Source organism: Cladophialophora immunda (genome assembly GCF_000835495.1).
Source record: "Cladophialophora immunda strain CBS 83496 unplaced genomic scaffold supercont1.1, whole genome shotgun sequence".
Lineage (NCBI taxonomy): Eukaryota > Fungi > Ascomycota > Eurotiomycetes > Chaetothyriales > Herpotrichiellaceae > Cladophialophora > Cladophialophora immunda.
Window position 1 is genome coordinate 176 of NW_015622541.1, and position 456989 is coordinate 457164.

At 50.5% G+C, this 456989-nt stretch overlaps 132 protein-coding genes and 1 non-coding gene across 138 annotated transcripts; 68 read left to right on the forward strand and 65 right to left on the reverse strand.

Annotated features, from left to right (window-relative positions):
- Positions 1–12013: 12013 nt before the first annotated feature.
- On the forward strand, positions 12014–13707 carry PV07_00001 (uncharacterized protein; the record flags this gene model as incomplete). Its single annotated transcript, XM_016386418.1, has 8 exons — positions 12014–12081; positions 12137–12228; positions 12287–12553; positions 12604–12626; positions 12740–13112; positions 13168–13360; positions 13417–13566; positions 13611–13707. 8 exons carry the CDS (start codon positions 12014–12016, stop codon positions 13705–13707), a joined length of 1263 nt encoding a protein of 420 aa, XP_016253346.1.
- Positions 13708–14160: 453 nt separating this feature from the next.
- Positions 14161–14568, forward strand: PV07_00002 (uncharacterized protein; the record flags this gene model as incomplete). Its single annotated transcript, XM_016386419.1, has 1 exon — positions 14161–14568. One exon carries the CDS (start codon positions 14161–14163, stop codon positions 14566–14568), a length of 408 nt encoding a protein of 135 aa, XP_016253347.1.
- A 12734-nt stretch (positions 14569–27302) lies between these two features.
- On the forward strand, positions 27303–28418 carry PV07_00003 (uncharacterized protein; the record flags this gene model as incomplete). The annotated part of the gene is made up of 2 exons (XM_016386420.1): positions 27303–27817; positions 27896–28418. The coding sequence occupies 2 exons, from the start codon at positions 27303–27305 to the stop codon at positions 28416–28418; spliced, it is 1038 nt and encodes a 345-aa protein (XP_016253348.1).
- Positions 28419–29467: 1049 nt separating this feature from the next.
- On the reverse strand, positions 29468–30395 carry PV07_00004 (uncharacterized protein; the record flags this gene model as incomplete). Its single annotated transcript, XM_016386421.1, has 3 exons — positions 30017–30395; positions 29682–29965; positions 29468–29632 (listed from the first exon to the last, which is right to left on the reverse strand). Exons 1-3 carry the CDS (start codon positions 30333–30335, stop codon positions 29468–29470), a joined length of 768 nt encoding a protein of 255 aa, XP_016253349.1. The 5' UTR covers positions 30336–30395.
- Positions 30396–32668: 2273 nt separating this feature from the next.
- PV07_00005 (uncharacterized protein) lies at positions 32669–34195 on the forward strand. The gene is made up of 2 exons (XM_016386422.1): positions 32669–33229; positions 33278–34195. The coding sequence occupies exons 1-2, from the start codon at positions 33058–33060 to the stop codon at positions 34009–34011; spliced, it is 906 nt and encodes a 301-aa protein (XP_016253350.1). The 5' UTR covers positions 32669–33057; the 3' UTR covers positions 34012–34195.
- A 722-nt stretch (positions 34196–34917) lies between these two features.
- On the forward strand, positions 34918–36636 carry PV07_00006 (uncharacterized protein). The gene has a single exon (XM_016386423.1). It carries the CDS (start codon positions 35419–35421, stop codon positions 36529–36531), a length of 1113 nt encoding a protein of 370 aa, XP_016253351.1. The 5' UTR covers positions 34918–35418; the 3' UTR covers positions 36532–36636.
- Positions 36583–38647, reverse strand: PV07_00007 (uncharacterized protein). The gene is made up of 3 exons (XM_016386424.1): positions 38279–38647; positions 38100–38227; positions 36583–38052 (listed from the first exon to the last, which is right to left on the reverse strand). The coding sequence occupies exons 1-3, from the start codon at positions 38476–38478 to the stop codon at positions 36764–36766; spliced, it is 1617 nt and encodes a 538-aa protein (XP_016253352.1). The 5' UTR covers positions 38479–38647; the 3' UTR covers positions 36583–36763.
- Positions 38648–39351: 704 nt separating this feature from the next.
- PV07_00008 (uncharacterized protein) lies at positions 39352–40365 on the forward strand (the record flags this gene model as incomplete). The annotated part of the gene is made up of 2 exons (XM_016386425.1): positions 39352–39772; positions 39828–40365. 2 exons carry the CDS (start codon positions 39352–39354, stop codon positions 40268–40270), a joined length of 864 nt encoding a protein of 287 aa, XP_016253353.1. The 3' UTR covers positions 40271–40365.
- A 190-nt stretch (positions 40366–40555) lies between these two features.
- PV07_00009 (uncharacterized protein) lies at positions 40556–41510 on the forward strand. Its single transcript, XM_016386426.1, has one exon. The coding sequence runs from the start codon at positions 40697–40699 to the stop codon at positions 41441–41443; it is 747 nt and encodes a 248-aa protein (XP_016253354.1). The 5' UTR covers positions 40556–40696; the 3' UTR covers positions 41444–41510.
- Positions 41511–41522: 12 nt separating this feature from the next.
- PV07_00010 (uncharacterized protein) lies at positions 41523–43935 on the reverse strand. Its single transcript, XM_016386427.1, has 4 exons — positions 43205–43935; positions 42031–43149; positions 41922–41978; positions 41523–41866 (listed from the first exon to the last, which is right to left on the reverse strand). Exons 1-4 carry the CDS (start codon positions 43558–43560, stop codon positions 41638–41640), a joined length of 1761 nt encoding a protein of 586 aa, XP_016253355.1. The 5' UTR covers positions 43561–43935; the 3' UTR covers positions 41523–41637.
- Positions 43936–44556: 621 nt separating this feature from the next.
- Positions 44557–46651, forward strand: PV07_00011 (uncharacterized protein). The gene is made up of 3 exons (XM_016386428.1): positions 44557–45312; positions 45364–46158; positions 46217–46651. Exons 1-3 carry the CDS (start codon positions 44620–44622, stop codon positions 46319–46321), a joined length of 1593 nt encoding a protein of 530 aa, XP_016253356.1. The 5' UTR covers positions 44557–44619; the 3' UTR covers positions 46322–46651.
- A 14-nt stretch (positions 46652–46665) lies between these two features.
- Positions 46666–47945, forward strand: PV07_00012 (uncharacterized protein). The gene is made up of 2 exons (XM_016386429.1): positions 46666–47477; positions 47540–47945. The coding sequence occupies exons 1-2, from the start codon at positions 46941–46943 to the stop codon at positions 47846–47848; spliced, it is 846 nt and encodes a 281-aa protein (XP_016253357.1). The 5' UTR covers positions 46666–46940; the 3' UTR covers positions 47849–47945.
- Positions 47946–48633: 688 nt separating this feature from the next.
- Positions 48634–49479, reverse strand: PV07_00013 (uncharacterized protein; the record flags this gene model as incomplete). The annotated part of the gene is made up of 1 exon (XM_016386430.1): positions 48634–49479. One exon carries the CDS (start codon positions 49477–49479, stop codon positions 48634–48636), a length of 846 nt encoding a protein of 281 aa, XP_016253358.1.
- A 379-nt stretch (positions 49480–49858) lies between these two features.
- On the forward strand, positions 49859–51689 carry PV07_00014 (uncharacterized protein). The gene is made up of 3 exons (XM_016386431.1): positions 49859–50302; positions 50357–50696; positions 50749–51689. Exons 1-3 carry the CDS (start codon positions 49979–49981, stop codon positions 51411–51413), a joined length of 1329 nt encoding a protein of 442 aa, XP_016253359.1. The 5' UTR covers positions 49859–49978; the 3' UTR covers positions 51414–51689.
- A 573-nt stretch (positions 51690–52262) lies between these two features.
- On the reverse strand, positions 52263–54769 carry PV07_00015 (uncharacterized protein; the record flags this gene model as incomplete). The annotated part of the gene is made up of 3 exons (XM_016386432.1): positions 52263–52480; positions 52527–53665; positions 53718–54769. The coding sequence occupies 3 exons, from the start codon at positions 54767–54769 to the stop codon at positions 52263–52265; spliced, it is 2409 nt and encodes an 802-aa protein (XP_016253360.1).
- A 958-nt stretch (positions 54770–55727) lies between these two features.
- PV07_00016 (uncharacterized protein) lies at positions 55728–58443 on the forward strand. Its single transcript, XM_016386433.1, has one exon. It carries the CDS (start codon positions 55897–55899, stop codon positions 58126–58128), a length of 2232 nt encoding a protein of 743 aa, XP_016253361.1. The 5' UTR covers positions 55728–55896; the 3' UTR covers positions 58129–58443.
- A 124-nt stretch (positions 58444–58567) lies between these two features.
- PV07_00017 (uncharacterized protein) lies at positions 58568–60827 on the forward strand. The gene is made up of 7 exons (XM_016386434.1): positions 58568–58758; positions 58813–58893; positions 58958–59092; positions 59149–59308; positions 59369–59424; positions 59484–59939; positions 60032–60827. The coding sequence occupies exons 1-7, from the start codon at positions 58623–58625 to the stop codon at positions 60715–60717; spliced, it is 1710 nt and encodes a 569-aa protein (XP_016253362.1). The 5' UTR covers positions 58568–58622; the 3' UTR covers positions 60718–60827.
- Positions 60828–63318: 2491 nt separating this feature from the next.
- Positions 63319–64272, forward strand: PV07_00018 (uncharacterized protein). Its single transcript, XM_016386435.1, has one exon. It carries the CDS (start codon positions 63540–63542, stop codon positions 64188–64190), a length of 651 nt encoding a protein of 216 aa, XP_016253363.1. The 5' UTR covers positions 63319–63539; the 3' UTR covers positions 64191–64272.
- On the reverse strand, positions 63737–65033 carry PV07_00019 (glycine cleavage system H protein). Its single transcript, XM_016386436.1, has 3 exons — positions 64795–65033; positions 64679–64741; positions 63737–64611 (listed from the first exon to the last, which is right to left on the reverse strand). Exons 1-3 carry the CDS (start codon positions 64940–64942, stop codon positions 64298–64300), a joined length of 525 nt encoding a protein of 174 aa, XP_016253364.1. The 5' UTR covers positions 64943–65033; the 3' UTR covers positions 63737–64297.
- A 92-nt stretch (positions 65034–65125) lies between these two features.
- On the forward strand, positions 65126–66403 carry PV07_00020 (ribosomal protein S6). The gene is made up of 3 exons (XM_016386437.1): positions 65126–65198; positions 65256–65287; positions 65357–66403. The coding sequence occupies exons 1-3, from the start codon at positions 65175–65177 to the stop codon at positions 65712–65714; spliced, it is 414 nt and encodes a 137-aa protein (XP_016253365.1). The 5' UTR covers positions 65126–65174; the 3' UTR covers positions 65715–66403.
- Positions 65780–68810, reverse strand: PV07_00021 (uncharacterized protein). The gene is made up of 2 exons (XM_016386438.1): positions 66357–68810; positions 65780–66302 (listed from the first exon to the last, which is right to left on the reverse strand). The coding sequence occupies exons 1-2, from the start codon at positions 68662–68664 to the stop codon at positions 65872–65874; spliced, it is 2739 nt and encodes a 912-aa protein (XP_016253366.1). The 5' UTR covers positions 68665–68810; the 3' UTR covers positions 65780–65871.
- Positions 68811–68873: 63 nt separating this feature from the next.
- PV07_00022 (uncharacterized protein) lies at positions 68874–70661 on the forward strand. The gene is made up of 2 exons (XM_016386439.1): positions 68874–69187; positions 69244–70661. The coding sequence occupies exons 1-2, from the start codon at positions 69173–69175 to the stop codon at positions 70414–70416; spliced, it is 1188 nt and encodes a 395-aa protein (XP_016253367.1). The 5' UTR covers positions 68874–69172; the 3' UTR covers positions 70417–70661.
- PV07_00023 (uncharacterized protein) lies at positions 70439–72155 on the reverse strand. Its single transcript, XM_016386440.1, has one exon. The coding sequence runs from the start codon at positions 71779–71781 to the stop codon at positions 70672–70674; it is 1110 nt and encodes a 369-aa protein (XP_016253368.1). The 5' UTR covers positions 71782–72155; the 3' UTR covers positions 70439–70671.
- A 303-nt stretch (positions 72156–72458) lies between these two features.
- PV07_00024 (uncharacterized protein) lies at positions 72459–73642 on the forward strand. Its single transcript, XM_016386441.1, has one exon. It carries the CDS (start codon positions 72532–72534, stop codon positions 73528–73530), a length of 999 nt encoding a protein of 332 aa, XP_016253369.1. The 5' UTR covers positions 72459–72531; the 3' UTR covers positions 73531–73642.
- On the reverse strand, positions 73621–75375 carry PV07_00025 (uncharacterized protein; the record flags this gene model as incomplete). The annotated part of the gene is made up of 1 exon (XM_016386442.1): positions 73621–75375. The coding sequence occupies one exon, from the start codon at positions 75373–75375 to the stop codon at positions 73702–73704; it is 1674 nt and encodes a 557-aa protein (XP_016253370.1). The 3' UTR covers positions 73621–73701.
- Positions 75376–75974: 599 nt separating this feature from the next.
- Positions 75975–78978, forward strand: PV07_00026 (uncharacterized protein). The gene is made up of 3 exons (XM_016386443.1): positions 75975–77240; positions 77297–77716; positions 77772–78978. The coding sequence occupies exons 1-3, from the start codon at positions 76250–76252 to the stop codon at positions 78830–78832; spliced, it is 2472 nt and encodes an 823-aa protein (XP_016253371.1). The 5' UTR covers positions 75975–76249; the 3' UTR covers positions 78833–78978.
- On the reverse strand, positions 78661–81366 carry PV07_00027 (uncharacterized protein). The gene has a single exon (XM_016386444.1). It carries the CDS (start codon positions 81294–81296, stop codon positions 79038–79040), a length of 2259 nt encoding a protein of 752 aa, XP_016253372.1. The 5' UTR covers positions 81297–81366; the 3' UTR covers positions 78661–79037.
- Positions 81367–81500: 134 nt separating this feature from the next.
- On the forward strand, positions 81501–83274 carry PV07_00028 (uncharacterized protein). The gene is made up of 2 exons (XM_016386445.1): positions 81501–81934; positions 82010–83274. Exons 1-2 carry the CDS (start codon positions 81659–81661, stop codon positions 83156–83158), a joined length of 1425 nt encoding a protein of 474 aa, XP_016253373.1. The 5' UTR covers positions 81501–81658; the 3' UTR covers positions 83159–83274.
- Positions 82732–84390, reverse strand: PV07_00029 (uncharacterized protein). The gene has a single exon (XM_016386446.1). It carries the CDS (start codon positions 84305–84307, stop codon positions 83612–83614), a length of 696 nt encoding a protein of 231 aa, XP_016253374.1. The 5' UTR covers positions 84308–84390; the 3' UTR covers positions 82732–83611.
- Positions 84391–84419: 29 nt separating this feature from the next.
- On the forward strand, positions 84420–86543 carry PV07_00030 (uncharacterized protein). Its single transcript, XM_016386447.1, has one exon. The coding sequence runs from the start codon at positions 84537–84539 to the stop codon at positions 86253–86255; it is 1719 nt and encodes a 572-aa protein (XP_016253375.1). The 5' UTR covers positions 84420–84536; the 3' UTR covers positions 86256–86543.
- On the reverse strand, positions 86482–88810 carry PV07_00031 (uncharacterized protein). Its single transcript, XM_016386448.1, has 2 exons — positions 88687–88810; positions 86482–88634 (listed from the first exon to the last, which is right to left on the reverse strand). The coding sequence occupies exons 1-2, from the start codon at positions 88720–88722 to the stop codon at positions 86703–86705; spliced, it is 1968 nt and encodes a 655-aa protein (XP_016253376.1). The 5' UTR covers positions 88723–88810; the 3' UTR covers positions 86482–86702.
- A 102-nt stretch (positions 88811–88912) lies between these two features.
- PV07_00032 (uncharacterized protein) lies at positions 88913–90023 on the forward strand. Its single transcript, XM_016386449.1, has 2 exons — positions 88913–89287; positions 89374–90023. Exons 1-2 carry the CDS (start codon positions 89049–89051, stop codon positions 89753–89755), a joined length of 621 nt encoding a protein of 206 aa, XP_016253377.1. The 5' UTR covers positions 88913–89048; the 3' UTR covers positions 89756–90023.
- A 325-nt stretch (positions 90024–90348) lies between these two features.
- PV07_00033 (uncharacterized protein) lies at positions 90349–92144 on the forward strand. Its single transcript, XM_016386450.1, has 2 exons — positions 90349–90957; positions 91033–92144. The coding sequence occupies exons 1-2, from the start codon at positions 90721–90723 to the stop codon at positions 91807–91809; spliced, it is 1014 nt and encodes a 337-aa protein (XP_016253378.1). The 5' UTR covers positions 90349–90720; the 3' UTR covers positions 91810–92144.
- PV07_00034 (uncharacterized protein) lies at positions 92112–94703 on the reverse strand. The gene has a single exon (XM_016386451.1). It carries the CDS (start codon positions 94586–94588, stop codon positions 92669–92671), a length of 1920 nt encoding a protein of 639 aa, XP_016253379.1. The 5' UTR covers positions 94589–94703; the 3' UTR covers positions 92112–92668.
- Positions 94704–94878: 175 nt separating this feature from the next.
- Positions 94879–97940, reverse strand: PV07_00035 (uncharacterized protein). Its single transcript, XM_016386452.1, has 2 exons — positions 97530–97940; positions 94879–97469 (listed from the first exon to the last, which is right to left on the reverse strand). Exons 1-2 carry the CDS (start codon positions 97642–97644, stop codon positions 95008–95010), a joined length of 2577 nt encoding a protein of 858 aa, XP_016253380.1. The 5' UTR covers positions 97645–97940; the 3' UTR covers positions 94879–95007.
- A 339-nt stretch (positions 97941–98279) lies between these two features.
- Positions 98280–101921, reverse strand: PV07_00036 (uncharacterized protein; the record flags this gene model as incomplete). Its single annotated transcript, XM_016386453.1, has 3 exons — positions 98280–99263; positions 99323–101292; positions 101348–101921. The coding sequence occupies 3 exons, from the start codon at positions 101919–101921 to the stop codon at positions 98568–98570; spliced, it is 3240 nt and encodes a 1079-aa protein (XP_016253381.1). The 3' UTR covers positions 98280–98567.
- A 96-nt stretch (positions 101922–102017) lies between these two features.
- On the reverse strand, positions 102018–104341 carry PV07_00037 (uncharacterized protein). Its single transcript, XM_016386454.1, has 2 exons — positions 104111–104341; positions 102018–104062 (listed from the first exon to the last, which is right to left on the reverse strand). Exons 1-2 carry the CDS (start codon positions 104177–104179, stop codon positions 102224–102226), a joined length of 1908 nt encoding a protein of 635 aa, XP_016253382.1. The 5' UTR covers positions 104180–104341; the 3' UTR covers positions 102018–102223.
- Positions 104342–105585: 1244 nt separating this feature from the next.
- PV07_00038 (uncharacterized protein) lies at positions 105586–107521 on the forward strand (the record flags this gene model as incomplete). The annotated part of the gene is made up of 3 exons (XM_016386455.1): positions 105586–107003; positions 107079–107365; positions 107448–107521. The coding sequence occupies 3 exons, from the start codon at positions 105586–105588 to the stop codon at positions 107519–107521; spliced, it is 1779 nt and encodes a 592-aa protein (XP_016253383.1).
- Positions 107522–107719: 198 nt separating this feature from the next.
- PV07_00039 (uncharacterized protein) lies at positions 107720–109033 on the reverse strand. The gene is made up of 4 exons (XM_016386456.1): positions 108905–109033; positions 108568–108843; positions 108245–108502; positions 107720–108194 (listed from the first exon to the last, which is right to left on the reverse strand). The coding sequence occupies exons 1-4, from the start codon at positions 108908–108910 to the stop codon at positions 108072–108074; spliced, it is 663 nt and encodes a 220-aa protein (XP_016253384.1). The 5' UTR covers positions 108911–109033; the 3' UTR covers positions 107720–108071.
- A 121-nt stretch (positions 109034–109154) lies between these two features.
- PV07_00040 (uncharacterized protein) lies at positions 109155–112390 on the forward strand. Its single transcript, XM_016386457.1, has 2 exons — positions 109155–111729; positions 111783–112390. Exons 1-2 carry the CDS (start codon positions 109275–109277, stop codon positions 112142–112144), a joined length of 2817 nt encoding a protein of 938 aa, XP_016253385.1. The 5' UTR covers positions 109155–109274; the 3' UTR covers positions 112145–112390.
- A 301-nt stretch (positions 112391–112691) lies between these two features.
- Positions 112692–114757, forward strand: PV07_00041 (uncharacterized protein). Its single transcript, XM_016386458.1, has 2 exons — positions 112692–114184; positions 114231–114757. Exons 1-2 carry the CDS (start codon positions 112761–112763, stop codon positions 114253–114255), a joined length of 1449 nt encoding a protein of 482 aa, XP_016253386.1. The 5' UTR covers positions 112692–112760; the 3' UTR covers positions 114256–114757.
- Positions 114758–115959: 1202 nt separating this feature from the next.
- PV07_00042 (uncharacterized protein) lies at positions 115960–119244 on the forward strand. The gene is made up of 2 exons (XM_016386459.1): positions 115960–118037; positions 118094–119244. Exons 1-2 carry the CDS (start codon positions 117030–117032, stop codon positions 118535–118537), a joined length of 1452 nt encoding a protein of 483 aa, XP_016253387.1. The 5' UTR covers positions 115960–117029; the 3' UTR covers positions 118538–119244.
- Positions 119245–119862: 618 nt separating this feature from the next.
- On the forward strand, positions 119863–122552 carry PV07_00043 (uncharacterized protein). The gene is made up of 3 exons (XM_016386460.1): positions 119863–120579; positions 120631–121938; positions 122011–122552. The coding sequence occupies exons 1-3, from the start codon at positions 120207–120209 to the stop codon at positions 122082–122084; spliced, it is 1755 nt and encodes a 584-aa protein (XP_016253388.1). The 5' UTR covers positions 119863–120206; the 3' UTR covers positions 122085–122552.
- PV07_00044 (ribosomal protein L15) lies at positions 122279–123853 on the reverse strand. Its single transcript, XM_016386461.1, has 2 exons — positions 123325–123853; positions 122279–123268 (listed from the first exon to the last, which is right to left on the reverse strand). The coding sequence occupies exons 1-2, from the start codon at positions 123678–123680 to the stop codon at positions 122647–122649; spliced, it is 978 nt and encodes a 325-aa protein (XP_016253389.1). The 5' UTR covers positions 123681–123853; the 3' UTR covers positions 122279–122646.
- A 1175-nt stretch (positions 123854–125028) lies between these two features.
- PV07_00045 (uncharacterized protein) lies at positions 125029–127015 on the forward strand. Its single transcript, XM_016386462.1, has one exon. The coding sequence runs from the start codon at positions 125255–125257 to the stop codon at positions 126785–126787; it is 1533 nt and encodes a 510-aa protein (XP_016253390.1). The 5' UTR covers positions 125029–125254; the 3' UTR covers positions 126788–127015.
- Positions 127016–127261: 246 nt separating this feature from the next.
- PV07_00046 (tannase) lies at positions 127262–129701 on the forward strand. The gene has a single exon (XM_016386463.1). The coding sequence runs from the start codon at positions 127637–127639 to the stop codon at positions 129419–129421; it is 1785 nt and encodes a 594-aa protein (XP_016253391.1). The 5' UTR covers positions 127262–127636; the 3' UTR covers positions 129422–129701.
- PV07_00047 (uncharacterized protein) lies at positions 129589–131082 on the reverse strand (the record flags this gene model as incomplete). Its single annotated transcript, XM_016386464.1, has 1 exon — positions 129589–131082. The coding sequence occupies one exon, from the start codon at positions 131080–131082 to the stop codon at positions 129589–129591; it is 1494 nt and encodes a 497-aa protein (XP_016253392.1).
- Positions 131083–131739: 657 nt separating this feature from the next.
- PV07_00048 (uncharacterized protein) lies at positions 131740–134448 on the forward strand. The gene is made up of 9 exons (XM_016386465.1): positions 131740–131818; positions 131889–132011; positions 132069–132196; positions 132244–132387; positions 132443–132984; positions 133039–133312; positions 133363–133535; positions 133594–133804; positions 133833–134448. The coding sequence occupies exons 1-9, from the start codon at positions 131769–131771 to the stop codon at positions 134309–134311; spliced, it is 2124 nt and encodes a 707-aa protein (XP_016253393.1). The 5' UTR covers positions 131740–131768; the 3' UTR covers positions 134312–134448.
- Positions 134449–144576: 10128 nt separating this feature from the next.
- PV07_00049 (uncharacterized protein) lies at positions 144577–145452 on the reverse strand (the record flags this gene model as incomplete). The annotated part of the gene is made up of 1 exon (XM_016386466.1): positions 144577–145452. One exon carries the CDS (start codon positions 145450–145452, stop codon positions 144577–144579), a length of 876 nt encoding a protein of 291 aa, XP_016253394.1.
- A 506-nt stretch (positions 145453–145958) lies between these two features.
- On the reverse strand, positions 145959–147983 carry PV07_00050 (uncharacterized protein; the record flags this gene model as incomplete). The annotated part of the gene is made up of 1 exon (XM_016386467.1): positions 145959–147983. One exon carries the CDS (start codon positions 147981–147983, stop codon positions 145959–145961), a length of 2025 nt encoding a protein of 674 aa, XP_016253395.1.
- A 1354-nt stretch (positions 147984–149337) lies between these two features.
- PV07_00051 (uncharacterized protein) lies at positions 149338–151257 on the reverse strand. Its single transcript, XM_016386468.1, has 2 exons — positions 149938–151257; positions 149338–149796 (listed from the first exon to the last, which is right to left on the reverse strand). Exons 1-2 carry the CDS (start codon positions 150853–150855, stop codon positions 149617–149619), a joined length of 1098 nt encoding a protein of 365 aa, XP_016253396.1. The 5' UTR covers positions 150856–151257; the 3' UTR covers positions 149338–149616.
- A 759-nt stretch (positions 151258–152016) lies between these two features.
- On the forward strand, positions 152017–154862 carry PV07_00052 (uncharacterized protein). Its single transcript, XM_016386469.1, has one exon. It carries the CDS (start codon positions 152229–152231, stop codon positions 154341–154343), a length of 2115 nt encoding a protein of 704 aa, XP_016253397.1. The 5' UTR covers positions 152017–152228; the 3' UTR covers positions 154344–154862.
- PV07_00053 (ribosomal RNA large subunit methyltransferase J) lies at positions 154707–157693 on the reverse strand. Its single transcript, XM_016386470.1, has 2 exons — positions 157549–157693; positions 154707–157486 (listed from the first exon to the last, which is right to left on the reverse strand). The coding sequence occupies exons 1-2, from the start codon at positions 157583–157585 to the stop codon at positions 155019–155021; spliced, it is 2505 nt and encodes an 834-aa protein (XP_016253398.1). The 5' UTR covers positions 157586–157693; the 3' UTR covers positions 154707–155018.
- Positions 157694–157897: 204 nt separating this feature from the next.
- Positions 157898–159393, reverse strand: PV07_00054 (50S ribosomal protein L4). Its single transcript, XM_016386471.1, has 2 exons — positions 159214–159393; positions 157898–159163 (listed from the first exon to the last, which is right to left on the reverse strand). The coding sequence occupies exons 1-2, from the start codon at positions 159292–159294 to the stop codon at positions 158237–158239; spliced, it is 1008 nt and encodes a 335-aa protein (XP_016253399.1). The 5' UTR covers positions 159295–159393; the 3' UTR covers positions 157898–158236.
- A 495-nt stretch (positions 159394–159888) lies between these two features.
- On the reverse strand, positions 159889–160800 carry PV07_00055 (uncharacterized protein; the record flags this gene model as incomplete). The annotated part of the gene is made up of 1 exon (XM_016386472.1): positions 159889–160800. One exon carries the CDS (start codon positions 160798–160800, stop codon positions 159889–159891), a length of 912 nt encoding a protein of 303 aa, XP_016253400.1.
- Positions 160801–161005: 205 nt separating this feature from the next.
- On the reverse strand, positions 161006–161593 carry PV07_00056 (uncharacterized protein; the record flags this gene model as incomplete). The annotated part of the gene is made up of 2 exons (XM_016386473.1): positions 161006–161372; positions 161466–161593. 2 exons carry the CDS (start codon positions 161591–161593, stop codon positions 161006–161008), a joined length of 495 nt encoding a protein of 164 aa, XP_016253401.1.
- A 19796-nt stretch (positions 161594–181389) lies between these two features.
- On the reverse strand, positions 181390–182505 carry PV07_00057 (uncharacterized protein; the record flags this gene model as incomplete). Its single annotated transcript, XM_016386474.1, has 2 exons — positions 181747–182505; positions 181390–181679 (listed from the first exon to the last, which is right to left on the reverse strand). Exons 1-2 carry the CDS (start codon positions 182405–182407, stop codon positions 181390–181392), a joined length of 951 nt encoding a protein of 316 aa, XP_016253402.1. The 5' UTR covers positions 182408–182505.
- A 913-nt stretch (positions 182506–183418) lies between these two features.
- PV07_00058 (uncharacterized protein) lies at positions 183419–187135 on the forward strand. The gene is made up of 3 exons (XM_016386475.1): positions 183419–185082; positions 185130–185498; positions 185549–187135. Exons 1-3 carry the CDS (start codon positions 183875–183877, stop codon positions 186882–186884), a joined length of 2913 nt encoding a protein of 970 aa, XP_016253403.1. The 5' UTR covers positions 183419–183874; the 3' UTR covers positions 186885–187135.
- Positions 187136–187234: 99 nt separating this feature from the next.
- On the forward strand, positions 187235–189273 carry PV07_00059 (uncharacterized protein). The gene is made up of 2 exons (XM_016386476.1): positions 187235–187423; positions 187520–189273. The coding sequence occupies exons 1-2, from the start codon at positions 187374–187376 to the stop codon at positions 188988–188990; spliced, it is 1521 nt and encodes a 506-aa protein (XP_016253404.1). The 5' UTR covers positions 187235–187373; the 3' UTR covers positions 188991–189273.
- Positions 189000–190802, reverse strand: PV07_00060 (DNA repair protein rad18). The gene has a single exon (XM_016386477.1). It carries the CDS (start codon positions 190717–190719, stop codon positions 189256–189258), a length of 1464 nt encoding a protein of 487 aa, XP_016253405.1. The 5' UTR covers positions 190720–190802; the 3' UTR covers positions 189000–189255.
- Positions 190803–190946: 144 nt separating this feature from the next.
- Positions 190947–194462, reverse strand: PV07_00061 (uncharacterized protein). The gene has a single exon (XM_016386478.1). The coding sequence runs from the start codon at positions 194270–194272 to the stop codon at positions 191987–191989; it is 2286 nt and encodes a 761-aa protein (XP_016253406.1). The 5' UTR covers positions 194273–194462; the 3' UTR covers positions 190947–191986.
- A 191-nt stretch (positions 194463–194653) lies between these two features.
- On the reverse strand, positions 194654–196919 carry PV07_00062. 2 transcript variants are annotated; one of them, XM_016386480.1, is made up of 4 exons: positions 196167–196919; positions 195987–196111; positions 195348–195768; positions 194654–195286 (listed from the first exon to the last, which is right to left on the reverse strand). In XM_016386480.1, the coding sequence occupies exons 1-4, from the start codon at positions 196580–196582 to the stop codon at positions 194767–194769; spliced, it is 1482 nt and encodes a 493-aa protein (XP_016253408.1). In that variant the 5' UTR covers positions 196583–196919; the 3' UTR covers positions 194654–194766. The 2 variants fall into 2 exon arrangements, with proteins under 2 accessions (XP_016253408.1, XP_016253407.1); XM_016386479.1 differs by having other exon boundaries at positions 195348–195786.
- Positions 196920–197145: 226 nt separating this feature from the next.
- PV07_00063 (uncharacterized protein) lies at positions 197146–199516 on the forward strand. The gene has a single exon (XM_016386481.1). It carries the CDS (start codon positions 197267–197269, stop codon positions 198338–198340), a length of 1074 nt encoding a protein of 357 aa, XP_016253409.1. The 5' UTR covers positions 197146–197266; the 3' UTR covers positions 198341–199516.
- PV07_00064 (uncharacterized protein) lies at positions 198222–202130 on the reverse strand. The gene is made up of 3 exons (XM_016386482.1): positions 201914–202130; positions 198594–201860; positions 198222–198541 (listed from the first exon to the last, which is right to left on the reverse strand). The coding sequence occupies exons 1-3, from the start codon at positions 202079–202081 to the stop codon at positions 198380–198382; spliced, it is 3597 nt and encodes a 1198-aa protein (XP_016253410.1). The 5' UTR covers positions 202082–202130; the 3' UTR covers positions 198222–198379.
- Positions 202131–202354: 224 nt separating this feature from the next.
- Positions 202355–204348, forward strand: PV07_00065 (uncharacterized protein). Its single transcript, XM_016386483.1, has one exon. It carries the CDS (start codon positions 202648–202650, stop codon positions 204169–204171), a length of 1524 nt encoding a protein of 507 aa, XP_016253411.1. The 5' UTR covers positions 202355–202647; the 3' UTR covers positions 204172–204348.
- Positions 204349–204622: 274 nt separating this feature from the next.
- On the reverse strand, positions 204623–208356 carry PV07_00066 (uncharacterized protein). The gene is made up of 2 exons (XM_016386484.1): positions 207891–208356; positions 204623–207843 (listed from the first exon to the last, which is right to left on the reverse strand). The coding sequence occupies exons 1-2, from the start codon at positions 208290–208292 to the stop codon at positions 204922–204924; spliced, it is 3324 nt and encodes a 1107-aa protein (XP_016253412.1). The 5' UTR covers positions 208293–208356; the 3' UTR covers positions 204623–204921.
- Positions 208357–208378: 22 nt separating this feature from the next.
- PV07_00067 (uncharacterized protein) lies at positions 208379–211053 on the reverse strand. The gene is made up of 3 exons (XM_016386485.1): positions 210786–211053; positions 210497–210730; positions 208379–210447 (listed from the first exon to the last, which is right to left on the reverse strand). Exons 1-3 carry the CDS (start codon positions 210799–210801, stop codon positions 209723–209725), a joined length of 975 nt encoding a protein of 324 aa, XP_016253413.1. The 5' UTR covers positions 210802–211053; the 3' UTR covers positions 208379–209722.
- Positions 208531–209758, forward strand: PV07_00068 (uncharacterized protein). The gene is made up of 3 exons (XM_016386486.1): positions 208531–208746; positions 208953–209065; positions 209118–209758. Exons 1-3 carry the CDS (start codon positions 208665–208667, stop codon positions 209508–209510), a joined length of 588 nt encoding a protein of 195 aa, XP_016253414.1. The 5' UTR covers positions 208531–208664; the 3' UTR covers positions 209511–209758.
- Positions 211054–211835: 782 nt separating the features above from the next.
- Positions 211836–213288, forward strand: PV07_00069 (uncharacterized protein; the record flags this gene model as incomplete). The annotated part of the gene is made up of 2 exons (XM_016386487.1): positions 211836–212029; positions 212088–213288. The coding sequence occupies 2 exons, from the start codon at positions 211836–211838 to the stop codon at positions 213286–213288; spliced, it is 1395 nt and encodes a 464-aa protein (XP_016253415.1).
- A 389-nt stretch (positions 213289–213677) lies between these two features.
- On the reverse strand, positions 213678–215447 carry PV07_00070 (uncharacterized protein). The gene is made up of 3 exons (XM_016386488.1): positions 214523–215447; positions 214256–214420; positions 213678–214125 (listed from the first exon to the last, which is right to left on the reverse strand). Exons 1-3 carry the CDS (start codon positions 215315–215317, stop codon positions 214090–214092), a joined length of 996 nt encoding a protein of 331 aa, XP_016253416.1. The 5' UTR covers positions 215318–215447; the 3' UTR covers positions 213678–214089.
- Positions 215448–215551: 104 nt separating this feature from the next.
- Positions 215552–220665, reverse strand: PV07_00071 (uncharacterized protein). The gene is made up of 2 exons (XM_016386489.1): positions 216786–220665; positions 215552–216731 (listed from the first exon to the last, which is right to left on the reverse strand). The coding sequence occupies exons 1-2, from the start codon at positions 219972–219974 to the stop codon at positions 216213–216215; spliced, it is 3708 nt and encodes a 1235-aa protein (XP_016253417.1). The 5' UTR covers positions 219975–220665; the 3' UTR covers positions 215552–216212.
- Positions 220666–221820: 1155 nt separating this feature from the next.
- On the forward strand, positions 221821–224568 carry PV07_00072 (uncharacterized protein). Its single transcript, XM_016386490.1, has one exon. It carries the CDS (start codon positions 222405–222407, stop codon positions 223815–223817), a length of 1413 nt encoding a protein of 470 aa, XP_016253418.1. The 5' UTR covers positions 221821–222404; the 3' UTR covers positions 223818–224568.
- Positions 224569–224776: 208 nt separating this feature from the next.
- On the reverse strand, positions 224777–228668 carry PV07_00073. 2 transcript variants are annotated; one of them, XM_016386492.1, is made up of 5 exons: positions 228030–228668; positions 227640–227912; positions 226708–227576; positions 225660–226657; positions 224777–225606 (listed from the first exon to the last, which is right to left on the reverse strand). In XM_016386492.1, exons 1-5 carry the CDS (start codon positions 228202–228204, stop codon positions 225465–225467), a joined length of 2457 nt encoding a protein of 818 aa, XP_016253420.1. In that variant the 5' UTR covers positions 228205–228668; the 3' UTR covers positions 224777–225464. The 2 variants fall into 2 exon arrangements, with proteins under 2 accessions (XP_016253420.1, XP_016253419.1); XM_016386491.1 differs by having other exon boundaries at positions 226708–227912.
- A 1429-nt stretch (positions 228669–230097) lies between these two features.
- Positions 230098–233192, forward strand: PV07_00074 (uncharacterized protein). The gene has a single exon (XM_016386493.1). The coding sequence runs from the start codon at positions 231385–231387 to the stop codon at positions 231817–231819; it is 435 nt and encodes a 144-aa protein (XP_016253421.1). The 5' UTR covers positions 230098–231384; the 3' UTR covers positions 231820–233192.
- On the reverse strand, positions 231839–233238 carry PV07_00075 (uncharacterized protein; the record flags this gene model as incomplete). Its single annotated transcript, XM_016386494.1, has 1 exon — positions 231839–233238. The coding sequence occupies exon 1, from the start codon at positions 233114–233116 to the stop codon at positions 231839–231841; it is 1278 nt and encodes a 425-aa protein (XP_016253422.1). The 5' UTR covers positions 233117–233238.
- A 1659-nt stretch (positions 233239–234897) lies between these two features.
- On the forward strand, positions 234898–236895 carry PV07_00076 (uncharacterized protein). The gene has a single exon (XM_016386495.1). The coding sequence runs from the start codon at positions 235113–235115 to the stop codon at positions 236358–236360; it is 1248 nt and encodes a 415-aa protein (XP_016253423.1). The 5' UTR covers positions 234898–235112; the 3' UTR covers positions 236361–236895.
- On the reverse strand, positions 236845–239218 carry PV07_00077 (uncharacterized protein). Its single transcript, XM_016386496.1, has one exon. It carries the CDS (start codon positions 238917–238919, stop codon positions 237159–237161), a length of 1761 nt encoding a protein of 586 aa, XP_016253424.1. The 5' UTR covers positions 238920–239218; the 3' UTR covers positions 236845–237158.
- Positions 239219–239413: 195 nt separating this feature from the next.
- Positions 239414–240920, reverse strand: PV07_00078. 2 transcript variants are annotated; one of them, XM_016386498.1, is made up of 3 exons: positions 240528–240920; positions 239839–240480; positions 239414–239787 (listed from the first exon to the last, which is right to left on the reverse strand). In XM_016386498.1, exons 2-3 carry the CDS (start codon positions 240415–240417, stop codon positions 239578–239580), a joined length of 789 nt encoding a protein of 262 aa, XP_016253426.1. In that variant the 5' UTR covers positions 240418–240480; positions 240528–240920; the 3' UTR covers positions 239414–239577. The 2 variants fall into 2 exon arrangements, with proteins under 2 accessions (XP_016253426.1, XP_016253425.1); XM_016386497.1 differs by having other exon boundaries at positions 239839–240920.
- A 1001-nt stretch (positions 240921–241921) lies between these two features.
- Positions 241922–244614, reverse strand: PV07_00079 (uncharacterized protein). The gene is made up of 7 exons (XM_016386499.1): positions 244035–244614; positions 243906–243982; positions 243624–243848; positions 243047–243569; positions 242676–242994; positions 242409–242626; positions 241922–242349 (listed from the first exon to the last, which is right to left on the reverse strand). The coding sequence occupies exons 1-7, from the start codon at positions 244125–244127 to the stop codon at positions 242233–242235; spliced, it is 1572 nt and encodes a 523-aa protein (XP_016253427.1). The 5' UTR covers positions 244128–244614; the 3' UTR covers positions 241922–242232.
- PV07_00080 (uncharacterized protein) lies at positions 244598–247282 on the reverse strand. The gene is made up of 2 exons (XM_016386500.1): positions 246421–247282; positions 244598–246366 (listed from the first exon to the last, which is right to left on the reverse strand). Exons 1-2 carry the CDS (start codon positions 247190–247192, stop codon positions 245213–245215), a joined length of 1926 nt encoding a protein of 641 aa, XP_016253428.1. The 5' UTR covers positions 247193–247282; the 3' UTR covers positions 244598–245212.
- PV07_00081 (uncharacterized protein) lies at positions 247277–248854 on the reverse strand. Its single transcript, XM_016386501.1, has 4 exons — positions 248800–248854; positions 248644–248750; positions 248479–248586; positions 247277–248423 (listed from the first exon to the last, which is right to left on the reverse strand). The coding sequence occupies exons 1-4, from the start codon at positions 248801–248803 to the stop codon at positions 247803–247805; spliced, it is 840 nt and encodes a 279-aa protein (XP_016253429.1). The 5' UTR covers positions 248804–248854; the 3' UTR covers positions 247277–247802.
- A 189-nt stretch (positions 248855–249043) lies between these two features.
- On the forward strand, positions 249044–252170 carry PV07_00082 (uncharacterized protein). Its single transcript, XM_016386502.1, has one exon. The coding sequence runs from the start codon at positions 249049–249051 to the stop codon at positions 251932–251934; it is 2886 nt and encodes a 961-aa protein (XP_016253430.1). The 5' UTR covers positions 249044–249048; the 3' UTR covers positions 251935–252170.
- A 25-nt stretch (positions 252171–252195) lies between these two features.
- PV07_00083 (uncharacterized protein) lies at positions 252196–253846 on the forward strand. Its single transcript, XM_016386503.1, has one exon. It carries the CDS (start codon positions 252444–252446, stop codon positions 253221–253223), a length of 780 nt encoding a protein of 259 aa, XP_016253431.1. The 5' UTR covers positions 252196–252443; the 3' UTR covers positions 253224–253846.
- Positions 253730–254705, reverse strand: PV07_00084 (uncharacterized protein). Its single transcript, XM_016386504.1, has one exon. It carries the CDS (start codon positions 254344–254346, stop codon positions 253972–253974), a length of 375 nt encoding a protein of 124 aa, XP_016253432.1. The 5' UTR covers positions 254347–254705; the 3' UTR covers positions 253730–253971.
- Positions 254706–254760: 55 nt separating this feature from the next.
- On the forward strand, positions 254761–257782 carry PV07_00085 (uncharacterized protein). Its single transcript, XM_016386505.1, has one exon. The coding sequence runs from the start codon at positions 255236–255238 to the stop codon at positions 256985–256987; it is 1752 nt and encodes a 583-aa protein (XP_016253433.1). The 5' UTR covers positions 254761–255235; the 3' UTR covers positions 256988–257782.
- A 347-nt stretch (positions 257783–258129) lies between these two features.
- On the reverse strand, positions 258130–261004 carry PV07_00086. Of its 2 annotated transcripts, XM_016386506.1 has the most exons (3): positions 260237–261004; positions 259967–260172; positions 258130–259909 (listed from the first exon to the last, which is right to left on the reverse strand). In XM_016386506.1, exons 1-3 carry the CDS (start codon positions 260279–260281, stop codon positions 258433–258435), a joined length of 1728 nt encoding a protein of 575 aa, XP_016253434.1. In that variant the 5' UTR covers positions 260282–261004; the 3' UTR covers positions 258130–258432. The 2 variants fall into 2 exon arrangements, with proteins under 2 accessions (XP_016253434.1, XP_016253435.1); XM_016386507.1 differs by having other exon boundaries at positions 259967–261004.
- An 827-nt stretch (positions 261005–261831) lies between these two features.
- On the reverse strand, positions 261832–262872 carry PV07_00087 (uncharacterized protein; the record flags this gene model as incomplete). The annotated part of the gene is made up of 1 exon (XM_016386508.1): positions 261832–262872. The coding sequence occupies one exon, from the start codon at positions 262870–262872 to the stop codon at positions 261832–261834; it is 1041 nt and encodes a 346-aa protein (XP_016253436.1).
- A 942-nt stretch (positions 262873–263814) lies between these two features.
- PV07_00088 (uncharacterized protein) lies at positions 263815–267300 on the reverse strand (the record flags this gene model as incomplete). The annotated part of the gene is made up of 1 exon (XM_016386509.1): positions 263815–267300. One exon carries the CDS (start codon positions 267298–267300, stop codon positions 263815–263817), a length of 3486 nt encoding a protein of 1161 aa, XP_016253437.1.
- A 170-nt stretch (positions 267301–267470) lies between these two features.
- Positions 267471–269599, forward strand: PV07_00089 (uncharacterized protein). The gene is made up of 2 exons (XM_016386510.1): positions 267471–267811; positions 267868–269599. The coding sequence occupies exons 1-2, from the start codon at positions 267639–267641 to the stop codon at positions 268856–268858; spliced, it is 1164 nt and encodes a 387-aa protein (XP_016253438.1). The 5' UTR covers positions 267471–267638; the 3' UTR covers positions 268859–269599.
- PV07_00090 (uncharacterized protein) lies at positions 267797–270588 on the reverse strand. The gene is made up of 2 exons (XM_016386511.1): positions 268292–270588; positions 267797–268234 (listed from the first exon to the last, which is right to left on the reverse strand). Exon 1 carries the CDS (start codon positions 270467–270469, stop codon positions 268880–268882), a length of 1590 nt encoding a protein of 529 aa, XP_016253439.1. The 5' UTR covers positions 270470–270588; the 3' UTR covers positions 267797–268234; positions 268292–268879.
- A 6606-nt stretch (positions 270589–277194) lies between these two features.
- PV07_00091 (uncharacterized protein) lies at positions 277195–277491 on the reverse strand (the record flags this gene model as incomplete). Its single annotated transcript, XM_016386512.1, has 1 exon — positions 277195–277491. The coding sequence occupies one exon, from the start codon at positions 277489–277491 to the stop codon at positions 277195–277197; it is 297 nt and encodes a 98-aa protein (XP_016253440.1).
- A 116-nt stretch (positions 277492–277607) lies between these two features.
- PV07_00092 (uncharacterized protein) lies at positions 277608–278183 on the reverse strand (the record flags this gene model as incomplete). The annotated part of the gene is made up of 1 exon (XM_016386513.1): positions 277608–278183. The coding sequence occupies one exon, from the start codon at positions 278181–278183 to the stop codon at positions 277608–277610; it is 576 nt and encodes a 191-aa protein (XP_016253441.1).
- Positions 278184–281365: 3182 nt separating this feature from the next.
- On the forward strand, positions 281366–284031 carry PV07_00093 (uncharacterized protein). The gene has a single exon (XM_016386514.1). It carries the CDS (start codon positions 281562–281564, stop codon positions 283626–283628), a length of 2067 nt encoding a protein of 688 aa, XP_016253442.1. The 5' UTR covers positions 281366–281561; the 3' UTR covers positions 283629–284031.
- PV07_00094 (uncharacterized protein) lies at positions 283748–286026 on the reverse strand. Its single transcript, XM_016386515.1, has one exon. The coding sequence runs from the start codon at positions 285901–285903 to the stop codon at positions 284407–284409; it is 1497 nt and encodes a 498-aa protein (XP_016253443.1). The 5' UTR covers positions 285904–286026; the 3' UTR covers positions 283748–284406.
- Positions 286027–289175: 3149 nt separating this feature from the next.
- Positions 289176–295382, forward strand: PV07_00095 (the record flags this gene model as incomplete). Of its 2 annotated transcripts, none has more annotated exons than XM_016386516.1 (12): positions 289176–289729; positions 289787–290134; positions 290252–291020; positions 291074–292456; positions 292557–292744; positions 292859–293237; positions 293290–293416; positions 293471–293947; positions 294003–294323; positions 294409–294519; positions 294673–294698; positions 294755–295382. In XM_016386516.1, exons 1-12 carry the CDS (start codon positions 289438–289440, stop codon positions 295380–295382), a joined length of 5049 nt encoding a protein of 1682 aa, XP_016253444.1. In that variant the 5' UTR covers positions 289176–289437. The 2 variants fall into 2 exon arrangements, with proteins under 2 accessions (XP_016253444.1, XP_016253445.1); XM_016386517.1 differs by having other exon boundaries at positions 289176–289460.
- A 681-nt stretch (positions 295383–296063) lies between these two features.
- PV07_00096 (uncharacterized protein) lies at positions 296064–298055 on the forward strand (the record flags this gene model as incomplete). Its single annotated transcript, XM_016386518.1, has 6 exons — positions 296064–296175; positions 296234–296323; positions 296379–297096; positions 297155–297482; positions 297539–297557; positions 297670–298055. The coding sequence occupies 6 exons, from the start codon at positions 296064–296066 to the stop codon at positions 298053–298055; spliced, it is 1653 nt and encodes a 550-aa protein (XP_016253446.1).
- A 510-nt stretch (positions 298056–298565) lies between these two features.
- PV07_00097 (acetoacetate-CoA ligase) lies at positions 298566–301444 on the reverse strand. Its single transcript, XM_016386519.1, has 3 exons — positions 300803–301444; positions 299972–300747; positions 298566–299863 (listed from the first exon to the last, which is right to left on the reverse strand). Exons 1-3 carry the CDS (start codon positions 301031–301033, stop codon positions 298789–298791), a joined length of 2082 nt encoding a protein of 693 aa, XP_016253447.1. The 5' UTR covers positions 301034–301444; the 3' UTR covers positions 298566–298788.
- A 496-nt stretch (positions 301445–301940) lies between these two features.
- On the forward strand, positions 301941–305518 carry PV07_00098 (uncharacterized protein). Its single transcript, XM_016386520.1, has one exon. The coding sequence runs from the start codon at positions 302608–302610 to the stop codon at positions 304663–304665; it is 2058 nt and encodes a 685-aa protein (XP_016253448.1). The 5' UTR covers positions 301941–302607; the 3' UTR covers positions 304666–305518.
- An 866-nt stretch (positions 305519–306384) lies between these two features.
- On the forward strand, positions 306385–309552 carry PV07_00099 (uncharacterized protein). The gene is made up of 2 exons (XM_016386521.1): positions 306385–306605; positions 306730–309552. The coding sequence occupies exon 2, from the start codon at positions 306776–306778 to the stop codon at positions 308687–308689; it is 1914 nt and encodes a 637-aa protein (XP_016253449.1). The 5' UTR covers positions 306385–306605; positions 306730–306775; the 3' UTR covers positions 308690–309552.
- On the reverse strand, positions 309501–313732 carry PV07_00100 (uncharacterized protein). Its single transcript, XM_016386522.1, has 14 exons — positions 313561–313732; positions 313465–313507; positions 313364–313413; positions 313080–313314; positions 312870–313027; positions 312738–312820; positions 312625–312680; positions 312468–312568; positions 312190–312406; positions 311490–312130; positions 311240–311431; positions 311086–311162; positions 310773–311010; positions 309501–310695 (listed from the first exon to the last, which is right to left on the reverse strand). The coding sequence occupies exons 1-14, from the start codon at positions 313691–313693 to the stop codon at positions 309770–309772; spliced, it is 3150 nt and encodes a 1049-aa protein (XP_016253450.1). The 5' UTR covers positions 313694–313732; the 3' UTR covers positions 309501–309769.
- A 7870-nt stretch (positions 313733–321602) lies between these two features.
- PV07_00101 (uncharacterized protein) lies at positions 321603–323483 on the reverse strand (the record flags this gene model as incomplete). Its single annotated transcript, XM_016386523.1, has 3 exons — positions 321603–322508; positions 322554–323077; positions 323135–323483. The coding sequence occupies 3 exons, from the start codon at positions 323481–323483 to the stop codon at positions 321603–321605; spliced, it is 1779 nt and encodes a 592-aa protein (XP_016253451.1).
- Positions 323484–326720: 3237 nt separating this feature from the next.
- On the reverse strand, positions 326721–329080 carry PV07_00102 (uncharacterized protein). The gene is made up of 3 exons (XM_016386524.1): positions 328689–329080; positions 328255–328607; positions 326721–328163 (listed from the first exon to the last, which is right to left on the reverse strand). The coding sequence occupies exons 1-3, from the start codon at positions 328881–328883 to the stop codon at positions 326864–326866; spliced, it is 1848 nt and encodes a 615-aa protein (XP_016253452.1). The 5' UTR covers positions 328884–329080; the 3' UTR covers positions 326721–326863.
- A 2336-nt stretch (positions 329081–331416) lies between these two features.
- Positions 331417–332423, forward strand: PV07_00103 (uncharacterized protein; the record flags this gene model as incomplete). The annotated part of the gene is made up of 3 exons (XM_016386525.1): positions 331417–332102; positions 332168–332363; positions 332415–332423. 3 exons carry the CDS (start codon positions 331417–331419, stop codon positions 332421–332423), a joined length of 891 nt encoding a protein of 296 aa, XP_016253453.1.
- Positions 332424–332811: 388 nt separating this feature from the next.
- On the forward strand, positions 332812–333830 carry PV07_00104 (uncharacterized protein). Its single transcript, XM_016386526.1, has 3 exons — positions 332812–332901; positions 333175–333333; positions 333395–333830. Exons 2-3 carry the CDS (start codon positions 333248–333250, stop codon positions 333528–333530), a joined length of 222 nt encoding a protein of 73 aa, XP_016253454.1. The 5' UTR covers positions 332812–332901; positions 333175–333247; the 3' UTR covers positions 333531–333830.
- Positions 333831–333949: 119 nt separating this feature from the next.
- PV07_00105 (uncharacterized protein) lies at positions 333950–334996 on the reverse strand. Its single transcript, XM_016386527.1, has 2 exons — positions 334587–334996; positions 333950–334521 (listed from the first exon to the last, which is right to left on the reverse strand). Exons 1-2 carry the CDS (start codon positions 334958–334960, stop codon positions 334209–334211), a joined length of 687 nt encoding a protein of 228 aa, XP_016253455.1. The 5' UTR covers positions 334961–334996; the 3' UTR covers positions 333950–334208.
- Positions 334997–335964: 968 nt separating this feature from the next.
- On the reverse strand, positions 335965–338888 carry PV07_00106 (uncharacterized protein; the record flags this gene model as incomplete). Its single annotated transcript, XM_016386528.1, has 2 exons — positions 335965–337373; positions 337514–338888. The coding sequence occupies 2 exons, from the start codon at positions 338886–338888 to the stop codon at positions 335965–335967; spliced, it is 2784 nt and encodes a 927-aa protein (XP_016253456.1).
- A 362-nt stretch (positions 338889–339250) lies between these two features.
- PV07_00107 (uncharacterized protein) lies at positions 339251–341341 on the forward strand. Its single transcript, XM_016386529.1, has 2 exons — positions 339251–339683; positions 339791–341341. The coding sequence occupies exons 1-2, from the start codon at positions 339279–339281 to the stop codon at positions 341147–341149; spliced, it is 1764 nt and encodes a 587-aa protein (XP_016253457.1). The 5' UTR covers positions 339251–339278; the 3' UTR covers positions 341150–341341.
- Positions 341342–342360: 1019 nt separating this feature from the next.
- Positions 342361–344438, reverse strand: PV07_00108 (gamma-glutamyltransferase; the record flags this gene model as incomplete). The annotated part of the gene is made up of 4 exons (XM_016386530.1): positions 342361–343662; positions 343726–344075; positions 344134–344152; positions 344274–344438. The coding sequence occupies 4 exons, from the start codon at positions 344436–344438 to the stop codon at positions 342361–342363; spliced, it is 1836 nt and encodes a 611-aa protein (XP_016253458.1).
- A 2530-nt stretch (positions 344439–346968) lies between these two features.
- PV07_00109 (uncharacterized protein) lies at positions 346969–349011 on the reverse strand (the record flags this gene model as incomplete). Its single annotated transcript, XM_016386531.1, has 1 exon — positions 346969–349011. One exon carries the CDS (start codon positions 349009–349011, stop codon positions 346969–346971), a length of 2043 nt encoding a protein of 680 aa, XP_016253459.1.
- Positions 349012–351735: 2724 nt separating this feature from the next.
- On the forward strand, positions 351736–353258 carry PV07_00110 (uncharacterized protein; the record flags this gene model as incomplete). Its single annotated transcript, XM_016386532.1, has 4 exons — positions 351736–351858; positions 351931–352592; positions 352647–352754; positions 352816–353258. 4 exons carry the CDS (start codon positions 351736–351738, stop codon positions 353192–353194), a joined length of 1272 nt encoding a protein of 423 aa, XP_016253460.1. The 3' UTR covers positions 353195–353258.
- A 691-nt stretch (positions 353259–353949) lies between these two features.
- PV07_00111 (uncharacterized protein) lies at positions 353950–356102 on the forward strand (the record flags this gene model as incomplete). The annotated part of the gene is made up of 7 exons (XM_016386533.1): positions 353950–354050; positions 354111–354244; positions 354334–354692; positions 354796–354958; positions 355021–355139; positions 355199–355331; positions 355405–356102. 7 exons carry the CDS (start codon positions 353950–353952, stop codon positions 355845–355847), a joined length of 1452 nt encoding a protein of 483 aa, XP_016253461.1. The 3' UTR covers positions 355848–356102.
- A 2998-nt stretch (positions 356103–359100) lies between these two features.
- PV07_00112 (uncharacterized protein) lies at positions 359101–365189 on the forward strand (the record flags this gene model as incomplete). The annotated part of the gene is made up of 6 exons (XM_016386534.1): positions 359101–359191; positions 359255–359399; positions 359448–359669; positions 359719–360314; positions 360450–360611; positions 360661–365189. The coding sequence occupies 6 exons, from the start codon at positions 359101–359103 to the stop codon at positions 365187–365189; spliced, it is 5745 nt and encodes a 1914-aa protein (XP_016253462.1).
- Positions 365190–365804: 615 nt separating this feature from the next.
- On the forward strand, positions 365805–367152 carry PV07_00113 (uncharacterized protein). Its single transcript, XM_016386535.1, has one exon. The coding sequence runs from the start codon at positions 365841–365843 to the stop codon at positions 366834–366836; it is 996 nt and encodes a 331-aa protein (XP_016253463.1). The 5' UTR covers positions 365805–365840; the 3' UTR covers positions 366837–367152.
- Positions 367153–367160: 8 nt separating this feature from the next.
- Positions 367161–369627, reverse strand: PV07_00114 (uncharacterized protein; the record flags this gene model as incomplete). Its single annotated transcript, XM_016386536.1, has 4 exons — positions 367161–368922; positions 368976–369008; positions 369060–369326; positions 369376–369627. 4 exons carry the CDS (start codon positions 369625–369627, stop codon positions 367225–367227), a joined length of 2250 nt encoding a protein of 749 aa, XP_016253464.1. The 3' UTR covers positions 367161–367224.
- Positions 369628–371612: 1985 nt separating this feature from the next.
- On the forward strand, positions 371613–373737 carry PV07_00115 (uncharacterized protein). Its single transcript, XM_016386537.1, has 2 exons — positions 371613–373143; positions 373239–373737. The coding sequence occupies exons 1-2, from the start codon at positions 372208–372210 to the stop codon at positions 373641–373643; spliced, it is 1341 nt and encodes a 446-aa protein (XP_016253465.1). The 5' UTR covers positions 371613–372207; the 3' UTR covers positions 373644–373737.
- A 110-nt stretch (positions 373738–373847) lies between these two features.
- PV07_00116 (hydroxyacylglutathione hydrolase) lies at positions 373848–375286 on the forward strand. Its single transcript, XM_016386538.1, has 3 exons — positions 373848–374101; positions 374260–374347; positions 374420–375286. The coding sequence occupies exons 1-3, from the start codon at positions 373942–373944 to the stop codon at positions 375078–375080; spliced, it is 909 nt and encodes a 302-aa protein (XP_016253466.1). The 5' UTR covers positions 373848–373941; the 3' UTR covers positions 375081–375286.
- A 103-nt stretch (positions 375287–375389) lies between these two features.
- On the forward strand, positions 375390–375506 carry PV07_00117. The gene has a single exon (XR_001622136.1). It is a non-coding gene; the product is annotated as a 5S ribosomal RNA (ribosomal RNA).
- A 313-nt stretch (positions 375507–375819) lies between these two features.
- On the forward strand, positions 375820–379261 carry PV07_00118 (uncharacterized protein). The gene is made up of 3 exons (XM_016386539.1): positions 375820–376364; positions 376426–376547; positions 376599–379261. Exons 1-3 carry the CDS (start codon positions 376267–376269, stop codon positions 378641–378643), a joined length of 2265 nt encoding a protein of 754 aa, XP_016253467.1. The 5' UTR covers positions 375820–376266; the 3' UTR covers positions 378644–379261.
- PV07_00119 (uncharacterized protein) lies at positions 379107–381663 on the reverse strand. The gene has a single exon (XM_016386540.1). The coding sequence runs from the start codon at positions 381572–381574 to the stop codon at positions 379298–379300; it is 2277 nt and encodes a 758-aa protein (XP_016253468.1). The 5' UTR covers positions 381575–381663; the 3' UTR covers positions 379107–379297.
- Positions 381664–381971: 308 nt separating this feature from the next.
- PV07_00120 (UDP-glucose 4-epimerase GalE) lies at positions 381972–383164 on the forward strand (the record flags this gene model as incomplete). The annotated part of the gene is made up of 2 exons (XM_016386541.1): positions 381972–382000; positions 382072–383164. The coding sequence occupies 2 exons, from the start codon at positions 381972–381974 to the stop codon at positions 383162–383164; spliced, it is 1122 nt and encodes a 373-aa protein (XP_016253469.1).
- A 739-nt stretch (positions 383165–383903) lies between these two features.
- On the forward strand, positions 383904–385076 carry PV07_00121 (uncharacterized protein; the record flags this gene model as incomplete). Its single annotated transcript, XM_016386542.1, has 1 exon — positions 383904–385076. One exon carries the CDS (start codon positions 383904–383906, stop codon positions 385074–385076), a length of 1173 nt encoding a protein of 390 aa, XP_016253470.1.
- Positions 385077–385369: 293 nt separating this feature from the next.
- Positions 385370–387581, reverse strand: PV07_00122 (uncharacterized protein). The gene has a single exon (XM_016386543.1). It carries the CDS (start codon positions 387226–387228, stop codon positions 385594–385596), a length of 1635 nt encoding a protein of 544 aa, XP_016253471.1. The 5' UTR covers positions 387229–387581; the 3' UTR covers positions 385370–385593.
- An 87-nt stretch (positions 387582–387668) lies between these two features.
- Positions 387669–390510, forward strand: PV07_00123 (uncharacterized protein). The gene is made up of 7 exons (XM_016386544.1): positions 387669–388590; positions 388649–388757; positions 388814–388929; positions 389007–389187; positions 389272–389333; positions 389390–389537; positions 389618–390510. The coding sequence occupies exons 1-7, from the start codon at positions 388476–388478 to the stop codon at positions 390306–390308; spliced, it is 1422 nt and encodes a 473-aa protein (XP_016253472.1). The 5' UTR covers positions 387669–388475; the 3' UTR covers positions 390309–390510.
- A 13563-nt stretch (positions 390511–404073) lies between these two features.
- On the reverse strand, positions 404074–405333 carry PV07_00124 (uncharacterized protein; the record flags this gene model as incomplete). Its single annotated transcript, XM_016386545.1, has 3 exons — positions 404074–404773; positions 404832–405080; positions 405194–405333. 3 exons carry the CDS (start codon positions 405331–405333, stop codon positions 404074–404076), a joined length of 1089 nt encoding a protein of 362 aa, XP_016253473.1.
- A 2008-nt stretch (positions 405334–407341) lies between these two features.
- PV07_00125 (uncharacterized protein) lies at positions 407342–408511 on the forward strand (the record flags this gene model as incomplete). The annotated part of the gene is made up of 1 exon (XM_016386546.1): positions 407342–408511. One exon carries the CDS (start codon positions 407342–407344, stop codon positions 408509–408511), a length of 1170 nt encoding a protein of 389 aa, XP_016253474.1.
- A 21-nt stretch (positions 408512–408532) lies between these two features.
- Positions 408533–408916, forward strand: PV07_00126 (uncharacterized protein; the record flags this gene model as incomplete). Its single annotated transcript, XM_016386547.1, has 1 exon — positions 408533–408916. One exon carries the CDS (start codon positions 408533–408535, stop codon positions 408914–408916), a length of 384 nt encoding a protein of 127 aa, XP_016253475.1.
- A 523-nt stretch (positions 408917–409439) lies between these two features.
- PV07_00127 (uncharacterized protein) lies at positions 409440–411069 on the forward strand (the record flags this gene model as incomplete). The annotated part of the gene is made up of 4 exons (XM_016386548.1): positions 409440–409716; positions 409765–410051; positions 410130–410251; positions 410333–411069. 4 exons carry the CDS (start codon positions 409440–409442, stop codon positions 410967–410969), a joined length of 1323 nt encoding a protein of 440 aa, XP_016253476.1. The 3' UTR covers positions 410970–411069.
- Positions 411070–411290: 221 nt separating this feature from the next.
- PV07_00128 (uncharacterized protein) lies at positions 411291–412187 on the reverse strand. The gene has a single exon (XM_016386549.1). The coding sequence runs from the start codon at positions 411987–411989 to the stop codon at positions 411363–411365; it is 627 nt and encodes a 208-aa protein (XP_016253477.1). The 5' UTR covers positions 411990–412187; the 3' UTR covers positions 411291–411362.
- A 350-nt stretch (positions 412188–412537) lies between these two features.
- PV07_00129 (uncharacterized protein) lies at positions 412538–414265 on the forward strand. The gene is made up of 4 exons (XM_016386550.1): positions 412538–412846; positions 412914–413322; positions 413376–413773; positions 413839–414265. The coding sequence occupies exons 1-4, from the start codon at positions 412695–412697 to the stop codon at positions 414149–414151; spliced, it is 1272 nt and encodes a 423-aa protein (XP_016253478.1). The 5' UTR covers positions 412538–412694; the 3' UTR covers positions 414152–414265.
- An 18908-nt stretch (positions 414266–433173) lies between these two features.
- On the reverse strand, positions 433174–435526 carry PV07_00130 (uncharacterized protein). The gene is made up of 6 exons (XM_016386551.1): positions 435002–435526; positions 434608–434928; positions 434191–434512; positions 433986–434096; positions 433559–433796; positions 433174–433493 (listed from the first exon to the last, which is right to left on the reverse strand). The coding sequence occupies exons 1-6, from the start codon at positions 435470–435472 to the stop codon at positions 433379–433381; spliced, it is 1578 nt and encodes a 525-aa protein (XP_016253479.1). The 5' UTR covers positions 435473–435526; the 3' UTR covers positions 433174–433378.
- Positions 435527–436157: 631 nt separating this feature from the next.
- Positions 436158–437731, forward strand: PV07_00131 (uncharacterized protein). The gene is made up of 5 exons (XM_016386552.1): positions 436158–436403; positions 436460–436564; positions 436618–436845; positions 436916–437058; positions 437131–437731. The coding sequence occupies exons 1-5, from the start codon at positions 436194–436196 to the stop codon at positions 437579–437581; spliced, it is 1137 nt and encodes a 378-aa protein (XP_016253480.1). The 5' UTR covers positions 436158–436193; the 3' UTR covers positions 437582–437731.
- A 151-nt stretch (positions 437732–437882) lies between these two features.
- On the forward strand, positions 437883–438901 carry PV07_00132 (uncharacterized protein). Its single transcript, XM_016386553.1, has one exon. The coding sequence runs from the start codon at positions 438061–438063 to the stop codon at positions 438763–438765; it is 705 nt and encodes a 234-aa protein (XP_016253481.1). The 5' UTR covers positions 437883–438060; the 3' UTR covers positions 438766–438901.
- Positions 438701–439714, reverse strand: PV07_00133 (uncharacterized protein). The gene is made up of 2 exons (XM_016386554.1): positions 438998–439714; positions 438701–438920 (listed from the first exon to the last, which is right to left on the reverse strand). The coding sequence occupies exon 1, from the start codon at positions 439396–439398 to the stop codon at positions 439090–439092; it is 309 nt and encodes a 102-aa protein (XP_016253482.1). The 5' UTR covers positions 439399–439714; the 3' UTR covers positions 438701–438920; positions 438998–439089.
- Between the last annotated feature and the right edge of the window lie 17275 nt (positions 439715–456989).

Below are 456989 nucleotides of genomic sequence, written 5' to 3' on the forward strand. Positions count from 1 at the left end.
TAGCACTAATGACCCAGATATCCTAGACTAACCTAGTAAGAATATATAAAAAATTCACCGCCTCCTTCAGCCGCCAGTTCTCCTTATCGATACCTAAGATAGCGGTAAAGTGAATTAATGCGCTTTGGAACTTATCGTCACTAACCTTATGAAAAATAAACTAAGTAAAAAACTTCCTTATAGCCTCTACTTTAACCGCCTCGGATAAATCCTAATCGTATATTTTATAGTATAAATTAGTAGTACACTACTTCTAGACCTCTATCTATAGGAATAGCTCCTAGGCATCTTTAGTCTTATTAACTTCCTAATACGGCTCTAACTTAATAGGTGACGTCACCTCGCTATAGGTAGTACCCTTAGAAGTAGTGGAAAGAGATTCATCATCACTATTATTGTCTATATAATAAGTAGGGGTATTATTAAAATTGAGCCCGGGAACATTATGGTCGTTAGAAGTAGCGTTATTATGCCGGGATTATAGTATAGATACATCAGTTACTATTAGGGCTATAGTGCCCGAAATACGATTAGGTATACTATAGGAAATAGAACTAGAAGACGGATCGATAGAAACACGATAGGCGGGGTCCGGCGTTCTAGCGCCGATACTACTATAGAACTAGACCCGTATAGTATAATAGAGAAATCAGTATAGATACCTAAGATACCGATCCTCGCTTTCAATATTCTAAAGCCTCCCAAATGGTCATAGAGAGACCTCGTATTACTTTTCGCTCCTAAGCTAGCATTGAGTCTCTTAGTCTAGTATACGGACTCCCTTAACGGTCTAGTAGGTAAAGATATCGAAGATCTCTACTATCTCAGCTAAGAGTAGTTCGTCCAAGTCAGGTAATTAACTCGTATATACTAGCTACTTAAGATTACGGCCTTAGAAGTGCTATTACCATAACGTTTGACTCCACTAGCCGGTATAGTCCTACTTTAGTATCTCGGCCTTAAGTTTCTCCATATTGAGCTCGTACTTAGTATCTATAGTAGTAGTATTAGCGAGTAGCTTCTCTATCTCCGCTTAAGCTTACTAGGTTAGGAGTGGGACGGTAACCGGTATATTCAGAGTAGATAGTATTCCATAGAGACGCGGGTAAGCTGACCAAGCACTAGATAGCCCTAAAGAGCTAGTGAGTATAGGCGTATTAGCGGGCATACGAACTAGGAAGTACTTAACCTTACTAGCCACGGTAAACTACGTTTAAGCCCATACCCAACTCTAAAGTTCGGGCGTTTACTTAGTCTTCCTCTAACTATACTCCTTTCGAGCGTAGATCTTAATCCCCTTAGGATGAGAACTCACCTAACTACATCGCTTAGCGCTATAGAGATATGCTAGAACGGGCGCCTTAAGCCCATTAATTAGTGCTGAATAGGGCGGCGGAGTCCGTACCGCGATTAGTAGTACTACTTCCTAATGTCTATACTAATTAGCGAGGTGTTTCCGTTATTCTTTAGACAGCTCTTTATACTCTTCGTATAGATAGATGGCGGGCTTTATTACGGTATATCCATACCGTAAGTAAATGAAGACCTTATAGTCTTCATTATAGATAATAAAATCTTCTATTTCTATTAACCCTACGGCACTATAAATAGTGAGCGATTAAAGGTCTATAAAGCGAAATACGGTGTGAGCGATTCCTCTAACTGAGCTATGGCAATACTAACTCATTTTGGGGACGTACACTCTAGCGTACACTATGTGATAGTGTCATAATAATAACGGATAACTATAACTTAATAGATCTAATTTAGCTGAATAAATAAATACCTTCTATACTTAGCTTATTATAGTCGCCGTATTAATAGGAAAATGCATAAAGTTAAAGATGGAAGTTGTGGTTTGGGAATTCATAAATACTATAGGACCTGAAATCATCTCGCGGTAGTACGCTGTACACCCCTAACGATGCCCTAACCCTATCAAAACTATACCTAAGTAACTACACCTCGTCTAATAGTGAATGATACTGGAATCGATAGAGCTCATCGAGTAGAGTCGAGCTATCTACTTTTCGAATGTATTAGCGTTAGTGTACGGAGCTAAGCAGAAAGTAATCCTACCGAATAATCCTACCTGAAAACCTTAAACGCAGCTCTCCCATTGGCCACTCCACGAGTAATCCTACAGGATTCTAGGGTCCTCTTAGATAGGGGGCACACTTCGGATAAGTTACTTTATGGAGTGTTGTTGAATAAGCGAGCCAATTAAGGAATTGTCACGCTATAAGCGAGCCAATAAAAAGATTGTCACACAGTAGGCGAACCAATTAGTGAATTGTCACGGTAAGGGACTAGATTATTTTAAACGTTAGCGTCGCCACACCTTAATAATTCTTGGCATAAATCCACGAAATTCTCGCTTAACACCTAGTTTTCAAACCGTAATATCTTAATAACGAGACTAGCTATTAATATAAGGAGATAAGGGATCGATTAAGAATTAGTAGATTAATATATTTATTAAATAAAAATTAGGAAATTCTTAGGGATAGGCCTAACCTTAAGCGTGTTAAGATGTATGGAATAGTTCTCCTTATAGTTAATAATAGTTATATAGAATCGAGTTCCTCACGATCATCTACTATACGTATAGGTCTGCATACTATACACTTAGTTTCCAGTCTTAGCTATAGCGTCCCTCCCTACTATATCACTAAGTAAACCACCGCGGGTTTGCCTGTGGACACCTCACGTGTTATATAGTAGCTCGTAACACTAATCTTATAGGACTTAGGTCACTAAATAGTTAGATATCGTCCCTCTTAATTAGGTAGGCTAGGATTAGGAACGACCCCCTCTAGCTAACTGATAGAAAGAAGAACGTGAACTTTTTTCCTCGGTATAGCGGTTATACTCTTCTTCTCTTAGTATAGTCTTTACTTAATGACTAATAGACCGATTACGAGGTCCGATCTATAATATTATTAAACTACGCTGAGGGAAACTAGTCTTATTTAGATAATAGAAGTAGTATTATATAAAGATAGAGATTTAGGAGTAGTTTAGTAAAGACCCCTATATTATAGATTACTATCTAGTCCGGATTACTATAAAACCGACCGTAGAAGAGGCTACTTTAGCCGCTTAAAAGGCTCTATAGAATAAATTAGGGAGGAGGCGAGACGCGTAACTATAGAACGAGGTATATAAAGATAACGGAAGGGTAAGGATTTAAGTAGTCTATAAAGATTTCACTAACGATACTAAGGCGATTATATAGGTAGAGGAAGAAATAGTTAACGAACCTATTAGCGATAAAGGTAATATAATAAGTGAGGACGAGAGAATAGATAATAATGACGAAGGAGAGGAAGAGGACGAGGATAAGGAAGATAGTGATTACATAGATAATAGTATATTATAGTTATATAACGGATTACCGGAGTGCATTTATTGATGTTAATATCCTAATTCGTCGAGAATTATGACGCTCTTAGTAGACTAGTCTTATTACGGACGAAAGCTGTGACACTCTTAGTATGCCTTATTAAACACCCTTCGAGGCCCTATTTTTAATATAACACTAAGAAAGTAATGTAATAGATATAGAAATAGGATTCGCAGTATTCGTCTCGCCTTCGGAAGCTCTATCGATTACACTACATTTTTGAAAACCTTTCTTAAGATTAGGTCTAACCCTAAGGGGGGAAACCGGGTATGGATACGCTAATACTCCCTACTCCTAATAATATATCCTTAAGTAGGATATATAGTAACTATAGCTATAACTATAGAAGAAGAGAGTAAAGAGAATCTAAAAAACGAGTAGCTCCTGATAAAAGTCGCCATTAGGAGCGTACGAAGAGTTAGGAAGCCTAATAAAGATTTCGAGACTCGATAGATAAGTTACCTTTCTTAGTACCTTTAATAGTAAATAAAGAGTATTCTATATCTATACTTATAGATTCTAAGTATTTATTATATAACCTTATTAACGCTTATTTTACTTCTTAATAAAATCTTTAGTATATATAGATTCTCTCTTAACCTATTATAGGATTTAACGAATTAACGAACTTATTGATCTTAGAAGTAACTAAATTAGAGATTAATATTAACGGACATAAGGAAACTACCTTCCTATATATTATTCTAAGCTTAGTCTCGTACGATATTATATTAGGACTTCCTTAGATAAAACGGAATAATATATAGCTTTACCTAAAGGAGTTCTATCTATATCTAGGACTATAGAGAATACGCATATAAAACGAATTAAAGGCGACCCCCCTAAAGGTTAACTATAGCCTTATAAGCGTAGTAGCTTTCTCTCTACTTATATAATAACGATATAAGTAGAAGAGTATATAAGTGTTCGCTATTAGTCTAGCTAATATCGATAAAGCCCTAGTGGTTAAAAAGATAATAGACCCCTATATAAAGCTATTAGAATACCTATACCCCTTCCTTAATATATTTAATAGAATAATAGTGAATAAACTACTACTACTCTAAAGGAAGAGGATAGACTATATAATAGATCTTATATAGGACGATAGGAGAACCCCTAAGGTACCTTAGGGCCTATTATATAGTATATTAAGAGAAGAACTACTTATTCTACGAAAGATACTTATAGAGCTACTTAATAAGGGGTTTATCTAGGTAAGTAACTCACTAGCGGTAGTACTAATCCTCTTTATATAGAAGTTAGAGGGAGAACTATAATTCTATATAGACTATCGTAGATTAAATAAGATTATAAGGAAGGATTAGTACTCTCTACTATTAATCTATAAAATACTACGGAATATTAGATAAGTTAAATAGTATATAAAGCTTAATATTATTACGGTATTTTACTAGATTTATATTATAGAAGGAGACGAATAAAAGATAGCATTCTATATAAAATATAGACTATATAAATAGCTTATTACCCCTTTTAGATTAGTAAACGCGCCTAATACATTCTAGAAATACATTAATTAGACCTTACGTGACTATCTTAACGTCTTCTACTCGGCCTATATTAATAATATCCTAATCTATTTATATAGGTTATTAGAAGAGTATCGGAGTTATATCCGGAAGGTCCTTAAACGCCTACGTAAGGTAGAACTATAGATCGATATTAATAAGTATAAATTTAAGGTTAAGTTAATGAAATACCTAGAGTTTATTATTAAAGTAGAGAAAGGCGTACGAATAGATCCGGAGAAGATAAAGGCGATCCTTAACTAGAAAGTCTCTAAATTAGTAAAGGGAGTATAAAGCTTTATTAGATTTACGAACTTCTATAGGAAGTTTATATAAGACTTCTCTAAGATTATACTTCCTATTATAACTCTTATACGAAAGGATATAATGTTTTAATAGATAATAGAGGTAGACTAAGTCTTTATACGACTAAAAAGGATATTTATAACGGCCCTAATATTAATCCTATTTAACTATAAGAGAGAGACTATTATAGAAGTTAACGCATTAAAATAGTATATTAAAGAAACGCTCTTCTAAGTTAATAATAAGAGAGTTATACGCCTCTATATCTTCTTCTTAAAGAAGAATTACTCGGCCGAATATAACTACGAGATCTATAATAAGGAAATACTCACTATTATATAATATCTAGAGGAATAAGATACCGAACTATAAAGTATTAAGAAATTCGAGATTCAGTCCGACTATAAGAACCTCGAATACTTTATGTCCGTACGAAAACTCACTAAGAGATAAATATGTTAGTCCCTTATCCTATTAAGGTATAACTTTACGATCTCGTACATTTCCGGAAAGTAAAATATTTAAGCGGACGCCCTCTCCTAGAGGGAGTAGGATATACTTTAGGATTAAGAGGATAAAAGACTTTAGTATCGTATAGCGCGCCTTATTAAGCTGGAGATACTAGATAGAATGGGATCTAAGGTACTATAAGTAAATATAATATTAATAGAAGGATCGTTAATTAAAGAATAATAGAGATCGACTTAATAGAATAACTAGATATATTAGAAAGCTATTAAGTCTATATAAAGAGGGGCCCGTACGTTCCCCTCTAGCCTAGGTCTAAAAGTATTAATTATAGAATATATCCTTAATAAGGAAGAGTAACTACTATTTTAGGGACGACGTTAGGTACCGGAATTAGAGGCTCTCTATATAGTAATTATTTAATAGGTATATAACTCGAAGGTTACTAGTTACTTAGGTTAAGAAGGGATAGTAGCCTTAATAGTAAGGTAGTTCTTCTAGCTAAATATACTATAAGATATTTAAAGATTTATACGGAACTACGATATCTATAAACGGATAAAGACCTAGAAGGAACGGAAATAGAGGTTCCTAAAGCCTCTCCTAATCCCTAATCGACTATAGAAGGAAGTATTAGTTAATTTCATTATAGAACTCTTAGAAAGTTAGGGCTATATAAACCTAATAATTATTATAGATTAATTAGGGAAAGGAGTCTTACTTAAACTATTACGTACGATTAAGTTAAAAGATATAGTAAGAGTCTTCCTACGGATATTCTATTAGTAATATAAACTATTATTAGTAATTATATTAGATTACGGCCCCTAATTTATAAGTATATTATAGAAAAGGATCTATTAACTCTTAGGTATTATATAGTGACTATCTATAGCTTACTACCTAGAGATAGATAGATCTACTAAGTGAATAAACTAAATAGTTAAAACGTATCTTCGTACGTTTATAAATAGAAAATAGGATAACTAGGTAGAACTCCTACCTATAGCGGAACTAGTAATTAATAATCGTAATGTATACTCTATAGGAGTAAGCCCGTTCTTCCTACTATATAAGTATTACGTTAAGCTACTTTAGATATAAGAACCTCCCTATACAGTAGAGACTCCTTAAGAACTTATATAATAAGTAGACTTTATTATATAGTGACTCTAAGAGGCGAGAGAATAGGCGTAGTCTTTAATAACTATTACGTAGTAGGAGTAGGAGGAGAGAACGAATCGAACGCGATAATAGATACCGTAATTCTAAGTTAGCGATAAGGTATAGCTTAACTTAAGAAACGTATAAATAACGCGTACTAGTAAGAAACTAGACTAGAAGAATGCGAAGTATACTATTACGGAGGTAGTGAGATCTTATAGCTACTATCTAAATACCCCACTAGATATTTATAATATCTTCTACTTAGACCTCCTTTATATAGCCTTAATAGACTCTCTTAACTTATAGAGAATAGATAATAACTAGCCTACGCTAGTGATAGTTAGAGACGATGAAGAATACGAGGTAGAGGCGATCCTAGAAGATAGGGTTGTATGAAGAGGAAGAGGATCCTAGAAGTAATACCTAGTGAAATAGACTATATACGCTAAACTAACGTAGGAACTAGCCGACGCGCTATAAGACTCCGCTACGCTAGATATATACGAGGCTTCCTAGGTAAGTATAGAAGGAGGGGGGGGTGATATAATAGGTTAAACCTAGGAGAAGGCTTAGTTCTAGCGAACTAGCGCTAAGACTAACGCTAGGAAATACTACCTCCTAATTAGTTAAGATTTACCTATATAATATATAGGCGAAATACTATCTCCTAATTAGTTAAGACGTATACGGTATAAGAGATATAAAGTCCTAATAGCTAAGATACTATACGTAAGGGAAGGTAAGGAGTTAGAATAAGTACGTAAGGGAAGGTAAGGAGCTAGAATAAGTACGTAAGGAAAGGAGTAAGGAGGTGAGGATAATAGTTACCTCCTTACGGCGCGTTAGAGGATATAAGGAGAAAGGAAGGATAGCCATTCCTTCCTTCTCTCTCCTTAGATTTATCCTCCTTATTACTAGGTTAGCTAGCTAGTTATAGAACTCTTTCCAAACCCTCACAGTTATCTATCTACTATCTTTAAAGGATATAGAAGTCTTTTCTTTACTTTATATTCATATAGTTTTCTAACTATAGTTATACTTATATAGCTTTAGTTAGCTCCTAAGTTAATTATAATAGTAATCTAAATATTAACTAGCTTTATTATAAGAGCTACGTAATAATTATCTAATATAGTTATCTCTCTTAACTCCTAAGGCTTTCTAACCCTTAGTTTATTATTATAACTTCTCTACCTTATTAAGTCGTTACTTATAAGTTTTTTAGTTAGTATATATATTACTCTCCGTCCTATTAGTACTTAGTATTAAAACACTCTTCTAATATCTTAAATATCTTAGGGTATACTAGGACGTTCTTAATATCTAGATTAATATTATAGATATATTAATACTTTATCTTTATATCGTATTTTTCTTCACTTAAGTAGTAGAAATTATCTACTATAAAATCTCTATCTACTCTATTATTAACTATCTCTTTAATAATAAATAGTCTATATAGATCTTCTCTACCGTTATTACTATTAGTAAATATTATATTTAGTATACCTTCTTAGTAATATAGATATAATTCTCTTCTTTATTAATATTCTTATTTATCGTATATTTAGTCTATCTCTATAAGTATCAAGGATGCCTTATTAGAGATAGGCAGTACTCAGCGATAGATATATTCCGTGGTAATAAGTATCCTTTTATATCCAGTAGTGACAAAGACTCATAGTATGAGGAGAGGATGCTTCTCGGATGCGAGAAGCATGCTTTTCTCATGCGGACTGTATGCGGCCTAAAGTGGCTTAGCGCGGTCCGGCTTGGCGCGATCTTGATTGTGCCCGGCTTCCAGGTCCCGTTTATGATAATAAGGTTAACGTAGACTCCTCTAGATATTAGTATATAGAGTCGTTATAGATTAACGTTCTAGTAATATAAATAATCTCTATATTACTATTAGTAGTCTTTATCTTTATATAAGAGTCTTTTATAATAGTAGTCTAGATCTTTACGTTTATCGATTACTTTTTAATTTCTTAGAGGTCCTAATATCGATAGAATTAGTTTAAGAATAACTTCTTTCTCTCGCTATACTTCTTTAAGTTTATTTCTTTTTATAATAATCCTTTTTATAGTCTCTTCCGGAAGTCTTATCTTAACTATTACGGACTCTATTAGTTAATAGATATATATATCCTCTTAGTATTCGCACTCTTAGTTCTAATACTACTTTATATTAATTTTCTTAAGTAGTAACTATAGTAACCTAAAAGAGTTATAAACTATATATTAATACGATATATTAAGGTAATACTTAGTCTTATAGTCGTCTACCTTTTAGAAATTAGTAGCGATTTTAATATTATACTTATCACTTTCTAGTACTATATACTATTAATATATAGTATCTTCCCCTAATATAAGGTTCTCGTCCGGTTCTTAAATAATAAGATTATCGTTTATATAGCTATTATAAAGTGTATATATTAGTTAATAACCTATAAGCGAATTAATATCGTCGTATAATTCTCCGATATTAGTCTATGTCTCTCTAATATATATAACTATCTAATAGTCCTAGTATCTTTTATAGACGTAGACTAACTATACTATTCTAGTATCTTCTAGTACTATTATTATATTAAGACTTTATTTCTATAACGATATAATTAGTATCGTAAACGCTTTATTACCTTTTCCTATATATAAATATATCCCTAGAACAATATATCCCGTTTCTATAGTCTAGTAGATCTCTATTATAACTAAAATTAATTTATTAGCTAGTTATCCTAAGTTAAATATAGAGTAGAGATACTCTACTTCTAGTCTATAATTATTTTTATACTAATATTTTAGTAATCTTTAGTAAGGTATAATTATTATTATTTCCTTATTATTATATTTAATTATAATAAATATAGTAGATTCTTCTAGTTCTAGTATATATATTATCTAGAATCCTTACTTATTATTAGTATCTTTATTATTAACCTTAAATACTTCCTAGCGCTTTAACTTATTAGCTTATCTTACTACTCTTCTTTATCGTTTTAGAAACTATCTACTCCCTATCTTTTCTAAGTAGTAGATTATATATCTATTATTATAGTACGCCGTCTATAATAAGAGCTAATACTATAATTCTTTTTATTATTCCCGTTCTTCTAAGGTAGCTTCTTCCTTAGGTTTTATATCTTATTTAGATCTACCTATCCTCTTATGAGATTCCGTACTTAGGTAGTCCTTCTATACTAAATTACTCTAGCTATTAACTACTATCTAAGCTCCTTATAAAGTATTAGCCTTTATTTCTTTATAACTAGCTATATTATCGTTCATTATATATAGCGTTAGACCGTTCTTATAATCTTTTATATAGTATCTAGATTTTCTATATCTATAGTATAGATTATTCTTCTTACGTTTCTCTCGCTCCAACTATAATAATCTATAAGACCTATCACTTTTAACCTTAGATTATTCTCCTCGCGCTTTCTAGTAAGTAGAACTACTACGTTAGATTATATCTAAGTCTATTAGTTCTCTATAGTATTATTTATTCTTATAAGTTATACTCCTTATAAAAGTCCCTTTTCTTTCTATCTAGCGTTCGTATAGTTAGTTATCGGTCTCGATAGAGAGTTTAATAAGCGATTTATACTCGTTAAGATAATCTATCCCTATTCTATCTTTAACTAAATCCTTTAGCCCCTAATAGTAGGCTAAGGTAAAAGCTTTATCTTCCTAATCTAATTTCGAAGTATAGCGTTAGAATATAGCGTAATATCGCGTAGCGGATCCCGTTTATTTAAGTTAGTAGATTCTCTAGGCCGCCGACTATTCCTCTCCTAGTATCCTAAAGATCTACTTAATTCTTTCCTTAAAAATTAGGAAGTTCCTAAAGATCTCGTTTATCTCTAGGCTTCGCTACGCTAGTATAGACCTAAGGTAATCCCCTATAATAAGTTTAAACTATTTAAATACTAACCCGCGAAGCTAAAGTCCTACGAATAAAACCTTCTCTATATAGATAGAGTATTTAGTATATTATAGAGTAAACATCGCTTTTAACTATATAAGATATATACTAAGTTTACTTCTATCCCTATAGTACTATTTAACCTTAAGGTTATCTTTTATCTTTCCGGTCTCCATATTATTAATAGTTAAAGTAGTAACGCTTATAGTTAAGGTATTAGGTTATTAGGTAAGTCTTAGCTTAGGTGACTTAGGGTTAGAGCTACTAGACATTATCGTTAAGTCTACTACTATCTAAGGGGATAGTTAATGTATTACGAGCTACTATCTAATACATAAGGTATCTATAGGTAAACCTAAGGTAGTTTACTTAGTAATATAGTAGAGAGGGGCGATGTAACTAAGATAGGAAACTAAGCGTATAGTATATAGACCTATACGTATAGTAGTTAATTGTGAGGAACTCGATTCTATGTAACTATTATTAACTACGAGGAGAACTATATAACCTTATGTGGCTATATACTATTTAAGAAATATGTCTATTATGTTACTCTATTAAATATGTTAAGTATGTCAACATGTTCATGAGCCTATTTAGGCATGTTACCCTGTTGCCCCGCCTGGTCATGCTAACCCGTTGCCAAGACGTCGGCGTCCGACATGTTCTCCTCGGTTAACCTTCCTTCCTGTCTTCCTCCTTGGCCTCCCATATGGTCGGTTCGTAACACAAGGATTGTTGAGAAACACTCCCCAGAGTCCATTGAGGCGCCGGACCCGATCTTGCCACAGGCGGAATGATCCGTAACACAGCCTGGTCCATTCGCTGCCGTGCCAATGTGCCGTCGGACTCCAATACTGTGGCTTTCCGCTGCAATCCCACACTTCAACACCCACAAAGCGGGGTCGTAGCTCGTTTGATTCACCGATTGTTCTAATTGTTACCCGTGAGTCTAGGCTTCGGGAGAGTTTTTCTAGCCTTTCTTCTCTTCAACTTTTTCCAACCTCGCTCTTTCTCACCTATAACCAGCCGGTCCTGAAGCAGGCCGCCCCGTAATTCGTCGCCATTATTGACCAGCGCCGCCTTCATTCTCATTCTCTTTCACGTTCCACTTGTGGCAAGAACTAGCTCGGTATCGACCTAGGTGTAGCAATTCAGGCCAATTTAGAACCCACTGCGTTAGACGACCAATGGAAGAGGATGGTCCTCGGAAGAAACGGGTACGCGTATCCATCGCTTGCCAGGAATGTCGAAATCGGAAGATTCGAGTACGTCCGACACCTTGTGCCTGAAGATTTTGTTGCTTGTGTACTCATCTTGTAGTGTGATGAACAGCACCCCAGCTGCAGGCGATGTGAGGAAGCAGGTGCAAGTTCTAAATATGACCAACCTCTCATCGATGGAGCGGCGTAAAGGTGAGCATTTTAAAGAACACCGTTCGCTATGTCCGAATGGTGCTCACAATAACATCAGGTCGACTAGCTTCCACTTGTTGGCAAGATTGGAAGCTCTGGAAAAAAAGAGTACAGTCCGCGCCACAGGCCGTCTACGTAGGCAGCCAGGCCTCCGCAGAGGACGCAATAAGCGAGAGTGGTGTCAATCTAGAAGACTATGCTCATCGCAACTCGATTACACCGCATTCGACCGGTATACCGGAAGAACCGACGATCGAGCCAGACAGTGTTGACGGGATGGGAGCCATTGCTCTGTCCGATAGTGGAGAATACTACACACATTTCGGTCTGTCTATTCCCGGAGCGTTTCGTAAGAGGCCGGCTGACATTGAAAAGGTCCTTCCTCCAATCTCGCCTTGGTTCGTGAGCTCTCTCTAGCACTTGTTAGCTCCAGCAATAATTGGCGCCCTAGACGACCCCCCGTTCCGCATGACTTATCAAAATCTAAGCCCCCGGACGTTGAAGTGCGAAGGCGTCCCATCTTTATGGATATTCAAGCTTTCACGATGAGTCGCGCTCAAGACTCGCATCAAGGGTCCAGTATCTGCCCCCCGAACCAGAGGCAACCGCTCTGCTTCAACAGTATTTCGGGACCGTGGGGCTGTTCTCTCCTTGCATTCAAGAGGACACAATTTTGGCGACATACAAAGAATTGAGAAGGAATGATCCCCAGTATGTTCGCCGATCATGGCTCGCTTTGCTGTACATGATATTCGCCGATACTCATGGGCTGAGAAGTTATGCATCACCTCCAGACGCAGCGATGGAAGTGTCGCAAAAATGCTTTCAGAAGGCTTTGAAGTTGGCAATCCCTGAAACAATCACTTATTCGGACCTAGAAACTGGTAAGGTTCAGTATTGAAACCCTATGCTGCACAGTCTAACAATCTTTACCATAAGTCCAATTGCTTTGTCTTACAACCTGTCACCTACAAGGCTCAACGAGCTCGGCCCAGGCATGGACCTTCCACGTACTTGCAGTCAAAGCAGCTATGCAAATCGGCCTCCATCACACTGATTCATACAGCAATCTGTCGCTCCTTCAGCGTGAAACACGCAAGAGGACATGGTTTTGGTGTGTTGTGAATGATTGGTAAGTAGATCTCAGCCTTGGCACTCTGGTCCTGGCTTGTTCTAACCAGTCGATAGCTTACTCAGCGTCCACTTTGGTCGGCCCTCGATCATACAAAGTGCTCTCACCAAAATGGATCTTCCTGTAGATATCAGCAGCGTCTTTCCTGCAGGTGGCCAGAGCCCATCGGTACTGAAGTCAAGCCTAATATACTACAACTCAATTATGTGGGTGCATCCATAACGAGTAGAGACGCAACTGACAGTATTAGTCGGCTATCTGTGCTCATCTCTCCCATACTGGCTCAAATTTACGACGACAACGTGGGCTCGCACAAGAATCGGACTGTCTTTGAGACGTACATCTAGCCTTCGACTTCTCCTGGCAGCTATCCGAATGGCATCGTTCGATCCCCGTCGAGATGCGGCCTCTTGATGGCGGTGCAGACCAACGAACGAGCCCACGATCTATTCAGGTGCAGCGCTTCCAAGCAAGCCTGAGTATGCGATACTACGGAGCACAGTCCCTCCTATATCGATCAGTGCTGCTCAAGTAACTCGATCATGATCCAGCGAGCGTCGATGCTGCTGTAGATTTGGAACTGTTGAGGGACTCGTGATTCTCTCTAATGAGGAAATGTATGGACATGTGCGGTAGAAGCATCGGTCTGGCCAAGACTGTTGTGAGTGACGGTTACAGTGAAAGACTACTTTGGGGTGCTTGGTGGATGACAAACTTCCTCAGTTCGTAACCTCTCCGTCTTATTCATGAGTTTGCTTGAACATGTCTGACCAATACCTTTAGCATTCAACTCATCTCTGATGCAATTTGGCATCCTGCTTCTATCGACAAAAGCACCTTTTGCAGGCTTACTAGCATCAGAAGATATCAGCCGTATCCGTACCGGCCTCAATGATGCCGGCCAGGTGTTTTTGCGGTTGGACAACAACAATCCGATCATTTCACGCTGTCGCGAATGCTTGGAAAGCTTTATCGAGTTGTACGACTCTTTGAGCTCTCCTTCAGCCTCTAGAGGCACTCTGGGCCTGCAAGACTCGAACACCTCCAAACAGGTTTACTTGGAGAGTGGAGGCGGGTCTCAGGTGGAGGCGAGCCTAATGCTCGGTGATCCCGGAGAGGACTTCTCATGGTGTGATATGGATGTTTTTGCTGAGTCGCTGGCAGCAGGCTTCGCCAGCCAAGGTCTGGAATTCTCGAATGGGTTGTGACAGATTGACCTCATATGAGCCATGATTAATTTGAAAGGGACGCCGCGTAGTAGTACCGCTTTCTGTCGTCCCGATAGGCGTCATTTCTGTAGAAAAGACTACATCACTAACATAGGTTGGGTTCTCCAGATATCTTCTAATAGAAGTGTGAGACGAAATGCTCAAGGCAATCTGGCGTTCCGAAATTGCTAGAGTTATGACTAATGTAATGCAGGCGAAGTTAAGTAGAAGGTACAGGGGCTTGGGACTGTGGCTGGGGTTTTGGCTCGGCACTTCGTATATTAAACTCAATAGGATATAGCGCCACGGCTGCCAAGATCTACACAAAGCTGGAATGAAGATCACCCCGTTCGTACCTCCGTCGGAGCCGAACGACAGAATGCTAACGGTGTTGCAGGGCCCGTCGCCCGGCTTTTGGGAAGAACTATATTTCAGCCCCAGGCGTCCGCCAGGGTACAGCTGAGTAGCCCTAGGGACCTGCGATTCGAAGGGAATAAGGAGATTGGCTGTCTCAGCTCCTAATCTTCCGTTCCTCGTTCACTAAACCTTCGTAGTCAGTTCCAACATCGACCTTCTTGTGACGCTCTTCGCCAGATGGTACGATCGAGACAACATCATTTCAAGACTCGCAACACGTGCAGTGCCTGTAAACAGAGACGTGTCAGGGTAACCCGCGAACCTGTCCTCGACAAACAAGTATATGCTACGACCGATCGGGACCCCAAACCGCTCATTCTTGTATTTCGTTTTCGTTGAGCTATGCCAAGACGGTACGGACTGATTCGCGTCCTGGCAGCAGCACAATCTACAGGCGCCACGATACAAGCATTGCGAGAGGCGCGGCGAGCAAGGAATGTCACTTTCAGTATTTGGACAGCCCGCCATCCGCCCCCGGTACTTTGGGCCCTACCCAAAGTAAGTCATATGATGTGACACACTAGACAAATCTATCTCGACCCTTAAGTCAACATGCGGAACCTATGCAATTGTTGCTCTTCCCTTCCGGAAGGATATGTCCCGCTTCTAAAACAGAATGACGTATCTCCTTAGCGATCTTCTGTTCCTAGTCCGCGAGTTTCGGTCGCAGATCCAAAAACTGGCTCCTTCCTAGGTGGGCACAGCAGACTCTCAATTTCGAAGTGAGATTGCTAGGATCAGAGTGGCAGTCCGAGCTCGAATGGCTAACAACGACAATAACGAATCGGACGGTTGGAGTGCTAGCTGTTTGTGAGGCCATCAAATAGACACAAACGGGGATCTGCATATGAGAGCTTTTAGCTGCTATCGTCTGATCGCAGATTCAGGTTTCAAAAGTATTATGTCGTGCGCTTTTGAGTTTAGTCTACGAAGGCGAGGAGGTGGCCTTGAATCAATGTCGTGACGCAACGGTCGATCCTTTCGAACTGCACACTGAGACAGACCATGGCGTTAGGATACGTGAGGGCCAAAACGGGAGCATGGCCACCCTTGCTTTCTTGATACATATGTATATATATGCAGGTACGTAAATTATCCAACTCAGAGTATGTGGTGAGAACCGGAAAGAATCTTTCAATTCACTTCGCCTTTCAATTCTATTCTATAGACACAGCCTCATACAAAGTTATTGTATCTGACCTTCCTTCAAGCCGATTTCTCAAAGACCATGAAGTTACAACTCTTTTGTGCGCTTTTCTGCGCCACCGTTGATTCAGTCCGGGCTTGTTTCTCGGCTGTCCACCCAGCCGGAAATGAAGATATCGATGCTCTCCAATATCACGCTATGGTCCGCAGGCAAAGTGTGAGTCCACCTCGTAAGAAGATAGCAATTCTCAATGTACGCGTCTTCGACGGTCACAAGCTTCTCGATCCGCGAACCGTTATTATCAACGGAGACAAAATCGGCGACCCTGCTGACCACACCAACACCGATTCCGTCGTCGATGGCCAGGGTCGAGTCCTGATACCTGGTCTAATCGATAGCCATCTTCATATCTCCAACCTCACGTCGCTTGAGGCGCTGAGTAGCTACGGTATTACCACTGCTTTCAACATGGCCTGCTTCTCTTACCCGCAGTGCAACGCCGTCCGCAACCAGACAGGGTTGACTTCAATCTTCACCGCCGGCCTGCCCGCCATTGGTCCAGGAAGTGACCACGCCAGACAGCACAATCTCACCTCATCCCAAACAATCCACAATGCCTCGCAAGCGCAGGAATGGATGTCATGGGCCTTCAACAACGGCTCCGATTATATGAAGATCACCGCAGAAGGGAATGGGCCGGACCAGCAGACGCAAGATGCGATTGTCCAGGACGTCCATCGACTGGGCAAGAAGTCTATGACCCATGCGTCACTACTTCAATACTACCAACAAGCTATCGAGTCTAAGACCAACGGTATTCAGCACACAGTTTCGGATGCACACATGACAGACAAGATGATCTCCCAAATACTAGCCAACAACCAATACATCACTCCGACGATGATCGTCTTCAACCGGACGCTCAACAGCACGGCAGCGCTGACAGCTCTGCAAGGATATGCCAACACAAACCAATCCTTTGCCCTAGTCCAAGCAAACGTCCGCGCGATGCATGAGGCTGGCGTACCGCTAATCGCCGGTACAGACTCTATCGGCGTCAATCCTCCTTTCAACCTGCCGTTTGGCTACACGCTGCATCAAGAACTTGAAAAATTCGTCGAAGTAGGCTTTACGCCTGCGGAGGCGTTGCGGTCGGCCACATCGCTTCCTGCGATGCTCCACAACGTCACTGATCGCGGCGTCATCGCACTAGGGAAGCGAGCGGATTTGATCTTGTTGAATAGCAACCCCCTTGAGCAGATCACGAACACGAGAGATATAGCAAAGATATGGATCGGGGGGATCGAGTACACGGATGTCGCCAAAGGATGAATGAAGGATTTTGGGGAGATGGGACTACATTTATGGGGGTGGACTTATTCGGGTTAGTATGCAGACCCATCGCTGGACGTTTATCGGACTCCATGTACCGACCGCAAGAAAAAGTTGCGAGTCAGAGGAAGAGACGGATGGACGACTCGTCCCGATGTCGGGACATTCTTAAATTTCTACTCCTCTTTTTCTGACTACCTCGAATCTACCTTCGTGGTTGCTAAATTCAGAATATCTCTTATCTCGCCGTGAGTGTCAGAACAGTACTTCTCCAAAACTGATAAGGCCTCGGTGGATAGTTTATATTGGCAGTCGTCGACTCCTTTGATTTCTCAATTCTTTCAACTCTCCGAAGCATATCTGCCAGGAAAATTGACGGTATTACCAAAGCCGCGGCTGCACGCCTTTCAGAACACGTTGTCCTAACAAAATCTAATGTATTGATAGCCCTTGTGATCATATCTTGTCTGGTGAACTTTATGATGGCCAACTCGTTAGTATTCGGGTTGAGGACATTACTGGCTGAGTTTACACTTGGACCATAGGATCTAATGGCAACATAGTGGGAGACTCCACTATGATTTAGCTGCCTCTATGAAATACCGTCGCCTATAGTCAGGGATCGCCTTAATATACTACCGCCTTTCTACCACGTCTTCAGCCTTATAACGGCTGGTCAATAAGCCAAAACCGGTATCATTGTAAGTCCCACATACTGTCACCGCTTACTATAGTTGTCTACAATCGCGCTAACTTCTGATCTTTGCAGGCTGGCGGGTGCATTGCTGTCCTCTTCTCAAGCACCGTCATTCACCGATAGGGGTGTAAAGCTAGAGTAGCCGTAGCCGTAGCCATAGCCTATGTTGGCATTCCTCTCCAAGTGGTACGCCAGAATCGTACCATACTTTATGTGTCAAAACTCGAAGTTGCTCCGCTAAAATAGTGCGCATCTTATCTCGGAATGTACTACACATTCTGGTACGGTGGAAGGCTACTGGTATCAGGAGTTGAATACGGTATAGCGAAGATCGGCAGCTCCAGGACATGACAGCTGCTACTGTGAATTCAGCTTGTGCCAGCTTTGCTCTACCCTAAGACTCCACCTTTCGTACCCAAATCTACTCGCAGGCTTATGTCCAGGGACGTGAAGCAGAAGCGCCAGAAGTCTTGTCTCTAGTGTCAGCCAATCGCGATATGAACCACCTTATCATGGTGACCCAATACAGTCAGGTTTATGATACCACTACTTTCGACGAAGCTAATAAAGTAAACCAGAGCTGGGTGGATGCTTTCGGACTCGTGATAGCAGAAAAAGGATATTCCTGGTGTGCTCCTGCGCAATGAATGCCATCATCGCATGAGTGAATTGACTGAGGCACTATTGGAAGAAGAGAGGAAGGCTGACATCGTTAGGTACTGCTTGTACGCAACGTTCACTCAAGCGCGGCATCTCTGGCACAGACACGCAACTGCGGATTAACTTTTACTTGTCTATATGGTGTCTCTGCTTAGCTACACTGGCAACCTCCCTAGGAGACAGAATTGGCTGAAAGAAACTGGGTGCACGGTCTATGGCCGCTTCCTCGGTAAACCTCTATCTCGTTACCCTCTTTACCATGTGTATAGATTGAATTCATTCTTGGTTGCCATATAGAGATCACTGGCAAAGAACAATAGTGTACATCATGGGCCAGAACTATTCAGGTCTTATTGCGGCTGTGGCTTGGTTCTTTCTTTACCAAGGTCTGGAGTCCTCATGAGCCATTTACAGTGACAGTATTTGCTGATGGCTCTGCAGGCATATACTCTTGCGGTTGGACTACGCTTCTGTGTATGTATCCGCCAGAAGTGCTCAACTTTAGTCCAAGAGCAAGTAGAGTTAGCATTCATCCTTCTTTCTTCAACGGAGCTGCATAGGTTGGCAGTCTTTCATGGAATCCCACAAGCCAAAAAGGCAAAGGCATCTTCACGTTCGTATTTTAACTCGCCTTGGTTAATATTGGGTGGAAGAAATATATGATCGATGACCAATGCCACCAGGGACGGCCTGGAGGTTATTTTCATCGTCCTCGCTTGGGTCGAAACAAGCAATAAGACTCCCGAAGAGATTGACGAGCTCGTCGATGGTGGAATACACTCGGATACTCCTATTGTTGTGGCCGTAGTGCATAGAGATATAGAGGTGAAGCCTGACTTTGTATCCAAGGGTGGTATTGGTGGGAGAAAGGCCATGAGCGAGAAACAGCTGGGACGAAGGCTTGAGTCAGACACTCAGATTAGCACACAGATAGATTTCCGTACGCGAACATCTCACATCAATTTTTGGCCTCTAGTATGAGCTTACCTTCATGAAAAGCAGAAGACCGGGGAGCTAGGGTACTATACCGAGAAAGATCTGATACTCTGTACTCGGAGCATGGAAAAAAATATTATGTCATTAAGCGATTATTTCAATCATTCCCGGCTTGGCAGGTCGCTTTGCTCTACCAACTCCGCCAAGGCTCTAATGTGGTTGGTCGCAATTTGCGGAGCCGCAATTTGATTCGTGTATTTCAACATCTCCAAAGGCTCTTCCGCTGCATCACATCGGCAGAGGGTAGGTGTATGCGGTTCCGCCCCTGAAGGTATTGGTGGATATAATATATTATTGCCCACAATCGCAGCGCTCCCTCAAAACAATATCATAAGTTCAAGTTAGTCCGCCCTAGGCCTACAGACAGAACTGGAGCGGAAGCGAGAGGAGGCGTTCCCGCAGCCCAACAGATCAAGCTTCGCGATAGTACTGGCTTCAGCTAATGCCTTCTACTTGGGTGTAGTAGAGGCACATCCACGGTGCTGCGAATATGAAAGGTATACGATGCTCTGCATCAATGGATACGCTTCCAACGAATTGAAAAGCTTCAGTGGCAAGCCCGGAAAACACAGGGCGAGTGACCACACTACATTCTCGGCGAAACGCTTTCGCCGGGGTGGCCCGCGACGGCAGTAACCCCAACACAGGTTACAAAAGGCAAGGGGGATGTGTGGCTTGTCTGTTCGCTTGCAATTTGACTGTCATTGGAGAATAGTTCACTCCAGACACGGATGAACCTGAACACCGTGACTACCTGCATTCATTTCGAAGCGGAGCCAATAAAGCAAGGCAGAGGATCAACTTGGAAAGGCATCTTCGATCATTCGAAATTTTGGTAACAGGAAATTATGCATACCAGGCGGTCTGACATGACCCAGAGCGTTAATCGACTTTCATGCTTTATTCATGTGGTCATTCATGCCAGAACCTGACCTCTGGCCACCCCTGGTTGCATGTTGGATCCACTAAGGCCACGGGGTGCCTGCTGAAAACCTTTCATCAACCAATACAGCTGGGATTCACTCTTCCTGCATCGGTACTCGTGCACTCCCGCATGAGCTTCTGCTGGAATTCTGTCCGCAACGTCAGCTTGTCCTGACTAATGTTATCCATCTGTGAAAACCGCAACAGGTTCCTGTCCAATACTAGGTACTACACGCTCGAAGCGTTACCTCTACGCTCTAGATCCAGCAGCTCCCCCCTCCGACGATCTCAGTCAGCAGAACTTACCAATGCTGCCAGTTGTGGCATTCTACTCGGATAATCCTCATACGCGAACAGGTTGCCTCGAAATGGAAGCACGATTGACAGTGGTGTGAAGAGGAGGTGCCTGCAGGACACCTGCAGTGACTCGGGACCGCTTCGATCGGCGGCATGCTACGACCTCAGGTCGCAGCTCCCGCGGGCTTCTTAAAATTCGATGGACAAAACCGTCAATCTCCGACTTCAGCGGTACCCTTCTGTCATGGCTTCATCTGTCAAGCACTTGAGCCGAGAAGCCCGGGAGTGACGCATCCTCCAACGCATACGATTCCGAGACCTTCTCCTTGAAGAGCCGTATGCAGTGTTCAGACAGCTCTAGTCTCAGCAAAAAGACCGACCGTACAGAAGAGTGCATGACCATTCGAAAGTTACCTCACATCAACTCGCCACTTCCAGTACCGAAGATGAGCTCTGGGAGCTATTTCTTACGAGAGTTGAGTACTCCTATCCGATGGACTTCATTCTGAGACCAAATTGAGTAGTTTCTCTTCATCTATTATCCTGAACATATGTTCATTGGAGGCTTGCTAACGCTATCAGACAGTCCAATTTTCCCACCTGCACGGTCGAAAGTTCCTCCATCTAGCCTCAGAACGTTTACTACACGTCCACTTTTGCAGACAACTGTCCTACCGAGTACTTGGGTCTTCATACTTCGAGGCATTTGATGAGATTGGGCGGGCTGTTGTTTCATACAGGGTATTGAGGAGTCGGAAGACGTGTCACTTCACATACGCATTCCTGCGCCCAACCTTTTTTTTTTCAGCGGCACATTACATTCTCTATATGGATGAGGAAGAGTTGGATTTACGGAGTCCAGATTGATGATGACAATATTATGGTCAGTTGGACATGCAACAATACTCGGAAGTCTGGGAGAGGACTTGATCATCCCGAAAGTATGGGCATAAGATTGCCCAAGGTGTATTGTGTATGGCGCGGCAGTTCATGCTCCTCCGTCAGAATCTCGGTGACAGTATGTGGGCGAATTGGGAATGAACTTCCTCTTGATTCTGTACAGCCGATGCTCATCCTCCAGTCCTTTATGTGAATTCTAACTCCTATAGGAGCTTACCCATTAGACATGTCTGACGCCATCACCATAGACGACTCCCAACTCGCCACTAGGAAAGACAGAAGCCGGGTACCTGGGTTCAAAAGCCATAATCATAGGTCTGAAACCTATCATTCTGGCACTCTCTCTTGCTATGCAGACCTGACCTACAGTATCTGTTCTATGAAGACCTCTAGCAATTAAAGTCTACAACGCAGCGTCCTGCCACCTTCCCATTTCTCAGCTTCTCTACCGCCTCGGGCAGCCTGTCAATGGAGAATTTTTCGTAGATTGGTTTGAGGAGTCCCTGGAAAACGGTGTCAGTAGATTCACACATAGACAAGTCTACTGTCGTTGCAGTCTGAGGGTTTGATCACTTACCCGTCTCGCAAAGTCCAAGGCCCTATTTGTATCATTCATTGATCCCACCATTGTCCCTTTGATCTCGAAGTTCCTAGCAGCGAAGAAGAAAGGGTCTGCCCCCAGTGTGACCGTATTCGCTGCTGGAAGCCCGATGCACATGACTTTGGCGCCAACACGTGTGCCAACCAGGCTGATCGAAGTTGGGTATGCTTGCGGAGCAGTGACAAATACCGCATGAGGTCCGATATCGTCAGCAATGCGGATAACCTCTGCAACAACATCTGATGACGTTCGGAAGTCAACAAATGCTTCAGCGCCCATTTCCAAGCTTAAATCTCGTTTCTCAGTTCCTGAATCAATCACTATCGGTCGAAGCCCCATCGCTTTGGCCAACTGAACTCCTGGCCCTGATGTCAGCGGCAAGTCTGGGGGTTTGTCATATAAATCACCTTGTATGCCGACTCCTCCGCCACCTCCGGGAAAGCAGGCCCAATCTCCTGCCTTCAGCTCTGCCTCTACCAGAGAGCGATAGACAGTGGACGCTGAGCACATGACGGGCCCTGCGATGTAGTCATCTACACCGTCGGGAATACGGGTTGTATATTTGGCTGGGGAGACAATATATTGTTGGTAGGTACCAGTCTGCGTCTGTTAACCTGCGCGTTCTTTCCTTCTGTATGCAGCTCCTTACCTTGGCAAGACCAGTATAGATTGCTTCGGTGCAATAGTTTTCTTTCCCAGAGTAACAAAGATCACAGTTGCCACAGACATCCCAGAGTGGCTTCACGCCACCACGATCCCCAACCTTCCAACCTTTGGCATTTTCTCCAACTTTGACAACAACTCCTGCACCCTCATGTCCTGGAGAGCGTACCCCAAAGTCAGACATCTTGGGCATGGACCAATCGTGCATAGCATAGTGTAGATCAGTGAAACATAGTCCAGTGACATTTAGTCTAAGTAGGAGCTCGTCGGGACCTACACAGCGTTATATTCCACCTAATGTATGCCGTAGACTTTATTCTCACCTGGTTCGGGGACAGGCACTAGTTCCACCTTGATCTGGAAGTCTGGGCCTTCATTTTTGACAACACCAGCCTTGCAAAACCTGGGAATATCAAACTCAGGACCCATTCTGAAGACCAGGGGGAGACTTCGAAGGGTGAAAAGAGTGAAAAGAGTGAAAAGAGTGAAAATTGTGTGGAAAAGACCTCTGCTCCAGTTGCCCTGTTGGCTATATATGGAGAAGTCTTCACGAAGTGCTGATTTGAGTATAAATAGTTTCTAGACATGTCTAATACAGGGTACGTAGGCTTGTGGTGGACCGCCCAAAGGGTTCAAGTGTTCCACTATCCATCGCAGTTCTTCCGGTGTACTGCGAGTTAACCATGTCAACGATTTGTCCCATGATTTGGGACTTCATACCCAATTCAAGCTAACATACATACCTTGAATTCTCCCTTCTACTGTCAATTTCATGAGCTGAGTTGATGTGGAGTCACTGTTGAGTGTCGTATGAAAATGAATGGAAGGTGGCATCCGCCGACTACCTGGTGTACAACTTTGGCTGTGGATAGGCTGGTGAAACGAATTGGAGGGTCGCTCAAACGTTCTGGCGTTTTAGGGAAATGCTACACCCAATAGTGAATGCTGTCGTCTTTCAGGTTACTGTAAATTCGTCATGACTAAGAAATCATAGTAAAGAGGCCAAAACACTGTACTTCTGTGGAGAACGATCACTCAGCCGTTGTGGAGACTTGGGCGGCCCACCCCAAACTACTGTTTTCTCTTCCGAATCTGGCAATTTGTCAATCTTAACCGATTGGTGGAGGAGCTGGCCCAAGACCCGCCACTTTAACGTTTACTCAAATGCAAGTAGGTAACATATTCTGATTTTTACTGTAACGAAAAGCCGAGAGAGAGAAATGTGTATTTATATTCATAATATATCCTACGGGCAGGCATTGACTGCAGATACCAGCAGCTACCTTTGACAGTAGACACTTCCTAAAGAAGCCCTATCTCCAACTCCCAATATATGATTGTGCCTTGGGTACGAGGTATAAAGTTGCCGGCTCCATACATTCCCTCAAAACATCCTCCACCATTCGATACAAACTAGATTCCAACATGACCGACCGTGCTCTTCCGCTTCCTCCAACCCAACTTTCGGGCGAACAAGAGGCACTCTACAAGGACATCAGATCTGTGATTTCGTCCCATCTTCCCGGCTTTCAGACGGAGACAGAGCACCAGGCATTGATTGGTCCTTGGAGTGTATGGCTTCAGGAGCCCATGCTTGGAGCAGCGATTTGGAATTTGACCAAATTCATCACTATCAACGCAAAGTTGCCTGAGAACGTACGCCAGGTCGCGATCCTGAAAGTTGGGTCCCACTTCAAAGCGGCATACGAGTTGTATGCCCATTCAGGTGTCTCGAACAGTCTTGGAGTCGATAAGAATCAAGTTGAGGCACTTGCTTCAGGCAATCGACCCGCGAATCTCAAAGCCCCTGAAGTGGTCGCATATGATGTTGCTGCTGCCCTTTTAGGTGGTGGTGTCCTTCCGAAGAATATCTACTCTACGGCAGTCAATGTACTTGGTGAGCAAGGAACTTTCGAGCTCATTCATCTTATTGGAGTCTATTGCCTTGTCTCTATGACACTCAATGGGTACGACATCAAGGCCCCGGTACCGGCTACATTGCAAGCAAATGCGAAACCAGCTTCTGAAAGCGAATACAAATCTGTCAATGCGGTTACGGGAGAAGTGGAGAAGGTCTTTCCAGAGACCACAGATGAGGAGGTGCAAGCAGCATTAGACAAGGCGCACCATGTCTACGAAACAGACTGGCGCTTACGTCCTACGGTGGAAAGAGCTCAGATTATCGGCAAAGCATCAGAAATTCTTCGTCAAAATGCCGAGGAGTATTCCCAACTGATCACGTATGAGATGGGCAAGCTCATTGACCAATCACGATACGAAGTGAATCTCACAATCGACATCCTCGAGTATTATGCAACCCACGGGGAAAAGTTCCTCGAACCAAAGCCAGTTGCCGAAGCTCCAGGGTCAGTTGTATTTACTGAGCCAGTTGGAGTTCTCTTAGCGGTTGAACCGTGGAACTTCCCTTACTATCAATTGGTTCGCGTCGTCGCACCGCAGCTCGTGGCAGGAAACGTGATCATTGTCAAACACGCCCCCAGTGTGCCCCAGTGTGCACTAGCATTCGCAAAACTTTTTGCGGAAGCAGGGGCGCCAGAGGGTGTTTATGTCAACTTATTCTGCACCATTCCTCAGATAAATTCTCTCATTGATGATTTTCGCATCCGTGGGGTAACATTGACCGGAAGTGAAAGAGCGGGTGCCTCGGTTGCTGAACGAGCAGGTCGCAATTTGAAGAAAGTTGTCCTGGAGCTTGGGGGCAGTGATCCCTTGATCGTGCTTCCAGATGCCGACCTCGAAACCACGATCAACCAAGGCGTGGCCGGCAGGATGATCTGTATGGGACAGGCATGTGTTTCCTCCAAGCGATTCATCGTTGTCGGAAAAGAACGTGGGAAATCATTCCTCGAAGGCATGGTCAAACGTTTTAAAAGCCTTGAGGCTGGTGATCCAGCGGATAGTCATACTACGCTGGGCCCCCTGTTCGCAGAACGAGCTCTACACGGACTTTTGGATCAGATCCACAATGCTAAATCCCATGGCGCCCGAATTGTGGTGGGCGGCAATCGGATTGATCGACCTGGGTATTACCTGGAGCCAACAATCATCACTGACATCAGCCCGGAGAATCCGTTGTTTCGGGAAGAGACATTTGGTCCTGTTGCGTCATTCTATGTGACCGAAACGGAAGAAGAGGCAATTAAACTCGCGAATTCGACAAAATTCGGGCTTGGGGCTAGCGTTTTTGGTGAGGTCAAACATGCTCAGGAAGTCGCTTCCAAGATCGAATCCGGCATGGTCTTTGTCAATTCCTGTGCATTTACAGGTCCTGAAGTACCCTTTGGGGGCATCAAAAACTCGGGCTTTGGCCGCGAGCTTTCAGAACTGGGAATTGGTGAGTTTGTGAATCGCAAACTCATTCGGACTGCCCTGTGAGTGTTCTACGCTGAAAAACAATGGGAAAACGGGATCATATATCCCATTCTCAGCGACATTCAGGAGCAACTGCAAGTTAGTGGCTAAACGCCTGTCGGGCCTCATACAGAAGGACCTCATGTTAAGTAGATATTGTAATCTTTTGGTGTTCAAAATCGAGGAGATTCAGAACCGTTATGCTTGGGAGTAGGCTTTGGATAGTCTGCCTTTCTTGGTGTTGGACCCGTGTGAAGTTGTTGTCATGCATTATCTGACCTGAATCAGGTCATCTGGTGATGACACGGTCTTTAGAATCATTCATTTGTCTGCGCAGTAGGCCTAGTCACCGGAGACTGCCGCAATAATGGCTTTCAGCTTCCCACTAGCGAGCCAGCAGACGATTTTAACAAGAGAGAGGGTTGGAGGAGAAAGACCCACAGCCTTGGGTTACCATATCTGGTGGTTCTACTCTGCAATTTTATTTGTCTATTACTCACATGCCCCGGAGATCTACGGCTTGAGAGTTTGCCTGACGAGGATTCATTCGAAGATAAGGATCGTCCTGGTGGGAGGTTCCCTGAACAGTCTGCACAAAGTTTATTAATTGAAGCACATTCCGGATCTTGGAAATACGTGAGATCTCTTCTACGATTCACTTCTTCAATTTCTATACATCTCTATTGATTTTATTTTGGTTCTCAGCCACTCAGCGAAGATTCCACACAATGAGAGCGATCATATGTGCAGGCCCTGGAGAGGCAAAACTTGTTTCAGATAGGCCGATTCCGACACTGAGGGATGACTATGTTCTTGTTAAGACTCACTCAGTCGCCATCAATCCTACCGATTGGAAGCATGTTGACTTCATATCTACAACGGGTGCTCTCGTTGGCTGCGACTATGCAGGATTTGTTGAAGAAGAAGGCAAAGCTGTTACCAAGGATTTCAAAAAGGGAGACCGAATTGCTGGCTTCGTCCATGGAATGAACGCCGTTCAAATCGAGGATGGTGCTTTCGCAGAGTTCATAGTGGCGAAGGGAGATCTACAATTTCAGATCCCGAACAGCATGAGTTTCGACGAAGCAGCCACTCTACCGCTCGGTGTCATAACTGTGGGCCAGAATATGTATCAGGCTATGGGGCTCCCGTGGCCAAACAATCCATCATCGTCTGGCGAGAAAGTCCTGATCTATGGAGCAAGCTCAGCAACAGGAACTTTGGCAGTCCAATTTGCAAAGCTGTATGTACACGGACCTTTTTCTATGCTTTCTTCACCGCCAGTGTATTTTCGAATGCTATTAACTTGATCATGTAACAGATCTGGGCTATCACCCATTGCTGTCTGCTCGAGCAAGCATTTTGATCTTGTCAAATCGCTGGGAGCCACTGCTGTTTATGACTACAAGACGGACTTGCCCTCGAAGATTCGTGTTGAAACGAATAACTCCTTGAAATATGCCTTTGATTGTATCTCTTCTCAAAGCACGGCGGAGTATTGTGCCGCTGCTCTCACATCAGGATCCGACGCCAAATTTTCGAATCTACTAGGGGAAGTTTCGCCACGGAAGGATGTGGCATCGTCTTCTGGTATTGCCTATACAGCCATGGGAGAAGACATTGTGTACATTGGGACTCCGATTGCTGCGTCTGCAGAAGACTTTGAGTTTGCCAGACGCTGGTTTGAGATGACAGAGTCTTTTTTGGCTGAGGGAAAGTTGAAGACGCACCCTCTGAAAATCGGCCCAAATGGTCTGGCTGGAGTGCTCGAGGGTATGGATCTTTCGAGAAAAGGCTTGGTGTCTGGACAGAAGTTGGTCTACCATGTATCAGAAACCCCATAGACTAGCAGATATCTCTGCGGTCCCAGATGAGGAATCTCCAAAATTTTGATATTGATACTAGCTGATAACAAAGTTCAACAGTGTCCAGGCTCTAGAGTGAAAAGCCTGGTTACTTCCATATTCCACCGTGAAGCGGGAAAATCCCACCCACGCAGCATCGGAAGGCCAGCATTAGGAGTTGAGCGTAGAATTAGCTGCAGACGGTGGCGAGTAGACAGAACCAGTTTTTTATGGACAGCGGCGTCTAGGAGGATAGTCCAAGATTACACCCATAAACTTTAAAGGAATGATTTACAGCTGGCTTTTCTCTGCAAGCTCTCTAACAACTACGAAACAAATTCTGTTGAAAGATTACATTGATTGGTCTAGCCGAAGATCTCTCTCCCACTCTGTTAGCGCATGGTTCGTTGCTATGAATCTCTTCAAAATCGATCTCAATAGGCCCCACCGACGCAATTCCGGGTATCTAAGCTTCATTCTTCCGACGAGATCGACCCCCCTAGGCCCCAAGGCCGCACCTATCTTCCACGCTTCCATCACGAGCATTGTTGTGAAGAGTAGAAGCTCTCGTTCGGGAACTGTGTCAGGGATATACGACAGCAATAGATTTGTGGCTTCTTCTCGACAACTCTGGAAGAACGGCGAATTCTGGCATAACGGCTTGTAGTACATACATGCCATCGACATATAGTATGCTAAGCAAAAGCATCGCTCGAGGGGTGCAACTGAGGGATCTAGATGCTGTAAAGTCCGTCTAATCTGGCTGATTTCCACATCCAGACTTCGCCGTGATGATCGGAGTGACTGGTTTTTCATTAGACTGGTCATCCAGGATGCGGTCCATAATATTGATTTTGCAAGCTCCATAGAAAGGCCTTGCTCCTGTAAAGCAATGGCCCGAAATCCCTCCGGAAGTTTGGTGAGCACTTCAGATATTTCTGGCGGACTCCCGGTTGTAAGATAGTGAAGTCCAATGGGTTCGGTGGTTCTCGTTGCCCACTGGTCGAGGGTGACTGGTTCTCCCATTAGGTCAAGTAGGAGATCGTGCCTTAACAGGTCAAAAGACGTTCTTTGAGAATGGCTCGAAGTCGGACATACTTCTCTTTGATAGCCTTCAGGTATTTATCCGACTGGTTTTGGCTACCATTGCCTTGTAGGACTGCCTCAAGACCCTTTCGATGGATCATAAGAGCTTTCGTATCACCCATCAACGCCTAGTACGAAATTAGAAAGTTGTTAGGGACAATGCATTGCTCGTCTCACATCAGTTTGCAGGAGACAAATCACCGTGAGCACAACATCTTCCCGCACGTTATCCTGAGTCATTCTTTGTCTGAGTGTCGAAATCGCTTGTGAGCGGTAGTAACGAGCGCTGTTTAGTAGATACTGGGTGGGAAACTGGGTCCAGAACCACGTGAGACTCATAGATATAATAGCTGGATACACGTCCTTGACATCAACATTGGCTAAGAACCTTGCTGCGTATGGTGTGGCGCCGTCCAGCATTACTTCCACTGGACAAGTAAACAGCGGGTATACTTGGAGAACTAGTAGTTCTTCGTTAGTCAACAATTTCTCATAGGAATTGTCGAACTGACACTGCAACAGAGGGAGGCTATTTGAGACCTGATCCGGGATTTTTTCGGGGATCCTGAATCCGAAATCATTCGCCGCCTCGTCTGAATGGCCGACTCGTGGGCTTCCTGACCGAATCTTCTGCATTTGTTGTGATGTATTGGTCCAAGAAGTAGGGGTGCGGAGGGGAGTCCTCGGCTGGATCGTTAACGGCTGTGTTTTCCTTCGCCACAATCGTGACACATGCGAAGACACCAAGTGGCGAGCTCTGGTGCTTTTCATCTCATCGGGGGTAGCAAATGTGACGAAGTTATACTCCTTCGCTCCCGCTCTTTGACTCATATTGTCGCGATTTGTGAGAATGCTGGTCGTTGAGATGGCCAAGGAAAAGTCACTCCGGTATCTCAACCAGGTCGGATCCTGGCTGGGGTTTCTTAGCTTTGGATGGCACAACTGCGAACTGCTTATCCATCAACCGCTTATGCGTGAGAATACCCAGATGTCAGGCACGTGAGGGCAACCACGTAGTATATAGCTCAATAAAGAAAATAGGCAAGGTTTCAAATGGATCTCGGAAGGAAGCGCCTGTGTGGCTAATTACGAAGGACGCTACAGTATTACAAGCGTGGTACTAGCTTGAGCGAGTCATTACAACACATCAGCTACCAGCCCGCGAGGCAGCCAAAACAGCAGCGGGTCGAAAGTTTATTCCTAGTCTTTATCTTCCCCGTCCGCAAAGTCTCCTGCCGACAGCGAAACTATGCATCTCGTATCCGGTTTTGGCGGAGTTCTTGTTGTGCAAACTCAGCTTCGACGTAGCATCCAAATACATGAATCCACTGTAGAGGTCAACAGATGGCTGACCCCGAATGGGAAGCGGGAGTTTTAGAAGCAGAGCATATTTCAGAAGGACTTGCCGAGTGGGGAGGCCGGGTCTGTAGCCCAGATGGTAAACGAATACTTGCAACTTACAAGTGGGTCCAGGGTCTCGACTGTGATATTTACGAGAGTTAGACGTCAACTCATTGGTTTGAAGGACAGAAGCGTCCTGAACTATCTAGAGCCTCCATCGACTAGGCACCATTGAACCCAAGCAGAGGTCAGAAAGCCAGGATAGGTGATACATCGAGTTAGACCGTCGAATGAGTTTGCATCGGAAATCTGTCACAAAGACTTGTAGCAGCCGGCGGGCTCAGTGGCGTTAGCAAACTGGAGCCCAATGTCAGCTCCTTGAGATTCGTCTAGCAAGTGCGTACCACTGTAGGACGTTTTGTTCTCGAATTCAGTTCCGTGGCAAGAAACCATGTTGGGTTCCAAGTGGACTAGTAGATGTCAGTGACATTCACCTCTTCTACAACCGGCCCAAACGGCGTGACCCAGGATGTAGGAGAACGCATTCCAAAGACGTCAAATGTGAACGTCTTGAACGTCTAGTAGTTAGCAGGAGTAGAGCAAACGTATTCAAATGAATGGCCTGAGGTTTACCCAGGCACTGGTATAGAGCAAAGAGTATTTTGTCAGAACAGCAATGACTTGTGCTCAGAACAGAGGCGGCCGGGTAGATCTTTCCGCCGATAGTGTATACGATTCTCTGGTCCACAAGCGAACAGTTGATACAGTATCGCATCTGCAGGATTGTTTGAGGGCCTCAATGAGTCTCGATCAAGCGATTTGTTCCATTGTATCTCTCACGGAAAGGGCTCCGGGCGGGATTTTACGGTATAAAAACCCGTGCAACCTGTGACTGAGAGACATGATTAGCAAACCGTTCGGGCTCAAGAGACATGTCACGCCGAGTCTTGGACCGGGAACTTCAAATTACGCACAATTGGCCTTCAGTTCTGCTGGCCGCATCTGATCACCGCCTATCGAGCGCCTGCTACAGTTGGACCTCAATCCTCGTTGGCGTCGCCGTGGGAGATCCATGTAGTATCGGGGGACAGTACGACGTGTTGGTTCCAGCTGCCTCAAATTCTTTGGTCATACTGAGTGCTGTTATGACCATCTTCGCGAGTGCCTACCTAACCATACTTGGAGGAACATACATTCGCCTACTGCAATTTGGCTGCGCGCTAGCAGTCCCATTCGAGGTAATGAAAGACTCCTCCATGATGGATCCAATCGCTTTGTCTCTTTGCCGTTGACAGGCTTCTGCATGGAACGTGATTATCAAAACTTGCACTAGGACAGGAGGTTGGACACAATTGTTCGCGTATAAAATCACTAATTTGCACCTAATCGCGATCCTTTTCGTCCCCAATGGCTCTCCCAAAGGTCTCTTTGAAGCCGTGGGGGTAGCCAAGCCATCCGCTGGATGAGACCAAGCATTTCGATTTCCCGTGGCAATCACAATCATTGGTCGGTTTTCATCGGGTTGCGTGCGAGTTTCGTGAGCTTGGGCTCCAAGCCCTATGTGAAAATTGTGCGCGCCGGACTGCGGCCTTGCGAGGTACCCTGCCACCTTTTGCGGGGTGATTCTTTGGCTAGACCACCAACCTCGAGGAGTGGCATTGGAGTTCGGAACAAGTCAAGAAAGACATATATTTGTTCAGCGGAGGTTTGGCACATCGAAGAGTGAAGTTAATCGGTCATTGCCTCCAACATGGATGCGATCAGGCCTTTGGTGGGCTCAGCGTCGTTGGGAGTTTCGTTGTGGACTGCGGAGAAAAGTTTGGGCGGCGGATATTCTTCGGCTTCTTTAGGCCATTTAGCCAACGGTGCGACACGAAGATGTAGCACGGCAACATTTACCGTTTCACCTGCACAGCATGCGGCGAGAGTTTCCAAATATACAGCACATTGTCAAATACGGACTTCCATGGGCTCCGGGCCAAGAAGGATCTGTGTCCATGTCCGTCACAAGAATTGTGATTCGAACCTACGCACGGGCATTGACCGCATTGGCGATGGCGTCCTCCATCTCACACATTGAAGCAACTGGGAAGGTGAGTGTCGCAGTGACAACTGCACTCTCTCGAAATCGTCTTGTAGGAACTCGGAAACCCGGACTTCACCTGTATAGACTCGAATCTACTGATAATCGGCGCTCCCAACCTCGTTCAAGATGCGCTTCCATGCAGCGTTGCCCGTGCTACTCGCCATCTCACCCTCTCTAGCCATCCCTCCACCGGACTTTGGCTTCCCTGAAGCACCAAACGACACGGCCCTCTCGATCACCTACCAGAACCATGGCGATCCCATCCTTGTCACAGAAGCGGAACTATTTGGGGTTGGGAGTAAAGATTTGCTTGTCGACTTGATTCCATGATGCTGATCAGACGCAGTTACTTCCGAACAGCCTACGGTTGCTGTCGAGACCTCCAGGTTTCAATCGATTTCCAGCTACAATGGATCATACGTCCTGCTCATGGTTGATCCCGACGCAAGATATCCTCAAGATCCCACTTCTCGATTCATTCTACACTGGCTGCAAACCGATATGACACCGGATGCGCAGGCTCCGGATGGAACCAGCCAACTCATTAATTCCACCCAACCACGAGCACCCTACCGAAATCCTTCTCCTCCAACAAACTCCTCTGCCCACCGATACATTCTCTATGCTTTCTTTCAGCATGAAAACTTCACGTTCCCCCCTGCTTTCGAGGGTTACAATGCTACAAATAGGACCAATTTCAATTTAACATTGTTTCTGGATGAGTCAAAGTTGGGTCGAACACCAGCCGCTGCCATGTATTTCTTCGTTAGCAATGAGACTCAGGTTCCTCAAGACTTTACTGCAGCGGCAGGTGGCACGTATCCAGGCGGAAACGGAGACATGATAACAGCGGGTCCGGGTCCCAGCATCACACCTACCACGACACCTGCCAGTGCCGGACCCTCCACCATTGCAACAGGCTCCGGCAGCTCTGAATCAAGTAGCGCTTCTGGGACTGCTACCTCTACCGCCACGGGATCTGCTTCCTCAGCCTCTGCCACGGGCAGTGCTTCTCACAAGATAGTTGGTCTGGGCGTGCTCTTGGTGGCATGCTCCATGGCTCTGTTGAACGGGGTGTGAAAGAAACAAGCCGAGATAGGGGTTCTTCAAAAAGGGTCATGCATACAGTTGAAGTTCTGGATGCAGTCGTAGCACGGTCCCCTTTGAGGTCCATGGCGATTGACAATTCACATTCTTCCTGTGTCCGGCTCTCGAATACTATATAAAATGCTCCTGGAATCTTCAAAACCATTTCTTTACCGAATCTATTCACTGCTCTTTGAACACTGGATGAAGGCTTTCGGCCTTCTGCTTCTTGGTGACTTGGTGCTGGTGGGGGTCGAATAGCGCCTGTTCTGCTGTCCCCTGTTTGATTGTGTCTAAATCATTCGGATGCCCCCGATCGAAGCCTGTGAGCAGTCATTTCAGTGACATTCCAAAGTCGACGTCACGACATCTCCCTTGCCGGTAGAAGGAGCGGGAGGACGATGTGTGGCCTCGTATCAGAGTTGTAAGGGTACCAGCTAGAGCTTCTGTGTTGGAAAAGAGCGTCTTGAGCTCCAAGAACCTACCCCGGTCTGGAAACTAACACGCTTCCAATGTTCTCCGCCTTCTCACTTCAGGATGAAAGATTCAGAGCGACTCTCTGGCGAAAGTGGCCTATCATGTTGCGCTTTCCGCACCAGGCGGGAACCGTTTACAGTGTGAACCTAACAGAGCGAGTCTGTGTCTCTAATTGAATGCAGCTTCCCTTCTTTGGCAGATGGGCAGATATGGCAGCTCTCAGGAGTCAGGAAGCGATGAGTTGCTTCTGCTTAAAAGCTTCAGGGATCGTGTTGCTACCATGTGGACTTGCTTCTAGTGAGCAGGCGTGGCTCGGCGCCCAGATAATTGCTGCAAACAATTGGCGCCCAGGAGCTCTCGAAGTTGAGTGATCAAATGACCTTGGAGGGGACAAGATGCCTCGTGATCATCCGCACTTGGTCTCTTAAGTGTCTCGATGAGCTGAGCAATACGAGCATGCCGAGCTCCCAGCCAGCCTCATCGTCTGCCAGCAGTCGTTTCAGCCGCGGAGCACGTTTGAAGTCAACCCTTCCTAGCTGTCACCCATCTGATGACCACACATATTGGATGACTGGAGGCAAATCTCCCATCGGTAAGGGACTCCACTGACGAAGTCTGAAATGCTCCGTCAAAGCTCAAGCAAACCGGTCTGCCAGTGTGTGGTATCAACTTCGCCAGAAGCATCGCTCGGCCAATCCCTTCCCGACAGGTTTCAAACGCGACTGTTACACGGTGACTGGGCTGCCTGTTCAGCTGAGGATTACTCTCAGGCACCGTCAGCAAAGAGAGAGATGTGGCTTGTGAATACGAGCAAGTCTTCAGCTCACCAGACACTAGAGTTTCGCGATCACATATATGAAGCCTTATCCTTCCCAGCGCCACAACCTCCGGCCATGAGTGTCACTGGGCAGTTTCGCGTCGATCATGACTTCCGCTATTGAGGAAAACCATATCTTCACCGATGCCGTCGCATTTCAACCTCAGGTTGTCCAATCAAGCGTCCGCGGCTTGGTGACGCCGACGGCCATCACTACGACAGCCAAACCACTGACACTCGATCAAGTGCACAAAGTTATTGGGTTGTATGGCCCGATCCTCAACCTCCATCCAAAAGAAACATACTTCAATACGTCCATCGAAGATTTTTTGAGTCATTGCACGCTCGTCGACAAGAAGACGAAATCACGGGTGCAAGCACCCAAAGCTGACCACCTACCGCAAAAGGGTGACGATGGCCAATTCTATCTGGAGGTGACAACAGACGGCAAGAAAGGTGACTTCTCGACCGCCAAAGCGTACATACGCGCCTTCTGGCAATCCGGCATGCCCTACACAGATCTGCAGTTCTGGTTCTTCAACGCCTATAATGGACCGGGAACCCTTCACATTGACGGACTCATGATGGACAGCATCACAAGTTCGGGCGACATCAATGTGGCACCCCTTGGTGAACATGTGGGAGACTGGGAAATGTGCATGGTCCGTGTCGATAACTCGACGTTGAAGATCATCAGTATCTGGCTTTCCCAACATGCCAAGGGTCAATTCTTCACTGGCGACCAGATCGACCGGGCTTTCAAATTCCAGGGAACTCAACCGATTATCTTCTCATCCCGCAATGGCCATGCAAACTTCTCTCATGCGGGGTCCAACCCGACTGAATCCAAGAAGATTGGGGGCATACCAGCCGGATTTGACTTTTTCGTTCGCAATGACACCGCCACCAGTGACTTCAAGCTGGATTGCTCCAAGAGATACGAACTCATTTCAGCCGACTGGATCGGGTTAAAATCTCCCGCCTGGGTAACATACCCATTTCGCTGGGGCCCAGAAGGAACTTCTACCCACCTCAGTGCTGGTGCAGTGGCTGATATTGTCAGAGCTGCCGCTGGAGATGAGCTGTCGAAATTTCTTCCCGTAGCTGCTGGCACGGTTTTGGCCGGAGAGATTCTCCCACATTTTGTGAAAAGCGACATCAATGGTCCTACTTCGCCAAGTCGCCACGGAAGTTGGATGGGCATCTATCCTGTTTACTAGGTCTGGAATGGGGGTTTGTGCTACTGCACAATGATACAAGGATCATAATGACCTGTTTTACTTCTGGGAGCGCCCCGTAGAATGACATTGAATGGCTGAATTTACTCTTGCCTTGGGGAAACCTCTGTACCTTTCGTGAATACCCTTATCGACGTCGCCTGATTCATGTTTAGGGGATCAGACTCGTGATTGCTAGAACAATTCCAACCGGTTTCTGAGCGGCCTCAAATTCTCATGGCTTCCAGCGGAATGCTGGTTGCTGCCAATCTAGATCCTGCAGTTCCTTGATCGACAGCTCACTGGCATCCGAAATTTCCGTAGTGGTGCGTTTCATATTGTCGTATTGCATCCATATTAGGAGCATGATGGAGAGCACCAAACAGCTCGAGATAGCGGCGAGGTTCAACCCATTTCCGATAGTGTAGTTCGGGCCATCGAAAGGAAGGTAGGACCATGTCGAGATCAATCCTCCAATATTCCCAAACAAAACATTGGTGCCTATTGCGGCAGACCTCGAAGTGTCCGAGATGACGTTCGCCGAGATCAAAGCGTTGCTCAAAGCCCCAAACAGAAATGCAGAGCTCGCCACCAGGAAGGTTGCAGCGTAGCGAGCATTTGCATTCCATGTCCCAAGGAATATTGCAAATCCGCATATGGTGATCGGAAGAGCAACAATATAGTAAATAAGGTAGCGGCCAGTCTTCCAGCTCATATACGGTAGGATGAGGACGAAGCCTGCGCCAACAATGTATGGTGGCACGGTGTGCAGCTGTTGTGAAACCACGCTGTGCTGAGGATAAATGCTTTTGACAATTGTCGGCGCAAAGAAGGCGAGACCCTGTGCTGTGATGTTCCCAAGGCCGAAGATGACGGCAGTCGTCAACGTCACAGGGTTGAAGATGCCTTTAAGCAGTTTGTTCTTGTTGAATCCGTCAAGTACTTCAGTACTTGCTGTTCTCTCGGACTTCACTCGCGCTATGGCGAGGTCTCTCTCTTCCGGTGTAAGCCATCTAGCCGTCTCGGGTCGATCAGTCAACGTGAAGAAGGATGCTAGTCCTAGGCCGCAAGTGATCGTTCCCTCAATGACAAAGATCATCCTCCAGGTTCGCAAGGAGCCCAAATGATCAAGCGTCAAGATAGCTGACGCGAGTAAACCTCCGAAGGCGCCAGCAAGCGGGGTCATGACGATATACAGCGATAGTCGAAAGACGAGCTCGCTCCGTCGATACCACCTGGATAGATAATACGCGATTCCAGGAAGCATTCCGGCTTCACAGACTCCAAGGAGGAACCGGACAGCGGAGACGTTCCCGATATTAGTGCAGAGCCCCGTCAGGAGCGAGAAGACACCAAATCCAACAGTCGTTGCGGGGATGAACCACCCAGGCCCGAAAAACTTGCATGCGAAGCTTGCGGGCATTTCGAACACGACGTAACCAACGTAGAATACTGTCAGCACCTTGTTGTAATCGTAGCCGCGCAGGCCAAGGTCTTTCTCAAACCCGGCGAGCCTCGCATTGCCTTAGCGGCGTCAGTGTCAGCAGTGGAAAGGGTACTGCGGCACTCACCAATGTTGGCTCGGTCAATGAAACAGAAAAGGTACAGGGTTGCTACGGTAGGCACCACATAAAGATCGACTTTGTTCCTGAGCCTGGCTTCAGCACTTGCATCCAAGGCAACCAACGGGTTACCATGTCTTGATTGGCCAGTTAGTGAAAGTTTGGTCGCCTGTCGACGGAAAACTTGCCTGTCGGTCGCTGCATGCCCCTTTTCAGCAATCTCGTGCACAGTTCCGCGTCTTAGGTCTCTGTCACCACTTGACTGATGTCCTCGGATGGGAATGTAGATATCGATATCAGATGTAACTTGGATGTCTGGTGACTTTTCCACATCGAATGATGCCATGTTGAATGCAAGATCGGAAGCTGCGTATGAGATGATGGTCATGTTGAGGGATTCATTGTTGGCGAGGAAATTGCCATCAATTTATGAGATTTTCTCCCACTTGAAGTTGGTAGATCGGTCCCACGTGCATTCCAGCATCGACTAATTCGTGTCACAGGTCAAAGCAATGTCTGTTGATAGCGCGGAGGTTTGACGGTATCTGCCACAAAAGGACGTTGAGGGGACGAAGTTGAGCGGTCAAGCTGCATCGGGATCAGCGAGCTGAGCTGCAGACTTCGCCCATTCATGAAGCCCCTCGTGGTCTCCGGAGTCCCCGCATTCTACTGAGCGTCGACGCCAGGTGGCTAGTTGTTGGATAGCGGGATGGGCTTAACCACGCGAGGGAAGGCTGAATGGGCCTAGCGGTCCTTTTATGTCAACGCCTATCTCACCGCGTACTGTCGATTAGCGACACGGCTCGCTTCACTTCTGAAAACAGATACCCGGCATGGCCTTCCTGGGAATAGCGAGCGTTAGCTACATCACAAGTGCCTTGTTTTCTTTGGAAACCAAATATACGGCTCAATGAGGCAAAGATATTCCTCAGTTTACGTGAAGGGAAAGGCAGCTCCGATAGAAGCAGTTCAGCCGTGCCTCCAGGCTAACGAATATGCGTGCAATCATAGTATAACACGATGCAAAAGGGAACAACAAGCTCTGAAATGGCTACCTGGACGTTGAGTCAAAGACAGCTGAACGCGGTACTTGACACTTGATCTTCATCAATGATGGAGTGACGCGTTTAGTAACCGACATCTCACCTCGTGGGACTCACTCGACTATATATTTCTAAACCCCCCGAGGCCAGCCTACCACCCATCTCCATTCTTCATCTAATATCTTTTGTCTCAAGTTCCAACACTGCTTGTTCCAAAAATGGTTGTCGGCAACGATGAGTACTCCATCTGGCGAACGGCACCCGATGCCAGCCGACTATGCTATCAGCACTTCCTGTGGCGGGAGGTTTACAAGAGCAACATACACCCCTCCATCGATCTGAGTGACAGGTCGGATCTACGTATAGCCGAGCTTGCCGCCGGCCATTGTCTTTGGGCCATGCAGGTTGCCGAAGAATATCCTCATGCTCAAGTCGAGGCATCAGACATCAGCTTGGGCTTAGCCCCTCCAAAGCCGGATCTTCCTCCGAACCTATCTGTGAGCAAGTTCAGCTTCTTCGACGCGGTGCCTGAGAAATGGAAAGGAGCATTTGATCTCGTCCATGTCAGACTTGTTATTCAGCCATTTGGAGGATATCAGGATCCGAGAGCCGTCCTGCAGAAATTTGTGTCGATGCTGAGTATGGCCTCCATGTCACCCATGGAATGCGAAAAGCGCTGACCAGACAACGTTAGAACCAGGAGGCTATCTCCAATGGGACGAGTATGATTACTTCGACGCAGACAAGAACAATGTCTACTCCGCCAACGATCCCATTCGCATCCCTAACCCGGAGGTTACGCACAACTCCTCGACCAAAATCTGGAAAATCATGATGGATACTTTCCAATGGCCGACGGAGCACTTTGATCGCTTATCAGAATACTACGCCGAAGCAGGTTTGGAGAATGTAGTGGCTCACAGGAAGCGACCACCCCCTTCTATTTTCCGGGGATTCTTCGAACATTGGTATGCGTTGGTTGCGCAGTTGCTTCCTGTGCTGGAAGCAAGGGATATGGAAGCAGGACAGGAGGCACGACAGCTATTGACGCAGATGAAGAAAGACGCGATGATCGATGGCGTGTACAGCGCACATATCACCAAGTTCGTGGTCGGGAGGAAGCCTGTAACCAGTTGAGGAGACAATGAAAGGATGCTGGAGGTTTTCCGGTTTCAATCAATGCGAATGATCAAAGCCAGCGACTTCACGCGATTGCACTCTACATACTCGATATTCGATAGTTCTTTGTTGGTCAATTCATGTTCCGAGGCTCGCTTGCTTGCTTGGCGAAGTTCATGGTTGTTAAAGGTCAGGATTATTGGACTCTTGACGCCTAAGACACCGTTTGTGGAGACGGGTGAGCTTTAGACGACTCGTAGTGTCCGGAGCACACAATACTTGGCTTTGTTTTCTATCGTAGGGCTACCAACTCCTTCTTCAGTTGCTCGAAGCTGGTCGCCTGAACCATGATCCTTTTGCGTTAAAAGCAAGTCCAATGTCATAAGACAGCGTTTTTCTCTTCTTTTGGACCATGTTCTTTATTAGCACACAGAAATCGCCAGAATGTCGACACAAGACTCGGTCGGTATTCAACGAGGCCATTATGGCAGGAATATTTCTGCAAATCTGCTTTTCACTATCGGCAGGGCTATCACTGGACCTGCCCAGTTTCTTCTGATCACTTCCCATCCGCTGTCTCGCCTGGATGTGCCTCCTCCGCCCACTGGGGCCACCGCAATTACATTGTTCGGACGGACATTCGCACGTCTACCGTTTCTGGTGGCATTCATGCCCACAACCCTTTCAATCAAACACATACTATGGGCCAACTTCATGGCGCGCGAGCGAATGACCCTGAAGTTCGCCACGTTTGCCGTCCTCTCAGACTTCATGTACGAAACCCTCAGTACGCTGGTTTTCACCGCCGCATCGATCAACCCCATGTTTTCGGAGCGCTTCTTTTACGCCGGCTTCAGTATCTTCATGGCCAGCGCCACTTTGGAATTGTTCGCGGAGCTTCAACGGATGGCTTTCAAGGCGAAGAAAGGCAATGGCTCCAAAGTATGCAAGACTGGCTTCTGGGCAATTACTCGACATATCAACTATACCGCCAACCTGTTGTTTGGATTTGGATATGGCCTTGCTACTGGAGGTCCGCTGTACTCGGTGGCAACTGCGGGTATGTATTTGTCGAACTTCGTGTTCAATGCAATGCCGGCGCTCGAAAAATATTGTCGGCAGAAATACGGAGACCAATGGACACAATATGAGCGCGAGGTGCCCTGGCAGCTGCTTCCAGGAATTTACTGAGGCTTGGCACTCAGTCCAAGAAGTAGAGACCAGGCATCCACTGGAATGGGCTGTCCACGAAAGTAATATCATGTCATTAGTGCTAGCCAGTTTATTTCCTAGGCAGTGCTCCAGTCAAAGATCTCAAAGATATGCTGGGTATATCCACAAATTGTGCTAACGCCACATCAACGCCTTTTGCTTTCTTGCTCTTCCTACGCTGCATCTTCTAGGCTTTTCTGACCAAGGCCCGTCTCCTCCTGCTCGTTATTCCGTTGGGGCGGAGAAGAGAACGTTGGAGCCCATTTACTCTTCTGTCGGATTCTTGGGCCATATAAGTGCAAAAATATAGGCACGGGTACAAGGACTGCAGCAATAACGCCCAACAGTGTAAACGCCCACTGGATCTTCATATTTTCAAACATTTGCCGGTCGAACAAAGGACTGAAAAAGGAAGGTCAGTGATATCTATCCAGCAGGTCTTGAGTTCTTTACATACCAGGCAGCTGCGAAAAGAGACCGTATGATGGTGTTTCCCGCAAGGGCGGAAGCAGCGCTGTAAAGAGGAGTTAGCAGAAGGTCATGCTATGGCGATGGAATTGACTCACAACATAAGATAAGCATCGATAAGGTACATGACGAGTTGCATGAATATCGACAAGAGGCCGAACCCAACAAGGACGCCGGCGATTGTCGGCGTAATCCAGTGAATGGTACGATATGCTCCGGTCCATCCAAGCCAGAATAGGCCAATCGTGAAGACAACGCCGCCAATCATGGCCAGAGGCAGTCTCCATTCGGGTAAGGCTCTGCTGTTGTTGCTTCGATACTTCCGGACCCAGCGGCTGTTCATGGAGATTGATGCAATGCCTGCCATGACCATACCTAAAGCAATTCCTAGGAATGGAAGGCTTCCAACTCCTGGCGTCATACCATGGACTTCCCGGAAGACCAAGGGATATGCTGATAAGGTAACATACATCAAGCCGTAGACGAAAGAGAGATAGAAGCCGATCAGGAGGAGGATAGGCTCCGTGACGAGCATACGGAGGGGTCTGGTCAGGTTTTTCTCGATCATCTCCTGGATATCAATCTCGATCTCTTCCTGCTTAGCGTGGATCGCCCAATTCTTCGTTCGCCGGCGCAGAAGCTCTGCTTTCGACACAAGCACCGCCGGCGGGTATGTTTCTTCGACGACCAAGACGATTAGGAGGAATGTTGCAAATCCCATAATCATGGACCAGTAGCCATCCCATCGCCAGCCTAGGTAGCTTGTGACAGTGAACGCCCCAACGATTGGAGCTACCATTGGTCCAAGGAAGACTGCCACCGCGAATACCGTTAGAGCTATGCCCCGTTGCTCCGCTCGGTACATGTCAGAGTAGACAGCGGCGACAATGACGATTGGGCTGCTTCCAAACACACCCATGAAGAAGCGGCATATCATTAGAGTCTGAACGTCCTTTGAGACTGCAGTAGCGGTGGCAAAGATTGAGAACCCAAAGTTACCAAGAAGGAGGGGCAATTTGCGACCCCGAAGCTCTGAAAGAGGCGCCCAGAGAGTTGGTCCCACTCCATAACCAGCGAGATAGAGGGCACTTGATAGTGAGCTGACTTCAACAGATACGGAAAAGTATTCCGCGATTCGTCCTGTGGCGGGCGAAAGAACAGCGGACCCGAATGTCGAGCATAGGCAGGCAAGGGCTCCTACTGCTGCGATAGCCAGCCTTTTGGAGAAAATAATATTCAGCTAGAGCTTCCAACACGGATAGATCAACTCACTTCTTGCGCCAATACCAGTTCATAGGATGTGACGGGTCGTCAATACCGTCAAAATCAACCACATAAGCCTCTCGTTCTGCAGGAATGGCAGGAGGGTATGGCTTGCCACCCCCGAATGACGGAAGGGGCGCGGACTCGGCTTTGCTCTCGGTGCGGGAGCCAGGAATGGATCCCACGGTATGGACATGCTGCAAGCGCTGAGACTGCAGCCTTTCCGTCTGCGTCAGATGTCTTATGATGCCCTCGTTGGTAGAACCCGTCCGCGAAGTGCTGGCAGAACTTGACGTGGCGTGTCGTGATAGGCATTGTGAAGCAGCTGTTTCAGCCGACTCTAGGTCGATATCCAGGTTGTCCATGTCTTGAAGAATGATTCTCGCGAAGTTCGACCGAAGATTGAATAACTAAGCTGTACGATGGTGGAAGCAAGCCGTGATGAATCGAGAACAGCCGCATATCAAGCCTCAGGCTGTCTGACCCAGACACTTATATTCATGTGTTCAAGCCCATAAAGTTCCCAGCTGGAGACCACTCAACCTTCGAAGCTAGGAATCGGAGCTGCGGCCGTAAAGAAACTGCCTACGATGCCAGCGCTAAAAGCCAAGGACGAATGTACCTGGCCCACGGGCGTATGAAACGCGTTCCGGCCACATGGAGTAGCTGCTGCGGCTTTCGACAATCCTTCTACATCCGACATATTTTGGTAATCAAGATTTCGACGAGTATCGAAGACGAGAAATGGTTGGTAAGTTGAACTGTCAGGAGATGCGATTGGATTAGATTGGATCTCAAGATAAAATGACTCAGCGAACCCAGGGGCAGCAACCTACCAACAAGACCTTGACAGGGCTTTGTCATTGTTCGGCCGGAGAGAATTGAGTTGGCGACTGCTGCCTCATATGGCGAGTCACGTCATAGGCACGAGGCTCCCGTGGCTAACAAAGGCGAAACAACCAGCTGGTGTTTACTATTTCAACTCGGTCGACTGCCGAGGCTCACTGCCCGTACGTAGTCAATCCATGATACGTCGCCAAGCAGCCTGTTAGAAACGCATGATGGCATCCAGTGGGCCTTCTCCCCCGGTGCACACCTCAGATACAAAACGACACAAAAAGGGGGACGAGGCTTACCTGCCGATTCACCCCTGATGACAAGCTCTCTTCATGCTGAAGGACGTCTCGGACCGAATTCCGTCTGGCTGACGGGGCGATTCCGATGTGGAGGCTTTCCCCGTATCCCCCGCTTTCACCATGAATGGAATCGACCCCAGTTTGACCTAGAAGTTGGTAGGGTTCTTCGAAAGTGTGATAATTAATTGCACCTTCATTGCCTTCATCATCCGCAGAGAGGAAATGCGAGAGTTCGGTTTGGCCTTTTGTTCTTTCTTCGCTTCCTCGGAGTGAACGGTTGGGTGCACGATGTTTCTGGACCAGGTTGCCGAACGGCTGTCGCAACAACTGTTATGGTACTACCTAGCTGGCATTATCGCAAGCCTATGTGTCGTCCGTCTTGCACTCAATCGATATGGCACAGGTATCAATCACATCCCAGGCCCGGCGCTTGCTTCATTCACAGATCTGTGGAGGTTCTTCGTTGTCTGGGGCCGTCGACCAGAGCTTAAGCACATCCAACTGCACGAGAAATATGGTCCCTTAGTTCGACTAGGCCCTCGAGTGGTCTCGATATCCGACCCTGCTGCCATTCCCATCATATATGCTCTGAATTCTGGCTTTGTCAAATCTGGCTTCTATCCGGTCCAGCAGACGATATCAAAAGGTCGCAGGCTGTACACCATGTTCAGCACGACGGATGAGAAGTTCCATGCTAAACTCAGAAGAGCCGTGTCGAATGCGTACGCGATGAGTACCCTGGTTCAATTTGAGCCCTTGGTTGATTCTACCACACTAGCGTTCCTAGATCAGCTTGAGAAGAGGTTTGCAGGCAAAATAGGCCGAGATGGCATATGTGACTTCTCGACATGGCTCCAGTTTTACGCATTCGATGTCATCGGCGAGCTCACCTATTCCAAGCGCCTAGGTTTCGTGGATCGAGGTGTTGACATCGATGGCATCATTGGAAACCTGGAGTGGCTCCTCAACTATGCCGCCATAGTAAGTCAGTGTCCAAATCAGGACGCGGAGATATTAATCGTGCAACGACAGGTCGGACAGGTCCCAATCTTGGATCGCGTCTTTCTGAAGAACCCATTGAGACTGTTTGCGAGCCAAATCGGACTCATAAGTTCGAACACGCCCGTGGCAACCTTCGCCAGACACCGAATCGCCAGTCGACAAGACGCGGAGCAGGGTCAAGAAAAGAGCACAGCCACATTTGAAGGGAAGCGAGCAAGAAGAGACTTCTTGTCAAGGTTCACCGAAGCCCATCACAAGGACCCCGAGTTCATCACCCGGGAGCGAGTTTTAGCGCTGACGGTTGCCAACATGTTTGCTGGCAGCGACACGACCGCCATTAGCTTGCGGGCAATCTTCTACTACCTGTTGAAGAGCCCAGAGGATATGGAGAGCTTGATGAAGGCGCTCTGGGCGCAACGGGGGAATGGAACATTCTCCAACCCAAATGGTCTTGTCAACTGGAACGATGTAAGGGAATTGCCATACCTGAGTGCTGTGATCAAAGAAGCTCTTCGGTGTCATCCTGCTGCCGGACTTACTCTTGAACGGATCGTGCCTCATCAAGGTGTCAACGTTTGTGGAAAATTCATTCCTGGTGGGACAATAGTGGGATGCAGTGCCTGGACTGTACACAGAGACAGTCTGTTCGGGCCGAACACAGAGAGCTTTCGCCCAAGGAGGTGGCTCGAGGCATCGCCAGAACAAAAGCGACAAATGGACAATTCTCTCTTCACTTTCGGGGCAGGCTCCCATACGTGTATCGGCAAGAACATCAGTTTGCTCGAAATGTACAAGCTTGTTCCAGCACTGCTGATGAGATTTGAGGTATGGAGCCGGGTCCTCCCTCTTCCTGACGACTTCAAAGTTAACAGCCGCTTTGTAGATCGAGTTCGCGGATCCGACGAAACCATGGAAACTGCACAACGCATGGTTTGTCAAACAGTCCGAATTCAAGGTGCGCCTCCGACAGAGAAAGCAACCTGAGTAGCGTCGACGTGCACCGGGTCATCAGCTGAGGATCAGGGTATTGGAAGAGCTTCTGGATATTTTGGAATAAAGCAGTTGTCATGTTGACGGGGTGAGGACATATCGCACGGGGTTGTTCCTATTCCAATCCAGCAAGCAAGCTCAGGAGCTTGTGGCTGGGGATGAGGAATGAGAGATCGTCATGGGCGGCCGTACTTGGGCTCTCGTTTCGTGAGTTTCGATTTCATTGGGCCGTCGGCATGGACACGCTCTGACGGTGAGCCGAGGATATTGTGCGGCGGTAGGAGTTTCGACCAAGCCCTGAGGCCATAATTGCAGTTGAGAAGCTGCGGAGATACAGAAGTGCTGCTATTCTCGGCGTTTTTGGATAGGTTCCGATACATTTTCAAAATAAGAGCTGCGACGACTGCGTTGTTGTGAACAATTCATACAGTGTACCTAGTAGTCTCAGTGCAGCGCAAGTACCGAGTGAGCGAGCTCCTTCTGACGTACACCCTGTCACCCCCTCGTTTCTCCAAATCCATCATCCGTCTTTCAACTGAAGTCATTGACTGATCCCCCAAGACAAACACGCCACCAACGCATCCACCTCAATCCCTTCTCTGCAACGGCCCGGATCAATGACAGGTCGACTCAGACTCGCTGCTCTCACAAAACAGCTTTCATCCGCCTCCCAATACCTCTTCGGTACCTCCAAAAGAACTCTTGCCAGCATGTCACAAACACCATCCGCCGCCTGCTGCAACACCCCGGCTGTTGTGAGCAAAGGCTATAAAGAGAAGGGGAACTGGATCACCGTCGACGGGATGAAGACATACATGACAGGGCCTTCCTCTGCAAGCCAAGGCATTCTGGTCGTCTACGATATTTTTGGGTTCTTCCCTCAGACGCTGCAAGGCGCCGACATCCTTGCACACGCCGATAAGGATCACCAGTATCAGGTCTATATGCCGGACTTCTTCGAGGGCAGCCCGGCCGACATTTCCTGGTACCCGCCAGACACAGAAGAGAAAGGGAAGAAATTGGGCGAGTTTTTCCAGACCTCTGCTGCCCCTCCAAAGACAGTCGAGCGGGTCAAGAGGGTGATGGAAGAGTTGAAGTCAAAGCATCCCGATATCAAAAGTTGGGGAGTTGTTGGGTACTGCTGGGGTGGCAAGGTGAGTAGTACCATTTCAAGTTCTGTTGGCTTTCCATTGCATACGTACTGACGATCCTTCAGATTGTAAACCTTGTATCCGGACCCAACACAGTCTTTAAAGCAGCTGCAACCTGCCATCCCGCCATGGTCGACCCGAACGACGCACCCAACGTCACCATCCCCATGCTTATGATTCCTTCCAAGGACGAAGATCAGGCCGCTGTCGACAAATACGAGGCGAATCTCAAGGTACCCCACCATGTAGAATGGTTCAAGGACCAAATCCACGGGTTTATGGCCGCGAGAGGTGACCTCGAGAAGGACGATGTCAAGGCGGCCTACGAGAAGGCTTATCAGCTTCTGTTGGATTTCTTCCACAAGCAGCTCTGAGGTGTGGAATCATTAAGAGGCTCTGTCCGCAGATTGATCACGAAATACATAGCTGCAGATTTAATAGCAAACCCGGTATGAAAAGATTTATCAGATATTGATGGAAATTCTCAGTCATTGTGTCTGCCACCTGTAGGGATGAAGCTCCATTTTTGTCCGAAAAACATTGAGCTCGAATATCCCATGGAAGACAGGTATCACAGCACATTCTGAATGAGTGTGAAAGCATCAAAGAAAACGATGATCGTAGCAGGTACATGACGCTTCACGATATATTCCGGGCTTGCATACACAGAGCCGGCGGCTTTTCGAGGCACACTATTCGATAACGTGACAGCCTATCCTACTCGTAGCTCACCTAGAATATCAGCGAAGCCGTTTATGCCTGAATACGGTCGCGTCTGACAACTCGGACAAGCCAGCCTCATTTGATCACAATCCATCCAAATAGGCGAGTTTCACGCAGCACAGCCTCTTTCAACTTTAGAGAATCGGTTCCGATACACAGGAGCTGTTCAAGTACCAACTGGAGATTCAACTCGCGCTGTAGATTGTCAACCTGGTTTCAGAGTGCATCTGGGTCGCGCGGTACATCTACACCTCTGAACGTTGGCATGGTTACTACTTTGAAAAGCTATAAAAACATGCCAAGACACTGCTGCAAGCGTCGATGAGAATCTCCAAGCTTCATACACGTTGGTAGCCACGAAGTGCCCCTCTTCAACGGTTCAGCCCTGAGCTGTCCTTCATACGGATTGTAGCGTCTCACATCCATCTGTTTGCACTCAGCGGCCGCGGGTTTGTGGCTGAGCCTTCCACAAAAAGAATGCAAGAATGATGGTGATTTTCAATGCTGCAGCCGTCCACAGCGCACCGGCAAGTCCAACAGGACTATGTGCCCATATCCCCCCAAAGATTGCTCCTAGCAGGAGCAACAAGGGAGCCGCGGCCCTGCGGTTCCTCTCAGCATTCTGAGAAAGCCCCGCCATGATCAGGGGATCCGAGAACAGGTCGCAGTAGATGCTCGTCAAAACCACACTGGTGAGGCTGTTGTATTGCAGGGCCCGGCTGGTCACAGCTTGTCCACTGCTCTGGAACGCAACCAACGAGAGGGGGACGATGACTTCCCACCGAAGGTCACTTCCTTGTTTGCTGTCAACCATAACAACGACAGCAGCCACTATGACCAAGAGCAACTGGGTTGCGAACGAGGCAAGTAGGACCCAACGTCGTTTTGGCGAGAAGCGGCGGTGGAAGCGACTGAAGCAGAAAGAGCCAAAACAAAAGCAAGCGATCGAGGTGAGAGACCTGATCCATCGAGTTTGTTTGGTCGGTTCCACCAGGCCCAGTCCAAGATAGACAGTGTTGCCAGTCTGCATGCTCACGAACGAGCCCCAAATGAACACCGCCGAGCTGTCCAGTAGCCCCGTGATAACATACGACAGCAGCAGTAGCAGATCAGCCCATCGCCTGTCAATGTCCTCTTTCAAATAGTCCCGAAAGCGAGCCAGAGACCGAGGGGAGTCCCTCTTCCCCAGAAGAGGACCATTCTCGTCTTCAGCGTCTGGGTTTGGCCGAATTTCAGGAGTTGGGTCTCCGTTTATAGCCCCGTAGCCGTTCGCCGTGGTCATGTTTGCGGGTGAGCACTAACTGCTGATTGCTATGGTCTGGTCTGGCTGTATGGGGAGCATACGGAGGAGTCAAAAAGGTCAGGGGAATTGAGGGCAGAGCGACTTGCTGCTGAGGAAGAGGACGACGAAACGATCTGCCGGGCAACGGGGGAGACTGTCGAGGTCTTTTGCGGAGTTCTGAACCGCGTCATAGGGGGTGGTTGATCGATATGGATGAAAGTGGTGAAAGTGGGCGAAGAGGTCGTTTGGTGGCTGGAATCCCCCTCCCCGTCCCCCATGATTTGGCCTGCGGTGGGCCGGATGAACGTTCTGCCGCCGTCATGACGTTCTCCCCATTCGCGCCGCGGCGGAGCTTCCTTCCCCCTGGACCCTTGGGCAAAATGTACGGACTGACCGGCCGGAGCTCAGGTTACGGAGTGCATATATATATTGCACAGCTCCATTCCCTCCCGAGCTTTCTCAGAAGATCTTGTTTGTACCTCCCTCGACTCGCCTCATCATGCATCTTTCTCTGTGGTCCCTGTTCGTGAGCTCTTGCTTGGCAGTCCCGGTCATTGACCGGCAACAACAAGCCTTGCGACCTCTCGACAGGAAGGGCCCCTACACGCCAGACAACCGGGATCCCTACGACCGCAAAGTTGACTCATATGGCAATGACTGGCAGCCTCTGCCTTGGCGTAACGGTGATGGTGCCACGATGATGGGGCCTCGGAACAAGGACCGTGAGAGGCAGAACCCTGACATGCTTCGGCCCCCCAGCACCGACCATGGAAGCATGTCCAACTACCGTTGGAGTTTTGCCGACTCTCATATCAGAATCGAGGTAAGCTCGCAAAGAACTCCATTGCCTGGTCACTATGTCACTGACACCACGCAGGAAGGAGGGTGGACACGGCAGACCACCATCAGAGAACTTGGATCGAGCAAGGAGATTGCCGGTGTCAACATGAGACTCGATTACGGTGTGATTCGAGAACTCCACTGGCACAAGGAGGCTGAGTGGGCATACGTCCTAGAAGGTAGCGTGCGCGTCACTGCTCTGGACACCGAGGGCGGCAATTTCATCGATGACCTTCAGAAGGGAGACTTGTGGTACTTCCCATCAGGCCATCCCCATTCTCTGCAAGGGTTAAGCCCCAACGGCACCGAGTTCTTGATTGTCTTCGACGACGGCAACTTCAACGAAGAATCGACCTTCTTGCTGACTGACTGGCTGGGTGAGTCCTTTTGGTCCGTTGTGGGAAATCAGGCATCACTAATGCAAGGCAGCGCATACTCCCAAGTCTGTCCTCGGGGAGAATTTCCGTCTCTCGCCCGAAGTATTCAAGACCATCCCTAAGTCCGACAAATACATTTTCCAGGGTAGTCTGCCCGGCTCCATTGACGAGGAGAAGCCACATGGCACACACGTCAAGAAGTCAAAATACCAGTTCACCCACAAGATGCTGGACCAGGAGCCCCTCAACACCACTGGAGGACTGGTTCGCATCACCGACTCGACCAACTTCCCCATCTCCAAGACCATTGCAGCGGCCCATCTCGACATTGCACCTGGCGCCATGCGTGAGATGCATTGGCATCCAAATGCCGACGAGTGGTCGTATTTCATCAAGGGTCGCGCCCGTGTCACCATCTTTGGGGCCGAAGGGAATGCCAGGACCTTCGACTACATGGCCGGAGATGTCGGGGTGGTCCCCCGGAACATGGGCCATTTTATCGAAAATTTGAGCGAGGATGAACCCGTTGAGGTGTTGGAAATCTTCCGCGCCGAGAAATTCCAGGACTTCTCTCTGTTCCAATGGCTGGGTGAGACGCCGAAGAAGATGGTTGCGGATCATATCTTCGCCGAGGACAAAGACGGAGCAGACAAATTCTTGCAAGAGATTCACAATGCAGAGTATGATCCGATCCGGGGAAAGGCCGAGGATTCCTAACCGAGATTGTCGCTCAGTATTCGGCGTTTTGCAAAATGTGGATGGAAGACTATGTTCCAAAATGTATCTGTAAAGACCAAATCCTTAGCACCGGGGGAACATTACAGTGGAATGATCAACAGCTTGCTGGAGTGGACTTAATACCTGGATAGCGTCGCCTACTCCCCGAGTGCCACCAAATTACTTCGTGGTAGAACAATTTGCCGGACGCATATGATCCCTTTTCGAATGGGACATGGCACGCAGACCACCTGCGCCGACTGAAATCTAGAAGCAATGGATTGTCTTCCAACAAACCCCATACACCCATGGGTATTCGATGTCGCGCTTAATTGGCAGATCTGACAGTGACCATTGTGCTTGTAAGTCGACGGCGGAGACATCGCGCGCGCTTGGCAGCTGCGTACAGAGCGAGATAGCGAGCAAGAAAACTCGGCGCCCCTTCACACTGTCCCAAACCAGTGTCAGTACATAGCATCTTTTTATGGAGAATGCGAGCATGGCCTGGTAACACGAGCACCACGGACTAGGGGTTTCTGGTCACCAGGTTGCAGCAGTCTCGACTCGTTCTAGGCTCCTTCTAACACCATGAGCGATGCCATGAGTTCTGATCGAGGAGCGGCAATTAGTCATGTTGGGTTGGAAGTGTACAGTCCAGTGTTGATGCTGGATGCCTTGAAGTATTGGTTCTGAACGCCCTGCTCCAGCCGGGCTGAAATTTGCTCGTGGGGATTGACGGACGTTGTGTACCTCGCATTAGCAAGAAGTGCACGAGTATCCTCACAAATTCACTTGCACGCGGCCAATCACGAACGCACATAGTGCCGAGCAGTTCGTACATAGAGTATCTCAAGTAACGTCCGGGAGCCAGAGTAGATCATCCCAGATCCAGGCCTGAGAAGTGCCATCAAAAGTATTGGGCACCCTGCTGTTTGACATTGCAGGAGGACCCGAGAGAGGTTGCAGGTATGGGTATGTCCCACTTATTGACGACAGACCGGCTTGTTCTTGATGTCGACTGCCATTTCCGAGGCGGGTGTTGAGCCCGCTACGACCATCACGAAACACTGCAACTCGTTAGAAAGAGGAAGAAGACAACCCTGGGCATCAAACCATCTTGTAGAGAAACAAGAGCGTCACTGAAGTTGCCAGAAGCGATATCTCGGGGCAGCTCGACGTTGTTATGAGAAAATAGCTCGAATATGTCGGTGACACTCCCGTCAGAAAGCTTTGCGTCCTGTGCCGGCACATTGTTTTCATCGACCGTAGATTGCTTGCCACAAGACTCCGTAGCAGGAGAGAGTTGATCAACGGGAGGCCGTTCATCTGTGAACCTGTCTTGTACACAATCTTGACCAGACGACTCTGCCTCCGTCAATAAAGCTTTCATCTCCTCCGCGAGGACCAACCGAACAAGCTCTTCAAGAATCGCACCGCACTGGTCAGACACCGTCGTGCGGAATCGGTGAAGTCGAGGCAGCTTGATAATTCTGCTGACACCACGTTTCGCTTGGTGAGCCTGATCCGAGAGAGGATCTGATAACGCGAAGATGCCCAGGACAACACCAGCGGTGAACGACTGTATCCCAGCGTAAGCTGCTCCATGGGTATTCTGGGAAGCAGCGAGGATCTCAGCGTGTTCGCCAATCTTGGACGTTCTCATGGAAGAAACCCAGCATTGGTACTTGCTTGTCTTGATCATCGTCGTGTCAACTGTATCGTCGCCAGCGTGAACCATCATTTGGTCTGGGATGTTTCCTCCTTGTGGTCCTGCATGAGGCCATCGAGGCACGCGGTTTATTGTCAACAGAGGCCTATGGAGCACCAACTGAATATTGTCATAAGAGAGTTGGAGGGCGAGGGCTTGGAGCTGGAAGGTTCTGACGATCCTGGTACTCGTCTTGTCTGCGCTGTTGTGCTTCAAATACTTCAGTCGCAACTCCTGCGGTATACATTTCTCCCACTGGAGCAGGCGATGATTGATTGCTTTGATTTCCCTGACAACTTCAGCAAGTGTTGCGCCACTCCGCAGGTAGATGTTTCGAGTGATTGTCGAAGCAATTCGATAAAGTCGAAACTTGTATCTCTGGTAGGATGCAACGGTGACTGGTCCGAATGTCTCGTCCTCATAGCTTTCCACTGATTCGAATCCCGGGCAAGTCGTTGAGGTGTCATCGATGTTTCCCGGGAAAGAGACGTCCCAGTCGCTGTCATGGACGTTGCAGGGAGTCCCAAAAGAGATAGCACTAAACCTATACCACGAAAAATGAGTGACAAGCTGCTCGAAGGCATTGGTTGACTCACACTTCCGCTGTATAGAGTGCCCAACACAACCGTCGCCACACCTCTCGTAGAATAGGATCATCCATTTTCCAGTGTGATTCCTGCTGCAGTCCCAAGGCTTGAGCGACTTTGAGAGCACTCCCCATCAAAGCAAAGCTGCGATTCGGTCTGCTATGGTAGGCATAGTATGAAGAAAGGAGGAGGGAGATTTGAACGGCCTCAATGTTAGCTTGATCGAAGACATCAAGCAGTCGCTCTTCGACTTTGTGGATGAGCCCGTTTCCGAGGCCATCCATGTCAAACCCTGGGCATATTTCTTCAGCTTCGGACTTAGTGGAGTACTTTGCCCCGATGCCAATGACCAACACGACGAGGATCAAAAAGGAGATTCGATCCGCGCGAACAAAGCCCGTTGTGGTGAGCCCCTGTAGCTCAGCTCTCAAAGACGGTTCGTGGAACAATAACATAAACCAATGCACAGAATCTGAATAGCTTTCCAAGGCGTAGTCAATTACATGGGAGGGGGGCAGTTCCATCTCAAGCAGATCACATATGGGAAGATAGTGCCCACTGGCTTCAGAAGACCTTGCATCGGGGCTGCTACCAGGAATCGCATCAGTCGAATGGAATAGCCTCGCTGCTGAATTGTGTTCTCTAAAGAGCTGATCCACGACTTCGTAGGTGGAGGTTCTTTCTTGATACACCTCGGAGGATCGCCTCCTAGAATCTGGCGGGCTCCGTGTGGATGATGGAGGGGGGTTTCTGTGCGAGAATGTAGACGCAGGACTCGGTCGACGGCCAAGAGAGAGCGTGGTTCGTGGAGAGAGAGCACGTTGCTGGCCTGCATCAGACGGGCCAACGTTGGATGTGTCATTGTTCCCAGGAAATTCTGCGGTGGGCTTCACCAGTCCCTTGTTTTCAGGACGCTCTCTGCATTCGACCCCAACACGCAGGCATAAGGCACACGGCCTGGTGTCGTCACATCGCAACTTCTGCTTCCGGCATCTGAGGCATGCGTGTCGGGCTCGCGGTAGGGGACGTTTCTTCGACAAGGACACCGACGCAGGAGTCATCGGGGAGGCCGCACACTAACTGGGGTTTCGGAGAGGGAGGGTTGGTTCATAACCACTATGGTACTCCAAGCGTGCTTGACAGAAAGGATAATACATCGTGGCATGTGTCTGGGGCAGTTTTGCAGCCTGCAGATCCTGGGCAGCATGTAAAGGTGGGCTGAGGTCCCTCGACGCGTTAGTGACGGAACCTCGGTCTGTACGGAGCAGTTGGCCTATCCCAGCAAACAGTAATACCCACCGATAAAATCATTACAACTGGGTATGCATGGCCCCCTCAACGAAAGCCCCATTACTTCATATCTGCTGGACACGCAGGCATGTTAAGCTCATCCAGATAGGGAGCATTGTTCGGTCTTCTCTGTCTTTCCTGACTGACTGAATTCCCTTCGCGTTCAGGTATTCCCCAAGGATACGCTGTTTCCCCGGAAGTTAGCGTGAAGACGTACAGCCTCTGGGGCCCCAGGGGGCAGGGATATTCTCAGCAAGACTTGGAGAGACAGGCATACCAATGGCAATGCTGGAAGCGAACATATCCCTCGATGACTGGCTTTCCTTCCCTGCCTCGGAAATACCATTTGGAGTGCTGCGAATGTACTCGGATGCAAGAACGGATCGGCAATCAATGAGCTGGGATGAGCTACAAGTTGAGAGGCAGATCAAGTCCTGAGGAAACCCTCTAGTACCGAATCCACCGAACTATTGGAATCTTGGGAAAGTCTCTACGAAATGCTTGCACTCCGCTGGTTGGCGCCAACATTGCAACTTGAAATGCCACAGGCACATTACCGTCTATGTGCTCGAGGAGCCAATGGGATTTTGGGCAGACAGGCGTCTTTGTCAAAGTCGGAACCTTCCCCCGTGACCGGAACCTCTTCCACCGGATCCTGCTGGCATACACTTTGTTTGCGAATACGTAGGCTGACTCGCACGATGGATAATCTCCCATAAATGAGCAGGACGGAAGCTCCGTAAGTATTCCCAGCAGGTGAGCCATGTTCCCTTTCCACCTAGAACTCTGATCTTTGCTTTCTATCCGGGGCTCGAGTTCGCGGTGCCGCCTAGAGCTCTCCTTGAGGATTCCCGGTGGTTGAACTTGCACTAACCTCTGCCACCGGCGGTCTTCCGGTATGGCACTCCACGACTCCGAACGTGTCGTGAGAGTAGGGGGTCTCAGTAAGAGAGCTCCCCGGGCCTGTGAATCATGCCGCTCAAGGAAGGTCCGGTGTGATGTTACAAGGACTAAAATTCCATGTACAAACTGCAGGCTTGACAGCAAGGATTGTTCAGTACCCGCAAGCAAGAGACGACACGTTGGAGATCGTATAATAGGCCCATCCTTCTTCGAAGGCAAGCAACACGGTCCTCGAAGCCCAATATGTGACGCAATCATTGATTTTGGAGATGTAAACGGCGCATCCGCCGAGGGGATCGACGTTGCTGTTGCCAACAACATTGCTGGAGATGGCTCATTCGATATCTTCGGCCTCTCGGCGCAAGCTGTCTTCAGTGTACCTGCGGCTACTGACATTCCCAATTCTCTCGACAAAGCTGTTATGATAGATGACGAGCCAGAATTCCAGGCAGATTTTCTGGCGCCTTATCCATCACCGACGCATACCATTCTGGCAGACCACTACCATCCATCATCACTGCCCAAGTATATCACGCCTTTGAAGAAGACCCTGTCGACCGAGGATCTCCACCACCTCCAAATAAAGGGTGCTTTCGACATTCCAGACTTAGCCACGCGTGATCTGCTTCTGACAAATTATGCAAAATGGATACACCCTTTCGCACCAATGCTAGACCTCGAGGAGATCCTCTCGGCAGTGTCCAGCAGCGGCAACACCGGCACAACAAGCCTTCTTCTTTTCCAGGCAGTCATGTTTGCTGCAACAGCATACGTGAATATCGACGGCCACGATGGAAGACACAAGAAGACCAGAGGCATGTTCTACGAGCGTGCACGACTGCTCCACGATTTTGACGTCGAAGCGGATAGACTGATAATTTGCCAGGCGGCTATCCTACTAAGCTTCTGGGACGGGGATAGCGAAGGCGTTCGGGACAGCTATTACTGGGTCGGAATCGCGACACTGCACGCAACCACTATTGGGCTCAACTTTGATCCCGCCAGCAGCAGCCTCTCAGATCAGAAACATCGGCGTTCATTCAAGATGACATGGTGGACCCTTGTCATGAGAGACAGGTTGCTTGCTGTTGCCTTGCGGAGGCCGGTGCAAAACAAGGCCTTTCGATTTGATGTCCCCATGCTACATCTTGACGACTTCAGATTGGAGTCTCTCTTGGAGGCCTTGCAGAACAGCTTAGAGATACACGACGTAGGGTTGGCCGAGCTTGAAACACTCGCCAGTTCCTGCATGGCTCTGGCTCAGCTTTCCGAATACATCGACAAGGTCTTGACCGTGCAATATACTGTCCAAAGAACTCCCTCCGCTGCAGGACAGAGCGCCATCACTGTATCTCTGGTTCCAAGGATCAATGCTTCAAGGTGTCTCGACATCATGATGTGCGGACAAGAGCTGCAAAACTGGTATGGGTACTTACCCACCGAAGTGCAGCAACTTGAGCTTGAAAGTCATGACATCGAACGTCGAAATGAGAACCCGATCGTGAGGGTACACAAGGCTCTCTTGGCGGGCTATTATTCGATGACCTTGATGACTTTATACCGGCCTCTACTCAATCTGTCATCTTCTAATGCGAAAGAGACTAAGCTGCGAATCTTATCGATGAAGATGGTTTCGCAGGCAGCAAAAAGCATTACCAGCATATTCACCAACCTGTATGCCGACCACCTGATCTCGTGGTTGCCTGATACTGCCATCGCAGTCTTGGAGCCGGCGGTGGCCACACACCTGCTCTACAGCATGTCTGAGCTTGATGTGGTGCGACAGACTAGCTTTCAGAAGTTTTACCTCTGTTGGCGGATTTTGCAGCAGTTGGGAGAGGTTTACTATCTAGCAGAAACAACCATGTCCATGCTGAACGCCGCCGCGCAGAGGTTGAAGTCACTCCCAGACCTGAAGGTGGTCAAATCCGCCGCTTGTTCACAGCTGATTGATGCAATCTGTCCGCCTAGCGACGACAATGCCACAAGCCATGTCGCCGTCCCGTTTGTCGGAGTGGTTGGAGAACAGAAAAGGGATCGGTCAGATGTGGCTATGGGCTGGGACGAGCCAGAGAAGATCAGGGAGGAACCCAGACAACAAACCCAGGTGTTGGACACCTATGACCATAACTTTGACCTGGAAGCGAACTGTGCCTTGGACCCGAATGCCTTCGATCAACTCGTTTGTTGGGACGTTGTTGAAGAGGAGCTTCGGGCTAATGATTGAGTACGAATACAGTGGCATTGGCTGGAGTCAATCTTGCGTCCAATATCCGATCAGCTTGTTGAGTGTGCATCTAAGATTCGGTTAGTCGAAAGACTTCATATAAAGGGACCTGGCTCGGTAGTGTATGAATAGATGTATTGTGCAAGGAAATATTTGGGACGTATTATTTTGCACTATCTGCTTTGTCGAGGTACCTCGAGCGATCACGCATCTATTCAGGAGCCATATCAAACGTATTTTGCTCTCTGGTGGACACAGCCTGAGAAGATCAACCGATGATCACGACGTCATGTGGGGGAAGCACTGTAACGTCGGATCTTCCAGGGCCACGAGGACAACAATGATCGACAGCAATCTCAAATTATGGGGACAGCTTGCTCGTTGCTCCTCAGAATCCCAATATTCGCTTTACTTTCTGGTAGAGCTGTGTGACCGCCATCACAATTCGGCCCAAATATATATCCTGCTCAGACGACAAAATTTCCAGTCTATACATGGCCACACACAACAACCCGTCTTCGCATGGCCACAACATTCAAGGTCGCAACAAGCAACCAGCAACCATGGACGACCATGGGATGCCGACAGATGAGTCCATGGTAGAACTACGAGACAATTATGTCAAGCCTGGTTTGTGCGACGACCCCTAAGAGATGCAATGCTGCTTACAACACTCACTTTTAGGTCTCCGGGGCACTTTCCAGTCAAAGTATGTCGTCCTTTGTGCCTTCGTCGTCAGGTTAGGAGGATTTTTGTTCGGCTATGGTACGTCACACAAACGAATTACACGCTCGCGCAAAGGGTCCCAAGGCTGACTTGAAACCTGTAGATCAAGGAGTCGTTTCTGTCATCCTTGTCATGGATCAGTTCCTCGACCAGTTCCCTCGGGTGTCCGAGACAGCCAGTGGAGCTGGCTTTTGGAAAGGATTCATGACGGCCATGATTGAACTTGGGGCACTCATTGGTGGACACTTCCCCAAAGTTGTCAAGACCATCTCAGACCTAACCATCTCCTCATAGGGGCATTCAACCAAGGCTGGGTGGCCGAGAAAATATCCCGAAAGTACTCGATATGTGTGGCTGTTTGCATTTTTGTGCTCGGTTCAATCCTGCAGACAGCCGCACAAGACTATGCAATGTTGATTGTTGGCCGGCTCATTGGCGGTATTGGTGTTGGAATGTAAGCATGATGCCTTTCTCGCCTTTTCTGGTCTCTTGAGCTGAGTTGTGCTGTTGCTAGGCTGAGTATGGTCGTCCCTATGTATATCGCTGAAGTGTCGCCACCAGAGATCAGAGGTAGGCTGCTCCGGAGTCTGCTGACAGCAATTTTATGCGGATGGCTGATCGTATGAAAGGCACTTTGCTTGTCCTCGAAGAATTCTCCATTGTTTTTGGTATAATCTGTGCCTACTGGCTGACGTTTGGCACGCGATACATTGGCGGTGAATGGTCATTCCGACTTCCTTTCCTTCTGCAAATCATACCTGCTATACTTCTCGGCATCGCTGTCCTCTTCATTCCCTTTTCACCCAGATGGCTTGTGTCAAAGGGACATGACCAAGAAGCATTGGCCGCTCTGGTCAAACTCCGCCGGGTTCCAGCCGATGATCCGCGAATTCAAGCCGAATGGTTCGATATTCGAGCTGAAGTTGCATTTCACAAGGAGGTCGCCAAAGAGAAACACCCAGACCTCGGCATCAATGGTCGACGGTCTCGTTGGGCTGCTATCAAACTGGAGATTGCAGCCTATGCTGATTGCTTCAAACAAGGCTACTGGCGACGCACTATGGTTGGCATTGGCCTGATGTTCTGTGAGTTCCCCCCCCACACTCGGTTGGACTTTTATCTGTTTATAGGTAGTCCTGCATTCTTTCGTCACCGTCGTGGCTAAAGGATCTTGCAGTCCAGCAGTTTGTCGGGATCAATGCTCTGATCTATTACTCACCCAGCTTGTTCGAGAGCATGAATGTCAATTACAACATGCGACTAGTCCTCTCGGGTATCCTGAATGTCACCCAGCTTGTTGGAGTGTCGACCTCTCTTTATACCATGGATCGATTCGGTCGACGGCCGCTTTTGTTGTTGGGCAGTGTGATCATGACCATTTCCCACGTCATCATTGCAGTCCTGGTCGGTCTATACTTTGACAGCTGGAATGATCATAAAGACAAGGGTTGGGTGGCGGTTGCGTTCCTCTTCCTATATATGCTGGCCTTTGGCATGACGTGGGGACCTGTCCCATGGGCCATGCCCTCCGAAATCTTTCCCAGCTTTCTGCGAGCGAAAGGCGTGGCGTGGAGTACCTGCAGCAACTGGCTTAACAACTTCATCATCGGTCTGATAACCCCACCTCTTATCCAGAATACTCGAGGATTCGGGGCGTATACATTCTTTGCAGTCTTCTGCGCTTTGAGCGGGATATGGACTTGGTTCTGCGTGCCAGAAACCAAAGGGCGGAGCCTCGAGGACATGGACCGGGTTTTCGGGGATCGCGCTGCAGCAGCAGACAAAGTTCGGAGGAAGACAATCCTCAAAGAGCTCAAGCGAAGTGATGATCAGATCAAGCAAGAGGAAGCAAAGACGGCGTGATTGCAATCCAGGCGGATCGACTTGCCCCGACCCATTATCGATTGAAAAGCCTGCCGCTGAACTGGAAGAGTGGCTTTTCATCGAGAGAGTCTACTTTCCGTGCTCCTCACAATTGCCGGTATCGATCGCGGCAAGTCAAGTAGCTTTTCTTTACTGGGTAATCGCCAAACAAAATAGCCGTCATGGTAGTGTCACCATTCTAACCAATTATGTATACAAGGGCAGAATCCAGATACTCGAATGGCAAATTCTATGGGGATCTATGATCGACAAGTCATCCAGACTGCTTAGATTCATATCATGAAAGAAATTTCCAACCTGTCCCGCATCCTTTCGTCAGTAACTCCGACATGGACTCGCTCACGGACTTTGCGCGGTCTCAGGAAGGAATCGATGGATTTCTGGGGCTGACACTCACCATTATTGCTGATAAACATTTTTGACAGCGATTCGGAACGGTCGATATGACGACTTAGGCGAATTCCTTTGCCGAGATAACAATTTAGGCTCACCTTGACGCTGTCCTGGGAAACCCTGCATTCATGCTGGAGAACGATGAGAGAGGGCGTACTTGCTACATTCTTGTTACCACTATTTGCCGGATGCTGCTTGACCCAATGCTCACGCGTCGGGCCCACACTGAGCAAATGTACTTGCGTTGCTGACAGCAGAGCCAGAACTCTTCGGGATTTTTGCAGGAATTAGCACGCTGCAATAGGACATCACAATAAGACAATTCCTCCTTCGGATCGGGGGAGAGAAAGAACAGCCAAGATCCGAGGGAAGCTGCTCGCCTGCCAAAGCCTTACCAGCCCCACGGAGCCCCCAAATAAACCCCACAGAGTCAGCCTCACTAGCCTTGGGCTAGACGGGGTGACATCGGATCGAGGGTCGAGGCTGCATTCAACTGCCGGGCAGAAGAGGCGTGTACTCCGTATAATATATGAAGTGCCGAGTACATGCCAACAGATAAGTAAAGTTGGCTGGCGTTTGGGGTCTCAGGACAGTTCTGCTTCAGGTACCTCTATTTCTGTCTCTGCAAGTTGAACAAGTCACGGCACGCTCAGGGAAGAGAAGGACATTACCAAAACAGGCGCAAGGCGACAGAAACGGAAAATGACCATCCCATCAACTCATAAGGTCGCTATTTTGGTGGTAAGGACACTCAACAACCGCGTTCTGTTCAGAAGCACTCGCTCACGGGGGCCTAGAGGCACGATGGGACATACCACTTTGAGACTAAGACTGTGGCGGTTCCCGACATCAGTCCTACCGATTTGCTAGTCCGCTTATCAGTGTCAGGAGTGTGTGGGTCGGACTTTCATCTGGCAGCAGGCCATTTGGGTCCGACTTGCGACATTCTAGGACACGAAGGCGTCGGACGCGTCGTGAAACTTGGGTCTGCAGTGGATCCTTCCTTCATCAACGTCGGAGCGCGAGTTGGTCTTGGCTGGGTACGTGATGTGTGCGAAGTATGTTTCTGCTGTCAATCCCCAGGCGGCGAGGCACGCTGTCTGGCAAAACTGTGCTCTGGCTTAAGAAAAGACGGCACTTTTGCAGAGTATGCTGTTGTTCCATCGCGGTACGTTATCCGGATTCCCGAGGACGTGCCTGATGATCTTGTCGCACCAATTCTGTGTGGTGGAGTGACGGCGTACAAAGCCATCAAGGTCAGCGAGGCAGTCCCAGGTCGATGGATGGTCATCTCTGGCGCTGGAGGTGGCGTGGGGGCTTTGGGGGTCCAGTTTGCAAAGGCCATGGGATACCGGGTTATCGCCATCGACGTCGGGGACGCGAAAAAGGAGTACTGTCTGAAATTGGGCGCTGAAGTGTACTATGATGCCAAAGAACTCGACACGGCAACGGTCATGGCGCTCACCGGAGATGGCGCTGCCGCAGTGTTGGTCATGGCCAACTCGGACAAAGCTTACCAGGCAGCACTGGATCTGGTGGCTCCATACGGGACGTTTGTCTGTGTGGGTATACCGCCAGGAGATCAACTGGTAAGCTTTCACCCTACACTGGGTATTTCGAAAGGCGTGCGGATCATCGGCTCTGCGGTGGGAACCAGGAAGGACATCTGGGAGGCGATTGAATTCGTGCAGCGTGGCGCAGTGAAGCCGGCAGTGGAAATGGCGACTCTGGACGATCTGTCTGATATTGCAAAGAAATTTGGAAAGGTGAGCAGCATCCCTCCTCCTCTTGTCCCTGTGTCAGTTTGGCGAGAATATCTCTGATCGATGGAAACAGGCCTCGGGCAAATATGTCATCCGGCTGAGCGACGAAGCCAGTGGCTCAGTGGATGCTGGTGCCTTGAAAAACCGTCACTAAGTAAACGGTCAGAAGTAAGGGCACGTACCTTTTCCGCCCGCAGAGAACAAAGCAATAGATATAGATCGCATTCTGTCTGGATCATGGCGGCCTTCCAAGCTCGGACATTGCGGAGTGTCGACTGATTGGCCTTCGCTTGGCGAGCACTATCCCTCGAGCAGCCCTCCTGGGGAGCTTCCCCGCAAATCATGCTCCGTGCTCATGCATGATTTGGCCTGTGAACCCGCGTCGTGTTGCGTCAACCACTCATCCAACTCACCTCAGCATACAGTTTGCGAAGTGATAGCCAGGGCATGCAGCTCTGAAATGCCCTGCTTTTGGCATCAGGTGATGGGAGACCCCCAGCCGCACCTGGTGGCACCTCAACCCCTCTTTCGTCAACGTTGCTAGGGTCTTTGTGAAAGCTGACCTTGTTCCCTTCATTCTTGCATTTATTCGAGCTTCTGGACACCAGTTTCCTGTTCAACTGACCACCCTAGCCTTTGCTTGAAATGATGGCAGCACGACCTCTACTGCTTGGCCTAGCTTCAGCAGCCCGGTCCGGGGCTCTGGGTCTCCCCTTTCGGGCCGCAGCTGCACCCCAACGGGCCTTTCAACAATCTACAGCAAACCTCAGACCCACGGCGGCGACTTCGAGCCCTTCAGGAGCGACCCCTCTGAATAGCCAGACGCCACCTCCGGGCACTGTGCCCCCTCAAGCCGAAGTGTTTGCAGACAACAAGCACGCTGCATTCCTGGGTGAAGCTGATAGCAATGAAGGGCACGATGCCGTTCGAGAGGCTCATGGGGCACCTCAACCTGCCCTCGAAGCGGAAAATTCGGCATTCTTGGGTGAGGCGGACTCGGATGATCACTTCGAGGTGCGCAAGACTATAGAAGGAGACAGCGTTCCCCCTTTGGATGCAAACAACGCAGCCTTCCTGGGCGAGGCCGACAGTGACGACGGGTTTGAGGCACGAAGAGCCGCCGAGGGGGACAAGCAAGAAAGCCTGGACGCCAGGAACGCTGCATTTCTTGGTGAAGCTGATAGCGATGATGCACACGAGGCTGATTTTGATATCCATCCTGAGAGACATCGTCACAACATCGAAGATACCAGTGTTAGTGGTTTGCATGGGCAACAGGGAGAACAAGATCAGTGAGCAAGTAGCTGGAAGGGCCACCGCTAGTGGATGTTCCCCTTATGTACTTGGCGAGCGGCCCAATTTCAAGGAAGCAATTGTGTTTGTTCTTGTACCACCGACACCACTCATTCTTTCTCAAAGTTATCATAGTCCTCTTTGCTCATGAGACTGTCGAGCTCGTTCAAATTAGTGACTTCGATCTTCGCTAGCCAACCCTCAGACTCGGGGCTCTTGTTGATTGTTCCTGGCTTCTCTTCCAACAACTTGTTATGGTCTGAGATCTTGCCTGACACGGGTGTCATGATGTCGGAGGCGGACTTGACGGACTCGACTGCGCCGATTGTATCGCCCTTGGTCACTTCCATGCCTAGTTCGGGAAGTTCGACGTAGACCACATCTCCCAGCGCCTTAGCCGCGTACTCGGTAATGCCTATGGTTCCTGCGCAAGAGCGTAAGTATAGGGTAGAGACGAAAATCGGTAGAATTGAGCTGGAAGATATCCTTACCTGTCTTGCCGTCGCTGTCGAGCTCTATCCACTCATGATCCTCTGTGTATTTCTTTACGAATACTGTGAAGAAGGTAGCGTTAGTGTAGTTCGACACCCAGACAGTGGTGACGCACAAGCAGGTCTCGCAGAAAATGACCTTGCAGTAGGGTTGGTGGTCCATTGAGCCAGCTGGGGCTTGACTGATGACCGCGGTACAACGATTCCTTTTGTGGCCAATCTTGAGATTGCCGGCACAAGCCGACCTAATGCAGGAGAAGCCATGGACTGCTCTGACTTGACGCGGGATATGGAATGGAAAGACACGAGTATTTAAAGGGCGCTCATGCGAGCTCCGCAGAGCAATCGATGAAGGTCTCGCCGCGACGGAGACAAACCCGCAGTCGAACTGCGCCGGTCAAAGTGGAGACCAACCCCAGGGAATTTCTCAGTTCCAAACCAACTGCGCAAACCACCCTCCAATACTTTTGACCATGATATCACAACCTCATTAAAAATGCTGTACGAGCTGATAGCTGTTGTAAGTACCCTGGCTCTTGTGTTCTCGAATAGAAGTCAAGCAACTGACGTTAAACAGGTCCGGCCGGGCAACCTCAATCATGTCAAAGAGTATCTCGCCCTCCCCAGCTCCTTGCTCTGTATGGCCGAACTGACTGACACACCTTGCTCCGTGTGCAGGATCGCCCGCGTCGCCGGCCAACAAATTCTGGCATCTAACGGTGTGATACGCGGCATGAAGAACTGGGGGCAGTTCGACCTCCCCCGACCAACCACGAAACATCAAACTCAACACCATCAGGGCCACTACTTCGTGATGCAGTTCGATGCATCAGTCAAGGCGCAGCAGGACGTGCGACGGTTTTTGAGTCTCGATCCACGTATGCTCAGATTCAGCGTCATCAAGATTGGCGATAAATTGGGCGGCATCAACGGAGCCGTTGAAGAGGTGGATGGAGAAATACCTTGGAACTCCGGCACGCAAGTAAGGAACCCTTTTGCGGACCCTAGGACAACGAGGACCGGGCCTTTGAGATAGCCAGAAAAAGCGAAAGCCTCGCCACGAAGAGGCAAGGTGAAGTGCAGGGACAAACGAACCACGGCGAGAGAGGCATGTCCACATATCATTTCTATCAACACCCAACACCGGAGTAATAGACGCTACAAAATGGTGGTATCATCAATATGTTTGTTCATCAAAAAAGGCTCCACCGCCCTCTCTCCTTGGCCTGGGACGCTTTCACCTGCTGCGTCTTCGTCCGACCCTCCAACTGCCTCAGACTCTCGATCTTCTCCAACACCAACTCTAGCATCTCCTTCCGCTTGATGACGTCGAGATGCCTTCTGATCTTAGGGTCTTCTCTTGCAAATTGCTCGATTTCATTCGGCTCCAGATGTCGGCCAAGCCTCAGGTCCAACTCGCGAGGGAAATTGTAGTAGAATTCGGAGAGGAGTTCGACGTTGAGGAAGAGCACCGCCGTCGAGGTCAGTTTGTCGGCGACGACGTCTAGGAACACCTCGGGGCAGTTGTATTTATTCTTGAGGTTGGCGCATTGCTTGGATTTGACCGCCATCAGACGCATCTTGAGGATATCGGCACGGTCGCGAAGGAAAACGGCTTCCCGACCTTTGTATCATAGTTAGCTTGACATGCCCACGCTTGGTGGAAAAATAGACATACCTTTTTGCAGCAGAGCTGCAGAAAAGCCACCAGCTCCGCCGGTCCCATCTCCTTCTAGGACAACTTCTCCTTTCCTTACTCGGTCGATGAATCCCATTACATCTTTGAGTTTTCTTTTGCCGATACCGTCTTCCAGTTGTCGTTGCGCAGCTTCGCAAGCTTTCAGTTCATTCTTCAACACATGTCCAACGTTTTCGCGTCCCTTGTTCCATTCATTCGGCTCGACTTCAATCTCAAATTTGAATGGCTTGATACAGTTTTCGACTTGATCGCTTGTGCTGTAAAATCGATCATTCAATATGCTCGATGACGCGTCGACAATTGAACGTTGCGCGTATGGATGCGAAGCAAACGTTGATGCTGCAATCAACTTGTCGACATGGCTTTGCAGTTCCGCTGCAACCACCGTAGTTGCCAGTCTCCCAACGCCGAGTTTGGTGAGCTCCGATGTCGAAGCGTCCAGTTTGCGCTGCCAATACAACGAACCCGGATCAGCTTTGGGCAATTCTGATAACGGATCTGCTTCAGGCTGCACGGAGGCTAGATCCTCTACTGGTTTGTTCCAGTATCTTTTGGCCAAGACGTCCATCACTCTCTGATCAAGGACATCTTTCAACAAGGCTCTAACTTGAGGCCTGCCGAAGTGCTCGCTGAACTCCTTGAAGGAATGTTTGAAACTGTCCAGGCTTTCAGCCAGGTATGACTCAGCGCTGAGCGGCCTGTCGTTGTATTGTACTTTGAACTCATATGTTGCTTCTTCCAGCTCTTGTACGATAGCGTCTCTCGTGCCAGCCAGGCTCGCCGCCATTGTTTGTTCAAGAACATGCATGAGCTTGTGTCGTAAAGTGGTTGTACCCACGGCCAGTTCTGATTGCGGGCCAAACTGTAACGGATGTGATGAGAAGTACGCATTCTCGTTCTTAATGATGGCACTTGTCACATTGGCGCCAGACCTGGAGAAAAGGCCAGCTGACTGTGGTATCTTACATACCACGCCAACGTAACCTAACCGGAGAGGATATTTTCGGTCTGACAAAATTTCAACGCCCCGGCGGGGGTCGACCAGGTCCATCTTGGTGATGACGCCGATTGTTCTCTCGCCTCGTGGATCGACTCTTCGACTTGCCCTTAGGGCAGTTGAATTTGCCAAGTCCACATCCGCAGCGGAAATGGCTAGGATGACATTGGGCGGCTGGATGTATTTGTCGCACAGGTCGGAGATCTTCTGCTTGAGCTCAGAAGGTTGGTCCTTACCCGATACCTGGATATAGCCCGGCAGATCAATTAGGGATAAGTCCGGAACGTTGGGAGAGTAGATGGACAACTGGATAGGGTCGTCGGTTACGCATTGCTCTGCGGGGACTGCAAGGTTGAGGTCGGTTAGAATCTTTTGGATTTGTGTAAAGTCCGTGATCTTGCCCATCCCGAGGGCAGGGAACTCGCCGTACTCTGCTTTGGCATCCGGTGTGTTGACCAGTGTGAGTTCGATCGGGCGCCTGGTGACCATATTAGAGCCTTTTGGTAAGAATTCGTGTCCGACGATAGCCTCGAGAACTGAGCTTTTCCCAGAAGATTGAGATCCAATGACCACGATTGACGGTAGCGTCAAAGCCCCCCCTTGACCGATTGTATTGAGAATGCTTCGAATCTCAATCATCTTTCTTGTTAGGACCATCATTTGATCATCCCGTGCCATCTCTGCACCCGACCGCTCATCGTCTTCACTCGATTGTTCCACTCCTATTGCGGCGCCCGAGGCAGCAGCAGCTCCCGCAGCAGATTTGTTCGGTTTAGGCGATTGTGGTCCAGACCCTCCGTCGCCAGACTCCTCTCCCTTGTCAAAAAACTGCTGGAGCCATTCCGGGAGATGCGCCTCTTCTTTTGTGCGCTCCCAACCGACTCCTATTTGATTGACGATCCCCTTCGCGCCCTCGAACATATTTGAAGAAGTCTCTGTAACAGCTTCTCCGGCCTTCTTCAGGACGTTGAGGGTATAGGTTCCGGCCTGGGCGGCTTGGTATTGGATGTAGGCTAGGGCGGCAAGGATACTCGCTCCAAACATTGCAGGTATGCGAGCCATTTTCAGAGCGAGCTTTGGGAGAATCCTGGCGAAGGAGATGGACCGGACGGCGGGAACATTGTGTATAGAGCTGGACCCGATCGGCCATGCTCGCAGAGGAAGACGTGCATTTGGCCTCAACAGGCCTCCGGCTCTTGTTCCAGCATAGTTGTGGTGAAGGAGACGTGCTGAGACGCCTCGCTGGCGCAGTAAAGGCGCGACCCTCGCAGAGAGGAGTCTACCGCTCATCCCAGGGCAGGTCGAACATGAAGGTTGATGGGAGACAGGTCAAGGAAAAGGTTGTGGAAATGGTGTCGACTGATACATGGTGCTAAACACGAGAATGCCGAATGACGTTGGGGAAGATGCGCGTTGTGTGGCTCGCTCGCCTCATATTATCGCAGCCACATATTGCGGCGCCACATGTACAGCCACAATTTCGTGATCTCGCCCCTGCTTGCAGGATGGCGGTGAAGTTTTGGTGTCAACCAGCAATCGACTTGCGTGTGTCACCATGTCCTCTTGAGAGAAACCCAACATCTGTGCTTCTGCCTTTCTGTCTCCTTTCCGTATACACCGGGGTCCTGGCGTTGTCGGGTTGGGGTCATTTGATGCTTGGGACTTGGACACTGCTGATACCATTTGCCTCCAGGCTATTCCCCAGCCAGAGAAATATAATGCTCCTGGTGGGATATATGACTCAACCACCAACATCACTTCAAAACAGGGCTGATCTTCGATTTTTGCGTGTTTGAAGATGTGCAGGTTTCTTGTACGCATCACCCTTGCCTATATCCTCCACGCTACTATCCTACTCACAGGTTCCAGGTGTACAAGGGCTCTGAGCCGATCATTCTTTCCAAGTTGATCACCGAACCGTCACACAGCATTCTCACACAATCTTATGACAGCCGCCTTCGCCTGGATAGCCGCCGCCCCGTCAACGGGGATGGTTTCGGAGTTGGCTGGTACACAGAGCCAGAACTAGGACCAGACCCATGTATCTTTACATCAACTCTGCCGGCCTGGAACTGCGTTAACCTCGAACGTCTCGCACCCAAGACGGCCTCGAGGCTCATCTTTGCTCATGTCAGGGCCACTACCGAAGGGTCGTTGGCCGAGAACAATTGCCACCCTTTCCAGCACAACACGTTGATGTGGATGCATAACGGCAACATTGGGGCATGGAAGTATGTGAAACGCCCACTCGCCGACAGTCTCTCGGACAAATGGTTCCTCGGTGTGAAAGGCGGCACCGATTCCGAATGGGCGTTTGCATTATTTCTTGATACATTGGAGCATGAAGGGGTGGATCCCAGCTCCGAGCCCGACGGTGGTTTCGATACCAAGACTCTGCGGCGGGCCATGAAGAAGACCATTGCCCAAATCAATGCCTTTGTAAAGGCCGTTCCTCCCGAATACAAGGTCCCGGATGTGGAGACCAGAAGCCTGCTCAATTTTGCCGTGACAGACGGCCACTCCGTCATCGTCACCCGATATGTCAGCAGCAAAACCGACGCAGCCGCCAGTTTGTACTACTCATCTGGCACAGCGTGGGTCGAAGGAAAGATGAAAGGGCAGTTCAAGATGGAGAGGAGAGACAAAGCCTCCGACGTGGTCCTGGTCGCTAGCGAGCCGCTCACATTCGAGCGGCACAACTGGCTAGCCGTACCAACGAATACAATCGTTACCATCTGTAAGCAGACGGTGTACGTGCGGCCGATCAAGGATGAATATTATGATCCAGATCCCTCGACGGAACGTTCGACAGGCTTTGCCAGGTCCAAAGGGCTAGTATCAAAAGCTCCTGGTGGGGGGACTGCGACACCCACTCCGCTTGCTGGAACGCCAGTCCCACGCGCCGAAGTCGAAAATACGACGGGGGAATACATTGTGAAAGAAGATCTAGATGCATTCCGTGAAAAGATGGCGAAATTGCAGCTTCAGAAATGCCGGGAGACCAACGGGGTAACAGATCAGCTACTGGTTTCAGGAACCTAATCTGCTACCTCGACCTCTTTGACCAGGACGTGTATGATCCGGAGAGAAGTGCCCTTTCCCAGCGCAGGAGTGTATGATTGAGTTGGAAAATTTCGGGAGCTATAGGTCAAAATTGATATGAAGGCGCAGAACGACTAAGGTTGGAAAAGCGGATGAAGCAAGGTGCTCGGGAGTTGATACCATCTCTAAATTGTTCGATCAAGGTGGCTCTGATACTGAATCTCAAATACCCCCATTCGTTCAAAGCTAAGGGCATCATCCGTCATCCCCTCTGAAATCTGCGTGTCTGAAATATTTCATGCCGACCCACGCGACTACCACCCAGACCCAAGCCATAATGCACGTCAAGACCATCAGCGCGGGGTAATACCCAACAATAGGCAGAGTAGGATCATCCTCTAACTCCGGGGGTGCGTATGGTGTTTCTCCCACATCCCAAGCCCACGACCACACCCCAAAGCAGGACCCCACGCCCACAACGAAGACAATCCAAGTCACAAGCAAGATCACATAGCCCCAAAAAGCGGTTTCGGAGTAGTCCCAGACATCTTCGTCGGGCGGCGTGCCGGCGTTAGACTGCGGTTGTGTGGCCAGTGGGGATCGCGTGCGTGAGCCAAACATCCGACGCATAGGATCTTGGATGGGGAAATAAGAGTCGGTCCCAAACGAGGATGTCGACGGGGGTTTGCGCAGAGCTGACATGCCCGGCAAAACGAGGTCCTCGTCATCCGTTGACGCATCAGTAGTAGCCAAGTTGGGGCTGATGATCGAGGCTGCAGACGAGGCTGGGTCGACGGAAGCAATGCTGCTGCGGATCGAGGGTATCGAAACCCGTGATAATGTGCGAAATGGCCAGGATGGGGGAGAGTCCGGCGACACCGGGCTTGATCTCGATAGATCTTGTCTGGCACGGGGGGTTGGCGGTGCTTCTTCCTCTTCATCTGTGGGCTGCACGGATGGCGAGTTGGCACCAGAAAGAGGTGATTTTTTGACATCAGAAGTCTTTCTGTCCCTTCCTTTCCCCAGCACTGTTTTTCTTAGTGAGCCCTTTCTCTTTCTCTTGCTTTGGGTTTGTGCTTCCGCCATAGCACCTCGCCCTCGATGAGGAGAGTCCGGTCCATCTCGATCGCCGGCGTCCGTCTTGTCCTGATCGCTGTTTGTACGAAGGAAGCTCAGACGTGAAAGGAGGTTTCCGGAGACAGATCGCTTGTGACCTGGAGCGCCGTCATTGCGCTTCTTCAACTTGTTGCTCTCCCGAAACTCTCGCTCCTGACCGCTGTAATTGACCTCCTCCTCGATTTTGGGGAATGGGGTAGGTTTGTCCTTATCGGTGGTTTCAGTGCCGCCATTGGCGAATCCGTTCATGGCAGGTCGTCAGGTTTCTCGAAGCACATGTTGCACACCAAGGTGGTGGTTCACCCAATGAACAGGCCAACTTGGGTCTGGCTGCAGTTGGCGCAAGGCTCTCTATCAGTCAGTCCGGTGGGATGACACGTCGAAGGCATTGAACTTGTCTCTGGAGTTGCTGTGGCGCGAGGAGAAGATTGGGTCGAGAAATCCGAAGAGGCGAGGAACGGGCCCTGGTGACAGCGTCGAGCGGGCTGCGGACTTGGCACCTTTGGGAATTTCTGAGGCTCCCAAAAGAAGTAGCTCAGGCAATACGCAATCCAGTGATTGTAACAGCGTATCAAGCTTCAACTTCTCCACTACTTACCTACTGCTACTAGGTCCGGATTATACTCAGTCACAGCCGGTGCTGAGGCAGAATTATCCAAGATGTGCAGAGTCCCTTTGGCGAGAACTGGGAAGCTGAATGAGGCGCGGTCCTCGGCATCGGGCCTGATCACGAATTGTTGACTGCGGGTGCTGATGTACTGGCAGAGTCTTGCCTGAGCTCATCTGGACCATCATTGTACATCTATACGCGATTCAGCTTACTACTTACTTGGCAGCGTTATATCGGCTTACATACGGAAACACGGTGGACAATCAGGTAGGTGGCCTTGTATAAACGAGGTAGATGGTCACCAAGCTATATATCTTCCTTTAACTCTCCCCTGTCAGGCCCATCGATCTTTCATATCTTTGAGTAGGCTCTTTACACGCCCACCAGCGATGGCCACACTCGAGAAAAAGACAATCGAGACCAAGCGCTCACTCACCTACACATACTACGTCTCACCCAAGAGCAAGGCCGATTCCTCCAAACCAGCTTTGTTCTTCATCCATGGCTTCCCCGATAGCGCTCTCATGTGGTCGGAGGTCATTGACCAGCTCTCAGACCTACCATACCAGATAATCGTCCCAGACTGCCTCGGCTATGCGGGTACTTCCAAGCCCAGTGATCTCCCCATGTACAAATGGTCTGGCCAATGCGCTGACCTTGTGGAGATCTTGAAGGTGGAGGACATCAAGAAGGTCATCGTTGTTGGTCACGACTGGGGGGCCATGCTGGCCCAGCGGTTCTACAATCGCCATCCCGACATGGTATCTGGGGTAATCTTGTGTAACATTTCCTACCGACCTCCATCTGCGGACAAATTCGACCTTGATGGGTTCAATGCACTGACCAAGGAGCGCTTTGGATACCCCCTCTATCAGTATTGGTATTTCTTCACTTCCCCAGACGGGTACAAAACCATCAACAGCAACCTCGAAAGATTCTGGGAAGTGTTGCACGGCGCGGATCCTGACTGGATGAAGAAAATGTTCGCCGGCAAGGACGCAATGGCGAATTACATGTCGGGCGGCGAGCGGGTTGCGTTGAAGCCTTATGCAACAGAACCCAAATGGAGGGTTGATTTTATGCAGCGCTTCACCAAGGATGGCTTCGAGGCCCCGACGAATTGGTACAAGGCGCTCGCGACCAATGTGCAATGGGAAGACGACAAGAGTATTCCCAAGGAGAATCATGTTGTCCATGTCCCTTTCTTCTTCGTCGGGTGCACGGGCGACAGCGTGGGTCGGACTGATCTGATTCACATCTCGAGGGAAGCGGGATACTTGCCAGATTTCGAGATGACTGAGATCGAATCTGGTCACTGGTGTGCAATGGAAGCACCTGAGAAGGTGGCCGAGGCCATCAGAGGGTGGGTGACCAAGCGATTCCCGTAGAATGCTTGGAGACTTGTGCACGTCGCCTCTTGAAGCGACCCGTTCGAGTTTCCCATCCTCCTGATGTGCCCTTCCGAACCTAAATATCGAGCCAACTTTCAGCAAATACCACGCTTCATTCAAAATACTCCAACAGAGTTGTGTTCTAAGCCCTTTTCCTCTTTTCTCTCTTTACAGATCTAGCACAATTGTTCCAATGCCTCTAGACACGCAACTCAGCATAGCTGAACACTTTTCAGCTTCCACTAATCCGGTTCCTCGGTGTTTGACGTTGCCACTTCTGACACCAACACGACAAGTACCACAATTGCCAGCCTCACAGGAAGAGGAAATCTCCAGTCCCGCCTCTCGCAGCGCATCGAGCAGAGTTTTCTCTCCCTCCACAGACAGCGTCCTTCCTGAGTCGGCCAATTCGGCCACAAATGGATCACCAGAAGTCGCGACCTCGAAGGTCTCGAAGTGGAGATGACCAGAACAGACACTCATTGAATGAGCCGCCTCCGCAATGGCCCTTCGGAGTCGATCAGAGCCGCAACAATAGATGTGCGTGTTATTCTTCACCTTTCCCATCACCAACGCGGCGTTGAACGCCTTCCCAGCGGACTTATCGTAGATGGTGACATTGGGTCCAAGTGATTTGAGGTATCTCTTCAGAGCAACGTCGTGCGAGCTTCGAACCAGATAGTGTAGGTGGTACGAAAGCCCCTCTTGTTGGCAGCGGGCTGCTGAGGCAATGAATGCTGTCAGGCCAATGCCGCCAGCGATGAAAACATGCTCGTCAGCCTCAGTCGAGAGCGGAAAACTCGGCGTGATCTTTCCAAACAACAACGTATCGCCCAGGTGTAAGTTTCGGTGGATGAAGTGTGATCCTCCACGGCTAGTCTCGCTGAGGGCTATAGCAAGCTCAAATCGATTTGCATCACCTGCTACGACTGAATACGCCCTCACTAGCTTTCGGTCGCCCAGCTTCACTTGCACATGTGACCCTGGATGAACTTCTTCGGGATTTGGTGAGGGTTCAGTTCTCTCGAATGTCAAGGACACAATCCTTGGGGTTTCTTTTTGCTTCTTGACGAGTCTGTAGCTGGACCAAATATTCATTAACATGGCATCTCCGCCCGTGAGCCGCTTCTCTTGGTCCTCGTACTGCTTCTTGAGGCGATTCTCAAAAATAGTACGGGCTTCAAGCCCGAGCTCTTTAATTTGGATCAGTTGTCTCATGGCCATTTCATTCCGCATGTCGTGGTAAAGGTAGTATTGAACTTTGGCTATCGTCCACTCAGGATGTGGTCGTCGGAGAAGAATCATATCGTCTCCAGCCTGCACTTTGCCTTCCTTCAGGATTCGGTACAACCATCCGGTCCGGAAGAGGTCTTGGGAGCGTTTAGACATGTCCTTGATCTGGAATCGGTGGTTCAATTTGAAGCATGGCTGGCGAGGCAGCGACACCTGCGCAACCACCGTTCCAATCTGGATGACATCGCCGATGCAAATGTTCCGTTCGTTGGCGTGCGCTGCCACGAGGTTTTCACCGAATCCGCCTGGGACAAACAAATGGGCGCTGTCAGGCAGCTCTTCCTTCCATCGGCGATAGTGGAGTGTACTGTATTGCAGTAAGGCCATGTCAGGGCCGCCATGGAGCTCGAAGGCGTGCTGGTCGCCTTCACATCCCAACTGATTGACCGCGACGGGACCTCGTCGGACGTTCTTGAAAATGGCAGATTGGACCTGGATGCCGAAAACAGGCCTTACTCTGCCAGTCCTGACTTCAAGCAGCTTCTCGGCTTTCCATGGCTGTTCGAGAAGTTTGACTGCCTCGAGATTGTCATCTTGGAATATCGTCATGTTGGAACAGCCCATGTCGGTTGCCTTCGACGATGCAGCTGCAGAGGCACTGGCATTTTAATGACTAGCCCATCGTCTCCCTGCGGCTCTCGCTCCGGACTTTTGCATTGTTGTCCAGGCTGACTCACCAAGATTCAGGGTTGCATCCTATCTGACGAGATTTCATTGGATCTCTATAGATCCGACGTGGGGAGCGGCCTGCCTTTACGACCGAGATGGTGGCAAGAAGGTGAGATCTGTAGCTCCGAAGCGACCATGGGCTAGTTGAGGCCTAGATCTGGCATCCAATGATAAGAAATTCGTGCCTGGTCACGGCGAGATAGATACGGATTGTGTTTGCTTAAGTCGGTATCTAGTGGTCTAGCCGCTCCCAAGGAACTATATCGCACAGGGCGACGGGGAAATGATTCTATCTCATCAGACCGATTGCATTGGTCATTTCCCGCTCCAGTTCCCGCGTACGACCTTGATATCGGAAAGCGCGCGGTTGCAAGCATTTCAGCGAAGGTGCAAGGTTTATTTGAGGTCAAGTGGCTATCTGGGCCCCTTTTGTAATCAATTCACGATGAGGTTGCTCTCTGAGAATCCTGCCAGCTTCTTCCCTTTTTTTGTATGTTGGAGGACGGAGCATTTCTAACGAGGTTGCACAGCCACATTTTGCAATTGTTTGCTTCATCATGACAGTTGTCGGGCGGTTGATCTCCCGCCCCCAGTCGGCCCAAGTGTAACCGCAAGCTCGACGTATGACCGACTCGATCAAATTCTCCTCCCTTTCTCTTCTTCCCTGTGTCCTTGAAGAGATCCTGTGTGGATTCATACACTACCAGACTGCATGCATGGACTATAGTCGACTCCAGTGCGTTTGGCAGAGGAAATGAAATTTCTCTCAACCTTGTTCGGATATAAAGGTTGGCAGGGCGAACAACACGCCACCATGTCGCTCTCTCGACAAATCTTGTTGACCGCCGGTCGTTCGCCCAAAATGTTACTGGTCACTCTCTGGTCGAGCCTGCTGGCCTTGACAGCTCAAAGTGTTGCGCAAGATTATGGCACCTCGCCCCCAGTCTATCCCAGCCCCCCAGGCACCGGGATTGGCTGGGAAGCAGCCTTCGCTCAAGCCCAGGCATTCGTGTCCAACCTGACACTTGAAGAGAAGACTCAATTGGTGACTGGTATCGAGGGTCCGTGCGTGGGCAATATTGGCGGAATTCCGCGGGTCGGATTTGACGGGCTCTGTCTCCAAGACGGTCCCCTTGCTATCAGACAAGCGACATATGCCTCTGTTTTCCCTGCAGGGCTAACCGCTGCGGCGTCATGGGACAGGTACCTCATATTCTTCCGGGGTCTGTTCCTGGGAGCAGAATTCAAAGACAAGGGAAGTCATGTTGCCCTTGGACCCGTTGTCGGCCCTCTGGGTCGCTCTGCCTATGGTGGACGCGGTTGGGAGGGCTTCTCACCAGACCCGTACTTGACTGGTATTGCAGCCGAGGAGACCATTAGGGGTATGCAGCAGAGCGGCGTCCAGGCCTGTCTCAAGCATTACATTGGCAACGAGCAGGAGACACAACGGAACCCACGGTTGTCTCCGTCCGGCACCACAATAGAAGCTGTCTCTTCCAACATTGACGATCGGACCATGCACGAGTTGTATCTATGGCCATTCGCCAATGGCGTCCGCGCGGGCACGGCCTCCATCATGTGCTCATACAACCGAGTGAATGGCTCCTACGGGTGTCAGAATTCCAAGACGCTGAATGGATTGCTCAAAACAGAGCTGGGGTTTCAAGGCTATGTAATGTCGGACTGGCAAGCAACGCATGCCGGCGTACCTGCGATCAAGGCCGGATTAGACATGGACATGCCTGGTCAGTGCAAAACCCTCCTTCGTGCTCCAGAAAACCTTCTCACAAAAAATCCATAGGGTCTATTGGCAGCTCGCGCGACACCTCATTCTTTGGCGGCAACGTCACTCACGCGGTTCAAAACGGTACGCTCGACCAGGATCGGCTCGACGATATGGTCAAGCGAATCATGACCCCGTACTTCTATCTTCATCAAAACGAATACCCCCCAATCGACGGAACAGAACCAACGCTCAACTCAGACCATCCGCCTTATCAACATCCGTTTACGCTCGGAGCCTCTAACGTGGACGTTCGAAGCGGCCACGGTCAACTCATCCGCGATATTGCTGCTGCGGGTACTGTACTGCTGAAGAACACGAATGATGTCTTGCCCCTCACAACGCCGAAAACACTAGGTGTATTCGGCAATGATGCCGGAGACTTGGTGAATGGACAGTATTTCTTGACGTCTGCCTTCCAGACGCCCTTCGGCTACGGTAAGAAAACCTGACATGCCCTCTTTTCAACATACACTAATGGACGGTATGCTAGAGTATGGAACCCTCCCTGTTGCTGGTGGCAGTGGTGCTGGTCGACTCTCATATCTCGTCTCTCCCCTTGAAGCGCTCAAAGCACGCGCTGCCCTAGATGGCACCCTTGTACAGTACATCCTAAACAACGATCTGGTTACTCAACCCAGTGGCCTCGGTGCGATCATGCCTGTCCCAGAAGTTTGCCTTGTGTTCCTCAAGTCCTGGGCAGCTGAGGGAAGTGACAGGCGCAGTCTTGAAGCAGATTGGGACAGCACAGCCGTCGTCAGCTCTGTTGCTGCATTCTGCAACAACACCGTGGTCATCACGCACTCGGCCGGTCTGAACGTGATGCCCTGGGCGAACAACCCCAACGTTACGGGCATTCTTGCGGCACATCTTCCTGGACAAGAATCTGGCAACTCAATCGTCGACATCCTCTACGGGGCGGTCAATCCGAGTGGCAAATTACCTTATACCATCGCCTTGAATGAGAGTGATTACAGGTTTAGCGATATCACCAATTCCACTAAACTGCTGCGGACCGAGGATCCAAACGCATGGCAATCAAACTTCACCGAGGGTTTGCTGATCGATTACCGGCATTTCGACTATTATAACAAATCAGTCTTATATGAGTTCGGATTCGGCCTGTCCTATACTACTTTCGATGTGTCTGATTTGAGCGTGGACAAGCACAATGCGACAATCAATCCTCTTCCGGAGGATCTCCCTATCGCCCCAGGTGGGAACCCTTCACTGTGGCAGATACTCTGCACGGCGAATTTTACGGTTGCAAACACCGGCAATGTGACAGGTGCAGCGGTGCCGCAGCTTTACCTGTCATTCCCATCAGTTCCCAGCTCCATACCCACCCCACGGAACGTACTCCGTGGCTTCGACAAATTATGGCTCGCACCCGACGAATCGCAGACCGTCAGCTTTTCATTGACAAGGCGAGATTTGAGCTATTGGAACGTCAAGAAGCAGGAGTGGGTGATTCCTGGCGGGACCTTTGTCATGAGCCTTGGATTCAGTTCGAGGGATCTGCGACTGAAGCAGCATTTGGATGTTGTAGGATGAGATTGCATCTGCGTGGAGATTCGACTTGCGATGCATATTGTACGGAGCCAAGGGATAGAAGAGAGGATACGCAACTTCTCGGAAATCAAGTCAGTGGGATAGAAGCCGCGGCTTTTGCCCGTAATTAAGCTATCAGGGACTGTAAGATCCGTTTCCTTCTTTCCACCCAGATGGCCTGCATTTAATGATGCCTCGAGCGTCGTACTTAGAGTGGAGGCAGGCCTTCTCTGCAAACAGGGCAAACGAGTCTGAGATTCATCCAACCCTCGAGACACTCGGCATGAAAAATATGCCTACAAGGCGTCACCATATAATTTCTCTGCTCAAGCCACGCCACCCCGGTACCCCTGGTAAGTGGTCTTCCACTTGTGTTGTCTGCCTTTGACAGAACAGGCACATCGATCTCGTTCATACAAATGGCGCAATCGAACACTTTGCGCGTTCTATCGTCTTTGTCTTTGGCCTCAGAAGCAGAGGCGAGCCGCCCAATGGACATCCCATTTGCTTCGACGTCATCCTCGCGTAGCAGGGGGTGGTAATCGTAAGCCGGTGGGCACCAAGAATCTTGCACGAGTAGACGAGGTCCCAGGAACTGTTGACTCGCAAGAAGCGTGACTTGAAGCCACAACCAGCCAAGCAAGATGACAGCGGCGGTCGGGCTCGTGTCGATGGAAAGGAGGTTGTTGTTTGCGAAATACCAATAGAGGATGGGCACTGCGCGAAGGACACTCGTTCCGACCACATACTCCCAGCTCAAGGCTTTTCGACAGTTGCGCATCGCGTTGCGATAGATCTGTGGCCACCAGTAGGAGAAGTAACAGAATACCAAGAGGTTGACATAAGCCGATCGTAAGGCTCTTGGCCATGTCGTGGCCCAGAGAGAAAAGAACATGAGCATCACGAGCGAGAAGTAAAATCGGCTGTAAATGGCGGCAAATGACGCGCGCGGGCTCGGAATCTCTGCTGGCACGGGGTTGCCCTGATCGGAGGGAATAATTACTGGAGTAGCCCCTTCTGGCCTTGGAGCTGTAGCTGGAAGTGGGAGGCCAACCGTGTCGTCGGCGCTTGTTGCCTGTCCACCTGTAGGTGCAGGAGCCGGAGTAGGGGCGGCTGTAGTATTTGTAGCGGTTCTCTGTTGACGTTCCTGTTCCGCACGTGCAGGGTCGCCGACTTGGACTGTCCATATGTCAAAGACGAACTTGACCTCCAAAAAGGCAACGTGTATGCAGGCTAGATAAGCAGCGGCTGCCACCATTAGAAAGGCCGCATCATCTATCATGAGCAGTGCCATAAGCGCAAACAAAAGCAAGCCATCACCGAGGGCAGCAATGACGATACTCTGATAAGCGATGCGGCTTCGAGTCGAGGGCGTCGAAGCCTTTTCCATTTGCCGTTTGAGGAGAGCGATTTGCATCCCAATGGAGATGACGTACGCAAACAGTAAGCGCTGTGCGAGAGTCCAATATGTCTCGATCTTGGGTCCGAAAATTGTGGGCGACGACAAGATGTAGCCGCAGTCGGGTGAAAAGATGACGGCTGAAAAGCTTAGTGGCGGAGGCTGTCCAACGGGAGCGCCATCTGGCTGAGAAAGTTCCTGTTCGACTCGATGAAGGAAATCACTGGCTCTGGTCGAATCTAGGCTGGGGAACCTATATGGTATCGGCTGCAGCCAGACGATGAGTTCACATTGAGGCGCAAATGCCAGTCCATCGGCTCCGTCATCAAAGACTCTATCCCAAATTTTGTGCATCGTCTCGTTCATCACAGGTACTGATGCGTTGAAAGCGCCGACATCCAGAGCAAAATGTGGAAGCGCAGGTACGGAGTCGAACTTGGAGCTCGCTGTAGACATGATGATCTGGCCCGGAGAAAGATGGACGCCCTGGAGCTTGGCCTGCCAACCATTCCCGGGAGAGGAGTCTGTCCAAATGGAAATGTCGGCTTTGATCGAGGAAGCCTCTTGAACAGGCCTGTCCTGGGAATCATAGATGGATAGACTGAGTTCGCCTTCACGTTCGGTGATATTCCTCTCGAACCTGGCTGTGAGATAGTCCATTTTCGGGTCCAGCGCGGTTAGGTTGATGACCGGGGAGATGCCCGAGATATCATTGTGATAGAACTTGCCACGAATCTCCCCAGTGACCCGTTGGAAGATGGGCAAGTTCTCAGTCACATCGATGCCATCCCAGTTGCTTTGGAACTGACCCAGGCTCAGGTCCTGCGCGGCTGGTAGGGAATCCCATTTGTAGCCATCGACTTCTCGAAAGCCTGTTAGGTTCAACCAGCTGTTTGCTTTTGGGTTGAGTTGACCATAGGATGAATTTGCCAAAACGTCAAGTCCTGCTCGGCGCTCGTCCTCGATGCGATCCGAGTCGATTTGGCGCAAGCGCCGCGCAGGCTGTTCGGGAGTAAGGAAGACGAAAAGGAGTAAGATGATCAACAGTGCGACCCGTGGACTCTCCATCCACCGGGTTGTAACCTTCTGCGACTCATCGCAGGGTTTGGCTATGATAATATTTGAGATTGACTTTAGATGATGAGCTGTCGTGAGACAGTTTAAAAGGCGACACGCACCTGTGGCCGGATAATGAGTTTCTCCGCAAACCGAGGCTCCCCCTTTAAGCCGCAGCGCATCATCCCGCCCTCCTCTTATGGACTTGGGTACCGTTAGGTATCGAGTCAAACAGCTCAAGGACGGATTCTTAGATCATGGGCACCACATAGCATTTACTCTGTACGCAGGAAGCAGGGCACAGACACTGCTGTTGCATTCCACATCAGCCTGGGCACCTGTTCCTCCAGACGGCAACAGCACCCTTGCCCCCCATGGCGAACACAATGCCCATCCCTCTACCTCCTCGAACACCTACACCTCCCCCTGACGAGACATCCTCTCCTCAGAAACCCGCAGCCTGCGATCCAGATCCTCCACATGACCCAACATCACTGTCACCACACCAGTACGACCCCGATTACATGCCCTCATCCGGAGTCGCATACTTCTCTCCCACGACCCCTGAAAAACAAAACGCAGGCGGAAATGGAGCAGGCCCCTTCAACTTCCAGCCATCAACGCTGGCCAAGTCACCAGTGATCAAATCTGTTCGTAATTGTCCCAGACTTGTGCACTTCCCAGGGGATCGAGACGTTACTGACGAACGGACTTCACTCCTATAGAACATCGGCCAGAGACGCGGCCATAAATACAAACACAGCAGTGTTTCACACCAGATCTTCCTCGAACCACCTCCACGGGCGCCTTTAGCACTACCCAATTCACTTCCGATTCCTACATTCGCGGAATGTCGAGCTAGTATGACCAAAGATCAAAAAGTCCGCTTCTACTGGAGTATATGCCACATGGCTATCGCAGGCTACACGGCATGGAACTCACATGGTTCGTCTGCTATGGAAGCCCTATCACATCTGATATTCTACGATTCGTTGGGGGCATTGCTGTGTGTTTTGGTGGAGGTCCTTTCCAATTTTGAAGTCTGGGGACGGTCGAGTGTGCGACATCCATTCGGTCTGCAGCGCATGGAAGTCATTGCTGGATTCGCCCTATCTGTCCTGTTGATTTTCTTTGGCTTTGACCTTATCTCGCATAACGTAAAGCACGCCCTGGAAGGCATTGGGCACGAGCCGCACCATCCCCACACCCACGAACAAGTTACAGCTGGAACAGTCGACGTGACTGCGATTCTGGCTTTAGTCGCGACGTTGATATCCGCAGTTGGCCTGCAGAACCACGCACGAATTGGCAAGGCAATGCGTTTCGCAGCCATGGAGAACTTGCCATCTCTTCTCAGCAACCCCTGTCATTTTCTGACACTCTCCTGTTCGGCAACTGTCCTGCTGCTCCCGCTCCTCGACTTGCATACTTATGAATGGATGGACAAGGCCCTGTCGCTGAGCATCGCATTTTCCATGCTCTTTCTGGGCTTCCACCTTGGTCGCAATGTTGGCTCGATGCTCCTGATGTCTCTTCCTTCCAAATCCGCCTCCGCTCTGTCCGAAGTGGTGGCGACCATTGAAGCGGACCCTTTGGTGCGGGCAGTGGAGCAGGCCAAGTTCTGGCAAGCACATTATGGAACAGGAATGGCGAATCTGCGGCTGAGAGTCGTTGGCAGCGAAGAGAACCTGGTGAAGCTCAGGGAGCGGATCACGAGTATTGTCCGCAACAAGCTGAGCGGCGGGTATGGTTTGGGTAGTAGTGGGCAGAAATGGGAGGTAAGCGTTCAATTCAAGGTCGATGTGGAAACGGCGATGAGTGCGAGTCATAGCCACTTCATGAGTCCCCAATCATGGGTGGGAATGACCACTTGAACCGGAGATAGCTGGTTTTGGTATATGTACAATTATCCCTGATGACTTTACGACTGTGATACGCCGAGGCAAAATAGCCCTCAATGTCGTGGGACAATGTAAATTTACAGATTTGACGTTCATGGTACCCAAATTCTTGAAACCTGGTTCCCGCAGCGCGTCAGTTGAAGACCTTCTCGCTTAGGACTTCTGATCGATCGCCACGCTGGCAAAGGTATATTCTTGCCGCATCAGGTTCTGCGAAAATCGCCCGCCGGGGATGGTTCGAATGACAACAACCGTGCCTCCAGCGATTTGTTCCAATGAGCCCACTCTGCCTTCATGCTGTCGACACAAGACTCCCAGAGGACCATAGCTCGACCCCTGGACTGATACAGCGGATTTCGACGTCTGTAACGGGGCCAGAGGGTCGTTATGTGTGCCACCGCAGGCGGATACTGGTAGACTCCTTGTTCAACTTCCACGCATCTTGACAGTCAAGAGAGCCTGCCTGAGAATCGCACCCTCCATAGGCACGACTTCGGCGGCACCGACTTCCTCGATCTTTTCTCTAACAGCCTTCAGCAACGCCTCTGCTTCCGCCTGCGAGGCTTTCCTCTGATGTCTTTTGTTTGCCAATAGTAGCTCAACCTTCTTTCCTTTCTTTAGAAACTCTTGCATCTGCTTCATCTTGAGCTGGAGGTCGTTGGCGCTGATGGCCCAGTTGAGCTCCAACTGCTTCGGTCTCTTCTCCTTCTCCAGGCGTTTCTGGTTCTTCAACAAGTCTTCTTGGCGATTTATCCTCTGGATTAGCTCTGCACGTGTGACAATCTGCACAATAGCCATCTCGCCTTCTGCGGGCTTGTTCATTTGTAGCACATATTGGGTAGCGCGGTCAATGGAATCGAGCAATTTGGAGAGGGGCTGCGGCTCAGAGAGCTTCCCGTCGGGGCCTTTGAGTTGGACTTTGGAGGAACGGATTTTCTCGTTCAGAGTGAAAGCCGCGATTTTGTCGTCGATGGTTTTGATTTCAATTTTCCCAGCGACGCGTCGTTGATCGATGGTGAGATCGGGCGTGGCCGCAAAGCATCTGTGTGATGCTAGCTGAAAGCGTTGAACAGGTGCGAGAGCCCGCAGCAGCGGCCGAGCGAACAATAGGGACCGCCGCATCCAAGTATCAATCGAGGAATCCTGTTAAGAGAAGGGGATTGCTGCAAAATTCCCAGCTCAATTCTTGTCACTTGCAACCCCAAATCTTCAAAGTAGCGAGAGGCACAGCCTCACAAATTTCTCCGCATTGACGGGTCCCTGTCCATCCGCAGCCTCTACGACTAATTTCAAGAATTCTAGATTGCACGTTCTCCCTTTTCGTTCTATTTCGCTCGCTTTGCCGACTTCCATGTCCTCTTTTGCCAAATCCTCCGACCGATCCGGCATCTGGTCATACGTTCCTTTCAGTGCCTCGCCTCGCCGCCGATCTGTTAGTAGCGGACTTCCTCGCGCCGCAGCCAACAACCACCCCTGGGATCCCTTTGAAAAAACAGATCGACAAACAAGCGGCTCGGGCGCAAGCCGACCATCCATCCTGGAGTCCGCTCAGAAAGCCTGGATGACTCAAAGTCGTCAGGCTCGCTATTTCAAGACAGGAGGGGTCCTTACCCTGATCGTTCTCCTCTACTGGGTCCTCTCGGGAGGAAATGAGAGCACCTATAGCTCTGTCCAGAATGTCTACACTCCAGCCAATTCTCCGACTTCAAGATGCTCGAAACCTTATGACCCTTCGCGGCCCCTTGTGCAGTATGCTATTATGATCGACGCGGGCAGCACAGGAAGCAGAATACATGTGTACAAATTCAACAATTGCGGGCCAACCCCGGAACTGGAGAATGAAGAGTTCAAGATGACTGAGAAGAGGCCAGAGGGCTCCGGGTTGAGTTCATACAAGACAGATGCCGAGGGAGCCGCCAGGAGTCTCGACCCCCTCATGGAAGTGGCAATGGCTTCCGTGCCAAACGAGTACAAGTCATGCACGCCTATCGCCGTCAAGGCGACTGCGGGTCTACGACTCTTGGGGGACGAGATGAGCGCCAAGATCCTTGAAGCCGTTCGAAATAGACTAGAGACTCATTATCCTTTCCCCGTGGTGTCTCGCGAAAAAGGCGGCGTGGAAATTATGAAAGGGGAGGATGAAGGCGTCTTCGCTTGGATCACTACCAACTATCTGTTAGGCAAGATTGGAGGGCCCGATGAAACTCCAACGGCAGCCGTCTTTGACCTCGGTGGCGGTTCAACTCAGATTGTCTTCCAGCCGACTTTTAAGAACAGTCCCCATGGAGGCATGCCACAGAAAATGGAAGAGGGCGACCACAAGTACAACCTGAAGTTCGGAGGGCGAGAATTTGAGCTATATCAGCACTCGCATCTCGGCTACGGACTCATGTCAGCGCGGAAAGCCTTGCACCAGCTGGTCCTCGACCGCATGCACAAGCAGAATCCCGATTCTAAGGCGTGGCTCAGCAATCCCATCCCGAACAGCTGCATCACTCCCGGCATACAGAAAAAAGTCGTCGTTGAGATGCCTGCCGATCACGAATTGTCAGGAGAGCACACAGTGATAATGGAGGGTCCCGTCGACGCCATTCCAGCTCAATGTCGAGCTCTCGCCGAAGCCATCCTTTACAAGGACAAAGAATGCACAATTGCTCCCTGCTCCTTTAATGGTGTGCACCAACCGTCACTCGAAAAGACCTTCGCTAGGGAGGATGTCTACATCTTCTCGTACTTCTATGACCGCACGCACGACTTGGGTATGCCTGAATCATTCACTTTGCGCGAACTCCAAGACCTTACCGCCAGAGTCTGCGGGGGAGAAGGCTCGTGGGATGCGTTTGCCGGGATCGAGGGTGTTCTAGACGATCTCCGAGAGAGGCCCGAGTGGTGTTTGGATTTGAATTTCATGTCGGCGCTCCTGCATACAGGCTATGAGATGCCAATTGACAGAGAGGTCAAGATTGCAAAGAAGATCAAGGGCAACGAATTGGGATGGTGCCTAGGCGCGAGTTTGCCACTGCTCGAGAAGGAGAGTGGCTGGCAGTGTCGCATCAAAGAGGTTTCGTAATAGCGAAGCGGCATGATTCTGGGGCTTTTCTTACGAGCCTCTATTGCTTCATGGTCTTCTGGATGGGTCGATACGGGCCTGGACCGGAATGGGCGCACGGGACATGGTTCACACACGATTATATTGCGTTATGGTCTACATAAGATTTGATGTCACTTCGGTTCGACTAGACACGACAGAGATCGAGGCACCTCGCTCTTAGGGTGTAGAATGATAAACAAAACTTGATTCACGTAACGAGAGTGCAGGGCCATCGCTTCTTGTCGGTGGTGGTGGTGATAGTCCGCGATCCATTTGCCTCTTTCTCTCTGGCTCGTATTCTACTTCGATCTAGAAGTGAATCAATCCAAACGCGCCGCCGCCAATACAACACAAAGAGTCCCCTTCACGTCTTCCTCTTATAGGCGATGTCCAATGTGCATCTTCCGAGGCGTCGTATCTTAGCATTCAAAACCCGCCTTTGCCCAACAATTCCTCCCCAACCTCTTTCAACAGCTTCTCTCCTTTACAGTCAGCCCTCTTCCCCAGCTCCTTCAGTACATCCTTGAGCTCCATTGCCCGACACAGATCCCAAAGCATGTCGCCAGCAGGTGCTGAGTAGAGAAGCACCCCGAGGGTAAGCAGGAGGGCGTGGAGCGTTTCTTTGAGATTACCGCTTCCCGAAGGAGTGGTCGTGGTTGGGGCGGGTGCGAGAGCTGCCAGGGACGAAATGCTCTCGAGCAAAGCGGCGGCAAGGTCGTCGCTCACGGCTCCTCCCTCTTCGGCGGGTGTGTCGGGGGACGTGGTTGGGAAGCTGTGCGCGTAAAACCGCACGTTATGCGTCCAACTTGCAAGGTTGTATACCAAAACTGCAGCCAAAGACCTCGAGTTCAGATGTGGTGATAGCAGGCACTGCGCCGCAAGGTCTTCTAGCCTTTCTTTCAAAACGTTGCTTGTAGAAGGAGAAGGTGACGAGGACGAGTGCGATTTGAAGATCTGCTCCTGGAAGATATTGGAGGAGAACAAGTTGCACCCAAGTTGGAGAGTGACAGATTGAATATTGTATGGTGCCTTCGTGAAATCACCTTGGGAGGTCTGGATTGTACTGAAGAGTGCCAAAAGTGTGCGATGTTCGCGTTCAGTGGTCAGGAAACTCGCGACACGAGGATCGGCCGCCGCAACGCGGACAAGGTCGATGGCTGCAAAAACGCTCTCTTTTGGAAGGCCGGTGAATTTGGAGGCAATGTGCTCACTGAAGGCGTGCAGATCTGGGAGTGCAGCTTCTGTCATGCCCTTGGCGTCGCGCATTTTGATGTAGCTCACGAGGTCCTGTACCGATTTGTCGTCTGAGAAGGTTCTGCCTAACTTCCCGAGCAGCTTCTCCAAAGGTGGCGTCTTCGTGTAGAGAATCGGTGTATCGATAACATGTTGGAACGTTGGCAGTCTCAAGTTTGAATGCTGATGTTGTGGCGGCTTCGCCATCTGCAACAGCAACTGAACATTGCCTCTTAATTGAGCCGGATTCGCACCGGCCCATTCATCCTGCTTCTGGCCCCGAAGGAACGTTATAAATGTCGGTGTCGCGCGGACACTATATCTCTGTGCCACTGCATGAGCGGAAGGGGACGCCGAGATGTCGATCTTGATCAACTTTGCACCTGAACGCGTGCCTGCTTCGGCAGCCAAGTCGTCGTAAGTCGGATAGACGATTTTACAAGGCGGGCATGTCGCTGAGGTGAAGAATATGACGGCAAAAGATTGTGAGGCTGAGGAGAGCAGGGAATCCAATTCAGAGAGAGTGGTGATGTTGTGGACCTTGCCGGGACCGTCTGCGGGTGGTTGAGCATTGATAATGGCGGGAGCGGTGAGTTTGTGAGACGAGCCATTGGATAATGAAGAGGATAAAACTTCCTTGTGATCGGCCTTAGAGGTTTGCTGCGCCGCCAACTGAGTGCGGCCAGTATTCTGACCTGCGACAGCATCGGGTGCCTGGGTCATGGCTCTCATCGACTCGTCAATCTGGCCTCTCAACATCTGTCCGATAGGAGTATTCAAGAATGTCTCCGGCAGGCTTCGAATCTCGTCAGGAATGCTCTTACCGACGAGAAACATGGCGAGATCCTGCGTGAAGTTGTTGCAGTTGTGCAAAAACAAATCATACGATTCGGGCGTGTAGATTGTCTCCAGCGACTCGATGTATTCGTCGACGACATCGAGGGGTAGATGCGTCTGACCCAAACTCATGATCTTCATCGGTCGGCCATGGTGGGTTGAGCCAGGGATTTTCCGGTGAATGCCCTGGCCGAAGAAATACTCGACATTATCGAAGACGATTGCCGTGTGATAAATGGCGTCGATGTGAATGCCTGTCAAGGCTTGAGAGAATTGACGGGCGAGGCCCTAGATGCCATTAGCTTGTTCTGGCGATGTCTCTGTACGGGCGGGATGTTACCTGCGACAGGTCGTAGATGTACAGCTGGACCTCCATGGCCGTTGGAATGTGAGTGTCTGATGGCGCTATCCCATCATGCGGATTGAGGAATCGATATATGTATTTGGAATGTCGAGGGATGTTGTGTGTAGTCTCATCGCAGGCGACAAAAGTACGTAAGCCGCCGCAGCCTCGTGCAGGCTGGAAATGTGTGGCGTCACCGAGTAATCAAGAAATCCCGCCATCACTCCCCACTGTTACAGGATTGCTTCTTCACAAAACCCATCTCGATCTGTTTTGTGCAAGCGAGGAACACGATCATTTAGATTCGGGAGCAAATGGATGGCATCCTAGAACGCCTCGCTCTGCCTTGAGAATTCACCATGGCGCCCCGCAAGACCCCAGCCAAGGGCAAGGCCGTTGTCAGACCTGCCCGAGATACGAATCCATCTGCTACTTCAAAATCACGCCGGTCAAAGCTTGCAAAGGAGAACGATATCACAGCAGAAGAAGAGGCTGGGATTAAAGAAGCATGGAGCCTCTTTTGCTTGGACGAGGTCGAGGAGTACGAAGACGAAAAGGGGGGTGTGATTCGGACGAGCGACGTGCAGAATGCGTTGAAGTAAGTCAGGAACAGGGGAGGACAGCATCCTGGGGTATTCGATGTGACATACTGTGAACTGACAACTTAACTTTCTCCTCTGACAGAGCGCAAGGTCTCGCTCCCAGCAGTCAATCACAGATGCAAGAATTCATCGAAACCCTTGATCCCGAGTCGGAAGGCTACGTGACGTATCCGCACTTTCTTGCCTTGTGCGCTATTCAGCTGAAATCCAAGACCGATGAGACCAAGGCAGAAGAAGTCGAGACTGCCTTTAATCTCTTCCATCCTGGTCAAGGCGCTGGCGGACACGAGCAAGTGATTCGGCTGCAGGACTTACGGGCAGTGGCCAAAACACTGAAGGAGCAGGTCGATGACGATGTATTGAAAGCCATGATATTGGAGGCGAACGGAGGCAAGGGTGTCGGCAGGGGGGTGAACATGGACGAATTCCAAGCAATCATGACCCGGGCTGGTGTATTTCAATAGCTTGTTGCTGGGGCTATGGAGGTTTGATTGATATCAAAATATCAAACTGTACAGCAAGCGACGAGATATCGAGGCACCAATGTCTCCACACAAATCAGACCGCAGCCCATGATACAGCCACGACAGTAGAGATCCGTGGAAGTCTCGCGACCAGATATTGTCTTCTGGGCGTTGAATCGAGACCTGATACTTTTCTAGCTTCCCTGTCCACACTGGCTCGCTTTGGAGCGAAATTAAACGGCCAGCTCTAGCATAGATAGAAGCGAACGAGATCAAGAGGCATCTAAGAAGGCTCAGGACTCGGGGTCGACAGCGGCGAGCTCTGGTCGAGGGTGCGATGCTCGAGCCGATACCGTCTATGAATGCACGAAGCCTTCGACATTAGTACGAGATCGACGGCCATCAACCGATCTTGTTTTGCGTGGACGCTGCTCCAGAGAACTTGATTGCAGCTCGAGAAACAAAGACAGAAAGGTGCAGAAATTGAAGGTGCAAAATATTTCAAAAGTTTGTGTCTGACGCTTTCGGCGCCGAGCTTTTGGGAGGCGAAAAGGCTCTATTGAGGTGCATTCTTCAGACCTCATGGCTCACAACTCTTTGCTTCCGAGGCAAGAGACGTGACGAAACAAGAGACCTCCTGAGCAGACGCACAGCATGCATCATGAACATTGCCCAATCCTCGACCTCTGACCCTCCATCGATCGACAATCGCACTGCAAAGGACACGCATTGATCTGCGCAGACAGCTGATCGGGCGAAAACCGACCTGTCACCAAGTGATGCTCACTTCACTTCACGATATGACCGTAATGGGGGGATTTTCTCCCTTCAAAATAAATGATAAAATGAGACGAGAGACGCAACCGCACCTTTGAAAGCCTGCCAGACTTCGAGCTCGAATCGAGACTCAAGTGCTTCTCCTCTTACCCACCCCTCCACCGGCCTTCTGTGTCTACCTTCGAAACATGCGTTCCCTCTATCGTCTCTATTGCTTGTTGGCACCACTCTCCTTCTTGCTCATTGCTCAGATCGCACTATGTCAGAATTACGGCCCTCGATTTCGCTTTGACAACCAGGACAACGGAAATGGCGAGGACCTGCCCGAAACCCCCCAACAGCGACAGAATGATCTTCATTGGGGTTTTCACGAGGCGCTGATGCTGGCCAGAATGGTGTCGGTAACCTTCAACCCTTGCGAGCCGGTGAGTGAAATATGCCTGATGCCCTTTTGTGCACGACACTCTGGCAATAACGTATGACCCTGACACAGGACACAGGTCTTTCTCCGCTATTTCAAACGAGCCGACGCGGATTTCGTCAGGGACGTCTTCTACACAATTGCCAACATCCCGCTCGGGGGCCTTCCACCGAATCTGCAAGATTTCAACGCATTCAACCAATTCGTCTCCGGCTTCGGACAGAACGCAGTCAATCCCAAATTCGACCAGCTGTCGATATCGATCAATGACAACAGTGCAATTGGTGAATACACCCCATTGTGTGCGACTGTCCCGGGCTTCCAGGCATACTTCGACCAGAAATACGACACACTGGGAGACCTGGGCTTCATATCTGTCTGCGATTACGCCTTCAATTTCCCGTCCCTTGCCGACATCGAGAACCCGCCAAGCTGGGCCAGAGATCCGACGACGGGGGCTCCCGAACCGGGCTTTGGGTGTGACGGTCTGCTTGATCACGACAACGACTACATGCTGAGCCTCAGTGGGATCATGCTGCATGAGATTTTCCATTGGCCCTATCTCCTGCGGGACATTCCGGGCTATGACACCTACATTTCCCTGTACCAAGATGACCAGCTCGCAATTCAGGACTGGGACGGGCCATTCCCAACGGACGGTTATGGCCCCTATCACGCCATGCAAATCAACAACCTCCAACCACAGCAATCATCCTCGGGGTGGCCATCCTTGAATAACGCCGACAGTTATCTCTACTACGCTCTGTCGAAGTGGTGGCAATTTAAGTGCCGACGAACATTTGGTCCTGCAGTCGATGAGGACGATGGTCACCGGCGCGAGTATCCGCGGTATTGATCGGGCTGACCCTACAGTCACGAAAAGCCATCCTTTGTCCACGAAACAGCCAATAACATAGATGAGTGCACTTTCCCTATCGAGTTACACAGGAATCCCGGAACTTGATCCATGTTATGTGGAAGGCCGGTTGAGACTGAATGCTGCTCGTCGCCTCTGGATGCTCAAAAGAGGCCACCATTCTGTTCTCAGACCTGTGGCGGGCTGATTACCAGTTGCGAGTGTGCTTCAGCTAACCACAGTTGATTGTCCCGGTGCGGCCCTCGTCCACATATGGGAGAATGATTCTCAATACCTTGTGACCTACATAGATGGGGTGGATGCAATACACAAGCATGAAGTGTCCTGTCTTAAGAGAATTTCCAACTTTCCGACCACCATTCTGGGAAACAGCCCGTAATTAATGCAGGATACACTCGACCCTTTGCCCCCTAAGATCGCCCCTCGCGCTATAACGGACAAGCTTAATTCTTCGCCTTTCCTTCCTTCTATCGTTACTTCGAGATACAACGCATAAGAGAGCTGCCTCCCTGAATCTGATCCTGCGGCCCCCTTTTTGCACTGATAGCGCATCAAGCCATCACATGCCTTTTGTGCGCTTGATCACTACGGCTCCTATGGGAAAATTGGTCATAAGCGTACAATGTCTAACTATGTCGACTTTTCGCCCGGCTTTTCTGGCTGTGCCAGCCAAAGGTCTAACCCACAGGCACGAGCAAGAGGTGAGAGTCCCAAATCTTCGGTGCGTGGCAACATCGTCCAGATCAGCTGATACAGTCCATCCATGCATCTATTCCCCCAAGAGAAACCGCTTTGGATATTATGGTGCCAGGAGAAACTTTTGCCGGACTCCGTTAGGTCAAACGATATCCAACGTATCCATCTTCCATATCTCAACGTGTTGTACGTCCTTCTCCTCCACTCTCCTCACTCGCCGCCTGTATACGGTTCCCTCCTTCGACTTGTTTCCCTCCCCATGGTGGCCATTACCGTTGATTTCGCGGAGCTCCTCTCCTGAATTGGATTTCTCTCCAACCGCCTCCTCCACAACTCCTCCAATTTCCCAAATCTTATTTCCCAGCCCAATATACTTCAATTTGGGAAAGTCCGGCGGCTCAATTCCTCCTGGGCCAATGTGCTCGGACAGAGCCTCACTTATCTTCTGCTCGTGCATATAATCCGAGAGAGCCACGAAATTGTCGTGCGCTTCTCTGCTTTTCCTTCCATCCTCTCCACCGACAGCGAGATCCGGCGGAAATGAAGGAGCAAGCACGCGGATAGCCCACAGTTCGCTTAGAAACGGCATCAGTAACCTCAACATCTCTGCCTGCGACTCCTCAAGACAATCAATTGCGGCGGCGAGCTGTGTTAGGTTCGGGCACGAGCGGATGAGGCGGGCGGTTATGGAGGTCGGCAGAGGCCAACGAGAAGGCAAAATGAGGTGTTGAAGCGTAGGACCACAGACGGTGCAGATGTTGGTGATGTAGAGGTCCCTCAGGGAGATTGTCGCCGAACAGGAGGTCGAGCTGCTAGGCGTATTCCTGGCAGAGGCGGTTCCGTTACCAATTGATCTGGACCAAGGGGAGTGCTCGGCGGAGGTAGGGGTAGAGTCCGAACTGCCTATGTCATTGCTGCGGTCTTGCCCATTGCAATCTGCCATGGTGCCATTAGACCTGCTTGGTTTATATCTTGCATTGACAAGATACAATCTTTCCAAGCCAACGAACTGAGCCAAATCCATCGCATGTCTTTTATGCAACTGATCTAACCTCAGCGATTTGGGCTTCGGTTGATTTTCTTTGGTGTTCACCATCATATGCCATGTGCGGTCGATAAAATGGGTTGTGCTTTCCCGCCCGGCTACAACGGCGTCCCCATCCAACCCAAACGTATTTAATACCGTCACATCCTTGATAGTGCTGGGATCAAATGCAGCAAGGCACTCTGTTGTGTCGGCATTGGCGAAGAGGTTATACACACCCATTTTGCGCAGACGAAGTTTCCGTTTTGCCGCAGCGTTCTTCCGAAAGAAATGCGTAAGCACAACAGAAGGTTCTCCCTGTTCGCGCATGCGGGGTGAGAAGTGCAAGATAAGGCTCGAGAGGCGTGTCGCGTGGAGGAGCAGGGTGGAGATGTCATCGGGAAAACATAGAGGATCGTAGTGTGTTATTGTCAAGGACTTGAGATTCGGCAAAGGCGGGATGTCGTGTGATGGCTGGGGGGAGCGGTTCGTAGGGAAGCGAAGCCAAAGTTCCTCCAGTCGAGAAAGCTTCGCCAGTCCAGCATACATGTTTGGCTGTAGTCTGACGTCCATATCCCACCGAAATCGCTCGAGATGGGTACATTGGTCAATAGCTGCCCGAAGAGCGATGTTCAGCACCATAATGCTCTCCGAGACGCGACCAGCTCTTGAATATTCATGTAGATCCGAAGCACTGTATTCTCCGTCCAATGTCAGGGAGCGAACCAAACCCGACACATTTCTTGTTACCAAGGCATTGAGACCCATGGAGAAAGGACTCGCACTCCCAAATCCCTCGGGCACCTCGTCCTTGTAGCGAATAGTGCTGTATGATTTCAAGGTGACATTTTTCCACAGATGCGGCAGGGTCATGTACCAAAGGACGCGCGAGGTGCGACAAAGTCGCGCAAGGGACGCGACATCGTCATCCAGGTATGAGATGATGTGGGCAACTGTGGTGAGAGGGAGCGTGTCCACGCCAAACGCGCCTTGTACTTCAGGACCATTACAGTACAGATGGTTGGCGCGCAAAGTCATGCTGGAGCGTCATTGAGGAAAGCAGCGATATCCAGGTACCTAGGTAGTCAGTACATGCCCCTTGTTTGAGGGGCATGCGTACTCTCAATGCATCCACAGATTTGATGGGCCAAAGGATGGCAGTCGAAGAATCACATGGTGGTGCAGGCAGAATAATTCGTCATATCTGCCCTAGTTATCGCTCCTATGGTCCGCAGTAGAGATGTCTAGTCCGGCGTATGGCGGCCAAAGCGCAGTAAACACTCCGATGCTGCGGTCCACAGCCCTGCTTCTGAGTAGCAATGGCGCATTGCAGGAACCATTAATGATGTGCCCATCTTTTAGGCCGAGAATGTGAGTCTGTTTATTTCCCTAACCCCATGAGTGTCGTCTAGACTCAACCATAATGCATAAGATTCATGGGTAGCTACTTTGATAAACTAAATGGATTGTGATGCCGTCCCACCCGTGTCTCTCGCATCACCATCCTGATTTCCCTGGCTTTCTGGAGTATGCTGCTCGTCATGAGGAGCCTGACCAGCCTTGACCATGACAGACGAGGGGTTGCCCACAGTTGCATCACGAGCAGACGATTCCATATCAATATGTCCGGATTCACCTGTATTGTCAGCCATCTGACAGTGTTCTGAAGGCACAGGGGGGCTTTGCTGCTTTTGACTGGGCTGTGAGAGTTCACTAGCCACCTCATTTGTTGCGTCTTCCGCAATTGGAGCGATGGCTGGAGGCCGGGCGTACATTGTGGACCGTGGCAAAGCTGTATTAAATGGGTCCGCCATCCGGCTCGTCCTGCCCTCTGGCTCCGAGATGGAGAGTGAGCCTCGAGGAATGTATGTTTGCGTGGCTCGCTGGAGCTCACTGGCTCTCGCTGAGGGGCTTCGAAACGCCGCGCCGTCGGAGCGCTGAGGACCTGGAGAGAGCTGAGAGTGCGAATGTGCCTCGTCTGGACTCCAAGTTCGACCGTTCATAGGGGGTGGGATGACAACAGCCTGGCTCGAGTCAGGGGCGGTCGACTCCGCCACAGCATTTCCTGGTCTCTGTCTCGAAGCATCTGTTGTTCCCACGCGGATGGAATCGTCGTCTATTGATCGGTCACGAATATCGTCGGGGGACCATGTCCGATCATTACTTTTCGGCGCAGGAATGACCGTGACTGGCAAGGCGGCTGCGGATACATTTCCTCGACTGGTAAGCCGATCTCTTTGGGCAGAAGCAAATGCCCCTAGACGATCTCTTAGATTGAGGGTGCGATCGATTGGTGACCGTCGCACACCATTGGCATTCTGTGCGTCAGCCACTTCTGCTGGGGGTTCAGATCGCCGTCGTTTGAAAGGATTAGGCATTGCCTGCCAAATTGTTCGACCTGGGGGCATTGACTCTGTTGGAAGTACTGTTTCCAGAGCGAGGTCCTTTTCTGCATCAGAGGGAGAAGATCCAGAGTCATCGGACACTTTGGGAACATCGACGGCGGTAGATCCTTCGGGTTGGGATCGCAATTCTGCCTGTGGGTTGGGTGATGGACTCGTCAAGTTGTGATAGCGTACGGCATAAACCGTGCTAGCAGCGCTCCCCGTGTCACTTCTGCTGGGAGGCGTCATGACTGGCTGGGGAATCACATACTGTGAATCTGGTATGGTTTGACCGACTGTATCAGTCGCGTCTGCACCAGTGGCAATGCCGTCCGCGGGAGGCCTCTTACGTCTCTTTCGCAGCGGCAGGCGGACGCGAAGGCGTTGATAGTGGGATGCCATGCCTTCCGATATCCCCTTCCGCCCACCGCCTTCCTGATCAGGCCTCGAATCGTCGCCACGCCAACTTGCGTCCTCCGAGGGTGTCATGTTAAGCATCTCATCGCCGTCGAAGATTTCCCGTCCAAGAATGCCATCCTTCCTTTCATCTCGCTCCAGTGATTCAATCCGCTCCACCCATTCCCAAACCACGACACTTGCAGCCGCAGCGCCGACCCATCGAATATACTCGCCCCATCCTGCCAAATCCGGCTGCGATATATCCAGGATGAAAAAGACCACAGGAATCACAACCGAGACCAGTGACAGGAGCGCCACCAGACAGATATTCTTCATCTTCGGATGCCAAAATGCAAAGCGCCTCTTTGACAGACAATAATACACCACACAAGAAGCGTAGATCAGCGAAATTGCCAGTTCGAACAAATAATTCAGGGCCGGGATCGCGTCCGAAAAGCTCCTCGGCCTGGTCCTTGGGTTGCCGCTAACAAATGAATCCAAAATACTGAAGATCGTGTCGAAGGATACCATGGCAAACCCGAGCCATTTGATGGTGACCTTCTCTTTGTGCCGCGGAAACAGTCGTATCAGCGTTTGAACCTGAGCCAGCCACAAGAACGTGTCAGATATGACTCGGATGATGCGAATTTCCAAACTGTCCACCACATTGTCAACCAACTGGCTTGAGTCAATATATCCCTCGTTGTATTGTTGCTCCGCTACGTGGAAAGTGTCCGCCGTGGCTATCGTCAGAGAGATTGCCACAGTGACAGCAGCAATCTTCTGGAGAAGTGGTCTTCGTCCGACGCCGACAATGGAGGACGATCCATATGATCCTGTTATCATGCCACGACGACCCAAGAAGCGGGCTCCCCCTCCTCCTCCTGGACTTCCAACATAGAACGTTCTTGGAGTAATGAAAATGAGGATGACGAGGATATAGCTGATGACCGTCGCGGTGGCAAGGGCGAAGATCTGAGGTGATATCGAGGCATAAAAGGGGTTGGAGAAGCCTATGACTGACGAATTGCCGGTGGTGTCCGGGCTGATGATCGGCTCGGGGTTTTCGCAAGGGAGTTTGAAGGTGACTTTAGCGGAAAGAGTGGTTGTGGTATCATCATTGAAGATGAAGATTCCTGCCACTTGGGTCAGCGTCTCGTCTCACACATACTCAAGTATTCATAGTCATTGCACACCTCCACTGGGTAGAATTAAAGGCGTACACCAAGCGTCGGACACCGTGTGGCTGGTGTGGGTAGTACTCGACTGGCCCCATAGTTGGCGAGCAGTGATTGAAGCATCAGTGGACATGCCGCGACTACCGTCGTAGTTGTATAGCGCCAGCAAACGACTCCGGTTTCCGCATTGTCAATGCACCGAGACTCGGAGGAGGTTTGCGAGGCTGCGGACGCGCCGCAGGCTGTGGTCATGCGAGCATCAGCGAAGGGACACTGCCGGGCTCAGGTTCGGTTTGAGAGAGGGAAATGACGATGCTCAAATAAAATGAGTGGAAATGGAATCAAGTATGGACATCACTACAGGCGTATCATATGGGATGTGTGAGTGAGAACTGTTACCGGGACAAGAGATGCAGGTGGTGAAGGTTGATGGGAATCATGCGAAGATGGAGGATGGCGCAGCGGCGGGTGGCGGGGCCGTCTTTCCTCTTTTCCTCTTTCCGCTTTCCTTGGTGGTCTGGCCTCGCACTGGCAGGGGGGAGCTACGGGCAAAGTTAGATCAAACCACCCCTCGCCACACCTTCTGTACCCAGCGGGCCTAGCTCTCTACGAGGTAGGTACCCAGGCACGTGCCAGGGAGTGGAATGCACCCACGCCTACGCAGGCACATGCTCCCGCCCCAATAATACTTCCCCTGCTCGCCTGGAACGGGAAATTCGATCGCTGTAAGCTCCAGGTCCTGGGGGAAGCAAGTCCTGACTTTTGACATATTTTCACTGTCACTGCGTTGTGTAGATTGAAGGAAGAACTATGTACGCCAGTGCCGCCAACGCAGGGCTTCAGCTGGCACCTTATGGTTCAAGAAGGTCATCCATACCATTATCGGTGTCCATAAATGTTCGTTCCTCCAGGATTCCCCAAGTCATTGATGCTATGGCGAAAGGAAACTGAGTTGCATGGGATCGTCCACACGGTTTTTCCACCACTGTCTCGCAGAGCTTGGTTGAATGGGCTCTTGCGTGAAAAGGGGAAGAAACCCAACACTCAGCATCCACGTCACAAGTTTCCGTAGCCAAACGTATTGCCACCCCACTGCATCTGGCTGTAGTTTCGGTTGGTGATTGCCTCAAGCAAGTCTCGTCCACCGAGCGTAGGCCCGATGCCACCAAATCCTTGATCCACAGTCGCTTCGTCACCTCCCCATAGGTTGTCAAGGGGCAGTGCAAGCCAATCGCCCGTAATATCAGACATCGCAGAGCCCATGTTAACATCATCGGGTAAGGGAAAGTCAATGTCATGTTCTCCACCGAAATTGGGAGGAGGTACAAATGTCTGGGAGTCCAAGTCTGCCATGGGTCTTGCTTGAATGCCGGCGAGAGGATCATTCATGTAGAACTCGAGCTTGGGTTGGATGGAGCTGCTAGCTTGGGGTAGAGGTTGCTGTTGCTGGTGGTGTTGGTGGTGGTGGTGGTGGGGCTGTTGTTGCTGCTGTTCATTTGCGCCATCATGGCCGTGAGGGTGAGGAGACTGTGGGCGGGACTGTTCACGGCTTGGACCTGCTGATCCGGTACCAGGGTGCTGCACTCGGATCATTGTCTGCTTCACGTTGCGTACGATATTTTGCACGAGTCGAGATGTTGACGAGGCTAGGTGTACGTCGTCAACGACTTCCTTGGATAAAAGCTCCGTAATCTGATCCAGCTGTTGGAGGCATTTTCGCACCAACCCTTCGTGGGTGCCCAAGCTGAAGCGCTGTGTAGTGTGAGGTTAGTTGCTTCTGGCGCTAGGGACAGCGGCGTGGGGCTTCTCACCTTCAGAGTAAACATCATGCCCGATAGGCTTCGAAGGTACGTGCGGACCGGCGCGTTTCTCAAGAAGCCTTTGGCCGCGATGCCGTCAATAACGAGGCTAAGGATATTGAGGGCGGCTTCGGTGACTTCATCGATGTAGGGCTTGTTCTCTTCCGAAATCCTGAGTAGGGTAGCCTTGCGCATGGTTGCCCCGCCCTCTACCCAAGACTCCACAACCTTCTGGAGGCCGAGCGAATTGATATAGAGGCGAGCATATTCGTATTCCATGAGCAAGATGCATTGCATGACTGGGTGGATGTGTGAATTCACTTTCTCAAACTCGGTTTTCCAGTGCTGGAGTAGAGGGGCAATATTAGCAATCGCTTCCTTGTACTTTCCAGTTGTTGTAAGCTCTCTCGTGTATTGGTGCGACGAGAAGATTTGCCGGTTTGCCTGGTTCATGATCTTGGCCACGTGCACCCAACACCCTTGCATAATATCAATCGGATGGTCTTGTTTGGGGCTGATTTTGTCCCAGATCACGTCAGTCTCCCACTCGTCGACACTGAGAGAAGACTGAACGCCCATTCTGCCGCTGGTCTGCGCGACATAGACAAGCACTAGACGTCGGATGCGTCTCTTCCGCGCACAATCGGACTCAGGTCCATGCTGGTGACGGCAGTAGAAGTGGTTCGTGTCGAAGACACCAAGTTCAAACGCAAGACTTTGAGCAAGTCCAAGAAGCATCCACGACATCCTGTCTGACCTCCACGCAGGTTCAAGCCAGCTTGCATAGGGGAGATTGTCATAGTCCCTCGTGTCTCTCCGCTCATCGTTTTGTGCGGCCGCCTGGGTATTCACTTCGCTTGTTACGATGAGGCTGTGATCAAGAAGACCATTTTCTTCGTCTCCAGGTGGGAAGTGCAACGCGCGTGGTTGCCAGTCGGTGAGCAACAGGAGAGCTTCGATGGTGCCCAAGGTGCGAAGGCTGCCCTGCCATGTGATTTGTCCTGTGTTAGACTCATGGATTTTCGCATTATTCCCACCTCCACAGAACCCTCCCCCAAACTGTTCCTGACCCCAAAGAAGCCGCTCCACCTGGCGACGAAGGTGAGTCCAGAGCTTGTCGTGAATCTGATATGATCGAGACATTGCGGCGTGACCAGAGAGACGCATATGGCGCGAAGCAATGGCGAGGATGGCCAGCGCTAAAATGGGCTCATCAGCGAGCAGGACGTGATGCTTTATGGGCGATCTGAAGTCTGGAAACACGACTGGAGTCATGGGAGCCAGCTTGTCGTAGAAATATTCAACATACTGCATAGCTTCCCAAGCGGTGAACCAACCGTTGCGAACGAATCGCATTTGTGACCAGGTCTTCAGACCCGCTTCCTGTTCCGCTTGCTCCGTTGGGGACAGGCCTACACCCGGAGGCTCCTCAGGGCCGCCATGACCAAGACTCGAAATCGTCTTCTTCCGAACGCGATCGGAGACTGGGCTGTCTTTGTCGCCAGGAGCAACATCTTCAAAGACGTTTGCAGCATCAACCAGGAGCATGATACTATCTTGAGTACTTGACACTGGAGCGCCCAAAGTTGCAGCCGCTACCTGACTGTGCAGCTGGACATCAGATGCAGGCTTGTTCCCTGCAGATGCGGGATACATGGAAGGAATCTGAGAGCGACGTGGATCGTTGCGAGGTTGAGAGGTGACTGATGCTCCGACGTTCTGAGACATTTGAGGTGACCAAGAGTGACGGCCAAAGCCGTTGGTTGTTGGCGCGGCAGGAGCTGACTGTCGGGAGCCCGGTGGAAGGCCATAGGAGGACAGTCCATCGTTTATAGTCGGCGCTTCACCATTGTCATATGTTTCGGAAACCTCTCTCGCTGTGCCGTCCGACCTCTTTTGCTTCTTTCTGGTGGGCGCAAATTCACACTGCAGACGCTCGCGGAGGCATCGCTTGCAAGGGGGATCCGTGGGCGCATCAACACCTGGAACATGACATGGTCAGTGGCAATACGAGCAACTCTCGTCTGTGTAACGTACTGCCTAGGTCACACTTGACCTTGCGCTCGCGACATCGCTGGCAGGCTTGATAGCCCCGTCGGTGAGGCTTGCCTTCGCGGGGTTGCGCAGCATGAAGATCCCCAGGTTCTGGAGAAGAGCTGTTCTTGAAGGTGTTTGGATGGATCACGCTGGTCGTGGGCAATTGAGGATGAGCATTGTAGGCCATAGCAGGCAAGGCACTACTATAATGTGGAGCAGCAGGTTGGAATGCTGATAGAGTCGCGACACCGACACCGAGATAGCCGTCCGGAGGAGCGAGGCCAAGCGGAGGTTGAGGCTGCACTTGGGCAGAGCCGAGGCCGTGCCCCACCATGACTGCTGCGCCACCAATCGGGGACGCCACACTGACACCCACTCCGGTCTCGAAACAGGACATGCCCAGCATAGCCGACGGCAAGGCTGCGGGTGGTGTAGAGACATCGTTTGGCATCAGCATGTCCATATCATCAAAAGCGCCAACATCGACACTCTCCATCAACTCGTCATACCAGAATTGTTGAGTGTTTTGGACATCTGGTAATCCGGTCACCCCGGAGTGGAACTGGTAATCCATGACGCCCCTGAGATCGGTTGAGAAAGAATCATGGGTACGGTCAGACAGGTTGTGCCAGTAGAAGCGCGACGTGCCTTTTGTTACCCCGGGATTTGTGTTGAAATTCACTACAGAACACGTACACAAGCTACGCGTGATCGAACCCTTGTCACTTATTCACGTACCATCATGTTCCGCTTTGATCGGTAAAGACGACCACAGAGCATGTGAGAAGCAGATCTCTTGCTAGAGAGATTTAAAGACTGGCCATGACATCAAGCTGCTATGCTGCTATTCATGCCAGAGCATTGGTCTGACTTTTGTCACCTGTTCCTTGTCCCCGGTAAGCCTTGTCGGTACGGCAGACCCACTGCCGGGGATGTTGTTACAAAGGGATCAGTCTCCTTTTCTCTGCTGCCAACAATAGTCTTCTTATCGTCGGGTTCCTGTTTCAGCGGCGTCGGCAGACTCCGGACACTATCTTCGCTCGCTCGTCGTAATATGTCCGGTGTCATGCGGCCTCCCATCAATCCTCTAACACCACCAGCTTTCCGCGAGGGCATCTCACCTGTACCTGCTGTCAAGACATAAAGCAGGTACTTGAGATTTGGAAGCGTGTGCCGAATATCAAGAACCCTCAGACCTTGTCGATTCATTAGAAACTCGATATCCTTATTCAATAAAAAGACCCCGTATTCAAACTTGTAAGGGACGGTTGTTGGATGCAGTGGGTATCTTCGTTGGCCGAGCCCGATAGATATCGGATCGGTGATGTAGGACGCTGACCCATACGGCTCAAGTGGATACGGCAAAGGAACTGACAGGTAGAGCGCCAACTGATGTACCATCTGGGCGGTAAACCCAAGAGCTGCAGCAATCTCGTCTCGGTTTGTGTCGTTGTAGACGGAATTGGGGAGGTGGAGGCCGCGGATTGTGAACTGAAGAGTCCGATTCTTGAGTGGTTCAATTGGGAAGATAGCAAGAAGCGACTCGCATATTCGCCTAACCTGGCCGCTCGACTCTGCTCCAATCTGTTTAAGCTGCGCTTCGAGCTCCCTGGATTCCTTTGCTCTTTCTTGTACCAACCTCCTGAATTCGACTTCGGCTTCGCGCCCCAACGTAAGCGCGTGTCTTTGCTGTGCCAGAGATTCTTGTAACTCTTCCCGCCGTTTCTTCAACTGTCTGAGTTGCTTTTGCTCTGCTGCCAAGGCCGCCTTTACCTGGGGGTTCTCGTCATCAATCTTAGGTTCTGCCTCCTCCTCAAGCGTGAGAACGCGCGCCTTCGCAAGGACATTGTTGATATCCTTCTCAAGTTGTGAGCGCACCTTGATGGCGTCTTGAATACACTCATCCAAGTTCGCAAGCTGCATCAGGGCGTCAAAAGTAGAGCCCGGTTTGCTAGTGCCGGCTCTATGATCAACTGAATGCTCGACAGTAGGATGGGGCTCTGCAGGCAAGTCTGTGAAGCTGGTGTAAATTCCATCAGATAGGTGTAGCAAGATGCAGTTTTGAGGCAAAGGGTGGTGGAAATTCTCCAGGCTCCGTCCAATGAATTGCAATGATCGCAGGTTCAAGTCCAGTTCAACAAGCAGAGAGTAGTCTTGAGTCTTGGAAGGTCGGGCCCAAACTCGAATGGTACATTCATCGGATCTTGATATTCCTGGTCCGCTGTTGTCCAAATCGAAGAATGCAAAACTCGGATTCATGGATTTTTCTATGACCTCGCTGATGTATACAGGTTCGGAAATGCCTGCACAATGCACTGATACCCATGTATCGGCAAGGCGCTTGACGACCATGTCTTCCAGCGTTGACTGACGCACGCGGGGACTGGTCGTAGCCCAATGTAGAGTGCTTCTTCGGCGAAGTCTCGCCCCGCCGGGCCTGGCTTGTCCTTTCTCATTTCTCTCGAAGGAAGTGGCAGCTCTTTGGGGACTACCGAGAATTGCAGCCTCGTCGGCCACAGTAGGGAGGTTTGTGAATGAACGCGAGTGGGTGAGATGCGGCGGATTCGACTCTTCGTGCAACGCGCGCTTGGCTGGGCTAATAAGGTTGTAGGGGGCGTCGTCGTCGGTGGTAGTCTTGCCCTGTCGCTTGGGACTGCTCGAGGTTACGTGAAGATTTCGCAAGGATATTCCATGTAGATGACGCAGGCGGCGATTCTATGCGCAACGTGAGCAGGGTGAAAGAGGCAGGGAAATCCCACTGACCCATGGATACAGGAATGGCCGCCCTTGGACTCTGGAATGGACGCCCGAATCATCTCCACGATCAGCCATTGCTTCCAGTGCTGGCGCGACGCATTGCTGATAAAGCGTTGTAGGAGCTTCGGGTCGTGAAAAGCCGTGCAGGTCTACATTGAGCAGGATTGACCAGGGACGCTACCCGTCTGTGCTGGGGTTTGGATGCACTTATGCATTTCTGTCCGCAGAATTGGGCATCACCTGCATTCTGCGGGTTTGAAGTCAGCCTGCCACCAATGATCGACCCTGATTCGAAGGGCCGGGCGGAGTATCAATCATCCGAAGCATTTCCTTGGCTGACGTCGTGCGAGGCTGGCCCCTGAGTTTGCGATGCGAGTATCAAACGACAACCTCAAACCCGAGCATGAACTGGCTGCAGGCATTCTTACCACATCGACAGAAAAGAGATTTTGACGAGGTAGCTGCTTCCGATACAAACCCCCAGACCTCCCATAGTTGCGAATTCCCAGATGAGACCTGCACATTCCGGTTTCACCTCGTGTCACGGAAAGGCAATGAGCTCCCCTGACGGGCATCGCCATGGACAACTCCTGGTATTCTGGCCTGCAAGCCCATTTGACCGTACAGATGACATTGGAGACAATGTGCTCTCTATACAAATCTGTTACTGAGGCCCTGGGGCCTTCCACACCGTCGCCCACACCACCCAGCATGTTGTTACACACCCCCACCCAACTGTCTATCTACCAGTCCGCAATCTCCTCCCTTGCATATGTGTCACGTCCTCGACTTGTCGTGGCCATTTTGGGAATGGTACGTGAGCTTTAAACCAAGCACTCAAGTAGCACCAGACAGCAAGCCACCGTCCACACCCAAACGGCTGGAATCCTCCCTTTCCCCTTGGTCCGAACCCCCTTTTGTAACTCATCTGTATGAGCACGGTCTGATACCCAATGATAAATACCACGTCTACACCTCTTCGGCACCGTTTCTGTCATCGACGCAGAACCTGTTCTCCTCCAGAGCTGCAGTGTGGTTTCCTGGACGACATGTTCTTCGACTCCGTTCATGTTCTCGGTGCATTCCGTTCTATTCGGGCGGTCCAGACGGACAGGCCCGGGAGCCTTTGCATACGCAACTTCAACAGTTGCTATGACAGCAGTCCATATCAGCTGTCTAATTTCTTTCGGCTCACCCACCGGATGAGGGGCGTCGAATACATTGTCGAACAAGGCCCTGGCATCACAATGCGCCAGGTTTTACTCGTGTTGGAAGAGAAGAGTGAGAACACATAAATCCCTCGGACACCGCAATGATTTCTCGCGGCCCTCCCACAACTCGCTTTTCTTTCCTTTGCGTTCTCTCCCTCTGTCTTCATATTCGCTGCCCTTGCACGGTTGTCAGTATTTGACTTCTTCTTGAGCTTGAACCGGCGAAGAACATCCCTAACAAAGACATATCACAACCCACAGATCCTCAAAATGAAGTTCCCAACAACGATGCTTATTGTGCTGGCTGCCAGCGGCCGGGCCCTAGGCTCCTGGGTGGACTGGCTCAGAGACGTTACTGTGACGGAAACAGCTACAAGGATAGTTCAATCATGCCCTTGCAATGGGGAAGTGAAAGTCACGCCCGTTGTTCGAGGGCAAGAGCTCCAGAACTTCCCAAAGCCAGGGTCACAATTTGGGCCGGTTGGTCCCCATTTCCCTGCTGCAGCTGGAAGGATTGTTACCAAGGCCGGTCCTATAGTAGCAGTCTACAGCACCGCGGGAACAATAACGACCAAGACCGGCATTGTCATTGAATTGGAGCCCAGTCGTGGTGGCCATGGTCCGGGATTGACGACGACGATCTGGACAGGTCCTCAGCCCACTGATGATCTGGCTTGGATAGACTGGAACCCCGGGCGTGGAAATGACGCCGGTACATTGACACGAACTCAAACGAAGTTTACGACCATTTATGGCCCTGCCCCGACAAATGCAGAGCATGAACCATGGGCCGATTGGCTCGAGCCTCCTCACACTAAGGAGTCTTCTACATCTAGCAGGACGTCGACTTCTTCAAAATTATCCAGTTCATCATCCGGCGTTGGTCCTATTGGTAGTTCCACAAGATCGAGTGCAACTACTTATGGCTATCCGACCAATCCTCAATGGTCATCTAGCACTTCTGGCGTCTCAACTTCTTCCTCATCCCGTACCTCCGGCACGTCAACGAGTCCTTCTGGGAGCAGCACCGGATCCTTGACGACATCAAGCTCATCACTCACCTCAGCCTCCTCTAGCACGTCGACCAGCTCAACTGGCGGAGGAAGTAGCAGCTTGACTTCCACCAGCTTCAGTACCACAACAACGTTCAGCTCAAGTAGCAATAGTGGTGGTCCTATTGGGGGAAGCACCACGACCTCTTTAAGTGCTAGCAGTAGCTCTTTCACGTCCACCTCCACACCCAGTGTTTCGACAACTTCCAGTTCGACTCTCGACACGTCGTCATCGGACAGCACTTCTAGCAGTCGCACTGACAGTTCAACCAGCAGCTCAAGTGTGTCCGCCAGCAGCAGTTCCACAAGCAGCTCTTCCTCAGTCACATCAGATACCTCTTCTACCTCTAGCACGACATTTTCGACAACTACCTCGATAGTCTCCTCAGCAACCACATTGTCCCCTTCCAGCACTACTTTGCTGTCCACCTCATCTACATCTACCTCCACGACCACAACTGTTGCACAAGGGGCAGTCGTGACGGATGATGTTCGCTCTTTATCCTATAACGATGCCATACTTCAAGCCCACAACATTCACCGTCGAAATCACTCTGCATCCGATTTGACTTGGTCCGACAACTTGGCGACTATTGCTGCCCAGATTGCCGCCAGCTGCGTATATGGCCACAACACGTAAGTAATTGTATTGCCGTCCTTTTGCATTGCGCCGTTGACTAGCCCTATGCTAAACCATTCTACTCTTTACAGCACAGCTGGTGGCGGCAGCTATGGTCAGAACATCGGAGCCGGATACACACCTGCACAGGTACCGGCCATGATCGGTAATGACATGTACAACAAGGAGATGCCACACTACCCACTCCCTTACGGTGTGGACAATCCGGATACAAGCAACTTCGACTCATGGGGCCACTTCTCGCAGATTGTGTGGAAAGAGACTCAACAAGTAGGCTGCGCGACGCAGTTTTGCCCCAACGGAGTGGTGGGTGCCGAGTTTACACAATATTTCACGGTTTGCAACTATTATCCTCCTGGTACGTGCACCACTACAAGGCCCCCTTTCGTTATCGCTAAGTCGTTCTGTCGAGTTGTACAAGTTGCTGATTAGAGAACTAGGAAATGTCCAGGGAGCTTACAGCAACGTGGGCGCGCCGCTAGGTCAACCTGTCACAGTGGAGCTGACCAATTGAGAGAAGATGCGGGCGTCTGATATACTTCGGCCACTGTAGCTAGACTGTAACAACAGGGGAGTCCTACAAAGACTTATTTGGTTTTCTGTCCAAAGGGTTAGAGCATCGGCGCTGGCAGCCGATGTTGGTTATGGGGCGGTGAATATGAGGGCGTCATGGTGAAAAGGACCCGAAGCTAGACCTCGACATTTTGCTCAAGGCTTGTCTGCGGAGTTACTTGATGAGTCTCACCCGTCTATTGATCATAAGTTACAATTTCTGATGCGAAGGGAACATTGTGTCTTCTCTGTGATAGCAGCGTTAAGTGCTAGTCGCGGCAACTTTCCTAAGTATGTAGCCATTCGCAATGCAACACTTCAGCTCTTGCGATGTCCCAGTCAAGAGGAAAAGAAATAGATTGGCGTAAAGCCTCCCTGGTGGCACTGAGTCGTAACTGTAGACAGTTATTTGCAATAAGGAAATAATAGGCCAAGACATATCCCGTCTACTCTGACGCCTGGCGCCGTGCTCAACATGCAAAGCTTCTTTCCAGAGATTCCTGCTCTCAGTCCTACTTCCGCAGACTATCCAAGCGAGCTTGCAAGTCGTCATCCTCGCCTCCGCCTCCTATTGCCTGAGCAACGCGGCCTTCCGGTACTGCCGCCTTCTGTATCCCAGTTGGCGTTTCACCGAGCTGTAGCATAGCATTAGTCTCCGGTATTCAAAACGTGGAATCGGTCCTACCGCGTTATTCAGATCGACACCGATTTCATCCAGCACCTGATTCACCACTTCTTCCCCTTCCTCTTCATCTTCCAACCCGGTGACATCGTCAATAGCATCGTCCATCATCTCCTGGCGCTGATCCATGATATCGTTCTCGCGTTCAAACTCCATAGCGATTCGCTGTAGAGCAGGCAGGTTCATCTGACGATTCATGCTCCCAAGTAGCATAGTAGCTCCTTTCATGGACTGCATCATTTGTTCATTGCTCCGGACAGTCTTCCGCACGTAACGCCGTTGGTCAGCCGATATTCGCACTGTAAAAAGGATCCAGGGGTGTCTACCTGTATCCTCAAGCTAATTGCCTGCAGTTGCGTCCTCATCTGGTAGAACTTCTGAATATACCTCCTCGTTCTGACCAGGTCCTTTGCCTGGATCTTGCAGGCTCCAATCTGCCCATTCTTTGCACTCTTCTTGATGTCTGCCACAAGCTTTTTCTCTTGATTCTCTAGTTTTACACGCTCACGGTCCAGTTCACGTTGGGTCTTCTCCAGAGCGCGTTGGTGTTTGCGTAGCCTCTCGGCTGGGGTCATGCGTTTGCCAAAGGCCCATTCTATTATCTGATATCGAGAGGTTAGTGGGGTCGAAGCGGTGGTGGGCAGAGAGACGACAGAGACTCACATTCATGGTGAGGTGTTCGAAGAGTGGCCGGAATACAAAGGCAAGATGGCGCAGAGTCTACCAAGTATTAGACTGCAATCAAAGAATCCGTGCAATAGAGTCTGTCACAGAGATCAACTCGAGGCTGCGGTCTTAGAAGCGTGAACTAGAGCGTCGGTGCAGCAGCCACTGACGCTGCCGGAAGAACATCGGCTGTTCCTCCGATCACCCCAGACTGCGACCTCCGTCTTCTTTTTCTCCATCCGCAGACGAAAACATCTACAGATTATTCGCAGGTTCAGCTACAGTCACTATCATGGACCTAGACGAGCCCTTCGATCCGACGAATCTTGCAATGATCAATTAGGGACTACTGAACACCATTTCCAAAATGAGCGACACCAATGAATCTGGCGAAGGATCATCGCGCGCTCCCCTTGATCCTGATTTCGCGCCCTCCATGGACCAGGACGAATTGACATCGCCCAGCCCTATCCACCCACCTATTTACCGGCCCGAGTACATGACCGTAGGAACTGGATCACAGCCATCTCATGCTGCAGCTCTTATGCAACAGCTAGAACAAGATTCTGGCTATGGCAGCATGGCAAGTGACGTGCAACAGTCTGGTGGCGAGATGCGTGCGTGGGAGGATGAACTGCTGAGAGACAGACCGACACCTGCCCATACTCCCCAGATCCATGGACAACCCGCGAAGATGTCGGAAACAGAGAAACGATCGCTCGCCAGCCATGTGCATCAACTCTATTACAATCAAAATCGCGTCGCCCTTGCGAAAGCAATCTCCCAGACCGTCGAACTGCTGAAGCAATTACAAGAGATGAACGCTCAATGGCCTGCGCACTACCCTTCTGTTCAGAAAGATGAGAAAGACAGCCAGTCAGTCAGACCAGTCCTGCGAGAAGTCCAGTCAACAAGGCAAGCGGCGGATCTGTCACGGCAGATGTTTCTCAAAAAGGCAGCACAAGATCGGCCCGGAGCGTTGAGAAGAGCTGGGACTTCAGTGGGAGAAGATGCGACGGGAGAGTCAAGTTCGCAAGTACAACATAGACCGACACCGGAACCACGGCTCATCACACCACAAATCGCGCAAGAGTTTTCCATCCTCAAACTTGACCTCAAAGTCGGCGCGCTATCTCAAACGGAACTTGTTCATTCTCTGGAAAAGAAGTCAATCGCGTCATTACTGGACGGTAAGATAAGTCAGAGCGTTCGGCATTTACTGGCACTCCGGGACCGGATAGAAGATACGTCAAGCAAAGTCTTGGTTACCGGAGATCTAAATGCGGGAAAGTCGACCTTCTGTAACGCCCTCCTGCGCCGCAAGATTCTGCCTGAGGATCAGCAACCATGTACCAGTATCTTCTGTGAAGTGCTGGATGCTAAAGAAAATGGTGGCATCGAAGAGGTCCATGCTGTCCACAAGGACTCCGTCTACGATCGGAATGATGAAAGCACCTATGACTCTTATTCCCTGAAAGACCTGGAGAAGATAGTCATTGACAACGACCGATATATGCAGTGCAAGGTCTACGTCAAAGATATCCGAACGATCGACCAGTCGTTACTGAATAATGGCGTCGTCGACATCGCGCTGATTGATGCTCCCGGTTTGAATTCGGACTCAGTGAAGACCACGGCTGTATTCGCCCGACAAGAAGAGATTGACGTCGTTGTCTTTGTGGTCTCAGCAGCAAATCACTTTACCCTGTCTGCCAAGGAGTTCATTTGGCAAGCCGCTCATGAGAAAGCCTACATCTTCATGGTGGTCAATGGGTTTGACAATATCCGTGATAAAGAACGATGTCAGAAGATGATTCTGGACCAATTGGCCAAATTGAGCCCACAGACCTTCAAGGAAGCCCAGGAACTGGTCCATTTCGTGTCGAGCAATGCTATTCCTATGGTGCCCTCCCTAATCACTAACGGAGTTGGCGGTGGTGGCAGTGGAGGTGGAGGTGGATCGGATCCCCCCGGGGACGACGATGATGGCGGTTCCGACAAAGGCAAGGGGAAAGACAAGGAAAAGATTCGAGATTTTGAAGTTCTTGAGAGTGCGCTCCGACGGTTTGTCTTGGAGAAGAGAGCACGCTCGAAACTTGCGCCCGCGAAGACCTATCTCATGAACTGCTTGGGCGACATGAATGTCCTCGCCACGGTGAACCGCGACGTTGCACAATCGGAGCTTGACCGAGTATCCAAAGAACTTTCGGATCTCGAACCGGAATTCGAAGAGAAGCAGAAACAGCGTGGAGCCGTTTCGGAACAAGTCGAAAAAGGAATTGACTCGACCTCCACTGAGGTGTACAACCACACTCGATCAACTCTATCCAGCACTATTGCAAACGTCGGCAATCAAAACCACGGCATCGAATACCCTGGGGTATTCTCGGCATTCCAATACGCGGAAGACTTGCGCATTGCCATGCTTGATCAAATTTCCGCGGCCGTCGCCAGCTGCGAGAACTACGGCCGAGCGAGGACTGTGCAGGGCGTCAACACGATCAAATCACTTGGCCTATTGCATGTGGGCGATAGCTATGAGAACCTCAACTTCGCTGCAGACAAGATGTTCCAGCGCCGAAAGGATGCGCTGGTGCGATCTGTAGATACAGACGTCGAGATCTGGGATTTCTTCGACGTTGCTGGGTTGTGGGAGCGACAGGAGAAGACCGTTGGCACAGGACTTGCGCTCACTGTTGCTGGGACGTTAGGCACCAGGGCAATTGGCGGTGTCGGTTGGGTTGATGGAGCGTTCGGCGCGGCCAAAATACTAGGGAGCCGGAATCTGAGGAGGTTGATTCTACCAGGCGCTATTGCTGCTGGTGAGTTATGTTGTCTTCATACAAAGCGTCAAACTAACGTGGTGTTCTTGCAGCAATCTTGGCAGTGGCCTACGTTCTGTCTACCATCCCGCAAAGCCTGCCTCCGCGTCTCGCACAAAAACTCTCAGCAACCCTCGCCCAGATGGACTACACGCACAGCAACGCCCACCGAATCGCCTCCGAGGTCCGTCGCGTGCTCCGCTACCCGGCCCAACAATTAACGGCAGACCTCGCCCAGAACGTGGAAGAGCTAAGACAGAGGAAAGAAGAGGTGACGAAAACGAAGAAAGAGAGCGAGGTTGCGCGGAAATACTTTGGAAATCTCGTACGAGAGAGCGAGGAGACGAGGAGGCGAGTGACGGGCATTGATCTCGAAGGAGGTCCCCCTGGTGCTGTGGGTGGTTATGTCCTGTAACCAAGTGTGCTCACTCTGTGCTTGCAGCTCTGAGAGAGAGGTATAGTAAGCAGATGGAGACGCGACGAAGAAGAGAGACGTGCTCCAATACTATGGTGGTGGGCTACGACTGTGACGGGCATGTATATGAGCGACGCTGGACTTTCTCCACTTGGTCTCCCCTTGACTGTTGTCTACTTGTACAAATCCAGCTTCAAACCTTCACGCGGTAGAATTAGCGATAATATGAGGCCTTTCTTCACCCTGTGTTTCGCTGAATTGGGTTTCATGTCCACGAATACTCGGTATATAGCGTGCGACGTCTGTTGTGGCTGATGGAGGCTGATGTGAGGCATGACGGAGCAAGAATCGCGGCTGCCTTGGCTTGCCGCGTCGGAAATAGCGGGATGCGAGAGGCTAGTGAGGCTTAGAGGAGCTTAGTAGAACTTAGTGGCATTTTGAAGTGCTAACGACGCTGGTGGCAGTGTCCTCGACATTGACGTCATCTTTGTATACGTTCACCTGCGATCCTCACCCACCATCATTCGTCTCGCTGATCGGCGGCTCATTCGTACCCAATGTGCTTAGTGGTTACGACGTGCCCATATCATTACAGAGATTTGCCTATATCTAGTTGATGCCCTGTTCTTGTCCTGAATCAGACAAAAATCAGACAACACTCCATCAAGTGTGGCACCAGATTACAATGGCAAACCCGTCGCAGCATCCCAATTACTACTCAGAACAACAGCCCGTGGACATGAATCATCCAGCTTTTGTATACCATCCACAAGAACAACAATCAAACTATCCGCCACCTCCCCCTCAGCCGCCGCGACCGAACGAAACCACAGCACCGGGCTACGATCCTCCGGGTCCTCCACTCCCGCAGAGACCCAATGCCCAGGGAAACTTTGACGTTGAAGCTCAAACTACCGCTTATCCGCAACCTCCCGTCTACAACCCGGCCGCGTACGCTTCTGGCCAACAACACCAGCAGTTCCAACCACCGCCCAAGCGCTACAAACAAACATTTGCCGTTGATGATGACCCGTCCAACCTCGTCCACTATATCCGCGATCCTCACAAATTGATAGGATACTTGGTCCCGTTTCCGCGCCCAGTTCTTCCCAATGTTAATCCAGAAACCATCCCGCCCCGGTTTATGATCTACACCCCGCCGCCACCTCCACTTCAAAAACCAACTGAAGGCGAAAAGGAAGCCAAGCTCCACAAGGTCCAGCGGAAATGGCAAGAAGAGGTCCGCTCTGCAAAGACCAGCACCGCCAAAACCGCCAGCTGGAAGGGTGTCAAGTCTAAAGCGACGCGCGGGATTGATTGGGCCATCCACAAGACCACGTCCTCCAACCTGGACTTTCTCGGCCGTATATCTCCTGGTCCCCAGCAGGCACATTCCGATGACGAGAGAGACCACGAAGGCCCTGAAACGCACAAGACGGTAGCGGTTGAGGAAATGATACTCATTTATCCACCCACCCTCAACCTCACCGACCAACAGATGCGCGAGGAATTCGTCAACACGATGCTGCGTACAAAATCCAAGGCGCAGAGAGACACCATCATCGCGACCGGCCTTATGCCAGTGGCGTACGGCATCGATATCCTAGCTACATTCATCTGGCCGTTTGGCGGGCTGGGCGAGATCGATACGGTCTGGGCATACGCAAGTTTCCGTGGCGCGAAGACCGCAAGATCCGTGACAAAGAGGCTGACCAGCTCCACTCAGTTGTCTCCCAACCATGAAGACGAGTCCAACAAGTTGAAGCTCACATTCACACACTCCCAGCGTCTCGAAATCCTTCGCAGATATCTCGATGCAGAATGCCACAAGGCCGACTCCAAGCTGTTCCCGAACTATGAGCATTCTCCCACGGAAAGCGACGTGCTGGAGGCAATAGGTTGGACTCCCAGTCGTGACACCGAGGAGAAGAATTGGGAGGATGAACACTGGGAAATACAGGAAGTCAAGGAGGATTTAAAGACGGTATTCAAGAAAGCAGCGAGTGAGTGGAGAAAGTGGTGCCGACTGCTGGAGAAGAAGTAAGTTCATCCCAGGTCATGTCACAGAATGCTAACAACAAAACAGTCCAGAGAAAGCCATGAAGAAGTAGGCTTGAGACATAGAAGCTGATGCTTCGAATCATGTCATCATTGATACCCGTATACCTCGCGTCGTTGAAAATCCGAATAACATCCTGGGGAGGAAGTTGCTGAACATTTCTTTTCTTACGACCAGCTCGCGGACTGCGCTGTTTCAGCCCGTGCACATGAAGTCCATACTGTTGTGGTGGCTGTGTTATATCAAGAGGGAGCCCTCATTACTCTTGAACATGAACTTTTGACGCAACATTTCTGTGGTCAGTAAAGTCATCTTGCAAGCCTTGCGTCAATGATAGTCCATGTCAAGAGGCAAACCTAGAGGAGTGGATTTCACAGCCGGATAGTGTCCCCGGAGTCCATAGCACTTGTAATGGTCAATCAGTGCACATGGAGTGGGGGTTTAAGCGGTTGTCCAGAAATATTTCGGCGACATAACATCCATATCCTCCTGTAGGATCAACAGACGTTTCGAGCCGTGAAAACAATCGCGTGGGTGAGTAAAGCCGTGCATGGGAATATCTCTAGGGCCAGGTCCTGTGGCCCACCTTTGTTCATGGCACAGAGTAAAGCCCCTGTCAACAAGAAGAAAATAAATGTCAGAAATAGATCTGCTGATTTCTATGAGCATACCATATGGTGGCGGAGAAAGTCGAGTTGGATGTTTGATCCGGAAAATCTGGGCATGGCGGAGAACGACTCAGCCGACAAAGTTCAGTACGAGCACATTTCCGACTCTCTAAGTTGCCGACTGCAACAAGCAAAAAACTAGCCATCCCATCGCTGGGCCCATCTGCTGTATGGCAAGACCCGTGTAGTCCGATTCGAGTATTGAACAACCAAGGTTAAGGCCCGCATGTTCCAGGATCCATACCCAGGTGTGGGCTCGCTGTTCGGCAACGGAATTAACGCATAATTGAACTGCGTTTGCTGCGCCTTGTTCAGCGTTTGTAAGCCATTGGGACATAGTTGTCGCCGCGTAGAAGCGAGCCATATTGGTTCACGCAGCCCAGGGCGATCAGGGACGTGTTGGACAATGGCGAATATCGATGGCTTGTACTCTGTATCTCTCGGCTGCCCGCCTCCTGATCAATACCATCCACTGCGCCTGTCGGTTGAACAACGGCTGCCGAGCTGCTCGGCCGAATCAGGGTCGCCACTGGGCCATTCGAAAGGGTGCGAGGGACCAGCTGGACAGCTGGACAGGTAGCCAGCGAGCGGGCGCCTAACGAGATTGACTGACTCATCCGCCAATGGTGCCATCTGGTACTAGAAGCAGGCGGGGTCTCGCTCCCACGGTGTCGGTGGTCAAGGGATTCCGGGGGGCGAGGGAGGACGAAATAATGTGGATGGATGGATGGATGGATGGATGGATGGATGGGTGCCTGTGCTGTGCATGCTTCGTCTCCGTTTGTGCGTGCGACCGTGAGTGTGCATTTTATGTGCCCGTGAGTGCGTGGCCAAACACAAATATAGCAGGCGGGCTTTGGCTCTGTACCGAGTCCCCAAGTAATGAAGGCAGAAACCCTGGTAAAGGAATGCCGTCACCACCGTAGACTCCCCGTGGCGAGACGTCTAGGCACCCTCCCTCGCTACCAAACCGTATTGCCTAGGTAATTGGTTAGCTACCTTAGGTACCACCCTAGCACGGGCGTGCAGCTAGGCCCCAGGGGCGAGAAGAAATTATTGACGTCTGATGATGTGGTTCATCCTTTGAGCGGCACCCACAGCCTCTCTGGTTCTCGCCCGCCCTTGGTCTTCCCCTCCCCCACAAACTTCCAGCCCAGCGCAGACAACAAGCGATCCGATTGAGAAGAGCAAAGAAGAGGTGGAAAGAACAAGCAAGCCGAAAGCAGAGGGCAAAGGAACAGCCCGCAAAGCAAGCCACACCCCTCATCCATCTTCACCACACATCACCAGCATCGCAAGCCCAAATTTCATCATTCCCTACCTACGTTATATTCTCCTGCTGAGCTGCGCGCGGCGCACTGCCACCTCCATCTTCTCATCCTCATCATCTGGACCAATAAATTGCTTGTGCCACTCCCTTGCTACCTCGCGCTCTACACCAGTCCCTCAGGCGAGCGCTATCACTACTGACCTCATTTTATCCCGCTCCTCTTGCTGCACCTAGTTCGACCACCTTGCGACGCTCGTGACTAGGCCTTACATTGCCTCGAGTCAACCTCTTCCTCAACAACCTCCGAGACACTAACGTCAAGACCGACATCTGCACTTGTCGGACCGCCACATACCTGCGACTCATCGTCTTACCCTTTATCCTCAAGCTACCTAGTATTCCCAGCCCTTCAAGCAGAGATCAGAACTCGACCTGGAAGTCCTCTCTCCTGTCCTCCTTGAAGTTCCCTACCTTCGTTTCCTCAAGCACGCTCGCTCGAGACACTTCTGGTATCCGGCCCGAGGCTCCTAGCGCATTCCTGTCTCTTTCAAGCTGGCGGGCACAACCGATCGGAGAACCTCCTCGGGAGGCTTTCTCAATCGCGTCTTTGGAGGCAAGAAGGAGAAGGACACAGACTCGGAGAGCACACCCTCTCGAATCAGCACCGACAGCAACCAAAATGGCCCTACTTCTCCAGGTGGCACCATCACAGTCAAGACCAACGACTTGAGCCCCAAATCCGAAACTCGAAAGCCAGCAGAAGAGGCCTCCGCTTCGCCTACAGCCGACCCCAAGAAGCGGAGGAGCAGTAGTGCCAAAGCCAAAGAGATCTTTACTCAGGCCAAAAACTCGTTAATCCACGGCGACAAGGACGGGCCCCAAACACCCATGCAGAGATTGTCCAAGACCGATGCCGCACTGAGCGTGCCACAAGGCTCGCTGAACAACTCGGCCGGCGAGTCGCAACCTACGCCGAACTCATCCTTTTTGGTGGGCGTGACGGAAGACAAGAACAAGAAATGTCGCCGCACCATGGAAGACACTCACTCATATCTCTACAACTTTCTCGGCACGCCTGCGCCCGTACTCTCCTCCGACAGCTCATTATCCAAGAAAAATTCCAGGGAAGATCGGAACAGTCTCAATACCATCCCATCCAATTCTGGCCAACATGTGGTGGAGACCGACAATGGCTACTTTGCTATTTTTGACGGACATGCTGGCACCTTTGCCGCCGAGTGGTGTGGGAAGAAATTACACGTCATCCTGGAAGAACTAATGCGCAAATACCCCAATACGCCCGTACCAGAGTTGCTCGATCAGACATACACCTCGGCCGACAATCAGTTAGAGAGATTGCCACTCAAAAATAGTGGGTGTACAGCGATCACCGCGGTGCTGCGGTGGGAGGACCGCGTGCCCACCAACCATTCCGCTACGGGGTCTCAAGCTATTGCATCGTTGGCCGCAGCAGCAGCTAAAGAGGCGGAAAAGAATGAGAAGAACAACGAGCCACTGAAAGACGGAAAAGACTCCACGCCGAGGTCCAACTCAACGGCTGAGGCGGCGGCAGCAGCGATCCAAGAAGCCAAGCAAAAGGCCACGCGACAGAGAGTGCTTTACACCGCTAATGTTGGTGATGCTCGGATTGTTTTGTGTCGCAACGGGAAGGCGCTTCGTCTGTCGTACGACCACAAGGGAATGGACGAAAACGAGGGACGGAGGATATCGAAAGCCGGAGGATTGATATTGAACAACCGGGTGAACGGGGTGCTAGCGGTGACGCGAGCATTGGGCGACTCGTATCTGAAAGACTTGGTCACCGGACATCCTTATACAACAGAGACTGTGATTCAACCTGACCAAGACGAGTTTTTGATCTTGGCCTGTGATGGAGTGAGTTGATCTTGAGACCAACATTTTGGGGTGCATGTCATGCTAACACGCAACAGTTGTGGGATGTCTGCTCAGACCAGGAAGCGGTGGACTTGGTCCGCAACGTTCACGACCCTCAAGCCGCGTCGAAGATACTAGTAGATCACGCGTTGGCACGTTTCTCGACCGACAATCTGTCCGTCATGGTTGTTCGATTCGATCCGCAGAAACTACAACACAATACCAAGATGGATATTGGAGTGGAGACTGAAACAACCAAGGATAAACTAGCGATCAGCGAGGTGGAGATGCTTGTGGGAGAAGCACGGCGGCATTCCGGACTGGCTCAAGAAGGGCAAATTTCTGATCAGGACTCGGAAGAACTGAGGCAGTCAGTGATCAAGGAACAGGAAGAAGAAGATCAGGAAACGGGGCCAGAGTACACACCGGAGGGCCAGACCGAGGCCGAGAAGATCTTGTCGGAGAAGAAATCGGAGCAGGTGAAGCCTAGTGAAAGTTGAGTTGATGTCTGGTGCTGTCTGGGGTAACGCAATGAGGAGGAATAGATGACTTGCCTGGCACGAGATGGGGCCATCAAACTCCAAACACGCATCGAAAGGCGGTGATGCATCGCCTATTGCCGCCAGAATGGAGAGCCTGCATCAGTTAGGACACGTTGTCGAGACGAGTGTCAGATTGAACCGGTGTGCCCATTTCGAATCTGTGGTCTTGGATAGGCCAGGCCTCGATCGGAAATATGTCGCCATCCGAGACAATCGAAGCATTCTCAGGATGCATTCTATTGTTACTTTGGGGATGGGCTGGCCCAACAGACCAGCAGCCAACAAGCTGAGCGGTGGAGTTCTTGACAGGGGGAGAAGAAGCGCAGCAAGCATATTGAGGTTTTGCCCCAAAGTCTTCTCTCTCAGATCACGGAAGAGCCTGATCGAGTGCTTGACCGGTGTCTGGTGGGTGACTTTGAGGGATTTCGTGATTGAATGATGATTCAATTTGTGCACTCGGGATGCAGGTTTTTAAGCATTCTTTTCCTTCGTAGACACGAGCATGGATCATGGGGGTGATTGCCATTGTGATGGTCCAAGACCGAGACAAGGCTGAAGGGGACAGTCTAAGGGGTTTCGGAGAAAGGGAGGCGGGGAGAAGGCATTGGCCCTTCGGGTACAGTACGATCAGGGAGAGTCTGAAAGGGCCAACTAGGAGTATCCACCTAGGAAGCATGCAGATTTATTTTGATTCCATTCAGCCGAGTGGGCGTAGGGATAGACGGGCAGGTCGAGGACTCCGTATTATGTAAGGCTCTTCCGACCGGTCATGGGCGGTGGTGCCGGGATGGAGACAGCTCCAGGAGGCATAGCGGAGCGGAGCCCGAAGAGGAAGACGAAGCCACTGAATGATCGAAAACGGGAAAACGTGGGGGTTAAAGGACGGGAGCTGAGGTAGGAACAGCAGCATGGGGACCGTTACTCCGTGAAATGCTTTCGATCAAGATACCTTGTCTCCGTGAATGAGGGAGGTGAGAAGACAGAGAGAGCGCACGTTCTTTCCACGGATCGCCGGAACATCATTTTGTACAGTGGCAGGCAGTAACAATACGGAGTGCTTCGTACTGATTACGTCGATACATATGTTAGCAGGTACCTACTTAGGTAGCTAGTACTGTAGCAACCTCGCTGCCCAATGAGTGTTGGTGCTATCTGCCATTCTGCCCTCCTACCATGGCGAACGAGGTACCTGTCCCTGGCCGTCGCTAGAATGATCCGGGCCGCTTATCATCATCATCAGCTTGCCGCCACCACAGCCCATTCCCTCGCAAAAGCAAGAATGCGCCCAGGCCCACTCCAAACCACAATCGCAGCCATGGAGCTCCTTGTAATACCCATACTAGCCAAAAGTATCTAGTATGACCTGCAAGCTGCGAACCTGCGACCCGCGACCCCCAATCATCCCAGACCCTGACGTCCTCTGGGATTTTTTTCTCCAAAATATTAATCTCTGACCTCTCTAATCTACTCCTCTACAACCTTCATTCAACTTCAACCCTCAACGTGACTCAAAAAGCTTCCCTTGGTCCTTTCTTTCTCGTCTCTCCTTGTCGTCGTCTGATCTCCTGATGGGCTTCATGATCCTGCCATAAACCCCCCTCCGCACGTCTCGACCACTGCGACCACCATGGCGAGCAAACTTCCCCTGCGCATGATGCCCGGCTTTCCAATGGCGTCACCCAGGCCTTGGTCCATGCGAGCTTTCTCAACATGTCGCCGCTCAACTCTCCCCCTTCCAATTGCCTCCAGACCGTCCTCCTTGGTGTCCCGGCCACTTATCCAGCGATCCTTCCGTCGCAGCTACGCCGATGCCCCCCAAGCTCAGCTTTCCCCAGAACCCAAACCGAAGAAGCGATTCCGATTCTTCCTCTGGACCTGGCGCTTGACCTATCTCTCCGTCCTAGCAGGCCTGGGATATGTCACCTATCAGATCTATGAAGGTCGCAACCCGAAAGAGCAACTTGAACCTGATCCAAACAAGAAGACGCTCGTCATTCTTGGTGCGCACGCTTCCTCCCGCAGTTACTGATGCTCAATGCTGACATGCCCAGGTACCGGTTGGGGTTCCGTCTCCTTGCTCAAGAACTTGGACACCGAAAACTACAATGTCGTTGTCGTCTCGCCTCGTAACTACTTCCTCTTCACCCCTCTGTTGCCCTCGTGTACTACTGGTACCATCGAGCATCGGTCCATCATGGAACCCATCCGGAACATTCTCCGACACAAGAAGGCAAAGGTCAAGTACTACGAAGCTGAATGCACGAAGATCGACTACCAAAAGAGGATCGTCTATGCTAAGGATGACTCGGAAATCAAGGGTGACACGATGGAGACGGAGATTCCCTTCGACCTGCTTGTCGTGGGCGTTGGAGCAGAAAATGCCACATTTGGAATCCCCGGGGTTCGTGAGCACGCCTGTTTCCTCAAGGAAGTCGGTGACGCTCAAAAGATCCGCAAACAAATCATGGACTGTGTCGAAACTGCAACTTTCAAGGATCAGAGCCCCGAAGAAATCAAGCGTCTTCTCCACATGGTGGTTGTCGGTGGCGGTCCGACTGGTGTCGAATTTGCCGGTGAACTGCAGGATTTCTTCATGGAAGACTTGCAGAAATGGGTCCCTCAGATCAAGGACGATTTCCATGTCACTTTGGTTGAGGCTTTGCCCAACGTGCTCCCTATGTTCAGCAAGCAACTGATTGAATACACCGAGTCATCCTTCAAGGAAGAGCATATCCAGATCCGCACAAAGACCATGGTCAAAAATGTCACCGACAAGTACATTGAAGCCCAGGTGCAGAACCCGGACGGTTCGAAAGTCTTGGAGAAGATTCCCTACGGACTGCTTGTCTGGGCTACCGGTAACGCTCTTCGTCCCGTGGTCAAGGATCTCATGTCCCAAATTCCTGCTCAAGCGAAAGCCCGTCGTGGTCTTGAAGTTAATGAATACCTTGTCGTTAATGGCACCGAAAATATTTGGGCTGTTGGCGATTGCGCCGTGGCGAACTACGCGCCCACCGCTCAAGTCGCTGCTCAGGAAGGAACTTTTCTTGCGCGTTTGTTCAACACCATGGCCAAGACGGACGCCATTGAGGCTGAACTGCGCGACTTGTCCGGCAAGCAGGCGACCGCAAACCCAGACCAACGCAAAGTCATCTTGGAAGAGATCAACGAGCGCCAGCGCCAGCTCCGTCGCATCAAGCAGATTGGCCCGTTCAGCTATTCGCATCAAGGATCGCTTGCGTATATTGGTGCCGAAAAAGCTGTTGCCGACGTGTCTTGGTTCAGCGGAAATATTGCAAGCGGAGGTACCATGACGTATTTGTTCTGGAAGAGCGCCTATTTGAGCATGTGCTTTAGCAGTGAGTATCGCCTGTCATTCCCCGCCATCTTTCCGCTTCAGTGGATTTGCGCTGACATTATTGACTCTTTAGCGCGCAACCGCATCCTCGTCTTCTTTGACTGGGCCAAGGCCAAGTTCTTTGGCCGCGACGTGTCGCGAGAATAAGCAAATTGGGACAAAGGCCGGAAGCCTGAGAGTTATATGCGTTTCCGGGAAGTGACAAGGAATTGTATGCTCTTGCCGCAAGCTTCTTTGCTTCTGGACAATGGGATTCCTGGGCGGTATTAATGCTTCTCCGAAGGCTTTTCGGGCCCGGATCGAGAAAACGACAACTGTTTGACTTATAGACGGCCCCCTCTGGAGGGGCCGAGCACTGTATGGTACCATTATTGTTTATCCTTTATGCTGAAATACCTCATTGTTGCACGCCTGTTGTCGGGCATGGCCGGACCTTGATCTGGGATACCGGGCTCTCCTTGTGAGATTTATCGAGGTACGAAAACGCCCCGTGTCTGTCAAGATCTAGCGGAAATTCGCTTGCCTGCTTTCCCCTCGAATTCTACAAGACGCGTAGAGTCACGGACTCTCCATTTGGAGATTCTGTGCTACCTTTATACAAAAGTCCCATCTTCAGTGCTCTCTGTGCATTTTCTTTCCAGCTCGCGAAGAAAGGCGTCGCCGAAAAGAACATGCCGCTGTATAAATAATACACGTATTCCACCTTTCTTTACCACAACTTGTCTCCTTCCTTCCTTTTCGCGGCCCTGCCGCCCCTGGCACTCTCTCTTTTCAGGGCCTTCAGCTCTTCTTCGCTGATTGGTGGCTTGAAATACAGACTGGCGCTCTCGCCCTCCTTGACCATGTGGCTCAAATAACCGCGATGCTTCGCGTCCCTGTAGTACTCTAGCTCCTTCCGTGAGCTTGGATCCGGTAGTCTATAAGGAAAGCCCATGCCCCTGGCACGGTTCTCGGCCAGCTCGGCCCCTTCCACTGCCAGGTTCGGGTTGTTCAGCGCCAAAGGATCCCAGCGCAGAGAGAGGAAAGGGTGGGTTTGACTGTCTTTTATACGACGGATCGCCTGCGCGGTGTAGAAGCGTGTCGTCACCGTTCCGCCCAGAGCTTCCACTGCCGCAATGGCAGATTGCGACGCCCTCGACACGACGATGTGGATGGGTGTTTTGAGTTCCGAAGCCCCGCTTCCGAGTAGTTTCACGCCGTCTTTGATGCGACCCAGGACGCGCGAAGAGCAGAGTTCCTTCAGAGTAATCGGACGGGAGGGGTCCAGGCGGCCTTGGTCGATCCAGGTTTGTATTTTGTCCAGATTGATGGGGGACATTTCATTGGCAAATCTGCACACCATCTGTCAGTGAGTATTCTCCAGTATCAAAAGCAAGTGTAGACAGACAGATTCTTGAACCCATATTTTCCGTGGACGATGTGTTCGGGTGTCTGACCACCGTTGAACCCTGCGGGCACTTTGCCATGCTGTTTCTGCCCATCAGACCCACGACCGGATTTGCCTCCTTTTCCAGACGCGGGACCACGTCCACGGCGAATTTTCTTGTTATAGGCGCCTGGCCGATCGGATAGGGAGGTGAGGATCGAGGCATGTCGACATTGGGGAAATCTCTGGGCCTGAGGCTGGAGGAAAGGGAGGAGAAACGCAGGAATGGACGAGTTTGTATCTGCGGGACTTATTTTGACGACATCGGAACGCAGCGCCGTTGACGGCGAGAGCCGCAGGTGCAGTCGAGGCGGCATTGTCTGGGAGTTGTGAGTTGGTCTTTCATGAGCTCTTTGGCCGTAGAGTTGATTGAAAGCTTTACGGCGGCGCAGGTACTCGGCATAGTTGCTGATCACGGTTGCCAAGCATCCGACGCCAAGATTCCGCCCCGAGCGCCTCAAATTGTTTCGCGCATCTTGCTCTCGTATTCGAAATCTCCGCCCTATCGTCTTATCCTAACTCACTCGCTGGACGTGACGAGAGATGACAATAGTCAGAGAACGGACAGCGAGGCTAATGATCCGACCAGCTTGATGCTTCCAGTTTCTGCTCCATGCAGCATATAACAGTGGGTGGGGTGAGCGTGTTTTCTCGGTCGCTTCCTGATTATATAGGCTGTATCCAGTCTATCTTCAAATGGATCGCTTGTCGTCCCCACTTGATTGGCTTTCCCTGCTATTTCCCTGCTCTTGCATACGCCATAGACTTCAAGAGACAATACAAACTGGAGTTATATATCATCCACCGCCCAAGGGCGCAGGACGACCACGGTATGCTAAAGTAAAAACATGTTGCCGACTTGCGAGCCATCGTATGGTTGTCCCAGGTTTGGAAGGATCTCCTTAGCGAGTTGCATCAGCATCAATATCAAGGGGCCGACAAGTAATTTACGTGACGACTGTGAGAGAAACCCAAGTTCCGAGGCTTCTCGACGATATCACTATTGTTATAGCCAAAAACTTCGCTGACAAGGACAAAGGAACGACCCTTGTAGCTTGACAAAACACAGTCGGCCGGCATCCAGTCACCCCTGTTGCAGCTGGAAGATGCATTTCGATCTCTTGATGGGTGACTCGAGTGTGGCAAGGTAGAGAGTTTGCCAGACTTGATCAAAATTTTTTTTGGCACCTGATGGGTGGACCTCGACGTTCTCCCCTGATCAAGCACAGCCTTGTTCAGCCTCGCAGGACGTCGGACTTATTGCGGGATCCTCCAGGAAGATGTTAAGCCTCTTGAGCGACAGACGAATCATAACACTTCTAGAATGAACCGGCCTAGATCTTGCACATCAGCTGGTAAGTCAGCTCGTACTTCTACTCCGCAAAGGTGATTGATTCACCCAGTCGTTTAAGTCTTGAAGCTTGATGAGAGCGGACAGGTCACCGTGGCCCCAGCATTTGTGAGGGAAAGCACGCAATCGAGGCTACCTGCGGTCTAATTTGCCCCAGTCAACGGCACACGTTCACACTGTGTTGCAGTGCAGATATTGTTATGCGCATCTTCAGAGTGGGTCACACCACACAGGCAAAGCCATCACGCCAGATCCGCACACTGATAAGTGCAGAGAAATTCTCTGGTCGTTAGTCTATCCAATGGTGCTTTATCTCTCGCTCGACAATGAAGCGATCCCACATTCCACGAGAATGAACCCTGTCAAAGAGCAGACTGGAAAATTGCGTGCTTGTTTGGACTTCGTGCATCATTCAAAAAAAATTGGCTTGGAAGCAGAAGTTTGGTGGTGAGTAAATTTGGCATTATAAGACTTCAAAGGTCTCTGCCGAACGAGTAAATCTTGCCACGCTTGCAAATCACTGATATCGTTGAGAGCAATATGGCAACCAAGGAAAGTGTTTTGTCTGAAGTCAATCCCTCTCCTAACACGACGCACACAGTTACAGCAGGCAGGACGAAGAATGCCGATGCCGCTTTGGAACTCCTTGCCTCCACCGGCGGCCTGGAGCAACCGACAGATCCAGCGCGGAGCCGCCGACTTCTGCGACGTATCGACTACCATATTATGCCGCTAATTTGCACCGTCTACTTTCTTCAATACCTCGACAAAACCTCCATCTCGTATGCAAGTGTCACAGGTCTCAAGGAGTCGGCTCACCTCGTTGGGAACCAGTTTAACTGGGTGGCTTCGATATTCTTTTTCGGCCAGCTGACGTTTGAGTTTCCAACCATCTACGTCTTGCAGTTGTTCCCACTGGCCAAGTATGTTAGTGTCAATGTTGTCATATGGGGCGCAATCCTAGCAGCTCTGGCGGCATGCAAGTCTTTCGCCAGTTTGATGGTCTGCCGTTTCTTCCTTGGGGCGGCAGAGGCGACCATCGTCCCTGCATGGGTTGTGTTCACTAGCCAGTGGTACAGAAAAGAGGAACAGGCTTTCCGCGTGGGCATCTGGTTCTCCATGTGTGGATTCTCTCAGATGTTTGGAGGGTATTTTGCTTATGGTGTCGCCAGACATGTCGGGGGAGATGTCCATGCCGCCTTGAAGGGATGGCAAATCATCTTCTTGTTCCTGGGGCTTTTGACCGTCGTGATCGGTGTGATTTTCTGGTTCATCCTTCCGGATTCACCAGCAGTGGCGGGCTTTCTTTCGCAAGAAGAAAGGGTTCAACATGTGGAACGTATCCGAGGGAATGAACAGGGAATTGGGTCCAAGACGTTCAAGTGGGAGCAATTCTGGGAAGCGCTCGCTGATACCAATACCTGGCTTTATGCATTCTGGGTCTTTGCCGCCAATATTCCCAACTCCATCGCCACTAGCTTCGGTAACATCCTCGTCACTGGCATGGGCTACAGCAAACTCAACTCCCTTTTGCTGGTTACGCCGCTTGGCGCGTACGAAGTTGTCATACTTATTGGGGTGACCTACCTGGCCATGAAGACGGAGCAAAGACTGTGGTGCTGCATCATTACACACATCCCCTCTTTTGTTGGCGCGATCCTCATGGCAACGACCGAGAAGACTCCAGCACTAATCGGCTACTACCTAAGCGGAGGTATTCCCATCGGTTGGACGACCATTCTTGGACTTCAAGCGAGTAACGTCGCAGGATCTACGAAGAAAATCACCGTCACCTGCATCGGCACCATTGCTTATACAGTGGGCAATATCATATCGCCTCAAACCTTCCAGATAAAAGATGCCCCCAGGTACCTCCCAGCCAAAATCTCGATTGTGATTCTCTACTTCTTAATCACAGTCGACTTGTACCTTATTCGGATGGTGTATGTGCGACGCAACAAGAAGCGTGACGAGCAAAAGGCGGCGCTGGGCGAGGCTTATGTGGTGGAAAAGAATCACGAGTTTCAAGACTTGACTGACATTCAAAACCAAGAGTTTCGGTATTCGTTGTGAGAGGAAGGGCTGCTAAGTACCTCTTCATCTAGCTTATTTTTAATAGCACATTTAGATACAACATCCAGCGCAGGCCACGAGAAGGGTTCTATCAGTGGCCATGCTAAACTCGGCGTACAGTATGGGCTGGATAAGCTTATTGCAACAAGTTCCTATGATAGCTGCGCTTGCGCTCGGGTTTCCATTGACCGGGGTCCCATTCTACACCATTCATGGATCAAACACCACTGCTATTATATTCCACAGCGCCTCGAAAGGACCTCTGCAACACCCGAGCATCTTACATACCAGCCGGGCCCTCCTGCTTCCAGATAGGCATGGACAGATTCGAGGTTGCCAAGCCTGACATCGTCTCCACTGATGGCGACAATACCTTTCTCGGCCATCGCTGGACCATCTCCACCAACAAAACACGCGTCAAAATGCAAAATGCAGAAGCAAAAGCACCATCTTACGCAAAACCTTTGCAGCTCCCCACACCCTGCCGCGAGCAAGTCGCATCCTCTTACGCAAGAGACTAGGCATAACCTGGCTAGGAAGTACCTGTGACGGTCTCATCAACTATCGTTAGGCTGTCTTCGAGCCGCCGACTTGGTCCCATATGACAAGCTATTCTCCAAAAGCAAGCACTATGTGGCGGCTCAGCAACGACGACTTTTAGAGTTCCCCAGGTGATCGGTTACACCGGCGTACGCGGCCTCTTGATTGCAGAAGTTCACGGCCTCGCAGTTTTGATCTCCGGTATAAAGACCGTCGTCATGGGCAGGAACCAGAGCCCTGCGGTTCTTACGACCATTCTGACCGTCTCCGACGAGGCTCCATCGACTTTCGCTGCTCTTCTGTCATAGTATGCAGTGCCCTACCTCCATTTCTGCCGTCGTGGCCATCGCCGCCATAGCCAATGCCGTCTCGCTCTCCGACATCTGTACGGTGACAAAGATCCAATCCATATTGCCTTCCAATGGGACCCTCCTCGGGTTCGACTTTATTCCATCGGTCGTGATGGCGAGCCCTATCTACAATGCGACCACGGGCATGGCAGGTGGCATGGAAAGCACTACTACAGCCAATGCCCAAACTTACAGCTACTGTAACATCAGCGTCACCTACACACATCCGGGCAAGGACGACACGGTGACGGTCAAGTACGCGTTCCCCGAACCATCCAAATTCAAAAAGAGATTCTACGTCTCCGGCGGTGGAGGGTATTCTCTTTCAAGCGATGCTTCCGGCGGGCTGCAATATGGCGCTGCTTCGGGCGCAACCAGTGCGGGCTACGACGCCTTCGACTATACCTACATGGACAAAGTCCTGACAGGCAATGGATCGATCAACTGGGATGCCACCTACATGTTCGGCTTTCAGGCGCTGGGTGAGATGACGCTGCTGGGGAAAACCTTGACCCGGAGCTTCTATGGCATGTCCAACACCTCAAAGGTGTACACATATTTCGAGGGCTGTTCCGATGGTGGACGAGAGGGCATGAGCCAGGTCCAGCGGTGGGGTGAAGAATATGATGGGGTCATCGCTGGCGCTCCGGCCTTACGTTTCGCGCAGCAGCAAGTCCTCCACGTCTTTTCCTCGGCCGTCGAGCACCGCCAGGGATACTATCCTCCCCCCTGCGCGTTGAACAAGATTGTCAATGCCACTATCGAGGCGTGCGATCCTCTCGACGGCCGAACCGACGGGGTCGTGTCGCGAACGGATCTTTGCCAGCTCCACTTCAATCTCAGCTCGATCGTGGGTGAGTCGTACTACTGTGCCGACACCTCCAGTACGTCTCTCGGCTTCGGCTACAGCAGTGGCGGAGGGCCTTCTTCCGCAGGCAGTACCACCAGCTATGAACCCGACCAGAACGGCACGGTCACTTCCAAGGACGTGGCCGTGGCTCAGGCAATCTATGACGGTCTTCATGACTCCTCTGGCCAACGGGCGTACCTGTCCTGGCAGATTGCTTCAGAGCTGGGAGATGCAGCGACGGTCTGGAGCAACACCACCAACTCGTGGACTCTCAGTATCCCGTCCACGGGAGGCGAATACGTGACTCGATTTATCCAATTGCTCAACACTACCAACCTCTCCGACCTAGACGGTGTCACCTATGATACGCTGGTCGACTGGATGAACACTGGGATGATCCGATACTTAGACAGCCTCCAAACGACTCTTCCCGACCTGACTACATTCCGGTCCTCGGGCGGCAAGTTGCTCCACTACCATGGCGAGTCGGACCCCAGCATCCCGTCCGCATCGTCCGTTCATTACTGGCAGTCTGTTCGTTCCATCATGTACGGCAATCTGACATCAGATGCGGCTCTCGCAGAATTGGAAAGCTGGTATCAACTCTACCTGATTCCTGGCGCAGCTCATTGTGGCACCAACTCTCTTCAACCAGGACCATATCCAGAGAACAACATGAACACTATGATTGACTGGGTCGAAAATGGCGTCAAACCTACTCGCCTCAACACCACCGTATCGTCGGGCCCCTACGCCAACGAGACCCAGTTGCTTTGCCCGTGGCCCCTGCGTCCCATGTGGACGGATAATGCTACGTTTGACTGTGTCGACGACGAACAGTCGATGGAGAGCTGGACTTACACCTTCCCCGCTTTTAACCTTCCAGTGTACTGAATACAACACAACGAACTGGAAAAGCAGACTGATCGGCAACCTGGCCAGCGATTCCAGAGGCACCCACGTCTTTTCATTGATCTTGTGTACGTTTGAACCATTTAGACAAGGCTTACCCGGAAAGAAAAGCAAAGCAAAATTCCCCCTCGCGTCTTTGTTGCCGGGATCTAGTACGAGTATCTGTGTGCCTTGTTCTGTCCGTCAGTCAGGTCCTCGTCCGTGCTGGGCCTGCTGCCGCCGTCGTCGTCTAAGGCGACACAACCATGACCGGCGCGGTCGCGGGCCCGGTTGGCCAAGATGGCCAAGAGCCAGTAGATGCCGCCGGCAGCGATCATGAGGGCGTAGCATACGATGAGGGCCCAGATGCCCAGCTGGTAGTAGGGGGCCTGGCTCTCGCGGAAGAACTGGGGCCCGAAGATTTCGCTGACAGCCAGGGAGACGCCCATGGAGGCGTTGACGAACGGCCGCTTGGTGCTGCCGCGGGTGTTGGCCGTGGCGATTGCGATGGCCATGACGAAGCCGACGTTGTAGAAGCCCATCAGGTACACGCCTCCTAGGGCGACAGTGCGCTGCGTGTCGACGTCGACCGCGTGGATGATGATGGCCCCGGCCAACGCTGGGAGCGTGCCAACCATCCACCACAGACAGCGCGTGTTGGGGATGTAGTAGGCCAGCACGGAGCACAGGACCTGTCCGACGATGCCCACCGCGGCCTGCGGCGCGGCCAGGAGGTTCGTGCGCTGGACCGAATACCCGAAGCCTTTGATGATCAAGGGGTTGAAGTTGGTGATGCCGGATGCCGTCACGCCTTGGGCCATGACGCCGGCCAGCAGGACCCAGTACTTGGCCGACAGGAGGGCTTCGGCACACTGGCTCAGCTGAAAGTTTGTCCGCCTGTCGTTGTTGTTCTTCTGCTGCGTGTCGGCTAGCCGGGCGATGGCGACCTCCTTTTCACGCGGGCTCAGGAACCATGCTGTGCCTGGTGAGACTGGCAGGAGGAAGAAGGCCAGCAGGCCGACCAGGACGGTGGCGGAACCGTAGATCAGGAAGAGGTATCGCCAGTTCGGCAGGGAGCCGTGGGCATTGTTGATGGCGAAAGCCAGCAGGCCGCCAAAGACGCCGGCGAATGTATTGTACCACAACGCCGTCCGCAGCGGTTGTTCCCGCCTCTTCCACCAGTTCCCGATGAGGATCATGGCCGAGGGGAACGCCGGTGCCTCAAGCAGCCCGAGGAAGAACCGTACCGTTGCAAGCCCGGCAAAGTCGTTGCAGGCCGACATGCACATCATGGTGATGCCCCAGCAAATGGCTGCCGCCCCAATAAGCCGCCCCACGGGGACCTTCGTGATCAGAAAGGCAGAGACGGGCAGGCCCAAGAGGTAGCCAAAGTAGAAGATGCTGCCAAGCCAGCTATACTCCTGGCCCTTCAGGTGCGTATCGACCTTCATGCCCATGATGGCCGCGTATGCGAGACAGTTTTTGTCCAGGAACATGAGGAATGCAAGGAGGACGATGAAGGTGAGAATGACGGCGTCGGTTTTCATGATGATCTTGCGCTCCTCGGTGGGGTCGGCATGGACCAAGGGGTTCTCGTCCACGAGAATCTCCTCTTTTGGCGACATCTTGTCGGCGTGGTCGGTGTTGGGGGGGATGGGGCCCATGCTGCTGGTTGGCCGCTTGTTAGAATGTGTTCTCGTTGTCGAAGACTGATTCCGTCGCCTCAGTTGAACACAGAGCAAGGCAAGACGCAGCATACACCTCTTAAATAGACGGTGAGCTCGCCTGGCGATGGAGAGATAAGGGTCGACGAACCCCGTCTCGATACCCTTGTGACCGTGTGCGACACCCACGTTCTTGTGCCATCGAGCCACGTCTGAGGAGGTATTTCGTGTATCGTCTTGAATGGGGAAGTGATTGTTATCTGCGAAAGCGGCTGCTGGGGCCGCGGGTTGGGAAAGTATCTTCAGGGATTCGTGTTGGAGTGCGCGGGAAGACCATCCGCCAGCTTAAACGTGGTGGAGTTAGCATCGTAGAAGGTCGAAAAGGTTACTTGCCGCTCCGCTGATAAGCGATAAGCCGAAGAAACGATAGCGAGGACTGAGAACCTGTTGCCATGTCGCAGACTGCCTCTGATCCAGCCATCCCAGGAAGCAGATCTTGGACCATCAACTCATTGGGACTCGTCAGGTTACAAAGCAGCCAGATGCGCACTAAGCTCAACTGGGAATCGATCCTGCTTGGCCACAACCTATCGAGTATCGAGCTATCGAAGTCTGGCTTCCGTCCTACAAGCCTCCTTTTGCCTTGGTATAATACAACAGCTATTATGCGGTGGTGCCGTTAAGCGATGGTGACGCCTGTGAACGAACAGCCGTCGCAGAAACGAGTTGCTAACGCGTGAGTGCCCGTGACGGGACCCTAGCATTTTCTCATTCCCCATACTCCCTCATCTAATCGTGTGGAGCAGGTGTCAATACTGCAAGAGACGTAAGATCAAATGCTCTGGCACGGCACCATGTAGCAATTGCACCCGTCGCCAGATCTCATGTGTTTTTGAAGAGGTGGACAAGAAAGTTCTCGTCTCGGAAAGGCGAGTCCTGCTATCTTCTGTTGCCACTGAGGTGTCTGGTGTCTGACGATTCGACAGGTATCTGCTAGAGTTGGAGAGACAACACAATGATAGCCCTGGCCAGGAGGTTTCTGGTGCAGCCAGAACTCCGTCTGTGCCCTCGCTCATCACACCCAATGTCCAGATTAGTATTCCCGGTGACATGAGTACAGTGCCCCAGTTTCTTCGGAAGGACAGCGCTGACCATCTCAAGACAATGAACAGGAGAGGGCTGAAGTCCGGGATCCTGAACTGCAAGGTTCAGATGAGCAGTCCGATTATCTCCCGTCTGACTCAATCACCAATCCTTTGGTGTCTCACACATCTACCCACGTGCGAGATTCTGTCGGAAGATATAGTAGGCTGATTAAAATCTCGACTGGATTCAAGTGACGAGTTAATGAAGTCTGTAGGATTTCTCGGGCCATCTTCGACTTGGACATTTAGCCAGCGGGTATTCAATCTATTGAAAGACGCCTTTCCAGAGGCCCAATCTACTCCGGTTCCGTTGAACCTTGATGGTACTGCGTATCAGCTAGACTGGACCAGTGCAGACCGTAGCAGCCCGGTCGACACCACAGATCTCCCATCAATGGATTACACCCTCTATTTGATGAATGCTGTCAAGTTTCATACGTGCCAAATGTTTCGGCCTTTCGACGAGGAAGACTTCACTCGCAATCTTTACGAGTTCCATGAACGAGGACTAGACAAGGTCCAGTCTTCAAAACTTTGGTTCATCGAGTTCCTCTTGGTTATCGCTCTTGGTAAAGCCGTGGTCATCGTGGTCAAGGACCCGACCACGGCGCCGGGCTCGATATGGTTCCAACGCGCCATGTCCATCATGCCAGACTTCGTGGGTCTTCAGCGTGAACCCAATCTTGCTATTCAGGTACTATGTCTCGTTGCATTGTACTTGATATCTGTGGACTGGAAAGAGGCGGCCTATGGATATGTAAGTCGCATCCAGCGCCTTTCTCTTGATTTCATTAACAACAGCGCATGTCAGATCGGCCAGGCAGTCCGCTTGTGCTTAGTAGAGGGCTTCCACCGTGGAACGCCTCGCCAGATCATGGGTGACAGGGTGGCCAGCCACCATCGAGACATCTGGTGGACTGTCTATATCCTCGATCGGAGATTGTCGTCTATGATCGGCGTCCCGAGCTCAGTTCAAGACGTCGATATTACCTGCCCTCTACCCGGTCTTGATGACCATTCTCAACGCGGAACAGTGCTGAACATTAATGTCAAGATCTCCAGGCTAATGACACAAATTATTAATTGTGAGCTCTGTAACATTTTGTGTTGAAGGTTCTCTACTGACACGTTTCAGCCGTTTATAGTGTCGAGCGGCTTGGTCGGCCATTTGTCAAGACTGTTCAATCTGTTCTCCGTGACATGGCAGCAATCGCTCATGAGATGGATGTTGTGTGCTCTTCGGCGGCTTATGGTAGCATTGGAGCTGTTTCGACCGTTGCAGGCCATATCCAACTGTCCTATCACCAGGTATGTCGTGCATCCAACACACCCACCCCTTAGAATATTGACCTCCTTACCCTTGCAGTGCATTCTCCTCGCCACGCGACCGCTTCTACTTCACCTCATGATCGCTCGTCTCGAGGGCTCTGTAGGCCCAGGAGACCTTGAGAAAACGCTCTTGCCCCAGACTAAAAATCTACTTGACACCTGCCTCCAATCTGCGAGAATCACGCTGAGAATCCTCCTCACTCTGTACGAACACCATTTAATTGGCGAGTCAGAACCGTTTTGCACTCGTGAAGTATTGCACTAATGACATCTTAGACTCGTTCCTGCCTTTCGACCTTGAGAGTGCATTTTCTGCCGCCTTTATTGTGACTATGGCGTCCGCTCTTGTGCCTACAATGATCGTTGATGCAGCTACCTATAGGGCTACTAGCGATCGCATTATAGATTACCTGATCCGCAAGGGCAATGTTCCGGCGCAACTGAGAAAGAAGGAACTGCTGTGTCTTGATCAGATGATCCAGCCCTTACTCGATCACAGAGATCAGCATTTGCCGCCGCCTATCCACGCTTCTCAGCCGCCAGCACACGCTTTCTCTCCAGACTTTGGCACGCTGGGTGGTTGGAGGGCGGGTCCCGGAGAGAGTGGCTTCAGCCCTTCTCAGATGTTGAACATTGCAGATCAACTGGATACGCATACCCAAGGATCAGCGACAATCAACGGAGATTGGACAACAACAAGCCCGTGGGTCTGGTGGACTGAACAACAAAATGACCAGATGAACCAATTTATTTGAGTTGAGCAGAGTCTCCCTTGAAGCTTTGACGACTCTGTGTCGAGGCTTCAACATTGACAACAGGCTAGCTGATTCAGGGCGAATCCACTGTTTGCTAGGCCGTCTGTCTCCTCTACCAAGGCGGTGAATGACCCAGAATAAAATGCCTGCCCCTCGACCCGAACTCTGACTTGAGGCTGATCTCGCTCAGCACCTGAGGAGGGTAAGACTTCAGCAACGGACCCTATAAAGGCACCGGTCCCGGAGTTCGACTTCGAAAGCAGGGATTGATATATCCGCTTCTCACCCACCGCCAACTTTCCGTTCGTGTAAGCAAGCGCAACCCGAGCTGCGACGCAGCCGCCTGTGGGGGATCGATCTATCTGCTGATTGGCAAAGAAGCAGAGGCCAGTTTCTTGTTCGGCATGGCATTTATCGTGGTTGCCGTTCGCGAGCCCGTTCACTTCACGATTGTCGGTTCGTGCATCGACTACCATGACCGAATAGAGAGGTTCCGCTTTACCAGACTCAACATGTGTTGTACACGATGCCAGGCCTGGGTTGGCGTTCACCGCTGCCTTTAGCAACCTGGTGGCTTGACTCATTTGTGCCAAGTCAACTCGAGCCAGACCGTCAACAAAACCCAACTCCTGGGCATCGATCAAGCAGTAAAAGGCGCCACCATAACTGAAGTCAGCCGTGACTGACGTGCGATGACCCAGCTCTGGCCATCGAAACTCTGCTGGGAGCGGTATTTCTATTGATCTTCCCGTCGCGAACGATGGCACTGAGAGGAATGACACGGGGCGGGACGCATCTGAATGTCCATTGTGCAGCACTGGAACGGTGACATTCAGAAGTCCGCTGGGAACATGAAGAGTCAGCTGAACAGTCGAATTCCTTCTATCCACCTCCAGCGCCTTCCTCCGCGGAAAGATTGATTCATTGGCATCGACCAGAAACCGACCGAGAGCGATGGTCGCGTGTCCGCACATCATCGAAAAGCCGTCGTTGTGCATGAAGAGAACGCCTATATCGGCCTCGCCGGCTGTTACAAGCTCGGTCTCACGAATGAGAACAGCGCCGTACATGTCCCAATGGCCACGAGGCTCCAGCATTAACCGCCTGCGGACATGATCATACTGTTTGGATGCCTGGGCACGCTTTTCTAGCAAAGTGCCGGTGAGGGTAGGAAACCCGGAGTAAACGATTCTCGTGGGCTCTCCTGTGGTGTGCATGTCGATGCATTTGATAGGTTCCATAAGGGAGACTCCCCTTAGTATGTCATCGAAGTCGTCCATCTTGGTCTCGTCCGGTCGTTCTCGCTCGAGTCCGGCGATCAAACAAAGCACCAGGTGTCCTTCCCTACCGTGCGGTTTGCCAGTACTTCACGCAAGAGTTTTCACACATATCGGCCTCCTTGAATTCTTAGCACAGTCAAAAAGATGACAGATTTTATTATGCAGATGAGATTTCGCGCCACGGAAATGACCTGGAGCTAACTAGACCTGCGGAACCCGCATCCGCTGTTCTGCGGTGGCAAGACGGGTAAGGTATCTGAGTTGTCACTTGTGCTTATCCGTGCATTAGATAACCAGGGGGGAGTCTGATGTGGATATGATAGAGAGCGGATGAGGCTGCCGCTGGTGGCCCGTTGCCCGCCCCGTCTCCGTTCTATGCTGCTTCAACCCATATGGTTCTTTTCGAATCAAAGGTCAATGAATTGGTCGACCTTACCCCTTGTGGATGATGCCAAAATTTTGAATAAAAGGCCGGCCACTGGCCATACGAGGTTCACAACCGCTATGCCTCGACTCTTGGCTCTCGTTCCACCATGGCAACCCAGAAGCAGAAGCATATTCTCGTATTAGGGTCAGTGCGATGTGCACCACATGCCTGCTTGTATACTAACGCTTGCCTCCGTAGGGCTGGGATTATTGGTCTCCAGACAGCAATTACGCTTCTTCAAGCTGGATACAGCGTGACTGTGTTCGCCAAACACTTACCTGGAGACATCTCTGTCGATTATACCTCACCATGGTAAGTTGGCAACAAGTCAAGAATACGAGTTTTTGGCCCTCGACGGAAGGTCTTCCCAGACTCATAGTAACTTTTGAAAGTTCGTTATCAGAGGTGAGCTAATATGTTACCTAAAGGGCTGCGGCGATGTGGAGGTCGAACGCTCTCCCCCGTGAGGAAGAGGTGCAAAGTTGGGACAAAGAGAGCTACAAAATATGGCTTCAGATGTGTGGTCCGCTCTCGGGCAGTCCAAAGGAGAGTCTGGTGCATGGAGTCACTGTGAGTCGTTTTCAGTCTGCTTAACAGCAACGCCTGCGATTCGCATCTTTGTATATGGAAACTGACAAATGGCTAACCATCGAAGGGACTGCCCATGAGATTGCTTTGGTAAGTTCAGGCCCTGTTGGCGAGATACTCATGCTTTTCAGCTTTTGGTCGCTATGAAAAGATTGCTGATCACAGCTCTCCCAGGACTGGAGCTCATGATTTCATTCCCGACGGTGCAGGCAGTATATGGTACGCACCCCTGGTGCGAAACTTCGACATCATCCCCGTTTCCAGCTTGGGCCCGGTATTCATGTGTGGAGCAACACACGATGGCATTGCAATCAACACCTCGATCTACCTGAAATATCTCGCGTCGAGCATCCGCACCCTAGGTGGCCGGATCGTCAGGGTGGAGCTACCGGTAGACGGCGGGCTGGTTGGAGCCGTCACCAGGGCCGAGTCAATTCTCCGCTCCATGGGCACTGTCGGCCCAGTTGACCTTGTAGTCAACGCCACGGGCCTAGGTGCTCGCGCGCTGGTGCCGGACCCCTCGGTCTACCCGATCCGCGGTCAGATTGTCACGGTGAAGGGGGAGGCGAAGCACATCACCACCATGTTCTACCCCGAAGCCAACGCCTCCATAACACCGCGCATCGGCTCGGGAGTCTCGGTGCTTGGAAGTACTTATCAAGAAGGCAACTGGAGCCGCACTCCTGACATGGAAGTCACGAAAATGATCCTTGAAAGGTGCAAGCGTCTTGCTCCAGAACTGTTGGACGCCGACGGGGAGTTCGAGGTTGTCAGCGTCGACGTGGCCTTCCGGCCCGGGCGCAGAGGCGGGCCGAGGGTGGAAATGGAGCAGATCCTGACCGAAGACGGAGGGAGGAGAGTCGTGTGTCACGAGTATGGACACGCCGGTGGAGGGTAAGTTCCTGTGATCTACGGGTTGCCTATCATCGCGCCCCATCTCGGCCTCTTCCGGAGCCATCAAAAGTCTGACACGGGCATTCACAGATATCAGAATTCCTTTGGGTCGGCTCGGAAGGTGTTGGCTTTGGTGAACGAATGGTTTGAGACCGAGAATCCTGGCCGAGCACAGCTATGAATGCAAGCGTCGATGGGGCATAGAAACTGGAAAACTATGCCGATGTCATCAGGGTTTTAGAATAATGATATTGAAAGCATGATGCTGGCACATCGAGAGGTGAAGGGCACTATACTTTACAGTAGAGGAAGCCACCAGGTCAGACTGCCACTTGTTCGTTTGAGCTACGTCGCCGCCGAGGGCTTGAAGTTTGCTTCGCTTCGCTTCACTCGTTGATGTTCCACTCCAGCCAACCCACCCCCTTGCGACCGTCGTTGGTGGTGATTGTGGCCCAGGACCGAGGAAACTTGGCAACTCGGCCGTCCTTCGCCATGAGGCAGAGAGGAGCATGCCCAATGGGTTTCACATGGAAGGTGAGTGGAAGCGGGGCCATTGTGATTGTTGTCGAGATGCCCAGGCCGTTTGCCGCCATCTCTGCTGCCGCCTTGACGTCCGTCATCTCGACCAGCTGCTCTCCTTCCTTTTGCACATATCCGACCCCGAGATGAGGATAGTCTCCTCCGCGGGCTTTGGCGTGGACAAGGTGGCTGTGAGTCCCGTCGTCGAAGTGGAATGCGGTCCACACCCAGTCGGCGGCCCACCAGTCGCGAGGACCCCACGAATGATCCCGTTGGCCTCGGGCCTTGGTGAAGGTGAATGAGTGGTCGTCCCATGAGAACGTGCCGGTCACCTTGCACGGGATCTCGTATCTAGTCGCCCGGCGCCACTTGTACGGGTGTCCGTCGGTTTCGAAAAGCAGGTCCATCTGAACATCCACGGGGCGCCCCGTTCCCCCCTGGAGGATGGCCGCGGGGTCGTCGAATGCCACCCCCTTTCCTTTCACCGTGACACGGTATTCCTTGAGAGGGACCTCGGCCTTGTGAGTGGCCGTGTAGTCTGCGCCATGCACGACAAGGTCCTTGCCTGGATGAGGCGCCTCGAAGTCGATGACTCCGACCGTGGGTATGTGAGGGCCACAGATCAAAGCATGGTACCATGAGCCGCTCTGGTTGGGAATGACGCCCAGTCTCACCCACACCCCGACCTGCTGCTCCGCGTCCACCACATCGAAATACCAGCTCTCGTTGTGAAGGGGGTGGTCACTGAACGGATGCATCTCCTCGTCCGATGCTTCCGGCTCGAGATGTGGGACAGGCACCGGTGGCGGCAACACCTCAAGCGCCTTTGTATCAGCGACGTGCTCACAGCTGCGTTCGAACATGGTCAAGAAGAGGTCGTCTCCTCTGGTTGTCCTTTCCACGAGGCTTGCGGCCGTAATGGCTTGACGCATTCCGGTAAAACTGTGCATCTGGATCCCCGCTTTGCACTCGTGGATGCTGATCGGGTACGGGGAGCTCACGGAGAGGGCCTCGTGGTATATCTTTAACAATTCCTCTCCATGCTCGCGGCGGAACTCGGGCGTCACAGCTAATCCCAAGAAGTAGGAAGGATCGTGAAGGATGGGTCCCCAATAGCACGTCTGCCAATCGACCAACGTCAACGGCAGGCCTCCGCCGTCTAACAGAATGTTGTCGAGTCGGTAGTCTCCATGGACGAGCCCCGTCGGTGCTGAGGTGGCGTCTAGCGCTGCATGGTACGCCTCAAAGCTGTCGATGAATTTCTGGCCGATTTCGCGGTGCTCGGGCTTGATGCGTTCTCCATAGCGTTCCTGGAACCGTTTCCAGTACTCCAACATGTGCTCTGTGGCTGACCACGCTCGTGTCCTCTTCATCCATCCGTGATTCTCCAAAGGCACATGGTTCAAAATCAGCCCGTGAAGCCTGCCGAGCTCCGACATGGCCAGCTTCGCCTCTTCCAGCGTGGCGCCGTTGATGTCACAGCCGACCCTTCCAGCATTGTCACTCATCAGAATGACAAATTCGCCAGACGCCTCGTCCCTGTCCACCCTGTAAACCGTCGGGATCGGCCCCGTCGTCAGAAGCGGGGCGATCTCTTTGTAAAACCGGACTTCTCGCTCGTACAGCCCAGAGTTGATCCCAAAGGATTTGCAGTCTGCGTCGAGGGATGCCATTTTGGCCACCACCGAAGCCGGACCTGCTCGGGTCTTGGGGCCATACTCGAGCTCAATGCGGTACACCTCGCCAATTTGGCCTGTGCCAATTCGGATAGGCTTCGCATTGACCACGTCGAAGCCAAGGGCCTTCGAGAGCCACTGCGGCGACAGTTCAAAGTGAGCGGCAACCATGACTACGCAAAGGAAGGTGGTCTCATGGAAAACGTTCTCTCCAGGCCGGATCCTCCGCCACTTTTAGATGTCCATGCGCCCGCGTGATCCTGGCCTGGGAGTCCGGGCGGGGTCGCGACACTCGCAAGCATTTGATCCCATCGCGATGGAGTTTGCCTAGGATATTGGGTTATTTGCGGGGTTCGATGTAAATACCACTTCGCTACCGAGGCCGAGGTACGCACCGAGTAGACAAGGGTGTGCGATCAGGCAATGAGAAGAGGTGCATTCTGGAATGGCTCTGACTGATACATGTTGACTCAGGAAAACTGAGATGAGTTGTCATTGGCATGCATACGTGCCGGATAGGCTCTAACCCAATGATGCTGTAACTCCGTCCACTTAGCGCAGAGTGCATGGAGTTTGTTGTATAGGACGTTTTCTACGGGAGATATAGAGGAGGAGGAAGTCTAGCTTCAAAAAGAGACCTCCAAACCCATTTGATTGCGGTCTTATAACATAAACTCCCAGATCTCAAGCCGTTTTCCTTTCGGTGAAAACAAGGTTCAGGGGCGGACAGGCAAGAGTAAATCCATCAGTCATATCCCGAGTGAACTTGGCCGGATCCTCCCCTTGTGCCAGAGCGAAGTCATACTGATGCACTACGTACGCCGTGACATATCGAAGCTCCATCAGGGCGAGTTGTTTTCCAATACAGCTATATGGTCCTGGTATTGGCAGTGTCTTGTCAGCCGACTCTGCCCCAACAGGATCTCTCCCACTTTTAACAGTGGCGGATGATCAGAGTCCAGCACCATCGTGGTGGACTTACCGTACGAGAAGGGAACAAAAACCGAAGCATCCACGGTCAATTCGGGTTTTGTGGTCCATCGTTCAGGAATAAACTCTTCGGGTTTTTTGAAATTTCGCTCGTCTGTCACGAGGATTAGAGTGAGCTGTCTGGACTCGGCGCCGGGGTTATCATAAAGGATGAGAATCTACCTTTGAACAAAGTGTAGAAGGGAACATATACAATCGTGTTCCCGGGAACAAATGTCTCACCGATCATCATGCCCTCAGGGGGAGTCAACCGCTGAACGCCTGAGGGCACGGGAGGGTGAAGACGCAGTGCCTCGTTGATGACAGCATCTAGATGCTTGCTCTTGGACAGTGCGACAGAGTCAACCTCTCCAGACTCAAATAGAGGGTCCACGTGTTTCCGGAGTTCGGTCAGTAAATGCGGCTCTGTGGCTAGGTGGAAGAAAAGTGTGGTCAGGGTCGAGGCAGTGGTATCGCTAGAGTGGCTCAATTAGATAAGAGTCTTGATAGCCACGTTTGCCTGCACTTTATAGAGTGTGTGTATTACCTTCCAGCAACGACAATCAAATAGGCATCTGCTTGAAGATTCAGCAAGCCTTGGGCCGTCTTCGGCTCTTGCTTTTCGTATTCTTCAAGCAGATATGAAAATACGTCCGGTTTGTCTGGCTTCATCTAACGCAGCTCAGTTAGAAAGAGAAGTTGCTCTGGCAACATGATTGAAACCCCACCTTCATTCTCTCATCCACTTGACCATTGACGAAATTCCAGAATCTTTTATGCTCAAAATTGAGGATCGGTATCGACCTGAAGATCGGGGCTACCCAAACAACGTGTTTAAAATAGCCTGCCATGGTCATGTTGGTCTTCAGGGAATTCATGAAGTAATGCTTGACGCCGTTTTTGACCATGTCGAATGATTTTCCGAATGCGAGGTCGCCCATGACGTCGAAACTGTAAAAGTTGAACCAGTCGGTGACATTTAGTGGTTTACCCTTTTGAGCCTCTATGGCATTCATCAAACCCGTGGTGTATGAGACCACTCGGGGCTCATAATCGCGAAGGCCTGGGAATTTCACACACATTAGCCTGAAACGAACCGAGTTGCCTGAGTGGTTCAAGCAGGAATTACTTTTGGCGCCGAATCCTCGATCCCAAACTTTCCTTCGCTGAGAGTGCTCTTGCTTGTCTCGGCTGTTCTGAAGAGCCACCCGTGGTCGCATTCCAGTGTACCAGGGTCCTTTCGTGCAGGGAGTCTGAGCTGAATTGACTGCTTGAACGGCGCGAGGATCAGCAATTGACAATTCCATTGGTCCTGATAAACGGTCAGTGCCCGGATTTTGATGCCTATGTTGGCCGGTAAGATGTTACCAAGTCTCACAAAATCCCCATACTGTCTGTGCAAGGCCTGCACTTCTTCGTAGAGATGCAATTTGGACCTCACAGAAAGCGATGTCGGATATATGGTGGACAGCCGCGCCCAAAAGGGCCCGGGAAACCTGGAGAGCCGGTGGAAGAATCCACGATATATCAAAATGCTGGTGAAGGTGCCCACCAGAGCGCATATACCTAGAGCTGACACATGGAGCACTGCAAATAGAATGGCTTTCAAGGATGGCGCATAGGCAGTCAAAAATCCAAGGAGAAGTAATTGTGTGGTGAAAAAGGCTGAGATCAAAGCCGGTGCAGATGTGTCCCATTCGCCATAACGAAACAGCGTCAGATGGAGGATGACACCCAACAGCACTGCCCACAGATAGCTCTGTGGTGACTGGAGAAGCGCAAGGAAATCCATGATCTGAACCGGGTAGAGAAAGGGTCTTCCACCGGAGGACCACAACGACGGATGGAGATGGATAGAAAAGGCATCAACATTCATTAATACAGCTTCACAAGGAGGCAGTGTTGCCTACCGAGGTAGCGTATCTCGTGCCCAGTTAGTCGGCATAGTTGACATCGTGCACTTGACGTCCGCCTGCAGGGCCAACCGCCGCTATCCAGACGCGGCATGGAGGGTCGTCGTCTACAGGCCAATCATGGTGGATGTCTCGTGTCAGCAAGTCTGAGCGTAAAATGCGGGGGCGAAGCTTGGTTTTATCCGAGGATACGGGGTATTAGAAGGCGTACGCGAATCTTCGAGCCGGACTTATGCCGCTATACTTGCAGGAGCATTTTCACCTCATCAAAGAGTGCCAAGATGGTGAGTGCTGAGTAGGCAGCCTGGAACGTGATAGCATTGAACCTGGTCATCCTGGTGAGCCCAGATTCTGACCCCAACGTTCGCCATAGTCTCTAACACAGTTTCAAAGAAGGCCTGCCCTCTCCAACATCGTGGATAACTATGGTTGTACCTCCGGTAGCAAGTTCAAGCTTTTGCTGAACAATTATGAACGCAGCTTGACTGACGGAACAAAGCCAATCTGCTACTATCCGACCACTTAGCCATCCCCATCAAGCAACACGTCCATCATCATCATGCAGTCTGCGTTACACCGGCAAGCTCCAGTCATGCGCCATTATCCAAGCCATCCACGCTGTTCGAAGGTAGTAATGGTCTGATCAAGGTGACGGGTGCCCGTAAAAGCCTCGACTCGTTGAGAGAGGGTTTGTAACTGAGGAGCCGGCCCCGTCCTGATTCTGGACCTCGGAGCCTCGACGAAGTTCTGACAGTTGTTTCTGAATAGGTTGTATTCACCCGCCTCCAAGACAAGCCATGTGGCTGGGAGTTGGAATGGTCAGAGAACTTTCATGCTATGGAGTGAGAAGGAATGTGGTCAAAGCTTCCGCCACGATATGCTCGATATCATAAGTTGTTCCGAAGTCCCATTGCTTGTCGCGACCATCAGGACACGGGAAGGATGTCTCGTCAAGTGCGCAGTAACTGTTCTCTTTTCGGATCAGACCCAGGTACTGCCATGTCTTAGGCTGGAACCAGACGCCTTTGCCTGGCTCGATCTAAGCATTTTCGTGAGCGTCATGAGGGGCAGATGATTTCAGAGCGACGAACATCGACTCGTAGGGCCCAGTGAGAGACCATTGGCGACGGATTATTGTTGTAAGTGCCAGGGGTGTCTACCCTGACTCCCTTGATGAAGTCAAAAGCGTTTTTGATGAAATGGGACCCCTTCTTTACCGTTTTTGACGAGGGGATTGCATGACTGGCGCAGTGCAAGGGCGGACCAGATGAACCTAAAGCACGAAGTTCTCTCCAGACCATCTCGACTCTGCGAATAGGAGTGGTATCCATTACAATGAGATGGGCTGTAGGAAACTGGGTAGTGGGTATGAACCGATTTCGTTGCCTTGTGTCGATAACATCGCTCTATGTTTATACGTGACGAGTTGTGAAGCTCACTATCCGGTGCAAGGCGCCGGATAGCCCTTGGGCCTTCTGAAGTCAGCCCCATGAAGCAACCAAAAGTAAGATATGCGCCCAAGTATTACTAGGAAACTCGTCTGACGTGGTTGTCTAGTTTTCCGGCTTCAGCCTCATCACGCAACTAGTATGTTGAATATGATACCGAAGAATACTGGGAATCCGCATGAATAAAATAGCTGTGCCTATTCTCAAGGATATGATGAACCTTTTTGCTATTGGCTAAAAATGTCTAGGCCTGTCGATGTTGCCTTACCGTGTCGTATAGGCGGAGTCGTTGAGATAACGTGGACGTTCGTCTTCCCTCTTAGACAAGGCACAGGATCAGTATCTTACTCTTCTGCGAAAGCCTACGGTTTCTCACCTTGGTGCGGGAGGATCTGGTAAAACTAGACAAGCATCATGCGTCGAAGTCCAGGGATATTTGTACGAAGATCATCTGGCTTCAACCCGTCAAGGTCACCGGCTTGTTGAACAAAGTCAGGATGCAACACAGGCTCTTTCATTCCGCTACATTCTAATAACCGCTCATCTAAGCACTATACTGTATGCGCCCTGCGATGCCGTGGAGCTGGAGCCCTTCTACCCGAGAATTCCAGTTCGGTCGAACGTGCGATATCCTGTTCATGTGCGAGGGACCTCACATCCGTTGCGATAATCGTCATCAACTCTGTGCTCAGTCTCTCTCGGAGCGCCCGAGAATCGACCATCCGTGCTTTGATTTGCTGGACAAGCGCCCGTGATGCTTCCAATCGTAACCTTTCATTTTTCAGCATCGATCTGGCCTTGTCCACCTTCTCCGCCAGCTTCTGCATCTTTCCTGCGGCTTCTTGCTCTTTTGCACCCAAATCAAGCCCCTCCGCTATCAAATCCTCGAGCCTCAGCTTCCGCGCTTCCAACTCGGTCAATCTCTCTGCCAGTTTTGCCTTTATTTCTTGCGCCTTCACCACTGCCACTAGCTTCGTGCGGACATCCTGCTCCTCCATTTTGTTGTCTCGTTTCATCGCCTCGAGCTCTTCTCCGGCTGATCCGTCTTGGATCGTTCCCAATTCTTGCGCCGGGGACATTTCTTTTATTCTCGTCCTCCGCTCCTCCACCTTCGCTAATGCTTCTGGCTGCCGCATTAATATTTTTGTCGCCTCCAGTTCTGCCTCTTCAAGCTTCGCCTTCATCCCACGCGTTTCCAATAAACTCTCTTCGAGCTCGGTCTTTTCTGCTTTTATCTTCTCCGCCCGGTCTTGTTGTTGAACTAGCATCCTGCCTCGCATCTCTTGAAGCCCTGTATAATCCTTCAACATCTCTCTGATTGCTTGCATCTTCGCTTTGATCACCTCCACGAATTCTCGGATCTTCTCATTCTCATCCGCAACTGCTATCGACTGCTCCTTTACTTCGGCCTTCACCTTTATCAACATCGCATCTGGACTTTTGAACTTCTCAGGTCGCAGCACTAAATAGGGCTTGCCCCATGTCTCCTTTGCAGCATTCTAAACATCCTGGTGAAGGGCTTGACATCGAAGCCATTGGCAGCGCCCAAACTTGGTGTTTCAGCGCCGGAATCTCGACGCCTACCTTCATCCCGGTCCACGTGACCTCGCGCCGCTTTGGCCCAGGCTCGCTCACGCCTGGCTCAACTTCGGCTCAGGGCCTGCTTGGCCAGCTCGCCCTGCTTACTACATCGGGGCAGTGACCCAAGTTCTCTCCCTCCTTCAGACTGTCAAGCTTTAACGAGGGCCCAAAGGAGGGCTCTAGGGGGTTCTCGGGAAGGCACCCTGATCTTTCTTAACATCTAGTAAAATGATTCCTTCTCCCTCAACCGCTGGATTCTTTCCTGCTGACCGGAGGAGCAGACTCACGTGACCTGTGCAAGCTGCTGAGTGCTCCGCCAAGTTGCTGCACTCAGCCGGGGTGTCGTGTCTAGTCATGCCTCACCAGCAGAAAGGTTCCTGTCTAGATTCAAGCGCCTCGGGCTTGTCCTCCTCTTGCTGATTCCCGAGTCCGGAGGCGTGAGTAACCTTTGCGGTGCAGACGCTCTTCGCCTATGATTAGGATCTAGACTATCTTCGTCCTCGAGTGTCAGGTCGATGATTTCTTTAGAGCGAAGCGGAACAATCGGCGAGGACTGAACAGCAGCGTCGAGAGTTGGCCGGTCTGTACGTGCTTGGATATTTGACACTTTGCGCCGAGACCGGGGTTTGCGTTGCAAGACCTTGGGCTCAACGGGATCCAAAACAAGGCCATCATCCGGCTCCCCTTCCCTTCGTTGGCGAGGGTATTTCGCGCCAGAGCCACCTCTCCGAGCTTTGGGTTTCAAAGGTGTCTCTTCTTCTGCATCACAAATATTCTCGCTAGAGCTGGCTGGGGATGATGTCAACGACGTTGGAAGACTGGGAGAGGGTGGCATGGTTGCTGGGGACGGAAGAGGAGAAGACGGAGCCGTGGTCTTCGCGCTTGATGTTGCAGGAAAGAGTAGTCTACGAAAACTTCCAGGTTCCGAGTCGAGAGGCGTTAGCGGGAGCGTGATTTCGGGCGTTTCCAGAACTCTGTTGGCGGATTCTTCTGGAGACGTTGCATTGGTGGGCTCCCCGTCTATCTTTTCAGGTTCCAAATGAGTATCGCTAGCCTGGTTCTGCAGAATTGTCTGCACCTCTGTCGAATGGTCTTCAGCCTCCTTCGTCTGGAGAGCCTGCAGTATGTCCGCAGGAGGAGTCGTTTTGCGAGCAGGTTTGGAAAGGAAGACGTCGAGGTCAAGCCATTCTCGGTTGCTGGAATTACGGAGAAAGAGACTCACATGATCCGGGATGACTTTTTGTTCTCCAGACGGGGAGGTGTCGCTAAGGAACATTCCTGTTAAGTATTCATGGCTGAGTGTGATGCCTCGATAGGGTGTCAGCGTTGTGATCCAGTTAACCCAGTATTTAATAACTCTTTCCGCTTCATCAATGCTGATCATGAAGTATTCCCTATGGGTTGTCCCACAGCGGCAGAAAATCTCATATCGGTCTTTGCCCAGGTCCGAAAATACAAGTGACTCGACTCGGTTGGCATGCTTCGTCCTATAAAAAATGTTATGCAGCTTATAGTTCTTTTTCTTGCACGAAGCGGTCCACTGTGCGCAACGTCTCTCGGGCGTCTCCTGCTCGGTCGAGTGGCCGATCTTCAGCAAGTTCTCATGATCTGGATCAAATAGGATGTAAATGAAACCGGCTTTGAGCTCTTTGGAGTTGAGCGGCTTCGCAATTATCGAATGTAAGGGGCTTCTTTCCGGCGAACGCCAGTAACTGCGTTGGTTGTATGACACATCTTGACCCTTTGGAAATGACGGCGAGGACTCCCGAGAAGGGGTGGATTTCCCTCTCGCACGGTTACGGGTGGCGTCCAACTGCTTGCTTTGTGGAACTGATTGAGAGCCTGAGGGAGTTAATGCTTGCCTCAAGACGTCGTCAGGGATTTCCGATGGCTCGTCTTCAGCCTCAATGGGGGGATGTCCAGTAGGCCGATGCCGTAATAGCCTGGTGGCAAAGAAAAAGATAAATGACGATCTGAATGAGGCATCCTTCAACTCTGTCTCCCATCTCTTCGCCATGCCAGTCACGTTTTCCTCAACAATCTGGTGTTTTTGGCAGTGGCAGAGCTGAGAGTAGTAGTGTAGCATTGAACGCAGTGGCGCATCGTCCAAGTTGCATGATAGGAGTACATCGCCCAGCATTGCTGCGAAGTGGGCCGCTTGTCTAAGAATGCCATTGTCGCACCTTCTCTTCTGCTTTGGAATAAAATGAATGCATTTGAAACCGGGGTCCCAGGTGCGGAAAATCTTTATGGATCGCTCCAAGTCGTAAAAGAATTGCTTTCTTAGCTTTTCGACCAGCTCTGGCCACAGATAGTAGTTTAAACTGACAGACAGCGACAAAGATGCCAACAGGATCGAGTAAATGAGTAATGGCATGGCAAACAATGCACAAGGGAAAGCACAAGGGAGAGCATTGAAAGACAGGGAGAGAAGCACTTGGCCTCCGTGTTATACTGATTTGGGCGGCAATTTCGACTCAGAAAATGGCCTGGCTGGGTAGTTGCTGCTCGAGCTACGACCATGCAGGTAGAGTAGCCTCGACAAGGGCATGCATGAGCATGCGACCTGGTGGCTGTTTCAACCCTGGCACATGCCTCTAGTGAGATGGGGGCGAGCATTGCTCGAAACCCTTCTGCAAAGCTCGACAAGAGGGCAAATGATCTCGCAGTCAGGGTATACGATTGTCTGTGTGACGATATCTTCGTACATCTTACCAGCTTCTTCTGAGGTATGTGTAAGTAGGAGCTTCGTGGTACCGAGGATACGCTGAAACCTGCCCAGCCAGAAATGGAAAGACGCGAGGCTGGGGTAGTATGGTGAGCAATCCTATCGAGCAGCTAAGCGCGCCCTTGACCAATATGGGACTTCCTAGAACACTTAGGTGGGCCCTTGGCATATGCGATGAGTTTGAGTCGGAACCACAAAGGCAGGCAGCCTGTCAGCCTGACTGTCACTCTCCCTAGCTTATCGCGAGGCGCAAAAGGACAGATCGGGATTCCGCTGGTGCGCTTTACAGCTTAGGCGTCAAGGGAGGCCGGCGTTGTCTCGACAGGCAGCGGACCCATGAGATGAAAAGAAAGACGGACGAAGGAGAGTTAATAAATAATTCGTCGGCGGCCCGCACCCAGCTGTTCGAACGTATCCGTCAACGGCACAGATCGAGAGAAGCCTATACAGCAGGTTGTTGTCCGCATCCCATTAATCAATATCTGGACGTGAATTTGCTGAGCCGTCTAACGAAAGCTGTGAATATAGATAACTATGTAAGGACGCCGAACGACTCCCAGGAACGAAGAGTCTCGAAGCTATCCACACTGCCGCTGGCCCCGAACGGTGGGGAAGGCCGGCGTTACCTAGCCCGTGCCCGAGTCGCGAGAGGCGTAGGGAGCGCGGTGGCATGACCCTCGTCCGACTTACCTACTTGGTGGTAGGGGTAATTTTCGTTAGCACCCGCCGGATAACTACTTGTATAATCTAGGGTAGATCGCTCTTCACCTCGGCGATAAGGGACGAGAAGAATGCTTACAGGGATTCGCCCAACCATGGCTATGAGGCGCCCCCTTCATAAACATCAACTAGAATCGGTTGCCAAGTTATGGTCTTGGCCGAGGAGATAAATTAGCAACTATAGGCGGGTGCCGGGAACAGGGCCCCCTGGCCCGGATATGGGCCCAATTAATCCGTTGCTCAGGCTGAATTTGACACTTTGATCAGTCACGTGCCGAACAGGCTCAGGTTTGTGACTGACGGCCCTACCAAGGCTATGTAATGACGGTTAGGGAAGGTACCCCGATGGCCTTCGGCCGAAGGCCATCGGACGGCGCTAGTAGGCCTGTGTAAATTACTCAAGGGTATATAGTCTGACGGTCCCCAGGACCGAGTAGAATTCACCATGTTCCTCCATTGAGTCACAGGTTAAAGCGGCGAGGCTCAGGCCATGCTCAGGTCCAAAGACGGAAATGGAAAGTACACAGCTCGAGATTCCGACGTTGAATCTCCTGTTTCTTGGTCAATTTTTAGTCTTCGCAATCGGAGCCTGCTTGGTCATGTGCCGGTCCCAGATGAGGAACAGGCTCAGGATGAGGCCAGTGAGCGGGAGCGCGAAAGCCCAATACACCCAGATCCGCTGGTTGACTACGCCATTGCCCGAATCGGCATCCCATTGGAAGAACGGTATAGCGAACAGAGACTAGAAGGCAAAAATTCCGTTAGTATTCAGCATGTCAGGGCGAACAAATTTGCTTGACAGAGGGAATTCGATCGGCCTTCTGCAGCGCGCAATGGGCTGAACACATAAGTCGTTCGGATGGACAATGGGCTGAAGACTCACCGATATGAAAGTCCCGGGCAGACAGCAGATGGTCACCACTGCGAGGGCTTTCATCGAGGTGCTGTCTTTCTTGCTTTCCTCGGCGATGGATTTAGACGTGGACGCAATTCCGATACTCTGGTTCTGATCCCGTTGAGCGATGAGGTTAAACAACCCTTGGATCTGGATGTCCGCCTTCTTTTGCCAGGAACCTGCCTCCTCCCTCAATGCCAGTGCACTCAGAACACAACAATTCGCATGCTGAGTGATGTAAGCATTACTCCGCAGCCACTGGTCTCCGCCGTCATGAACCTGGGACTGTCCTAGCCGATCACATTCCTGGACTATGAATTTCGCCAATCCGTATAGGCCTTCCCAGCAGTAGCGGTTCGTCGCGATATTGGCCGCAACTCCGCTCACAATGGCAGAACGCTCGCCTAGCTCAGTGTCAATCACCCGCCGTCTTTCCGCGATGTCTAGATCGTGGTGGAAGCCACTGTCCCGAGCGGCTTCCACAACCCGACCAGCGTGGATGTTCAGCCAATTTTCGATTTGTGGTGCAATGTGACAGTGAGCCAGTAGGCCAAGAAGCATAGGGTGCCTTGCAAGGGATCTATGTGCGAATAGGTCGTCCCTAAGGGCCGTGGTTATACGTCCTGCCTGTGGTCCGAAATGACTGACGATGCCGCAAATAGCCTTGGATTCGTACCCGAATGCCCACACCATGTCGAAATCCGCGGCTGCGACTCGATAAACATGGAAATTCTGGAGAGAGGAAGGACTTGCGGCTTCCTTCGACAGACGTGGCGTAAGGGTGGCGTAAGTTATTGCGTCCTTCCCTGGATTCGAGGGGACATGTAAGTTGGCGAGGATTTGCAAACCAACCGTACGTAAATATGATTGGCGTAGTGTGGGGTTTCCATCTCCTCCTTCTGGCATCGGCTGGTTGCGCAGGGTCCTTGTCGTTGTGATCAACGATTATGAGCTGCAAAGCATTGTCCGCTGTGATTGAAGGCTCTCGGACATGTTCCAAAGACTGATTGAAATGGTTCAAGATCTGATCGTCGTCTATTCCATACGAATTCAAGGTCCACCGCCCCTCTAGTTCCTCGGAGATAGTGTCAACATGAGCTTTGTACGTATACGAAGTACGAGTGTTTCCTGGCTCTGCCGGTAGTGCTGTATGTTCGACACACTCGACACGCTCGACAACCTGGAATCGAGGAATACCGATATACTGGTTGCGTACGGAGCATTCCTCAATTGAATCTTCAGCTGGACAGGGGCTTGATGACACCTGATCCTTTGTCGTCATTCTGAACGAATATGCAGACTATTGTCTCACCAGAAAAATCTAGAATGATGGGGAGATGATGAAAAAGGTGCCTTCCTTGTCATATGCTGCTAGATCTACATATGATCAGGTGCGGCTGAACATGTCAACTTGGCATGCCAGCTGGCGCCTGCTCTAGGCGGCTTGGCTGATCGCCTTGAGGTTGACCTTGTGACATCTTTCGTAGCAGATATGGATGACAATACTGAGTACTTGCTACCTACAGACATTGGTATCGGTTCTCGATGAATAGTGACTTTGCTGGAGCCACCAGGGAGGGAATGTGGTAACAATAACACGAAAAGTGAGGGTACGGAGTGTAGAACTAACTTCATGAATTGATTGATTGTTCTATCTAGTGGGAACGGTCGCACGGCAGTTTGACTTGCCGGCGTGTAAAAACTAGCCGGATAACCTTCCTAATCAGGTTAGGGCAATACGGAGGGGCATCAACGGCTTGATGTGGTCACTTATCTTTAGTCTCTTTTGGGCTTCAGATGCAGAAATTCCGCGCATTGATATTGGAGGAACGGTACAGCCTTGCGACGCGTCGTGCTTGATTCCGGGAGAGGAGTGAGAAGCCAGCCTCGCCAGATAGGAGAACATACTACGAATGAGATGCAATATGGAGCTCTGTCTTGGCGGGGCCACTGTGGAGGGATACAGCCTTGGCAATAGGAAGTCGCTAACAAGCCTAGGCCCGCCAATAGGAATCGCCTCAAGAATTCTCACCCGCCCGCCACATGCGCAGCCCCCTGCAACGTGCCCAACGGTCCCTGTACCACCTCCTGAAGAATCATTGCTCGAGTTCGATTTCAACACCTTCTCCAACAATGACTCGATGAGACGGTGGCAGCCGGGTGGCACAATCACTACATTGGACTTGCATCGTCTATTTCACCACTTATTCAAAGTCATGACTACGTAGAGAAATCTCTTGCGGAACACATCTCCCGTCAACCCATTCAGCCCAGGCACCATGGGCCCTATCGAGTTGAACAAGCGACGCATCATCCTCCTCATCGCCAGTATACTCGCCTTCTACATCGTCTTCCATGGCCTCTCATCCTCTGGTAACGACTTCCGGGACGTCGCTTCCCACATACCCATTCCAGGCCATTTGAACCCTACCGAACATAAACTACCCCCTTCAGCGCCCGATCCAGACTCTATATGGGACTTGGGACCTGATCCTTCTCCTGCGCCCGAACCTGAGCCTGAGCCTGAACCCGAGCCGGAGCCTGAGTCCGAACATGAGATTGAAACCGAGAAACCGACCCCTCCCACCTCTCAACCTATCGAGCACTTCGACTTGCACCCGATTGCCCAGTTGATGCAAGAAGCCGACGATGCGTGGCGGACCTACGAGACAGGGATTTCAACAACCTTTAGGCAGACGGTGGAGAAATACAGGAGCAAATATGGCAGACATCCTCCGCCGGGATTTAAAGACTGGTATAAATTTGCACGGAAGAGGAATGTGTTCAATGTCGACGATTTTGAACAAGTCATGGATGACCTGCGCCCCTTCTGGGCGATCAATGCTTCCCAAATCCGCATCCATGCCGCCCACATGTGGGAAAACCCCGACTTTGGTGTCTCGGTCATTCATATCCGTAACCACAAGGTGGTCAGGGTGGACAACCCAAGTTGGAGATCCGAAACCATGGAGAAAGTCATCGAGAAGTTTATCAAATTCCTTCCGGACATGGACATTCCTATGAATAGATTGGATCAACCGCGGCTTATTGTGCCTTGGGAAGACATGCAAGAATTATTGGAAAAGGAGTACCACACACGCGTCATGGCGCCCGAGGTCACCGACAGCTTTACCAAGGATCAACCGGAACTCCTGGATATGAGCTTCGAAGACAAGGAACTGGACCACTCCACTAGACTGAGTGAAGACTGGATCTTTGCCGCCGGTCAGCAGTACATGAAACTTGCAGCCAAAGGCTGTCCTCCAGAATCTCCCGCACGGGCGCAGATGACTGTGGCAGAGGCGGATGCTCTGTACAAGGAGCCCACGCTTGGATTTGTGAAGAACTTCAACCTCTCGACCGACCTTTGTACAGTTGGTCCGACTATTCAAGATCTGCATGGCATGTTGTATTCCGCAAGCAGCATCATCGCTTCCCACAAGCTGGTGCCCATCTTTGGCGAATGCAAGGTTAGCGTCAACAACGATATTCTCTTCCCAGCAAACATGTATTATCAGCACGACGAGCGATATGATTATGATGGGGAGGAAGATGTTGATTGGCGCGACAAGCAAGATAATACCATCTGGCGCGGCGTCACTTCTGGTGGTGTCCAACTCGAGGATAACTGGGACAGAATGCACCGGCAAAGGCTTGTTCAGCTTTTCAATGGCACCTACATGCTCATTACCGGGAAAGAGGTTAAGACTCTAACAGAGAAAGATGATGGACCGGGCAAGGTGAACACCACTTACGAGCTTTACGATCGATTCAAGCCATCACAGTTCGCCGATCGTCATAGCGATATCGGCTTCACCGAGCCAATGTCCTGTCTCCCGAATTGCTCGTTCTACAACAGCGTTTTCTCTTGGAAGCCACAAGTCCCGCTCACTTCACAGTTCAAATCGAGATACTTGATCGATGTCGATGGACACTCATTCTCAGGCCGTTGGCACGCTTTCCTACAAAGCAAGAGTCTGGGACTTAAGGCTACTATCTTCCGCGAATGGCACGATAGTCGACTTCTAGCATGGAGACATTTTGTTCCCGTGGACAACCGATACGACGACATATACGGGCTCCTGACATACTTTATTGGATATGGCAAACCCTACAAACAGCACGCCGAGGAAGGCGAAGACCCGAATCCCCGTGTCTTCGTTGCTCGGCATGATAGAGAGGCACAGAAGCTCGCTCGGCAGGGCCGCGAATGGGCAAACAAGGTGCTGAGAAGAGAGGATATCGAGGTGTACATGTTCCGGCTACTTCTGGAGTATGGACGCTTGACTGATGACAATCGAGACTTTATTGGTTACTCCGGCGATGGCAGTGAGTTGGACAAATTTGATGAGGGTGAAGGAGACGAAAGCAGATGGGGCATTGGAGGATGGTGAAGATCCTTAAATCGAGACTTCTAAGAAGAATGGCGCAGATTCCGTTCCCACAACCCAAGTCGGATCCATCCTCCACAGGGAGATCCTGCTGTACATTTTGTGCCGTCAATCAGCTATGTGCAGAGCACAAGCGCGACCACCAGCAGCAGTGTACAGGAAATCTAGGGAACAGAACGCGCTCATCTCTCGACCAGCGTGATACCAGCGCTGGAGACCGAACCGCGACGCAGCCTCCACAATTGCCCCCCATTTGGTATAAAGCAAATGCGGATCTTGGTTGCACGTTGAAAGGACACAGTCAGAGGCTGGAAAAGGAGACGTGGAAAAAGGCCGCGATGTACTATACAACGAATGAGCGTTTGACGGGTTTGGTTCCTTTTTGGCTGGCGCACTCCCAATGCTAATGGGATAGAGGCTATACCGAGTACATAGGCACGCAATAAGCGTCTAATAAATCTGTTAAAACAGGCGGACGGTGACAGAATGGAAGCAAGTCTGAACTAGACCGCGTACGGAGCATATAGATCATCATTAACAAAGCCCTGGTGGTTAGTATAAGGCTGTACAATCACACCAAAGCACTGGAAGGACACGCTCCAAATCAAACAGTGGTCATCGTGACATCGAGTCGACATGTGGCTCTTGTTGCCGAAGGTGCATCGACTGCGGTGGGTTCTATTTCTTCAACTTCTTCTTCAGCCTCTTCTCCGCCCTCACATCCTTCTTCAACCGGGGGTCCACAATCTTGTATTTGCCCTTGACGCCCCTCGGCCGGCCGGCAACGCCGCGATTCGCCCCCCTTGCCACGACCAGCTTGACTTTCTCCTTCGGTCTCCCTTTCTTGGCCGCCCGCGCCATCATCCTCGAAATGGTCGAGGCCTTGTCCTTTTCGCTCACGCCCTCGTCTTCGAGCAGCAGCGCGGATTTCTTGCGGAGCTTCTCCAGCCTCTGGGCGGCCTTCATCTTCTTCCGCCCTTTCGCCTCCAGCACCTTCTTGATGGGCCGGGCATTCAGTGCGCGCATCTTCTCCTTGATAGCTGCCGCCGCCGCCTTCGTGATTGGTCTGATCGGGCGAGAATGTCGGTCTTCGTCATCCAGGAACCACTCGGGGAGGCCATCGGTGTCGCGGAAGGTATATTTGTTGAAATTGTCATCAATCAGGTCTTTGGATGTGGTTTGCTTAGTCGCGAGAGAGTGAGCGAGAGTCATGGCTTCAGCGGTGATGATGTCGATATCCAAATGACCAGATGGTGTTAATGGGTCTTCGGGACGTGGGGGGTTCGCAGTTGACGAGGTGTTATTCTTAGGTGTAGACTCAACCTCAGATTCCGAATCAACGTCTGCTGATTGAAGTGATGCCCCTTGTTGCTTCAATGCTGACTTGAGAGGTTTTTGTTGCCGCTCTTTCGAGGTGTGAACTTTTGCGGCGACAGAGTCTGTGTGATCTGATGAATCGTCGTCCATCTCAATCGCACTATCCTTGTCCAAGTTTTCTTGGCCATCATCAATGCCCAGGTTTTGAAAAATGTCTTGGTCAAAGAACATGGCTGCTTTGGTGGAGAGACCATCACTTTTCGGTATTTGTTTCATCCGGACGCCGTCTTGCTCGTCGTCAGAGCCCGTGTCAGTTGCTGCATCGCCAGATGTGCCTTCGTCATCGGAAAGACCTTCCCACTCATCAGTCTCTTTCTCTCTCCTTGCTCGCTTTGCTCGCGCCTTTGCGTCTGCCTCCTCCCTTCTTTGCTGAAAGGATTCGTACATCAAGTCGAGTTCCCTTTCAAGCCTGTCGCCAACCTCATCCTCATCACTCTCCGAATCATCCTCCGGGGCTTCTGACTGCGAGTCGTCCTCGTCCAACATCTCGTCATTGGCGTTCTGAACAGCATTCTGGGCCTTATCAGCCGCTTTGATGCTGAACATGGATTCTTCAGCCCCAGGGCCACTCTGCTCCAACCCAATGTCATACGGCGCAGTCATGTGCATCTGCATCCGTACAATCTCTTTTCGTTTCCTCTCATTTTCTTTCCGTCGCTCCTTCTTCTTTTCCTTGGTGTCTTGATCCTTCAACCTCTGCAGTTCTTCTTGGAGTTTGAGTTCTTCTTCCATCGATTCCACCTGCGCCACCTCTTCTCCTTCCTGCTCTTTGGCCTGCGTCTCCTGCACTTGCTTTTTAGCTTTGCTTGAGAGCCCAAACTGATCGCGGACTTTCAGCCGCCACCGAAGTAACGTCCGGAATTCTTTCTTCCCTAACACTTTCAAGTCTGCGCAGCATTGTCGGATTTCGGCCGTCGTCTCTGGTAGTCGGCTGATTGTGGCTAACGCGAGATCGCCGTTGGGAGGCTGCTCGAAACTGAGTTTGTTCACTGAACCTAGAATCGCAATCGGGTCTGTAGTATGAATGAAATCGGTGACCGGGACTTCTTTATGTTGTGTCCAATCTCCTTCTTCATAACCTTCTCGTTTCCGTTTCTTCTTTTCGGGGTTGAAAACCTTGGCTTCATTGTTCGGTGTGGGATCCTGCAACTCGGCGAACACATGTTTCGGATCCAAGAACTTGGGGTCCAGTTTCTTGGGCGCCTTGAAACCTCTGCACACCACAAATATTTCTGCAGATACGTTTCTGGATGAAGGCGGTTTTGTAGCCTCGACTGACGTAAAGAGTTGCTTGAACACCCAAAGCAGCGCGTTATAGTCCTTCGACCTAAAGACTTTCGTGACAAATGTGCCTCCTTCTTTCAGAAACTCCGTCGCCAACTTCATGGACTGCAGGACCAATTCCGCTTGCGAGAAAGCGTCCTGTACCCATGCCACACCGACGTTGGGTGCCCCGTCATGGAGTACAGTGTCCGCTTTCATGTGTTTCAGGTGCTGTCGAATAGTCGCTCGGCATTTGTCTGTGGTGATATCGCTCTGAAAGGAGATGACACGAGGGATGGGCTTGATGGGAGCCAGATCGACACCGACAATCAGACTTTGCGCAGGCATCGTCTCGGCCGCAACTTGACACCAGGATCCCGGTGCGGCGCAGAGATCCAGCAGCACCCGACTCTTTTCCAGGAAGCCATATTTCTTGTTCAGTTGGATCAACTTGAAGGCCGCTCGAGCTCTGTATCCCTTCTCTTTGGCGAGCTTGTACCATTTGTCTGAGAGGAAGTCAGTTGAGGTCTCCACAAGCGTACAGCGAAATCAGTGGCGGAGCGCATACCAAGCCGTCCTTTGCCGTGCTTCTTTTGAATCGCCATTATGAATGACAATCCAGAGGCTTACCAACAGCAGCCTCGGCGATACTGCTCTCGGACACTTAGATGAGTGTGCACAACCGGTATGAGCGTTGCATGCACTTTTTGATCTTGGACTTGGAAAATTCGAGCCAAGATCGGATAAATTTAGGGTGGGGCGATCTGTTTTCCGAGTGAAGTGTTGCTTGCTGCCCTACACAGATCTAGGTTGTGATTGGCGCTGGGGTTCTTTCGATTGCGGAGTTCATCGTTGACAAAAGCGGCGCCATTAAAATGATGATCCTCAGCCTCGAACGTCCCATTCATGCCAAAATGCTCGAGACCACGAACAATCCTCCGTATTTGGTATTTCACTCTGAATACTATAAAGTCGAGGCCACACGGTTTTCATGCGATAATCATCCTTTGGAATTACTTCGAGGCTTTCTTTGCAGCTCTCTGTGACCTTCAACGTTAGATTTCTAACCTTTGGGCTGAAGGTCCATGTCAAATCGAGCGCGTCTTTGCAGACGAAAGGCTGTGTAGCCAGCAAGGAAGAGTGAGAGTGGCTAGATAGCATGACCTGAAGTGCCCCAGTGTTCAACATGGTCCCTGAAAAAGGTTGGTATGAAAACATTCTCTTTGACCGGACCAGCGTACATTGAAGGGCTATTCTCACAAATATTGTACAACCTTCTCGGGCACCTGAAGTTTATTCGCAACCTTCACATCCTTCAAGGATTTCTCAAAAGTGAACACCGTTCCGTTCTCCTTGAATGTTTGTTCCTTACACAGCAAGCTGAGTAAAGCAGATCTTTCAATCACTACCCGTCCGCTAGTGAGTAGATCCTTCACGTCCACGTCCTCAATGTCTTTCAGATCGCCGTGCTCGCCAATCGTTTCCATCTCTTCGAAGATCCGTGCTCCGGCCGATTCCAAGGTGCTTGTGACGAGGAGGCTCCGGCCGTGTCCCTGGCCCCAGCGGTTGGCTTCGAAAATGTTATTGAGAAACCGTGCGCTGTTTCCTTCCGGCAGATTGATCTTATCGTTGAGGATGATCAACTCGTTTCTCCTGAATCGATAACTTAATGCGATCCGGAATGCCTGGTGATAGACCTTCTTTTGTAACTCGGTCGAGAAATCTCTCGGCTTCGGGCCGAAGGCGACACCACCTCCTCTTCTTATCGGGGACTTTTTATCTCTGACACGGGCGCGGCCTGTGCCCTTTTGCTGGTACAGCTTGCGGTTGGATCCGTGGACTTCGAAACGCCATTTCGTGCTCGCCGTGCCTTGGCGTGTCGCGTCCGCTTCATAGACCACGGCGCGGTGAAGAAGGTCTCGGCGCAAGGGGGCGTCGAGGTAACGTGATCCATACAGAGCATAACGAGCAGGTTCGATGTGAGGCCAAGAGTATAGGGTTGCTAGGACCGGATGGTCTAGGGCGTGGAGCTCGGCGGTGGATGGAGTGGTTGATAAACCTGGCGTGGGAGTCTGAATCTGTGAGGAATCATGACTTGATTCGAGGTGCTTGGTGAGCTCGGAAATCGGCAGCTGAGTCTGAGAGGCGAATGTTCGACAACCTAGCCTGGGTGCCAGGCATTGCTATGATTGAGTTAGTAAAGATTCATGCGACAATTGTGAAGACTTCATACTGTCAAAGGGTCGCCGAAATTAAGCTGGTTGAATCTTCTTGCGAGCCCCAGCAGACTCCTCGATGCTGATGTGTGAGGCATCAATTGAAGCACGCAGAAGATACAGAGAGACGGCTAGGCACTTCCTGTCACTTCCCTTATTACGCGATGAAAGATGGACAGAAAGTTTCTAAGTATCCCAAATCATTGGAAGCTAAGTTCGCAGCCAAAGTTTTAGAGAAGCAGGGACTGTCACGTGGCGCAGCCTCGTAAATAACGTGACTGTCAACCTCCCATTGTGTCCAGCCTCGCGTCCTTCTTTCAACCAAACGCCGAACGACTGACGCCACTTTAACATTATCTGCAAGCCAATTACTGTCAGCCGTCTCTTGGTTCTTCTCAAGGCTGCACTCTTCAATTCTTTACTGTAAGAAAGTCCAGAAATATAGGGAATATCTTTCGCTGATCGGTCCCGTCTGAGGAATTGTGTGCAAGGCCTGATCTGATCCTGGCGGCCGGATTGACCGTATAACGGGCAAACAAATCGCTTGGATCTGAGGCAACGCAAACGCCGCCTGGTTCAGTCCTGTGGCCTTTGATGGCAGGTTTAACTATTATCTGCTTCTAGCGTTGTACTGACAGACCGATAAACAAGAGCAGCAGTTTCCCCATGAGACCCCAATGATGGGTCACGGCCTATATATCCGGGTTCGCGAATACTAAATTTAGATGTACTGCCTTCAACACAGAGTAGGCTTCTAAGCCTGCCTGGCCTAATTCACGACCAATTCCAGACTGCTTGACACCCCCAAAGGGTACACGCAGATCAGAGTTGTTACTTGAATTGATCCATACCATGCCCGTCCGTAGGTCTCCTGCCACTCGAATAGCTCTGGTTATATCATTGGTGAAAACCGCACTGCCGAGTCCATATTCAGTGTCATTTGCGAGTTTGATAACTTCCTCTTGTGAGTTGAACTTGGTGAAAGTTACAAAAGGGCCAAAGATCTCCTCTTTGTAAACTCGCATGGACGGATTAACTCGGCTAACAATGGTGGGTTCGATGTAGAAACCCTTTCCATTTGGTCGATTAGATGCCGCTTGTCCGCCCTTGAGGATCAGCGCTCCTTCGTCCTTTGCACTCTGCACATAGGACAGAATTTTGTCGTATTGGGCTTTGGATACTTGTGGTCCGTGCCAGGTCTTTTGATCAAATGGATCCCCAACGATCGAGATTTTGTCGGTGTACGCAATGAAAAGCTTGACGAAGTCGTCATAGATCTTTTCGTGGACGAATACTCGAGAGGTGGCGGTGCAGATTTGTCCCATGTTAGCCATGATTCCAAAATGCGTCCACTTCACGGCATTCTTCAGGTCGGCGTCATCGAAGACAATCAGCGGTGATTTACCGCCCGTCTCGAGGGTGATGTTCTTCATAGAGCCTGCCGCAGACTTCATGATCGCTTTCCCTGTTAACGTACTTCCAGTAAAAGCAATTTTATCGATGTCCGGGTGTTCCACAATAGCCGCGCCGGTCTCGCGACCCAGACCATTCAAGATGTTGACAACCCCTGGCGGGAATCCAGCTTTGACGATTAGATTCGCCATGTAAAGCGCTGAGAGAGGAGTTTGCTCTGCAGGCTTTAGTACAGTTGTGTTCCCACAGGCGAGACAAGGGCCAAGCTTCCATGCGGCCATTGCCAGGGGATAGTTCCATCTGAGAGAACGATGTATCAGTATGTCCTTTCAGGGTTCTGTGGGCTCGATCTTTTGAGTGGATTATGAAGATGAAGGTCATGAAGATGGCGGATACTCACGGAATGATTTGCCCGCAAACACCAACTGGTTCACGGACAGTGTAGGTGAACTTATGGCGCTCGGTCTCGATCGTTTGACCGTAGTTTTTGTCTGCCCAGCCACCATAATATCTGAAAACAGAATAAGCCTCTTCGATGTCGCCGAGGGCCTTCGTGTATGGCTTTCCGCTATCCATTGCTTCGATCGTTGCAAGAGTCTCTTGTTCCGCCTCGACCAAGTCGGCAAGCTTCATCAGCAACAGTCCACGGGCTGTTCCCGCCGTCTCTTTCCAAGGGCCTTCGAACGCCGCTCGAGCGGCGTTGACAGCATTGTCAATCTGCTCTGCCGACGCCGTGGAGACTGAGCAGATCTCTTCTTCTGTTCTGTAAACTTTGGTCAGAAAAATCGCCTTTTACGGCCTCGACGAGTCTGCGCCAAAGCAATGACTACTAGATAAAGGAACAGTTGCTTCTTACGCCGGATTAATACTGGCTAGCCTTTTGTTGGCTGGCGCCTCGATCCACTTGTTGTTGATGAACAGTCCCGTCGGTTGGAAGAACTCGCGACCGTTTGGTGCTTTGATTGTCACGCCTGGGGGAGACATTCTGCGAATATTGAGACTGTGTCGCAATATGAGGCTATTATCAAAGTCAACAACTGTGTTTGGGGAGCGAATGATTGAGATCTAAGCAGTGAGGGACAAGCATAACAACCTTTATCGCAGTTGAACTACTCCCGCTGTGGAACCTTTGGGCCAAGGTTCTAATTCTTTGTCTTGCTCTGTATGCATGTCTTGTACATCCAACGAGATGTTCAATACTTATTCCAGCGGGGATCCGAATGTGGACTCGGATTTGGCATGAAAAAGGTAGAAACTGTGGTCATCGGAGAGGCCGTCGACATGTTCACTAAAACGTCCTATCGTTTGAAGATGTTCAGACGATTGATTGCCGTGCGATAAGGTAATAGCGAGACATTATCGGTCATGCAAGAGCCAGAGAGATTTAGTGCCTGATCTCGAAGGCGAGCCATCGCGTCTCCACATCCTTGCCTTCTTGGGACGAATCGCGAGGCGGCCGCTCAACGCGTTAACCTTCTGACCCATAGTATTCATATAGGGTCTTAGGCGTGAATTATATGAAGCAGGTCCCATTGGCAACACATGAGTCGTATAATCGCCCCGTTCAGTCTCGTCAATCTACCAGAATAGGAAACCCACGGAAGCTCCCGATACAGCAACCTCTTCATTTACCTGTGTGCGTGAGTCTTGAAGCATGCCATCTCGGGCATTGACCAATATCCCACAAAGCAGCCGCTTCGGCGGTCAGTGTCTCCCAGGTCTCTGTTGCTGAGAACAATTTGAAGTAGGCTTTAGGGGTGCATGAGTCGTTGGGCTTCTCATCGAACAAGCGACACTCAAGGCACAATACACTTATCTGGATGACAATTTGGTTCTTGCCTTTATTATGGCCGCGATTCACCTGGATGCCGTCGTTGTGGGTGCGGGTTTTGCCGGAATCTATCAGACGTACCAACTGAGGAAGCTTGGTTTCGATGTCAGGTGTATAGAAAAGGGCGACGGCGTGGGAGGTACTTGGTACTGGAACCGTTATCCAGGAGCGATGAGCGACACCGAAACTTACTTGTACCGGTTTTCCTGGGACAAGGAAGATCTCATAAATTATCCATGGACCAGAAGATATGTCTATCAGCCAGAGATCCTCGAGTATCTCAACCATGTCGTCGATAAGCATAATCTTCGAGGTCACATTCAACTCAACACCGAGATGAAATCTGCCGAGTGGGACGAAGAGCATCGCTTCTGGAAGGTCGTTTGCGCAGGTGACACTGTTTTCATCGCAAGGTACTTGCTCAATGCTCTAGGCCTGCTCTCAACACCGAACTTCCCATCAATTCCAGGGATAGACAAATTCCAGGGCCATCTAGTTCATACAGCTTCGTGGCCCGCCAGCCTGAATCTAAAAGGAAAAAGCGTTGGGGTCATCGGGAACGGTTCAACTGGCATCCAAGTTATGACAGCGATTGCGCCTATTGTCAAATCTATGACCTCCTTCCAACGTCATCCGCAATATTCTGTCCCTGCAGGTCAAAAGACAATCTCAAAAGAAGACCGGCAGCATATCAACGACAATTATGATGCAATATACGAAAGTGTTTGGAAATCAAAGAGCGGATTTGGTGTTCCAGAGGTTTCGACTCCAGTCATGTCAGTATCGCCGGACGAGCGACAACGTATTTTCCAGTCTCTCTGGGATCAGGGCAATGCTTTCCGCTTCAGCTCCAGCGGATTTGGAGATATCACCACGAATGAAGAGGCAAATAGGGAAACTTGCAAATTCATCCATTCCAAAATTGATGAGATTGTCAAAGACCCGGAAAAAGCAAGGGTACTGAAGCCAAAAGAGCTATACGCTCGCCGTCCAGTGTGCGATACTGGCTACTACCAGATCTTCAATCAGGATAATGTCGAAGTCATTAGTCTTCAGGAGACTCCTATTATCTCAATGACTCCGACGGGGATTGAGACCGCTGATGGCAAAATTCATGAGCTCGACGTTCTGATCTTCGCAACCGGCTTTGACGCTGTCGATGGCAGCTATTTGAGAGTGAATATCCAAGGGAGAAACGGCAAGACACTGAAACAGCACTGGGAGCATGGGCCTACCGCTTTCGCTGCAGTTAGCATGTCTGGATTCCCAAATATGTTCCTCATCACCGGACCACAAGGCCCCTTTGCAAATATTCCCTGCGCCATCGAGAGCGAAGTGAACTTCATCACCGAGTGTATTAGATACGCAGAATGTATCAGCAAGGCCAGGACGAATTCGGCTACACCGCGACCACTGAAGATAGAAGCGAAGCCAGAGGCTGAGGATGCCTGGCAAGAGCTTTGCATCCAAGCTTGTGAAGGGAGTCTGTTAAAAACTGCTGCGAGTTGGATATTTGGTGAAAACATATCGGGGCGAAAGCCTGTGGTGAAGTTCTACTTTGGTGGCCTCAAAAGCTACCGCGACTTTACTGCAGAAGAGCAGATGAAAGGGTTTCCCTCGTTTTCGCTAGATTGACAATATAGAACCGTAACAACTGTCAAGGTGGAAAGATATAGGAATGAGTGGGAGTTAACACAGATACATGCAAGACGTACAGATCCTGTAAGTACGCGTCAGAATCTCAAAGTTAATTAGCCCGAGCAAATTTGCGTCTTGATTGCGCTATATCAAAATATCTCCCACCAGAATGGGGTTCGGTGAACTGCCCAGGTAATCAAGCCTACAAGCATAATCTGTCCAAACACCAGTGTGAGCTCTCATAACAATGCTCGAAGGTGTTTCTCAGAGCCCTCAATCAATGTCAATCTAGACGATAAACGGATCATCCTTTCGGGGGTAATCTGATATGGAATGGGGAGCTCAGGGGATGTCTTTCCCAGTAACTGCTTGGCCACGGCTTTACCACATCCCCAAGCATTTACCATGCCGTAGCCACCGTAGCCTGCGGAGATCCATTCAGCGCCGGTCTGCCTTTGTCCAACCCGGCGAGAACCAAGTGCTTCCTGGGGCAGCATACCTACCATGGGCACGCCGTCGAGCGAGTTGCATAATATACCAGTCCATGAAGCCTCCAGTATTTGTTTGCCCGGCCTTTCCTCTCCCCAACCGTCTTTGCCAAAGATCACCGGCAGGATTCCAGTCAGATGACTTTTCGCAGGAATAGATTCTTCTGCGTCGGAGGCAATACCATGAATTGCCAGGCCGCCATCAATGCCACTCAGTTCACCGCCGCCAATGAATATTTGGCCCGTGTGAGGATTCTGACTGAGATAGTCAAAGCCATGCTCGTAGTTGAAGCTGTACGACCGTTTGCCTTTGTAGTCCTTGTAAGCTCTACCAGGATTCTGCACACTCATCTGCCCGCGCCGGGGTACTAGAACACCACGTAAATTCGGAACGAGGTGTGCGGTATGACCTTCGGTACAATGTATAACGTGCTTCGCCCGCATCGATCCTCTAGGAGTGGTGATCACATAAGGGAGGCTAGAAGCAGAGTCTCGCGAGATCTGAAGCACTGGTGTGTTGGTTTCGATGGAGAACCGGTCACCATTTTCACTGAGAAGTTTGGCGAAAATGCTGGTTACCAGACGATATGCCCAGACACCTCCGGTTCTGCTGACATATGCCCCTTTCGCCCCGCGTAGCCCATAGATCTAGTCAAGCAGATCAGTAAAAACGCGTTGACACAACACAACCAGTTCAAGGTAAGGCATCGTACTTCTTGTACCTCGTCCTCCAGCATTTTCCATTGGCCCACCAGATCCGGAAAGGCAGCTTCAAAGTTTGCGTGCATATCTTTGAATTGTTGTAGCTTGTGGTCACTGAAAACAGTGGCGATGGTCTCATCGCGTCGCACTTCCGTTTTCCTGAAGAGATCGGGGCCAAGTTCTTGGGCTGCAGCTGCGATTTCATCGTAATGGCCCAGTTGAAATCTCACGATTTTTTGGCCGGCTTCATCCCCAAAAAGCCGGCGGTATTTGTCGTAGTCGCGCACGGCGATACAAGTGATCCTTCCTCCATTCCGACCCGTTGCCCCCGAACATACCTCGCGTGCTTCCAGGACCGATACTGTGCCACTGAGGTCGCTCCCTAGGAGTTCCTTTGAGACACTACAGGCTGTCATGCCCGATCCGATAATCACGATGTCGCGCAGCGACGGTAGCTCCTTCGATTTGATTCCCATAAGTTTGTCATGGCCGGGGTTCTGCCAAAACGACCTTGTTGGATTGGCTACTGGGAGACCGGGATCTTTCAGCAACTGATCATACATGCCTTTGGTTTGGGATTGAGCGTCACAAGTCTAATTCGAAAACCAAGACATGAAAGAGGTGGTAAGCAGATTGAAGCCGATGGATGCTCTCCTCTACTTCAGCAATAGCATCAGTCTGTCTGTCCGATAAACATTCGCTTTGTACACAGTATATGGGTGGTGATCTGAACCCCACACCGGGGCCGCTAGGGGCTTTCGTTTTAAGCTGGGCGTTCGCTAGCTTTAACACCTAGGTACGCTAGAGCATCTTCGCCTACCGCATTGGGCCTGATTGCGAAGACCCGCCCGTATCTCCAACTGGTGATTCGAATGCTCTTACCTCTTTAGGAGGTCAAGGGCCCACCGTAGCCCTGATTCGAGCTCCACCTAGTAAGTATTCTTCGAATACGTCTAAGAATTCCATTCCTTGTGGTCACCCAGAGGCCAGACAACAATATCCAACTGAATGACCGGCCGGGGGACAAATAATGCAGATGCTCTAGGCCATTGTCTGTGGATCCGCGGCTGCCAAAGTCTGCAACGGTTGACGCGTCCTGATCGTGTACGCTGCGCCGCCAGAGCCGGGACCGTTTTCGCACAATGTTGGATTTATCTAGACTTTCTACTGATCTTATTTACAGAGATGCCTTAGGAGGCTCAAAAGTATAGTCAGCTACCAGTTTGGCCACTTCCCGACCCAGACCAAAGCTGTAGACGAATCCCCCGGCTTCTGTCCCGTACGCATGGACGACCTTTTGCCCAGAAACAATTTCTTTTTCGACTCGAACGCCGCCGTTCGCCTGCTCAATGATAGGATACACTCCAACGTGGTCCCCAATAAAGTCGTAGTCCTCGAGATTCGGTGATGGAAATACGTCAGGTTGGTTCTCGTGCTGACGGCGCAAGATCTGTGAGACCGGTTAGAGCGTCGCGTTCCAGAACGAGACAGAGGCAAGTCTTAACTAATTTCCTATCATCCTCATTCACAGCGTAATCCTTGACACCGAACTTCCTTATCCCTCCAATGTAAATGGTTCCGTCACCACGCGAAAAAGCCGTTGAATAGTATTCTCCATTCTGGCCGCGTCGAATATACAGTCTGTCGTAGTCAGACTTCCTGATTCTGATGTTCTGTTGTTTCACCGGGATAAGTCTCTTTTCTTGCACGTCTTGCAGTGCAACCGATCCCCATGCGGTAGCATTGATTAGGATGTCATGGCCCATATCCTTGAGGTCTGCAAGGGATCGCACGACAAGACGCTTGAACACCACGCCTTTGCTCTCGAGTCGTGATCGGAGCCATGCGATGAAGGTTGGCGGCGTGATCACCAGGGTCTGATACTCGACACCCCATTTAGCACCATTCGGCAACTCACTCTCCGTCATAATGCGAAACTTGGGGACTGTGTCTTTGTACCAGACGTCCTCGACAGAACCATAGTCCTGGATTTCTCGCATCGTGATCTTTCGGGCGCTGGATTCGGGGTGCCTCCCGGATAGCTTCCAGAGCGCAGCCAACCCATCCAGCTGCATTTTTCTTTCGCGCGGGCTGTTGTTATGAACTCCCAGCCAGATTGCTCCGGCCCACTGACTAGTATACTCATGATTCATAGGGTCACCAGGGAGGTGTTCACCCACAATGGTAACGTCATAATCAAGCGGGAGCTGGCTGGCAATTGCCATCCCGACAATTCTAAAGGCAGAAATATTAGATAGTTTCCCCAAAGGATTGTACGCCTGGAAGCTTGGGGCCCAAGTATCATACATACCCAGCCCCCAGTATGGTGATTCTGGTCATATTCTAATGGTCAGGCGATCGAGAACGAAAAGGTCCTGACTCAAGCAAGCCGCGGTCGTCTCAGCGTTTGCAATTTCAGATTGTCCTGACTTCGTCTAGGATATTTTCTTTTGCGCAGAAAAGAAGTTGAACTCGTCAATTCTCGATAATTAAAGCAGAATAGCTCGTATACTTATGGATCGACCCAGCAGTGATCGGTCGGATTCGTGCTCTAGACGGCAGGTCTTCTCACCCATTGCCCCACATAGATATCAGGCTAGAGGAAGCATTCCGCTGGTCGTCAGGCCGGACCTAACTCAATGCGAATCGGCTTCATAAATGTGCGTGATGGGGTTTTAGATCCTCCTGTCTTTCTCTCCGTCAATGGCGGGACGAGTTCTCAATATTATCGTCAGGCAAGCGGCGGTGCCTGACAAGTCGGCATCCGAGGTTGGGTGGGATATTCCCGTAGCATTGGTCTTGTCGAACACGATAGACTGCTATTTAATGACTCAGAAGCATTAGCAAAGTACTTTGAACTGTTAATGGAGTATAGAACTATGGCTCTCTGGGTCACGCTTCATAGACAGGCTAGCTCAAGTCCCAACAGTCGGTCGTGCAATACCAAGTACGAAGTCTCGAGATGAGCTATGTTTAGGGGGATTCTATTTTTCGCTGTCCAAGAGATCCCCGTACTTATGAAAGAATCCCTCCACCGTCATCAAGCTGGTTTGACCAACGCGTCCGGTAGCTTCAAACGCCTTTGCCTTCAACATCTTCGCTCTTTCATGTTCTGTCGGCTTTCCATTGAAGAAATTCCCTTTCAACTCTTGCATAAGGTCGAAGAGACCATTGACCTCTTCTGTCTTGGCGGCGTCCTGTGCCTCTAAAGCGCCCTTTTCAATGGCAATGAAACGTGATGGCCTCCCGGTTACTATTGGCGAAGTGGGAGTCAGTTCAAGACATTATTCTTTAGTCAGACATCTCAGGTCGACAGAACAGCGACCCTATAGAAGGTCACCCACCTTTCTGGTACGCTGCAGTCATCTCCGCGAAGCTTGTCGACTCCGACACAGCGTCGATGAATTCGCCGTCCCATTTCTCACATTCGAGCAGAACTCCTTGGACAATATCACCGTAATCGTCTGCGACCGCAAGCCAGGGTACCGATTCCGGATCGTTTCCCATTCGCGGTGTTTTGAAGGTCAAGTACCCATCTTCGTCAACAAGCCTCGCAAATCCGCCGAAGGCGGCAACGTATTTGTCGTCAAAAGAGTTCTCGAGGAACCAACCTGGATTAGCCACTGTTGCGGTTTCAAGTTTCCCAAGCTTTGCACACTCCATCATATATATCGCCGATCTAGCTTTGTCTGTGCCAAGCCAGCATCAGTTCGATTGGTGAAACCAAAAATTACCATAGTAGAGGAGTTTTGTTGCGTACCGTCAAACGCTACCATCGGCATCTTGCCGTTCGTCAATTGGGATGCATAGGGGAGAGAAGCAAAGACCATGTGCTTGACTCCAGCACGGATCGCATTATCCATAACGTTCATGGTCATGTCGAATTCCGTGGGCTTTGCGCCTGTTTTCCATTCGTATTCCTATCCACATGTTCCATCAGAGCCAAGAGCATTGTGCAGGCACCGCCGTCGACATACAGGATTATCAGAATCAATGTTGATAAAAACACCCCAGCAGCCTTGGAAAGCAGCTTGGAGGGCTTGTGCGTCCCAATTATTGGCGGAGACGACTGTAATACCATCCTCGCGGAGGCGCCGTGCTTTCAATCCCTGAGCGTCTCTAGAGAGAGCACGCACCTCAAACTCGGGATTCCTTGCTAGTGACCTGGCGACTGAACTGCCCAGCATGCCTGCGCGAGTATTAGCTATGATAAAAGATAGCAAATTTAAAGAAGTTTCCGGACCTGTGCCGCCAACAACTGCAATCAGCTTTGGAGTAGAAGATGCCATCATGACCAAGTGAAACGTGTTTTTGAGTAACAACGAAAACGAGTACTCAAGGTAGCGTGTGAATTAGAGCAGGAGCATGAGCAATAGGGAGGATATCTTCCCACTTATATCCCAAGCAATCACCTGAACAAGCCGTGTACTATAGCATACGTGCACAGTACACTAGGTACAGTGGATTCTATGATGTGCAAATACGATTCGAGCCCACCTGATCCGTCCCACTACGTTTTCCCGGCATATACGGGTCCAAAATCATTGTAACACAGACCCGAGCCTCTGATAGTCTCATGAATGGGATAACCCATGTGACATTGTGACCAGGTCTGCTCCAAGTCAGCCTCACCCAATTTCGGCATAACAAAACAGGTGCTGCCATGGGCTGTGAGCGTGAATGCTGAAAACCAGCCCGGGTGAGCGAAGGAGCAAAGGAAGTCTGACGGAAACCGATTGAATCTGCAAAAGCGAAAGGCGCTCAAAGCATAGTTATGACCGTTGGTAGGAACTTGAACCAATTTTGGACAGGGACACGATGCTAGAATTCGAGGAGACTCAACCACATTAGTTGGGTTTCTCACTGCATACCTAGGTAAACGGGAGACAAACATAGTCATTGGACGAACAATCCAAACGAACGGAAAATAAGATCCACCACCCACAGTTTCCTTATCGAGGCTTTGTGGAGTTCTTATCGCGCGGGATCCATACGAAACTCAAGCGGCCGACCTATAAGAGCGTGCCAGAATCAGAGATCTGGAGGGTCTGGCCAGATAAGGATTGGCTGCCATCTGGTGCTGATGTCGACCGAGGCCGTCAAACCTCGACGGTCTGGCTCCAAGGCTTCTGACGCCAGCCGGGGCAAGGTCAGTCACGAGGGTCTCGCCGTCCTTATCCTTGCTTATCATCTCTTCCACTCGTTCGACGTCCAACTCACGGGACGAATTCACCGCCAAAGGCCTGTTGACTTCCCCTCTATATGGAACGACTGCGACGTCCTGTCTCTTGGACATTGTCTTTTCGGTGCACTTGATCCGAGAACCTCGACGACCCATGCAGACCAAGCCACCTGCTTTGTGAAGCCGAGATCATGACTTCCAGATATCGGGTCCGTTTTGCGACTGCTAAGAACTCCTGGACGACGAAAGACGCGCCGCCACGCAACCCACACCAAATAGATCGGCCTAATCAGCGAAGATATAGTCGGTCTGGCTGCCACGAATGCAAAAGGCGAAAATTAAAATGCGATGAAACCCGGCCAGTTTGCCTCCGCTGTCAACAAAGAGGCTCGGTCTGCCGTTCTGTGCCGCGACGGGCGCAGTGGTTGATCGAATTACCGTGGCTCAATCTTGAAACATGTTTCTCGAGTACCTCATCTCACGTCAATCTTCGATTGCTCCAGTACTGGCTGGAGAGGGCAAGCCAAATCATGGTCATCAATCCTGAGATCAACCCCTTGTCATTCCCGATTCTGCAATATCTCGAGTCTTCGCCCTCTCTACTTCACAGTCTCCAGAGCATTAGCATAGCTCATGAGAGCTTTTTCAGTCCCGCCGCGCTCACACCTTGTTTGGAGGAGAAAGCTCGGGCATTGACACTCCTCCGGGAGGAGCTACGGCAGAATGAGCGTCCACCTGAAGCCTCATTCTTTACGATGCTCATCCTGGGAATGTTGTCGGCGTGGACCGATCAAGAGAACAAGCTTGATATCGGACAAGCCCACCTGGACGGTGCTCGAGCCCTCATCGACATCATGGTCGCCGACACTGGTTCAATCAATGATGCCTTTGTGCAACTCGCCCTCGGGAACTATATATATTGGGATCAAGCATCCGCCTTCTTCGTGAGGCCGCAGGATCAAACACCTCTGAACACTCCAGAAATTTACCATTGTATCTCGGCTATGCGAAGAGTTTTCCACCCGGTGGTTGGCCACTCGACTGAGATCTACTACCTGCTGAGCACTTTAGGCCGCTATTGTCGAGCCATCATCGACGATTGTCCTAGAGACCATGCCCTGGAAGAGACACTGGAAGAGGAGCTGCTCAGCTGGGATTCACCTGAGGAAGACCACAACCTCCATCTAGTGAGCGATTCTTTCAGAAAGCATGGCCTCATCATGCTTTACCGCACGATTGCATCCGCTCGCGATGAGCCACTTGCCGATCCAGCAGATTGCACCACACCCCATTCATGTGCCCAGTTCGAAGAAGTGGAGATTGACGGTATCATAAGACAATACGCCCGGGAAATCCTTGAAAACATCATGGCAATCCCCGCTGGCTGCTCATACCACATAGTTCTGGCCCTTCCGCTCTTCACGGCCGCCTCTGAGTTGGGGAAAATTGACGCTGATCTACGAGACGAAGTACGCAAACGATTCAGGGCGCTGTTCTCGATGAATCGCATACCCGCCAACTTATTGGCCATCGACATGTTGGAGGAGCACTGGAAACTGCGCGATGCGGGAACAACACTCTCGTGGCTCGCTCTGGCTCTCAAGAAGAATTGGAATTTGATTCTTCTGTAAGGAAGGGGTAGATCTGACTCAGTGACATGTGAGGCAACAGATAGGTGCGATCCTTGGCATGCTCGAAGCTGATCGAGCCTTTCGTGTTGACGCAATCGGCGACATCTTCCTCCCGGACAGCGATCCCCCAGGCTCGATTGAAAAGCTAGATCATCGGAACGATCTATCTTAGGTGCCATTGTTTCCAACTCCACTGAACTACCGGCAGCCTTTCATTCTCTATGAATGGTACGGAGACACTAGCGACAGACGGAGAATATTCTCACGAAGACGCCTGGTTTGTAGCTTTCGATCCCTCGACGCCCCGGGAATGGCATTTTCATCAAGGATGACGATGTGGCGAAAGCAAGCTTGGGCAGATGTTGGACCGCCTCATTGCAACGTCTTGGTACAGAGCGTTCTTCCTCCCCAAAGGAAGACAGTGTCTGAGCGACGTGAAAATCGCTACTGTTCCAAAAGGTATTAAACCGGTGGAAACTGACTCGCAGTTTCCAGAGGGCTAGTGGGCCCTCTTCTACGCGTTGAAAGGGGGAAATGCCATCGGACCGTCGGAGGGTATACCAGAGGGGATCGCCGCGGGCGTTCTTGTCGGGGTCGAGTACGTACAGAACGGTCTGGAAAGGCTGTGCTCTCTGGGTTGAAGCTTTGTGGCTGATAGGTGCGATAGCATTCAACGGTGCTGCTGGGGCGAGATCTGCCTTCATCCAGCCCATGGCAATCGATCCCAAAAACGCTCTGGGCAGAATGCTCTGGGCAACTACCGCAGAAAGTGTCTGAGGGGCGGGTAACTCGCAATCCTTCCCGATGAGGAAAGTGGGTACAAGAGACCCCAGACCGGGATGATCAATTCACACTAATGCAGATTCCGGGGTGTGGGAGTCTAGATGCTGGTCTTTGTGTCGCCTCCCGTCACTAGAAACTCCCTACCCTTATATTATCTTGGCCGCTCAGACATCTCTAGCACAACTTTGGCCAAGTGGTCGTTGCGGTAGAGTCTCACTGTTGAACCCCCGAGATCTCTGTGGGTCGGAAACGATGCGCCGACTACTATATCGCCGAACTACGGCTCAGGGATCACGGCCGCGTTGGGAGCTTTCCGGGATTACAAGATATTTTCAATGGCCAGGTTTTTCTTTAATCCCACGGTAGTCACGGCGTATTTTTGGGCTCTCGCAATAGCAAGACCAAGAGCTTTCTTCGTATTGGGCTGCTGATCCTTTCAAGTGGTTTTGCAAATCCTTAGTGCGTTCTTCCGAAAGCGCATTGAACAGCGACCCCTTGCTTCCAGGGAGAGAAAATCAAACCAAAAAGACTCCTAACGCTCCCCGCCACATCTGACGGCGGCCACCAGTGCCTCGATTCCGCTGCGTGTTCAGGCTCGCTCGTCATCTCTGAGGTGCCGACGGAAGCCCACGAGCTGTAGCATCTCGGTCCAGAAGCCAATGGGCTTGCTGATAATCGAAGCCTCATATGCATCAATCAACGGTCGCTCCCAGACCAGATCCGCCTCGGCCGGTTTCACGATTTTGGTGCGGTGGATCAATTTCCACCCGAAATAGAGAATGGGGGACACACCCACCACGGTGTAGTAGGAGAAGAAGTCGGAGTAGGTAAACCAGCCGGGCAGAAACGTCGCGTAGCCATAGAAGATCAAGATCAGTGTCTCCACACCGAGTGCGATCCAGGTCGTCCACGGCTGGAACCTCGCGTAATAGGGCAAGGTCTTGCGATCGAGCCCTTGCTTCTTGCAGGCTCGGTGCCAGCACAGGTAGGTCGTCGCAATCACCATGTAGTTGACAACGCCGGCTCCGGTGATGATGTTGACGAGCCAAGACAAGACCTGCGCTGTGCCGGCTGATATCTGAAGGTAGGATAAACAGGAGAGGGCGACAACGAGAGCCAAACAATAGATTGGCACTCCAGACTTGGTGCATTTCTTCAGCACAGCCGGCGCACGGCCCTCCAGAGCCAACCCATACAAGATTCGGGAAGCAATGTAGATATAGGTATTGCCAGCTGAGAAGATACTGGTGATCAAAAGAGCGTTGACGAGATGAGGAAGGCCATCAATGCCCAGGTTCTGCATAGCGATGACGTAGGGCGATGCATTGGCTGTTCCTTTGCCGGACCGACTTCCTTGGAGAATGGCGATCAAGGTAGGGTCATTGTAGGCGATGCAAATACCCACACAGATAGGCCCTCCAATGAAGATGAAAGCAAAGCGCCAGTAGATGGTCTTGAAAGCGCGTTTGAGGTAGACTCTTGGGTGTTTGGTCTCGGCGCCCACCATAGATATATATTCTGGGCCCGTGATCAGAAGGGGCCCCAAGAAGAAGCAGTACAAAAACCCTTCGAAGCGGCCAAGTGCGCCCGTATGAGCGTACTCTGCAAAGGCACCGGGATTGTTCCAGTACCGAAAGCCGAATGCATCGTGGCGAGGGTTGCCACCGATCATGATAATAAAGGTGAAAGAGTAGAGAATCAGGATCAAGAATACTTTGCCGCTCGACAGCCAGAATTCGACTTCTCCATAGACACGAACGGCAACAACGTTGATGGCACTGTGTAAAGAGGTTAACCCTGGTTCTTGCAAGAGCTCTCTGGTCCTCGCTACTCACATGTAAAGTACAATGCATGCAGTGCAAACCGCTGCCACGGGAATATCGTCCCGCCAGTATGATAGAACCAAGCTGATAGCCGTGATCTCGAAGGGGATGCCGAGGCCGATATATGCGAAGAAATTCCAGCCAGCCATGAAGCTGAAAGCATCGTCTACCCATCTTCCAGCTAATCGAAGGTAGCCGCCGCTGATGGGCATGTATGTGGTCATTTCTGCCATGCCATTGTTGATGATTGCCGCAATACAGCAGTAGAAGAACCAGCCCAGGAACAAGCCGGCTGGGCCACCTTTGTTGAGCGCGCCACCGATACTGACAAAGAGCCCAGTGCCGATAGCACCTCCGATGGTCAAGAGCTGAATCTGACGGTTGCCCAGCTTTCGTCGAAGGTGGTCTGCATTCTCTGCCACGATGGTGCCGACTTCTTCGCTGACCTCTCGGTCAAGAACAATGTTTTCTTTTGTGTCCTTCATTTCCGACATCCTGATAGCGGAATTCGAGACGAAGGTTGATAGTAGAATATTGTAGACAACGGACGGAACTCGACGAACATCGGTCCTTATATTTGTCGAGACCTTTACTCTCGAGACTGGACAAGGATTATCGAGATATAGCTGGCTGCTGGAGGCACACGCGGAATGGTTCTCTTATCGCGGGAACCTGTAGTCGAAGGTGCAGTGGGACCGTTGAAACTCTAAGTTACAGCATGAGCTGCGGCTGGAAGACTTGCCTCGTTTGCTGGACGGCCACGCGAGGTTCGACAAGGTTATCGAGAGCCCTGTTGGTACCTCGCATACGTTGGGATATGCATTTCAAGTTTGCAAGCCTCGAAAAGTCGGGATATATGTCCAAACGGGAAGGTTTCCTGCTCGCCCACTAGATAGCTTGGAGTCAAATTGATTTGCCTCCGTGGACTCATGGGCCAGACTAGTCGACTAGGGAGGGAGAGGTTTGAATCTCAACCTCTATCATGCTTCCAACTCGAAGTCCGAGCAAATTGTGGGTCCAGGTAATTGCCGATTTCGGCCCAGTTGCGAACACTGTACATCTGCCCGTTCCAGACATGATCCTGTTCACGTCTGATAGACTGGAGAATAGTGCTATCCTATGGCTGGGTCTCGACGGCTGCGTGCCAACAAGACGGTCGCCAAGGACTCTCACAGTATGGACGTTATTTCAAGGACTCTTCTCTCTTGCGAGTGTATCTGTAGTACATCAAAGTTCAAGCAGAAGGTGTATTGATTACAGCTTTGACGGTCGATCTCTGGTAGATACTCTGGCATTTGATCGCCATGGAGTTTCACACTTTCTATATTGCTATCTTTATCATTATAGCAGTTTTCTGCAGGTTCTTTCTCTATCCCGCGCTCTGGTCACCACTCGCGACAGTGCCCAATGCGCACTGGTCGTGCAGTTTCAGCCAGATATGGCTTCTGTGGATGAGGTGGTCGCAACAGGAGAATCGAACGGTGTATGATCAGCATATGAAAAAAGGTGTTGCCGTTCGATTGGCGCCAAATGTCGTGAGTTTCAATTGCTTCGACAACGGACTCAAGCCTATCTACCAGGGCGGCTTCCCAAAAGTGCCGTTTTACTTCCGAGGTTTTGCTATCTACGGGTATGTGTCCTGGTTTAAGTCTTGAGATATAGTGGCAAATTAGTTTGTTGGGCCAGTTTATTGACATGAATTCTTAGGACTGAGAATATCTTCACGTTCGAGGACAACGGCTCTCACAACACGAGGAAGCGGATGATTTCGAACACCTTCTCGAAATCCTTCATTATGTCATCGCGTACTGCACGAGCGGCAATCCGAGACGTACTGTTTGGAGCCTATTTACCAATTTTGGAGAAATCTTCAATCGAAGGCAAGGCAGTCGAGGTGCTCGAGCTGAATTACTCCTACTCCATGGATACCTTTGTGCAATGGCAATTTGGTAAATCGCTTCGGAGTAACTTCCTTCAGGATGCACGCGAGCGGAGGCACTATTTGGATGGATTCTTTGCACCTGCACGCTATACATTCTGGCGGTACGAATTCCCTGCATTTGCCAATATACTTCGCAAACTTGGGATCTTCTTGATTCCCGCATGGGTTGATGCCGCATTTCGTGTCGCCGAGGACTGGAATTTAGCAAAATGTGACGAAGCTCAACAGCTTCTTGCGCACGGCACCTCCCTGTCACCCGAAGACCAGCCAATTGTATTCGAGCAAGCCTTGAAATCAATGAGCAATGTTAACTCGAAACCCAAGGAGTATCCCCAGCGTCTCCAAATCGCCAGCGACATGTTCGCGCATAACTCAGCCGCCTTCGAGACGAGCGGCATCACCGAGACCTATCTATTTTACGAGATGTGCCGCAACCCAGAATGGCAAGATAAGCTTCGAGAAGAGTTACTCTCCTTGGATCATCCTCTGAAATTCGATCCTCCTCGGAAAGTCGAACTTGAAGACATCGCACAGCCAAAAGACATCGACTCATTACCAATTCTGCATGCCATAGTGATGGAGACTCTTAGACTCTGGGCGCCGGTGCCAGGTGCACAACCTCGCAGGGTCCCAAAGTCTTGTACGCTGGGAGGCATCCCAAACATCCCTGCCGGGACCACGGTACAGTGCTCTGCATATACACTGCACAGAACACCAGAGGTCTTTCCTGACCCACATAGCTGGAAGCCCCAGAGATGGCTTGATGCTTCGCCGGATCATCTAGCTACGATGAAGCGTTGGTTCTGGGCTTTCGGCAGCGGTGGGAGAATGTGTATCGGAAGCAATTTCGCCCTTTACTGTGAGTCTTGCTGTTGGACATACTTTTTTTATGACCACTAATTCAAGTCCTAGCGATAAAGTATGTCGTAGCTGGCATTTACACCAACTACAGAACTACCATCTACGACCATGGTGATATGGACATGAACGATGCATACATGTCTGGACCCAAAGGCCACCGACTGGAGCTGAATTTCCACAAAGTAGAGTGACCACCGTGCGGCTTGTACCAAAATGGGGAGAAGAAGAAGTCCAAGGCGGCTGATATTCGCTCAGGATGGATGCATCTCGACACGATGGTGGTTAGTCCATTTTGGATACCATAGGATCTTCAGCAAGCCTATACCGACGTTGTATGCGCTTGGGTATGATTGGTATCATCCTCCTCGAGCACCTCTTCTGTACTACCGGTAGAAGACAGCGCCAATGTCCCCCTCCGACCAACAATATAAATATTTTCACTCCCGTGGCTCATATTGAATACTCCTCGCACCAGAGATACATCTGCGTCTGAGAATGATTCCATATTATATAGTGCGTCGGATCTTCTCGTCGTCGGTAGCATCCAGAATGGGTTCTGAAGTCATATGGGCTCAACAACCATTTCGTGATCATACACAGTCTGTGTTACTCGAGTTACGGCACACTTCGACGTTGCCATATAGACTACGAGATTGTGACGCAGTAGAAATAAGGAGATTTCTATGCTCGCGAGGCCCACGGTGTCAACATGTTGTTCTTGGTCTCGAGACTCTTCAATGAGTCGTCGAAGCGCAGGGCTGGGCACATTTTGCACTATTTGATCACCATCTCTCCACACACACGCCTTCGGATCAAACGACTCTTGTGTATCACGATGATAAAAAGCTGATCATAGCTGAATCGTGCTCTGATCGTATGTTAAGACCCAAGGCTTGGTTAACTCTCACTCTCACTCCCGCCTCAAGTTTCCAGGTACGTTCGTTTTGCTGCGCCTGAGAGCCGGTGTTGGGAGCGAAACCACAAAAGTAGCACCAAGTTCTACATTTGAGTAACCCTCTCCTCGTCGATGAAGACTGCAACATTAGTGAAATCGGGCCCGAACTCGAAATCCACAGTAACTCCTTTTTTCAGATACGTGAAGTCGCCCGCCTTGAGCGTGAATGTCTGCCCGCCGTGGATTTTGAGCTTGATCCAGCCCGCAGTCACGTAGAAAAACTCGTCACACGGGTAAAGGAGGGTACCCGTGCCGGACTCCTTTGCGGCTGCAGCAACGACTTTCCCGTCTGCTGAACGGAACATGATTGATTTAGAACCTCCCCAGTCGGGCATCGGCTCCCAGGGGAAAGACGTGTGGTTGCCGTATGGTGTGGCTGCAGGGTCGCTGCTGCCAGTCAGGTTTGGTTGAGAAAGCGGCATTTGAAGGGGAGAAAAGGCGGAAAATGCAATTTGGGATTCTTTGTCGTGATGGTGGCATGGAAGAAGGATCGAAGTTTGGGAAAGCTCTCTCGAAGATACGACTGTAGGGTATTCAGCCAGCTTCTAATTCACCATATACATCTTGAGAGCCTTATCAATCCAGTGAGGCTGGAGTCTACCTACTAATGCCCCCAGATATCCGCTTCTAAGTAGGACATAATCCAGAGGTGGACGTGACTGGGCTTCGGAAATGGGCCAGAAGGGGAAAGCTGCGACTCAGTAGATAAGGTTAGGAGCTTTGGTCTCGACACTTGACGATGACACAGAGTTACCGAGTCAGGGGGTGTAGCGTGTCTCAAATATGGGTACATCTATGGTCACGTTCGGATATCTCAGCATTCTCGGAATTCCCAGAATCTGGAGAGTTTCGAGACTGAGATACACAGATAAGAGGTGGAGCTGGCCTACTCTATCCACGTCCTGTGCCAATGAGACGACCTCGCTTGACAAAGTCTCGCGTCGTTTAAATTTATATTCCTCGTTCGTCTTAATTATAATCTCGGGAATCGAATGCTTTGGGAAGCTTCAGCGACTTATCGCTGTTCCGCAGGAGTTCGGTAGTTTTGTTCATGTAAGTAACACACTAGAGACTATGGAGTTGAATACACCGATACCTATTGAGAATTATAGTGTTTCAGTTGCAGGGCACTCGGTGATCTCCACAACAGGCCACATCTACGATGTTCGTCACTGGTATCAATTTTCAAGGATATCAAATAGTTTCCAGAGCAGTTCAACAGACCGGCAGCTGAAGTGGTGCTGCCGACCACAGAGAAAATAATCTTCGTAGAGATAACCAGGTAGAATAAAAGGTGACAAATGATGAGATACACTGTACAGGAGTCTTCAGATCAATTGGAAGCCTGTGGTGCTGTCAATTCAGCCGTGGCGGATGTTGAACGATGGGATTAGCTCAGCCCCAGGTGCCATACTGAAACTCCCTATATATCAACTGGGGTCCAGGGTGCTTCCATGGATTCTAGCCGGCCGCTATAGACTCTGCTGCGCTTCCGATCAACATCCAGCAAGATTATCCATCAAAATCCATCGGTAGTCTGCCCCTCTCCCCCACTGTATATCTGCTGTCGATTCCCCGGCTTTAAACATCCATTTACTAGAACCACCGATCACTCAAGCTGCAGTAGAGTCTTTGGAAGCCCTCACCTATACTCGAGGCATCAAACGACATATTCATATCCTCCAACGCCCAACGCCTCTGCACCTGAGCTATCATTTTCGAAGACGACTTCACCCTTTGTAACCCATATAGACCAAAACCCCTCCCGCCATGGCTCCGTCCGCCATTCGCGATCTCCTTCCGCCAGGGCCATTGACGTCGAAATCCAAGGAAGAATATGCCCACGGCGTGGAGGACAAGTCGCCTCTTGCCGCGATCTCTCACGGCGATGTGGCGCTGCCTGGTATTCCTCAATTTGACGACATAGCTGCCAAACGCCAATGGCAACTAGAACATATGGCCGCAGCATTCCGCCACTGGGCTCGTGAGGGATATGTTGAGGGCATCGCTGGTCATATCAGCGTTAGAGACCCGGGGAGCCATGACATCTTCTGGACAAATCGTACGTCGTTACGATGCCGCATGCACCGAATCCTTCCACTGACCATGAAGCTGACTAGCTCTCGGTGTACACTATGGTCTACTCAAGGCCAGCGACATGATTGCAGTCAATATGGAAGGCAAAGTTGTCGGGGGCAACCGCACTCGGCCCCCTAATGCCGCTGGTTTCCTAATCCACAGCGAAGTACACAAAGCCAGGCCTGATGTCGTCGCCGTGTGTCACGCACACACGGTTTACGGCAAAGCGTGGTCCGCTTTCGGCAAGCCTATCCAAATGCTCACACAAGATTCGCTCAAGTTCTACAATGCTCATGCCGTATACAACTCCTACGGTGGCGTTGTGTTGGCCGCGGAGGAAGGCGAGATGATCGCTCAAGCCCTAGGACCAACTAATAAAGCATGCATCCTGCGCAACCACGGCTTATTGACAGTAGGCAGGACTGTCGATGAAGCTGCATTCCTATTCCTGAGCCTTGAGCACGCATGCCAGGGCCAATTACTTGTCGAGGCCGCAAGCCAGGGTGGCAACCTGCCGAAAACCCTCATTCCGGACGAGGAAGCTGAGTATAGCAGTAGGATTGAAGGTGATCACGAGACGTGCTACGTTGAGTTCCAGGCTTACTATGACTGGGAGGATTACCATTGTAAGGGCGATTTCAAAAACTGAATGGTCGAAGGGGAAGTATGCCTTGTCAAGATGAGGATGAACGCGGAAAGGTGGCTTCCATTGAAAGGCGATGGATCTTCTGGTAACTGTGTGCGTATCCACTCACTTATCGACTTCACCTGTGCGGAATCTTCTAGCTTGGCCAAAGCACAATAGTCACAATTATTTGACGCACCCGTGGACATAACATATATGAGTATCTGGAAATTTCTTGCTTTACCCGGCTGCTCTGTCTAACACGACTTGCAAATCTGTTACCGGGTCAATGTTGTCGACAACGCCCAATGCGGTTGTAGGCTTTGCGTATCCGAGGAGTTCCAGCATTTTGGGACTCATCTGAAGTGCCTTGCTTCTTGGAATGGCCAGAAATTGGTTCTCTTCTGTTCGAAGAGTTCCGCGGATGAAGAATAGACTGTACATGGTGCGCTGTGAGCCTGGTACACTGTTGTGGCCGCCGCCATGAAAACAGGATGCGAGGAAGATCAGTGCCGATCCAGCCGACATTTCTGAGAGAACGGTCAACGAAATCCAGTGGACGGATCACAGGATGCTATCAATGATTCTTTGACTTACCTGCGAAGCAAACTTCATCTTTTGTAGCACACGCTTCGTCCCCCCATTTATGGCTTCCCGGGACAAACATGGTGGCACCATTTTCTCGTGTGACATCGCACCCGGCAATAAGACAACCAAATTGACTTGCTCTGTCGAGACGAAACTCGCCCTTGCCATGTCTGACGGCATGGATTCCGTCGTCACGGTGGAGGCGTTGTCTGGGAGCGCCGTATTGAATGTTCATCGCTATGCTGAGACTCAGGAGAGGGTTGATGATATTGTATTCATCGAAGTCCTCCCGTTTGTTGATGAATTGGTCTCTCAGAATCCTTTCACGCAACAGCTCGAGTGTCTCGTTCTCACATATCGATGCTATAGTGGGCGACTTCCCCACCAGGCCAGGGATAAGCACAGTAGATTGAGGTATTGTAACGAATGCATCGCTGGAGCCAGCGTCTTTCCGCTTAAGCTGTTTCCACGGTTGCAGTTCTGTTTCAATAGATCTGAGCTCGTCGGTCGATACGAAATCCCTCAGGATAACCCCTCCGTCGCGTTCAAGCACGGAAAGGATATCTCCTATAGCTGCTGTTGCAGGGAGGATCGTCACCGATCCCTTTGGCTGGTAGGATGGATCAATCGGAGGAGGTAGTGTAGGCAGGGTAGGAGATTTGACAGCCATGACAGAAGTTCCTGAAGCAGTTTTGAGATCAAAAGAGCTATACAGTCAGCCGATTCTGATACAGCCCCCTAACACAAGACGAGGCGACATGGTCACCAGAGGATCTCAAATGCGGCTGCCAGATTGTTTTAACTCGATGGCTCCGTCGAGGCCCTGTACTCACAATGGCGCTCAATCATGGCTAGGTAGTGCAGCAACTTCCCTCCTCAGGCTTGATCAGTCGCCAATCTAAGCGAATTTCCATTCTCGATCGGAAAGATTCCCGGATAGGCAAGTAAGTTATCATGCCAATCGGTGGCCTTGCCTCGGTTGGGCGGCAGGATGGGGGTCCCTCGCGTTGTCGCTAAAATTGAGTGTGAGCACCCGCAGCTGACTGTGAAGCTCAAGTCACTCACACACAAAGTAGAATACATGCCATCAATGTGCTATGGATGCCAACCATCGTGCACTGTTTTGTTATCCTCTGCCAAAGAGCCTTGAGGTCATGTCACTGTGGACCACCCGACCTTGCGATGCACAACCAATCAAATTGGACTTGAAATTGGCCAACCAAATCTGACGAGGCTGAATCTTTGCTGGTCTAAATGACCGAGGGAAGGCCATCACATAAGATTCTGAATATCTTCCCTAGGCGGCATCAGGCATGCCGACATTGACATTTGCATCCCGAAGAAAGTCATCGAGACGTGCATAATGGGCGGGGTATCGAGATTCTTGTAGCCGCGTCTTTGCAACGTGAGAAGGGTTGGGTGGCTTAAGGGGAGGAGGGGCTGCTTAGGGGGAGTGATTGGAGAGCGTGCGGGGTTCACTGCGGGCGGCAACGCTTCTTACCCAGTGCCTAGGCTCCCTAAGTCTTAGGTGGTAGGTGGTAAGCGTGGATGCGACCCTGGCGTGCCTGGTGACCCTGTCACTCCTCCAAGCTGCGGATGCTACTCCGTATTTTCCCTCGACTGATTAATCAGTCAGCCTCCAACGGTCCCTTTCCCTGGATTAATTCCTGCCCTGTGCTGCCCTACATGTGGGTGAGTGGGGGTTGCCCGTGGTCGTCAGATCTTTCTTCGCATGATAGCCTCATCGAAATTCTCATTGTATCTTGATCGTATTGAGTCACAGTCGTCTTATAGATACACACACTCCACTTCTGAGCGCGTGTACTCACACGGTGTGTTTCTGCAAGGTCCAAAATCCCACGGTCTGATACCGCCTCCTATCGTCGCCCTCTCAGCATTGCCCTCGCTAAGCGACAAATCCAATGCTTCGGAGAACTGATTGAACCATTCATATTCCGTGGGCAAACAGCCTCGCATCGCGCCAACTCGTGCTTGCAACCTCTGAAATCGTTCTCCCCCTCCCTCCAGAACCTTGTCTGCCGGTCCAGAATGCTCCTGCGTCGGCCTCATCCGACCAGACCACATGTCGCAATAACAATCGATACGTGAAACAACTGTTCCTCTACCGCGTTTAGTGATGGAAGAGGATATCAAAGCAGAGCAAGCTCATCAACCGAGTCCCCTGAGGGATATCTCTGAACACCCAGACACCTCAGCGCAATCCTCGGCCAAAGGGAAAAACAAGAGCAAGGATAAGGATTCTGGGGGTGCCGCCACGAAAAGGCGATGCGTGAGCACGGCTTGCATTGCGTGCCGAAAGAGGAAGAGCAAATGCGACGGTAACTTGCCCAAATGCGCTGCTTGTGCATCAGTCTACTTGACTGAATGTGAATATGCCCCGCACACCGATCACCGGCGCAAAGGAGTATACAAAAAGGATGTGGACGCTACCAAGACCAAGAACTCTACCCTCCAGATTCTCATACAAGCTATTCTCAACGCCGACGAGGAGGATGTGATGGATTTGGTTCGCCAGATACGGACGTGCGACAACCTAGAAGAGCTTGCGGCAACGATAGATGCGCAAGAGAAAGGCCTCATAGAGGCTCCGGACGACTCCTCGATGTATGAGGGTGAACTTGGCGTCCCTAAATTCGAAGCCGAGCTCTCTGGGAAAATGGGCGACTTGATGCTGGATGGGTCGGTCAAATTCATTGGAGGTACATCAAATTTGATCTGGCTACCTGAGGAATATGAACACCGAGGTCCACAAAGCTCTCCAGCATACCAGCGGGCCGTGGTACGGCCTCACGAAGAGGCTGTTCTCTCGTGGACTACTGTCACCCAGGACAAAGAAGCCATCCTCCACTTTATGAACATGTACTTTTGCTGGCACTATGCCTTTTTCACGACCCTGGCCAAGGAACTATTCTATCGAGATTTCCTAACTGGAACATCCTCACAGTACTGCTCTCATCTCCTTGTCAACGTCATGCTGGCGCTTGGGTGCCACTTCTCATCGCGACCTACAGCAAGAGCAGATCCAGCGGATTCCGGAACCACTGGTGACCACTTCTTTGCAGAGGCCAAAAGGCTTCTTTATGAAAATGACGAGTTCGCCAATGCGAAACTATGTACGGTCCAGGCTCTGGCTCTGATGTCCGTAAGAGAAGCCGGATGCGGCCATGAAAGCAAGGGCTGGGTATACAGCGGCATGAGTTTCCGAATGGCTTGTGATCTCGGACTGAATGTGGATACGGTGCCGATTAATGAAATGTCGCGTTTGACGGATGAGGATATTGATGCAAGACGAATCACGTTCTGGGGCTGTTTCCTCTTTGACAAGTGAGTAGCTCTGCGCCGACAAACATATGTTTGCTAATTGGTATCAGGTGCTGGTCCAACTACCTGGGACGGCAACCTCAGCTTCAAATGCCCAACATCACCGTGAAGAAGCCCGACGTGTTTCCATCAGAAGAAAGTGAAATGTGGTCGCCATACACGGACTCGGGCATCATTCAGGCGCACGCGCAACCAGCGCGCACCAGAGCTGTTGCGTTGCAACTGTCTAGGTTGGCAGAAATATCCAGTGATCTCTTGACATCATTTTATAACCCGCAGCTACTGGACAAACCTCCCCCAAGGCAAACAGAACTCAAGCGGCTGAGTGATCTACATACTAGGCTTGAAGCATGGAAGAAAGGCCTACCAGTCGAACTGGAACCCAAAGAAGGGCAACTTCCACAGGCTCTGCTGATGCAGTAAGTCTATGAAGTTCAAAATCCTCAAGAGGCGTGCTGACTCGAGACAGTATGTTCTACCAACTCCTGTATATCCATCTGTATCGACCGTTCCTGAAGTACACTCGAACGACCTCACCACTTCCAGCACACGTATCTCCAAGGAAGTATTGTACTCAGGGAGCCGCAGCCATCTCTAAACTCTTCCGACTCTACAAGCGGACACACGGCCTGAGGCAAATATGCAACATCGCAATCTATATTGTACATTCAGCTTGCACGATTCATCTGTTGAATCTGCCAGACAAGAACGCTCGGAGAGATATTATTCACGGTGTCAAGCATCTCGAGGAAATGGGAGAATGTTGGACAGCTGCCCGACGGACGCTCAGAGTCCTGCATCTATGCGCCGACAAGTGGAGCATTGAAATGCCCGAGGAAGCCGAAATGGTTTATACGAGGCTTAGAGCTAAGTGGGGGCTCGCAGCGAGTGCGCCTTCACCGGTGTCGCCCGAGTCTCTAGCAAACATGGCTCAGCAAATCGCATCTCAGCCAGTGCCTGACTTGATGGCGAGGAACATTCAACAGCAACAACAGTCGCAAGCTCTGCGTCAACAGTCAATGTCTCAGTATGCAGGCGGGCTCTCCGCGGCCATGGCTGCCTCGCCGGCAGAAACAATTGATTCTCGACGAACATCAGGAGGGCTGTCCATGCCTCCACAGTCCGCATCCGACCTTTCTCGAGACTCTCACCGTGTGCGCCCATCGACTTACCTCACGAAGGCGCAACAGGACGCGTGGAACGCACACCAAGCACGAATCGCAGCCAATGTGGCTGCGACGTCCTCGAACAGGGCGGGCGCTTCTGGCGAGCAAAATGCTGCTAGATTGTTTGGTGGGGTGGAAAGTCTGATTGAAGAAAATCAAGACTGGTTCTTCAAGGATCAGAATCAATTGGCGATGGGCTTCGAAAATTGGGGATCCGAGCCGCCAGATTGGGGAACCCTAGATCTGAGTTTCTTTGACACACCAGAAACGGGATCCAGTGCAAATGGCAATACGAATGGCAACTCACCGTCATACAACGGCCTGCAGTACTCGTATGAGTCAGTGGGAGGAGCAGCCAACACAGGCGTCATGGGGACCAAGAGCGGATACGGATATGAATTCAGCGGAGATATGTACCCCACAACAACCAACGCGGATGTTAATGGTTTGACCACGAACGGAACGAATGGAATGAACAATTTAATGGGACCAGGTACGGGCTTGAGGTTAGGAATGAATATGGGTACGAGCGGAAACGGCTCAATGGGGACCGGCATGAGAAATGTGGGTATGGGCGGGCCTGGCGCTTCTAAGCGCTCTTCTCAAAATCTGGGATTTGATGACGAGGTATATTATTGATGTACGGCTTTGGTTATACGAGGTTATGAGATGCAAGTCCCAATATGGTAGGATTTGAAGATATGGGTAGTTTTGCGATCTGGCGGCAAAGATACCAAGTGCTGTGGATGTATAGAAAATCTCTTTGCTCTGGTCTCGAGGAAAACATACGCTCGGTTTTCTATAGAATGATCCAGGGAACGTCAAGAGCTGCATCAAGGACGAGATATGTGGAACTTGCTGATTGACAGTAACATGTTATCCCTCAGCAGTTGTGGTCGCCAGCTCCTGAACACGCCACAGCCTTGTCACGACGCAGCCTTGCGGGAGTCGGCGCAGCCTTGCAGTGACGTATCTCAGCAAACAACGAACGAACACTCGCAGCGTCGTCAATTCTCCTCGTCTGTTCTGGCGATTTCACAACAGCACCCTCAGGCTTGGTTCCCCCTACCCTTTGCGAGAGGGATTTATTCCTCCTCCTTGCCCTCGAAAGAGGGGAGTATTGCAGCCATGTCACCTCTCCTGGATTGGCTAGTCGAACATGAACCTTCGTTTCGCAAGTCTGTCTCCCCCCCCTCCTGGGGGCATATCCCTGACCAGCGAACGCGGTATTTACCACCCATAAAATGCTGACGCGGGACTTCTCCATCTGACAGAACACGGCTCCCCTCCTTGTACTCCGATCTCAACCTCCAGCGAACCTCCAACCCCGAAGGCTACACCGCCAATGTCACCGCGTGGTCGTCTGCCCTCACCCACGCCGCACTCGCCGGAGAAATCCCCCATGGACAACATCACCTGATTTTGCAGACGAGTGATGAATTGCTCAATGCGCTGGCTAGTCCTACGTATGGGAGGCCTAGTGGGCTCGGGAGTGTTGTGGACGAGTGCGTACGGCAGGGGAAGATGGTCGATCTACAAGACTTTATAAGCTCGGAGAGGAGCATATACTCCAGAGGCTGGATACCGAGTCCGTGGGCGGTTCTCCGTTGGAGCCTACAAAAGGCTGGAGTGTCGTGGAGCAGCGGGAGCTATGATCTGAGCGGTGGCAGGTTAAAGTCGGGAAACCTCGCGCTGGTTCCAGCGTTGGAAGAGGTCTGGAAGAGACTATCCGCTGCGAGGGAAAGGGACAGAAAGACACAGACTCTGACTGACAGAGTCATGACGCGAGACACATTCCTAAGAGACGTTAACAGCGTCCTTGGCCAGGCCGGCGAGTTGACAGGATCGCTGTCGAGTCAAGACCTGGAAGTTCTGCTACGCTACCTCTCCCGCGACAAACAAGTCCTATCCTACGATACCAGCACCGTGAAATTCAACGTGCCGTCCTCTACAGCCATACCCGAGCCGATAACCCACGAAGACCGCTCGATCGCCTCCCTAAAATCCCTCCTTGACGACCTGCACCAAAAAACCACGACTCTGTCCACGCGCATCAAGACGCTGCAAGACAAGGCCGCGGCCGCGGTGAAATCCGGCAACAAAGCCAGCGCCCTCTCGGCGCTTCGCTCGAAGAAACTCGCCGAACGGACGCTCCAACACCGACTCGACACCCTCCATCAGCTGGAGGAAATCTACACCAAGATCGAGTCCGCGGTGGACCAGGTCGAAATCCTCGCCGTAATGGAATCCTCTGCATCCGCGCTCAAGACGCTCAACCAGCGGATCGGCGGCGTCGAGCGCGTCGAGGACGTCCTGGAGAGCCTGCGGGAGGAAGTGAGCAAAGTCGACGAGGTCTCTGGTGTACTGGCGGAGCCGGTCGATCAGAAGGCGGTCCTCGACGAGGACGAAGTGGACGAGGAGTTCGAGGCGATGGAGCGAGAAGAGCGCGAGAAGGCGAGGAAGGCCGAGGAGGAGAAGACCAGGCAGAAACTCCAGGAGCTGGACGCCCTCGAGCACCTGCGCAGGGAGAGGGAGAGAGAAGGCGAAATGGAGAAGCCGCGAGAAGATCAGAGGATGAAGCAAGAAGACCAGGCGGAAGACAACGAGTTGGAACAGGCCCTGTCGACGAGCATCGAGAAGATGCAGAGACTGGGCATTGGTGGGCAAACAGGGGAAGACGCGCAAAGACATCAGCAACCAGAAAGACAGGGACAGGCCGAGCAAATCGCCCAAGAAGCATCATAGTTCGACTCCGGAGGAATGCTGTACCTCGTCAAAGATACTGGGTTCAGAGATATTGGAGCCAAAGGGACCTTCCTCAAGGAAGCCTAAAAACGCATTCCCTCCATTCATCAATATTCATCGCCAGAGCACTTATCCATGTCATCAAATCCCCAGTTAAGTGCCATTGCTGAAAGCATACAGGCTTCAAGTCTATCTAAGATCTGACTATTTTTACAAGACTGATGAGTGGCACTCGCGTATATAAGCCCATCTTCGAGCATGCCCTTCACACAAAGTACCTCCCATGAGACCTTTCCGGAGGTTGCAGATCCAACTTTGGTTCAGGTGCATTCTCAAATGCAGGGGGTGATGGGATAGTTATTGCAGTCTCCTGGGTCTGACCATCAGTGACAGCGTTTTCCGGTTCGACCAGCATTTGACCTTGTATGTTGACGACATTTCCGCGAGCCGATACTGCTCCAGCTTCGTTTGGGCCCTCCGAGGGTGTTGGGCCAACCCCAGAAAGCTCCACAAGGGTGCCAGTTTCTGTTAGCTCCTGTGGAATGAGCTCTGGTGTTGGATTTTCTGCTGCAGATGATGGTTGTCCCTCGGGCCCTTTTGGTTTCCTGGCCCTAGCCTGGCGTATCAGGTCGTCAAAATTGCTTTTCTGAGTCTTCACATGGCGCTCTCTGTCAAAGTCCTTTGCCATGAACCCCGTGGTTGATGACTTTTCCGGTTGTCGTCCCAGCGTATCCTCCCAGATCTTCAACTCTCTGAGTAATTCCCTTTTCGTGACAGGGTTAGTGGAATCGCAGTTGGCGTTCCACAGATTCACCCACTCAGTGTGGCGCCTGCGCATAAGATCCTTGGAGCCGTGATCCGGGATGCCCAGGTCTCGCAACTTTCTCCGCAACGCGTTATCGGCGAGGAGGGAGTAGTTGATGAAGGGCAGCCGGTCCTGTTGTTTGGATGGTTTCCTCTGGGCATAAGCGATGGTGCCAGGCGGTGCGACAGGTCGCGAATTTGAAGGTGGAGCAGGAGAAGACGAGGATGCGATATCGTCGACCGGGGTGTGGCTGTCGCCTTGTATGCATTTATCTAGATGTGAATTTATGACTGCTTCCTTCATGCGACGGTGGCAACAGGGACACTGAACGAGGCCGTCCTGGGGCTCTGGATTGCCATTACCATTGACGAAGTGTGGGCTCTTGTGGCTGTCTGGATCTTCGTAGACGCTTCCTTCTTCTTCACTGTCATCTATGACTTCCTGGGTGGATGCCAGGCTCTGTTGACTGGCGGCATCCGAGGCAATCTTCCTGCTCTGGCTTCGTGTACTTCGTCTTTCAATGCCGTTGCTTGTGGGTTCCGCTGCCACTTTCCGCCTCTTCTTTGGTCTCTGAGCCTCGTTGTCATTATCTCGTTCTCTTTCCGTCGCCAGACTCGCAGTTGCAAAAGCAAGGAGGTCTTTGCGCGAGACAGTGAAATGGGCGACCAGCTCTTCCACGGCCCAGTTTCTCCGCAACTTGATTTCCTGATCCGCCTCCCGACACGCCGGGCATCTTCCTTCCTGAGAAAGACATCTTCGTATACAAAGACTGCAGAAGGTATGGGAACAACTGGTCATCATAGGAGTTGTGAAGTAGTCCTTGCATACTTGACACCGGAGTGAAGCGTCGACAGGCGCGAGGGAGGCGAGAGGAGTTTGAAGCCAGTCTGTGCTGTCTGTGAAGCCATCGCGATCTGCCATCATAGCCTCAAATGACGAGTGCCGACTAAGATGTTGCTGTTGCCCAAGCGGAAAACGAGTCGCAAGTCGCAGCTTAGCACGAGTCCACAATCGCTGTGACGACAATAACGAAATGGGCGGAAAGGACGGCGCGGTGGCAGTCGCTGGGCTTAGCGTGTTTTTGGCGCCTGGTAGCTACGCGTAAAGTGGCAGTCGCGTGCATGTGGTGCACAGTATGATATTTTCACAGAGCACAGATACTCGACGTTACCAATGTGTCTGCTACCATCATCTTATCACTAAACCGCAAAACAAGCCACTCGCTGTCCCTTTCGATGACTCTTCATGAGGCATTCTTCAGTCTTGTGGTATGCCTCGTTCAGCGTACCGTATTGAGCCATGTCTACATCGTAATTACTGCCGCAGATTGGGCCAGAACAACAATAGAACAGGCTCCAGAAAAAGGGACGGACAGACAGAGTCTAGAATGGGTGTCGCTCTGCCCAAATGCCTGTCCACCAACCCTTTCCATCATCCATATAAGTACAGCGTCTGCCCAGCACCAACCACTGCCAAACGCCCCCTTCATCTTCTAGGATCCGATGCGTTCAATAGATCTCGATCTTGACTCCCGTGCTGTCATGACAACCTGACCGAGACCAGGCATATGTAGGGTCAGCCTCGCGATGCGTCGTCGGTGAGCAAGATTCGCTGCCCTAGTCGCCCCTTGGTTGGAGATCGACGTTTCTGAGCGCATCAGGTCAAGACTGGGGCAGTGAAGGTATCACCCGAGAAGTACTGGTCATAGGACAATGCTGGAGCTGGAATACCCCCACATGTGTTGAGAGGCGCTTTGATAACGGGATCCGGGAGTCGACCCATTGAGCGCAAAACCCGCCAATTTCTGCGACATAGTATAGCTGGGGATATGTGAAATCACCCCATCCATTGGACGGAGAGTATCAGTCTTCGCTCCTGACCCAAATACCGTAGCATGCTGACTTCCAAGGCTCAAATGGTGCATGAACCAAAGTTGACAATTGGAGGCATTTGAAAATACCCTGTCTTGACAACACACCATTGAGCATATCTCATCGGGTTGCCATCGTCGTTGGTCTCTTTGAAGCCCCTAGGTCATAACTTCCTCCCCGATTATATGAGTTCTCCGTGTTGAGACCAGTTTTTGGTGTGTCCTCTGGACATGAAGTAATCCGGTTGATCGTACCATGTTGAGCATATCTGGGCGCTCACGCTTGGTCACACCCATAGCTGGAAAGTGCGTCCATCTTTTTCATTCAAAATCATCATCTCCTCGAAATGTGTCGGCCCTGTTCAGCCGAGCCGGACTCAAGGGCGTGACGGGCTCCAGCAGGCTCGTTCCTGTTCCGACGGCCCCTCCTAGGAGACTTCTCCTGTGCCCTTTGCTGTCGACCTTTTCCAGCGCATTCATTTCTTCCATAGTTTCGTCTTCCACATCGGCTTGGACGTCCATGGGCCCCTCCAGCTCAATCTGTCTTGTTGCTCCGCTGAAGCCTCTTCTTCTTGCTTCCCCCAGCTTCATTCTCACGGCCAGTCGCAGTTGTTCCAGATATTCGGCCAACTCGTGAAACTGCTTGTGTGAGTCGCTATTCTTTGTTTCACTGTAGAGTTCTTGTGCTTCATCAAGCCTCTCGGCAGCGATCTCTGCTCGGCCAAGTTTCATCCATTCGTCTGCAGCCATGATACTCCAAAGCGCAGCCTTTCTTTTACGCATGCCCCAACCGGTGTTGCCGGTGCCGATGCGGTCGGCAAAAGAAGATGCCACCCGCTCACTGATCAAGACATGTCCAATGCTACCGACCAGACCCAGTTCGAGGCTGCGAATTGCCCATTTCGCCGCGAGTTCGCCGGCTGCGCGACCTCGGACCTTCAACAACTCGACACCAAGTAAGATAGAGCGCAATGCAAGGGCTGGCTCAGAGCACCGGGTCAAATATGAATAGCTCGCTGTTTCGAGCATACTGTCGAAGTTTTCAATTTTGAATTTGGAACTACCACTGCTTGTGAGCGGGTTCAGGAGAGTAGCGACACAGCACATTTCGTTCGCCCCAGCCAAATGTTCCCAGGCTTTATCATTGGAGTAGTCACCTCGGAGCAGCTCATAGGTCGATGCCGCCAATTTGTAGTCCCTCAGCATAAATGCATAGTCGGCAAGCTTCCGCAATAAACTCTCGGGAGCATCAAAACGGTATGTCCCCTGCAGGCTGTCATAATTGCCGCTGGCTCCAACGTTGGTGGTCGACGATGAGCTTCGAGAAGAGCTTCCAATTGCGGTCCATCTCTTAGAAAGCGACATGAACCGGCCGGAGATACCCCGACGACGTGAAGCGATTTGATCATTCCACAGGGCAATCCTCTGTTCCATATGGTAAATTATGGACTGTGCAATAAGCTCGCGGACAAATGCTCGCAGGGCGGTCGCATCCGAGGAAAAGATGTAGGGAGATGTAGAGGTGTTGAGATCGATGAGATCTGCAGTGTCGTGCAAGAGGGCGAGTTGTTCAGTGGGCGACAGCCATTCGCTTGCAGGGAGTTCTTCGGTGTCATCGTCGGTCTGGGTACATGGTGCAGATTTCAGCCTGAGAAGATGGCAGTGGAGGCCAAAGTGTCGCTTCATCTGATCAAAAAGGGCCGACGATTTGTTGAAGTCATCTCGGTCTTCATCGTGGACGAGCACATAATATCTGAGGTATTCCGGATTGGCGAAAACGGGCAAGGCTCGCGAACCCGACGCAGTTTGCTGATAAAGATTGCGCAAGGTCTCGATAGGTTGTTTCGTGGAAGAGCTGATAGCAATCACCGCACCAACTGGATGGCGGAACGATTCATGCGGGCTCATGGTCTGAGAGGACAGGAGCCGGGCCAGAAACAGTCGATAAAAAGGAGAGGTCTCGCCCCGCCCCAGGACATCTTCGGTCTGGTCGAAGCCCTCTCCTACGAAATGTTCCATCAGCTCTTCTAACTTTTCCATCGAGTTGGCCGCAGGATGCGAGGACGTGCCATCTCGAACTAATTGGCCCAGATCTGCAAAGTGCACACCAAAATCTTCCCATGCCCTGCTGGCACCTGTGCTGTCTCGCACCACCACCTTTCCATTGATCTTGTCGCCGAATGGGCGAACCAATCCGATGAAGCCATTCCTCAGCCCTTTGCGAGCGGCGAGTTCGTCCACTTCTGGCGATGCGTAGATCGCAACAGTGGGAGAGAACGCTCGGACAATTAATGATCGTGTGTCATCATATGTCTCTGAGGGATTGCCCAGGGGGCTATTGGCTCGCGACCTCCCAAATCTCGATACGGACAACGATAGCCTTCCATTAGGGGAGCTAGAGCGGGATAGAACGCTGGAGAGGGTGCTGGTTCGGGAACCTAGGGCGGGAGGGCTCGATGTGCGGATAGGGAGACTGGTGGTGGATGTCTCGGGTGATTCGTTTCTCGCGGGTGGTCTTGTCTTGTGAACCTCGAGGATTGGGATCGAGGGCGAGGACAGAATGTCGGGCGACTGAAGAGGGTCTCCATCACTCGGCGAAGAGGTCATGGACAATGATGGAAGAGGGTTTTGACAAGGTCGTTGTCTTGCGCGATGTCATGGAGTGTCTGTTCTGGGGGCGTTGAAGGGCTCGAGATTATCAGCATATCAAGGAGCATTCACAACTGGAGATTAAAAAAGCAAGTCCCTTCCAGTCACTCATCAAGGATTGGATAACATCACTGCTGGGAAAATGACAGAACATTGGCCAGGGCTGGGGATTGTGTAGGATCCTCTCGCAGCCTCGGGATCAAGTTGATCCGCCGTACCGCAGATAAGGCGAATCAATGCGAGACTCGATGCAATTGTGTAGAGAACCGTGAGGCCTACGGCGCCAATAGTTACGTTGCGCAAGGCAAATATCAATCACCCTGAGCAGTCTTTGCGTCCGACAAAAACAAATAAAAATGAGCTGCTTTCTTCACGAAGTCTAATGTACACATACTTTCATAAAATTCGTTGCTTGGGGTGTCTATCTCTGGCCGAACAAGGTATGCCCCAGATCAATGGAGGCCCATCAACTGCTTACTGTTCTCGTAGACAATATAGCTGATGCTGACTGCCGGCGCTACCTTCAAAAGGTTCGGCGTCACTCCCTTGAACAATCCTTTCACTCCTTCTCCCTGGACCGTTCTGATCGTAACATCGACGATGCCCTTGTATGTGGGCGGGTGCAGCACTGTGCCTTGGGCTTGCAACCTCGTCCTTAACAGATTGATCGGGTAGACAGCCGTCGCGCTGATCGCCCCCGAAGTTGCTCCAATGATGCCTGTGTGAAAGTTGCTCATTTCGACATCCTCCTCGTGGCAGCGGTGTTTCTTGGCTTTTCGGGCCAGCACAAAATGCTTGCAGTTTTCAAAGATGAACAGGTCGATTGCGCTGTAAGGGAACATACCCGCGAGGCCCATCCCTAACCCTCGGTAATATGGCATGAGTCCGCCCTGTTTCCACATCTTCCGCGCCGTTTGGGCGATCAATGCGTTTCCATGTAAGCCGCCTTCAACCGTTTCGCATTGCATGCGGCTGTCTCTCGTTAGTCCATGCTCTCCGGGCATAAATGATGGATGACCAAGTCGTCGCTTACAATTTCAAAGTATCAAGAGGATAAACCACGCATTGAGCAACCGCGCCACCAATGCCACCGGCTAGGAACTGAGAGGTCGGGTGTAGATGCTTTGGATCTGATCCCTCAAACTCGGCAAACATCTTCTTCGCGGCCTCGTATGCACCGAACTTGATTGCTGACTCCGGCATGACCTTGACGACATTGAGTCCGTTCCCGGCGAAAAGGCTTCGCATTCCTCCAGCTCGCCACAGATCTTTACATGCGTCGACCAATGGCCGGGCAAAGTTCTTAATCACCTGGAGAGGTGCCCCCTTTTTGGCCGCTTCTACCGCCGCCTGTTTGGGATTCGTCTGTGCAATTAGGTAGACTTTGAGTCGGTCCAGTGGAGCTGTGGCTGTCCGCGAGATCATGCCTGCTAAGCCACCTGCTATGAAATAGCCTAGTGGGATGAGGATTTCTGTCAGCATCGTCAATTAGGTTATAGACGATGAACGAAATTCCCGCGATGAACCATTAAAATTGACAAGACTGAGTCTGGCCGAACCTGGCACTCTATGCAGCCAAGGGTCAAAGCAGTGTAGAGTATTGCAAGGTCATTCGACGGCTCAGTCGCGACTGGAATGTAAGTGCCGAACAAAGGGGCCAAGTAGTCCTTACCAAATCCTTGAAGGGTGTCATTGATATGGACATCGCCCTCTTGGTTGACATTTGCTGTCGCCGAGTAATATGATATAAGAGACCCGAGAGTGGGTGCGCTCGCAGGTAGGAAGAGAAGAAAATTTCTGCGGACCATGTTAACAGGTGTTGGACCAAGGACCAATGGGTGCATGTGCATACCTCCATTCATCAAAGGAAATCTGCCCGTCATGGTTGACATCGACCTCGTCAAAAAATTGATCCAGCTTCGCGTTACTTATTGTCAAGCCCGCTCTGCTGAATGCGGCACGGAGCTCTGCCTTGTCCAGCGCGCCGTTGTGGTCTTTATCTATACTTTCGAAAAGTTGCCAGAGTTCGCGCTCGGCATGTTCCACGAACACCCTAAACTCGTTATATTGTATGCGTCCATCGCCCGAGGTATCGACCGCTTTGAGGACATCGTGGAGTAAGGCATCGGCGTTTTTCAGAGGGTGGTCGATTTTGCGCAGGCCTTTCTTGAGGGCAGACAGGTCGAGCTGACCCTCATTTCGAGTGTCAAGGTTGCGCCATAGCTCTTGAATCCGCTCATCGCGGCGTTCATGTGACTCTCCGTTCATGCTACATCCGATGGTGCAAATGATAAGAAGGGCTATCTGTGGGGGAGCATGATTGTGTCCTTCTCTTCACCAGGCGAAGCTTCGGAGGTGACTGATTGAGAGGTTGGTGAGGCGGTAGAGGTGTCGGGGGGGTCAGCTAAAGGGTCAGAAGTGGCCCAGCCGACTGCGAAGCGAAAGTATTGAGGAGGGAAGAAGAGTCTGAAGCTCTGTTTGCAGGGCAAGAAACGAAAAAGCTGGGCAGTTGGTGAGGGATTGCTGAGGTGTGCTTTGGGAGGGTGACGTGCTGTGGGGTTGTACTTGACTGGCTCATAATACCTGTAGCTAGCTCAGTAACCACCAGCGCCACTGACGATGAACTTTGAGCCTGAAGCCACTGCAGGCCCGAAAATCCCCCTTCGACCCCTTCTGCCCAGTGGGCCCCGTGGCCCCCAAGCGTCGAAAGGCATGTGCGGTGGCCACTGCCCAATGGTCAGCCTCGTTCAGCCTTGCCAAGCCATATCTCAACTTCCTCTGCTAATGTAAACGTTGTTCCCAACCTCTGTCCTTCTGCTCAGTCTGCCGGATATCAATATCAGCCAAGGAGAATGGAATTAGGAGACTGTGCCATACCCTTGTGCTCCGGAGAGAAATGCAGTGTCGGTTCTTGACGAGGTTCGCGGCCATCAACACCATCGTCGAGCAGCAATGGCGGCCAACTACTGGGTCTCGACCCAGCGCAAATTCTGGACGTTCACACCCGAAAAGCTGTTCGAGATCCGCGACGATCTGGAGAAACAAAATTCCAAAGTCCTCGAACAGTGGCCCTATCCGGATAGAAGGCTGATGTTCATCTTCCTGAGAGACAAAATCTTGCAGCTAGGCAAGAGGCTGCAGTTCCGCCAGCAATGCGTTGCCACTGCCATGGTCTACATGCAGCGCTATTTCCTCTCGACACCGATGCAAAACGTCAACCTCTACTTGCTTGTCGCGACAGCTTTCTATCTTGCCTCCAAGACCGAGGAGTCACCCCACCACATCCGCCTCGTCGCCGCTGAAGCGCGCCAAGCATGGCCGGAATTCGTGCCGGGAGATGTCTCGAGGCTGGGGGAGATGGAGTTCTGCCTCATCTCGGAGATGCGCTCACAACTAATTGTCTGGCACCCCTACCGCTCCTTGATTGCGCTAAAAGAGAATCAAGAGCTCAAGTTGACAAATGACGAGCTTGGCCTGGCTTGGTCCATCATCAACGACAGCTACATGACGGATCTGCCGCTGACGTGTCCTCCACATCTTATTGCCATTATTGCAATGTTTTTAGCTGTGGTCTTTTTGCCTTCCGCGAAGGCAGCGGGCACATTGCGTCCCTTGCCCCATGAGACCCTTTCAAACCCGGACTCCGGCCATTTTTCGTCTCTTGGAGTCGGTGGTCGCCAGAGCCTGTCCACTCCTTTCAGCAACGCCCTGAGCAACTTGCAGATGTCGAATCAGATAGCCGCTCAAAGCAACGCCAGTGTCAATGGAAAAGCTCCGTCTCTGAATCAGAATGATCCAGCTTCGCAGCAGCCATTAGACAAAGAGAAAGCGATAATCTTGAGCAAGGAGAATGAGAAGATGCAGAATACCTTGAAATTCTTGGTCGAGTCTGGCATCAACATTGAACAAATGATTGAAGGCACCCAAGAACTGATCAGTCTGTACGATATTTGGGAGCAGTACAATGAAAAGGCAGTCAAAGACGCTGTTGCCCGATGCATGAAGACGCGTGGATTGGATAGCTAGTTGCTATGGCAATTTACCAGCACATCCATTCCGACACCTTCAGGCTTCTGACTTGGTGGCGCCCGCCCCAGCTGCACCAACCTGCTTTCGGATTTCGAGAACGACGGGCTTTATTCTGGCCACTGGTTCGTTCCAATCGCAAGAGGCCAGTTTCTTACTGGGGTAGTCGACATAGAGAAAATCGGCCGCAATATTGCGAATCTTACACGGTTAGCCCAGCGTGATACCACAAAGGATGAGAACGGGAAAGTACCTTTGGCCAGCGATGGAGTAGCTGTCGGGTCAATTTATCCAGCGCCCTAGCACGATAGGCATCTAAAGCCAACATCCTCGAGTAGACATTCAGCGAAGCTTCAATTCTCTGGAGGCTTGACATGGGGCTGTGGACTTTTTGCATCACAGTCCACAAGTCAAAACCAATGTTGTCTGAACAGTCGCTGGAGTCGACAACGTATAGATTTTGATCAATGATGAAACACAGAAAGTCAAGCAATGGGAGAACCTGGCGGTCATCTTCTTGAGCCTTGAGCGCAAGCCCTTCAACAACAATGGTCGAGACCGCCCCAGCAAGGGTTGCCTGCGTCTCGGCGTCAAGAGACTGCATGTGCAGGACGAACGCATTACTTGCAGCACGACAGAGATCTTCTGCGCCGGAGGTTGCCGACGAGACTAATCCAAGAATGAGATCTCTCTGTGCCCAGGGTATGCATATTAGTTCCATCAGTTGCCGGAAGTATGTGACTGACGACACGTCGGTGGGATAATGGAAAGTATTCTGCGGGACCGGCAAGCAAGAGTCCGTCTTCCAGTGGCTCTCGAGACACTTCCATGCGCGGAAACGCACGTTGGCTAGCTTCTCTGCTGCCAATTTGACAACAAGTGGCATCACGTCTTTCGAGATTGCGCCAGCTTGTTCTCGAGAGTCGAATTGACTCCGGTACATGTCGACAGTCTCGAGTGTCTGCAGTCGGAGGGTTGAGCCGATGTCCCCTCGCTGGTCATTAGTGTAGTCCTTTAAACCACATTGGAACGCACTGTATAGTCGGCTTGTCATATCTTCGTCAGTCTCTGGTATTGCACTGGCTAATATGACGCCCAGAGCCTCCATGGCATCAACTCTGGTCTCGATTTTGTATGGTCCCTGGACAACATCCATCATGTACGAGACGATTTTCCGGCGAATGCCATGATTAAACCCGATCTGCGCCAAATATCCATGGATCAAACTGAGCGTTTTAAGGCGTCCTTTGCTTGTAGAGGCGGCAGATGTTTCTCGTTTGCCCTCGAGCCACCCTTCAATCATCGTGGCATCTGCAGAAAGTGGAAGGACCTTGAACAGCTCCACAAATGCATCGGCGCTCGTTTGAACAGCAATTTCCCTCGTCCCCGCCGTGGTGCAATGATTGAGAACTCCGGCTGCCGCGGAAATCCATGATTGCAACACAGGCGATGGCGCTGGCTTGGCTGTTGCGCAGCATTTGCTGATCCTAGAGATGAGCGTAGCTATTCCTTCCATCACAAGTTCGATATCCGAAGTTATGCGGCCTTCGATCTTGCCGGTTAACAGCTTCAACTCAAGAGCCTTGTTCCCATCTTCCTCAAGCCAACACAATGCTGTCTCAGGCTCAAGCTCCGTAAGTGAGCTAAGTGCAGAGGCAAGCCCGAGGAGCAATCCGTGCCTTGCTGCAGCAGTGCTGCCCATGTTGACTGGCTTAAGATCTAAGAGTTGGCGAAGGACAACGTCAGCAAAGGAAGAAATTTCGGAGACGGGAAGGGACTTTGTGAGGATGTGAATGGTCGCAGCAGCCCAGCGGCGCTGATTGACATCGGCAGCGCAAACACCTCGCCATTGTCTCAGGGCCTCCAATAGGGCTCTGTGGTAGACGCTTCCAAGGGCAGCGGCCTGTGGGGCGACTTCAGTCATGGCTCGGGAGAGCCGCGCAACAGCATGGTAGTCAACAACTTGGACCACCGAGATTCCATTGATGATTGTATCGGGGTGCCGACCGATTAGCTCTTGTAGTGCCGCTGATGATCCTCGGCGAATGTTCCCCGAAGGGTCGAGACAAGCAGAGACGGTCAATTTGACGGCGATCAATTGTAGGACACTCTGGCACTCTGTGACGCTTGGCTCAGCATAGTCCAAAAATGGTACGAGATCCAAATCTGAAGTGCTGTATTTTCGGGCCAGAGCCCAGAGACCAAAGCAAGCGGCATCCCGGACACCGACACCAATCGAAGTCCCGACGTTGGACCTCTGCTCAAAATCCAAACCCAGGAGCAAGGACCGGATGATTTCTGAGAGCATTTTGGGTGGAGGAGAGCGGCGGAACAGCAAGTGAGCCAGTGTTAGCATCAAGCCATGCCATTTTAATGGGTCGACCGCGGTTATGACTCTCTTCATCCTGTCACGATCGGTGACGGTCCTGTCGGTTATTGCCATGAGCTTATGGCTGCGGGGATCTTCCAACAGGACGTTTTCTTCGAGACAACCCAAGATGGCTTCAACGACGTCTGCGGACATGTTAGAATCAAGGTTAAGGGTCACTACACTCAGTGCCTTGGCAGCTGCCATTCTGACTGGCGTATCCTTGTCGCTAAGGGCATCGAGGAAGTATTGTATGCTCTCCTCGAGCATGTTGTTCAGGCTCTTAGGTTGCAGAGAAGGATAGGTCGAGCTCAAGGAGATTGCATGCAGCAGAATAGCCCGCAAAATCTTCAGAATCCATTTCCGCGCAGGGGCAGGATCTCGGATGGCTGCAAAGTGGCTGCTCTCACTGCTCTCGGTCGTGGCGATCTTCAATATAGAATTGAAGAGGTTCTCAATGTAAGATGCAACCTCGCTATCCGAACCAGAGTTTGTGACGCCGTAAAGAAGAGACAGCAAACCCAAAGCTTTGTAGGGACTGAGACTGACCAAATCCGGATCAGTCAGGAGCTTTTGAGTCGCAAAGTGCACGAGCTTTAGGGGCAGTTCATGAGCCAGCATGTCTCTCCGTAAGCTCAAACGCACTAGCAGAACACTTGCAGCCTCCCGCTCCTTACTCGAGCTTTCCAGTTGTCCGAGGGCAAGAGAAATGACATCGCCGGCGATGCCAGGAAGGTTACCAAGGTCATCAGGAAGGGCAGTGACTGTGTCGCTTATGGACATAGTGGCCAGCTCGAAGGGCGCAAGCATCAGATGAGACAGCCAGAGAAGCATCACGTAGCGCTCTTCCCAGGTCATGCCTTTGGACGGTGTATTCCAAGCTCTGAAAGCAGACAACATGGGAGCCAAGTATTTTGGCTCATTATTGAGCAAACGAACAATGACTTTGTAGCCCCTGACTTTACAAAACGAGTAAAGAAGTCTGCATATCGCTCGGGACAAGGGATAGACGCTAGCTGCCCCGTGTCGCTGCGTTGGGCCATATTGATTGCTGGATTCTGCGAGGTATCCCACAAAGGCATCGGTTAGGAGTTGGATCAGCGTGGAAAGATATGGGTCAAGCAATTGGGGCCATTCTTGAAAGCGGTCAAGCTGATACAGAGTTAGCAATCCGATTAGTGACCTACACATCTATGGAGGCAAACCAGTCGACTCAGTTCCTCGCATTTCGATTCGAGAACTCGGACACGGCGTCTTGGGGGAAATGTGCCGCGTTCGAACAACAGCAAAGGGAGTTTCTCCTGCAGTTCGGAAAGGAGGGTCCCTGAAGCCTTGTAGAGCTTTGCATCGAGATCGTGTTCAGCTGCGTCCATGTAGGCAATGCTTCACCAGCTTGACAATGGCTGAGGGCGGCTGGGTATAGTATTGTTACGCCCTCCACCTCCTTTGGAAGTGCACAACAGGCAGAGGAGGATCTCAGGGAGGGAGTCAGACTGGCACGTGACTGCGCGATCCCCTTGTCAAACGCTAGTCCAGAAACGGCGAGGCTCCGACTGTCTATTGTGTTTCGGCCAATTGACAGCGCGCATGCCAACGACGTCAACCTGAAACCGAAACCGGCCCAAGGCTGCCTGTTTCCAACATCCCAGATACCACTTCACCCCAGCCAACAAAGCGCAGGGTGATACTAGGTCGCTGCGTCCGGCAACTGGTCATCTCGACAGACTCCTCAGTCATGCTTTCCATGTTCAGGCTGCGGCGACTCATCCGCCCTGGCGTCCGACCTCTACAGGCCTTCGGCTAGCCAACTACATCCACCACTTGATTCATTTCGGATCTGATTAGCTGCTCCTCACCGCCAGCTCATCGCTGCGCTCCCTCTTCCCTGCACCATCTTCACGACATCCTTCGCAATCCTCGACAGCGCTGCTTCGCTATCATGGCCAAATCAGCCTTTGCTTCTCCCTTTCGATACCTTTCCGGCCTCTTAAGCTCGCCAAGGGCTGCTCTATCCCGCTCTAGCAACCCGACAACCTCAGCCTCACTAGCGCAAAAAAATGACGCTGGTTACACCCCGAGTCCTGAAATGCGTGCAGGGTCCTATGACTCCGTCAGTCATGGAAAGGGCAAAAGGAAGGCTGAGGAAGAGGATCACTCTGGGCCGAAGACTAAGAAACGTGCGATAAGCATGGACCGGGACGCTTTCATACCATACGGAAATGACAGTGATTTTGATCAGAGTCCCTCCATACCCAGCACAGGCATAAGAACAAAGGCGGAACTGGATCGAACCTTGATGCCGCCCCCGGCAACCCCTCGAGACCGGACGACGCTTTTGCTCACACAGCGTGCCGACCCTAACATGTTGCAAGACGCAAATACGAGAATCCATGATGATGATTCAATATCGTTCGTGTCGACAGCAATGGCAAGGCAAAAACTAGATTCACTAGATGCCGATACGATGGAGGAAGCAAGACGGCATGCGGCTGCGGTGACTCTACCTGCGAACTCCGGGCTCTGGTCTCAGGCTGAACGCGAATTGTTTTTCCACCTTGCCTATCGTGGCTTCGAGGCCCTTCTTCCCCAGAACTGGATGATCGACTTCGACACATTACCGATCAGTGTGTTTGTACACGAGAATTCGGCAGATCCACCACTCATTCAAAACATCCGAGACAATCAATTCAGGGCAAGCCATGCTCTCCGTCGACTCTTTGAGGCTGGCCATGACATTCGAGATAGAACCCACGTCAGCCCGGGAATCTCAAGAGAAAGGATTTTGGAGCAGTCTGTGAAAAGGTATCTCTACTGGGCTCTGACAGATGTCGGCCTTCGCCCAGCATCAAAGACCAACTACCTCCCAGTCCACGTTGTCGTTGCGAGGAAGAAAGGTCGAAGTACGCTACAGACGCTGGAGGAGATTGCGAACAAGCTACAAAGGCTTTCGCAGCGGCATCAAAGAGCTCAGAATATCCATCCAAGCATCGAGACCTATAGCCCAAGCTTGAGTGACACGGATGAAACTCGAGTAGTCGACGATGATGCAACATCGCCTACTCTCATTGGTTTCGTCATTATCTCATCGGTCCTCGTCGTTGTCACACTCAGTTCCTGCCCGACGTCAACTCTAGAACCCCAGAAAGAACAAACAGCGTCTCCGCTTATCCCAGGATCTTCGTTCCAAGGCGCCACGAGCGTCAAACCCGATAGACTCCGCATCATTGCTGAATTGGATTTCAGCCAGAGAGATCAAGATGTATGGAATGCGCTCGGCGTGGCAATTGTGGCGATGCAGGTGCGCAGAGAGGCTCTTAAAGTGAATCACGGATTCACACACGATGACTTGAGTGGGATTGATTGGGATGTAGTGTCGGAGGCCGATTCTAGGCTCCAGGACGATTTCGAGGGAGGGAGTACTTTGTCAAGGTTACAGTTGGTTGATGACGACCCCGACCTCTAACATGTGGGTGGTAGCGGTGGATTCAGCCTTGAAGATGAGATATGTTGGAACTGGACCAGTTGGAACTCTGCGCAGGCTCCGAAGCGCTTTCCTTAATTTGACAAGTCTTCGTCAAACAAATCTCTTTGGTGCTCAGACGACAAGTGAAATCATCGTCCTGCTATCTGTATGTCGCCGTATTCATGAATATTCGAACACATAGGCGTGCAGTCGAGCAGCGGTCTGTAGCCCCGAACTCTGCTCTTTCTCGTCAAGCCCAAACCAAGCATCTTCTTCATATCGATCGTAATATTGGTCTTCCTTTTCTTCTCCTGGTAGTGCTCCACATTTCGCATATAGGTAGCTGCGACGATGACGAGCCGAAAGGTCTCACCCTCATCACGCGCATATGGCGAGTTGGACAGGGGCTTCCATCAGTCAGTCGGAGCGTCAATCAGGACGGCCATGTCGATAGAGGAAGGAAGACTTCCATTCATTACTTGTACGTATTGCCAAATGCTGATTCTAAATGCCATGTAACCCCAGGGCTGGTCTCAGATGCCCGTCGTTCACCGACCAGCAGAGTGCTCCAGCCCTTCAAATCCCCGTCGTAATCCCTCTTGGGACCACCACTACTCACATTAGCTGTGGTGATGCACGACAGCTTGTCCAGAAGAGAGCACTCGTCATCCCAGTCAATAACACCAAAACGCAGCTGTCAGCCGAGCATGTCATCTCGATCCCACCATTTTCTATCCAGCGACCCCATCTCTACCAAATTGCTCCAACATCGGCATCGAATCTTGCTAATTCTTTGCCTTGCTCCTCGACCTCCTTTCTCGCCTTCATCCTCATGTAGAAGATCGGGCAATCCCTACTTGAGCAAAGCACTTCGGAGTGCATACTCCCTTGACACCGTTGACACTGCGTCCACAGCCTCGAAAACCTTACTTCCAATTCACCGACCTTTTTGATGTGTTTGGTGTACAGTTCTCCTATTCGGGGGCGGCAGTTTTCGCACACAGCGCCCTTCGATTCTTGGGCGCTGACGAGAGGTTTTTTGCAGCCCATGCATGTCTGTGTCTTTTTGGCGAATTTCATCAGTCCACCGAGCGTAGGGGCGGCAACGGAGATAGAGCGTGTGTGATCACCAGCAAGCAGGGAGTTAGCACGTCGTTCGCCAAGGATAGGATCGAAGATTCTGCCCAGAGGGTTGGCGAGTTGATTGTCCAGGTAATATTTTGTGTCAATTGGGACATTGTTTTCGAGAACATATATCGGGTCTTCAGAGTTTTCGTAATTTTTGGATCCGCAGGCGCCTTTGACCATGACATACGCAACGCGGTCGCCCAGTGCTGGGGCTGAGCCTGCGTCGCGTTTCTTCATCCGCTCGGCTAGTTCCACGTGCGCTTGTTTGGCAGTGTAGTCGCTTTTGCTAAGTGCTTTTGTAATCACTAGCATGCTAAGGTCGATCTTGTTTTGCAGAAGGTTGGCAATAGTTTCCTTGACATAGTCTTGCGCTCCATCTAGGTCACGGTCGATCAAGATCTTCTTGAGGACTGTCTCAATGACGACTTGGACGAGACGACAATTGTCGCGACGGACAGTTTCAATGCCTTTGCTGTCCATCTTGTCATACTTCTCTGGATTTGTCCAATACAGTCCCGCATATCGCTTCTTATTGATCAGCAAGTAGGGGAAGTAAACCTTTTCGAACTCCAGTTTGATTGGCTTGATGAATTTGGAAGAGACAAAGTTGGCAGCTTCCTGTCCCAGTTCCATGGTCTTTTGAAGATCTTTCTCGCCGAACTTGACCATGACTGAATCAGTATCACCGTAAATGACCTGGGCGTCATGTGAGTAGCCATTTGCCATTGTGTACTTTTGTTCCACCTCATGCTTTGTCTTCTCGATCATTTGACGGCCATATGCTGTGGTACTGGAGGCAATGGCGAGACAGGGCAATTTCCCAACTGTGGCACCAGTGATACCGTAGACGGAATTGGCAGATACTTTGAGGGCGAGTTGACGGCCATTGAGCACTGCCTTCTTGAATGGGTCTTTCTCTACGGCTAGTTCCTTCTTGGCTCTCTTTCGTGCGTCCAGCAATTCTTCCAGAATTTGGGTGAGAAGTCCTTTGCGAACTTTGGCAGTGCAGAAGAGATCACCATTCGGGGTGAGAATATAGTCTTCGTCTTTTTTCATGTCGAGTTTCTCAATGATGTTCTTGTTCAGTAGCGTGGTATAACACAAATTGTGGGCTTGAATAATAGAGGGATACAAGGATGCAAAATCCAGGGTAGCAACCGGCACATCATAATAGCCTCGAATGGGTTCAATGACCGTAGCGCCTTCGTACTGCTCGTCCGTGCTTTCATTTCGCAGATTGGGGATGACCAGTTGCTGTTCCAAAGCCTTCCGGAAAAGTTGGCTGATAAATTTCACCTGTTGCCCTCGAGCCAGGAGGTAGTTGAATGGAACCCCCGTGACTCTAGCCATTTCGGTGTAGTTGACGAGGCACATAAGTTTGTCCATAAGCCGTTGGGGAAGGTAGGCATCCTTCAGACAATAGACAGCCAATCGTCTTCTCGAATCTGGAGTTCCATTGTATAGCTCTGTAATCATGGTGTGGTGGACATCCTCTTTCTGCTCGCCCAAGAAATGAGCACAGACAGAGTTCAAAGTGTAGCTGCGAAGTTGGTGGTCTCGTTGAACAAGCTGCAGTAAATCCAGTTGAATTCGTCCATTGGTATTTGTGGCTTTTGTATCACGATTACCCATTTGCTTGCTGGAGAAGTTGGTGTCTTTGGCATGAGATGCCACACTCTTCAGTCGAGACCAATAAGGAAATTTCGTCAGTTTGAGGTGTTTTGCCCTATCAAGGAGGTAAGGGAAGTCAAAGTTTGCAATGTTGTAGCCAATGATGACATCCGGGTCGACTTGTTCAAGAAAATGTCTCCATGCCATAAGCATATCGGACTCCGATTGATGTTCATATATCTTCGTATTCACAATTAGACTGCACGTGTCCAGCACAAAGACGTTGCGGATAAAAGGTTTCGACTCGCCATATTTGGTGACCACGTTTGCGATCTGAATGACTGGATCTTGGTTGGCTTCAGGGAAGACACCTTTACGGCCCGCGCATTCAATGTCGAAGGACAAGATTCGGAGCGGTGCCATCTTCGCCCATTCACCGTCGTGTCCATGCGCGACGAGATCCCGATAGTGACAGTATGCCTCGATCTGGCAATTAGATTGGCGGTCATGCTGAGGGAGCACATGATACTTCTGTGGAGGGACCTCGACCCACGACATCCCGGCGACACCGGTATCGATCATGAAGCGCAGAACATATTGGATATTGTCGAAGGTCAAAATTTTGCTTTCGACGCCCTTCCACATCCCTTTATAGTTGGCATGTCCGTCCTCTATCGCACTTCGTAATCGGTTTACGAACTTGGGGTCTGTCACCGTGATCTTGAGATACGGGCTCTTTTGATTGCCTTGAAATCCAAACAGGTTTTCGCGAAGTACCATCTGGACGGAATGGATGGTGGGTTGATGTTGTGCCAGTTGGGTTTCGAGGTACGCTTTGTAGCCTTCCACGTCTGACCGTTGGAAATTAATGGGGGCTGCCACATAGAGGTAATGAAGAAAGTCAGTCACATGAAGGAGGATGGAGTGGCCGGTCTGCCGTTTAGTTAGCGGGTGCCGGTTCAACGCAGTGGTCAACAAACCTCTGATACACCGAACATCTTAAGGGCGATCTTTCCCCCGTGCAACGTGCCTTCCTCAATCTCAATTTGTTGGAACCGCAACGGATCCGAGTCTGGGTTGAAGTCGTCGAGACTCGGTCTCTCCCACTGCTGATCTTTTTCCGAGTTGCTCTCCTTCAAGCCTGCAATGTCCTGTGTCATCTTCTCAAGGACTTCGGTTTCAAACTGGCTCTTGGGCTGGGACGAGCCCAGCTTTGATCTGAAACCATTCGCGCCGGGCTGCGATGAGTGGAAGGAAACATTGAGCCCGTTGCCGTTGAGTTTCCTCTTCTTCGCCGACGGCGGGGATTTGAGGACGTTGTGGGTGTTGGTGGTATCAGTCAACACCCTCTTCTTGGGCTGGTCGACCACGCGTCCAGGCATTGTTACGATCTTGTCGTCGAAGAAAGAACCGGAATCAGACAAGAAACGTGATGGGACGTGATAGTTGGAGGGTGGAATGAACAGTCGCGGAGAATCACTTATCAATCATTCGAGCAGCGGGCAAGTGACGTGAACGCGACGCGCTTTTCTACTTTGGCACTAGCGTGATATTCTGCGGCCAGACCGCCACAAACCGCCCACCGACCTTGGGCTCCAGCCTCAGGTCAGCGTTGAAACGGTTTCAAATGTCCTGCCCCTCCATACACTTTACAATTTCCTCTCGGTCGTTGCACAGTTGTCCAAAGAACTCAACGACGATAACTCTGGTGGCTGGAAACACTGCACCGATAACACCGTCTCTTGTCAGCGAACATGGCGGACGATCTGCAAGCCGAACACACCCCAGGGTTTAAGGTGGGGGAGAAGAAGACGTTGGAGGAATATCAGAAACTGGGTGAGTTGACCTGCTGTCCGCCACCTCAACGAGTGTCTGCATGGAATCTTGTTGTCAACATCACGGATAGAAGGAAGACGGAGAATGCAAGAATGTCCAGAGGGGTTTTGAGACAACTACCATCACCATCGCCTCTTAAGACAGGACCCGTGTTCTCTTTTCAATCTGCTTTGTGACCAAACACTGACCTCCTCGATTCCTCTCAGACCAAACCGACGATGCCATGAAACGATGGAAAGAATCACTCGGCCTAGGCTCCGGCACGATGATCGGCGACCCAAACGACCCACGTACATGCATCATTAAATCTCTTGCCTTGGTGAGCCCATCCAAACCCACAAATTCTTTACGGGGTCTGACAAGAACCAAAGGAAGTCGAAGGCCGACCAGATATAACCATCGATCTGACTCAACCCGGCGCCCTCGAAACTCTTAACAAACACCCATTCACGATCAAAGAAGGCTGCAAGTACCGCATGAAGGCCATCTTCACTGTGCACCACCAGGTCCTTTCCGGCCTCAAGTACATCCAAGTTGTCAAGCGAAAAGGTATCCGTGTCAGCAAGGACCAGGAGATGATTGGCAGTTTTGCGCCCAACACCACTGATAAGCCCACATATGAAAAGAAGTTCACCGAAGAAGAGGCTCCTTCCGGCATGCTGGCTCGTGGCCATTACGAGGCAAGCACCAGATTTGCGGATGACGACGACCATACACATCTCGAGTTCCACTGGTCCTTCGATATTTCCAAGGACTGGAAGTGATCGGGGAGTCGCCTTTTAGGGCACCAAATCCATTTTTCAGCATAGCCGGCTTGGAACTGAAGCTTGTGTCATGCTGATGATCCATGCCCTCGAGCCTTCAGCAATCGAGAGTTATGTCGACCACGAATTTGTCGCAACGGGCTTGAGAGATTTTGCTGTGCGTGATGCCTTAGAGCCTTCAATATCACCGAACGATTCAGATGATCCAAATACTAGAGAAAGTACTCAATGTGAGAGCCTTGACCATCTTTTCCCTGCGTCTGTTGCTGCTGCTGCTGCTGCTCGTTTCGATGAATATCATTTTCTGGTGCCGCGTCGAAGATATTGAAGTAGCGATCGCCCGCATCACTGACTTCAAGAACACTGGCCAGATTCCCGCAACGATAGCAATAGTTCGGCGCACTCCAGACTGTGCTCAGACGATCGTCATACAAGACCTGATAACCTTCCTGGCACAGCTGATGGGCACGAAGAATATGTGACATGCTGTTGACTTGCAAGAACTTCTTGACCACATCTCCCCCGAATGTGTATCCAGCTCCTCTCGGCGAAAGCGAAAACTCATCTCGCTCCGGGTCGGGATCTGACCATACCAAGTCCGCCATAGGTCCTTCGTGGGGGATTTCTCGGTATCGGTCAATGATTTTGATTTGGTCGATGGAGTGAATGGATGGTGAAAGGCCGCCATGGACACAAAAGATCTGATTGTTGATGACCACGCTCAGGGTAAGGAAATCGAACATGTCGGTGAAATAGTGCCAAACATTTGCATTGCCGTATTTTCGTGCGCATTCCGTGTAGAAGCCGTAAGATTGCGTGACGCCTCGTGATTCATGATTGCCTCGAATGAGATGGACGCGCTGGGGGTATCTTAACTTTAAGCAAACAAGAAGGGAAATCGTCTCGACGCTGAATAGACCACGGTCTACGTAGTCGCCTGCGGCGGATTAGCAAGGGGCCTGGACATGCGTAGGCCACACGCGTACCGAGGAAAAGGTAATTGGTATCTGGACAAAAGCCTCCGATCTTGAAGATTTCCAACATGTCAAAAAACTGGCCGTGGATGTCGCCGACGACCGTGACAGGAGCCGAGATATGGACCACATTGCTCTCCTTCATCAACATCTCCTTTGCTTTTGCACATATTGCCTCGATCAGGGATTCGGCCAGAAGGTTTTTCTTGTACAGTTGGGCGATGCATTCATCAAGATCAATACTGGCTGCGGCATCGCGTCATCAGCGATGTGCTCTCTTTGCGAACCTCGGAAGACCTACCAGGTAGACCAGGCATTGCAAAAGATTGTCCAGGCCTGCCACTGTTGCCGCAACGGGTTTTGAGGGCACGGGAGCGTGCAAGGGGCTGCGCTTAAAAGGAATTCTTTGAACCGTTGCAGAAGTCGCTCCGTTCTGTCATGATGCCCAACGCCGGGGAAATGCTAGCAATCCTGCAGAGGGAAAGCGCGTGAGGAACGCGGCATCAGCGGAGAAGAAGCAGAAACAAGGAGTCCGGGGAATTCATGCAGACTCGAGCTCCAAGGAATCGAGGTGGTTAGAAATAATCATAATAATAAATGGATGGCGACAACGCGGCGGCGGCAGAGGCTGCGGGCTCGCGACTCTTCCTCAAAGGGGCAATTGTCCACACTCTCGCTCTCACTCTCTCCCCTCCAACCTCGACTTCATTGCCACTTCACTTTCCACCACTATCCTCATCATGCATCTCGAGGTACCGGCACCTTGGCTATATCCCATCGTCCGATGTTCTCCTTAGCCTTGATCCTTCCCACTGGTGCGGCCTTCTCTCTAACTCGATCCCGCACTAGCTGCTGGCATCTGCTGCTTCACAACCTCCAAGGAGCCTGCAATAAACCGTCAACACTCGGTTACAAGCAGCTTCCGCCTCGTAGACCAAGAAGTCATGGACTGCCGTTCTCACAGTATAGCACAGAATGGCAAGTAGCATTCATCTCCACAACCTCTGCTTTCCTCTCTCCTCTGTGGGCGGCTGGTCCGGGCGTGTAGAAGCCCAGCAGCTGTCTCTGTTCTTTGTTCTCTGTTCTGCAACATGACATTCATTTCGTCTTAGGTCCCTAGGGATCGAGGCTTCTATCCAAGTATTGTGTCTCCAACTACTACTGTCAAATCCACTGCTTTCCCACCCATGACACAACTCGTCGATGATCCTCTACTTGCTTCCCACCGCTCCTACGGCCCTTGTCTACCAAGTCCTCTGCCTCTTGATAGTCCTATTCTCTCACGTTCAGCCTTGCCTGTTCCGGAGGACAACATCAGTTGCTTTCCCATCGCCACACCCCTTGGCTCAAGATGGAATCTGATCCTCACGAAAACATACTGCCATGGCAGCCTCACGAGGTGACAGATCCTGTATCCGATACCGATGCCCTCGCGGGTAGCTACTGCAGAGGCAAAATCCCTATCCTGAGCGGCGGTCGCGGTGAATGTGGCAACCAGATCAACTACCATGAAGACAGCGGCAGCCAACAAACTGATTATACCCTGTGCGTGAAGCCGGGCCTCCTTTGACCAAGTCGAAAAGTTGACAATCTTCCCAAACAGGGCATCTTATGGAAATCGAGGAGCTCAGCACACTGGACAAGCCGTGGCAAGCCAAGGAGGATATATATGTGATCAGAGCCACGACCTGTCGGGCACTTCGCGTTCTACAAATCAAGTGCGGTACAATGACCCTACTCGTCCCGAATATCCGACAGGCACATCTCGCTTGTGGCAGCCTATGCCTCGAATCCCGATAACCGAACCAGAAGGAGCGCTGATCGATTCATGTTGGAGTGCGACTTACGGCTACGAACGACCTGAATCCGTGCCGCTCTCACACAAACCATTTCAGGAACCCCCGCCGTCCAATCAGTGCCACTTCAACACGCGCGAAGAGCTGCGAGACGAAAGTCCGCAAGAATATGACGTCCACTCGGAAGATGATCTGAAAGCACTCGAATTTCCCGATGACTTTGGCATCGAGGCCGAAAAGTGGTTCTCACCAGTCCAACGAAGGATACAAGCATTTGGCGCAACCATTGAAGAGAATGAATGGATGGAATCGCAGCAACAAGTCATTGTCTCGAAATATTTCCGCAATATCAAGGACGCCACGTTCTTCAAATCCGTGCGTGACACCAGACATTGGCATTCTGTCAAGGACGATCCAGCTTTTGCAGAGATTTCTTCCCATGGAGCTGTAATTGCATTTGAGGAGCTCCATCAGCACAGAGACGATACTGCTTTTAGCAACAACGTCCCTGAAGCTTACCGCCGACGATCGAACTCATCAACAGCCGGTGATCAATATGATTATCCAATATTTTCGGTGCAGAAGGCGGCCGCGATAGGTCTGTCTATGGAACAAGAAGAACGTCTGGCTGCCCTTGGAGTAACTGGTGATCCCAAACCAGTGCAGCCTCGCATTCCCACGAAAGGAGAGGGTCGGAGAAGGTCGCGGTCACCCGAACCGATAGGCCAGCGGAAGAACGGCCAGAGCTACCGCCAGCGACGTTATGCTCACGGGAGTCAAGCAGTGCGATCCGGAGATAGGCGCGAAGACCAAGAACCGAGAGACCGTAGCTCCGACAGTCTGGGCGCGAGTATGGGCAGAGAGAGTGGCAGAAACGTTGAAATAGGGCTTCGGCGAGGCCAGGAGAACCAGGACAGAGGCAAAGAACAGAAGATAAAAGGAAAGAAGAGACAACAGCAGAGCCAGAAACCATCCGGAAAATCGAGGCGTCAAGATCAGCAAGCATGACACCCACATTCACCAAATGCCTTGACACGAGAAACTGTCCCCAAAATTAAGCCAGCATCATCCAACCATTTCCTGGAAGACTAAACATCAGTAGCCCCCCAAGAGAGCGCAGACTACGTGAAAAATCGCAAGGAGGGGTTCCACAAAGGCGGCAAAGTTTCAGTAAAGGTATGGCACAGCGATGGGGACGGCAATGACTGACTGGCTCCAAGTCAGGAGTGAGAAATGGTATCGCTCACAACCCTGGCAGACGGGGCGATGCTGCCCAACGGTGGTCCTCATATGGCACATATTCCACGCCCCATGCGATGCGGCATCGGGAAGAGCTGCTAGGCTTGGTATTTCAACAACAAAGCAACACCGGATTGCTGGGACGACTTACGGTAGCTGTTCTGTGACATTTACGCATACCCATGAGAGGCACGATGATCACCGAGTGATGCAGAAGGACTGACTATTGGAAGACAACATACGCGAACACAAGCACGAGCTTCACCCTTCACGTATGTACCGTCAAGTTCCAGAATCCAGACCCTCTCTAGTGTTAGAATCTTTGTTCGTCTTTTCGGGGCTCCACTGAAACGGTATAAGTCTATATGTTTTTAGATTCTGTACATATTGCATCAAGTCTGTTCTGGATCACATCCTCCACCCCTCACGCAACCGCCGCGACGCCACTGGGATTTGGAAATGGCTCTTGGACTTTGGAAGAGTGCCTGACTGGTTAGATCCATCGGTACACGCTCACCTGCTTACCTCCATGCCGAGTTTGAACAGTGCCTGGAGAAGCGGGCTCGTCGGCTATGTTGACTTGCGATGCATGGTTGTCGCAGAAGCCTATACTCAAGTTGTTAGTACTTTGTATGTTGTAGAGCAGCTGTTCGAGAGAACGCTCTCGCCATGCCACGCCACGCCACGGAACAGATGCCATGAAAACAAATCGGGCTGAACGGGGTGAGAGCCTGACCTGATGGTTCGGGAAGATCAAAGAGTCCGCAAGCACGACGTTCTCCCTCAGTCCGGCAGCAAACACGACAACCTCTGCGATGTCGTCGGGTGTCAGCGGCTCGACGCCTTTGTAGACGGCGTCGGCTTTGGCCTTGTCGCCGTAGAAGCGGACGATGGAGAATTCCTGTGAGTCGCGAGGATGGTCAGTATTTGGGCTCATATCAACCACTCTTGCCCGAACGTTTTTGGAGGGAAAAAGTCCAAGGAGGAAAGGGGGGAAACATACAGTCTCGACCTGCCCTGGGTCCACCTCGATCACCCTTATGCGGGTGGCAATCAACTCCTTCCTCAGCGCATCTGTGAACGTCCTCACGGCAGCCTTGGTAGCGCAGTAGATACTTCCACCAGGGTAGCCCTCCCTCCCTGCAATGGAACCGATCATAATGACGTCGCCTCGGCCTCCGATGTCCTCTCCGTTGTCTCCCTTTTTGGCTTTCATGATGGGCAGGACAGCCTGGGTCATGTGGATGAGGCCAGTCACATTGGTGGCGAACATGACGTCCATGTCTTCGGCTTTGATCTCTGGCGCTTTATCCATGCCCTTGACCAAGCCCGCATTGTTTACCAAGACGTCAATGTTTCTGAACTCCTCGGGCAGCTTCCCCACAAAGCTATTCACCTGGTCGGGTTTCGAAATGTCCAACTGCACGGGTAAGACCTTGACCCCGTCACCGACTTCCTTGTTGATGTCGGCGGCCACTTGCTTGAGCGTGTCGACCCGGCGGGCAGTGATGATGATCTTGAGGTTTTGCGGCGATGTACGTGCAAACTCCTGGGCGACGCTGCGGCCGATGCCCGAGGAGGCGCCGGTGACGAGGATGGTCTTGCCCGAGAGGCGCTTGCCCATGGCAGAGGAGGAGGACATGCTGCGTATCGCTTGCAGGGAGATCTTGGACTGCGGTCCAGAGAATGAGAGCGAGATCAAGTGGTGCGGGGAAGTAGTTATCCAAGGTCTGCGCGCGGCGGCTGGCACGAAGCTGCGTGTGAGAGCTGTGAGGGTCGATGTAAGGTGGGAAGGCATGTACAGAGACACCTGAGAGAGATGTGTAAGACTCGGGGGTGTCAGGTCCAGGGAAATAGAGGTCAACGAGAGTCAGAGATGCATTGGAACTTGCTGGTGGTGGTGGTGGTGGTGGGTGAGAACTGCGGAGTTGTCGCCGAGGCGGAGAAACGCCAATGTGCTGTCTGTCTGTCTCGAGGAGCAGATGTAGTTCACTATTATGTCGGGAAAAAGGCGATCAACGGCCATAAGCGGCAAAGGAGCCGGCGGCCTTGTATCAGAAATTGACATGCTTGCGATATAGGTGCTGATATGATCTATACGAAAAGCTGTTGGTGCGTACCTGAGCGAGCCGGACAGAGAGAAAAGGGCGCCGAGAAAGAGAGAAGAACAAAGCCACCCATATCCAATCCACGGAAATGGCCCTCTGTGTCCATCCTCTGCAGGGCCCCATGATCATGATCCTGACTACCGCATGTTCATGCACCTCCCAAGCTCGCCCCTTCAGCAAAGCCACAAGGACGCCGCCGGTCCGGGGGAAGACGAGAAACTCCAGCTATCATAAGCACAATAGAATCCCCAATGCAGCCAGATTTCCATACTCACAAGCATGCAGAGCTTCGTTAACTTGACGTGGGCACATATCTCCTCATCCAAATCCAATCCCAGATGTTTTCATCGTAACACCATATGCTTGCCATCATTATTCCCAGGCCGTGCGCCAATTGATTTCATGTCTTTGGGTGTCCAAGTCGTGGGACGCAACGTGCCCGACGTCGAGCTGTGCTGCGGTGTGCGGTGCGCGGTACTGAACTCGTCTGTATAGCGAAAGCCGTATTATCACGGAGGAACCATGCTTTTGTTCCGGACAAAAACAAATTGTGACGGTAGATTCAACCTTTGTGCATCTCCCATTTCACAGGAACCCCGATTCGGACAGCAGCCGCGCAATTTTCTCTTCTTCTCGCTCGCGGGGTTCAACCCTAAGACTCTGAGCAAACATGTCGTCGTGGGAGTCTCCGGCATTTTTCATGTTATCGGAAATCCACTCCTGTAATTCGGGGACTGGATGGAGACTGTAAGGCACATTCTGATACTGCTGAATGTCTCGAATAACTTCGGCAGTCTTGGTCCGTTTAGCGAAATTGATCAACTCCGTGTTCTTGGTAAGTGACGGGATTCCATCCTCAATGAACGTCAGGTCGGTCAGATAGACACCCAGAAAGGGAATGCACGGCGGGGTTGCCTGGCGCAGTGTTTCGCGGTAAAGTGCAAAGTTCTTCGAAGATGCGATCAGATTGCGCATCGACTCGAGGATTGCGTTGGTCTTGGGGTTGACAGCTTGCCATGTTCGACTCAGTCGGACGATGTGGGCAGTGCCGAGCGCTGAAATGATGGCCGTCACAGCCGAGAAATTGTTCAATACGCGGCATTGCTGTGCAGCACATTAGTACTGGTACAAGGTCGAAACAGGCGTAGCACAACTCACCTCAGCAATCAGCACAAAGTGTTTGATGATGACCACTCTCTTCTTCACCTCTGACTGCCCCAAAATCATGGCAGAAACCCAGTTAGTCAACTGGTTTGAATGTAAGATGAGAGCCTGCACGTTTGGAGCAGTATCGCTGCTGTCCGACTTGCTCTTCCTCTCCCATGTCTTGGCCAGGCATTCTACAGGCTTGATCTTGCCATAGAGCTTTGATTCAATGATGGTCAGCTGCCGCGCAAATTCTTTAGGATCAATGTCCAGGAATTTGAGCTTCTTCATGTTCTTGGGCAAGATAGGGGCCGGCGCGGAATTGGTGAGGGTCAACACAAGCTTCTTGGACAACGCCTCTCCTCCTTTCAATCGCTGGTCGATGATGGTTGTCAAAGCCTTTGCCAGTGGAATCTTAGTCGTGGTATATGTACGGTTCGCGAAAGCCAGCATTCGCTCAAGCAATGCTTGACTATTGCCATCGTCCGCCTCCATCCAATATTGTTCCAGCCACGATTTGAGGATGTTTAGTACTCTAAATCTTGCTGGCTTCTGCTTGTGCTCTTCCCAAATCGAGTATTCGTCTCGATTCAGGCCGGCAGGTGGTTGAAGGTTGAACCGCCTTACCAAAAGCTCAAAGAGCTCCGAAGCTGACGTGAAAGAACGGTAAGTGAGCAAAAAGGTTGTTGTAAAGTTCGTATCCGGCCGATCATGTCGAGTAAGTTGCTCGACAAGTCCAGTAAGGGTGCCGCTTTTGACTTGAGGAGGGTCATTTTTGGTATCATAAGTAACCTCGTCGGCGTGATCGAGTTGCAAATACCACGGGACCTCATCCACAGGAAAGCTTGGTTCAATAGTGGCTTTAACAGGGTTCAGATCCGGAGGGATCTGTCCAAAGAATTGTCTTGCCTTGTCTTTGGTCGGTGGTCGGCGCAGTTTGTCTGCCATTGGATCTTCACCAAGCGTGTATGATTTTGACTGACCGAGATCTGCCAGCGCAGGTCGCAGATTGGCCGCATGCTTCGAATCGGACCGAAGATGGTGAGTCTGGTAGGTTTCGCCTCCGTCTGTCACGCGGTTCTCCCGCTTGTTGGTAGCCATGGCCGGGTTTAGGGAGGTAGCGGGGAGCAATAGCTCCAATGCGTAGCCCACATTGGCCACGTGAGTATCAAGCTGCTGGCAAGCACTTCGAACGTGGTTGATTCGAGTATCCAGCGATTCGCCACGCACTTCAGCCCATTCGTCCGGCAGAGGCGTAGTGACAGCCTGACAAGTTGCCACCAATTCACCAATGGAGTCGTAAGCCTTTTGCTTCTGAGATCCAAAGTCCACCAACGATGGTTTCTGGAACACATTTCCCAGCACAGAGAGATCGATAGATTCGACGTGGGAGATCCAAGGTCGAAATTGTTCGAGAACCAGACCTGCTCCTTGACAGACCGTATCTCCAATGGCAGCTAGCCGCGCAGGAGTGACGATCTTCTCGGTGAGTAACAGGACTTCCTCAAGCCGACGGATTGCAGCTGATAAAGTCTTCTTGGAATCCTCGATGCGCCGAAGTAGGTTTACGTCGAGTGGTTCCGATGGTCGCCAGCCGATCTCGTCATTGGAATCCATAAATGAAACCTCATCCAAATTGGTTTGGCTTTCAATATTGTTGTCCCGCCAGTTCCCTCCAACGGTACTGCCCATGATAAAGCCAGGAAACAACCGCGGAATCTCTTCTCCTCTCTGTTGTCGGGCCACCTCTACATATCCATAAACTCCATTCATCACACCATCGGCCTCTTGTAGACATTTCGTCAATGCGTCAGGTCCCGGCCAGTCGGCGGCGGCAATATGCGAAGACAGGACGAGCTTGGAAAACTTGGACATCATCTCTCGAAAGTGAGGGTACAGAGCCTTGTTCGACGAGATTATCGAGGGGTTTCCCGAGTGATTATCCGTAGTGCCTGATCCTGCGGCTAGCAACATGCGAAGATGATCTGAGATGTCTTCTGCCCTTCGAACGTAGTCTGCGCGCGCTCGTGCGCGAATTGCATGACGATACGCCTCAATGGCCGTGCGCATATTGTCTACCAAGATGTTCCATGTGACGGCAGTGACACCTCCGTCGTCCAGGAAAAATCGGGGGGTGGGCGATTTGGACAGTTTTGGCGGCAGTCCTACAGCGAACGAAGTCGAGCTAGTCCCAAGAGGAGGCAGCACCATTGACATGTTGAGGTGAGAGTCAAAAGTGGTGGAGAAAGGATTGGTTATTTGGTTTCCAAGTTGTCTGACGGAACTTACGTTGAGAGAATCCATCGAGGTTGAGGTTGAGATACTGGCAGAAGTCATAGAACCGGACCCTTTTTTGCGTGAAGACAAGAACGATTGTTCACCGTCAGCCTCAGAGGCAGATCCGTCATAGTCCTCTTCATTCTGCGCGTAACCTCCTGCCATCATCTCGGGCGGCGCCCTTGTTTGCTCTGGCACATGAAAATTGTTTCGATCGCGTGGTCCGCTCTCATCCGAACTTGTTGGCGTCTCCAACGGCAGTTCCATTGTACTGACACCTGTCAAGGTGTTGAAATAAAACAATCGGCCATCTGGAGTCGCCTGGGGAACCCAAAACGCCGCCTCTTCCTGAGCCTGGGAATGGCCACCTTCAATCGGCAAGTCCGAGTCCTCATCTTGAGTGTGAGCGTCTGAATCTTCCTCCTCTTCATCATAGTCTTCCTCGGTGCCTGATCCAGTCTCACTCTCGTCGTGGCCTGCTAGTCCCGCCTCGCTCAGTTCATCCAGATTTGTGATCTCGGCGGTATAATTGCTGGGGAACCAGCCCCGAACATCGTTGATCACGCCATCCCACCACCCACTCTCCAACTGGGTCAATACCTGGATTATGTCTCCCTGACGAAAGCTCAAGCTGGTGTGGTCATCGGCTTCATAGTTGTACAGGGCACGGACAAAGATGGGTGGGGGATGCGGAGGAAGGTCAGTGCTGGCGACGTAGCTGTTCATAGCAGCCTGCTGAGCACGGCGACGCGGCGAGAGACCGCTCATGCCCGCCTGATGGACGCTTGATGATCTCGACCGGGAGGCGGAGTGGGAAGGTCGACTCGGTTCGGTGTATTGAAAGGCGGCGGCAAGGACTGAGCCTGATTTGGCTGAAGCACCTTGCGACGTCGAATCTTGTGTTCCTCTGCGCGACGCTGACATTGCCCCGGTGGTTCACCGACTCTCGGAGAGGGTCTGCAGCGCCAAATGTTGCCTTTCAGAGCGCAGCAAGGCGGGCAGGCTCTGCATATTCGAATGCTGCGACAAAACGTGGGCAAGCGGACAGAGGGCTAGGCATTCGTCGTCAGTGGAGGAATCTAGAGGGCGGGAATAGCGACGGTCGTGTCACACATGAAATGACCTGGATGGAGGAGAAGAAAGGTCTTTCTGGGGGTTGGTGGAGGTTCAATGATGTGCGAATCTGAAGTTCTGCGGTCTGTAGGACGGAGCACGCTTGCAGTCTCTGGCCTCTATGCGGGCTGGTTGGGTTAATTGGGAGGAGTGGGTGGGAGCAGGGGCTCGATAGCCCGCCCGATTGGATGTCTGATGGATGGTTCAGAGGGGCAAAGGGTCAAAAGCAAGCCGCACGAGCCTGTGAGCCAGACTCTTGAGGTCGCCGAAGAGGTCAGAGCAACAGGCTGACTGGGCCGCTCGCTAGCGGCTATCTGCACGAAGCTGTTGGTCGAGAGAATGCTGCCACTGGGGGGGCTGAGGACAGCGGACGTGGGATGAAGGGGACGACGGTCAGCCCACACACAGAAGACAGTCCAGCCTCGACCAAAAAGGAGAAAGGATGAGACAGAAGATAGCACTGGGCGGTGGGTATACGGAGAGTTACAGTAAATGAGATTCCTTGGAAGTTGAGTGTGAGGGCGCAAGATGTGAGGAGTCTGAGGTGCGAGGTACAGTACTCGGTACTACTGTAGGTGCCCAATGTCCAAGCCCACCAGCCTCAGTCTCAGTGTCTTGCTCTAACAACTCTCGGTTCTCTCTGTCTCTCCCTCTACCTTCCCCTCTGCCTCTACCTCTCGCTGTCGCTCCCTCGCTTGTGTCTCGTTTTCTGCCCGCATCGACCGCCCTTCGCCGCCCACCATTCAAACTATTGCTCCCTGGACCCTCTTCGCCTCGTCTGATATAGACAGTTAAATTCCGTTGCCTTCGCCTCGCCAACTCTGCAAGCTGCTAGTGACATCCATTTTCCTCGATTCAGCTAAACCACTGTCCGGGCTGAGCACCGCCCGTTGAACCCCCCATCCACTTGATGCCTTGCCTAGACCCGACCGGTACAGCTGCTCGTCTCGACGGCATACGAGTAGAAGAGGGGGGTTTACGCCATCCACCAGGGTCAATAATACGAGGGTCACACTCTTCGCTCGCGTCAATTACGCGTATTCTGAAATTCACATGCCTTCATTTCCTCTTGTGTGTCCATCGGAACCTTGTCTTTCCGTTCGTCTCGAGCCTTACGAGTTGCGACACGCAGAAATCTGGAGGTGGCTGAGCCCTGCCCTGACCCGCGCCGCGCTGGATCTTTATGCCCCGCCCTCGGGGAATGTTCGATCTGAAATGAAGACAGTACTTGAACAGAGAGCCTTGAACACGGTAGGATATGGCGAGGCCATGGCTGACTCTTCTTGTGTCTTTTGTCTCTGCCAAAAGAGCATACCACACTGGAACTGGACGAGTTTGACTCGTGTCACCGGTGGCATGGGCAAGCACCGGGAGAGGTCCCGTTTCGCGTAACCGAGAGAGGCTTTTTCAGGGGCTTCAGGAATACAAGTCGCGTGCCACAAAGTTTAAGTTACGAGAATGATCGGGAAGCAAGCATCCAAGCATTGCGCTCTTTTCATGGAGGAATGGCCCTGAAGGATGCTGGTCCAAATCGTGGCGATGGGCCTAACAGACAGGTTTGCGTCAATCTGAAAACTTGGTAGTCATCTACGAGTATTTCAATGGTCAAAATCGACTCGAGATGCCACACATTCCTACTTGTAGTCAAATCGTTGCTCCTTAATCATGCTGCCGTAGGTTGCGGACATGTCATTCAGTACTCCTCTGGGCGGCCAAGAGGCGCAAACGAACCTGAAACAAATTACTTACTTGTATGAACTGCACAAATATGGAATAACATGAATTACTGCGTCGGCCGTCAGCGCCTTTCGGTCAGTCGCCTAAATCCGGACGCCTCTCTGTTCTGTTCAATCCCATCAGGCGTCCCCCCTGGACAGCCTCCCTAGCGAATCTCGACGACGGCCATCTCCTCAGCTCTCCACGAAATGCCTACATCTGCGGGATACGAACACGAGACGCCTGAGTCCACACCGCGCAGTCCTACAGCTCCTCATGTCAGCCTGAAGAGTGAGATTTGCGGCTCATTGTGGAGCGCGCCAGCTCAATCACCGACCCAATACAGAAACACCGTGCATCTGTCAGACTGCCAACAGTTGATGCTGGGGGACCCTGAGAACGGAGAGTGAACCGCCGCCTGTGTAAGGCTGTCGAGGTCCTCCGATTCGTTGTGGAAACAGACGTCCATTCTCAACAAACCCCCGGTGTTGCCTGATCTGCGCTCTTCAGAGACCCTCGTCCAAAATGCCTCCAGTCGCCCTCCACGCAGGGATAATAGGTGCCGGTATGGGCGGGCTCGCCGCTGCTATTGCGCTGCGCCGAGGAGGAGTCAAGGTTACGATTCTCGAGGCCGCAACCGAGCTCGGCGAGATTGGGGCCGGCATCCAGATATTCTCCAACATCTCAAAGTACCTCATCCGCTGGGATGTGGACGAGATCATTGGCGAGAACTTGGTCCAAGTGGATGAGGTGCGGACGTGGGGGGTCAAGGACGAGGTGGTGACCAGAGTCGATCCGAAGCGAGTCCATAAGATGACTGGGTTCCCTCACTTGATCGCTCGTCGAGACCACTTACACGCTGGTCTTACCGAATCGGCGCGCCGCCACGGCGTGGAGATCATTGTCGGAGCACGGGTCCAGGAACTCAAGTACGCGGAAAAGTCGGCGACGGTCACCACGACCAAGGGGATCTCCTACACGTTCGATCTGGTGGTCGGGTGTGACGGCATCAAATCCACGATCCGTCAACATCTGTTTCCCGAGGTCAAGCCTCGCGCTCCCTCCAAAGTGGCCGCCTACCGCGGCGTGCTGACATACGATGAGATCAAGGCCAAGGCCCCCGAAGCGGCGTCGATATTGACCAACACGATGGATATGTGGACGGGCCCAAATGGCTATATAATGACGTACCCACTCTCAGGTGGGAAAGAGCTCAACGTCGTCACATCGTTCTGCAAGGACTACTACGTTGAGAAGATGGAAGAAGTCGACATTGACGAGTTCAGAGGATACTATAAGGATTACAGCCCCGCCATCCAATCCATCATCAAACTGGTCAACTACACGCAGCGATGGCCTCTTCTCGTCATGCCTCCAATGGACCGGTGGTCGAACGAGGCGCGGACCGTGGTGTTGCTGGGGGACGCCGCGCATTGTATGCAGAACCACATGGGACAGGGAGCCGCCACGGCGATTGAAGATGGTGTCTTCCTGGGCCGTGTGCTGAGTGAAGTCGTGCGCGGGACGCTCACAGTGCCCGAGGCGGTGTCTATCTACGAGCAGAAACGAATCCCCCGAGCATGGACCAAACAGCAAGTCTCACTTGTCTCGGGCGAGCTGAACATGTGCTCCGACCCGAAAGACCTGCTCAAGCGGAACGCGTCGTCCTTGCCGGAAGTGCAGGGCCTCGAGAACGGCGAGGCCAAGAGTCAATTCCCGCCTCTGCCGCCGGAGTATCGGTCGTGGCAGATGTTTGATTCGCCGGACAGCGTGCCTGGAATCTTCTACTATGATGCTGAAGGCGATGCCGATAATGCAGTGTGCGAGTTCTTGCAGGCGAGGGATCGAAAGGCCGGGAGGGTGGATGAATTGACGATGGTAAGTGAGGCTTTGAGGAAGAAGTGGTGGGCAGTCGTCGATTTCAATGGGGTTGGGTGAAACAGTTGTTGGATTCACGGTCGAATGACAACGGTTATGTCTTGCAAGGACCTCGCTTGTCTCGAAGACTGTCCGCAGTCCGTCATCCTGACTGCCTTGGTCGCAGCACCATTCCCCCCGCTTCACCCCAAGGCACGTTGCAGGTCGTGTTCGTGTTAGTACTTGGAGGATGGCATGAAGACCTCTCCAGTGCATACTACTTGCAGTGCTGAACCCGGAAAGGAGAGCCAGAGTCCCTCGAGTTTGCTGCTTGGGTGGGACATGAAGAGGGCCTGCGGCGTTCTCTGCCTGGTGCTCTTGTGCTGGTCTTCACCTCGAAATATCCATGCTGTCCAACACAAGAATTTGGGATCGGGGATATATTCGACTCAAAGGCGCTGTGAGAATGGCTGCATCGATAAGACCAAAGTCACCCCGAGAGTCACGTAGGTAGAAGAGATGGCTCAACACCAGACACCAGGCTCCTCTCTGGCCATGCGTTGCTGTAACAAAAGGGGTCCAGCCTCGCGCTCGCATCTGGTGTACAATTGTCCCGACACAGACCGCTGGCCTTGTCCCTCCCACTCTCTTGTGTGATAATGCACCACCGACACCAACTAGCTACAAGATGACTCCGCATCGAGTACAAGGAGGCGTCGTTGACTCATGTCGGCCAGCAAAGGATTGGCAACCCATAGTAGATACCGGACAGCCCTTGACTGCGACGCCGAATCGGAACCGACCGGACAAGGAAGATGAAAGTACCATACAGACGTAGTAGAATATCCACTCCGTATCCTCATGCACTGTACGAGCTGGGTATAGGTTGGGCCCACCATCAAGAGAGAAGAAAAAAGCCGACAAAAAAACTTATAGGTTCTCCCGCAGAGATTTACAAACCGCCGGTGGTTCCGCAATCCAAGACCAATGCATTCCATACCAGGTCGTTGATGCCAGTCAAGGAGAAGCAGCATCAATCAACCCTCTTGTTCTCCCGCAAGCAGGTCGTGTCAAGGTAAAGTGTTGGATATCATTAATTAAGTGCTTGTGATCTCCTATTTCTGCCTGGCTCTGCAAGATCAAGCGGTGCTCTGCCGTGCTCTGCCGTGCTCTGCGCAAAGAAAACCCCAATGTATCCTACTCCGGCGCACCACTTCCGCCCAGGTTCACTAGTATACAGAGGTAAGAATAATCAAATCACAAAATCGGCCGTTACTCAGTCCTAAGGTTTCAAAAATGTTGCAAAGAGATGAATGGTCATGAGGCCAGAAATTCCCGCTGGCCGTAGTGGACGCTCAAGTCCACCCTTTTGGTTTGAGCGAGAATCGTCATCAGGAAATGCAAATAGGTCAAGTCTTGCATCTGTTAAGCGCACAAGGTATCAAGCGGAGGGGATTAGATTTGTATGTGATTCGTGATGAGATCGAGATGTAGGTTGCGCGGTGAGATGAATCGTGCTTGCCTTAGCCGCTCAAGGCCATCGACGGCCGGTCGAGTGTCGAAGGGGGACCAAGTGTTTCGAAGTCGAGTCGAGTCAATGCTGTGAAAAAAAGACAAACCCCGCCATGGCGGTGAACACCGTGTTGTTTCTCCCGAACAAAGCCACCATTCGCCATGCAGGGGATAGAGAGGAGTAATTGTGCCGACATAGATCACAAAGGAAATGGTTTAGTATGCTGTTTCCATGCCCATCAGGGCCTGGTCTGACACTTGTGGAATGCCAGTGACCGGATCCACATGCATCTCATCGACATATCCAACGAGAGCCTGAGCATGGAGCTTGAATGATTCACCCATGGTCTTCGAGATACTGGGACAAAATTAGCATCGCCGGAGGCGTCACTTTAAGGTAACCCGACTTACCCCCAAACAACCACCCCATCCAACATAGACCCCCAAACTCGAGCCACGGTAGAGCTCAAGCGTGATCCGTTTGAATCAACAGCGTCGTCATCGAACAAGCCCCGAACTTTCATGTACATAGAAAGCTCTTCCTCGGTGGCTTCTTGATCGTCGTGCTCAATGCGATAGAGCCATAGACTTAGTATGGTGATCAAATCCAGGCCGCAAAGAGGATGCTCGATGCTCCAGTTGGTGGAAGAGGTCTTGGTCACCCAGTTGATACCTTGCATTGCAACAATCTCCATGCACTCGTAGCATTGCTCGATCACCTTGATCATTTCCTTGGTTCGTTTGACGGCGTCTCGGGATAAAGTCATGGCTCCTGCAATCTCATACGAGTTGTGATAGCGCAAAGCTTCTTGGACGTTCTTAAGGTCCACTTCGAGGAAAGCCCTGGTGTTTCGATACACAGCCATGGAGTTGAAGATCAGCGGGTGGCTCTTGTGTGGAGTGCTCAGCGGGACGACGATGGTTTCCGGTTCGCAAAGATCAAGGGATCTCTCCCAAGTTTCTAATGCAATTCGAATCTTCCACTCCAGAACAACGTCTTGCAACGATTCAAAACTTCGTCGGAGATTCCAAACTTCCAAAAAGAGTGCATTGATCATCACCCGAGTTGCAAACGCGCTGTACCTGGCAGCGTCACCCTGGAATAGACTGTCGTGCGCTTCCCTGACGGTGATTGTAGGCGAAGCGGCAAAAATGTCTTGCCATGAATCCTCATCGCTGGGTTCAATGTTCCACAAGGATTCTGACGAAGGCAGGGGTAATGAATCAAACTCGTTGAAGCTGATAGCTGGAGTGTGATTGTAGGTCAAGGTCAACATTCCAAAGAAGATGTAAACGGCATAGTACGTTCTTCTGCATCCTTCTTCATTGACCCATTCTTGGTGGGTTGGAGGAGCGCCAGAACGTGCGTCAATTCGTAGTTTGAGCTCATATTTGTTACCGGCGACCATCTATCAAATTTAGCTGGTGTTGACGACAGCATAGGGAAGGAAGCACTTACGTTTGCAAGCAGGCTTTTTATGGAACATGCCCACTCCAAGCCCTGAGAGCCTCCACTCCAGCTTTCGAAAACCATGTTGAGAAGCGTGCTCTGCATCGTCCAAAGGGGGCATTTGCGCGAGTCAAAATTGTCCTTGTTCTGGAGGAACTGGTTCACAAGCTTCTTAGATCCGTGATGAAGAAGATATGCATGTTCTTGGTCGAAGTTGTACAGCGCGCCAATGGAAAGGATGGCAAGAAGAAGAGCCGGCTCAGTGGTCTCGGGCCGGAAACTGACAGGGTGAAGGAAGGGGAGGTGGTGGTGGAATAGATTGAAGTAAGTGGTGAGATAGAGGTTAATAGAGGGCAACGAGGGAAGGGAAATGTCTCCGCCTAGTTGATTAGCAATCATAGCTCTCTCATCCTCGTTCTTCAACTGTGGAGCTTTGGGTAAGGAAAGGGGCTGGGCTGGGCCTGGCGACTTGCGATAGTTCACTGGCGAGACGGGACCAGTCATTGACGGAAAAGGTGAGAGTGCATTGGGTGTCGGGGTGCCAGAGACGGGGAAGGCGTCTGCCAGACCATGGAAAGCGGAGGGTAGAGAGGCGCTGAGCGAGCTTGTGCGTTCCATAATGGGCGGTAGCTGTGATTGATGGGGTTGTATCGATCCCATGTGGACGTACGGCGGCTGCGACAGGTTATCTTGCGACGACATGCTGGACATGGAATGCGCCTTGGGTACCGAGGGTCCCTGGGGCATGAAACTGTCCCAGGGCATATGGGGTAAGCTGTTGGCGCCACCGAGATAGTCGGACGATTCGAGAAGCGAACTGCGATCTGGAGAGTAGCCGGGGATGGATCCTTCGCCGTTGTTCAGATGACCGTTCGCCGCTGCGGCCGCCTTGTGTTGGAAGTCTGTCATCAACATGGCGGCAGTTTCAAGGTCGAGCATACCATCGCTGCTTGCCTCTATCTGCTCCAACGTGCCAGGGTCGATGGTGATGGAGGGCTTGGACGGAGCGGGAGCCGTTGAGGGCGCCGCTTTCGTCCCTGCGCCTGCACCTTTATCTGTACCTGTAGTTGTACTCGACTTCTTCTGCCTTCCCTCAGACTGCAGAGGTACACCGCCATCCTTCGCATGTACGGTTCGGTCGTGGCGTAGGAGCAGATCTCGGCGCACGAAGGTGCTGCGACATTTCTGGCATTTGAAGGGACGCTCCTTGGTGTCTGTCAAGGGATAAAATGTTAGCAACCCGTCAAACAGGAGATGGATTGTTGATGGCGGGGTTGGGTTTCTCCTATTGCCCCACGTCGCAACAACCGAAAAAAAAGTTGGTGACTTACGCGACCGCTCGTGTCGACTCCTATGTTCGCTCCGACTGAAGGCCCGGTTGCAGTACTGGCATTTGTACTTTTTCTCGGGCGCAGAAGCTGCCTTTTTGGGTGGGACGGTTGTCGTCGTCGTTGTGGTTGCGGCGTTGGCAGGCTCAGCGGCGGTGGCAGCGTCAGACTGGGCCATGGTGGATGTAAATTGAGGGTTAAAAGTCCTCCGACCAGGCGCAAGCCTTTGGCTCGAAAGTGAGTTGGTTCAGAGGTGTTGATGTCGCCGTGATCATTCCGTGTGGGATCAGCGCACACTCGAGTTCGATTAGAGGGAAGAGTGAGAAGGGAGGATTTGAGGAAGGGTTGTTGGTTGCAGCTGTGGGCTCCCTCTGCAAGCAACTGCTGGCTGGGACGCTGGGTTGGTTCGCGCGGTGACTTGAATGGATTCGTCTCCGAGACTCGATTGGCGAAAAAGCACCAGTCAAAGTGGATCACGTGTATGTGCGTGAAGTCTGTATCGAGTATCAGCCGACCTGCAGCGACAAGCTGCAACGATGGCGAGGGTCAAATTATAATACAGGAGTCGACGAGGTGACGACGGCGAAAGGGTGTGTTGGTACAGCGCAGGGGGGAAGAGATGTGTGCGATGAAAAGAAATGAAAACGGAGGAGGGGCAAAAAGAGGGAGGGAGGGAGGGAGAGGGAGTGCACGGAGGGGAGGGCTGCGGTGGGAGGCGTCCAGCTCAGCGAGAGAGATTCCAGGCGAGGGCCCAGGCATCTCCCTCAGCCCATGATCCCGCTCGGTGAGAACCCTGAAGCCCCTGAAAATTGCTACAGTGACCAACTCATCACTGGCCGAGGGGCTCCCGAACAAACCTGAACGGACCCGCGCCATTCCCAGCTGGCGGGTCCCCCGTTCCCTCCCTCTCCCCTTCCCACACACAGCTTCGAGTGCCACCCTTCGAGAAGAGACCTCATCCATCCACCAGGTCCCCATTCCTCCTTCAACCAGCTTCCCCGGCAGCCTACGACGACAAACCCATCAAACCGGCCTGGACTCTAACGTTAGGAAACTTAGTATGGCCTGTCTACACCTGTAATTCCCTGCGGAAGACCACTTTCGAGGTACCGGAGTGCTGGCTGGCAGCCCACTTCGAGGCCTCATCCCTGGTTCCGAGATACTGGTCAATTTGGTCACGGACACTCAGAACCAATTCCACGAATGGCGGCCAAGTCAGTGTGGAAAGAAAAGTGATGGTGAGTTGACCTTCGCCGTCACGAGACACATGTTGCAGGCAAAACTGCGCAGTTTACCGATACAGAGAAGGCGCCCGAGTTGCGCTCGTCATCACATCCCGCATGCCATCCTGCTGGATGGGTTGATGTGCCTCAGGCTTGGATGTTGATCCCCTCTACCCCCCAGCCACCTCAGCTTCACCAGCCATCTCTCGCATCTCACGGCCACAAGCTTCGGACCGTACCCACGCTTGTGCCGTTGCCCATGCAGCGTGACGCCCAAAAACGATGCTCCCACTCACAGCACCTCCGACACCCACCGCTGTTCCTCCCATTGGATTGACTTGCGATCCAATTAATTGCTTATGGCGGTCGCAACGGTGAACACAGGTGGCCACCTGGCCGAATCAAAGACTGGTATTTGTTGCTCCGCGCAGATTAAAGCAATCGTGGCACCAAGTAAAAAAAAGTGGGAAGGGAACAAAATGTCGGATCGTCAGCACTTAGAATCTCGCCTTGGCTTCTGTTCCTGCATTTTCCCATGCAACTTGCAGCTCCTTGATCTCATGGGGGGGGAGGCGGTCTTCAATCACGACGTGGAGCTCGCTAACCAGGTCTGCTTGCAGGATCCCTCGTCTGACGGCCTCGCCCGGGCGAGAACCTGAAAAGATGGCCACGGTCAGACAGCAATCCCTTTCCCTGACGTGGCGGCACCAGTCGAGGACTAGGAAGCATCACCCCTCCTTCCGCGCCCTGGTTCGAGGCATTTCCCAGACTCCCGAGTCCCATCCTCGTGGACAAACCCACTCCAGTGGGCCTGGGTGGGTAACATTGCGGGAGTCCGAGGGGTGTCGGCAGAAACAAACTTGAGCCCCCCAAAAAGAAAGATTAACAGCAGCTTCTCCTGACAAGATAACGACGAGTCGACCTACTCAACCTACTCAACACGAGTCATACAGGAGGAGGGTTGGGGATGCGTCGACTCCCGAACAACGACCTGGTCCGGAACAATCCAAAAGGTTGTGGCACTGAGGCGATGAATGATTCCAAAGTCAATCGTACAGCATCCAGCTCTGGCTGCGCGAGACGAGTCGCCCTGCCCTGTCGCATAGCCCCGCGAGGCAACCCCTCCCTGAGAATCTGGCTCAAGCAAACTTCTGATGAGGTTGCCGGTCACTCCCTCCCTTATCACGCCATTTCTCATCTCCAGGCGATCTAACTGGTGGCACTGCAAGAGACGGTGAACACATTTCGAACATTGCATTTCCGGAGTACTTTCCCCGCCAGCCGCCTTCTCCTCTTGAACCGCTAAGGCGCTCTGAAAGCCAAACCTGCCGGCTGGTCGCCAATTGTGGCTTCGAGCTGCTCCGTGTGGTCGGTCCAAGTTGCAAGGGGACAGCCCACCGAGCAGTTTGCTACCACCCCGGCCAGGGCTGGCAAAGCTCCAGAGGTCCAGCCTCACCAAGTAGCCACAGCGGACACCGCCTCCTTCGCGCCCGTCGGAATACCCACAACCCGTCAAAGCTACCAGAGCTCTCCACTCACCCACTTTTCTTCTGGAGACTGCAGGCAATCCTCCTTGTGAGGGTTGGGACAATTTCCGTTTGTGTTGCATCGGTTGGCAAGTTTGCTGTTTTCCAAACCCCTTGTGCCTTAGTCACTGCGATTCGAGAATCTCCACGGAATCATGAATCTCCTTCGCTTGGCCGCCAATTTCGCACCGCCAAGTTTGCAACACCCTGAGGAACCGAGGGGCTTGGAGGGGTACGGCCAATTTGCGTGCGTCGAGTGTTCTGTCCTCCCTGCCTTCGAGCAAGCTTCCAGAAGGAAAGCAGGCGGTATCTCTTTGTAACATCCATCAACCTGCAAGAGGGAAAGAAAACAACATGGCATGCAGGCCCGTATGAACAAGTGCCAGGAAACCCTGTCGTGCAAAGGTCGATTTTGTCCTCGGATGGGCAGGCCGATGCCACTTGTTTGACCGCCTTGGCTTCCAGCCCCCCTGACGAAACGATTGACCGATACGTTGTCCAAAAGTGTGGCACACGAAAATGCTAATGCGTCCTGCTTGCCATCGTCATCAAAGAATAGGACAAGGTACGTAATCCGGTACATGGAATACGTTGAGTCTAGGTACCAAAATGTCCCACTGGATGCAAGCCAAAACCCAAACGCATCCCTCTAGCCGAAGCCAGCGCACGTCAGACACACCGATGGCATCTTTCCAGTCTTCGCATTCACCAGATTCGGCCGGAAATGGCGGTGGATTCTCCAGGCATCTTCCAGGCATGCGGTCAAGATCCTCTGAAAATTCTAGGCTTCTATTTCCCAGAAAGAGCCGTTCAGGAATGATGATCAGCTCGCTATGGAAGGATGTTTTGGCACCCAGTTGTTTTGAAACTCTTGGTAAAAGGGCGGAGGCATTGAAAGTTCAGCTTTGCATCAATACAGTGAGTTGGCCTCCCCTATCTCAATGGTACATGTTAACGAAAGAGCTCTGTTTCTGCCCCGTACCGGTTCTGCTGGGCCGTGATTACCTTGGCCTGTCGTTTGCTCTTTTCCATCCCAGCACATGATATCGCCCTTCTTGCAGCGTCAGTGTCCGAGATTGACTCCCCTCTTCAGCCTCTCGACGAGCGCCTCCAGCTCGGCGTTGCGGTCCTCTAATGTTGCTACCTCCTTTTGCAGGGCCTCCTTCTCTGACCTTAACTGCTGGACTTTGGTCGCCATCTTTTCGCGATGTCTCAGACTATCTTCGAACATGGTTTCAACGCGATTCAGCAGCACATCTCCTCCCGTTGCACCGCTGGCAAGTGAAATAGCGCCAGTGTTGGGCGCTGTCATGGATTGAGTGCGCAACTCGGTATTTGCCTTCTCGAGCTCCAAAACACGTTGCTCCATTGCGGCTGTACGAGCTTGTTGCCAAAGATCATCAGAATCGGACCGTGACAGCCTCTGTGGTAGGGGTGTGGTTGCTCCACCGCCCAAGACCGACCGTCTGTCCTGTGGCTGGGACGACTGCAGTCTCCCCGACCAAGTCGCTTTGGCAAGCTTCCCCCGCAACATCAATACATTTTCCAAGTCTTCATCTCTCAATTTTCTCATGGCTGCATGCCCTCGCCTCTCTTCTGCGAGCAAATCCCTCACTTTGATCAGATTCGAGAGATCTTCGTTCCTCAGGGACAGTAGATCAGCGTGGTTCCTGAGGATGGCTTGATTCTCGCGTTCGAGCTCGGTGATGCGACTTTGAAGTTGGTCGTAGTCCTTGGACATGATCGTGGGATGAGACCGTTCGACGTCGGCGACACGGAGGAGGATGGAGTGGAGAAGGTCGGACATAGGACCAGTCGACTCGAACGGAAGGGCTGGGTTGCCGACAAGCTGCTCTTCTGGCTCGTCAGAAACTCTCAGTCCGGTTACCGTTGGCGTTTTCAAATCCATATCCGCTTGGTCTATTGTCGAGGCGTCCTCAGCCAGTGTGGCGTGCGAGTCGTCTGTGGCCACAGATTCACTACGGCTTCTTTGCATCTCTAGGCTCTGGTGCACTTCACGGTGCTGTTTTGCTGCGACGAGGAAGTGCTCTCGTGAGTTCAGGTGGAGTGTTCGCTTCTTGGGCTGCCAGAGGGGCATGTCCTCCAGGTTGAAAGGTAACTCTTGCGGCTGGACTTGCGGTGGCAGCGATGCATCCTGATGCTGCTTGTCGTCTTGGTATGAAGATAGCAGGCTGTCATGGTCGTTCTCACTGTAGTTGGTTTCCGGGCTCGATCCCAGCTGTGACGAGTGCTTGCTTGAAGTAGATGTGGCCATTGAAGCTACAGACATTGCGATAGAATGGCTGGAGGATGTGCGGGTGATGCGACTGGGCGACCACATTGTCCCTAGAGCCTGTGATGGAATAGCTGGCTCTGGGAGGTATAGGCAACAGAAGCAAGGGGATAGTGCGTCAAGGGGGATATGCGGCGCAAAGAGTTGCCTAGCAAGAAGCAATAGCGAGGCTGTGGGGGAGTAGATCAAAAAGTAAAGGAAGCGAAGATATGACGAGACTCTGCGCCCAGATCAAGCGTCCCATCGACCTTTTAAGCTTTCGTGATATTGGCACTCTGTGTTCTTTGGTAGTCGAGGTGAGATAGAAGGGAAAAGGGGGCGTGTGCGCCTGAAGCAGCCGTGAAACGTGCCCCTTGCTTCGGCTTGACGAGGCTGTGACCGAGTTGAGACGATGCCGTTTCTGCAATGCGATAGGACGAGGCTGCCACCAATCGCCGTGCGCATCACAGCCCGCTGTTCACCCTCGACTCCCCAGCCCAGACGAGAAGAAGAGTGTGCGTGCTCCGGGGAATCCCTCAGAATGGTCCGAGCTATGCGCTGCCGTGGACGAGTCATATCCCTTATCAACGGAAAGGGGGCCAGGCATATCTGCGGAACTAGGATACATGACAGCTTCATCACGTTCACCACTTGGCTTACAAAATCAATCTAGACCAATCACTCCGTGCCTCCATCAACTTGGCCGAAATACACCATTGCTTGAGTCAACACGGTCCTCTGGTGCTAGTTGCCGCATCTTGGATTGCCTTCTTTGCTCAAACCCCGGTGTCACCACAAACCCCACCCTGCCCGAGAGATCGAGATCTGCCCCCTCGCTTCCAGAAGTGATGTCCTTGATGTCGGTCAAGTCGCGCGGCGTCAGTTCTCCCAGGGGGTGTGGGCAGAAAGAGGCGTACCTCGTACACGACATCGTCCCAGGGACATGAAGGGAACAAACTCGGGGGCGTGGTGAAGTAGCGCGGTGATGGTGGTGTTGGCCTCCCCATCAAGGGTGCCTGACGGCAAGGAGAAAAGCCTTGCGAGCCGCGAGTGGACGGCTGAGATGTTGTCCTCAAGACTCGACCTGATTTCCCGATCTTGGGTCATTGGATTCGTCGGGGGACTTCCAGCAACGTCTGAGGCGGTCGATGGTTGTCGTAGCGGTCATTCCTCTGGCAAGAAATTACTCGGCGTTATTGGCCGCCTAGGGGGGGACAATATGTCATATCTGGCAGACTCTGCTTTCAGAGTGCTTTTCATGATCTTGACTTTGAGATTGTGTCCTACGTCCGTTTGCGGGCGGGTCTTTTTTAGGGTCCCTGCCAAATGTGTACAATTGCAATATACCACCAGAGCTCCTTGTAAGTAACCTCGTCCGCGAAGTCCAGTGCATATCAAAGTCAGCCTTTCGGCCATGATGGCTCGTGGCGAGTCGGTACGATACGCAAATACTGCGTGGCTCTGCTCTTAAGATATCGCACCTTGGCTTCGACAGCTTGAGCAGTCTTCTAAGCGCCGCAATGTGCTGTAGTCCGGTGGCCGAAGGCGAGAGGGGGATTCATAGGGGACTTGGTTCTCAGTCATGGAACTTGGCTGCAAGCTCTATACAATATGTTTACTCGGTAGCTTTATCAGAGTCTATATCTGCTCTATGGCCCTGTGCAGAAGGACTTGCAACCAGATGGGAGGAAGCATGCTCTCAGCCTTGTCAAGAACCCTTTAAAGCGGCCGGCGCATTCCGCAAATCACAAGGCTGAGAGGGCGGCGAGGGATGCCGGAAGGCTAGTGAGGCCAATGCGGCCAGCCTTGCCATGCCACGCAAACGCCCTTTTACCTCGTCCTGGATCCTTTGACTCGACAGACTCGAACTACACGTTTGGATGGAGAATCGTCCCTGGATCGACCTTGCATGCGGCTAACAATTAACACCTCGTGCATACACTCCTTTATATACTAGAAAAATCTCTAAATAGCTCTGCTATCACCGTCGGTTGCCAACGCCCATGACCTCATCCTGAGCCTCAGCCTGCGACTCCTGTGCCCTGCAACCAGCATCCGACGAATAATGGCTCCCTCTCCTACGATCCGACGCCTCCTCAAAGAGACTGCCGAACTCTCCTCCCCTTCTTCGAACCCGAATCCCGCTTTCTTCGCGGGTCCCGTCTCCGAAGCCGATTTACATGAATGGCATTTCACCCTGCTGGGTCCTCCCTCCCCGTCCCCCTACGCCGGGGGAATGTACCACGGCCGCATCACGCTACCGGCCACATACCCGCTGAAGCCGCCCAACTTCAGATTCCTCACCCCGTCGGGGAGATTCGAGGTGAACCGCGAGATATGTCTGAGCATCTCCGGGTTTCACGAGGAGACGTGGATGCCCGCCTGGGGGGTGCGGACCGCGTTGACGGCGCTCCGAACGTTCATGGCGGAAAAGGGCTCGGCCGGCCAGGTCGGAGGCTTGGAGGCGCCCGCGGACGTGAGGAAGAGACTTGCAAAGGAAAGCCGGGGTTGGAGGTGCGACGCCTGCAAGAAAACGAACGAGACCATCATGCGCGAGTGGTGGGACATCTGTCGGGAAGCCGGGGTCAGTGTCTCGGCAGAGGAGGATCTGGGATTAGAGACTCTGCCAGAGGGGATGACGCTCGAGGCGCGAGATCCCAATGCGCAGTCTAATGCTTCTTCGCAAGCAACCGCTGGGACGAAAAGTGGAAGCGAAGCTGGTGCACAGGACGCCCCGAAGGGGACAGCGGCGGTATCACAAGAGCGGCGGCCGCAACCCTCTACAAATCCAGATCCCAACACGTCGACGCCATCTGCATCGGTGCCGGTACCACCCTCCCAGCAACCTCAACCCCCCTCATCGTCGTCACACTCGTCACGATCCAACTCATCCAACCTCACCCGACCTACAAGCCAGAGATGCATCCCCATGGTCCCCACCCCGTCCGCGGAAGCAGCCCAGGCCTCGGCCGAAGCAGTCCTGACGCCGGGCGACTTTGTCCAACCTCCCTCTGATGGCTCCACGGCATCCAACACCGGCTCTTCCACCACCCATCGACGGCCCCTTTTCACGGGCCTACACAATGCCCCGCTCGCCGCCGCGAACGCGGCCATCGCCCAGAGCGCGCGGCCCCTGACGCTCCAGCGCGGTCGGGGACGGGACAGGGAGCAGCAGACCATCACGATCGACCGGGCCATCGCGGGCGTGTTCCTCGCGCTGTGCCTGATGGTGCTGAAGAAGATCTTCTACCCGGCCGGCGGGCCCGGGGACCGGTATAATGGGGTGGACGAGTTCTACCTGCAGCGAGAGTAGGTCTGTCTGCGCAGCCCTCAGCATTTTGGCTATCTTTGGAGACATGCTTGGATTTGCCATGGTCGGGAAAAAACCATTGGAATATGCCGGGTTGTCGGGGTGGGGTTTGGTTTGGGATCCGGGCTTATGATCATGATGATATTGGTATGGATGGAAACATCAAGGGGTCAGTGGATGTAAAGGAACGAAAGGGGGGTTTGCTTTCTGGATTATTTCCCCATGGCTTTTGTCTTCTGAAAAGCGTGAGCAAGCGTACAAGCCAGCGAGCGTCCAAGCGAGCAACGCCGCAACGACTAGAGAGCTCGGCGCGAGTCTCATACCAGGCCTCAAGGTACCTACCTACCTACCTACCTATGTAGCAGGTCCACATGCGTTGCGTACATTTATTTGTTATTGTATATATGGCACTCTATGGTGGGAAATTCTTTTCCCACGACCCAACCCGGAAAAGGGATTCTCTACCTCTTCTTCCGGACCGCTTGGAATGATAGAATAGAGCAGGCTGCCCCGAGCGCAGCCTTGGTTCATTTTTGCGCCTTGTGGCAGAACGCTAACCTACATACATGCATGCATAAAAGTATCCAAATCCAGTCCAATCCGATCCAATCCAGCCCAGCCCAGCCCAGTCCCGCAATGCGCCCATGGTCGACCGTGTGATACATAACCAGAGCCGTGATCGCGCATGCATGCCAAGGGGATTTGTTTGGATGTATCCAAGGGGATCGGTTGATCGACCCATCCATCGTAGCCCGGACCACGTTGTCCCGACCAGATACACAAGATGAATCCCCCGACCCATCATCTTAGTCTACCTGCACGGTTCCTCCTGATCCAGCCTCTCTCTGCATCGTCTTCCTCAGCCCTAACGTCATACCCAATATCCGAGTCGCTGTCTTCGTCGCCACTGCTGACCTCGAACGGCTCGTTCTGGTCAAAGTCCCTCCTATGTCTTCTCTTGTTCTGATCGGCCGTCGAGGCGTTCTTTTGGTTAGGAGGGAGATGCTTCATGGACATGGCGCTGCGGGAGTACACGTCCTCGTCCTCGGTCCGTGGGACAGTAGTTTCGTGGTGCTCGTCAAAATTGATGGTGTAGTCGCGGTCTCGATCCCTCTCGTACTCTTGATACCCATAGCCCCGATTGTCTCTTCCATTTCTAGGTGCTGCATGTTGATCATGGTCCATCATTGCCGCCAGCCTTTGCTCTTTTCGCCGCACTGCTTCTTCCTGCGCCGCCATCCATTTCGGGCTGACTTCCCACCGCCATCCGTCACCTGTGGTATTACATATGGGCAAGGCCCAGAGAAACCGATTAGGTCCAAACAAGTGGTTAAGATTCCGACGCCAGCCTAGATCGAATGCATTGGGCATCTTCTCGGACTCTTCATCATCTAGATATTGAGAGTATCTCTCCCGCTCGCGAGCGGCCTCCATGTGGGAGTAAGTGTTTCGCAATGACCGAAGGGCTGGGGTATCGCTGAAAGCGTCTTGGTGGTGGCGGCGGTTGTCGGGGGACGGATCTGGGCTTTGAGAAAACGGGTTCTCGCGGCGCGCTGTGTTATAGACACTCGGGACAGGCGAAGTATGTTCTTCGCCTTCCTCATACCGCGAGGCTCCAGGGACAGCATTGGCATTCCACTCAAGAAACTGCTCCCCAGCTCGCTGCAACCGACCTGCAACACCTTCGGAGCTGCGTCTGCTGTGGTTTAATTGTTGCTCCTGGCGATTTCGTTCCACGAGAGTCCTGACACCACTAAGATATCTCGTCTTCTCAAGTCTCTCGATAGTAGTTTGGCCGTTCATGCAAAGATAAATATGCCAACCGGTGAACGCACTCAGTACCAGACCGATGATTCCGGCTATGACGGAAAGGAGGATAGTATTGACTGGTGCCACTTCATCGAGATAGCCACTTTGCTCGAACAGCTCTTTCCACATCCACCACGCTGCATTGAAAAAGCATACCCAACAGAACAGAGACGTATATATGAGGAAGAGTACAAATGCTTTATAGTTCCGCAAGCCCAGGCAGGTGGACAGCCAGGGGCAGTGATGGTCCATCTTCAACACGCATCTCTTGCACGTAGAGCAATGATGTGTCCGGTCAGGCTTCGGAGTGTGGCACTTTTTGCAGAATCTGGGCGCTCCGGTCGAGGAAACGGTGATGCTCTGGACCTGGCTCGCATCGGTGGGGGGTTCGTGAGTAGGAAGCATCGAGTATCTCCCCTGGCTCCTATCCGAGGACTTCGCAGGAGATTTCAAGGGTGAACCAGGATCCGTAAAGGCGGCGACTGTGTAGGACCAGTTCGCCAACGCGTAGAGGGTGACCCCCAACATCGACATGGCTTGGATCAACCACCACACATGTTTTGACCGGTGAGATCCGAAGCCGATCGACGCCACCACCCACACCGCCCATGTTGTTACACTATACACAAAAGCGAGAGGGAAGAAGGTGGCTATGGCGCAGCAGACACGCTCGCACGTCCGGGCGCATGATCGTAGTCGGCGGCGCGAAGGGGTTGGAGGGGGCGAGGAGGACGGACTCGAGTGGCTGGGCATGGGAGAAACGGGTACGAGAAGAATTCTATATTGGCGCTACTCGAAGGAACTGTTGGTGTACAATCACTCAGGCGGTCGAGTCCAGTGTCGTGGACGAGTGATCATCTCGAAGGCGTTGACTGCATGGTTGCGGCAAGGGAGGAGGTAAGAAATTCTTTATCCAAGGACGCAGGCTCATGAATCTAGGAGAGTAAAATGAATGGACTGGAGCACTCTGTGTAGTGTCAATGCTGGTGGACTGGGAAATACAATGCGTAGGTGATGCGTCTAACATTTACTGTGCGTTGTGAGGAGTTTTGAAACGGCGCAGTTGAGATGCTGCGAGGCTGGCGGCGGAGTGACGTGGTCCCAAGGCTCTTCCTCAGCCTTGCTATGAATACCTACATACGCGAGGCTGCTGCCTCCGCCACCTCCGCTGCGAACCTTACCATCTTCTCGCCTCTCGCGTCTCATCTTGGTGGCTGGGATCTAGAATGGGCGGTGGAGGAAGTACATCAGAGTGCAGATATTGCATTTGTGTGTCTAAACGAGTGTAGCAGTAGTTGGATATTCCATGTGATATCCACTTCTGTCTCTTGGACCCCAGCCCTGTTCATTTGCTTCACCAGTCCCTTCAATGTTGCCTCATTGCTCTTTTTACTTATCACCTCGTCCATCTTCAACCAGACTTCACTGGCTCGGTGTTGGCATTCTCCTCCTTCTTCTCCAGACCAACCGGCTCCCTGACCATGACATCCATCCTCAGCTCCTTGCCCGCAGCGCGTTGCAAGTAGATATGCTTGCGCAGTTCAAAGCCCAACTTGCCATAGATGATGATGTTGATGTCGTGCGAGCTCTCCAGGTAGCAGGGCAGCCCTTCGGTATCGGCCTGTCTTTGGTTAGCCAGTTAACCAGGAAATCTCTGATATGAAGCCCATACCATCTTCGTGACATATTCAATCAGCTTTCGGGCATGACCACGGCCACGTGCCGCCGGCTTGGTACCTATGTAGTTCAGATACCAGGAATTGTTGTCCCTCTCCCCCAAGATTTCCTGCTTAGTGTGATGCAACAGGGGCAAGAACTCATCGAAGAATCGCACGTTTCCCTCCTTGGACAGCTTCCAGCTCAACCGCCACATGCCGCTGCGAAGGATGGTGAACCAGTCGTCGATGTTCTTGCCTGGTGGCAGCCACAGAGCAACGCAATCAAAGTCCTCACCAACCGTCAAGACCAGTCCTTGGAGACAGTGAGCATAGGTGACATACTCCATGGAGGCTTTGTGCAACTCGAAGCGCTCCTCTTCCGTCATATCCATGCGGTCCGGAGTGTCGATGGCGTAGCGGACGATGTTGTCAAGTCGAAACGCCTCGGCCAGACAGGCGGCGGCCTGCTTGTACTCGTGCGGAGCGACGACGCGGACTTGATCCTTGTTCGGGGTGGTCGCGGCGACCTTTGCGGGTTTCTCGTGGATGATGGCAGCGTCCAGAATGGGGACAGCAGCACTAGGAAGAGCCATACTGAAAAGGATTGGGGATTTAGCAGTTTCTAGGTTTTGACTCTTTCTTTTCTTTCTTTGGTCCTTTCTTTTACTTTAGTCGAAAGGTCAAACATGGTCGGTCAACCTACTCTGTGATCAACCTCGATCAAGGGGTCTTGTAGAATGGCCTGTATGCTCGGAACACAGCTGAGCAGTAGAGACAGTGTCGCTTCTAAATGGGAAGCGGAGGCTGGGGCAAGAGGTGCGTATATCAACCGACATCAGCGTATGATACGTCTGAGGGGTTAAACTTTGCAGAGAAAAGGCAGAGACGAAAGGATGGCTAGCAGAGCAGTATAGATAGTTCTGTTTGATCTCGCGGGTTGCACGAAAGCGTTGGATGCGTGGCACGACGGGTCGAGGGTCGAACGGAGGATCGAACGTGGGAGCTGTGCTAACGGTTGTGTAGCTCCAAGGTCACGACAGGCAGCTGATGATGTCGAAGTCGACACTTCAGTGATCTTGTACGAGGCCTCGAGGCTGGAAGCAAAGCAGAAGAAGGGTGGAGGTGTCTCGTAGGGAGGCGGGCGGGAGTTTATCAACCTGCCAACGATGGAGACGCGAGGCAAGGTTCCTGGGTGCCACTTGGCGGAAAGGATGTGGTGAGAAGCCAATCGCCAGGGTAGGACGAGTTGGACGAGTAAGTATTCGTGGGACGAAGATGGCTGAAGCCGACGTAATTCAGTCAGCACCCACGGGCTCGTCGGATTGCTGGAATCAACGGCAATGGCTCCTCCCCACGCTATTGCATGCTGGAGTGCAACCAGAGGCTTCACATCAGCAGCAGCTGTGCATATCCAGCTTGTCTGCCCGTCTTTCGGCTGCCACGCTCCTGTACGGTGCTTTGTATCAGCTCCACCCTGCAACCAGTGAGTGGAGGGCAATGGACATGAGCGAGAGGGAAAGGGTCACGGGGTCCAACGCATCGACATGCTCGTTGAGGTTTAGGCAGGAAAATGGGTTGCAGACGGAGTGAGGCGAAACTTGGGGGCAGCCAAGGGGGCATGATTGGTGCATCTTCTCGTTCCTTTTGGGTCCCCGACAGCAGTGTGCAAAGGCCTGAGTGGTCAGCCTGCGTGGGATATCTGTGCAATCTGATCTTTTTCCGCGAATCCGCCCTTGTGACCAACTATCAATGGAGCGGGAAAGGGGTCAGATGGAAGAGCGGCTTTTGCGCGTATCATACACACTTACCTGAAGACTTTGACAATACCTATCCTCGATATACATAGACCAAATGGCCCTTTCACGTAGGAAAAATACCGGTAAAGAACAGTCTGACAATGGGGAATCCCGAGACCGCCGCAACAACAGCAGTCCGAGTCCCAAGGCGCTGATCAAAAAACGACCCAGTTGCCGCTGTTCCGATCGAGCCAGGCAGGAGAAAATGGAGCCAGCGAGAGCCCACAGCGGCTGCCAGAGATAAGGTAGCCTCCATTTCATAACATAACAGATAGATATATGCTTATGATGATCAGCCGGCGTGCTTGTATATGCCATTTATATAGGATGGTCTTGGCACAATGGTGGAGGTTCAAAGTTGCGAGACATCAGAAGTCGGCACGGCTTGACCAATAACTATATATATATATCCTCTCTAAACCCCTGTCATCGATCTTTACGCATGATTCATGGCGGCAACAGCATCATAGATGATATGGCTGATAGCAGGATATAAGGCGAGTAGTGATTGAGCAGTCTGGTGGATCTCGGCGCATTTTAGAGATTTGTTGTCGAAGTCAATGACCTTGAGCGCTGTGATGAGATGTCATTGCGCACGTCCATGTTACTGCCTCACTTCACCTCGACATGGATGGCCTCGACGTCGTGCTTATGGGAGGCTACTCCGACATCTTCAATTCCACTGAAGTCGGTCATTCCGAACAACTCGTCCATTCGCTCCAAAGAAATCTGGGAACGTTGTCAGCATCCAGCAGCCCGAGAGACACACCGAGAAGGTTCCCACTTACTCCTTTGGTCTCTGGCACCAAGAAAAATGCTCCAATAGCGATGGTGAAGCAGAAGCAGCCGTATATAAAGTATGTGCCGTAACCATTTGAACCCACAGTATCCAGCATAACGGGGGTGGCTCGAGCAACAGCCAGGTTGAAAACCCATTGTGTTGCCGCAGCGTAGGATACGATCAATCCTCGGAGCCGTTGAGTGCTGATTTCAGAGGAATAGATCCCTGCAGACAAGTTTAGCACCACCCAGGACCCGTGAGCGAAACGACTTACAGCAAACGGGACCCCAGCCAAATTGGAAAGCTGCCGCGTAGAGATAGACCATGACCAACGCCGCATATCCCGCACCAGAGATAGGAGCACCTTTCTTTGGCGGGTCAAATCGGACGAAGAAGCCCAGGTAGAACATGCAGAACCACATGAACAGTCCTGTCCAGACCAGCGACCATCTGCGCCCAAGTGTGTCGGCAAGGAAGGTAATGAAGATGGCGCAGGAGCCCATTTTCACGATCCCGTAGACCCCGGTAGCGAATAGGCTCTGTGCATTTCCGGTGACGCCGAGATCGGTGAAGATGGTTGGCGCATAGTAGTTCTGCAATCGTGTTAGCTGGGACACCTCGTGTTGGAGAACGCCAAACGCCTACGATAGCATTAGTTCCAGTCCATTGTTGAGCAGTCATGAGCGCGATCGCCATGATTGCTCGTCTGCGATTTCCAGGAATCGTCCATGCCTCCTTTGTCAACGCCCAGTAACTGTTACCGCCAGCACGGGCCCTCTCGGCTTCCAACTGTGTTTGCATCTCGAGCAGTTCGGCTTGAACGTAGGGGTGCGTGGTTGGTAGGTTTCGCACTTTCGCAAGAATCCTGGAGGCCTCATCCCAGTTGTCTTGGGAAGCAAGCCATCGAGGACTCTCGGGACAGAGGAGGATAGAAACAAAGAGGAGGAACGGAGGCAGGGACTGCATCGACAACGGGACTATCCAGGTGGCATGGCCTTTCAGGTGGAGCAGGCTGCCGTAGTTGATGAAAAAGGCCACCATGGCCCCCATTGTTTCGAAAAGCTGATAGAAACCGACGAGCAGACCTCGAATGCCACGGGGAGCATTCTCAGCAACGTAGGTGGGTGCGACCATGGTGGCTCCGCCCAGACCTAGACCTTCAACAAACCTGATAGTATTGTCAGTTTCCAGGCTGTAATAATATCTTCCATTGTTTACGTACCGTCCAATGTAGAAGCAGGATAAATGGCCATATGACAGAGCCTGAAGGAGGCCACCGACGAAAGCGAAGGATGCCACAGTATAAATGGTAATCTTTCGACCCCATTTGTCGGCCAATGGATTCGCGGCGAGCGCACCGACGATGGCGCCTGCTTGCATAACGGAGACCAAGTTGGCTGAGAGATTGGACTGTGCGATTTTCGACTTATTTGTGAGGCCGAATTCACTTGGAGCAAGCAGGTTAGTCATTGCCATAGCCAGTTTTAGGGAAGATTGGGCATACTCTTTGAAATCGGGCAACGTTATCACTCCGCCAATAATCCCAATGTCCATGCCAAAGAGTGTTCCTCCAAAACAAGCCTGTTCGATCTCAGTACAAATCTTTGTCTTCCTCCCGGATGGCATGACTTACGGCTGCTGCCAAAGCGAAGACTCTCCAGTTGTAGACCTCTGGAGGGTCCAACTTGACGGCATCATTGTGCACGATTCTCCTGAGGAACGACATATTGGCCAAGTGCGTGGAAGAGTCTGGAGGGACCGTGGAGCTGAACAGTCAAGGCTGGAGGACTGACGAGCGAGGTGGTGAGGCGGGCAGGTTATTAAATGCAACCATCGATCGGCCTTCTCAAGCTGCCACATGTTGGACAAGGATTGTCTTCAAGCGAAGGGACTCTGTCGATTTACTGCCGTGTCAGCGGATCTCCATCTCCTCCTGGAGAGAGGACTGGAGACTCCATAGACCATGGGGCAAGCACAACGGATCTTTGCACCGAACGTGCCCAGATGGAATGATAGAGGCCGGACATTTGCCAGATGTCGAATAGTTCAGCCGTTGGCACACCACTTAGTGGCCAGCGCCAGGCTATATCCAGACAAGATGTGCAAGCTTCAACAAGCATTGGACGTAGCATGGTAGGGTGCCGACCCTGTTGTAACGTTCTGTCGCCACTCTCGGTGAGCGGTAGGTGTCTAGGTGTCATTAAACTGCGGGGACAGGCTGGGCTCGTCTCCAAGAGTGGTCGGTGTTTTCAGCCTGAAATGAAGGCTTGGTGTAGATGGGGGAAGCTGGGGGGAAGACGGCATCCTCCCACCAGCTCAAACAAGCTGCGATGCGGAGAGGCCAGCATTTTAGCAGGAGGTTGACACTCCACCTGGGGTACGGGACGACGGCAATCCATCCGCAGATCCTGGATAAATTGATGGATAAATAGACCATGGCTGGGGGCGGGCAAGGTTGAAGGGATGGTGTTGTCCACCAACTCCACCAGGCTTCGGTACAATCTTCTGCCGAGTTTATATAGTCCAGGACCATACCAGGTACACCTTTCGCTAAGCGACGGGAAGCCTGCTGTCGAACAATTTGACATGTGGGAGACGCAGCCATCACCACGTCCTGTAGAACAGAGGAGTATATATCCAAGGTCGGACGCTCTGTATGTACCCAGGGCGACGATGGCAATTCGACCAGCCAGCCAGCCGGCCAGAAGCTGTGCAGCGAGTGAACAGTCTCCCTCGAGCAGTTGACAAGTCCAACATCGTCTCCGGAGCATGTTGTCCTCTTTGCCACAGAAGCCTCCGAATTGAGACTGCCTAGGCCATCTTGTTTCTCAACCAGCCTGGGATTTGTGGTCGCTGCATCCAGCTCTGCTGCCACTTCTTTCGATAGTCCGGAACACTGGATGGCATAGCAAACACGCCAGTTGCCACCCAAACATCCGCGTTCGCAGGTATATCCATCGCCAGGCTAGGTAGGACTGATCTGCTCTCCATCAGGTTGCTATTCGCATCTTCGTCCAATACGCGGCCAGTGCGGCCGTCGCGTTGGTGCAGCTCAACTATACCAACAGCGCCGCCCCGCGTCACTACCACTGCTTCGCCGTTGTCTGCCTGCCTTCCCTCAGTCTTCTCGGCGTCCATCTGCTGTAATTCGCGTTCGTCCTTCTGCGAGACGCCGTTCAGTGCAAAGGCGCCCTCGCTCGTCTTCAAGGTTCTGCTGCCTGTTGCGATATGGTGCACCCGGAGATGCCAATTTGGTGCGGCCTCGGTAGGGGGAAGCAGATAAGTCTCGACATGGGTATCTGCCCACGGTTTCCACTCAGAGATCAACACAGGAGTGTCCTCCATAGTCTCCAGCCTTGCATTGAGTGGCTTCCTCCGCACTTTCCACGTCTCGCCTTGATCGTCCGAGACCCCAAGGACGTTATCGCCTCCTATCGCTTCCACAAAGTAACCGCCGGTAGGAACAGAATACCCAAAAGCCGTGCTGTATGCAAACTTTCCGTATTTGCTTTCGGCAGCTCTCATTGGGTAGTGGCACATCTGTCCCGAGGACAACAGAAAAGTGTGTCCTCCTTTTCTCACCGTGATGTGTTTCGGGTGTTTGAGTGCCACAACCTGCGCTATTGAATCGGAGGGATATGGTTCTTCTCGGCACCGCCAGAACTCATGAGATTCGGGCAAGGCCAACGCTGCAAATGAGAGCATGAACCAGTAGGTCGAGCCGGGCGAGTTGTAGTTCTCGGAGATGAATTGGTTGGGATAACCATAGCCGATGGTCAATATCCCGGCTCCATTGAGGATGTCCTTTTGCTGAGACCAGTATCGTAAATTCCGCAGGAGAATGCCTTTGACCACTCCCCAACTGAGAGGTGGCTCGAGATCTAGGTCCGCAAAAGCGACTGCCGCCCAGAAGCCGGCCATGGCGAAGCGATAGGTGAGCGATCGACCGAAAGTCATTGCTCGGCCTGCGACAGTCAGAAACAGAGCCTCAGAGCCTCTCTTGCACCGGGTGTCCTCACCTTGCTCGTCAAAGTAATGGAGGAAATCCTTCGCGTACATCCTCGCCCGGTCCCTATATGCCTCTGCTCGTTTGGGATCCCGATCACCATTTAGCTTTGCGTACAGCAACTGAAGATACTGGATGGCGAACGAGCCGGAGTAATAGTCCATCTGTAGCGTGTCAGGCGGGCCGTCGTTGCTCCAGCCGCCAGAGAGGTGAAAGGTATCGAGGTGGTCGAGGTCAGCTTCGAGTCGGCCCGCGTCATACTCTGCACCATTCTTCATCAATGCCAAGTTAGCAAAGACACGAAACCAGAGCCAATTTGTGTTTGGCATCTCTTTCTTGTTGATATCCAGCCACCTGCGAACATTCTCGCGCTCTCTCTCATTGAGTGGCTTCCAAAATTGGTCAGGGGCAACGCAGAGAGCGAACCCGAGAGGACACATTTCGACCATTCTTTGATCCAAATCCTTCGACCAGCCCCAGAACTCCGGATGCTCGGGATCTGTACCATTCCTTATCCCTTCCAGCCAGAATTCGGAACCTTCAAACGACTCACCACCCGCGAGCAAGGCTCCAAGACCCCACATAGGTCGTGTAAAGCCTTCGAGCTGCGCGCCTGCTTCATCGTAACGGGTGGCCGTGGCTCCAAGTCGCAGCCTTGTCTTCGCTGGCGAAAAGAAAGGGAACAAGGGGGTCAATAGTGACTTGCAAGCTTGTACAACGTCGGATCGCGTCACGAGGGGGTTGTTCAGCGAAGTGAAAAAAGGTGGTGATGTCCCACCTGCCATGGCTGCGGATTACGAGGTGTTCTCTCAAGGAAGGAGTCTAACCAGGTCTATTGATGCCGTTGGTACGCTGTACAAAATATCGGAAGAAACCTCAAGCCCTTCACCGAAAGCAGATGCTTGTGGTTCCCGGGGCTTATATTGATTGTATCCTCAAGAATCCCGGGCATTGCCGTTCAAAACAACTTACAGAATGACGTCGCATCAGTTGGTGTCGCGTTGCCCACCGGCCTCATACCGTTGAGGACCCAGCTCGCCAGACATTGAGAGCCTTAACCGCTGGAATTTAGCCGTAAAGTAAGAGATGCATGTCCTCAGTGGATACGTGGGGCGGTGATGGGCTTTGCAATTTGGAGTTGATCGTCTCCATTGCCTCAAGGCCATCTCTCCGAACTCGAAAGCAATATCCCCATAGGCTCTCTTGGCTGTCCCATGTACTCGTACATTGATCATGCAAAGGGCTCACAGTCATGAACTCCTTCGGTTACTACCCTTTGTCCTGAATTGCCATGTCTCATATCACTGTACCGTACAACGTTGTGTTGCTAACCCTTTCTGCTCCGCTGCAAGCCTGTCAATCCCGATGCCAGTGAAACTCCAGTCTTTTCCCGTTTCACCCTTCCAGAACTGCCCAGGTATTATCATCGACGGTCGTGAAAATCTTACCGGCAGCCACAAGTTCTTCGGCGCCCTTGTACACGTCACTTGTTGACAGGCTCATCGCAGAGGCAATCATCTGCACATGCAAACCTTCATTGCTCTGCGGTGTGTTCTTCAGTGTCGCAAAGATTCTCCGTGCCAGTGGTGAGCATTGAGCCAGCTGCCCATCTCCGGCAAATTCCTGACGCATTCCGTTGCCCGTCAATCCATTCGCTGCCCCATTTCTCTGCTGTCCGTTCGCCTGTGCGTTCGGAGGTGGTCCTCTCGTGAAGAACAGGTGTACAGCTGTTGCTTCGAGCAAGTGGTAATTGATCTCGTTGTAGTCCGTAATAGGCCGAATAATATGTGCTCCAACATGTCTCTTGTTGTTGAATGCTTTTAACCTCCCCCATACTCGACAATAGCCATCTTCCACCAGCTTGGGTTTATTTGAGTCAACATCCATCTTCTCTGCGTTGTTTGACTCTCCGTCAATCCATTGCTTCGCTTCGATGATACCCGTACCGTCGTCGATTTTGTAGGTGATGTTTGTCGGTTGCGTGCTTATACTGCGGATCTGGCCGACAAATGTGACCTGCACAAATGACCATTAGTCTCGCCTTCGTAGACCTGTTGCGAATTCGAATTACCTGGCTGAATGGCTCTCCATCGCACCGAAAATCTGCGTCTGGGTGGGGTTGTTCTGCGTCGAGAATTTGTTTGATGGTCATCGGCCTGACAGTGTCTTTCCCGTAACCCTTATGAGAACCGGTTAATCATGGATACTAGGCCTGGAATCATGGCCTAGGACCTACTTTTCCAGCAGCAGGGCTACTCTGCGGCTCTCCGGCCACGAAGCCGCCACCGTCTGCGGCGCCATGAGCGCCGTAAGAGGTTGTATACTGATTGTCGTAGCCGTAATCTGCGAGCGTCAGATGGCTCTCCAACCTATCGAACCTTGGTTTACATACTCATTGTGGTCGCGTTCGGGGGTTACTCGAGCGGTGGGATGCAGTGGGATGAAAGGTCTGGAGAAGAATTGATTCCAAACACGGACGCGTTGTCAACGCGTAAATTGATTTTCCGCTGCGGCTGCACTTTTGGTCAACCGTATTCGCCCCTCTACTGGGGCGCATATCATGGAAGGCGCAATTTGTAAATTTGATAATTTTGAGATTTCCCAAGCGCAGGCACATTTCACAATGCCTGTATGAATGGCAATGACCAGAGATGGCACATTCAGCTATGGAGATCACTATATACTGCTAACTAGTGCAGAACAGGGCTCGAATTCCACGATGCCTCACAGGGCGGGCTCGCCTGCCCGTTCAGAGAATGAATTTGACATCGGCAGCGCATTGTTCGGACATGATTCTGAAGTTACGCACGACACTCTACACGAACAAAATGGGGCTCTACAAAGGAATGACTTGGATGTCATGGCGGATGACTCAGAAGTCGATGAGGAGGCCATTATTGCTGCTCAACAAGCCGCATCAAATCGCAAAGGTGCCAACTTGAAAGGGCGAACAGTGAAAAAAGGTGGTGGCTTCCAAGCCATGGGCCTCAATGCCAATCTGCTGAAAGCGATAACGAGGAAAGGCTTCTCAGTCCCTACACCTATTCAGCGCAAGACAATACCTCTCCTTCTCGGCGACAAGGACGTGGTGGGTATGGCAAGGACTGGATCCGGGAAGACCGCTGCTTTTGTCATTCCTATGATTGAAAAGCTCAAGGTGCATAGCACGAAAGTCGGGGCCAGGGCTCTGATTCTGGCGCCCTCGAGGGAGTTGGCTTTGCAGACATTGCAAGTGGTCAAGGAGTTGGGCAGGGGCACAGATCTCCGATCGATCCTCCTCGTGGGAGGTGACAGCCTGGAGGACCAGTTTGCTGCCATGTCCAACAACCCGGATATCATCATTGCCACCCCCGGCAGATTCCTCCATCTCAAGGTCGAAATGAATCTGGATCTCCTGAGCATCAAGTATGTCGTCTTTGACGAGGCAGATCGACTCTTTGAAATGGGCTTCGCGGCCCAACTGACAGAGATCCTCCATGCCCTACCCGCATCCCGGCAAACTCTTCTGTTCTCTGCTACGCTGCCTAAGTCACTAGTTGAGTTCGCGAGGGCAGGATTACAGGAACCTATGTTGGTTAGGCTTGACGCAGACAGCAAGATATCTCCCGATTTGCAAAGCGCCTTCTTCACTCTGAAGTCATCGGAGAAAGAAGGGGCATTGCTTCATATCCTCCAAGACATCATCAAAATGCCTACCGGGTCCCAATTGATCACGTCAACCACGACTTCTACGATAGCAGACAAACCAAACAACAAGAAGAGGAAACGGCAGGAGACAGAAGAAAACAGCAGCAATGCATCCGGTACCAATCCTTTTTCAACCATAGTCTTCACTGCCACCAAGCATCACGTCGAGTACGTAGCAAGTCTACTCCGTCTGGCTGGCTACGCTGTCTCCTATGTTTATGGCTCACTCGACCAAACCGCCAGAAAATCCCAAGTCCAGGCTTTTCGGACAGGTCAAACAAATATACTTGTTGTCACGGATGTTGCTGCCCGCGGAATCGATATTCCGGTGCTCGCAAATGTAATTAACTACGATTTCCCTTCACAACCAAAGATATTTGTCCATCGTGTGGGACGGACTGCTCGAGCGGGACAGAGAGGTTGGAGTTATAGTCTAGTCAGAGACGCTGACGCACCATATCTACTGGATCTGCAACTTTTCCTTGCTCGGAAATTGGTCCTTGGTCGAGCAGCGAGCAATGAGCTTGTCAACTTCGCACAGGATGTCGTGGTTGGTAGTTTTCGACGGGAGGCGATACAGACGAGTTGCGAATGGGTGACAAAATCACTAGAAAGCGACTCCGATCTTTCTGCGCTCCGAAACGTTGCGTTAAAGGGCGAGAAACTCTACCAGCGGACCAGGAACTCTGCTTCCTCAGAGAGTGCTAAGAGATCGAAACAACTTGTGTCGTCCTCGGCCTGGACGGAACTGCACTCACTGTTCAATGATGAAACAGATGATATGGAAGTTGAAAGAGAAAGGATGCTTGCACGAGTGGGAGGATTCCGACCACAGGAATCTATCTTTGAGATTGGCGCTCGGCGTGGTGGGCGAAAGAACAACGAGGATGCTGTGGACGCCATACGCAAGATCCGCTCTGGTTTCGAAAGTAGGAAGCAGAAGAGCGTGGATGCGTCCCAAGCTCTGAGAGAAGCTGGCAATGATGATGCCGTCGACCCGACCAACAGTCCGTACGACCCAGCAGAAGATGAGGCTCACCCAGGTTTCATTGATGGCAGCAACGACGTCGATCGTATGTCCGAAGCATCACTAAGTGACCTGGAAATCACCTTTTCTCAACCATACTCGAAGAAATCCCAAACACCAAAATCACCGAAGCCTGGGCTACGCACCACGGAGGGAGACTTTCGCGATCCCGAGAACTTCATGTCTTACCACCCCACTGCTCATGATCTTACTTCCGACCGTGCGTACGGCGTACACTCTGGTTCCAATACCAATGCGAGCGCCAGCTTTGTGGAATCCGCACGTACAGCCACTATGGATCTAGGTGCAGATGAATCGTCGAAGACTTTTGGCGAGAATAGAGCAATCATGCGGTGGGACAAGAGGCATAAAAAGTATGTGAGACGCGACAATGACGAGGATGGTTCCAAGACAGGCAAGAGGCTCGTAAAGGGAGAGTCTGGAGCAAAGATTGCCGCGAGTTTTAGAAGCGGGCGTTTTGATCGGTGGATGAAGGCCAATCGAGTGAACAGACTGGGAAGAGTAGGTGAGGAAGAGAAATCCTCGAATGCTAATGCGGATGGAATGGGTGTCGGCGGTGGAAGGGGAAGGAAATTCCAGCATAAATCGCAAAGAACACCGAAACAGCCAGATAAATTGAGAGGGGATTATGAGAAGCAAATGAAAAAGGTCAAGGGTGCGAAAGAGCGAGAAGAACAGGCCGGCGGCAAAGCCAAAGGGGAGCTTAGAAACGTCGATCGGATGGTCAAGGAGAGGAGGCTGAAGGAGAAGAGGAGGGAGAAGAATGCACGGCCACGACGAAGGAAAGCATAGGCAAGACCAATGGCAGAGAAGTTGTGGTTGACGTCCGACACTGGCGGGTAATGGTTGCTATGTATGACACCTGTGCCGCAATAAGTACCGTGCAATAGTACACAACGGCATCGACTAGGCATGTTGCTACAGTGCTGGACGAGGCTGTGAACCCAAGTAAAGGGGCGAGGCTGCCTCTCGCGTGCCGTGTCTCTTGGCAGTGAGAAACGAGAAACCGTCCACCTCATCGAGACAGCACATTTCCACCCTTACTCATCTTTTCCCGCTGTCTATGTGCCTCTCAATATCCCAATCAGCGATAGGTCTGCTAGGCGTTGCACAGCAGTCATTCTCAAGAGTACCGGAAACACCGGAATCCCGCGAACAACAGCCATCAAGTCTCGTGACTGGACCATCGACTTCGTCACGTTACAAGCATCACGAATTGAAGGGCCAGAAACACCGACATCAAGTCCCCATTCGAATTCGCTGGGATACCTCCAATCACCGATAAGCTACGTCTCTGAGCCATGAACCGCAAGCAGCGGCGGGCCAAGGAGACAGCGAACACGATCAAGAGTGCGGATGACATACCGCTCGCCAAACCAGACAGGACCACGACACCGGGACAGGGCCGAGATGGCAAGAGCAAGACGAAGACGCTGCTCGAAATTGCCGCAGAGCGACAGGCCCAACTGGGCTCGACGTCCGGGGCTGGAGGGAAGGGCATCGACGCTCGTGCCATCCAGCCGGAGAACATCGTGCAGGTGAAGATTGGGAAAGGGGGAGAAATCATCCCAGACCCAAACTCGCCGGTGCCACAATCGTCGCTATCGTCATCACAACCACAGGAGGCGGAGTATCCCTGGCTCGACACGCTCCTACTCGCGTCGTCGCTCAGCGCCGTCCATTTCACCCTCTCCGTGCTCGCCATGCACCAGTACGCCGAGGAGGTCCGGTTCCGGCCGTTGATCATGCAGACCGTCTTCATCGCGTTCCCCACGCTCACCATCTTCATCTCTCTCTTCCACGGACACCTTCTACCTGCGTCGCTCACGAACATTCCTACCTCAGTGAAGTACTGGATTGTTCTTCTGCGGTCCATGATCTACGTGGTCACGGCGAACGTCGCGGGGTGTTACTTGATCCAGTTGACGAATGACAAGGGATACTACGCGGTAATGAAGGACGCGCCGGGAGTAGGCACGATCTGGGTCTGGGCGGTTCTGGAGATGGGATTGCTGGGGGCGCTGGCTGGAGTGGCAGGGCCAGGAATTTATGCTTGGTGGTTTGGGTACGGGATTTGGTGACCAGAAAGAGACGTGGTCAACACCAGTGCACGGGTTCAGGAACGAAGTCGTCTCCCGCTTGGCTACAAGACTCTGGATTGTCGCATATGACAGATGTCCGAGTCCAGTGGCCCGGAGATGGCGGAGAAGCTGAGAAATGTTCCCCTCTCCGTGTGACCAGCCCATGTGCAAAGCGCCTTGGCCTGGTGGTACAAGGACGCTGCCTGCCGCGGACGCCCTCCTTGGAACGTGCTCAAGGTAGTGCAGAAGAAGGTCAGATCGTGCGCCAAGGTCCTTCTAGAATCCACCTGGCTACTGGAGCGGAATCACGACATAGTCACAGATTATTGAAAAATTGGATGGCCTGCTGCTCCCAGCATTCGCGCCGAATCCACGTCTGGACGTCGGGCCGCTCATAGTGCCCATTTTGCGCGGGTCTGACTGGAGTCGGAGAAGCCCGACAGTACTGCTTGGAGCGAAATATTGAAATTTTCGGTGGTACGAACAAAATGAGTTGGGGACTCGTGGCCCAAGTAAAGCATTGGCATTGGATTTTCTGGTGGATTCCATCGAGTAATGATGGAGTAATAACGGCGAAGTACCAGCAGAGAGAGATCCAGCGGAAGACCACCTCCGTCGACACATGGGAAAATTTTTCTGTAGCAAGGCGCGCGTCCACCAGCCAAAATGGCAACATGGTCTGAGTCAGTCGCGGGAATGTCACCTTAGGGCAGGTATTTGGCTTCTCTTTTTGGCCAGCTTGCAACAGTCATGTTCTCATCATCCAAACATAGCGACATGTGCAATTGTTCAGGTCCCGTCTCTTGCTTGAAGCCCTTCCAAGGGCCGTGTTATCCGCGCCTGATCTCAAAATTTTGAGGATTGAAACTCTGTGACCAGGCCAAGGAGGGGGTTTGAGGTATTGGTAGCGAAGGCATCGATCAAGTTTCGTCCAAGTTTGCGGGGTACAGCAAGGGTGGCGTTTTCCGGGCGCCATTATTGGATCTTTGGTGGTCCGGGTACTTGGAAAGCGATTTGCTTGAGGCGTTGGCGGTGGGCAGGAGGAGCAGGGATTCGTGGGCGGCACCTCGTACGATGTTTTGCACCTGTACCTTAGACCGTAGAGAGTAGTCAGCTGCCCCATGAATCACCAGGATAGCAACAGACGGCGCTGGGATTGCGTGTGTACGGAGCGCAGACTGGCCCAATCGGCGAGGGAACTGGCCCAGCCCGGGTCATTTGTTTGGCGGAACAAATCTCCCCAAGAGCAGGAGGTGGTGGTGTCCGCGTTGTCCGTGATGTCAGCTTTCGCTCATCCATGATCAGGTTCGACACGCTGCGCGCAGGGGGGTGAACTGGGTGGAATGGTGGAATGGAATGGCGCAATGGTGAAGTGATCCAGGCGGTGGACCGCAGTCGTACCAGCAGTGAGTGGCATGAGAAAAAAGAGGACAACAGAGCGACCTCTGGTCCGGGTTGCAGTAGTTGGGCCTTGACTTTGCCCTGATCGAGTTTCCATTATTCATAGTCCTGCTCTTTTGGTCACCGAGCGCCCAACGCGGCTGAACATACAAAGACGGGCGCAGATGGCTCATGACTTGATGAAAAAAAATTTCTCAGTCAGTCTCTCATTCAATCTTTCGCCCATTTCTTTCGCTCCCTCATCGAAGAAAAAGTTGTCAGTCCAATATCACCCGATTGAGTCGGACGAGATCGAAGACTGCACCGAAGATTCCATCGAGCCACGCTGCACATCCCCCGGACTTTTTGGCGCCGACAAGACATTTAGAGGCACCTGGCGCACAGGCACATGCGGCGTCGCCCCCAGTCGACCTTAGTTAAAGGCACCCACTGAAGTTTTGGTGCTGCCCTCCCCAGAGTGTCCCGGAGTCTAGCGAACTGCGCCCTTTGGCCGGACCTTACCTCATCTCCCCACCTGCGCCCCGATCTCGCCTATTCGCCCAGTTGGTGTCCCGCTGCCCGCTGCGCGCTGCGTCACCCACTATTTTCTTTCGATTCTTGGTCGCAGCATCATGCCATCGCGCATTCAAATTCACCACGGCACCTCGACCTCTCCACGACAGGCACCCAGTACTGTCAACGACGTCGTCAATGCCCTTCACCGCAAATTGACAGCCAACCATTTCGAAATTTCCTCCAACCCCCCCTCGAGAAGACCCTCTTTCTCAATGGATTCCTTACTCCATCCCAAGAAAGACAAGAAACACGAGGAACTCAAAGACCGTGACTCGCGAAACCAGAAGCGTCTGTCGCTGACCGGTCGCCATGCCAGCAAATCCAAGGACAGGGCCGCGGGTCATTCTCCCAGAGTCGTGGCCACTCAGCCCGGTCGGTTTGAAATGGTTATTGAGTCTCCCCCTCTAGTACTGTACGGAACCCCGAGCACCTCCACTGGAGCACTGCTTTCGGGTCGCTTGAAGTTGCTCGTCGACGATCCGACCCGTGAACTGCGTCTGGAGAAGTTCACCATGGTGCTACGAGCAACCATCACTACCAAGAAGCCTGTTGGCAAAGACTGCAAAGACTGCAGTGAGAGAATCGACGACATCAAGAAGTGGGAGTTTCTTTCCGAACCAAAGACGTTCTACGCAGGCGACGACAACCAATTCCCCTACTCGTATCTGTTCCCTGGTCATCTACCTGCCTCCACACAGTCGCAACTGGCTACCATCCAGTACTCACTCGTGGCTACCGCGACCACTTCTCATGGAGAGAAGATTGTCTTGAACCATCCGCTCACCCTTTCACGCGCAATCCAGCCCGGCCCTGACAAGTCCAGCATCCGAATCTTCCCGCCGACAAACCTTACTGGCCGTGTTCAGCTACCTCCCATCGTCCACCCCATTGGCGTCTTCCCAATCACCATGTCGATGAGCGGCGTCGTGGAGAAGAGAGCCGAAAGCCAGATCCGATGGCGGTTGAGGAAGATGGCTTGGCGGATTGAAGAGCACTCCAAGGTCATCTCCACCCCGTGTTCGAAGCACGCTCACAAAGTCAGTGAAGGAAAGTCGATCTTGCACTCCGAAACACGGGTGCTGGGGAACGATGAGTTGAAAGGCGGCTGGAAGAGCGACTTTGACACCATTGGCGGAGAAATCACCATGGAGTTCGAAGCATCTGTAGCTACTAAATCGGGTCACAGGGCCACTTGTGATGTCGAATCTGCCACAGGGATCGAAGTCAAGCATAACTTGGTCCTCGAGTTGATCGTCGCCGAAGAATTCTGCCCGAACAAAAACCCATCCTTGGTCACTCCCACTGGCGCTGCTCGTGTGTTGAGAATGCAGTTTGGCTTGGTCGTCACCGAACGGGCCGGTATGGGCATCAGCTGGGACGAAGAAATGCCACCTGTCTACGAAGACGTTCCCCCAAGCCCACCGGGCTATGGCAGCTCGGACAGAAATGACGGAGCCTGGGGCGGCGCAATCATGGAAGATTACCATGGGCCGGAGCTCGAGTATGAGGATCTGGAAACGATGCACAGTCAAAATCCCCATGGACCACCATCTCCACGTACCAGCAACACAGGTCTCCCTATGCGCGATCGACCTCACAATTCGACGAGAGATAGTTCAAGCGGTGAGGGGCCGTCGAGGAGATTGAGTCCTGTCAGAAGGCCCCTGGCGGGTCTGACGAACGACGAGTTGGGTGCAGAACCGCCTCAATATGCGCTGCGACCGATGAATGAGTCTCGAGATGGTCAGCAACACAGTTCGGTTGAAGATTATGGGGAAGGGACCTCATCGAGTGCGCAACGGGGATGAAAAGATTTTCGAAAGCGACTGAGACGGCAGCGACGAAAATTCATGCTGCGTTTTTTATTACTACTGATTCATCGGAGTGCCATACACTTCAACTCACGATACGAACTGGTAACGACACGACACGAATATTTTGATTTGGTCACTTTTGCCGAAACTCTCTACGGGGGACAGCTTATGGGCGGCTGCTTGTTTCTGACACTTTTTCGACCACAGAAAGCATTGATGATACCCAGCATGCATGGTTCAAGACTGACGGCGAAGCATTTGTTTGATTTGAGGGGACAAGCGGACCCTCGGTATGGAAGCGAGCGTATGTGGGTTGGCTGCTCAACGTCGCTATGGGAGTCATGGGGGTTTTCTCTCCTCTTGTTGTCATGTTTGGTTCTCGGTACTCGCTGCAAGCATATACGGAGTAATGATACGAGGCTGCAGCAGGTGGCTAGCAGCAGGTCTGGCAGGGGGATATGTCCCTCGCCGTTTTCCCACGCCTTTTACCTCATTTCGAAACCTGGTTTCCTGTGGCTGGCTGGCTTCTGTGCCCTTTGGATGGAAAAACGAACAAGGCCGTGGAGTCCCCCAGGGTTGCATCGTCGCTTTGATGACGTCCAGCGGGAGGGAAACATTCAACCACCGCTGGAATGCCCCTGCTGCTCGGAAGACTCGTCCCTATTCTCTGCTCGACTACCTAGGCTGGTGCCGGTGTAGGCCATCTGCCGGTCTATCAGAGCATGGAACTAATACGAACGAGTACATACATATCTTGTTGGAAAAATAGACTTTTTGCTCTTTTTCAAATTTTGAGTTTCTCTCGCTAAATGGATGTTTTTTTTTCTTCCCTCCGGACTGACTCTTCCCCGAATACATTGCGGTGGACGTGTCCTCTTGTCCCTACAAGTAATATCTGAACACACTTCCTACCCGCCCCTCTTAACCCATGTAGGTAGGTACTGTAGCTAGGTCGATATGTAAGGAAGGAGGAAACAGGACTGGGCTACTAAGGTAGTTGGGGAGTTCAATTGGTTGGTGGCTGCGACGGCGACGAGTGGTATTGTTCCCATTTTTCTGATCGACTCCTGAGCGAGGACGACGGTGAGGATGATCACGATAGGACACCGCTGGCCATCGCGATCGACTTTAGAATTCTGAATTTGAAATTACATTGACTTGATATCATAATATGATGCTAGGCTGCTATGCTGCGTCGCCGTCGTCATGCCGTTGCCCTTCCCCTCATCTTTCTCCGCGGTGTCGCGTTGCACTACTATCAACCGTTCCAAGACCCCCAAACAGACCGCAGGGTCCTCGACGACAGTCCCATAAAGGAATTACCACTCCACGGAGAAGTATTTGGGACAGGCATACGATGGGTTAGATGGTCCTGCTACTCGCTCGGGCGTGGATCGTTCCCATGTCCCCCACTACCGCTGCACCACGCACGGCCACGCTCATTCATCCACGTCTCGAGGGTCGTGTCTGGACCACCAGTCGTCGTACTCGTCGGGCGTCATGGTCTGGAACTCGGTCGGCCGGGTAATGGGCACCAGCGACTCGCCTCTCTTGGCGAAGTCCTCGATGCGCTTGCGCGTCTGCGCCCGGCTCTTGTTGACGCTGTAGATCTTGACCCGGTGGCACGACGACGTCACATGCAAACCCCAGTTCCACGAGTTGCGCACCTCGAGGGGCTGCGTGTTGAGGCTGTTGTCCCAGCAGCGCACCACAATCTCGATCCACCCTTCCACTTCGCAGGGCAGGTCGAACTCCCACGTCCGCCACGCCCATTTGTGCTTGGTCGACAGGCTCTCGTTGGGGACCGAGTACCACGAGAAGCCGCCGTCCGCGGAGAGCTCCACTCGTTCAGGCCAGCGGCCGCCGCCCGAGTAGGCCCAGCCCTTGCATGCGATCTTGCCTTCGTGCACCACGACCTGCTTGGCCCACGGTGACATGATGGCGCTGGAGACGGGCATTTCTTGGATCTGGATCCCCATCACGGGGAGCTGGTTGTGTTTGCCCACTTGCTGGTTGAAGTACAGGTACTCCTTGCTCTGAACCGGGGCCCGAGTTGGGTGAGGGAGGGCGCGGATGCGGTACACCCATTTCACGGAACGGGCACCGATGTAGCCCATGACGACCATGCGCACAGGGTAACCATGGATCTTGGGCAGAGGCTCCCCATTCATCTCCCAGGCGAGCATGACCTCGTTGGCCTTAACCTTAGACCATGGTACGCTGACCAGGTAATTCATCACCTCGTTCTGCTTGAAGTAGGTGTCCGCTCCATGGAATTCGAGGTGTTTGCCGCCCTCGGCCATGCCACCACACTGCTTGATGACTTTCTTGAGCGAGACGCCCACATAGCGAGCTGTGCCGATAGCTCCTTCTGCCCATGGAGCGTTGATCATCTCGTCACCTTCACCTGCGTACATCTCAATTTGCTCGATACGGCGCGTACCAGAGCATTGGATAGTCACCAGTTTCTCCATGCGCGGGAAGATCTCTTCATTCTGCAGGTCCTTTAGAGTAAAAGTGCGGGGATGCTTGACCAGGCCGTCGAGTTTGAGCTCCCATGCATCCGCATTGATGTCTGGGATTCCACCATGGTTTCGGATGAAATGCAAGGGATTCGGGGTGACGGGTTTGGCAGTGACGAGTCGTTTGGGGGGTTCGCCGTTGTAGGGGAACTGCAACAAGTGCAGCATTTCCGGGTGCTTCTCCTGGATAACTCGCAGCCAGGATTCTTCGGGGACTGAGGTCAGAGGGCCTCCAATGGCCTTGTGCCACAGTTTCCAGCGGACGCCTTCCAGAACTGGGTTTGTATCGGGAATCTGACCCAGTTGGAACTCTGGTGGAGGGGGGAATTTGTTGGTGATCATGATCTTGTGCGCAAGGGCCTTCTTCTCCGGATACTGTTCCCACTCGATATAGCTGGCCTCGTCTGTCAATTGAGATTTTTCAACCAGGAACGAAGATCCGGGTGCTCACCCGTGCCAGCCTGCGCGTTCTTCAGCAAACACCACATTGGGGTCAATATCCTCTTTTTCGAGGTACTCGCGAGCCGATTCGACCTCCTTGGTGATTTCTTCGTCGACTTCTACCTCTTGGATAAATTGGCCTTCGGGGAGAGTCTGGTCGCGGATGGGCAGCTCGGCGGCCGCGAGACCTTGCTCGAGCTTCCACTCATCTTCCGGCTGTAGACAGATCATGGTCAGTTTTGAGATATCCTCTGTGGCTCGAGCAATGGACAAGGACAACCTGGATGGGGTGGTGCAGCTCTCTTGCCCGGACGTCGGTGTGCATTCTGGCGACAAGGAACACTACGGGTAATTTCTAGATTTCAGACGTCGCCACCGAGTGGGATGCTGGATGTCGTAATAACGGTGCCCGACCGTGAAACAGGTGCGAAAGAGGGACTGGGAACAGGAAACCAGGGAGAACGTTGAGTAGATAAAGAGCGAGAGGAAAACGAGCGGAGGGGCCGGGCAAAACTTATCAGTCGCTCAGTTGGAACACGCTGGTCACCCTCGGCCTCGGGGCGGCAGCCTCATATATGGTATTCAGCAGCGAGCCTCAGCGAGCTCAGCTGCTACGTAGGGAGCTGTCTGGTGAAGCTTTTAGCCATTGGTAGCTGGTTTACTCCCAACCTGATTAGGGAGGTGACGGTCTGGCCTCATCCGCTACCTCATCCACCTATCAGTTTGGCGCCTCGGACCTCTTTCTGTGCCTGGCACGCCCAACGCTCTTCACATCATACTGGAGAGGCAGCTTGGACCACTAAGCAAACCATTTGCCGAGCACGGGCCCTGTCCCAGAGGTGTGTTCCACACAAAAGGGACTGCTGACGGAGCAAGGTCCGAGCCCAGAGATCGAGGACCAAGGGCAAAGCGGATGTGGTAACCGGAGGCGCGTCATGCAAGGCTAAGGCGAAACCTGGAAACTGGCAACGAGGTCAATTCGATGGAGGGCAGGAGGAAGAGGAGAGCGAGGCGAGGGCGATGGCATTTAATCGTCATGGTGGTGACGGTTTTCCCGGATACAGACATGAAGCGCGAGAAAGTCGATCGCGCGAGATCTCAACGAGGCTAGTGGCTGCGCGGAAAGAAAGAAGGCGGTCTGACAGAGAGATTTGCTTTCTTTCCATGGGCCACAGAGGCCCGATGCCGCCAACGACGCGGAGGTCAGGCGGTGATTCTGTGTGTCAGACTGAGCGTCATTTGATTATCCTTCGCGCGAGATCGTTTCTCTCATGCGAGGCTCAACTATTTTCCCCCTGCGGCCTTCCATCCTCCAACTCCCACTCTTTCATTTTCATTTTCATTTCTCTGACCGATCCCAAACGATTACGTCGTAGAGCTCTAGATGTGTATCTCTACAGCGCAACTTGCCATGCCATCCATGTCCGTGTCCATATGCCGATCTCGACACCGATCTCAGTCGAAAGCGAAATCTCAACCCCGAAACCTTCCACCTCCTCCCCCCTGCTCATAGATATCTGACAAATCCTGCATGAGTCCCGTTTAGGAAAATCTACTCAGCAACCTGTATCGTCGAATGTCTCCATTTTCGGACCTGCCTCACATACCTCACGAATTGACTCCGAGGCCGAGGTGATACTATTGGGACATTCTGACATCGGGTTTGACGAGGGAAAGGTGCTGCGTACAAGCAGGGCGTTACTGTTCCGAGCAGAACTATCCGCCTGGAGTATCACAAGACGATGCTGGTCACTGCAGCTAATAGAAAGACAAGCTGGCCATAGCTTTTGGACTGACTGAGCCCTAGATAGAAACATCCTTGTCCGCCATTTAAGACGATTGTCAATAAACAATATGCTACAACGCTTCAATGCCTCAAAGTAAGCCAACCTTCTTCACAGCCTCCCACGTGTCCTCGACTGTCTTCTGGAATGGGGTAAACTCCAGTTTCAGCACGTCCTCCGCTTTGCTCCTGTCGATGCCAAAATGCTTGTTCGGATCACAATGCGCCCCTTCTTCTCCCAGCCCTTTCTCTCCTTTCGCCCTTAGTCCAGCGAGCCCGTCCTCAAAGTAATCGACTCCGCCGCAGAGCAGAAACCTCTCGCTTACACCCTTCTCCAACTGCAAACTCTTCAGGTGCGCTTCTGCCACATCTCTCACATCAACCCACGCAGGCAACCCCGGGGTCGCAACTTTAGGCGCAAAGTTTGGGTCCTTACCCTGGACCGACGTGATGAGTCTCTTGATGCTCGTGTTCAACCCATCGACTCCTTTCGCGACGGCCACCTCCTGGATTGGGGGTCCGTAGACCATCGGCGGACAGAAGGTAACCAGATCCCAGCTGATCTCGCCCTTCTCCTTTGCGCTTCGCCACATGTCCCATGCCGCGCGTTCAGCAAATGTCTTGGAGGCGTGATATCCGTAATATCCGTCCTTGGCCGCTTCTTCCATGGTGACCGGATCCCAATCGTCCGAGGTATACTTGTATCCCGGCCGAGGGTTCTTGGAGAGATCCACCACGCTGGCAAAAGAGCTCATGATGGTCATTCTCTTCAACGTCTTCGACTTCAATGCCGAAGACACCACATTCCGTGTTCCATTCACGGCTGGCTCCACCAGCTCTTTGATCGGGTCTGTGGAAGATATGAAATACGGGCTGGCAACGTGACAGATATAGTCCACTCCTTCGACAGCCTGATCCAGCGCCCCGGGAGCTTGGATGTCTGGTACTTCAACAAATGTGAGGTCTCCAGATTTGGTGGCTTCGGGGTATTTGTCGGCGACAAAAGTGGATTTGGAAAGGGAGCGCAGGGTGCCTCGGACGCGGTAGTTGTGGGCGATGAGTGTGGAGAGGACATGGGCTCCAACGAACCCATTGGGCCCGGTCAATAGGACGAGAGGCTTGACGCTCGACATTTTGTGCTATGTGTCTCGAGAGGCGTTCGGGTGTGAGGCTGTTTGTTCGGAGATGGTTATTGATATTTCGAGGGACTCGACAGCGTCATGCTCCCTTCTTATACCAGTGCAGGAGGTTTGGGAACCTCATCTTTATACCATGTGTAAGCAAAAGCTTGTCTCCGGGTCACTGTCGATGGAACCAACCTCGTTGAATCCAGCCGTCCAGTCGAATGGCCTCCAAAATCCTGCCGCGTCAAGGCATGTCCGGCGTCGAAAGCAGCGTCTCCGTATCTTTCCTCTGGGCTTTTGGCCTTCTCGTAATGACCTCGCAGTTGCTGACCAAATGGCCGTGTACCTGCATTAGAGCCAGGCTGTCCCACCTGTCAGACAGGGAGTTGAAGTTCGGGGGAGATAAGCACGGATGGACGTGCTCGCCTGCGTCCGAGTCGATAAAGACGATGATGTCATATTTCGCGCTTTGTATCTTCCCCATCACGTGCCATCCTCCACAGGTTTCCAAACCTCCAAACCTCCAACTCTCGCCTCGCGCACCGTTCCACTCAAGGCCTTGCACTGGTCTTCGCAGTTCTATTCTGACTTTGCGCTGGTCGTCAATTGCCCAGTGCGGGAGCCAATGCTTGCATTGAGGGCAGCAAAAATCGTACGCACCAAGCTTCATGTGGAAAGTCACGGCGATCCAACCAGCGGCGCTGCTGTGCGAGCAGCATCGAAGCTGCCCCGAAATCCTGCATCGAAACCATTCATTACATATCGCTCGGCTGCTGCACGGAACTGCTGCCTCGTGTTCCGTGAGCCAAGAGACACAGCTGGTTTCGCACAGGTTTCGCCAGCCTATATCCTTATGCCGGCGGCTTTATGACTAACCGTGCATGAATTCCCAGGCCAACAGCTGTACCCTCGAGAAGAGGACCTTTTCAATGGTTAGACCCTATTTCCATTTCAACCAAGCAACATCTCCAGCTCTTCGATGCGTCTCTTCTTCTTCTCCTCTTCGTTTTCACCCGCCCCCGATTGGCCGACACCCAGGCTTCCTGCAACTGCCATCTTCCTCTCTTGCACGCGAAGCATCCTTCCTTCAATGCTCTCCTTGGTCACAAACCGAATCACCTCAACCTTCTGCGTCTGGCCCATGCGGTGCACCCGATCGATTGCCTGTGCTTCAACTGCAAAGCTCCACCAAGGGTCCATCATATAGCATCGACTCGCCGCCGTGAGGTTCAACCCCACGCCGCCAGCTCTGAGAGAAAGCAGCAAGACACGAGGCGCTTTCGGGTCGGACGCATTCTCCGCGTTGAACGCACGAATGACCTGTGCTCGTACCTTCTGTGACATGGTGCCATCGAATCGTAGGTACGAGAAGCCGTGCTTGGCAAGTTGCGGAGCGATGAGGTCGAGAAAAGATGTGAACTGCGAAAACACCACCGATTTAGTAGCCCGAGGGAGTGCGGACAGGTGCCGCAGCAGCGCCGCGATCTTTGCTGATGTTGAAGCAGTCGGCGAGTATGGATGAAGGCGGCGCAATGAGATTCTGGTTGGTTTTGTAACACCCTCGTCAGCCGCGTACATGTCTCCCTCCGAGTCGGGAGATACAAGTGGGCTGTTATGCCTGACGACTTCAAAAACATCTCTTGGATTGATGGCTTCTCTACATGAAAAGCAGCGCGGGATCTCTCCTTTGTCCGTTTGGACCGCGATCGACTTCTCCAAACACTCTTTGCAGGCACTGTGCCAGCAAGTTGTAACGGCAGGGTTGATCATTGGTTCTTCGTAGCACAACGGACACTCGCCGCTTGATTCCTCCTGGATTTGGCGCAAGGCATTGGTGGTGAAGGTGGTGATTGGATCCTTTGATGTGGGATTTTCCTTCTCTGCAAGGTCGCTGTCTTTGGTAAACCGGGCTATGAGTTCTTGCAGATCTATGTCGTCGGCAAACCCGTTCTCATCAGCTGCAGCGGCAACAGCAGCGTCTTCTTCATCTGCCACAATCTCCTTGTTGCGGGTCAGGACAGGATGACAGCAAGACTGCCGTAAGCGTAGGATCTGTGCGAAGATTGTCGTGTATGACTTTAGCAGAGTGCCGGCCGCCACGGACTCATTGAAAGCGCGCTTTGCTCGTGTGAAAATCAGATCATATACTTCGCGCTCGGTCTTTGAGAGCTCGACTTCTTCGACAATAACGGACTTTGGTGGAAGCGGTACAAGTGCTTCGCCCTCGGGCGTCTTCATGTCTTTCGTTCTTCTCAGCACCAGAGGCTCCAAGACAGTCTGAACAACATTGAGCGCCCGTGCGATCTCCTTTGACTCAAAGGGCACCGTGATGAACGTTTTCCAGAAGGAAAAGTTGCTCCAAGGTTCGACTTTAAGGAATCTAACCAAGCTGAACAAGTCTTCCAGGCGATTGACGATGGGTGTTCCAGTCAGGACCCATCTATGCTTGGCCTTGATCTCATAACACGCCTTAGACGTCTTTGCTTGCCTGTTTTTGATGGTGTGTGCCTCATCAAGTATGACCCGATGAAAGTCCACGGAGAAGATGCCGCCCTGAGATGCACGATCTCCTCCAGCAGCTGACACTTGTCCAAACTCTGAGAGGACAGTGCCGTAACTTGTGATGATGACATTGGGAGCAGAAGCCGCGTTCGTGGCAGAGCACAGAGTTTGTAAATTGACCGACTTCTCGCTGCCATAATAGACCATGGTCCTCAGAGAGCCGGGCTCAGAACATTTGGCAGCTTCGCTCTCCCACTGTGCCAACAAGGACATTGGCGCCACGACCAGTGTCGTACATGGTGCCGGTTCGACTGATGTTGAAGATTGGGGGAGTCTGGCAAGATGATTGACGGAAGTCATGGCCTGATTAGCAGCATCCAAGTCGATTTGTGTGCGATTGGAATGGATAAGGCTGTAGATCTCGATTGTCTTGCCCAATCCCATCTCATCGGCCAAAATGCCTCCCAGGCAGTTTTGTTCCTGGATAGGGAAGTCAAGACTGATCTCTCCAGAATAGAGATTGACGTAAAACTTGTCCTGTCCTTCAACCACGGGAAGTGGTTCGTCATTTGCATCTTTCGTGGGCCAGGTATACTCTTCCCAAAGCGGATGCATTGATTGCTGCTTGTCGGGCTTTTCGTCTCGCTCTTTGCTAAGCATCCAATGTAAAGCCTGTTTCTGGTATTTTCGCAGTTCCAACTGGAAAGTTGGCGCTGGATTGGCTTCCGGTGTGTTGAAATCAAACGACTGTGCCTTCCGGTAGAGCGTATCTAGTTGATCTTCCTCCAGCTCTTCGCCCTCCTCGTCCTCAGAGACGGGAGTAGATATGCCCGACTTGCCCTTGGCTTCCTTGTCTTTGTCGTACTGCTCAGCTAATTCAGCAGCCCTGAGTAGACCTTGCTTCTTGTGCTTTGCGGTTGTCTCACTGGTTGTGGTCGGAGAGAGGTTGACCTCCTCAAATAATTTGACGAGGCCCACCTGCCGCAATCGAAGATCCTTTTCTTCGCTGCTCTCTTTCTCTTCGAAGAACCCTGTAGCGCGATTGTCGTCCTTTGGCTTTACAAAAGCATTCGCCTCAAAAGCCGTTCTGAGGAGGTACGCACGTAGCTGCAGATAGATCGTGTCGTTGACGCGAACACGGTCAGGCGCAAAAACACAGGTCCCCTCGAAGCGACAGATCTTTTGATCGAGCAAAGATGACACCCAAGAAGCCGTCTCTTCAGGAAGACGGCCAAGCTCTTCGCCTCTCGCATTTGTAAAACGTGTGATTACATCTGCCTTTTGATTCCTGCCTACCATCGGCACCAATCTCCCGCCTCTTCCAATCTTCGTCTTAGGAGCAACTTTTGATCTTTCTATCCTCACTGATTCACCATGAGCTAACAACCCTGAGCCGCTTTTTGTCATCCATGCCCCCACGCCAAATGACCCAACATAGCGTTCAGTGGGCATCGTTGTTAGGGCTGGTACTGTCTTCGCGCCGGTCTCTTTCGGGTTTGTGTGTAGTGGTACGGTGGGAATGCTGCTGGAGGATGCAGGTGCGCTCAGCCACGAGTCTACACTTCTCGATGGAAGAGATGTTCTCATTTGCGATGCGGCAGCAGTTTTCCACGATCCGTCAAAGTACATGTTGATTGCTCGCTCGAGGTTCCCATCAGAGGCAACCTCCACTTTGTCCACGACATCTTGAGAAACTTGCTCTCCGACAAAGGCTCGAAATGTGTCAGCGTCGAAGGATTGAGGGTTCTCATTGTCGAGGGCGCCTTGGACATCCACCAGGTTGGCTTGACAGGATTCGGAATCGTGGCCAGTAGACGAGGTGGCGGAAGTTGGTCTGCTCGACGTAATCACGGACGAGGAAGGATTTTCGGGCAGAGCTTCAGAGTCGTCGACGAAAAACCGCCGCTTCTTTCTGGGTCGCACCTCGACATCCATGAGGGCAGCCAGTTTCTCGCATTGAGTGCTGAAGGAAAAGATCTTGTTCGAGGTGGAAAATGGGACGCGTTAATTGATTGATCCGACGCGCGCTCACACGTGACGCGAACTCGAAAATTCACGTCATGACAGACCAATTTCTTTCTCGACGAGCTTGAGACTACGAGTCGGTTTAGTGTGTGGCCTGGGAGTTCTTTTTTTCATACTGAACCCTTCGAGCATGGGAGCAGAATGTCTCTTCCTTTGATTTCTTGCTCGTTGAGATGGCTGCGCCCCTAAGCTGAGGTGTTAACGCGAGAAGGTCGGGCCGTGGGAGAAGTGCACAGAAAATCTTCAATATGCCTCTTGCGCGGGAGCATGGCCGAGCCTTAGCGTCAACGCGAGGGCTCTCTCGTGGCGGCTCCATCCTGAACTACCGTACATTCACAGCAAGTACAAGGAGGCTACTTTCTCTTGATCGAAATTCTCCGGATGTGGAGAAGGCGCAAGGCTACTGCTCAAATCTTGTTCGGTAAGCTCAAGCATCCTCTATACGCGGGGGGCGGGTTGCTCATTCGAATGTACCAGTAACTATGATTCGCCCTCATACACTCTGGCCCATTTCATCCAGCCGCACATGCTTCCGGCCTATTTCGCTATCCGCGCTTTCAACATCGAGCTGGCCAGGATCCCCGACGTGGTTTCAATGCCACAGATCGGTGCCATGAGAATGCAATTCTGGCGGGAGACCATTGACAAGACTTTCAAGCTTGCGCCTCCATCAGAACCTGTCGCCATTCTGCTTGCTTCATATCTAAAACAAGGGAACAAGCTCAACAAGACCTGGTTCCACCGCATCATCACGGCCCGAGATCGAAAATTGACGCATCCCGGCTTCACCAACATGGCTGAGCTCGAGTCCTACGCTGAATCGACCTATTCAACGCTCCTATATCTGACTTTGTCAGCGCTTCCGTTAAACTCTCTGACCATGGATCATTTGGCTTCTCACGTTGGCAAGGCAGCTGGGATAGTGGCTGTGCTTCGGGGAGTGCCATTGCTTGCTTTTCCACCTCCTCCGAACCTCCATTCCAACAATCCTCCTGGTATGGGCGCCGCTCCCGTCCGAGACCGGCAGGGTGTTATCACGCTACCCTTAGATGTCATGTCTCAAAGTGGTGTCAGGGAGGAAGATATTTTTCGAAATGGGGCAAACGCTTCGGGCATCCGTGATGCGGTATTCACAGTCGCCACCCGTGCCTCTGACCATCTCATAACCGCACGTGCCATGCTCAAAGGTATCCGGGAGAATCAAGATCCAGGCCACGAGTTCGAGCATATGCACGATGAAGGTCATGAGTACAGCAAGTACGACGTTGGTACCAAAATGTCTGCTGACAGGAGCAAAGAAGAGATCGAGGAAGGTTTTGGTGTTGTAATGGGCCCAGCAGTCAGCACTCAGTTGTGGCTCGATCGTCTGCAGAAAGTTGACTTTGATATTTTTCATGAAAGTCTTCGGAGGGTTGAGTGGAAGCTGCCATTTGTTGCCTGGTTGCGCAATAGGAGCGGCAAGTTATGAGCTTCTCAGCCGGAGTTCATCTCACGGCGTCTTGAGGGCCTCTATCCGGGCATTTGTCCTTGCTTCCTGCAGTTGAGACAAGGCGTTTGCGTCGACGGTGTTTCTCCGGCTTCTGCTCAGGGCCATCGCATCTCCCTTTTTGCCGAGAATTGCCTCAATGGCGCCAACTAAGGCTTGCGGATCGTAGAACATTTCGCCTTTAGGACTCTTGCGACCGTATAGCTTCAAGCAATCAATCCCGAGGGAGGCAAGATGGTTTCGATCGACGTATGGAGTTCCTTCACCAGTCAGGTGAATGACGTGGGTCACATATTTGCGGTAAACCGAGTCGCGAGCAGCGTCTCGTGGATGGTGGTTTGTCCCTGGAAACAGAAATTCTCCGTGTCGAGTAGCGGCAGGAGTTGATGGCGCTGACGACTTTAAAGTGTCGTCTGATCGTGAGGTATGAAGCTTAGGTCTCCACAGACGTCCCTGGGACTGTTCGCAAGCACGGGCGATGGCTTCCACGAAGTCAAATGCAGAAAATGGACTCGAGCTTGGGCCCGTCTCACGATCCAGAGAACCATTCAGAATGAGAATCTTATGGCGGGCCGGGGTCGAATTCAGGGCCTCACCGACTCCTTTGAGGACAATTGAGGGAATGATTGAAGTGTATAGTGAACCGATAGAGTATATAACAGCTTGCGATTGCTTGATCGCTGAGATTACTCGTGGATTGGCGGGGGGCAACATTTCTTGTCCGTAGGGATTGATATACCATATCCGTTCGATTCGAGCTGGGAGGTCTTGGTCAAGGTCTTTGCTGAATTTGATATTTCGCTGGCGTAACGTCGGAAGTGTCCCTGGCAAATGAGCGTCCTCGATCTCCTCAGAGTGCTCGACATAATGGCGGGCGCGGAAGTCGGGTGGTGTATTTGAAGACGACACTGTCGGCATCTCCAAGGCTGTTTTGGCCGCAGGATGCGAGATATTGTTCTGTCCTACTATGGTCTCGCCATTCGCCAGCCCAGCCGCGATGTGGTGGGAGAAATTGGAATTGATGCTGGGGATGACTCGCACCTCTCCGTCGGGGATGGCGCACAGGCTGCTCAACAGGTAAATTGCAGATTCGAAACTGCCACTGAAGAGCCGTGCACCCGTCAGAAACAGATTGCCGACACTGGCCGACGTGAAGTCGAAAGTCGACGAAGGCCTCGCTCGCTTCAGGATCTCGAGGTTCAGCAGGTTAAGAAAGGACCGGATCAGCTCCTTCTTGGCCGAGGGTATGCCGTTCCAGAGCTCAGACGTACCCCAGACTATGCTCTGCCATTGATTTGCAGCATCCGCCGAGGAAGAGGACGACAGGCGGTGATTGAACAAGTTGGAGATGGCCGATCTCTCAGCCGAAGGCGGGTCGGTAGGGATCAGACGGACCAGTCGACTTCGCACGTCCCCAATCCCCGGTCCCCCAAATACACGTATCAACTCGGAAGAGGAACCGCCGTTGTCGCTTATGGGAATGATGTAGGATAATGGGCAGGCCTTGGTCTCGCGGACCGCTTCGAAGACATCGACGAGAGAGTTGGCAGCGCTGCCGCCGGAGAAGACCACGATGCCTTTGGCGGTGAGCATGGTGAGTTTTGTTTGGGGGGGGCCTGTGGTGTTGTAAAGCGTCGGCTCAAAGGGGCATGTCGTAGAGACTGGGGTCTTTATACTGTTAGCGTTGGCAAAGCCATTGATCAATGTCAGGGCATGAACACTGTGTCCAGGATATCATTGGCAAGGGAGTGACTCAGCCTTGCGATATGAGCTGAAGCAGCTGGCGCCAATAGTGCGGAATGGCTAGTTCAAGAAAGAGAGCCGAGCGCTAACCTGTGTTTAGTGTGGCCGTATTAGGCAATGGTCCCGGCGCCCTTGTTTGAGGAACCAGCATCATCTGCCCTGGAGTATTCGAAACACCATTGTTGATACATGGGATTGCATAACTGGCTTCCTCCAAAACACCTTCTATGAGATTCTTTCCTCCTGGAGTGGAGCACATAACGGATCCACCCTGCCAGATCGAGTCAAGCTTGGTCCGTCCAACTCACCAATAATGCTTACTTGTAGGCACCGCTACTAAGAATACGAGCCATTACGATAGCCCGTACAGTCTTTGCAGTCTTGACATTCTTAGCGCAGTCCGTCCACGTACTGTACAAGTACTAAACGTTTACAGATTTGTGCCGATCATCACGTGAACAAAATTTGCGAGAACTAAATCAATTCGTCAGACTGGTCAATTCCACACAGGTGTGATCACGTGAGAAGGTTGGATTTTCCCCGCCTTGTTAATTTCAGCCTTTGCCTGCCGCGGCTGCGACCCAGAGTCGCACTTCAGCCTGATTGAGCATTCGCCGACATGGGCCCCTCCGGTTCATCTGAATAGTTCTGGCCATGCACTTGATGCAAGCCTGTCTCGATTGTTCATCTTTCTACCATGTGTCAAACCATCACTTCGCAGAAAAAGCTAATCAAAGGAAGATCATTCATTACTCTGCAGAAGACTCATAAGCTACTCGCGTGTCAGGTCAAATTCGCGACCTCTGGAAGTCCCAATACAAAGTCAAACAGCGGCTTTGCATTCCACGTACATTCGAAGAGCAAGCTCCTTACACAAGCTCGCAGAGAAGACAGAATAAGAATGGGCATATCTATCGGAACAGTCTGAGCGCCCGGTACTCCCTTCGGATACAACTTGTCGAGATCAAGATCGAACTCTTGGCTCAATCCGAATACAGAGGGTGTTCGAAGAGTAGAGTCCTTGACTGACAGCTCTACTCCAGGACTAGAAGGGGCTCCCAGGTGTCTCGCTGATTGGAGCATGAGCGTCCGGAACTCCTCGTTCGTGAGAACCAGGATGCCAATCATGTCACTGGCCACGGGTTGGTGGGACGTCAAACTCTTCAACTTGGTCTCGAGTCTGACAAAGCAATCTACCGCTGCGCGGCTCCAGGTAGATTTAGAACCAAGTACTAGCGAAGCTTCAACAAGAGCCACCAGCTCCTGTTCATCGTCGTCCTTCAGACCAAGGTACTGATGCCTCTCAGCTATTCGAGAAAGCAGTCGAATGCATTCAGCTGCAGATGAGCAAAGCAGTTTCCGGCACAAAGATTGCCTCTGGCCTCCGAGAAGGTAGCCTTCAGAACTCCAAGGCAAATCCAGCAGCACTTTCGCAATGATCTGGATGTCCCATCGTCGTATGACCCATGTATCATCGTCTTTCCCGCTGCGAGTGCTTTTGGATTCTTCTGGGTTGGAGAGCCTCACCCAAGCACTGGACGCCGGTACATATGTCATTGAATAGTAGTTTTGTAATTCTGGGGCACTGGACTGGTCGATGTCGATCTCTTCGAGCGAATGAATAGAGCCCTGAGAACTTCCGAAGGCGCGGAAATAATCCAGCAGCCAGTTCTCTGTTTCAGAGAGAACGGTGTAGCCACATGCCCGTAGAGCGCCTGGCGCAAGAGGATCAGTGCTTTGCACCCTTGTGACCCAACTGCTGTCGCTTGTGGTTCGTCCCAGGGCTCTCACGGGCTCGTACGTTAAATCATCTTCAAATGACACACCTCGAACACCATTCTCGTTGCCATCTTCCTGGATCTCTTTCGACGGCACATCATCTAGACAGTAGGACACAACCTCATCGAGCGACAACAACCCCAAGGCCAAACGGAGGAGGCGAGGGAGAGACAAGATGTCGGGCTGAATGTCGCCCACATCCGCCAAGTCATGACCCGTGAAGGTACAGTTGCCAATGCTTTCATCCTCAACTCTAAGCAACTGGCCCGTGCTTCCATAGAGCGGCAGATTTGTAGCATATCGGTAGAAGCTTGCGCTTGTCCGTGATCTGAGCATCGGCACTCCGTAGACCGACCCAACCCTGCGAAGTGGCCTGGGTTGAGCACCAGAAGGCCCGGGGGCACTCGCTTTGGGAGTTTGAGGGACTTTAGTGCCTGTGTCGCCAATGCGACAGCTGTAGCGACCAAGCAGGCCAATGACCAAAAACCACAGGCGATGAACCGGTAGGAAAGTCGTCTCATCGCGTATGCGGAGGCTGTCACCACAAGTGTACTTCACCCCGTATGCTCTGATCAACAGGCCGAAACGAACCCAGGACGTTGGCGATTTAGAATTCAGAGAACTGGTGTTGAGATGCAAGGAGTTGGGTCCAAATTTAGGCTTGGAATCCAGGATCGGGGCTTCCACTGTTCGAAACAATGTTGTATGTCGGCTGACTCTCGTGCCTCGAGAAATGAAACCCCCACTATCATGCACCGCTTCCAGAGCAATGTGTCTTTCGGTCCTTGTAGCCTTTATAATTAGGTAGGGACCAACAACACCTATTAGGGCAATAAGAGCAAGCCCAACAGCGACCCAGGTGCCAATAGTGGCGGCAAGGCTCGACTTGTCCAACATGCTCTCTTCTCAAATGGCTTGTACCCAGGAGGATTGGTAAGAAGCTGAGAGCATCAAAAAGTCCAGTTGGCGTGTTACAGTAGGCAGTCCAGATGAATGTGAGAGGACCATGTTAACGCATGCTCAATCAGGCTGAAGTGCAGCTTTTGATTTCGGTGTTGGCAGCCATTTTGCACGTGATCACATTGGCCGTCCTCGCTGTAGACAGGGACGGTATGCTGCGCTTGGAAGCCGACTGTCTGACGGACGGCATTGACGGAGGCAAACTCCCATCAGCTCCAATAACGTGTTCACGTGACCGTTAACCGAATGTGGCATGCAAGTCCATGCAATACGCGAATCTGTCAAATCCGCCACCACATGTAATGGCTTGTAACATTTGAAGGAGCTCACAAACATAGTTGGTCAATCTAGCGAGCAACGCTTGACTATATCTGGCCAAGGCGGATCTACTAATAGTGCTCTATTCAAAGACAAAAGCATCTCAAAGAATGTCTTTTAAGGAAACCGGTTTTGCAATCCTCTGTACATACGTGGGCAGTTGGTATATCTTTGATCGGAAAATTCTTTGTCTGCTTCTGTTAGCATCTGACAGGAGCCCAGAACTCTCAGTGCCTTGGTCGGTTAGAACGTCATTGTTCCTGAAACCTACTGTTCTCGTCCAGGTCCCCACCGAGAACGGCCCAGACTCGCTCACTGGAGGCTCCAGGTGCCTAAAACTGACCTCTCAAGCTCCCAAACCCCCCTAAGGGGCAGTTGCATCGTCCAAAAGCATGGGTTTTGGGGGCCGCGCTATGCACGCCGTTGGTGCCATTGGCGTTAGAGTCGCAAGTAAAACTGCAGGCAGCTCACGTGCGGCTCACCTCGAGCATGCCGCTTTTAAAAACCCGTCGCGCACGACTCACCCTCCTCCCACCCTCCTCTCACCCTTCGTTACCTCTGCTCACCTTTTTCATCTGGCCAACACACCTACGGTTTAGCATGGATCCCGTCGACGCCGTTCGTCCTGCTGATTTCGCGCTGGGGGCCCAATCAGTGGACCCCTCCCCCCCTCCCTATGCAGTCTCACATGGTCGACTTTCGCTCCCTTCTTCCACGCGCCGCGTATGCTATGTGGTACCAATCCGGGTCCTGGCCTCCTGGCTTTGAAATTCCTTTTCGCCCCTCCTCCCGTCCCGTCCAGCCTTTGGCTCCCTCGCCTCTCAGTCTTTCGGAACACGCGACTTCAAGAGAACCGTTCTCCGGCGGGCATAAGCCGGCGACAGGAGACGGACGATCAACTCCGGGCTCGAGCTACAACGAACGGTTACGAGAGAGGTGCACATGTTGAGGAAGATCGAGTTCGTGATGCAGACAAGCACATCACTACAACCAAAGAGCGCCAAAATCAGGTCCTGAACGTTATCTTCGGTAAGCATTCCGGGCCCCTCGGACGCTTTATAGTAATTAGGATTATAAGTCGCTTAGTAACAGAGGAAGGGTGATTCTGAGTCTATTCGACTAAACACCCTAGGTGTTAGTATGTTTAATAAGTCTTAGGAAGTCTGTTAGTCTAGAGAGAAGAGATCAGAAAAAAGATTGGACGGGCTTATCGCTCAAATCGGGGCTGGCGATTTGCGAGGGCGCTCTATAGAGGATGAAGAAGATGGCTATCATAGATGGTCGTGTTGTGGACAGTTGGCCGCAGTCGACAGCAGTTGGCCAACACCAGGATTCCATTGGCTTCTCCACGCCAGTCCACCGGCAGCCCCAGAGTGGGGAGCACTAGCTGGTGATCGTCGTTATTAACAGGACCGGTATGGCATCTAGTGGCGCGCGCTAAGCAGCTATGACCTATCAAAAGTATACAGTGTAGCTAGAGACGACGAAGGGATAGACAGCATCCACCATACTGCCACGTGATACAAGCGTGGTGGTACTGTGACTGACAGGGTAACCAAGGCTATGTAATGATTGTCACGCCAGTCCACTGGAGGTCTTCGGCCGAAGGCTTCAGACTAGCCGCGGTAGCGCTTCGTAAATTACTCGAAGGTATATAGTCAGACGGTCCCCAGGACCTAGTAGAATTCACTATGTTCCTCCATCGAGCCACAGTACTATTCCCTGCCGTGATCATGACGGAGTGACTTTCCGCGGCTCTGGTTCCGGATCAGAGTCAGGCCAGCTCCCGACGATACAGCGGAGACAACTATATAAGATAACCACAAACAATCTTTCGAGCAAGAAGCAGACCTCTCGCCTTCACAAATCCAGTCAAGTCAAAAGCTTATGTCGAAAATAGTCTGATGCACGATGTGGGTTCATACTTTCTGCACAACGACACTCTGGCTCAGTGCGACCGTTTCCTCACTCGAGATACACCCTCGTTACAGAGGTGGTCAGATTGCACCGCAGTTCACTCATGTCTCTCTCCCGCGGACGGATGAAGTCACTCCCACCGCAGTCTATAACATCCTCCTATCTGCCGAGTCCAAGATCTTGGCATTGTAATTACCCTCAGATGGCCAGATACACAACATTAACGATTTCTGGTGCGTCAACATGGTTACGGGTGTAGGGGTGACATGTGGCCATCTTCAAATTTCCGGCATCGCACTGGCTTTAGGCACATCCGCTTGCAGCTTCATTGGGGGGGGACCGATCCATTACAAATGTCACCGAGGATGAAGTCTTCACGATGGTGGCACCAGCGCATGGAATTAGGTACGCACGCTGCGGGTCGAGTGCTGGGGCGAGAGGCGGTAAAGCTGCAGCATAATAGTCAAGAGTGGCATGAAGGAGCTATTTAGGTGCATCATCGACTGTCGGAGCATTCAAACAGCCTCTCTCTACTGCAGGGCCACCCATTCTTGGTGACATCTTGGTCGGCAGAACCCCAAAGGTTTGTCCTTCAACTCAACATTCTCTCTACCTATTTTTTTGCGACAGATCTTCCAGAGTAACGAAATAGGTTTGTTCGCTGACATCTGCCGGTATCGCTAGATCTCTTTTGCGTTGTGTCGCTGCATCCTTTGTCGAGTTGGATAGCAATCGAGATATCTCCTTGATCGCTTTTGACAGCAGTCGGGCAGGTATACCTGAGTTTTTTCGGGATACAGAGCTACTGCAACTTGCTTCTCCGTATGAGACATGGCGACGAAGGATGATCAGTCTCGAGGATTGACGCGACGTTCTTTCTGAGCACAGAAAACCCTTTTGGTAAGCGGTTGAGGAGTCTATCATCAACATGTTTCTTGTTAACCCCTTGGAAAGCCTCGTTGGAGAAGTGGGAGTCAAGTAAAGCGATGTGGGGCACAGAATTTCTTTACTGATGCTGACTTCCAGTTGCGTGATCTGTGCTTAGGTCACCCAGGGGTACTGGAGTCTGTTCCCCAGTCATAGTGTGGAGATTCCAGCATAGAGAGGAACATGAAATTTCGCGGGAGTACAACCAGGACATAATTCTGCCTCTACGCCCCAGCTGTGAAAGATGGCGGACCACTAAGCCAACAGCAGTCAGCCGACTTCTCTCCAAGAAGCGAGTGTCAAGCTGGCGACTCAGTTAACGTCTGCACAGAGGTTCCCCGCCCTTTTTTTCTTGTCTCCGACTGTCCCGTAACAGAGACAGGCTATCGAGTGTCACGTGGAAATATGGGAATTAATGGTTGAGAAGAAGTAAATCAAATAGAGGTGAAAAAAGCGAATCAGAGCAATCGCTACTCATTGAGGCAGTAGTTTCTAGTCACACACCCATCAGACTCCTTCTCCGCCGCACCTCCTCTGGCCTTGCATACTAGGTCATTCATTTGATCTATCGTAGTGATGACCTCTGCAAATATCGCACGGAGAAGCAGCTTCTCACCTTCAGGGCACCATCAACCCCCATCAAAGTGTTCACACAAGGGCCAACTTCCATCGTCTCATTCGCTATGAGTGATGATATTGAGCTTTTTGACCAAATTATGGCGAGACCAGTAACCACGGTAACGCTTTCCAAAAACATACAGAATTGGAAGTGGGATCATGATGCCGAAAGTGGTGGCTCCAAATATGTAGTACACCTCTTTGACACCGGATCGAGCTAACCAGTTGTTGATGAAGAAGCTGAAGCCGAAAAAGAGAAAATTTTTCATGACCCTGGTGATGATGAAGATCTCGGAGCTCATCTCACGATAGGGGTCCAAGATATATGCTGACGTCGAAACCACGGTCCCCATGATGCCGAACATCAGGATTCCATGCAAAGTAGTGGTGACGTAGTAGCTACCATGATTCGAAACCACCAGTCCAAACAGAAATTGGCCGAATCCCACCAGGAGACCCGTGATAGCTGTCACCAGACGATAAGAAGCCGGCTGGTAAGAGCAGCGTACAGTCCACGTTCATGAACGAAGAATAAGTCTCCGATAATCACGAAGCAGAGAGATTCGTAAGCCGCAATTGAAAATCCTTGAACGACCCGTCCTGCATGCAAGGTGCGGTATGTACTGGCGCAGCCACAAATGATGGAGCTAACGGCAGCGAAGAGTGTCGAGATGTTGAAGAGCAAGCGTTTCCCATACTTCTTGGAGATGCTAACATTGAGCTCCGTTGCAAGGACAACCATGCCTGCATTGAGGAGTGGGCCGAATACAGCCGCTGTCAGAATGGTGCCAAAACTGATAATCACAACGACCGTAAGCTTCTTCGGCTGTGGCCAGTTCAGAGGATCATTTGGGTCGTTGGCCGGCTCTGGTATCAAGACCAGCGCGCCGTCGTGGCCTTTCGCGTGCTTCAGGCCTGTAGTTAGATCCTCCGAATGTGCTGCCTTTTCGTTGAGAATGACCGCGCCAGGGACACGGTCTGCGTCCCGATCATTTAAGATTCTACCGAAAGGCGCCTTTTCTTTGGTATCTATATCGCATTTCATGCGTCCTGTCAACGCTATTGTATTTTTCAAACGGAGTTGACTCCAGAAGCAATGACTTACGAATTTAGAGCTCTACTCGTGCATCAATGGAAGCGTTATACAAGAGCAGACAGATAGTTGGGCGCTCCACGACGGACGATGCTGGATGTAGCTTTGAGGGGAACAATGTGAAAAGTGATGAAGCAGGGACTTGGAGCTCATGCGCCATGCGCCCAATCTCCGCAGCCACGTGACCTTGCGTGCCATTCTGGGCCTTGTGTCTCGTCCCCACCACTTTTCGGGGGGCCCCGAGGGGGGGAGGGGGAGCCAGCAGACGATGCTAAGTGGTATAAGAATTGTCTCAGCGACATGTGGGGCGAAGCTCCCTTGTTATGTATGTCTTCTCCAACGAGCAGGTGACCGGGGATAGCTATTAGCCAGCTGTAACGGGTAATTGGGGTCACCTTCTATATGTCGGCGTTGATTTCTCTGACCACAGCATAATATATAGTATGTTCGACACCGACACTTGGATCTACCAGTCAACAAGATCGCCTGCGCAGGATAGCCCATCATGACGTCAAAATTACCCGTGAATACCTATGCAGACCCTGAATATGACCGTGCGCACCAAAAAACGTTCGCGCCCCCCCAAATTGCGCCTATCAAACCGGTGCTACCGCCAAATGTTTCCCGAGCCGACTTCGAGACAGCGCTGCAGGATCTCGTAGCCATAGTCGGTCGGACCCATGTATTCATTGGGGACGCACTGGCGCACTATATCGATCCATACGAGCTTCATGAAGATGACGAGTCTAAGCGCAAGATGCCGAGCGCTGCTGTCTGGTAAGTGTGCATACCGCGATGAACCTGATACATTCTGTCGGTACTGATGTAATAATGATTCTCTCAGCCCTGAATCGACCGGAGAGCTCAGCCAAGTACTTCAAGTGGCCAAGAAGTTCAACATCCCATTATGGACATTTTCAAGGGGAAAGAACCTCGGGTAGGTGCTTGCTCTAAAACACCGCATGCCGGTACTGTACTATGTACTAACGAAATTGGACCTGGCAAGATACGGAGGTCCAGCACCTCGTTTGAACGGTTCTGTCGCTCTTGATTTACATCGCATGAATCGTGTCCTGGAGGTGAACGATGAGCAGGGTTATGCTGTGGTAGAACCAGGTGTCACCTTTCACGACCTCTACAATTATTGTATCGAACATGGCAAAAAAGTGTGGCCAAGCATTCCATCTCTCGGCTGGGGAAGCGTCATAGGCAATGTGAATGAGTATCCTGTCACGATTCTGGCGGAGTGGCTAATTCTTCTTGCAGACCTTAGACCGGGGCGTTGGCTATGGAGCCTATGCGAATCACCACCAATATACAGCTGGTCTCGAGGTCATGCTTGGAGACGGTGACCTGGTGCGCACCGGGCAGTGGGGTATCACAAATTCGCCAACGGCATTCGTATCCAAGTTCTCCTACGGTCCATCTATCGAAGGTTTATTTCTGCAGAGCAACCTGGGTGTGGTTACCAAGCTCAGCATGTGGGTTGCACCCCGTCCACCTGGCTTTATGTCATGTTCATTCAGTGTGCCCGAGGACGATGACATAGAGGTGTTGGTGGATGCTCTGGCAGAAATGCGGCGATCCTTACTGATTCCAAACATGATTTGGGTTCAAAACTTCGGAGAGATACTATGCATTCGCGGTAAACGAAATAAATTCTGGAAAGGCGAAGGTCCCATCCCAAAATGGCGCCTGAAAGAGCTGCAGAGGGAGCTCAAAACGGGCTCTTGGGTCGCCCGCTGGGGTCTTTACGGCCCGGAACGAGTGCTCAGTGCACAGTTGGCCGAAATTAAAGAACAGCTCTCTCGAAAAGTACCCACAGGCACCATGAATGGTTTCCTTTACACCGAAGAAAACGGAAAGCCTCTGGACGCGAAGTCTATCCCACCGGAGCACGGTCTTATGCTGGCGGGAGTTCCGTCCTTGTTCAGCCTCCCTCTCATGGACTGGCCTCTTCGCGAGTCGGGGAAAGCAGCTCACGGTGATTACGCGCCTGTTCTCCCGTCTACAGGCAAACATATCCAGGGATGGGTACGTGCCTGTCAAGATATCTATACCGCCGCTGATCTCGACTTTATGGTGGATTTTTTCATGCACGAACGTCATTCAATTTGCACCAGCATGTATGCATACGACCAATTGAGTTCCGAGCAGTGCAAGAACGTTGAAAAGGCCTACAATGAGATGCATAAAGTCGCCAAAGAGCGGGGGTACGGCATGTACCGTGGTCACGTCAATCACATGGGTAAGCGACTCCCACGCAGAACGGATTAAGACTTGCTCACTCGAGATTATAGATCAGATTGCGGAACTCAACGATTTCAACAACCATGCATACAACAGGTTCGTCGAGAAGATTAAGGTTAGTCATATTTATGTCCCTGTGGGTCGTTATCAGCAAGATGGTTATGCTGACCGTTTCAATGCAGGATGCTGTTGACCCAGATGGCATACTTTCTCCTGGGAAACAAGGGATCTGGCCGAAAAAATACAGACAGTTTCGCGAGGTTTCAGAACCTTCCCGGTCAACTCGCGGCAAATTGTAGCTGGGCCAACGCCACATGGCACTCTGGGGCAAGACCTCTTTGTCTCTGCCTATGCTTGGCCTCGGTTGATCGTAAGAGCCACCAAGACGACATCATCGTCCAATCCATAGTACATAGCCACTGACTAAACGCCACATCTTCTCTGAGTGTCAGACAAGTCCTCAGACAACACAGACATTGCTCCACTGAATTTGATCATGTAATCTACCTTGATGCTGCAGAGGAAATATGCTTCCTTAGATCTACACCTATTGCGTGCTCCACTGACTTTCCTGAGATCTCTGCGAAGCTTTATGACGAGGTTAAGTACTAACATAAGTTTCGAAGCATACAGGCGAGAACACCATTCATGAACATGAAGCCAGCGCAAATCCCCATTCCAGTTCGGTAGTAAGGACCATTGTTGGCCGGGAATATGTTCCTGACAATGATAGGTCCGCACTGCCCCTGGGGCCGCTGAGCCGCTGGCGGTGGCCCCCGCTCACAGGAGAGTGGAGAAAGTGTGTCGTCAACCACGCGCTGGCCTTTAGCCCCAGTTAAAGTTCCCCCTTCCTCCCAACGGCGCCTCTCCATCCATCGCGTCATGGGAATTTCGTTTCTGGGGGCGCATTTCTTTTCAGCTGATCCCTTAGCACCCTCGCTCATCATGTCCTCGTCGCCAACTGCTACCCCTTTGATCTCACCCTCTTCTCCCTGGCTGTCGTGTTGATGTCGCATACTACTCTTGAATCCTACCACATGTCCCACGAACTTCCTTAGGACCTTCTGTCCACACCTCACAATGGTGACCCATCCCGCCCATGTCGTAGCCTCCTCGAAGCGCACATCCATCGAGTCCGCCGGTGAATCTGAGACTTCCCTGACACGCCACTCCCGAGAACATGGCCACCGCGGGCGTCGCGAGGAGGACTTGGAGGCTCAGAACTCGTTCATCGTTGAGAATCATCCGCAACATATCCGGATCCGGGACAATGCGGAACACCATCACCACGATGCAGACGGGGCACCACCGAACCTTCATCGCAGTGAAACCGGGGTCTCCAAATACTCGACAAGGTCTCTGCGGAGGAGGGGTCGAGCAGAGACCGCCAATGTCATGTATGGGGCGGGCGACATGGGCAGAACAACAGGCTGGACTCCGGGGCAAGAGCCAGGAATTGACACAAGTGACCCGGCTCCTCCCTACAGTCTGGGTGCCACCACGCCCGCTGATGCTGCGCATCTGGAAAGATTGAATCAACGGTGTGAGATTACGGTGGTGGACTTCAGCAACGAGACGGTGTCCACCACAGACCTGGACAACGACAACCTCGAAGAATTTCTCCAAGAAGGTCCCCCAGAATGGGCTGATGTTCGGTGGATCAACGTCAATGGCCTTTCTTGGGACGTGATTCGGGTACTGGGCAACCACAAACACCTCCATCGGCTTGCCATTGAGGATTTATTCAACACCAAGAATCGCACAAAGGTCGACTGGTACAGTGACCATACCTACATGATCCTTCCCTTGCAGAAGCTCATCAACATAGAGGAGAATGAATCCGATTATGATTCTGACACCGACGATAAAGACGACTCGAAATCTGACGACGCCGAGTCCGAGTTTCGGAGCAGGATCACTACAGAACGCCAGCGAAGACAACGGCAACGGAAACGGAAAGGTGCTATCCGGTCTTTGATTGAGGATTTACAGAAACCGCTTCAGAAGAAGAACAAGAGGAAACAGACCGCTGGACCTCCAGATATCGTAGGTAACGGACTCCAGCCCTCGAACAGCTTCAGACACTCGAGCAAGGTGGAAACGCCATGGGCGCCCAGGACCATCCGCACTATGCAACGATATCACGCCGGCCCAAATCAAGACCGCATCGAGTACATGGAGCGCCACGCTGTGCTTGCTCACAAGGGTTATGGTGTCTCTATGGAACAAGTCTCTATTTTCCTCTGTGCGGACAACACTGTCATCTCCTTTTTCGAGTACTCGGCGCACGATGTGCAGACACCCATCATCCGCCGATTGCAGTCCCCTGGCACAATTCTCCGTCAGTGCTCGGACGCCAGCATGCTTTGTCAGGCGATCCTTGATGCAATCATCGACCTTGCTCTCCCCGTGACAACGGCATATCAAGATGCAATAGGGGATTTAGAACTCGACGTTCTCACCGACCCGGACATCCATCAATCATCCACTTTGTACATCTTGACCTCTGAAATCGCCATCCTCCGCAACGCTATCGCTCCGGTGGTTCAGCTCATCGGGGCACTCAAGGACCACAAGACCAGCGCCCAGCCCGCGACGACAAACCATTCGCGCATCGCCAGCCCGGCTGTGCTCGACCAACAGAACAACGACCCCATGAACAAGGCCCCGCTCTATCAGGCCCAGACCAACAACCTCCGAAAGCACTACAGTGCTCCACCGTTAGTGAGCGGCGTCGAGATCTCCCCGCTCACAGTCACCTACCTCGGAGACGTGGAAGACCATGCACTCCTCATCCAGGACGGCTATGACCAGATGCGCCGCAACGCCGACAATCTCGTCGACCTGATCTTCAACACCGTGTCCGCGTATCAAAACGAGTCGATGAAGCAACTCACCATCGTGACCTGCTTTTTCCTCCCGCTGACCTTTTTGACCGGCTATTTCGGCCAGAACTTTGTGCATTTCCCCGGCGTGAATAAGCACAGCGACGCCTTCTTCTGGGTCATTGCGACGCCCGTGTCGGTGGTGGTGTTCTTGCTGCTGATGAGGGACGTCATGATCCGCTGGCTCGCCCGCTGGGCGAACAAGGCGTTGATCGCGAGAGGGAGAAAGCGGCGGTTGGCGCAGAGTGGACAGGAGCGTTGACCGATCGGTCTGTCTGCCTAGCCGCCGGGGATCTATGGGATGAGGTAGAATTAGATGGGGGGTGGGTTTGGGATTTTCTTTCGAGCAAGCGTTGGACACTGCGTTGCACAGTTGTCCATGTATCATCTTGGATTTCTCTCCCGTTCCTAGCTAGCTCTGTGTTTTGTAGTTTCCTTTCTCGTGAATCAGTCACGTCACGCGTACATACCCCGTCTCTCTGTATACGAAGAGTACCTTTTCTGCCCAAATGGTCTCCTGGACTACATATGTGCGGTACATATGTCCAGGACACATAGATCTTGCAGAGCCGGATGGGCATTGCGCGTGTCCTCTTCACCACCGCAACAGATATCGTTCGAGACAGAGTGAGTGATTTGTAGAGCTAGGTATTGTTTCAGCCCCGGTCAATGGACCTGATCCCATCTTGGGGGTCCATCTCCTGGTCTATTCTTCACATCGAAACCTCTAACCTAGAGATACTACCATTTCATCTCACGGAAAGCCTCTTCCTAGAAATAGCACCCCCTTCGTCCCAACAATGCAGGTCATCAAACTCATTTCATGGGTATCGTCAAACGAATAACGTAGAAAGAAAAGAAAAACAAGACTGAAGCAAGTTTCCCATCCAATAACACGCAATACCACGCCATGATACCCGTCTTCGGCCGTTCCATGGCCAGCCCCATTCCAGTGTTGGAGCACAATCTCCCACATAGGCTGTGCTCAGACCATGTACCGAGATGATCACCTCCATCAAGGTCCGAATTCAAGAAGCAGCCTAGGCTTGTTCGTTGATGAAGGTGCCCCAAAGGGCCTCGTCCAAGGTGTCACGTTCTGTCTTTTTTCCTCCCCGATCACTCTTTCCGCCGTGTTCGTCCCCCTCGTCGTCGCTCAGCGTTTCAGCCTTGGCTAACGATGTTCCCCTGGCTTTCCCCTTTCCTTTCCCCTGGACCTTCTCATCCGAGTCGTCCTCTCTTTTCCGCTTTCTCACCATCAGCTTCAATTCCAGAGGGATCAAACCCCTGCCCGCTCCCGGTGTGTCCTTCATATCCAGCGTTTTGCGGCACACAGGACACACGCCTTTGGTCTTGCGAGACGCCGGCATGTTTTCTCTTCGTGTTTCAATAGACCACTTGAGAGTATCGACAATGCAACGATGGCAAAAGACGTGCCCGCACGCCGTAGACGTTGCATCAGTAGGCGTATCCATGCAAACTGGACATTTGTACGCGGTGAGTGACGTGCGGCCGCTTTCTGCCGTTCCCGGGTTCTGAGCTAAGATGGCGTCTTGTCTCTGCTTTGCAAGAGCAGCGGAGAGGGTTTCAGAGTCGTCCACAGCAGTGAGATCAACGGATTCGATCAAGGGATCTTCTGCTTCGGCGTCTGATGTGGACAGATGGTGACGGTGAGAAGAATGAGTGGTGCTCCTCAGAGATGAGGAGGGAGGCGACATAGTGCCTTGTGGAGGATCTTGGCTCTGGCTCTGGCTCTGGCTCTGGCTTTGGGTTTGTCCCTGCTCGGCACGCTGACGGTGTCTACTTCTGGCTTGAGTGCGCTCCCAATTTTGGTGGTTTTCTCGTTGACGACTAATGGCCTCTTCCTCGAAAGTTGGTGGCAGCCGGCCGTCCACCAGCGGGTAATTTGTATCCAGGAGAGCTCCAGGGCCGGCGTGCCAGAATCTGAAGCTTGCGGAGAGACCAGGTCGGTGGTGGTCGGAGCTGGTGTGCCGAGGACCGTAGACGGGTTCGTCGAGGGCGTTCAGCCTCCTTGACCGATGGGCAGAGGAAGAATCGTGAGGATGTGTGGTTTGGGAGATGTAATGACTTTGGGCTGAAAGTGAACTGTCTGATCTTTGCGGGGAGGCGCTCGCCTGCGTCTGCGCCGTCAAGTCCACTGGCTGACTGGGCACCTCGCTGTCTGTCCGCAATCTTCTAGCCTCGTTTCCTCTTATCGGTCTTCTGGCTTGGAAGGCTTCGTTGGCGTCTTGGACGGCGCGGTTTGCGTTCTCGAGGGCGCGGTTGACTTCGTGAGAGGAGTCTTGGTGACTGGGCACAGGACGAGGGAGTATGGCTTGCCTGTGGGAGGCACCATCTGACATAGCATTGAAGAAAGCGCGGAAGAGCCTGGGTGAAGATTGTCGGAAGGGCTGTGGCAGCCGCTGTCGAGAATGATCGTGTGGCGAGGGGCGGATCGGTTGTGGTTCTGGTTGTGGGAGAGGAAGAGCGGGTTCGACAGAAGAAAAGGGAGTGGAATGATAGGAAGAGCTAGAGCTCATGACTGGAACCAGAATAAATGGCTCGAGCAGTCTAATACCCTCACATGCTAAGAATATGATCCACTGTAGCTGGATGGTCAAGAAATAGGATAGAGGCCGCAGTTCCAGAGTGGCAAGGCTTTGTTCATCACTCTGGATGGCAGCGTTTTTTGCCGCGGTTGGTCTGGCCGCTTTATCAAAGAGACTAATTTGGAGAATCCGCCAGTGATGCGGGGGCACAGCCTTGTCAGGGGCGCGCTGGACAAGGCTGACCACTACAAACTGAAATGTTCCTGATCCTTCGAATTACTGCACTGGCCACCGTACAATCCTCTCTAGTCAAGTGGCCAGGGTCTCGCGGACTGTAGCCTCTTCGGCGTACGAAAGGTATCCCACGTCATCAACATCATCACCAATGCCAGTGGCCTGAACAGAGCAGGCTGGAGAGGGCTTAAATACAGGGAGTAGAGGACGCTGGAGAAGGGCAACTGTGGCAGCTGAGGTGCAGAATTTCAATACGGCAGATCATCGCTACTGAGTCTCAGGGACTTACTTAAGGTGCGGTTTATACTGGTAACCTCAACGCCAAGGTACAACCAGACTTGACCCTGCGCTTGCTGGCCCACCCACAAAAACAAACAAACAGGGAGTGTTCGAATCTCGCTGGGAGCAAAAACAACACTCTCAGGAATATTTTCACACACTGCATCAGTAAAATTGACAAAAACTCTAACCTGAAGCCCAACTCCCCGGTGGGAGTTGAGGTTCAGGTCGAGGGAAACCCTCCGTGGAGGGTTTTTTCCGTCGGTTCGTCAGGTTCTCTCCGGCCTCGGACAACCCACGTTTAGGGAGCCGTATTTGGCGCGGAACCCCCTGAAACTACCTTTTGGGTAGCAACAGGTGTCAGGGCAGTTACTTTCTAGGATTCGCGTAACTCCCAAGGGAAGCTGTCCCATCTCTGGTGGCCACACCCTCGCCCCAACTAGCTCGTCATTTGGCTCACCGGCGGTGTGAGCCATCAGAGGTTAGGACCCGGGATAGATCTGGGAATTGTTGGAAGAAATTGCGTCGTTATAAAATATATTATCGAAAAACAGGCCCCGGTCAAGGTGCTGGGCGGGCCAATCAGGTGGTCAGAATTTTGCGTACCTTGGCGCGGGTGTGCTTTACCAGGTTTTCCAGCGTGCACCGCATGCACTTCCCTTGGCCAGCCACACTGATATCTGTTGCTCTTCTGCCTCTATTTCTTCTTCTTCCTTCTCTTCTTCTCGGCCCCTGACAACGATGTCAACCGAGCCATCTCCTCCCTGGTGGGGTAGTGCGCAGAGAAGGTGGGTTCATTCATCCCCTCGCTCATTCTTTTCCTCGGCACTCCTCTGATCCATGCAACAAGAGATACATGAGGGTACTTTGGCCCTTCTAGATCATTCGATTCGGCCATTGTCATGCTGTGCTCGGCGGTCATCGCGAAGGGAGACGCTGTTGACAGGTCAGCTTTCCTCGCGGAACAAACATCTCAAGGCGACTCTGGATCTTGTCCATTGCAGGACAAGTCAGTCACCGGCACAAGTGCATCAATCTTTGGAATTCTGCCTGACAAGCATTGGATGTTCAAGCGCTGCTGGCATCTGGTCCTCCAGAGCATATGGAGGAGACCAAGAGCATTGAGGTTGGAAGAAAGATTCTCGCAAGTTCTTGGCACCCAGAAGCCAAGTTCTGGAAACCCTGCTCGCGGCTCACCCTCAAGGGGCCGAAACGCCCCGGCGTCTGGCCGCGAGAGGATCAACCCCCGATGCCGACTCACCCAGTGGAGATGGTTAAGATTGGCGGCAATTGGCTTCTTGGGCCACTATCGCCTCGATGGCGAGAGCCCTAAGCTCGTCTAATCGAGCTTGAGGTTCATTCAAAAGCCGCGTCGCTGATTCTACGCTTCGAGGCCCGGCCTCGCCGGGCGACACCTCCAAGAGCTCGAAACTACGCTGCCCATTGAGGAGATATATTCACGAGAATCCCTCTTGCTGCTTTCACCAGCTTCTACGGAGCACTTTGTATGCTTTCAGATTCTTGACGCCACTAACTCTCTCTCGCAGGCTCCACTTGACCGCCCAGGACCTTGACCAGCTTAGAGCCACGACTTTCCTCTTTCTGCTAGCCCTTCCCGTCGAGTAAGGACCTTCGCAGCGACGCGATCCCGCCTACTAACGGTCAGAGTGGATGTTGGGCCTCAGGGAGCACTCCAGCGTGCTCACGACGATTGTCCTGGGTGCACTGCTCCACTCGCCTGACGCATCAGAAGCATACATATTGTCTCTCTCGCTGGACAAGCAAAGTTGTGACAGTCTTAACGTTCGCCCGTCTATTTCTGGCTTCGTCATGGAGGATATGAGCTTGGAGCGGCCTAACAATCGAGTAATCGCAGAAACACCTCTAAAAGTCGGTTTGCAAACATGTCAGACCTCGGGTTTTCCATATAGCCCAGGATCATCCTGCGTACGAGTGACATATCTTCCTTTGTCGTGACCTCGGGAGTGAAGTTTTTGAATATATCCGTGACGTCGATCACGCTTAGGTGCCCTTGAGTAGGTCCACTGGTCTCGATTCGCAGGACGTCGCGTCAGAGGGTCGAGCCTTTGCCTGGAGAGTCGTCTTGGACGCTGGAGACGCCCATGGCCTCGTGCACCTGCCCGCGCATCGTTTGAAAATGATTTGCTTTGCGAACCTAGTGCAAAGGCGACTGTCGCGAGGCAGCGGCATCCGAATCATAGCTTTTAGAATGCTGCTTTTCCCGGATGACTGATCATCCACCACAATAATCTGAGGCATATCGATGAGTTGCTCGTGGAGATAGCGTGCTCGAAGCTTGCGAGCCCGTGGCGTGAGTTGGAGGCCGCAGAAGCTGGGCCCGAACGACATGCTGTCGCCGTAGCGTTCATACTGGCTCACCAGACTGTCTGGGAGGAATTGGCTCCGCCGTAATTGGCCCCCAGGCGGCACGGACGGCTGGTGGCTGGGGTGAATGTTCCTGGAGCGCCTAGGCGCGGGAAGCCCGGCATCGTCACGGCCGCCTCGTTCGTGCCTAGTTGTTCCTGTATCATTCACCTCGTGAACAATGTCAGCGAACAGAGCGAGAATACGGAGGCCAACGCCGATGAGTTTCTCTGCATGGCTCTCGGCGGCTGAAGCAATAATAAACTCTCTACTCAGACCTGAGCCCGAAACCCGGCCCGACCCGACCCATGACAAGGCCTCGAACAGACGCTTAATTTTGTGGCATTCTTACGGAGTGGCAGGGCCATGGTAACGATATAAGCGCGTTGCAGCACGTTGAAGGGCGTTAGGCAGAGGGAAGGGCCACAGATTAGATAGAGAGAAAGAACAGCTCCCCGGATAACCTTGGGTCACAATCGCACTTTCTTCGGCTTCCATCCCTTCTACGGGTACCTCGTACCTCCTCGTATCGCTTGCCGACATCCCCCCTCACTGTGGCTTTTGCCAGCTGGCTAGGTGCAAGCCTCTTATACGAGTCGCCCCCCATCCTAACTACGTGGGGAACACATGTCGGTCTCTACACATGCCAGGTATCTGAGATCTCCCACCTTGCACAAACTTCTCTCGGTCACATCTTGTCAACCTCAAGTTCAGTTCGAGTCTGTTGCGTCCTCTTCTCTGCAGATTCCCATTTTCTGTCTGCGCCGATTGCGTTTCTGGAAATCTGTCTCTGAACAAGGTGGCCTTGAACACTCAATGGATGCTCCAGGTGAGGCTGAGGCTGAGGTTGATCAGGCTGAAGCTGATCAGGCTGAAGCTGGTCAAGCCTCCAACACTTCGACTCAGACGGAGCGCAACGGTAGGGCGATTTGACCATGGATTGGGCATGTGCTGATGGTTTCATTTTGTCCTTCAGATGCGGCAACTACTTTTCTCAACTTCAAACTCAGCGACAAAGAGCTACTGTCAGCACCCAAAGGAGGAAGAGTCAAAGCCGAGATTGCATTAGGCGATGAGGGCACTATTGCCTATATTAGCGAGTATGGTGAGCTTGTGATGATGATGAAGTACCTTGGCGTTGGAGCGACTGGCATGGTCACCGCTGCGTCAATGACAACCGAGGTGAACTTGGCCATGGAGCTGGATGAGCAGCTGGAAACTCCTGGCACAGGCATTGGACTGCGCCTCTATGACTGGTCCAGTTTCGAGAATCTGCAAGTCCAATTTGTGCACGATCGCTGGCCTAGAATATCATTCACTTTGCGTAAGTAGTAGTGCTCCGTGAATCTACGCCGTGTCTGTCGCGGAGAATGTCCCCCGCGGCACCCTGGCAACATTTTACCCCTGTTGAGCCAACTGGAGACTGACACTTTGTACCTAGCTGATGTCGCAAATGTTACAATTCAGCTAGTAGTCAAAGATGGCTGTGTCTTTCAACAATACATTGTGGATAGCATATCAGATGGGTCGCAAAAGCTTTTGTTCAGGGTTAACACGGACATTGGTCTATGGCCAACAAGGTTTTGGGAACAGGAGTACGATGTATACGACATTAAAGCCACCAAGTTGCATCGCGATCAGACGGATCTGAGTGCGCAGCTCAGAGTAGTGCCAAAGCCAGCCGAGGATTGCCACACTGAACCTCCTAAGGTCAGTGAGTTGATGTTGAGCTTCGCCCTGTTTGAGGACGGAAAAGCAGTGGGACTTGCGTATGACGACGACGTTGATCCTTATGACTACGTCCTGAAGCTTGAAAAATACCAAAAACGGGAGTTGATGGCAAAATATCAGTTGGGAGCAACGGGCTTGACTGGGTCTGAGCCAGAGCCGGCAACTCCAAATGAGCCTGAGTCAGTGGTTTCGGCTGAGCGAGATCTGGCGGGTTCAAACGAGCCTAAGCCAGCGGGTTCTAATGAACTTGGGCAAAGTATTCAACAATATGTCGACATTTGTGCCTTTCTGACCGAAGAAGGTAGGAAATATGGAGCATGGAAGGCTTGGAATAGCCAGGAAAGATCTCACTTTGTCTTCAGACGTAATTTGGAGCATATTCTCACAGTTTGCGCAATTCCGTTGCTGGGAGCGGACAAGGAACCAACACCAATAGCGGTCACAGATGGTGAGATGCTGGACTTGAATATATTAAAAAGGTAAGTCGACTTGTCCTCTTGGCTATCTCATCAGAGATATTGAGTTTTCATAGCCATCCATATCGGTTTCTTCTCAGAATGTACGAGATATTGAACGTCGATGTGGAAGACAAGATTGCGGATCAGACGTTGAAGGCGAACCTGAAGCGCCGCATCAAGCACGCATGTGTCGGCATCCTTACTTGGAAGTATGGCTATGCAAAACTGAGTAACGACACAGGCTGGTACGAACATTACCAAATCAATGGAGACCCCATGAACGAGGACAGTACACAGGCCCTTGCTCAGGCTGAACTTGTGGAAATTCTCCACGAGTTTATCGTTGTCTTTCCCGAAGAGGAAGCCCTCGTCCTGGACATGCTCCAGGAGGAATATATTGCTCTCTGGTTAAAGGCACTATTGAGGCAACAACATTCTGCTTCCAAATTATGGGCCACCAAAGAGATAGAACAGACCATTGACTGGTATGATTACGACCATGACGACAATAATAAGATCCAGCTATCTCACTTCAAACTCGTCGATTTGGTCAAGCTTTGGAGAAGTCTTCGCTTCCTTCAAAAAATCTACGAGCGAAGGGAAAGAGACATCACGACGATCCAGTCCACAAAAAACAAGAGCTCGGCCAAAGCAATTGTCGGTACGGCTGTAAAGAGCAACCCCAGAAAGGATGGAGATGGCAATCGTTCAGAGCCAAAGGACATGATAGCGGCACGCGATCCGCTTGAGGAGCTCAACAGAAAAATGAACGAAAAGGAGCAGGATCGGCGCAGAAACAAGATCAACAGCTACCTTCGGGAATTGGATCCAGCTGGAATCCGCTCCAAAATAATCAAGGCCTTTACCTTCAGTGACACCAAGGGTGACTTCAAGACAAGCAGGATTGCGGTGTGTCGTTGCGCAAGACATTCGAGTCCTCGAACATCCTTCCACCAGCTTGACTATCGTCTCTTGGAAGCTGTAGATTGGGGTTTCTTTGATGATGAGCCAGAAGGTCTCCTCCCTGCCTGGAGTGAGACACTCAGAGCACAGGATAGGTCAGACAAGGACTGGGACAATTCCTTACGATATGCTACCGCAATTTACCGAGCTGTTCAAGAACAGCCAGTCAAGAAAGACGATTATGCATTCGTTGAAAAACAAGACGGACAAAGCAAACCTTTATCGAGGAGGGAGCAAAGCTCAACCAATCCTCCACATGGCTCCAACTCACCCAGAACAGTCTCAAATTCCAAAGAGGCCAAGGGAAGGCCCCTCCGAGGGCAAAATTTCCGAGATACCCTTTTGGGATCTGTGTTCTCAAATGGTCTATTTGCCCACGAAATTGATATATCCAAGAAGCCTGTGCGGATTATGTGGTTCGCTGCAGCAGGTCGCCGATATGCAGCGGCTCACCTTCTTTTGGAGTCCGACTTCAGAGACATTCTACCACGAAGGTAAGTGCTTATCCACGTGGACGACCAAAATTACAACGTGGTTAAACTTACATGGTCCACTGGTCCGGGATTAGAAATGCTTACGCTTCTTGTGAAATAGGGAACGGCTCATCATGACTCGTTCGGATATGGTTGAAGATGACAAACAAAAAGAAGACAACGGGGGCCAGTCCACCGCGACACAGGAACTAGACGAGGAGATGCGAAAAGAGCTTCGAAAAATTCGAAAAGCCAAAGATGGAAAGGTGCCAAAAGTTTCACAGGCCGGTGAAAAGCGCATTGAAGAATGTCAGTCCTGTCTCTCATACATTCAAGGACATCCTCCCTTACTGTCCTCGACACTTAAGTCAGATGGGAAAGGTTGAGACGTGTCCCCAGTTGAATATTGACAGTGCATCACAGATCATGAACCGGAATGGCTTTACAATGAATTGCCATGCTTTAGCAAATACACGGAAATGGAAGCCAGCGACTCCGAGCTACCAGAATCGGAACCCAAACTTCCAAATGTCATACGGAAGAAACTCAGACAGCTTAAAACACTGCTCGATTCCGAAACAATGGTCAATAGCGACCGAGAGCTACTACATGGGCCCCTCAAGCCTCGGTTGAACTATGCCCCCCTGAAAGCACTTATCATCGATGTCCGCAGATCCACGGCCTGGAAGTCAGAACCCAAGCCGAGGGAACTGTGGGGTATGGACGAGATGTTCAACGCTGATGAGCTAAACGCGTTTCTAAAAAAGCAGAGAACCAGAGCCGAGGCCAAGAAAAGATTGATGTAAGTGTGATGTTATCGTACGTACGTGGCTGTCTTTCTAATTCCCCAACAGAATGCTCCATTCGGCAACCATTGGCTCCGCCTGGGTGCTGTATAAACGCTGCCCATCTTCAGAGAGAAATTTGATGGCACACTTCCTCCGTCGACATGCCAATTTCTCAAACTTGACATCGAAAAGAGTAAGAACATTATGTGCCCAGGAGTCATCAAGGCTGTTTACTCACAGATTTCAGACCAGCCGACTGGCCAATGTGTGGACAACAGAGCTCCACATCAGCTTCTACGAGCCATACGTGCAAACTGCCGACTCTTTGGATGCATCAGAACGTGCTTTGTTTGTGGAACTCAAGCCAGAACTTGAGTTGAAAAGTTCATCGCGGGTATCCGCATTTGTCAAGGCTACGGTAGGGTTCCGGATAGTGGGCGACATGTACGATCGGTCTTGGACATGTTGGATCTTGGCGGCAACTCCTGAATCGATACGCCGCGCGTCAGCTTTTACAGAAGAATTCAAAGATGATTCTGGGGATGAGGAGCTCACGGGCAGCAACCATCGGCAATCATGGCTGCCATGGATATGGACGTCTAATGATGGGTTTCATCAACAAAGAAGAGTGCTGGAGATCCTGCTATTTGTGAAAATTGCGAAGGAGGCCTTCACAAGTACCAATGCAATTCTTGAGGATGTCGACAAGTATCTCCGTGACGAAGTAAGTAATGCTTTGTCTCAACCATATCGTGGAGGCCGCACTGACGCCTGTACAGGTCAACCGATTTCCTCCAGGGAGCACCAACTCCTCTTTCATCCTTGCAAGCCAGCGCAACCTCGAGATCTACAGTCAGGTTATCCGTGTTCTTAAAGCACTCCAACTGAATGCCGAAGCAGTTAATAAAACGGTAAGAGATTGGCAAGCAGAAAGCTCAGAGGCGCTAGAAAAGCCACGATGGTCGAGATCCGATGAGGCAAAGTATGGTATCAAGCTGAGCCACGTATTACAGCGTAGTCGTCGGATCAGGCAGGATTTGGAAGAACAGGAAGAGAAGATAAAGAATAAGATTCTTGAGGTTCAACGGTCAAACGAAACGGTGAGCTGAGCTGGCGGCGTTTCATGGCCCCTACTTACTCTACACACCTGTGGAAGCTGAAGACTGATCCTTTCTCGCCTGGCAGACTGTATCGGAACTGTCGGTGAATCTCACCATCGTTCAAAGTCGGACGGATGAGAATGTGCGCCTCTTCACGTATGCAACCGTGATATTCCTTCCACTTGGCTTCTCGTCGGTGAGTCAGAACCATTCTTCCCTCCCAATGCTCGCCAGATTACCGAGAGAGCCGAGCTTTCTCTTCGTGAAGCAAAAACAGAGCTCTAGCATGAACTCCGTTTGGTTTCTAGGCACCACACGTCCAAGGCCACCGTTGCTAACAAGAATACAGAGCCTGTTTAGCATGGGTGGCTCACCGTATGTAATCCTGACATGGCCTTCGCAATCCTGTTCCAGGGGCTAACCGTTACCAGGGCACACGAGACGATCCAGAAGTTCTCAGTGACAGCCATAGTTGTGCTTGTGCTTACAGGACTATTGTTGCTGAACGTGAAGAGTCTTGTCTGGGGCTTTAGGAAAGTGGGCGACTCCTTTATTCGCAACACGCATTCAAAGATGATGATGAAGAGCACGCACGGCTTCTGGCACGAAAAGGCGAACGCTTTGAAGGGCCAACAACTTCGCAACGCGGGAATCCTCCGATCTCAATCTTCTGACAGCCTGCCGAAGGAACGGATCCTTGTCCGGGAGAAGCTTCCACCGAGCAAGCTCTGGTATATCTGGTTTTGGATCTGGTTTTGTTGCACCCCGTTTTTCGTGCCATTCATCTTGCTTCGGCATGCGTTGGTGAGCCTCAAGACCAAAATCGAACGGTGGAACGTGCGGAAAGAAGAGGGAAATCCTGCAGAAAACAGTGAGGAGAATGGCACTGACGCCGAGGACCGTGATAGGGCACCAGGGTATCGTTTCGGCAGGTGGAAACTAGGGGGAAAGAGCTCGAAATCCCGGGTGATGATTGAAACCCGTTCCAACAGCAGCTCTGCCGCTCAATCTGGTGATGGAGAAGAGAATGATATTGAGGCCCAGACTCCGAGGGCATGAAGATATACTTGATGGTTTTAAAAGCGGCACGGTAGGGGGGTGAGCCCCAAGCGAGCTCCGAGCAGATGTCGCCGTGCTTGAGCTGCCAAGTCGGAACTACCCACAAGTAGAGCTGATGAGCAACTGACCCGCTTCTATACCTACGTACCCACCTTCGCACTTAGTCGCTAATTCCTCATCAGATAGTGGCCCACTGGCCCTACCATCACCGTCGGTATAGTCATTCTACGATTGACCTTCTAGAGTCCTATGAATTCTACCCCCGCCAGGCCGCCAGGGGCTAGCGAAGCTCCGGAATATGGCCTAGCGTTACTTGCTGCAGGGCCGACTAGCTGGAATGTTCCCCCCGTGTCTCCGGGGTTGGTTGAGGTGGGTGACTATTTCGATGAGTCGGTCACTTGCCATTGGCGTTATTGGTTCTTACTGACAGTTAGCCGCCGAGCTTCGCTTGCTGCTCAACACCGATTTGCCACTGATGAATGATCCTTGACGAGACTTGTTCTCGTATACGCTATACTGTCGATACGATCAAGCGACAATGACCGAGTACCCCTCATCGTACGCGGCCGCAGCGTTCAAATGATATTTGAGATGTTTTCATTCTCCACTGCTCCGGCTCAGCTGATTGTTGCCTTTTCCATCTCACAATTGTGGCGAAACTCTGCTCTCGTTAGCCGCACGATGCTCTCGCCGCTTGCGTCTCTTCTATTGCTCGGCGCTCGTATCGCCTCCAGCCAATTGCTGACGCTCATGGGGCCAGACTGGAACGCCACCGAATGGGCCTGGCAATCCTGTAAGATACATCCCTGGAGTCTAGGATGAAGACCGGGTCTAAGTCCTTGTTTTGCAAGCTGTCGTCGTTGACAACTCGCTGTTTGTCAATGGTGGTGAATTCTTCAATCAGGTCAACCCGCCAAAGCCAGCAGTCCAGCCGTACGAGGGTAATTCCTGCTGCCTCAGTTGACCCCAGACAGTACTAAGGGTGTTTGAATTTAGAATATGGCACCGTTTGGATTGACTTGTCGTCTTCCTGGACCAATGCCAGTCTGAGCAACTATGTCTGGACGGTCCCTCCGAATCTCCCACAGGGCTGGTACACAAACTTTTGGCACGACCCAGTGGACGATCAAATAAATGCTTGGGGAGGGTGGCTGGTAAACAGCTCGCATCAGTCGAGTCTGTTCTCAATGACGCAGTTCGCCAACGATACTGTCAGCTGGACCATAGCTCCTTCTCCTGACGAAAATGGACTGAGTATCAATGCGACTGCGCCCTTCGGGTGTGCGTCGGCGTCCTCAAATACAACATTTTATTGTTTGGGCGGCGCAAACGTTGGAAACAACGCGGTCTACCCATACACTCATCCCACCTTTCTCCCAATACAAGGACTAGTACAGTACAATTTTAGAAACCAGACTTGGAGCAACATTTCCACCCCAGGCACAGCCTCGGCCGCGTACACTATCGGAGCTCGTGCCGCGCATGCTTCCAACTTTGGCGATTCTGGATTTCTTGTCTTCATAGGAGGGAGTGAGCCTGCTGACCAAACATTCGTTTACGGGGGCGACGTGCCGTTGGTTAGCATGGCAATCATTACGCTCTTTGATATTGCAAGCTCGACATGGTATACGCAAGAGGCGACAGGGGAAATTCCACCCGGACGAATAGATTTCTGCTCGGTGGCCGCTGAATCGCAAAACCACTCTTTCGAGATGTCAGTTGAGTTGCTCACCACGTTTCGTCTTCGCTTTCAGACTGACCCGGTGAGCCAGCTTCGTCTACGGAGGAGCCACAAACACCACGTACGATCTAAGTCATCCAGGCGACGAAGGCTTTCTCAACACTTATGCACTTTCGATCCCTGCTTTCAGGTGGTTCAAGTCAAACGATAGCACGCCTGTGAGACGTGCCGCTCACACCTGTCAGCGCATCGGAAACAGACAGATGCTATCTGTTGGGGGAGTCCAGCCCAGCAGCAAAGTCCAACGAGGTCAAGCTCTTGATCCGTGGACTAACAGTATCGGAGTCTTTGATATGACGGCATTCAAGTGGTCAAGCTTTTACGACGCTGATGCCGGTGTGTACCAGCAGCCGGACGTGGTGAGACAGTACTATTCAAGCAGGTAATGACGATATCCATTCACTGTGTTAGAAAGAACGCTGACTGGAGATTTTGTATGTAGCTACCAGAGTCCCACCTGGAGCGACCCTGCCTTGGCCCAAGTTTTTGGCAAGTTCTTGAAAGCAGAGGGAACCGTGGTCTTGCTGTTACTGACTTGACGACTAGCTTTCACGCCTCCGCCTCCGCCATCGTCGTCGTCGTCGACCTCTAGGCCGTCGAAGTCCCACACCGGCGCCATCGTTGGTGGCGTCGTAGGGGCCGTAGCTGGCATGGCGATCTTGGCCGTCTGCGTATTTCTTTTCTGTCGTCGCCGCCGCCGTAGCCGTAGCCGGGAGCTACAGCGAGTCCAAGCAGAGAGCGAGCAACGTCGTAAGCTATCCGAGCTCGACAACATGGGAAAGCCACGAGCCGAGCTTGCGTCGCACATTCCCGAGCTTCCATCGTCGATTCCCGAGCTTGATTCGTCCTTCCCTGAGCTTCCGTCCTCGTCGACATCGGAGCTGCGGCATAAGGCCCAGCACTTCGAGCAAGGCTCGACAGTACGTGGCTAGCATGCGAGCAGCTGCTCAATCGCAATGCGTCTTTCGCGAGAATTGACAGCCTCTCTCCCCCGAATCCGCATTGACACTATGGCTCAACGTCTCAAGAAATCGAGTGGTTGATGGATGCTGTGCCACGGACCTGACCCTCTTGGACCCGGACTTTTAAGACGGTCGATTATCCGCCCCCCTTTTCTCCAGACTGGTGAGGCTCCGCAGCCGGCTAGAAATCACAGCTGAGGGCTGGACGAAAGTGATACCCCTTCGAGGACTTGCATTTGGTGGGATTTGATGATTGTCAGGGGGCTGAGATTTGTTGTAACATCCGATATAGCGTGGAATGCTCACAAACTTATTCCCATGTCCCATTTGTGACGAGACACGGTCATTGTCAGATTAATCAGACACCGAGACATCGTAAGAGAAGGTATTGAGTGGCGGCGAATGTTGACGAGCACCGCAACCACCACCCGCGATCTGTGCTTCGAGGCTTCATCTTTTCGAGTCATAGTAGAACCCTTGGGCAACAGGTGTGATTTGGGGATTGAACAAGATCCCGGTAATATTTCCCTTAGAATCCATCCGGAGTATATCTATCTTGGCCTGCCGACGCTGCGACAATTACCGTCTATTCACAAACAATCTATCGACAACCCATCGTCGACATCGTTAGAGAACCAAACCCCCAACCCACCCCTTTTAGTCGTTCATCATATGAAGCCGAGTAGCTTTTGCCGTGACACACCTAATGCGTTTGCGCCCATTCGCGGTACCAATCCAGACAGCCACTGTTGGCCACGCTGGCACTGGTCTTGATATGCATTCCGCTCAAGATCTGCTTGACCGCGCCTTCGACCTTCTTGCCGTTCGTCGTGACTGGGATTTCGGGACATTCGTCCACGATCTTGGGCACGTGGCGCGCACTCAGCTCCTTTCTGACCACGGCTTGGATCTTGTGCACCAGCTCCTTGGAGAAGGCCTGGCCTGGCCCCATCTTGAGAAACAGCACGACGACTTCGTCGGTGTCTTGCTCCCGCTTGCGCCCGATGCACAGCGCATCTTCGACCTCGGTGCTAAAATGCTTGAGGAGGATGTTGTAGATCTCGCTGGAGCCGAAACGGACACCCATCGGGTTGAGCACGCCGTCGGATCGGCCCAGCATCCATATGCCACCCGTCGAAGGGTTGAAGCGTACAAAGTCGCCGTGGTGCCAGATCGGATGGCCTGTTTTGGGGTCCGTGAAGACCTCAAAGTATGACGACTTGTACCGCTTTTCGCCGCTCGGGCCCGGCGGCCAGAACATGCACGGCTGGCAAGGGAACGGCACAGTGCAGACGAGCTCTCCCGGTTGACCAGTCGATGTTATGTCTTGGCCATCTGCGGAGAAGGCCTTTATCGCCATGCCGAGGCCACGGCACTGGATCTCACCAGAGTGGACCGGTAATATCGGACAAGGAGCGCCGAACAGGGAGATGATGTCGGTTCCTCCGGTTATAGAACCAAGAAGTATTCCCGGGTGAGGAGCCGGAGGCGATAGGCACTTATAGACGTACTCAAAGGTACTGGGCGCTAGAGGTGAGCCGGTAGAGAAGATAGATTTCAGAGAGTTGAGGGTGGCCTTTTGGGGAGATGCCTCTCGGGGTAGTGTCTGGGCCTGTTCCAAGATGGACAGGTATTTTGCGGACGTGCCGAAGTGGTTGATCTCAAGCTCGTCAATCAGAAGCGGCATGCTCATCTCCTTGTGTGGGTGGAATGGAGAGCCATCGTATAGCACGATAGTTGCTCCGCTAGCTAAACCCGACACAAGCCAGTGCCACATCCTAACATTCACCACGTCAGCATCCAAAACAGACAGGGGAACGAGACAAACGGAGAGCGCCGAAAAGCTCCTGCAAATAACGGTACAAGGTTGCAGAGAAAAGACTCACATCCAAGTCACAGTGGAAAAGTAGAATACCCTCTCCAGAGGTTTGACATCAGAGTGGATCTGGTGTTCTTTCTTGTGCTGGAGGAGAGTTCCAAGTGAAGCGTGCACAATAGGCTTGGGCACGCCAGTGGTGCCGGAAGAGTACAGGATGTAGACAGGATGATCGGGGGAAAGGTACGCAAAGCGGAGTGGTCTTGACACGTCACCCTTAGCCAGGAATGAAGAATACATCTCCACGAGTGTGTCTGGTTTCCCAGTTGTAGAGATGTCAAATGGGTGGCCAGGAACGCTTTCGAAGATAACAACATTCTTAACCGAGGGCAACTCTGAGACAACTTGCGACACTTTGGCATGGGTCTCATGAATCTTTCCGTTGTATGTGACTGCATTGTCGGCAAACACGAGGACGGGTTCAATTTGACGGAGTCGATCGAGAACGGCATGCACACCCGTGTCAGGACTGACTCCCGTCCATATTGCACCCAGAGAAGTCGCCGCCAGCATAGCAACCACCGAGTTCGAGTGGTTGGCCAGATAACCCGCCACTCTGTCTCCTTTCTTGAGCCGGTGCTTTTCCATGGCCGCGGCGCATTTCCGAACCCGCTCTCGCAGCTCTGCCCATGTCACCTGCTCGCGTGTGTTCTCGGTGGCCGCAAGGATAGCAAGAGCGTCATCGGGAGGGTTCGAATGAGGGAATAGTAGGTTCTCAGCGAAGTTCAATTCGCAGCCAGAGAAAAAGGAAGGCTTGGGGAACATTGGAGCTGATTCGTTCAGCACCTTGCAAGCTTGTCAGTGGGCGTCAAATCGTCTCTTGTCCCATGGGTCGACGTACGGAGTCATACTGCTTGTTTGCCTTTATGCCCGTATAATGCCAGACCTCCTCCCAGAAGGCACTGGGGTGGTCGACGCTCCACTGCCAAATGTCATGGTAAGAGGCGGTCGACACGCCGAACTTGGTTGCGACGTGCTGCTGGAAAGCATAAAATTCGGTCGACTCGGGACGAGGATGTCTCCAGAGTTCAACAGAGCTCGTGGACTCACCTTGTACACCGTTTGTTGCCATTACAATCAAGTCTGGGGGGAGGGGAAGAAAATGTTGTGAACAACCATTGAAAAGAGACTAGGGCCTGCGATTTTGTTTGGGGAAACGAATCGCCGCCAAAACTCCGATTTTCTACGAGCCTCGGTGGGCAGCGACAGATCCCAACTGACCGTTCACCGTTGACCGTTGATCGCAGACGGAATTCTGTCCGGCCTTCAAAACTCACTCCGATGAGCGTCATCTTGTGTGTGCGGCAGTTTGGGAGAAACAACTCGTTCGGATGAGGTCTACCGGTGCGACCATTGAGATACGAAGCTGAATAGGAGCATCACAGGACAGGCCACCAAGAAGAGTTCAGCATGAATGCCCCATCTTCTGAGACGAAAATATGGCAGATGGGTTCGGAATCTCCTCCCGCCAAGGTTGATACAGTATCTGCAATCTGCTCATCTCGTTATCCAGGGCGTGCGATAGAAGCAGAGCAGATATACGAGTGCTTGCAGCATCCGACTAGATGATCGGGAAATGCACGCGATTTCTGCATGATGATGCCAAGCGGCCATGCTAGGGCTAGCGCTGCCCCAGCGAGATTCCTCAGCCAATGACGCCCTGTTGCAATCTGCGTGCAAATTCTACCGGCCTCCGGGGGCTCTTCCCCCCCTCTACAATTTTAAGTTTAGCCTTTCATTGCCCCTGATGGCCCCTATTCACTCCCGCGCATAGCGCCTGTGAGGCTCCCCTCCTTCCCCCCCCTGGGTCCCTGGATGAAAGTGCAGAGACCGCCTGGACTCCGACTCTTCGTTGAAACGAGACGCCCACTGGGTGCCCAGCAGTAATTTCGCAACCAGCCCACTGCCCCCCAGGCTCCAGTGGTTTCAATAATCAAACCATCTGGGTCTTGTCAGCAAAATCGGCTCTGTTTCCAGCTTCGCGTCTTTTTCGTGTCGTGTGCACCTCTCCTGGACTTTGCCGTCGTCTCTCTTCCTATTCTGCATCTTTTCTCCTCAACTTTATACCGCAGGCTTCTGGCACCCCGATCATCGCTGCTCTCCGCAAAGAGGCATTGGGCGTGCGGCTGAGGGCGGGCGGTTCCTGCAAGGAACAGGCTCCTCGTGTCCAACCACAGCGCGGCGGATCAGGGCGGAATATCTCAGTCATCCGGCCAAACCGGTGCTGAGTTCCCCCTTCGTCATACGCTCGACAAACTCCTATCGCATGATTCCTGGTTACATGCGCGGTGGGAAAATCAAAGCGGCATTCTGAGCTTGCATCGGGCACTCGCAGTCAAATTTCAACTGCGGTATCCCTCCTCCGACTGCTCCAAGTCACCTCTGTCGACCACCTCCTCGACCAACCTCCTTTGTTCGCAAGCAACTGTACAACTAATACCAAGACTGCTACCGAGGCCCCCTTCGAAAACCTTTCCTTTTTCTCGCCCCTACACCGCCACACTGTCCACGCTCTCCATTGGAGAAAGAAGAAGGAACTCGAACAACTGTCTCTCTCTTTTGCGCTTGCACAAAGCGTCGGCGTCCATCACGAAGAACCGTTTGTCGTGAAAATACTGAGCAGTCCTTAAAGCGATCCTTTTGGCCATGCCTCGTCGAGTGTCCGGCTCCCTCCTAAGCAGCTCACCTCCGACCCCCTGGCCGTCCTTTTCGCCGTCAGAAAAGGGCGGCAGCCTCGTCAACAAGACCTCTCAAAAAGCAAGCAAAATTGCTCAATTTTTCTCGACTTCGCCAAAGAGCAAAGAAGCTCAATCGGCTGCTGCTGCCCTGCTGGCAGCTAGCAAAGCACAAGAGCAGGCATTTTTGGCTTCGGGCTCGCCTCCCATAAGCACACCCTCGCTTTCGTTACCTAGCATCTCCTTGTCAACAGCGCGCGCAGACTCCGCAAATATGGACGAGCCGCCTACCACCCTCTTTCAGCCACCTTCTCCGGCCGAGACGCGGAAGCTGGCTCGACAGCATGCCCAGTTTGGTCCGTTAAATTCTCAGTCCCACAGATACACGAGTCGGCACCAGGGCGGTGAATTTCCAGAACCTATTATGGATGAACCGCCCTACTACTATCTTTTGACAACCTACATCTCCTATCTGATTCTCATAATATTCGGACACGTCAGAGATTTTTTTGGCATGAAGCTGAAGGAAGACAACTATCGACACCTCAAGGCACGGAATGGCTATGCGGCCCTCAACAGTGATTTTGATAATTTCTACGTCCGACGGCTGAAGATGCGCATCAATGACTGTTTCAACAGACCCACCACCGGGGTCCCCGGAAGATACATTAATCTGCTCGATCGAACGTCGGATGATGGAAACGTCCATTTCACCATGACTGGCACCACGACTGAAACTTTGAACATGAGCTCCTACAACTACCTAGGCTTTGCGCAATCTGAAGGTCCCTGTGCCGATTTTGTCGAAGACACAGTCAGGAAGTGTGGACTATCAACAGCCAGCTCGCGAAGCGAGGTGGGAACTCATGAGCTGGCCATCGAATGCGAGACTCACATCGCAGAATTTGTCGGCAAAGAATCTGCTATGGTCTTTTCAATGGGCTTCGGTACCAACGCCTCCATTTTCCCTGCCCTGGTTGGGAAGGGCGATTTGATCATCTCCGACGAACTCAACCATGCATCAATCCGATTCGGTTCCAGGCTTTCCGGCGCCATGATCGCGTCGTTCAAGCATAACGATATGAAGGATCTTGAGGGCAAGCTTCGTGAGGCAATTTCTCAAGGACAACCGCGCACCCATCGCCCATGGAAGAAGATCCTCGTTGTTGTGGAGGGCCTGTATTCGATGGAAGGTACGATGTGTAATCTTCCTGGGTTGGTCAGGTTAAAGAAGAGATACAAGTTCAACCTCTTTGTTGACGAGGCCCATTCGATTGGCGCATTGGGACCGCGCGGAAGAGGTGTCTGTGACTACTTTGGAATCCACCCTTCGGAAGTGGACATTCTTATGGGTACTCTGACGAAGTCATTTGGCGCTAATGGGGGATATGTGGCCGGTGACAAGGCTGCCATCGACAAGCTACGACTGTCCAATGCTGGTACCGTCTATGGCGAAACTCCCAGTCCCGCGGTGCTGGCTCAGATTATTGCTGCTCTCAAAATCATCAATGGCGAGCTCGTGCCGGGTCAGGGTGAGGAGAGATTGCAGAGAATTGCGTTCAACTCTCGCTATCTTCGACTGGGTCTCAAGCGCCTCGGGTTCATAGTCTACGGTCACGACGATTCGCCTATTATCCCACTCATGCTTTACAACCCGGCCAAGATGCCCGCCTTCTCCCATGAAATGCTCAAGCGCAAGATTTCGGTTGTCGTTGTCGGATACCCGGCTACACCCCTGATCTCCTCCCGAGCGCGATTTTGCGTCTCGGCTGCGCATAACAAGGACGACCTCGACCGATTGCTTGCGGCATGCGACGAGATTGGCAATGTCCTTCAGCTCAAATTCGCGAGCGGCATCGCTGGCGGTGCGCCCCCCCTTCCTGAAGGCGTGACGTGGGAGATGGAGCAGAGCCGAAAGCGACTGGAAAAGCACGACAAAGTCGCCAAGTCATTGGTGGTGTCGCCTCGATGGAGCTTGGATGAAGTCATTAAGCGTGGCGTTCAGGATGTCAAGGTACCGCTGCGGTAGCGATCTCGGCCGCAGCACGGCTCTCATCAGTCAATTCAGTCTGGCACATAGACATATATGTGTACACTTAATGAGCGGGGATGCAAGCGATCACAAGATTTGAGATTTGGGGAAATTCATTTTCGACCAAACCGACGCGACAGAGCCGATTGTACATAGATTTTGGGTCTCTGAAAGGGCGTCGATGGGTATCTGGAGCCAACGGGCTGGTCAGGCTGAAGGAAGCACTTCAATGTCCGCACAGAGCAAGGAGTTTTGACGGCGACAGTCACTGTAACCGTGTTCGGCCAAAAAGAGGTTCGAGTCATCTGAACGATACATTCTATCAATAGCCAAAGCCTAATAACGTCCATCATCACAAACTCATGCGTCTTCCCCGTCGTTACTGTCGCTTTCTCTTGCCCCCGAAATGAGTTCGCCGAAGGGAAACAGATATGCACGGTGCGGAAGTGAGGCAAGAGATCTGCGAGCCTGCTCCATCGCAATCGGGCGTAACGAAGTCCTCGCATGAACGCCTCCTTCTGTTCTGGTTCGTCCGCCTGCGCACTGATCTTTTGGCCTGCAATGTATGTCATGCAGGATGTTCGACATTGCCCCAGTGTGCTGGGACCTTCGCAGGCGAAGAACAGGCGATTGACCTGTTGTGGCATAGCTTGGCAAGGCACAGGAAGACAAAACAAAGCAAGGGACTTTCTCCCCGATGGATGCTGGGACTGGTTGCGTGGTATTTTTACAGAGCATCGAGTATTCACCCTCTGTAAGTGGCATCGAATCCCGGACGGGGTTAGATGAGCCAGCGCATTCCACACCACCACAATATTTTTGCTATGAACTCGGGCAATCGACTCCCGTCCGCACTCCAAAATGGCCGGCAGCAAGGAGAGGCTATCAAGGCAGGTCAGCACTATTGAATCAAGTCTGTGGCCGAAGAAAAGCTTAGTGGCCTCATAAATAGGAGGGGTGGTGTGGACGAAGGGGTTCGGATGGAGGACGTCAGTGGGCTCGTGCAGTCTTCAACGGAATGCAGTGCGTTCCCGTCGGGGCCATGGTCAACACAGTGTGTCTGTTGGACAAGGTAGAATCTTCAGAGCATTTGGAATCTATGATCATGTACCGAGTACTGCAGGTCTCGTTGCCAGCGACTCTACGCAGGGGCCAAGGGAGGGGGAGTGTCACGTGGCGGAACCTTTGGGTGCGGGAGCGGGCGCGGGCGCAGGCGCAGGCGCAGGCCGTTGAGTCTTCCCCTCTACGCCTTCGTTTCATCTCACCATCTCTGCCCGTCTCAGCAATGGCCACCATCTTTTGCGCCCCTTGCTATCTGATTCAATAATAACCACGGGCAAAAGAATCCTTACGCGCCCGACTGCATGATGACCGAACCTGGCCTGGACTGGCATGACCACAGCTACCCCGTACTCTCATGACCGCAGTGACAGCCGTCTCTGATTCGTTCTCTGCGTCCTCCATTTCAATCTCTCCCTGACCGCGCTACTGCACGTCCTGCATCCTTTCAACGAGAGCACAGCGACACCGCCGTTTCAAGCACCGACCCTGTCCTCTCTCGTTCATTCTTCTCCTTGCTGCCTACCGTGGGCCCCGCAAATCATAGCCCGCATGTTCCCGTTCCTCGCAGCGAGTGCCACCAAGAGAGGCATGGCTCGCCACCCGCTCTTGAACGAGAGGCCAATGCGATCCATGCTTGTTCTGCAAGGCAACCGTCACGGGAGTTGTCTCTTCTCCCACTGCTGAGAAAAAGGGCGGATCTTCCACACCGGTCGGGAATAACTTGATTTCCTCCACCCACGAATCCCTCCTCCCTTGACTCAGACAGAGCCTGGGGCCACATACCTGGCTGACCCAATGGTCGAACATTTACAGAGTTGAACTGCTTTGCAAAGTCAATTGAATCTACCAAGCATTCCTCTGGCGTTCCGTTTACCGTGCGTTGCCGTTGCATATCATTGACCCATTTCCCGTTGTGCTGCCCCACCAAACTTCCGTTCCTCCTACACACCGTCTGTTTGGTCGTGTATCTTTTACAAGACGCATCCTCACCAACAGCAGACTGCGCCTGGCTTGTCCAGCTTTTGCGGCTTCCTCACCCGCAACTATGGAACCACCAATCCCCCCGGATCACCTTTTTGCTCCGGTTGATCCTGGTCGTCGTATGCACGACCCGTTTGAAGATGGCTTCGATGACCGTTTCGTTGAAGAGCCTGCCTTTGTTGAAGAGCGGGCACCAAGTGTCCAACAACGCTTTGACAGAATGACACTTGACGATGACCCAGAAGAAATCCGTCCTCGTGCGGATCGGATGCGATCTGCTGACATTCTCCCAACCTCACAAGATTATCTATATTATCGTCTGTCAAAGCGCGGCGACGATTGGGGCTCGTGTGTCAAAAAGCCAATCAATGCCCCGGTCGATGAAATCGAGAGGAAGGCCAGGAAAGGGAGAGGTGGTGATGCTCCAGTGTTAGAGCAGCTGACTCGTATGCCGCCGCTCCGCCGGAGCATGCTCGATGAAGTGGTCCGGAAGGTCAATGGCCAAGAGGCAGGAGATACCCATTGGGAAGTTGTCTACATCAAGTCAAAGAGAGTACAGAACCGAAAGGGCAAAATGGAAGTCCCGGAAATGGATGTCATTCTGGCCCGATCTAAAGACAGGTCGAGATCAAGGGCCAAGTCCTTCGGTGGGGAGAAGGTGAGGAAAGTCGAAGCGGTCCGAGAAAAGAGATACACCAACGACAGCTACGGCCGTGCAAGGAAAGATTCAGTCCTCGACAGATTAGAGGATCCTGTCGCGAACTTGCCACTTTTTGAGGCAGACGGGACGCCACGAGACGAGCTAGGCCCGATGCATTTCAATAACGCTAATCTTCCTCCATATATCGCAAGAGACACGCCACTGGGGTCGAAGCCCGAGCAGAAGAAGGACAAGGCGGAGAAGAAGCGCAGCAAGTCTCGTAGTAAGTCGCGAGATAGGGGTGGACTTCATGATGAAGATGGTGTCTTCGTGGTGCCTGAGGCGCAGGATTATGCCACCGACGCCGTGGACCCCGCTCCTGTGGATGCAGTCTTTGCTGAAGGCCCAGCTGATCATCGCGGCCGTCGAGGGCATTCGCCACAGGAGCATCCCGTGGTCGTTGTTGAGGGTGATGCTCGAAGATCTCATTCTCGACATCGGATGCAACCGGAGACACGCTCCAAGTCTCGTCGCCGAGAGTCTGTGCATTTCCCCAATCAGCATACTCAGCAGTATTTTGACGGAAGTTACGCATCGTCGGAAAATAGCGATGCTAGCCATTATGGTTTTGTGCCCGACTACGCAGAAAGCTCCAATACCTCCCTCAGCACACCTGGAGGTGTTCCTCGCCGAGGAAGCCTGGTGTATAGCCAGGGCCGCCCCGACGTTGTGTATAAGAAACATCACCCTGGACCTAGCAGGAGACAGTCCTACGTGGAACGACCATATCATGGCGAGCAACAGATTGTCGTGCCAGCAACCACACGTCGGAACTCTTATGTCGTCTATGAGCAACGACCATCAGAGGTCCGCCAGGAACGCCATCCCCGACTAATGAGGCAAGCGACAGCGCCCATCCCCGAGGATAGACAGATCGTCCATCGCGACCTTCCTCGACGGTCGAGGGAGCAAGATTTTGCACCCCTTCGTCGCTATACCACTCACGAGTCTGCCATGCCAATCGTTCACTATCACCATCCAGAGGATGAACGTGACGGCTACTACCGCGACGAACTCGACCGCCAAAGTATCCGAGTAGAGGACTATCAGCGTGATCGGGTCCTCGAGGATCATTTGAGTCAACGCGAACGACAAGTGACTGCCCGCGAGAGGCAACTGGAGATCCGAGAAGATGAACTCAGGCACGCAAAGAGACAGCGCGAGCTGACAGGAGAACGAGAATACTACGACGACAGAGATGTCAGGAGGGAGAGGAGGGAGACAAGAAGGCTCTATTACGACGCAAGAACAGGGGAGCACTTCTTCTACAATGATTAGTGCTGGAAGCTCGACACGCAGTTGACGATGGCGTCCGGAGATGTTTTAAGATTGCAGACCTCGCTGTTTCAATTTGTGGGATGTTGGCATTTCCAAACGCATGTTGCGGTCGGAGGTTATGGAACCGCGCAGCCCAGGAGAACAATTGTTCCCGGCTCAAAAAGGAAACCTTTTTTTCTTTGCCTGCCTCGATTTGTTATTACCCTCGGAAGACGTCATCAAGGCTCGCTGCCACCATCGGTGAAGGAAGAAATAACTATTACCTGCCATGCTGGACAGGAACACCAATCAAAACGGAATATGTGATACGAGAAACCTTTGGCGGTCTTGAGGTGAGGACCTCATCGACGTGACCTGAGCTCGCAGCAGACTGAGCGTATGAACTGATGGAGATCGGAAGTGCAGATTGACGACACTCTATCTGCTACCTCTTTCCAACGATGCTGTGTATGCGACGATTTTGATATGACTGGGGTATGATGGATTTCCTTGTTTTCACTTCTTGCTGTCTCTTCTGGAAGATACCCCGCCGTTCTTTTATTTTTGGCGAGCAGATTGGGAGTCTGATCTGTACCTCTTGTATTGTTTCTACAGTTGGTTGTTGAAAGGGAGCAGGAACGAGCGAGCAACCAAATTGATTGAGAACCCTTTGGAGATCTTGATGTTGTTTTCTAGGGAAGCGTGGCTGGGTCCACGTCGGTCTCTGGCAATGGGATATTAAGTGCGAGACTGAGAATGATGAGCATGGCATGAGCATGAGCATGAGCAGGAGACTGAGAGTGAGGTTGAGGCTGTGGCTGAAAAGCAGGGACTGAATTGTACCTCCAAAAAGCCTTTGATTGAATGTCATGACAACTTTTGCCCTCTTCGCCCTCTTCGCCCTCTTTGACCTCGTATCTCTGAGGCTCGTCCCTCGGTTCTCCTGCTTTTCTTTCCTTATTTTCGACCCCTTGAGACCGGTTTTGTTCAGCTGCTCTTCCTCAAAGGGTCGAATCCCCAAATCCACCTCTCTGCTCGTTCCTCCCATGCATCCAGTCGCCGTGGCGCGCTCTGACCCCTGGACCTTCATGATAAACGCTCTCACAAGAAGCCGCGCAGGGCTCGCGCAACCGCCCCGACGTCTTCAATGACGTGCCAATGGCCCACGCCCTCGAGGACCTCCAGTTTCGCATTCGGCAGCCGCCTGGCGTACGTGTCGGCGAGGGCGGGTGGGGAGATCTTGTCGTCCCGCCCCGCGATCAGCAGCGCGGGCACATCCAGCCTCTCGATGCGGATCGTTGTATCCTTCGACTTGGCCAGGGCCGTGCACCCTTTCGCATACCCCTCCGGGTGCGTCGCGAGTAGAGACTGTCGCACCGCCGACACCAGCACGGGAGACTGCCGCTGGGTGCGAGGCGAGGTGGCCGCGCTGGCAACGGCCTGGGCCACCCCGGAGGCGTCCATCCCCTTTGCTCGGACCGATGCCGCCCTGTCGCTGAAGACCTTGACGGCGCCTTCGGGGAAAGGATTGGGTCCTGGGCCGAGCAGGACCAGTTTCTCGACTGCCGAGGCGTGGCGCTCGGCGAAGAGCATGGCGATCAGTCCGCCCAGAGACCAGCCCACGACGGTGGCCCTCGTGATGTCCTTGGCGGAGAAGAGATGCTCGAGGTCGGCGACGTACGACTCGACGCTCACGACCGACGAGGCGGCCGTTGGCGTCAGCCCATGGCCCTCCAGGTCGTAGAGAATGAGGCGACGGCTCGCGTCCAGGCCGGCTTCCTGGATCAGCGGCGCGTAGTACTCCGACGAAGCGCCCAAGCCGTGGACGAAGACGACCGTGTCGGACCCGGATCCGATTTCTCGCACGTTGACCATCTTGTCGCCCACGCGCGTCAGCCCGGCCGCCCCCCACGTGCGCTCCAGGTTGTACACTGGGAGCCTGGACCCGGGCTGTCTCGCCAGGGCATTCGGCCTTTTGTCTGACACCCGATTGCTCAGCTTGCCGAGGCCGGTCACAGACACCTCGACTACAAGAAAAGGCATGTTAGTTGCTTGGGAGAACCGGGCAGAAAGGAATGCCGCAAAGAAGATGAGCCCGACTCACCTAGATCTCCCGGCCTGAGGAACTTCGGTGGGTGGAAGCCGACACCCACGCCGGCGGGTGTCCCTGTCGCGATGACATCGCCTGCTTGGAGGGTCAAGCCGGCCGAGATGACCTCGATCAACTGGGGAATCGACGTGATCAGGTCTGCCGTGGTCCCATCCTGGCGCTTCTCGCCGTTCACAAATGTCTGGACGTGCAACGTCTCCGGCAAGGAGTCCTTAGGAACAGCGATGGGGCCCTGGCACAGCAATAGTCGTCAGCTTCTCAAGGGACGAGCAGCTCCTTTTCTCGACAGAAAACGAGACGCACTAACCATGGGACAGAATGTGTCTGGCGACTTGCCCATCAGGAACTGGCCGTGGTCCCGCTGTTTTTCTCTCGCCGTCACGTCTGGAGGCATTGTAAGTAAGCAGCTCACAGGTAGCCCATCTCTGAGTGAAATGGACAGGGGCTTCACCACGGCTTACCGTTGATGATTGTGTAGCCCCAGACATGCTCCATGGCGTCCTTCTCGCTGATGCCGAACCCCGGCTTGCCGATGATGACGCCGACTTCGCCCTCATAATCGAGACAGCCGGTGAAGCCCGGGTGGGCGTAGATGTCCTCATTTGCGGCGATGACGCTGGTGCTGCGCTTCGTGAAGATCGTCGGGAAGGAAGCTTGAGGAAGGTCGAGTCAGATTGACCTGTTGTATGAATCGCAGACACTTCTACACACCTTTCTGTTGGATCTTCTGCACGTCATACCCGCTCTCTCGGTACTCTTTGACGTGATCCGCGTAGTTGTTCCCGACACACACGATATCCCGGTCGGTGATTGGAGCCAATAACTTGACCGACGACAGCGGGAAGGAATCCCCCGTCTGGACGATTGTATCGTGCCCTAATTCGATCACCTGCTGTAGATTGCTCAAGGGAGACCCCGACGGCATCGCCAATGTGTGCACGAGCGAAGTCTCGAGGTCCAGATGACCGACACGGGCCCTGCCTAGGTCGTCTTCGAAAGTGACAAAGTTGTGTGGGTTCTTCGGTTGTGGTGATGGAGCAGCAGGCTGGACAACCACAAAATCGGCCGGAGATGACTTATGGATCCTGCCATTGATCATGATCACGTCTAGCTTGTCGTGGTTCTGGAGCACGGCAATGTCCTGGAGGGGGTCGCCGTTGACGAGGATGCAGTCGGCGTAGTATCCCGGCAGGATCTTGCCCAGTTCACCCTCCTGCATGAACAGCTTGGCCACGCCGGCCGTGGCGGCGATGATGGACTCCATCGGCGTAAAGTCGAGCAGCTTGACGAAATGCTCGAGGTCGCGCGCGTACGTGCCGTGAGGACACCACGCGAACCCGTAGTCACCGCCGCTTGCTCCAGGTCAGCGGACTTTGGCTCAGCACTGCTCCGGGGACAGACACCATCTTACGGAAGAACCGTGATTCCTCGCTTGTTCATTTCCTTCAGGGCCGTGATGGCGACCTCCAGCTCCTTCTTGTAGCCTACCTGCTCGGCCTTCTCAAACGTGTATCCAAAGGGCTCGGCCTCGTGGACGGTCGTGTAGAGCCAGTTGATCGCCGGCGCGACCACGTGCTTGTGCCGTGCTTTTGTGAGCATGTTCATTCCCACGTCGTCGGTGTACGATGCTGTTCCATTTGTTAGTATCAAAAGGTCCAATTCGGCCTGGGGACTGCCTCCGGCACGAACCATGGTAGATCACGTCCACGCCGTGTTTGACGCATTGGATGACCGAGTCTCGTGCCCGAGCATGAGAGCAAACCCTCAGGCCGTTGCGGTGGGCTTGCAAACTCGTTAGTTGATGAGAAATGGTGAGAGTACGGGAAGCTCGCCTTCGTCCACACACGCCGCCGTCTCTTCGTCGGCGAAGAAACACTCTTCTGCGGATCTCGTTTCAGTGATCTAATCAACATAGATTTTAGCGACTGTTCCCAAAGTTCAGGTTGTCCTACAACCTACCGATTCGCCCGACATGCTCAGCTTGATCTGGTCGACCCCGATCCGAGCGTGATGTCTGATGACTTCTCGCATCTCCAACGGCCCTGGGGGGAGTAAGAACTTGGGTTGGCAGCAAAGCAATTTGAGACTAACCATCAGCGAAAGCGGTGATGCCAGCGGCCAATTCGCCGTCCCTTCGAGCGATCTCCCGTCCATTGGCGAGGTATCGAGGGCCAGGTATATCGCCCCGGTTGATGGCGTCCCTGACCACGCAGTCCAGCCGGTCTTTCGCTGACGCGGCTCCATAACACCTAGTGGCAATCAGAGTTGAGTCGCACATGCTATCACTGGTGCGTGGCTTACATTGTGTAACCAGAGTCGAGGTAGCATAACGCAGACTTGACGGTGATCAACACGTGCTCTTCCACGCTGACATCACCCAACAGCTCAAGGGCGTTGTTGTTCCACGTCAAGTGAGTGTGCGAATCTCCCAATCCCGACATGAGGGTACGGCCGCGTCCTTGGATTACCCGCACGTCTGGTTGAGCTTGGAGGTGTTCAACTCGAGGCACAGATCCAACAGCGACGATGCGCTCGCCTAGACTCCCTGGTTAATCAGCGCCAAAGTGCAAGTCCGGTAGAGTTACCTTCAATGTAGACATCTCCTCGATACGGCTCTTTTCCTGTAGAGTCCAGACTGTTCAGTGTCAGCTTGCAATATATGTTGATCCTCCATGGGGGAGCCTACATATTCACGCCGAGGAATAATATCTTTGAAGACGGAGACGTCCCTGTAGAACCACGCGTGAGAGTGGTGACCCGTCGAAGAGAATTGTTTACTAACCTGCTATTTCATATCTCTTGGGTTGTAGTTTTGGGTCAAAGGCAAGGTTTTCATATGGGTAGCGTGTTTGTGTCGACTCGGGCGGGAGAGCGACATCGTCATGCCAACCATTCGCAAGTAAACCAGGAGCCATCGTGGGTTATGCGAAGCCCAAGTTCTGCGGAAATGCCCAGGGTAAAGCTGAATAGAACATCCCTCAATCCATTCTTTCCTTGCGAACTTCGGTATTTAATTTCACTGACCCCACGTTGTACTCGCTGGTGATCCCCATGCACAACCCGCACCAGCCGCCCTCTGCGGCGCGTTGCATCGCACCTGGCTACATGGTCTCTTAGCCTCCATCTAGATCTTTGATCGAGCCATGATTGTCGGTTGGGAGACTGCTGCGCAAAGTGGTGGTGTCTCGATGGTAGACTGGACCTGCGGGAACAAGAGCTGCCGCAATATCCGCAACTGCCGCTCTGGGAGGGAACAGAGAGGATTACAGTTCGAGACGCCCTCCGCAATTTCTGGAGGACGCGGGGTTAGTCTCGTTCCACTCTGTCCTCCGCGTTCATATTCAAGGCGGAGGAAGAGTTGATGTGGAAAACTCAAGTGGTTCGGTCCAGAACTGGTCCCAGTTCACGTCGCCTAGGGCGGGCGTGTTCCAGAGAATGTCGGTGGACCACTGATCAGGAAGCCCGTCCTCAGCTCCTCCCATACCATTGCCGTTGCTCATGTGACATTCTTGTTCCTGGGTAAAGCCACTCTCGAGGCAGTTTTGAAGCAAGACCATGTCCTGTTCCTTTCGGTTCTGTGCGATGCGAACCAATTGTTCGATCGTCGCCAAGGCTTTCTGGGCGATTGGGGTCTTGAAATGGTTCACCACCGTTCTCAAAGTCAAGATCGCTTGATGAACGTGTGAGAGAGACTCTTGCGTATCCATCGCCAGAAGGATGCAGGCAAACTGGAAAGGGACGTTCGACACGTGCCACCAAGGGGAATTTGTTCGGGTCGCTCGGATTGAGGCTTCAAGGCCTTTGCAGCCCACTGCAATGACCTGTTCTAGGAGTTGGCTTTTGACATTGGTAGTGGCAAGGCGTAGCCGTCGATAGAGGGTGAAACAGAGGTTGCTCTGTGAGAGGGTGAGCGGATTGAGGGAGAAGCGAAAGCCTGCCACTTGCATTAGGCAATTCTCCAGCGCTGATGGCTCGCTTGGACTCGAAGGATCGAGGACCTCGGATAGCTGGAACATGGCTATGAGATCAGTGGTGTAGTCTCCGGGGATGGGCGTCGGCGATTGGCAGGATGCTCCTTGAAGGGAAACTCTTGATCGCCCATACTCGAAGCTGATCCAGGAGTTCAGCAGCTTAGCAACCCAGAAGAGTCTCCTCCTCCTCTCAACATCATGCTCTGGGGGCTCGGCGTCCGAGTAGACCAGTGATACATCGGCCGACTCTCGGTGCAGGCCAGCCGCCTCAACGATGTGCATGGTCGTGCAGCTGGCCATCCAAGCTGCGTGCGGAGGACTGTTACATCTGAGGTAGAGGGTTCTCAACAGCCATGCTTCTGCGTCGTGGACTGTTGGGTCTCTCAGAAGACTTGTCGATTCCAGAATCTCTTTTGCACAGTCCACGAGAAGCCCTTCGCGGTTGTCTGTTCTCTCGGGGGAGAATAGCGTCGCAAGAGCTGCAATTCCGCATAGCACGTGGTCGTAGGCGTTGGTGGCATGAGGATCTTGCCATCTCCTCGAGGCCTTGAACAGAACGGTTTCGGTGTCGAGGAACCCATACAAGCAGTGAATCTCCCGAAGGTAGACGTCAAACAGGCTGTGCCACTCCTCTCTGGTTATGATCCACGTCATGCTCTTCTCGGAGCGGGAGTGATGGTAGTGAATTCCCAGGTTCCAGCCAAAGCCTTGGACCTTGGGAGCGCTGGTGGGATTGAACTTCATGCCGAGGATGTGTGGGAAGACGACCCCAGAGTTTGCCTCCATCGACTGTTCATTGTGCTCGTTGTATTTGATTTCCTTCTCTGGGGATATGGGAATTGCAGAGATGGTCTGAGAAGCGTCGGGCAACGGTTCAGGAGCCGGACGGCCCTCAGACGACGGTATTCTTGCTACTCTCTTTCTGGGGTGAGTGGTGTAATGGCACTGGTACTCGTACCTGGTGCAAGAGATGCAGGGCTCGCCTCCATTGCACCGACGTTTTCGAGCTTTACATGGCTCACACGCCTTCCTTGCCCTGCGCCGACCCCCATCTTCAGCTGCGGTGGAGGGCTCGGGACGTGGTTCCAAGTGCTCTTGTACCATCGTCTCTCATCGTGTGTGGAAGAGGCTAACATGGACTATCAGAGGAACGCACCGTTGTCCACTGGGATTGTGTAGGTGATAAAGGAAAGGCAGACAATAGCCAATAAGTCAAGCTTGGTTATTAATAAGTATCGGTGAGAATCTCTCCTGCTATTCCCCCGCCCCCGACCTTCCAACCCCACACTTTGTCGGGGGGTGCATAATCCGGGCACTGCAGACTTTAAATAGAGGTCATCAGCCTATACAATAGTGGGTTCGAGACCCTGGAGAACGACTGTCGGGTGTATATAGTAGTCCCCATCTACTCCGTGACTATCTCCTTCTTTTCTCCTTTTCCCAAAGCTTCCTTCTCCAGATGCACAGCGGTATGATTCGTGAAGTACGGAGAAGGATCCCGCACGAATATCGCAAGGCCACAAGCAATGATTCCAAACGGAATGGTGGCCAGCCAGGTGATTCGGAAGGCATCTGCCCATCCCAACTGGTAGCCTTCGAGAGCTTTGCTGAGGATCTCGGGACTAAGGCCCAAAGGTTTTGTCGTCCCGTCCGCAATCGCGGAAACCAGAGATGAGACCTTGTCCGCGGGATACCCCAAGGGTACTACAGCCGACGCCACCCTAGAGATGGTGCTGCCAGATGCCCGGTTGCTCAAAATCGTGGAGAAGACTGTTGTTCCCACGGCGCTGCCCAGAAACCGAAAGGTGCCAATTAGACCCAGGGCCAACCCCAAGTCTTCCTGTGGGACGTGAAGAGACGCCGTGATATAGCAAGCAAGAGTGATCCAAGCAAACGGTGCATTGGCGAAAAGCTGAAAGACCAACAGCTTGGCAACTTGTCCTGGCCAGCAAATCGACTGCAATGCAGTGAAAATGGTCTGAACCGCAATAGCAAATGTCAGTTGCCAGTGAACGTGTTTGATCTTGGATATTAGTCCGCCCAGGAAGACGCCGCCCGCAGCCCCGCCAAACCCGCCAGGAATGTTGTAGACCCCGGCCAGGGTGGCGTCGCTCGTCAAGGTGTAGACAATCTGCTGTGGCATCAAGGTCGTGAGGGTGAAGTAGACGACCCCAGTCACAAAAATTATGACGAGGAGAAAGGTGTACTCCCTAACCATCGAAAACAGCCAGCGGGGGAACAGAGGTCTGCGAGCCTTGCCACTGAAATCCCAGACGAAAGTACACACGAACAATACTGCGCCCACGAGAAGAGGGGCCAGAACATGGGCACTGTTCCAGGCATATGATGTGCCCGCCCAACCGAGGCCGAGAAGGAAGAGAGTCAGTCCTGAGACGTAAAAGAACAGCCCGACATAGTCCAGCTGGGCTAGGATTTGCCTGCGCGAATACTCCCGAATGGGACGAGCTGGGGGAAAGTAGAAGGCAGCTGTACCTGCCAAGGAGATGACCCCGGTAATGATCCCCAGGTAGAAGATCCATCTCCAGGTTGCTCGCGCGACGAACTCCCTGGCAATCAACGGCGCCAACGTTGTGAATGGAAGGAGGTTGAGCTCGGTCCAGGCCAAACCATACGGTCGATACTTGTTGGGCAGGATTTCTGAGATTCCAGGGTAGAGAATGAATGTTGTTCCCGTGCCAAATCCTAGGATCACCATTGCTGCAATGCATTGCTCGAGGCTCTGAGCTGTGGCGCCAACGATATGGCCCAAGACGAGGAGGCTTTGACCAAACATCAAGAGGTATCTCCGTCCAAAGTAGTCGCTCATCTGTCCTGCAAGTGCAAAGGCGATGCTCCCGGCGAGTGACCAGCTCGATGCCAGCCAGTTAGAGTTGTAAGTCGAGCCTTGTAGCTCCATCGCGATTGGGACGATGACTGGGAACACAAACAGAACGGTAAAGGTAAGAGAGGGCTGGAAAGTGAACCCCAGAAAGAAAACAGCGAGATAAGTGGATTTTGTGACGTGAATCTCGGCATCAGCGTCTCTCAACGCTGCTTCGTGGGCATCTTGCTTCTTGGAAATGATAGACCGATGGGGGCCTTGTTGATCTTCGAGATGGTCGGCCGTGGCCCCGGACTTGGAAACCGGCTGCAGCTCCATGTTTGCGGTATTTTTGAGAAGAGTGTCGACGTGGCATATAGCGGAGGACGATCTTATTATAATACATGCCATAACTTGTTGGATCTGTCACCAAAATGATATTTGCAACCGAAAGCGACGGTTGATGCGGAAGTTGCGGGTAACTATTATTAACGGGGACACAAGTTTCATTGACTTCCTAGCCGCCTCTTCCTCGATATGCCGCTGTCAAGGGTCGGAAGCCATTTGCACTTGATCGCACACCCTCTCTTGGTCTTCATATTCACTTCTTCGGCTTGGGATAAGGATTCTTGACGCCTTCGGTCCGCCCGACTCTCAAAACAGGAAGCCACTTTCGGTTGTTTTGTAGGTCGTGGAGCTTATGGAATTGCCCTGCCATATGCTCGTTGTAAGTTTGTATAAGGCATGGCCGACTTCAAGTGATGTCTCACAGGAACAATCTTTCCCAGCAAATGATTTAATGACCGTGTCCCCGCCGGGATGTCTGTTCACGAAATTTGTACAGTCATAGACTATCTCATCGATAACGATCCCTGAGACATTTGATTAGGACGGTAGTCTCACCGGGTGCTCAAATTTGTGCTTACAAATGTCTGGACAGGATTTCCCATTCCTTGTCGATACTTCATATGCAGGTATTGTTGGTAGATCTTGATTCGAGACTTTCTTTGGAATAATTCGATATTCACCAGGAGTGGAGCTCAGCTCTTCCCTTGGTTGTAGCGCCTTGTCTTGAGCTATGCCCACTTTGGAAAACATATCTTCTTGCGAGTGATAAAGGGCGATTGAATGCTAGGGGACGAACCTGCTCGCTCGAACGCGAAGCTGTTGGACGTATTCTAGCGAAGAGAGGCATCCCTATTCCAGGTTAATTTCTCTGATATTTTCGAGGAACATGGCCCTTTGGCTGGATCGCAAATCAGAACTGAGCGGATATGGGGGCTACTGCGGCTACTGCGGCAATTGCCCAACTCTGCTGTGAATTGAGGCTCGGTAGACGGCGCAGTCAACAAGTGGACAGAGTCTGCAACTGTAAATGCCATGTGCGGCACGGCTGATCTAGCAACACTTCTCCTTGCGGTGAGACTTCCTGCGAAGGAGACCAGGTGTGCCATTCCAGCGAGGTTGGCTGTTCGCCATGTCCTCGTCGTGACGTGCACGGCAAAACTCGTGGCCTTTTCGCTTTGTGTCCCGAACATACCGGAATGATCACCATCTATTGAATGGCTGTTGTCGCTGGAATGATATCAGCTAGGTATGACGGAGAAAAAGTGGTGGTAGCAAGGATAAGAGAAAAAGGAGCAGGAACGTGTTGAATGCAAGCCTCGACGACATCTAAAAGCGGCGGCAGTCAATTGCTAATATTAGCCGCGGCCTTCCAAGCCAACTCTTAATATCCATTGACTACCACCATCCGAACTTATCTCGTGGAATTTGACTTGAAAAGAGCTTGCAATGGAGTCATAGCATAACTTTGGATGCATTGCGAGCGTGTTCAAGATCGTCTCTGCAACACCTACAGGGTAAGCAGGCAAATATCTCCCTTCCACTTACGTCTCTCCGTGCCGCTGTTGTACCATTGGGTCAAGAGAATGGTCTCAGTCGCCGAATGACCTAAGAGAGGCAGGCCCCTGTTGCTGGTGATCAGCAATCTCCAAACCGTTCGGGTCTGTCTCGCGTGAGGGGCAAGAAGAGCTTCTGAAGCAATATTGATGTTCTGTAGCCAAGGGTTTTTTGGACATGCTCCCGAGCGAGATCCTGAGACCCCTAGATTCACCCGCCCACGGGATCCCGATGATTCCTCAACCCCTGGCTTGGCAAAGACACCATTTGACAACACTCTCTCATCAACTGTCGGTAAGTACACGGCATACATCCGTGCCAGCCTCTGGACGCCAAACGCCCATGGCACCACAAGCACAAACAATGCCTCTACCGAGTGACGATCATGGCGCAAGAGATCCAGGCTCTAGCCTCAGGAATTGTCCAATCGTCCAGTCAAAGACGTTGCCGTGTTCAAACCATTGTCGACAAAACAGCTTGTGGAACACCTTCCGGAGGTGTGTCATCGAGACCTGAAGCCAGTTGCCCAGCAGTTCAGGCATATGACGGCCGCCCGTTTTGAAAAATCCAATGAATTTACTCCGATTTAAACTCCAGGTCCAGTCGGTTATATTTCTCAGACCGTCGGTAATTTGATGTGCTGACTGGCCAAGGCAGCAGCGCCAATTTAACTCTTTTGACACAGTTTGATGCAGTTTCGCAGCGAGTTTTCTTCAATCCCCAGATATGAGCCTTCTAGAAGTCGAAACCGATGGATTTGAAGCAGGCGAGGTCTTTACCGGACCAGACAATTATCGAATAACCCTTTATTATGATCACCATCGATTTATTCTCGTCGTGACGAAACCTGAGAGCCGAGAAGATGGCGATATTGTGTCAGACTTTTTTGAGAGGATCGAGGTAGCCGAGAATGATCCCGATGAAATGATGTTCGATCGATGCCTGGAGGACATGAGAGAAATCGCGATCTCGGCCTGCAAGCATACGATGTATACGCTTGCCGCATCAACCCAGAACCCGAACGGCAAGCAACAGTCTCTTGAGGACTTTCTGCACCCAACGACTTTCTATCTACAACTACGCACCGTACAAGGAAAGCTTCAAGCCGTCGAAATAGACGACATCTCGGAAGTCGCTAGCATGTACGAACCTGTACGCTTGGCACTGGACTCCGTGCCCCGATCTTTCACGGCTCCCACTCCTTCGGCTGACATAGAGTTCATCGAGGATCTATTTATGGGGAAGGTCCTCAAGGTCAACAAAAATGGTGAAGTTTGTGTCTTCAAAGCAGCAACTCACGGTAACGAAGACCAGCTCAAACGAGAGATAAACATCCTTCAGCAAATATCCGAGAAATGGGAGCCAGATCACCCCCATCGACCCCAAATTCCACAGTTTCTTGGTCTCGTCACATCGGCAGGTCAAGTCATAGGAATGCTTGAAGAATTCGTCGATGGCATGAATCTACATGAGTTCGACATTGATGATGTTTCCTCGGCCCAACGTCGAAAGTGGAAACGTCAGATCGAGCAGTCTATCACGCAACTGCATCAAAGTGGTATTGTCTGGGGAGATGTGAAACCGGAAAATGTTCTGATCGACAAAGCAGCCTGTGCGTGGCTTGTCGATTTCGGCGGCAGCTCGACTGATGGTTGGGTTGACGAGGATCTAGCGGAGACCATTGAAGGCGACTTGCAGGGCTTGTATCGGCTAGTGGAGTTCTTGGGCGTCCGACATTGAGAGATTTGCCTATTTGACATGGTCAATAGCCACAAGTCTTGAAAACTGCTCTGTTCATCATCCCACGCTTCCCCGGCGCGATTTCTGTGGGCTCGTGTTATACCGCCTTCCTGTCCCTTGTTACGCCGTCAGGCTGTTGACCTGGGAATCCCTGTTTAGCGAGGCTAAATTCTTAGAGGACAACCTACAATGAGCGAAGCTGGAAGAAGTACTTCAATTGCAGGGGCTCTTGCAGCGTGGGAAGGAGCTGACGTTGAAATTTGTGGACTCGGATGGTGCCACCAATATGCTAGTCAAGACCCGCACGACCCTGTACAGCGTCCTTGTCGCATTCATGTGTCACGGCTCTGTTTGTACATCTGAAACACTGGTGCTAACTTCCGAGAGCACTTACCCGGATTGCTCCTTCTGCTGTGCTGCGCCTGATACTGTGCTTAAGTTGTACACGTACACTTCCGAGTTCAACACCGACTCATTTCGCAAGTACTGCAAGCAAGCAAGAAGTTGCCTCTCATTACCAACCCGAATCCGATCGTTTACCATGAGAAAGTCTCCGTCTCGGAAACCGACTCCGGAATCATCCATTAGAAGATTGACCAGCTTAGCCCAGGACGGTTCTCCGGAATGGCGATCCATTATATCACGGATGGCGATGATGTCTTGTCTTAGGGCTTCGTTCACATACATCACATGGAACACCATCTCTGTGGTTGAGAATGAATCACCGGCAGAAAAGTTGTTATGAGGAACCCAGGACATTTCTTCTTTATCTGGAGATGAGGGTCTCACCACCGGGATCGGCTGAAACGATGGTATCGTACATGCTGCACCCCTCGCCACAGACCTTGCTGATGTGGTGACCAACTCCGTGACTGCGGTCACGTCTTTTGACGCTCTGTTGAAGTCCTTCAAACCTGAGACAGATACACCAGCCGTTGAATCTGGGGGAACAGGGCGGCGGAGACCGAGACGATTTTGCAGTTCCTGTTTTACCACTGATTCCATAGCCTTACTCAGGTCAGTCACAATGGTCTTATATTGTCTATAGACGGCTATGTCGGCTGCGGGTGGAGGTCTCCAGTTGAGATAAAGCTTCTGGTGACATGAGGACACGTTGAATGATAGAGGATGCCTCGCGAGAAACCATTGGCATAGAAAACATGATTTCTTGCTGACGCCGATGAAGCGGAAGGACGGTCTTCTCTTAGGGTTGCTGTCGTAGAAATTCAGGAGCTGGATCTCAGCATGAACAGGCAGGTGTAAAGTGCAAACATCTCGGAAATAGGCCTCTGGGTCCTAAACTCCCCAGACCTGAGCAAGACGAGATATATATTAGTTCACTTCTTGACCGCTGGTGAGTCTTCGGACGACACTCGTTAACGGCATCTCTTTTCCCGAGCATGTGAGTCGGATTGTTGAAGGGGCTTGTACAGGTTCCACAAGCATAGGGTTGAATAGAGTCGAAAATTCAGAAGTAAAGTGGAGGAAAGCCATGGAGGCAATCGCATATCGTCCGAGCTTGAAAATTGCGTAAACCCATCGGGGCAACGCGGATGGGAATAAAGCTTGGAGACACGCTAGGTAAGTACGTCGAGCCTCCAAAGCCCACCGAATGTGATCGACCAGACTTTCGGGAGTAGGCTCTGAAGGAAGGTCTCGCATCGTGAAGACGTGCGCGATCCATTCTGGAAAGGTTATTACATAGTCGATTTGGAGAAATGCCGGTCCTGAAGTAGAGCCCTCGATGATGTCCCTCACATCATCACTGACGCTGTGGATATCTTTGAGGTAGGAACGTATTCTGACAATGTCGAGGCTAATGATCCGCACTAGGACCTCCGATTCTTTGTCGGATGCGGTGTACTCTGCGATAAGGAGCAACGATCAATCGTTGGTTTGTTTGATTTAACCGTGGTACTTACCACCGCTAGCAACGCCATTCAGAATCGTCATCAATTCCCGCAGCTCAAAAAGTGTAGATTTTGCGACCCCCTGATTGCTTGCGACACGGACTATCGTTCCTTCTGGAAAGCCTTCCTCTAAACAAGCCGCAGACACCGTGTCACTATCTTTCTTCTTTGCGTAGATCAGGGCGAAAGAATCGAGAAACTTCCGTTTCAAGAGCCGCTCCCGATTCTGTTCAAGTGTGTTTGAATCTTGATCGAGGCCATATGCTGTCGGTTCGCCACGGACTGGGTCAAGCAGGTGAAGTAGGGCTGCAGCTTGAACGAAACGACTTTGAGCGTTTCCAGTGACTTCATAAATTGGCATCGTGCTAAAACGTATCGTTCCGATACGACGCGGACACTACGGTCTGGTTTTCGATGGTGGAGTGATCGAATTTTGCGAAACTGATGCTCGTGAATGCCATGCCTGGCGGACGCAAGGCACGCGGGCAGCGTCGAGACAGTGTACGCCTACCCGAAAGATACATTTTGCGGGGTAAAGACGCACGGACAGACCCCTCACAATCAAAGCTAGCCACCCTGGCTGTCCAATCAACTCATAGATTTCAATTTCTTAGCGAAGGAGTGATGGGGTAATCGAACGGTGCTCGAGTTTAATAGCCACTACATCACCCGTAGGAACATCGCGCCCTGAACTATCGTACTAATGTATACTTTTCCAAACGAGTCTGATCCTATACGTCGACAAATTTGGTAACGCCCGCCCAGGCGTATTTCGAGAAAGTGTTGAATAAATGGCTCGTCCATCGTAGGGTGCAAATGTTGTACTGAAAACACACCCGCAGAAAAAGTTGCGTCATTCGTCCTACTCAGGTGACCTTCCTGCTGGCGCAGCTAGGTTTGCAGGATACTGCGCACGAGACAGGTAGGAAAATTGTGTCGGATGGTGTTCAAATCCCACATCCCTCTTTTTCGCTTGCCGCTGATGAGAATTCTCGAATTGTCTAGTTAGAGGCCTTCTGAGAGGTTCGCCAGACTGCTGTAATAGTTCGCTTCGGGGGAGATCACCATTCTTTTGGGACCACTAGTTATCCCAGGGTATGGACGAAGGCCCCGTCAACATTTTTGAGGACCAGTTTGTGCTGGGAGGTTTCGATGGAGAACATACACTAGAACCTTAGAGTTCAACCATCAATCCTTAACTTATTCCGAACCATAGCGGTCTCTCGCAGAGTAGAGATGTTGGTGATATAGGACCCGGTCGGCAGTCCACTTAGAGCAGGGGGTCAGCATTATAATGTGGTCGCGGTGTTGTCACAAAGCGTCCGTAGAGAACCACACAATAACAACTGCGATCATCCACAATCAAAAATACGACAAGCCTAGGAGATAAGTCCATATTCAAGCTAGGGTAGGAGATGCGTAATGCAGCACAATAAGTCCGAACATTCGGCGGGCAATTACTGGACGTAAAGAGGTATCTTCAGTCCTCTGTCGATTAGGGCCCGGACCTGACAATTTCTGTAGATGCAACGAGGCTCTTAAAGAAGTACAGAGCGAGATACCTAATCTTCAGGCCAGAACATCTCGAATTAAAAAGACATTAGCATAAGTCTTTGATCAGATAAAGCAAATAGAGGAATTAAATAAGACGATGATAGAAGGGGTGCGTACAATATATGATAGCTTAAATATGATGACACCCTCATCTACGTTACCCAATTTTATAGGGCAGGAAGAGTCATGATTAGACTCCGTCTTAGATATAGAAACTGGAATCTCTTTTATTCAGAGAAGAGCCCCCGGAGAAATTTCTCGATATTTAGCTTTCAGGTCCTGTAGTGCTTTAGTCTGTCGCGACACCTTTACGGTATTATTAAATACCCTGAAACTAGTCGAGTTTGAGGTTCCCCGAGAATATTATATCGACCGCACTCGGACTCTACCCCGCCAAGATTAAACATTGTCGAATCCTTTTCCCAAGGGTAAAGCGGAGTGTCCCAGTCATCCTCAGCCCGTACGTGATTCTGGTCAGCAATTGACAGAAGTGGAGGGAAAATTGTTGGACTCGTGAAGCGAACCTTCTTGGTGAGGGGGAAGGTCGTAGGTGAAGAACATCGCGTACGAACAGATGGTGGCACGCTACAGGCTCTCGTTCCGGAACGTCATCTCTGCCGGAAGTCTTCCGCTTGCGAGTCAAGTAGTCAATTCCACAAGCCTAAGACTGCAACTGCGTTTCGTGTTTATGCCAATCATGTTTTCTTGTTTTGGAATCACACCTATGCCAGCCTCTTCCGGTCGAGGAGGGCGCTACAGTCCAGTATCAGTATCGCTATCCCTCTTGCCCTCATAGCATTATCCCGTAACTTACTACTTACCTATACAACCATCTCCCTCGAGCCAAACGACATGGCCACCACACCTTCTCACAGGTGCAACTGTAACGGAGCGAAGTTTTATACGCTAGGCGAAGTCGTCGAGCATGTACGGAGTATGCACGCCCCAAAAAACTATGTCAGGCGGCCTTATGCTCTTGGCCAGCCTGATACCCACGGGCATATCTGGTACTGCTTCGCTCCGGGCTGTGAAACCCAATACGGTAACGACCATAAGAGCTTCAACAGTGACACCGCTATGTGGAATCACATATGCCAATGTCATGGCGATTTCAGAGAGGGCATCTACCAGATGCCTCGCAGTTGAGGCGGCGGGGAACTAATGCGGCCGACCGAAGAATGCATGCGAAGAAGTGCTTTACATTATTATATCGACTATATACCATCAATCGTCCAATCCATTAGGCCATTACATTTGACTCAAGCAAGATCACCTCCGACCAGATAGCCTCTTCAACCTCGACCCAAAATGTCTCGGCGGCCTCCAGTATACTATGAGCCTGAGGCACCACGGCGCCGGATTTTCTCGCTTACAGCTTCATATGAGAGAACGCCGTGCCTCCAACAAATGCCCGCCACCTGCCGCACGAAACAGGCCCGATCGTTACTCTTCCCGACGACCAGTCCCCGCCAGCCTAGATAGAGCGACCACAGCAGGACTGCCAACTCGCTCTCGGGCAGGGATTCATCACCAAGGAGACGATCGTCTTGTTTCCGCTGACGGCGTCTGCCACGTGGTAGTCTGCAGGGTTTCTCGGCTCGATCGAGCCGCCAGGTTTCCTCTTGGGGGCATACATGGTCCAGAGCCCAGGCTCTTGGGTGCCCCTATTCCGAGATATGCCCTCTTCCCACCCAGGTTCCGACGGGTGTAGCTCGGAAAATATGGAATAGGAGGCCTTCCCGTGAGGCGCCATGACCTTACGGCAGCCTTGCCCCGGATGAACCAAAGTTCTCAGCGGCTGAGAAGGATGAGAAGCGCTCTACGTGAGCTGAAAAGGTCTCGGCGGCGGGCTCGCCGCCCAGATCATGCGTGAGAGGGTTGAAGCGGTTACAAAATGAATAGAGAGCGAGAAAAAAGCCACATACAGCTCACAATATCGGAAAAGGGCGATGTCGGCTTCAGAGGCCTTGGGCAGTCAATTCATATCTGATGCTCATCTCTCCGAGCACTGCTTGGCTTTCCAAAAACACAAGGCAAAACGTACAAGTCCTTCCCCTAGTACATATCCAGACCGCTGGGACACCCTACGGGCTTGTACCGGAATAACTGCTGCCGCCAGAAAGGCGCTTGGCAGAGTGAGCCCCATTAACCAGGCGTCTGCTCCCCGAATAGAAGACCGATGGTAAGTTACGTTGCCGTCTTCTCCGGCTGCTCCAGATCCACAGCCTTGTTATCGTGGTGGCCTTCCCCAAGAATATTCTTTTCCATGTGCACTGCTGTGTGGTTTGTCAAGTATTCCGAGGCGTCCTTGATGAAGAGTGCGGTGATAATCGCAATCACACCAAAGGGAATTGTGCTGTAAAAGACCCGCTGATAAGCGTATCCGTATGCTGACTTGTAGGCTTCCGCAGTTGCAGAGATGAGAGCAGGAGTGGCACCTTGGACTTTCGCAAAGGCGTCAGGAATCCCCTTTGCGTTATTCGACACAGCTGTCACTAGACTTTCAACCGCGTCTGCATCGCCATGGAATCCGTTGGCTGTCGCTGCCTTCACAATGCGTGGCACGAGTTGGCTGTTGAGAACGCCGTTTCTGATGGTGTTGAAAATAGCAATACCAACACTGCCTCCAGTATTGCGGAAAGTTCCCACCAACCCCGACGCAATCCCGAGATCCTTGTGTGGCACATGAAGCCCAGCGACGACGTATGAGCAAAGAGTGATCCATGAGAAACACATCATGCCGAAAAGCTGGAAGATGACCCATGCGGTCTTGTGGTGTGGAATGATACCATAAGCATACAAGGCCGAGAACAGGGTCTGTAGGAAGAGCGCGAACACAATCTGAGCTCGAATGTTCTTGATTTTGTGAATCAAAGCAGGGAGAACGGCCCCTCCAATGAATTGGCCCACACCGTTGGGAATCAAGGCGACTCCGAGCTTGATCGGATCGCTGTCGTAGACCGACTCGGTGGCTTGAGGCAGCAGGGAAACCATGGCGAAAAAGACCATTCCTGAGACGAAAAGCGCAACCAATAGAATGGTAAATTCCCGCACCATGCGGAAGATGTGGAGCGGCATCAGTGGAAGCTTCGGTTTCATGGTCCAGTCGTAGACAAATGTGCCAATGAAGATTAAGGCTCCAAGGACGATTGGCGCAACCACAGAGGCAGAGTGCCACGCGTGGCCTTCCTCGCCAGCCCAACTCATTCCGATGAGGAAAACAGTCAAGCCTCCAGCGTAGAGGAAGTAGCCCACAAAGTCCAGCTCGAGGAATTCTTCCCAGCGGGTCTTGTCGTAGTCTTTACGTGGGCGAGCTGGCGGAAAGTAGAAGATGGCCGTTCCGACCAGACAAACCGCCGCATAGATGATGGATAGATAGTATACCCACCGCCACGTCGCGTGTTCGTTGAGTTGGTTGGCGAGGAGAGTGGCGAGCAGACCCCATGGGATAGTAATGCAGAATTCAGTCCATGCCAAACCCATTCCACTATTTGCCAGAGTCAGCGATCGCTCGAAGAGCTGGTCCACACAGGAAAAAAGGAGCAGCACGAATTCGACATTTGGGGATGAGGACTTACCGGTACTTGTTGGGCAAAATTTCGGGAATACCGGCGTAGGCAACAAAAATGAGACCGGCGCCGAAGCCAATAATGGCAGACCCAGCAATCACATGTTTCGTGGTTTGAGCGGTGGCAGCGACAATTCCTCCCACGATGTTGAGACCTTGTCCGGCCATAATAACGTATCGACGGCCGAAGATGTCGCTCAAACCACCTCCAAGGGACATACTAACTGCTGAAGTGACAGCCCAAGAGGAGGCAATCCAGCTGATCGGTTCCAAATCGCCCAGTGCGCTTCCGATCGGGACCAGAATGGACGAGGCCAGAAGGAATGCAGTCGAAATGCATCCTGAGAAGGACAAGCCCATGAACTAGATTGCACGGTTTTGGTAAGCCAGCGTTGGAACACGGCGGGAAGGGGAGAGGGCGAGCTCTTCCTCTCTGCAACTTACAAAGACGGCCATGATCGTGGACCAAGTGACACGTTGGGGGGTCTCAGGATTGTCCTCGAGGGCAGCTCGATGAGGGTCATCCTCGATGTCCTCGCTGCCCTCCGCGGGTGTCACTGCCACCTCGCTATGTCGAGGGACTGCCTCAATCTCTTCAGTCTTATCACCCATCTCTTTCCGCGCAGCTTCTTCGGCCATAATATTCAAAGTGTAATGCTACCTCACGAGTACGGCAGGGAAGCGTCTCTGATGTAGAAGGTCAGACCACATATCATGCGGACATGGGATGTTTTTGCATTTGAAACCCCAGACCCCAGAGTCAGTCCGGGGAAAGGACGGGGACGACCCACGACACAGGCATAACTTGGGTCGCGCTGTATTCGGACGGCCTGGATCCGTGGCGCGTGTGATAAGAGGGATTACTGAGAGACGGTTCGGAGAGTGACCGGGAGTAGCTGATTCTGTGCCATAAGACTTTTCTCGGGGTGGATGCGAGGTGCGGGGAGGCTTTGTCGGGGCCCCAATCAGCTGCTGCTTTTCTCCGCATGCTGGACTGGCGAGTGAGCGGCGATTGATTACCACACGGGAGCTTCAGAGCTGGATCGTTGTTGAACCAGGAGTATTGGTGGGGGGGGGCTCGCTTATGGCGTGCCGCGATAAGGCCACGTTCAAGGGTTCTCGCCACGCCTGCAGCTCTGCATCAGATAGACAGATTTGTTGCATATACCATGGTTCTGTGTGGACTGGGGGACTTCAAAGACCTCAGGGAATATGTACGAGGCCAAAACTTGTGGTTGTGCCAAGGCGCCAATGCAGCGGATGCATCCGGAACCTTGCAACCCTAAATTGCACGGGGCAACTCCCCAAGCTCCCCCAAGCTGCTCCAAGCTCCCCAAAGCTCCCCCAAGGCCCTAAAGCACCAAGCCACTCTCTCAATACCACCCGCTCTCTCCCCGGCACACAAGAAGTGTACATACAAAGAGACCTTCATCGGATCCCGCACCCCCTTAATTCTATCGGCTATCAGCCGCGCTGAAAGTGGATTTCAACGTCGGACATTCGCCCGTTTAACATTCTATTCATCTGTTGAAGCCTCGTTGCCTCAAATCCCTTCTTATTCCCGCGGGTAAGGATTGGTACAGGCGTTCTCGATTACGGCTTGACACTCACACTCACACTTGAAATTTTCGAGGCCCAGAAGCGGTGGTGGAAAATACTAATAGCGGCATTACTCTATTCCCCCTCGACAAGCCCCGTCCCAGCCGCCTTCATGAGGTTGAGACACCATGAACCGAGGGATGGAGGAATGTTTATTATGGAAGTAGGTGAATGCAGCCGGGCACCATTGCCCGTCCTGCCCTCATTCGAAGTTCTCTCCCGCGACCCCATCGAGAAGTTCATGTGAACATGCCACGATCCCGTGCCAGCGTAACGAGATTAGGTCGATTGCTGCTCAGCCATGGTACAGCCGCACCCAGCCCAGACCAACATGTCCGCAAATTTCAACCTCAATTTAGACATTGTCACAGAATCTTTGTGCGATTAAACAGACTCAAAGTCATGTCAATTTGTAACCTTAGGATTGCGGCACTAGGACCAACTAACACGAGAAGTTGGACTGATCGAGCCAGAATGGCTCTCCAATACTATATCAATTCCAGTAAATACGAACTTCTTGCAAAGCCGAGTGCCGGTTTTACAATGCCAGAGTTCTTGGGGACGTCCTAGTCGCAGAGAGTTTCGTCAAAGTTCGTTGGATTTGGTTGATGTTGCCCTTCCTGCTTCTATTGGTGAGCCTCTTTATTCTTTCAGTAACAACCTACCGGACCAAGCGTTCAAAACTCGCTCTCTGGAAATCGTCAAGCCTTCCTTGGTTATACCATGGTCCTGACGGTATGCCAGTACGAAGCAAACTGGCATCCGGTCTGAACACAACTAGCTCAATGGAGATGGATGCTCGGCAGATTTTTGTGCATCTAGCAAAACCTCAGGGAGCAGGAGAATGGAAATTCAGACAGATGGATCCCATGTCCATTCGCGCGACCGAGCGCCGTCATCTAGGCTGGGGTAGAACAGACGCGATTGTAAGGTCGCCAGTAAGGCCTTTTGATATCTGTGGCGAGAACAGGACGGTGCCGAGGGAGCATAGTCAAAATATCGATGACACATGTTCGAGGGATCGTAGCAGCAAAGTCGACTTGCCAGCAGATATAGAGGCAGCTGAAAAGACTGACACGCGGGTGGCAGCTGGAGAAGGAGAGGTGTTTAAGCCCAGTGCTACATGATGGCGAAGAAATAGAACCAAGAGAGGGAGGATGATGGCGGGGAAGGGATGGTATCCGACTCGAGTGCATCCACATGTTTCTATTCGGCAAATCATCGGTGGTTGGGAGGAACAATATCAAGGCGAACCCTTTCATTCCATAGAGAACAATATTAAGCACCGGCTTTGTCCCGCGCCTTGCGTGACCCCCTTTTCTGACAATCCTCCCACCAATTCCAGCGTCGTCCTCTTGGGAACCAATCTCAAGGACGTCTTGGCTCTTCGAAAGCGGTAGAAGACTTTGTTCGAAGCGTTCTCTTCTACCTTTCAAACAAAGCCTCGTTCTAAGAGAGGCTTGCTACTGACATCGTGCTGTACATAAATCGCGACGATGGATCCCGAATCCCCTCTGGGAATATTGCCGAGTTCAGGTTATTCTATTGGCTTTCACGCTAACAATCTACAAAAATGGTTGTTCTTAAACACGCAGTGGTCTTCTTGGCCTCCCTCGCTACTTTGGCCGCCGCTTCCCCTGCCTCTGCTCAATGGCAAAAACCAGACGTCTCGGCTACCGGGATGGCACACCAGGGTAAGCCCAGTGGCGCTGGCGTAGGTGCTAATGGAGAGAGCCACGAACACGGTGACTGGCAGCACTCGGCACAAGGGGACGACGAGGAAGGTGAACACAAAAGTTCTCTCCAAAAGGGCGACGGCGGTGGCAATGCAAATCACCATCAAGCCCGCGATGACTCTGCGCCGACTAAGCACCGAACCTTTGCCAATCACAAGGGAGCTGACGCCTCCCAACACAAGTCCGGTGGGAAGGGAGATAACGACAAGACCTTCAAACAGCATCATGCTCGTACTGAGGAGGTGCTCGAGACCCTTCGGAGGATTGCCCAGCATGAGCATGAGCGCGATAAGCAGCCACGAGACGTCGATCATGATAGCCAAATTGACGACCATGGCCATGGTCATGATATGGAGCATGAGTCGCATGACCCGCATGACCAAACGCAAACTGGCGAGCATGGAAGGGGCAAACACCATGATACTAGGGCGTCAACTCAAAGAGGGGTCTATGAGTGTGCCAATCAGAACTGGGTTCACCCGTGTGTATGGACCCCATTAAAAGATGGACAATGCTACAACAGGTGAGTGTCACGCGTGCAGCTGAAAGTAGAACTGAAGAAACTGTGCTGACATGCAGGGTAAACAGGCTGTACGGCTACCTTGGCTCCATGGGCCCCGACAACGGTCTATCCTGTACCATCTACGAGCAACCAAACTGCAATGACAAGGGCTGGAACACATGCGGGCCGTTTGTGTGGCCAGGGATGAAGAACTATCAAACCAGCCACTTGCTGCTTTACAACGGCATGTCTGATGATGGCCCACTCAGCATCAAGTGCAAGGTCAGTGCCAGTTCTGGGTTGATGTAGACGACGAGTACTGACGTGTAGCAGTATACTTAGCGGACCCCACGCCCTTCATTGATTCGGTGGAGATAGACAGGACAAGAGTGGAACTACATCCAGACTACGCTGCTGTGGACGCACGGCACGGATGTCTGGCGAGATGGGTGATTGCTCGCTTTCTGGTTGTCATGAAGCCGACATGGCATTCAGATGGTCTTGTAACGTTCGATCTATGTAATCTGTAAATCTGCCGAGAAGAATATAGTACTTTAGTCCGCTCAGCTTCAACTCGGGATCGCCCATTTGTATCTCCATTGCCTTGGCATCCACTATGCAAGGCTGAGACGAACGCCACTCGCGCGCCACTCCAGCGCCACATATGACGTCGATCCCCTCCCCCCGATCTCTTCTTTTCGATCTCTGAGCATCTATCCCATTCTTCCAAACCCCTTCTTCAAGCCACCGATCTGCAATGACGTCCGTCATCTGTCGGCAGCGTGACACCCAGCGCACCAGAAACAGGTTTTAGATCACGGTGAGTATATTTCCATTGGTTGTTCGTCTTTCAACCTAGCCGTTTCTCAACATCGGGCTTTGCTCGATATATTCACACCCCTCGATCTCGAGGCTGTGTCTGGCACGAACGTGGACTAGGAAGGACCCTGTATGACATCGTGGTTCGCGCTTGCTGCCACCGCTGCCCTCGAGCAGATGGAAGCTGCAGACGACCCGCACTGGTGGGTATATATTCGCGGATTCTACTTTCCAAGCTCTTGCTATTCTCCACCACCAAACTGAATATCAACAGTCCTAAAGCTATCATACAACAACACCTTTACACAAACTAGCCCTTTCAGAACACTGCCAACAAATCAGCAACCATGAACTCCCTCAGATCAGCAGGCAACTGGATCTCCAACAAGACAAAGGGCGGCGCCCACTCCGCCAGCAAGGAGACAAATAAACAGTATGTTCTCCCAAATCCGTTCTTGCCAATCTGGTTCGGCGAATACTGATATCACCTGCAGAATTGCCAAAGACCCTCATGTCCGGACTTCCACTCGCCTGCGAGCCGCAGGGAACGCCATGAAGGACAAGGTGCACGAGACGAATTACAATCGCCAGGCAGATGTGAACAGGCATGCGGCCAAGCATAATTACTGATCTGTCGCACACCGTCCTTGCTGTGTTTGTTAGTGGAAGCTCAGTGGACAGCTGGAGGATGACAGAAAGGCCTTCGGGGACCAAGACTGGTTATCCATTGCCAGAATGACTTGCGAGAAGCATTGCGACTGTCCAACTGATGTTGCTGACGACATGATATCCTTGTATTATTACGATTGCGCGGGAAGTTGTTTCTCATAGATCAAGATTGAAGATTCATTGACGAGAATTCCGACCTCAGTCTTTCTCATCTGCTTCTCCCGTTGTCATTGCTTTCGTTGCCCGAAGCCAGCCTTTTTTGACATAGACCCAGCCCTGCACGACTGGGTGCCCTGTGCTCCGTATCCTAATTACAAACAGGTGTTTAGCAACGCATAGAAATGGCTACTGTTGGTGCAATGTGATAGAGACAATATGTAGCTCCCTGAGCAGCGTTGTGAAAGTGTAAAGACCAAGATGTGATGGTGTATTCTTGTTGGCTTCTGTTTGACTCATATTGTTATCGATATGTACACATGATGCCTGGGCGCCTGCATTCGCCAAAATCACGGGCAAGGCGTTGCATGGCTTGAAAGCGCTCAGGTATCGCCCCCTGCTATACTCATCTCAGTATTCCCTGGGCTGATCTTCGGTATTCCCGCCGCTTGTCCACTGTCTCCGGCAGCTCGAACCGACCGCTTATTTCGTCTTGATATGCTTCAACCTGGTCCCGGACTCGTGCAAGAAGTTGTTTGCGTAGGCCTTGGGCACGAACCTCCTCTCTTGCGGCTCCTGCACGTACCACTCGTAGCCTTGTTTCTCCGCAAACGCAATCGCATCCTCTTTCGACTTGAAGCTCACTTTGGTGCCTTGCATGAAGTCGGCCGACGACTGCCAGCCCATCAGCGGGTTTTCCCAGCGATGGCCTTTGCCCAGGACGTCCCAGTCCATCCGCCAGGCGTGGGAGCCCCAGGTGCCGGACTGCGTTGCGGGTTTGACGGGTTTGTAGATCCTAGGATCGAGCCGTCAGTTTCGGCCACGACAGACAGACAGCTGCGCGGGCTGGATTTCCCTTACCTGACTGTGCGCGCCTGTAGATCCACGGGAGCTCCAGACAAGACCGCGGCGGGCGTGACGTGTCCCGGTTCGCTCCCGTTCATCACTCTCCTCGGCACAGGGGAGTATGTAGACGTTCCGTGGTCGACCATCGCGGTGTAGTCCGGCTGGTGGTCGGGGTGATATTTCTCGACGGAGGGCTCGGGTTGATGCTCAACCTCGACCATCGAGGCTTGGTCCTCGGTCATTTGCATAGCTTGGACGTCGGGGATAGCTCGAGGGTCGGGCTCGCCTAGGCGCCGTCGCGGGGTCTGCGACAGGCATCTCGTCAGTCTTGGGACCTGGGTGTACGTTCGTAAGAGCCGCGCTGAACTCTGGGTGGGTAGAGGCGCCATCTCGGGTTGTCTATTTCAATTGGCGACGGAATGAGTTGAGGTCATTGTCGAAACGTCGAAGCCGCAATCGAGAAATGCCAAGCTCGCAGCTTCATCCTGTTTTGGAAGGAGGGCGATGCCGCCCTGTCAATGCCCAGAGCTTAACTCGTCTTGGAGCCAGAACCTCGTGTGCCAAGAGCACCCTTCCCAAACCACCATAAAAACAGCGTCACGGCTGGAACGGTTCTGACACTGTAAATACCTCGTACCTGAGCTCCCCTCCACGACATCTATACCTGTGGTGTGTCCTTCCCTCTGGATTTTCATTCGCAGCGTAACTAGAATTCCCCTCTCTATCATATAGTAAATTCTATTTTCTTCTCCACTGTCACGCTCAACATGACCTGCCTTCCTGGCTCGGGACCGCGTCGCAGTTCGGCTCTTCATTCGAAAAGGAAAGCCCGAACCTCAGTTCTCGATGATTATCTCACGGGTACCGAGTAGATCTCGAGCCTCCTAGGCCCCCTGTCAAGTATATGCGCACCTGTCGTCAAACACAATTGTCTCTGTCTGGCCGGTAAGTCCATAGCCACAGTTTGAGCACAGCCATACCGTCATAGCTCACCTCTCTTACGCTTTAAAGAGCATTGAAACAACATGACAAGGCCGTAATCCTTGAGTGCGACTACTCAACAAGACTTCAAACCTACCACTAAAGCTGTTCCGATGCCGGCGAACCTCTTCGGCAAATAACATGGGTTGACTTCCAAACAACCTCGATGCCATAGACTGTCCCCGCCACGACTTCGAAATCACCCGCACGTGTAGCCGCAGCGCATCAGACGGGGGTGTAAATAGAGCATCTCAATCCCAATCCCAATTGGCAATGGTCTCCACGAGTCCAGTCTTTCCATTCGAAGCGAATCACGCAAGCCCCCTTCCAGGTCTAGCGACTACTTGTAGATCGCTTACCAGACCTGTATATTATCTCAACAGCACCATTAGTGCCATCTTTTCTCGTCTCTTCAGAATCGATAATCCGTTTCGAGTCTACGATGCCGACTGGAGTGTGGGATGATCTCCACGACATCATAGTCGTCACTTAACTCTCTCCTTTCCCGACGTCGTTGTAGATCTTCCTTTTCTGGAGGTCCATCATATATTCTTTCTCGACGTCGTTCGTTAACCGGGACCCTTGTTCTGTCAAGCTTCATACCCCTATCAAAGGCTTTGATCAATAAACCGACAACCCCACAATCCGCGGGGATCTGAACTTGAACACGTTCGCCATTTGCCCTGTCGATGCGGGAAAATGCCTTTCCATTTTTAGCATAAAGGTAGACAGCAACATCTTTTGCATATGATAATCCCTTGCTGCAAAGTGGCCGATCTTGTCTGTAGGCCTCATAGGGATCATGACAGTACTCGCATTTTGCCGCGTGTTTGGCGAAGTGTTCCATAACACCCAGCTCGTCATCTCTTGGGTCTCGACAGTACATAGGCTCCGCTGCAAAGTCAACGATGCGAGCTTCTTGCCTACGGATGCCTTTCGGATGTGCTGTATACGATTCTCGGCTCGGGTAGTATACCACCGTCGCTGACTTTCGTCCGTCATGTATGCTATGAATTTTGTCCTCGGCTGCTGCGCGAGAGGTCACCCTCGGGAAACTTATTGTACCGCTTTCTTCTTCGTCGATAATAATTGAAGAGTTTCGGGCTTCGGAGCTGGCTTGGAAATTTGAGTTGCTGAGACTGGAATCGGGGGGATATATAGTATTCCCAGACAGTTGCTGCTCGGGAAGGGTCCGGGATGACGAGCTCACAGGGAACTCCAGCTCCGGTCTTGGACTAGCTGGCTTTGCTGAGCGTTGTTCTTCGAAGGTCGCGTCAGTAGGGTTGGTCTCCATCGGTTTCATGCTTTCTTGTATAAAATTGCGTTTCGTGGCCTTATCGAACACCACCTCGGCCCAAGAAGCTATCCCGCCCATAGCGCCACGGGCACGCGATGACAGAGTAGATAAAAGGCTTTGGCCAGAGGCTTTGGCGCTAGTATCGGGAGATGTGGATTCATCCACCTGGTCTTTGACTGGATTCTGAGGGACAGGAGCCACAGATGCGAAGCTTGATTGAGGTTTTGACATGACCTTATTTTCTTGACCGCTCTTAATTGGTTCACCCAGGGAGTCCATAGCATCAGGGTCGAAAGTGTCAAATGGCAAATAGCTACCCGTTCTCGTCTCTCGCGACCACTTTCCTTGCGACGTTTCGGATAGCTTGCTGGTGTGTTCTCGGTAAGGGTCCTGGTCCAGATCCGACCCTCCTGAATCCATTGAAAATGAAATTTGTTGAGGCTCATCTTCGCTGTATTCAAATGCGGAGTCGCCCTTTCTTCCTTGGACTGATAGAACGTTGTCGAGATTTTCAGTGCCGTAACCTAGATCAGAAATAAACGCTGTCAGAAGCCAATGGCATTACCAAGCGAATGCAATACGATGCCCCAGAGCGTGGAATGGTAGATTAGACGAACACCGCTCCGGGTATATGAGGATCAAAGAGCGACGGAATTTCACTCACCCGTCTCGCCAAATTCTGATTCAGCAATTTCCTCTTCTGAGTTCTCATCCTGTGAGATATCCAAAAGACGATCCTCCAAGTCTTTACCCTTCGAGAACCCCTGCCTTCGGTCATCTTTGAAGTGCTCCCCAGACCTCCATGGCGGAGTGACTTGTTCTTCGTCGGACGAGGTATGGCTCACTTTATCCAAATCGTCCACAAGGGATATCTCAGGTGGAGCTGAGTCTTCTTCGCTGCCCTCTTCAGCTCTGGGAAGAGCAAACAGTGCTAGTTCCACCATATGGCGACCAAGGTGCGATTCAAGCGACATAGGCGGCAGTGTAGCACCACATTTCAATGGACAGTCCCGCTCATCGCTGGGAGCACATACTGGAAGGTGTCTCGACTTGAGGTGCTGAAACCATTCTCGCCGACTCTCGTACAGTCGGCTTGGGGTTGAGCAATCCTCGAAAACGCAGACATAAGGCATCAAATCCTTGAACACATGTTCAATCCACGATTTCCTATTCGAAATCTTTAAGATAAAGAAGCAATATGGGCATTCGAACGGTTTCCCATTAGCCGATTCCTTTGGTGGACGAGGAAAGGTAATCCTATCTTCGCTCTCCCAGAGGCTTGATGCATAAGACGTCTGAGACGCTCCAGAGGTTGAGGAAGTTTCCTCGAACTCAATATGCGGTTCCACGAAATCGGTAGCGAATGTCCCAGACAGGAGGGTAGAAGCAGCATCATGATGCTCGCTTCTTTCGTCTAACGCCGCACGATCAATACCCTTTCCGAGCTTTGCGTGATGTCTTTCACGATACTTGAGTGCAGCTCTCCGTCGTGATATGGCGACCCCCAACCGATTGATAAGAAGGCCGCCGGCATGAGGGTACTTGTGGGCCACATGTTGCTGATCGAATGTTTCAAATATTGTCGCGTCCAGCTTGTTGATTCCGAGGAGCCTATCATGTTGAGCCGGTCGTCGGATGATCATGCTCAATTGGAAGAGACAATCAATTGTGTTGACGAGACCCTGATGAATCTGCTGCAACTCGGTCCCCTCGTCACCGTCCACTGATAAATCTTCTGTATCCTCCGCGTCGGTTCCAGCCAAGTACTCATCCGCATCTTGAAGAGTGCGCCGGAGCCGTTCCAGGAGCTTGATAGTCTGTTCCGTGATATGTGAAGCGTCTCGAAGTCGATAATCGAGGGATGTTTGCCCTGTTTGATGAGCGCCGATGTTTGCGGCCCAGACCCGTAGCCGTCCTAGTTCATCGGCCCACAGACTTGGAGGGACCTCACCAGCGTAGGATTTTAGCTCGGGGTGAGAAATTAGACCTTTGAAAAGTTTGAGGCAATCAATGAGCACGGATGATATCCTGGTCGCCATCGTGCGAACCCCAGTCAGGAGTCAAATTTCGCTGTTCTGGGAAGGCTAGTATAGGAAGTGAAGCTTGGTCGGGAAGGGTCGTGGGGCCTCTTTTGCTCACCCGGCAGTCTTTACCAACCGCACTTTCTCAAGTCTTCGGGTGTTCCAGAGGAAAGAGCTGAGGACCTACTTGTACCTGGCAGAGCAGATATCTCATGGTCTTAAAATCTCGTTGAGGCTATATCAAGGTCGACGTTTGAAAAGCCGCGTTGCCTGATTCGAATGGTGGGGGAAAGCGGGGTCGGGTCGGCCCTTGAGTCTCAGCTGAGCCAGACAGTGCTAATATTTTTTGACCTTTTGTATCCGCTAGCCTCTTGACCCCTTCCGCAACTCAGTGTAGTAGCGGTCACAATGGTAACGGGTATTGAGACAACTGGCATCGTGCTGGCTATTCTTCCTTTGGTGGTGAATCAACTCGATGCCTATGTCCAAGGTATTGAGACGTTGAAAGGCTTTAAGACCAAACGATATCGCCGCCTGCTCGAGGATTACGCAACAAGGCTGGGAACTCAGCGTGCGATCTTCCTTGATACTCTAGAGCACTCCCTCGAAGGTCTTGTTGACGACCAAGATGACATCAAGGAGCTCATCGACAATCCACGAGGGCAACTATGGAAGGATACCGCCTTCCAGAAAAAGTTCGCGAAGAAGCTCGACCGCAATTACCACCCCTTCACACGGACAATGACAGAGCTTTCGACAACATTGGAAAACTTGGCTCAAAGGCTTGGCCTGGGATCTGGAGACTCTCTAAAAGTGGGTGTAATTTCATAGGACTGAGAAGCATCACAAGAACGGAAACCGCTCCTTATCCTTCCAGCAACGTTGATCCGCATGCTGATATCTTGTCCTTCACTTACCAGACACCTTGGGATGATGCCTCTGCCGTGGAGAGAGAGATGAAGAAGTTCAAAGACATCTTCTCCAAGTCAGTCTATGCTGACTTATTGTCGAGGGTCGAGAGCGCGAATTCCGCTCTTAAATTTCTAATAGAAGGATCGGATCGGCATCACGAGAGTCGACGGAAGAAACGCCTATCCAAGGATCTAGCGTCCAAGTACAAAATCGCGAGGAAACATGCCAGCAACCTTTACAACGCTGTCGTCCGTGACACGTACTGGAAATGCTCATGCAAGGATTTGCACCGTGTTCACCTTCGGATCGAGCCCGAGCCCTTTGAGGCTGAAGATGACCAGGACTATACCGCCGTTTTACCCAAGCTGCGGATTGCATTTTCCTCTCAATTAGCCGCCCAGGCACAAGGATTGCCGTGGCAATGGGAAGAAGTGGAGACCGTCCCAGTAATGGACGTCGCTGTTGCTCCTCCGCCATTACCGGCTGAAGCGTGTACCACCACCGCCCTGCACTCAAGCTTCCACCGGAAGGTCCAATTTGCAATCGTCTCGACGACCTTGGGAAGCCTCCCTTGGCCCAAGGTGCCAGATGTTCCACCAGCCCGGCAAATATCTTGCCTCTGCTCTGCTCTCAGACTCAAAGGCCGCAAAGACTGTAAAGAATACATCGGCTCTCTCGTAGACGAGGCTGACAAGACACACCGATATTGCTTCTTCCTCCTGGAGGAACTCGATCACGACATGAAGACGGAGTCTCTGGAAGACCTGCTAAACTCATCTCTTCAGCCGATCGGTCTACAAAACGCTCGAGCGGCGTTTCGATTTAGCAGACGTGATCGGCTGTTTTTGGCAGCAACTCTTGCCTCAAGCGTCCTTCAATTCCACGGAAGCTGGCTGAAATATCAATGGGGGAGTCGAGATATTCTGTTTCCCAAGACAGCCGCCGATAACTCTGTCATCGAACACCCCTACCTTTCAGGCCACCAGATAAGCAAATCGATAGCTGCAGAACCAATTGCGAGGACGACATCAACTTCTCTTATCAGGAATGACGTCCTCTTCCCCCTGGGCCTGGTTCTTGTCGAGCTATCTCTCTGTCAATCAATCTCCACACTTCGAACCCTGGAGGATGACGACCGTGTTGAAGCTATAGCAAATTGGAAGACAGCAACTCGAGTCCTAAAGGAGCGAGTCTACTACGAAAGCGGCTTCCGATATGGCGACGCCGTGGACAAATGCCTCTCTTGGTCCGAGACAAGGACTTCCACAGTGGACGACGAAGATTTCCAAGAGCTTGTTTTCCAGAAGATTGTGTCCCCTCTATTTGATGATTTAAGAAATTTTGAAGGAAGGTCCCGAATCCATTGACAGTGAAACCGAAAAGCCTGATCTTGAGCGCTTAAGCGAGTACAAAGCAAAGAGGAGTTCCAAAATTGCAGATGATGCGGTCGCCCTTGGCGTCAACTGAGATCACAGACTATCCTGTAGTGCTGTCGAACTGACAGGGGTTGCCAGGCTGACTCCGTAAATGAATCAAATGAGTTGTAACTGATTAATTATGCCCGTCCTTGATAGTTATCAACAAAATCCCTCAAGTTTATATACAATCTACGCTATTATGACAAGACCTCTTCCGAATAGACCTAGACAGACTATTCCCAGAGTGCTGTTACGAAGTTCCAATCTTGATGTGGCTCACCGAAAGACTGTGCCGTTCGAAAGCCCAACTCTTCGAGCCACCTTACTGGTACAATGAACTCGGCACAACCATATTAAACGCGCCATCCGTGGTCAGCTGCAGTGGGGGATGCTGTTACAGAGCCCAGCTATGCCGGCGTCGCGACAACAGTAGACGTGGGACGATCCCAGCGAGCTAGATTGCTGCAAGATCCGTACCTTCACCGCTTCCCATTCCAGGTACATACCTGTCTTCTTTTACACGGACTTCCAAGACAGGAGCGGATCAAGGAAGCACCCTGTAATGTGTGATGCGATATCCACTACGCTCAAAAGAGCGCTAGTTCCAAGCTGATAGCTCTTGGTTAAGGGAAGCGGTGATACTGTCGCGACAGGCTGTGGGCGAGGCCATGATCAATAATCCAGTTTGCTGTCCGCCCGCGGCGAAGTGGCCATATCCCTCCCTTCAAACCGCTTACATCCTTCTTCTCCCATACAGCCATTGCAAAATGGCTCTGCTGCCTCGAACGCTGCTCATCAGCGCCCAAGTCGAAACACGAAGTCCAGCAGACTAGAAAAAGAAATCACTGCTGCCGTACAAGATGCCCATGTTCAGGATGGTCGTGACACCCAGGGCAGGCACAGGATGGAAAGCGCCATCTTGTCAGTCGCTATACGGGAGAGTAAAGGATCCAGACACTTGGTGGATGCGTTAGCAGTAGTCTCCACAGAGTCAGGTACACACTTCGGGAATGACTCAGGACAGCAACTTTGACAGCAACTTCGGGCCGGTAAAAGAACGGCGAGGCATTACTTTGTTCGGGATAGCAATTCCACGGCGTCCTAAGTACAAGCTTGAATGTTGCCCTTCGGTTTGGCCGCTGCTGTTAGGGATTCAAGGGTTAGTACGGAAACGCCCCTCCGTCCCCTCTCATATCACTCCCAGCACTCCAGACGCCGACCCGCTCGATGGGATCAACACTCCATCGAATGAGCTGACCCCGACCGAACAGGACCCGCTCCATGCCCGTGAGCACCTTGACCTTGTGGCCCAACTTCCGCAACCCCTCCACCGTGGTCTCGGGTAGGCCTTCCTCGCAGTAGACGGTGGGTTCGAAGACGTCTCTGTTGCCCGGCATGCCGGCGCCTATGCACACGCGAGGGGCGTCCAGGGCCTGCTGAGGGTTCAGGCGGCCGACGACCTGGCCGAGCAGGACCTGGACATGGCCCTGTGGCTGCATGAAGCCGCCCATGACGCCGAAGACGGAGTGGAGGGAGCCGTCGTGCAGGTTGGTCACCGCGGCGGGGATGATGGTGTGGTAGGGCCGTTTCCGCGGGGCCAGCACGTTTGGGTGGGCCTTGTCCAGGGAGAAGTTCGCGGCGCGATTCTGCAACGTGAAGCCGCACTGCCGGGGGATGATGCAGGTGCCGAAGCCGCCGTAGTTGCTGTTGATGAAGGAGATGGCGTTGCCCGCGCTATCCGAGACGGCAAAGTAGACAGTGTCGCTGCTCTGCATAGCCGGGCTGCCGTGCACGGGGATGTCGCCCGCTCGATCCGGGGAGAAGAGTGTCGCTCGCTCGGCCAGGTATTCTCGGGAGATGAGCGACGCGGTCGGCACGTTGACCTCGTTCGGGTCCGTCACGAACCAGGACGCATCGGCAAACGCGATGCGCAGGGCCTCGACGATCGCGTGGATATATGGCGCGCTGTTGAAGTCGGCAGCTGTGAAGGTCGGGATCTTGCCCATGGCCTCGAGTTCCTGGATGATGCCGAGCGCCATGAGCGCGACGATGCCCTGCCCATTGGGTGGGTGCTCCCAGAGTTCTAGTCCTAGGTCGAGCTTGTCGCCGCCCTGGTCCTGAAGCACGTCCCGCAGGATTCCAGCGACATTCTGGCCCCGGAACTTGAGACTGATGGGCTCGACCGCCTCGCTTCCCGCCTCGAGGTGGTGTGCGAAGTCGTCGAGTTCGAGATGCCCGCCCAGGTCTTGCACCACTTTGACAATTTCCTCGGCTATCCGGCCGGCGTAGAAGCCCTTCTTGCCCTCCTTGGCCAGCGTGCGAAAGGTTTCGGCCAACGTGGGATTCTTCATGATCTCGCCCGCTTGGGGAGGACGCACCCCGTCGCGACCATCGGGGTCTTTCTTGAGCAGCTCGCGGAAGTTTGGCGACGCACGACGGATCACTCCCTCGTCGCGCCTCCACTAGAAAAGCGCATTCGTCAATCAAGTTTTCGAGCCGCGAGAGTTTGCGTGGAAGGGACTCACAAAGTGGGCGACCCCTTCGCTGACAGGGAACCCTTTCTCACCCAGCTCAATGGCCGGTGCGAGGATTTGCTCCATAGAAAGCCGGCCACTCCCAAACCGCTCGACGGCGTCGACCCAGCCGGCCGCCGCCCCGGGAACGGACACAGCATGGACGCTGTCCATGGGAATCTTGCCCGTTGTGCCGTCCGGGAGGCCGAGAGACGCCCGCACGGTCTCCAGGGTGCACTTGGCCCCGGATCGCCCGGAGGCGTTCATGGCGGAGATCTTGTTCGCCTTCGCGTCGTAAAAGAGGCAGAAGACATCTCCTCCGATGCCCGTGGAGCACGGTTCGGTGATGTTGAGTCCTGCGGCTGGAGTGCCCCGTCCCGTCAGAGTCTTGCCCTTGCTTCACCGTCTAGATAATCTTACCGACAGCCACAGCGGCATCCTGAGACAGCAGTTAGCCATCTCTTAGTCCGAGTCCAGAGAGAGAGAGAGAGAGAGAGAGAGAGGGAGAGGGAGAGAGAGGGAGAGGGAGAGCGAGTGTGTGAGAGAGGAGGGGGGCTTACTGCACAATTACCCCCGGCATTCAGCACGTCGACGCCGCATTTGGCCGCCAGCGGCTGCGTACACGAAACAATGCCCTTGGTACTCTGCACGACGCTCCGGCGGCTCGCAAACTTGAAGAATTCGGCGGATTGGGGAGGGAAGACAGACGGCGTAGTCAGCGGCATGGTGGGGGAGGGGCGGGTTCTACGCGCCTAGATAGAGTTGGATAGTGGGATGTAATCTGTAACAGGAGAGAACACAGAGGAAGAATTTACCTCGGTATAGACGTTTCTGGGGAGTGAAAAGAGGTGATAATATGATGATGCCTTATTTTTCGGCAGTCCCTGTGCATAGCCTACATCTACGCACTACGCAATGTGTCTTCTCCCTTGTGTACACATCAAGTATCCGGGGCGAGGGGTCCAATCATCCGAGTACGGAGCGTTAGTTAGGCTAAATGACTTTGAAGCCTGGTTGTACGAAGGATAGTGTACGATTCCACGCCCGCGCAACAAGGTTGTCCACCCTCCCTTGCATGAATATGATTGGGACCACCTCCAAAAGTTGCTAGATCCATGGGGCGAAAGAGGATTTGGGGCTTGTTCTTAAGGAATACTCAGGCACGGAGGTCAAGCTGGAGCTACTAGACTCGGTATACTTATCACTTTGTTGGGCAACCTACCAGGGAATTACTTGGAGGCTTAGGCCTGTATACAGACCGATGGCTACCTACCTACACAAGTAGATACTAAATTCTCAACTGAGTACCAGGTTACCCAGTACCCACGCATATTGCATGAGTCCGTGCACGATTGGCGTATAGCTCTATGGCATCGAGTGCATGATCTAGTGTTCCACGTCGAGACGGCAATCGTACAGATATCGAGATTAGTTGACAAACTACGACCAGGCACACAGCAGCTTAGTGGTGTCTTAGGGATCCCCGTCTGGATCTCTGCCAGGGTGGAACGACTTCCGGTTGGCACGACGAGGACATAGAAATGGCGGTGGTAAAGCTGCATTTCGGCCGCGGCGTGTCGGACTGGAAAGACCAAAATCTAAACATTTGTCGGTGGCAAGGTACAACATGACGGCAAGGCCGGATGGAAAAATAGCCAGGGCAGATCAATCGTGCTGAATGCTTTTTGCTCGAGTCGTCGTACCGATGTTATCAGACTCTTTCCTACGGAGGACAGGTAGAGTCACCGTGTGGCTGATCTTACTACTTAGAGGGCGGCTGTATAGAGGACAAGGCCGCAAGCCATTGGTCACTCGGCACGGATCTCTGGAGGACCCACACGATAGCCTGCTTTAGATAGGGTGTCTGCTAGGGTGTCTGCTAGCCGGACGTACGTTGCCCCATGTACGAGGACGTAGTTAGGAAGAGTTTTGGTCCCAGCCAATATCGCGGTAGTAGGGATTTGGGTTGCAGGGTTATACAGACATGGGCGGGAGGATGTCGAAATAAGAGCGTATTGAAGCCGGGTACAAAGGAATCAGAGTGGTAGGGGAGAATTTCGCAACGTCTTCTTTCTATCATATATCGCCCCCCCCCACACCATGGATTTGATGATCTGTACCATGTGCGGCGGCCAGCACTCGACCCGAGCGGCCAAATCGTGCAAAGTGTGCGACGATCCGAGACAATATCTTCCCCCGGAGGGGTGAGTCCTGCCTTTGCTCTGTATCTTCCGCAACAGAAAGAAGCCACTGACAGTCCTACAGACAGTCGTGGACGACGTTGCGCGAGCTGCAGCAGTCGAGGAAATACCGCAACGTCTTCCGCAAAGACCCCTGCCACTCGGGCGTCGTCAGCGTATGGACCGAGCCTCAGTTCGCCATCGGCCAGCGCGCCATACTGTGCTGCACCCCCGATGGCAACATCCTGTGGGACTGCATCACATACCTCGACGACAACACGGTGTCGCGCATCAATGAGCTCGGCGGCATCGCGGCGATCGTGATTTCGCATCCGCATTACTACACCACCATGCTCCACTGGGCCGAGGCCTTTGGATGTCCCGTATACCTGAGCTGTGAAGACGAGGAATGGCTGCTGCGCAAGGGCGAAGCACAGCGGCTGTGGAAGGGCAAGGAGCTGGAGCTGCTCAACGGCCATTTCAAGGTGGTCAAGCTGGGAGGACATTTCCCCGGGAGTAGCGTCATGCTGTGGAAGAGCGAGCGCAAGCTCTTTGTCGCCGACACCATCACTGTGATCCCCAGTGGCGTCTACCACGTCGATCGACTGCCGGGCACGTCCAGCTTCACCTTTATGTGGAGCTACCCTAACATGGTAAGCATCGCCTGCATGTGCCATCTTCCCCTGCCTCCCCTGCCCTTCCTGAAGCGTCGCCTGCTTTCGAAGGAAATAAACTTATTCATTTCGACGCAGATCCCTCTCCCTCCCAACGAGGTGCATAGCATCTGGAAAAGCCTGGCCCCTCTCGACTTCGACGACTGCCATGGCGCATTCTGGACGAGAGACACGCGAGGTAACAGCAAAGCCCGCGTCTTGGACAGTGCCAAATTATTTGTCAAGTTTATGAATCACCCTGAGCATGCCATTTTCCAGGAGACACTGATCAAGTCAGTGGTGTTGACGAACGGCAAGTGACAAAGCCCGGGACTGGACAATGTGGAGAGGGAGGAAGGGGAAGGAGCGAGATTTCTCGGTAGCATCCCCTGTGTAGGAATGGTAGAGTTCGTGTCAGATGCTCAGATCCCCATATCAGGCTCAACAGCCTGTAGACCCCCCCATTCGTCCATATTGTACTGGGTCACGACGTCTCCCGGCTCCCAGGGATCGCGCCACGCATCCCACTCCCATTCGGTGTGCCCGTAGTTCCGGTCGGCAATAGTGACTTCGCCGTCGACCTGGGATGATGCAGGAGAGTCGCTCTGGTGGTTCGGCTGGGCACCTGGATTGAGGGGACTGGGGACATCCTCCGCGGCCTTGTCAACACGGGCGCCGCGGTCAAGCGGGAGGTCCTCCTTAGCACCAGGCTCATTATTCATTAGCTGTTGCATAAACGTCGAGGCGACCTTGGCAAAGCGCTGCATAGTCGGGGAGAATTCGTTGCAGTCGCGTAAGATAGACATACAGATATGCAGCGAATCGGTCAGGGCGTCGGCGTCGGCGTCGAACTCGGGAGCCCCGACTAGCTTGCCTAAGATCAGGGCGACGGAGGTGGCTTCGACGAAATAGACGTCCCACCAGGTCTTGGAGTTGAAGAGGTCCCCGTCTGCCAGCTTCTGGAGCAGTTGAGCGGACGCCTTGGCCGACTCGACGCAGGTGCGACCACACCTAGCTGTAAAGTCGGTCGGTGGGCTGGCGCTCTTTTCCCGAGTCCACGCCGCCAGGAACGGTCGGGTCAAGAGCATGCGCGTGTAATGATATTGAATGTGTAGCAAGAGGATAGCCCGGTGGTGAGACCGCGGGAAGTCCGGGTTCCAGCGGAGGTGAAAGGGGATCTTGTCTATCCAGCTGTCCAGTTGGTGCAAGATATCGTCAGCGAACTCGACAGCTGCCGGGGAGAGATCTTCAGTGCCAATGCGGGCCTTGCAGATCCTACCGAGTATCATCATCAGCTGGGACTGGGCATCGAGATGGTTCAGGGGGAAGATGTTGCCCATGTCCAGGAGGCCCTCGGTAGGCACGCTGACACTGAGCTCCGAGTCGTCCACAGCCGACGGCCGGCCCAGCGACGAGCACTCGATGCGCTCAAAGGCGTACAGTGTCCACCACACGCGCTTCCGGACCTGGTGAAGCAGGGGACTGCACTTGCCGTAGGTGCCGTTGCTGTGGAGGCCGATGGCGATGGCGATCCGGATGGCCGACCCCATGATGTTCCAGCACGCGTTGCGCTCCTTGGACAGATGCAAGTGCAGACAATAGACCATCAAAGCCTGGACGTGCGCGAGGGTGCAACCGACAATCACCTCCGGGAGCAGCATCTTGGCCTTGGCCACGTACCGCTCAATGGTGCCCTCCTTGCGTGCGGCAAACTGGGCGTGCAACGGATTGTCCGACGGTGCCTGCAGTGCCAGCACGAAGACCATGTACAGCGCCATCAACCATGCCGGGTCGGTGTCTTGCGTGGCCACCTCCCAGGTGTCGTCGTATGCCTCCTGGAACAGCGCCCGGTGGAAGACGGGGAAGTCGCAGTGCACTTTGGCAAAGAAGGTATCGATGAGGGCATTGGCGACCTCGCGCGGTGGCAGATCCAGCTGCGTCCAGTGCGTGCGCCGCTTCTGTGCCGTTTGGCCCATGGTCTGCGCATGATCCGGCCCATCCAGAGGCGGCACTGGTGTCCGGCGGACATGCATGATCTCCCGCAGTCTTACCACGTAGGTATAGGAGCCCGTAGGTCCGATAAACTGGCATCGGCCCAGGAGGTCTTCGACAAAGGCCTGGTCCGGAGAGCTGGTGTCCATCACAGCATTCGACACCGTCATATGGCGGCTCTCACGAGGCAGAAGTACCGACGGCCCCCGTAACAAGGGGCTGCTCGCTAAGGACCTTCGTGTCGACTCTGGCTGCACTCGACGTGGTGCTCTTGGTCTGGACGACGTGATACACGCCTGGCCCTGCATCAGACAAGCCCGGCAGGCCTCGTGGACACTGGTTCGGGAACACTTGCACCGCTTGACGCGGCAGTAGTCGCAACTAGCTTCTGTGCGCTGGCGCTTTTCTGGGGGAACCCGGCGTCGCATCAGCCGTGCCAGCGTTGTCGGTGAAGGCGCTCGACCTGGCTCCATGGTGCTGGGGAAGATCGACCGAAATGATTCGGCAGCTGGCACGAGACAACAAACGTTGGAAGACTCTGGCTGGCTGGCTTGTCCTGTTGTCGGTGTCCATGCCCCGCATCAGACTACTAGGTCACCAAGAAAAGGATACATGTTCAAAGTAAGAATGGCCAGCCTCAAGCTGCAGCAATAAACGTGGTTGGAATCGATGTAGTCCGTTCCACTGTTCCTAGCCTCCCACTCCTCCTTATCTATAGCGCGCTTCTCCTCAAGGTCCCACCACGGTTGGGTTGAGCGTATCAGGACGAAGATTTGGGTACTTAGGCTGCTACGGGTCGGCTAGTCTTTTGATAACATGCCTCCTTGGGGAATCTGGTCATGCCCGTCTCTATCTCCTATGCACTACTGTAGACTAGAAGGACTGCTGCTCTCTAACTCACTACGAATCCCTGCGACTTTCGTTACAAGATATACCGGAACTCCAGGGCGTCGTCTCCCTTGCCCGTGTCAGGGACTCCTTGGGCCAGCAACCGATCCTTCTGGGCGTTCTTGCGCCGAAGCAACCAGAGCATGACCCAAACACCAAGCCACGCAGTCCCGCACGCTGCCAACGCCGTCCCGTGTCCAATGGGATACCGGGGCGAGTCAGTCGAGCGGTAGATTTGCCCGGCGACAATACCGCCCGAGTTGCCCAGCATGACCACCATCGTGATAGCCGTGGCGCGCTTGAAATACGGCTGCGTGTTGCCACTGATCCAGGCCAGATTGAGCCCCGGGATGGAAGACTGGCCCATCAGCAGGATGTAGCACGCCGCGTAAGAGAGCTGGTTGTTGCGACTGCCCAGGAGAATGGCATAGGCAGTCATGATGAAACAGCCCATCACGAGCATGACTTGACCGCGCTTCTGGATCCGGTCCGACACCCACGACACAGTGAAGACGGAGATGGCGCCGGTCAGATAGACGGGGATGATCATATACTGGGCCTGGAGTGCCGTGTAGCCGATTCCGTTCACAATGGTGGGCAAGAAAGCGCTCACACCTGCCACGAGTCAGCCACAAATCCGGCAATGCCGTGCCGGTTTAGAACCACCCGCGTGCGGATGGGGACGACTTACTAAAGTTGTAGATGTCGGCATGCAGCTCGATGCCTGCCGACAGCCAGCATATAGGGGACGACAAGGCCGCCTTGACATCGGCCCAGTTGAAGACATCGGTGTTGGGTCCGCCCATGCGGGCCTTTGCAATCTCCTTCTCCTCGGCGTCCAAGAAGTAGCAGTGTGCGGGGCTGTCGGGAATCAGGAAGAAGAAGCTCAGCGCCACCACGAAGGACAGCATGCCTTCGACAAAGTAGAGCCATCTCCAGCCTTCGTAACCCCCGACCCCGTCGATGCGCGTGACGACCGTGGCAAAGATACCGCCCAGGGCTCCCGCGAGCGAATTCGCCGCCAGAATACAAGCCACTCGCTTGCCCATCTCTTCCCGTTTCCAGAACAGCGAGATGTAGACGTTCAACGAAGGGAACAGCGCCGACTCGGTCATACCCAAGACCAAACGGATCGCGATCAAGGATGCCCCGTTCTTGATGAAACCCGTCATGGCCGTCACGATACTCCACGAGACCATGAGGATAGGAACTGGATGTATCAGTCAGCAGGGTCAGCTTTGCGAGGGCATTGCCGGGAGAGGAGAAGTCTGAACCACCACTCACTGAACTTGGACGGCCCGATTTTCTTCATCATCAGCGTCAAGGGAATCTCAAAGATGATATAGGTGACATAGAAGATAGAGACGGCCACTGCACCATGTGAGTTAGTCTACAACCATGCCACATAGTGAGATCAGATCACCTACGATTGAAGCCGGAGCCTTTCATGTGAAGATCCTTCACCATGCCCGCCACTTTGGCATTCCCGATATTGGACCGATCGAGAAAGTTGAGGACGAACGCGGCCATACAAACGGGCAACAAGTGCCAGTCCAGCTTGCGGACGACACTCCGCTCCTTTTTCCGGTCAATGTAGACATCGACCGAGCCCATGTCCGTATCGACGATGGGTGTAATCGTCTCGTGGGGGGCTTGTTTCTGTTCCAACGACATGGTTGAGGGAGTCTGAGAAGGACACAAACTGGGGGAGATAGGAATGAGTTAAACGGGCGACAGAGTGGTGTGGTCCGAAGACTTCATCTCATGTTGATGCAGTATTTATGTGCAAATCCTCAGAGCCACGACGCACAGTCGATATCTCGCGGGCCAGTCCAGTAAGGACTGTCGAGCTATCGATATGCCGCAACGCGTGGCAAGGAGCTGGATGACGATATGAAAGCTCGCTTCTGGGGAGTTCTGAGGTTCAAGCAACCTATCTGACTATCTCTTTCCCCAGTTTCCAGCCAGATTCGTCTGATCAAGCAATCTTCGCCTGCATGGAGAAAGAGTCTGGAGTTCCTATCTCGGTGGATCCACCCTCGCTGGTGGGTCAATGTGCCGGATGACAGTCTTCCGTGATTCCCATCCAATCCTTCCATTGATAGGAAAACCAACTGGTCTGGGCCTCTTCGATTCCGGAACAACGTCCCTAGGGATGTTGAATTGACCCTACCAGCTATGTGAGGACCCGTGGCGACCTAAAGCCGACGTAGATGGTAGCTCGGTGCTCTTTGAAAAGCTGCCCAACATGTAGGTCTTGATTCCCGAACTGTTGACCTGCTGAAGTCAGTAAAACACCAAGACTCACCATGTCGCAGCCTCTCCAGGTCATCATCGTAGGCGGTGGTATCGGAGGTCTGTCCGCCGCCATTGCTATTCTCCTTGCGGGACATTCGGTGATTGTGCTGGAAGCACAAGAGAAGATCGAAGAGGTATTGTACCCCTACTCAGCCGCTCGGCGGCGAAAAGGCGCTTAAGTTGTGCTAATAGAGAATGCTTCCCAGATCGGCGCGGGCTTGCAATTCTCAGCCAATGCAACTCGGATTCTGCGAGAATGGGGGGTGGACAAGGCCATTGAAGCCGACGTCGTCGAGCCATACCGATGCATCATGAGACGGTGGAAAGACGGGCGCGAAATTGGCTTCGTGGACCTGCACAACTACCACCATGAAACCTATGGCGCGCCATTCTGGGACATCCACCGCCACGACTTGATTGTCGCCCTGTTTGACCGCGCAAAGAAGCTCGGAGCCGATATTCGCGTCAATACAAAAGTCATAGACATCGACTTTGCCCAGGCGACGGTCCATCTCGAAGACCAAACCAGCCTGTGCGGGGACTTGGTTGTGGGGGCGGACGGGCTGAATTCCCTCTGTCGCAAAAGGCTGGTCCCGACCGAAGAACCTGAGCACACAGGCGATATCGCCTTCCGGGTTCTTCTGAACTACGACGAGCTGCCCGACGACTCCGACTTCCGGGAACTGGTGACCAAGCCTCAAGTGACCTACTGGCTCGGTCATAACGGCCATGTCATTGTATACATTCTCAAGCAGGGCAAGCAGATCAACTTGGTGGCCGTGGCGCCGGATGACCTTCCGTCTGGAGTCATCCGGGCTCCGTGTGATGTGAGCGAGTGTACCAAGATCTTTCGCGAGTGGGATCCTTTGTGAGTCCTCTTCCCCAGCCAGGATGCGCGCGGTCGGTTCTAACAGAGGACCAGAATCAACAAGTTGATATCGCACAAGAACGTGATTTGGAAGTGGAAATTGCATAAACGGCCAGAATTGGATCGCTGGAACCATCCCTCAGGCCGATTCACCTTGATCGGGTAAGCCATTGCGCTTGAGATCCGGTTTCAGTTTGTCCCAGGGCTGACTACGAGTATATAGGGACGCCGTGCACCCGACCCTCCCCTACCTCTCTCAAGGAGCTGCGATCACCGTAGAAGACGCCGCCGTTCTGGGTCAAGTCTTGACCGAGCCAATCTCGCTCTCTGCGGCTCTGGCCAAATACGAAGCGCTGCGGAAACCCCGGACGACCGAAGTGGTCAGGGCTGCCACCCGGCAGCAGGGATGGTATCACCTTCCGGACGGCGAGAAGCAGCAGATGCGGGATGCCATGATTGGCGCCCCAATGTCGATGGAGGGAGATCCGTTCTTGTGGAGAGAGCCCACGTTTGCTCCGTGGTTGTATGGCTATGATGCGTACGCCGAGGCAAAGAAACAAGCAGGCCAGGTGAACGGGTTTGCCAATGGGTCGAGTAACTAGAAGTGTCGCGCAAGTGGCTCTGCGTTTGGTATACTACGTACTTGGTAGAAGAATAAGCCTACGCCCTTCTGACTTGGTGTATTCACACCTGCCAGTGACCTTGGCGGGAGGGTTCTGAGCCTCAGACCATAACCAGCATCCGGCTAACGTGCATGGTATCATGTCCGACCAGCCACCGGTGTCCTTATGGCTGGGACAACATTCTACCGCCCAGATCCAAGTTTACGGCTCCGTCTCTATACAAGGTAAGCGGTTATCCGCCTCGACTATGATCTGAAAGGGGTGGAGAGCATATCCTCGGATCATTAGATAGGAAGACTGCGAGTCGTTAAATGTGGATCACTGGGGACTAGTTGGTCTCCTTTTGATAAGGCAACCTTCCGCGAATACCCTTATCTGTGGATCCATCTTCCAGCCTCAGCCCTCTGAGTGTCTGGCTATGTGTGAATACATCTGTCCTGGTGGTCTTGGAGATCCCACAGATTCTGTATGCGTTTTGCCTTCTGCCCTCTGTCTCCTGTACAGAGTACCGTATGCTTGTACGAGCTCTGCCCACCAGCGATGCCTTAACCTTCGATGCCGTATGTACATCGTACAAGTCTATAGCAAAACATAGACTTACTCAGACAACGTGGTCCTCGCACGCGCTTCTTGGCTTCGCTTCCTGTTATAAGGCTTGCAAGAGCATAGAAGGCATACACTCCAACTCACTTTTGTCGAAGAACTCCCAGACGTGGTTCAATCACTCTGTTCTCATGGCACCCTTTATTGATGTTACAGACAACAGCATGACAGTCAACGGGATTGGTAGTAATGGGACGGCCCAGGCTCTCCCACGCCGCAAGCTGAGGATCGCGTGAGTCTCGTTTCTCGCTGTCTCCAGCGATTAGATGCAGATTATTAACGGGCATCCCAGCATCATCGGCAGCGGCCTCGCCGGCGCCACGGCTGGCGGGCTGTTGACCAAGCTTCCAGACGTCGAAGTCAAGATATATGAAAAATCCGACGTCGTGCGAGAAGTCGGGGCCTTGATCGGGGTGGCCGTTTCAGGTAAACAAATATATATGCCTCATCACCTCCTGTGCATGACTTCTATCTCGAGCCGTACGATGATCAGCTGATCTGACTTTCCACCACAGCCATGAAGACCTTGTCCCGGTGTCTCTCCCCAGAAGGGTTCGAACAGCTTCAATACATCCTCTATCGGGGCCCGTATGCGGACGGAATCAATCACCGCCACTGGAAGACGGGCGAGGTGCTGAAGCAGGCCGTGTCACCTCACACCCCTCGACATCTCCAAGAGGGCCGCACGAGTCGCGTGCCTCTGCACAGAATCCTGATGAATGAAGTCCCTGAAGGTGTTGTTCAGCACTCCCGCTCGGCTGTCTCGACCGAGAAAATCACCAAGGGAGACGACGCAGGGGCGATGCAAGTGACCTTCACGGATGGGACGAGTGAAATTGCTGATGTGGTGGTCGCCGCCGACGGGCTCTATTCGGTTCGTGGATCTCCGCAAAAAAAAAACAAAAAAAAAGGAGACAGGTTCTCTTCTATGATCAGCCTCGATATCTCGCGCTTAATGACTGACCACACATGCACAGAAAATCCGCAGACATTATCATCCCGACAGCCAGATAGCTTCGAGAGGCCGTGTGGCTTATCGCTATACCTTTCCGACCAAGCTGATTGAGCACATCAAAGACCTGCCAGAAGACACGTCGTCCTTCCGCAAGCATGGCGAGATAGTCTTTCTGTCCCGACTAGGTCAGATTTTGCCTACACTATACTGTATATGCAGACTGTCCTAACTACATTCTTCTCCACAGAGCCTGGTGTGTACGCCTTCACTGCGCTAATCGACACCCCGGATGAGGAGGCAGCCCAGCTAGAATGGGCCAAACCCATGGGCCAAGCGGGCCTCGAGCGTTTACGCAGGGGCCTCGAGGTGAGTCAGGCCTTTTCTGTCTGCAGGACAATCCTCCCTGCTGACGAAGAAAAATATAGGGGTGGAATCCCATCATCCACCGAGTCATCGATGTACTCCCAGACATCCAAGTGTACCCGCTACAGACGTCCGAATGGATGCGCAGCCTGGTTCGAGACGACGCCGTGGCGTTCGTAGGAGATGCAGCTCATCGTAAGAACTGCCCACCCGCGGTCCCAACTTCTAACCTGCCAGTCACTGACCTGATCTCCTTCTTTCCCTTCAGCCACGGCTGGCGCGTACGGCGCCGGGTGCTCCTTTGCCTTCAACGACGTATGGTGTCTGTACCGCTCTCTCGGGAGCGCCCACGATCCCCGATCCTCGCCCCGCGTCGTGCCTTACCACGTGCCGTACGCGCTCCATCTCTACAACGAAAGCCGCGTCCATTTCCTGCACCGCGTGGAACGACAGATCCAGATGGACAAGCGGGACTACAGCTACATCAGGGCCGCCGGCGATGACCACCAGGAGTGGGTGAGGAGGTACAAGGAGCGCTTCACCATCAACTGGTGGCTGCTGGAACACGACGCCGAGGCGGAGTGGCAAATGGTCGAGAGCGAGGTGCGATTCCGGAGAGACGAATTCGGTCTGGGCTCCCTTGATGAGAATATGGCCAGTGTTGACTTGGGCGCCGCTAAAGGGTTGGCTCCTCATTTAGGCGCTTTTTGAGCACCAGAACTATTGTATGGTAAAGGCCGACGTGAGCTGCATTGAAAAGTTGGAGATGGGTTTCCGCTCATATGTTTCTCAACCAGCCAGGAGGATGCTCGTACAGTCGGCGAAGGCCCAAGAAGGAGCTGCTTCACTTGACAAGGTGTATGGCCATCCATATCTCTCAGGTAGGGAAATGAGGCAATCCAAGATATTTGGACTGAGGTTGGGATAAAGAGGGATAAGACCGTGCGAGACTTACGTCGAGTATCGGAACAAATAAAAGAAAAAGGGGAGAATACAGCGTTATATTTTTTCGAGGTCACCTAGGTTATTAGACTCGGCCAATGCTGTATTGGATGATAACATCTGCCGCAACTGGCTTGGAAAATTTGACGACGTCTTGACAATCCTCAAGGCGATCTCTAGGCCCGGCCTGCATAGGCGACTTGTCAGCCCCCGATATCTCAGACAATTGAGCCAGGTTAGCCCCAGAGTGCAGCCTCAGGGGCGATGCTTTCTGTCAAGTCTCACGATTTCCATAGTCATGTTCGGAATTATTAGATTATTAAGGAAGAACTAGCAGTGAGTGTGTCCGTCTAGCTTCTGAACCGCCGCGGGTCCGTGGACCAGGTGCAATGTATTTGAGCTGAATGATAACCACAACCCCCACAACGCCTCCTCCGTTCCTGTCGTCTCAGAGGAATCTATGCACGATGGGACAATTGTTCACAATTCCAGCATCGCTCAGTGGAGTGCCGTCTGGGTTTGTCACATAGCCGGCAGCAGCCATGCCCAGAACCTCGAATTCCCCCGTCAGCCGGGTGCGAATGCCGTTCTCCATGCTATAATTCGTCCATGCGTATAGGTTGAAGTTCCACAGAGGCGAGTAATCTATAACCACATAATTAGTTGCGGCGCGACCCAGTATTGAGTAGGACATATTGTTCCTCGAGGAACATGTTTGGGGATGGGAAGGCGTACCATATGCTACTGTTGGGATTGCTCCGAGGATGTTCAGCGGGTTTCCCTCACCCAGAATGGCACTACTCAGACCTTGCCGCCATGGATGATGTGTCTCGTTGTTCGGTGCACCGGGAGGGAGATCGCGATTTGTGTATCCGTTGGTGTTCACGAAGAAACGCTCGATCCCGCTAAAGAGCGCGTCGTCGTCGCCGGTCCGAATGGCAGCCAAACGAGGTGCATAAGTTCCGCCGTCGAGCGTCGCTGGCAACGGATCCGATCCGTCAGCAATTAGGTAGAGGACGGACTTGGAAAAGGAAAATCCCCGTATTGTCGCGAGAGTGACGACTTGGTCGCGGGGACAGATGGAGAGGATTTGATCGTGGACTTTGCTGCGGACGTCGGCTAGCATTGCATCGGGAATCCCATCGCAGAACTGGAATGCAAACCTTGTGTCAGTCATGGGTTAAGACTCAACATGCTCGACAGGGGCAAGCATACCTGGTTCAAATAGTCTTCATCCACGTTGCCGGCAACAATCTATTCATCTCCTTCAGCACAAGTCTCCTAAACCTGAAGGATGGAATCTTACTGGAGCATTCCACACTTCGTAGCCGGCGTTGGTCAGTTGGATCAGCGGTGTGTAAAAACTGTCTCCGACGCTGCCAGGCTGTACCGATTGCGGAGGAAACGGTGATGGATTGCCTGGCACAATCTTCCGCACCGGTGAAAAGTCCACCATCCCTTTGCGCCCAAAGACGGTATTATTGACGATTTCGAGTTGTTCTGCACCTTTGAGTCCATCACCGGTCTGGCCTTGAGCAGCAAAACGGAGCTTCGGTGCAAAGTTGACGCCCAGCTGCTTCGCATTGCCTTCGTCCGATGTGTCCGTCACAATCCACCAATATGTTGTGTTGGCTGCTGATGTTCCTTTGTACAAGGGCAAAGTGAAATTCGGATTCACGCCATAATTGACGTGGCCGTTCCGAAGAAGGTCAACAGGCCCAACTAACTCGTGCTGCTCGTATGAAGCAAAGGGACCTTGGTAGCCAGCTTGAATGGCGGTAGCGAAGGAGGGGTCTGCGATGTCGATGGTCGGGTCATCGAATCCAGATTGGGGATCAGGGTTGAACTCGGAAGGGAATGATTGACGCGGATGCAGAGTCCTTCGGATCACCGGGTTTGCTATGGACAGGACTGCTTGGGTAGAGATCAGTGCAACAAGATGGAATCTCATTTTGACGCGCCAATGCCCGAGTTGTTGAAAGATCTGTTGGATCGAAAAGTGAACTGGCTTGTCCTCGTGGCCGGAATATCTTTTATTTATTTATATATGTAGCCCATTACAACATTTCCTTCGCATTCACCCCTTTCACCCCTCGCAAAAGCCATCAGTTGTTGCATTTGATTCCAAATCTCTGTATTTGTCACAAGCGGTCAGCAACGTCTATGGAAGTCAACAACATGAAGACCGGAGGAATATGGTCCAAAATACAAACTCTGCCATGCGTGGAAACCATAAATTGCTTGGACTTCCCTTACGGAGTAGATCTAGATTCATAATCTTCATTAGTCGCGATCCGTCCTAGCCCGCAGTACCTGGCGAAGTAGGTATCCATCCGGCGGTGCTTACTCTGAGGCGCTGCGGAGCATCAATAGCGAGAACGTCTCCAAGAGACCACATCTGGCATGGCATTGCCAGCCTTACTTGGGCACCCGAAAGCTTCGGATTCTTGACGTTACCTTTCCGGGCAGATGCCGATTGATGATGGAATCACAGTTCTTCCAGCTCAAATCTGGGGTATGAGAGACCAACCTTGGTATTATAGATAGCTAGACGCCCAGATGACCCACTGGCCACTCTGGCCGTTCCATGTCCTCAAACTGATATGTCGTTAGATATTTGTATTGTAAGCTTTGATGATTCCGCTGTTGTGGGTTATCCTACTGAAGAATATAGACAAAAGGGGCAACTGGGCACCATCCGAATCTTTCCCGGGGATCTGATTGCAAACGCCACGTGGACGACCTGGCGCTTCCGTTGTGATGGGCACCGGGTGTCTGTCAAATCAGGTGGTGATGGAGGAACTCACGAATCAGGACTTCACACGAATTAGCCGAATGCTGCCTGAAACTCAGCCACTTGCGACCCCTCATTCAGCCGCATGTCCTCTTCGGCTGAGAGCTTCTGGCGTGTTCTTCAGCCTGACCCGTTCACTGAGAAAACATGAGTCTTCACGATCTCTGGACATCCTTCAGCTGAACGCTTACTTCTTGAGGATGCTTGTACGGCATCTGCCAAGTGAGCATGGCGACCAAACGGAATGAGTCGCATGCGGCACCGGCGGGAAGGCTTCCATTCCGTCAAAACGAGAGTGGTGTCAGGCTTCTCTCTCTGGGTCTGTGGCTAACCAGCAAATCTGATATGCAATGCTCACGCTTCTAACCGCCATTATGTGTAGATGGTGGGGGCGTCCGAGGCTTGTCAGAGCTATGCATTCTGGAATGCCTGATGAACTCTCTCAAAGAAGAGATGAACCTCCCGAGCTCCTGTGTGCTCAAACCTTGCGATGTCTTTGACATGATATGCGGAACAAGCACTGGAGGGTGAGTCGCTACACAAAAGTCGATGTAAAATGTGGCTTACCACACTAGTCTAATCGCCATCATGCTTGGACGGCTCCGGATGACAGTTTCCGACTGCATCGAGTCGTATACCGAACTTGCCGAATCTGTTTTTGGCAGTCCCCGTTCGAGATTGAGTCTGCAAGACGGCCGATTTGACTTCGCCAAACTCGAAAAGGCAATAGACGACATTGTCAATGAACAAAAGCAAGGCGATAGAATGTTGGATACGAGGCCAGATGCCTGCAAAGTGTACGAGATCTGCCCGGCATATATTTGCAACATGTTGACCAATGCGCAGCTTTGTGTGTGCTGTACCAGCTGCAACAATGAACCGCGCCAGGAGACTTCGTACATACGATGAGAGCACTATCGGCATATGCTCGATCCGGGACGCTGCAAGGGCGACGACCGCCGCGCCTACCTTTTTCAAGGAAACAGAAATAACAATTCGGGCAGGGATACGAGAACGATTTCTTGATGGGGGCTTAGGCTACAATAACCCTGTCCTGGAACTGTTGAATGAAGCGGAAAGCGTGTTCCAAGGGCGCCGTATCGACTGCCTCGTTAGTATCGGCAGCGGCTCTTCGTCACTAAGCCCTGTGCCTTCCGCGAATCTCTTCCAAAGCAAGATACCGACAAACATCGTCGCTGCCTGCAGGAAGATTGCCGTGCAATGCGGACGGAACCACGATGCAATGGTTTCGCATTTTGCTGCTCGCCCAGGAGTCTACTTCAGGTTCAGCGTCGATATCGGCCTAGAGAAGATTGGCCCGGCGGAATGGAAAAAGCTAGGAGATATCCAAAGCGTGACATTCGAATACCTAGACGGACCTGCAACCAAACAAGAAGTGCGTTCTGCCGCCAGAGCCCTGAGCAAGCCATTGGATGAAACAGGTCAGTTGCTTCTCGAATCATCTTCAAACATCTCCTCATCTGGAGGGTCCGTATCCACTGGCCTCAAGTCATTATCTCTCATATTGGGGTTTGCTGGCAGGATGTTTGATTTCCCTAACTCATAAATTTGCCTAGGAATCCAAGGCCAGCTGTCGAGACATTTACCTTCCCCACAGAATACTCAGTTGGCCTTTACCGGTCAAAATCTAGATACGGAAGATATGTGGATGCTTTTTCCTCGAGATGATTCAGTCCGCACTCGACGCCCTGAACTAGCGAGGTCGACAATCGTGACTGGTGAGTTGTGAACTTTAGATTGGTCAACAACTGAACTGAGGTACGAAAGCTGCGCAATACCGTGCCTTCATTGGAAAATTGTGCGTTGATCCATCCACGATCTACAATGTCAAGAACGAAAAGACAGAACGACACGATGGAACATGTGAATGGATTGACACAAAATCCAAATACCAAGACTGGTTTGCGCACCCCGGCCCTCAAATTCTCCTGATCGTCGCCCCTCCAGGTCAGGGAAAATCGACATTGGCAAAGTACATAATCGCAGAGACCAAGAAGAATTCTGCTACTAACAATTGCGCCATTACCCTCGAATATTTCTGCCATGACTCGCCGGGGCATAATTCAGCTTTGGCAGTTATTCAATCTTTTGTGTATCAGCTATTAGAAGGCCGACCTAGTCTCTTTGAAGCTCTTTTCTCACAGCATCAGAGGATCATTGAGCAAGACTCTGAAATTCCCCCGGACTCTTTATGGGATATCTTTCTAACGGCTCTACAAAATTCCCAGATTGAGAGTGTGCATTGTGTCATTGACGGTTTGGATGAGTGCATGGATACTTCCCAGGTTCTGCTCTGGAGGATGATCGAGAGAGGGTTGTTGAACAAAAGGATCGAAGATGCTCCTTACATTCAGAAGGTCCACATGCTTCTGACAAGCCGTCCTACTGGGCTTGCTAAGCAAATTGGTCTTCTGACCAACGAGATTGAAATTGAGAGAGAAGATGTTGATCCGGATATCAAAAAATACGTCAAATTCCGGGTCGAAAGAATGACCTCTGCGCAGCTGATTCCCGACGATGTCTCGACACTAACCAGCAGATTTCTCCATGAGAGAGCAGAGGGGATGTTCTTGTGGGTGAGTCTAATCTTAGATCAGTTGGAAAACTACGAGGATTCTTTGTCCTTTCATGACGTCCTCGACCGCTTCAAAAACGTTCCGCCGGACATTCAAGGGTTGTATCACCGAGCACTGAAGAGAATAATGGGCAAGGAATCCCTTTATTCGAGAGCCGCAAGGATTTTCAGCATACTTTTGTGCTCGGCTCAGCCTCTCACGACAAACGCATTTGCACTGGCCATGACAGAGCTGCCAGAAAGCTGCACTTCTCATCAAGAACTCATCCGTCGCTCCGACCTCAGGTTTGAATATACATGCAAGAATGCTTGCGGGACCCTGATACGAATTGTGGACAACACCATCCAGATTTGCCACCCCACCGCACGAGAATTCCTTTTGCACGAGAGTCTCTACCAAGGGCTAAATGGGATCGACCAACCGGCTGGCCACGCCTTACTCGCCGAGATGTGCTTACGTTACTTGATGTTGGAGGATGTCGAGATACCGCAGGGAGACGAGCAGTCAGACGCCCAAAGGTACCCTCTCTTGGCTTATGCCCTGGCGTACTGGCCACTGCATGTCCGCAGCTCGTCCGACAGAATTCACACTTATAAAGAAACAATCCGCCGGTTTTTCAGCCTTTCAAATATTACACGCCTCCACTCATGTCTCCGGCCCTCCGAATATTGGAACACCTGGTTCCCCAACGATTCTCTGAGTGAAGACCTTGTCCTCCATGTTATAGTGTACTTTGACATGAAGAACTTGTTACAAAACTCGAGGCTGGAGGCTGGTGGTGACAGCCTCGGGACAATGGGCTTGATAGCTCCAGGTGATGAGATGATCCATAACCTGAATACCACAGTTGAGGCTAGAGACTCAAAGGGGAATACCGCATTACACCTTGCAATATACCAAGGGTTGCCAGAAATGGTAAACTCCCTCCTACAACGGGGTGCCGATCCAAATGCCACGAATTGTGAGGGGATGAACGCTCTCCATAGAGCTGCGCAGGGGGATGACATTGATGTACTCAAGACCGTCTTGGAGCTGACGGACGACATTGAGGTCCAGATGTCAGATGGAGAGACACCGCTGCTTCTGGCAACCGATTTTGGCATAGTCCAAGCGCTTCTCGACAATGGCGCGAATATCAACGCCAGACGTCAAACTGATGGCTGCACCAAGCTACACTTTGCCACAAGAGATGCAAGCGAGCAGGTTGTTGAGATCTTGCTGAAAAGGGGGGCCGATGTTAACGCAATGACGAACACAGGTCAAACACCTTTGCTCGCAGCTGCAGTACGCGGTTTTGCTCCCAAAGTAAGGCTTTTGCTTAACGCAGGAGTAAAAGTTTTCCGAGAGCTAGAGGAAGATTGGAATCCCTTGCATGCTGCTTCTTTCAATGGCTCTGCCGAATGCATAACGCTCCTTCTTGGCTACGATATCTGGCTGGGTGACAAAACAAAACGAGGAGAGACCGCAATGCACCTTGCAGCGTATGGTGGTCACTACGAGGCATGCAAACTTCTTTTAGAGGCGGGTTGCGGTATTGACGATCAAGCTGAAGACGGATACACGCCTTTGGTCATTGCCGCTGAAGAAGGACACGAATCCATCGTCAATCTGCTTCTGGCTGAGGGTGCATCGGTGAACACAATTCCGTCGACGAGTGTCACAGCGTTGTCAACGGCGGCTGCGAATGGCCATGCTAAAGTGGTGCGGCTTCTCCTGGATCACGGCGCTGATAAGAACTTCGTAACGGCAGAGAAGAGACCTATGTTACTTGCCGCGATAGATCGTGGACACCGTGATGTGGTGAAACTGCTTATTGAAAGTGGCATCAATCTTGAGTCTCAATGGAAGTCGTGGACACCATTATACCTTGCAATCGTCAAAGACGATATAGCAACAGTGAATCAGTTGCTTGACAAAGGTGCGGACATCCACTGCCGGGGACCCAAGGGCTTCACGATACTACATGATGCGATCCGTCACGGGAGACATGAATTGGTCTATCGTTTGTTGGATCTGGGTCTCGATGTTACCGCTTGCACTCACAAATCGTGGACTGTATTGCATGAAGCTGCGAGTGTTGGACGATTGGACATTGCAGCTCGATTAATAAAAGGAGGGGCTCTTGTTAATACGTCAAGTGCGACGGGTTGGACTCCGCTGCATGTGTGCTGCGAGAAAGGCCATGTGGACTTGCTGAATCTCCTCCTCAGAGAGCAGGCCAATCCTCTTTCGCGCACAAAATTTGGATCCTCTCCATTGGACCTTGCCGCCTACAATGGCCATTTACAGGCAGTGGACCGTATCATCCAGGAATTACACGAGCAACAAGTCCCAGTCGAGATATGGAACACTGCTTTGGGCCAAGCAGCAGCAAAGGGGCACTTGGAAGTCTTGAAACGTCTTCTTCAAGAGGGCCTTGACATAGAATTCAAAGATCGTGACGGCTCCACTCCCCTTATGCGCGCGATATCAAACAACCAGCAACCTGTTACTAGTTTCTTGATCAGCCAAGGCGCCAATATCCATACAACCAATAACAGGGGTTTTACGGTTCTGCACGAAGGTGCACGGTACGGAATGGCCAGTCTTGTAATGCGACTTCTCGCTCAAGGTCTGGATCCCTTGTCCCCAACTTTCGCTGGAGTAACGCCTCTCGCTCTTGCGGCACATGCCGGCCACCTTAATGTTGTCCGAAGTCTTCTCAGCCACCAGCCAAATACCATCCAGGATCATGGTCTTGGTGCCGACATCGTTCATTATGCATGTGGAAGCGACCATCCTGTGATCTTGGATCTTCTTCTTCAGGCCGGACATGACGTTCACACCCTCGACTCTCTCGGGCGATCGACAGTATTCGTTGCTGCGCATCATGGCCACAATGACGTTCTGAATTGGTTGCTTGCGAGAAACGTTGATGCATCTCGGCTTGACAGGTGGGGATACAGTCCGCTTCATGAAGCCGCTGGGAGTGGCTATGAAGATATCGTCGCTAGTTTAATCCATCACGGAGTTCCTATCGACCCTATATCGGAGTATGGCACTACACCACTTCTGGAGGCCGTAGTAAGGCGCCATGTCAAATGTATTGATCTGTTGATCAATGCAGGAGGAGATCCAACCATCACGGATTTATTTGGACGATCCGCACTGGACACAGCCGCAACGTCACCCTCCCTTTTGGCAAGAATGGGCAATTGGAGCCAATCACTTGAGCCAACGGATCCAATTTTGCTAAAAGTAACTCAAGAGCGAGCCATGAGATCGTTATTTCAGAAAATCCACATATCTGATGCTTACAATTTCCCCGAAATTGTGGGCAACTTGACCCGTGGCTTGATCCTTCTGAAGGAATATGAGCTTGCCCGCGTTGGCATTCTAATATTGACGAGGCCATTATCGGAACAATTGATTGTATGGAACTACGTTTGTAATGCATGTCGCAAAGACATCGATGCCGCTTCAGCAACTTTGCGCATATGTCAAACCTGTACCATCGATTTATGCGAGTCCTGCTTCGGCAGGTACGAAGATGAGCGCCAACCGGAGGATTGCTTGTGCGAGGGCCACGAATTTCTGACGGTCAGCGAGGATGACTGGAATGAGATGGAACCAAAATATGAATACGGCGAAGAGAAAATCACAATTATCCGAGAAGCCTGGCTCAGCAACATGCGTCAACGCTTCCCTCCTCTCAGCCCGACTGAGCTTGATCCGAGCTGAGGACAACCATGACAACAGGAGCGGTTTGAATCGCTTTGATGCCTGCTGCAAAAAATATCATGACGAAGGCATTACGCAAATGGGAATGATGGTGTCAGCCAAGAGAGCCAGGTATATCGAGGATAAGATCATCATGGCTCCAGGATTTCTTCGCCAAACAATAGGGGGCTACACCAGCGCTTCACAGACGCCATGTGTATAACATAGACATGACACATCATCGCACAAGATATAGGTCCGAAATCCGTCCAACAATTTCTCTCTCTCAAATCACAAGCCGCTGATGGGTACTGATGCAGATTACGAGCATGGAAAATCAATTGATCTTGCAGTCCTGCCCACCAACGCATGTACCAAAGTAGGATGCCATACGCCCATTTGCTCCATCACTCAACTTGACTGCAGCAATATTCTAGATGCTAGTTCTATACTAAACGATTGAAACAGCAACTACTACCAATAGCAGCTCCACTGGGGAATGTCCAGGTTTTCGTGGTCGGGGTAGTGAAGCGTGAGTCATAACGCGCAAAAGGTCTCGTATTAGTGATATACAAACCTATGTATCCACACTCTGCTCAGCCTCTAAAAAATCTTCCCTACACACTCCCCCGTCTACCAAATCATTGGAAACACACGGACCCCGCGACCAAAATGGCTAATCACCTCTCCTTCGTGACCCTCGACGTCTTCACCTCGACGAGGTACACGGGCAACCCGCTGGCGCTGGTCAAGGTTCCGCGGCATATCGCGCTGTCCCAGAGCCAGAAGCAACGCATCGCGCGCGAATTCAACCTCTCCGAGACGGTCTTCCTGCACGAACAAACGCCGGCGGACATCGCAGAGGACGACCACGCCGCGCGCGTCGACATCTTCACGGCCCACGCCGAGGTGCCCTTCGCGGGACACCCGACGGTCGGGACGGCGAACTACCTCCTGCGCCTCCTCGGGGACGATGCAGCGGGCAAGAACGTGAAAGCCCTGCGCGCCAAGGCAGGCCGCATTCCGATCACTCTGGACCCGGCGGCGGACGGGGTCCAGATCTCCGTCGCGCACAACGTGCACGTCCACAACGCGCCGTACGCCGGGAAACCGTTCGGGCAGTACCCCGTGGTCAGCATCGTCAGGGGCATGACCTTCATCCTGGCCCGGCTGCCCGACCTGGCCGCCCTGGCCGCCGCGACGGAGAACCTGGTCGGGCGGGACGCGACGTACACGTCGGCGCCGGGCCTGGACGCGGGCTGGCGCGAGGGCATTGTGGTGACGTACTTCTTCGTCGACACGTCGGGGCCCCAGGACCCCGCCTCCGCCTCCGCCTCGGACGCCGCGTCCGGCGCCGACACAACAGTCCGGAGGAGCCTGCGGACCCGGTGCCTGGGCTCGCGCGAGGATCCCGCCACGGGGAGCGCCGCCTGCGCCCTGGCCGCGTACCTGGCCCTCCAGGCAGGGCGGGCCGGACGGCACCGCTACGCGATCGTGCAGGGCGTGGAGATGGGCCAGCGGAGCGAGATCTTCGTCGACGTCGGCGTCAGGCCCGCCGCCGCGGCGGATGGCGGGCGGCTGGAGATCGAGGAGGTCCTCTTGAGCGGCAGCGCCGTGCAGGTCATGCAGGGATCATTGGAGGTGCCTGCGCCAGATGGCCTGAGTTGATCAATTTAATGAGTGCAGAGAAAAAAGGGGGTCATTTGATGGCTTGATGACCTTGCTCCGTGGTCGCCCGCGAGGCTGGGGAACAGGGGGGCTTATCGCGAGGCTGTGGGGCGAGGCTGTGGTAAGACAGTCAAATCTGCGGCAAACAAGGAGGCAAAAGTGGGAGGCAGTTCAACTCTGTCCTACCCAGGTGGAAATACTTTGAGTACGGAATGCCTGAAAGGCTAAAGTCTAACCCATTCATACATAGTTGATCCGGCGATTGCTCATTATTCATATTGTGAGAACTGAATGCTAGAGCCGACCAAGATACCGGAGCAATTTTCCCACACATCCATGAACCTGCCTCCTTCACCGACTCTTTCCATCATGCAATCTTGCCGCTGGTCTAGATGGATACCTGCTCTGCGTAGCCATCCAGTTCTCTCGGGAAATTGCGATGCTGGGAGATGTTCCAGAAGAATTTGCTCGTGAAGTCCTTGGCTTCCTTCATCATCTTGACACCTTCCTTGACACCACTTCCCGCGTCGGGTTTCTGAGCTGTGACGACACCGTACCAATCTACAATGCCATCACTTCCCTCAGATGCCAGCGTTACATTCTGAACCTCGGTGAGAGCGGCGTGCACGAATTTCACCCCTTCGCCGACGGCGCCGATAGCCTTCAGGTGCCCGAAGGCTTCTTTGACCCAGAATCGCGCCAGGCCGATCTCCTTCAGCGTGTTGATGGAATCAGCGCCGCCAGGGATGAACAACGCGTCGAACATGGTGGATCGCTGGCCGTTCAGGAAATGGTCAGGCTTCACCTGCGATGAGCCGTCTGAAGCCACAATGGGCTGGCGCTTGGTCCCGATCGTCCAAGGCACGGCGCTCTGCGCCAAGACTGCCGCCTTCATGGCCTCGTACGCCGTGATGTCGAAGCCGTCTGCAATCAAAATGGCCACGCGGCGGCCTTTGATCGTTGGCTCCTGGGGCATGTAGTCAAATTGGCTGAGACCCTTGGCCTTCTTGCCGTGATTCGGAACAGTCTGTTTCTCAGGGGTCTTTGCACCGCAGTTCTTGGCCACCGCCTGAGCGAGCGACAAATCAATCTCTGCCAAGCGGGTGACGAGGCGTTCGTAGACAATTTCGTCATCGCAATGGTCCAGTTCAAAGGAAAAGGCCTCGATCATGTGCTTCCTCTCTATGTCGGACATGGAATTGAAGAAAAGTTGCGCTTGTGACAGATAGTCCTTCCATTTCTCGGTGAGTTTACGCGCCTTGATGCCGGGATACTGCGCTGGATATGATTCGAATCCGCCTGTCCCGCTGTGACTCGTTGGTGGGTTGGCTTCCCATCTATTGGGCCAATAGTTGGCTTTGCCTTTCGTGATCGTGTGGCGGAGCTGGCCATCTCTGTTGAAGTTCAGAACCGGGCAGACTGGACGGTTGATGGGCAATTCTTCCCAGTTCACGCCCAACCGGGTAATTTGAGTGTCTTGGTAGGAGAAGTTCCGGCCCTGGAGGAGAGGGTCTTCACTGAAATCAATGCCAGGCACGATATGGCTGGTGCAGAAGGCTACCTGCTCGGTCTCGGCAAAGTACTCATCAACGTTGCGGTTGAGTTCCAGTTCACCAATGTAGCGGATGGGCACTTGCTCCTCGGGCCAGACCTTTGTAGCGTCAAGAATGTCGAAGTCGAATTTATCTTGGTCGCCATCCTTGATGCACTGCAGACCAAATTTCCACTTCGGGTAGGCTCCGTTCTCGATGGCCTCCCACAAATCCTTGCGGTGGAAGTCGGGGTCTTGGCCGGCCAATTTGAGGGCCTCGTCCCAAACCAAAGAGTGTACACCGAGTTCGGGTGTCCAGATGAACTTGCAATATGTTCTTTCGCCTTTGGCATCGATGAGCGCAAAGGTGTTGACACCAAAGCCCTGAATCATCCGGTAGGAACGAGGAATGCCTCTGTCGGACATGGCCCAACAGAACATGTGGGTTGCCTCCTTATGCAGAAACACGAAGTCCCAGAAGTTGTTGTGAGCCGTTTGGCCCTGGGGGACTTCATTGTCCGGCTCTGGTTTCAGGGAGTGGACGAGATCCGGGAACTGAGCGAAGCTGGTTAGACCACGTTGTGCAAGAAGACATTCCTCGCACTCACCTTGATGGCGTCTTGGATGAAAAACACGGGAATCTTGAACATTCAGTCAGCCAATGGACCCTCTCAACGGTAAAGCTTGCTTACATCGTTGGCCACAATATCCCAATTACCCTCTTCGGTATAGAACTTGACAGCAAAGCCTCTGACATCACGCACAGTATCTGCACTGCCTCGGCTGCCTTGCACTGTGGAAAACCGGACAAAAATTGGAGTGGTTCGCGATGTGTCTGTCAGTACTCCGGCGGTGGTGACATCTTCGGCGCTCTCAAAGAGTTTGAAGTGACCGTGGGCAGCAGCGCCCCGTGCGTGGACAACTCGCTCGGGAATACGCTCATGGTCGAAGCGGTGAATCTAGTGCATCTTAGAATCTATGGCCAAAGGCCACAACGGCACAACTTACGCGTTCTCGGGCGACTTGGTCTTCAAGGAAAGAAGGCCCAATTCTGCCGCTCTTGTCATCGGCAATCTTCAGCCAGTGGTCAACATCTGAGACTTTGGCACCCCAGTCAGTGGTAGTGTTCTGCTTGGTGTCCTGCTGATCCTTCTTATTCTTTTCGAGGTCGGCGATTTTCTTATTCTGAGCCATGCTTTGAACGGACTCGGCGGCTGAATTTCCAATCTCTCGAACGGTGTTGGCGACGGAAGAGGCCATTCTCTGCATTTGTTTAGAGAGTCGAAACAGCGGAAGAGAGAAGCGATGATAGCAAGATAAAGGGAAAAGTGAGACAGCAATGAGCGGGGATTTTACTTGAGTCTTGACGCGTTTTGCACATTGTCAAAGACGGGGTCCCTACCAATGGCATCTCTGCCGATTGAAATCCTGTGTGTAGACTTTGTCCCGAACTGTAAGCGAGCAGTTGTTGCATCATAAGCAGGGCGCGTGAGAGCATCATTGGTAGCAGCGGTTCATTGCAATGACTACAGCGCGTGTTGAGGACACTGGCAAAAACTACTCCGTTCGGCCATTTTGACGTAGGCAGACTCTGAGCATGGTTCCACATTATCCTTGTTCTGGCGGTGACAGGATGGGGATTTCGTCATGGCTGAGACGTATCAGGAACATGGTATCCTGAGGGATGGCAATTTTTGACAGCAGGTAGCACCAAGGTAAGCCCATGAAGGAGGCTCACCAGTGAAGATGAAATTCGGAATACAAATCCGAGGGATAAGTCGTTGCATCATGACGCCGATCCGAAAGTGTCCATTGGCACGGAACAGAAGCGGGGACGGCGGATGGCAATCCGTCATAGCATCATGTTTGTTAATGGAAGAGTTTCCCTTCGCACGGCGTTGGCTGCCTCGTACGAGAGGGAACGGAGCAGCTGGGTATCTGGCGAGCTGGGTGCGGTGGTGGTTGAGGTGACGTTGTGCCGGTAAAGTGATCCTCGAGCTCCTTCGGAATAACATTCTTCCTGGTGGATTGCTGGACGATAAAGGCCATGAGACTGAGAGTGCGTCGAGGGCGCGTTCGACAGTGCTGACTGGACCTCCGAACGGCGTGGTCTGCGCTGGGACGGGTCCGATCTCCTCGGGTAGGCCCCCAGATACCTATGAGCCTGTCGTCTGAGGGATACATTGTTATGTCAGCAAGGCTGCGATCATGGCAAGGCTGAGACTGGGATTGGGGCGCAGAGATGCATGTCTTGTCCCCAGTCTGCCCTTGTCAAGAACTCAAATCTCCTCTCGAGGCCAGCTGATCAGTATCAATTAGCCTCCCGGTTGTCGCACACTCGCTCCCCGGATTTCTGCCATGATCGGCGTCTAGACTTCTTGTCAACGGGTGTCATCGGCGTGCCTCAGCAACCAACTCCTTGAGAGGTTTGAAGATTGGGTCTTGGAGAACCACCAACGATTGGACGACGAAGAGCGGTCTGATTCATAGATTGGATGGCGGTTATTGTTGGACAATATGATGATTGGAGGGGCAGAAGGGGCGATGTTGCGTTCCGTGAATATCACGCTCTATTCAAAGAGAGATGTCTGGCTCCCTCATCACGACGACTCGCGAGCAAGTATCGGGAGGAGGATACCAATCTATCATGTAATAGCCTCGGGCGCCGCGACAACTGCTGTGCCCCATGCGTGGACTTGGTACAGGTGGGAAACTCAAACAGCTCATGGTTTGCAGGACCTGGGGCAGGTTCCCCGGGGAAAACAGGGCTAATCAAGCGAGGACGATGGGCGCCGCAAGCTGGCCACGGGCAATGCTCGTAGGTAATAGGCTCCTCGGCCCCCTCTGCCTGTAGCCTCAGTTGGTGCCTCCAGGGAGGCTGCCGACGAGGCCGAGTCGGCGATCTCCTCCCACGCCCAGAGATTCCCCAGCCACCAATCAGGCCCTCGCCCGGGCCTCGCCAGAGGCTTATCAGTTCGTGTCGCTTCGTGTTGACGGTCGCGTGCAATTCCGCCTGTCTTCATCTCGTTCCACCCTCCACCCATGATCATCACCCTCAAATCACCCTCTGCCCCCCCGTCATGCGGCATTGCCTTGGGGGGCTCGAAGCTCCAGATCTAACCAAATCCGCCCTGCTGGCCTGTCCTTCAAGGCCCGGCAGTGCCCATCTGACCTATTCTCACAGTCATTCCGCTATGTCATCTGCACATAATCGCCATGGTGGCCCCGAACTTCTTCGGCTCGTCCCTTTGCCCGCGCCGAATCAGCCTCGATCTCAAGGGTTCAAGTTCCTATCTGAGGCTCCCTTTTCTGCCTGTATTGGGGGGTGTGACTGCCTTATCGGGTCCCCTAGCCTGTGTCTACTGCCTCTGTCTCTGTCATGCCAACTTTCGGAACACGCCTGCGCTGCGCTCACACTCTCTCACTGCCACACATCAGTCTGCATCGTTGTTACAGCGCATTCGTCGTTCTGCATTGCTTGTTTCACTCCTTTTCTTCCAGTCTTTCCTGACCCTACTCACGAAATCCCAGAACCTAACTTCCCCACGACAGCACCTCCCGATTCTCAGTCGAACCCACAGTACGAGTGCACAGTGCTTGTTTCGTTCGCAGCACAAGCCCTCGAGAGCGTTCAGGCGAAGCCTCATATGTCCCTGGGCCTTGGTTGTTCATACGAGCAGAAAACCCAGGTCGCCACGAAGCGGAGCGAGAGAGATCCAGAGGCGTCTAGAGCCTACCACACCTGCACCTTCGCAGATGGTTCGACAGTGATGATAAGCAAGTTTCAGTTTGCATAGTTGTTTATACCCCTCAAGAGCGCAGCGCCAGAACCGATCCGCAATGGCTGCCTCTTACATACCGTTCTTGACGGCGTCCGCTCTACCAGACCACTGCACGCCGACCTCTCCCATCCTGTCCGATTTATCGTTATACCTTGGCTTTTGCATACCCACCCCTCTCGCCGCGCTCTCTACTCTCCTCGGCACACTGTCAATAGTGTCATGGCTATTCGCACAGATGCCACAGATTTTCAAAAACTACTACATCAAGTCGACTGCCGGCCTGTCGATCTTCTTCCTGAGCGAGTGGTTACTGGGCGATCTGGCCAATCTCCTCGGAGCCATATTCACCAAGCAGGCCGGCTGGCAGATCATCGTGGCGACCTACTACGTCTTCGTTGATATGTGTCTAGTGTTTCAATACTTCTGGTACAGTTACGCCGCAAAGTGGATATACGAGGAAAGTCTCCATTCCACAGGGAGCAGCGATATCGACGATGCGGACAGTGCTATAATCAACGGGTTGTCGCCCATCAACTCGAATTTCGCCAGTGATGCCCCGCTACTGGGCGAGCCTGAAGACTATACACCGAAACGATCAGATCCTACAGACGTCAATGTTCCTCACTTTTCCGCCGTAAACTACGGTGAAAAAAAAGGTACTCTTCCTCAGGATATCGTCTACGGAGATAAGCTTGGGTCGAGTTGGATGGCTTCACCCTCTCCGCGCACTCTTCTCTACGCAGCAACCATGGCGTCCTTGGCTTCCAATGTGGCAGCTGCTCCAGTACCTTTTCCTTCTGACCACTATGCGCACGGCATTCATCTCTTCCGCGTCGACACTCCCCTTGAGATTGCCGGCACTATTTTATCGTGGTGCTCAACCTTCCTATACCTGGGTTCAAGATTACCTCAGCTATACAAGAATTGGCAACGTCAGTCAACTGCCGGCCTCTCCCCTCTACTATTCATTGCTGCCTTTTGTGGTAATTTCTTTGTAAGTCCCTGGTCTCTTCACAAAGCCATGTTGCATTTCCGGGAGTTATTCTTTCCTGTTTCAACGTCTGTCACGGAGCTAATATGGTGCACTAGTACTCTGCGTCTTTGATCACCAATCCGAATGCGTGGAGCGACTACGATCCATATGGACATCACGGCTGGGTGGACGGAGATGGAAACCAAAGATGGGCGTGGGTGGCCCGAGCAGCTCCGTTCTTTCTCGGGGCTGCAGGAGTGCTAATGATGGATGCCTTGATGGGTGTCCAGTTCATCATGTATGGGGAGCGAGAAGACAGAATCGTCAAGGTAAGAGATTCACATGGATATAGTCATTGGGAGCGAGTCAATGGATGGATGAGAGGTTGGATCCCCGCCATGGTCGGCAAAGATCGAGTTGTGGATATGGCTCAAAGCCAGCGATTATTGCATGAGAGCGGACATTTGAGCCTGAGCAGGAGACGAAGCCACCATCATGTGGACTACGGCACGGCAGCATGATACAAGCAGATATGACTAGACGTATAGAATACCTTTTTGCCCGTGTTCTATGTCACTATCAGAGATTGAGATTATCGTTATTGCGGAACGGGAGTGCCGTTGATTACTATGTACTTGTATATGATTTGACGTCAGCTCCGGGCACAAGATTTGGAGCTGCGCGGTGCCCGCTTCCGAATCTCCTCCGCATCTTACCAGGCACTCCAGGTACTCCGCGAGCGAACTCACTATCGCCGTACCATATTTGCACGAATTTTCCCTTTCTTACTATCAGGTGGGACTTCGAGTTCGCTTTCTCATGATCACTTCACGCCTTATCCGTCCCATACTCTCTACCACCGCCGCGTTTGCTACGTTCATCCGTCCTGCAAATACCCCGCATTTGGGAATCTCGTCGCGTATACCGGACTTCGCGCAGCAGCCCGTGAGAAAGATGCATGTCTTGAGTATTCCAATGTGTACGCTAGCCCGCATCTTCGCAGCTGTGTTACCAGTCGTCATAGTTGGTGGAATCGGAGAAAAGAGACGCCTGTTCACACCTCCGGATGTCTTGGACACGACATTGAGCTGTGACATGGAAGAATGGAATCAAATGCTAACATTCTGTGCTATTCAGGGGTTGGCTCGTCCAACAACTATGCGTACTTGGTCAGCGATGATGAAACCAAGGATGCTGTGATCATCGATCCAGCAAATCCTCCAGAGTACGTTTCAGACTTCCCAAGTGCTGAATAGGAGAGAACCAAGACTGACGTTCATGCTTCTTCGTTTTCTAGAGTCCTTCCTGTTCTCGAGGAGAAATCCAAGTCCCTGAACCTTACCGCGATCATGAATACACACCATCATTGGGACCATGCGGGAGGAAACAAAAAGATGCTATCCGCATTGCCTTCCCAAATACCCGTGATCGGAGGCAAGGACTGTGAAGCCGTCACAAAGACCCCATCGCATGGGTCGACATTCTCGATAGGCAAGAATATCCAAGTGACCGCCCTACACACGCCCTGCCACACGCAGGATAGTATTTGCTGGTTCATGGAGGACAAGTCCACCAACGAACGAGTCGTCTTCACGGGGGACACTTTGTTCATCGGCGGCTGCGGTAAATTCTTCGAGGGCAATGGAACAGAGATGAACAAAGCCCTCAACGAGATCTTGGGGTCATTGCCGGACGACACAAAGGTCTACCCAGGGCACGAATACACCAAATCCAACGTTAAGTTCTTGACAAAAGTCGACGGGAATAACGAGGCGGTGAAAAAGCTGGAGAAGTTTGCGGACGAAAATAGGGAAACGCAGGGCAAGTTTACCATTGGCCAGGAAAAGGAATATAATGTGTTTATGCGAGTGACGACGGAGGAGATGAAGAAGGCCACCGGTAAGACGGACCCCAGCGAGGTGATGGCTCAATTGAGGGAGATGAAGAATAAGAGCTAGTGGATGAGGATAGTTATGTGTAAAAATGAATCCCAAAAGGGCAGAGTGACATGTAAAAGACATGGCCATTGGGTTTGACGCGCCCTTTGGGACTGATGTGGAAAAAATACTCTACTACGTCCACCGATATTGAACATAACTCTAGTACCACATGCGAACCCAATGTTCTTTTAGATACCTATACAAGTCTAGTCAGTCAAAGGGCGTGGCTAGCATTATATCGTCAGGAGGCACGCTGCAAGACCTCGATTAGTTATTTTCAACAAGCTTTGAAATATATAAGTTACTAAAGCACAAATGTTTCCGCAATCGACCACAGGATGTGGAAAACAGGGCTTCCCGTTCGCTCAGCCGTACTTAAGCCACATGCCGATCAGTTAGTACTACCGTGGGTGACCAGGTGGGAATCCTGATTGTTGATTGTTTTTGGTTTTTTGTCGGTATGATGATTCTGTTTCCCACTCTACAACAGCAACCATATTGGAGGTAGTTGGGTGTGTTGATTATTTTATTTTGTCTGGAGGTGGCCGTTTGAGGTCGGCCAATGTGGTGGGTTGAAATAATATGCCTGATTCAACCTAGGTTGGCCGCCAGTGACAGGCATACTTGTAAGCGTGACAGCTGTGGCTGGCGCCTGTGGCGCCTAGTCCCGCTGCCAACCACGGGAGTCCTGGGCACAACTACTTGGCCCCCGGCCGCGGAGTGCTGCACTGCGCTCTTAACCTCTTCCGGGGCTGTATCTCGACCTTTTCGGCAGACCTCAAAACGGCTTTTCGACGTCACATATCAGAGCCTGCACCACAACATTCAATCAGATTCTCATTTGAACCCCCTGAGCCAACCTTGAAACGAGCCCTGAAACGGATATTCAACGATTCCACCTCGCCCTGCTTTGTCCTGAGTGTACGATATTCGCGACATCGCCCCTCTCCACAGCCTAATTTCCTCCGCATGAAACAAAATCTCCAGCCGACAAACCACACCGACCCTTTCCTCTGAGAAACAACACCTCATCTGCGTCGGCGTCATTCCTGGTGAGGCCGGGTCCTGTCTATTCTGGTTTCTCGACCGCCTTTTACCAGGGCCTCACTTCGGTATCTCCTCGACTCAAAACGTCCTCTTTGTCCGAATTACTTTGCCGCCACTCGAAACCGATGCGAGAACTACTCCTTTACCGCTGCGAATCATGTCTGGAAAATATTCTGTCGAAGATCTGTTGAAGCTGCGGGCATCGCCGCTCATATGTAAACCTCCAAATCTACCGCCCATAGAGGAATGGATGGGGTATGGGATACATGCCGATCTCATGGTTGAAGTAGGATCAACATAACTGACGTTTGACCAGTGCACAAGAACTGAGTGGCAGAAGGCCTATAGCTCGAGGAGTCAAAGAAGACCAACCTGCACAAAGTGACCCCTTTCAGAAAAGACCGACCATTATTGATACCCAGCGTCGAACAGCTACGGGTACGCTTCAAGGACATTTGCCTCACCTGTTCCAACTAACGATATTTTCAGATCCCGACCGCATAGTTCTTGGTCCTCCCCGACGATCATTCGCCTCCAATGCCCGCGCCGTCAGCAAATCGCAAGATCTAGCAGATGATTCGGGGAACACCAAGGACCGATCAACGTTAATCGACAAATCCAGAAATGGCGAAGAGTCCGAGTCCCGGCACCATGAGCGGAGGTATACCCAAACAAATGGTCGCTACGGCAATCGTCAAGAGAGCGAAGAACTGGAGACTGAAGGTCGTCGTGACTATGAGCGCAGACCAAAATGGGGAGGGAGAGACAGGAATGATCAAGACCTAGAAACCGAACAGGACGATACGCCACGCGGATTCCGGAGGGAGACACAGTCGAGGGCGAGGCTATCACAGTCATGGTTCAAAAAGGATAACGGAGATGCTGAGGACGACAAAACACCTGACTGGCGTCGTGATCGGGGCAGGGACCGTGACTGGGACAGAGAGCGCGCTGCCAAAGTGGAGGCGGAACCCGAATGGATGGACTCAACAGAACCCGAGGAACCGTTTCAAGCCCGTACCCAGGAGGACTTCCAGCGTTGGAAAGAAAGGATGAAGGCCGGCAGCACAGCACCAGCTGACAAGGTTGAGACAGCTGCTACCAGTCCACCAGCGGAGGAGAAATCAGTCAAGAGGGTCGTTTCTGCCGAGCCAGATGACTCGATGGACAAGTTCTTCGCCAGATTCGAGTCCAAGACGACAGAACAGAAGGCCGGGCCAGCCAAGTCACATGGGAAAACACGTTTTGCATCGCTGTTTAGTCCTGCAACGGAACAAAACAAGCAGATTGAATTTCCTGCTCAACCATCCTTCTCAGAAAGACCCTCCTCCGCCCAAGCAACAGCCTCAACAGCCTCGGCGACGAATGCTGATCAAGCCGGATTTGCTCGCATTCTTGAAATGTTGCAGACACGAAGTAACAACCCCACTCCTCAAAATCAAGAGGCATCGAAACCGAGAACGCCACTATATGCGAGGGCAGCCGAGCCAAAGACCGAACCTGAACCGAAACCCCCTACGCCTACTCTTTGGGGGTTATTGTCAGGCCAGTCGGGAGGTCAAGCGCAACCGCCTGAGCAGATCCACGCAGCTGCATCTCAGGAAAGATATATAGAGAACAAATCGCCAAGCGAGCAGCCTACGCACACACGACAGCAGTCCAGCATCACCAAAGATGAAGTACTCTTGACTTTGCTCCGTCAAGCCACTCTAGCGCCAAAACCGCAACCACCGCCTCCTACCGGAGGGGGAATGTTTGGACTACCTCCGGAGCCCAGCAACCGTGCGGCGCAACAAAGAGGGCCGGTGATTTCGCCCATCCAGGCACAACAAGATCCAATAATGGCACAACGAAGGGAGCCGAGAGGCCCAATATTCGATGAGTCACCCATTGCCATGTACCAAAGCGAACAGATACAGCGCGAACAACCTGCCCGAAGGCCGACCAACGGCACGCAGCCCGCGTATTCGGTCGATCCTCTGATGGCGCTTCTGGGTGGCCAAGCACCTCCACACAGACCAATGCAGCCAACACAACCACCTCAAGCCCTTCCTCCTGGCCTTCAGCGACCTCCTGGACTCGACCAGATGCCACGACAAAACCCAAGCTGGCCTCCTCAACAGCCACAGCAACCACCACAGCCTTCGCGCCAGCCGTCCCTCCCTCCCGGCTTGGCGAACCTGCCCCGAGGTATGTCAGGGCCACCATATAGTCAGCCTCAGCAAATCCCGACTCTACCGACTCTACCGCAACAGCAGCGGCCTCAGCAACCACAGCCACAACGAAAATACACCGCAGAGTCTTCTGGAATGCCACCAAACCTTCCTCCGGGTATGTACCCTCCTCCAGGCTTCATGAATGCAGGCCCTCCGCCAGGCTTTCCAAGCGGACTGGCAAATCATCCCGCTGCTAGGTACGGGGGGGATCCAGCAGCCCAACAGCGGGCTTTCATGGAGATGTATGGTGAAGTTGGCGGTAGAGGACTGGGACTGAGGGGTGGTGCCGGGAATTCAGGGATGCCGCCGTATCGGTGAGGAGGGAAGGCGGAGCTGGGGACAAGTTTACCAGCGTGGGTTCTTTCCGGGGAAAAGAGATGAAAGCGACAGCGAAGGCGACAACAAAGCGACTGGCAACGGCACGGGACGGAGCGATTTGCAAGAACTTGCAAAAAAATAAAACCAACTGCAGCGGTGAGCATCGGCCAGCGCAACGGACCTTTTGAGGGAAGAGTTGTCGCCAGCACCGCTCACCGAAGCTTCTGGTGAAGACGGATGCGAGCGACCCAGGGATGCGATCGAAACCACCAGTGCGGCGAGGACAAGGACTGTACGTAGCGCATTCATTCTGGACTCACAGAACATGCAGCCCGAGGCAAAGTTTGAACTGCGACGGCGAGAGAACACCGAGTGCCCAGTACTTATTTGACGGGACAGAATCAGGCGTGCTGATATCCACGATGGGGACAGGGAGAGGATCAATCGCAATTCGAGAAGCGGAGGAAGTAGCAATGCAAAGTCAATTGTTCTTCTGTCTCTCCTTCTGTTTCTCCTACAAAGGCTCGCCCAGCGTGATCGCTCAGTTAAGATGGCTTACCTCCCACTGCTCGATAGTGTGGATATTTAGTCATGCCCAAGCTCAATAGAACTCGGTTGTGGTTTGTTCGCATATACAGAGTATGTATATGCCTCTCATGCCTGCTGGCGGCGTTTGATCTTCTCCACGAGCCTCTTGACATCACCACTCCCACTATCCGAAGGCTTCTTCGCACCGTCGCCACCGTTCCGAGGGGGAGCTTCGACATGCCCGTCCTTGCGGCGTTTGCTCCCACCAGCATCGTCATCATCTCCCCCTCTACCTGGCCGCTCCGACGCGCCGGACCTCTCGTCCCCTTTGTGCTTCCTCCTCCGCCCTTCCTCCAACAGCGCACGCATGGCCTTGGTGCCTTTGAATTTCGGGTTCGTCGGATCAATGGCGTACTCGTGGCTTTCGAACAGTCGCGAGAAACGCGGATCCGAGGTGTCCACTTGGAATGCATCTGGCGCGTCTTCTGGAGCGTCGCCCTTCTTCGCAGCCTTGGGTTTCTTCTTTTTGTTCTTCTTCCGCTCCTCCTTCTCGGCCTTCTGGATTTCCCGCATGTCGAAGTGTCTGATCCTCTTTTTGGCTCCGTCGGGCCCGGCTTCATCGGCGTCGTCGTCGGCCATCAACAGTTCAAGTTCCGCCCGCTGTTTGCGATCCGCCTCCTCCTCGGCCTCGCGCTCCTTCTTTTTCTTCAGGCGCTCTTCCTTTCTCAATTTCTTGGAGGCCGCTTTCTCCGACGCAGCTGACGGTTCCGCGAAGAAGGGGTCATCGAATCCCAGGTCCGCGTCCTCCTCTCCAGCTGGAATTGCTTGTTCGTCGCCCTTGTCTTGATCATCAGCATCGCCCTCGGTGTCGGGGCCGTTGCCCTCGCGCGCACTCTTCATCTTCTCCTTGCGCTTCTGCTTTCTCTCTCTTTCTTTTCGAACATACTTCTCGAGCGTCGTCTCCTCTGGCTCTGGCGAGTTCTCAAACACCGATTTCTTTTTACTCGTCTCGTTAGTGCCACCGCTCAAGCCAGATGTGAACGTGATCTGCATATCTCCGACCGGCCTTTTTTCTTTCTTGGATGACTTCTTCTCCGGCTCGGGTGGGAGGCCAAGGAGTGTGCGCATACGTTGTCTTTCTGCTTCTTTCTTGGAAGTTGGACCGCTGCTTGCCGCAACTTCATTTTCCTCCTCTTCGTCGTCCTCCGAATCATCTGAAGCCAGATATGCCCTGAGATCGTTCTCGTCAATTTCCTTCCTGCTGCCTTTAAAAGCTCTTGCCACAGCTTCTCTCCGACCCCCGTCCTCCGCGTCCCACGTCAATTTCACCTTGGAATGCTGTAACGCATCTGTCACAAATTCATTCGGTCTGTAATCGTCAGATATTCGATCACATTCTTCACGCGGAACGTCGGTAGAGAAGTCAGTGTCATCAGGCACGAAGCGGAGGTCGAAGAAATTGGCCGTGCGCAGATACTCAGTGCCGTCGACGGCATCATAGATTTGTTTTGCCACACTTGGTGACGAAAACGTCAAGATGGCGTAGAAATACCGAAGGCGTTCGAGTTGGTAGCGGCGCAGGGCTGTGGAGTCAAAATCGGTTGTGCCGTCGTCGGGTTTCAGTATGGATTTTTTGATGTCTTCATCTCCTTGTTCTTCGTCGTCAGAGAAGTCTCCATTAATGTTTTCCTTTGGAGGGTTCGCAAAGATTTCTCTGGGTGGGCCTTCCAATTCTTCACGTTCCAGACGTTCTTTACCAAATTCGCTAGGATAAATGGAGACCTTGAGCAGGGAGTCCGAGGTCGAGAGGAAACTGCTGAAGACAGCCATCAAGTCGGCGGCGCGTATATTGTCCCAATCGAGGTTGACAACGGCAATGCGAGATGTGACTTCGCCGGTCGGGACGTCTGTCTGCTGCGTAGCACCAATGCCAACTTCCTCCTCCAGGGCAGCTTCTTCCTCCTCCGATTCCTCATCGCTTGTGGTCTCATCAGACGAGGATTCAGAGTCTGTGTCTCTCCCTTCTCGCAAAGGATCACGGGTCTTCTTCTCAATCCTGCTCAACTCCTCCTGCACTTGATCATCGTCGTCCGGCTCATCACTTTGTTCATCTTCGCCCTCCTCGTCGTCAAACTCGTATTTCCGTTTCAATCGCTTCCTCTCTGCGTTGGATTCGAGCGGGCGGCCATACCGATCGACCTTGGCTCGCTTCACAAAGTCCTCGTCTTCCAGAACCCGGGCGAAACGTTTGTCGAGTTTGACCTTGTTTTTCTTGCCTGGAAGGCGGTATCGGGGGTCGGACTGGATGTTGGCGAATCGAGGGTCTGTGATTCGAGGGTCATTTGAGGGTCTGGTAGACTTCGCCGCCGTCTTGAGCTTCTTCCTCGAGGGCTCCTCCATCATGAGGCTGTTTTCAGTCGACTAGGCGCAGTTACCGAAGCAGTTGCGGACAAAGCATACGGAGGAAAAAAAGTTCTCCGACTGTCAAAATTTGGTGGGGAAAATGGATGCATGGGCGGGATTTTCCGCCTGCGGGATGTTCACCATGCCACCATTTTCCACTTGGTCCCTTGCAGCAACAAGGGTGTGAAGATCTTTTTGGGAGCTTCCCTTGACAATAAATCAGTTCCCCTTTTTTTACCTTATGGTCTCGAGTCGCTCACTCTCTCCCGCACTCCGCATACAAAGGCGCCCGTTCAGCGCCCACCTGTAGCTTGATCTCCAAGAGCGCAGTTTGCCCTGCGCAGACACACCTGCCCCGCCCAGACTGTCTCGGGTAGCGACGTGCTTCATTGACAAAATGCCTGCGGGGTCCTGCTTGATCACTGGGTAAGTCAGGCCAGGCTGAACCCCCTCTTTGAAACAGCACAGACAGAGACTGATGCCCTCTTTCTTCTCAGTGGCACCGGGTACATTGGCTCCTTCACAGCCTTGGCCCTTCTCGAAGCAGACTACAAGGTCGTCGTTGTCGACAACCTCTACAATTCCTCCCCCGAAGTCCTCAATCGGATAGAGCTTATTTGCGGCAAGAGACCCGAATACTACAATGTTGACATCACAGACGAAAAGGCGTTGGATGATGTCTTCTCAAAGCACCCGGACATTGACAGTGTCATCCACTTCGCCGCGTTGAAAGCCGTTGGCGAGTCCGGCGAGATTCCCCTCGACTACTACCGCGTCAATGTCTATGGCACACTCTGCCTCCTGTCTTCTGCGGCACGACATAACGTAACGAATATTGTCTACTCCTCTTCCGCCACTGTCTATGGCGACGCCACCCGCGTACCGGGTATGATACCCATCCCAGAAGAATGCCCTCTGGGTCCTACAAATCCCTATGGCAACACCAAGTTCGCTTCCGAGTTGATGATTACCGACCACATCAATGCCGAGCGCGCAAAAGCCCAAAAGAAAGGCGACCCAGGCGCGGTAAAGAAATGGAATGCCGGGCTCTTGCGATACTTCAACCCCGCGGGAAGCCACCCCAGCGGGATCATGGGGGAAGACCCCTCAGGAGTTCCATACAACCTCTTACCATTGCTCGCGCAAGTTGCCACGGGGAAGAGAGAAAAATTGCTTGTGTTTGGCGACGACTACGCGTCTCATGACGGCACTGCCATTCGCGATTACATCCACATCCTCGATTTGGCTGCAGGCCACCTGAAGGCATTAGATTACCTACGCACGCATCAGCCGGGTGTTCGGGCCTGGAATCTCGGCACCGGGCGTGGCTCTACCGTATTCGAGATGATAAAGGCATTCAGCAAAGCCGTGGGTCGCGAGCTACCTTACCAAGTTGTCGAGAGAAGACCCGGTGACGTACTGGACCTGACCAGTAACCCGACGCGGGCAAATCGAGAGCTTGGTTGGAAGGCGACCAGGACGATGGAGGACGCCTGTGCAGATTTGTGGCAATGGACCGAGAATAATCCAGAGGGTTATAGGCAGAAACCGCCACAGAAGTTTTTGGATGCGTTGAAGAAGAACAACTGAACCCCTCTATGCGTGCTGTGAGGTATGAGGTCAGTTGTTACGTGGGTTGGATTGTTTGCGGTTTTGGTGGATGGGCTCGGGCGAATGCACACGAAATGAATACCCTGGACGCAAAATGTATCGGCGGTGAGCAATGAATGGGCTGGCGGTTTGCACGAACATTTTGTATGGAAGCTTTCCATTGGACTGGTGCCCTGCCTTGCTGTTCGGGTCAAGATAGACAGGACGATGCAGACGCTGTCTATGCATTCGAGAGCCCCGAGCTTTAGAGAGAGCATTAGACAGGACAAAGAGTGGAGAGAGAGTGCAATGAGAGCATGTCGAAGTCGTTGGTATGGGAGTATATCTCAGCCATCCAGCATGGTAAGGGTGTCGGAAGCATTCGAGCCCGACCGATTCATTAAACATATCGGAGTCGGATCAACATACGCCGAGGCGCATTGCGTCTACATGTATGAAGTTGGCGACATCGACTGACAATCAACACTTGGACATCATGATGCTGTGGAGACTGGCCATCTCCGGTTGATCGGTAATCCTCACTCGCAGGCAACGAGGCTCACTTACTCTTAAACCCTTCCCAAACACTTACATCGTTGATGCCCGGTTCTCTCTGAAACGGTAGGTTCTGATTCAGTTTCCTGGTCTGCTTCTTCACCGACATCTTTGAGCTACAGACCAGTATCAGCTACAGCCACGGATAAAGAAGCCCAAGCATGGTAACAGCCTCGCCCGCGCAATGACCCAGAAACCCGTCCTCATTTCCGGCGCTGGCCTCGCCTCTCTCCTCCTCGCGCGCTCTCTCCTCCGCTCCAACATCCCCTTCCAGGTCTTTGAGCGCGATGCCTCGCTCGCCTTCCGCGGCCAGGGCTACCGCCTGCGCCTCTCGTCCGAGGGCCTCGACGCGATCGAATCGGTCCTGGACCCTGCCGCGTTCCAACGCTTCTACGACCGCTGCGGGAAGACGGGCGGGAGTGGGTTCCTGGGGTTCGACGCCGTCACGGGCGAAGTGGTCGAGGAGCACAGGATGGACGAAAACCTCGGGTCGCGGGACGGCAAGATCGTGGGGATCGCCCGTGGAGACATGAGGCGTTTGTTCATGGAAGGGTGCGAGGAGTTTGTGCACTTCAACAAGCACGTCAAGGGCTACGAGTTGACGGACGACGGAGTGCGGGCCGTCTTCGCAGACGGGACCAAGTCCGTCGAGGGCTCCCTCCTCGTCGGAGGGGAAGGCATCAACTCGACCGTCGCCAAGCAGCTGTCGGGCGGCCGTCTCAAGGTCTACGATCTCGGCGCGCGAGGCATCCACGGACAGGCGCCGACCGCGGCCTTCAAGGCCCTGGGTGAAGGCGTCTTCCGCCTCGTCGACAACGCCAACCCGCGCGGCCGGCTCTCCGTCATCACCAACGTGCGGCCGAACGACATGGACGACCCCGACGTCGAATTCGGGTGGACCATGGTCGGCGTGCCGGGGGTCATTAAGGCGCCGAACGACGACTACACGATCGTCGGGAAGGTGGCGGCGGACATCGCCAAGTCGCTGACCCAAGAGTGGCATCCGCGCTTCAAGCCCCTCTTCGACCAGATGAACGAGGCCGAGGCCGCGTTCTGGAAAATCACCTGCTCGTCCCCGAGCGGCGTGCCGGAGTGGCCCAACGAACCGCGCGTGTCCCTGATTGGCGACGCGGTCCACTCCATGACGCCCGCTGGCGGGATAGGGGCGAACACGGCCGTGCGGGATTCAGCGTTGTTGGGACGACTGTTGCGCGAGGCCGGCGGGCCCAAGGAGGGTGTGACGGCCGCCTACGAGAGGGAGATGAGGGTCTATGCTAGCGAGGCTGTGAAGTCGAGCTACGGCACCGCAACCAAGGCGTTCAAGGTCCACATCGACGAGTTGTCAAAGACCATCTGAGGGCGGCGGTATGGAGTGGGAAATGGTGGTATAGCACTGGTTACAGGTGTACTAGACGGGGGGGAAATAGATGTCGCGACTAAACCCTTCCCGCGTCTTGCACCAACTTTGTCACGGGATAAATGGCGTAAGTGAATAGAGCGCCCAGTTCGTTCCCCTGACTAGGACTCAAGAGACTCTACCTCGCAGCGCCGGATTATTACCATTCGGGGCTATACCTGGTCGCCGATCAGCTACAGCGGCGAAGGCGTTCACTCGCAAGTAATATGGGCGCGACAGTGTAGTTTGGTCGAGAAGTCTAGAACCAATTTCATGGCTTGCTTTTTGAAGTCTCATTGTCTCGTAGAGTATGGGTATAATATATGGTCCCATCTCCCAGAACGGGAGCGGACCAAATCCTGCCGCCAACGCCATCGCTCACGAAGCATAAAGCGGTAGGAAAGTCACTGTCCGTGCCTGCTGTGTTGTAGGACTGGCCACGAGGATACATCGCAGGTCAGGCCCAGATCAATACCACTCAGGTGGAGTAGACAACGCTCACGCCCACCTTGCCCGTCCATTTCTTGATTCCCCCTCCATCATATGCAACTCCCCCCAGATGCCCGTTACTCTTTTTCCCACTCCCAGATCCCGCGCTTGTTCCGCTGGTCCCAAATCCGCCAGATGCAGTTCCACTAACAGGATGTACCGAGACTCCGACCTCCACAAGCAAACTCTTCACTCTCCCTGCCCACAGCGCCTTGACATTCCAAGAATCGTCCACCCGAAAGTTCAGCACGTTCTCTTCTTCCCGTTCAATCCGCTGTTCCTTAAGAGAGCGTTCGGTCGGGGTGAACCAGTCTCTAGTGAGAGTGCGTGCCCATTGAATTGGATCCCCATTTGTTTCGCTGTCAGGGCCGGTGGCCGTAGAGTCGTTGTCTATATCTCGGGAGGGCGCTGACGAAGAAGAGGTCGCCCGGCGTCGGGGTCGCCACAATTCTCCACCCACAACATACCGAGACTCCCAGGAATAAAAGTTAAAGTCGAACCGAGACGAAAGGGACAGTGCCGATGTTGGACGCACAGAGTAAGTGGACGATATTGACCCAGTGAGAGGAGTCAATGTCAAGGTCATGGTATATGGAAACGAAGAATGCGGTACGTTTGAGGGAGTGAGTAAGGTGTGAGATGCTGTAGAGAGGATGGCGGCAGACGTTCCTACCAGCGGCTTGTTGGATGAATGATTAGGCTGAGGAGGTCGCTCAGACGGTGTTATATGCGGTGTGAGGGTGGTGAAGCGCAAGCCTGTCGAGAGGCCAATGACGTGTGAAAGCGGGCTGTAATAGAACTCTGCGCCAGCAGATAACAGGGATGGTTTAGCGGCAAGGCGATTTTGATATGCAGTCAATGCATCCGCGTGCGGCGGAGTGCTCAGTCCTGGTGAAGGGAATTCTGTGAAGCTATCTATTGCGCCTGCATTTTCCGACGACGGAGTGGGTGTCGATGGAGAGACAACTGGCGTATCAGGTGGGCTAAGGCCAAAATTCCAGAGGCCTCTGACCCCCAGGAGGCCATTGTCTGTCGATCCCAGTCCCTCGATTGAATATTGGCCCGCATCGTGCTGGATGTGGGCAAGGACCGAGGCCGGCGGAGGAGCTGAGTTCGTCACTGGAGTCGAGGCTGATTTGCTATATATGGAGACGGACAGAAGAGTCTCGGGACTTATGCGCCGTGCATATAACGCCGTCAGAACTGATGGAGGGGGAAGATCCAGCGTCGCATGCAGCAAAATCGGCTTCCTCCCATCTTCGCTCAGAAAGTTGGGTATTTTCTTCTTCGCCCCCGGCGGGAAAGCAAGGGGGAGCCTTATATCTCGGTATCCCGGGGTCAAATATTTCAAGGGGATGCTAGGTGCTTCGGAGGGAACGTGGCCCAGTGGAACGCTCGAATAGAGGTAGGATATAGAGCCGTCTATGTGTCCCAGAGTCGACAAGGTGTATGAGGATGCAAAGTTCGGGGTGCTCAAAGACGAGACATGTAAGGACAATGTCGAGGGAGTCTGGAACGAGAGCAATGCGTCTGAGGTTGCGGTCAGAGACGAATAGCTGTTGTCGGGATTCCAATCGGTCGACGTCCCGAAGGCGTGGACAATATAGTCCATAAATCCAATCATTCTGGAAAGTGGTTGAGTTCAAGCGCCCCAGGCGCTATCTCAGATCGAGGTTCATCTCAGAAACATCAGTGATGTCCCACAACAGCGCGTGTTTCTGTACTGTGATGACGCTTGAGAGTCGTGGTCGACATCGCAGGAACCGCAGTTGTTGCAAACTGCTATTGAGGACGTTAAGGTTCGCCGTAATTATGCGGTGGGGCATGAGGTCTGAGAGTGATATTCCTCAGTCTGGCTGCCGCTGGATTCAATATCGGCGACGACGAACAGCCATTCTATCAAAAATAATCGTGTATGGGTGTGGGATACAGGACCACCGTTTCCGTCAGGTAAAGAAGTGTCATTTGTTGGTGAAGATCACCGTCGATCTACCGAGGCTACTAATCGAATGACCTTTTCATCCCACCATCACAATCTCGTCTGACAGTGCCACTTATGTTCCAGCTCGGCGCGCTCCTAAAAGCTTGAGGACTCTTGTCAAAGTCTTGTCTGCACACCTCATCATACTTGGCTTCATTGCTGTCGCTATTACTCAGTCGCTCTCGATGATTTCAATCTATTTGTCACTGAACTTCCCGACTTACGAGAAGCCCAAGTTGCCGCTTTCGGTTCTAGAGTTCCCGACACCGAGCATCGTCTACTCATCGTTACGGCAAACTTGGTTTGGGATTAAGCAGGAAGAAGTGCGAACATCCACATGGCAACGGAGAGACCGTGGTTCCGGATCTTTTCGCCTTTTCAGCCAAGTGAATCCACCAAGTTTGACTTGGCGGACCATTCCAATGCGTTGAGATTGTGTGGTGGTAACAGCCTTGTCACCTGCCCGCCCCAGCTCTGGGGTTACAGCTGACGCCACGAGTCTCAGGCTGCCAGCCAACGCGCTCCAGCTCCCTCGGCTTGCGCTCTAGACTCGGACTTCCCTGGTAGATGCATGGCCAGAGAGACGGCAAGTTCGCGACCACCTACTCAAAGGACGGTGTGATGGCGCTAAGGCGTTGCCTGGATTGCCACGATGTACCCACAGCAGCCTATCACGACCAGTTTGGGTTTATCACGCAATAGCTTACTGCAACGATAAGCTGGACGGCAGGAGGAACTTTTCGCAGATAACACCCATGCTCGTGGGTTTCTAGAAAACCTGCCACTTGCGGATAGTTCTTAAAGACCCTGCCAGGATCTCGCAGGCGTGAATTTCTCCGCATCCTTCAGCTCGCTCGCTATCTCACTGCCTCGAGAAACAGCAGCGCACAATGTCGAAGTCCACCTACGCCGACGAAAAGCAGGTCGATCCCCTCTATCCAGTTGTTGGCGAGGATCAAAATGGGACCGTCCCCTTCGAGGGCTTCAGTGCCTTGATCGCCGAAGGTGTGTCTTCCATCGGCTGGAGAAACGCTAAGCGATTGTTAACAGAGTGTTCCTCTAGATCACAAACATGAGATCAAGCTCCGGACTATGTCCTGGCAGAAGGCAGCCTGGCTTCTTGCTGGCGATCAGGTCTGTCTTGCTATCATGGCCCAAACGTGGTCGCTCTCGTAAGGCTGTCTCGTTCCATTTCCAAGCTTGCAGGACTAACAGCGGTATCCTTCAGAGTCTTAGGATGGGTACCAGGCATCATCACTATGGTTGGTGCAGGTATCCTCTTTTGGATCACCTCTATTACCATGCACAAATACATCATGAAACATCCTCAAATAAGGGATATTTGTAAGTTCTTCCTCGCTTGATACAACGGAGGTCCCCGGGCTCCAGTCAGATGTCCGAACTAACCATCATTGGAACAGGTGATTTTGGCTACTACGCCTTTGGCAGGAGTCGCATCGCATATGAATGGACTGGATTCATGTTGCTCGCCAACAACATCCTCCTCATTGGCTTCCACGTCCTCACCGGTGCCAAAGTCATCAATACCTTATCGAACCACTCCCAGTGTACCGTCGTCTTCTCGATCATCGTCATGCTCATGTACGTTTTCCTCCCTAACCCTAACCCTAAACCTAAGAAACCTCGTTTCTCCTAGTATGAGTTTTCAGTGCTGATGACGAACAGGGGCATTGTTATGTCAATTCCTAGAACATTACGTCACGTCTCATTCATGTCCATGTTCTCAGGTGAGCGGTCGCCCAATCTACCCATCCACGTTTCAATCACTAACCAGGATACATAGCTGCCTGCATGGCAATCGCAATTCTCCTCTTCCTGATCTTCTCGGGTATCGAAGCCCATCCCGGTTTTGGCTATTATGGCGACTATCCTGCTGCTGGAGAGGTCAGGACATACCCTTTCCCTCTTCCTGGAACTACCTGGGTCAATTGGTAAGTGATGTTGAACAGTGTTCTGTCCCTAGAATACCCTTGCCCAAGTATAATCTATCTCGTTACTAATAAAAAGATAGTCTAAATGCCGTCTTGAATATCACGTTCCTTTGGGTGCCCCAGATCCTGTTCCCAACCTTCATCGCCGAGATGGAGAAGCCAGAAGACTTCCCCAAATCACTTGCCGTTCTCACAGTCATTTCCGCCTTTTTATTCATCTGCCCTCCGGCTATCGGTTTCCATTACTTGGGCCAATATTCGACTGCTCCAGCATTCGGCAGTTTGGGTGTCACGGCTTACAAGAAAGGCTCCTTCGCGTTCGTCATTGTGCCTACACTCGTCATCGGTGTGATCTACGCAAACGTCACTGCCAAGTTTATCTACTTCCGAGTCATGGGCAAGTCTCACCATGCCCACAGCAACACTGTCGTCGGGTGGGGTGTTTGGGTTCTGGTCATGGCGGGTATCTGGATCATCGCTTTCATCTTCGCCGAAGTTATCCCCAGCATGGGAGACTTCCTCTCCCTCCTTGGAGCAGCGTTCGACTCGTTCTTCGGCTTCATCTTCTTTGCAGTGGCGTACTACCACCTGTACAAGGGGAGACTGTTCCATGGTGTCTACAGATCCATCATGTCGGTTATACACGTGTTCGTCATGTTTGTCGGGCTTTTCTTGCTTGGACTTGGGCTCTATGCTGCCGTCAAGGCTATCATTGCTGACTACTCGGGGTCTACGACGCCTGCATTCAGCTGCGCCGATCTGTCCATCTAGACGAAGCCATTAGTCGATAGAAAGATCGATCTGAGATTGCTGCTTTCTGTGAGCATCTGCAGGGCAATCGATCAATATACAAGTCTAGAGATAAACAACTATTGACCAAACTGACCAATTTATGCCCAACCTGGCCATGCGTCTTTGATAGTAGTTATATTAGAAGATATTGCTTGCATGGATGCTCAATAAGACTGTACCACTATCGTCCTTTTTAATATTAGCATACTGTATGTCGAAGGTATAAATATGTATTCTTTAGGCGAACTAACACTATCTTAACCTAGGTCCTAGTTGATAATCATACCCCTACTAATTTCGCCGCCGCTTTATCCCATCTGTTCTCTCAGGCGACGGTCAGGAAAAGCCCAATGAATGATTGAAGTCATCCAGTCGGGCTCAGTAATCATGTCGTTGGTCGAAGCATACAAGCGAGAGCTGAAAGTCCTTCGTCTGATCGGACTTCTCGAACATTGCGATCACGAGACCACCATGGACGACCAAGGCAACTAAATAAGCTTTGAAATACGAATAACTCGCTGATAGCCTTTCCATCAGCTGAAAATGGCTTCTCAGCGTCAAAAGTCGACAGCTTCAATGATCCCAATCTCCGAAATTCATCAGACGTACGCATGGCCTGTCATTTCTGAATCCCGCGAGACTGGCAGGATCCGATATCAGGAAAAACCAATATGTCTACATCAACCCCAGCGCTTTCACAGGTCGAAGTCAATGGAGTGAAATTGGCCTACCGCGAGTCCGGGGAGGGCGAACCTCTTGTTCTCGTCCATGGACATCTCTCTGACCACCGCTCCTGGACACCAATCGAAGCCAAACTGGCGGTCAATTTCCACGTGTACAACTACAGCAGACGCTTCGCCTGGCCCAATGAACCGATACAAGACGGCGAGCCTCAGCCCTGGGAGCAGGACTCACTCGACCTGGCTGCCTTCATCGAGACTCTTGGGATCGCACCCGTCCATGTCCTGGGCAACTCGTCGGGAGCCTTCATTGCTATCTGGCTGGCCCGTACTCACCCCCACCTCTTCAGAACTCTGCTGCTGGAAGAACCACCCCTCATTACTCTCTTCCTTCCCAGCCTCCCACCAAGTCTCCTGTCTGTCCTTTCCTTCCTGCTCTGGCATCCTATTTCGTTTTGGCCCGTGATGGTCTTCGGCGCCACAACTGTCTCGCCAGCAACGGCATGCAGCAAAAAGGGCGACTATGAACTCGCCGTGTCCACGTTCGGAAAAGGCGTGCTAGGTCCCAAGTTCTGGGGCCGCGCCCTTGCCGATGTCGCCCGCAAGCGACAGATTGACGACAACTCAAAGGGTCTCTGCCACTTCCTGCGCTACAACTCCATGCCGGAATTTCGAGTGCAAGACGCGCGGAAAATCAAGGTTCCAACGCTCGTGATTACCGGCATTGAAGGACCGCTGTCCCAGCAGTGTATTGACGCCGAACTGGTCAGGGTGTGCGGCGCGAACAGGAAGAGGGAGGTGAAGATCGACGGGGCAGGGCATGCAGTACACGAAGACAACCCCGAGCAGGTGTTTAAGGAGGTGGTGAGGTTTGTATTTGAAGACAAGGCTGCCTAGAATAGGGGGTGGCCGAAACAAGCGGGGTCAAGACGAAAGTTTAACAACACCGGTAACTCGCCGACGGGGTCTGTAGACATTTCATTGTTGAGGACCTCGAAGCAAGCAATTACAGACTCTAGCTGAAGTTTCAATACAGGCGCCGACCGGCAAGCATCCGTTTTAGTAAGCACGGAGGCGGCCCGAAGGACACTGTGAACAGGCCTGGTCCAAAACAGCTCGACACATCGAGTCTATTTAATATTACAAAGCATCGTAGCCTTGTTGTTCGTGCTTATGAAATTGCGTGCGGAAATCGAGCCGCTGAGGCTTCAATCGGTCGGTGTGCTTTCGACGATGTTTACCTGGAACATTGAAGTCGGAGTCTGGGAGCAGCAAAGCCCTGTTTCTCACCCTAAGCGTGGAGGGAGTTGTAATAGCTTGAAATCGCCTCTACTTCCTCCTTCTGTTGATTTCAAGTTTTCTATCAAAGCCCAGTCAAGCTTGTCAACATATCTGGTCCGACATGGATCAACTCCCCCAACTTGGACGCTCAGTTTGGGAGGTCATTCCCCAGACCTCGGAAATATACGCTTCTCTTCTGAACCGCAGCGCGAAAGATGCGATCCTGGCAACCAACCCCGAAGTTGCGAGTTACGGTCCTGACCCTCGTCAGGAACTGGACGTCTACGCGACCAAGTCTAGCACGGCGCCCGTCATGGTGTTCCTCTACGGCGGAGCTTGGGTTGAAGGAGACAGGGTCATTGGCGGCATCCCCGATGGGCTCGTGTACAGAAATCTAGGCTACTATTTCGCAGAAAAGCAAGGATTCGAAACGATCATACCCGACTATCGACTCGTCAGGCATGGCGCTAAATATCCTTCGGGAGCAGAGGACCTTGCCCTTGTCCTGAGATACGTCAGGGGGAGATATGGCGTTGAGCGACCGCTGTTTATTCTGGGCAATTCTGCAGGGGCTGTCAACACCATGTCATGGCTCCTTGATGGTGCTTTCAAGGAGAGCCGTGAGAAGAGTAACTTGACTGGAATCATCAGCCTCGGAGCTCTGATGAACTTTGAAGAACTGCCTTCGCCATTTCCGGAACTGCTTACGCAGTACTTTGAAGAGACCTATACATCGAGATCTCCTTTGGCGTTACTACGATCTGCGGCACTGAACAGCCAGCTGCATCGGGACATGCCGGCATTGTTGATTCTCTGGAGCGAACTGGATCCCGACGTTATAATCAAATCAAACCGTGATTTTCTGACCGAGTTGAGAAAGAACGACCTCCGAGCCGACGCCAACGAGATAATGGGCCACAATCATATCAGCCCGCCGATGTCTCTGGGAACGGGACTGGAAGCTGAGGAAGAATGGGGTGCGTCAGTTGCTGCTTGGATCACGAAGCACGTTGCGAAGAGTTGAGCGGTCAACTTGACTATTAGCTCTCTGGCCCGAGCACACTACATGGAAAAGGAATGGTGTTAGGGATTGCAAGGACGATGTAGTATATTTCCTATGAACTATTCATCTGGGACTGCAGTTGATGTTGTTTTGTGGATAAGCTTGGCCCATGAAATTCCCCTGCATAGAACACTGCCAAATCAAAGTGCTTAACAGGATTTTTGAGAAAGAATTAAATATCAGACCCAAAGGAGTCCATCAGTCCTGCTATTCGGATATTGAGACTGAAATTCCAGCTGGACTCAACCTAGTACTCCCAGTGGACTTCCTGTAATTACAGCAGTATTCTGTTCAGAACTGGGCAAGCAAGAAAGCATAGTTTTCCGAAGCACGGGCAATACTAAGATGGTGATTGCGGCCCTATTGTCTGATATTGTTACGGATACATCGGTCAGTAGAATATAGTACACCAAAGCCAAACATGCATCGATACTGAGAAGGCGAGGTCTACAAATGTACGTTCAAGTGGGATGCCACCCGTTTAATTTCACTGGCAGGGCCTTTGAACAGAATAGAATCTGCAAGTCCAAAAGATCACAAGCCGAGTTCAGTGTAGAACCCTCCAGTTCCTACCGAAGTGTTCTCATGCGTTGTACACTTTTAAAGGCGTCCCCATCAACTGTGCCTTGATCTGCAAAGCGATGAATCGACCATAATACCTTGCGATCCCGATGTCGCCTCCCGTGAACCATACTCCTGGGTCTATAGGAACAAAAACGTTAACCCCCAGTCCTCTTCTGACGGACAACAGGAATCTTGGAGTACTTACGTCCGGCATATTTGAACGCTGCCCTCAGCTCCCCCTCCGCGTCCACCCCCCAGAAATCGTCAAGCTGACCTGCAACCTCAGGTCCAACGATTCCACCTGCGATCTGGCGCATGTTTTGAACAAAGCCTGTCGTGAAAACAATAACATCGGCTTTGAGTTCTGTGCCGTCCTCGAATGCAAGCCCGTCGGGGGTATAATGCGTCGGGGGACTTCTGGACTTCACTTTGATCTGGATATCATCCTCAGCAGCAGTTGATAGGAACCAATACCCACAACCTACCAATCCTTTGCTGATTTTCGCAGAAGTACCTACGTCCATGTAATGACCGCCCAGGCGTTCGAATAGGACGTGCATCAGGTCTCCGTATCTTTCGACGTCGAACCCCGCTTTTTGGAGCGCGTCGAACCGTTCGCTATCATTGCGGGCCATGGTGTGTAGATAGTTCATCATGATTTGACGTCGAATGGACGCAGGGAACGTAAAGCTTTCCCGATCGGCCATCTCGGTTGGGGTTTCGGCATTATAGTACGCTAAGTTGAAGCTCAGTACTCCGAGGTTGAAAAAGACCAGGATGGTTGAAATACCTTTGATTACCTCCTTGTAGTGCTCCGCAGGAAGGACCCCTTGAAGATGTCAGTTTAATGGTACAGAACACAAGGGACATACCGTGTACATGTGCGGCTCCTCTGCACCATGGTGACTGATGCAAGTCCAGCATTCAGCATGTCATCCGCGACGTCATGTCCTAGAACCGTCCGATTAAACAGTGGGCATATTGATAGATGATCAGAGGCTTTTACCGGTATTTGCTGAGCCCACAACAACTCCGCGGAGCCCCTTCCATTCATTCGAGTTACGATACTCGGAAGAATGCAGGACGATTCCTTTGAATTGTTCCTATGTGGCGGTCAGTCATTTCGATGTGAAGAGGATAGAAGGCGGTGCCCACCCTATTCGGTAGCAAAGGCATCACAGGTAAGCGTCCGCCCGAGCCACTGGCAAAAACCAGATGGAATGTCGTCAGAGTGACTTCTTCACCACCTCGATCCAACTTGCAAGTCCATATCTTCTTTTCTGGTGACCAGGAGCTGGCCACTAGTTCAGTTGATTGCCAAATATTCTGGGCCATGTCAGCAATGGAGGCTAGGAATCATGGAGATTGCATACGATTCCGAATCTCTGGACATAATCCTTGTGGCCTTTGGCAATGTGCTCTTTGCCCAAAAACTCTGGGTATGAGCTGTCGTATGTCCGGTAAAATGGCAGGTGTCCTATAAGTCCGAATTAGTGACGATAAAGCCTTTGCAGAACAACTATACTTGCCATATTCTCGGACCGTATGGACTGCTTCATGGTCAGCTCTGAATCCACAATGACGTTCCAGGGATGAGACTCACGCTTTGTAGAATCGTATCTGGAATTCCAACTATCTCCGACTATGCCGAACTTGTCAACCACCAGATATGAGACGTTCAAAGCTTGCAGGCGTCCACCAATTCCAAGTCCGGCTTGACCTCCGCCGACTACAACGACATCAAAATGCCGGGCATGGTCGTTGTCGGGTCCCTCTACCCTCTCTCTGATGCTGTTATTAGGGCCCGCAACGACCGGCTCCAGGGCATCGACATTTCCGTAATCCGCAATCTCGTCCAGGACCGTTCGGATCATCCAGATCTTCCACTCCCCTCGATCGCCTGGAACGAGAGAGAGAAACCCAGAGCAGGAAAGCTGAGGCCCGTCCCCCGAGGTCTGAAAGGTGAATTGTGCATCGACCCAGGACGACACATCGAGCACTTTGAAATGTGTTGCTGTTTTCGGCACCAAATTCAGATTCACCGGATTCTGGCGACCGAACGTGCTCGTCCATGCCTCCGTAACACTTTCCGCGCCGTAAAACGTCCGGAATGTACCCGTCAATGCCAGCAAGTCTCTCCAGATTGCCGATTCTGTGAGGTCCTCAAGCGATAGTGATAGCAGTCGTGGTAGTCGGGAGCGAGCTATTTCTTCGACGTCTAGACCCTCTGGAATCTGGGACTTCGGCAGCAAGCCTGGGAGTTGGCTGATCTCGATAGCTGGTGTCCGCTCAAAGACTCTTTCCGAGGGTCGGCCATGGTTGTCCATCTTCGTTTGATTCTGAGCTTAGGCTTTTCCAACGTCTCGGTCGCCTGTCCCTTCTGTTCAACGCTCATCCTCAAGTACTCATCGAATATTGCTCGACTGCTCTCCATGTTGCGATTCTAATTCCGCGCTGTTGTTAATCGACAAGTGTCTGATGGCAATACATTCCCGTCAATGTGTACGACGAAACGGTGTTTCACCGTCCTTGGCCAAGTCATTGTCGACTGTTGGCTTGGTAATGACAGTGAAGCAGCCGGGCCGTATCCGTTCCGGTATCAAGGCTTGGCTCTCGTTGGCAAATGCTGGTCCATCTCCCCATGCTACTCTTTAGGCTGAGATGTGGATCTTTTTAGCGCTCAGCGGATTCGGGATTCGGGGTGGTTCATTCGTTTCCCTACGACCTCTCGTTGATGATTTATAAAGGCACCGGCCAGGTCAGAGTTCCATTCTCGTATCCGACACCCCCGGAATTACAGCGTTGGGGACTGCGCGGCACAGCGGAGTCCCCAAGTTTTTGTCGCCTCAGAGAAGCGAAAGTATCGACTAAAGCCATGCTAACAGACCTCAACAGAGCATTCACAGGAAGAACGGCCTGAAACCAGTCTGGTGATTTAGCGCCAGCTCTCGGGCGAGACGGCCCGTCATCGGTGGAGGATTCTTCGCTTGTATTGAACGATCACGGACTTTCTGGCGATACCTGCCACAAGATGAGCTGCCTCTTGCATTTTCATTCGGGTATCCTCTGGGTACTGACATGCTGATCCTTCGCCCTCCGGAACTTAGGAAACACTTACCTAGTATCGTGACACAAGTGTCGTGAGAGAAATCAAGTCAGTCTCTTCGGCCATTTGTACGGGCTTTCATTCCGCAGTGATTTGTATCAGCATACGGCCCAAACCTGGCGAAACACACTGCCAGACTAGCTACGTAGTCCAGATTGCATCAATTCCTCCGTTTGTCCCTGTTCGGCTTAAGAGATTTCCTGGTGTTTTTACAGAAGAAAATGCATTGTGAAGAGCAGGAATGTTACCTCAGCATTGCTCTCTTCTTTCGGTAGACTCGGGTGGAGAATGCTCATCGCACCTTTAGAACAGTCATGATGACGCCACACAAGGTATGGCTGCAGCGACAACTCCGTCGAATTCATAAGCGTCGGGCCATTTGTTCGGCGAAATTTCAGACGAGTCCATTCAAGTCCTTTCCTGGGCAACAAAGTAGCCATGGGAAACATTAAGGTGCAACCATGGCTGACGGGCCCCAGTTCCTCTTCCACCTCTGCCCTGAAGTGTTTCTAACTGCTCTGACTATAGTGGTAGCTTGTAACTCGTAAACATGGAAAGAATGGGAAGGGAAAATTTCGACAACGAAGAGGTCGAAGCCGATTCTGGGAGAGCAACGGTAGGCTTGAATGGCCAGCCTCTAGGAGCTTTCTCCTTGTTTATTGGTAGAATTGAAACGACCGAGGGGTAATTGAGCTATTGGAATTCCGTGACAAAATCTGCGCCCTCGGAGCCCCTATTTTGCAGCTTGTGCTTGAAGGTGGCTTGCGGGCTGCAGTGTCGGCCCCTCTTCGCCGCAAAACCCGAAATCACTCTTGGACATACCTGAGTGAGAGTTTATAGGGATGTTGCGGAGCTTTTCGAGCACCACCACCGGAAAATTGTCTATTTTCCTGCTGCTGGCAAAGCCAAAGCAACGTCTCCCTCTCTGTCTTGTTTCATATACAAGCTTCGCGGCATACATGGCGGTCACAGACTCACAGGATATGGAGACGAAGATGAAGAAGGAGGTCTCCGAGATACACAGTCTGTTTCTTCTCGATGCAAGAAGTATTATTGGTATGTCGCACGATCTGGCGGGATCGGTGGCTGTTGATGTCAAGTCTCCAATGGTGTGTGAACTGACACGAGGCATGGGTGGCAGTTACTGGTGCGACGGGTGGACTGGGACGAGAAGTCGTCAAAGCCTTGTTACAGACAGGCGCCGACGTGATCGCTGTCGATCATGTCCACGAAGAGCCTATCGATTCTGGTTGGGGTGAGTTCAGCCTCTTCTGAAGGAATTTCTTCCATCACATTCTCTTTCTGCCGGAAATATGCGAAAGTACAGAGAATGGCTGATATGAACACCTGACTTGTCTCAACTGTCAGATCAGTTGAGGAGCATTGGAAGCGACCTTGGCGCATGTTTGAGCTACTACCGCTGCGACATATCGGATGCTGAACAGACGGAATCGGTCTTTGAACAGGCTTCAGCTTGCCTGCGATTTCCTCTCAGGGGTCTTGTCAACTGTGCCGGAATCAGTATCCTTGGGGATTCTATCACATTCCCCCTCAACACGGCTAGACGAGTTATAGACGTCAATCTCATTGGATCGCTGGTTGTTGCACAGGCTGCAGCGCGCATTGTGTGGAGGGGAAACGTTTCGGCCAGCTTCGTCTTTATCGCTAGCATGAGCGGCTATGTGGTCAATAAGGTGAGGGATAGATGGTTCCCTTCTAAACAATCTGTAAAGAACGATCTTGTGGCTGACACGGGCTGTTGCCACTTCCCAACAGGGCGTCGGAACTGCAGCATACTCGGCCTCAAAAGCCGGTGTCCATCAGCTAACACGCAACCTGGCGGCTGAATGGTCTTGCTCTGAAGGCCGGCCAGGAATTAGGGTCAATTCAATTAGCCCTGGAGTCATCCGAACACCAATGTCATCATCGATTCTTTCAGAGGGCAACCTAGAGGCCTTGTGGACACAAGAGACGATGTTGAAGCGCCTCTCTGTACCAGAAGACTACCGGGGCCCGGTTGTGTTCCTGCTTTCAGATGCAAGTTCGTACATGACTGGAGCTGATCTACTTGTCGACGGCGGATACACGGCCTGGTGATCATGATTTGTTTTTTTCTAGGATGGCAAAGCCGACATCGTTGCTGACTCCTACCTGGTGGCCCATGGTAGAGGGAAGATTCCAAGAAAGGTGACTAAATTTGTTTTTAATCCAGTTTCTTTGATTTCAAAGCTACAATGGCCTCTTGTAGTTATTGGCGCGAGTATTCCATGAAAGAAAGACCTGCACATTGGCATAGGCAACTTCTCCGCTTTGGCCTCTATGGCGTCCGACGGGTTAAAAAGAATGTTCGCCACAGAACCATCATTCTGTGTGCCAGTGCAATCCTTGAAGCATTTACCGATCCGTGGGGGAGCGAAGTCCGTCTGGACGCCGATTGGCCTCTCCCAGACGACCCCTGTCTGTCTCCACAATCCTCCACCCCGCCTCGCAAGGCTGTGGTTGCTCGCACCAAACGACTGCGGCAAGTGCGGTCCGCTTTCCCGCTCACTCCCCCCTGCTTCAGGGGGAAGAATGTCGTCAGGTCAGTGTCACTTGGCCAGCGCCTTGGACCACGGGAAGCTCAATGATTCAACTGTGCATGAGGATGATAAGTGCGGCCTCCAAGTCGCCAAGAATAGCACCAGCACGTTATTCAGCCTGATAACCGGCATTATCTCAATCAACCTTTTCCGGCATCTCATCGATAATTAGGCCACTGTGACGCGACATTTACAATGAAGCCTCTCGCTCCTGCTTCGCCAGTTCGACTTCTTCACACTTTCTCGGCCGCCACCTGTCCTCTGACAAATTCGATAGTTGCTCGGCGTGGACCTGTGACACTCACACGTCGTTCGGCAACATTCACCTTTGCTGCTACTTCGACCAATACGTTTATATTCCCTACACAGACTCGACAGCTCTCGATTTCGAGCTCCCCCATTCGCTCTTCAACCATCAAAGCACCCTCATATTCCTTTGGAACAATGTCTTCCTCCTCCACCGTCCCGAAGACTATGAGAGCCGTCGTGACCGAAAGCACTGGCGGCACTGAAGTTCTTAGGTACACAAGGGACCAAGCCGTCCCGACTCCCAAAGAAGACGAACTCCTCGTCAGAAACCACCTCGTTGGGGTCAATTACATTGATATCTACTTCCGCACTGGCCTCTACCCAGCACCGAAACCCGAAATTGGTGGGCGTGAAGCCGTGAGCGAGATTGTAGCGGTGGGCCCCGGAGCCACGAAACATGGGTTAAAGGCTGGGGATCGCGTGGTATGGTTGGGTACGTCGGCGTATGCAGAGTATTCCGTTGTGGCGCAGGACAAAGCGATCAAAGTGCCAAATGGTGTATCGGACGAGGATGCCGTGGCAGGCATGCTGCAGGGTTTGACTGTGATGGGACTGGTGGAGGAGGCGTATAAGGTTAAAAAGGGCGATACGGTGCTGGTCCATGCAGCGGCGGGTGGTGTTGGATTGATTCTTGTCCAGGTTCTGAAGAGGATTGGGGCGAGAATTGTTGCAACAGCGGGAGGCGAGGAAAAATGCAAGTGGGCAAAAGACGCTGGAGCAGACGTGGTGATCGATTACCGGAAGCCTGGTGTTGACTGGGTTAAGGAGGTGAAGGATGCGACAAACGGGGAGCTTTGCGAGGCTGTCTTCGACGGGGTTGGGAAGGATACGTTTGATGGCAGTTTGGAGGTGACCAAGAGGAAGGGCACACTCATCAGCTTTGGAAACGCCAGCGGCGCTATCCCACCGCTTACCATCTCGTAAGTAACTTGTTCCCATGCGCGAACGTGCTCGCCATCTCTTGCGATTCTGACGACATTTGCTGACCCGGTAACCCCTTTCAACCATGCAGTCGTCTATCCGCAAAGAACAACAAGTTGGTCCGTCCCTCGCTGTTCAACTACATCAGCACTCGGGAGGAGTTTGAGCAAACCTGCAAAGACTGGTTCGCTTTGCTCGAGGAACCTAACAAGATCAAGGTCAAAGTTCACAAGATCTACCCTCTCGAAGAAGCAGCGAAGGCGCAATCGGTAAGAGAGTCCGTCATTAGAGAGATCACCAGCGAGAGCTAACAGTCATGGCAAATACAGGACCTGGAGGGAAGGCATACGAGTGGGAAGCTTCTTCTCAAGCCGTAATTGTCACAAATCCTATCTCCAACATTCAATGAAACTCCTTCAGTATGCTTAACAAATTTACAATGCGCTTAACGAATAGATCTATCTTGCCCTCGCACGGCAGCATATTATGGAGCAGGCGGAAGTATACTACAGTCTCTTATCATTTGAGTGCTATGGATGGATGAAATTGTCCGATATGCAATTCCACACCATTTGAAAAGCTGTCGATACCCGCTGCTTAAGCCGTTGGGTAATCGTCAAAGAATATCTACCCATGCCGAACTGATCACTCTCATATACGTACTATCTTCTCGAATTTCGACATTCCAAAGGCAGCGAGGATTTGGCCTGGTGATGACATCCGGATTGAAAACTACAGAAGAATGTACCCAGAGAGTACAGATCACTATTGGTATCCCGTTGGATGTCATTACATTCGTAAAAGTGTCGAGGTGGGTACAACTACACGATGCGAAATGTGCTTTCCCGAAAGTCTCTCAATCCCAAAGCCTCGCCGCTTACGAATCCATCTAAAAAGCACTCTCCCACGATGGTAAACTTGTCTTCACTTTCAGTCTTTCGCAATAAAACAGGAATATTACACCCATAGAGAATGCAGACCAGGTCTCTCTTGCGCGCTTTACCTGGAGCCATGCCGATACGACAGTTCTGCGTTGTTATTAGACGCAGGCCCAGTCTTTCAATGTTGTCGTAGAATCTACCATAGAAAGAGTCTTGAATATACTCGTCTTGATTCGGAGTGGAGCGAAGTAAGGAACCCGGGTCCGCTAGATGAGCTTCACGTAAGATGCTCTCGAAGCTGTGGCCGTGAATATGAAGGGACCGTACGCGCTCGAACCAATGCTGGAACTCCATTTCCACTTGTCGTGGCGATTCTGAAGTCAGAAGCAAGCAAAGGTGGATAAAGTCGTGGTAGAAATCTTCCATGGGCATTGGGAATCGCAGATATCGCTCCCTTCGATCGAGAACTAGGCTTCGACACACGCTTGCAAGAATATTTGTCAGAGAGGTTGTAGCTCTCTGCGCCGAGTATGAATCCGAGCCTTGAACAAGTTCAAAGTTCTTGGATCCAGCCAATCCATCGATGGCATCAATGATGGAGCCACGAGCAATCAGTGTTGAGCCCTCGAAATCATATACCGCCTCTTTGGCCCCAGACGCTAAGTAGCGGGTGGTCTTGTCGTCATATTCCTATGGTGATGGAGGTCGAAGATTTCCCACGTGATTATCCGAACTTTGACTGACCATTAATGGAACGACGAAGGGCTCCCTTCGATGTCGCCAGAGGGGAACCCAAGACAGCAATGAAGAGCCCGATATGGCGCAGAGCAACGACGCAAAACAAATGATGTCCGGTGATCTGTTTTGTGCGATGAAGGATTTTGCAAATTCCATATAAACTCTGTCGACACCCCAAGAGTAATCAATGATGATGAGACCGTGGTTCTCCGTCGACAGAGCATTTAGACCATATATTCGATCTCGGTCATCAGAGGCGTCACTACTACAAAAGTAGGCTGCCAGCGACAGAAGAGATATATTCAGATCCTTTCCTGGCTTTTTCGCAATATCGTATATCAGAAGTGTTCGTCTTCGATTCCAAGCCAAGTGAAATGCATTGGTGTCTTTGAATCCGGTAGTGTTGCATCTATCGGCGACCAAAAGAGCATCGGCAACGGTTGTTTGGCTGACTGTTCGTATCCCACACCAAAATGAAAGGCTTGTTGACACAACAAATTCCTGTACGGTCCAAACTCTTGTCCACCATTTCCGACAGAAGAAATTTCTCAGCGCAATCCACTTCGGATGGTGATGTTCCATTCTCAAGAACATGCGCATATCTTCGTCACTTTCACTGGCTTGGCCCATTTTATATAGAACATCAATGAAGTCCAAAGCGGTGTCGCTGTCTTCCGACTGCTCGCCTAGCCATACTACCGTGCTGTGGGCATACTGATAGATTTGTTTCATTCGCCGTACGTGTTCAGACCTTTCGAGAATATTTGCTTGGTCGATACAGACGGAGTCGATCCACCACCATACCTGGTCCGGTATAGAATTCTGGGATCTCAGCGCTTGGAAAAATGGCCTCAAAGAATCAAGGACTGAGAGATGTCGGTCCTCGATCTGAATCGTCCAATTTTTGTTTGGCTCAGGTGCAGAAAGATCCCAAATGTAGGAGAGAGCGATGTACTCAGGGAGTGCCTTGCCAAACGGGAATACCCTAAGTTCTGCGGCCAGCGAATCTCCATTCTGATGAAAGCGACACAGTCGAAACTGGTCAGACTCAACTGGATCATATGTATAAGAAGTCGATAGCTCCATGGGGCAGTCCAAAGCAGAAAAGTTGAGAGGGAAAGTGGAAGGATTTGGAGCCACAGGAAAGATACGCTTGGAGTGCCAACAACTACGTTTCAACGCAGGTTGCACGAATTTGGCGGACAGTGCCGCCGCTTTTGGAGGGCTTCTTCCGTCCATGCCAAGAATCGCTCCCCTAGTCAGCTCCTAGTGAGCAGCGTGAAGAGGCTCCTGACAGCCTCGCTGCGTTACTTTGAAGGTTTGGACGTGAAAAAGTATCCCGTCGGACAGGACGCCAACGCTCGACACTCGGCCCGTTCGGGAATGCGGGTCAACCAGTGCGCGAATGCTGCTGAACTTGATGATTAGTCCCGAAAGGAAAAGAGACTTCCGTTTTGGGACTTGAGTGTTTATCATGGGATCTGAGCCATCACCTGATCCCTGACTCGGCCATTCTTGCTCTGCGGCCCAAGGTTTGGTAAGCTCAATATTCGACGCCCCTTCCAAATCTGCTAACACATGACATGGGAAATCATAAAAATGCATGCACCAATCCGATCCCACTACTGGTATCCGTAGCAGAAGTCCCCTGCCGTAACACTGACCAACTGTCTAAGTGTCTTCGGAGGCCCTAAATACCCCCAATTGACCACTGTGTCCAAGGTCACGTTCGGAGTGGTATTTTGGTTGAAGATGGTGCTGGTACCGCTCAGAGCATTCACTCTGTTTGCCGGATCCGCCGCTTGCCAAAGCGTCCAGACACGGTCTATCATACCGTGGTGCAGATAGAAAGCGGGGTCCGAAGGACTAGCAAAGAAATCGAGCAAGGTTGGTCCCAACGCAAAGTGTCCTCCACCGTGGACGCCGAGATTGATGTCCGCACCCGACATGGTGTTTTGAAAGTCCGCTATTGTTGTCTTGGCCATAAGGACATCAATTGCCGTCTGGTTTCCGTAGCGGGTGGAAATATAGTTGTTCAGATCGCGTGTGAGGCAGTGAGGATTGTATGCGGTCCAGTTTGACGGTAAAACTCCTGTGAAGACGATGCTGAAGTCGAACGGCCCCATATTGACTGTCATATTCTGAAAGGGTCCGCTGAGAGCGCAACCTCCGCCCGTACCATGCGGTAGAGTTTCGCCCTCCCCAACGACGTACGGTCCCTGGTCTGGTTCGAAAACGCCATCGCCAGAGAGTGAGGTAGCGCTTCCATCAAACAGGGGACTGGTGGAAAGAGAGTTGCACCACAGAGCCCAGTTCCAATATCTGGAACGGTCAGATATAGCAAACATATTGGGGACGTCGTGCGGAAAAGAAAACTCACGGTTGGGTCCCGGTATATCCGCATTCGTTCCGCAGGGCCTGCTCGTAGAGCCAGACGAATTCGCGATGCCAGGCAAGGAAGATGCCGTCAAGATGGATCGAGAGAGTCTGATTGATGTGGGTGGCCACGAAGTCGTCAAATCTGCTCTTGGCACCAGGAACAAGCCCTTTTGGAATGATCGAGGGACGCTTTTGCAGGCACAGCACAGCGTTGATGTATGATGTTCGCTCCGCCTTGGTCAGAGAACCCCTAGTACTTTGTCAGAACGACGGACGCCTCCATGTCGACAGCACCAGAGTAGCTGGAACCGCCAGATCCTTCTTGAATCAAATGGTACTTCTTGAAAAGGAAGGTGTGCTTACCATTCTTTTCTCACGACCTTGCAACTACTCGTGCAGGTGCTCCGTTCAACAACAGAGTCTGAGAGGGCGTCCGTAGGCAAACACAGGCCCGTCCATGACATGAACAGTAATAGTATGCTGATCCGTGAGATGACACCCATTGTGGCGAAGGGGTTTGAGAACAAGAATCGAGGAGACAAAGAATCATGTAAGATGGGCACGCTGCTGATTTATGTCGATCTGCACAGCGGAGGCAGCTTGTGGTAAATTTCGGCCACAGCCTGATCTTGTAGCCTACCACTAGTAGTTAAAAAACATCGGTGGTTTCCCAGCCCTTCCAAGCGAAGGTGCAAGCGCGGAAACGGTGGGCATTTATGGAAGGGTTAGGCTGAGGGTCTCAGTCCAGTATCATCTTTTCGCGCACCTCGAACTGCCTGGCACCTGTTTTCTGGAAACTAAGAGACTTGATCCCGCGAAGCGAGATTGCTCCAAAAGCCGTTCAAGCTGGCAAGCTTTCAGGCCGGTTGATCAATAGATAGATTTGCGTGGGTCAGAGCAATCTGGCAGGCCTGGATGTGAAGGGTACTCAGTCCTAGCTTACCCTTGTCGTCCACGTTTTGGCCCTGCCGAATTGGGACAGGCTGATTCTCCAGGCTCGGGTGGGCCTCGGCCTGTCCTCCAGGGGCTTCTAGACTTTGCGGCGCCCCAGGAGACGACCAGGGTTGATGATAGACTGTCCGAAATACGAAATTGCAGGCTCCCTGTACGAGGGTCCCGAAAATGGATTCTGGGATGGCCAGCCTCATTTCACGCGTTATGAACGGGAAGAACACATCACCGTGGGCCATATACTTGGAGGGTAACCCAATAGTGATGCCTAATTTCTGGAGAGATCAAGATTCGCCGCTGAGTATTGCGGTATCAAGTTGCATGAAGCCCTTTTACGGGGGCATCATCGGGGCCCCGGATACTGGCTCAATAGGGAAAGGAAGGTTGGTCGAGGAAGATGCATCAGCACAACCTTTCACGTGAGAAGGTGCAGGGTCCTCCTACCCATAACTATTCCCTTACCAATATTCTTCTTCCCACGTTCATCTACCTAACTGCCGAGGGCCCAAATCGCCCAGACAACATTCACATTCAAAGTGGGAAAACTTCTCGAGGGAAGAACTTCAAAGTCCATTTCCGTTTCCAGACATGAGTATCTAGCTATTTGAGCCGAGCCGTGGCTGAGCCATCCTGAGCTGTGGCTGTGCATGTAGAGTGAACAGTGCGAGCGCCGAGTGAAGAGACTAATAGCGCATTTCTTGTATGAAATCTACCAATGAGAGAGAACGAACAAGAGGTTGTGCGCGCCAGTGCAGGTAGCCAGCGCCAAAGCACGTGACGGCACCACTATGTCCACATGGGTAGGCGAAACAGTGCAATCTTGAGCTTTGCTTAGCCAGCCCTAAGGCACGCCCTGAGTGGCGTGAGCACAGCCATGAGTCTTTGAAGGCTCCCACAACTTGACCCCCTGGGTTCCCAGTTTCTGCCAGTACAAGTACTGGTGACACGTTGGTGACACGTTGCAATCATCGAACCATCCTGGATTGCTGTAGTTGATTCGCAGCTTTGCAGTTCGCACCTCACAACTGCAGACTGCGATTTTAAAGCAGCTAGTAGAGAATCGAGGGGGCCCTAATACGGTAGAGAAGGATACAGGCAGTAGTGCGTGACGCACGACGGATGCATCAGGGCGATGGAGGTGAGAAGAAAAACAGGTGGATGGCCAAAGACTTGGGAAGGGGACGAGGGTTCTTATAGACGCCAAAAGCGGCGACGCGCCCAGCCGGCGACCATGCCCGAAACGGTAGGACCGTCTAAACCGCAGGTGGATTTCCCGGCAACGACTTTATACATTTCATGTCAGCCTGCGACCAGTGAAGAGATGGCTTTCCGCTGTGGCTGACGCTAATGCTTCGTGTGGCTGACGCCCTTGGCATCCATTCGTGCCTGACGGTCTCTCAGCCTGACTGGCCTCTTTGACATTTCCAAACTTGATGGATTCATCCATAGCTTTGCCATCTGATCTATCGAATGTTTTCACAAGCTGCCAGCCAGCAGCCTTACTCTGCACGGATTGTTCGTACCAACAACCGTTGTGAACGGTTCCTCTGCCATATCACCATGGCTTCCGAAGATTCCATTCCAACCGCTGTTAAAAAGCTTTTCAAGAACGAGAGAAAAGAGTATGCTCTACCTGATGGCTTTATCTGGAACGAACAGAAGAAAAAATATTGCCAAGGCGACTTGTGGATATTGCTTCGAACGCATACATACTCTGACTGGCATGGAATCCGTCGACATATCGGTCCTCATGGGGAGAGATCTCGCCATCAACTGATATCACAGCCTAAGCGAAACGAATTCGGCTACGTCTTTTGCCATCGAGGACTCCACGATCGCGCTAGAGGAATCCCCGAGAACTCGCTATTGGCCGTGGAGAATGGCATACGGGAAGGGTTTCACTTCCATGAGCTCGTTGGAAATCTGAGCATACGTCCAGAATCCACATCAGTCAGCGAGAATATTTTCTTCGCTCACGATAAGACTCCAAGGCATGTATCTTCGAAGACACTTAGGTGGACCTTCTACAAACTGAGTGGAATTAGGCGGACAACACTAGTCATAAGGAATTTCGATAAGGGGAAGGGTACTTATGCGAATTCATATTTAAATACAACCCAGAAGGTGCCATTTCTTCGTGATCTTGATCTAATCTGGCGACATGAGGTCGGTGAAGCTGTCCGCGGCGATGTAGACGGTTCTGTTCAATTCGACCTTAGAGGCAAGGACTTTGCCGACTCATTAGCTCACTTTTATGGCCAAACTGACGTCTCGAGTCCACGCTTGATTCTCAAGAGATACAATTCCCATTTTTCAACGTACGAGAAACTGAAGTCAGCGACTGAGAAATCCAAGCTTAAAAAACCACGCGGACACTCGCTTTACGATACGCTACAGCAATATCCTTACATGGCGATCATGAGCTACGAAAATATCTGCGACGTGTTCAGAACTCAACTTTTGTCGTTCTACATTGCAAAAGAATATTGTTTCATACTTGAAGTCGTCTTGACAGGGCTTGGACTAGGCTACAACGTACAGAATGGAACGGCGAGAAACCCAATGGACGGCACTCCTCTCAACGATCGCGAGGTCATTTTCCAGAGCTGCGTAGATCGTGCCATGATTGACGTTGGCCTGGAACTCAAAAAAGAGAATCCCCTGGTCATTTTGTCGTCGTGCACGCGACTATGCGACATCAGAACACCCGAGGGAACGGAAATGACATGAAATATGAAGACGGGACAAATGATGACTACGCCGGACGGCGAGCAAGGCCTTGTGAAACGGCTACGATCCATGCACGGCGGCTTGTACCCGCAATCATATCTTGTGGTTGTTGATGATCCGTACGCCGAGGTTGCGGCGCGAACATGGATTGACGAGCACGCTCAGCTGGATCGGAGCCAGCTGCTTCACATGACATACAATGATTGGATAGAACAGGGTGAGAAAAAGGCCGCGGGGCTCGTTGCTGCAGTACAGGAACTCAATGGTCCTTTTCTGCCGAACCAAATTTCTGGTCCTCTGGACGATGATATTACTCTTGTAACTGGTATTGAGGACAAGCGGTGGCGATGGTGGTGGCCGCGATTCAAGGCAAAGTTCGTGAATGCGGAGCAAAAAAATGGCTGACGGGATTTGTACTGCTGCTCTTGATATTCGGTTGATTCTTCGGATGGACCTCACATTGGGACTGAGTACTGCAATCGTGGAGATACTGTAGTAGTGAACTTGGACTTGAGCGCTGGCGGTGCTTCAGCCTCGCCGGGACTTAGGAGCCTTGTAGCTCTGTGCATGTAGGGAATAAGAGGCTTCCTCGACGCTCGCCAGCGCGAGAAGACACCAAATCACCAGGATTCGATTCAGGAGGACTCAAAGATAGGACCTAGTTTATCGACGGTGAGTGGCAGGTAAGGGGGAGAGAGAGGGAGGGTGAGTTGTGGGCGAGTCGACTATAAAAGCGGCACGGGCGGGGTGAGCCCAGTGGCCCAAAGGGAGCGGTGAGCGGGATTTTGATTTTCCACTGTCCTAAAGCGGCGTGGCAGATGTTGGGGGTTGCAACACAGAGAGAACGGAGCGTTACTCTTTCATCACAGTCTACCAACAGATACTTCCTGATCTTCTAAAATGTCTCGGTGTTTGCTAAAGAGCCGCTATGCCTGTCACATTCATCAACCGAAACATAAGAAACTTCGAACGCGGCAGCGAATTGGCCGCCATCAACGCTCACCACGCTCATATCAAACATGAGAAACGGCGCGAGGCAATACGAGACGCAGCTCGCCAGCGCAACGCTCGGCTGTTAAGCTACGTCGAGGCACCCCATTCCCCCACGCCCCTTCTGGTGCGTCACATCGGCGGCTTGCGGGATGACCCTTTCTGGACTCTCCCCGTGGAAAACACCTGCGACGCCATGTTGGGTTTTGACTACCGTGAGTTCCTCCGCGACAGCCCCCTTTGATTCTACGCTCATGGGACAGACTTCCAGGTCTTGTGCCCGCTGGCCCTGAGCTTGGGCAACTACAACCGAACCCAGCACGAGTGCATGAGGATCAATGTGCTCCAAACGGGCATGTATTGCAGTTCGATGATCGCCCTGAACTTGACCATGCAGAGGCTACACCTGGAGAGCACCGCGCGCCTTTCGAGAGCGGCTCTCTACCACCTGAACAATGCTGTCGCTCAGTTGCGGGAAGCGCTACAAGATCCGGCGACGAGCACCGGGGACATTGTCCTCGCCACCATCTTCCCGATGGCTGTTGTCTATGTACGGGTCCCCGCGCCCTCTTCTGACCCGGGTCAGCCTGAAGGCTCATTTATGGCATGGCTAATATGATGGGCACAGCGTATGTTGAACGATCACGCCGCTTTCAATGCACATGTTCAAGGCGTCCGCCGCATCGTCGCGCTGCGTGGAGGGCTCGATCGGCTGGGGTGGAGAGGCTTCCTGAAAATCTCGGCGGTCGGGTAAGATATCACGAGCATCGCTCTAGGCGGGCCTGATTTTCTACGGCTCACTAACATGGCACCTCGCCGCGTGCTGGGCAGGATGTTTGAATCTGCCGCCGTGCTGCACCGCCAGCAAGCCCTGCGCAACCAGGACGAAGCACAAGGCCTCAAGCTCCCCGCCGACTCTGCGGTGGAATATCCCTCCAAGCCATTCCCTCGGGCGTTGCGGGCAAAAATCTCAAAGTTGCCTCCGGGATTGGCGCGCCTCGCTTCTGGGGGTTGTCTCAGCCTGCAGTGCATCAACTTCCTCCAGATCTTTTGCGAGTGGCTTGCGAACAACAGCTCGACTCCCGGCCCCCACGACTCGATCACGGAACTCGGCCACGATATCCTGGCGATGGCCGGGCTGAGCACCACCGAGCGGGTGCTCGCGGTGGCCATCCAGGCGTACGTGAACTGGTTGGAAAGGACGGTGCGGCGCTGGAGCAACTTCTCGTCCGAACACAGCGTCAAGATGCAAATTGCGCTGTTGGCCCGGAAACCCGACCTGGACGCGTGCGACGGGGACGTCCTCGCCTGGGGCTGTCTGGTAATCAGAGACACGACTGCGCCAGGCACGGCCTCGTGGGAATGGGCCACTAAGCATCTCTTGACGATGGACCTGGACGGAGAAAGAGAGACGTGCCTCGATCGCCTTTTCTTCAGCCGCCCAGGCTTCGCATCGGAGATGAGTTGAGCGGAAGTGAGGATCGTCGAGGCCATCACAAACAGCGCTGGAAACGGCATAATGAGAATGTAAGCTTGAGCTGGCTGGACTGGGCAGCTTTGGACCACCGGACCGGGCGCTGCAACACTTGTATAGCCAGAAAGATATAATCTGAGAGAGAACAGAGAGCATCGTCATGCTAATGTGACCGATGTTCCAGAGACAGTGTGAAACATGAGGTGGAAGGTTGAGGGACCGCCGTGTCTAAGCGACGTATCCTTATTGCAAGCGAAGATACTCTGCAATCTGGTAGAGAATCTTCTTCGTATGTATCAGGCACGGCCCGCCTAGCACCCTGCACGACGCAGTTATTAAATGCTTTTATTGAGAGAGGAAAAATACCCGCGCACACACCGACCCGTCTCAACCGGGTTTCCTCACTGTCGCATCCCACACGAACCAACACCGCTGCCTGACCTCATCCGCGCTCAACCTCGGAATCCGGATCGTCTCCAGATCGTCGCATCGTTCATACTCGTCCACAGAACTCAGCGTGCGGGTCTGTCTGGTGGGGAAGAACGCGGTGGGCTCCTCGTATTCGTAGAGCATGAGGAATGTCCCCTGGGACACAACTTCCGTCGTCCCCTGCGGGACAGGAACTGACACCCCGGCCGGACAAGCCGTCCAGGTATGTGGCACGCCCGGGGCGATGGTGACGAGGCTCTGGGGCGGGATCACGTAGATGTCGCCGTTGAGCTCGACGAGGGCGACGCCGTTCAGGACGACGATGCGCTCAGCGACAAACTTCTGCGGCGGAGAAGGAGAGGAAGGAAGAGACGGGGGCGCGATGTGCACGTGTCGCGGCAGCCTGAAGTCGGTCGAGAACTCGATGAAGCCAAACTGGCCCGCAAAGGCCCTTGCGCCGCCTGCATCCAGCTCGTGCATCTCCACCGGGATATCGCTAAAGGGGTGTTTGATGTTCGCTCCCTGCCCGTGCACTATGGTGCAGCCATTGGGCAACGTGATCCCGCAGCTGTTGGCGGTGGACATGATGGAACTTGATCCGAGTCCTTTGGTCTCATGTAGCGATGGCAGCTGTGTGTGCGTGCTTCGGCACAAAGGCTAGGCCCGAGAGCGCGAGACCAAATATGTCCCTGTAGAGTTTCTGGATGTTCTGGTCCTCAAGTGGCTCCCAATGAGTCACTCTCACTCATCGGCCATGTAACTTCAACTGCAATTGTAACATATCACAGCAGCCTCAGTGGGCAAGGGAAAACGTTGGCGGTGGCCAGCCCCCAAATAAGCAGTTCTTCGGCCTGGAGCAGGAAAGCCTCGGCTTCACGCAAAGCGCGAGGGCGCGATCCCTAAGGCTGCGCCTGAGTCGTTCGCTTAGAGTTTTCCTTCCTGCTGTGACTAAGCTCTAAGGCCAGTGGGCTTTCGCGCCGAAAGATCCTGTCACGATCCAGTGCCAAAGGGCCCGGGTAATCCTTCTGGCAAGCACAACCTTGGGCTTAATTTTAGCGGTCGATGACATAGTGGGCGTTTTGGTGCCAAGAGGAGTTCGACATGTCTCGCGACCACGAGATGGTTGGCCCGGAGCAGAGTGTTTCAATTGATACGCGTGTGCCGAATGGAAGATATAAAGCATGGAGTGATAGCCACCGCTGATGTGGATGGATTCTATCAGCAAGCAAAGACACAATCCACCAAAATCAAAAACTACAAGGAATCGAATCAAAGAATAAGAAACAACACATGGCGCCTGTTACCGTTCTCATCATTGGCTGTGGCGTGGCTGGCCCGGTCCTCGCAGTCCTCCTGAAAAGAAAAGGATACACTCCGATTGTATTTGAGAAAGTGAAGCAGTTGGGCGATGTTGGGGCGTCGCTGATGTTGATGCCGAACGGGTTAGTCCTCCAAGGCAGAGGAGCTGGAAGCCCTTATGCTTCTTGTACAGAACTGACTGGGACCTAGATTGAAAGTGTTGAACTTGGTCGACATCACCGCAGAGATCGAGAAGGAAGCGCTACCGCTGCAAGGATTTCTCGACTGCTCATCCGATGGTGAAGTTCTCGGCTTCTCCGAAGAGCCCAAGTCGTTCAAGGAGAAATACGGGCAGCATGCAATGGGAGTCAAGCGCACAGGGTTGAACCTGAAACTGAAGGACATGCTGATTGACATGGGCATCGACTTGCGCGAAGGCTGGGAATTGGAGGACATTGAGGAGAACGAGGACGCCGTCACGGCACATTTCAAGGGTGGCCGAAGCGTGACAGGCACCTTCCTCATCGGCTGCGATGGCATCAAGGCGGCCTCCAGGAGAATCCTACTGAAGAACAAGGGCACTGGTGAAGGACTGCCCTTGTTCAGCGGACTTACACAGGTGAGCCATTCCGGCCCGGGGTTGGGATGTTGCACCGACTGATCGCTTTACAGACCGCTGGGCTCTCTTCGACACCACAGGCGATGAAAGGCAAAGCATACATGCAGAACTTCTACGGTGAAGGAGTCCACATGATCACATACCCAGTCTCCCCCGACGTCACATCCTGGGCATTGACACTACCTGAAGAGACCGGCTCCGAGGCCTCGTGGGGTCTGATCACGGCAGACGAGATGGACGAGCGGAAGCAGAAATTGCTGGCTCACCTCGAGCTTTGGCACGACCAGTCTCCGGCGGCACTGATCCAGTCAGCCGCTCGAATGATCAAATTTGGGCTGTTTGATCGAGACGAGATGAGGCCCGATCAATGGCATACGAAGCGCAGCGTGTGTGTAGGAGACGCCGCGCACCCGACAAGCCCCCACCTTGGACAGGGGGCTAACCAGGCATTGTAAGGGAGTTTTTGCTTTTGAAGACTGGGCACATGGTCAGAAACCATAGCTAACATCTAGACAGGGAAGACTGCTATCACCTCAGCCATGCATTGCCAGAGTTGGTTCCCGACGAAGATGACAACCAACGAGTCCTCGACGAACTGAATGAGAACCTGCCAGCAATCTTTGAGGCGTATGCAGAAAAGAGGCAACCTCGCACTTCAGCCTTGGTCAAAGGGGCACGAACTCAGGGACAGATGAGAGTCGTGACGGCCGGGCCACAAGCGTGCAAGGAGAGAAACAAGAAGGTCGCTGCTGCCTGGAGGGATACTGCGGCGGTAGCAGCCAAGTACGAGGCACTTTGCCGAGAGCCATTTCAACAACAGGCAGCTTGAGACCGGGATGGGTGTATAGTATAGAGGTGTTGGTAACTTGTGTCATGATTGTACATTAGGAGAGGACATTTTGTTGAAATCTGGATTGCAAAAGTCTAGTTCCACAACTAACGCACCTTGTCCGATTCTGTTCATCTTCAGAATTACCTCCGATCGAGGCTAGGGGGTCCAGGGTGATACCCGGGAGTGACGCTGGTTTCTGAAGAAGAGTAAAGCAGCGATGCCAGGACTGCAGTCCTGCCAGCCACAAGGACTGCAGTCACCAGTCCTAACTGCAGTCCCTTAGTCATCCGCAAACGAAGCGATATAATTAGTGGAACTAGTTTGAATCTACGACCTAATATAGACCTTAGCTAATCTAGTATTTCAGGTACTGTACTGCCTTAAAAGACCTTACTAAAAGGCGATTACGATCGGCTATTATCGTTCTCTTTAACTAACTAAAGATCCTCTTAAGTTCTATAGACATTATAGATATTAATAGAGTATTAAAAGCCTACTAACGAAGGCTAGGGAAGTCGTAGATAGACTACCATTAGAATAGGTTTTTATCGCGCTAATCTATAAAAGGCGTTAGTTAAGTATTAATATATCTATAGAAGTCATCCTCGATCATAGAGGCCTCGAAGGCTTATATTTACGTAATAAATGTACTAAGAGACTATTATTAAGTAGATAGAACGTTCTTAGGCGTATTTTACCTATAGATAATCTTCTAGATTCGATAATTCTTTATAATTATAGGTTTGATCTAATTTATAGTCTCGTTAGTCTAGGATAGCTTAAAATACAAAAGAAAAAGATAAGGATTAAGAAGAGCGCCTACTATATAGATCTTATAGTTCCTATCTATTAGATTATTATAGATTTATAGGACTTCCTAGGCGTTTCATAATAGACGATTAGAGGGTTAATGTGATGGGTTGAACCCAGGAGAAGGCTCGGTTCTGGCGAACCAGCGCCAAGACTAACGCCAGGAAATGCTGCCTCCTGATTAGTTAAGATTTGCCTATATAATTTACAGGCGAAATGCTACCTCCTGATTAGCCTAGGCGTATACGGTGTAAGGGATGCAGAACCCTAACAGCTAAGACACCGTACGTAAGGGAAGGTAAGGAGTTAGAATAAATACGTAGGGGAAGGTAAGGGGCTGGAATAAGTACGTAAGGAAGGAGTAAGGAGGTAAGGATACTACTTACCTCCTTACGGCGTATTAAAGGATATAAGGAGAAAGGAAGGACAGCCATTCCTTCCTTCTCTCTCCTCAGATTTATCCTCCTTATTACTAGGTTAGCTAGCTAGTTATAGAACTCTTTCTAAACCCTCATAGTTAATACTAGTTAAATACTATTATGTCCCTCCTTACGTTCGTTATGTTAGACTAGACTAGCACTATTAATTAATAGTTATGAAGTTCTTAACGTAATAACTAAGTATATCTAGTACTAGTAAGGTCTCCTAGATTACTTCGTAAGAGCCGTTAGTACTAGTACCTTTAAGCCTTAGTATTATCTCCTAGAATAACCTAAGATCTTTATTGTTCGGAGGACATAGAGTATAATAGGTAGATTGGCTCATAGGATCGTACCATTAGGTAATGTACGTGACTGTTAGGAAGCTTAGTTAAGTTAACTATCTGAGAGGAGAGAACGCTCTTATATAGATAAAGGAAACACTACTAGATAGCACTAGAAACACCTAGTAGGTGGATTTCTAAGCGCTATTAGTAATAAATCACACCACTAGTAACGCCACTTATATCACGTGATAAGACGCTCGGCCTAGTTAGGCTATACGTCTAAACGGCGATATTCCACAGTTATATATAACTTAATTAGGTACCTTTTAAGTACTAGTTGAAGATATATTAATAACGCTCGAAACTCTACGCGTTCTATAGCGGAATAAGGGATCTATTACTATATAATCCACTAGATAAGTAAGTTCCTAAACTAATCGATATTATACCTAGTTACTAATAGCTTAAAGATTAACGGCGTCTATTACGTAACTAGCGTCGTAACTAGTTACGGAGTAGCTAGATCTTAACTAGTAACGCTAGTCTCGTCGTTATCCTAGTTATCTAATTACGCGTATTTACTAAGATTCCGTAGTCCTATCTTAAGTGGCGATTAACGTTCGATAAGGCACTATATTTAGTAGTTAAGATAATAGCGTTATATAAATTATAGATCTACGACCTAGAACTTTCCTCTTTTTTCTATTAGTGTATTCCTCGCTATACTACTAGATATAAGACGATTAAATTCCCCGGCGCCGATTAGGTTAATAAGGCATAAGAGACTATATTCGAGCACTAATTCGCCTATTATTAGTACGCTACGATAGTATCGAACTACTTAATGATCGAAAAGCGTTAGATGTGATGGGTTAAACCCAGGAGAAGGCTCGGTTCTGGCGAACTAGCGCCAAGACCAACGCTAGGAAACCATACCTTCTGATTGGGTGTGTTCGCCTGTACAATGTACAGGCGAAATGCTGCCTCCTGATTGGTCAAGATGTACGCAGTGTAAGGGATACAAAATCCTGATAGCTGAGACACCGTACGTAAGGGAAGGTAAGGAGCTGGAACAAATACGTAAGGAAGAAGCAAGGAGGTAAGGACACTAGTTACCTCCTTACGGCGCGTTAGAGGATATAAGGAGAAGGGAAGGATAGCCGTTCCTTCCTTCTCTCTCCTCAGATTTGTCCTCCTTATTACTAGGTTAGCTAGCTAGTTACAGAACTCTTTCTAAACCCTCACAGTAATAACGGTATTAAGCGACTACGATCCATATAATCATTAAATAATGATGGGTATTCAAGCGAGTTAGAGTCGCTACAGTCTCTAGCTAGTGGCTAAGATAGCGATAACTTCTTAGAGTACCGTGTGATGGGTTGAACCCAGGAGAAGGCTCAGTTCTGGCGAACTAGCGCTAAGACCAACGCTAGGAAATACTACCTCCTAATTAGTCAAGATTTACCTATATAATATATAGGCGAAATACTACCTCCTGATTAGTTAAGACGTATATAGTATAAGAGATATAAAGTCCTAATAGCTAAGACATCGTACGTAAGGGAAGGTAAGGAGTTAGAATAAGTACGTAAGGGAAGGTAAGGAGCTAGAATAAGTACGTAAGGAAAGGAGTAAGGAGGTGAGGATAATAGTTACCTCCTTACGGTACGTTAGAGGATATAAGGAGAAAGGAAGGATAGTTATTCCTTCCTTCTCTCTCCTTAGATTTATCCTCCTTATTACTAGGTTAGCTAACTAGTTATAGAACTCTTTCTAAACCCTTATATTAGGATAAATCTCTTATTTCTTATACCTCCTCTATACGCATTAATAATAGAAATAGATTTATTATCTATATTAGGTCTAACTCTACCCCCGGAGTAAGTAGCGTAGTTATATTAGATAATTTAGATATAGAATTAGCGAATAGAAGATCTAGAGTAGCTACTCTAGAACTAGTAGAATAGTAGGAGTACCTCTACTCCTAAGTTAATATTATAGGAGAATAGTAACGTACGGGAACTAATGACCGTACGCGAATTATTAGATTAGAAATATTAGAAACTCCCTAAACTCCCTAAGTTTAGCGGAAAGCGGATAGAATTTCGACTATAGCTTACGTAGATAAAGGTGAAGCTTAGTATTAATAAGGATAAGGATACTAAGATTATATAATTTTAGTATATATATAGTAGACTATAAGGAGAAGCCCTTATATAAGTTAGCGCCTAAGTAGACGTAGTCACTTTAATAGACTAGATAATAGTTTAAGGTCTTTTTACGTAACTATAGGCGGCGTATAAAGACTACAAAGTCACTAAGTAAGTATCTCGGAAACTTAGCTTTATACGGTAAGGGATAAAGACATTTAGTACGTTCCTCGCCGAATTTAACCGTATAATACTAGACACTGGCGGTCTTAGCTAGGATAACTAGATTAAGAAGACCTTCCTAGCTAACTATCTATCGTACGAGCTATAGAATACGATTATAGTAACTCCTATCTCTAGTTCCTATAAGGAGTACTATACGTTACTTTATACCGTTAGTACTAACCTAAAGAACCTTTAACGTAAGAAGGGATAGGATAAGCCCCGTATAATAAAGGGCTCGTCAACGCTAATTGAGGTTACTCTAGCGGAAGACATAATAGAGTAGGAGCTATTGGACGCTACTACTATAGCCGTCGTACGTACGTAGCGCGCTTAATAAGTATCTAAGGAAATATTAGATAAGCGAAAGGAAGTAGGACGCTATCTTCAATATAGATTAGGAGAATACTTTATACGCTAATACTCCCTACTTCTAGTAATGCATCCTTAAGTAGGACGTATAGTAGCTACGACTATAACTATAGAAGAAGAGGGTGAAGAAGATCTAAAAAACGAGTAGCTCCTAATAAAAGTCACTATTAGGAGCGTACGAAGATTTAGGAAGTCTAGTAAGGATTTCGAGGCTCGATAGATTAGTTACCTTTCTTAGTACCTTTAATAGTGAATAAAGAGTATTCTATTATTACGAGCTGCTATATGACACGTGAGGTGTCCACAGGCAAACCCACGGTGGTTTACTTAGTGATATAGTAGGGAGGGACGCTATAGCTGAGACTAGAAACTAAGTATATAGTATATAGACCTATACGTATAGTAGATGATCGTGAGGAACTCGATTCTATATAACTATTATTAACTATAAGGAGAACTATATAGCTAAGTATAGCTATATACTACTCGGGATATATATTTAATATATTACTCTATTAGACATATTAAACATATCAATATGTTTCTAAGCCTATCTAGGTATATTACTCTATTACCCCATTAGGTTATACTAATATATTTACTAAGACACTAGCGTCTAATACGTTCTCCTTAGTCGACCTTCCTCCTTATCTTTCCCCTTAGCCTCCTATATAGTCGGTTCATAATACCTCCCTCTCCTTTAACGTATACATTACCCTTAACGTACTTAAGGTGAGCGTATCCCTCTCCTTCTACCTTTTACTTCCTCCTTATGACTAATTATACCTAAGGTTCCGAAACCCTCTTAATCCTAACGATATCGTAACTTAAGTAACGCTATTATAAAGCTTAGCTCCCGCGCTCCTAATCTCTACTTAGAGTATACTAAACCGTACTCTATCTATATTACTTATCGTAGTTATTCGAAGTACGGTCCCTATATTAAAAAGAATATAACTTATTATAGTTACTTTTCTAAGGCCGAGTTTAATCGACTTAAAAATAAGAAGTAGGAGTTAATTCGGTAAGGTTAGGAGGTCTAAAATTTAATATTAGCCTTAGCTAAGTAATTATTAGAAACTTAGTAGTATATCGCTAATATAAATAAAAGAGTAGATATCCTAACGAAGCATTAGGAGGATATAGTGGATCGTAAGGTAGTAGCCCTAGGTCTACTTAATAATAATAATAGTATAGATATAGCGATAATAGATATGAATCCCTTTATCTAGGATAATCCAGCTTTTAACGTAGTCATTTTTTCTAATCCGTCTCTCTCTTTTCTTAAGTTTAGGGATATAGGATAGCTCTCTAAGTTATCTAGTTAATGATTCTTTAGTACTATTACTCTTTATTCTAGTTCCTAGGCTTAATTCTAAATAATCTAATATAGTACTAGTAGTATTTAATAATAAGTATCTTAAGTACGTTTTCCCTTAGTTCCTAGGTATTAGGTTCCGTTATTAACTAATATACTAGATATTACGTCAGTACTAGGAACCCTTAATAAGCTAATATCTTCTCTAGCTTTATTTCTTATATCCTATAGAGTCCTACATTAATTATTCCTTACCGACATTTAGTATTAGTCTTATTTTCTAGTTTTAGTTCTTTCGGAATAATAGGTCGCGTACCTATTCTTTAATAGTATTCTTTCTTTACTCTAGATAGTAAGTTATCGCTATATTCCTAAGTATTCTCTAAATCGTTATATCTTAACTACTTAACTAGGTATATATCGATGCACTTAATAGCTTCCGATCTAGGGCTAAAGTTAACTAACCTCTTAATCTTATACTTTAGTTCTTCTATTTCCTTATCGATCTCTACTAGTTCTAGTTTCGCGTTTAGATCCCTATATAGTTCTAGTAGGGATTTATAGAATACTAGATGTATTTCTAGTGTCTTTAGGAGATCTAGTTTATATATAACTAATCCTAGTTTCTTTTTAATATAATATAGTCTGATTTTAGTGTAATCTAGTTTATCGCTTAGTCGTTTTATTTTAATATTTTTTCTTCTTATATAGACTATCCCTCCCTCTTTAAGGTCTAGTCTCTTAGATCTTCTTTTATTTTCTCTTTCTATTATTTTTTCTAATATTTTTTATAACTCCTTTTATATTATGTTATATAGTTCTTTTATTTTATCGACCTCTATCCTTACTTCTTCTAATATTAGTTTCTTAAATTTTAATATTTTAAATATATTTAGATAGTATCTATACGTTACGTAAAATAGTGATATTCCTATTACGGCGGTGCTATTATTAAATGCTATTTATACCGTTAATAGTAGTTATACCTAATTATCTTACTAGTAATTAACGTAGTATTATAAATATTATTCTAGTATTTAGTTTATTCTTTCCATTTAACTATCTATCTATAAGTAGTATACCGTTAATAGTTTCGTATCTATTCCTAAGAGGTCTATTAAGGATTACTAAAATTATAATATAAATAGCTTATCTCTATCTGAGATTATTTCATTTAGTATCCCGTATTATAATATAACTATTCTAATGAATAAGTAGACTAGATCTTTTACTATCGCCTTTTTAGTAAATAATAGTATATATATATACTTCGTTAGTCTTTCAATAACTACTATAATACTATTATACTCTTTACTCATAAGGGGTTCTTAAGATATTAATAGTTTTATAATAAAGTTGATTATAATAGAGTCCTATAGTCTATTTAGTATTTATAGTACTATAAGTAATCTATACGATCTATATTATTCTTTCTTTATTTTCTTATAGGTATCGCATTTTCTAATATGTTCTTTAATATCTTTTCTAAGTCCTTTCCATAAAAAGTCTCGTATAATTAGTTCGATTATTTTTACGATTCTAGAGTATCCTATAAGTTAACTATTATATCTTTCTCTTATAATATCTTATTTTTACCTTTTAGTAAGTTTAATGTCTATAATTACTAAATTATAGTCGTATTCTCTATATTATAGTATCTATCCGTTAGTCTTAAGTAACGTATTAGATTTAGGTCTTACTATCCTTATATAGTCCGGTCTTCTACTTAACGCGTCCACTTAACTATTTTTAGTTCCTTTAATATAGTAGATTCTAAAGTTATACCTTACTAAGGTTTCTACCTATCTCACTTATCGTCTATTTAGATCCTTTATCGTTATCTAATAAGTAAGGTTCTTATAGTTAGTAAATATCTATACTAAGTACTTTACCTCTTCTAGATATACTCTCTATTATCGTAATACTTCTATAATAGTAAGTAATTCTTTATTATAGATATCGTAGTTTAATTCTAGTTAAGTTATTTATCTTAAGTAGTAGGCTATAGGTCGTAATTAGCTATTCTTATCTTTCTATATAAGATATATCTCTATTATCTCGTCTAACGTATCGATTTTAAGTATTAACTCCTTTTCTAGATTAAATAATATAAGGATAGGTATAGAGATTATCTATCCCTTTAGTCCTTTAAAGGCGTATTTATATTTATTATCCTAGTTAAAGATATAGTCTTTCTTTATTAAATTTATTAGGGGTACCGCGATTCTCGAAAATCCTTAGATAAACCTCCTATAGTAGTTAATAAGACCTAAGAACTATTATACTTCTTTTATACTTATTAGTATAGACTAGTCGTTAATAGTCTGAATTTTATTAGGGTTTAGCGCTAGTCCTTATAATAATATAATATAGTCTAGGAATACTATTATATATATATAGAATTCGCATTTACTTAATTTAATTAGTAGATCCTTCTCTTTTAGTACTTATAGGACTTTCCGTACGTATTAGATATACTTATCGTATATTTTGGAAAATATAAGGATATTGTCTAAGTAGGCGACGATAAACTCGTCTAAGTACTCTCTTAGGGTATCGTTAATAAGTTCTTAGAAGGTAGTTAGTACGTTAGTCAGTCTAAAGGGTATTATCTAATACTTATATAGGCCCTATCTAGTCCTAAACGCTATCTTTTACTCTTCTTCTTCCTTTATCCTTACCCTATAGTAGGCGTCTCTAACGTTAATTACTAAGAACTATTTAGCTCCTAAGAGTTAGTCCTATAATTCGTTAATTCTTAGTATTAGATATCGATTTTTCTTTATTATTACGTTAAGGCGTCTATAGTTAATATATAGTCTTAATCCCCCGTCCTTTTTTAGTATAAGGAGTACTATATAAGTCACTTTTAACTTTAAAGGTCTAATAAACTCTTTTATAAGGTACTTATTAATATACTCTTTAAGGAAGTCTTCTTCCTTTTTAGATATTAGGATTAGTTATGCGTAGTATTCTAGATTATTTTCTTCTTCTAAGAGTATCTTATAATCCTATAGTTTATATTCTAGTAAGGCCGCGTTATCTTCTCTTTCTTTAGCGAGGTCTTTAAAGTCTTTATATTCCGGTAGTATCTCCCTAATACTAGAGCTAGCTAGTATACGTTCTATTAGTCGTACTAAAATCGTTCTTTTTAGAGTCTTTAAGGATAATTAGTCCTCCCTTTATATAATACTATATTTCGTAAATATTACTATTCTCGTTTACTAGTTAATAGTTAGGTTATATTTTTAAAGCTAATCTATTCCTAAAACTATATTATATCTTAGGATATCTATTATATCTAAGTTTATTATTTCCTTATATTTCGTAATTATTAATAGAACGTTTTTTATTTCTATCGTTACCTATCTTAATAGTTATCTATCTACTATCTTTAAGAGATATAGAAGTCTTTTCTTCGCTTTGTATTCGTATAGTTTTCTAGCTATAGTTATACTTATATAGCTCTAGTTAGCTCCTAAGTTAATTATAATAGTAATCTAAATATTCGCTAATTCTACTATAAGGGCTACGTAGTGATTATCTAATATAGTTATCTCTCTTAACTCCTAAGGCTTTCTAACTCTTAGGTTATTATTATAACTCCTCTACCTTATTAAGTCGTTACTTATAAGTTTTTTAGTTAGTGTATATATCGCTCTCCGTCCTATCGATACTTAGTATTAAAATACTCCTCTAATATCTTAAATATCTCGGGGTATACTAGGATATTTTCGACGTCTAGGTTAATATTATAGATATATTAGTACTTTATCTTTATATCGCATTTCTCTTTACTTAGGTAGTAGAAATTATCTACTATAAAGTCTCCGTCTACTCTATCGTTAACTATCTCTTTAATAATAAATAGTCTATATAGATCTCCTTCGCCGTTATTACTATTAGTAAATATTATATTTAGTATACTTTCTTAGTAATATAAGTATAACTCTCTCCTCTATTAGTATTCTTATTTATCGTATATTTACTCTACTTCTATAAGGTTAGTATAGACTCCTCTAGATATCGGTATATAGAGTCGTCTTAGATTAATATTCTAATAATGTAAATAATCTCTATATTACTATTAGTAGTTTTCGTCTTCGTACGAAAGTCTTTTATAATAATAGTCTAGATCTTCGCGTTCGTCAATCATCTTTCTATTCCTTAAGGGTCCTAATATCGATAGAATTAGCTTAAGAATAACTTCTTTTTCTCGCTATACTTCTTTAAGTTCATTTCTTTTAGTAATAATCCTTTTTATAGTCCCCTCCGGAAGTCTTATTTTGACTATTACTAGTGGAATAGATATATATATCTTCTTTATATTCGCACTCTCGGTCCTAGTACTATTTTATATTAATTTTCTTAAGTAATGATTATAGTAATCTAAAAGGGTTATAAACTACGTATTAGTGTAGTATATTAAGGCGATACTTAGTCTTATAGTCGTCTATCTTCTAGAAGTTAGTAGCGATCTTAATATCGTACTTATTACTTTCTAGTACTACGTACTATCGGTATATAGTATCCTTTCCTAACATAAGGTTCTTATTTAGTTCTTAGATAATAACGTTATTATTTACGTAACTATTATAAAGTATATATATTAGTTAGTAATCTATAAGTAGGTCGATATCGTTATATAATTCTCCTATATTAGTCTACGCTTCTCTAATATACGCGACTATCTAGTAGTCCCGGTATCTTTCGTAGGTATAGACTAGTTATACTATTCTAGTGCCTTCTAGTACTATTATTATATTAAGACTTTATTCTTATAACGGTATAATTAGTATCGTAAACGCTTTATCACCTTTTCCTATATATAAATGCATCCCTAGAACGGTGTATCCTACTTCTATAGCCTAGTAGATTTCTATTATAATTAAAACTAGTTTATTAGTTAACTACTCTAGATTAAATATAGAGTAGAGATACTCTACTTTTAGTCCGTAATTATCTTTATACTAGCATTTTAATAATCTTTAGTAAGGTATGATTATTATTATTTCCTTATTATTATATTTAATTACGATAAATATAGTAAGTTCTTCTAGTTCTAATATACGCATTATCTAGAATCCTTATTTGTTATTAGTATCCTCGTAGTCGGTCTTAAATACTTCCTAACGCTTTAGCTTATTAACTTATCTTACTACTCTTCTTTATTATTTTAGAAACTATCTACTCCTAATCTTTTCTGAGTAGTAAGTTATATATCTATCGTTATAATACGCTATCTATAATAAGAGCTAATACTGTAATTCTTCTTATCGTTCCCGTTCTTCTAAGGTAGCTTCCTCCTTAGGTTTTATATCTTATTTAGATCTACCTATCTCTCTTTAAGATTCCGTACCTAGGTAGTCCTTCTATACTATATTACTCTAGCTATTAGCTACCTTCTGAGCTCCCTATAAAGTATTAGTCTTTATTTCTTCATAACTAGCTATACCGTTGTCTATTATATATAGCGTTAGACTATTCTTATAATCTTTCGTACGGTATCCGGATTTTCTACATCTATAGTATAGATTATTTTTCTTACGTTTCTCTCACTCTAACTATAGTAATCTATGAGACCTATCGTTCCTAACCTTAGATTATCCTCCTTATACTTTCTAGTGAGTAGAACTACTACGTTAGATTATATCTAAGTCTATTAGTTCTCTATAGTATTATTTATTCTTATAAGTTATACTCCCTATAAAAGTCCCTTTTCTTTCTATCTAGCGTTTATATAACTAGTTATCGGTCTCAATAGAGAGTTTAACGAGCGACTTATACTCGTTAAGACAATCTATCCCTATTCTATCTTTAACTAAATCCTTTAGCCCCTAATAATAAGCTAAGGCAAAAGCTTTATCTTCCTAATCTAGTTTCAAAGTATAGCGTTAGAATATAGTATAATACCGTATAGCGGATCCTATCTACTTAAGTTAATAGATCCTCTAGACTACTAACTATTCCTCTCCTAATATCCTAAAGATCTACTTAATTCTCTCTTTAAAGACTAAGAAGTTTCTAAAGATTTTATTTATCTCTAGGCTTCGCTACGCTAGTGTAGTACTAAGGTAATCCCCTATAATAAGTTTAAACTACTCAAACGCTAACCTACGTAGCTAAAGTCCTATAAATAAAACTTTCTCTACGTAAGTAGAGTATTTAGTACGTTATAAGGTAAATATCGTCTTTAACTATATAAGATATATACTAAGTTTACTTCTATCTCTATAGTACTATTTAACCTTAAGGTCGTCCTTTATCTTTCCGGCCTCTATATTATTAATGATTAAAGTAGTAACGCTTATAATAGAGGTATTAGATTACTAAGTAAGTCTAGGCTCGGGCGATTTAGGGTTAAAGCTACTAGACATTATTATTAAGTCCGCTACTATCTAAGTAAATAGTTAATGTATTATGAGCTACTATATAATACGTAAGGTATCTATAGGTAAACCCGCGGTGATTTACTTAGTAATATAGTAGGGAGGGACGCTATAGCTAAGACTAGAAACTAAGTATATAGTATATAGATCTATACGTATAGTAGATGATCGTAAGGAACTCGATTCTATATAACTATTATTAACTACGAGGAGAACTATATAGCTAAGTGCGGCTATATACTACTCGGGATATATATTTAATATGTTACTCTATTAGATATATTAAATATGTTAATATATTTCTAAGCCTATCTAGGTATATTACTCTATTACCCCGCTGGGTTATGCTAATATGTTTACTAAGATACTGGCGTCTGACACGTTCTCCTCGGTCGACCTTCCTCCTTATCTTTCCCCTTAGCCTCCCATATGGTCGGTTCGTAACATCTATATCTATACTTATAAATTCTAGGTATTTATTATACGGCCTTATTAACGCTTATTTTACTTCTCGATAGAATCTTTAGTATATACGGATTCTCTCTTAGTCTATTATAGAATTTAATAAATTAATAAACTTATCAATCTTAGAAGTAGCTAAATTAGAGATTAATATTAATAGATATAAGGAAACTATCTTCCTATATATTATCCTAAGCTTAGCCTTATATAATATTATATTAGGACTTCCTTAGATAAAATAGAATAATATATAGCTTTACTTAAAGAAGTCCTATCTATATCTAGAACTATAGAAGATATATATATAAAACGAATTAAAGGCGACCCCTCTAAAGATTAACTATAGCCTTATAAGCGTAGTAGCTTTCTCTCTACTTACATAATAATAATATAAGTAGAAGAGTATATAAGTATTCACTATTAGTCTAGCTAATATTAATAAAGCTCTAGTAGTTAAAAAGATAATAGATCCCTATACGAAGTTACTAGAATACCTATATCCCTTCCTTAACGTATTTAATAGAATAATAGCGGATAAACTATCGCTACTCTAAGAGAAAGAGATAGACTATACGATAGATCTTATATAGGATAATAGGAGAACTCCTAAGGTACCTTAGGGCCCGCTATATAGTATATTAAGAGAAGAACTACTTATTCTATAGAAGATACTTATAGAGCTACTTAATAAGGGGTTTATCTAAATAAGTAACTTACTAACGGTAGTACTAGTCCTCTTTATATAGAAGTTAGGGAGAGGACTATAATTCTATATAGACTATTATAGATTAAATAAGATTATAAGGAAGAATCGGTACTCTCTACTATTAATCTATAAAATACTATGGAATATTAGATAAGCTAAATAGTATATAAAGCTTAATATTATCGCGGTATTCTACTAGATTCGTATTATAGAAGGAGACGAATAGAAGATGGCGTTCTATACGAGATACGGACTATATAAATAGTTTATTATCCCTTTTAGATTAATAAACGCGCTTAGTACATTCTAGAAATACATTAATTAGACCTTATGCGACTATCTTAACGTCTTCTACTTAGCCTATATTAATAATATCCTAATCTATTTATATAAATTATTAGAAGAGTACTAGAGTTATATTTAGAAGGTCCTTAAACGCCTACGTAAGGTAGGACTACGGATCGATATTAATAAGTACGAATTTAAGGTTAAGTCGACGAAATACCTAGGGTTCATTATCGAAGTAGAGAAAGGCGTATAAATAGATCCGGAGAAGGTAAAGGTAATCCTTAACTAGGAAGCCCTTAAATCGATAAAGGGAGTATAAAGCTTTATTAGATTTATAAACTTCTATAGGAAGTTTATATAAGACTTCTCTAAGATTATACTTCCTATTATAACTCTTATATAGAAGGATATGACGTTTTAATAGATAATGAAGGCGGACTAAGCCTTTATATAACTAAAAAGGATATTTATAACGGCCTTAATATTAATCCTATTTAATCACAAGAGAGAGACTATTATAGAAGTTAACGCGTTAAAATAGTGTATTAGGGGGACGCTCTTCTAAGTTAATAATAAGGAAGTTATAACGTGGTTGCATAGTGAGCGACGCAGCATAGCGAGCGACGCACTTCATTTTACACCAAAATTAGCGAAATTTAAGATAGAATATCTTAGCTATTAGTGAATATTTTAGCGTTAAATTTTGATATATACTTTATTTTAGAGTTATCTCTAACCTATGAAAGTTTAAAACTCTGAATATTAATGTGGAATATCGCCATTTAGGCGCATGGCCTAATTAGGCCTAGCGTCTTATCACGTGACTAGTTAACGCTACTAGTCTATACTAGATCACGTGATATAGGTGGCGTTAAGGGTGGCGTTACTAGTGGTGTGATTTATTACTAATAGTGCTTAGAAATCCACCTACTAGGTGTTTCTAGCGCTATCTAGTAGTGTTTCCTTTGTCTATATAAGAGCGTTCTCTCCTCTCAGATAGTTAACTTAACTAAGCTTCCTAACAGTCACGTACATTACCTAAAAGGGTACGATCCTATGAGCCAATCTACTCTATGTCCTCCGAACAATTAATAATAAGTAAGATCTAGTATTTTAGTAGAAAAGTGGGGGCTAAAATCTAATATCTTACTTACTATTAATATTTAGAGTTTCGAATCTTAATATATTAGAGATAACTCTAAAATATAATATATATTAAAATTTAACGCTAAAATATTCACTAATAGCTAAAATATTCTATCTTAAATTTCGCTAATTTTGGTGTAAAATGAAGTGCGTCGCTCGCTATGCTGCGTCGCTCGCTATGCTGCGTCGCTCGCTATGCAACTACGTTATATTCCTATACCTTCTTCTTAAAGAAGAATTACTCGACTAAATATAACTACGAGATCTACGATAAGGAAATACTCGCTATTATACGATACCTAAAGGAATAGGATACTAAACTATAGAGCGTTAAGAAATTCGAGATTTAGTCTAACTATAAGAACCTTAAATACTTTATATCTATATAAAAACTCACTAAGAGATAAATACGTTAGTCCCTTATCCTATTAAGATATAACTTTACGATCTTATATATCCCCGGAAGGTAAAATATTTAAGCGGACGCCCTCTCTTAGAGAGAGTAGGATATACCTTAGGACTAAGAGGACAAAAGACTTCGGTATTATATAGTACGCCTTATTAAGCTAGAGATATTAGATAGAATAGGATCTAAAGTACTATAAGTAAATATAATATCGATAAAAGGACCGTTAATTAAAGAATAATAGAGATTAACTTAATAGAATAACTAGATATATCGGAAGACTATTAAGTCTATATAAAGAGAGGCCTATACGTTCCTCTCTAGTCTAGGTCTAAAAGTATTAATTATAGAATATACCCTTAATAAGGAAGGATAACTACTATTTCGGAGACGACGTTAGGTACTAGAATTAGAGACTCTCTATATAGTAATTATTTAATAGGTATACGACTTAAAGGTTACTAGTTACTTAAGTTAAGAAGGGACGGCGGCCTTAATAGTAAGGTAGTTCTTCTAGTTAAATATACTATAAGATATTTAAAGGTTTATATAGAACTACGACGTCTATAGATAGATAAAGGCCTAGAAGGAACGAAAATAGGGGTTCCTAAAGTCTCTCTTAATCCCTAATTAACTATAGAAGAAAGTATTAGTCGATTTTATTATAGAACTCCTAGAAAGTTAGGGTTATATAAACTTAATAGTTATTATAGATTAACTAGGGAAAGGAGTCTTACTTAAACCGTTACGTATAATTAAGTTAAAAGACGTAGTAGGAGTCTTCCTACGGACATTCTATTAGTAATATAGACTACTATTAGTAATTATATTAGATCGCGGCTCCTAATTCATAAGTATACTATAGAAAAGGATCTATTAACTCTTAGGTATTATATAGCGACTATCTATAGCTTATTACCCGGAGATAGATAGATCTACTAAGTAAATAAACTAAACGATTAAAACGTACCTTTATATGTTTATAAATAGAAAATAGGACGACTAGGTAGAACTCCTATCTATAGTAGAACTAGTAATTAATAATCGTAATGTATACTCTATAGGAGTAAGCTCGTTCTTCCTACTATATAAATATTACGTTAAGCTACTTTAAATATAAGAACCCCCCGGTACGGCGGAGACTCCTTAAGAACCTATATAATAAGTAGACTTTATCGTACGGTAACTCTAAGAGATAAGAGAATAGGCGTAGTCTTTAATAGTTATCGCGTAGTAGGAGTAGGAGGAGAGAACGAATTAAATACGATAATAAGTACCGTAATTCTAAGTTAGCGATAAGGTATAGCTTAACTTAAGAAATATATAAATAACGTATATTAATAAGAAACTAGACTAGAAGAATATAAAGTATACTGTTACGGAGGTAGTAAGATCTTATAGCTACTACCTAAACACTTCGCTAGGTATTCATAATATCTTCTACTTAGACCTCCTTTATATAGCCTTAAAAGACCCTCTCGACTTATAGAGAACGGACGATAACTAGCCTACGCTAGTAATAGTTAGAGACGATAAAGAATATAAGGTAAAGGCGATCCTAGAAGATAGGGTTATATAAAGAGGAAGAGGATCCTAGAAGTAATACTTAATAAAATAGACTAGATACGCCGAACTAACGTAGGAACTAATTGACGCGCTATAAGACTCCGCCGCGCTAGACACGTACAAGACTTCCTAGGTAAGTATAGAAGGAGGGGGGGGGGTGATATAATAGGTTAAACCTAGGAGAAGGCTTAGTTCTAGCGAACTAGCGCTAAGACTAACGCTAGGAAATACTACCTCCTAATTAGTTAAGATTTACCTATATAATATATAGGCGAAATACTACCTCCTAATTAGTTAAGATATATACGGTATAAGGGATATAAAGTCCTAATAGCTAAGATATCGTATATAAGGGAAGGTAAGGAGTTAGAATAAGTACGTAAGGGAAGGTAAGGAGCTAGAATAAGTACGTAAGGAAAGGAGTAAGGAGGTGAGGATAATAGTTACCTCCTTACGGCGCGTTAGAGGATATAAGGAGAAAGGAAGGATAGCTATTCCTTCCTTCTCTCTCCTCAGATTTATCCTCCTTATTACTAGGTTGGCTAGCTAGTTGCAGAACTCTTTCCAAACCCTCACATACCGTCCCTTAACGGATAGCGAATATTCTTCAGACGGCTACAATAACGCTCCTAGTACCATAAGATATAAGCGAATCTACGAGCTCTAACGTAGGTCCCATTACTAATAGCTTAGATTGTGACTTAGTGATTAGGAAAGGATAGTTCGTTTTTATCAAGAACGACTCTCTAGAGGATTAGATCGCCCGCGTAGAAAAGTTCCACCGGAAGTAAAGGAAACTTTACGCTCGCTAGATAAAGGAAGATAGTCCGGAAATTATAATGGATAATGGTTATGCGTAGCTCTTAGTAAATACTATATAGGATATTACTGAAGTCGAAAGGCGCGTCACTAACCTAGATACTAAGGAGCGGTAAGTGCATAAAGTCCCGGTCTAGCCCGCTTCCCTATCGCCTATAGGAGATTAATAGAAGCTTTTATAGACCGTTTAGGTAGAGAAAACCATTTTACGTTACACACTCTCTCTAGACTGCGGTATGATAGGGACGGCTATATATCCGCTCGTAGGTGATAATCTCGAGGGCGATCGCAATCTCGTCCGGCTAAGGATTGCGAAGATTAAGTTAACACCGCTTCAGCCATATGCATCTCAAGAGGGAAGTTTACCTTTACTTTAGGATGTAGTAGGCGATTATCGTGATAATCACCCCGTGTTGAGATATGCTGAGGTTTGATGGGGTGATTAATCGTACAGTATCTATAAATATTCATAAACACTAGCCGATCACTGCTTAGTAGATTCCTCTATATGATTTAGGCGGAATGCTTAGCCATACTTACTACATTCTCATAATAGATGGTGTTTTAATAAAAGGACCGGGCACGCGATACTAGTGTGCGCCTTTTATAGCGCTCCTTGCGCGTCTTCTGACCATGTTCTTCAATATCCATGACATTATCTATCTTTATGAGCCACACAGTCTCCGACGTCAACGCCTCAGGGCCACGGTGCATCGGGTCCCTGGCCGAGCCGGTAGTAGAAGCCGCACCAGACGAGCCAGACGAACCAGAACCACAGGTAATGTTCACGCTCAACGAGCCTAAGCATACGATTTCAAGACTATCCCCAAGATTATGTAGCTGACCATCCCAGTCGCAGCGATTATCGCTCCCTGCGAAATCGTTTGGCTCATACTTGATAACAGCCACCGTACAGTTTGGCAAGATGGACCTTAGATCCGGCCACCTCGATGTTTCTGTACGGGAGGAGCTGCGAAAGGATTGATAGTCATTGTTGGCGTATCTGGACTTCGCAACCGTATGGATTCGTAGTGTTCGCACATCATCTGATGCAGATGGCACCCGGGCGTTGGGACTCCAGCCTCTAGAATTCCCGAATCGTCCAGTCAAAAAAGGTTTGTGATTCTGAAACGTTCGCTGGAACTACGGGTAATATCCTGGCCGGATTCGAAGAGCGATAGTCTTGGCCATATAGAGCATGATTAGTTAATCCTATCTCAATGCAAATTAGTCGCCGTCATCTTGGGACGCGACGACAAGCACCTCATTACCATGAACTAGGTTGAGATAGGATCTTCAAAAGCACTCTCGCCATGGGTACTCGACACAGAGTAACGGAAGTCCTGCATTTTCATCAAGCGACAACGCATTGAGTGACCATGCAAATTTGAGGAAGCGGCAGCTAATCTCGACGTATCTCAAATACTAGCACGAGACTAAAGTCATGTCCAGCTGAACAAGTCACAATGCCTCTCCAGGGCGGAGTGTGATCTATGAATTCCCCATCCCTTTCCTCTTCTTCGGATTTTCAGTAAGTTAACTGGCTTTGACAGGAGCTGAAGTGAGATATGTAGCGTGCAAGCATAGACGATTGTCTTAACTGGGGCAGGGGCTTGCAGAACCTTTCAATCTGGCATCAGCATCAGGAACACTTGGTCACAGAGCTATCAGACACTGTATGCATCGTCCGCTGCAGGGCACTCCATTCTATCCTCTATTTCGCGACGCTGTAATGCTCTGATAGACCGAGGCGCGCAAAGAGAGTCGATTGACTAGTTCACCGAGACGCGGACGCGGACGCGCAGGCAAGTGCTATTTATCTAGCCAAGGCGTGCCAAGACCTGACCCACATGCTCCCCTCCCTTCACTCTTCACGCTTCACGTGCACCACAGGGCCTACATACTCATGCCTTCCTTTGAATATATAGTAGATCGCAGCGATTATCAACACACCGAAAAACATGGTCGATGACCAGTTCCTGCACGCAAAGTCAAGTCATTAGTCTGTTGCCCAATCATGCTTCGGCGGAAAGATCCAACTTACATGTTTTGTGCATTGACCGGGTGGTACAACGGCCACGTGTAGAAGAAAAGCATGGGAGTCGTGAAGCAAAGCGAGATAATGTTGACTGGCAGTCCCCAGCGCCCCAAAGACCAACGTCGCGGTGGCAGTGGCTTACCGTAAAGACGGCGCCAGATCAAGCAGCCGATTGTGATGGTGTAAGAGAACAAGATTGAGACCGTGCCTAGTGAGTTGAACGCGTTGAACGCGGTATAAGAGCCTGCACATCCAATGTTAGTCCCGTGTTTCATTGGCCGCGTGCAGAAGAAGTAACACTCCCGCTCGTGGCATAAAGCGAGGATTATTCTCCATCTCTTGGCCCGCGAGAGAATCCTTAAGCCGGGAGTAACGACTCGCAGTAAACCTTCGGCTTCAAGATTACTCAGAAATAGGGAGAGGCAGTTCGTACCAAGATTGATCAGTGACAGTAACGAGGTGATTATCGCGGAAACGAAGATTGCGTTGAGAGGGATGTTCCACCTTGACGGTACTTTTTCGAGCCAGTAGGAACCCGGAAAGCCTGTCAAATCCACAGATATTCAGCAGACGTCTCAACGCGCAGACACGATATGCCGTCTCACGAGGGAAGAGGAGGCTGCGAAAATGAACCTTACCTTTATCACGTGCAAACGACCACATCTGTCGTGATGCCGTTGCAACTTGTCCAACGCAAGCCGAAATAAAGATGACGATGACGACGACAACCATTATGCTTGTGCCAACATGGCTCCTGGTAGCATTGTAGAAGACTTGAATCATGGGTTGACCGGTCGCGGAGTTGAGGACGCTGTCGAGATCGCCGAGACAGAAGATGTATGTCCAGCCAACCACAATCAGCATAAGTGCGTTGGAAGCGACTGCCCAGACAACGACCAGCGGGATGGTCCTTGAAGCATCCTGAGTCTCTTCAGACATGTGTATCGTGCAATCGTAGCCCTACAAGCATAAGAAAGCAAAAAATCAGCTGTTGTCACAATATTAGGCAATAGATCACAGAACGCCTCACGCATCCTCACGTGCTTTCTACTTACGATGAGCATGCCGATCATAGGTACAAAGCCGATCGTTGCAGCAAGAGCTTCATCGCTATACCCGCTGTCGTTGGTAATATGGAGGATTGTCTCGTGAGCATTTCCACGTGGAGCCATCACCCAGAGCGGGATGATGATGACGAAGACTCCGAGAACGTGCAGGATAAGGACGACGGCCTCGATGAGCGGTAGTCGAACGGCGAGGAAGATGTTGAAAAGAACGCAGAAGACGACGATGGCGATCGTGAGGAGGGTCTCATGCCAGGCCAAGATTGTGTATCCCGGGAAATTGAGCGTCGCAAGGCCGAGTATCAGGGTGGACTACAGCCGAGAAGTAAGCACAAGCTCTTGAAAAGTGCGTCGAAGCCAAAGCGAGACACAAGTGTTGACTTACCACCTCAAAGGAGACGCTACAGAGGAATACCTGCCAGCCTAAGGCGATCAGCCACCCGACCGAGTAGCTGAGGCCCCTTTGAAACCTGGGAGGTGCAAGCTCCGACACCCAGTGATATTGGCCTCCCGCTGTCGGGCTCATCGAGGCTACCTCGGCCAGACTCGCATACACGGGCAACATGACAATCGGACTCAAGAGCAAGCCCCAGAACACTGCCGGTGTGCCTCCATCGCTCAGACCGAAGGGAGAGACGACAAGAACGAACTCCCATGCGACCATGACGGTGCTTGCAAAGCCCAGCATTGTCGAGAACCTGAACTGCCGCCGCAACACCTGCTTCTTGCCGAGCATCTTCATGTCCTGACGATCGATCGCCGTTCCTCGATACTTGGGCGGAACATGGCTGCCTTGCAAGGCGTCGGCTTCGTCATCGGGTAACTCAGCGATTCGAGGTGATTCTGACTTCGACATGGCCTTATGTGAACCTGGAAGGAGAGGAGAGAGTAGCAAAACACAGAGGAAGAATGCGACGTTTCGAAGCGGGCAATGGAAAGCAGACACCGAAGGTTTTTAACCCCCCCGGCGGTCCCCCGATGAATCCGTTTTGACCACGTGGGGTGAGACACAATAGCCACATGTTCCACTCGCTGTTTTGGGATGTCCAATCCCTCCGCTCTCTGCTATCCACATTCAACAGGCCGCCAAAGATAGTGCCAGCTCGCTGCTTCACTGATTACTATACCAGGTAAAGCGTAGCCTAAGCGTAATCCTAGCGACACTCGAATTTACAGTATGTTGAGCCGGAGAAAAGGAGAGGCCGACTCGGGGTGAGGGTATTTCATCTTATGGAAGTGATGAGTGGTGGCCGATCCTGGCTCGCATGGCATTGAAGCAACGGCTGGATACGGTACAATTTCCCCGTCCTAGCTGATGCTTTAGATCTGCAGCTAAGGTTGTTTGGCCCATTCCTGCCCCCTGTTTTTGTTATCGCGGGCGGGTCCGGACGGCACGGGGCAGGCGGCTGTGCCTTCTCCGTACGCCGTCTGATTAAAGCTCGCTAATAGCGTACGCGGGGATTTGCCTAACCAAAGTTTAAAGGGGGCGCTGGAAGCCATGGAGACATTTATCAACCTCTGCGCACCTTAGGTCTGCTGCGTGCACATCTCCAAGTACAGTTCTTTGTCGACTAACAATGTCGGCGGTACCACTTTACACTGCTGTTCCTTCAGGCCAGTACCCGCCATTTGCGGTAGTTACGGACAATGACCATCGCGCCTGGATTATCATCGCGGCAGCGATGGGCATCTCGTTCATGCTCGTGGCACTGGTGACCAGAGTGCTGATTCGAAAATTCGTCAGTCTGGGATGGGCACTTGACGATACAATTTTGACGATATCAACGGTTTGCCCAACTGACCAGAGTTTTATCTTCTTTCACGGCTAACACCGAGAGTTTAGGGTGTCGCTTTCGTGCAAGCTTCGCTGATCCTGTCCGCGTGCGCAGACGGCCTTGGAACGCCAATCAAGTTGATTTCTCCAGAATTGCAAGCTCGCATCGAAAAAGTAAGTCCAGGACTCTGACTCCAACTATAAATCCCTAATGGTCATTCTGAAAGTCGTATTACATGAGCAACCTACTCTATCTATGCGCTCTCGACCTTTCCAAGGTCTCCACCATTCTGTTTCTTCGGAGACTAATGGCTCCGGGTTCGAATATGCGTTGGTATTGTACAATTTTAGTGGGAATGGTACCGGCAACAACGGTTGTCTTTGTGCTCGCCGTTGCGCTACAGTGTGATTTATCCCACCCTTGGGTGATTGTTCACCAGAAATGTTCAGGATGGGTGAGCCTTCCTCGGTTTCTTCCAAATTCACATGACATGTTGGTTTAATGGAATACTGACAAGAAGATAGTTTCTCAGATGGGAGGTCCAAGGGGCTGTCTCAAGCTTGTTTGAAGTCGCCATCTTTGCTGCACCAATTTGGCTTGTTTTGAAACTTCGCAAACCGCTCGAGACAAAGCTGGAAATCGTTGCACCCTTTGCTCTACGACTACTGTACGTCAAGTCGCCTCTAAAGGCTCCGAGCAATCGCAGACGTTCTTCGGGAGTTGCTGACGTAACACACAGCATTATCGTACTCACTGGGTTGCGCCTCGCCAGCTTCGATCAAGCAGATTTCGCAACCGACCCGACCTTGCGTGAATCGAGATATATCTGCTGGACACAAGCCGAGATGAGCTACGCTGTCATCGGAGCAACACTTCCCACCGCTCGCAGACTCGTACTCGACCTAATCACGTTCTACAACGGCGGATACTTCGGCAGCACGGCAGAGAGCGCCAATCGCAGTGGAGCCTACCAGATGACGAAGCTGACGTCGAGGGTCAAGCGGAATGCTAAGCTCGCGAGCACAAGGACTGACCAGGATGCCGCATGTGACGATGGTGACAATAACAGTCAGGAGATGATCATAAGGAAGGATATCACAGTTGAGGTCATACATGAGCAGGGCAAGTCCGAGCCTGGGGAGTTCGCGCGCGTAATCCCGGATAATTGGAAACCTATGAATGAAAGATGACCTTTGTACTATTAACTGAGCTTGTGGAGGTATGATGAGCATTTTCTAAGAAGACCTTCAGCCGAAAAAATCAGGGCCAGAGACAGTCCATAGAAACACGCGCTCTAGGTGCACCAGACCCAGATGTGGACCGCGGGCGGCAGCACAGACACCCATAACAATCCTAACGGCCGATTGACACTAAGTACGCATACCTCTAGCCGAGGTCAACATCCGCCAAGCCCATCAACGGACTTACGTGAAAGACGACTGAAAGCAAGCGGTGAGAACGCTTCACTGAAATGTAGGGACTGGTGTCTCCCACGCTTCCCGTCTCCTGCCTCACATCGTCACAACCAAACTGGCGCTTTCCCGCCAATATTAGCAGCACACTGTCATCTGTCACCTGTCGATTATGCGGATCTAGTGGCGAGATAGGAAGACTCCACCTGCGTTTCCGGGACGCTGAAGCTTAGCTTAAACTCCAAAAGAAAGTCACCATGGCATCCCTTCACGACTCCAAGTTAGCAGCCTTTCCAGACATCAAGGCTCAGTCCGATGATACTCGTCCCAGCCATGTCAGCTCCGCCCCGAAGAAGCACATCGTTAAAGGTGGACATGGTTTTGCTTTCGAGGTCGAGAAAGGCGAACACTTCCGCGTCGTGGACGGCTACGGCGAGCAGGTTACGGACCTTGTGGCCTGGGTAAAGGGTACGAACTTCGTTGAGAAACTCTCCATGGCATATACGAGATGCCGCCTAATCGGCGTCCCGCCCGAAAAGGGCGAGTACCTCTGGACCAACAAAGACGAGCCTATCTTCCAGGTCGTAGACGATACGGTCAGGGTACACGATATGACATTCCCGTCTTGCTTCCCTGAACTGTACGAGAAAGCAGGCCGCCCTAACCATCGGAGCTGCGCCGGCAATATTGCAGAGGTGATGAAGCCGTATGGCATGGGCAGTTATCTGGAGGTACCCGAGCCGTTCAACATCTTTATGAACACGCCGAATTACACTCTGAAGCGTCTGAATCCTAGCAAGCCTGGAGACTATATCGAGTTCAAGGCGGAGAAGGACGCGATAATTGCAGTGAGCAGTTGTCCGTACGATATGCATGGTATCAACGGACGCGAGCCCACCGACATTACTATCTTCACCAGCATGCAGCCGATGGACGAGACCGTCTCATCACACGACTTGTGAGTCCGGAAGCAGGGATGATACTAGCACCTGAAACCCACCAAACGGACAACAGGGACAACTATTCTTGAAGCTGAAAGCTGTAGATAGGTATGAAGCTGCTAGCATCTGGGTAGATATGAACGAAGTTTCAGGTCTGAGTATCCACAAATTTCTCTCTGCTTTGGCCAATTTCTCATCTGTGTCAGTTGCCTGATTTCTTTGTCTATTCGAAGCTCGAAGCTGAATAACATACCAACTTCTGTGGAGAACCCCTCCCCCCACTAAAAAATAGTATTGAGCCCTGGAATGAGGTTGCGCAGCTTGTTTCCTCAGATTGAAATTCAATTACTGTCGCCTTCCCGGGGAGGTGCTGGCTCTGTAGTAGGCAGAGGAGAAGGAGCAGCGAGGCCGGTAGAGACCAAAGGAGGCTTGATGGCGTCGTCCACATGCGACAACTGCGACGGCGCAAAGGTCGATAAGCTGCGTTGCATTTTCTTCGCCGGAGGTGCACAACTCGCTATATTTATTGCAAAGCCGTGTTACCAAGAAGCACATGAAAGCACCGTCGGCACCTTCATTGTCCACGCCGAGATATCTAATAAATAGATTATCCTGCAGAAATCCCGATCGCCTGCAACTTTTAAGCCTTCTCATTTTTTCAACACCTTTGTCTCGCCAAGGTCCCTCCTCTTTCTCATTGGCTGCATAACTGTCGCCTCCAGGAGGGCATTATCTTTGTATCGCGAGAAGACTTGGGAGGGTGATTTTTCAAGGGTTTCATCCTGGATTGTATCGGCCGAAGGTGAAAGTCGCCATCACGTTTCACGTACCGGGTCGGTGTAGGAGGGCGCAGCAGCTGTAGGGTGATGCGGAGATGGTAAGAGAATAAAATGCGAAGACCACGCTATTGAAGAAAAGATGCAACAGGTCGGTCTAACTTTGTATCTAACTGCCAGTGTGAAAGTCGCGGCCGGGCGCAGCCAAATCCCATTTCATATTTTGGGGAAACCGTTGCCGCTCTTAGCGGGTGTTTAGATCATGTGACTACGAACCATTTGCGTCTGTAATTTACGGTATTCTACACTTTCTCACCTGTCTCTTATTGGAGGAGCTTAATTAATGCGCTTGACTAAATATGGTATAATGTGAATTATGGTGAAGCAAATATGGGGCGAGATTCTTTTCAATGTGTGCACGAAGCTGAAGGCGGTTTTACAGGTCCTTATATTTCTCTGGTACTATAGTGAATGGGAACGTCAGAGTCTAAAAAAGGGCCCTCGAGAAAATTTTCCAGTCCGACGACGTAAGCCAGAACCACAGGTCATGGTAGAGCCGGAAATGGGCCCTCTTTTAGGGACCATTTTCGCTGAAAGGAGAACTGTTATGCAAAGGAGAATTTGACCACAGCCTTCCATGGTGCATTCAGTCTTTCCGATGCCCCAGCGAAATTTGTTTTTCTACCTCGCCCACGAATGGTCGAATCTCGGTCAACCATAGTCGTTGTAAACCGGCATATTCACGTGACACTTTTGGTGCTTTCAGTCTGTCGGCTTTGTCCAAATGACTCGCTTCTCATAGTAGCCTCAGCAATAATTATATTATTAGCCGTAATGCTTCGTGCTCTTAAGTTTCCCCGAAACTTCCCCTCTAGAACGGCGACGTCGTACGCTTCTCATACAACGACCGTAGCTCATCTAGTTATCACGGACCTAACCTATTAGGGATCCCTCCCCAAACACAACAAACCGGCTAAGCATAGGCGCCAAGATTACATAACATATTAGGGGCGTATACTGCGCGTACCCTACTCAAACCCTCTTCAAGACTTTAAGTCTCTATATATAGGGCTAGAGCTATCAGTACTAGGCGTTATTACTTCTATTAACCTATCTATCTACCGCTTCCCTTATAATTCTCAAAGCCTTCACCTAGATACGGTTTAACGGAAGTAATAATAGCTCTCTTAACCCGTAGCTAGTAGTTAGGGGTTAGTGAGTACAGTAGGAACGTACTCGCGACGGCTACACCTAGCGGAGATAAAATACTCTTAAGTACCGAACCTATATAGGAGGGTAGGGAGATATTCGAAGAGCGTTATAAGCGTATTTAAGCCCTAGTCGTTATTAAAAGGCACTAGGAGAACCGCGAGAGGGAATTAGAGGCTATAGAACTTAAACTCATAGGAGAGACTCCTAGGAATCTAGTGCGTATCGAAGGGGCCGCGTACCTCTCTTATAAGCGAAACGTATCTAGCGACGTCTACGGACACTCCTTAACGAGGCTAAAAATGGCTAAGTCCTCTACCTTCTTAGGTAAAAATATTAAAGAGTTATAAACGTTTAAGATCGAGTAGTCGATTCGAAATAAGACTAATAGGCCTTTTATACTCTCTAAGTAGGTAGAACGTATCTAGAAAGTAACTATCTATCTAAAGAGTACGGCCGCGATCTTATAAGTACGATATAAGGATCTAATTAATACTTAGGACGAGTTTATTACTTTTTATAAGGGTATTATCTTAGACTCTATAAATCGTATATTAAACGTACTCTTATCGCTAGCCTTTAAGAAGTAGGGCGATAATTAGGGAGCGCGGGCATTCCTAGACGAAGTGGAGGCGCTAGAAAGAGATATTCCTAAGCTATCGGTAGAAGAGCGAGTACTATACCCTAGCTCCGCGTGAAGGGGGAGTATATGTCCCCCCTCTACCGGACCTACGCGTAAAGGGTGAAAGGAGTACTCTAGGAGCTATAGAAGATATAGCCTACGGTTAACTACTATAAGGAGTGACCGAATAATTACGGGCGCTATAGGTAGAGGATGAATAGTATAGAGACCGTAAGTAGGAGGTACTAGATATAACACTACTATATAGGTCTTGGAGGAGGGGCTAGTCTATCGATAGTACGAACCTAGTACGTTACTAAAATGCCGCGTATATACCTTATGATCCCCGTATTAAGGTAGAGATCCTATGTATTAATTATAACGACCTATAGTAGGGGGGACACTTTAGTAACCGGTAGACTACGGAGGTAATACATAGGTTCTACTAGTAGTTAATGTTATAGAAGGACGTATAGGACTACGTCCGCTTATACATTATATACTAGAGAATAAAGGTACTAAGGCATAAGCTATATAGTCTACTAGAACTACTATCGTAGCCTAAGAGACTCTAGTAGGATATCTCTATAGACTTTATCGTAGGCTTACTACCGTTAAAACATAGGGGAAGAGTATATGACGCGATACTAAATATAGTCGACCGATACTCGAAGATAGTTAGATATATCCTCTATACTAGATTAATAGATGCCCTAGAGATAGTAGAGCTACTAGTCGACGAGATCTTTATAAAGTACGGAGTACCTTACTCTATTATAAGCGATAGAGATACTACCTTCACTATAGAATACTAGGGGAGTATATACTACTATCTTATAATTCGTAGACGCTTCTCTACTATATACTACCTATAGATAGACGGATAGATAGAGAGGATAAACTAAATACTAGAAGTATATATCCGGTACTATACTAACTACGAATAGGACGATTAGGTAGCCCTCCTAGCTAGCGCTAAGTTTACCTATAATAATATAGTAAATGTTAGTATAGGAAAGGCGCCGTTTAAAGTTATCTATACCTTTATACCTACGATACGGATTAATACTATACCTCTAGAGGAAGGCACTTATAGTGAAAACGTACGGTGAGACGTAATAGTAATAGTGAACTGGGGCGAGGCTTCTAGCCATAGGCGCCAACTCGTACGGCGGTAGGTAATAGGCGCGTTCACATCTTATCAAGCAGTTGATTAATTATCTTATTATTGTCCTCTCTATCTACCTAGGCAAATAATAAAAGAAAAGACTACTAAGCTAAAGTAGTACCCTCGAACTAACTAACTAGAGAGTGATAATGTTTACCTATATAATATATAGCCAAAAGCTAACTAATTACCTCGCTCGCCCACCTTATATCTTAGGTTCTCTCTAAACCTTTCCTATTATATCCCTCCTATTATCACTCACTTTCTTAACGACCTCGCTTAAGTCTCCTAATCAGCTTTATTAGCCCTCCCGGAATCATTAATTCTTCTTTATACCCTTTAAAGCCTCCGTAAAATTATCTAGCTATCTCGAATCTAATTCCTTTTGTGGAATATCGCTATTTGGGCGTACGGCCTAATTAGGCCTAGCGCTTTATCACGTGACTAGTGGATACTACTAGTCTATACTAGTACTAGATCACGTGGTATAAGTGGCGATACTAGGTGGTGTGATCGCTTATTAATAGCGATTCAAGGGATTTCTTTTATCTTCTATTATTACCACCTATTATCTATATAAGGACGCTTCTACCTCCTAGATAGTTATCTCAACTCAAGTCTTTTAGTATCTAGTAAATGACCTCCTCCGACCGTACACTCAGACCTTCTAACACCTTTAAGCTTATATTCACGAGAGTTAACGCCTACCTACTTTACTTTAGGTAGCGCTTAACTATCTAGTAGATCTTTAAGGAGATTAGGAAGCGATCTTCGATATTAACCTAAATAGTAGATAACGTAGCCTATAAACGCACCTTCTCGTAGATATTAGCATTAATAACCGTAAGAGCGTTCTTAACTACCTAAAGTCCATAGTTACTTTTATCTTATTAATAGTTAGATATTAACTTAATATTTCGCGGCGGGATACTGAAAATACGCTCCTTCAATCACTAAACGAAAATATCTAACGCTAGCTTACTACCGCTTAACTAACTAAATCAAGAGTCGATAATAGAGTACGACTATATTATCCTATCCGCTATAAAGATAAGCTAGTAGTTTTTAGCGCCTACTAAGTTATCGTTAATAATAATAAGTCGCCTAGAGAGATTATTAACGTCTCCCTAAGCCTTAAAATCTATTAAGTCGTTTACTTATCGACATTAATTAATCTAAAAAAGAAACGCTAAACTTAAGATAATAGAGCACTTTATATAAGATTCTTTTCGAGAGGCGGTAATCTTAGTATTAATAAAGGAACTACTAACCTATCCATTACGGCTAGAACTCTAGAGCGCACTCCAAAGAGCTCTATTTAAGACATTAATAGTCTTATAGTTAGGATACCTAAGTAAGATCTAGTAGCTCTAAGTCTTAAGTTCTTCCTCCTATCGCTTAATTAGTTATATTAGGCTCTTTATTAGATCCTCGTATTAGGCCGTAATTCTTTCTAGTCCTTCTAGATATATAACGACTCCTTTTTTAGCTATATATAGATAGGTAGACGCGTACCTCCTAAGTATATACTTAGCGAGAAGACTCAACGTATTAACTATCTTTTTAATGCCGTATTTATAGTATTTCTAAACGTCTTCGCGATTAACTAATAACTTATTCTAGCCGTAATTTATTTACTTAATATATTTTTGAATTAGCTCCTATATAAATATAATAGGACTTCTAGAGTTTAGAATTAGATTTAGTAAGTTCTTAGGCGTATCGCTCCTAAAAGATTTTAGTAAAGGGACGGTACTAAAAGGGCTAGTAATATACATTCTCTAACTTATAAGTTACTATCCTACCTTAATCCTATAGAAGAGTCCTAAAATCTTTAGCTTCTTTATACTTAGGTTAAGAGAGATTATTAAAGTTAGTAACTTAGATCTAGAGGTTATTATCTATAACTATAGCCGCTTTACTACGCTTAAGATATTAATTAAGTTAGCTTTTATTTAGTCTACCTATTCTAGACTCCTAATAATAAAGTATTCTTCTCCTAATTTTATAAGTTATATTAAACTTCCTCGTATTATATCTACCGAGCTAGACTATATTAGAAGAGATCCTTACTAAGGCTATATAGGAACTAAGATAACTAGTAGAGGAGTGACTAAGAGAACTAGAGGGGGAGTTTAATCTTATTAAGTAATATATATATTCTAACGTCTTAAGGAAGTATTAGAGAGACCTATAAGTCCTACGAGACTTTTAATCTATAGCTATAGTAAGTTCCCGATTTTAGAACGGGTAACTAATTAGTAAATTATCGATATTAAAGTGTTTTTAGTATTCTATACTTATATATTAAGAGAGACTATAGGTCCTAGCTTTCCTTCTAACGTAAGGAGGTTAGTATAGTTCGCTAGAAGAACTCCCATCTAGTATAAGTTATTCCTTTTTATAAAACTATATTAGATAAGTATCTCCCTCTACGCTAGGAGATTACGTTCTGTACTCTAAATATCTAGATTAAGTAGGTTTCCGTTAAGGAGAGTTTAGATATCACCCGTAATTAGGTAGGCTATAGTATTAAAGTGTCTCCCCTCCCGAATTCTAGTAAGATAAGTAATTATCTTATATAATGCGTTTTATAATAGAAGAAGGGGTAGTATATTATACTATATAGAGTATTTCTAGATGAATTAATATTAATCTAAAAGAGTTATTATATCTCTCCTATAGGGAATAATTAACTTATCGAAGAAGGCTTTAGAGGTCTACGTAGGGAGCTTTAAGAACTTACTCTTTAGTATAGAGATACTCTTCTCTTTATATTTATAATTAAAGAGGCTTATATTATTTACTCTACCGTATTCCGAAAGTAGTTTATTATGTACCTCTATCTAACGATTACGCCTCGTATTGAACTCCTTCTTTCCTTTTAATAGATTAACGTACTTCTTAAAGACTTCATAGGCGTTAGGAAGGTCTTTAGTAAGGTCGAAGATACGTTAGGCTATAAAGTCGCGAATATCTCCTATCTATCAATATTTTACTTTAAGAGAGTCATAAAAGTCCCTAACTTAATTAATATTATCCTAGTTTACGGCGACTATTACGTCTTTAAGGGAGACTTCTTAGAGGTTATCGGGATATTTAATAGTAAGAATAGACTAATTATTAACGATTCCGGTATTAGGTACTTAGTATTAAGCGCTCTTACTAACCGTAGATATTAAAGTAGGATTTAGATAGATTATCGGAGGTTTTAATAGTAATACTCTTAGATTCCCGGATATCTTACTAATAAGCTTATAGACGCATAGAGAGAGGAGTTTAGAAGGAAGGTTCTAATAGAAACGTTAAGTTAAGAGCGTATTAAGTTATCCGAACGATAAACTTAAAGATAAACTTATATTAAGATCCCTAATCTACGTCTTTTAGAGATTTACTTAAAAGATAATATTAAGAGTAGGTTAAGATAAGAGAACCCTAAATAACTCGTAAGGGCGTAGGAGATAGAAGATTAGGTCATAAGACTATAGTAGGAAGGAAGGAGAGTTAGTTAAAAGATAAGAGATAGATACTTATACCTAATTATTTAGGCGTATATACTCCCTAGCGTTTCTATAGTAGAACCTTCCTATTTTACGTTTTAGATTATTACCCTTTAAACTAATCCTATACTAGGCTCTAACTCCTAATAATAGAGTTATTATCAGTACTATTACTAATATATAACGATCTCACTATCGCCTAGTAGTAATACTTAAGACCGTTAAGTTATTATATCTATAACTAGTCTTTCTCCTTTTCTCTACGTATAAATCTTTAGCGTATTCATCTAGTCCGTTAAGGTATTCTTTAGAGTCTCATATTAGCCTTACTATTAATAATACTAGGCGTAGATAGTTATTTTTACTATCCTAAGCTTCAACTAATTAGCGTACTTCCTTTTTCCCTATATAGTATATAGGTAAATTCTAACTAATTAGAGTCTACATTAATTTCCTTAACGTTAACCTTAAACTTTCTTCTCTAGTATACCTTTTATCTTTATCTTTTAGTTCTTTCTTAGTCTAGCGAACTACGCTATTCTCTCCCTTCTTCTTTTTAATAGTAGAGTTCCGTAACTATTAAGATTATAGAGCTAAGAGTATCGTAGTTCGCTCTCTTTTAGGAGTCTATTAGAGAGGAAAAGGTATTTCTAAGAAGTCTAGACTTAGCGACTTTTATATTAGAGCGTTACCTCCCCTATCGCTTTACGATAACTAAGCGTAAGAGTAATAAAGAAACCTAAGTAGTTTATATTTTAAGAGATTCTCTAAAGACAATTAGACCGCTATATTCTCTCCGTATTTATTCGGTTACTAAAGGAATTTTAACTACTATTATTAAGGGTAGCGACATTATTATTCTATTTTAGAGTCTATAGCTATAGTAGAGGTAAGTCTTATCTAGGTCTAGGGAGTAAGAGTCCTAGTCTATAGTATCTCCTATCCCCGTAAGGTATAGTAGATCTTATATCGCGATTCTTTATGAGTTTTCGTTATTAGTAACCTCTCCTAGTACTAAATCTTCCTTAGTTAGGAAGTCTATTAGCCTAGAATAGAATCTCTTTAAGCGATTAGTAGCGTAGGTACTCATTAGATAAGTACCGTCGAGTTCCGCTAATATATACGTACCCTTCTCTTAATTAGCTTCTATAATTCTAAATAGTCTAAACTATTAAAAGGCTAACTTCTTTTCTATAGATATATCTATTAACCCTACGGTATCGTAACTAAGTATAAGTATACCTACCTTAAATAGTTTAGGATATAAGCTATATTATTTATTGAACTATTCCTTCCTAAGTCTTCGTATCCTATTTAGGTAAGCTATTATCTCTTCTAAGTCTTTATTCCGCCTTTCGAGGACTTAGGCTCTTATAGTAATTAAATCCATAGTATTAATAACTTTATCCTAGTTTATAATATTCTAAGTTATAATCTTAAGTTTAATTAATAAAATTAATTAGTCTAAGAATTTAATCTCGTATAGTATTATCCTAATTCTAGCTTTAATAGTTATCTAGTCCGCCTAAAGGACGGTATAAAGATAATTTATCTATATACCTCCTCCGTTAGTTTAATATATTTTTAAAAGGATATTTATAATACCTTTATATCCTACCTCTACTTACCTATTAGCCTAAGAGTAATAAGTAGAGGTAATAACGCATTTAATTCTATATCTTTTAGCGAGTTCTTTCACCTATCCCTTATTTTCTAGTTTATCGTTATATACTAATTTCCTAAATAGTCTATAGCGATAGATAATCTCTTTATATAGGAACTTCATTACTATCGCGCTATTAACGGAGGTAATACCTCTAGACTTAACTTAGCCGCTTATATTACTCTAAGCTTCTATAAGGTATCTTTTTCCTTATAATAATAGTATTAGAGTATAGTTAACGCTAATTTATTTCTATTATATATTAACTAACGTAGGAAATATCTCATTATATAATCTCTTACTTTCCCGGAACTAGTATTTAGAGTAAGTCTTTATAAATACCTAGATATCTTAATACTAATCTTCCTAGAAATAGCGATTAAATACTCTCTAATATATCGCCTTACGCCTAAAGTATCTAGAGTTATTATATATTAACTTAAGAATTCTCTTCCTTTTAGTACTATTATCGATAACTTATCGACTTAGCTTATTTACTATTGGTTTTCTAAATAAATAACCTTCTCGGACGAAAAAGTATATAGAATTCTTCTATAAGCGTTTGAACTCTTTATTACTTATCCTCTATAGATATTACTAATCCTAGAGGTATTTTATAAGCTACTTTAAACGTTCTAAGTATTCGTCTTTAAAGAGCTAGACTACGCGCGGTTCTCATAGATCTATAGTCTAATCTCTCGCGTAAATCACTACCGGCCTTACTATTATGAAGTCTCTTCTAATAATAGTTCATTTAATAGGCCGAAGGCTTCTTCGTATAAAAAGCATTTAGACTTTAATCTAATCGTTAATATCCTCCTCCTCCTTAGCTTCCTTTAGGTCTTCTTTAGTTAGAGGACGTTAGGATAGTACATTAGTAACTATATTCTTATTACTAAGTATATATCGTACTTTAAAGTTAAATTTTTAGATCTATACTAACTACTAATTCACTACTACTCCTAGGAGATCTATAGACTATTAGTTAAGCTACACCGCGAGAGTCATTACGTCTATCTTCACTATAAAGTAGACGGCGTATAACTATCGTTTAAACTTCTTTAAGGCCTTTAGAAGTCCTTAAGCTTCTTATTTTAGGGTATTATATTCTAGTTTAGCTTTAATCTAGATATCGCTCTCATACTAAGTAGCTCTCCGTTTCTATATCGCCAGATTAATCTACATAATTACTACGCCCTATCTACGTTTACTAGCGTTAACCGCTAGGATAATAAGACTAACTCATTCCCTATAGTTAAGGCTTACTAAGGCTAGAGGAGAAGATAACGTAAGTTTAAGGACTTTCATACCCTAGTCTTAAACCTTAGTCTATTTCTAAGGTATATTTTTCCTAAGTAATACATATAGAGACTTAGCTAGTATTATAAAGTATAGAATCTAGATATAGTAATAGATATAAATCCTAAGGAACTTACGGAGTTCTAACTAATTAGTTAGGACCGGCTAGGTTAGGATTTTATAAGTCTTCAATTCTTAAGGATATTATCTATCTCTATTATAGACGTACCTAACTACCTCTATTCTATTTATATAGAGCTATAATTTCTACTCTATAACCGTAGCTCTAACTCTTTTAAGATCGAGTATTACCTTATCAAGGTTAATTAAGTACTCTAATATAAAGAGACGTATTCCTAACGTTACTTCCTATTATTAATAATCTATCTTTAGGCCCTTTACCGTAATATTATCTAGAAACGGATAAGTATACTTTAGGATTTATTCCTATAGAATATAGTTCGTAATCCTTATAAACTATACTACTAAATTTATAGCTTCTTAAGGTAAAGTTACGTATTAAACTAACCTAATTAGAGTCTAGATAGCTATAAGGTCGCGACTCTCCTTTATAAGTTCTATTTAGTCATAATTAGAGAGCTAATCTAGTAGAGAAGTTATATATATCCCTAAGAACTCTTCTATAAAGTCGTCTAATAAAGGAGGTAGATTTATATCCCTTATAGTAACTTAGTTAATATTTTAAGCGATAATAACTAGCTAATACTTCTCTAGCTTCTTCTTCTTAATTAGGAAGAATAGGTTTCTATATAAACCGTAGTTAAACTTAAAGAGATACTACTAGATCTTATCCTTAACTAATTTAATTATAACTAGTTTAAGTACCTTAGGAACTAGAAAACTCTTTATCTACTATAGAGTATAAGAAACGGTCCGAATAACCTATAATAATATAACTTCGTATCGAACTTAACTGATTTCATTAACTTCCTATACTAATACTCCTTCTTAATTATATAGGATTTCTAGAAGGACTTCCTTCTTAGAGAGTATTAAATTAGGCCTAATTACTAGCTTTTCTAGATATTCTAACGTTAAACGTTCTCTATAGGGGAAAGATATAAGTCTTAACTTTATTTATTACGAAAATAGATATAGTCGTCTATTAGAGATAGCTTATTCTCTTAAGATCGCCTATACTCTCTAGTCTGAAAGACTATTAGGCGTTAAACTATCTTACTAGTCTATATCTATAGGCTTTACTTTATCTACCTTTTTCTTATAGAGAGTATTAATTTAAGCCTTGAAAGGTCTTTCCGCTTAATAACGTTCATAACGTTACTTATTCTCTAGATCCTATCTTAACACCTTAGTATTTACTAGCCTTAACGACCTTACGAACTAATTATTATCTTATATATCGAAAGACCTAATCTTAAATTATAAGTTCTAGAGGTCTTTATCGTCTAATTTGAAAGGCTTACCTATAGAGATTAGTTTATTATTTTAGTCTACTTAGAAGTCAATAACTAGAGTCCTAAGTTTCCTCTAAGCTCTTATAGATATAAGTATAGGCTTCTTTATCGTTCTATACTTACCTAGCCTTTTAAAGATATTAAGTATATAAGTTTAAATATCGTAGATATATCTCGATCTTTAGCGAGGTTAGGAGTAGTCTAAGTAACTATCTATACTCTCTTATTAACGTAGCTATTTATTAGCCTAATAATATAAGTATCTTTATCTTTTTCCTAGACTAACTCTTACGCTATCTTCTAAAATAGTCTTCCTAAGATAAAACGGTAGGTTAGATCTATAGTGTTTATTATATAGACGTTTATTAGGACCTTAACTCTAGCAATACTAATAACGAAGTCTTTAATTATACCTACGAACTTTTCTTAGTCTCTATTAAACCCTACGATATTATAAATAAACTTAGCCTTCCGTAGATACTAAGATAAACCTATCTCTTCTACTAGAGTAAGGGTCATTAGGTTAATCTCTACTCTAGTATCTAGTAAGGAATCTTCGTATCTCCCTCTTATTTTGACTAATAGGTAGGGATATCTACTATAATATAATTACGGCTGAATTAGATAGTCTACTAATAGATTTATTTATACCGTACTAATCCTAGTAGTAGGCTTACCTTCCGCCTACGTAGGCCGTACGCCGATATCTCTTAAGGTATAACCTTAATAGATTAACTCCTATTTATTTTCGTTATAATACTAATATTTATAAGAGAACTACTTATCTTAAACTTCCTTTATTAATAGTAAATCCCCCATTTAAATAGAGACTTCTTAGTTTAGTAGGTAGTTTATAATTCTACTAACGCCGTTTAGATCTTATAATAATACCTTTTGGAGAGATCTAAGTCCGGGCGGTCTATACGTAATCTCTTTTATAGCCTAAGAGTATAATAATACCTAGTAAGGCTAGGAAGGCTCTAATAGATCTTCTATTATAGTATCCTAAGAGAGTAGGTTACGTAATTAATTATCCTATATATTATATAGGGAAATTCCTAGTCTCTAATTAGTTAAGTTAATTAGTCCTAATGAATTATCTACGATCCTATTATATATGATCTCCTTAGTTAGTCTCGCTCTCCGCGTTATATATTATCTTAATCCCTCTATAGGTAATTTATAAGCTCTAATCTAAGAGTGTTTTATCTACGCGTATCTACCTTACTAAGAGGTTAGGCGCTTTCCTAGGGTATTAATATAGACTTCGCTCTAAGGCTAATTAATATAAATCCCCTTTAAGCCTACCGTATTTAGGACTTAGGAATCGTTCTCTAAGTTATCTAGGGTAGTATAATTAGGTTTCGATCTAGCTACGTAGATAGCGTTTATCCTTATATCTAGTAGTACTAGGTCGGCGTCTCTCATACCGTAAGGCTATCTAGACGCGATACCGGAATTTAGATTAATTTCCCTTATAATCTATTCTAGCCTTTTAACCTTTATCTCTTTAATAGAGATTAATAGAGCGAGTAAACGACAGTCTTAGTCTCTAAACTTTCTAAGGGCGATTTTATAGTTAGGATTAAGATATAATACTCTAGTAGCTTTCTAATATACTTACTAAGAGTCTTCTTATAATATATATCCTAACTACCTATAAAGGAAGTAGTTAGCTCTAGAGTTACTTAAGTTTAAGCTTTACTTACTTAACTACCTACCGTAATACTACGGTTTCTCTCCGAACCGAACTAAACGATCTTAAGTTAACTAATTATGCGAGAGCTAGATTACTTCTTAAGGTACTCCTTTTAGTACTTTAATTAGCTAACTTATAAATTCTAGAGTAATAGCGTCTTATACCTAGACTAGTAGTATTAACGCTCCTATTAGACGAGTTAATTCTTTCACTAATTAATTACTATTTTTTAGGGTAGATAGTTAATTTACTAAAGATAACGAAGTATTCCTATCTATCTTTATTATATCCGTATAGTTATCCTAGCGGCACTACTCCCTAGGGTCTTCCTTTTAAGCGATTAAAGGTTAAGTCTCCCTCTCGTATACTAGCTCTTAGAATTCCTCATTAAGTACTCCTTATATAAATTTCTTTATCTTATTATTAGTATCCTATAGCTCCTTTACTTATTCCTAGTATTTCTAGAAGTTCGAATTCTCTAGTTTTCGATCTATTAAGTTTTATTTCTTCCGAATCTTATCTATATAGACCTTTAGTAATCTAGATAGAAGGAGCTAATAGTATATATAATTTATCTTAACTTTAGTCTAAATTAAGTAAGTTATAGTCTTACGGAATTAATAGAGATATAGTTCTAGACTCTAGGACTTTTCTTACCGGTACTTCGCGAGTACCTAAAGATATTAAATACTTAATATTCACTATATTTTATCTTAGTCTTTATATTTATCTAAGACCTTCTCTTTAAACTTCTCCTAATCTATTATATCGAACTCGGCGAGCTCTTTATAATACTCCTTCTCTACCTTTAATATAAAGCGAATAGATCTATAGATACGTTCTTCGCTTACTATTACTTAGTTATATTCGTATAGCTCTTTAAACTCCTTAAAGAAAGAAGTTATATTCTTTCTATTAAAATATAGAAGATTATTACTTCTATCTAAACTTTAGGATATTTATCTTATCGATATTACGGAAGGAGAGACGTATAGTGACTATACTATAGAATCTAGCGTTAATAGATCTTATGAGCTAACGCTTAACATTATTAGTAGTCCTAGCTTTCCTTTACTATTTAAGTCTCCCGTAGACAATATTTCGTTATTTTTATGTTTTTATATACGTTTTTTAGTGTTTTTATTAGTTTTATTAGTTATATCTTCGTAACTTCTCTCCTCTCCTTCGTTAAGTCTCTTACCCTTCTCGTTCCTTATCTCTACTAGTAATTTCTATTAATACTATAGCTCTACTTCCTAATAATAGCGCTCTAACTTTACCTACCTCCGTAAGCTTAGCCTTTCTATCCGTTATCGCTATTCCTTAAATAGTTCTACGTTTTATTAGCTTCCTCTAAGTTCCTTAGCTAGGGGTTTTTTAGAGTTAAACGCTTTCCCTATCTCTCGAGGGATATATCTCTTCCTTAGTTCTTCTATGTAATCTAAATAGTCGTAAAGTCGTTAGTTTCTACCCTATATAGTGGTAGTAAATATATATAGCTAGTAGTTCTAAAGGGCACCTTAAGTAGTGGTCTCTATAAATAGCTAACGTAACCCGTTCTATATAGCGGGATAGACTTACTTAGCTAGTAATCCCTAAGGTATACCCTACGTAACGGTTCTATATATATAGTCAGCGTTCTCTAGATTTAGTTAGGTAGGTAGGTAAGTAAGTAATTCTTCAGTTCCGTTAGTCTAGTCGTTTATTATAGTTATGTTATCGTTTCTTCTTCTTTAGTTTTGATCTTCTCCTACCGCTCGTAAAGAGACGCCTATGCGTAAGCATTTTTCCTATTAAGCATTAGGTTCTTATTAGAGGTACTAATGAACTGGGGCGAGGCTTCTAGCTATAGGCGCTAACTCGTATAGCGGTAGGTAATAGGCGCGTTCACATCTTGTCAAGTAGTTAATTGATTGTCTTGTTGTTATCCTCTCTATCTACCTAGGCGAATAACAAAAGAAAAGACTACTAAGCTAAAGTGGTACCCTTGAACTGACTAACTAGAGAGTGGTAACGTTTACCTGTATAATGTACAGCCAAAAGCTGACTAATTACCTCGCTCGCCCGCCTTGCATCTCAGGTCCTCTCCAAACCTTTCCCATTACAATAGCTAAGTCTTAGTAGCGTAGTGAAGATACCTAGAAGTCTAGTTAAGAGAGTACTATAAGGCATTATAATAAGGGATAGAAGGATATAGCGTTTATAGTGGAGAATAAGGTATTCCTCTCTATAAAGTATATACGTACTCGCTATATTAGCCCTAAGCTCTCAGACCGCTTTATTAACTTATTTAAGGTACTAGAGAGGTTTAGTATAAATACCTATAGACTAGAGTTACTAGTAAAATATAGGCGCTTATATTATACCTTCTATATATCCTTATTAGAACCGTACTACTAGAGAGAGAGTAAAGTCACTCCGGAGCCTCTAGATATTAAGGGCGAAGAGGAATAGGAGGTAGAACGTATACTAGATATAGTTAAGATAAAGGTAGGTAAGGAGAGATTCTTAGTCTGCTAGAAAGGCTACGGCGAGGAAGGCGATACCTAGGAACTCATTAAGTATCTTATATACGTAAGCGGAGTACTAGAAGAATTTATAAGGAAAAAAGTATTATTAGCGGCTAAGTCGTAGCGTATATAGGGCGTAGGTTAAGTATATAAGGCATATAGATACTATATAGGCGAGATAGAGTCACTATTATAACCCCTTATAGACGTGTATAAAGCGTAAGTATATTAGGGTAGAAACGTATCCGTAGCGTAGACGAACTACCTTATCCTTAGACTATAGTATTATTACTAGTAACATTAGGATAGTTAGGGTCTCTATTAGGCTAGTCGCAGTATAAGGTAATGTTAGATACTTAGATATAATCAGGCTAGATTAGTAGGATAATTCTACCCTAAGAAGAAAATTAGCTATACGTTTCGCATATGCTTTAGGTACGTATACGTTAAGCGTTAACCTTAGTAATAGTACGAGTTATATAGACTAGTATTTATATAATTATCTTAGTCGTAGTAGCTAGGGCGGCCTCCGCTAACGCGGCGGCCTTCCCCTTATAGGGGGTAGCTAAGACGTTACTAGTGTAAGGGAGGAGCTTAGTAGTTATCTTACTAGATATACTTATAGTCTTAGATATGACCTCAGAGGCCTAGCGTAGATTAGGATCTACGTAGGTAGTTAGTAGGGGGAGTATATACAAAGTGTAGGCGAAGCGTAGGAAAAACGTATAGGACCGGAGGGGTTAATCTTTATTATAAGATAACTAATTATTAATAAGTTCGTTAATAATCCTCTAGTAGTTAATAGGGATCTAGAAAAAATTAGAGTGCGTTTCGCATATATTTTAGGTACGCTTACTATATGATAATTAGTATAACCGGCCTAGTAGCGGGTATACTTAACGGAACCGGGGTTGATAGAGTAGACGATAGTATTAGCGTCGATACTTAGGGCGCGAACATAACGTTAATAAAACTTATAATGGCGCTAGTACGTTATAGTAAATAACGGGCGTAGAGGTAGTACGTAGGCTAAACGTAGGGTTAGCGTACTCACTACGCTTATAGAAGTGGGGTAGAGTACTCACCGGGGCGTAACTTAGGAGGCATCTTAAGTTAAATAAGCCTTATAGGCGTAGAGTAGGCGAAACGGATATAAAACGGATAGAGAGTGTATATACAGCGTATATAAGACGTAGATCCGAAGATGAAGAAGAGAAAATAAAACAAAAGAGGAAGAGGAAGAGAGATTTATAGGAAAAGTTTCGGTATTAGGCGCTAGTCTAGATTAGGACCCCTAATAAAATAAATACTAAAACAATAGAAGGTACCTTAGTACGGCGTATGTAGTACTTACGAGGTGCACTAGATTTATATACGAGACCCGCTAAGACTAACTATACGTTATTCCTAGCGGCTAACGAATACTTAGCGCTTAAGGGTAAGCGCCCTAGGGGGAGGGGGTAGTTATTAGGGATCCCTCCCTAAATATAATAAACCGGCTAAGTATAGGCGCTAAGGTTACATAATATATTAGGGGCGCATACTGCGCGTACCCTACTCAAACCCTCTTTAAGGCTTTGAGTCTCTGTATATAGGGCTAGAGCTATCAGTACTAGGCGTTATTACTTCTATCAACCTATCTATCCACCGCTTCCCTTACATAACCGTATACATCTTCTCTTCGATAATTTCGCCTTTTACCTGCGAACTGAACCCGAGAGTCTATAGTTCTATACGATTTATCGAGAAGATAATACGTATAATATAGGAGTCGATATCTATCGTTATATTTAGGTTCGTATTTAAGTAACGTACGAGTATAAGCCTATGTTTTTAGAGTAGATATATCTCCTTTTAAGGTTATTAAAACTAAATCTATAATAGTAGAAGGTTTGTAAAGAGACGAATCTATGTTAGAATCTATATATTATCCTTAAGAAGAATAAGTATGTATAAGAAAAAGAAAGGGAAAGATTTTTAAAGAGCGGTATATACGGTGTGTGAGGAATGCTAAGTTCTATAATATTTATTTATTTAGTCTCGTTTAACGTCGCTCGAGTCACATCTAAGGTCTCACGTGGACGCCAGCCCTCGCTGGAAACAATCTACCCTACCTCCTCTTTCCTAATTAGTCAGAATCGGGCTTGTACGTCGTCCAGCCCGCTCCCGACCAATCAGATTCCATGGACTCGGTCCATCGAAGACTATGTCGACCTGGCCTCAGGTGGTCTCAGCTAGCTACTGCCTCGTCAACACCTCACCATTGTCCTCAGGTTCTATAATATTTATAATACTTATAATACTTATAATATACGCTAATACTAGTATTATACTAGTACCTTTCGATACCCGAGGTATCGAAA

Bases quoted from the DNA above. Each gene is read 5' to 3' on its own strand.
- PV07_00005 (XM_016386422.1), top strand. From the start codon at position 33,058: ATGCGCTTCCATGCAGCGTTGCCCGTGCTACTCGCCATCTCACCCTCT. The intron at 33,230-33,277 runs GTAAAGATTTGC...GATCAGACGCAG, and splicing joins GGAACTATTTGGGGTTGGGA to TTACTTCCGAACAGCCTACG.
- PV07_00006 (XM_016386423.1), top strand. From the start codon at position 35,419: ATGACTTCCGCTATTGAGGAAAACCATATCTTCACCGATGCCGTCGCA.
- PV07_00007 (XM_016386424.1), bottom strand. From the start codon at position 38,478: ATGACCATCATCTCATACGCAGCTTCCGATCTTGCATTCAACATGGCA. The intron at 38,228-38,278 runs GCAAGTTTTCCG...TGGCCAATCAAG, and splicing joins GGGCATGCAGCGACCGACAG to ACATGGTAACCCGTTGGTTG. The intron at 38,053-38,099 runs GTGAGTGCCGCA...GACGCCGCTAAG, and splicing joins CATTGACCGAGCCAACATTG to GCAATGCGAGGCTCGCCGGG.
- PV07_00009 (XM_016386426.1), top strand. From the start codon at position 40,697: ATGTCGACACAAGACTCGGTCGGTATTCAACGAGGCCATTATGGCAGG.
- PV07_00010 (XM_016386427.1), bottom strand. From the start codon at position 43,560: ATGGACAACCTGGATATCGACCTAGAGTCGGCTGAAACAGCTGCTTCA. The intron at 41,979-42,030 runs GTGAGTCAATTC...TCCTCTTTACAG, and splicing joins ATCGATGCTTATCTTATGTT to CGCTGCTTCCGCCCTTGCGG. The intron at 41,867-41,921 runs GTATGTAAAGAA...TTCCTTTTTCAG, and splicing joins TCTCTTTTCGCAGCTGCCTG to TCCTTTGTTCGACCGGCAAA.
- PV07_00011 (XM_016386428.1), top strand. From the start codon at position 44,620: ATGTTTCTGGACCAGGTTGCCGAACGGCTGTCGCAACAACTGTTATGG. The intron at 45,313-45,363 runs GTAAGTCAGTGT...GTGCAACGACAG, and splicing joins TCCTCAACTATGCCGCCATA to GTCGGACAGGTCCCAATCTT. The intron at 46,159-46,216 runs GTATGGAGCCGG...GCCGCTTTGTAG, and splicing joins CACTGCTGATGAGATTTGAG to ATCGAGTTCGCGGATCCGAC.
- PV07_00012 (XM_016386429.1), top strand. From the start codon at position 46,941: ATGACAGGTCGACTCAGACTCGCTGCTCTCACAAAACAGCTTTCATCC. The intron at 47,478-47,539 runs GTGAGTAGTACC...ACGATCCTTCAG, and splicing joins GGTACTGCTGGGGTGGCAAG to ATTGTAAACCTTGTATCCGG.
- PV07_00014 (XM_016386431.1), top strand. From the start codon at position 49,979: ATGCATCTTTCTCTGTGGTCCCTGTTCGTGAGCTCTTGCTTGGCAGTC. The intron at 50,303-50,356 runs GTAAGCTCGCAA...GACACCACGCAG, and splicing joins ACTCTCATATCAGAATCGAG to GAAGGAGGGTGGACACGGCA. The intron at 50,697-50,748 runs GTGAGTCCTTTT...AATGCAAGGCAG, and splicing joins CTTGCTGACTGACTGGCTGG to CGCATACTCCCAAGTCTGTC.
- PV07_00016 (XM_016386433.1), top strand. From the start codon at position 55,897: ATGGCACTCCACGACTCCGAACGTGTCGTGAGAGTAGGGGGTCTCAGT.
- PV07_00017 (XM_016386434.1), top strand. From the start codon at position 58,623: ATGGCCACACACAACAACCCGTCTTCGCATGGCCACAACATTCAAGGT. The intron at 59,093-59,148 runs GTGGACACTTCC...ATCTCCTCATAG, and splicing joins TGAACTTGGGGCACTCATTG to GGGCATTCAACCAAGGCTGG. The intron at 59,309-59,368 runs GTAAGCATGATG...TGCTGTTGCTAG, and splicing joins GGCGGTATTGGTGTTGGAAT to GCTGAGTATGGTCGTCCCTA.
- PV07_00018 (XM_016386435.1), top strand. From the start codon at position 63,540: ATGATGGCAGCACGACCTCTACTGCTTGGCCTAGCTTCAGCAGCCCGG.
- PV07_00019 (XM_016386436.1), bottom strand. From the start codon at position 64,942: ATGGCTTCTCCTGCATTAGGTCGGCTTGTGCCGGCAATCTCAAGATTG. The intron at 64,742-64,794 runs GTGCGTCACCAC...CCTTCTTCACAG, and splicing joins ATTTTCTGCGAGACCTGCTT to TATTCGTAAAGAAATACACA. The intron at 64,612-64,678 runs GTAAGGATATCT...GCTCTTGCGCAG, and splicing joins CGACAGCGACGGCAAGACAG to GAACCATAGGCATTACCGAG.
- PV07_00020 (XM_016386437.1), top strand. From the start codon at position 65,175: ATGCTGTACGAGCTGATAGCTGTT. The intron at 65,199-65,255 runs GTAAGTACCCTG...GACGTTAAACAG, and splicing joins TGTACGAGCTGATAGCTGTT to GTCCGGCCGGGCAACCTCAA. The intron at 65,288-65,356 runs GTATCTCGCCCT...CTCCGTGTGCAG, and splicing joins AACCTCAATCATGTCAAAGA to GATCGCCCGCGTCGCCGGCC.
- PV07_00021 (XM_016386438.1), bottom strand. From the start codon at position 68,664: ATGAGCGGTAGACTCCTCTCTGCGAGGGTCGCGCCTTTACTGCGCCAG. The intron at 66,303-66,356 runs GTATGTCTATTT...TATGATACAAAG, and splicing joins TGCAGCTCTGCTGCAAAAAG to GTCGGGAAGCCGTTTTCCTT.
- PV07_00023 (XM_016386440.1), bottom strand. From the start codon at position 71,781: ATGAACGGATTCGCCAATGGCGGCACTGAAACCACCGATAAGGACAAA.
- PV07_00024 (XM_016386441.1), top strand. From the start codon at position 72,532: ATGGCCACACTCGAGAAAAAGACAATCGAGACCAAGCGCTCACTCACC.
- PV07_00026 (XM_016386443.1), top strand. From the start codon at position 76,250: ATGAAATTTCTCTCAACCTTGTTCGGATATAAAGGTTGGCAGGGCGAA. The intron at 77,241-77,296 runs GTCAGTGCAAAA...AAAAATCCATAG, and splicing joins ATTAGACATGGACATGCCTG to GGTCTATTGGCAGCTCGCGC. The intron at 77,717-77,771 runs GTAAGAAAACCT...ACGGTATGCTAG, and splicing joins CCAGACGCCCTTCGGCTACG to AGTATGGAACCCTCCCTGTT.
- PV07_00027 (XM_016386444.1), bottom strand. From the start codon at position 81,296: ATGGAGAGTCCACGGGTCGCACTGTTGATCATCTTACTCCTTTTCGTC.
- PV07_00028 (XM_016386445.1), top strand. From the start codon at position 81,659: ATGGCGAACACAATGCCCATCCCTCTACCTCCTCGAACACCTACACCT. The intron at 81,935-82,009 runs GTTCGTAATTGT...TCACTCCTATAG, and splicing joins AGTCACCAGTGATCAAATCT to AACATCGGCCAGAGACGCGG.
- PV07_00029 (XM_016386446.1), bottom strand. From the start codon at position 84,307: ATGCGGCGGTCCCTATTGTTCGCTCGGCCGCTGCTGCGGGCTCTCGCA.
- PV07_00030 (XM_016386447.1), top strand. From the start codon at position 84,537: ATGTCCTCTTTTGCCAAATCCTCCGACCGATCCGGCATCTGGTCATAC.
- PV07_00031 (XM_016386448.1), bottom strand. From the start codon at position 88,722: ATGGAGGTCCAGCTGTACATCTACGACCTGTCGCAG. The intron at 88,635-88,686 runs GTAACATCCCGC...AATGGCATCTAG, and splicing joins ACATCTACGACCTGTCGCAG to GGCCTCGCCCGTCAATTCTC.
- PV07_00032 (XM_016386449.1), top strand. From the start codon at position 89,049: ATGGCGCCCCGCAAGACCCCAGCCAAGGGCAAGGCCGTTGTCAGACCT. The intron at 89,288-89,373 runs GTAAGTCAGGAA...CTCCTCTGACAG, and splicing joins GACGTGCAGAATGCGTTGAA to AGCGCAAGGTCTCGCTCCCA.
- PV07_00033 (XM_016386450.1), top strand. From the start codon at position 90,721: ATGCGTTCCCTCTATCGTCTCTATTGCTTGTTGGCACCACTCTCCTTC. The intron at 90,958-91,032 runs GTGAGTGAAATA...CACAGGACACAG, and splicing joins CCTTCAACCCTTGCGAGCCG to GTCTTTCTCCGCTATTTCAA.
- PV07_00034 (XM_016386451.1), bottom strand. From the start codon at position 94,588: ATGACTTTGCGCGCCAACCATCTGTACTGTAATGGTCCTGAAGTACAA.
- PV07_00035 (XM_016386452.1), bottom strand. From the start codon at position 97,644: ATGTCCACTGATGCTTCAATCACTGCTCGCCAACTATGGGGCCAGTCG. The intron at 97,470-97,529 runs GTGTGCAATGAC...CCCAAGTGGCAG, and splicing joins TTTAATTCTACCCAGTGGAG to GAATCTTCATCTTCAATGAT.
- PV07_00037 (XM_016386454.1), bottom strand. From the start codon at position 104,179: ATGGCTGATCGTGGAGATGATTCGGGCGTCCATTCCAGAGTCCAAGGG. The intron at 104,063-104,110 runs GTCAGTGGGATT...CGTTGCGCATAG, and splicing joins GGCCATTCCTGTATCCATGG to AATCGCCGCCTGCGTCATCT.
- PV07_00039 (XM_016386456.1), bottom strand. The intron at 108,503-108,567 runs GTAGACACCCCT...TACGTGCGGAAG, and splicing joins CAATTAGCTTGAGGATACAG to ACTGTCCGGAGCAATGAACA. The intron at 108,195-108,244 runs GTAGGACCGATT...GCTATGCTACAG, and splicing joins GTGTCGATCTGAATAACGCG to CTCGGTGAAACGCCAACTGG.
- PV07_00040 (XM_016386457.1), top strand. From the start codon at position 109,275: ATGAGCGACACCAATGAATCTGGCGAAGGATCATCGCGCGCTCCCCTT. The intron at 111,730-111,782 runs GTGAGTTATGTT...GTGTTCTTGCAG, and splicing joins ACCAGGCGCTATTGCTGCTG to CAATCTTGGCAGTGGCCTAC.
- PV07_00041 (XM_016386458.1), top strand. From the start codon at position 112,761: ATGCCCTGTTCTTGTCCTGAATCAGACAAAAATCAGACAACACTCCAT. The intron at 114,185-114,230 runs GTAAGTTCATCC...ACAACAAAACAG, and splicing joins TGCCGACTGCTGGAGAAGAA to TCCAGAGAAAGCCATGAAGA.
- PV07_00042 (XM_016386459.1), top strand. From the start codon at position 117,030: ATGCAGAGATTGTCCAAGACCGATGCCGCACTGAGCGTGCCACAAGGC. The intron at 118,038-118,093 runs GTGAGTTGATCT...AACACGCAACAG, and splicing joins TGATCTTGGCCTGTGATGGA to TTGTGGGATGTCTGCTCAGA.
- PV07_00043 (XM_016386460.1), top strand. From the start codon at position 120,207: ATGGCGAGCAAACTTCCCCTGCGCATGATGCCCGGCTTTCCAATGGCG. The intron at 120,580-120,630 runs GTGCGCACGCTT...TGACATGCCCAG, and splicing joins GAAGACGCTCGTCATTCTTG to GTACCGGTTGGGGTTCCGTC. The intron at 121,939-122,010 runs GTGAGTATCGCC...TTGACTCTTTAG, and splicing joins TTTGAGCATGTGCTTTAGCA to CGCGCAACCGCATCCTCGTC.
- PV07_00044 (XM_016386461.1), bottom strand. From the start codon at position 123,680: ATGCCGCCTCGACTGCACCTGCGGCTCTCGCCGTCAACGGCGCTGCGT. The intron at 123,269-123,324 runs GTCTGTCTACAC...GATGGTGTGCAG, and splicing joins AAATATGGGTTCAAGAATCT to ATTTGCCAATGAAATGTCCC.
- PV07_00045 (XM_016386462.1), top strand. From the start codon at position 125,255: ATGGCAACCAAGGAAAGTGTTTTGTCTGAAGTCAATCCCTCTCCTAAC.
- PV07_00046 (XM_016386463.1), top strand. From the start codon at position 127,637: ATGCAGTGCCCTACCTCCATTTCTGCCGTCGTGGCCATCGCCGCCATA.
- PV07_00048 (XM_016386465.1), top strand. From the start codon at position 131,769: ATGGTGACGCCTGTGAACGAACAGCCGTCGCAGAAACGAGTTGCTAAC. The intron at 132,012-132,068 runs GCGAGTCCTGCT...ACGATTCGACAG, and splicing joins AAAGTTCTCGTCTCGGAAAG to GTATCTGCTAGAGTTGGAGA. The intron at 132,388-132,442 runs GTAGGCTGATTA...TGAAGTCTGTAG, and splicing joins AGATTCTGTCGGAAGATATA to GATTTCTCGGGCCATCTTCG.
- PV07_00051 (XM_016386468.1), bottom strand. From the start codon at position 150,855: ATGCCAGAAGGAGGAGATGGAAACCCCACACTACGCCAATCATATTTA. The intron at 149,797-149,937 runs GTGAGTCTTCAG...TTTGCCTTCTAG, and splicing joins TGCCCGGGACTTTCATATCG to TCTCTGTTCGCTATACCGTT.
- PV07_00052 (XM_016386469.1), top strand. From the start codon at position 152,229: ATGGGCCCTATCGAGTTGAACAAGCGACGCATCATCCTCCTCATCGCC.
- PV07_00053 (XM_016386470.1), bottom strand. From the start codon at position 157,585: ATGGCGATTCAAAAGAAGCACGGCAAAGGACGGCTTG. The intron at 157,487-157,548 runs GTATGCGCTCCG...ACTTCCTCTCAG, and splicing joins GCACGGCAAAGGACGGCTTG to ACAAATGGTACAAGCTCGCC.
- PV07_00054 (XM_016386471.1), bottom strand. From the start codon at position 159,294: ATGCCTCACACATCAGCATCGAGGAGTCTGCTGGGGCTCGCAAGAAGA. The intron at 159,164-159,213 runs GTATGAAGTCTT...ACTCAATCATAG, and splicing joins ATTTCGGCGACCCTTTGACA to CAATGCCTGGCACCCAGGCT.
- PV07_00058 (XM_016386475.1), top strand. From the start codon at position 183,875: ATGGAAGAGGATATCAAAGCAGAGCAAGCTCATCAACCGAGTCCCCTG. The intron at 185,083-185,129 runs GTGAGTAGCTCT...AATTGGTATCAG, and splicing joins GGCTGTTTCCTCTTTGACAA to GTGCTGGTCCAACTACCTGG. The intron at 185,499-185,548 runs GTAAGTCTATGA...GACTCGAGACAG, and splicing joins CCACAGGCTCTGCTGATGCA to TATGTTCTACCAACTCCTGT.
- PV07_00059 (XM_016386476.1), top strand. From the start codon at position 187,374: ATGTCACCTCTCCTGGATTGGCTAGTCGAACATGAACCTTCGTTTCGC. The intron at 187,424-187,519 runs GTCTGTCTCCCC...TCCATCTGACAG, and splicing joins CATGAACCTTCGTTTCGCAA to AACACGGCTCCCCTCCTTGT.
- PV07_00060 (XM_016386477.1), bottom strand. From the start codon at position 190,719: ATGATGGCAGATCGCGATGGCTTCACAGACAGCACAGACTGGCTTCAA.
- PV07_00061 (XM_016386478.1), bottom strand. From the start codon at position 194,272: ATGACCTCTTCGCCGAGTGATGGAGACCCTCTTCAGTCGCCCGACATT.
- PV07_00062 (XM_016386479.1), bottom strand. From the start codon at position 196,582: ATGAACGGAGAGTCACATGAACGCCGCGATGAGCGGATTCAAGAGCTA. The intron at 196,112-196,166 runs GTATGCACATGC...CATGGTCCGCAG, and splicing joins ATTTCCTTTGATGAATGGAG to AAATTTTCTTCTCTTCCTAC. The intron at 195,287-195,347 runs GTAAGCGACGAC...AACGAGAGACAG, and splicing joins CCTCTTGATACTTTGAAATT to CCGCATGCAATGCGAAACGG.
- PV07_00063 (XM_016386481.1), top strand. From the start codon at position 197,267: ATGGCGGCCAACTACTGGGTCTCGACCCAGCGCAAATTCTGGACGTTC.
- PV07_00064 (XM_016386482.1), bottom strand. From the start codon at position 202,081: ATGGACGCAGCTGAACACGATCTCGATGCAAAGCTCTACAAGGCTTCA. The intron at 201,861-201,913 runs GTTTGCCTCCAT...ACTCTGTATCAG, and splicing joins GCGAGGAACTGAGTCGACTG to CTTGACCGCTTTCAAGAATG. The intron at 198,542-198,593 runs GTACTTTCCCGT...TAACCGTGTAAG, and splicing joins TACTCCATCGCTGGCCAAAG to ATTCGCAATATTGCGGCCGA.
- PV07_00065 (XM_016386483.1), top strand. From the start codon at position 202,648: ATGGCCAAATCAGCCTTTGCTTCTCCCTTTCGATACCTTTCCGGCCTC.
- PV07_00066 (XM_016386484.1), bottom strand. From the start codon at position 208,292: ATGCCTGGACGCGTGGTCGACCAGCCCAAGAAGAGGGTGTTGACTGAT. The intron at 207,844-207,890 runs GTTTGTTGACCA...ACTAAACGGCAG, and splicing joins AGATGTTCGGTGTATCAGAG to ACCGGCCACTCCATCCTCCT.
- PV07_00068 (XM_016386486.1), top strand. From the start codon at position 208,665: ATGGCGGACGATCTGCAAGCCGAACACACCCCAGGGTTTAAGGTGGGG. The intron at 208,747-208,952 runs GTGAGTTGACCT...GATTCCTCTCAG, and splicing joins GGAGGAATATCAGAAACTGG to ACCAAACCGACGATGCCATG. The intron at 209,066-209,117 runs GTGAGCCCATCC...CAAGAACCAAAG, and splicing joins TCATTAAATCTCTTGCCTTG to GAAGTCGAAGGCCGACCAGA.
- PV07_00067 (XM_016386485.1), bottom strand. The intron at 210,448-210,496 runs GTACGCGTGTGG...AATCCGCCGCAG, and splicing joins TACCAATTACCTTTTCCTCG to GCGACTACGTAGACCGTGGT.
- PV07_00070 (XM_016386488.1), bottom strand. From the start codon at position 215,317: ATGCCTTCCCACCTTACATCGACCCTCACAGCTCTCACACGCAGCTTC. The intron at 214,421-214,522 runs GTATGTTTCCCC...CGCGACTCACAG, and splicing joins ACCCAGGGCAGGTCGAGACT to GAATTCTCCATCGTCCGCTT. The intron at 214,126-214,255 runs GTCAGGCTCTCA...ACTTGAGTATAG, and splicing joins TGATCTTCCCGAACCATCAG to GCTTCTGCGACAACCATGCA.
- PV07_00071 (XM_016386489.1), bottom strand. From the start codon at position 219,974: ATGTCAGCGTCGCGCAGAGGAACACAAGATTCGACGTCGCAAGGTGCT. The intron at 216,732-216,785 runs GTGAGTTGTGCT...TGTGCTGCACAG, and splicing joins ACTTTGTGCTGATTGCTGAG to CAATGCCGCGTATTGAACAA.
- PV07_00072 (XM_016386490.1), top strand. From the start codon at position 222,405: ATGCCTCCAGTCGCCCTCCACGCAGGGATAATAGGTGCCGGTATGGGC.
- PV07_00073 (XM_016386491.1), bottom strand. From the start codon at position 228,204: ATGGCCCAGTCTGACGCTGCCACCGCCGCTGAGCCTGCCAACGCCGCA. The intron at 227,913-228,029 runs GTAAGTCACCAA...ATCCCTTGACAG, and splicing joins GAGTCGACACGAGCGGTCGC to ACACCAAGGAGCGTCCCTTC. The intron at 226,658-226,707 runs GTAAGTGCTTCC...TAAATTTGATAG, and splicing joins TAAAAAGCCTGCTTGCAAAC to ATGGTCGCCGGTAACAAATA.
- PV07_00074 (XM_016386493.1), top strand. From the start codon at position 231,385: ATGTCCCACTGGATGCAAGCCAAAACCCAAACGCATCCCTCTAGCCGA.
- PV07_00076 (XM_016386495.1), top strand. From the start codon at position 235,113: ATGGCTCCCTCTCCTACGATCCGACGCCTCCTCAAAGAGACTGCCGAA.
- PV07_00077 (XM_016386496.1), bottom strand. From the start codon at position 238,919: ATGCCCAGCCACTCGAGTCCGTCCTCCTCGCCCCCTCCAACCCCTTCG.
- PV07_00078 (XM_016386498.1), bottom strand. From the start codon at position 240,417: ATGGCTCTTCCTAGTGCTGCTGTCCCCATTCTGGACGCTGCCATCATC. The intron at 239,788-239,838 runs GTATGGGCTTCA...AACCAAAGACAG, and splicing joins TTGAATATGTCACGAAGATG to GCCGATACCGAAGGGCTGCC.
- PV07_00079 (XM_016386499.1), bottom strand. From the start codon at position 244,127: ATGTCGTTCCTCAGGAGAATCGTGCACAATGATGCCGTCAAGTTGGAC. The intron at 243,570-243,623 runs GTACGTAAACAA...CAATACTATCAG, and splicing joins TCCTGCTTCTACATTGGACG to GTTTGTTGAAGGTCTAGGTC. The intron at 242,350-242,408 runs GTAAGTGGGAAC...CAACGTTCCCAG, and splicing joins TGGTGCCAGAGACCAAAGGA to ATTTCTTTGGAGCGAATGGA.
- PV07_00080 (XM_016386500.1), bottom strand. From the start codon at position 247,192: ATGGCAGGTGGGACATCACCACCTTTTTTCACTTCGCTGAACAACCCC. The intron at 246,367-246,420 runs GTGAGGACACCC...TGACTGTCGCAG, and splicing joins CCATTACTTTGACGAGCAAG to GCCGAGCAATGACTTTCGGT.
- PV07_00081 (XM_016386501.1), bottom strand. The intron at 248,587-248,643 runs GTAGGTCCTAGG...GGTTCTCATAAG, and splicing joins GTAGCCCTGCTGCTGGAAAA to GGTTACGGGAAAGACACTGT. The intron at 248,424-248,478 runs GTAATTCGAATT...TCATTTGTGCAG, and splicing joins ATGGAGAGCCATTCAGCCAG to GTCACATTTGTCGGCCAGAT.
- PV07_00082 (XM_016386502.1), top strand. From the start codon at position 249,049: ATGACCAGAGATGGCACATTCAGCTATGGAGATCACTATATACTGCTA.
- PV07_00083 (XM_016386503.1), top strand. From the start codon at position 252,444: ATGAACCGCAAGCAGCGGCGGGCCAAGGAGACAGCGAACACGATCAAG.
- PV07_00084 (XM_016386504.1), bottom strand. From the start codon at position 254,346: ATGGGGCAGCTGACTACTCTCTACGGTCTAAGGTACAGGTGCAAAACA.
- PV07_00085 (XM_016386505.1), top strand. From the start codon at position 255,236: ATGCCATCGCGCATTCAAATTCACCACGGCACCTCGACCTCTCCACGA.
- PV07_00086 (XM_016386506.1), bottom strand. From the start codon at position 260,281: ATGCACACCGACGTCCGGGCAAGAGAGCTGCACCACCCCATCCAG. The intron at 260,173-260,236 runs GTTGTCCTTGTC...ATCTGTCTACAG, and splicing joins AGCTGCACCACCCCATCCAG to CCGGAAGATGAGTGGAAGCT. The intron at 259,910-259,966 runs GTGAGCACCCGG...AGACGAGGCCAG, and splicing joins GAACGCGCAGGCTGGCACGG to CTATATCGAGTGGGAACAGT.
- PV07_00089 (XM_016386510.1), top strand. From the start codon at position 267,639: ATGCCTCTTGCGCGGGAGCATGGCCGAGCCTTAGCGTCAACGCGAGGG. The intron at 267,812-267,867 runs GTAAGCTCAAGC...CGAATGTACCAG, and splicing joins TACTGCTCAAATCTTGTTCG to TAACTATGATTCGCCCTCAT.
- PV07_00090 (XM_016386511.1), bottom strand. From the start codon at position 270,469: ATGCTCACCGCCAAAGGCATCGTGGTCTTCTCCGGCGGCAGCGCTGCC.
- PV07_00093 (XM_016386514.1), top strand. From the start codon at position 281,562: ATGGTGACCCATCCCGCCCATGTCGTAGCCTCCTCGAAGCGCACATCC.
- PV07_00094 (XM_016386515.1), bottom strand. From the start codon at position 285,903: ATGAGCTCTAGCTCTTCCTATCATTCCACTCCCTTTTCTTCTGTCGAA.
- PV07_00097 (XM_016386519.1), bottom strand. From the start codon at position 301,033: ATGGCAACAAACGGTGTACAAGGTGAGTCCACGAGCTCTGTTGAACTC. The intron at 300,748-300,802 runs GTACGTCGACCC...CAAGCTTGCAAG, and splicing joins CAAACAAGCAGTATGACTCC to GTGCTGAACGAATCAGCTCC. The intron at 299,864-299,971 runs GTGAGTCTTTTC...GGTGAATGTTAG, and splicing joins TTTTCCACTGTGACTTGGAT to GATGTGGCACTGGCTTGTGT.
- PV07_00098 (XM_016386520.1), top strand. From the start codon at position 302,608: ATGCCTCGTCGAGTGTCCGGCTCCCTCCTAAGCAGCTCACCTCCGACC.
- PV07_00099 (XM_016386521.1), top strand. From the start codon at position 306,776: ATGGAACCACCAATCCCCCCGGATCACCTTTTTGCTCCGGTTGATCCT.
- PV07_00100 (XM_016386522.1), bottom strand. From the start codon at position 313,693: ATGGCTCCTGGTTTACTTGCGAATGGTTGGCATGACGATGTCGCTCTC. The intron at 312,131-312,189 runs GTAAGATGGTGT...ACCTGGAGCAAG, and splicing joins CGAGGAATCACGGTTCTTCC to CGGCGGTGACTACGGGTTCG. The intron at 311,011-311,085 runs GTTAGTGCGTCT...TTGCTGTGCCAG, and splicing joins CAGACACATTCTGTCCCATG to GGCCCCATCGCTGTTCCTAA.
- PV07_00102 (XM_016386524.1), bottom strand. From the start codon at position 328,883: ATGGCCGAAGAAGCTGCGCGGAAAGAGATGGGTGATAAGACTGAAGAG. The intron at 328,608-328,688 runs GTAAGTTGCAGA...CGTGCAATCTAG, and splicing joins CCACGATCATGGCCGTCTTT to TTCATGGGCTTGTCCTTCTC. The intron at 328,164-328,254 runs GTAAGTCCTCAT...TCTGGCAAATAG, and splicing joins ATTTTGCCCAACAAGTACCG to TGGAATGGGTTTGGCATGGA.
- PV07_00104 (XM_016386526.1), top strand. From the start codon at position 333,248: ATGAACTCCCTCAGATCAGCAGGCAACTGGATCTCCAACAAGACAAAG. The intron at 333,334-333,394 runs GTATGTTCTCCC...TATCACCTGCAG, and splicing joins AGCAAGGAGACAAATAAACA to AATTGCCAAAGACCCTCATG.
- PV07_00105 (XM_016386527.1), bottom strand. From the start codon at position 334,960: ATGGCGCCTCTACCCACCCAGAGTTCAGCGCGGCTCTTACGAACGTAC. The intron at 334,522-334,586 runs GTAAGGGAAATC...GCTCGATCCTAG, and splicing joins CTACAGGCGCGCACAGTCAG to GATCTACAAACCCGTCAAAC.
- PV07_00107 (XM_016386529.1), top strand. From the start codon at position 339,279: ATGGTAACGGGTATTGAGACAACTGGCATCGTGCTGGCTATTCTTCCT. The intron at 339,684-339,790 runs GTGGGTGTAATT...TTCACTTACCAG, and splicing joins GATCTGGAGACTCTCTAAAA to ACACCTTGGGATGATGCCTC.
- PV07_00113 (XM_016386535.1), top strand. From the start codon at position 365,841: ATGGCTAATCACCTCTCCTTCGTGACCCTCGACGTCTTCACCTCGACG.
- PV07_00115 (XM_016386537.1), top strand. From the start codon at position 372,208: ATGGCTGCCTCTTACATACCGTTCTTGACGGCGTCCGCTCTACCAGAC. The intron at 373,144-373,238 runs GTAAGTCCCTGG...ATGGTGCACTAG, and splicing joins CCTTTTGTGGTAATTTCTTT to TACTCTGCGTCTTTGATCAC.
- PV07_00116 (XM_016386538.1), top strand. From the start codon at position 373,942: ATGATCACTTCACGCCTTATCCGTCCCATACTCTCTACCACCGCCGCG. The intron at 374,102-374,259 runs GTACGCTAGCCC...TGTGCTATTCAG, and splicing joins TGTCTTGAGTATTCCAATGT to GGGTTGGCTCGTCCAACAAC. The intron at 374,348-374,419 runs GTACGTTTCAGA...TTCGTTTTCTAG, and splicing joins GATCCAGCAAATCCTCCAGA to AGTCCTTCCTGTTCTCGAGG.
- PV07_00118 (XM_016386539.1), top strand. From the start codon at position 376,267: ATGTCTGGAAAATATTCTGTCGAAGATCTGTTGAAGCTGCGGGCATCG. The intron at 376,365-376,425 runs GTATGGGATACA...ACGTTTGACCAG, and splicing joins CCCATAGAGGAATGGATGGG to TGCACAAGAACTGAGTGGCA. The intron at 376,548-376,598 runs GTACGCTTCAAG...CGATATTTTCAG, and splicing joins CCAGCGTCGAACAGCTACGG to ATCCCGACCGCATAGTTCTT.
- PV07_00119 (XM_016386540.1), bottom strand. From the start codon at position 381,574: ATGATGGAGGAGCCCTCGAGGAAGAAGCTCAAGACGGCGGCGAAGTCT.
- PV07_00122 (XM_016386543.1), bottom strand. From the start codon at position 387,228: ATGATTGGATTTATGGACTATATTGTCCACGCCTTCGGGACGTCGACC.
- PV07_00123 (XM_016386544.1), top strand. From the start codon at position 388,476: ATGTCGAAGTCCACCTACGCCGACGAAAAGCAGGTCGATCCCCTCTAT. The intron at 388,591-388,648 runs GTGTGTCTTCCA...GTGTTCCTCTAG, and splicing joins CAGTGCCTTGATCGCCGAAG to ATCACAAACATGAGATCAAG. The intron at 389,334-389,389 runs GTGAGCGGTCGC...CAGGATACATAG, and splicing joins ATTCATGTCCATGTTCTCAG to CTGCCTGCATGGCAATCGCA.
- PV07_00128 (XM_016386549.1), bottom strand. From the start codon at position 411,989: ATGTCCACCGCCAACAGCTGCGGGATCACGTTGCCCAATGGCTGCACC.
- PV07_00129 (XM_016386550.1), top strand. From the start codon at position 412,695: ATGGCGCCTGTTACCGTTCTCATCATTGGCTGTGGCGTGGCTGGCCCG. The intron at 412,847-412,913 runs GTTAGTCCTCCA...ACTGGGACCTAG, and splicing joins CTGATGTTGATGCCGAACGG to ATTGAAAGTGTTGAACTTGG. The intron at 413,774-413,838 runs GTAAGGGAGTTT...ACATCTAGACAG, and splicing joins CAGGGGGCTAACCAGGCATT to GGAAGACTGCTATCACCTCA.
- PV07_00130 (XM_016386551.1), bottom strand. From the start codon at position 435,472: ATGTCGAAGTCAGAATCACCTCGAATCGCTGAGTTACCCGATGACGAA. The intron at 434,097-434,190 runs GTAAGGTTCATT...TGGATTTGACAG, and splicing joins GTCGTTTGCACGTGATAAAG to GCTTTCCGGGTTCCTACTGG. The intron at 433,494-433,558 runs GTAAGTTGGATC...CTTTGCGTGCAG, and splicing joins CCGGTCAATGCACAAAACAT to GAACTGGTCATCGACCATGT.
- PV07_00131 (XM_016386552.1), top strand. From the start codon at position 436,194: ATGTCGGCGGTACCACTTTACACTGCTGTTCCTTCAGGCCAGTACCCG. The intron at 436,565-436,617 runs GTAAGTCCAGGA...TCATTCTGAAAG, and splicing joins TGCAAGCTCGCATCGAAAAA to TCGTATTACATGAGCAACCT. The intron at 436,846-436,915 runs GTGAGCCTTCCT...ACAAGAAGATAG, and splicing joins ACCAGAAATGTTCAGGATGG to TTTCTCAGATGGGAGGTCCA.
- PV07_00132 (XM_016386553.1), top strand. From the start codon at position 438,061: ATGGCATCCCTTCACGACTCCAAGTTAGCAGCCTTTCCAGACATCAAG.
- PV07_00133 (XM_016386554.1), bottom strand. From the start codon at position 439,398: ATGAGAAGGCTTAAAAGTTGCAGGCGATCGGGATTTCTGCAGGATAAT.